General features: G+C 42.2%; 5 protein-coding genes and 1 long non-coding RNA gene across 13 annotated transcripts; 3 read left to right on the top strand and 3 right to left on the bottom strand.

Annotated features, from left to right (window-relative positions):
• Positions 1-528: 528 nt before the first annotated feature.
• GBX2 (gastrulation brain homeobox 2) lies at positions 529-3755 on the top strand. The gene is made up of 2 exons (XM_075283902.1): positions 529-1165; positions 2921-3755. Exons 1-2 carry the CDS (start codon positions 679-681, stop codon positions 3430-3432), a joined length of 999 nt encoding a protein of 332 aa, XP_075140003.1. The 5' UTR covers positions 529-678; the 3' UTR covers positions 3433-3755.
• A 50531-nt stretch (positions 3756-54286) lies between these two features.
• AGAP1 (ArfGAP with GTPase domain, ankyrin repeat and PH domain 1) lies at positions 54287-361371 on the bottom strand. Of its 8 annotated transcripts, XM_075283916.1 has the most exons (22): positions 361134-361371; positions 360611-360657; positions 360008-360205; positions 190155-190213; positions 185623-185710; positions 184931-184942; positions 180181-180266; positions 179888-180029; positions 178224-178358; positions 157627-157754; positions 157309-157464; positions 150335-150427; positions 122385-122489; positions 117024-117192; positions 105208-105375; positions 96846-97007; positions 90978-91052; positions 83998-84152; positions 83014-83104; positions 81202-81424; positions 60015-60270; positions 54287-58362 (listed from the first exon to the last, which is right to left on the bottom strand). In XM_075283916.1, exons 3-22 carry the CDS (start codon positions 360168-360170, stop codon positions 58147-58149), a joined length of 2682 nt encoding a protein of 893 aa, XP_075140017.1. In that variant the 5' UTR covers positions 360171-360205; positions 360611-360657; positions 361134-361371; the 3' UTR covers positions 54287-58146. The 8 variants fall into 8 exon arrangements, with proteins under 8 accessions (XP_075140017.1, XP_075140016.1, XP_075140012.1 ...); XM_075283915.1 differs by having other exon boundaries at positions 360008-361164; XM_075283911.1 differs by lacking the exons at positions 360008-360205; positions 360611-360657; positions 361134-361371 and adding an exon at positions 221346-222581.
• A 22662-nt stretch (positions 361372-384033) lies between these two features.
• Positions 384034-422307, top strand: LOC142216241 (transient receptor potential cation channel subfamily M member 8-like). The gene is made up of 27 exons (XM_075283920.1): positions 384034-384095; positions 385905-386019; positions 387457-387530; positions 388341-388497; positions 389096-389273; positions 390040-390206; positions 391858-392032; positions 392847-392914; positions 396912-397112; positions 398049-398151; positions 399760-399878; positions 402383-402625; positions 402804-402932; positions 404366-404495; positions 407820-407965; positions 408875-408987; positions 409089-409305; positions 409640-409731; positions 411104-411114; positions 411659-411789; positions 412205-412376; positions 412482-412659; positions 413593-413780; positions 415435-415531; positions 415794-415827; positions 419569-419635; positions 422252-422307. The coding sequence occupies exons 2-26, from the start codon at positions 385909-385911 to the stop codon at positions 419617-419619; spliced, it is 3285 nt and encodes a 1094-aa protein (XP_075140021.1). The 5' UTR covers positions 384034-384095; positions 385905-385908; the 3' UTR covers positions 419620-419635; positions 422252-422307.
• Positions 422308-428476: 6169 nt separating this feature from the next.
• Positions 428477-429595, bottom strand: LOC142216251 (uncharacterized). Its single transcript, XR_012717330.1, has 3 exons — positions 429396-429595; positions 429205-429248; positions 428477-428812 (listed from the first exon to the last, which is right to left on the bottom strand). It is a non-coding gene; the product is annotated as an uncharacterized LOC142216251 (long non-coding RNA).
• Positions 429596-438355: 8760 nt separating this feature from the next.
• Positions 438356-446691, bottom strand: LOC142216248 (pseudouridylate synthase TRUB2, mitochondrial-like). Its single transcript, XM_075283936.1, has 9 exons — positions 446571-446691; positions 444608-444751; positions 444371-444502; positions 444205-444279; positions 443189-443250; positions 442902-442983; positions 440970-441042; positions 440155-440291; positions 438356-439161 (listed from the first exon to the last, which is right to left on the bottom strand). Exons 2-9 carry the CDS (start codon positions 444723-444725, stop codon positions 438869-438871), a joined length of 972 nt encoding a protein of 323 aa, XP_075140037.1. The 5' UTR covers positions 444726-444751; positions 446571-446691; the 3' UTR covers positions 438356-438868.
• Positions 446692-446861: 170 nt separating this feature from the next.
• On the top strand, positions 446862-450304 carry LOC142216243 (SRSF protein kinase 1-like). The gene has a single exon (XM_075283924.1). The coding sequence runs from the start codon at positions 446953-446955 to the stop codon at positions 448852-448854; it is 1902 nt and encodes a 633-aa protein (XP_075140025.1). The 5' UTR covers positions 446862-446952; the 3' UTR covers positions 448855-450304.
• The last annotated feature ends 19724 nt before the right edge of the window (positions 450305-470028 follow it).

The raw sequence follows: 470028 nt of genomic DNA, 5'->3' as shown, positions 1-470028 counted from the left end.
GGAGGAGGATCCAAGTCACTCAGGGAACCATTGTCAACCCAACTCCATACACCTGACACTCAGGAAGAGGACAGAAGTATCAAAGACAAAGGGAAGACTCCAGCAAAAGCACAAGGGAAGCAAAGGACAAAGTTATCCAAGGAGAGGAACAAGCACAAGGAGAAGAGAATCTAGGCTGGACACATACCCTATAGACAAAGCCTAGCCTGGACCTTATAGACAGAAGCAGAGCCTAGTCTGGACACCTGCCCTATAGAAAGAGCCTAGCCTGGACACCTACTCTATAGACACAGACTGGACACCTATCTTGTAGACAGATGCAGACCCTAGACTGGACATCTACCCAATAGACAGAGACAGAACCTAATCTGGACACCTACCTATAGTGAGAGACAGAGCCTAGGCTGGACACCTACCTATAGACAGAGACTGGACACCCACCCTATAGACAGAGGCTTCACCCCCTGACATAGAGTACCAGTAAGTGTCAGCCTACTAGCTGTGTCCTCCACAGAGGTTTGCCCTGGACCCTAATCCTCTGCTCTACTAAACCTCTAGGACACTGGGAGCTATGACAGGCTGAGGACATCTCTCTGCCAGAAACTGAGCCCCCTGTGTGGCCTGCATTTAGGGTCTCCCCTGTTCTTCTCTAGCCTCCTATAGCCCTCAGTAGCTTATATGAGTGCAGCCTTTCAGCCGCCTCTCATGATGATGCAGCGTCCCCTGGGCAGCAGTACAGCCTTCAGTATAGACTCCCTGATAGGGAGCCCACCACAGCCTAGTCCTGGGCACTTTGTCTATACAGGATATCCCATGTTCATGCCATACAGGCCTGTGGTGCTGCCCCCACCACCCCCTCCACCTCCAGCTCTACAGCCCACTCTCCCCTCCTCACACCCCCATCACCAGATCCCCAGCTTACCCAGTGGATTCTGCTCCAGCCTGGCCCAGGGCATGGCCCTCACCTCCACCCTCATGGCCACCTTACCCGGCAGCTTCTCAGCCTCCACCCAGCACCAAGAGGCGGCCAGGAAGTTTGGAAGCCAAAACCTGCCCGGATTCGATAAAAGTGATGGAGGGCAGTCAGATGGAGAAGACACTAGTAAAACCTATGTCACCAAAGACGGGACATTACTGCCATTCACTGCTTCAGACAGCGCTCTAGGTAAGTGTTCACACCTGGCATTTAGCACTTCTAGAATTGTGGATCAGAAAGTTTTCCATGAGATGTATCTAAGGCAGGTAAATAAATCCACGTGAGGAAGTATGAGCAATGATATCAATTCCTTAGGCACAATCTACACAGCAAGATACACCTGATATACACAATATCCAGATAGAAAATACCGCTGTGAAAACGCAGGGATTAATAGGCAAGGATCTGGATCTGGAAATGTAAAAATTTGGACATTTTTAAATGTAAATGTGAACTTTCACTTTATAAAGTGATTTCATCAAAAATATTAATGGCAAGTCCGACAGATGGGAATATTTAGATGATGAAACGCATCGCAAAAAGGTTCGGATCGTGTTCACTCTAGAACTGGGTGTAAACGATTTCACCTCCAAAGAGAGTGATGAGGAATAATGTGATATATATAGATTTACTAGACAATCCTAAGCATTACTATATCACTGGATATCAGTTTCATCCCCTCATTGTACAGGCACAAGCCCTGTCCAGATAACGCGGGAGAACCGCAAGTAGTGAAGTTCTGAGAGATACAGATAACAATACAGGAATTTTAGCGTGAACGAAATCCACAATCTCTGGAGAAAAGAAATAGAGAGTGAAAGAAACAAAGTAACAAAAAAAACATCCTGATATTCAGTGTAACAAGAAAGTTCTGCGATTTATTTCTGGCGATTTTACTCCTAATATTTTATACATTACAATATAAATTATTGTTATGGAAGGAAAATATAATATAAAGATAATACTCATACATACAGATAGATAGATAGATAGATAGATAGATAGATAGATAGATAGATATATGTAGAGAGATGAATTATAGATATTTATATCGATAGATAGTTGATATTTAGACAGACAGATAGATAGGAGATAGATAGATAGATAGATAGATAGATAGATAGATAGATAATATTCAGCTACACATATGATATTTAGGTACATAGATTCGGACCGGTGAAATAGTGAAATATTATTCAGCAGTTTTGTAGAGTTTTTGTATATATTGAATACTTTATATATAAGCAATTGTTATATACGATTGATGAATACATATATACACCCCTATATCATATACTGGATGGATAGATAGATAGATAGATAGATAGATAGATAGATAGATAGATAGATAGATAGATAGATTCCACAGTATAATATATATATATATATATATATATATATATATATATATATATATATATATATATATCCCATAGATAGATAAATAGATAGATACATAAAATAGACAGATTATTCCAGATGATATAGAAATATGTTGACATGTTATACACTGGCTTCTGTAGATTAGAAACATTGTTAATACTCTGTAATAGTTTGTGTATGTTAATGCCGTGTATATATTACTGTATATAATGTATATTGGGCTTGTTTATATATGTAATGTCTATGTATATAGGTCTTTGGTATATATGTGATATATCTGAATATTCGGCTTGTGTACACGTATAATGTATCCGTATATTCGGCTTGTGTATATGTATAACGTATCTATATATTCGACTTGTGTACACGTATAACGTATCTGTATATTCGGCTTGCTTCTATATATATAATGTATATAGGACAGGTCTATACATATGATATATCTGTATATTCGGCTTGTGTATACGTATAACGTATCCGTATATTCGTCTCGTTTCTATATACATAGTGTCTATAGGACTGGTTTCTATATGTAACGTGCATGTTCTGGCCATTCGGCAGGTGCAGTCCGGGGACAAGGGAAGGAAGACTCTGGGAAGGATGAGGAGGCGAAAGGGAAGGAAGACTCCTACTTGATGGACAGTGACCTGGACTACAGCTCAGATGATAACATCTCTTGCCAGACGACCCATAAAGAAGAAGACACCCCCGAGGAGAGCCCCCAGAACCCCAACCCCTCCAGTAACAGCACCTCTACCGGCAAGAACAGGCGAAGAAGGACGGCCTTCACCAGTGAGCAGCTCCTGGAGTTGGAGAAGGAGTTCCATTGTAAGAAGTATCTGTCCCTCACCGAGCGCTCCCAGATCGCACATGCCCTCAAACTGAGCGAGGTCCAAGTGAAAATCTGGTTCCAGAACCGCAGAGCCAAGTGGAAGAGGGTCAAGGCTGGGAATGCAAACTCCAAAACTGGGGAGCCCTCCAGAAACCCCAAAATCGTGGTTCCCATCCCAGTCCATGTCAGCAGGTTCGCCATCAGGAGCCAACACCAGCAGCTGGAGCAGGCTAGACCCTGAACTGTGAGCTCCAGTCTACAAGAGACCATAGACTGCAGCAGGTTGGTGGAGGTTCCCATAACTCACTGTAGCCTGACATGCCAACCACTTACTATTTATTATGAGGAGAGCAGGAGAACTATGTGGACCTCAGCACAGGGTCGGGTCTCCTGATCTTGGACACTTAGACAAGTCCAGACCATTTGGGACAAAACTTCTCTGGCCCCTGTGTTTTTTTTTAAAGGGACTTGAGTCCCTCTTTGGATAGACTGATGTTCTGGTTTAGCTCCCTGGAGCTTCAGATTATGTTGTGATTAATTTATTCAGTGTCTCATACTTCTCTTTAAGTTATGATGAATTTCAACAAAAAAAAAAAAAAAAGTCTTGTGAATCCTAAAATGTCACTAATAAATAATCCCACTCCGGCCATGCAGTCTGGGAGATGTGGGGTCATTTCATATAGGTCTTGGCTAATCCCCTCTGAGACTCATTTTGTCAAATCTGATCTGTGTGATGATGTGGAGGGGGGGGTCTGTGTGGGATTTAATAGAGCAGGACATGTGGGGTCTGTTGGACAAGAAATAAATGAATGTACATTTTTTTCTCTCAGAGATTATTTAATTGCAGAAGGTTAGAAGAGTCATCATCTGTGCAGGAGATGTGTCTGGGTAGGGGGGCGGTGGGACCTCAATTAGGGCAAGTTTCCAGGGTTGTGGGGCTAAAAGGAGGAAGAGGGCGAAGCTTTTTATTCTGGGGAAAGGCAGATTCAGAATTGTTACAAAGTGCCCGGCGTATAAGACCAAGAGCAGATCTTTGGATGCTGAAGCCTGGGATCTATCAGGTTATTTGTGGCCATTGTACAAAGTGAGTTGGGATCCCAGCAAGAAGCGGGCAGGGTCAGCTCTATCTGTGTCACTTCATGCCAGTGCTTGGATGTGCTGCTAACCAGCTGAATGGCAGATAAAGGCTCGGTTTTATTAATATGTTGGTAGGGGGATTTTCTTCTCATCATATACCAATTCTACAGGGATTCCTTCCGCCATTGGGTTTCAACTCAGAAAATTAAATACCTGGACTGGAAGCAAAAATCAGATTAAAAAAGCTGCAAAAATCATATACCTGTGCATATATATATATATATATATATATATATATATATATATATATATATTTCACAAATATATAGCCAAAAAATGTGTTGCTGTATCAAATAATAACTATTCCCATTCACATTGACCTACATAAAATATAGATTTGTTTACCTCCCCACGAGCGCTCTGTATAGATATATATATAGAACAGGTATGTGTAGGTTCAGCGATTAGAAATATGGAGCGGACCAAGGCTGTTAACACCCACTTAATATAAATTATTCACATGGGAAATCATACACACAATGCCATATAATTAGATACTAGATAAGTACATGTGTAGGTATGTACACATTACAGCAAATGATTTACACAGCAATAATAATAGGTTACCATCAATGTCAAAATATTAATTACTATATGTACAGCCCTCAGCTCTGGTTTGCAGATACTCTGAGGTTACAGACAAATTATGTGATTGTATAAATGATATTACCGCTAATACCTGGAAATGAAGCAGTATGACATTTTCTATATTTTAGGTATTAAATTATTCTAGATCATGTCAATTAATACATTTGCCCCTTTTATGTATTTCTTTATTTACTGGCTTCCATATCAAACAGACACAACTTTCCAAATATCTAGGGATTCTGAGAATGTATGATAAATCCCTATAAAATATAATATTATTATTACTAGTATTAGATTATTTTATTGCACATTTGTTAGTGTCAGTCATTGGATACCACATTGCACAAATTTATTTTGGGTAAAATGTCAAAGTTTCTGCTGTATATATTGAAGTTTTCAGTAGCAGTACAATATATATTGAGTGTCTTGTAGCGTTTAGAAATGTAAAAAAAAACGACAAACTCTATAAAATCTATGCGCACTGCTACAATGTACACACTTGTATGTGAAAGCCCTAGAAATATTATCAATACAAGTCCCATACCGTTTACACCCTAACAAGTAGACACAAGTTGCAGATACTAGTTCACACCTAGTAGACAAACATTTGTGCCAGTTACACAGGAATGGCCGCAGGCTACACTTATTTTTTCATTTTATCCCTATTGATTTTACACAGAAAAATCTGATCCAAGCTCAGCAAGCAAAGCAGCATCTAAAGTGCAAGCACTGATATAGTGTATTAGTTATAGGACTACGTCAGCCATAGTAGATGGAAGGATCCTGGAAATGTGTTGCAATATATGCAAATACTAAATGTGTCCTTCGCTTATCAAAAAAAATATCAGTCGCTGGTAGAGAAAACGACAAGACCGATTCCTTATAACTGGGCAGCTGCAAAGTTGACTTATGTAACACAGTCAACCTGTTGTGCAGATGTGTTGGGTGCAAGAATGCTCTAATGTGACTGTTATTTAACAAGAACACTTATATTTTGTCTATACATATAGACATATGTATACTGGGTCCAGTTCATATAGGGTGTTGTAAGTATATGTAATATCCATTCACGACACACGTACAGACAACCACTTTACTAATCCCATGACCCGAACTAGACTCTAGAATGTAAAAAACTTTGTCTTTAATTTTTTTTTCCGTCTTTTCCCGCTCGATGAATCCCCATATACATACAAATCATTGGATTTTTCATTTATCCAGGTATAGCTTTTTAATATCCACAGCGGCGACATTATAAATATGCAAAAGGTGCAAGAAAAAATCGCGTCAAGGTAGAAAATGATTGGTATGGCTAAACATGCAAAAGGGGCGTTGTATTTAGGCCCGATAGGTTAATGAAATAGTATGGTGTTATACTTTATTATAGAATATTTCATATTACTATATCTAATAATAAAATAGTTAAAAACTATGGTAAGAAATGACCCATACAAGCCAAAAACTCAGACATCCAAGCCCAGGATACATATACTATAAGGAATGGTACGATTACTTGGCACTGAGCCACACGCCTTGACAGAAAACCACACAAGTACTGGGGAAAGTGGTGACATGATTATTATCCTAAAGATGTGTTTATGTCAACAAATTATACACGAAATTGATGAAAATGAGGGTAAGATCAGAAGAGACAGGTAATTACAAGAAATTGAGTAGATATGGGAAGGAGGCCAAAGTTTGTCATATACATGACCTACAGGTTGGACCTACTGTTAGGGTTAAATGTTAATGGTCCTAATGAACAGGACTGGACTCTAATGTTAGAAGATAAGATAATCCTTTAATAGTCCCAGGCATGGGGAAAAGTCAGTCATTGTACTTTGGGGTACAGGGGTAGGTAATCTTGAACATCTTTAACTATGGGAAGACCTTGCAGAGTGATGTTGAAGACTATATCTAATAATAATATAGTTATGTAGCGGAGGGTGCAAGCTCTGTGGCGGGATAGCATTGTTTTATTTGTGTACTAGGAGCATGGACTAGCTTAAGGGGTTACGATGAGAGAAGAGTTAGGGATCAGCCAGTGTATGGAGGTAGTTGGTAAGGGAGAGCCAGCCTGGAGAGGGGGCAGGGTGAGGAGAGTGGGTGCTGGAGAGGGCCTTGATCCTGCACTGGAGAGGCAGGGAGAAGATAAACAAGTGGAGGGGTTTGATTGCAGCCATCATCACAGCTTTCATTTGGCTGCCTAATGAGTCACATCACAGGCAAAGAGAAAAATTGTCACTGGCCCAGGCGCTAATGAATTTTTTTGCAAATTGTAATCAAGGCAGGGCCGTCTGAGGCTGCTGATTAATGGGACTCGGGGGGTTTGGGCTCTCCCCATCCCGTCCTCCCCGCACTAAATTAACAGCAACTTGTCTGAGCTTCAAATTAACTCTCAATGATTAATCCTGATGGGAGCTGTGAAGAATAGCGCCTGCTAATAGCTCCTGGCCCCTGGTGCTGCTTTCTATTAATTCCCATCCCTTTAGCTGCTCCAGCCCGGGGCCGGGGCTGCACTGCACCATATTTGTTGCTCCCATAAATTATTATTTACATCTGCAGATCAAATCATGAAGGGGGGGTCAGGTTCAGCTGCTGATCCCCGTCGTAAGAGCCTAAGGGTTTTTTTATGACCAGAACCTAATTTCAATCAAAAGGTCATGCATTTTGTCTAAAATGTATATTGGTCTTTTATGCAATCCACAAAAAATGCCCATGCGAAACAGAATGAACATGTCCTGCTCCAACGCATAAATGCATATCACATTACTGAAAAAGCATATATATATATATATATGTGAAATAAATTTAAGATAGAATTCACATTACGATAGAGACTTCTCGAACGGAACAAGAATGATACAATGTGTATATACAGGATGTAGGGTGAAGAAAAATAAAACATAATAGTAATAAATAAAGTGTAACAGTGGATTGACAAGCAGACGGTTTGAAGGGGTCAGATGCTAACAACTCAGCCAAATATTAATATAGTTTGTAGGAACGGATGTCAAAAATTGGCAAAAAGATTTTAAAAAATTGAAAATCTTTACACCCACCAACAACCCATACAATGGACCCACACACAGACCTGATCCTATCACTCCTTTACCAGGTAAAGTCAACTTCTTTGGCTAATGGGATTCACGAGTGCCCTATGGAAATCAGGACAATTGACCGGTATTATATAGCTGCTTACAATGTGCATACATTTCTCCAAAGCCTGAAAACCCATTTGTGAGCTGAATGTGCAGGGTTCTGTCTACATGTATTCAATTTTACTGCCTCATTAAACCAGTCATTGTAAAGTCATGTTCTGTGTGCTCTTGCAAAGGCGTCACAAAAACAGCGCCCTGCTCCTCTTAACCAGTCACAAACCAGAAGCCGTAGGTACATGGACACTCAAAACATGCATTTTGGGGAGGAGTCCGTTTTGTTCAACAATCTAATTTTGCAGTTTATGTGTACGTTACTGATATCATAAAAGTATCTGTTCTCACCATGAGCCAACCCTTGTTCCTCCCTTCTCACCCTTGGCTTGACATGTAGACCTTGGAGTTTACAAGCATGTCTGAAGACACAATTAATTGTAAATTGAACAACAAAATTCTATTAGACCTAGAAATAGCTCAATTAGAAGGTGCACAATTTCAATGTGCGATGGACAATAATAAAGAGTAAGGTCAAGAAACTCGAAGACCTCAAAGAACATTCTTATGGAGGTTTTACTTTTACCTGTTGTGTTACCAAACTAAAGAGTGTCATAAGATTAAAGAGATTCTATTCTTAAGTATAGTTAATAAAATATGTTAGAAATAATACAGGATGAGCTGGATAAAAGTTTGACGGCTTTATCACTTCTATGTTGTTAACTTAGTGAAAATTCAGGTTTTAGGTGAACTTGTGACCCACAACCAGTTATACAGCTGTTACTAAGGACACAAAAACTAAAGACACAAAATCCCAGTCTTTGATAAGAAGCTGTCAGGCACTACACCCATAGCAACCAGTCTGTCTCAAAGGCTATACGCTTAATGGTCACTAACCTTCCAACAAACCTAAGTATAAGAAGCTTTGTAATATATCGTATTGGAAAAAAATCTCTTTTCCACCTTCTCAACCAGATCCCACTAAACTAACATTCACTCACTCACTCTGAAATCTCTGTTGAATCTATCTTTGCCAACCAAGATGGACTGTCAGCTCACAGAAATATCTAATTACATGAGACCAAAGAAGTCTATGGAGGGCGAAGAGTGAAAGAAAAGCAGAGATACAGAAATTACAATATGCAGCTACTAGTAATATCTGTTATTCACCCCAAGAGCTTTATTAGAATGAATGTCCTTTAGTGTTTTTTTCTATACTGTTTTATATGATGTCGCAGGTTCTTCATCTGAGTGAGTGAAAGAGAGTTATGGAGCAGCATCTCCTGTTATGCTCCAAGAATTAAAGATAGTGTTTGAAAAGTTATTAAAATGCAGAATACAAGTAATATAAAGGTCAGAAATAGTGTTAGTCTTTAAGTACATACACTTCAGCTTATACTGATAAGTCAAATGAAAAGTAGGTAGGCTCGTATTTGGTGTAACCAAGATTTTTTCAATCAATTTTTTTGGGGGGCCTCACCAACTAGAACATGGTGACGTCAGCGTCTCAGCACTGGTCAACATCAAAGTCATAATGAAAAATTAGTCCCAATTTGTCATGTATTGACCTCATAAGTATAGAAGACAATAAAACAAGCACAAAATGAGTCAATTCTGTCACTAAACCAGAAATGGCTGCACCCGAAGACAGACCACTTTAGCATCTGCCAGCTGAGACTCCCACCCATTAGCATTAGTTTTCATAGTTGGAGAGTAACCAGGAGATGTGCCTTGGACACAGCTAAGAGAAGGGTATACCAATCCAAGCACAATCTTAAAAAAATGGTTTGAGTCTGAGAGTCCAATAGGGGGAGCATTTTCACCCCAAAATTTGTTGCACTTTATGGTTTTGTCATTGAAAAAAACAAACAAACAAACAAACAAACAAACATGGCAATACTGACACAAATGTTCCTTGGCAAAAATGTTTTTCTGTTAAAGTGAAAGGCCAAAAAGGTCTCAGAAGCAAATAAAAGAGAAGTTGTCATGGCAGTCTGGGCCAGATGGAGAAGAAAATGAAAGAGCATCTACAGAGAAGATGACACCTGCTAGACTCTGTATTTATAAAAGAGTAATAACCAGAGATGAGCGAGTAGTATTCGATCGAGTAGGTATTCAAAATACTCGTACTCGTTCGAATACTATCGCTATTCGCAGTAAAGATACGATTCAGAACCAGCGTTGATTTGCCGAATGCTATACACTGCTGTGGTCCAATCATAGACTCCACCTCCTCACAGACGAGCCTCCGGCAGAACCAGCCTTGATAGGCCGAATGCTTTATAATGTATAGCATTTGGCAATCAACGCTGGTCAATGTATTCCAATGAGAAAAAGTCAGTATCAGGGGTCACTGGAGAGGGACCAATGACATCACTCACATGTCACCAGTGCCTTACCAATGGTAGTGGTTGCTGAGGCCACTAATTGGTCTCAAGACTCATGGCAAGATGTGTCCAGCACAAGACTTTAACAGACAGAGGAGGCAAACAGGTGAGTGTGGTTTTTGTTTTGTTTTTTACTTTACACCTCCCCCCATTACCACATGGATTGCTCCAGTTCCTGGACATCCAATTTAAAGGGTTTATCTACCGTTCTAATGTTTATGGCCTATCCTTAGGATAGACCATCAATATTACCTCTGGTCGGATCCAACAGCTGGGACCCCCACAGATCAGCTTTTCCGAGACAGCATGGCTACCACTAATGTTAACAAGTACAAGTAACAAGTAACAAGTACTGCTTGCTTTTCGTACAGTCTGCTTAGGTAGGGCAGTGGTGGGAGAGCAAGAAAATGGCGTAAATGATAATAAATTTGATGGGACCAGAAAAGTGGCATCTTTTTGTATGGCTTGTATACTAATAGCAGAAGAGTGGACCCCTAGGTTTGTTCAAATGAAACTTTGCAAACTTAAGCCTTGCTGCTATGTTTTTCTTAAAAAGAAGAGGTTCTCTTGTGGCAACCCTTCCAAACAAACCATACTTGTTCACTTTTCTAATTGTACTGTAATGAACTTGAACATTTAACATGTTAACTGAGTTCTGTGATATGACTTGTAAGGCTTTTTGTTTCTCTGAGCAATGCACAGTCTGACCTTAGGGTGAAATGGTTGAGACATCCTGGGAATATTGTCAACTGTCTTGATTGTTTTCCACTTGTTAATAATTTCTTCCTTGGTATTCAGTTAACTCACACAACACACATAATTGCTCCAGACCAGCAAACTGTCAAAACAATTGCTTTTAAAGAGGTCACACTTACTGATGAACAATTAATCAAGGACATTTAATTAGCAGGTTTTGGCTGCCACTTACCCTCTTATTTCTACTGCATTCATCCATGCTGCCTTTCGCCATTGGGTTACTGCACCCCACTTCTCACTACTTTTTGATTCCTCTTGATACTAAGGAAATACTGCTCAGTCAATCACTGGCTGAAGCAGATCATCCCTGTGGCCAGTGATTGGCTAAGTATTCATTTTCTTCATGCCATTGAAAGATCAGGAAGTAGAGAGCAAAACGACACTCAGAAAGCATTGGGGAAGCATGAGCAGTGTATGGGTGATGGAAGAAATGGTTATTTTATGTTTTCAAACCATTCTGCACTTTTCTAAAACTATCTACCCCACCAGACAACTGCTTTGGGGCTCTATGATCCTGAGATCAAATATTTTAATAAATACATAGTCACACCTGGGCAGGATTGGTAGCAGGCATAAGCCCTCACCTGCCAATTAATTGGGTGATTAAGGTGAGTATTTAATAAAGGCTAGGGGGAACTCTCTATCTGCATAGGGAAACAAATAGTTAGTCTGTGTGAGCAAGAGGTTTCTAGTTATTGTTATGTTTGTATACTGAGAGAAGCTCTCCAGCTGCTAGCTAGGGATGTTTAATGTCTATACCAAATAGGCAAGGATTTTCTTTTTGTTGCTGTTTTGTTTTATTTTCTTTACAACTGCAACATTATCAATAAAACCTGACTCAGTTTAAGCTTACACCTATCTGCTGAAACAGATACATGTTCTTCAACCCCCAAAAAAGGCAATCCCTAGTACACACATTTTTTAAATTTGTTTTGGGTCTGAAACAATCCATCAGTTTCAACCTGGTCCAAATAAATCCAGTCCAAAGCAAAAGTTCTCTGATTGCGCTGAAAAGTAATTTATGATGCACTGCGGTTACCAAGGACTGTATTCAAGTTTACCAAGACAGCATTAATAATGTCAAAATGTCAGCAACATATACATCTAAGCGTCAACTGTTACTAATATCTACTAGTCCCTCATGATTGGTTGTAGTACAAAGAGAGCCTGCAATGCATTATGGGGAAGCTCACTGAGCCAGCCCATGAGGTCATGTGATCTTTCTTTTCTGTCTTCTTCTGATCTGACATCTTGAGCAAGTCATGCAGGATGAATCCCAAAAGTTTTAAGATTTGCTGAAATCCAAAATGATTGTGAAATTCCTAATGAATTCACTTCATGACGAATTGATTCGCTTATCTGTAGTAATTGTCAATCATGTTTGGAAGCTGATAGAGAGAAGCTCTCCAGCTGCTAGATAGGGTGTATTATTATTATTATTATTATTATTACTATCAATAATTATAATAATAATGTGCTATTATTAAGCTTTTTACTAGAATTTCTAGAGTCCCTCAAGTGACAGCTGCTCTATGGAAAGGCCAGATGTCTGCCTGTTTGTAACACTTTGCATTGCAAAGATTACTCTATAAACTGTCATTAGTTAGCCCATCAATGTATTCAATATTGGGATTCCTGGGTAAGCAAAATATTTGAATAGTGCTCAATATTGGGATGTGTAGGGTAAGCAAAATATAGGACTCTCAGATCCTAGAACAGACACTCATACTGCATCATGGCTGGTTGATGCTTCCTACCCTAGTTAATGATGAGCAGGGATCTATTGCTGCACCACTGCTATAGGTATAGATTCAGTCATTCACATCTGTGCAGAGATACAACTGGGAAGATAAATGGTTCCTGTACGGCAATGACAAATGAAGCTGGGAGGATTTTTGACCAGAAGATTGACAATAAAAATAATGCAGAAGGAATCTAAATCACTGTCTGGATTCATAACTTACCTGGCCACTGTTTCTGCTCTGTAGGTTGGAAAGGCTGATAAAATGCAGTTTCATCTATTAGATTCTATACATCCTGCTCTGTGGCACCGGTATGCTGCCACTCATAGCTCTGTGTTTCTGTTTCTCCTTAACTTTGCTGGATGTATTTGACCCTTGACCTCTGATTTTGATTTTCCCTGCCTTCAGTCTTATCCTTAGTACTTTATATAGTATGGATGTCCATTACTGAGCCAATTTATCTTTGTACTATATTGCCAGTAGATATAAAGAGTAAAAATTGTGAGTCCTCAGTACTTGATACTTTTTAATGACTAACTGATTAAATGATGACAAATAGCATAATTTTAGCTAGCTGTGTAAAAGGTATCCAGGTATACTGAAGATTCTTTTTTTTTTTTATTCCACCTTATATTTAGTTAGTTTTCAAGTACAGAATATTATACGGTTCACATTAGTACAGCATACACATATAAACATGTAAAGGAATACAAGAACATCTTATGCATCCAACACATACAGAGCAGGGCAACAAGAATCACCTGTAGCATAAAAAACAAAAAGGATAAAAGAAAGGGGATCAGAGATGCAATCGGCATCTAATAGAGCAGGCAATCCAGAACCCGGAGCAGAACTGGTTACTACAGGAGTCCCAAGTAGAGATGAGCGAGTACTGTTCAGATCAGCCAAAATGAATGGACGTAGCCGGCACGCGGGGGGTTAAGCGGCCGGCCGACGTCAAAGCGGAAGTACCAGGTGCATCCATTCATTTCTATGGAGCGTGATGTTCGGATCGGCTGATCCGAACAGTACTCGCTCATCTCTAGTCCCAAGCAGTCCATATTGAACAAAATGTATCAATGGAATTGTTCAGAAGGACCGTCAGATAGTCCATGGAACGTGAATGGGGGACTGGTCTGCACCAGTGTAGGAAGAATCTTAATTGTTATATTTCCTTACTGAACCATTGTCTGGATTCCACTACGCTAGTGCCTTAAATTTTTATCTCCCCATCTACATGTATGACAATACATTTTCATTATATGTTACCATTGACATCCTCTCCTTGGATAAGTGAACATTACTTCAGCTCATTTACTCATGTGTAGAATAAATCTTTAGAAAATGATGTTGCACCTAATGGTGCGGCCACATGGTCTAGTTACTGCACGTGCCCACCCATAATGGCCTATGACAGCATGTCCTTGAAGGCAATACCTGAGAAGAATGTGTCATTAAGAACATGTCTAAGTCCTCAAACAGAATCCTATAGGCAACATGTATGGACTTTGTTTTCCTAAGTCTCTTTTAACATCATTTGTTTTCACGAGAAAGGCTCCATATCTTTGCCAGGTTGCAGTTGGCCTTAATCTTCCTTTGGGGCTATTGTCAAACCCATCCGAACATCCATTGAAAGTAAGAAAGGTGTACGTGTAAGTGTGTCCCTCTCCATTATAGTCTATTGGGGTTAAGGAGATGGGAAAGTTTAGATGGTAAAGATTCATGGAATGGCAATCATGTCTTTGTGCCATTAGAGAACTATACACTCACCTCAACATCTCCAATGGCCAATCTTACCAGTTGCTAAAAACATCATGCCAATGAAAAACATAAAACAAGACACTTTTTGAGGCTAACTGGTGAGGGCTTGACAGCATCTAAGATGGGTTATGGAGGTCCCATAGGTTGGCAAGTTGGTGGAGCCTTCAGGACTTTGGCGACAAGATGGTGGATCAAGTCTTACATAGGCATGAGTCCATCTTTTCCTCACACTCTTCTTGTTTATTTTCTTTAGATTTCCAGATATTCCATATTCCTTAATATTGAATGTACAGATACTTTGTAATGGAAATAAGAATGGAAGGAATCATGTATGAGAAGTCATTTAAAGGTAAACTATTACATGAATTCCAATAACTTATTAGATGGTTTATCCGCTCTCAACTGTAACATCAAGTAATAACCTTTCCTATGGTGCCACTCTCTAAAATTTATGTGCCAAAAAATCTAATTATAAAACCTTAGATCAACATATATAAATACGCCTTGACTAATAGTAAGGGTGGGATGCAGCTTAATGGAAAAGGCACCTGACAAGTTACCTTAAAAAAATAGATAGATAGATAGATAGATAGATAGATAGATAGATAGGTGATAGATAGATAGGAGATAGATAGATAGATAGATAGATAGATAGGAGATAGATAGATAGATAGATAGATAGATAGATAGATAGATAGGAGATAGATAAATAAATAGATAGATAAATAGACAGGAGATAGATAGATAGATAGATAGCTAGATAGATAGATAGATAATGCATACATTTATTTGGCAGTGCTCATTGTGTCATCTAGTATGCCGTGGCCATGTATGACCAGCTCTCGAAGTGAAAAGCTTATTTAGATTACATTATACTGGCAGAATTGGAGGAGCATACTTAGCATTATTGGTGTTCAAGTCTCAAATACCATCTTCATGCCGTCATTACAGTCTATATTAGTAATGTAGCAACAAGCCTAACTCAATGCTGAAATGACACTGCCAATGTATTACAATATATTACTTGAAATTGTGTCTGCCTTTTACGAAATAAGAAGGAAACCTGTAGGAACATTCATTTTTGGGCATCATCTCATGATAAAATCTAAGCACAGTCTAAAAAGAACCAAGGACAACAGTGGATGAAACAAAAGGAGCAGTTTAAACAGCACACAAAAATAGCTTGGCACACCAAATCTCATTTAGTGCAATTTTACATGGATCAGCTCATTTGCAATTCCCTGGTCACGCCCCAATGAGCAATACATTAGCCCAGTTATGCTGATCACTCAGTGAGATTTGTAAAATGTGCCTTAAATATTGTGTGGTTAGAAACCACGTCTACGGAGCCTCTCGTACTTTGTGTAACCACTCATTAAACTGGACTCCTGCAGATTGAGCCACTCACATAACCTTCAAGGTATTAAGGCCCTCGTGACAACATAGGGGGCGTATAAGAGCTGCCCCACACTTCAAATATTTTATTTCTTGGTTTTTATGTTTTATATTTCCGTTACCAATGGTTTTGTTAAGTACCGTTCTGTATATACTCAAGTATAAGCCAAATTTTTCAGCACATTTTTCATGCTGAAAGAGCTCTCCTCGGCTTATACTCAAGTCAGGGTTCACTGAGCACAGAAAACTTCAAGGACCTGCATAAATTAAATGAAGGGGGCGGTCCTTTATTACCACTGCTCTGTGATTGGCTTGTCATTAGGTCATGTGACTGTGATGTCATCAAAGGTCCTGTAGCCACTGGAATGTAACATCTGCAGATAAGGTTGAGTCTAAATCCTAGTAGCTCCGCCCACACCAGAGTCCGATCACATGGTCATGATGTCATCAGAGGTCCTTTAGCACACTAGGATTTAGCATCTACCCTGCAGATAAGTCAGTGGCCAGGATTCATTGTGTCTTATGGAAGATGTCTGTTGTATGGAGGAGAGGAAGCTACAGTAACGTGACACACACAGGTACCTGCTGGGTTACTCTGCCTATTAATGTCAGGTATTTGGGGTTATTAATTTAGTTTCAGTAACTCCATGTGCCTCACATTAATAACAGTTAACCCCATCATGTCCCTCTTATTAACCCCTGTGTGCCCCATATAAGGGTTACTAATATGTGAGACACATGGGGGCACTAATGAAGGACATTAATTATGAAGATACCTAATTATTCCCTCTATATGTCCCACATATCAGTAACTCTTATGTGAGGCACACAGGGGGTTGAGGTGAGGGACATGATGGGGTTAACTGCTATTACTATGATCCCCATGGAGCTACTGAGCTGTAATGAACATGACCAGACTTTTTATCGGCAATGGTGGATTCCCCCCCCCCAGGCTTATACTCGAGTCAATACACTTTCCCAGTTTTTTGTGGTAAAATTAGGGGTCTTGGCTAGAAAAAAATTAAGAGGAAGCTGCAATGAAATCCAGTCATCATGATACAGAGCAGGGGACGCTGAGCAGATAGATATATAAGTTGTTGGAGGAAATGATTCAGTGTCATTTTGAATTTATTTGTTACAATTCCTGCTTAGGAGTCCAGTGGGCGGTCCTACTCAGTGATCCTCAGCCGTCCTTGTATATTTGTGAATACAGAGAAAACTATGAAGCTGAGAGTGATTTCTAAAATGAGAATGAGCAGGAATTAATATTAAAAAACGAGATCATAAAAAATTATTGTAATTCATAAAAAGCTGAAGCGACATGAAAATCAGTCTGTCTGGCCATTGTGTAAGGAGTGGTAGAGACAAATGTGATACGGCTTTGTGACCAAAGATTTATTTTTTTTGCTCATCAGTTTGTGATCAAGTTGGGCATCAATCTTGGGATGAGCAGTCCAAGACTGGCCGGCATTGCATCCTTTTTGGTCAATGAATTAACTGCTTTACTGCCACAGTGATCCAACCGTATGTGTTCATGTTTATAATGAAGAAAAGTGACTGATCTTTTCTTAAATACACATGATAATGGGTGAAGAGAAGGAGGGCCGAGAGGAGGGAAACGTCATTGTTAGGAGCTAGTGGTGAGGAAAAGGAGGGTGAAAGGAGGAATGAACTTTTTTGTTTTTGTGGATCCCTCTGCTAGGCCATAGGGGAGGCTCTGCTTTATATTTAACTCTGTCCTACTCATGGATTTGCAATATACGCTTGTAGGAGTTTAGGATTACACATCTACACCATATCATATCTGCACCGTTGGTTAGTTCTTACCTAACTGTGGATCCAAACATAGCCTGAATAATAGAAGAAGAAATTCTCTCGAGCACAACAAGATAATCCATTGTAGCTCAGATGGTGGATAACCTTTGTAATACATTTGTATTCCTCAAACCAATATCTTGGCAAGTGCACGTCTACATGTAAACAAGCATGCAGTTACCAGGCTTTGTGGAAATGTCGGTTACATAGAAGTGTTGGCATCACTTCCTCAGCATTCATCAACTTTTATATGTTCATTGTTCAAGTGCATGGCGTCATCGAACATTGGTCATTGTCTTTATGGTGTTTGGAAATGGTCACACCAGTGATCGACAAAGGTTCATTCCAGACGAACAATAGCAGTCTAAAATGTAATATGTATGGCCAGATTTCTATGTAATCTTTTTTTTTTTTTTTTTTTTTTTTTTTAAGCAATAATCTGCTTATGGTGTTTATTATAATCAAAAGATCACAAAAATAGAAAAAATAGAAAAAGTTGCATCTTTGTATAGAAAAGGCAAAAATCAGACAACCTATTTATCTAATGATCGAACTGTTTATGGTCAATATAAGTGAAGTGTAGTGTAACGCCCCCTATACAGAGAAGAAAAAGGTCAGACAAACCTACAGACTTCAATTGGATTGGCTTTCTATCAACAGGATTAGCATATGGCCCAAAAAGCATTCTTCAATAGAAGGCACAGAAAGGTCATAGTTAAATTTGCATTGTAGCGTTGAACCTTTGGTGCCCAATGGATCCCACTGACTTCAGATTGCTTTGGTTGACATCTCCACAACACACGCTCATCTAAACCAAGGGGTGAATGTGAATTGAATTGGGAGATGGAAGAAGCCAAAGCATCTTATCTCAATGGGCATTTGAAATTCAGATGTAAAGGAGAGATGGGAGGACCCCATAATCACTATATGGCCCACTGGCCCATTTGAAATCAGCTGGTTCGGATCATATACATCTATATGTTTAAAGTAAGGGTTGGTTCACACTAGCGCTTGTATTCCGTCCGCAAGGAGTCCGCATGGAGACCCCCCTAAACGGAATACCAACGCTAATGCAAGCGCTGTGCAGTTAAGCACACGGAGCCCATAGATTATAATGGGCTCCGTGTGCTTTCCTCGCACTGCCCGCACAATTCATTCGTGTGGGCAGTGCGCGGCAAGCACACAGAGCCCATTATAGTCTATGGGCTCCATGTGCTTTGCAAGCACATCACTTGGAATTGCGATTGCATTCCGTCCGGGGGGGTCTCCATGCGGACTCCTAGTGGATGGAATACAAGCGCTAGTGTGAACCAACCCTAAGACCTGTTGGGAATTCTGTGATTTTGATGGTAAGAATATCACTAACTTCAGCAGATTCCACCACAGTCTTTGGTACAAATGTGGAGATTCTACTAAATAATTTATGACTTCTTGCTTGGAAAACTTTCTTGTCTCCTTAGTTTGAGTTCCACTTTAATTTATGGCTAGTTTTATTGGCGACTTCTTTTTGTAACAATTTGCACCTGGTTATTTTCAACTTAATTTCTATTTCCACCATTTTGTTCTTTGCCTGTACAAGCAAGTTACTATAATGCAAGAAAATAGCCCATATGTACTTAATGAGTGGAGAATGGAGATCTCCTTTAAAATGGTTCTGACAAGAGTGTTTATTAGCCATATGTTCCTAAATGCAATTAATAATGGATGTATTTCCCTCTTGCCAGCTAGTGATGCAACAGATGTTCTGGGCTAAGCAATCTGGAGATTAAATTGTTAAACAATGAATTTGCTGAGGAGTTCACCATGATGGGAATAATTGCTGCTGCTGAAGGATTCTTTGAAAAAAATGTAAATTTTGTCAATTTAATACAATTTTACCAGATTTAACTCTGTAATGCTATATAATGAATATATCTGTCATGAGTGAGGGGCGGTTATTGCTGCATGATGGATATATTTATCATGGTCATCGGGTGGGCACTGCCAGTTTACTGTCACAATCAGGGGCAAGGACCTAGTTGACAGACAGCCAGGTTCCTGTGGCGAGCAATGGAAAAAGCTGGCCATACACATTAGATTTAGACTGCTGAAGTGGCAGAACTTAGACTGTCTGCTGCTGGTTGGTCTTAAATAAACCTATGACAGTCTGTCCCATATAGCCAACCATCAACTAAAGTTGGCAAGAACCGAAATCAGTCAAGTTGGATTTTTTTCTGCCATCTGTCTCCCGTGATCTGTTGGGTATGGGCTAACTAAAAGATGGTATAAATGTAGACTAGACTATGTAAAGATCTGCCAGATTTATCATCCACCATCAGTCACTGTGATAAATCTGGTGCATTTTTAGACTGCCTGAGTTTACAGTGTCTTACTATGATTATATGTGGGCCAATGTGTTTTTAGGTTGCAAGTAGTAAAGAATAGAGATGAGCGAGTAGTATCCGATCGAGTAGATATTCGATCGAATACTACGGTATTCGAAATACTCGTACTTGATCGAGTACCACTCGCTATTCGATAGGAAAAATTTGATGCAGAACCAGCATTGATTGGCCGAATGCTATACAGTCGGCCAATCAACGCTGGTTTTTCTCCTACCTTTAGAAGTCTTCTCCGTGCAGCGTCCCTGCGGCGTCTTCCGGCTCCGAATTCACTCTGTCAGGCATCGGGCCTGAGCAGAGCCGACTGCGCATGCCCGCGCTACAAGAAAATGGCCGCTTTGACTGTAAGCGGCCATTTTCTTGTAGTGCGGGCATGCGCAGTCGGCTTTGCTCAGGCCCGATGCCTGGCAGAGTGAATTCAGAGCAGAAGACGCCGCAGGGACGCTGCACGGAGAAGACTTCTCGGAGAATCCAGCCCGACCCTCACTCGTGGACTTGGTAAGTTCAATTTGATCGAATGTTGCCTACCCCTGAAACAAGCATTTTCCCCCATAGACTATAATAGGGTTCAATATTCGATTCGAGTAGTCGAATATTGAGTGGCTACTCGAAACGAATATCGAGTATTTAACTACTTGCTCATCTCTAGTAAAGAAGTCTCTTCTCTCAACATAAGAATAGTATATTGCAGTATTATAGTATGTAGATTGGACTGGATTGATTCTGCTCTATAAATGGCAGCTATTGCCTTAGGATATGCAGAATAATCAGGTTCCAGGTAAAGGCAGGGCAGCAATGAAGGGTGACCAGGAACAGGGCAGAACAGAGTAAAGATACTTGGAAGCCGACTCCAAAGTATAATGTGAGAATTGTTGAAAACTATCAATATTGCATACTTTATATTGCATTATTTCTTTACTTATGAAGTACTGTATATACACAGTATTGGAGTCCTTTGGATTATTGGGGTACAGCGTGGCTCATGGGATATATTCACATTCTTTTTGCTAAAAATTCTGTTCATTCCTATAAATTGTTATCTATCTAGTCTACATTTACATTACCTACTACAAGCCCACTACAGGGGTGCAGAAAGATATAATCTCTGGGACTTGGATCTTCATCCAAAATGGATCCTGTCTGGTGCTACAATTACAATGAATGGCCAGGTTGGCAGCGCATGTGCAGCTCTTTCCATTCTTTCCAAATTAAAGAAAAAAAAAAAAAGAACTTCCCAATAAAATAGATTTAAAAAATTCCTACCATTTTCTGTTTACAGTGTTTATGCAGAAAGTTAGGATCAAACGTGTCTGTACAGAGTATTGAGATAAGGATCACAATTTTTAGATGAATGTAATATATAATCGTTTTTAATTTTGGATACATTTGCATAAGAACGCAACAAATCTGATATCACTTCATTATTATTAATATGCCATGTCATATGGTGATCCATGAGGGAAATATTCACATTATCCAATTTAGAATAAGAATGTACATAGGCAGTTTTTTCTCCAAAATATGTACAAAAATGCTTCAGTTTTTATAGAGAAAATCACATGCTTTCTTTGTATGCATTTTTGTGGAGAAAAGAATTGTAATGCATTGTATATAGTATGTATGTATATTATATTGTACATTGTATACTGGTAGCTAATGTAAACTAAAGCCTTTTCCTAAATATATTGCTTTAGAAATTCTGCTTTGTTTGCCTGCTATGGGACCTTATTCCTCCCATTGTTTACACAGCATTTCTATAACCACGGACCTATAGGCAGGGCTGGATTTACCATTAGACTAACTAGGCTTCAGCCTAGGGCCTCAAGATCAAGAGGGGCCTACATTCGAATTGTTAGCAAAATTAAAATTACACTATTCTAAAAACAGTGAACACTAAAACACAGCTGAAAATAAGGAGAAAATAAGGAGTGGCCCCTGCACACAGTATTATGCCCCATGGTGGCCCCTGCACACAGTATTATGTCCCTTAGTGGCCCCTGCACACAGTATTATGTCCCTTAGTGGCCCCTGCACACAGTATTATGTCCCTTAGTGGCCCCTGCACACAGTATTTTGTCCCTTAGTGGCCCCTGCACACAGTATTATGTCCCTTAGTGGTCTCTGCACACAGTATTATGTCCCTTAGTGGCCCCTGCACACAGTATTTTGTCCCTTAGTGGCCCCTGCACACAGTATTATGTCCCTTAGTGGTCCCTGCACACAGTATTATGTCCCTTAGTGGCCCCTGCACACAGTATTATGTCCCTTAGTGGCCCCTGCACACAGTATTTTGTCCCTTAGTGGCCCCTGCACACAGTATTATGTCCCTTAGTGGTCTCTGCACACAGTATTATGTCCCTTAGTGGCCCCTGCACACAGTATTTTGTCCCTTAGTGGCCCCTGCACACAGTATTATGTCCCTTAGTGGTCCCTGCACACAGTATTATGTCCCTTAGTGGCCCCTGCACACAGTATTATGTCCCTTAGTGGCCCCTGCACACAGTATTATGTCCCTTAGTGGCCCCTGCACACAGTATTTTGTCCCTTAGTGGCCCCTGCACACAGTATTATGTCCCTTAGTGGTCTCTGCACACAGTATTATGTCCCTTAGTGGCCCCTGCACACAGTATTTTGTCCCTTAGTGGCCCCTGCACACAGTATTATGTCCCTTAGTGGCCCCTGCACACAGTATTTTGTCCCTTAGTGGCCCCTGCACACAGTATTATGTCCCTTAGTGGTCCCTGCACACAGTATTATGTCCCTTAGTGGCCCCTGCACACAGTATTATGTCCCTTAGTGGCCCCTGCACACAGTATTTTGTCCCTTAGTGGCCCCTGCACACAGTATTATGTCCCTTAGTGGTCTCTGCACACAGTATTATGTCCCTTAGTGGCCCCTGCACACAGTATTTTGTCCCTTAGTGGCCCCTGCACACAGTATTATGTCCCTTAGTGGTCCCTGCACACAGTATTATGTCCCTTAGTGGCCCCTGCACACAGTATTATGTCCCTTAGTGGCCCCTGCACACAGTATTATGTCCCTTAGTGGCCCCTGCACACAGTATTTTGTCCCTTAGTGGCCCCTGCACACAGTATTATGTCCCTTAGTGGTCTCTGCACACAGTATTATGTCCCTTAGTGGCCCCTGCACACAGTATTTTGTCCCTTAGTGGCCCCTGCACACAGTATTATGTCCCTTAGTGGCCCCTGCACACAGTATTATGTCCCTTAGTGGCCCCTGCACACAGTATTTTGTCCCTTAGTGGCCCCTGCACACAGTATTATGTCCCTTAGTGGCGCCTGCACTCAGTATTATGCTCCACTGTGAACACCCATAACAATTATTATACTCTGGGGTCTTTTCAGACCCCAGAGTATAATAATCGGAGACCCGGGGGAATAAAAACATAAAAAACTGCTGTTATTTACCTGTCCCCCGGCTCCTACGCTGTCGGGCTCTGCTGTCGGCATTCTTCAATGACGTTGGATGTCACATAACCCGGGACGCAGGCCGGGGTCATGGGACGTCAGACAACTAGGCCGAAGCCTGCCCAGAGCCTGGAGAGGTAAGTAACACAGTTTTTTATGTTTCTTACCTCTCCTGGGCCTCCGATCATTATACTTGGGGGTCTACAAAGACCCCCAGTATAATAATAGTCTTTGCGGGGCCCGCGGTGTCACTTATCGATCCCGGCCCAGCCAGGAGCGGTAAGTAAATAGGGCCCGTTACCGGCTGGACTCCAGCCGGTAACGGCCTATTAAGAAAAAAGCAAAAACGCAGTGGTAGCAGCTGTCACCGGGCCCCCTAATGTCCCGGGCCTTGTGGCAGCTGCCTCCGCGGTAGTTACGCCACTGACTGCGCACTCGGGCACATTTGCACTTTTTTGCACTATTTAATTTATTTATCTATATCATAGATTTATTGTATATATTTTTAAAAAATATTTTTTATATTAGGCTGGATTTGTATTGATCCTTCATACACATTATATGATGAATTATCTACATTTTTCACTTTATTATTACATCTTATTTGCGTACACTTTGTTATTCCCACTAGTACAATTGGTATATAGGTTTTATCCATCTTTACCCATTTAATTTCTGTCGGTGGATCAGTTATTACTATTTGCCTTGTCGATCGTTCTTTTAATAAAGTTTTAATGGTTTTGTATTAGAGCATGCACAATAGACTACAACAGTGGCCATGTTTTTGTAGTAGTAAAGCTCTCTAGTGATAGAATGGTCCGGGCATGCTCAGTAGCATTTTTGTTGGCCATTTTATTTGGTGGCTTTCTGGCATTGGCAATACAACTATAGAAATGAGAAAATGGTGATTGCACCTGCGGTAAGTCCTCTATTACTGACTGACGCTATATAAAGTCCTTGTGTCCATTCAGTCAGTGTCCCCTGATATATATCACAGGAATGATGGATTTTATTATCTCTCATGTCATTTACAAACTTAAAAATGGGAGGTGAAAGGTCCTCATAAGTGGCAGAGCCTCGGGCCTCTTCATCTAAATCCGGCCCTGCCTATAGGACAAGTTACATGTTGCCCTAAGGCAAAAGCTTCAGGCGGCTCCTCCTGGCACAATCTGTGAGTGGCATTTTTTTAATCGTCCGCTATCTATTGGTTTATCCCAACAGGTAGTGTAGGATATTTTACTCACCGATCTCAGATCCTGACCAGTTCGGCCTCCACTTCTTCCTCCAGAAGACACTGTAGTGTTTTTCAGCATCCGCGCCCTGGAATTAGAAGTGGAGGCCAGATGCGAAAGGAGCTGTGATCAGTGAGTAAAATATCGGTTGCTACCTGTTGGAATAATCTAATAGGTAGCAGCCAAAATTTTGTAGCACCAGGTGAGTAAAAACAACAGTCACCTCTCCTTGGCGTCCATCCAGGGTCTCAGCAGTCACATGGGGTGCACCAAGCGACATGAGCACTAAGGCCCAATCACAGGCCTCAACAGTGACCCCCACTGTGTGTGATGTCAGACGAAAGCCTGAAGAGGGCATAGGGTACTGTTAGCACAAAAAAGATACCCAGGATAGATGAGGTAAAGTGAATATAACTGCATATTATGTTTCCACACCTCCCTGGGCCTCCTCTTATTATTCTATAGAGGAGACCAAAGACTATAATAGCGATATGTGGGTAACAAACCCCTTCAAATGGGCGCCGCTCCACAGGTCACCTCAGGCAGCAAAAAGGTTAGATTCACCCCTGCCTCTACTGTGCACTGGGGTTACCCCCTCCATGCTCCTCAAAGGATGAATGCCTTTCAAGAGTACTCCTAACAAAATTGTAAGGGGTCCATACCGCCATATACCTCCAGACATGACTGGCATATAATGTGTCCACGTTACATATAAAATGAACAGAAGCCTGATGGATGTGGAAGCATTCTGCCAGTTCAAGGTGTACTCTAACAGACTTTGTAGCATATTTATAGTGTACAGAACTGTACTCTTACTGACCAAGGTGCAGCTCAATAGCTGGAAAGAGAACTATATACACACTGAGTCACTGCAACAAACACTGTTGACACACACTAGCACACAGCATCAAGTCACACTATATGTACTTTTACACCTTTAACAGAACAGCCTCACCCAAGAAACTCAAAGGGACCAAGACGCACTAGGACCAAGCTACTCAAGGGACTTGGGGCACACAAGGCCCAGGCTATAAACAAGACCTAAGAAACACAAGTCTCAGGTACACATAGATCAGCTACTGACTAAGGCATCGTTGTCTCCCTGACAGGCATGGATCACTATTTGACCGCTCAATCATACCCCATGATATTGGCATCTTTCCTCAGTCACCACTACATAGGATGGCTATTCAACATGAAAACTAAAAAACACTTGCACAATCTACTGTCTCATTGCAACATGGCAAAGAGGGACCCAACACACATTAGCAGTAGCAGCCATCAATGTACTACTCTTTCTCCAAGTCTCGGAAGCCATGGCTGCCAACTCCCACCCAGTGCTCATTCTTCATCTGCAGGCTTAGTCTGTGTTGCTGACATGTTCCTCTATCCTTCTCTTCCTCCTGTGATAGACAACTGATCACATGCTAGATCCTTACATATCCTCCTGAATGTTGTAAAAGCCCCTTTCTAGTCAGTTTCCTAGACACAACACACACTGCTGGCTCTATACATAACCCCTCCACAACTAAATAACGCCTCAGCACATTTCAGTCTATACTATAAATCCACAAGGTCTCAGCGAAGCACTAGGAATACATTAACAGGTAAACTGGTGACCTACATGTGGTTCAGTCATTGAAAACTGTATATGGAAATGGTTTGACATGGTAGATGGCAGAATGGAGTGAGTAAAATCAGGTGCTGCCTGGTACGCCGTGGATCCAGTAGGTGGCGCTTCCTCCTGTGACTGTTTGTATAATCTGACGTATCCACATCAAACCATGCACGTTAGGATTATGGTTCCATATAGGAGAGGCGTAGTTAGCCTCTGCTTCAACAATGCAAAATCTAAAAATACCAAGGCTACGGGTGTGTTAGTAGTGATGGGATGGAGGGTGGAGTTTGGCAAACCGCACCGCTAACACTGCCGGAACCAAGGCAGCGCCACCCGCTGAATCCACTCCATTCTAGACCCAAGCGGTTGAGTGTTAGCTATGTGGTCCCGAAGAGAAGTCTCTAATTGTTTAGGGGTCTGTATTTAGCATATTGGGGTTTGTATTTATTGAGGGGTAATCTGGTCTGAAGTCTATTTAGTACTCCCAGACAGCTAGACAGGAACTGGTTGCAGGGTCTGTAAATACCCTTTTGTTTTCACTGGATCCAGTATGGATACCACGAATCTGCTGCAATCTGTCATAATTAAAAATGGCGAATCTTGGGAGATTTGTTTGACAAGTATTTGCAAGGTTCATTTGATTGCTTCATTTAAGGCCTAAGTTCGGCCCTATCCGGAAGTGCTATTATTGACCTTAGGAGTGCAATCAGACCCCAGAGTATAACTGGAGGCCCATGGAAGATGTGGAAACATAATAAACACTTATAATCGCCTTACTTTTCTTGGGCTCCGTTCTGTCACTTTCTTGGGCTCCTCTTCCAGTCTCCTGGGTGATGTCCTAGGCCCCAGAGGACTGCTGAGTCCTGTGATTCCTGAGGGAGCACCGGATGCTGTTGAGGTGTCCAGGAGAGGTTTGGCAACATATAGAAGATAAGTATAAAAGATAAGATATTTCCACGCCTCCCCTGGGCCTATTCATATTATACTCTTGAGTCTAAAGACACCTTAGATTATAATAGTGGTTCATCGGTGGCAAAATCCAGAATTTTCAGAAATTTTCAAAATCTTCAGAAATTCAGGATGAATCCAGTTTGTCCACAATCAATTCACTCTTCATTAGACATCATCCATGTTCTCCCAATTTACTTTTCATTGGTCCATGAGGTTTTCACTTATATTACTACATATAATTATGGATTTTTTTTTGTATTGAAACCTGATGTATAAGAACTAACGCAACACGGAACTAAGATGTGGTTCCAGATTTAGCCAAACAGCTAGTACGGCGCACCCTTTGTGTCTTGTAATGATCCATGAATCACTAAGTTATACTACAAACACTAACCTTGCACGGCGTATAATAATAACATCCTCATTTGCACATCATAAAGTGTCTGCCTTTGGTCTGCTCTCCACTTCCAGAAGATTTCCCTCAGCACTATCTAGGGAAAACTGGTTGTACAGAAGGAGGTGCCAGCGCGCCTGATGTCCTGTCACAGAGAAGCATGTTGGAACACAAACGTGCATAATTGAGTAATCAGCAGCATATAATTGGGTGCCATAATTAATTTATTGTTGTGTAAGCAGGAGCGATTCCTGAGCGATTCTCTGCACAGCTCCTGACACGTTCTTCCTGCAGACCGCATCCTTAATGCCCTATGTATAGGGGAGACACCTCATCTGCATTGTGACCATAGCCTTTTAGAAGGATTGATAGCTGGGTAAAGAAACCGCTAAGAAAAGTGTAAAGCAAAATATAAATGCTAAAAAATATGTAAGAGATTAAACAAAAGGAGTTTCAGATTTCTACTTTTTCTATTACAACATGTGGAGTATATTCCTCTGCACTGGGTTTACCACTAATAGAAAAAATATATATATATATAAATATATGTATAGATATACATATAGCTAAATAAGTGTAAAATGAATTATTAACTTTCAGTTTCTAATGAAGCATCCACCACTTTGACTCCTGAGACTGGGACCTTGGACAATTGCCACTGTTATATCAGATAAAAGAAAGTTTGCCAACTATTAAAGTAAATTCAGCAGATACCGTATTGCTGTATAGATCATATTAAACAGCCATAACCAGCAGCTGTAAAGAGAGAGATCCACTCCTTCATAGTTATATGATGAACAAGATATGTTTAGCTGAGAATACCCTTTCTTGAAGGTCACTGATGCTGGGTTCACACTAGCGGCCGGAGTCCGTTCTGAGCTTTCCGTCTTCTGCATGCAGAAGACGGAAAGCTGTCAGACCAGGTCCGGCCGTGAGCGCTGGTGAGCGTTTTATGCTCTCCACCGCGAAACCGTTTTTTTTAAACCGGACACAGAGTACTGCATGTCTGACTCTGTGTCCGATTTTTTAAAAAAACGGTTTAGCAGCGGAGAGCATAAAACGCTCACCGGCGCTCACGGCCGGACATCTTTCAAACCCATTCAAATGAATGGGTATAAAAGAGTCCTGCAGGTTTCCGTCTCCTGCTCAGTTTTGTGCAGGAAACGGAAACCTGCAGAACGGAGACCGGGCGCAGATGTGAACGAGCCCTGATTTTCCTATGGATATTAACAAAAGCTGCCCATGCTTGGCCCTTGACTTCAATGGGACCTGAACTGCAGTATCGCCGCCCAGCCACGAAGCATGGACTGTAGCGGTATGCTTCCAGTCCTGTGTTGCGTATAGTACAGGTGTCAGAAGTAACCCCATATAGCTATCATCCCACCAACTGATAAGGATAGTCCATAACATCCTAAATCCTAGACAACACCTTTAATACCTTATCTATATGGTATTCAAAATTAATCTCAAAACTAAGGTTTTAGTGATGCAAATGGATTAAAATAATTTAGGATTAGGAATGTTTTGGTATTTTCTACACTCAAAGATCTCATACATTAACTACAATGGTTTGAGCAACTTACTCAACAACACAGTTCTTAAATAGTTAATAGGTGCTGCTTTGCCACTGGAATTTTTTCTCTAGTTCCCACCATTCCTGATCAATCAAGTCTGTTAGTTTTGGTGCCTGATATACTATTTAGAATCTGTACTGTCAGAAGGGCGGTGTCAGGCCGGAGTAGAGAAGGACTGTGATTCTAAGATCTGACACTGGCTGCTTCTGATTGGAGCTCGCCCACGCCCCCTGCCTGACACCACACCTCTGACATTACAGAGCTTACATAGCACATCAGGCATCAAAACTAACTGCACTTCTAGCTCAGAAATGGTGGGGGCTAGAGAGAATACACCAACTGTGCTGGAAACAGTAAAGCAGCGCCTGTTAACATATGCTAAGAACTAGAGGTGGTGGAGGTGGAAGAAGGTCTTCTTTATTCCATTTGCATAGTGACTCAGAATAGAAAATGATTGAAAGAACATATCCTTGTTTGTCTCCAGTATGGTAGCAAAACTTAACAAATACGCTGTCCTGCATCATATGTAAATGTGGACTGGACGTGTACTTTGCTCCGAGTTGTCCAGTGTTTTATATTTTAACCCTACCTCTCTTTCCTTGATAGATGGGTAAATAATAGGGCTTATGTACTAATATGGTCTAAAGGCTAGACTGTGCGCCATTAGACCAGCTAGTCCTAGGCAATCCTTCTACGTATGCGCTGGTTTCCAGCTCCATTCTGTATATTATTTATTATGCTTCTTGTATAGCGCCATCATATTCCGCAAACTTTACAGACATTGTCAGTTACTGTCCCATATAGGTCTATTGAGTGAAGATGGGGGTGGTGGATGCACAGAAGGGAATAGAAGCCTGTGCCCACCACAGAGATATCATACGATGCATGTGACAGTGGGTCGGTGCTTAATTCCCTCCATATTACATAAACATATTGGGGCAGATTCACTATGAATCTTTTCCAGCATTAAAATTTTGCAAACTGATGGTTTGCAACTTTCTAATGGAACTTATGACTAAAATAGTTGTGTCATGCAAGGTGGGGGCTGGGGTGTGGGTGGAGCCTATGACTGTACCTAATTCACTAACACCTATGCAACTATCTACAGAGATCTATGCCATCTATGACCTGACATAGGTTTCTGCAGTGGCGCAGATTTCTGCCCCATTATTCTACTATAGAAAGTTAATGACTGAATTAACTGGTGGGGTTACAATGTAGAGGAAATTCATGATGCTTACTAGAGATGAGTGAACAGTAAAATATTTGATATTCATTTCGAATAGCCCCTCAATATTCGACTATTCGAACGAATATCGAACCCCATTATAGTCTATGGGGAAAAAATGCTCGTTTCAGGGGATCCCACTCTTACAGCAGGGGAAGCATGTCTGGGGGCATCTAACATGCCCAAGTCACTGTATTATGTCGGGATCCCTGTCAGCTTGCGATATGCGCGAGCTGACTTTTTCCCATAGGAATGCATTGACCAGAGTTGATTGGCCAAGTGCCATACAGAGTACAGCATTCGGCCAATCAACGCCGGTTCTGCCAGAGGCTCGTCTGTGAGGAGGCAGAGTCTAATATTGGACCAGAGTGGAGACTGCTGTGGACTGATCTTAGACTCTGCTTCCTCCGGCAGAACCAGAGTTGATTGGCCGAATGCTGTACTCTGTATGGCATTTGGCCCATCAATGCTAGTCAATGCATTCCTATGCCGAGATGTAGCAGAGCTCTCCGTTCGCTCAGCTCTGCTACACCGGAGATGCAGCCGAGCTGAGCGCACGGCCAGCACTGCTGCACCGGACATGAAGCAGAGCTGGCCATGCACTCAGCTCGGCTACACCGGAGATCGAGCTCAGCGCACATCCAGCTCTGCTACACCGGAGAAGAAGCAGAGCTGGCTGTGCACTGAGCTCTGCTACACCGAAGATGTAGCAGAGCTGAGTGTGCGCTGAACCCTGCTACATCTCTGATGCAGCAGAGCTGAGTGTGCAGTAGGGTTCAGCGCACACTCAGCTGTGCTACATCTCTGATGCAGCAGAGCTGAGTGTGCTGCAGGGTTCAGCACACACTCAGCTGTGCTACATCTCTGATGCAGCAGAGCTGAGTGTGCAGCAGGGTTCAGCGCACACTCAGCTCTGCTACAACTCCGGTGTAGCAGAGATCAGCGCACGGCCAGCTCTGCTTCATCTCCGGTGTAGCAGTGCTGGCCGTGCGCTCAGCTCAGCTGCAGCTCTGCTACATCTCAGCATAGGAATGCATTTACCAGCGTTGATTGGCCGAATGCCATACAGAGTACAGAATTCGGTCAATCAACGCTGGTTCTGCCCGGAGGAGGCGGAGTCTAAGATTGGTCCACAGCAGTCTCCATTCTGGTCCGATCTTAGACTCCGCCTACTCACAGACGAGCCTCCGGCAGAACCAGCGTTGATTGGCCGAATGCTGTACTCTGTATGGCATTCAGCCAATCAACTCTGCTCAATGCATTCCTATGGGAAAAAGTCAGATCCCGCATATCGCAAGCTGACAGGGATCCCAACCAGATAGAGCCCCAAAGAGCTGGGTGAGTGACATTTCCACCTAAATAAAGGTAATCTCTAGCTAACCCTACCTGTAGATCTGTCCCTGTCTCACAGTCACATAGTTCACAGTCTCAAATTAACCGAATGTTAAATCCACCTTTTGTATAATTGGAGGTCACCTGATTTCGGCCGCCAATTACTTTTTCCGATTTTTTTTAGATGCCTCCGTTGTCGTAGTTCCTGTCCCACCTCCTCTGCGCAGTTATTAGTGCAAAAAAAAGCGCAGGGAAGGTGGGAGGGGAATCAAATTTTTAGTGCATTTGCCTCGTGGTATGCGATTGGAATCGAATACCTCAAACAGCCTGATATTCGATCGAATATCTATTCGATCGAACAGTGTTTGCTCATCTCTAATGCTTACGTAAAACGCCATTACTACTTACCAGGTGTAGAAAAACAGGAGGAAAATCTATGAGAAATGAAGTCAATCATGTCTAGCAGAGCTCATCCTAATACTGTAACAAATGACATACGACGAATTACATTGTCAGAGTAATGAAGCACCAGACAGAGACACACAAAAGCATCGCCATATGCAAGTAGTCAGTGACTAGAGTTACACATCGAAAAACATCAAAATGGATTGCCTGGCTTAAACCGCTCACACAGCTACTTGTCTTATAAAAGCTTTCCTGGGCTTCTCATATTGGTGAAAATTCTACTATAATCTAGTATACAAGTTACAATTTCTTAACAGAAGATTATTAGAGGAATTGTGACACTCCCAGTGGCGTAACTAGGAATGGCGGGGCCCCATGGTGAACTTTTGACATGGGGCCCCCCCGACCAATGCTGAAGACCCCTATGGACCGACCCCCCCTTCTGCATTTCTGCGCACACTATTATGCCCCATAGTGATCCCTGCACACACTATTATGCCCCATAGTGGTCCCTACACACAGTATCATGCCCCATAGTGGCCCCTGCACACACTATTATGCCTCATAGTGGCCCCTGCACACAGTATTATCCCCCATAGTGGCCCCTGCACACAGTATCATGCCCCATAGCGGTCCATGCACACACTATTATGCCTCATAGTGGCCCCTGAACACAGTATTATACTCCATAGTGGCCACTACACACAGTATTATACTCCATAGTGGCCCCTACACACAGTATTATGCCCCATAGTGGCCCCTGCACACAGTATTATGCCCCACTGTGGACACCCATGAACAATTATTATACTCTGGGGTCTTTTCAAACCCCAGAGTATAATAATCGGAGACGCAGGGGAGGATAAAAACATAAAAAACCACTGTTACTTACCTCTCTCTAGCTCCACTGCATTCCTCTGGTGATGTCGGCCATCTTCAATGACGTCCAGGACGTCACGTGACCCGGAACACAGGCCCTGGTCAAGTGACGTCAGGGACAACACACAAGTAGGCCTGAAGGCTGTCTGGAGCCCGGAGAGGTAAGTAACAGTGTATTTTACGTTCCCTTACCTCTCCTGGGCCTCCGATCATTATACTCGGGGGTCTGACCCCCGAGTATAATAATAGTGTTTGTGGGGCCCGCGGCATCACTTACCAATCCCAGCCCCTGCCAGGATTGGTAAGTAAAAAGTGCCTATTAAAAAAAACAACGCAGCGGTAGAGACTGTCACCGGGCCCCTAATGTCGGGCCCTGTGGAAGCTGGTACTGCTGCTATCCTGGTAGTTAACGCCTCTGCCTACTCCACATATACTATGGGTGCTGATAGTTATGGGTCCCAATATCACTATAATATGAAGGGTGCGGGCCTTACAGCTTAGCGTCATCATGATGGGTAACAGTAACACCCCCTGACAGTCTGCGTACACATAGACACACAGGGTAGGACAGAGTACACTGAAACAAATCAGGATTCATTCTCCGGGCAGCCAATCACATCGCCTCTTTCATTTTCTAACCTCAGCTGGAAAAGTGAGAGGTCAATTCTGATTTGTTGCTATGGGTAACACTGATATTATATTAGAGCAGCTTTATGATGGAGGAGGCCAGGGTTCATGTGGACATGGAGGATGAAAGGGAGAATATCCAGCACAGTGCAGGGAGGGGTGGTGAGCGCTATTCTTCTTCCTTTCAAGACAGAAAACTGACTTCAGTGCTCCGAAATTTTGGAGCATTTTAGTGCACCCTTTTATTTGAAGCCACATCTTTTCCACTAAGCCACCATTCTTGTCCTCTTTGGAAATATTAATATAGGGGGCAACATGGTGGCTCAGTGGTTAGCACTGCAGCCTTGCAGCACTGGAGTCCTGGGTTTGAACCCCTCCAGGAACAACATCTGCAAGGAGTTTGTATGTTCTCCCCGTGTTTGCGTGGATTTCCTGCCATTTTACAAAGACATACTGATAGGGGAAATAAAATGTACATTGTGATCCCTATAGGGGGCTCACAATCTACATTAAAAAAAAGGAAATATTAATATAGATCCTGGCACTCAAGATGTTATAGGTACCCTGTGGTATATATGTGACAGTGTGCCTGGTTTTGCCATATATCATATCACATACAGAATACACTGGAGGAACTACTATATAGTTTTATACATAAGTTTGTGTCTAAATTGGTATAAAAATCTCAGACTTCTATTATTATTATTACTATATTATTAAAAATAATTCTAAATACTTTTATTATAACTCCTCTATGTATATTTTCCATTAAGAGAAATTGAGCAGATTACTAAGCCAAAGCCCCTGCTATCCTTGGTCAGACTTGAGCCGGATCTGTCTATGATCCCTTCTCTCCCTATCCACTCCAGTGACAGCTCTTAAGCCGGGTTCACACAGGGGTTTTTTGGACCGGATTTTGACGCGGAGGCCACCTCAGAATTCGGTCCAAAAAACGGCTAGCCGTGACTGGATGTCGGTGCAGTGCATACAGTGCACCGGCATCCAGTCGCAGCATTCTGCTCCAGATTAGGCCCAAATGAATAGGCCTAGTCAGGATGGAGAGGTCACGCCACGGAATCCGCCTCAAGCAGGGGCATGTCGCTTATTTTTTCTGCCCGTGGGAACAAACCGCTCGCGAAAAAAGGAAACCCTTGAATTCAATGAGTGGCGTTTTTTTGCCAGATTTTGACGTGGATTCCATGTCAAAATTCTGACCAAAACCCAGTGTGTACCTGGCTTTAGGTTATATTCACACGACCGTGGATAAAAACGAACCAACAATCTGTATTTTTCATGCCCGTTTTGCATTCATAGGGCATAAGTTTTCACTGATCACTCATAGACTTGACTCTATGGATTGATCTGTGGAAATAGACAATAAAAAAGAAAATGTTCTATTTCTTGATGGTCCATAAAAATAGATCATCAAAAAATATAAATAGGCATACTGACATCAATGTATTCTAAGAACATTGTTTTTTGTGTGGATAAGGCCTAACAGATGCTGCATTGTATCCCTATAGAGCTGTTACGCAGTTCTGCAGAATATGTCCAGTACCTATCTGTATCATAGATGCTCAGTAGGATTGAGGTCAGGGCTCATAGAAGGCTACTTCAGAATAGTCCAATGTTTTCCTCTTGGCCGTTCTTTGGTGTTTTTAGCTGTGTGTTTTGGGTCATTACCCTGTTGTAAGACTCATGACCGTTCTGACACTGGGCAGCACATTTCTCTCTAGAATCTCTTGATAGTCCTGAGATTTCATTGTACCCTGCACAGATTCAAGACACCCTGTGCCAGATGTAGCAAAGCAGCCCGAGGACATAACAGAGCCTCCTCCATGTTTCACAGTAGGGACAGTGTTCTTTTCAAGATAAGCTTCATTTTTCCATCTATGAACATAGAGCTGATGTGCCTCGCCAAAAAGTTTGATTTTTGTCTCATCTGTCCATAGGACATTCTCCCAGAAGCTTTGTGGCTTGTCAACATGTAGTTTGGTTATTATTACATTTGTCAGATACAAGTTATTTCTTTGACCATTGTGGGTTTTTCTTTCATTAAACGAGGAGTACCAACAATTTTGTCCATGTGTGTAAGTCTGTGTGAGCGGGGCAATGAAGAGAAATCTTTATAATAGGGGTCAAGGGAATGGTCTGTGTAACAAGAGGGGGCACGAGGGAGCAGTCTGTGCAGAACAGAGCGGTGATAGGGAGCAGTCTGTGCAGAACAGAGCGGTGATAGGGAGCAGTCTGTGAGAGAGTAGGGCATAATGAGTAGTCTGTTTAAAGGAAGACTGTGGGTAGCAGTTTGTGTGAGAGGGGCACAGGATTTTGAGAGAAGGGGGTTCCGTAGGGAGCAGTTTATGAAAAAGTTGTGGTCATGGAGAGAAGTTTGTGTAGTAGAGGGGGCATGAGGAGCACCCGTTGTAACAGGGGAAGGGGACCATGGTAAGCCATCTGTGAGAGGAGGGATGTCTCCAGGACAATGCTGGTGCCAGGAGTGATACCAGGACTTTCTCTGATAATGATAGGTAAACACACTAAACTGGGCATCCACTTATTTCAACAAGGCTAGACAGATTTGTATAGATGTATTCCATAAAAAGACTAGTTTTGTGAGGGGCATCCTCTGCTCCCCCATACAGCAGGCTTACTGTGGCCTCAGTGAGTTTCATGTTCAGCCGAACGTTATATCTACCATTTTCCCAGAAAAAGTCTCATTGAAATGCAAATCTAATCAACTTATTAATTGCTTGCGGTTACAGTTTGCCTAATATGACTTTCAAGTAGCGGCCTACACCTTTACAATGAAAACACGGCACATTGACTACTTCATCTTCAAAAATCGCCATACATAAAAGGTTGCCGAACCTTGATCTACAGGGATCAGTTCCCCTGGCGCCAGGGCACGGGTACAACTGCAGCCTCTGCACCCTCTAGTGCTACAGCTTTTGCATATAAAAGATGCTGGCATAGGACAAAAGCATCATAAGTCAGTTTTTAATGGGACATTTGTATGATTACATACTAGATGTTCCCTATATACTAGATGTATGAGCGGCCGCTCGCTGTGCGAGGCAGTGTGAGCATGTGCCCTGAATTCCAGGCATTCCAGCCAAATGACAGCTGCAGAGGAGTCCTCATCAGACTGCAGGGACAGATGCAAATCAGTTTAATTGAGAGAAGCAATGCTATCATGGTTGTTTGTAATTAGTGAAATGAGGATGTGGATCCTGGGTGTGTGCTAGAAATGTGCACACTGGAGGAATCGCAGATTTTCCCCGTTTCCATAACAACTAGTACCTGTTTTCTGCTTATCCGCCAAACACACAGATTTGGGATTTTCTATATTTTTTTTTTTGGTGTCCACAAAGGGAGCCCTAAGCTAGTGTGAGGGGTACCTGGCATTGCAATGGCGTGTCACTGGGAAGGAAGTATGAAGGGTGAACACAGTGGTGTCCTCGCTGGGAAGACGGTGTCAATAAACAGCTGGGATTGGTTCCAACGTCTTCATATTAATTCCCAGAGCTTCAATGGGATCTGTCAGACAGACAGAAAGGATTAGGACTGTGGGAAGCAATTTATTTGAATTCTTTTAGTGCCAGAGGGGCAAAAGAACTACTGTGTAGCTAACTATGGCTGTGCAAGGTTAATACTGATCTAAAAGCGACATTTTAGGGGATTAACCCCTGATCTACCTCCTAATAAGATTCAGTCGCTATCTCGGAGAACTCATCATGTTAAAAGACACTATATCTGTTCTTCGAGGAATTTCATGGCTATAATTTTGTTGTTCGTATTTTCCTCCCCTGCAAAGAAAGAGAAAGCTATAGGGCCCGGGGCAGTAACTGACCCTTTGTATGCCCTCCGGGGGACATGCAGATTGACATCTCCTTTTGAAATCGCTGGGATTGTCACTTTGATTCCTAATGGCAAAGAAAACTACAGGTTCTGAGTTAGGGTCATCTTAATCTAATTTACTGTGCAAATCCTATCTACTTGCCCTGCAGAGGCGGCGGAAGAATGGATTATGACGAGGCAGTAGGGAGCAGAGTGCAGTGGGGTCAGGCTAAGGATACATGCCATACCTGATTCTATTCATAGAACTGGGACCAGTTTACTTAACACATGTAATGGCTCAAAAAACGGAAAGCGTTTAACGAAAAAAAAGCAGATACTGTGTATTACAGGAATTGTCCTGAAAATAAAGTTTACTCATTGTATAATAAAGACATATAGGTGGTGCTGCAGTAGCAATCTCTACTAGGTCCTGGAGCCTAAGGGATCATAACTTGGGTCAGCCACTTTAGAAGGGTTGTGTCACCCATTATTCCCTATGTACAAGATCAAGGATAAATGTCAGGTCTGTGGGGATCTGACTACTAGGACCCCTATAATCAGGGGCACGAAAGTCCCCAATGTCTCCTCCATGAGACTAAAATGCATATACGGTACCTCTTATGACTTCAGCTCCATTTACCTCAACAGTCATGGAAAGCACTTGTATTTCATTCACATGGAGGAGGCATTCATGGAGGATTCTTGGACCCTTGTTCTCCTAGTTGGTGGTCTCAGTGGTCAGACCCCAGCAGTCCCCTGTGGATAGGGGATAAGTATCTTTAATGACAACCATTAAATTTGGGGCATTTCTGTTGCAAAATGTTCCATCTACTCTTGGCTGTTATTTCTGACAAAACTAAAGAGGGGTTTGGCTTAGACAAAAGGGTACGGCTTTAAATGTCAAAGTGGGCCAATGTTTTTGCTTTTGGCCTCATGTCTGTGGTGATTTGGATGTTTCTGCAGGAAGAGCATTTCTGAAAAGTAATGTAGCCATAAAACACAATACAATGATTCCATATTGGATCTATCTGAAACTAGTGTTTGATATCTAAACCTTTTACCAATGACTCTGACATTAAGTTCTGAAACATATCTGTGCCCTAACACATAAGATATCACTTATCAAAAGGGACCCGTCACTAGGTTTGGGGCCAAATTACCAGAAAGATTCAACACACGGTGTGTTCTTATATTTCTACCTTGACCAGCAGTAACTATTTCGCTATGAATTTTACTACAGTTGGTCTTCCATGGAATTGTACCAGTTTCCCACATGCAATATACAGCCTTGGTTGCCCCAATCCTGTTGCCAAATGGCCTTCATTGAACCATTTTTGATAAATACTAACTACTAGTAACACCCCGCAAGATCTGCCATTTTGAAGACGTTCTTATTCATTTCACCATTTTACCATTGCGATTGATCGTTGTATATACAAATGATAGCCATTAGCTCCGTTGGTAAATTGGACCAAACAATTTGTTGTGTCAGATCTACCCCTTCCTTATGACACCTCATAAGTGGTGTACATTACATACGCCACTTTTTTGATGCACGAATAAATGGTGTCAATCTGTAAAAATAAATCCTGGCCTTAATTGCTTCTAAAGCCCAAAGCCCAAGTAAAAATATTACATATCATATATAGTGTCCATCCATTCCAGACGCTTTCTGGTGCTACTGGTTAAGGGGGTATTGTCACTCCTTAGGGAGAGACCACCATATAGGTGTGTGGAGACTTGTTAAGCCTTTAGCACTCCACTTTGCAAGGAACTATTTATATTTATCTATTTATATATTTGGTGCTACTGGTGGCATACAATTGTATCATCAGGCCCTACAGTGGTTTTGATCTATGGTTCTTCATCAAGAAGGTGATAAATATTATGCCTCTCGACTTCCTTGTGGCTATTGTTCCTTCAAGTTTCCCATGGCCCATACCATAAGAATGCTCTATAACAGAGATTGGCGAACTTTTTGCAGTCTGAGTTCCCAAACTGAAACCCCAAACCCACTAAATTATCTACGTGCCAACGTGGCAATTTAACTTTAATACTGTGCGGATCCACAATTGTGGGCAATTACGGACAGTCTGTAATAAAAATGGTGAAGGGCCCCCACACAGTACAATCTGCCCCACAGTGGTCCCCACACAGTACAATCTTCCCCACAGTGGTCCCCACACAGTACAATCTGCCCACAGTGGCCCCCACACAGTACAATCTGTTCCACTGACAGGTGCCCACAGAGAGAGAGCTCTGAGTGCCACCTCTGGCACCCCGTACTATAGGATCTCCATCACGGCTCTATAACATGACACCTTTTATAGGCCACTATAATATGTCAATCCTTTGTTAATTAATCAAATCACCCAGTGCTGGATGATTGGTTTAGGTAGGTTGCCCTGATGCAGAGGATCAGATAGAACTTACTATTCAATACAGCTCTGGTTTAGAAGGGCTTAATACTTCTATTAGAGAACAGCAGAACCGGCAAGTATCTAAGATGACATCCATAATATTATTAAGGCTGCCTTTATATCAAGCACGAGCAGTCTGATGAAAAATCCATTAACACCGGCCAATTATCAGTAGTGGAAATGCACAAAAAGATCAACGATAAAACTATTATTCACCATTGATCTACATTGATTGTGCACACACGAAACATTGCCATTGTCGAGGATATTGGGATATAGAAAAGCTTTTCTTAATAGACAACTACATTTACGATACATATACCTGCCTAGTGTCTTCACTTGCCACTAGGCAAGCAGAAAGTCCTTCTTAATCCACTGATGGACAGGACCATCCAATTAACCACCATTTTTTTTGTCAAACCCGCAGGATTGTGCGGATTTCCAACTATAAAGATGTTTCATTGGAAAAACATTTATTTTCCAAGGCCCTGATTCCATATAATATAGATTCTACTCTGTATTTTAAGGCTTGATCATTTTTGGCTAAAAACCAGTTGTTAATATTTTTCTTGGTTGCCTAAAAGTCAACGTCTTAAGACTTATAAAATAATTTTTTATAAGGAAATTCTTAGACCTATATTTTATGCTTGGAGTTTGTTATGTAGCTGCAACTCATAAAGGAGGATAACCACCAGTCCTAAGGATGGGGCACAAATTGCTAAATAAATATCTCTTTCTGCAGTTTTTTATTAAAGATTTTTTTATAACGTCTCAATTTCCTAAATAGGTTTGTGATCCTCCAGAGAGAAGAGAAATACTAGATTTTGTGTGCTCATAATACAATGTTGTATGTTCATTGGGTATGACTTGTATAGAAATGAATGAGCGGTAACCTTGTCTATTAAAAAACCCCAGAACAATTATGCCCGATATGGAAATGAAGTCTGATCCTTCTATAGTGTTTTACTTCACAGTAGTCAAGTTATTGTTTGTTACTTTGAAAGGATATTTGGGAGTCATTGGAGAGGAAGGAAGAACTTAGATGGGACATGGTTGGGAGGAGGCTGAAGCCCAATTTGTGTTATCTGGATGCTCTTTTCCTGCTGGATTTTGGCCCAGAAGAGGATTCTTTCTAATTGATTTTCTGCCACTCGATGCCTTTTGTTGTTCCTGCCCCCTGAGCGGATAAAAGTCTCTTTCCTCTGGTTTTCCGTCTCCTTGGCTGCCTGAATTACAATGGATAAAACAGGATTACACTGAGCTGATCCTATTAAACTCACCCAATCCTCACACACTGCCCTCCCTACTGAGCAATCTGCAAACTCACTTAGACTTCTCTCTTTCTGTTCAGTGAGACTTCCCAAAGCCCCCTCCTCCCTCAAATGACTAGGGCACCCTTTCACTGCCCTTCCACACCATATAATGCATTATCCAGTTTCACTGATACATCCGTTCCAGGAGTGAAGGAGTTGATACTTTATATAAGATACAGAATTACACAATGTTTCCCTTTACTATTAACAGAATATGTATCTAATTCTTAGTCACAATGGTAAGAAAAAAAATATACATCTAATGGTTCTGACCTAGACCGCTATAGTGCGCAATATTCAGTGCAATAAAATTCTGTAAAGTTTAGGAGTTTTGACACTGAAATTTTTCTATTCTGTTCAGGGTTGAGCCGATCTTGAGATTTCAGGATCAATTTTAAAATCCGATTTCCGACCATTTTCCAGCCGATCCCGATTGTGATCGTGAAATTTGCTCGTTTGCCAATTGGAATCAGATCTTTTTCCGATCCCGATCTCTCAACCCTAAGGGAGCCATCACACGGAGTATACGCTCCGCTCATTCTGAACGTAAAAGTCGCTCAGAATGAGCGCGGAAAAACCAGCTCCCATTGACTTGAATGGGTGGTGGCATACGAGCGCTCCCCATTGAAATCAATGGGAGGCTTTTTTTCCTTATTGCTTTCAATGTGATAGGTGTGTATGCCGGCACCCATTCAAGTCAACGGGAGCTGGTTTTTACGCGCTCATTCTGAACAACTTTTACGTTCAGAATGAGCGGAGCGTATACTCCGTGTGAAGGCTCCCTTATTCTGTTGCATTGTTCACAATTTCTATACAATTTCTAAACAAAATGGAAATAGATTTTGTTATGACTATGGAAAAATCGGCAGCAACTGCCTAACCCCCCCCCCCCAAAAAAAACCCCCCAAAACAAAACAAAAACAAAAATAACCAAAAATCAAATAAAATAAACCAAAGCAACAAGCTTTTCGGGGTGGAAATCAGAGCCCAGATTACGGTATGTAGTTGTGTTTCTCTTCTACTAATCTCAGGTTACTCGATTGGCAAATATAGTTACATGTGGGCTGAAGAAAGAGCCAAGTCCATCAAATTTTATGGTTTTCTACTTATAAACCCAAGAAGATCCAGATGAAGGGAAAAAAAATTGGTTAAAGGCAGAAATCCAATTTAGCATAAAGTAAAATTCCTCCCTGAATGAATGCGACTATCCTGTGTATCTGAATGGGGCTGACAAATCCACTTCTAGTGGATGGAAATGATTATTTCTGCCACATGTGCACTTACCCTTATGGCGTGCTAGTTTGTTTAGGTCCTTAGAACTGGCCACAGAGTAGATTAGTTCCCTAACGTGTGTAACTTAGTGATGGTTATAGACTAGCCCTGGGATAGGCAAACGTTTTTATGCCGCATGCCAAGTTAAATGAAATACCCAAATACCCGGCTCTTATGTTAGTGCCAGAGAGAACAGCGAGCCGCAGCGGAGTCCAGGGAAGGTGAGTAACATTGTTTTTTATGTTTCCGCACCTCTTCTGGGCCTTTGCTTACTATACTCTAGGGTACGAAGAGACCTGGCATGGATAGTAAAAGTTATGTTTTAAGACAGCCCAAGGTGACCACCTTGAAGTGGCATGGTGTTTTTGTAGCCGACGACAGTTTTCGGTTGCTACTACAGGAAGGAGTACAACAGGCGTCAGGTATTAAGTATGGTATTAATTTTTAAAAAAATTCTGTTGCTGTGTGGAGTTTACATTTTTACATAGTAACTGTAACCAGACAAGTAGATGATAGACTATAATGGGGTCCGTGTGGTTTCCGCACGAAATATACAGAGAGCAGCACTTTTCTCTCCACTTGTTTTGTGTGGAAATCGAGCGGAAACCACATGGACTCAGTGGTGAACCTAGCCCCTCTGCTGCCTGAGGCGGTCGATCAAAAGACCCCCCCCTCCGGACTGAAGACCGGGGGGTGGGGTTTGGAGGCGGCGCGATTAGGTTTTTCTTTTTGATCATCTGCATCAGGTAGCGGGGGGAAGGTGTGCGTCTATATACATTATGTCCCACAGCGGCCCCCTGAAACCTCTATTATGTCCCACAGTTGCCCACCCAACTCTATTATGCTCCATAGCCGCTGTGGGGCATAATAGTGGTTGCAGAGGGACGCTGCTACTCTATTTTTAAAGGACCCCCCCCGTTTTTATAACATACCAGTAAAACCGATATGTAAATGAGCCTGTCTGTGCACCCTGAGCATTCCTCCAAGCCACTGTCCCCCCCCCCCCCCCCCCGCGTCATACCTTGAAACCGGCCCCTCTTTAGCTTGCGCAACGAAAATTCCTCCTCTCCCCCTGTAACCGCCTCCAGCGTCTCTCATCTCACTCCTGTACATTGAAATCTTGGGCATGCGCAGTAACACTCCCTTCTGAGCCCTACTGCACATGCCCGAGCGCCATTTTCTTGTGGACAGACAAAGAAAGCATGCAAGAAATGGTGATGAGAGACACTGGAGGCGGTTACAGGGAGAGAGGAAGAGGAATTTTCGTAGCGCAAGCAAGACGGGGCGGTTTGAAGGTATGACGCAAGGGGGTGCGTATAGGTTTCTGTTTGGGGAGTGTCCAAGCAGACTCCCCGAACGGAAACCAGAACGCAGATGTGAACCGGCCCTAAGCATCACATTATAAAATACAATTTTAGTATGTACAATTGTAGACATGTATAGAAGCAAATATAGATAGATAGAGAGATAGATAGAGACAGATAGATAAGAGATAGACAGAGAGAGATAGATAGAGAGATAGATAGATAGATAGATAGATAAGAGATAGATAGATAGATAGACAGAGAGATAGATAGACATAGAAATAGATAGATAGGCAATAAATAAATAGATAGGAGATAGATAGATAGATAGATAGATAGATAGATGATAGATAAGAGATAGATAGGTAGAGAGACAGAGAGATAGATAGATAGATAGATAGGCAGGCAATAAATAGATAGGAGATAGATAGATAGATAGATAGATAGATAGATAGATAGATAGATAGATAGATAGATGATAGGCAATAAATAGATAGGAGATAGATAGAAAGATAGATAGATAGATAAGAGATAGATAGGTAGAGAGACAGAGAGATAGATAGATGATAGATAGGCAATAAATAGATAGAAGATAGATAGATTGATAGACAGAAAGATAGATAGATAGATAGATAGATAGATAGATAGATAGATAGATGATAGGCAATAAATAGATAGGAGATAGATAGATAGATAGATAGATAGATAGATAGATAGATAGATAGATGATAGGCAATAAATAGATAGGAGATAGATAGAAAGATAGATAGATAGATAAGAGATAGATAGGTAGAGAGACAGAGAGATAGATAGATGATAGATAGGCAATAAATAGATAGAAGATAGATAGATTGATAGACAGAAAGATAGATAGATAGATAGATAGATAGATAGATAGGAGATAGATGTTAAATAAATAAATAGATAGATGAAAAAATAGATAGATAGATAGATAGATAGATAGATAGATAGAAGATAAATACAGAGATAGATAGATAGATAGATAAGAGATAGATAGGTAGAGAGACAGAGATAGATAGGTAGATAGGTAGATAGATAGATAGATAGATAGATAGATAGATAGATAGGAGATAGATAGATAGATAGATAGATAGATAGAAGATAAATACAGAGATAGATAGATAGATAGATAGATAAGAGATAGATAGGTAGAGAGACAGAGATAGATAGGTAGATAGGTAGATAGATAGATAGATAGATAGATAGATAGGAGATAGATAGATAGAAGATAGATGTTAAATAAATAAATAGATAGATAGAAGAAAAGATAGATAGATAGATAGATAGATAGATAGATAGATAGATAGGAGATAAATAGATAGATAGAAGATAGACTTACACATATTCCCATCTACTCACACACATACAGTCATATACAACATACACACACAGAACACAGTATATTAGACACATAAAGTAAACAGAAAGCTATGACATCGCAAGAGACTTCTCCCCTCACACTCCGATGCTGAGGGGGAGGGGCGGCACAGCAAGCTGATGTGTGCAGGGAAACTTTTACAAACAGTGATCGGCAGCCCCCCCTCCTTCTAACGCAGACCCTGGATAGATGCCGAATTTCAAAAAAACCTTTGATGACATCATCAATGACATCATCAAAGGTCCTTTAACTTTAATACTGTTTAGGTAAAAAAAAAAAAAAAAAGTCCCTTGGTTGCTGCCCCCTCACAAACTGCCTCACGTCACCTCATTAGAAATGCGGCTCTGCCTGGACCCCATTATAGTCTATGGGGGTCCGTGTGGTTTCCTTAGGTAACCGCTTTTTAATACGTATAGGTTTCCGTTTGTATGGTCCCCAAGCGAACTCCCCAAACGGAAACTGGAAAGCAGATGTGCAGCGGGCCTAAGTGAAGTCAATATATGGGTAGTAGTCAACAGAGTGCTGAAATGACTTTCATGCACATTTGCTTTAGCTCGTAATGTGTAAATACTGTACTTTGTAAGGTCCTTCTAAGATTGCAAACCCTCTATACCTGTCCTCTGTCCTGCAGCCTCTAGGACAATGAAAGCTGCAGACCTGTGCCCAACATGTGACAGTAAGACACAGAAAAGAACTGAATTCACACAGGGCCCTGTGCTATGTAACAAGCTAAATGCTCCCGAACCAAAGACAAGCAGATAAATGTGGGAGCTGTGACTCCGTTCCCACCTTCCCCGAGCACTGTATTTTACCCATAGAATCGATGTCTGGAGAGAATCCGTCATTTCCACTATTAAGCTGCTGTTAGTTTTTAATGCACTCGTCAATAGTGCATTTAATGGACAGGACGAGCAGCTGCAATTCCTCCGATAACTCATAACGCTGCAGTTGAGCAGTCGCAGGGGAAGAAGAATCACCGCAGATTTTAAAGAGAAAATTGTTAATTTGGGATTGATAAAAGGCTTTTCTAAATGAGGAATAGTGGAGATAAATGGACTTGTCTTTTGCTCTCATTTTGCAAAGTAACATTTGTGAAGTCAGAGGATTTAAATGATCTCTCCAACATCATTCTTGATTCCTCTCCATCTTCTAGACTGCTGGTACTCTCTTCTCTTTTTTCTCACTGTATATTCATCCTAAAATAATCTCTCCCTTCACCTCCCTCATGGTCCTGCTGTCTCCTTCCAGCCCTTTCGCTCGCAACATCTTCATCTTGTTCCCTTGCTCTTCTCTTTTATATTTAGTCCTCTAGTGTTTCCATTTTCCACTTTTATCTGAGCATTGTTCTGCCAGCCCCCGGCTTTTCTACAAGATTAGAGAGCAAGCTGCTAGGATCAGTGATCCCCCAGCCTTGGTCGGGAATGACTGCATTTTCAGAGCATGCCATACAATTGCTTCCTCCCAAGTGATGTGAGTGTGGACGAGTTGTACTATTATAGATGCATGGACACTCCTACTCATTGGATTATATATATATAAATGCAATTTTGCAAGTTTTTAATAGCATGGCGATCACATTTAGGAAGCCACCCAACTCTTATTTGGACACATACAATAGAGGTATGGCTGTAAAATGGCAGTGAGCTATAGTAGATACCACCGAGCATACTACCAATAGTCGTGCCAAATTCTCCAACTAAGGTCCTATGGCACACACAATACAGAAATGACATTGTGACACTAGTATTAGTAAATGAGACCCATTCCTGCAATAAATAATAAAGAAAATACACAAAGAAGAATGTACTATATATCCATCATGGTGCACATATGCAGCACGTCCAAGGGGATTCACCAGAAATCTGGAAATATATATATATATATATATATATATATATATATATATATATATATATATATATATACATACAGAGTACAGACCAAAAGTTTGGACACACCTTCTCATTCATAGAGTTTTCTGTATTTTCATGACTATGAAAATTGTAGATTCACACTGAAGGCATCAAAACTATGAATTATCACACGTGGAATTATAGACTTAACAAAAAAGTGTGATACAACTGAAAATCTGTCTTATAGTCTCGGTTCTTCAAAGTAGCCACCTTTTACTTTGACTCCTGCTTTGCACACTCTTGGCATTCTCTTGATGACCTTCAAGAGGTAGTCACCGGAAATGGTTTTCACTTCACAGGTGTGCCCTGTCAGGTTTAATAATTGGAATTTCTTGCCTTATAAATGGGGTTGGGACCATCAGTTGTGTTGTGCAGAAGTCAGGTGGATACACAGCTGATAGTCCTAGTGAATAGACTGTTAGAATTTGTATTATGGCAAGAAAAAAGCAGCTAAGTAAAGAAAAACGAGTGGCCATCATTACTTTAAGAAATGAAGGTCAGTCAGTGCGAAAAATCGGGAAAACTTTGAAAGTGTCCCCAAGTGCAGTTGCAAAAACCATCAAGCACTACAAAGAAACTGGCTCACATGAGGAGAGCCCCAGGAAAGGAAGACCAAGAGTCACCTCTGCTGCGGAGGATAAGCTCATCCGAGTCACCAGCCTCAGAAATCGCAGGTTAACAACAGCTCAGATTAGAGAGCAGGTCAATGCCACCCAGAGTTCTAGCAGCAGACACATCTCTACAACAACTGGTAAGAGGAGACTTTGTGCAGCAGCCGGCCTTCATGGTAAAATAGCTGCTAGAAAACCACTGCTAAGGACAGGCAACAAGCGGAAGAGACTTGTGTGGGCTAAAGAACACAAGGAATGGGCATTAGACCAGTGGAAATCTGTGCTTTGGTCTGATGAGTCCAAATTTGAGATCTTTTGGTTCCAACCACCGTGTCTTTGTGCAACGCAGAAAAGGTGAATGGATGGACTCTACCTGCCTGGTTCCCAGCGTGAAGAATGGAGGAGGAAGTGTGATGGTGTGGGGGGGCTTTGCTGGTGACACTATTGGGGATTTATTCAAAATTGAAGGCATACTGAACCAGCATGGCTACCACAGCATCTTGCAGCGGCATGCTATTCCATCCGGTTTGCGTTTAGTTGGACTATCATTTATTTTTCAACAGGACAATGACCCCAAACACCTCCAAGCTGTGTAAGGGCTATCTGACCAAGACGGAGAGTGATGGGGTGCTACGCCAGATGACCTGGCCTCCACAGTCACCAGACCTGAACCCAATCGAGATAGTTTGGGGTGAGCTGGACCGCAGAGTTAAGGCAAAAGGGCCAACAAGTGCTAAGCATCTCTGGGAACTCCTTCAAGACTGTTGGAAGACCATTTCAGGTGACTACCTCTTGAAGCTCATCAAGAGAATACCAAAAATGTGCAAAGAAGGAATCAAAGCAAAAGGTGGCTACTGTGAAGAACCGAGAATATAAGACAGATTTTCAGTTGTTTCACACTTTTCTATTAAGTATATAATTCCACATGTGTTAATTCATAGTTTTGATGCCTTCAGTGGGAATCTACAATTGTCATAGTCATGAAAATACAGAAAACTCTTTGAATGAGAAGGTGTGTCCAAACTTTTGGTCTGTACTGTATATATATATATATATATATATATATATATATATATATATATATATATATCTCTTTTCCAGATTTCTGGTGAATCACCTTGGACATGTTGCATATGTGCACCATGATGGATATACAGTACATTCTTCTTTGTGTACATACACTCTACCAATCAGTACTTGGACCCCTGTGGTAGAATAGAAAAACAACATTTATTCATACACAATAGTTGGTATTCCCCAGCAGATGCTTCCTTACAGATGGGATTGATCGACACAATACTCCCGGATGCCTGGTGAAACTCCTGGTGTATGTGAGCCATCGGTTGGGTGCGGTTTCTCTGGCCGGCACTCGTCGGTCTCTATCTCCCAGTTTCGGGGGTCTGCCAACTTGGGGCACATTCCAACAATCACCATTCACCTTCCACTTCGTAATCACATAGGCCAGTGTCGATTTTGTGTAATTCAGTTCAATTGCTATGTCCCTTAAGGATCGACCATTTCTGTGGTACCCCACAATTCCTCTCTTGAAATTGGACAACTCTGCACTTTGTGGCATCTTGCATGTGACTAATGCCAATGCACTAATGCGAATGCTGTTTCCTAGTTAACGGCGGAAGGCGTGATGCACATCGTGACTGACAATATCTTCATTTGCATGGGTGTCCAAATACTTATTGGTAGACAGTGTATATATCTATATCAACCTAATAATTAATTCATTTTGTTCCATTCTTTAGCAGTTTTTTTTCTCATCTTCCAATACTAGATTCTGTGCACCAATATTTCATGGCTGTACTCTGCTACAATACTCGAGTCAGCAGTATAAGGGGAGGGGGGGGGGGGGGCTATGACCAGCCACAATATTAATGTATAGAATCTCCAATAAAATAGTGCAAAAAAATAAAATAAATTTAAAAAAGGTAAAAGTTCTAAATCCCTCCTTTCCCTAGAATACATACAAAAGTAGAAAATTATTGTGAAACACATACATATTAGGTATCCCTGTGTCTGAAAGTGCCCCGTCTACTGAATATAGGGGATCTGCAGTGCTCCTGTTCTGTCGGGAAGGGGTTAATAGGAGTACTGCAGATCCCCTATATTCAGCCAGACTGAATTCCAAGTGGGGGAAGAAAAAACAGTCCTCAAGCTCAGGGAAGGGGCAGACAGACAACCAAAACACCCCCTCCCCTTCCCCAGCACCTACTGCACCCAAAAACTTTGACCATTTTAAATTTTGAAATTTTCCATAAGCTGCTCCATTTCCCCCTTCGGCTTATACTCGAGTCAACAATTTTTTTGTGGTAAAATTAGGGACCTCGGCTTATATTCGGGTCGGCTTATACTCGAGTATATACGGTAATAGAGTCCAGTTGTCTGTAGTTTACTCTCACTATAAATACACCTGTTCTGTGAAGGCCTCAGTGGTGTGTTAGAGAACACTAATGAACAAACAGCATCATGAAGACCAAGGAACTCACTAGACAGGTCAGAGGTAAAGTTGTGGAGGAGATTAAAGCAATATTAGGTTATACAAACATATGCCAAGCTTTTAGCATCCCAAGGAGCACTGTTCAATCCATCATTTAAAAACAGAAAAAGTATTCTACAACTGCAAACCTGCAAAGACATGGCTGTCCACCTAAACTAACAGATGGAGCAGGGAGAGCACTGGTCAGAGAAGCAGCCAAGAGGCCCATGGTCACTCTGGAGGAGCTTCAGAAATCCACAGCTCAGATGGTAGAGTCTGTCCACAGGACAACTATAAGCCGTGCACTCCACAAATCTGTCCTTTATGGAGGAGTGTCAAGAGAAAAACCATTGTTGAAAGACAGACTTAAGAAGTGCTGTTTGCCACAAGCCATATAGGGAGACAGCAAGCAGGTGGAAGAAGGTGCTCTGGTCAGATGAGACCAAAGTTGAACTTTTTGGCCTAAACACAAAGCGCCGTGTGTGGCAGAAAAGTAACACTGCTCATCACCCTGAACACACCATCCCCACTGTGACACATGGCGGGGGCCGCATCATGCTGGGGGAGGCTTTTCTTCAGCATGGACATGGAAGATGGTCATAGTTGATGGGAAGATGGATGGAGCCAAATACAGGGAAATCCTGGAAAAAAAAACCTGTTGCAGGCTGCAAAAGACTTGAGACTTGGAAGGATATTCACCTTCCAACAAGACAATAACCCTAAACATAGAGCCAGAGCTATAGTGGAATGGTTTAGCTCAAAGAGTATTCATGTGTTAGAATGGCCCAGTCACAGTCCAGACCTAAATCCCATTGAGCATCTGTGGCAAGACATGAAAATTGCTGTTCCCAGACGCTGTCCATCCAATCTGGCTGAGCTTGAGCTATTCTGCAAAGAGAAATGAGCAAAAATCTCAGTCCCTAGCTGTACAAAGCTGGTAGATACAGACCCCAAAAGACTTGCAGCTGTAATTGTGACAAAAGCTTGCTGTACAAAAAATTGATACGGGGATGGGGGGTGGTGGTGGGACTGAATACTTTTGCACGTAAAATCTCAATGAAATACATTTAAATGCTTGTAAAGTGACGAAATGTGAAAAAGTAATTAGATCCAGTTGTCACGAAAACAACTACAGGCGATGGAGACGATATCCAGATATTTTTTTTAAAACTTTAATGAAATAATTTGTGACAAAAATGTATTCGCAGATCATTGTGCCCAACATCACCCCGTCAGACCATGAGCTTCTTGGTGTGCCGCTCATTTCTTCCCGCACATGCCGTAATACGGAAACAATACTTATTCGCTGTTATCATCAAAGATCAAACAATGTCCTACAACTACCGGTGCTCATACACATTAGACTAAGGCAGACAAACAACTTGAATATTCAGGGCCCCAGTGTAGCTTCTGTACTGGGCCCCTGCCTTGTGGCTTTTGGAATAGTCGTATATTTTATATGGAAGTGGGAAAGTTGGATCTCCGAACAATAGCACAATCGTGTACAAAAGGAATAAAAGGCGTTTTAGCCAACTGCTAATACAGTTATCATTTGCAAAGAAGTTGTTCAGGCTGCGTGTGAAATCTTCACACAATAGTTGGATGTTCTGTTGGTCTTTTGCAACATTTATGGCCAATCTGAACAGCTGTAATGGTCAGTATGGACTAAGGTGTTATTCACACTTTTTTTTTTCTAACTTTATTTCAATATAATTACTCACATGTCCATTTCTAATTTAAGGACCATAATCCTGTAAGAATAAAAATAGAGATGTCATTCTATAATTCGTAATTCTGTAATATTGGTCTGTTTTACCAATCACAGATACCCATTAAAGGGAGTCTATTGTTTGAACGACTCATTTTGAACTAAAGGCATGTTGGAATAGTCTTTAAAAAGATTACTTCTACCTTTAGTTCTTTGATTCTCCCCACGGTTTCTTCAAAATTTGATTTCTTCTTTTATGCTAATGAGGATCACTGAGCACCGTGGGCGTTTCCCCAGTACTCCGAGCACCCCCGCATCATACATGTGCACTGCCCCCTTTCATGGTTGTGCTCTGTTACCTCCTCCTCTCCAGAACTTGTGCCTTGCACAGGTCTCTGACTCCGCACTGTACCTATCTAAAATCTCAGGCATGCTGCAGGTCTGGGTACAGCCAACTGACCATGCTTGAGCAGCCATTTTGTGGTAGTCTGCTACATGAGCATATTGCATTCGTATGCTCAGTTCTCCATAGAACTACACAAGTAGCCACCACTAAATGGCCTCTTGGGCATATACAGTTGGCTCTGCCTGAACCCGCAGCATGCCCGAGATTTTAGATAGGTACATTGCGGTGTCAGAGGCCTGAGCAAGGCACAAAGTTCCAGAGAATAGGAGGAGGGGACGGAGCACAAACATGAAAGGGCTGGTGAACATGTATGACGCAGGGGGTGCTTGGAGTGCTGGGGGAATGCCCCTGGTGCTCTGTGATCCTCATTAGCCTACTAGAACAAACTGAATTTTTCCTGTAAAGGTTTGCTTTTCTTTTATTCTTCTGGCAACTTATATATGATTCATGGCTTGTTATCTGACTTTGAACCTGTGCTCCTTTTTCTGCAACAGGTCCCTGGATATCTATTTATGAACAAACTCTGCCAGCCCTTACCTCAGTTGATTTCCTCAATGCCGTGCACCAGTTTAACTCAACTTGCCAGGGTCAGCTGTCACCTTCACCCAGACTACTACTAGAGGTAGGAACCAAGTGGTCCCCTGTAGGGAAGACCTAAAGTCAACCAGGTTAGATAACACAGCAGGTCCACACACTCCTGTGCAATACCTAAGGGATTCACCAACCTGACAGGTTATCAGACCTCACTAGCTACTTATTGCCACTGAGAACAGAGGGATCAGCCATGAGTAATCCTGCCTGCCAAATAATGGATTTCTTCAATGGCACACCTAACCAATGATACTGGCAGGCCCAATAAATAGTGTATGGGTTAATCCAGCCACAACTGTAGGGATCCATCAGCAAAATGATTATTTAAAATTCTATAACTAATGAGATTGTATAGTTAATTAAGACATATCATTTATTACATATTTACTTTCATAAGAGTCCAGTTACAGTTTTTTTGTGAACTACAGAAGTTTTTTGGTTGTCAGCCATATATAAAGGACTCGGAGACGTAGCCGGGCTGTAAAACATTGAGTAGTTGAAGATGGCGGTTCGGCCTACCAACCCTACAGCCCTGGAGGTATACACTCTTTACTATATTGTAAGGCTCGGTTTACAGCTGTGCTGTTCCTGTTTTGCTCCATACTAGAAGCAGGACAACTTGCCAAATCTGTTGCCTGGTGGACATTAATGGCACCCAACGGACCCAACTATTACTGGGTCTGCTGAGTTTCTGTCATGGATCCCGGCACTTTACTTGACGAAATAGCCCATTATTTTAATGGATTTAATCTGTGATGAAGGCTCCAATGCAGATGTCACCAAAGCCCAATCTAGTGCTTCTGAGTGCTGATCCTCATGGTTTGGAGCTTGTATATGAATCTGAACTTCAGAATTTGTAAAGGATCCAAAGATTGGACTTGATTTATTAATCTGCTTATTTTACATTACTATGCGTTTTCCAGGCAAGTATCCATAACCTTGTGATATCATCTGTGTAAAGTTCAAAGCCCAACTTCAAATGTCACGATATTGGGATGTCATAATAGACAAAAAAGCCACAAACCACCAGAATTTGTTTCTATTCAAATAGTTTTTCCTTGGTTTTTATTTTACATACATTTTGCATCCTCTAATAAGACACGATACAAAAGAATTCTGTATAACTTAGGACAACATAATCAAGAAGACACCAAAAAATAAAAATAAGAACTCTGTAATATACACCTTGCATATAGGCGGTACAGAGTCATAGTCTGAAATAAGATACACACTACTCAGGGGCAGAACCTAGCTCCACATCTGGTCAGAAGAGATAAAAAACAAAATTAAATAAAAGTGCCCCTCCCAAGTTCATGGGGTGGATGTCTTGAGGATGGACTCTCTGCCAGAGGGAGATGACGCCACACTTTATCCAACGCCCACTTCTTCTCAATCTCAGGACACACATATTCCCTTTTACTGTAGTGCTCACACTCTCTATTCAGGAGAAAAAGAAACAACCACTTGTGCTCCATGGCCACGGATGGCTCTGTGTGATTCGGAGGTGCGGGGTAGATTAGACAGGGCTTGAGAGTCACCGTGTAGATAACTATATTATAGAGTCTGAGGGATCCCCTCCAGTATCTGTAGTGTTTTTTTTTATTTTTGCAGAACGTTTCATCCTGGGTGTCCCAAACAGAGTGAGATCTAAATAGAGAAATCGCTTCATGGCCGAGAGATTCTTAGTTTTTCGGATGCCACTGTATGTATAGCTACTTGGCCCCTCTTCTTGTGAAGACCGGTTCCTTTAGCTGATTTGGTCACTGATATGTCATAGCATGCAGTGTATAATATATCCCTCTCCCTGGTCAAGGGCGTGAATCTACAATATATCCAGGAGACATTTTTCCTGCAATGCCACCAAAATTGTAAGAAAAAGAAATAATCCAAAGCATCAATCACATCTCCCATACTTATAAAAAGTGCTACGTACATGTGGAAAACTGCCTGACAATGTAGGTAACGTGGAGATCTGGGGGGGAGGGGGCAAGTTGTGTAGTGCAAATCTACAAACTGGGACATAGACTGCTATTGACTAGATCACTATTTGACTACGATCCTATTCTCCACTGAAGTCCAATCTATCAGTTACCCATCTAAAGCTGGCCAAGGATGTAAAATCATTTGCCGGACAGTTACTATTCCCTCATGAGGTTTTTTTTAATAGGTAGGACTGACTGTAACACAAGTGATAGTGCTGGGGTGTGGGTCTGGACCAAAAAACCTTGTTTTTCCTCATTGCGTTGGATGCACTTGACAGTAGGTAACTTGTAGCAGATTCACAGGGGCCTCAGGTGAGTACACCGAGCTCCAGCAGACCTAGTGCGTGGCCTCCTCTCGCCGTTCACCTCCATATCGGCCCATCATTCATGCTACTGTACCCCATCTGCTGCTATTATTGCCAGGGTTTCAGATAAAGTTGGCTATATATGGCTCGTCTCTACAACCCGCTCCCATGATTGGCAGGATAAGATCTGTGTATAGAGGATATTACAAGTACATCTAATGCTGCACACAGAGATTTTCCAAGATGTTAGCAAGTCTCTGTGCAATGACTATAATTGTTCTCCTTTTATACAGAGACGGGGAATGACAAGGTTCACTTATGTACTGTCATCGGGAATTATAAGATCTTGTATGTTCAATGGAACTGGTTACGGTTATCCTTAGGACACCCATAAAAAAGCATGACGACTAATATAAAGAGGTACTGGGACCGCAGGTGAACACGGCTTCTAACAAGTAAATTTATTTAATTTGCCCCAATATAGACTGGCCACAAAGTTAACCCGGCATGCAGATTTAGGGGTTGAAGGTGTCCCATCTAGTTACAAGTTGGCCTGAGCATAATCTGTGAGTATAAGTTATTTCCTGCCTGGGAAATGATCTCAACCCATACAGAAAACAATGTATCCCATGTGATCATGGACCTTTATTAATATCAGAGCTATTCTGAAAACCTGGTTGGATGGCTGGGTGCATTTTCTTTTTTACATATGACAATATGCAGGACATGCCCTAGGTAGAAGGCTCATCATAACATAGAAGACTGATAGTGGTTTTATATGAAATTGGATAATTCAGTGGTCACTTAAGGGGATGAAGACCGCTCCTATCTCACCTTAGAACCTCAAGACATTGACATACATATGATACTATTTCCTCATTTAATTTACTGTATCCCTTTAAAATTGTGCAAAGTGGGGCCAACATACTGTATATAACCAATAAGGTAAATCTGCACAAACTGTTTATGTTTATAGTTAATTGCATGTATGTTAGTTTACATTGCTTTTTTAACTGTAGACTTTTTGGCTTCTGCAGCTTGCATGTATTCCAATACATAGCAAGGTGCGCAATGTCAGCCACTAGCCAATATCCATCAGACAGGTTGTCTTCATGGCTCATTCTTCAGTCCCTATGTATTTTTCCTAAAGAGATGAGTTTAACTGGGTCATAAATCAGCTTAGAAGATTGTTCAGAAGATTACAGAATCAGACTCAAGACCAAGTCTTTGTGATTGGCAGATTTTCAAGAGACTGGCACTCTGCAGCTTGCTATGTATTGATGTACAGGCAAGCTGAAGAAGCAAAACTGTGCAAAATATTTAATAAAAACCTATGACAATAATTGTTTTTGGCCCAAAATGTATGTAGTTAGGTAACAAAGTGATCTAAAAGGCGATCTCATATCCTACCAATTACTACATCATTTCAGGTGAGGTCATCTACAGTAAATGTGCCGTATAAGGAGTATTGGGTAGAATTGACAAATCTAATAAATCTAGTGGTCCAGTATCAGTATACATGGCGCTGCTACCTATGACTTCCACAGTGTGCGCTCCATAAGAACATCTTCCATAGTGGAGTAAGTACTTCTAATTAGAGCCATTTACGAAAGCCTTTAAGGAAAAAAAAAATGCACTCAACCATGTAACCACTTCACTTATGAGGTTTCGGTTTTTATGTTGTCTGCGAAATCAGCTAGGCGACGTGACCCAGATGTACGGAAACAATGGGTGCAACGTGTGTGTGTTTCAGGAACGGAGCCGCGCGATAGAGGCCCCTCAGACGGCCAGCACATTGTTCCATTAAATTAAATTATTTCTGTCAATAAAAAAAATAAATAAAACGGATTTACAAAAAAAAAAAAAATAATTCCGATCTCACAAGGCATAATGTATCTAAAGTCAAATATTAAAAAAAACAACCAAAAAAAACCAAAAACAAAACGCTGATCTAAACGCATCCTTCAAAAGCTTTTACAGAATTTTTTTTTTTTGTTCCTATATTTTTGGGGGTTACATTTCAAGGGAACAGACGCTTTAAAGCGCGGCAAGATTATGACAAGGAGTCTGAAGATGGGGCCCAGAATGTCTCTCCTAATATGATTCTTGTAAGAATATTGCAATCACATCCCTGTAATCAGCGGAGCGTGGAGAGAGCTTCCTCCTCAGCTAATATGCTCCCTTCTACATGATGAGTAATCATGTCCTATTAAACAGCGGTACAGGCTGAGGGAACTCAACTATACAAGTGTAATGAAGCCAGCATTCTCTGAGGACAGATTAGCTCCAAGTGATTTGACACATAGCATCATTGGAGCCTCAAACCTGACAAACTCAGTGCCTGCGTGTGATTTATGTGGAGCAGTGCTTGTCAGATGAGAGCAGAGCCTAAGTGTTCTGCTGGGGTAGAGGTGAAATGTGCACATAACTGACAGCTCTCTGCCTCCCTTCCTCCTCTTTTTTTTTTTTAATTCCTGCCTCCCAAATGCTAGTGAAGGCTCAGTCTGTTCTCCCCCTTGTTCAGCACTCAGTGCTTTTACGCCTCCCATGTCATTCCTGGCTCCTCCCCCTGCGGTGCGAGGGCTGAGCGGTGCTCGAGTCTGTCTCCTTTTCACATGATCCTTTTAGATTAAGGTGGGCATCAGTCCTCCACCTCCTGTGTTGCTGTTGTTGTTGCGATTGTTTTTCCGGGAGAGGTTTGGTGTAGCCATGAGCACAAACTGTTCATCGGGGCAGCCATACTGCAGAAGAAGATCCCGCACCTCCGGGGTCACAGCTTGCTTGGCGTATGCTAAAGCTGTGTTGCCATGGAAGTCCCGTGCCATTACGTCAACGCCGTACTGGAAAAAAAACAAAAAAATAAATCAAGAAAGTTGTTATCTTTATCTTAGAGACTGGTGGCGTAGAGGAGTTTTTCCAGGAAAGCTGGTCATGTGACCACTGCAGCCAATCAATGACGCCAGCAGACAAACCCCTGAAACCTATGATTGGCTGCAGCCGTTGTGTCATCTGGAGAGGAGGTGCTTAGAATCCAAGAGGCCAATCAGAGCGGTGACCGCATGTCCCAAAAAAGGACGGATTCCTACAGGGACTGAGAGGGGCTGGACTGGAAGCCTTATATAACATAGTATTTAACACTGCCACCAGAATTACAAAAAAAAACCAAACTACAACAGAATACAGTAATTTATTTTTGTTTTTCTATCTCTGCAATTCTAATATTCTTCAATATTGGAAATATGAGGAAAATATTGTATAACTTTATAAATTTGACAGTAAAAATCCAGCACTACGAAATATACATAACTTATATAAAATTAACTTAAGATAAAATTACAATAAAAAAATATATTTTAAAAGATAATTGGTTGGAGGTCCTGTACCCAGATACTCATGACTTGGCCAATAACCTGCAAGAAGGCTGCATTTTATGTGTCGTGAACTGTAGTTTTTTTTGAGAACATATGACTTTTTCATCACTTCTTATACTTTTTTTTTTTCTTTTTTTTGGAGGGGAAGTGAGCCATATACAACATTTTTGTCAGAGATTTAAGGACATGATGATACCCATCATTTGGGATTTTTCATTCCTAATTTATGTAAATATAGAATAGAAAATATATATATATATATATATATATATATATATATATATATATATAATACGTTTTTTAAAAAATTACGTTTTTTTAAAAAATTTCTGACTTAAAAAAACAACAAAGAGGGTTGGAATATAACAATGGGACCTCACATGGAATCTCTTGCACAATACACTGCAATACTTCCATACAGGCGCCACTAGTGACGGTTTATCTGCTGGAGAAACAAAAGCTCAGATGTACTAAAATTCAATGCTCCTTCCTTGGCCAAACATCACATGTCAGGGAAGAGTCACGAGCCCACCATACGCTACTTAGTGGTAAGTTTATTTAATTCAAGATGGCAGACCCTGTTATCTAATCCTTGACCACCTATACAATGCAGCTGTAAACATGACTGTACTTGGGCCATATATATGTATGCAATATATATAAGGCAAAATAGATTTCTATGAAGCCTGCAGTGATCTTGATGATCAATCAGAAAGGTTAATGGAAATAATAACCTGTAATCTGACTGGTCGCTATAGGTAAAAGATTTGTCATACTTCTCACTTCCACCATAGCTAACACTGTATTGAGACATCACATGCACAGTTGCTTATTGAAGGTGACCATGTTGAATATCAGGGTCAACTCTTGATATAATCTGTAACCCAACTGGCCTGGAACTGCAAAATGTTCAAAGCATACATTTCCAATATGCAGTGAAACTCAACAGGATTTGGGCTGTCACTTGGCAGCGACTGATCTCTCCTGTAATATGCCTGATCAGCCGAACTAGCAGATTAGCAAAATCTGTCCATGTCACAGTATGACCACCTGTCCATAGGACCGGACTGCCAAGCATGGTAGGACAGCTTCTCTCCATACACCATCTTTCCAGTACTCACCCATATAAGCAGCTGCACAAGTACCACATTTCCCTTGCGACAAGCTAGATGCAAGGCTGTGCGTCTGTCTCCCTCTCCGCAGGTTTCATTCACTTCTTCCCTGGAGCCATGTGCAAGCAGTAGGATTACTGTCCTCAAGTCTTCTTCTGCTGTAGCCCTTAATAACTGCTGTCCTAAAGGCAGATCTAGACAGGACAGGGGTGCTAAGAAAAGTTTCTGCTCATATTTTGCACGAATCCAGCGCTCCTTCTCCTCCCTGGTGGAAAGAAAATTGATAAGTTAATTCACAAAGCTCTATGGAACTGATCTCTTATTGTCATACATGAAGATATCCATGTACACGCTATACACGTCACATAGGAGTCAGCATACACAAGAGAGTCATATTACTGGGTCATACAGTACAAAGAGAAGGTATATAAAGGACTTCTGCTGAATGTGTGTAATGACATATAGTAAACCAAGGCATCCTTGTCACCCTTAAGCAGGGCTGTGGAGTCAAAGGCAATTTTGGGTGGAGTCAGAAGATGAAATGGTTCATTATAATATAGAATTATTACCATTGTATAATCTATTAGATAGTATTGTTGTATGGTATAGTTTGTTACATATTTCCTTTATAGGAATGCAATTATTAAGTCTTTTCTTTTTTTAGATTGTGAGCCCCACAGAGAGCTCACAATGTACATTTTTCCCTATCAGTATGTCTTTGGAATATGGGATAGAAATCCATGCAAACACGGGGAGAACATACAAACTCCTTGCAGATGTTGTTTTTGCCCATGGCGGGATTTGAACACCAGGACTCCAGTGCTGTGAGGCTGCAGTGCTAACCACTGAGCACCGTGTGGCCCCCTTCAATTATTAGGTTTTTTAATGACGTAAAAGAGCTTTACCGCTTCTGCCTGGCCCTGGCTATCAGCCATTTACGAAGGCGTTGGAGTCAGAGTTGGGCTATGGAAAGAGAGGAATCAATCTGGTCTACCAACTCCACAGCCCAATTATTCAGTCACATGTCTAATAATTTACACTACATCGGCAAAAAAACCGGAAGTGTCTCTAACTACTAATCTATTTTATGGTTATGTCTCTTGCTTGTATAGCGCCAACATATTCTGCAGCAATTTACAGACATTGTCGTCACTGTCCCATATAGGGCTCACAAGCTAAATTTCCCATCTAAATCAGTAAGTCTTTGGAGTGCGGGAGGGAACCCCACCAGACAAGGCGAAAACATAAAACTCCTTGCAGGTGTTGCCTTAGTCGGATTTGAACCTAGGACTCCAGAACTGCAAGGCAACGACCAATCCACCATGCTAGTGATGTTTTTTTTTTTTTTAAAGGGTACCTGTCCTCTCCTCTAAGGGCTAGTTCACACGGCTCCCATTGAAGTAAATGGGAGCCTTTTATGTAGGCGGATTCGCATCAAAAGCCGCCTGCAAAAAACTCTGCGTGAACATACCCATAACGTGTCTGTTTGACTTGTATTCCTCAGAATCACATTAAATATTAAAACAGACTTTTCAGGGGTGTGACAGGTCCTCTTTAAAGCAAACGTGATGTAAGAGGTGTGTAGATGTAAGTTGGACAAGTCTGCCAGTGTCAGTGGGACCAGCCAACCATCTAATGTGAATGAGAAGCTCCCAGTCCCCCCCTGATGGCTGATGTCCTGGAGGAGAAGTGTTGGGCAGGTTGGATTTCAAAACATCCCATGAATTTTAGTTTCAGGAAAATAAGCTGCTGAGGACAAGCATATGGCCAAGAGACCAGGATATAAGCTGCTTGTCCCCCTATGTATTTGGGGACACAGGCTGTTGGCAGTAGATTCCTCCCCTTTCCCATTCAGTAGACATTCACTGCTCAGATGAGCTGAGGGTGCATGTTCATGGGGTAACTGGGAGAGATAGCTGTTGTCTGAAGGATCAGTCAGATGGCAGCTATATTATGTGTATGGCCTGCAAAAGGATTGCTTTGTAGAAAATAAAAACAGAATTTGCAGATCAGATCAAAGGTCATTTAAGACCAATTCTACACTGAAAAGATACAAAAAAAAAATACTGAATGGTGTATATGTTTCTTCTTTATTTATATAGCAACAACATATTCTGCAGCGCTGTACAACACCAGAGGTCTCAGTCATCAGTGATGTAACAGATAGCAATTTACTGCAGTATCCAGATGTTCCCAACACAAGAGTTGGTGGACTACAATTCCCAGAATGCAGTGGACCAGGCGAGGCTGCGGTCATCTCTTCAACTTCCAATTAACTATCTGAACTATTAGCTTAATCCCCTTATAGGGGTGAACCTCTCCTAAGGAAGGGAGACCCCCGAGTCAGGGCCCCCGGCAGTGTTTACACTCTTGGAGGTAATCTAGTGTCAGGTTAGCTTTAATCCGCTCCTAATCCCTCTGTGTAAACAGCTTCTCTAGAGTAAATCTGGATTATCTTTACATGGTTTCCTGTACATGCAGAGCGACCCAGGAGCGACCCCACATCTCCCCTGGCAAGGAATCACAATGGGCTGTTAGCACATCACACAGGAGCTGGGGATCTATTACAGGGTGACAGCCCAATAAAGACCATCAAAGTACCTGGAGAATGTTATTGAGGACTTTTACCTGCCAGAGGTGAATGGGTTTCCATACGGAGCTAATCGCTGGTCATTAACCAATGAATGGCACAGGTATGCAGCAGATACATTCACTCTTTTGTTACACTTTATCTGCCCCCCCCCCAACAAAAAAAAAAGAAAGAAAGAAAGAAAGAAAGAAAACCCAGTGTAATGTGAAAGCCTCATCCATAGAAGACCCCGTGTACAGTGTTGCCCAAAAGTATTGGCACCCCTGCAATTCTGTCAGATAATACTCGTGTTCTTCCAGACAATGATTGCAAGCACAAACTCTTTGGTATTAATATCTTCATTTATTTTGCTTGCAATGAAAAAACACAAAAGAGAATGAAAAAAAGTCAAATCATTGATCATTTTACACAAAACTCCAAAAATGGGCCGGACAAAAGTATTGGCACCCTCAGCCTAATACTTGGTAGCACAACCTTTAGACAAAATAACTGCGCACAACCGCTTCCGGTAACCAGCAATGAGTTTCTTACAAGGCTCTGCTGGAATTTTAGACCATTCTTCTTTGGCAAACTGCTCCAGATTCCCCCTGAGATGTGAAGGAGGCCTTCTCCAAACTGCCATCAAGAGATCTCTCCTCCCCCACAGGTGTTCTATGGGATTCAGGTCTGGACTCATTGCTGCCACTTTACAAGTCTCCAGGGCTTTCTCTCAAACCATTTTCTAGTGTTTTTTGAAGTGTGTTTTGGGTCATTGTCCTGCTGGAAGACCCCTGACCTCTGAGGGAGACCCAGCTTTCTCACACTGGGCCCTACATTATGCTGCACAATTAGTTGTTAGTCTTCAGACTTCATAATGCCATGCACACGGTCAAGCAGTCCAGTGCCAGAGACAGCAAAGCAACCCCAAAACATCAGGGAACCTCCGCCATGTTTGACTGTAGGGACCGTGTTCTTTTCTTTGAAGGCCTCTTTTTTTTCCTGTAAACTCTATGTTGATGCCTTTTCCTACTTTTGTCTCATCTGACCAGAGAACATTCTTCCAAAACGTTTTTGGCTTTCTCAGGTAAGTTTTGGCAAACTCCAGCCTGGCTTTTTTATGTCTCTGGGTAAGAAGTGGGGTCTTCCTGGGTATCCTACCATACAGTCCCTTTTCTTTCAGACGCCGACAGATAGTACGGGGTGACACTGTTGTACCCTCGGTCTGCAGGGCAGCGTGAACTTGTTTGGATGTTAGTTGAGGTTCTTTATCCACCATCCGCACAATCTTGCGTTGAAATCTCTCGTCAATTTTTCTTTTCCATCTACATCTAGAGAGGTTAGCCACAGTGCCATGGGCTTTACACTTCTTGATGACACTGCGCACGGTAGACACAGGAACCATTCAGGTCTTTGGAGATGGACTTGTAGCCTTGAGATTGCTCATGCGTCCTCACAATTTTGCTTCTCAAGTCCTCAGACAGTTCTTTGGTCTTCTTTCTTTTCTCCATGCTCAATGTGGTACACACAAGGACACAGGACAGAGGTGGAGTCAACTTTAATCCATTTCAACTGGCTGCAAGTGTGATTTAGTTATTGCCACCACCTGTTAGGTGCCTCAGGTAAGTAACAGGTGCTGTTAATTACACAACTTAGAGAAGCATCACATGATTTTTCAAACAGTGCCAATACTTTTGTCCACCCCCTTTTTTATGTTTGGTGTGGAATTATATCCAATTTGGCTTTTTGACAATTCTTTTTGTGGTTTTCCATTGAAGACAAATTAAATGACGATAATAATACCAAAGAATTTGTGATTGCAGTCATTTTCTGGAAGAAAATGAGTATTATCTGGCAGAATTGCAGGGGTGCCAATACTTTTGGCCAACACTGTAAGTGTCCTACATGACTGGCCCTCTCCAGGAGACATACTTTAGGTCTCCCCAGTATAGATATGGAAGTGTTCCAGGATACAATGATCATTAATCTAGAGCAACAGGTTTTACATTGCGGGAAGATGTAAGGGTTCTCCCAAATTCACATTCAGTAATAAGATTCTAGTAGGGAGGTGGAGACATAAAAATGAAATCCCTAATATTCCCCCATATATCAGAACAGAACCATTACTATACAAATCTGATATCGAAGTCACTAGATCTGATCTATACATGTTATTCCAAGTAAAACCCAGAGATGAATATTCTCCTACACATAGGTGTCATATTTAAAGGGATTTTTCCAGGAACTGGCAAACTGAGGAAGAAATGGAATAAAATAAAAACAAAATAAAGTAATGTCATGGTGAATTCTGTTACTGATCCCGCAGCACCGCTCCGACACTCCTGACAGTCTCTTTATGTCTCTAATACAGTGACATAATCGCTGCTACCGCGTTATGTCATCGCTGCTACCGCCACCCCATAAACAGACACCAGAGGGGTGAAAGTGAATTGGTAGGGGGAGTTACAGGATGTGTTCTCTGGGTACACTTTACTAGTCCCCCTATGCAATTTTTCTATGACAGATGGTTTTAATATGGCACATCTTTGATGTACAGCCCCTTTTTTGCCAAATATGCGACATATTGTTCAGTCTACACCTCGCTGGCCATTCTTTGCAAAAATGGGAAGAGTTGGGTGGAGACCAGGAGCGGAGAGAGACACCTGACGCCAAGGAACGTGCTATACCCCACCCCAGAAGAGAGACGAGAATTATAACGGAGATATTCTAATTCTGACCGGAGCCTCTTAATATAGGAGCAGATATTGCAAGTGGCAGGAATGGATTACGACCGGTGTACGGAACGCCAGACTTAATAAATTCCCTCCTCTGTCTTTCATTATTTTCTGCCATTTACCCCCCCACCTTCTGGGCAAATTTTGTCCAGTCCCAGTCTGTAGTGTAATAGGCTAACAAGAAAGTGGTGAATTATTACATCTTACAATTAGAAATGAGAGAACACAAGATTGGAGTTGGAGTTTATCCTTCAGACATTAGATAAAACACAAGTGTAAAAAAGCAATACCAAAGGACAAACTCAAGTCTGCTATATCTTGCAAATTCAACATTGCGTATCTTGCTAGATGATTGACTGATAGATACTTGGCTTTCATTGCAGTTTAGTAAAGTCTGTGCAACACTAATAAACTAGCAGTCACTGTGTAAGAAGCGCAGGTACGGATTTCACCTGTGGTTATTTGCAGTGAGGGGGTGGGGGTCCTAGCTGCAAGGAATTTGGACCCAGTGCCATCCTGCTTCAGCAAAGGAGACCTGGGAGGAAGAGTTGTCGGAAGAGGGGCTGGAGACAATATAAGGGGGGAAACTCTCTCGGCAGGGGGAGAGCCCAGTCTATGGCACAGGAAGTGTTTTAGCAGATAGCTGGCTGGGGGCTGCATGCTTTCTTCACTGGGTTGGGTTGCTAAGGATGGAGGAAGCAGAGAAGGGACAGACATGGTGGGAGGATGTACATGCTACAGCGAGCAGGATAATATTAACACTCCCTATATGTGTGCTGTGCATTCATCCTATGTACACATCACTTCTTATATTTAGTATATGCGGCATTAACTGTACATCTAAGATTTAGTAAATGAGTATCATGACTGTATCTGGGAGCAGTTGTACTAAGCAGAATGATCTGTAGTGTCTGTGTTATATTGATGTGTCAGTGACTACCCTGCAGCGGTCCGCAGCTCGCTCGCACTGCACACAGAAGGTGGGAGGTATCTGTGGATTTATGTACTAACAGGGGCTCTGCACATAAATATCCCAGAGGTGCCTGATCAATAAAATCAGTGTTTTACCAACCTGCGGAATGTTTTATGGAGCTGAGAGAACAGCAGAAACATTGATGATTAAATAAAGCAAATCTATTAGCCTTATTACAGGATAGTCGTGGCTCCTCTGACACGTGAACACGCTCAGTGGCAAGGACATAAAACAAGCCGTGCACCGCGCTCAGGTCTCGTCTTCAGCACACGGACCCGGCTATATAAGCCGTATGGCTAACAAGACAGAGGTGAATTATTAGATCTTACAATTAGAAATGAGAGTTAGAAAGGTTCACGAACATAAGATTAGATGTGCTGGAGCGGTACGAAAAATAAGCAAGTCTTCAAATAGTCTTAAAGGAGCCTAAACCTCTTCTATAGCCCTTGGATGCAGTTGTGGGGGCAGTCAGTGACATAGTGACATTCCCTTTGTGTCAGTCCTGCTGCTGAGAAATTCAACTTTTAATCCGTATGTAAAGGATTGCTCAGTGCACTCCTCTACGCCTGTGGTGGCTGAACAGCAGGACCTGCCAATCTTTATGTTACAGGTGCACTGGCAGATGTGGTCGGGTGCACTGAGCAGCTCATTGGCTTATGGATTAAAGGTTAGACTGAAACCTACATGTCTGCGACTTTCTAAGACCTCCATATTTATACTGTAAGACTATGCTCAAAACTGACTAAATATCTTAGATGGTTGGATTAGATTGTTGTTGTGCTGGGTTCACACTACCACATTAATGTCCGTTGCTCTCATCCATCATGGGATGAAATCAACAGACTTCTAGTGACTGATGCAGATGGAATAGAGTCCGTCATTCATTCACAAATTTTCTTCTATCGTTTTTTTTTCTTATTTTTCTAATGGAGGAAAGGATCATACCTGGATGTTATAGATTGATTAGGAACAGACGTAGACAGAGTAGGTTCCGTCTACTGTCAGTCAGTCTACCGCCGTTTAAGTCCTTTTCTCTCGTCCTATGACAGGCCACAAGAAAATAGCCGCTTACTTACTATGTAAGCGCCATTTTTCTTGCAGCTGCAGGCATGCGCAGTGGGCTCTGCCCGAGGCTTAGAAGTTTGACCCCCCAGTGCCAGAAGAAAACACGTGAAGAGCCCGTTCCAGGTGAAGATAGAGGCGGCGCTGGCAAGTTCTCTCACAGCATTGGGGATGCCCCTAGTGCTGTTTGAGTGCTGGGGACCGCCCCCAGTGCTGCGAGAGAACTCATTTGCATAGTGACGAAAACCGGGATTTTTACCGAACGGTGGTGCAGAGAAGACATCTAAAGGTAGGAGAAGAATAGCCTTCTTAAGGATATTCCTATGTGTTGAAAATCTTTGAAACCTTTAAAATCTTTGAAACCCCTTAAGATTACTGGTTAAGAGAAGCCCTTGAGAAACCTACACATCACATGGCGCCAAGTGACCACTGACACTATAGCATTCGCTACAGTCTAACCGCTTACATCCATGCCAGCACTCCTCCTCCTGATATACATATATTGGTGATTTTGCTATCCGGTTATAATATATTACAGATGGTAATTGCAAAGCATTCATTTATTATAATGGCTACTAAATCTTTAAACACATAGCCACAAATCTGACTACGAATAATACCCTTGTGTCCCGATAGCTCTTACTTTTGGAAGACACATCAGCACTCCTCCAAAAACCATATTGAAAAAGGGGTGATTTTTATTTTTCTTCTTATTTTTCCCACCCCCAGTAGTGAGGGAGGCTGCGAGGAATCTCAGTGGCATTACCGAGGGAGAGGGAACGCGGGCAGGAAATTGGGCAGCTCGTTAGAGACGCACAGAACCAATCAGGACAAAATTATGCAGTCATGTAAGAAATAATATCTATTAGGCTAATTTAATCAGTGCATACTTTACAGATGGATTAGAATGCAGAATCCAATTATGTCAGACATTGCGGCTACACTGGACTTGCAGCCCTCATACGAGAGATGGGGACAAAAGGTTGGGGGGGGGGGAATGGCGGTCTATACAGCACAGGCAAAATAAGCAGCAGGCTGGGTTTATATAAAGCTCGGCTTATACAGAGAACTTAGAGAAGTAGAAAACCCTTTAAATATGAGATCCTACATTACGTAGAAGATTAGACACATGTAAATAGACCAGAAGGAGCCCATTGTGGGACCAGGGACCTAATTGTGTAGTCACAGAGTAGTCAGCCACACGACTACAAGGGCGCTGCTGAGCGGGATCATGGAGATCATCTTATAGGCCTTGTGTGACAGAAACCACAAAGTCATCTAGTGGCCACTTTCTATATCCGCAGGTCACAGAGATTCAATTCCATCTAAAAGGGGCTATTGAGTTCTTCAATACTGATGACCTTCTCTTAGAACAGGTCATCAATATGATAGGTGGGGGTCCGACTTCTGGCTTCCCCGCTTATCAGATTTCTGAAGGGGCCATAGCACTTGGTAGCAGCTCTGCCCCATGTAAGTGCATGAGGCTCCATCAGAAACCATAGTGGATTCCACGGTTTCTCCTATCAGGACAACAAACCCCTTTGCAAAATCAGGAGGACCCCATAATAAGTTAAAGGGTTTTCTAGCACCCAATCAATTTTTCGTACTGATGGACTCCACAGGATAGATATATATTCTGCTGGGCTCTGGACCCAGACCCCACAAAGATGATCTGTGTATGCCGAAAGCTGCTACTGGGCAGGCGGCATGTGACGTGCCGCACCTATACAAGTTATATTACTGCTGCATTACACTGGAACTACTGCTATACAGCGGATGGTTCTGCCGCGCTCTCCTATGACATGAATAGGAACAGTCCTGCACATGCTCCAAGTAGTAACTTCTGACACATGCAGTCTGCTAGAACAGATGATCTGGCCTTGGTTGTCAGATCCCTGAAAGATCACATACTGATGACCTATCCTGAGGGTAGATAATCTCCTATTGGGTGTTGTAGCTACAATCACAGCACTGATATGAACATAGCCAAAAGCTGCACTGCCTTTCTATAGTCACACTCTGCACGCTTATATATCTTATATTAGCTGAGACCACTCACTCACACATGACGCTGCTACATACACATTTCTAACAATAGAAAAATCCATTTTTCCTACACGATGTATTTTTATTAAGAAATACTAATGTAATAGAAAATATAAGTTTCTCAAAATACACTTAAGTGAGTGGCTGGAGGAAATGTCTGCAGTACAATAAAATCACCACCAGATGGCCCCTGCTTCATTCATGCAAACACTTAACACCAGTTTTAATGAGTCACTTTCCAGGAAGATAATTCATGTGAGGCTCGTCTGGTTGGATTTCAGTTTGGTCTTTGGATGTACTGAGGTTAGAAGTAATACCTATTATATACTAAGAGTATACAGCATGTTATGTGTAGTGTGAGCATGCGAGACAGACAGCGGACACCTGCGTGCACAGACTAGAGCAGTTTGCTATATACACAACCAATATGACTACCATACAGAAAGCGCCTGACCATTATTGTGTCTGTATAGAGTAAGACATGGTGGTGCTGGCATACACACTATATGGGCGCTATTACACATATGGTTTTTACTTGTCCCACAGACATATGTGAAGGAATGGCTTATTCTATAGAGTTTACAGCACGGTAATGTAAATGGACGCCATCGTTGCAGCAAGTCAGTACATGGAAATCCTCCTAGATATGACTGGTATCATTGAAAAATTGAAGACTAGGGAAAAAAAAGTAACAGGACACTGAGCACTAAGACACCTATGGGGTGATACAGTCCTATGAAAAAGTTTGGGCACCCCTATTAATCTTAATCATTTTTAGTTCTAAATATTTTGGTGTTTGCAACAGCCATTTCAGTTTGATATATCTAATAACTGATGGACACAGTAATATTTCAGGATTGAAATGAGGTTTATTGTACTAACAGAAAATGCGCAATATGCATTCAACCAAAATTTGACCGGTGCAAAAGTATGGGCACCTTTATCATTTTATTGATTTGAATACTCCTAACTACTTTTTACTGACTTACTGAAGCACAAAATTGGTTTTGTAACCTCAGTGAGCTTTGAACTTCATAGCCAGATGTATCCAATCATAAGAAAAGGTATTTAAGGTGGCCAATTGCAAGTTGTTCTCCTATTTGAATCTCCTCTGAAGAGTGGCATCATGGGCTACTCAAAACAACTCTCAAATGATCTGAAAACAAAGATTGTTCAACATAGTTGTTCAGCGGAAGGATACAAAAAGTTGTCTCAGAGATTTAACCTGTCAGTTTCCACTGTGAGGAACATAGTAAGGAAATGGAAGACCACAGGGACAGTTCTTGTTAAGCCCAGAAGTGGCAGGCCAAGAAAAATATCAGAAAGGCAGAGAAGAAGAATGGTGAGAACAGTCAAGGACAATCCACAGACCACCTCCAAAGAGCTGCAGCATCATCTTGCTGCAGATGGTGTCACTGTGCATCGGTCAACAATACAGCGCACTTTGCACAAATAGAAGCTGTATGGGAGAGTGATGAGAAAGAAGCCGTTTCTGCACGTACGCCACAAATAGAGTTGCCTGAGGTATGAAAAAGCACATTTGGACAAGGCAGCTTCATTTTGGAAACAAAAATTGAGTTGTTTGGTTATAAAAAAAAGGCGTTATGCATGGCGTCCAAAAAGAAACAGCATTCCAAGAAAAACACATGCTACCCACTGTAAAATTTGGTGGAGGTTCCATCATGCTTTGGGGCTGTGTGGCCAATGCCGGCATCGGGAATCTTGTTAAAGTTGAGAGTCGCATGGATTCCACTCAGTATCAGCAGATTCTTCAGAATAATGTTCAAGAATCAGTGACGAAGTTGAAGTTACGCCGGGGATGGATATTTCAGCAAGACAATGATCCAAAACACCGCTCCAAATCCTCAGGCATTCATGTAGAGGAACAATTACAATGTTCTGGAATGGCCATCCCAGTCCCCAGACCTGAATATCATTGAACATCTGTGGGATGATTTGAAGCGGGCTGTCCATGCTCGGCGACCATCTAACTTAACTGAACTTGAATTGTTTGTCCAAAATACCTTTATCCAGGATCCAGGAACTGATTAAAAGCTACAGGAAGCGACTAGAGGCTGTTATCTTTGCAAAAGGAGGATCTACTAAATATTAATGTCACTTTTCTGTTGAGGTGCCCATACTTTTGCACCGGTCAAATTTTGGTTTAATGCATATTGCGCATTTTCTGTTAGTACAATAAACCTCATTTCAATCCTGAAATATTACTGTGTCCATCAGTTATTAGATATATCAAACTGAAATGGCTGTTAATATTTAGAACTAAAAATGATTAAGAGTAATAGGGGTGCCCAAACTTTTTCATAGGACTGTATAATAACTTGTGCACCAGAAAAGTAGCGTAAAAGCCAAAAAACAAAAAATCCTGTTTGAAATCAGGATTGTTTGCTCTTAAGTTGTTACTTTTAAAGTTTTGCACCCTTTGCACTACTACTTTAAAACGGGGCAGGTTTATTCAGTTGTAATATCTACCAGATATCTATGCCTGCACGGGGCTGGCTCAGATGACCCTGGAGGATGTGACTTACGGATCACAAGGTGCGCACCCCATCACGGATTAGGCACAAGCTCTGGTGGGAATCAGATTATCATCATCGGCATAGACAAAAAAAAAAATGGACTTGATAACCAAAACCTAAGGTGCAAAAGGGCATGTCCACATGGAGGAATTTGGTGCTAAATTTGAGGCGGATTCTGCATTAAAATGAGCTCCAAATTCCACCTGAAAACATCCTTCATTGAGGTCACATGGTAATTTTTCCTGTAGCCAATTTTTTCAGCTAGCGGGCAAATAAGCATCAGGCAGATTTAGCTGATAACTCCCATTGAAGTGAATAGAAGCTACAAAATACCCCCTGGCAGGTGCGGAATATGATACAGATTTTGGACAAGTGGAGAATTCAGTTTCAGATTCCTGAAGTTGAATTTTTCAGCTAGGAAAATTTACACCACGTGAACGACCCCTTATACTTCTCTATGTGTAAGGGAGCCAGGAGCAGGTTACTTACCGGACTGCACTGTGCTATAGGAGGGACAATGCTGTGGGCTCGTTTTTTAAGGGGATGGCCTCGTTTTCTAGGTTTCACAGTTCCGTCGAAGGGAAAAATTTATATTTCAGAATACCAATTTGGACAACTGTATGCTTCCAACTGTGGTATCTGTTATGGTAAGACCATTCTCCGTTCCAGCCTGTCTGTACCTCAAGTACATAGCAAAGTCCATAAAGGCATAGTTGGGTGAGATTGTTATGGAAGAACTTGACTGGCCCAAAAAAGAACTCTAACCACAACTCCAATGAACATCTTTGGGGTGAAGTAGAACAGAGACTGCGAGCGAGTCCAACATCAGCGTCTGAACCCACAAATGTTCTTCAGGATGAATGGGCAAAATTTCCCAAAGACACAGCACAAAATCTTGCATAGAGCCTTCTCAGGAGAGTGAACGCCATTTCATCTGCAGGGGAGAACCAACTCCATATTAATAGCTATGGAATTAGAAAGCGGTGCCATAAAAGCTCCTGTAGGTGTAATGTGCAGGCGTTCCAAAACTTCTGTCCATATAGTTTATCATGACAATAGGATTCATCTATTCATTACTAATTTGTTACTGCCCACTTGATTGCTTTAAGCTTTCCATGTTATTTGTGCTCATGTTTTCAGTTTTACTATTTTTTCGCCCTCTCCAAATAAGCAACTAACAAAAAAGTCATTTTCTGGTGCCGTAATTGTATGCGGTCGGTGAATGGTAGAGCTCTCCATTAAATTACATGGATGAAGGAGCATACCAGCTGCTTTATACGCACAGCTGCCAGCTGTCCCAAATTTGCCAGGACTTTCCAGAATTTTCTTAATCCTGGTAAATTTGGGCATGTGAGAAAAGGCGGTTGTCTGTCCAACCATTGCATGAAACGGGACGTCCGGTCCAGTATGTCAGGTTATGTGGCTATTCCCTGGTCCACAAAGTTGGTATGTGCATTGCCCAAACTCAAAAATGGGATTAAGAGGTTTGGGATGATAGTGCGATACCTGTTTGTTGCCTCTTTTGGAAACTGAGAGGGACAGAATCCTTGAACTGAGAGACATTACTTCATGACTTCAGCAGGTCCCTATGTGTCTAGGCTGAGATGTCAGTACTGTTCTACTTTGTATGGTCCCAATGGTTGGGAGAACGACAACAAACAGGAATAAAAGCAGGACGTGAACAGAAGAAACCTCCGTACAATTGGAAGAATGGTGCATAGTGATCCATTCTGTACTGCCAGTGAAACTGGACGTCACATCCCAAGCTGTGGACGACAGTGTCAACAAAAACCATCAGAAAGGGTTTGCATGACAGTGGGCTACAAGCCAGGCACCCAGCTGCAGGGGTTTCTATGACCTCATGGCTCCCACTATCATAGGCCAACATGGTGCACAGAAACACGGAGAAGATGGAATGGAGGTCTATCCTCTTCAGTGATGAGGTCCACCTCTGAGGGATAGTAAGGACCAGCCTCTTCAGAAGATTCAGCATACATACAGCGCTCACCCGAAATGATCTGGAAATGCTTTTATTGGACAATGCACACAATGCGTTTCGGGTCGTTATAGACCCTTTTTCAAGTGTAGAAAATCCCACTCGTTCACAGCGGGTCAAAGCCACTTTTGTGGACTGAAGACCACGTCAGCAATGCCATGAAGAGGCTGTCACAAGGGAATGTCACATTGGTACTGCTCCCGGGATTATGGTGTGGGTTGGCATAATGTACATGGGCGAGACCCCTCCAGTCTTTATTACAGGTACACTAACAGCTTGGTATTACATTGATATGGTTGTGAAACCAGATGTAAAGTCATTTCTCCAAAGAGTACTAGGAGCCATTTTTCAACAGGATAACTCCAGGCCAAATAATGCTCATGCTTTACGCAGTCTGTGTGGCCTAAACTTTCCACCATGGCCTGTAGCGTTTCCGGAATCCCATTGAGAACCTCTGAGACATCAATGGTCACCAACTGCAAAGGAGCTTTCAGGCACCAATCTTGATGATTTGCGTACCCAAGTGAATTCATTGTGGTAGAATATTCCTCAGACAACCATCAATAACTTCAATGACAGCATACCAAAGTGTGTCTGTGTGTGTAGATCAGTGTGTGGCGCTCATACTAGATACTGCATAGATTGATATGTTATTGATCCTGTGATTTCCATAATTCCAAGGCTATTCCTTCTTAAATAACCCCACTCACAAGAGCTTACAATCTATCATTGCTTGTTTATGAGACTCACTATATGTTTAAAGTCCGGGGAAATTGACCAAACCAGGCAGTCCGAGGACAGAAGGAACCCCGTATGCAGATTGTAAACCAGTGCTGAGATCAGCCAAATACATTCTGTTACCTTATGAACTGTATATTCACTCTCATTAAACACGTCAGCCCTATATCTGAAAAATGACCTAATTATGCCATCCCGAAAGTAAAAAGGTTAGGAGATAATTAACGTCAATCTGATCTTTACTGGGCATGGTGGACAATGTGGTTGGCAGCTCCGATGTGATCCCTTTTGCTCAGCCACAGAGACAGATGCCCATTTATTGCACCCATATGGATCACCAGATTATTTATCTACACAGGGTCAGACGAAAAGTTTCTCACCCGTCACAGTGGCATACAATAAACTCCCTGTAACTCCAGATTTGCAGCAGAATTTGTAGCAAAATCCCCAGGTTTTTATGTTTTACTTGTGGATTTGCAGCAGATTTTACATTATGCACGGCAAGGCTGGAACCAGTGGTGAAAATCTACAGCTTAGTTTGACATGACACAGACATAAAACCTACATCACATGTCAATTTCCGCAGGGTGTGACTGAGATATTATAAAATGTCATTCACTTTGCCGCTACTGTAAACTCTGCGGTGGAAAATCTGCAGCACATCTATCCCACATGGGCATACCCTTACACAGAAATGCCCAAAACACTATTGTAAAGGAAATAACATTTTTATATCCTTGCTGACGTGTTGCTTGGCATGTTTCAATCCTATTTCTGACGGTTAAACTAACCTGATGCCTCTTAAGAATACGACATTTTGGTACATAAGTTAAATACTCCTGGGCACTGGCCCTTTTACATCAGGACACACATTTCACACATAGGGGCATTTCTCATTATGGACCCTGTGTTGGAATTAATCAAGGTGAAAATTGCAATCAATCTCCTGCTGAGAGGAAAGGCTGGCATACTGTGCCCACGTGACAGAGACACTTGACTGAGGAGGCTAGTACAACAAAAGAGAAGTAAAAAGCGCAAGTAGATGGCTGACGAAATGTGCGGGCAAATGCTGGAAAGTCAAGTGATCGGGGAGCCGTACTGGTGCTCTATGATCTTTGCTTGCCATATAACTGCAGGAGGGACGGGGACCGATTACGGAGCCTGTTAAGGGGACAAGCTGAGCTCAGTGTTGGACTTGGCATGGTTCCTACAAGTGACAGAGTTATGGTGAGGAGAGCAATGAATATTACGGGTATTACTTGACTAGTAAAGAGGCTCTGGGGCTTACTAAGGCCGGGCCTGTCTGACATTCACGAGCAGTACAGAACACATGCTGGGCCCCGACCAGACAATAGTCTGATTTTAGCTTCGACTCCAATAACTTTTGCAGAAAAATATGTGCAAACTAAAGTCCGAAAATTTTTATAAAGAGATTTGCACACTTACATAGCAATAGTGGTATTGAGAATTTATGCCGGTCAGAACTCCGCTGAACTTAAATTTTCACTTACGCATTGCATCAATAATTTGTATCAAATTCACCAAAACGTTCGCCACAGTCAGATGACTGTGTGTCACAAATCGAAGGGTTAACACAGGATCCGTATGAGCACCCCCTCCCCGCACACATACACAGCATCTGCTGCCCCTAGACAATCCAGCTGTCCAAACTTTATTGGCAGCAAAATGTCAGATCCGTGCGACAAGCACACGGGCAACAATCACATACAATCACGCCAACACGCATGACACACGGCACAGGCAATGCTTCCTAGTCTGAGCACAGCAACGGGGGCACGCTGATCCGGCACAGCCCGTCTGACTCTAATACACCTTGAGTTGCAATTAGTGGCCCTGTCATTTTCGGCCGCTGCTGCCAATTAATTAAGCCTGTCAAACGGAAAAACAGCGGCACTCACAAGATAATTAATATCGGGAGAGACGCGGCAGCTCGGAGCTGCGAGAACGTACCCTGGAGAAGAGGAGACAGAGAGAGGAAAGACAAATAGAAACTCGAGGAGAGACAGAGACTGTGAAACAGAGACAGTTTATGGAGTCATAAGAGACCGTTCACATGAATTATAGGAGACAGGATGAACAAAATAATAATACTAATAAAAAAACACAACAAACCCAAGAGATGGAAATAAGTGAGGTAGCGATGAATGAACTCATCAGGTAAGAGATGTATGAGAAGTTGTGGGGGCCGGGAAGGAGTGCAGACATTCGGAGGGTAGAGAACAAGATACCACAATATGAGAGGAGTGATTGGTACCAGCAAACTGGCAGAGAAGAAAGTTAAACTGCCCTTGTTCTAATTGTTAAATTTGATGGTCCGTGGAGGGGGAAGGGGGGAACGCTCTGATTAAAAGCTCCCCACGAGCCCAGCAGCCTCTCACAGTCTGGGCAGCTGCAGTGTCAGAGCTGGGGAGCTTATTCATATCATTAAGCCCCAGAGAACTTAATTGAAAGAAGAGCCAGGCCTGGACCTTGACACGCAGGAGGTCAGAGTAATTGCTGCCGGACATATTTAACATTAAGATAATCAGCCTATTAATTACCCTTCGGATCATTAAATCAGCCAGTTGCAAAATGAAATTCCTGCCTCTATTACTCAGCTGAGAGACCACAGGGCCTCCACTCACCATCTATCAGTTTGAGGCTGAGCCAGCGCGGGCGAGAGGGGGGAGAGGAGAATGACAGTGCCAGGAGGAGAGAAAAGACAGGTAAGTGAGGAGGTGGCAGGAGGGGACCGAGGAAAAGACAAGGTGACGGCGGCAAGGAAAGCGGGGATAGGGGGCACCGTGACCGATTATGGGACACCGCATAAGAAGCATAACTTTCCTAAAAGACTGGCCTCTAACAACTCTCTGTTTTCAGAACTGAAACTTCCCATCGCTGTGCAAAGGGTTAAGTCCGCACCAAGACGAGAGCTGGCCCTTGGACCGGAGTGTGGAGATCACAGCCAGCCATGAGGTCCTGATTACAGCAAGTTAACGAGGTGAGGTGACCCTGGCTGGCAGAGACAGGAGCCAGGGTAAGTAAATAGGGGAGGGCAGGCGTGCAGAGGACTGAGGGGGGGCTGCCAGCTCTCCACTTAGCAGGATAATAAAGGAAATCATCCTTGATTATCAGTGCTAATTTGGACACTGCCGGTAGCTTGTTATGCGAGCTCTGAGTAGCATTTAATTAATTCAATTGCTTGTTAATGGGGGAAGTGACATGTGGGGAGCAGATGGGTCTATGGGTCAGTTTAGCAAGAGCATTGTCCTGTCACATACACCGCCTACATTTCTCTCCCCAAACATGAGCTATATATGTCTTGTATCCACAGCAACAGCCTTTAAAATGTCGCTGTATATTTATTCCCCACATGTCAAAATAGAGCGCACGCACATAAGCGTCTTATAACACGCCAAGGACAACGGAGCAGCAAATCTGCTCAAAACAAAAACACACTAAAACATCTCACTGGAATTTTCCATATAGTATCTTTGTGACTATATCGATCTCTATGTAGTTATACCACGATACGACTTACTATACTTCCATAGACTAAGTCCTAAGCAGGCTGAAGTCAGGGGTCGGTGCCAGTAGGTCAGAATTTTTGGCCCAATTGGACTGGGCTGTTATAAGAGACAAGAGCGGATGTGAACAGAACACGACCATCTGATCCCTATATATGTTCCCTGGGCCTGGGGTCAAGACAAGGGTCACTGACCAGGAGGCCGCAGTACAAGGGAGGCCGCAGCCTCACACACTATAACATCTTCTTTACTGTAAACTTAATACATCGGGCAACACTTACAGACTTGGCGAGCAGGGATTGGGGAGCTGACTATTGTAGTTTTTCGATACCTTTGGTCAGTAGTCACCAGAGAGACATCTAGAAATCTGAGAGTGGATAGCCTAGATCTGTGAGATTTGTTACCATTAGTTTCATATCAAGCATTAAGGGGCAATCAGATGGGTGAAAATAAAACTGCAGTGGGAAAAAAATTATGTTTTTTTTAAAATTATGATTCTACAAGTAAAACATGTTAGACGCCTGTATAAAAAAAAAAAAACACCCCAAGAGTTGCTTGTCCACATCTGCGGGTGTACATACGGTAATATAATACATAATGTTAGATTTTAGAAGGAATTGATATTAAAAAGTACATTGTATAATCAAATTTCGCTACTGCCACCTACTGGAAGTAAAATTTACAACTAACTTTTTAGGCATGAAAGAAACCATGGTGTGTGCGCGGTGTGGATTGGTACATACAACTAATAGCAGCTGGATTGTTAATTTCCTCGCAGCCAATGTACCCCGAGACCATTAACAACCAATCTGTAGGTACAATTGGCATATCCATATAGGATTACTATATATAATTGAGCTTTTTAGCCTCCTTCAAAAAAAAAAAAAAAAAATTTTCTAGCATAATTTTAAAATATAAGTAAAATTAAAACGTTTTAGAAATTGAAGCAAAGTTAGTGCCTTGTTGTTTTCTTACATAGTTTACTTCTGTGCTGTTATTTTCCAGACACTTTTGGAGTTCTGGAGCAAAGCAGTAAAAAAAGGAAATACCATAACTATAGCAAGTTGTGTATGAACAAAAAATACAGACCCCCAAACAGCACTGATAAATAAAATGCTATATATGTAGATGACTTCATATGTCACTAAAATGTCCCAAATAAGCAACATTTTAGGTCCTCCTTCCCTCCAGAAAAGCCATTTAAAGGAGTTTTCAAGGTTCCTGAACCATGTTCTGTACTTTCCGCTTATATCCCCTAGTCAGCTTTCTGATCACAAAAAAACAAAATTATAATCTTTTAAAACCAGTTTGGTGCAGGCACATGTATCTCAACTAGTCAAGGCGAGCGGGCGGGGGGCACTATAACTTGCTAGTCACGCAGTTTGGGCAATTATTTGGGCGCAATATCACGCCCACAAGGTATGATGGAAAAGTTTCCCCCGTGTCAGTGCTCCCCTTGCTTTCTGCCTAATTGTACCTGGATCTTGCAGAGGCGCAGTTACAGCCAGTTCTATCTTACCTGCTGCTGCTGTACCTGCTAAGTACTACATCTACCCCGCAGTATGTACAAAGTTGTCTGTACAAGTGCTCTGACTTTGGGAAGGGGTGCATGTGTAGAGACACACAATAATCCAGCTGGAGTTTGGACAGAGGCAGCCGTAACTTTTGGTACTGCAGAGCTGTATACAGCAGCTCCTATTATATTGTATAATGTTATATTGTTAATGTATATATGTTATAATGCTCATTTTAAGCAACCAAAACACTTTTGTTCTGTTCTTAATTCCCCTTTTATTGACAGGTAAGTACAAGCGCCCTTCACACATGCAGTTTTTCGTGTGTACTGTATTTAAATCCACGCTCCTGTTTTTCTTGGGTAAAAAAAAAGACAAAAAACCCCTGCATGTGTAAATCCAGCCTTATAGCGACTATTCTTTATGTGGTGGTAGATATTGCAGCGGGACATCTCCGTCTACTGAAATGATACACAGAACAACAATAGATAATCTGAATTACCTGCACTTGATCTTCCCCAGAACTGTTCTCAGCCTCAAAGGAAGCAAATTGAGTACCATAACCATCTGCTTATATTTCATGTATATGTATGTATATGTATTCAAAAGTAGGTTTCAAGAACTTGCTTTACTTTTGTTGAAGTGATGAGGGAAAAAAGCACCGCATAAACATTACACAATTGTAACTATTATGACACAATCCTGTTTACTGCATTGTGTGGATGGGAAAATGAAAAGCTCATTTAATGCAGATTTATATACACACACTGTTCTGCCATAGCCATGACACTTGCATGTAGCCAAATGTTCTGACCTATCAAAGCATGAACTCCACAAGACTTCTGAAGGCGTCCTATGGTCTCTGGCCAGACCTAGTTGAATATTCTTAAGATTTGTAAGTTGCAAGGTGAAGTTTCCAAGGTCCATTTCTGGCCACATGACTGAAAACAACACACCCTAGAGCAAGCTATGATGCACACTGTGATTTAACACATTTCTACCAGAAAATTAACCTTTTTAACTATCTTCAACAATAGATCTTCTATGGGATTGCACCACACAGGTTAGCCTTCATTCCCCAAGTGCATCCATCAGTCTTGGGCACTTCGATCCTGTTGTGGCTTCTCCAGTTGTCTTCCTTAGACCACTTTTGCTAGATACTAACCACTGCATACTGGGGGTAAGAGCTGCTATTCTAGAGCCAGTTTGAGTCATCGAATTTTCACAAATTGGCCCAGGTGGAAGTTACTCAGATCTTTGCGCCACTCTAAGAACTGACTATTAACTAGTTGCAGATTATATCCCCATTGTCTAAGATAATACTATTAACCTCACATTTTACTGGTACTGGCTTTAAGGGAATAGCTGATAAATATAACATAATGAAAAATCCAGATAGACGGATGTTAATAGTTAAGCATTCGTGATAATACCAGGAAAGTTCTATGAAATGAACTGGCCGCACTTCTCTCTCAGTACAGCACATTAGTAATGACACTGACCTGGGGCTCTCTGAACATGGCTTCACATGGCCTTGACTGCTTCCTTCCCACACACTGTTCGCTAGCTCATTTCCAATGGCAGACATGACTTTTATTAACTCAGGCGGCCAGTCGTCAAGGTCCAAAGATCGGACGCGGGAAAGATGAGTCCCCAGGTTGCGATGAATCCCAGAACATTCTATGCACATCAGAGCTCCGAGGTTCAGGCTGGCCCAGTCTGGATCTGTGAAGATGAGGATGAAGGAATACACATGACACATTCACACTATAACATACATGCAGTAAATGTTACAATCATAGCTGAAGCAGAAATCCCTCTATGAATATATCCTTCCTCTATCAATACACCCTAAATGTTTTATGTATATCGCATATGTTGCAGGTGTACAATTGTACTTTTTTTTCCATCTGTATCTCATTTTAGGTGACATTATTATGACACATATCAAAAAGCTCATGTGCGTTGGCTTAGAGGTTTCAGACGTAAACATGGAGCATTGATTGACAATGCTCAGATTTCCCCTGAAGTAGATCAATGTTATCAGATAAAACAAGCTGTAATATAGAGGATGCCTTGTGGGGTCCATTCAACCACAGGCTCATGGGTGACGTCTAGCTGTGCCCTGTAGGTTTGTGTCCTTGTTGCCACCATACAGTGATATGTTTGGTATTTCTTACACTTTGATGAGACAGTGGCCCATTACATACAGGCTTGTAGAGGGAGTTACAATATGGGGTTCAGACCTGAAAGCTGGCTTACCCTTTATGGGGTTTGAGACTTTAATATTAGTTTTACAAATGCTTTGGAAATACCACAATAAGGCATTTCTAATATATATTTAGTGCCTAGATGTTTCCTGCTGTGCAGCGCCTCTCCTTTATTACATTGTTCCCTGTTGCAAATGCCCAAAATGGTCCTGATGCAGAAGCGTGTGACCAGACCTGAGCATTGGTGGCCTCCACTGAATAACATGTGCTAGTCTGCTATGTAAAGCACAGGGCTATCCAAAGGCCTATACATGTCTTTGATCACATGCCCATCCAGCAGTGGCCATGTTGAGACCAAACTGCACTGAAGACCGGGGGGCGCTGTAACAAAGGGGAGGCGATACACAGCACAGAATATTGGGACAAACTACAAGACAGATATATTAGTAAAGTGGCATAGAGTGATTTCTAAAATTCTCAGTATTTATGGCTTTAACCATAGAAAATGCCATAAATATCTGACATATAAAGGTCTTACCTACAGGACTGAAAAGGGGAACATCTTTTTTCCTGAAAGTAACTGGAGTCAAACATGCACACGTCTCTCCATTGACTTATACGAGGTTACACATAGAAGAGCAGACAGCTTGAACTATTTCTAGAACCCTTGCACAAGTAAATAGACACGTGCAAACTGCTTTAGAGCTGTGTTCACATCTGCAATGTTCACAGTTACATATTCTGTTAAAAAAACTGGACAAAATACTGCAGCATGCTGCATTATCCTGTCCGGTACAAGACTGGACACCATGATGGAAACCTGACTAACATGGTGCCGTTATGGTGGAGTTGGTGCCAATCATGAGAGTGAACCTGCTGCTATAGGAACAGAACAATGGAATAATAAACGTAGATGTAGGGACCAAAAATGAAACTTGACTTCCACAGTCTATGGATAAGCAGAAAAGTAAGGTTCGTGTTGCTGATGACTGCGTACTGGGAGAATGTGAGAGGTTAAAGAGCCCCATTTACCGTATATCTAGTGGATACTGTAGCAGAACAGAAAGGTAGTTCATCTTGGTGTCTCTGGAGATATATACTTACTTTGTGCATCACAATCCACACAATGCGAGTTTCCTGGTAGGTTGCGAATCGACTGTAGAGCTAAAGCCTCATTTTGGCTGGTGAGACGGGACTGAAAGAGCGAATAAGAAAAAGGGTCAGACTACAGAGCAAAGGTATTCAGCACAGGCAACCTCTACTGATCATAAGCAACTATAGTGATGGCACAAAAAACATTACGGCCACTTCAAAGTTAAGAAACCTACCAAAATTTACAATTCAAAAATGATCCCACCAATACTGCAGGTTCCCATTATTATTACATAATAAGTATCAGGTTGGTCGGGCATCAGTCGGTTGTTCTTGCTGATGGAAGCCGTATACAATGTATATAGTTAGAAGAAGCTCTGCTCCAAATCAAGTAAATGGGAGTAGAACTGCAAGTATCCAGCGTCACCACTACAGTATACAGCTCTCCACCTGCTGTATACAGCGTCCTGCTCTCTGTAGTCAGGTTTCGGGGAAATGTATCTCTGCTTCCATTCAATTGCTTTCCGCCATATATCTTGTGTATGGCTTCTGGCAGCTGAAGCAGGTGCGGGGTTCGGGTGTCGGACTTCAACTCATATGATATGGATGACCTACACTGTGGATAGGTCCCCAGTGTCCATTTTGTCTGGGTATCAGACAACCCCCTTTAACAGGGTGTTCCTGTGTCCAACAATTACCACTATTCACAGAGTGTCCGAGGTCCCATGTCATGCTGTTTAAATGGAGTGGCGGCCATGCATGTCACCTCAATGGGATTGTTTCAGCTAGTGAGTACAGCACGCAAAGGGAGGGACATGGGACCCCTGCAGTGACCGGTGGGGGTCTTAGTGGTGGGATTCCCACATATCAGACACTAATCTCCTAGGTAATAGCTGCTCTATGGGACAACCCTAATGAATGCACTAAGTATATCTCTATCCAATAATATTTGTGGCTGTTTTCCTTTAAGTCCATACCAGGGCAATGGCTACTCACCTTATTCTTGCTACTTTCACATGACTGTAGACTGGCAAGGATTTGGCTCTCTATGGCCTGTACCCAGGCATCCCTTTCTTCATAACTTGTAGCTTCAAAATGCCAACTTTGGCCAGTGAGAGACACAATGATGAACTCAAAGTTTTCCTCTTGTTCTGAAACAAAAGAATGGGAATATTATAGGCCGAAGCTTCGTACTAACCATAGTCCAGGCTGGGAACGCACTGAAGAGCTGACACTCATTCAGCAGTCTTACCGTTGTAGGTTTGTAAAAAAATAGATAACTTACATTTTTGTAAATAGATATATGTTTTGCTTGTTTTGCATAATTCAAGATTTAGAGACTATGATTGATAATACAGCATATAAAACATGGACATCTGATGAAATTTTTATAACCAGAAACAACATGAGAAGTCGGCAGAATGTAGCATCTGTATTATCTACTGTATTGTGCGGTACACACAGCACATACATGACCTCTAGGGCCCAGCCATGAACCTAGAATAGGATTCTACTTATCTAGCTGCAGGACAGTATCAGTATGACGGGCTGAATACCAATGGTAGGGGATGGAAGGATTGGGAAGTCAGATATTTTTTTTTTGTAGATTGTGAGCCCCATTTTTAGGACTGACAATGTACATTTTTTTCCTATCAGTATGTCTTTGTAATATGGAAGGAAATCCACACAAGCACGGGGAGAACATACAGATGTTGTTCCTGGCAGGATTCGAACCCTGGACTCCATCACTGCAAGGTTGCAGTGCTGACCACTAAGCCACCGAGTTTCCCCGGGCAGTCAGATTTCAACAAGCTTGTCTCGGCCCAGTGTGCAGGTGTATAGGGAGGAATAGATCATCGATATCAGATTGGGGGTCTGGTGCCAGGAACCCCAACTGATCAGCTGAATGGAACAGGGAGAAGACAGTGCTGTTCTCTGTGTGGTGGCCAAACCAAGTACTGCAGATGGACTGCTATTCATTTGGGTGGGAGCTAAGCTGTATGTATTCAGGTAAGACCCTACGACCCTAGGTTATAAATAATTTAACCCCTTTAATGCAATTTCCTTTTTTAGGCCCATCTTTAACACTTAAAGGGTTTATGCAGGAATAAAAAAACCATGGCTGCTTTCTTCTCAGCATTGGCCACATAGCCATGTTGAAGCTCAGCCCCACTCATTTCAACAGGACTGAGCTGTAGCATGGGGACCAAGGACATGATGTCACTTCCTGAGAAAAAGAAAGCAGCCATATTTTATAATCTTGAAAAACCCTTCAAAATAGAAGAGTGAAAAAACCCAAAGACTCATTTATTCTGATGGCCAGAAGGAGTATTAGGAATCTGAGCATTTCCTGCTAAGACGGGGAGTCATGGATTTATCAGATCTCTCCCCCCGAGATAAGACTGCAATGATATAACAAGTATCTAGAATACAACTTGTCATATTCTTATAATGTACAGTGCAGCAAGTGCAGTACATTACCGAATACATAGACATCATAACAATATCTCCGTCAATACAGAATAATGGAACAGGCAATAAGCACAAGCACATGTATAGGAACATCTATCAAGAAAACATCCCAGGAAATGAGGTTATGTGCTGTCCACCAACATGTCACATACGTAGAGCTTACTGAAGTGTATTCACGCACAGGAACAAGTAATTCACAGATCAGTATCAGACGCTCGCACACGGTACTTAAGAAAAAAAGAGACCTCACTATAAATACAAGGACCCATATATTTAGCAGTGCCCTAAAAACTAAAGCAGAAAAGCCATGTCAGCCTGGCGTGCCCACCTCTGCCAGCGCTGTGTGGTGTTACCCATTAATGTCACCGATAAAGAAGGGGGGGTGCGGGAAATCAAACAAATCGCTTGAATGACGTTTCAATGGCAACAAATAGATTGTAAACCTTGGCAGATCCGTTTCTGCATCTTCCTGAAGTAAGTGGATGGTATGGAAACTCTAGTGGGCTCACTTGGAAAGTTCTTTATTACCTCTTCATGTCAATAGGAAGGAAAATACATACATGGCCATATTTTACCCGAGCAAACGGGACCCATATTGGGCTCAGAGCAGGTCCCGGCTATCAGATCCCACAGGTCAACACTTTGTCATATTAATAAGTCTATAGAATACAAATTATAGGGAGAAGAGACAGAACTGATGGAACGCCCCAGCTCCGCATAATGTCATATAGACAGACACAATTGGGGTGATTTATTCAGACATTTCATAGACCAATCTTAATCTAAAATGCAATATATAATGCACCAAATGTAGTAAATGGTGCACGCCTCCTCTCCAAAAAAAATTGGTGCATCATTAAGGCTTTTCACTTGAGCTGTATCTGTGCCAATATATGACATGGTAAAGAATAGTAACTCAGGGTCTGTGGCCGGCCCAGTCCCTCTCCCCAAAACTGCACCAATTTTTCTAATCATGCCATAAAAACTGGAAAATCAATATGGTTTGTGCCACAATGTGCGACTTTTTCGATATCGTATGAATTATGATAGCAGGCACAGGATTGTTTTTTACAAGTTTCTCTATGGACTATGCATAGGTATAGATAAATTCGGGTCACCTGAATAGAGCAGCGTTTTCCCCTTGTGAATTTATGGCTCAGCTGCAGATATTGCTATTTTTGCCAATTTACAAATGACCTCTTTGGAGCAATGAGGGTGTAGTTATTGCTTCAAAAAGTTAAGCCTCCCCCTGTTCTGTGCCGCCATCCACCTCTCCCTCCTACCTCTGAGCGACATGGTCAGGTAACCTACCGTATACCTAACCTTACCAGGCCCCGTGATCTGCTGTGCTCAGTGCTGATCATATTCTCGGCGCATGCGCAGTACATGTGGCTTGGGCTAGAAGGCACCACAGCAGTACTAATGCACCTAACTGGGGCCCACAAGGCCTATGTAAGTTAGTGTGGTATAAATGATGGGTATACAGAGGAGAAATAGCTGTAAATATAATTCATTCTTGCACTGAATTACTATGTAGAAGTACCTGGATGTCGGCCGTGCTTCTATTCTTACTAGATACCAGGTCGGGCCAGGTTACTTCTGCTTAGCATTCGCTCTGTTTCCAGCCACCTCCCCGTATTCCCTATAGGATTTTGGATAATAAATGTTGCAGGTTAACCATGAAGCCCCCACCATTGCTCCAGCAGGAATCACGTGGGATTTGTAGTCTAATTAAAAGACGGATCTCGTGTGTTACATTATTACACAAGGCTATGGCTCCTGTATCTACTGCCTAGCATTCACTGTTAGGCAGGTCTGACCAATAAAGAAAGCAGCCTGCAGGGATACACATAGTATGTCACCAGTTCACATCCAGCCATTCCTGCATCCAGCATATGAAGAGTTAAGCCATAGGGAGGCTGAACTGGAAATCTTAAATAAATAAAAATCCAATCTTTTATTAACCAAAAGGCGGCATGACGCGTCCCCCAACCGGGATCCAGCAAGTCAATTTGTGACCCCTGACCTCTCTGACCTTTAACAAAACGGCAGCCTGCGCATGCAAATGGCGTCCGCCATAAGAGCAGCGGGGGAGAGACGGGGGGAGGGCATCAAGGCTCGGGAACGAGAGAAAGACGCGGGAGAGTGGAGAAGGGAGAGGGGGGAAAAAAACAAAAAACAAATTAAAAAGCTGTTACTTAAATGTCACAGAACACAATTGTTTTTGGCTACAGATCATTACACCTGATACGAACACATTACACAGACACACACAACCACAGACACTCTATGCGAGTGTGTATGTAATATATATTACTGCGTGTATAAATAATCCCGCTATATACCTAGAAACGCTAATACATATGATTATATATACTTATATATAGCACCGCTGTGTGAGCTGAGAAAGGCGACATCTATACAGGTCAGCCTATGTAACCCTCTATATAAATATACCTATATACACACCCTATATGTAGTGTCATACAAACATACATGCTATGTCACACACACCATACATACATAGGACTTTTCTATCATGACAGCTGTAAAGATGCTTGATGCTGTAGGTAACCTTGTCATCTTCTCTTTTATCACACCATCTCATTGTCCCTTTTGTTATCATTTTCTGTCATTTTAGGGGTCAATAGGTTCCCTGTGGTCTCTTCAATAAGGTTACTGACAAGAAGTCCACGAGACATAGGAAAAATGCCATCTCCAATGTCATAGCTTTTGCAAAAGATTTCAGCATCTGGATTATGGTGCTTTTTTTCGCGGACGTGGAAACGAAGTTCCTCGTTTCATTATTTGGTCTTTTTAATAATTAAATCTAAAGAGCGTCCATTAACTCCTATGAGAGCGGTGTAACAGCGTGTACTGTACAAGGGGCGGTGAGGAGTCGCTGCGACGCTCCCTATCAGGGTTAAAACAGGGCTTAATATGGAGCGATATCTCTGTAGTGTGCTAATGATCTGTGTATAATGGCGCATAGCTTCACAATGCATTAACTGTTGCTATTATTCTTGGCTTCAGACATGTATAAATCGCCACAGAAGACGACTAAAAGTTCCAACGCCATCTGAACAGAGACCACAGACCGACCCTATAAGGACTGCGTCGTCCATATTCTTTTAACTCGTCACCCAGAAGACTTAAAAATACCCCATTTCTTTTTGGATAACAAGGATTCATTAAAGGGGTTTTCCACCCCCAAATTGACTTTTCATACTCATGATCTATTCACGTAGACCGCATACTAAATCGATATGAAAATTCAATTTGGGGCCAGAAAACCCAATTGAACACTTTACTCGGATAAAGGAGGGTTGTCCCCTCTTCTCTCCTTGATAAGTACTTGAATTGCACATGAAATAATTTTGAACTTTGTGTTGTTTTGTTCCTCTGTTACTCCTACTAGAAATGTAGGAAAAATTTGACAACAGGTTGTCATGAGGGGTACGTTCCTGTACACCCTGACAGTGAAGGGGCACATCCTTTAGACAAGAAGAATTTCTAGGAGGAATAACAGAGGGACTGCATAATACACGATTTATTTCACAGGGAATACTAATAATTATTCAAAGCAGACATGTCAAGAATATCGGCAGGTTCTCCTTCAGAGTTTGTGCTAGTTGTCCCTGTGACAGCCTGGTACATGGACAAGCAAAAATTATGGTCACGTATTATGTCATTTTCTAGGGGTCAGTAACAAGAAAATGCAGACCACCTTGCCAAGTAGGGATTGTAGGGTGATAGGTTGGACTTGATGGACTGATGTCTTCATCCAACCTCATCTACTATGGAAGTAAGCCATGTAGGCTGAGGCTCCATGTTGCGGAAAAGCAGCTTTTTTGTTGCATATTTTTTTTTCTAAGCAAAAGCCAGATATGGCACGGCACACAATCCACCTCAGCTCCAGCTATATCATGTGGAGGAACAGGGGGCTCACAACCTCTATTCTAGTGGTTACCATCAATCAGACATTGTCCTTTGGAGAACTGATAAAGGTCCACTGTGGGTCAACTCTTATCTACATTGACACTAATGCAGAACTTAAATGGTCACAAGTTTTTCAGACAACCTATTCTCATTTAATAGACCATGTGATTCTGGACCAAAATGTCATGCACTCTGTGTTAAAAAGTTGCTGCTTTCTGCCTTAAAAACCTCTATGAAGTTTCTTCCAGCGGCGCAGCTGTAGAGGAAGGAGCGGTAGGGTGGCATCAGTGGCTCAAAGGCCTCTCTACAAAACCGGTATTATAAATAACACATGGTAAGCTGGGGCCCCTGCCTATTTTGCTGTTCACTACCTGTTATCAGAGAAGGTCCATCTTTAGAAACCAACACGCTCAAGAAAGAACACAGGCAGTGGAGGTGGAAAGGCAGATCTTCCTTCAAAGTTTCTGCATGTTTCCACACTGCGCAGAGAGGAGTCTGTAGCTTCTGACGGCTCACAGTTAGTGCAAAGAGAGTCCTAAGTACTTCTGACTAGCTGCTTGTATTATTATTGATGGCATATTACTCATAGATAGCAAACAGCTTTCCTTATTGCGCTCAGATTTCTCTTATTCTGTGCACAGATCTTTTTAGCTACATCATAACCTGGATTTGCAGTCCAGTGTCCCTGAAATTCCTATAAGGTGCTCACTTTGATTTTTATCTGCTGTGTGTGAGTTACTCCTGGCAGAATTACATGTAAATAAACCAGTATTAGTAGTGATAATGGATAGGGGAGGGGGTCAGTCAGCTCTGCATTGTACACGCCAGAGAGAAAGTCTAAATGTTCTGCAGCCATAGTGCGGCTATTAGCGACAGAAAACATAATAGTAATATATGAAGGCTTATACAGCCAGAGAACAGATTGCCCAGCAAGACCCAGCAGATATTTCAGATATTTTGAAACAGCTTAAAACAGAAATAGGTCCAGGCAGTGAGCAAAAAGCAGATTTCTGGGTATGCGCCATTCTCAACCTGGAAGAATAAAACCCTCTTTGCACAGATAAATATATATCATTTGGATAAACCTTGATAACTGAAGACCAAAGACAAAATACTCAGTGAAACATGCACAGCACATTACTCCATTCACTGACAGAATGGCCAAACGTACATTAAGGCATGAAGAAGCCCTATGCACGTTTTCTTATATATACTGCACAACCAACAATGAACGCGCTGCTCGAAACCATGATTTCTGTTTAATGCGCTTTCAAGCCAAATGCAAAATTTGACAACGATTACAGAAAGGTCACATGTACATGGGCATGAATAGGCTATGGCTAGCTACATATGGGCGGTCTATCTCTAAATGGCATACTGTTCTTCACTGGGTATGATGCGGCACATAATTTCCTGGAAATGAGATGAGAGCAGCAGAGGAACAAGGACAAAACCACTGACAGAAGAAGAAGCAGTGCCATCAATGGGGAAGACATGCAAATAAAGTAGGGGAGCACATGCAGAGAGCAGGGTCAGAGGGGGCCTCAGTGTGGGGCACGTGTTACCTTCTGTGTTGGCGTTGCCGCTGTAAACATTTCGCAGGCTGCCAACACGATTTAGTTTCCATGCTTTGCGTTTAGCTGCATCCAGAGAGCAAAAGGTAAGGAGAAAACGGAGAAAAAGAAAATAAATGGGGAAAAGAGAAAGGAGAGAAGGACAGAAAGACAGAGGGGGCCTTAAGGTTTGAAAGGCGTATCATAAGGATTTCTGTTATAAACACTGGTTAAATCTCAGCAACCTTATATATGAATAGAAAGTTAGTGATTATTGCCCTGTACACATCACACAACATACCCATGTGGTGGCATGGGCGCGCCTCTTGTGCCCTACTGCTCCAAGTGCAGATATACACACTACTCCTGGTGCCCAGAAGCCATACACATACTGGGTTGTCCTCTAGGTGATAGACAGAGGTGTTCTTTTCTAACTAAAATACCATGAATACATTGGAAAAGCAAGCACTACAGGAGATAATAACTTGAGATCTTGTGGTTTGCTTTTTTTGTGAAGGTCCATTAAAGGGAAATTTCCTTGTAAAGGGATAACTTGCAGCTCATGGAGGTCTGACAACTCAGGAGAACAGAGGAGATTCATTCTTTATACTGAATGGAGCGGTGGTCCGTCTGGTGCATGCAATGTTCCATTTACTTAGATGAAATCCATCACACAGCTATTGGCATTCCCATTGAAATAAAAGGAGAGCTGCATGCGCCAACCAAACTATCTCTCCATTCAGAATAGTAGACTAAATTCTCGGGGATTGGTAGGGGTCTTAGCAATCAGACCCCACCGATGTGCAGGTTATATTCTGTCTTATAGAGAGGGGAACACCTCTTAGGATAGAAATACTCCTTTAAGGCAGAGGTGTGATCCGTGACTACCTGTAGGACAAGTAGTCTGAGAAACACCTCCTCTCATAATACAGTAGATTCAGTTTTTTGTCCCAGTCGCCTGCAGCTCCACCTCTTCTGTCTGTAGAGTATAAGCACAAGTCTAACCCCAGGACATCAGTTCATGGAGAGCGCTTCCATCACATCGCTATATAATACAGACTACTAAACCAACAGTGAGTAAAAGGGGAACGCACCCTCGTATGGGGAAGTCTAGAGGGTTACTTTAAGGCAGGTCATAATACATGAAGCGCCCCCTACAGATTTGCACTCTATTTAGAATGGAATAGAGCTGCACATACTGCTTTATCAGACTGATATATAAACCATATATACTATGTGTATGGAAAACCCAACAATTTTCCTCTATTCATAGTACAGTTATACAAGACAGATGTAGTTCCTTGCACACCAAGTAATCCATCCAGCACAAAAGTAAAAAAAATATATAAATTTGATGCTCATTGTCTTACACAGACTGAGCAATATTGGCTATATACTTTGTGCATTATATAACAAGTGGTACATACAGTATATACACTGAACACTGGCTCATCTTACAAGTGGAGCATCTTATACTGTAGAAGTTTCATCTACACCTACATTATACAATACGCTGCAATCTGCAAGGGCTCCATATCATTGGACTCCATTGTAATAACAATATAATAAATACTACTGGCAGACGGCCTTGTCTTTGTTGGAAATTGTCACATGTATTGTCATATAACAGAAAGACGTGAAGAGCTGACATGTAACACAAACCCAGTACTTAGAATGATATACTTTCATTGTAATGAAAAAAAAAAATACATGGGGGAAAAAAGGGAAAGTGAAAACTGTCGGAGAAATAAAGTAAGAAACGGTGAGATAGCAACTGGAGCAATAGATAAGGAAGAGCGACTTAGGGGCAGGAAAACATGGAGCGGAAACATATCGAAATGAAAATGAGTGAGAACAGAATGTATTGGGAAAAATATAGGACTGAACGTACATATCCTTTAAGATGATGTCAAGAAGGGAGAGATGGGTACAAAGCACTCTAAGGCCGCCTGTACATATGGCAGACGGCTATATATCCAGGTACTCCATACAAGTGCATGCTCAATGGGAACAAGGGTGTAAACCACAGCCAGACACCTCTGGAGGCATCTTATTTCCCCAAGAGCAAAACGATTGGGCTTGTATCTTCCTCAACATCTCTCATCGGGGAAGTTGGCTGGATCCCATATACACAGTCCAGTCATATTAATGTGACCACAGCCTACTTTTGATGTCAACAATAACCGATCGCAGAAGGCACGTGTCATCAGCCATCTGGGTGCACTCATCATTGTGGATCGCACGATGGATCTACACAAGTATGCATCTATCCTTACGGACCATGTTCACCCCTACATGCGAATTGTTTTTCCTCAGGATGATGGCATCTACCAGCAGGACAATGCGATGTGTCATAAAGCTCGCAGTGTAGGTGTGTGGTTGGAGGAGCACCAGGATGAGTTTACCGCACTCCCTTGGCCAGCAAATTCCCCGGACTTGAACCGAATTGAGAATCCGTGGGACCACCTCGATCGGGTTGTTCACGCCATGGATATTCAACGGCGCAACCTAGCGCAGCTGGCCACGGCACTGGAGTCGACATGGCCGAACATCCTATTGAACATCATCACAACATCCCCTCTCTTCCTGCACGTCTCGCAGCGGTCCGCTCTGCCAAAGGGGGTTATTCTGGATTTTGACAGGTGGTCACATTAATGTGTCTGGACTGTGTATATTAGATGGGATCAGCAGCTTGGCTGAAATACAACTAATGTATAGGGCCAGCTTAAGTATAAGATTAAGAACCAAAAGGTCCCCCTCAAAAGAAAAATTACTGAAACTACAAAAAGGGGGACAAAAAAACCTGTGGACTCCAAATGAGCGCTAGTAAGAAATAGAAAAAAAAATACTGAAGGTGATAAGAGAAATGCACGATGGATGGGGAAGATGGGGAAAAAACAGGGGCTAAGGAGGAGGCAAAAAAATGAAGGAAGATAGAGGGAAGCTGTATTTAGGGTTTGTAAAGAAAGAGAACAGACACTTGAAGGTTGAGAAGAAAGGGAAGTGGCATACAAGGGCATTTAAGACAGAAGTGACAGAAGAGGTGAAGACTACGCATCTTACAACAGAGCTAATAGGAGATGGTCATTTTTGCATCCACTGTATGGGCCCTGTTGAAAACTGCAAACAATTGATGCTATAAAAGACGGCAAAACATATAGACCAGGAGAGTGTCCAGATGAAGACGAGTGGTAATTCTTGCCTTTGGCACAGCACACCTTACAAATACTCACACTGTTCTTTGTGTAACACTGAAACACATAGCGGCATTCCACGTATAATACAATAACACCCTGGTTGATCTTTATAGAAAACACACACACAAAGACACACAATGTACTGTGCATAATAGATAGACACTCCGCTCCGTGTATAATACAGGTAGACATGCTGGCCTGTATACAATAGATGTAAAACCCTTTTGTGTAAGATATGTATACACAAGAGGAGGACAACTGCGTTTAAAGGGTTTGAAAAAGTGCGCATTTTAAGAATATTGCTGCTTTCACACAGATGCCGCGGTTATTGGTTCATCCATTTCATTTATGCCAATAAAACCATTTTGGCCCTTTAAAAATGCAATTGACATCCGTGAATTACAGGCTCTGTATTCCTTGTAACGTAATTACATACTTTGCCATGGCGGAGTTCACGGTGGCACCTCAGCACAGATAGAGAAATCAATGAGTGTGACACTAGGATTTCACTTATCTTATTTCTCAGTAATTATGGAGAATCCCGCATGGTCTTCTACAGGTGCACAGAGTGACCACACAGGGTGACCAGGTGCAGACAGGACATGGGACCCTGCACAACCTGCCACCACAGACCGGACAGGCAGGGATCACATTTCAAAGGGTTAATTAGAGGGATTTAATTTTATAAGTAGCTGTGATCACTGAAGCACCGGACCCTCTACAGATGGCACTGCCCCAAATGAGAAGTGTGCCAGGCAACATCTACAGCACCATGAACCTGCCACACTAAAAAGGCGCGCCAATATGCCAGCAGCGTGTCATAGAGCCGGAGGAGCTGATATAACCTATAAGGGTATGTTCACATTTGCGTTAGGGTCCCTATTAATAGTCCCTATCATCAAATCAGTTTCAAATTGCAAAGGAAAAAGGCCGGTAAAATGATGGGTACCATAAAAGATACCCCGTGAACCCCATTATAGACAATAGGATGTGTCAGGCTCTGTGTGTCATATGATGGATCCGTCTTTGCCATTCTTCTGTTCCTATGATAGATGGACGTAGATGTGAATTTACTGTAATTTATTCATCTGAATCTATGTATTCTGGGTTTTGGAGCCCTGTGGGCAGACCTGATCCATGACTCACAGTTAAGGCTAGGTTCACATCTATGGCAGAGTCTCTGTTGGCTGCACAGAGGACTTTTCTCTCCACTGGTTAAAAACGGTGTAAACTTGGAGTACCCCATTAGTCTATGGGGTACACGGGTAATTGCTGTTTTAGCAGACCGGCTCTCCGTCATTACGGTCTCCTGGTAGACCTAAACGATGGAGAGCCCAGCAACCTAGCCTTAAGGAATTGTCCCACTACAAACACTGATCCCTTAATCACATCACTGGGGGGTTCCAACTACTCCCTTTCCCACATTGATCCAGAGATAAATAGTTTTAAGTTCCCCTGCATTCCCTGTGAATGAAATGTCAGAGTGCTTTGCGTGAATTGTGCTCCATTCACTTCTAAGGGGGTGCTGGAGATTGCAGTGTCGGCAGCGAATAGAGCCCTGGTCATACAACCATGCAGAGGGACTTTACGTCTCCTGATAGCTGGGGACATGGTGGACGGACCCCCATTGATGAGACACAAATGCTCTATCCTGAGGAGAGATGATAACCATCTGTACTAGCACAACCCCTTTAACTTTGTATGCACACTCATAAAGGGAAAGATGTAAACTACTGACAGGACCCCACCCACTGGACTCCTGGGGCCAGAATGAGCAGGGATTTAGATCAATAAATGACAAGTTATACTCCATCTTTTCAAAGCTGAGTTTCATTTGTTCAATTTGTTCAGTTCCTTCAGGTCTATAACATACTGCTGACAGATCAATTGCATCATATCCAGTCCCTTTAACGTTAGGTTTCACATTCTCATAATCATTTGACAAAACAATCAGATGGGGCCAGCATTGATCCAATGAGTAGCAAGAGCCACATCCAATGAAATGAACAGAATATGGAGTTTCTTTACATTCTGCATAGTTATTGAAGGTAAACACTGGGACTCTAGAATGGTAGGTTTTTAGCTGCTTGACCCCTATCATTGAATCTTTCAAGGCTAAATACCATGCTGAATTTTTTTGGTTTTATCTTTGGACAGTATATTAGTATTGTATTTCCAATTTTTTTTTAGCAACCCCATTTCAGGACGTCTTTGCTATACAAATCCAGCTATACATAACATATACTTACTGTTGGCTTGTTTGGCACAAAGTCATCTGTACTGACCCCCCACAGACATGCATCCTTGGACCGGCCAACCAAACAAGTTTCCTTCAACAGGGAGAGAGGAGAACGCCACTGGCATGTACCTCTCATCTCCTATGGTTCCTCATCTCCTAAGATTCAGTGCTGGGTTGCACCATACACATTAGAACAAGGGCAGATGCCGAATCCCTATGTGTATAGCAGTCTTGAGACAGCCATATAAAGTATATGAATGACTACACAAACAAAGTTTTATAACCAAGGTCTATGCAAAGTAGTGAGGTCAGAAACGTTACTGGGATTATATCAGGCCACTTGCTCTACCATAACTATGTCACCATGTTCAATATTGACAAAGTGGGGAAAAAAGGCAAAACACTTTGCAGACATGAAGCCGGGTGATGGAGCAGTCATCTCACCTTCAGCCGTGCTGGACAACCCATCAGCCTTGAAATTACTAGTACTCTTCTTCCGGCGGTGTTTCTTTCGATTTGCATGTGGGGATGGAGGTGGATCCAATTTGGGACTTGTAGTACTGGAAATGCTGGGACTAGAACACACAGAGTCGCCCAGGCCAGTATCTGTGAATCAAAAATATACAAAGAATCCTCAAAAACTTGAATCATGCGCTAAAATATATGAAAGTACACCAACTAAAGAAAAGCGGAGGCGCCAATGTACATGTGAACATTGATTAAGGTCGCTATACAGTAATAGATGAACACCAGATGAACCTAGAGACTTCAGAAGGGACCGGCTATCGGGTAGGGAAGGGGCAGGGAACCTTGGCTCTCCAGCTGTTAATAAACTACAACTCCCAGCATGCCTACTTGCTCTGCTGGTTTTGGAAATCCCATGTACGTGAATGGAGCATGTTGGGAGTTGTAGTGTTGGAGTGCCAATGGTTGCTGACCCCTGATGTAGGGAAGTGTCCTGATTGTTCACAGATTTTGGAAGAAAGAAGGTATGTTCATTTTAGATTTCTAAAATAAAAAAGGGTGGTGCCTGGTGCCCATGTATGAGACCTCAAAGGGACTCAGTGGTGACGTTTGCAGCTCTTACCCGGGCACCAAACCTGGTAGGGTGGTGAACTGTATGATGAAGGCACCAAAACGTCAAAACGCGTAGTCTTATTTTAACTCACTGTCATTGGAACCTAATAAATACGGCTTTTATAGTGCATTTTTGCATTCGGATTCTTTCTGCTACAGTAGTGCTCTACATTTGTCCCGATTTTTCTATATCATTTCTTCAAGTCTGCATGTTTCACGTTTCCAAACTCGGGCTGTCTCTCTAACTTTTAGTTTACTATTACGTGATCTTTTTATGTTTTGCATGGAAAGGTTTTGGGATATAAGGACTTCACAGAGTAGGGTCACAGCTGCCTCAGTGACCCAGTGCACAGAGCTGCTAAAAAAACGCATTGTGCAATGGTGGACTCATGCCATCTATGTATTACATGGACAGTAGTGCTCTACATTTGTCCCGATTTTTCTATATCATTTCTTCAAGTCTGCATGTTTCACGTTTCCAAACTCGGGCTGTCTCTCTAACTTTTAGTTTACTATTACGTGATCTTTTTATGTTTTGCATGGAAAGGTTTTGGGATATAAGGACTTCACAGAGTAGGGTCACAGCTGCCTCAGTGACCCAGTGCACAGAGCTGCTAAAAAAACGCATTGTGCAATGGTGGACTCATGCCATCTATGTATTACATGGACCACCATTGATCTGAATGGCCATTAATGTAACACTGCATGCTCCCTGCCTAAAACAGCTGCCCACAGGGAATTTCTGAAGGTACACCTGTGGCACTCGCTTATCATGAGTTTGGTTTCTATTTCATATAGGGTTATCTTCATGAGTCAACCCCTTTAAGTCAGCCATAAGAAGGGAAATTCTTTGACATGAAAAGACCATCATGCCAGCCATGAGGTTGTGTTTGGGTAGATAACAGGAGCTTCTGAAGACCATGAGATTCCCAATGTTGAAAAATCTTTTAATAATTTTCTGATTGTTTCAAGTTTTCATAGGGAAATGTGAGGGCTATCCGCAGGTATTGATGAGATATCTCAATGTCTATGGACACCTTCAGGTGCCAATATATTCTCCACCACACATGAAATACACTTAACTAAAAATTGAAAGAATTAAGATGTCTTTGTTATAATCACCTAATCCACTTGTATTGCTCTACTGGTACGTAACACAATACAACCAACTTGCATATTGCTGTTTTATTCTTCAAAGATCTTACAAAACAGATAAAACAGATCTAGGAAATGGCCTGATCCTTCAGGGAAAGAAAAAGGAGATAGTGAATGTGTCTACCACACAACAGACACGGAAGAATGGAACAGCTTGCTCATAAAACAATGAGAAGCGAATAGAAAGAAATAAGAAAAAGCTGACAGATATATAAAAGATGCAGAGAGGGAGGGGATGGGATGGGGAGACGTGGTCCGTCCAGGCTGTGCCGCATCAGTTTTTTATGGATATCATCTCACACCCTCCATCCTATTTTATTGCCATTGTAAGAACGTGTTACACCCTCTCCCAAAATATACCCCTCTCCTGTGGGCAGCTGTTCCGTGCAGTTCGGTGTTTGTGATGAGCAAGTATAAAATAACATTCCCATAAATTTAGTGCAGGGAAATGAACCCTCCAAGTGATCACTGCCGTCACTGGCCTGCGCTCAAGGACACACATAACTTATTATACGTTCCTTTAGCTTTAGATGTGGCAACTTATCTCCGCTGACAAGATACCACATATCGTACTGGCAACCCATTTACACCAGATGCTGTATTCTACCCAAGCCTGGCAAAACAGCTGCCTGGGAAGGCAAGAGTCCAGATTACAGGACGAGCTGCGGTGACACTAGAAGCGCACTTGTGAATTTGCGTACAGCGCCCTTCGCACCAACCGCATATATGCATACAAAGCGGGGGATAAATCGTACCTCTAATCTAAGTACCCCTACAGAATGAACCGGAACTATGAAAGTAGAAGGATACTATACTGCAAATTGCAGTCATTGAATCAAGAGGCTAAAGGTGTCGGTACTGGGTATGGCTGATATTCCAATATTCCTTTGACAGTCACCATCTGAATGTACATTGGACCAACTCCTCAATTTCACCCCTCATAGACAAGCATGTTCAGTCTGCCCGAGTGTATATGTGGTTTTAATGGGGAAAAGAGAGTAAGCCTCTGATAGACTAATGACAGAAAACGGGATCAAACATGATAAGACTCATCATGACCGATATACAAGAGACCCCCATACATATGAGATTCACATGGTCCCAACAAAATCAGCATATTCACACAACATTTCATTTATGTGTATTGGGGGTCTATGCCTGGTCACAACATATATGAGAACTACATGTAAAATTGCAGACAACCTATGGAGCAGGTAATACATCCAAACGTCACAGTGCAGAAAGAGAGCGGTAACAGTATTAAAGGGGTTAAGTAGCATCCTACTGGTTGGCGATTTGGGTTTAAATGAAGCGCTTTTGGTGGGTTTGTAACTTATGCCTAAACTCTGACAGAATCCTAACCGTGTTAAGATAAGATAAAATGGTCCCACCATGGGGAAATTTAGTGTGTTACAGCAGCATGGATAATACAGTAATATATTACCAGAAAGACACATACAAGCTCAGAATAGCAGATAGAAAAGATACTAGGAGTCATAGCAACTAGAAAGAAAAGAAAGACTCAGGATCATTTAGTTCTCTGTGCGGAGTGATCTTCGCTTAGCCTGATGTAGATTATACAGCCTGATAGAACTTGGGAGGAAGGATCTCTGGTAGCGCTCCTTATCACACTTGGGGTGAAGCAGTCAGTCACTAACAGTACTGCCCTGTGCTATCATAATCTCATACATGGGATGGGAGTTGTTCTCCAGCATGGATCTCACCATGGACAGTATCCTTCTGTCACCCACCACTTGTACTGAGTCCAGGGGGCTAATATATACAAAGGTTATAACAATGCGTGGCACAGGTATTCCCATACTGAGAATACACATAAAATAAAATTATTTAATATACTTTTAGACTTGAAAACTTTTTTTTTTATCTACACGTCTAGAGGCAACTCCACCAAACTAATTTATGGATGACAAGGAAGTTTCAAACCATCAGGAAGGACTAAAGTGTATAAAATGGTCAGAATATTAATATAATTGTGCAGGATATCTTATACCATGTTGTGGGTGCCCTGCACCCATGCTTCATTTGTAGGACGTGTACATCTTGGTCTGGAGAGTCCACCACCTGCACGGTCCTGTGAGAAGATAGGCCAGTGGGGACAGAGCGGCTATTGTGCGATCAGAGGAGAATAGGTCCTGGCTGACCTCTTGTCCACAATGCACAAGGGCTCCTAAACTAGCACAGGTTGCAGGTGCTCTGGCAGTGAAGGAGTTATCGCACCTAGGAATCATTTCAATGCCTGGAGTTGGTTGAGAGCTTCACCGCTCTACTGACAAATCATACAAGACAGCTAATTTTACAAGTCAGGTAGCAGATACCACACAGCCGGCAAAAAGCGGGAAGGAGCTGACATCAGACCCTCCAACTCCTGCCTCCTCCCCCTGATGCCCCCCCAGACCTCGCTCTGACATTCTTTCCTTTACCAGCACCTCCTGTTTTGTGGTCCTTCAGATAAAGTAATTTATCTAATTAGGAAACGTTCAGAGCGGCTTTCAAAGGCGGGAGCCACAGGGAAACACAGACTGCTTAAAAAATAAGATCCTTTTACTCTGCCCCCCATGCATGCCGTTAATTGAATGCGAGGAGGGGGGACGAGAGCATTGAAATCAGAAAATAAAATGAAGACCCGATGTGTGTTATTTTGTCTTGGACAAAAAGCGGGGACAATAAGCAGCATATTCACTCGCAAAGAAGAACATTTAAATCCCAAAGATAGAGAAGAACAAGAAGAAACAAGAGAAAAACTTGTCTCTCCGTCCCCGCTGATATCACACGCACATTAACACAGAGCTTTTACATTCGGAACCTTTTAATGAAAGGGAAGAGAGAAAGTTTAAATTAAAAGGATCTTACTTGTTTGATGTAAATGACAAAAAAAAAAAGGAAATAAAAAAAACTTAAAAGTACGGAACGACAATCGTCGATCCGTCAGAAAGTGGGGGGGCTGAGACGCTGAATTCGCTGCCTGGAGAAGGTGGGGGGCACTTTTAGAAAAAAAAAAAAAAGTTTTATTACAAGGGAATATCAGGTGCATTTATCATTTTTCTCGCATTGCCAAGTACCTGATTATTCCTCATTTCCCTTTTTGTCATGTTCCTGATGAGTTTTTTACGCTGCTGCAGTTAACTCCTAGCGAATACATAAAGCCTCTCAAGGCTGTATCTGAGGGGTTAAAGTTGGCAAAACAGAAAAAGCCAAGGAAATCTGTGCAACTCCGTGCGCCATCACGTTCTCCAGGACCATGACCAGTATGGCCACTGGCGTCTTATAGCTTTAGCACGATAGACAACAAGAATATTATACATCTGACAATAATGGCCAGTTTCATCAGAAAAAGGAAATAGTCAACAATTATGGCTAAATTTATTCTACTAGTGCTGAGGATAATGCTCGTAGGGCTAAGGCCACATGTTGCAGATATGCTGCATTTTTTTGGTTGCAGATTTTGCTGTGTTTTTTGAGCCGAAAACAGAATTGTATTCGGCAGGAGATATCAGGACTTCCGTCATATTTTCCATATCTTTTGAAGAAATTCTGGACTCCGGCTCCAATAACCGCGGCCAAATTTTCAACAAAAAAAACCCCGCAGCTTTTCTGCCATGTCTGGCTTCAGCTTTAATCATTCATCGTAAAATCTAATGAATGCGCATCAAGTCTGGCCAGCCTAGGAAAGCCACTTACACTGCTGAGACCACAGCGCCCCCTCGTCCATGTGACATCACCACAGCGGCCAAGTAAAGAACGAAAGGTGGTGGAACGCCAAGAAATTTACCAGGGTAGTAATGGGATTTTAGGGATTTTTTTTTTTTTTTTTATTATATGGCATGTTAGATTACAAATATTTTTAACAATGCTTAGGCAGTATTTAGCCCGTACTATTTTCACGGAGGTCAAGTAGGACAAAGTCTTCAGTGTCCACAGGAATGTATGATAATGTATGAGCACAACGGTGTATAAGATGCAACAAATGACGGTCTGATGGGCATTTTTGTTGAAGAAAAATGTCTTGAATTTTCTTGCAGATTTTGCTGCTTTTTTTTTTCCAATTTTTTCATTCCTTCTCATTCCACTTCTAACTTTGGATAAAAAAACCAAACAGCTAAATCTACAAAAATAAAAAAAAACTGCTGCATTTCCGCAACGTGATGCCAAAGCCAAAAAGTGTTGTTTTTTTTTTTGTTTTTTTTAAGCACATTCCAAAATGGCATGCACATAACCGCAGATGTTTTCTACATATGGGGCAGATCGCGTAGTTTCGGAACCCATTCATTTCTATGGGCCTATGTACATATACATAATCTGTACAAAATCAATGTCCGGGCCGTAGAAGCAATCCACAGAATATGGAGCAGGTCTTATTCCTGTCTGTATAGGATCAGTGATAGGGGATGATACACTGATGCAATGTGGATATGTTTTTGTGGAATACAAATCTGGTTTTACAGTCAGTCAATGTACTACGGTCATATGCATAAGACCTTAAAAAGATTAGTTTCTCTTCTGAAATGTCATATCAGGAAAATAATATCAAACACGACCTGACATACATCATAGGTATACATGCCAATGTGGAAGGGGTTGTCTTATCACGCGGTCTCCTGATGACTTCTTTAGTAGTGGCAGTCGTAGGTGGTTACAGGGGATTACAGGTAAGAATTACACCACAACCATTAACATGCATGTCCATCCATGTAACAAATGGACAGCTCCAGTCATCCAGAGTGAAAAACCATATTTGTTGCCCTCTGCTTCACTATAAACTTGAGGGCCCACCCTTATGACATCCATCTGCCCTAAAATGGCTACAAGCCACCAATGTACTTAGATAAACGGACAAAAAAAATTCTACCAGCAGAAAAGCGAGCCATGAATTTATAAAATAAGTTTATGAAAGGTGAAAAAAAAAAAAAATAGTCGGTTGCTCCATTGACTGAGATTTTCAAGAAAGTTAAAGTTCTACCCGAAATGTTGCAAAACTGGGATTTTGGCTATCTAGAGGAGTTAAAAGGAGCTATATAGAAATATACAAGGTAGTGTACAATGTTAGCAGCCACACTCTGTGCTAATGTATACTCCATGTACATGGAAGCCCGTCTCCTAAAAGAGAGCCCCCTGAATTCCCCCTCAGAGCACTGCAGTGGAATTAACAGGAGAGAAGAAGGTTACACTTTGCTTTTAAGGTTCCTGATCTAGATGAATAAAAACACACACAGCCGTTTTCTGGGCTCTCTGCAGACTGTATTGTTCCTCTGTGACAATGCTCACAAATAGCGTCTCTCACAGGAGACATCTTCAAACCCTCCCCCCTCCCTCAACGCACGGCTGTCTTTTTTTGGCTGCACGAATCCTTGTTATTATTTCTTGCGCCTCTGAAGACGTCTCTCTTCTCTTTCCCTCTGTTCCGTTCCCCGTCACAAGATTGTCACTTGGAGGAATCTTTCCCTTTCTAGTGTCTTTCTCTTGGAAGAAGCTTAAAGCCTCGTCCCCGACTGTCACTTCAATGGGGTTACGGCCACGTTCCTACCTCTGCTGTCTGCATCACCTGAATTCCTGAGAAAATCTTTGCTCCGGAACCAGAGAATTTGTGCAAATTACAGCTAAAAGTCGCTACCTTACATTAATAACCTCATTGCTTGGCGGTTTAAAGGGAACAGTGCAGGAACAGCGGTGAATTATATATACATACACTACATAATGATATGGTTATATATCTTACATTTCACAACCTGGCTTGTATAGCAATGATATAGGTTTTACACCGAAAGCTACTTACAGAGGATGTAGTTTATAATAAAGGACACTTGTATGATGGACACGTGTGGGCAGGGAATGGTGTTTCCAAGCAGCTGTAACTCATGGATGTTAGTCAGTCAGTCAGCCAATGGAGGAAGGATTACATGGAAGATTAAGGGTTGGGCTGCATGGAGACTTGTAGTCTTGCTACATAAGAGCACAATGAGCTCTGCTATACCATACCTAATGAAAGTGAATGTGGCATCCTGTGAATTGCTGCAACACAACAATTGCAAAAATCCAAACCTGATTTACTATCCTCAGGTGCAACTGGTGCCATCCTAATGCTCTATGACTACACGTTGCCTTGTAACTCTAGGCTAAATGTTGCATGGAGACAAAAGACTAAAGAGTGCCTCAATGCAGTTCTTAATGCCATCCTATTGGAAATATAATCTAAAAGTTTTCTAGTAAAGGATGGTTAGGACAACGCTCTTTTAGGTGTGGTCCATCTCCAAGGACATGTGATAAGAATCTTGCTGTCAGAGATCAGCCCAGAGATTCCATTTGTGTAGTGTATACTATACTATAATATACTACAGATTTAGATGGTTTGCTATATTTTTATTATATTCTTTATATATATATATATATATATATATATATATATATATATATATATGTATATATATATATATATATATTTGTTAGGCACAGCATGAAGGAAAAGAGCATGTATGAAAATACTATGATATAACGTAAGATGCGGTGGGGTGTGGCTCATGTGTCGGTAAGAGTTTCTATGGACTTTCAATGTACTTACCGCTGCTGATGGCAGAATTTGCGAGGACAGCTCCTTCACTCCATTGATCGGCACTGGACACAGAGTAAGAACGTTGATGCATACCGTCTAGGCGGCTGAAAGAGCCAAGGCTAATGCCACTTTGACCACTGGCCATTTGGGTAACTGATGTGCTGCTTGTAACATTTCCTGCAATGAAAACCAGAGAGGATTATTAGCCTTAATGAACTGACCATACATAAAAAGACACATGTAGCAAGAAGAAAAAATACTTTCCCTACACTTGTATTACAGATTTATTGTTACTTGAGACCAAACCAGGTTTATACCATTAGTAAGGTGACATCTTCATGCCTGGCAGCACCTCTTGCTGACTGCACTGGGGTTGTATTTTGGCAGATACATGTACTAATCCCTATGTTGCTCCATAACTGGGTGCAAACACACAATGGCTAGCAATTGGTTGCTCACCAGTAACTTCCTGACTGATGACCGTAGAGGCAAAAGAAAGGCGAAAGTTTGGAATAGGTGTTTTAGAATTAGGGCAGCACTGAGAGGACCCCCTGTGAGGCTAATATCATGAGAATTACTGTTAGGCTCGCACCATGTAAATTAAAGACTTTTCCTAAATATATTGCTCTAGAAATGCAGCTTTGTTTGCCTGCTAGGTGAACTTATTCCTCCTGCTGTTAACACAGTATTACCATAACCGCGGACCTGTGTAATAGGACAAGTGACATCACTCACTGCTCTGCTAGCAGGACAATCAGTTCAGCTAATTGCATTTTGCTGATAAAGCCGAGTCTGTTATCCCTCTATGTAAACACACAGATAACACTGAGTCCCTTCTCTACAAGCATGTTCATAAGTATTGTGATACTTCAGTGTTCAGCAAGAGTGAGGGGGAGGGGAGAAATACAGCAAGTGAGAAGAAGAAACGACAGGCAAACTGCTGAAACGGTGAGACGGGACAACCCCTTTAAGACTAGGACTACACTGACTCTTTTGCCAAAACAGTTGCTTCATATACAAAGATCACGGTGTTACACTGCACTATTGAAAATGAATAGGGGCGCAATGCTCTGACCATTACCAGTCACAAAAATAGAAAAAAAAGAAATATAAATTAGGCCAGCACTCTGAATTCCAGCTGGATTTTAACCCTTTCATGACCAAGCATCGTTGATGCTCCAATGCTCAGGCCAAATTTAGCACTTTGGTACACATCCCTTTATACCGCAATATCTTTTTAATGGCTTTGCATATCTCAACTATTTTACCATGTTTCTTTCAGGACAAATAAGGCTTAAAATAAGTAGTATTATTTGTTAGCCAAGTTTACATTTTTTTTCGCTAGAAGTGGAAGAAAGTTAAAAAATGTGAAAAAAAATGTAAATTTTGCTTCTTTTACCTAAAAATAGTTTTTATATACACTGTTGGATATAAACATATTAGAATTAGATTATCTAATTCTTCTGATCACAGGGGCTACACATTTATATAATTTTCAACAAAAAAAAATTGATTTTACATGGTTTTATATCCAGCATAGCTTATTTTCTGGAACCATAGTCCATGTGTAGTTTAGTGTAGTAGAGGGCTGTAAACTGCTGGTGTCATCTCTAGCTAGGCTCCCTGCTGATACAGAGCAAACATACAGGAAGCAGCTGATGGTGGGGACTGGCAGGGGGGCAACTACAAAGTAAATGGGAAATCTCTTTCATTTTGCTATAATCACTATAAAGAGTTAAATTTTGTAGATAAAAGTGATGACAAATGGTATGCAGATATCATTCCTTACATGATGGGTGCTGCACTGCTCACTCTCTAAACTTTTAGTAGCAGTGGTCATCAAACTACTGAAGTAGTGGCCCATTCAAGTCTATTGGACACTAGAGATCAGCGAACACTATTCGAAACAGCCGCTTCGAATAGCACACTCCCATAGAAATGAATGGAAGTGGCCGGCACGCACACTTTGCCGGCAGCCGGCCGCTTAACCCCCCGCGTGCCGGCTACGTCCCTTCATTTCTATGGGAGCGTGATATTCGAAACGGCTGTTTCGAATAGTGTTCACTCATCTCTATTGGACACCCATTCAGCAACGATAACTGCCGCTACTAAACTGAATGAGCAGGGCAGCGCCCAGCAGGTAATGCTATGTTCATACAGGTGCTCCATCACTGTGTTCCCTGTTCCACTTGAAAAATGTGGCGTGAAATAGGTCATTTCTTTTTAAGTGGATTGGGTTTCTATTTTTCAGGTCCCCAAGTAGACCCATAGAACGGAAACCCGAACGCTAGTATGAACATAGTGTAACCAATTCAGGGGCTGCATACTCCAGGAAATAGCTGAACTGTAGGGATCTCCACAACTGGACCCCAGCCAATCTAAAACTGATGGCTTATCTTAAGTACAGTCATGGAAAATCCCTTTAAGGCTTCTTGCACATTACCATGCACATTGTGAGTGTGTTTCATGGCTAGCACCCTGACTCATTTACGTATTTCTGTGGCCCTATACACAAACACATATGTATTATCATGGGACTGTGTAAATGGCTGTAGGTCCAAGTCAAAATCAGCGGCCTAAGGAGAAGATCTGGGGATGTCGCAGGTAGTGATGTCCCGTGTCCTTCACTGAGGTTGCTGATTGCCATCAAGAGGTCACTTCTGCCGGAAGACAACATCAGAGCAACAGGACTGGACTGCGCTGAGAGATACCGGAGAACCAAGGACAGGTGGCAAGTGTTTTGTTTTATTTAAAATTTAAAAAAAATAAATACAGTCCTATGAAAAAGTTTGGGCACCCCTATTAATCTTAATCATTTTTAGTTCTAAAAATTTTGGTGTTTGCAACAGCCATTTCAGTTTGATATATCTAATAACTGATGGACACAGTAATATTTCAGGATTGAAATGAGGTTTATTGTACTAACAGAAAATGTGCAATATGCATTACACCAAAATTTGACCGGTGCAAAAGTATGGGCACCTCAACAGAAAAGTGACATTAATATTTAGTAGATCCTCCTTTTGCAAAGATAACAGCCTCTAGTCGCTTCCTGTAGCTTTTAATCAGTTCCTGGATCCTGGATGAAGGTATTTTGGACCATTCCTCTTTACAAAACAATTCAAGTTCAGTTAAGTTTGATGGTCGCCGAGCATGGACAGCCCACTTCAAATCATCCCACAGATGTTCAATGATATTCAGGTTTGGGGACTGGGATGGCCTGCATGAATGCCTGAGTCGATTTGGAGCGGTGTTTTGGATCATTGTCTTGGAATATCCATCCCCGGCGTAACTTCAACTTCGTCACTGATTCTTAAACATTATTCTCAAGAATCTGCTGATACTGAGTGGAATCCATGCGACCCTCAACTTTTAACAAGATTCCCGATGCCGGCATTGGCCACACAGCCCCAAAGCATGATGGAACCTCACCCAAATTTTACAGAGGATAGCAAGTGTTTTTCTTGGAATGCAGTTTTTTTTTGGATGCCATGCATAACGCCTTTTTGTATGACCAAACAACTCAATCTTTGTTTCATCAGTCCACAGGACCTTCTTCCAAAATGAAGCTGGCTTGTCCAAATGTGCTTTTGCATACCTCAGGCGACTCTGTTTGTGGCGTGCTTGCAGAAACGGCTTCTTTCTCATCACTCTCCCATACAGCTTCTCCTTGTGCAAAGTGCGCTGTATTGTTGACCGATGCACAGTGACACCATCTGCAGCAAGATGATGCTGCAGCTCTTTGGAGGTGGTCTGTGGATTGTCCTTGACTGTTCTTACCATTCTTCTTCTCTGCCTTTCTGATATTTTTCTTGGCCTGCCACTTCTGGGCTTAACAAGAACTGTCCCTGTGGTCTTCCATTTCCTTACTATGTTCCTCACAGTGGAAACTGACAGGTTAAATCTCTGAGATAACTTTTTGTATCCTTCCTCTGAACAACTATGTTGAATAATCTTTGTTTTCAGATCATTTGAGAGCGGGCTGTCCATGCTCGGCGACCATCAAACTTAACGGAACTTGAATTGTTTTGTAAAGAGGAATGGTCCAAAATACCTTCATCCAGGATCCAGGAACTGATTAAAAGCTACAGAAAGCGACTAGAGGCTGTTATCTTTGCAAAAGGAGGATCTACTAAATATTAATGGCACTTTTCTGTTGAGGTGCCCATACTTTTACACCGGTCAAATTTTGGTTTAATGCATATTGCACATTTTCTGTTAGTACAATAAACCTCATTTCAATCCTGAAATATTACTGTGTCCATCAGTTGTTAGATATATCAAACTGAAATGGCTGTTGCAAATACGAAAATATTTAGAACTAAAAATGATTAAGATTAATAGGGGTGCCCAAACTTTTTCATAGGACTGTAAATATCCTGGACAACCCCTTCAAGGCAGTGAATGAGGCATTGGGGTCACAAGTGGCACATATTTGTACTGTTCATCCACGGACCCAACACATGCACATGTTATGTATATGTAGCCTTATATCTTTAAAACGGATGGTGCACTTATTATCTAATAGCATATTAAATGCAATAATGAGACAGTATGCAGTAAGCGCCCCCTAGTGACTACAGATTGATCCCCACAGAAGCTTGAACCTAAAAAAAAATGACACAACGGCAGTAGAGGTTCTATTGGATTCTCAGCAGAAACTGTCAAAGCTGTAAAGGGTGTGGACATATAGAGAGCAGAATATATCCCTGTGTCCAGTTTATTAAAAATTCATTTTTGAGGTCTTTTTAATTTAATAAACCCCAGTAAAAATAAGTGAAAGAAACAAAGTGTGTGCCCATCTTTAAAGACAATTTTACTGCTTACCGTATATACTCGAGTATAAGCCGACCTGAATATAAGCCGAGGCCCCTAATTTTACCACAAAAAACTGGGAAAACTTATTGACTTATTGATTGGTTGTCTGTCTGCCCCTTCCCTGAGCTTGAGGGCTGGGGTTTTTATGGGAGATTCTATACATTACTATTGCGGCTGGTCATAGCGCCCTTGCAATGCGCATAGCGTCATTGCTTGACTCCAGTATAAGCCGAGGGGGGCTTTTCAGTACAAAAACTGTGCGTAAAAACTTGGCTTATACTCGAGTATATACGGTACACTAAAAATATTTCTACAGAAAAAGTAGAGTCACTTTATACTTTCATTGCATTACAGATCCTGCCCTTATCCTGTATTACATCAAGTATGAGGACTTATTCACAAGACAGGGAAAAACATCTCCGTTTAAAACCAATGAAGATAAATGATTGATGCAAAAAACAAACAAACATGTGAATGTCCCTCATAAACTTCATTTTTCACAAGTGTCTGGTCAGTGAAACCGTATTAGGCGTGTGTATAAGGCCTTACAGCCAAAGCTGCATTAAACTTCTGGAACAGAGGTCAATGAAACCCACAGCAGGTCAAAGGGACCTTGCAGTGGTTGGGCCCTGCCATGTTCTTGCTCCATAATTTTGAGTCCACAGTTCATACCTACAAGTGCTCTTTACTTAGATTCCTAGTTATGGCAGCACAAACCTGTATTCCCCATTGCTGGTACCAGGCCAAACTTCCCAGGCTCCCTGGATTTTGAAGGTCGATGAGCATGGGAAATCTTACATACTCCATCAAGACTCGTAAAAAAATTTGAAGAAAATACTGTATAATTGAGTGGACTTCCAGAGATTACCTAATGCTCCTTGAGGTGGCTAATTAAAAACTAGAAGCACCTGCCAAGTATCCCCCAGACATATTCTCATCTTTTCATTTCTTTTCTAGGGATTTTTTGTTTCTTGGATTCCTCCTGCTGCTCTTCCCACCTTTCCGCTATTCTCTCTTCCTGTCCCTCCCCTCATGGACTCCACCAGTTCATGTGCTGTCATATCTATGGTTGTTGTGTATGGATTGTATTCTAGAAATTTAGTTGTTTTTCCCAAGGACCATATGTAAGCTCAGCCTCCCCTTTCCATGTATGTACAATGGTTTTGAAACGTAACTCTAAATAAAGAGTATCAAACACAGGGAAATCTACAGCTGACTTCCTGGAACACAGCAGGGGACACAGGGAAATCTACAGCTGACTTCCTGGAACACAGCAGGGGACACAGGGAAATATACAGCTGACTTCCTGGAACACAGCAGGGGACACAGGGAAATATACAGCTGACTTCCTAGAACAGAAAATCAGGAAAACTAAAATTTCCTAATTTTGGTCAGGGCAAACAAACGTCCAAAATTGTATTGTACCCATACTGTTGTCACTGCGGGTTGGCTACTGTTTCCGCTTATCATTGCAAAGGGTAGAATCTGTGGTGTGAATTCACAGCATAGACTGAAATATTTGCAATTGGCACTGCAGAGTTATTTTGCACAGTGTGTAGACGCTACTGTAAACTTTAGTAACCACCAAGTCTGGAGGCTAAACTGCATGCGCTTTCACTGTGGACCCTTATAATTTTTCAGGGGTAATGCCTTTTTTGGATTCTGGAGAATTCCACAAAGGAGATTTTGCTGAGCTTCTCCCGTGGGCTCTTGTCATATCCATAAGAAAATTCATGGCGGACAAAGTCCACTGCATCCGAGTTCTGAAATTGATTTATTTATGGGACATGGTGTATAGTGGTAGATCGTGCAGTGTGAGTCTACGGTGCAAGAATGCCTGCACACTCTTTAGCTCCCCCTACAGATGAAGCTAGGAGCCAACCGAGAACGTAGAAGATTCTCAGGAGTTTTAGGGTGTGAAATTGAAGCAAAACCAGAAAGGACAGATACAACAAGGCTGCAAATAAGCAAGAAAATGCTACTGCATCCGAAGTCCAGTCATCCCATATATACAGCCCAACTTACACCACGTTATGTCTCTCAGACACACACGCCTATTTCCTTCTCCATAGGTTTTTTCCCCCAGTTCTTTGCCTCAATTTTTATTATTATTATTCTCACATTTACTTGCTCCCGCCACAGCAAGAGCAGCGTCAGTCGGCGCCTGTCGGCTGCGAGAGGCATCCTGATAAACAGCCTCTGCAGGACACACAACAGGGATAATGTACACTTAAGTACTAGCAATGTGCTGCCATTCTGCACAGCCGATTACTCCCCGCGCCTGTCACTCAAAGAGGAAATGGCTGAACCCATTAGATAGAAACCTTTGCAATGTATCCTAAATGCGTCCTGCGAAGCTATTAATCTGCGAGCTGGAGGATGCCTAGAGAGGAGCTCCTCTCAATGATGGGGTTGGGGGGGTGCACATAACCGCATTGCTGTTACCCCTTCCCCCCCACGGTCTCGTTAATCAAGATCTGCTTATTGCCCCCACCACAGTCGCAGAGGACAGAACCCCCTCTTAAACACTCATTATGAAACATCTCCAGTGCACAGCTGAGTGGAAAGTGTGACAGAGGGGGTGAGAGACAGCAAGACAAGTGATGAGCGAAAGAGAGGGGGGGGGGTGCGAGAGGTAAAACAAAGAAATCAAAAGTGGGTGCTCAGACAATGCTGTAGCCTTGCATAGACAAGATATGGATTTAAGGTGGATTTCCAGGTTCCCCGTTATACAACTTTACCGGACCTCTACCCTAAAGTGTTGTGGCTATAGAAGGGGAGAAAAAAAGTGCACGGGAGAAAAGAAAGACAGACAACAGGGAGGAGGAGGAGGAGGAAGAGGGGGACCAAAGCAAGTCCGATGGCATTAATATTCATGACAATAATTAGTATTCTAGGTCACTGAATATTCATTGCTATTAGTTTGGATTTTATGGGTTTACGAGATGTTCTGATTGTTGGAGTGTGGAGGGCGCCGCACGATGAGGACTTTTAAGATGTCATCAGCAGTTCAACGCTGAAAACACATTAGTGGTTTTGGGTAAAAATCAGCCCCTTGTCTCTTGATGGATTTAACATTACGAGAGAGACCTGGGGCTAGTGGAGAGTGGAGGAACAGAGGGGGGGGGGGGGGAGTCGTCCTGCCTCTCAGAGTGGGAAGCTGCCAATGAGTTTTACATGTTTTAAGCAAGAATACGAGAATAAGAAATTGCTAGAAAATTCAATTGCACAACACTGGATGATACTGTATCTACTGCTAGGCAGGACTGTTCATTGGAAATTCACAAGCTATTGCCCAACATGTTTCCAAGTAATGAGCGGCTGACTGTGGCATTGCTGGAAGCTCCTGGGGCCTGATGTAAAATCTGTACCAGGGCCTCAATAACCATCAAGGGCTATTTATTATTTTTTATTATTATTTCATAGAAGAATTATTAATAGAGAAAGGTCAATAAACTTTATTTATGGTATATAAAAAATTACAATATTGGGCTATATATAGTACTGTGAGCCTCTTATACGGCAGAGGGGGCATTGGTACATGTCAGGTACCAGAGCCTAAGTGCAACTACACCCCTTATTGAATCTATACTTGTATCCCGTATACGCAGGAAATTCAACGCCTTCTCTCCATGCTTAACCTGAACAAATAATGTTATTCCACCAAAGCACTCTGAGTCTCATGGGATGGATTTAGCCCGTCAAGTATCCCTGTGGCTTGCCGACTCTTTACAGCTCATACATGTCCCTTCCCATTAAGAACTGGGCAGTGACTGTAACATACTGTATGTAATTTTTCACAGTGGACACATTTACTTTGGCTGGGAATACTAGGCAGCTAGTTTATATAGTACATTGCACGTCAATTCTGCTGTGAATTTTATTTCTTTTACTTGTACGCACTGGCCCAGATTTACTAATCTCCACTCCGTACATAGACAGTCTTAAAAATGCGTTAGATTTATCACTATGGCCAACGTAAGATGATAAACTTGGCCCATCTTTAGACCATTGAGTCTAGTTTATATCACCTACTTATTGTCTTGTACCAAAAATCTGTTCTCAAAACCCCAAAAAACTATCCCACATGTAGGTAAACCTTTAGACCAGCCCTAAATAGGTCTAATCTGGTCATTTTTTTTCTGCAAGAATTGTGGATTTTAGCCTCATAAATGTGCCTAAAAGATGGACAAAAAGCTGGCCACAGCCATGTTATAGTCTAACGCTGAGGCCGCACGTTGCAGAAACAGATTATTTTTTGTTGGAGATTTTGCTACGGTTTTTTGAGCTAAAGTCAGGAGTGGATTGAGCAAACGGTATAAGAACTTCCTATATGTTTCCCATTCCTTTTGTAGTCATTCTTGGAATTGGTGCAAAAAAAACGCAGCAAAATCTGCAACAAAAAAAAGCTGTGTTTCGGCCACATGAGACCTCCGCCTACAAAGGGGAATGGCAGATGTTGTAAAAACTATACGCTGTACGCCTGGAGGGGGAATGTACGTTAGCTCATAGCTTCATTTACACCAGATTTCTAGCATAAATGTTGATAAACCTGTCGGAGCTAATGGCACTCCTATTAGCCACGTCCAGTTTTTGGGGCAGTGCCAAAGGTGGCATAAAAGAGTAAAAAATTTTTTTTTAAAAAAGTCACAAGTTCTTTGCGTGTGCAGTGTACAAGACAAAATAAATATGCCCCGTTGTGTCTAAACTGCTAAACAACGCTTAGCATGATACACGTAGGCTTCTATGTATCACATTCAGCACTTAATGCAGAATATTATGAAGGTGTAGCTATAATTAAAGGGAGTCTTATCACCAGAACCTAACATATCAGCTCAGTCCCAAAGACAGATAGGTTAGGTTCACCTGAATCAGGGTAAGACATCGCCCATTTTTTTAATATGCAAATTAGATGTTTGGAGCTACAGGAGCATTGCCATTGTGCCACAGAGGAAATATGTCATATAGGGTATTGGTGGAAAACTACTTCTAAATATTTTACAAAGTTTAGAGACTGATGGAGCATTTTATGAAGACAGTCCCAACATCTTCCATGAAAGATTTAACATAGCGCTCCTGATCACAAAGGTTGGTGTTTAGTACAGGACTGAATAATCTCTAGTTTCACATCGGTTAGTCCATTATGATAGCTCGTTTGATGGATAAATCTTCAATATTTGCCATCTGAAAGGTAGTAAATAATCCACTTAATGTCCTGTTCCCAAATCACGTGTGTAGGGAAAACAGAGACTGTACTGAGCCAACAATTTGGTAGTAGGAGTGCATGCTTTTCAAGATCCTTCACTGGATGTTGTACAGGGGAAGAGTACACCCATGTGTCCTACTTATACTCCCTCTAGGATGAGCATTTATTTATATGCTCCACTAACTATTCTTGCCATCCAGAGAAATATGATGCTCCATCCACACACATATCTTAGCCTACATTGGAGACCCTGTCTCAGTGTCCACTGAAAATTTTTGGAGACCTGCACAAAGGGCGGACAATGAGGTCTGCCGGGCTCCATGTGTAATGCTATGTTAACGGTCTGCTTCTCCGTTATTCTGATCCTCTGACACACCAGAAGAGTTGAGAGGCAGCACTAGTGTGAACCTAGCATTCAAGTGTCAAACTTTGGTTGGGTATACTAGTGACGGTATACTCAGGGCTGAAACCGTGAGTTATACTTGTTTCGCTTTCCTTTGGTTGTTTGTGACTTACCCCCTCTAACCTATCTCCACCACCCCAATCCTTCTGGGTAAGCAAATTTTCCGCTATGGTCACCAGTACTCCTGAACTTAAACTTAAAACAGCGCTTCATGGATGAGTCTGGCTGAAGACAAATACTGTAAATTGATCAAACAAGGCTCAGATGCGGCTGACATCATCACTCAGTGCCCATTAAGCAACATGGGTTAGTGCTATGGTTTGTAACTAGAACTCATTTGTGATAAATGTCATCTGAGTGAGCAGACACCCAGATGAGACATAACAGTATATCACGTGCCCCATCTACCTTTCCTCTTTTGTAATTTGGCAGTATATGACTGACACTTGGTTCACATCTGCGTTTGCCACTCCGGACGAGCAGCGCTTTTCTCTCCACATTTTTTGCTCTTTTCGAGCAGAAACCAAACACAAACCATTACAGTCTATGGGCTCTGCAGGTTTCCTAAGGTAACCACATTTTATTGTGCATTAGGTTTCCGAACGGAGACCCACATGTAGATGTGAACCAAGCCTGACGCCATCTTTGAGGGATATGTTGAAAAATATAATAGGAAAACAAAAACAATTGACTAAAGACTTATTGACATTTCCTCACATAGTATGGCACCCCTGATGCTTTCAGTGCACAGCAATGTGCGTCCCGCCCTAAAGAGGTTTGGTGGACATATACAAGAATAGACTATACCTGTCACCTGCCAAATTTGTAAAGAATTTAGCAAATGTAAGTAATTAAACATTTTAACAATTTGCTCTAATCATGTTAGTGGTGACATCTGTTGTCTTGATCAGTTGCCAATGGATTAGACAATGAATGCAGGAACTTTCTATGGTCTGGGACGTATCAGAAACCCAGCCATGATTTCCTTATTGTGGGCTACATGCAGGAGAAGACAACTTGGCCACAGTAAGGAAACCATGGTTTACATCTTGTGATTCCTACAATAGTAATAATCTGAGTTCAAAAGAATCTTTGTGTTGACCTGGTTTCAGAAGTTCAAACATTAAAGATCCACAGATTTTGGATCCCGAAACATCTATTATTTTTCAAGGTTGAAGAAAGGAATTTAATGACTATCAGCACTTTATCACCTTTCATGGATATACAGTAGGTGTGTCCTGGAGGTGCAAAAGTCAAATACGGACTATAGTATTATAGTATTAGGCCATACATGTCTAGGGTGGTAATGTCCTTTAAAACTCACACCCATTCAATATGGTATGAGTATATGTGCCTGTGGCTGAATGTAATGACATGTTAAGACAGGAGGGTCCATACCTGTATTAGGGGAGATCTGTAGCCCGCTGACCTCTTTGGTCAGGCCATTAGTTTTAGGACTGGCGATCGGTGCACAGGATGATGTTGCTCGAGGAGGCCTCTTGCCTGGAACCTTAACTGTAGTCCTGAGGAGGTCAATCTCTTTGCCATGGACATTCTGCATATAATCCTGAAAGATACAGATTTGTTATTGCACAATCTAACACAAACTTACAGACATTTGTTTAGGTTTATATGTTTCTATCACCCTTTATGTGTATATAAAGGGTGATAAAAACTGAATGAGAAACTAAACAGTCCTTACTTCATTATTATTATATGTGCTAATTCTTAACCTGGAACTATTATTTAGGGGTGAGGTCATTGCAGAAATAGAAGTCAATGATCATATGTATGGTACACCCGAGGGTCTGTTTACAGCTCATCTTTTGCTTCAGTCTACATATATGGGGTATTTTTTGAGGTATACCTCCAATGGAAACCACAACAACATGTGGTATATGCTCTTTTTTCCATTGGGAGTCAATGGCTAATGTATACTATACGATATGGGAAAGACATTAAGTAGGGTTCATCCAGAGATTTCTTTTTAGATATTACATCTACTGTAAATGCAGTTGGAGTAGTAGGTGGCTTAATAGTATTATATAATTGTGGCGCTGCATGAGAATGACCCCCCCCACCCCCACCCATATACATATGCATGCTCAGCCAAAGTGTACAGATTTGGGACTGTGGGGTAACCCGAAGCCACGTAAACCTGGTGGCAGCTTATATTCTGAGGAACAAAAGGATTGGATGTCAAGCTGCGTGATCCTTACATCTTCAAAAATTTGGCATCAGGTGAAGCCGCGATACCCCCATATATGTTACATGGTCGAATGCAGAACCATCTTGTCAATACATTTTCACTTAGGGGAAATCTATGGGCTCAGTCAATATTTATCTAATATGTATGGCCAGCATAAAAGTCTGTATTAAAGCCTGGTCGAAATCCCTATGGCCAGGACATTTTCCTTATCGGTTGTCGGCATTAGGAATCCAGTACCTGTGAGCGCAAGCCAACTAAAAATATATACATATATGCGTATACATTGCTATTAAGGGACTCCACACAAGAGGAAAACAAACTTTTTTACTATGAAGTTCCTTTATAGGAGCAGAATACAGTAGATCAGATCAGACCACCATAAGACTAGGTGTGACAATGTAAGAAAGATGGTTTAATAGACAGACGCCCCAAATCCTACTAAATATGCTTATTTGAAAACCACGCCAGAAATCTCGAATCTCCTCCCTGTACAAACATATTGTGTATCGGTTGTTGAATGATGTGTATTTGTCAAGCTGGCCTCATTTCACCACGCAGACACCAGTAACAGGCTGTGTGTCCTGGTTCACAAATGCAGATGTCTCCCCCAGCCACCATCAATCCAAAATCACTGATCAGAGGCAAACAGCACAAGATCAAGGTACACGGCCACTTAACAAGGCTTGAGAAGGAGGCAGCTCAGACACTTGTGAGATTAAGAACATTTAACAAGTCTCTGGGGTCTACTCCAAGACCCCCCTCCCTTCACAAGCCCCTATCCTGCCCCTCTAAACCCTGAAAAAAGCCATAATTGCTAAGCTATTAGCATGTTCTGCTCTCTCTGTCGCTAATCTCTTAACATAGGAAACAAATAAAGCCGCACAAGCGGAGAGATTATCAGCGAGAGTAGCTGGCCCCTGTCCTGCATATCACACAGCTACTGAGACCTCCAGCACTGACTGGCGCCCAGCGTGTTACAGCAACAGAAACGGTATCATTATTAAAATCTATGCCATATAGCTAAATACGCTATACAAGACTACGAGGACGCAGCCAAACCCTTCCTGCCCTGTACAACACAATGTACTGACCTATAGGAGACCGCATTGTGTATACAGCTGAGACGAGTGCCTCTCTTTTTGTAAACTTTGGTCATTCTTGAGACCCTAAATTTGTTATGAGAAATGCATCCATAAAGCGCAGACCCGCCTCCTTGTGCTCCTTGCTGTCTGACATTGCTATTCATCTTAACTCTTCCACCACCAGGAGAGAAGCCATAACATGGCACAGAAACAGATGCACATATTGTTTGGCAATGCACTTCCAGCCCCCCCCCCCCCAAGTTATGCCTAGGAAAGGGTTAACATTGCTTCCCCTAATTATGTTGCATCTTATTGCCATACACTTAATTAGCTGCATTAATGTGATTTCTTTTTACATAGGCAAGCAATTAAGGGCTATGATTGAGTTTCATTCAATTAGCCTCAACAAACATGCTAATTGATGTCCCAGATGCAAATGAGATGTGGTGAGATAGAGTGGCGCACACTGCGCAGTGGGAGGGGGGATCTTTGCTGGGAGAGTGGGGTCTCCGCGGGGTCTGGCTGCCGTTTTGCACCCCATGATTGTCATCTCATGGGGGCCCTGCTCTGGGACTGGCAGGGAAGCAAGTGGTTTAGTCGCAGGGTAAGGAGGGGTTGTGGAGAGATATCATCAGACCCCCAGGGCAGCTTCTTAAAACTGCAACAATTAGCTAGTGCAGACGGTAGGGAAAAAAAAGACAATAGCATACCGCAGTCTGCTGTGCCTCTACAAACTTAGGGTTATGTCCTAGGGCTCTCCAGTGTATAGGGAAAGGGATGTGGAAACCTCAATATCGCACTTTATGTATGACTTATGCACTATATACAGTATATAAATATATATTACATAAATAGTGGATTTAGTAAAACCTTACATGAATCTCTATCAAGTGATGCTCTGCTAACAATATTTTATGATCTGGATTTCATACACGTGGGTCATTATTCCGATGTTTGCGTTAATACAAGTCCATTAACACTATGAGGACTAATATCCTCTTATATCCTAAGTTGTATTGCCATTGCCCTTCTCCAACCAAGATTTTCAGACATAAGACTCATCTAGTAGAGAAGGAAGAAAAAAAAAAGCATAACCTCTCGGCATAACGGAGAGAGAAGTGGGGGCTCGCTCGCCTTTTGCTTATTGAGTTTAAGGCATTACACGCAGCAGCACAGAGGGAAGCAACACTAATTTTAATGCCATAAAATGCTCTAAAAGTGCCCCAGGCCCCGGCTACGTGGGAGCTACTTGCACCTAAATAAGACACGGTTCATTTCCTCTGCAGCTTAGCCTAATGTAATCAGCAGCCTGGAGACGTGAGCGCCAGTGAGCAGATAGAGGGGGGGGGACACCGCCAGCGGTCCGGGGGGCCGCGGACAGATTGCTGTTGATTAGAGAATTTTTCAGTTTTGACAAGGATGTAATGAAGAGCTTGTGGAGTTGTTCACCTGAGGAGGGGACAGTTTGCTGGCACGTCACAACGGAGGCCTCCTATTACAGCCGACCAGCAGGACACACTGGCCAGAGCAGAAATTAACACTTCAACACATGGGATATCAATCCCAAACGTAGGCTTAATGCACATATCAGCATCAAGGCACACTATGGGATACTCTCATTCACCAACATACAACTTACTACTAAACTTACCATCATAGAAAAGTTCCCACAGAAGTGATAACTACATCAGAGAGAGTAAGGTAGTATTCACCTCTCCATAATACAGGTGTATAACTGAGCCATATATGGACACGCAACAGCGGGATGGTATCTTGTCACATGAGCTTCAGTATTTCAGGTGACACGATCTGGCCTGGCTTTTTGATCACTACGTTGAACATGATTTTAAATATGCTGTGAGAATAAGATCCTATACACATGTATCTGATGTGGAGCCAAGTTTGCAATGGGATTCACTCAGAGGACACTCCGTGACATCCATGTGCATTATCATCTATTAGGGTTGTTTCCTATGTCATCCATCCATTCTGTTCCAATGACATAGAGCAGAATAGGACCTGCACTAAAATGATCCGTGTTGACTGGAAGTGCCCAGAAACATAAACGCTCTCCAATGTCACTTCGGGTGTCATCCGAATGCATGCTGCTGCAACCTTGGCGCCACATCGGATGCACACTCGGTCACGTGGATTCTATCTGTTATGACTGTGCAGAATTCATGTAGAAAACATGTAGAATTCATGATGGCTACACACAATGAAACTGCAAATTTCGAGGTGAATTTATAAAGACCATCAAATTGTGAGCCAGTCTTAATATTTTTTTTTTTAATTTAATATAGATTGTGAGCCCCATATAGGGATCACAATGTACTTTTTTTTCCCTATCAGTATGTCTTTGTAGAGTGGGAGGAAATCCACGCAAACACGGGGAGAACATACAAACTCCTTGCAAATGTTGTTCCTGGGGGGATTCGAACCCAGGACTCCAGCACTGCAAGGCTACAGTGTTAACCAGTGAGCCACCGTGTTGCCCCTCCAGTCTTAATATTTTGTGCACTCGCAGAACCACTACAGGAGGCCTCTCGCGTCATATGAATGCTCAAGTAGTCATCATTCAAAAAGGTCCTGCAAAACTTGGTGAACCTCAACTTAAATCCATTGAGTGGCAGGTCCAAATGGCAACTGTCGCATGGTGGTATAGAAGTTAAAGGATGACAGCCCTGAAAGACATCTATAGGCTCCTGGCAATGATGAAAACTGTCTGTCGCCTAACACCTCCCGCCATGATACTGCCAGGGAGCCGGCTGGATTGAAATACACAAAATGACTGCAGCATCTAAGAGGTTAAACATTCAACATTTTTCACGTCAACATGGGATCAGGATGCGGGTCACCAGATTTTGCAACACTTAAAGTGCCTACTATAATGGTGATTATTGGGTTATTTATTGGGAACAAGTATTCATAGGAATAACTGGCCCATGTACTTGTACATAACACATCAGTAGTGATCGTGCTGCCCTCATGTAATTTGCATTGGCCAAAATTTGCCTCCTGTAAGACTACGATTCCACATAAGGGATTTACAATGGCTCAGATTTACTTAGGGCTATTTCACATGGGGCAAGTTGTCAGCGGATTTTGATGCGGAATTCCTCTAGCTAGTAGTGGAGAAAAGAAGCGAGCTGCCCTATCTTGTATCGGCTGAATCAGCCGTGGCGTCCATGGCGTGAGGGTCCGGCCCATTCATTTGGGCTTAATCCAACGTGGAATACTAATGCACTGCTCCGTATGTACACCGAATGTGTACATGCGCAACTCCGTGTGAACTAGCCCTAATAGTGCAAACTTTGTGCAAACCACATTGTGCCTGAGAGGACTATTGCAAGAAAAACCCCTTGGAAAGCCCCTTTAAGGATCCACTAGGACAATAGGGCTAATACTGGCAAGTGTACTACAACTGTAAATTCACATATAACCTACAGGGGGCAGCACTGTACTTACGTGTAAACTGGGGTGATAGGTAAGGACTCCATTGTCAGAGAGAGTTACATATTTCTTTTTCCATTCTTTATTTAGGGATTTTCCACTTCGTTTCAGCAGCATACCCTATAAAAGAACGATGAGAAGTTAGAGCGGTAACAAGAGACCAGGATATTGTACTTAAAGCAGCCAGCAAGACTACTAGCCAACTTTTCTGACATTTTCCATAATGCTTTGTCAGATATTACTTCATTGGCATGTATCCAGAAGTAGGATTGGTCATTCAATTCAATTCATGGCAAAAACCACATGGTCTCATTTGAGGAAAAAATAAAGCAAACAAAAAACCCCACTACAAATAAAAAGCATAAAAAATTCTGAAACTAGTTGCTGTGTATAAATGGGTAACATGATCTCTCCATTGTCTTCTATTACTATACATCCTGGACCAGTCACAGTCATTCTTATATTCAGGAGTGTAAGCAGCAATCCAATTGGACAGCCCGATTATAGAGGAATAGGTAATGCATGGCCACAACTGGAGACATATTTGCTATAGTACGCCTGGTGGAGCCAAGGGCCACTGGTGAACTCACTATAGGAATAGACCATGCCACAGCTATATGTGCCAGCACTCAGGTCCTCCGGTTGCCCAATGTATAGTCACACAATTTCTCTGTAGCCAGAATTTTCCACCTCCCATTGAGTTAAATGGTAGCTGTTTACAGGGAGTCTAAATCCAGAACCCAACATATCAACCTGCCAGTCAGATAGATAGGTTATGGTTACCTGAATCAAACAGTGTTTTCCCTTGTGAATCACGGCCTGCATTGCCAAGATGTCAATGTTTCTTGCAATATGCAAATTAGTTATCTGAAGCAAGAGGAAGAAGTCACTTGTTGCCCTTTGGAGCAATGGTAGCGCCCTCCTATGTATACTGTACATCTCCTCTGAAATGTAGAGAAACCCGGCCGATTCAGAAGACCAGCTTACCATAGCATGTTGTCTGTGCCAGGCTGATGGAGAGCTGATAAATGGCACCTGTATGTCCATCTCAGCACATTCAGTAAAGGTGGATCCCTCCAAAAGGAGGAGGTGATGTAATAGCTTCAATAGTATATCTTTAGATAGATTAGGTGGACCTCCTTGTGGCTCATAGCCAAGCATGCATGTTTAATTTAGAAAGGAAATGGAAACAAGCCACTGGCAGATATTACGTGTCTTGCCACAGACAGACAGCCATCACTGCCTTTGTTTACAGTGGTATTGTGAATAAGAAACCAGGATTGCTACACACTGGGACTGTAATGGTTTCAGTGACGAATCCAAGTTTGTGATTCAAAGATGGTCATCTTCAGGAATGGAGCCTTGTGGTGATCGTTTTAATCCAGCCTTCGCTGTGGATCTGGGCTTCCATTACATACAAGAAGTCGGTCACCCCTAACAGTAATATGAACACCCTGTAGTACAGGACACCCTGCACGGACTTGTGTTGCCTCTCACGACAGTGCTCTACACTTCTCTGCAGGATAATGCTCACCCACACACTACAAAGGTTCCCCAGTAAAGTCCCGGCCAGACCCACTTCTTTGACCTGCTTTGTCACCAGATTTATTGCAGCTGAGCATTTATGGGACCAGCTGGGACACAAGCCTCAAAAACCTACAAGAGTGTAGGATCTAACGGCGAAGCTGCAATATCTGTGGGCAAACAGGACACTATAAGGAACCTGAATAAATCCACACCCAACCGTATCTTGTCTTGTATCCTGGCTAGAGCCAGTTTTCCCCAATAATCCATTTATAGATAGAAAATTTCATTCGATTCTAACAAATCCTTCTTGGTGTGTTATTTTATTTTTTTTTTTGTCAATGAATGTATTACATTGATGTCAAAAGCCGCCATCTTTGATCTTACATGAATGGCCAGCTTCAGGTAATACAGTGCATTAGGTAAACCCTCTTTTTTTTAGCCAAAACACGGAATGCATTCACAAATGAGATGCATACATCATTTTCTCTCCCTGTAGCATCATACAATTGGTTCATTTCTAATTGTTCATAACAAGATGCATGAAAAGAACAAGACAACTAAAACCTAAAAATTATTTTGAGCTTAACTAGCTCCTACAACGCATATACTACTATGATCGAACGCACATTAGATAGCGGCATCATACATCTGATCACTGCGCTGATGGAAATGTCCAACACATTGCTGGAGCGATTGTTCATTGATGATTTGACAAATTACTACGAGTAAATGTAACATGGTAAATAATGGAAGCGGAGCAAGCTGTCAGTGGCAGCCTTTGGTTTTCAGTAAAGACTCATGTAATACACAACTATCATTATGATAAAAGTGCAATGACAAGTAGACTGTCAAAGACAGACTAAGCTCTGGTCAGCCATACGAGCAGGGAGTAAAATCTCTACCCCAGGTATGCTCCCCAGTCTGAAATGAAGCGATTGACATAGAAGGGAGATGTTCCCCCCCAGGCTGTCACAACAGAGCGCTCACACTCCTGCATGGGAACACAGTTCAATAGCAATTATTTACCAGCAAAGATTTATCGATCCGACTCTGCCTGCAGAGGGAGAGGTTGGTCGCGTTAAGACTGACCAGGGGCAGGGAGGCGCTGATGATATGCGACAGAGACAGACTAAGAAACGCATAGGGTTTAACATGTCAGTCCCCATTACATATGGTCGCTGTATCTATATTTCTTCCAACAGGTATGAGTCTATATCACACAGGCATTCCTACAGAAATCCCTTCTATCCTCTGCAGCACGCCTGTCTCTATGAGAAGGTAGCGGACAGATGGACTGCACGAAAGAAGTGCAAATGGAAAGGAAAGACTAGAAAAACGGACAGTGAGAAGGAAGAAAAGGGTTAACGCTTCCAACTAAAACCAGTTCATGGCATGTTCCTGTTGCAATGTTGCGGAGCCCTCGCTCTCATGTAGTTAATCAGAGTGCCCTAATCACACCTCAACACCTTCTGTTGGCAATATTCCTGTATGGTGGTGGGGGGGTTGCTGAACATTACACTTTAATAGAGCCGTCAGTGGCTCCCAGAAGCCCAGGCAGGGTGCTAAGAGGGGACTTGTTATTGTCAATGCCCTATTTGCTAAACCTGGGAAACAAAAAAAAAAGAAAAAAAAAAGAAAGAAATAAAACAATAAAAGGATATTGGTGGCGGGGTCGCATCACCCCAGTGACCCCTCTGTCATTACCAACATCTCACCGCTGGGAGGACATCACACAGGAGCCGGCATCAAAGAGCCCTGCACAGGAGCACAGCTAATGACAAGCAAATCCAACTCAAATGCCACTAATTGGCTAAACCGCTCACCTCTCCAGAGCGCGGCAGTAATTTACAATAATAAAGAGAGCGGGATAACGACAGGAGAAGCTTGCTGCCCTGCGCCTGGCGCCCCCTACACACACACAATGTACATTTTAATAATGATAGATACATTCCAATTTGGGCTAGCGGCAGATAGCGAAACACAGAGGAGGGAAGAGGTGATGAGGATAGAGGAAAAAGGAGACGGGGAAGATGGGGCCAAGGTGGAAGACAGATTCTTTTTAATTTTCTTAACTGGCTCATATGTCTTTGTGTGGTAAAGGCTACTGGAGAGCACGGCGTGAAAATGCTCCATCTAAATATGGATGGTGTACCAACCATGGTCCCACCTATCAACCAGAAGAGAACAGCCGGTGGACTTAGCTGGTCAAATCGTCATGTTTTAAGGGCAAACAGTTAGTTTTAGGGCTATGCCGCCTTTGTTGTTGTATTGCACATGGCTGCATTATTTGGCGTTGTTAAAGCAGATGCCATTGGACTGGATGGTTTATGCGCGTTGAGTATGCTCCTCCAAATCCACAACTGGTGCTTAAAGTTGCACAAGATGCAGATACATACCTTAGCTTTTTTTTTATATTAAATGTAGATTGTGAGCCCCATATAGGGATCACAATGTACATTTTTTCCCCTATCAGTATGTCTTTGTAGAATAGAAGGAAATCCACGCAAACACAGGGAGAACATACAAACTCCTTGTAGATGTTGTTCCTGGTGGGATTCAAACCCAGGACTCCAGCGCTGCAAGGCTGCAGTGCTAACCACTGAGCCACCGTGCCGCCCCTATACCTTAGCTTTCTGACTATACAATGTTCTACGTAGGCATGATATGGCTGCTCGTAAGAGATTTGGGCGCATCTAACAAAAGTCTGAAAAAGGGAAACCCAAATTCACATGACCGAATAATAGGTAAATTAGGATTGAGCTACGCCACAGCCCATGAACATGAGTGCCAATAATGTTTGATTAGAGGGCCCTTAATTTTTCAGGAAAGTCCCTTTAAATCTGTTAAAAGAGATTAAACAACACAATTAAAGGGCACCGGTTACATTCCACAAAGCAGATTGTGGGAAAAGATTCAATAACTCGTATTTTCTCCACTTATCGCCCTGCTCTTTCTGTGCTTAGGAGCCCAGTGGTCGGTCACACTTCGTGAGTGCCCACTATATAGCATTCTGTTCAGCTACTTCTGCAGATCAGACTCTGGCCCAGATCTACTAATAGTTAACGTAAAATACACCAGATTTGTCAATGTGGCTAATGTAGGTTGTTAAATTTTACTGTCTAGCAGGGCTGTGGATTCAATAGGCCAAACCAACAACGCCGATACCATAACCAGACTCCAAATCCTGCTCTGACTCAGACAACTTCCTAAATGGCTGAAAGTCATGGTTAGTTGCAAGCAGTAAAAATTCTCTCATTCATTAAAAAGACGGTGATTGAATTCTATGAAAGTAAATATGCAAAAACTAGAAGTCTAATTAATTATGCAATATTAAAAACAGTATAATACAATTAAAATTAATGAATAATTTTATTTTGAAACCAGTGTCGGTAACTTGGACTCTACCCAGAATTCGTTCCTATTCTACGGCCCTGCTGTCTAGTCTGGAATTACATCACCTTTCAGTTGGCTTAGGGTCCATTCACACTGAGTTTTTTTGGCGCTGATTTGGACGCTGAATCCGCATCAGAATCCACGTGGAAAAAACCCCCCCTCCCATTGACTTCAATGGGTTCCTTTTTCCACTACCGAAGTCAATGGGAGGTTTTTTTCCCACGTGGATTCTTATGCGGATTCAGCATCAAAATCAGCGCCAAAAAACTCTGTGTGAATGGACCCTTAGTTTGAGCCAGGATTTTACAATTAGCATTTTAAGCCACGCCCCTTTTTCTAAGAATTTACACCTATATGTCTAGCAAGTTGAAAATTTTTAGCCTAAACTAGATGTGCCACAAATGCGTCATATTTATACCAGTGTGAATAGTAGACAATAAATTGTAATATGCAATAGTCAACCTGTATTCAATGTGTCGGGTTCCCTTTAATCGACCTTAATTTCAATATTAAGAGGTTCATTTTAGTACATGTTCTAAAGAAGATCAAACAAATAGAAAATATTCTGCAAAGAAACGCAGGATTCTATTGTACGTGGATACCAATAACTGGGTGCGGTAAGAATTGGTTGTATGCAGCAAATCTTCCTGTATATATTCAGCATGATTTACAATGAGATTTCGGATTCAGATCAATGTCGGTACTAAGCATCAAACCTAATCTATGAAGGTAAGAAAAACCACGTCATACACTTCGCTGCTTGTTACCAGTGCACCTTTATCAGAAATAGGCTATAAACAGAAAAACCATTAAAGCCCCAGCAGAAGGTGAAACCAGAACCTTGGGAAGGTCATTACCACCCACCCATGTCCACAATCATTCCAACCTGGGGTCCATTACCATGATGCTCCATCACCTGCCCCTCCTGCTGTCCCCTCCTTATCTCTCCCAAGGCCAACAATTAATAGAACCATTTTCTCCCAGCTTGAGACCCACAGGCCGGCTGCAGCAAGCCCCTGCATAACAACTGTATTGGATGTTACTCCACAAATAAATCACCAGCTTGTAGCTAATGTTAAACCGAAACCATAATTAAAAAAAAGAACCAAAAATCTACTTAAATAGACCCTCCAAATCATGACAGAAATTTCACAATAAACGCGTAGTGCATAGTTAAACTACCTGGTGTCTCCATTAATATCTTTGTTTCTGAAAATGGCCATGAGCTTGTCAGACGGCTCTATGTCCGCAGTGTTTTGGTAGTCTGAGACCTTTCCCAATCTTACAGCTGGTACACCCAAGAGCAAAAAGGAGTGTCCCAGGCTACCACAAAACAATGCTAGATTCATCAAATCTGGTGTATTGTACACTGACAGAGGATAGGCTTAATTTGTGACAAGGTGCCATCTTATCATGAATTAGACAGTTATTGTCGGTTATAGCACAGAGGTGGTGTAAATCATGACAGTGGCGCACCCCATAGGTCTCCCGATGCCCTGTCCCCACCCATTTTCAGAAATCTGGTGAGGTCAGCACAAAAACACCACTTAAAGGGGGCAACACTGTGGCTCAGTGGTTAGCACTGCAGCCTTACAGCGCTGGAGTCCTGGGTTTGAATCCCGCCAGGAACAACATCTGCAAGGAGTTTGTATGTTCTCCCCGTGTTTGCGTGGATTTCCTCCCATTCTACAAAAGGCATACTGATAGGGGGGGGAAAAAATGTACATTGTGATCCCTATACAGTGAAAAAACAAAAAAACAAAAACCTCCCACCACTTTCAGAAATAGAAATAGTCTCACGTGACGTTAAAAAGATGCAAACTGCAGAAAAAAAAATGAATTTACCCAAGTGTTTATAGTGTAGTCTAAGAAGTCACCTTACAGAAATGAAAAGGAAATGAGAAATGGATTAAACCAGGGGGGCAACAGGTATTTTAGTTCTATATTATACTTTATACTCTTGAACCGTGTATTGTTAAGTGGAGGCTCACTTGAAGATACTTCATGTGTTAAGGTAAGTTCACACGTTGTTAGAGGAATTTGGTTAGGAAAAAAATCCGCTTCAGGAATTAGGAAAAGTTTGTTTTTTTAAGCGTTTTTTGACGTGAGGCATTTTTTAGTTTTTGTTTCCCTCCAGCACAGTGTATGGACCTTGAAAAAAAAGCTAGCATTTTTTGAAGAGGCGTTTGGCAAAAACAATGTCGCGGTTTTTCCACCTCTCATTGACTCCTGCTGGTCCATGTCGCTTCTTTTTTCCACTAGTTACATAGGACTCTATTGTGGGGTGGAATCCGCCTCAAATTTCTGACCAAAAAACTCTGCGTGAACCCAGCTTTAGTGTCCCAAAAAAGTTCCCTTGCACCCATGCTAAAACGTTCATAATGTGACAAAAACAGTCGAATAATACGGAAAATCTTGTAGGCGTTACAAGGACACCCTAAGGGGGAAGTCTGAATACATAATGGACACAATATGCTACCTCATTGCCATTTATTACTCGCCTAGTAGAAATTTCATATAGGTAAGAATAGAGGTGAAAAAGAATAAATTTTGGTATGAATAATCTTACTAATGTATCTCTATGCACTTATCTATACTATACAAATATAAAAAACCTAAAATGAATAAAAAATGAATACATATGGGATTATATAACTAGCTGGAAATGGATCACCAAGAAAAAAACACTATAAAAATTCAGCTCCTCTACATCTATCTATCTATCTATCTATCTATCTATCTATCTATCTATCTATCTATCTATCTATCTATCTATCTATCTATCTAGTCATCAATAAATAATGTATCAATTCCTGATAATATCTATGAATATAAAGGTGTGAAATTTGTAACCCCAGGTGATGGAGGAAGTTGAGTGTATTAAAGCATGGCCGAGTGCTTTGTCCAAGGTCCTGAATGCAGCGTCGTCTCCCCGCCGTGCCTCCGTGCAGGATAGCAGCCCTGCTCCTGCTTCCCTCATCATTAATTCTCTGTCTCCTCGTTCCCAGCTATCTGCCTCTTGTCATGAAGATGAAAGTGACATTATGCTTCTAACATTAAAATCATTTGATACACAATGTTTTACGAGAAGGACATTTAATGGCTCATTTAGCACAACAGTTATTAGATTTTAGTCAACAATTAAAGGGTGGCAGGATAAAAAAGCAGGGTCTGCTCTTTTTTCGCTCTTCAAAATATACATCTTCACAGCTCCTTACACATGACAGCTCCGGCGCCTAGAACATGAACATTATACTGGAGCTCAGATTGATACCACGCAGCTCGGGAGGCTGCGGCATGCAATCTATAACAGGAACCACGCTCGCGCTTGTTAACTACTTAACTGCCAGGGCATACGACTGTTACTGGCATAATAGGTAACCTTACTCGTACTTACACCCATCGACGTGCTACGGATTACCGGCAAAATTTTTTTCGAAGTAAATAATGTACTGTGCGTTATTGTTCTGTGCATCTCTGACCCACTAGGGTCTCTTTGCGAAAACATCCTCACCCCAGAGGTGGCTGCGTCCTCGGCATCCCTCAAACCCCCCACCCTCTCCCCCTGACACAATGAGTTTGATACTGTCATTCATCTCTCTTTGCATCTCCACGGAGCGCACATTATCTCACATTGTTATTAGCAAATACAAATGGAAAACAAGGACAGACGCATTTATAACTAACTGGAGGGGCTCCGCGCACCCTTCTTGAAGTGCCATACAGACGGTTTGGAGAGCGCCCTGTGATTTTTCACGTCTTTTCTAATCTAACCTGGATTTCATATTCAACATCTAATGCCATGCGGAGTGCCAAACCCAATTTGTTTCATATTCTCCGGCCTTGCACATGCGGTGTGCACTTATTTCTGCACCAATAACTGTTGGGCAGCAATTAACACGAGCAAATAAACACAAAACTCCCACGTTCCTCTAACAAGCATTTTTAACTCCAGTGATTCGCCTTGATAGCGTATGCTACGATTTATTTACAGACAGCGCAGTAATATCAGGGGATCGCTGAGAGTCCTAACTCTTCGTCTCCATTCGCCACACTCATTAAAATTTGTTGATAAAAGAAATAAAGGGTGGTTAACACTTTCAGCACCGCAACGTATTGTAGCCAAAGGTGGGAAAAATTTAAAAAATCATACACTTAGTAACCTGAAGAATGGAACAAATAATAAAGAAAATTATATATATATATATATATATATATATGTACACACACACAGACATACAGTTTTCTATCTATATGTTTGTTTAGATAAAAGAAGAACGAATAAAGTGCATCGCCATTTCTGGCGACCCTACCGTCCGCAGGGCAGAGACCCACATACGCTCCCCCCCGTATACTGACAGCGACAGGAGCTACCCAGAGAGCAGCTAATGGGATTAAACGCCGGCTTTAATTTTAATGAACAAAGTTGCCCGTAGCAACATAAGCGGCAGCGGAGGCTCCGTTATCATTAATAAAGCCCAGACAACATTAGAGGCCCGACAAGAGCACAAAATAAAAACGAGAAGAAGCCCCCGGCCCCCCACCTCCCGCTGGGCTAAATTGGCTGCCCAATTTTTCTTAAGTGTCCGCACTATTTAGAAGGCAATTTATTAATTTTTGTCATCCATTGTCACTTTGACAGGCCATCACTTCCCCATCCCGAACTTTACAGAAAACTAATTGAAGGACTGGCAGTATTTATGAGGGATATTATTTATCAATTACGTCTGATAATGATACTCTGCCCTGCTACCTTCCTCGGCCCTCCCCCGCCCTCTCCTCTCCCTGCAGGCCTGGAACGTCACATTGCACAATGACAGACATATTGTACCTCTGAGGGCAGCATGCACAGGGAGAACACCAATCTTTGTGACACTGGATAAGGGACACTTTCTACCTAGTTAAAAATCCTTCACGGACTTGCATAATACTGGACCACCAATGTGCAGGATGGCTGCGCAACGCATCCACGACTACCCAATGTCAGGGACATCAGGCTATCTAGAACCGTGCACATTTACTATATTACTATGATCAGAAACATCTCCATAAGCAAAGGCATCGCCCAATAGCAAGAAATATGCTGTGGAATTTACAACGTGAGCCCCAATGGGGACAGGGACTGATGTATGTCATGACGCTAAGTACAATGCAGTGGAATATGTTGGCGCTATGTAAAGGATTTCAATAAATAACATATGGAAAATCATTCTAAAGAGGTAAAACAATAATTCATCCTATCAAATAGTGGATTTATTTAAAAAACAAAAACAAAAAACGCAAAACAAGAAACCTCGCCCTCCCCCCCAAAAAAAACCCCATACAAGACTGGTTAAAGATCTACACGTCCAGTTTCGGCCTCTCCATCCATCCATTTTCCTTTAATCAGATGACTGACATTTATTCAATAGGGAATTCTGACATCACTGTAAATGTAACTTTATTTGGCTATGAATTAATGATTTTCATACGAAACAAGGTCTACAAGGCCACATGGAAAAGTATAAGGACCAATCAATTATTGTTATCTGACCAATATCAAGACAAATTGGTGTGTGTAAATGGCCGACGGATCTGACAGACATCTGTCTAATATGCCCAAAAATGGAACGGTCACACTTATATATATTTTTCTACCTATCTAAATGATGGCAGCATGTAAACAGCGTCTGAAAGTCAGCTCAATAAATGGCTGTAAACTTGAATTATTTCAATTATTTTATATCTTGTCACCCGCAGCCATTGGCTGAAGGATAAGTCTAATATATGCTATCCATTCAGGATCGCTCAGATGTGACCAACCAAAACCAATATTCTTAATGTGGCATATCAATAGGGGTGTGGCATGTAAAGTAATCGGTCATTAATTGTAATCGAGGTACAATGCTCAATTAATCGTGATTTTGATGAAGGTCAAACCTATCTGACCTTGCTTTATCAACACTAGTATTCTACATGGCAGTCTTTATAGACCCTAGTCATAAAAAAGGTACGACCTCCGGAGTCCGCGCACCTATACAGAAATGTACACTAGCTCCTTACTGACAGAGACTTCCGGCATCATGGAGGATGGCGGAAATAATGGTACATCTGAAGGGGCCGCTAGCCCAGTCCCCACCATGTACCCCTTGAGAAAAGGGATGAATGGGGTGCAATTCTTAAAAACGGGAAATTTTTTTCACAATTTTTTTTTTCATGGCTTTTACACCAGTTTTCTATCACACAAGGTGTAATAATTCAGCTAGTGCGAATGTAAATCTAGTTTTAGTCTATATTGGTTACTCACAACCAAGAGTAATTTTTACAGATCATCATGCAAATACAGCTTATTCTGCAGGAGACATGGAATAGAGCAGGGGGAGCTGATCAAATTGATATATAGTTTGGTTAGAAAAGTTCCAGTATAATTTGCATTTCATGAATTTACAGCTCTGTTTGCTCTGGACTTAGGAGTCCAGTGGGCGGTCCTATTCATACCAAGATATGTCAATCACAGATTAGGACAGCCCATATGACTCCTAAATCCGGAACAAATAGAGTAATAAATGAATCAGGGCGGATTCACACCAGCACCCGAACTCCGTTTTCAGGTTTCCGTCTTCTGCCGACAGAAGACGGAAACCTGGCAGCCCGTGTCCAGCCGTGAGCACCGGTGAGCTTTTTTTCTTTTTTAACTGGACACAAAGTCCTGCATGTCCGACTTTGTGTCCGATTAAAAAAAAAAAAAAAAAACTGTTTCACCGCGGAGAGCAGAAAATGCTCACAGGATACTTTTAAAACCCATTGAAATGAATAAGTTTGAAACATGACTGTAGGTTTCTGTCTCCTGTCCAGTTTTGGGCAGGAAACGGAAACCTGCATAACGGAGATCGGGCGCTGGTGTAAACCTGCCCTCAAATACAATTTATACCATAACTTTCCTAATAGAACTATATATCAATCTGCTCTGTACTATGCTGCCGCTAGACCAGACTGAATTTTTTTAAGTGACAGGTTGCCTTTAAGAACGTCATCACATCTGTGCTTTAGGTCCAATGGAAACATCATTGTTTAAGTAGTTTGGTGAATGGCTCATCTTCAATAACCATCAGGTCTACTGTCGCTTTAAGATTTAATACCAATTCAATTAGAAGACAAGGCTTTATTGAATCCAATCCTATCTCCCCATCAACAATCCTCTTGTGAACACCACTGTTCAGATCATTTTCTATCATATACAAGATAAGAAAGGAAGACAGTAGCTTCAAGACTGAACTAATGGACAGGTGGAACTGTGAATCCAATCCCCAGATGTACGAGACTGGCCATGACCAGACTGGACCTCTTGCCTGTACCAGGCGAATGAAGAGAAGAGAGATTGTGCACAGACTGAGATGGGTGACAAGGTACTGTCAGTAGTGGATGAGAGAAAGATACAAGAAAATAAAAGGAAGACAAAAAAAGGGGGCACGAGAGATAATGGAGAAAACAAATTGTAGCGAGAAGATTACGGAATAGAGCAAAGTGCAGAAGAATGTGTGGATGGAGGGAAGGGAGGGGGTCGGGTGTGCGGAGATAAACTTGCCCCTAATCACAGAGGGATCAATCAAAGCAAAGGATTCTCTCCTCAGTCTGTGAGTGATAAGACCCCGAGCAGACATGCTCTGAATGACGCTCATTTGCAGCTGTATTGTTGGTGGGAATGAAGCAGGAGATGGAACCATGGGTGGCCTTTGTGATAGGGGTATACTGATTCTAGGAGGTGTAGGGCTGATGGACTCTAAACTTCCCTGGCCATTGTTGGGATATGTCAGAAAAGCATCAGGCAGCCACATGACTGACACCGGGGGGACAGTGCTGGGGGAACTATCACTGCGATGGATCGGAGCATCACCCAGCAGTTCACTCCTTTAGCTCATCCATCATCACCCTGGGGACACAGGGAGGGCCACTGGCCAGACATGGCCGGAGATAAGTACACGCAGCAGCCAGGACAAGGACAGAGAAGGGCAGGCCCGGGGGACACAGAAAGACAGAGACTGCGATAAAAAAATTTCTTCTCTACAAGCGCGTTATCTGATGAGGGTTCTGGGTAATTAATTATAAACTCAATTACCTAACGCTTACTTCAGCACTCTCTATTCATTAAGAGATAAAGCTTGACTTGCTGATAAGTTTCTGCTTCCCTACAGCAGAGGGCTCGGAGTCCTTATATTACCAGGATCATGGCAGAGAAGACAGGCATAGGGGCTTGTTTAGTACCAACAAGGGAGGACGAGGAGTCACATCACGGATGATGTGGGATTCAAGTGTCAATAAAACCAAGTCTCCTGGTTCTAGGATACTGCCTGTCCTACACGTAACCCATATTCGGAAAAGACAAATCACCGAGCGATATTGAAAGCAATCCTGCTTTACAAGAGAAGCAACCTGTCCCCTAAAATGTGACTTCTCTGTCTTCCGTGAGACGCAGAAGGCGGAATTCCAGTGTCCTTCTCGCAGGGAGTCGTGACGGCGGGTCGTTAGTATTCACGGGAATAATTAGGGCTGCAGTTAATTTCATTAGAGGCTCCGCTGCTAAATGAAGCAGATTATGAGACACCTTTTTATTACAAGCCGTGAAATTACAGCCTGTCAGCTGCCAATTGCAGACTAAAACAAATGAATTACAGTGTAAATAACGCAGGGAGGAAGAAAGCGCCGACGCCGCGCGGAGGATGAGAGGGGGAGGAGTTATGACACCTGCAGCTCTGCAGAGATAGGTTACCCCTTTACAACTTCCCTCAAAATACAGGAATTAACCCTAACAAAATACAGATCTGCCCTGCAAATCTTACCAGGGAAATGGGCTTGTTGGCAGTTCAACCTTTCGAGTGCTGAAATACAAGCGACGACGCTGCAATCAGCAATATACAGAAGCTCTGTTCGCAAAAAAGATGTGAAGAGCTGGCCTTAGAAGTGGGAATCAAAGTGATTTATTCACTGTAGGTTTTGCAGAGACAGATTTGTGCAGCTCTTCCACTCACTCCTTCAGCCACTGTGGGTCTGTACTTGACATGATAATAGCCATTATTACTGGTAATCAGTCATTACTGGGAGGAATGGTCTCTACAGGTGAGGCACTCGGCTCTATTTGCATGATTACATTTACGCCCCTGAGCTCTGAACCTCCAACCTCACTATGTCATCCTGTGGCACGGCTTTTCATCTCGTCCTCAGGGTGACTAGAAAATGGTTACCTTTTTTTTTTTTTTTTTGCAAAAGAGAACTTTTGTGTGTGCCCCTTCCAGTTCGAGATTTTCTAAGGGTTAATTTTTTTTTTTATCACCACTTGCAAAAAAAAAAATAAAAAAAAATAAAATTTAAGGGTAAGTCCCAAGGTCTGAAAAGACTTTTTGTGGCCGAATGTCACGTCATTTGCGCAGAGGGCTTCCTGCGCAGTGTGCACTTGTATATTACAGGTGGTCCACCCATTCAAGGTCCTGTCCTAGGTATAAATAACCTTTACTAGCTGCGGGTCCAAAGCTAAAGTGGTGCACAGTTTTTCCATGGAAAGAGGAGTATAAGCTGCAGCCAGATACTTCTGCGGAGGCTAATAGGATAAGAGTCATCCTACTAGATCCTTCCCCTAAAGGTGGGGGAGAGTCGGGAAGGCCCCTGCTCACATAGAATGGAGAGTTTGGATGAGTCTTCTCTCATTCGTATACAGGCCTACATGATATGGCCTTAGAAAACAATGGTATAATTTTAAGGATTGTATTGATTTGCTCTAGAGGCACCTTAAAAAAACAAAAACAAATAAAAAATGCTTAATGTACCGTACATGGATGGCTAGTAATCCAGTCCAGATACAACACCTTCTTGCTGTCATATATTTATACACGTTTGTGTTTTTCTCAATTACCAACAAGTTCTGGGTGCAAGTAAACATGTAAAATGTCACAAGCAGAGCCTATGTATGTGGGGAAAAAAGAATATAGATAGATAGATAAATAGATAGATAGATAGATGATTGATAGATAGATAGAGAGATAGATAGAACACACACACCAAAACATTTTGTAGACTAAATTAATGAAATCATGATCTTCTATCCGTTATACACGAGACCCAACATGTTCTTCCTCTTTGTACAATGGGCCTGTACCTATCTTCTGAATCCTTGAATAATTCAGTTGCAGTCCGTGTGCCATTCTCACCATGACATTAGAATGATGTATTGGTTAAGCTGTGTGGCGGGCACAGTTACCTTCAGGGCACAGACAGACATGCCAGTAATTACTGGTAGCCAAGTACCTAGAGAGCAGGAACAGGACTTGAGGGGTTAATGCGCACACCAGTCCTGATCCTGTGTAATAAAGTAGACTAAATGCGAATACAACCTTGTTTATGAATAATATTAATAATAAAACTCTGTAATCACTCTCGGTAATAATACCACAGCACTTCCTGCGACATGCAAAGGGCCGGGACGCAGTTGTAGTAATCACTTGTCAAGAGCTCAAGGGGCAATTTTAGTGGAAAACTAATGCGATAAACCCAGATCACAAAGTATTTCATGCCCGCAGGCAGCAAAGGGATTAATTCTAAATCAATTTGACTGCCACTAATAATTCATTTCCCATCTGCATAGACAAATATATTTTCAAACTATTGGTGTTGACTAGTCAACATCCGACTGTATAATACAGCACCCTACAGGAGTCGGATGTGGAGCGCGTTCTGTATTGCCATGAATCGGAGCCATGCGTTTGTTAACAATATTATTACTACTAACCTCAATGAGATTTGTGCCATAGTTGGGTTGAGGCAGTTTTCCATTGATTTGGATCCCCCCCCCCAATATGTATAAAGAAACAAAATCCCAGTATGGAATTAACAATGATCACTCGCTTCTTATATTATCTGTATATAGGGGATAAAGGTTGTTCATGGGACATCCTCATTTTCTTTGTTCAATTCTAATAATTCTCCAAAATTTCCCAATTTTGCCTCAACATAATTGCGTGCACACATCCAGCCACAGTAACTGGAACATTTCTGGTGTGGGCTTTGGACAGTCATTTCTCTACAGTGGCCTATAGCCCTTAACATCTCCATATAAGTCTGAGTAGCTACAGAGTTTGGTTTTCTGCCAAAACCAGGAGTGGAGTGAATTAAACAGGACTAGAGGCGTCTTTTCTCTCCTTTTGTGATCCACATAAGCTTTGGGCTTCAAAAAGAGCGACCAAAAGACAAACAAAACCGAAATGTGGAAACCAAGCCTTCATAGATGTCCAATACTTAGCATTTTGATGGATCTGAAGAACCTAGAATGAATCCCATAGGACAAGTTAATTAGTACAAATGTAATTAGTGAGAACACAGGAACAAGGAGAACCTGACATGTTACAAAATGACATGCAGTGCCCCTTCATTGAGGCACCAACAGCTGTAATATCATCAAACTACAGCTAAGTATTGTGACAAAATGAATAACAGAGAGACGACAGGACCTAATACACAGGCCAATGATCGGGACAATAGGAGTGTGATTTTCAATTGCATTCCAATTATATTTTGGCCAAAATATTAGCAGTTTATTGGATAGGCTGTAAACAAATCCCATCCACACACTGCAGAAATATCTGGCAGGGCAAAATCTCTTGCACTGCAAATTCTGAACACAAAGCAGGTCACATAAGGCAAATAAGGTTGTGTGTTGGCCCACAGTTTTCAACCTTGGGCTATTTTTTTGCCATGTATAGTAGGTCCGTGTATAGCAGCTGCCTGTGGCCAAAATGTAGCCCACATGTAGCCAAATGATCATGAGTGGTGGCCACATATAGGTAAGGTTTGGCCTCTTGCAGCGGTTGTGAGCATGCAACCTTAGATTGTTTCCACATTTAGGCTCAAGCCCAACGTTTTGGAAACGCTGCTTTTTTTTTGTTGCGGTTTTTTGAATTAAAGCCAAGAATGGCTGCAAAAGGAATGGGAAATATGTAGGAAACTCTTATACTTCTGCTTTCTGCTCCATCCACTCCTGGCTTTGGCACAAAAAAGCAACGAAATCTGCAACAACATAAAAACAGCATTTCTACAATATGGGGCTTTAGCATGGAGTTTTTGAAGCCAAAGCAAGTGCATATCATAGAGAACGTAGGGAGGACAGGGGCTCCTGCATGTTCGTGTAGTGACAGCTGCATGCGGACAAAACCTCATCTACATGTGTCCACCAATGATCGCCACCAATGATGATTATACGGTATAATCAGGAAATCACTGGTGAAAGCGGGTGCACAGGGATTTTACCCGTAACTGGCTCTTTGGCTGTGTTTTCATGTTGTGTTTGCCACATGTGTACTAAATGCTGCTCCCTTATGTACTTTGCATCGGCCTGCATAAAAGGTAAATGTAAATGAACACTGATAAACATATTGTCTATCACACTAGTACTTGTCCACCTAAGCTTTAAGCAATGCAAATGCACCTTAAGGCTATGGCCCATGCAACAGATTGCTGACAGGAAATGCTGCAGAAAAGATTCTTCAGCGTTTTTCACAAAAACTGCAGAATTTTCCTCTGTGGACTTTTTGTCTCTGTTATGCCTCTATGGGAACCGCCAGCATTTCTGTAGGTATAATTGACATGCTGCAATTTATAAAAACACAACAATCTTTGAAATCGCAACATTTCCGCTGCAGATCTTTATCTGCAATGTGTAGATGGGATCGGCCAGAATCCCATCCACTTTGCAGGGACTGTAATACGCCCAGGCCTAAAGAGCAACTAGCGACCTGTACGGTTAGTTTCATCACCTAATATGCTAATTAGGCCCTCTACTGTCAGATGGGCGGTTCCAGTCAGTCTGTTCCAGCACAAGATCACCCACCTCTTTAAGGGTATGTTGAGATTTGCAAGATTTGTTCATTGAATGTTGATACGTTCAAATCTGGCATCAATTTGCAAGAGGATCCGCAACAGAAATCCAAAGATGCATTTGAGGGATTAGTTCATTAAATGACTTCTTCATAGATCATATTTTTGGGGCAGTGCAGACAAAAAACTTGTGAATGGGGTAAAAACAAATGCCGTTTTATCCTATGGGATGTTATCGGATGTGACGAGGATTTATGCACGGAATCTTTGTCTAAATCCTCATTGAATCCCGAATGTGTGAACAAGGACACATACAGTATACAAACAACTGGAGATCACGGCTAGAGGCTCTTCTAATTTACAGCAGCCGGTGACGCTGCGCACAAACTTTACATGGACCTCGTAAGGGCCTTTGCCCAAAATATCAATTTATTCACATTCCCCACAAAAAAAAAAAAATCCAGCCCGTAACAATGACAAACACACAAAGCTCGTTGGTAATTAGCACTTAATTAGTACCAGGGAACAGATGTTGTTAGAGCTTCAGCAGCCACACAGGTTCTGTAAACAATGCTTATAAATCTAAATGAACGTATTAAGCACGATGCGCCTGTCAGCAACGTCTAGAATAAATATGGAGACGACCGGCCTGCAATGTGCAGATTTACAGTAGTACCTGCTCTCTGTACTTACCACGACTGACGGAGTATTGTGTGGGACTATTCAAAAGTACCATAAATGCTGTGGAAACAGGACATGTATATGGAACACAGCAGTGGCAGATTGCGTTACTGGCCAGAGCATTACTGACATAACCTTTATTTCAATATATGTAATATAGTCATTCTGTATTCTTACTATAGTAATTCAGTCACTCTCTTCAAAACACCTAACATGGCACTCCTCAGGGTCCTAGAACCTGCGGAATGGACGTTCATTTAATGTAGCACTGTGCAAAAGTTTTAGACAGTGGGAGAAATGTGTAAAGTGAATATATATATATATATATATATATATATATATATATATATATATATGCCCCATGTCAGGGGAAAAAATTCCCAACTCCCAATAAAACCCTGGATCAATTTATTTCTACCAAAACTTAATTAGATTTATAGGTTGTAATTAGAAGTATGATTTCCTACTTATTTACTTTGATAGGGATTTAGTTACTAGATTATTTTTTATAAATTAGAGAATCTTTACTACTTCTGACCGACTGTGGCTATTAGCCTTTTGTAAAGGAGTCAGAGTCTGTTCAGGAGTAGGAGTTAGTGTGTGTGGGGAAAACAATGGAAGTGGAGCCGAATTTGGTGTTGTGGTATACCAACTGCCCTGGATACTGCTCGTCGCCTTCAAAACAGCATCAATTCTTCTAGGCATGATCGCACAAAGTCAGGGATTGTGTAGGGCAGTGATGGTGAACCTTTTGGAGACCGAGTGCCCAAACTGCAACCCAAAACTCCCTAATTTATCACAAAGTGCCAACACACCAATTTAACCTTAATGCTTTGCGGATCCACAATTATGGACCCACAAAATATGGTTGTGTGAATGGGGCTTTTTACCAAGCTTTCAATTATATAAACAACTTTGTACTGCATTTGGAATAATTTTGAACAATTAATGTGCACTATTTACATTGCACAAATCTGTTTTATAGTGACCGTTCAGTGTTATTATGATCTGTACTAATATCACTTATCTGCTATAAAACAGATACTGTGTGATATAAATAGTGAAGGGCCCCCACACAGTCCAATCTGCTCCACAGTGATCTCCACCCAGTCCAATCTGCTGCACAGTGGTCCCCACACAGTCCAATCTGCTCCACAGTGGCCCCACATAGTCCAATCTGCTCCACAGTGATCTCTACCCAGTCCAATCTGCTCCACAGTGGCCCCCACACAGTTCAATCTACTCCACAGTGATCTCCACCCAGTCTAATCTGTTCCACAGTGGCCCCTACACAGTATAATCTGCTCTACAGTGGTCCCCACACAGTATAAACTGTTCCACAAATGGCTGCCGACAGAAAGGGCTCTGAGTGCCCCCTCTGGCACCCCTGCCATAGGTTCGCCATCACTGGTGTAGGGTGTAGTCAGGTATATAATGATCATCCACTTATACCAAACAGTTAATAATGGTCATCATCTTTATATACAGTTGAATTAAAAAAGGCCTATGCATTAACTGAAACAGACAGCTGTGGAGTAAGCTTAAAGGGATGGTCCCATATCAAGGATGCTATCTATACTGGTAGTTTATGTAAACTGAAGCCTTTTCCTAAATATATTGCTTTAGAAATTCTGCTTTGTTTGCCTGGTATGTGAATTTATTCCTCCCATTGTTTACACGGCGTTGCTATAACCACCACTGTTCTTGCTGACAGGACAATCGTTCAGCTAATTGCAGTTTGCTGATAAAGCGGAGTCTGTTATCTCTCTATGTAAAGACACAGATATTACTGAGTCCATTCTGTACAAGCATCTGCATATTATCTGATCTGCATAAGTGTTCTTTGCCCACTTCAGCAAGACGGAGGAGGCGGGGGGGGGGGGGGGAATACAGGAAGTGAGCAGAAGATATTGCAGGCAGAATGCTGAGATGGGAAAACCCCTTTAAGGAAGGCCTGAAGAACGAAGAGTTCTGATATGGTCCCCAAACAGCCCTGATCTCAACATCATCCAGTTTGTTTGGGATGACATGAAAAGATAGAAGGATTGGAACAAGCCTACATCCACAGATGATCTCTGCTTAGTTCTCCAAGATGTTTGGAACAACCTTCCTGCTCTATCTTCAAAACCTGTCTGTAAGTGTACCGATAAGAATTGATGCTGTTTTTTGAAGGCTCCAAATATTGATACAATTTTGATTTCTCTATTGTTCAATTGTATTTTAAATCACAAAAAAAACTAGACATTGAATTCCTATTAAAGCGAATATGCAACAAAATGATGAACTCAACTAAATGAAACAATATTGATAATTCTAATATAATTTACTATAAGGAATCATTTTATTTTTAAGCAAGATTCGGAATCGACTGCATTGAAAATGGGTTCTGACCCTGGAATCAATGGGAGATGGTCATTTCCTTTTTCCAGGAGCAGTAACAAAGAAGCGACATGCCCCTTCTTGAGCCGGATTCAGCCATGGACATCTGCCTTACAACACCACCCTCCGGACTAGGCCCATTCATTTGGGCCTAATCTGGAGTGGAAAGCAGCACCTGGATGCCATTGCACTGCACCAGCAACCAGGCGCGGCTAGCCGTTTTTTGGTCCGGAATCTGAGGCGACCTCTGCGTCAAATTCCAGACCAAAAAACCCCGTCTGAACCCGGCATAGACACAGGAGCTTCTTGTCTCCCAGGATGGACTATGTTAACACTCCAACATGACGCATCCTTCTTATCTCCTACATCTCCCATGGAAAGAGTCAGCACACCTCTATACATGTGAGAGCTGGTAAATCTGCTGGTTCTATCATGTGTATAGGCTCCTCATCGCACGGCTTTCCTGCTTTGTTTAAAATAATATATAAACCAAAAATGTGCTGGTTGTAGTTGTACAATAAGAAAAAGAAAGGAAAAAAGTTATGACGCAGTTCTCACAGATTGGTGGAGATACAGGCAATTGTGCTATGCATTTCTCTGTACAGATTGCTCTTAGAATAATTTTTCAGTGTATTTTGTAACCTCCTGTTTGGATAGTAATTTTATTGCTAAATGTGACAGTTTTTGCATCTTTTTTTTTTTTTTTTTTCAAGAATTCTTGGTTGCTGCAAAGCTGAAGGAAGGCAGTTATGGATATTAGAATGGACTCAGGGTCCCAGAAGCTGCTATGGGGCCCATTTCCATGGAGACCAAGGGTGCTATTAAAGATAACTATGGATGATGCAAGGGGATGTGGAAAACTGACTGCGCACACATTACTTTACTGGGACATTACAATGCCTGCATGTGACATCATTATAATTATTTTCTTCATATGCTGTGATGTCACACAGTATACAGTGAATTTTAATGTTTGCATTGTCCCTGTACCTCACCGTGTGAATTACCTGGTACTGTGACATCACTGGGTGTCTTATCTCAGTATTGTGACCTCACAGTGTGTTTTATCTTAGTATTGCAACCTCACGGTGTATCTTATCTCAGTATTGTAACATCACTGGGTGTCTTATCTTAGTATTGCAACCTCACGGTGTATCTTATCTCAGTATTGTGACCTCACGGTGTGCCTTATCTTAGTATTGTGACATCACTGGGTGTCTTATCTTAGTATTGCGACCTCACGATGTATCTTATCTCAGTATTGTGACCTCACGGTGTGCCTTATCTTAGTATTGTGACCTCACGGTGTATCTTATCTCAGTATTGTGACATCACTGGGTGTCGTATCTCAGTATTGTGACATCACTGTGTACATTACCCGTACTGTAAAACGACTGGGTGTTACATTGTGTGTAAGGGAGGTAAAAATCACACACTTGGTGCTTAAGATGGTCACAAAATAGTGTACCCCAATACAAGTTATGGGGCACCATGGTTATTAGTTATTACTAAGGAAGGGCTTATAGATTTTTCAGTTTCTCGTCTTTCAGGAAATATTTTTTTACTGCAACTAATCCCTGTTTTTTTTTTCTAAAGTGTTACATCTTCACATCTGTATCAATCCAAATGTTTGGTCTTATGGAGAGATATGTGGCACGTGTGAACTTTGCACATCATTTATGAGGTGTTGTGTGTATGAAGTTTCGGTTGGAGCCAACTCTACCACAAACCTCAATTTCTAAGTAAAATTGCACTAAGATGTCCATTACTGTAAAAAGCATTTTTACACCTTACCAGGTGTTATTTTTAGAAAACATATCGCTATATAGATATGGTGACATAATACATTTTTTTTTTTATCTACAAGTCTAGTTTAATTTGTATGTGTCAAAAGTGAAATATTTTTCCAGAAACAGGTAATGGCTCTTCAGACCCCAGAGTAAAAATTTTTGGAGACCCCAGGGAGGTGATCAAACATAAAGAACAGTGTTACTCACCTCCCCTGGGCTCCCTGTTGTCTTCAGGTCTTCTGACTGCACTGTGAGACTTGCGTCTATGCGTCACAACACCATGTGACCCCGCTGAGGCCCAATCATAGGCTTCATTGGTCCCTGACATCAGTCAGAAGACTCGAAAACAGTGGGGAGTCGACCCGGAGTCCAGGAGAAAAGAGTAACACTGTTTTTTATGTTTTATCATCTACTCAGGCCTCCACTTATTATACTGAAGAGACCCCAGAGTACAGCAGAAGTTCCTGTTTTGCCAGGTTTGGGTGTGAACTGATCTCGTAAGGTTTGCCCAACACATACACACACTATAAAAGGGATGTGATCTAAAGAATCGCCATTAATCGTAATTAATTGCGCATTTCAATTTAGGTCAAAGTCACCCAGCTCTAGGCTGATGGTTGAACAACCATCTGGTGAATAATCTCTTTTCATATATGTTTTTATCTTATATCCGATGTCACGGTTGTTCAAACTGGCTATACATGGTCAGTGGGAGGATGAACCATCTTTATGGGATTATTCTGGGAACACTCTTTCAAGGAAAGATCTTTGTGAGCAAAAGATGATTCATCAGACAATTTTTCATGCAGCAAAAATTTGCTATTGTTGAAACGTATTCTATTTATTTTTAATGTAATTTATACTAATGTGTCATACAATAAAAAATAAAAAAAATCCTATAATTTGCAGCACACTGGTGATACCGTTCAGAAAACAGGGCTGTGGAGTCAGTAGGCCAAGGCATTGACTCAGACTCCTTCAGAAGGAGACAGCCCTGATCCAGCGATCAGCTAGGGCTACAATCCACTGTACATGTTACCCTGTTACCCGTGTAAATCGGCAGGTTATATATATATATATATATATATATATATATATATATATATAGATATATATATATATATACACAGTGAATCTGCCATACCTGAATTCACCAAAGAAGAGTTGGGTTTTAGGCACTGGATAAAGAACTTTCAAAGATGTTAACAGAATACCAACTTATAATCCTTCACATGCAATGGAGTAACATATCCCCTGAATATGCTGCTCCATTATTCCATAGCCGATGGCTGATGAAGGTCGGGGTTTAAGGACAAAACATCTCATGTCAAGTTTGACTGGATAAAATAAAAATTTGGAGTATTTAAGCATCTATAACAAGTGCTAGAGTTTCTTGCTCTTACTTATACAGATGTGAGGTCCTCTCTTGTATACCGTGACTTGTCATTAAAGGGATTCTATCATTAAAATGACATGTTTTGTCCCTAACACATAGGAATAGCCTTAAGAACTTGAATGTATGCCCAGTCGGCTCTGCCATCTGGCCTCAGACAGAGCGGACTGCACATGCCTGAGGCCATTTTTTGTGGCAGAGTCGACTGCGCATGCGTAGAAGTTTGACCCCCAGTGCCGGAAGAAAACACAGACAGAGGCCGTTCCTGAAGAAGATGGAGGCGTTGATGGAGATTTCTCTTGCAGCATTGGGGACGCCCCCAGTGCTGCGAGATAACTCATTTGCATACCGAAGAAAACCGGGATTTCTACTGAACAGCGGCGCGGAGAAGACATCTAAAGGTAGGAGAAGAATAGCCTTTCTTAAGGCTATTCCTATGTGTTAGGGATTAAAAATGTCATTTTAATGATAGAATCCCTTTAATATTAAATAAAAAAAAATACGCAGTGTGTTACCCATTAAAAAAATGGATAGCACATTGTCCAAAAATATAGTTGTGTGCATGGAGACTTACAAAAAAAAAAAAAAGGGTTACGTTTTTGTTTGTTTTTTTCCCCATTTGCCTATAGATCAGTGTAATCTAATACTGACTCCCAGACATTAAAACCCTGTATGAACCATAAATATATTTCTATAAACTTCCCAACAAACACATTGCCTTGATGGCACTCAAAGCAATCTATGCGGGGCATTACAGCTTAGTCGAGCACGCACACACGCTCTACATTATCTCCGGCACACGCACACACACATACACACATTGCATCCCGCTCACATACCCACATTGTTCCTATCATTACATCTAATTGGTAAACATGATTGTGGAGCTGGGAGAACAGACACTTAACGAAAAGCAACAAAAAGGGAAAAAATGAAGTGAGAGAGAGTGTGCAGACCCCAGGGAATTACCAAATCAATTAACAACTAATTCAGGATGTAATTTCCGGATTGCCTCTTAGCACAAAACTGTATCTTTAATTTCTCAAGCAATAAGCATCATCCAGAGAGAGGGCTCTAACACACACTGACGCTTCAAATGAGTTTACAAGTATCTCTTTTTGATTGGCTATATAACATTATTTTCTTCACAGTTCGTTGACACTGCTGCCGAGTGCTTGGAAAGATTTAATTATACTGGTACAATCGTTAGCAGCTTTCAGTCCCATCCACAAGGACTCGTAATGAGTCTCTGTGACTCAACCAACGCTGGGTGACCAAATTATATGCGGCAAAGTGATACAATTCCGCTCCTAATGGGAAACTGTTTATGGGCCCCATTTAATAAAGATTTGTCCCAGAGGCTCTGGCGCGAGGCACTGGAAAAAAGACATAGAAACTTCTGTCCAGAGATCTGATCTATCTCCGGTGACAGCGGGCGGGGAGTGGTGGGCTCTGGATAAAGTCCTGTATCATGGCTTTCAACTGGAGCTGTCACAAAGTGGAAACACTTGCTGAAATTAATTCAGACTCCGGCTATTTTTTTTTTTTTTTTTTAATAGGAAAACTATTGCAAAAATTATTGATTATCTACTTAGATTTCTAAATAGGGATCGGATACGGTTTTACAAAACAGAAACCCTTATTATAGTTTTTATATAGTGGTGACATCACCTATAACAGTCCCTGTCCCGACTGAGGTTCATGATCCAAATTCCAAATGAACCTAAAAGATATGGGAGAAATCACACTGATACATACTCCATGTAGATGTTACCTATGGTTGGATTCAAGCCCAGGACCCAAGTGCTAACTCACGGAGCCAAGTTTTTTGTTTTTTAATGTAGATTGTGCGCCACATATAGGGATCACAATGTACATTTTTTCCCCTATCAGTAGGTCTTTGTAGAATGGGAGGAAATCCCCGCAAACACGGGGAGAACATACAAACTCCTTGCAGATGTTGTGCCTGGTTGGATTTAACCCAGGACTCCAGCGCTGCAAGGCTGCAGTGCTAACCACTGAGCCACCGTGCTGCCCCTTCCCACTGGGCCAGTTTGACAGTAAAGAAAAGCACTACTTTTCTGGTTATTAGGAAAAAAAAAATAACATTTAGTATATATCCCACAAAATATAATGGCAAGCTCCAAAGACCTGCAATGCAGTGAAGACGTGAGAACACATCCAGCTTGATATGTAAGGATATGAATTGCAAGCTCTGCTCTCAAGTCCACGGTCAATGTTTCAGCATTACAGGGCCAATCCAGAGGTGAGGGGGGAGCAGACACCCCGGCAGCTGATACCTCTAGAGCCACCTCCCATCTGCCAGCATGGATCTGCATGTCACCTTCCTTGCCTCATTTGTACCTCATTAACTGCCTCTGACTTAACAAGATTTATGCAAATGGCACCAGAGGAGCCTCTGCCTCCCACTGCAATCATTCGCTATGTACAGCTCTCTGCAGCCAAGACAAGTGAGGGAAGTCAATACGAGCAGGCGAGCTGGGGACCTACACAACAGTGTCTGTGTGGATGTATTCTCTCTATCTATCTATCTATCTATCTATCTATCTATCTATCTATCTATCTATCTATCTATCTATATGTTATTTTGTATTTTTTTAAAAAAAGTGTTACAATAAACAAACAAAAATGTATCAGTTTCCAATTACGATTCAGACATGGTGCGGCTGGATGAAAGAACTTTTAGAAACAAACCCCAAGATTTTTTTGTTTACTTTTTAATTCCATCATATTGTTTTTATGACATCAATCGCCAGACAAAAGAGTCTTGTATTACTCGCAATCTCTAATGATCCGGACGCTAGTCTAGTTTGGTACAATGGTAAACTTGTAATCTACTAGAGGAAACTCGCCAGTGTCCATACCATCCTGCTGTTACTGCAATTTGCCTGTAACGTGGGAGAGTTGCTGGTTACCTTGGCTGCAGTATGTCTACTGCCCAAAATAATCAAAGCGATGTTGTGGGTCTTTACGTCTGCCGCAGAAAGCTCATTGATAAATTAGCTCACAACACTAGCCGCTGAGGACGGTGTCTAATGATCAATTTATCAGCTTGAAAAACCTCTGGAAAGTTCCATGCTGTCATAATCGGTGCTCATCTATACGGCAGCATCAACCTATACAACAGAAACCCAAACTCCTGTTGAGCTCTTAAAGACTCCCCGATGTCTTCTCGGGCAGGAATCACAAGTTGTATATGTGCTTTTGCCTCGTTACGAAGCTCTCGCACTCTCTCTGGATCCACACCAAAGCCTTTCGTCCTTGTTAGGCTACTAACGGCCTCTCGTGGGCTAACGTATCCAAGCCTCTGCTCCTGCTGACTCTACCTCGTCCCCCCCTTTTCCCTCCGCGTCACCAGAAAGGATTAATTAAGCCCGTTCATTAGGGCTGTAAACGCTCACTCGGGTAATGGAGGCCTAAATGAAACTGAACCTAATCAAAAGGTACAAGTACTTCATTAGCAAATTACAAACAGGGTCTTGCAGCTGACACGTTCAGTGTGGCTAATTGCCCATCGGCCGTCAGAGGGGGGCTCAGATTACCAGCCAAATCAAGCCCGTGCGTGGTTATCGGAGGGGGGCTCCCAATCCCCCGGCAGACAGGCGCAGAGAGGCCCAATCAAAGCGTTCTGCACAAAGGCGTCACTTTGAAGCTGCCTGGGCCTGGCTGCCTCCCCCTGAACAGCTCACTTCATTAGGGCCTGTTGTCACATGGCAGATCCCCTCCCCCTCTCACACCACCTCTTTATCCTAATGATCCCATTTTAATGTGCGCAGGATTCGTGCCTAATTGATGTCAAGTGAGCAACTCTTCCACATTCAGGGAGGGGGGCATCAAACGCGGTGCAGAGAGCGGGGGGCTCGGAGACGAGACCCCGAGCGTGGGCTCCTCTAATTACACACTGGAGCCTGGCGGAGGGAGGCGGAGGCAAGGAGGAAGCTTACCTGTTTAATTGGTATTGCTCGCCCGCTGCCGATGCTGTCTGCTCTGCTCTCTAGACCTTTCTTATCTTTGTCTGGGTCGCTCCCTTTTCGAGACTGAAAAGCAAAAGTTCACATCCCGTTAAAACCTCCACAAACACAGAGCGTCCGCTCTCCCGGCGCGCCTCCCGCCCCCCGTCAGAGCAGTCTGCTTCATTTAATCTGCCGTGGACACAGAAATAAGAACAGCAAGTTTAGATTGCGAGCTTCTGCAGAAAATAGTTGCCTTCCTGTGCCTCTGCTACTCAGTCAGCAAACTATTCATTAACCCTTCATGAACACGGCACAGAGGCGCCTTTCGAAAATTCATTTCCCATTATGCTAGAATACTTACCAGGTGGGTGATGAAGATGATAACCGCATAGGATTATTTAGACATTTCGCTTGCATAGCAGTTTTTTAAAGTACAACGTGCTGAGAGAGGTTTTGCGTAAATCTAGTCGGTATCATCTTTATAAGCACCAGGGCCAGACGCATGCACAGATCTACCGCTATTTTTTTGGGACTAGAGAATGAAATGGCCAACTGTCCCATACATAGGTTAAGGCTACGTTCACATCTGCATCACTGCGCGTCCAAAATCACTAGACAAAAATATTTTTTTAAAAAAGTCCTGCAAGTCCAACTTTCTTGTCCTGCGGTTTCAGATTAAAATAACACACCTGACGGATCCCATTACAGTTAATGGGGTCTGTGCGGTTCTGTGTGTGACCGTTGTTGTTGCGGTCTGCCTATCCGTTGTTCTGGTCCTCAATATCCAGGTCACCTATATTAAAAGCCATTTATATAAGACAACAAAGGTAGAGCCAGAGAAATGCTGGTGGCCAATGACAGCACAAGTTTGAAGGTGAAACCTGGAGAACTTGGTTGTAAGCAGTGGCCAGAATATGTGACCAAAACCATAACATTACTATCAAGTTTGTGCTGTCATTGGCCACCATAGGCCACTCAGGAGATGGCTACCTGCAGTGGTCAATGACAGCACAAGTTTGCAGGTAATTCCCCAGTGTTACCGGCCAACCTGTGAAGTCACAGGCCACAGCCAGCAACTGGAAATTTGCCGTCATGTGGTTGAGCAATATTGAGTATTTGGAACAATAATCGCCTTGTGTAAATGAGCAAAATGACCGAGATAAAAACGGATCATGGTTCACCAAATGGATTAAACAAATAAATAATGAGCTGATTCCCCTAGAAAGTATACAAGGTTATCCCTACTGGTCAATTGCTTAATGGCAATCGCTTTGTATGAAGACATTCTGCCATCAGTGGGTCTGTGTAATGTGGATGAGAGACAAATGAATGCACAGATTGATGGGGGCCATCTGCAGCTATCTTCAAGCACATTTACCAACATGCTGAAAATCATCCAATTAATACAATGGAGCGTATGTCATATGCTAAATGACTAATGCTGTCACTGATATACCTGATAACCTGCTTGGGTTCAGGAATCTGCTAATATTACTAATGGGATTATGTTGTATTCAGTGAGTATGAACACATCTATATTCTATTTTTTTTCTAACGTTAACATATTTGACTATTTTACCAAAACAAGGGCACATGTGTGTATATATATATCTTTTCAACAAATTGCCACAGAAACGCGGTCATGTGTCTGGCATATTCTTGTGTGTATATACCAGATGAACTGCAGAATTTACAACCCATCCACTTATTGGATTAGCAGTACACTTGACAGCCGCTCCATTCCTACTCCTCTCAGATGACAGAACAGTGGCTTCTATTCTAGCGATCAGTGGTTTTCCCTTTGGTTGAAACCCCACAAGTCCAGTATTTGTCTAGTCTAGTAGACTGGTGGGACACACAGAATGGGAGGTACTGTTCTGCCCAGCCACAGAACTAAGAGGCGGCTAGATGGAGTACTGTCAAGTGTACAGCCTTCTGCTCTGAGCAATGTCTATGACACAGATCTCAATAGATGAGCACATGCTCAATCGGTTAGCTGAAGTCTTGCGGCTGGAGAGAACGGAGGATAGACATCTTCGTTCTGGCTACCAGTGGTGAGACCAGAGCTCAGGCCCTCACCGTTCTAGCATCTATCCAGTTAATAGGTGATCAATGCTTATGGATAAAATATTCCTTTAATATTCACTGTGATGAAAATAGCGATGGTGTAGTAGAATATACACTTGGAGCATCACTAATTTTCCAGCATCGCCAGTGAGTTTGTGGATCCCACACCATACCTCAGCTCCTTTGTCTGGATCACTCAGACTCCTAAATTCACTACTCTTACCAAACTGATCGGATACTTTTATCTATGTTTCACCTTTAACCTTAAATGGGAAATGGTTCATTTGTTTTAATATATTTTGCCTTGGATGACAATATAAGGCTTTGCTCACGTTATGTCTACAGCCTTCATTTGGAAGATATACCAAGTCTACATATAGTCCCCAACAGTAGAGCGACCTGTTGTTCTTTGTCAGACCAATAAAAGTCATTACACCTTTTTGCAGTATGAAACAGCACAGACGACTACACTGTTTCATGCAAAGGTGTAGAATAAAACATCTACTATACCCTATGCATTTTACTTACAGCTCCTATTGGGCTGCTTTCACACCACATTTTTTTGTCAACTAAATGCATCAGATTATATATATATATATATATATATATATATATATATATATATATATATATATATATATATATATATATATATATATATATATATATATATATATATATATATATATATATATATATATATACACACACGTCGCAGCCTTCTACCTGAGTTATAACTCAAGAGATCCCTGAATACCGTAAGAGAGGAAGCAGAAGGAAGCTCTAAACGTGATTATATGTCCTGAGAGAGGGAACGTAAAGATAAACAAAACCTAAATATTTCTGTAGGTATTTTATCTCGAGTATTGGAAAAATGTCACTAAAGAGCCGAGTGAGTGCAGATTGTTATGAATGCACAATGAATCTTCCTAAAGATTAACTACCTACTTAGTGTCCTATACACAGGGCGATTATCGCTACAACCACTCATTATTGCTCGCATCTCAGCAATTATTTCTCTGTAGAAATGGGCCTTAGTAAATTGAAGGAAAGTAATATTCTATTCCACTGCGAAGGTCAAACAGCTGAAAGAAAAAACTTGTGCTTAACCAGATTCATCGTTCGATATATTCTGAAAAGTTGAGGCAGATTTATTGATACACGCCATGCTAAACATTTGTGATATGCTTTAGACACTTTTGTGCAACTCACACTCAAAGGGATTGTGGTTTACCAAGAAAAAGGACATGGGTTAAGAAGTATGAATGTCCACCAAAATCGCAGCAGAAATTACTGGCATAAAACAGGTCAGCCAAAGTTATATACAAATGTCTAAAGGTTTAGCTTCAGGTTTGGGAAAACTGGTCTGGTCTCAGCTTATTCTGATAGACAGGATTAGTAAATCTCCCCTAATGTGTGTGAGCGTGCTTTCATTCATTTCAGTCATCTTCCAGTATGGACCAATAGTTTGTTCAGATAACGGATGATGTCACTAGTAGTCAGTGATGTCACTAGCAGTCAGTGATGTCACTAGCAGTCAGTGATCTCATAGCAGCACTGAGTATTGTGCCTTGAGAGGACTGTACAAGGTTTGATTTTGATCCTTAGTATCTATATCTGGGGAGAAGATAAACACCAGTGATGACAAGAAGCATTACTGATGTATTGAATCATGTCCTTTGTCCTTGTCTGGTGTAAGGATGAGTCCGTGAATTCACAGACATGTCACTGTTGTGCTGCCAAAATATCTATCTTTCAGTGAGCGGCCAAATGAAGATTACTCCTGCTATTATTTGATGCCAACAAGCAGAAAAAAAACCTTTTCATTCCTTTCATTGCAACCGTGGAAAGAATTTCCTGTGGCTCACAACTCACTTTGGTGGAACGACAGTGGTTTAGTCTTATTAAAAGACATGGGACAAGATGCAGCTATGTATTACAATGGGCTGTAATAGAGACCACATCTAAATAAGGCTATGTGTACGCTATGCTTGGGCCTTATCGGCTATGCTTGGCTTATCGGGTATACATACTTAGGGCGTATACATATTATTGCTGTGGCCCTCTGTATAATAATCCTATATGCTACTGCAACAAGCCAGATGGAAGCCAAAAGGTATAAAGGACCTGGTATATGGAAGCCTATACAAATATTACCATGTACACCAGGAGTCCTAGTGTGCTTAGCCTTACAGTCTGAAATAAGGTGGACCAGGAAGTTACGGGGATCAGAGATTTCTGGGAAAGGTTTACTAAGATATCTCGAGGCTATGAGACTGTCCTATCAGACCGCTTGTTCCCAATGGTGATAACTGATACCAAGAGCGCCTTGAAACAATTTTGATCCCTTTCCCTATAAAAATATATAATGCTTCTCTGCCACTTCATGCATGCTATAAAGGCTAAACGCCATAGGCTAGATTCACATCTGGGCTGGACCACTAAGACATCGGTTACCTGCGCACCCCATAGACTATAATGGGGTCTGCCGGGTTTCAGTTGTTTTTAAACTGAAACTGGAAGAGAGAAAAGTCCTCCATGTCAGTCTATTCTCTCTAGCTTCTGTGGCATCAGCCTTAATCCAGAGAGCATTACCTCTTCTGTTATTTTATCACATTACCTACTCTCATCCTAATGTTTGCAAATACCAGAAAACCCTTTAAAGAGGACCTTTCACCATGTCCGGGCACATGCAGTGTTATATGCTGCCAGAAAGCTGACAGTGCGCTGAATTCAGCGCACTGTCGGCTTTCCCGATCTGTGCCCGGTGTGAAGAGCTTACGGCCCGGTACCGTAGCTCTTCTATGGTCAGAAGGTCGTTTCTGACCATTGGCCAGAGACGTCCTTCTGCCTCGCGGCGCCAATCGCGCTGTGCTGTAGAGCCGGGAGGAACGCCCCCTCCCTCTGCTCACACAGCTTGTCCGTAGACTAGCATTATCAGGAGCGGGAGGGGGAGTTCCTCCCGGCTCCACAGCACAGCGCGATTGGCGCCGCGAGGCAGAAGGACGTCTCTGGCTAATGGTCAGAGACGCCCTTCTGACTGTAAAGCGCTACGGTACCGGGACCGTTAGCGCTTTACACCGGGCACGGATCGGGAAAGCCGACAGTGCGCTGAATTCAGCGCACTGCCGGCTTTCTGGCAGTATATAACACTGCATGTGCCCAAAAGTAGTGAAAGGTCCTCTTTAAGAGGATCCTACACTTTTATCCTCCTTTTGTTTCTCCTCTTTTTGTTGAGTCTGAATTGTGTGCTGATAAATTTCTGTATCTATCTTAGGTCCGAATCCCTTGCAAATACTTGCGGGGTGTATAGGAGATTTATGGATTAGTATATAGATTTTTTTTTATTGGATTCTATGTATAAACCAGGGCTGTGGAGTCGCGAGTTGGGACCAATTTTGGTTGGAAAAAGTTTGAAAAACCCACTTTACTATATAACGATGAATTACTTTTAATTATATTGTACAATTATTGATATTGTATAATTCATTAGATGTATAGTTTGTTCCATATTTACCTTGATAAGAATTGAATTAACGGCTCTCTAATAAATGAGAGAATCTTTACGGCTTGTGACTGACCATGGCCGTCAGCCTTCTGTCAAGGAGTCGGGGTCTGTCAGTGACCCTACAAACTTTAGTTATATCCTTGATATAAACACCTTATAGTGAGCTCCTAAGTGCCCTCTAGTGGCGGCTGCAGGAGACTTTTTATCTTTTACAATCTATTCTTGTGACGGAGACCAGACGGATGCATGCTTAGGATTTATTATTTCCACAGACCTATCCAACTCAATGGGTGAATAGTGTGTGACAATGAGATAGTTAGTCTACTTTTACAGGGATCAGAGGCACATTGAGGGAGTATGTCCTCTCAATAGACTCTATATTAAAAAAAAAGTTAAGCTTTATTTAAGAAATAGAAAAAAGGATCACAAATAATCCCAATGTTGTTTGATGGTGGACATTCACTAAGACTCAAGCTTTACTACTAAGATTAAGGGTCAACAGTGGCTCCGTACTTTATGGGATCATATGCTTAGACATCGGAGATTTACAATAAGGATGGAGAAGTAAATTTTTCACTTCAGTAGCCAATCCTGACAGCGCCATCCCATTATTCTAACTATGACAGTCACTGTGGATGCTCTCAGTCCATACAAATCCTTACACCTCCTCAGTTATATGTCATCGCTATAGTATATTATTACCATCTTTTATTACCTTTATCTAAGAAACAAGCTATTATCTTTAATACGGCAGTTTTGAAGAGTCTGGTCCAGCTTGCACAGACAGAAAACGATAGCGCGCATCTCTATAGACTGCTATGTGAATTTCCTAAACCGGCTGAAAGTCTTTTGATTTCTGCTGCCACCTGGTGGAGATTAGTATTACCTGACAGAATCCATTTTTGACCATAGTTGCTAGATGCAGACGGGATGGCCAAACTACTCGGATGGGGCATATTGGGGAATGTATTACAATTTAGTAAGATTTCCTCGGGCCAGTCTTAATAAAGTCCCTGACAGGTGTAAGGTGCATCTGAGTTACTAAGAAGATCCAGTCTTTTTGATAAATTAGGTGCACTCCGGTACGAAAGAGTGAAACTATTTAACAGTCAGAGTTATAAGAATTTGTTGAGCCAAAGCGTCCGCGTACGTTGCTTTATTCCCCGCTTTGTCCACTTTTGTAACAAGTGAGGCGCAGTATGAGCTATGTGGCGAATCTTTGAAGCAAAAAAATAAATAAATAAAAAATCATGTGCAAAAGATATGCCACAATTAGAACAATCTCAGCCAGAAAACCAGTGGACATGGGGTCATACATTTCCCCCATTATGTCTAATGGGCAGTTAAGTTCTGCAGTCAGTCGTGTCTATATCTGGCTATGTTTACTTACCGTGAACAGGTTAGACCGCCGTTTTGACTGTTTGCGCACCGGAGTAGGCGTACTGGCTGTTGGGGGTACATCAATTCTCAGTTCTTTCTGACTAGTGCTGGGAGTGGAAGGGACTGACGAAGAATAGTCACTCAGGCTGCCTCCTCCATTACTCGTCTGTGCAAAAAAATTGCATGAGGGTATCACAAAATGTGTAGAGAGGAACCATGCCAGGACTTATACAAGGATACAAGACTGCCACGGCATGCTGATATAGTGCCATCATTTCTGGATATCAAAACACAATGGGAAGAAGTGCATAGTGATATTGGTTAGTACCTGGCTAATATGTACAGCTGAAACTTGTGCTGAGCACACCGATGTGTGGCTAGGGGAGTTCGGTAGAGACTTGCAGGGACCAATGGAGAGCTGCTGCTTCTTACGGGTCGCTACAATCTTCTGGGCAACTGCAAAAAATATGGAAATAAGAGAAAAGAGTGAGTAGAGGAGAAACACAAAGATAAAGGCCGCTAAATACTGTATTTGAATAATTGAAGAAAAAAAAAAAAAGAAAGAAAAACCGTAATGATAAGTTCTTATCACATCTGGGCGTATAAACGAAAATGATAGAAGTGCCAGATCTGTCACATGCTGGACACCAACATCAGTGGATGATCCCCACTGACTATAATGTAGGGTTTGGCCACTAATACGCATCAATCAGTTCCAGTTTTGTAGGTTGGTTGCACCATTTTTTTTACCCCTCTGGCTACCCGATACAATGTGCGGGGCATGTATGGCATCTTTGTCAGACTTTGAGTGTATAGATATATTCTCCCCTAAAAGCAATATCTATGATGGAACAAGTCACAAGTTTCACTTGCATTAATTGACGCCGTTCCTAATCAAGTCTCCGACTGGTACGAGATGCGCCTGAATTATAAAGAGGCTCGGACGTCTTAACAATTCAGATGCATCCAATGTGCCAGAATTCAAGGTCCTGAATGGCAGAGAATGCCAACTTTCTAGTAAATTCGACAGGCTGACCTGCCTTGGTCTTACCGATCTCACTTTTGTTAAAAGTGGTAAAAAAAAAAGTGGCACATCTTTAGTGCAAGAAACACCCATACACCAAAGGTGCGCCACAGAAAATGGGCATAGATGGGTTAGTAGTAGACACCCGTATGACGTAAGAGGCCTCATAGATCAGTATGGCAGTCCTATGACAAAACACAACCATGTGCATGAGCTCTAATAATATCTATCACTAGGATCCTCATATTAGAGGCTGCAACATAATTTAATTCCTTACCTGTGTATTCCCCAATGTTCAGTATTTATATAACTATAATAGTTATTTTATAAGAGCAGGTTATAGTGGCTGCCCCCCAACATTACTGAGGGGAGCAAATGGGATAAATAACACATCAGCAAGCTCAATGTCATTTTACGCCGCACAAAGCTGTAAAACCCTCAGACGTATCTCATGTACACGATCAGATTCTCCCGAAAGGTATCGCTTTACAAAGCAAAGGTCCAGCTTATAAGAGACTGCACCTTTAATGGGGACATTAAACCAATCCCTAGGTTTTGGAAGACAGTCCTCCGCCTCCATTGCCCCCTGAGCTCTGCTCGGCCAGAGCAATGAATCCTACACTAGCCATAAAACATCCCCCCTCCCAAAACCTGACACTCTCTCCTGGCCTCCCTCCCTTTCTCGCAACATTAAAACAAATTTATCTTCATTTATGTCGCAATTACCTCTCCGGGTTGTTAATTTGCTGGAAATGGAGCTATTCTTTAATTGCTCCTATTAATGGGGGGACTTAAATGTGCTTGTAATAAGCTGTTACCTTCAGTATGGGACAAAGTCACCCACAGCATATCGGAAGAGAGCACAATTCTCCAGGGGAACCAGTCTGTACCTCCACAAAACAGGGGAACGCTGAGGCTACATGGGGATTAGAAACCTAAGCCACGACCGTGCATCAGGTGGCAAGGTCCATCGCAAAGGGTTAAACCGCCAACCATCGCCCGTCTTCATAGCAGGAAGAATGAAGTTTTCATAAGATTTATTTAGCAAAAATGAAATGTAGACGCAGAGGTGCCCTAAATCTCCCTCTCCTGCATAGGGTGGGTTATGTGCAGCACTTGACAGCGCGGCACCTCGCGCCCTCTTTTCCAGCATAGTGTTAATTTACAATACGATTATATTAAAAATGTAAGCTGCCTTTTCTCAGAGCAATTTTCCTGCTAAACGTCTGTTTCCAGGGGACAGATCTTAGAGATGAAGCTCGGAGCGCAGGAGAGATTTATAGCTAAGGAGGAAAGTCCTCCTACCCCTGATCTAGAGAGCTGATCCTAATAGCCCACGTTTATGGATTTATATGGCACTTAATGGGAAATTGCAGCAAAATAGGAGCAGAGTCAGCTGGAGACAGAATGTCACACAAATACGCAATTAATATAGTAGCCGGCTTCATAGTAATGTGATCTAGATAGACAGGCGGAGAGATATTGATTGATATATGTATGCGCACACGCTGATAAATAGACACACGCTATACACAGAGCCCTATACCGCGAATTGCACCTTCTAAGAGGCAGGGAAAAGTTATATTCTCAAACCATATTAAAAACACAGTTTTCCTTTTAAATCGCCATTAATGTGCTATGGCTACAGCTGTAACAATAGTGTAATAATCAGATCAATATCCCACCCCTAAACACACACAGGAGAATCAGCCCATTTGGGATCATTTTGGGTTGGATCGTACAAATAAAAATCCCCCCTGTATGGAAATCTGGGTGACCAAGTCTGTGAGAGCTGCAATAGCAAGTCAATTGGTTGTCACTGCAATACCTTACAACGAAGAAATAGCAGAACAAAAAGTGAAAGAAAAAACAAATTGAGGATATTTTTGGCTGCATATTTTGATTATCCCATCCACCAGTTTTCAGTGTTCAGGATTGTGTTTAGAATGAGTTATAGATTCAGTCCTCACAATCTGCTGATCTTCCACCATTACTGCTGGTCAATATATAATTTCACACCCCCATTCAGAACCGGTAAAAAAAAAATCAGTATAGAATAGTTAAGTATCTATCTATCTATCTATCTATCTATCTATCTATCTATCTATCTATCTATCTATCTATTTCTACTGCAGGGTCTCTAAAAAACATGAGGCAAATCCAACCTGTGTGAACACCACCTGATCGCTGAATAGAAGAGGACAAGTAAAGAATTGTAAAAAGGTTTTAAATCTGACAAAAACTAGAAAAAAACAAAAACTTACCTCCCTGATCTCCTGCCGCTTCTGTCTTGATACTTACCTGTGTGTATATTTCCTGCATATCAATAGGGACCATGAAATAGAGACCAGGGAAGTGTCAGATTGGGGATGTCAATAGACAAAAGTACACACACACACACACACATACATATATATATATATACCGTATATATATATATATATATATATATATATATATATACCCCAATAATCAGCCTTCTCAATACATTTTTTTTTTAGCAACTAGACGACCCCTTTAACAATATGACTTTTTGTAATGAGTTTATTTTTAATCAGGGGAAGTCTAGCTAGGAATACAGGGGATTCTATTTTTCAAGATTTGTGTGTAATATCCGAAGAATAAGAACTATTTTCGTACACACATTGGTCTAAGAGACATCCCGCCTTTCTATAAACCTACTGGTTACAAGTCGTGTCCCATAATGATCAGATTTCCCCGCATATCAGATCTGAACCTGGAGATTTGGGGCTCAGATGCTGTATTGTTTCCTCCCAGTGAAGTGAGCAGAACACTAATCCCTTCCCGCATGTATCCAGAGTGGACAATGGTAAACCAGGTCGGAATCACCACTGTGACCGGCTTAATGCACAAAGGACACGTCTCTTCAATGGAGAAGTCCTGCGAGGAGTGGCTGATATTCCAGATTCAGGGGCCAGATGCCAGTTTAAAGCTTGTACTTGTGAATGGTGGAGAATAAGCCATCACTGAAGCCCGCCACCAAGGAGGAGGTGGGGGGGTCATTTAATAATAGGATTTGTGTGTACATTATACCATGACCCTTGGAGACGATATTAATATACGTGAATGTTACAAACCAATGTTATTTCTGTATACAATGCAGTCTTCTCAATGACCTATACACCGCCTGCTGCAGCTTGTGTAATGCATAAAATAAACAGTGACATTATATTTTGGGAAGGGTCTACCATTACCCTATGAAATGCATACATACATATTTCAAGGGATTTGTCCAGGATTAGAGGCTTTCTTACAAAAACAGTGCCACTCCTGCCCACAGGTCGTGTGTGGTATTGCAACTTAGCCCTTACCAAAATCAGACAACCTGTGGACACGTGGTGCTGTTTCTGGAAATAAAGCAGTCAGGTTTTTCTTATTCTGGACAACCCCTTTAATTTCTTTCTTCAAAATAAAGAATGGGAATAGATGGACTTTAAGAGGTTGTCTAGAACTAGGAGAACATATCTGCTTTTTCCCATAAAGAGCGCCACACCTGTCCATAAGTGGTGTGTAGTATTGCAACGCGGCCCCCATTCACTTCCATAGAGCTGTGCTGCAATACTAGACATAACCTATTAACAGGTGTGGCGCTGTTTCTGGAAGAAAGCAGCCCCGGACTACCTCTTTAATAAGACTTATGTAGTCTGTCTTCCTGGGTGCTTTTCTACTGTCACTGTAGCCATTCAGGCCTGTTTTAACTCTATAATCACCACAATGTGGTTTCCTTTTCATTTATACTGCCACAAGATAGTCTCAGTAGGAAGCCAGAGCTAGAAGTTAGCTCCCCTCTGAAAGCAGACAGAAAGATTCACATCAACACATGTTTGGAATATTTATGGGTTTCAGATTATGCCATATTCACCATTAACATCCAGTTTTGAAGCTTCATTTTGCAGCTCTCTCACCCTTGTACAACTCAAAGCTCATCCAGACAGACAAGGAATGCTCTGAGGGCACATTAATATACCTCAAAGGTTACAAGACATGGCCTGCTGGCTCCTGCCTACTTATTTCATGGGTTATTACCAACCTCAGCAAATCAGAATTTTTTTTCTTCAGAGGTGCAATAGCACCATCTGCTGTACACTGATGGTATTGCTGCTAGACATAATATCACCCAGGAGATGTGTACTGGGCACAGCACAACTGGTCATACCAAATCTTTAGAGCAAAATCCAGGTAAAGCTGAGCGCAGGACAGTTTGTCTTCATCAAAACAGCATATCATAGAGTACATGGCATAAAATGTCACTATCCCTACCTATATGGATGTTTTCCACTACTGTTATGGGGTTCCTAAGAATACTAGGTGGCCACATTATAAATATGGCAACACACTAGTAGTACAGCATGTGACAATATTCATTCATTTCTTCCACTGCCCCCCTTTTGGGGCCACCTCAGGGCCAGCAATGGCACCCCCTACAGCTATGCGCTTGGTATGTTAACACTGTCATATTCATGAGCCCTAAGAAATGAACTACTGAGTTCCTCTCCAGAATGTTGTGCCGAGATTACCCAGGGAAACGTAACCAGCACCAAAACAAGCAATGTATATAGAGTCAGTCATATATGATGTATCTCACAATCCATCAATATGGACAACGCACATATGAGCAAGCATTGCCCATAGCAGCTAGCTCAATTTTACTTTGAATACACTTAAACCAACTAGTACACAAGTATATACAGTACAGACCAAAAGTTTGGACACCCCTTCTCATTTAAAGAGTTCTCTGTATTTTCATGACTATGACAATTGTAGATTCCCACTGAAGGCATCAAAACTATGAATTATCACATGTGGAATTATATACTTAACAAAAAAGTGTGACACAGCTGAAAATCTGTTTTATATTCTCGGTTCTTCAAAGTAGCCAGCTTTTGCTTTGATTCCTGCTTTGCACACTCTTGGCATTCTCTAGATGAGCTTCAAGAGGTGGCTACTTTAAAGAACCGAGAATATAAGACAGATTTTCAGTTGTTTCACACTTTTTTGTTCAGTATATAATTCCACATGTGATAATTCATAGTTTTGATGCCTTCAGTGGGAATCTACAATTGTCATAGTCATGAAAACACAGAAAACTCTTTGAATGAGAAGGTGTGTCCAAACTTTTGCTCTGTACTGTATATAGTCACAGTATGTGTGTGTGTGTATATATATATATATATATATATATATATATATATATATATATATATATATACACATTGGAAAAATCATTCTAAAACTTATTAAGTTATTATAAAAAGGTATTTGTAAGCAACATAATACATCAATAGGAAAAGGGTATGTACAATGTCAAGGTAACAATGACAACAAATTCAGGCCTCAGCCATCGGGCTCCACAATTAACTCAGACCCCAGACCCTTAAATTAAAGGGATCGTCCTATTAAAGACACTTATCTCCTTCCCACAAGATAAGCGTTACATTGCCGGGGGTTGACCGCTGGGTTTCCTACTGCCCTGGGAATTACCGTATATACTCGAGTATAAGCCGACCCCCCTAATTTTACCACAAAAAACTGGGAAAACTTATTGACTCGAGTATAAGCCTAGGGGGGGGGGGGGGGGGGGGGGGAATGCAGCAGCTAGTGGAAAATTTCAAAAATTAAAATGGTCGGAGTTTTTGGGTGCAGTAGTTGCTGGGTGCTGGGGAAGGGGAGGGGGTGTTTTGGTTGTCTGTCTACCCCTTCCCTGAGCTTGAGAACTGGGGGGTTTTCTTCCCCCCACTTGGAATTCAGTCTGGCTGAATATAGGGAAACTGCAGTGCTCCTATTAACCCCTTCCCGACAGAACAGGAGCACTGCAGATCCCCTATATTCAGTAGCCCGGGAACTTTCAGACACAGGGATACCCAATGTGTATGTGTTTCACAGTAATTTTCTACTTTTATATGTATTCTAGGCAAAGGAATGATTTAGAACGTTTATTTTTTAAAAAAATCTTTATTTTTTCTTTTGCACCATTTTATGGGAGATTCTATACATTAATATTGTGGCTGGTCATAGACCCCCCCCCCCCCCCCTCCTAAAAAAGAAAAAAAAAATTTTTTTTTTTTTTTTTTTGGTGACTCGAGTATAAGCCGATGGGGGCTTTTTCAGCACAAAAACTGGGCTGAAAAATTCGGCTTATACTCGAGTATATACGGTAATCTATAGGGATCAATAGGTGGCGCTACAAGCAAATTTCTCTTTTTCACCAGTGATGTCTTAGTAGTTTTCCATATGCCATAGGAAAATAGGGGATTTTTTTCATTTTCAATAACGATGGCACAACTATTTTTGACTGTGTGTTTTGAGGTAGGATTGTTTTAAAGGAGATTTTCAATCTAAATAAATGATAACCCATCCTTATAATCAATTAAGAATTGACACCTGACACCTAGGCCTGGCTGACCCAAATAATAAGAATGCAATGGGCAGCTTGTAAGTAACAAGCCCAAGTAGTTTTTTTCACATCTGAGCAAAGTGACAGATATGAGGGTTAGATAAGAGATAGACCAAGGCCCCATGTTGCGGAAATGCAGTTTTTTTTGTTGCAGATTTTGCTGTGGTTTTTTGAGACAAAGCCAAGAATGGCTATAACAGCAATGGGAAAAATCTAAGGCGCTTTTATACTTCTACCTTCTGCTCAATCCACTCAATAGACAAAAAATGGGCGACATAGCAGTACCAATAGCTGCCACAACAAATCACACAGCAAGTGAGTCGTGTGGCTACCGGCATGTAAATATTACCACAAACAGCAGCTCTGCAGATGTGCAGGCGTCTCGGCTGTTGGACTCTTGCAGAATATTTATGGCCCATCTTAAAAACAGACCAAGAATATTAGAACCTGGATAGACCCTCTAAGTGGCCATTCCCTTCTTAACCACATGAGGACCGCCGTACGTAAATTTACGGCCTCATGTGCTGGTACCTAAAGACCGGACTATTGCCGAAATACGTCCGGCCTTTAGGTACCTTTCTGGCGGGGGGAGGGGTGCGGGGGGGACAGGGGTTAGGTGTTACTAACACCTAACCCCTTCCTCCATAACGTCCAGTCGGAACTGAGTCCGACTGGACGTGTTAACCCTTTCGATCGCGCCGTCAAACATCACGGCGCGATCGAAAGGGATCCGCCGATATTTGAAAGTGATCGGCACCCCCCGCGGCGAGATCGGGGGGTGCCGATGTCAGTAGAAGGTAGTCTGGGGTCTGGCCAGTGACCCCAGACTACCGGAGCCCCCACATACCTGGTGATCCTGCCAGGCGGTGGAGGAAGTGAGCGATGTGTCTCACTTCCTCTGCAGCTTACAGGACACGAGCAGGCTCATGTCCTGCTCGTGTCCTGTCTGCTACTGTGCTGAATCAGCTGATGCTTTCATCAAAGCATCAACTGATTCAAGTGTCCTAAAGGGACACATGAAAAAGTAAAAAAAAAAGTTTAAAAAAAAAAAAAAGTGTATGAAAAAAGTAATAAAGTTCTAAAGTCCAAAAATCCCTTTTTTCTATACAAAATGAATTATATAAAAAAAAAAGCACTAAAAATTAAAAAAAGCAATGCATATTTGGTATCGCCGCGTCCGTAACAACCTGTACAATAAAACTGAAATAATATTTAATGTACACGGTGAACGTCGGGAAAAAAAAAACGGAAAAAACTCGCCGGAAGTAATGATTTTTCGCCATCTCACCATACAAAATATGCTATAAAAAGTGATCAAAAAGTCATATGCATCCGACAACAGTACCAATAAAAAGCACAGGTTGTCCCGCAAAAAATAAGCCCTCAACCAACACTGTCAACCGAAAAATAAAAATGTTACGCCTCTTAGAAGATGCGATGCAAAAAACATTGATTTATGTCCCCAAATGTGTTTTTCCTCTGCAGAACTAGTAACACATAAAAAAATAATATAAATGAGGTATCGCCGTAACCGTACCAACCCGCAGAATAAAGGGAACATGTTACTTATACTGTACGCTGCATGGCGCAAAATTAAAAAAGTAAAACTCAATGCCAGGATTGATTATTTTTTTTTAAATCCAGCAAAAAAGGGTTAATAAAATGTATTCATAAAGATGTAGACACCCAAAAATGGTGTCATTACGAAATGCATCTCATCCCGCAAAGAATAAGCCCTTATATGGCCGCGTCACCAGAAAAATAAAGAAAATATAGCATCTCACAATGTGAAGACAAAAACCCTCAAAAATCGCCAAATTATTAGAATACAACTGGCGGCGTCAGGAAGGGAATATATAAGCTGTGCAAGCGAATATCAGGGGACACTCCAGATTTACAGCTTATGAGGGAACAGACACCAGAAGTGACCCCCAGAGTGACCCCCAGAGTGACTCCCCCAATCATAGGAGCTACTGGGACATAGTAGGGAATTTGGTGTTTGCAATGTCCTCCGCAGAGCTTATATATTCCCTCTTCGCCATCCGCTGTGCAGTCACGTCCGGGATACTAATACTCACTACACCCCCTGATAAATTCTTTGAGGGGTGCAGTTTTCAAAATGGGGTCACTCCTGGTACCCCATGGAATCCACTTTTCTGGTACCTTACAGGCTCTACAAACATGACATGGCGTCCAGATACCAAACATCTGAATCTGTACTCCAAAAGCCGCATAGCGCTCCTTCCCTTCTGCGCCCTGCTGTACGTCCAAACTGCAGTTTATGACACATGTATGACACATGTATGATACTGGTGTACCCCGGATAATGCACGTAATGTCATATGTGGGTATAAACTGATATTAGGGCACAGCCGGACACAGAAGGGAAGAAGGGTCATTTGGTTTTTGGAGCACAGACGGTTTGGTTTTTGGATGCCATGACACTTTTGTAGAGCTGAAACGCTAGTAAAGTGGAATCCCCTGATATGAGACGTTATTTTGGAAACTACACCCCTGAAGGATTTCTCCAGGGGTACAGAGAGCATTTTTAACCCCCAAGTGTTGCTATAACTTATTATCCATAAATGAATACGAAGCGGATTGTGAGAGGTGAAAATGACCATTTTTCCAGGAATACGTCCTTTCAGTGCGTAATATGTTGTGCCCACCTTGTATCAGAGATGAACGCTCTAAAAGCTGTTGTGCCCAGGATACCCGTTTAACAGTTTTTGGAGTGTCTCTGCTGACATAAGTCTGGCACAACATGTTGCACGCTGAAATGGCAAATCTGTAAAATTTTCATTTTTAACTTCTCTATCAGTTGCGATTTCATTTCTGGAAACTAAATAAATGCAACACTCAAGGGTTAAAAATTCTCGCTACACCACTTGATAAATCCCATCAGTGGGGTAGTGTCCAAAATAGGGTGACATGTCTGCGGATTCCACTTTATTGGCAATTCAGGGGCTTTGCAAAAGTGGCATGACGTCCAAAAACCAAACTGTGCTCCAAAAACCAAAATAGCGCTCCTTCCCTTCTGTCCCCGGCTGTGCCCAAACAGCCGATTCTACCCACATATTGGTATTAAGTCCGTTATCCGGGGTACACCAGTGTCATACATGTGGGCATACACTGCTATTTGGGTACCCAGCAGGGCGCAGATGTGAAGGAGCAATATGTGCTTTTGGAGTGCAGATTTAGATTCTTCGTTTTTGGACACCATGTCACATTTGCAGAGACCCTAAAATTGCCCCTACAAAATGGGGTCACTTCTTGGTGAATTCCAGTTTACTGGCACCTCCAGGGCTCTGCAAAAACAACATGGCACCCAGAAAGTCCCTCTAAATCTGTACCCCAAAAGCTAAAACGCACAGTGGTCCTTCCCTTCTGAGCCCTGCTGTGTGCCCAAGCAGCAGTTTACACCCACATATATAATTTTTTGACCCCCGGGATGGCCCCTTAATAGTTTTAGGAGTGCAGGTCTCTGACAACACAAAGTGGGTGCAACGTATTGGGCACCGAAATGGCATATTTTAAAAAATTTCAATTTTCATTTTGTACATTAAATTTTTGGGAAGCATTTTAGGCTCAAAATGATAATACCTCTTGATACATTCCTTGACAGGTGTAGTTTCTAAAATGGGGTCACTTTTGAGGGGTTTCCATTGTATTGATACTTTAGGGGCTCTGCAAATGCGACATGGCCCCTGAAAACTATTCCAGCAACATCTGCCCTCCAAAATCCAAATAGCGCTCTTTCCATTCTGAGCCCCACCATGTACCCATACAGCAGATTATGGCCACATATGGGGTATTGCCGTGTTCAGAAGAAATTGTGTAACAAACTGTGGGGGGCTTTTAATTCTTAAACTATTTGCAAAATTAAAACTATGGCGCTAAATGGACGATTTATTGGGAAAAAAAAGTAATTTTTCATTTTCACGTCCCAATGTTAATAAAATCTGTGAAACACCTGTGAGGCCAAAATACTCACTCTACCCCTAGACAAATTCTATGAGGGGTGTAGTTTCCAAAATGGGGTCACTTATAGGGGGTTTCCACTGTATTGGTACTTTAGGGGCTCTGCAAATGCAACATGGGACCTGAAAAATATTCCAGCAAAATCTGCCCTCCAAAAGCCAAATAGCCCTCTTTCCATTCTGAGCCCCGCCATGTTCCCATACAGCAGATTATGACCACATATGGGGCATTTCTGTGTTCAGGAGAATTTGTGTAACGAACTTTAGGGAGCTTTTTCTCCTTTATCCTCTTGTGAAAATTAAAAATTTGGGGCTAAATTGACAGTTTGTTGGAAAAAAAGTAATTTTTCATTTTCATGGCCCAATGTTAATAAAATCTGTGAAACAGCTGTAGGGTCAAAATGCTCACTCTACCCTTTAATATGTTCTGTGGGGGGTGTAGTTTCCCAAATGGGGTCACTTTTAGGGGGTTTCCACTGTATTGGTTCTCTAGGGGCTCTGCTAATGCGACATGGCACCTAAAAATAATTCCAGCAAAATCTGCCATCCAAAAGCAAAATAGCGCTCCTTCCATTCTGAGCCCCGCCATGTTCCCATACAGCAGATTATAGCCACATATGGGGTATTGCCGTGTTCAGGAGAAATTGTTTAACAAACTGTGGGGGGCTTTTACTCCTTTAACCCCTTGTGAAAATGAAAACTTTGGAGATAAAGTGACATTTTAGTAATTTTTCATTTACACATCCCAATGTTAGTAAAATCTGTGAAACAACTGTAGGGTCTAAATGCTGACTATACCCCTTGATGAATTCTGTGAGGGGTGTGGATTCTAAAATGGGGTCACTTTTGGGGGGGTTTCCATTGTTTTGGTACTCTAGGGTCTCTGCAAATAAGGCATGGCGCTGAAAATTATTCCAGCAAAATCTGCTGTTCAAACACCCAGTGTCGCTCCTTCCCTTCCATGCACTGCCGTGTGCCCAAAAATCAGTTTACACCCACATGTGGGGTATTTCTGTGCACGGGAGAAATTGCACAATAAACTGTCAGATGCATTTTCTCCTTTAACCCTTTGTGAATATGTTAATTTTGGGTCTAAATGAATGTATTAGTGAAAAAAAATGAAATGTCTAAATTTCACTGCCATATTATTTTTATTCTTATGAAATGCTTAAAGGGTTAACAAACATCCCAAATGCTGTTTTGAATAATTTGAGGGGTGCAGTTTTGAAAATGGGGTAATTTATGGGGGTTTCTATTATACAGGCCTTTATAATTACTTTCAGAACTGAAGTGGTCCCTAAAAAATTGGTTTGGAGAATTTTCTTGTAAATCTGGAAAATTGCTGTTACACTTGTAAGCCTTGTGACGTCCAAAATAAATTAAAAGACAATCAAAATATGATGCCAATATAAAGCAGAGATATGGGAGATAATATTTATTCATGTATTTGGATGGTATGACTATCTGCCTGAAAAGCAGAGAATTTCACATTTTGAAAATTGCAATTTTTTTCAAATTTCCATCAAATTTCCTAGTTTTTTTATAAATAAATGCAAAAATATTGATTAGTGTTTACCACTAACATGAAGTATAATGTGTTACAAGAAAACAATCTCAAATTCATTTGTGTAAGTTAAAGCGTCTCAAAGTTATTGCCATTTAAAGTGACACATGTCAGTTTTGAAAAAAGAGGCCTGGTCTTTAACATACTTTTGGGCCTGGTCCTTAACCGGTTAACCATGTACAGCTTATACTGTGAAAACGCTATAGTTGTCCCCCACTAAAACTCAAATCTCTCAGGAGTCCTGGGATCCCTGTTCATTGATTCGCACATATTGCTGAACAAAATAAGTCAGTGGAAGTGTATGCGAGCTAGGAAAGATCCTTGCAAGCTCTGCCTTCTCTGCTCTTCCTGCAAGAGTCAGACTCCAGTGCAGAGTGATGAACACAACATTGGCTACCCCTACATTTTGGAGTGACCATCTCTTGCCTTTAAAGTAGATGGTGTTCTCTACGCTACTGCTATAGCGGCACAATACTCGAGGGTGATGCGCTTCTCTTCAGTAATGCAAAGGAATGCCTTGGAATTGATTAAACCAGGCTTGTATTGCAAACAGATAACACGTTTCGGGGTTCACATGTGTCCAACAGAGACGAACCCTTCCAATCCAAATAATAAATAAATAAAAGCCTGGTTTAATCAACTCCAAGCTGTCCCATTGCACTACTGAAGAGGAGCACACCACTCCTGGGTATTGAGAGCCTGGGGCTCTACTTGGTTCCTAATTGTTACCTGCTCGTCAGTCCAGATGACCCGCTTTCCCAGACGGATGCAGCCCCTGCTTACAAGCCTATTTGAATAATTCAAGCTCCATACCCCATATTTGGGCCAAGCAAACCTTCCCAAGATTTGAGGAAAATCAAGGGCAGACTGGCTGAATCTCTTCCCTGTTGCTATCCTCCCCTAATCCAAATATGAAAAGGAGAATATATCTGGAAAGTGAATATGGCTGCAACCCTTTACAAGCCAATAATATTTATCACAGTGCGGACTGTTTGTGAACACCTTGCAATTCTTTTCTTCCAAAAATAGAAAACTTCCTGCAGTTGAAAGGTAGAAATTCTATAAATCAATACGTGACCCTTTAGGCCCCATGCACACAGGGCAATTTAGACTGGAAGTTCCAGTCCGTGCATCGGCCGCATTTCTTGGCCCTAATCTGTCATGAGACCAGGACTCCTTGCATCATAGTGATCTATGATGATGCCTTCATTGTCCTGTACTACATAGTATAGACATGAGAACCATTAGGAGACAGGGACTCCTAGCACCAGAGAGCATTATAATGCCATGGAGTCCTGCTCTCCTGAATGGGTTTGGGTCAACGCCCAGACCAAATTGTTCAGTCTGGATTGTCCTGTGTGCATGGGGCCTTAAACAGGACAAACCAGACTCTTATCTGTAGACTGTGAGAGGCCTTTGTGGGGGTTTGGAGGGCAAAGTTTCGGGAGGACACCATGTAGGCATAAGTGTTATAGGCAATGCAATATCATCTGAGAAAAAAAAAATGCAGATTAGCCACCTATTGGAATAACACAAGTCATGATGTTTATGTGAACAGAGCCATATATATATATATACAGGATTGCCTATAGCAGTATTTCTCAGTCTTCCTGAGTCAAGTCCCATATCTGTGATCAGGGCCATGGAGGTGATAGGCCAGAGCACTGACTACGACATAAATGCCTGCTGGCCAGACAGATGCAGTAAAGTTTCTCCAATTTGCGAAAAAGCTAGTGACTTCATTCCTATGAAATAAATATATAGCAGGTTATGTATCAAACTACTTACACAATTCTGATAATTATATAATATAATTTATCGTTTTATTTTGAAGCTGATGTCAGCAACTTTCCCATAACTTCCAGCAAAACTGGCCCGGCTCAGACTCCCCAGCCCTGCCTAAGACTTTTTTGCCTATTAAAAAGCACAGTATGCGCAAAGTGCAAGCGCCTCCTGAAGATAACACACGTATCCCCAAAAGTGCCTCGAACATTCATCTGCTAATTCCTACATGAAGGACTTGATGTGTAAGATTACAGGACTGGTCGGTCCAGTTCACGGCAACAGAGGTTAGCCTGTTTCTACAATTGATGGCCTTCAATATTAGATCTGCAGGAATCAGACACCAAGATGGCACAATTTCTGGTACGGTTTACATTCCAAGAACTGCTTGCTCCCTGTACTACATATAGTGGTGGGTGTAGGTACTACAGCTTTGTCTTATAGACTACAAAGGGGTTGCACTATAGTACTAAAACCCGCTGCTACACTTTGTATAGAGAGTAAGCAGCATGGCTCGCGGAATGCAAAAATTGCCAAGCGCAATGATGTCTCGTACAGCAGATCTTAAGGCCTACCTTAAGAAATGTAGAAACTGGAGAAACCCTTTAAAGCTTGCCATCACTGTCAAGAATCCAAAAAGACTTAAGGCTCCCCTTCAAGCTCACTTTTTTGCAGCAGCTTTTTCAGTCTGGTATAAAATCCCACAACTTTTATATGGTATTTCATAATTCGCTGGCCGTGATAATTTATGCCAAAATGAATGCGCAAAAGACTCCAAGAAAAAATGATGCAAAATCTCAGTTTTTTTTCTTTTTGCACTATATGTTAAGCCACTCTTAAACTGGGGCCCCACATTGCGAAAATTCAAGGTAACCCCATCCACATATTGCAGAAAAATATCATGGAAACTCTGCAATTTCAAAAAACAATTTTGTTTTTGTAAATCGCAGCATGTAAATTATACTATGGAAACGCTGACGGTTTCCGTATAGGTATAATAAGGACAGAAAGTCTGCAGAGAACAAGGGGCAACACGGTGGCTCAGTGGTTAGCACTGCAGCCTTGTAGTGCTGGAGTCCTGGGTTCGAATCCCGCCAGCAATAACAAGGAGTTTGTATGTTCTCCCCGTGTTTGCGTGGATACATACTGATAGGGGGAAAAAAAACTGCATTGTGATCCCAATATGGGGCTCACAATCTACATAGAAAAAGAAAAAAAAAAAAGGTCTGCAGAGAACAACATAATTTGAGAACACTTGGGCCCCAAGGGTCCTGCATTAGGATTTCCCTGCATGTTCATAAGTACAGCACAATGTCTGGCAGGGAGATAATGTGGTTAGTATGACCAGACAGAACTACAAGCCAATTACTTACTGCTAGGTTAGTGGCTCAGTGTCTAGACGAATATAATGGAAGAACAGATTCTCTTGATTCCCATGTGATCTACTGCTGGTTATACATATATGCTTGGTCCAAGTCATCTTTGACTAAGATGCCGGACAGGGGCCTATCACGCCATCGCACTGAAACTTCACTTTCTGCAGCTTTTAAACTATTTGGTCAATTTATAAAAAATCCACAAATGGAACTTTTTTTTGTCTCAAACTGGTTTACCCGGATTTCTGATCCACTGGGGGCAATGGCAATACAATTTTCCTGTACTAAAGTTATTATCATCTTTCATTATATTGTATGGCTACATTAGTGTTAGAAAATGTTTGTTCTCGTACCGTGTTAGCCAGTGGGCAAGAAATATAAAAACAAAAAAACTTGAGAGTCTTCAGTAGTTGATCCCTTTTTTAATGGCTAACTAATAATGATGGAGACCCAAGTTTTTTGTTTCTTTATATTTCCTACCCACCGGCTAGCACGATACAAAAACAAACATTTTCCTTATACTAAATGGAAGATACCAGAATCGACCGGATTTTTATGGACCCAAAGACGTTTCTGAAGAACTGGGCACAACTGGACAGCAACATCTTTTTTCTATCTAAATGCAAAAAAGAGAAATTAATTCCTAAAGGACTCAGGCTCACAAACCCCATCTCATCTACCTACAATACTCACTATGCACAGAACTTGTGTTATAGAACTTCAGAGAGACTGAGGAACCACCTTATACATCTCTGCTATAGCATCAAGAGCAAAATCCAAATGGAGATTAAAACAAAATGGAACAATATTGAAGAATATTCCAGGGTAACTTTACTACAATACTACAACAAGCTGCGGATATCTCTGATCCACTATAAGCGAAAGAAACTCCACAGACTGAGACTTGCTGCAGGATTCTATAGGAATACACACAAAGCAAAATATATACCTAACAACCGGGACCACTGACACGTGGATTTGGAAACACCGAACTGTGTTATCAATCTCTCTACTTATGAACCCACCAAAGCAGAATTTGGGGTACTCTCCAGGGGACTCTCATTTTGTCCTTCTAAAACCATGGATAAAATAGAACTGTGCAGCGACATGGAGGATTTTTTCAGGAGACTGCGCCTGAGGGAATATTTTCATGACACAGAGGAGACCCAACCTACCCCTTCAGAGGGTCCAATCTTAAGAAAGGAGACATCTGATTGAACACCTCCTACTGGACGAAATTTCGATCTGGATAATTACATAGACGGTTTCAGACACATGGTCAAATCAACTATACTGGATACAAACAAAGCACTGCCATCTAACATCAGTGCCCAGGAAAGAAGGGCCATAAAATCTCTGAGAAATAACAAAGACATCATCATTAAACCAGCGGACAAAGGTGGTGCCATAGTCATGATGAACACATCAGACTACATACAGGAGGCACACAGACAGCTGACTGACACACACTACTACTCCAAATTGGATTCAGACCCCACAGTGGAATACTCCAAAAAACGGAAAAAGGTGATCTCCGGCCTATCTGATGGAGCAATAAGCCTAAGCAGCCTCATACCAGCAAGTCCAAGGACGGGGACCTTTTATATGCTTCCAAAACTGCATAAACCTGGGAACCCAGGGAGACCGATCATTTCATGTGTGGGCACTCTCACTGAATTGTAATCCAAAAAGAGCAATCAAGATATAAGACTTAACGTTTAATGATATAAGTTAAAAGTATAAATATACACAAAAATATTTAAAAAGTCACACATCTGACATGTCACCTCATAGAAAACAAGGGAACAACTCCACAACCACGGAATAGTTTACAGTGGACACGGCGGTCCCAAGTAAGGTAACCAATCACACTTACCCGACTTCAATCCGTGATAAGAAAATTCCAAAAAAGACCGAAAGGGAAAATTCCAAAAGAGGCCATTTCATGTGAAAATAGAGTGAAATATAGATAATAACGACAGTCCCTATAGGATAGTCTTGGGAAGGGACTAAAATCACCCTAAAGCCTAATACAGGGTCACCACCCTACATAGCCAGTGCCCTGACCGGAACCTCAGCCTAATTCAGGGTCCTTCCCTGATTAACCCTTTCCAACAATTTGTATATGCCAAAGTAAGAAGGGCAAGTAAAACACACAATAGCATTCAAACAAAGGGTTTGGCCTGGAAGAGACGCACACTTGCTGGCACTCCGGAGTGTTTCTGGACTTGGATGAGTTTAGACGGCTGTTCAAGTCATTTGGTCTATATCTGACTATATCTCTTCCTTTCACTATCCATTTACACTCTGTATGGATGTATGTTAATGAGCGATACATATACATGTGGATGAGTGAAGGCACGATCTCTACTGTAAGCTTATATGCTTTGATAGGGCAAAAAAACATTTTATTGTTATTTATCCCTGATGAGTGGGTGCATTTATATACATTGCATATGCATGCTATTTTGTTTGAATGCTATTGTGTGTTTTACTAGCCCTTCTTACTTTGGCATATACAAATTGTTATATCTTGATTGCTCTTTTTGGATTACAATTGGATTAAGTGAGCAACATTTTCTGCACTATAGAGTTTTTTTTCTTGTCTGTACATTATTTGGCACCCTCACTGAACAGATTTCTGGATGGGTGGAGGGTACCCTTAAACCCTTAGTGAAGGATACAGCCAGCTACCTTCAGGACACCACAGACCTATTAAACTATCCACTATAGGTCCCCTTCCAGATGGAACCATCTTGGCCACCATGGATGTAGAATCCTTGTACTCCAACATCCCACACCAGGAAAGTGAAAACACCTCCCAGTTTTTCATGGAAAAGTGAGGTATAAACGCGGTGGTGAAACTCACAAAATTCATCCTCACCCACAATTACTTTTCTTTTGGTGACTGCATCTATCTACAGCAGACTGACACCGCAATGGGGAGTAAAATGGCGCCACAGTACGCTAATCTGTTCATGGCCAAGCTTGAGAGTGACTTCCTCTCCACCTGCACCACCAGGCCTCTGGCCTACTACCGCTTCATTGACGATATCCTAATCATTTGGACTGGGTCTGAACAACAGCTGAAAACCTTCCATGAACAATTCAACCAGTTCCATCCCACCATCAACCTGACGCTCAATCACTCCTTCTCTGAAATAAACTTCCTGGACGCAGTCATTAAAATACAGGACAACAAAATTGAGACATCGCTGTTTCGGAAACCAATTGACCGCCCTACCTACCTAAGATGGGATCCGAAACACATAAAGAACTCCATTGTATACAGCCAGGCTGTGAGATACCATCACATACGTTCAGACCCTGCAGATAGAGACGAACACCTTGGGGGCATCAAAAACACATTCTTGAGGCAGGGTTACCATCCAAGAACAATTAAAAACCAAATCACCAGAGCCACCAGGATACCAAGATCAGAGTTATTAAAATACAATACCAAACAGGAAAACAATCGGGTTCCCCTGGTTGTCACATATAACCCCCACCTGGAGACTCTGAGAGGAATCACACGCAAATTACATCCACTACTGCAAACAGACAACCGTCTAAAATCCATATTTCCAGACCCCCCTCTCCTATGCTACAGACAGCCACCAAACCTCAGGAATATGGTTGTTAGCAGCTCACTGTCACCTCCAAGTAACACAGGAACATTTCCATGTGGACAGAAAAGGTGCAAAACCTGCCCTCACATACTGACCACTGACAGGATAGAGATACCAAACTCTAACAGGGAATATAAAATCCCAGGTACGTTCACCTGTAACACACCTAATGTAGTGTATTTAATAATATGCACCAAATGTTCCACTGAAAATCTGTATGTTGGAGAGACTGGACAGCAGCTTAGAATGCAGATGAACTTACATCATCATACTATTAGAGGACAAAGAATGGACCTTCCTGTGTCAAAACATTTCTGCAATGAAGATCATAATATCATCAATGACATGAAAATTATGGTTTTAAGAGAGAATTTTAAATCCAGGAAAGAGTGATGGATTTTTGAATACAAGCTGATGACCCTGTTTCACACACTGGAGAAAGGGATGAATCTGTCACATGGGTTCATGGCATCCTACAGAAATCACTGAACTGAGGCAGCCAGCCATAAAAACACTCTGTGAACTGATAAGAACATTGCAAACTGATGAATTGTTTATTTGTATGTAACAATAACCAATAACCTTCTTCCACCCTCCCTCCTAGAATTCTATTCCTATGTGTCCCTCTGTACATAACTATGCATCCTTCAGAAATTGTTTTTAGATATACCAGAAGAAGAAGCCGAGAGCTTCGAAACGTTGTAATCTGTCATCATTATTAGTTAGCCATTAAAGAAAGGATCAACTACTGAAGTCTCTCAAGTTTTTTGTTTTGTTTTCACATTAGTGTTATTAATTCTGACGGCCACTAGAGGGAGCTATTAGACAAATAATATGATGTTCATGTCCATAGCCTGTAGAACAGAGTAAAACCAAAAATGTGGATTGTGCTTTTACCAAAGTTGGGTTTATTCTAATTGTGGTTGTATATTTAAGCCAATTCTAAGTGCTGGGAGTAAAATCTGAACTGGTTACTAGACTTTATTTTATTTATTTATTTATTTTTTTTAACCTCCAGACTGGTAGGAGTGAAAGGTCTGGAAAGTATGCTATTTGTAACAACTGAATATTCATGAAGAGTTTCCCGCACAATGAGAACTGCCAAATATCAACCACCCATCCGTTTTATGCAGACCATAATAGCGATTCACTCACCATCTTGGAAGACGCGTTCCACGTTTAGCCCATAGGTGGCGCAGGTTTCATAATAAGTGCATCGCTTGAGGTCATTGGAAAGCTTTCGTGCACGGGAATCATCTATTACACGGGGATTACTGCAACTGATGGCATCTGTAGGAATACAAGACATCACTATAAGACTAACAATGGCTTCTACTTAAAAATTATAGCGAGAGGAAAAGTTAACACTGGGGAAAGAACTACAGCGTAAAAAACACAAGCTATCCACTGAAGTAGGAATAAGAGTAAATACTTTCACCCCATAAAAACAAGAAATACTGCATTTACATTTCTTTCGCTACACAATTTTTCTATGAGGTCTCTTAAAGCGTTTACACGCTTATGGACAAACCAATGCAACATGGAGTGCGAGCACAGTTTTAGAAAATCCTTCCAGAGTATACTTATACATTACTTATTAGACACTACTCTTAGGTTACTGCCAGTGGAAACAATCAACAAGTTTGTGGTCAGATACATCGCTAGAAGCTAAGGCTTCTCTGCATTTTTCGGCCTCTTCAAGCAGAAACCTGGCTGACCCTATTATAGTCTATGAGGTCTATGGGTAACCCCTTTTTTAAGCGGATTAGGTTTCTGTTTTGGAAATTCCCAAGTGGCAACAAATGCAGATGTGAACGAGTTTCCATAAGGCACTGAACAATACCTGTTATAAAGAAAACGCTTCTCAGAACGCAGATCACCAGAGCCTACCTTGTGAAGGTTTTTACCACATTCTCCCAAACGTTGCCCAAAGATGTCCTACTAATTCCCTACAGCTTCCTACCTTACATGTCATTCCCATATTCCTCTTCCCCTCCCACAGGACCACTAAAACCAATCACTGATCCTAGCAATGTCGTACCATATACAACTAAGACTAGTGACTGGTTGTATTACTGACATGGAGTATACAGCACGGTACTACAAGTATATAAGCCCTCCTGTGAGTACAGGTGACAATACTTACCACTTTGCCATACAGCACCTGTCATAGAGTAATGCTAATTTCCAGTATATATAAGCCCCTATAAATTATGCATACTGTGTAAACACATCTGGCGCTCACAGAATCCACAGAAAGACTTAACAGCGCCCTTCTTTATTTAGCATCCTACAAAAACCCCAAAAACATTTGCCACTATTTCCCATTGAAAACAATAGGAGACAGATTCCAATTTGGAGTCGATTTAGAGTTGGAGTCTGCCTCAAAATAATCTGCAATCTCCTCCATGTGAACGCTTGTATGGAGATAGATAGATAGATAGATAGATAGATAGATAGATAGATAGATGGAGTTTATCTAACCATCATGTACTGTTGTGTCGTGTGATCCATTGTCCGGCCCATTGTAGGACCAGGAGAACAAAAGAAATAATTAAAACTGATTTTTAGAAGGACTCTGCACCATTGGCTGCAAACAGACACTTCTGCCATTTTAGAAAGGAGTGACATTTGGACATAACAAAACCAATAAGCTACTATAATGTGTTCGCATGCATGTATCCACCATTGTGGGCATAGAATCCATGTACTGCAGTTAGCTGTGCTGCCACTAGATGGCAGTGTTTTCTTGGTCTTGAAAGCCTTTCCAGCATAAATACGTTTGGCAACAAAGGATTGAGGGTATCAACTTCACTCACCCTGAGTCCCCACAAGCACCATGGGGATTTCATTGGTGTTGCGGTAGTTGGCTAGGCGGCTGTAGTAGTGATAGACAGTCTGGAAACTGATCTCATCCTCCAAGCTGAAGACAAAGATTACAGCATCCACCCACATAGCAAACTGAAGGGGAAGAAAAACAAAACAGACATGAAATGAAGGGACAGGAAAAAAATAAAAAAAATCAGTAGAACAAAGACTAATGTTCAATGAGTGAGCTGTACTGATGAATGAAGGATGGGAATAGCAGCGAGGTATAAGGCAGGTGTCTTACTTGTGCTTCTGGGGGTCCTCCCTCATCCCGGATCAGTAGGAGGTAGCTCTGTCCATCCACCACAATCTCCTTCTTGAACCTTCCACCTGTCACAGACACAAGGGTTAATGAGAAGAGGCGACCTAAGGGATAAGGAGGAAGGACAAGTATGACAGAAACAATAGGTGTATGTAAGGACCTTGCTTGTAAGAGAGCGGTGGGTACAAGGACCGGATGACCCCAGCTTTACAATGATTAGTAAAGCGCCATCTTTCTGTCAATTTAACCCATTGCTGTAGTCACTCAATAGACCCCTGAACCCTTGTCTTTACAAGCAATGCCCTAGTGTTAGTAGCCAATGAACGTGGTGACTAAACACTGCCACATACCCGTACACAGGGCAGAGCTGCATATAACCAGGGCTTCAATGGGCGCCAAACCTACATGAGCCTGTAGACCTGGAACTCCTTCTTGATAATATAGAAGCTGCTGTCTGCAGCATTGCCCTCTGTACAGGTGGCATACACAACACATGGCACAGCACAAGATGGAAGAGGTACAACCAGAACAGCACCACAGGACAATGCAAAAATAAACTGATGTGAGGGAAGATGGTAAACAGAAGTGCAACACAACTACCCAAGACCCCAAACTAGCAGCCCGCAGACAGTGCCTTTACCCATAAAACCAGATGCCATGACAAGTGACTGCTTTACATTACTAGATTGGGAATCCCTAACGTTTGACATAAGAATTATACATGGACACCAGTGCTGGAGACCTGGGTCCGAATGTAAAGAGACCCTGAAGTTACATAATGCATTAGGGCCCTTTACACAAACAAGCAACACAAACACTTTACTTAATGGAGCTATACAAAAACTAGCGGATGACCATTTCCCTGAAAAACTTGGTCTGCGTCCACAAGAACTCTTCACGGGATATCCCTGGACTATGACACTGATGATCTTTTTATCAGTCTCAGATAGTTGGGATCTGACTCCCCGATACACCTGACAGCATTCAGTGGATTGGACCAGGTAGAGTGCCATACACTGCACAGTGGCTGTACTTGGTATTGCAGCTGCAAGGCCATGTGACCAGTGAACGTGACATCACTGGCCTAAGAAAATGAAGCGGCCTCGGACTCCCAAAAATCTGATATTCATGACCAATTCTGGAGTACTTTTAGTCTGACTTTATTCCACTTATTAGTTGACTTAGTTTCCAACCAAATTTTGGCGCACAAATTAGTCGCCATGGCTAAAATGTTGGCACACCGTTTGGCATATTAAGCTACACCCCATTTTTCATTAAGCCATGCCCACACGGCATTCAAGGCACACAAGCTGCTACTAAGTATCTAAAGCACATAGAAAATGAGGTCTAAAGCGTGTACACCATTTTTTTAGGCAAATTAGGTCACAATATTGGAGCATAATTATTAGTTTATCTGCCCTATTGTGTTACTTTACTGACCCTTTTCTCAGGTCAGATGCTTCTGACTTAGTGGTATAGGGCAGGATCAATTTAATCAACATTAAAAAGATTGATAGGAGGATAGTCCCGAGGCCCATGATGGCGAACCTATGGCACGGGTACCAGAGCTGGCACTCAGAGCCCTCTCTTTGGGCACCCATCCGTGGAACAGATTATACTGTGTTGGGGCCACCGTGGAGCAAATTGTACTGTGTGGGGACCACTGTGCAGCAGATTATACTGTGTAGGGGTCACTGTGCAGCAGATTATACTGTGTGGGGGTCACTGTGCAGCAAATTGTACTGTGTGGGGGGCACTGTGAAACATATTGGACTGTGAGGGGACCATTGTGAAGCAGAAAGCTCTATAAATCCCCATTCATTAGACCATATTTTGCAGGTCTGCAATTGTGTTGGCACTTTGTGATAAATTAGTAGGTTTTGGGTTGCAGTTTGGGCACTCGGTCTCTAAAAGGTTCGCCATCACTGCCCTAGATAAACAATAGGCTGGTGAATGGCTATGAAGACACAGCCATGTACATGTCAGTCCATATTGGCTGGTAAAGTCATTAAATCTGCCCATACATGTTCAATGACCCCCGGAAAAGGATGAACAATCTCCAATTATTACAAAGTCCAACGAGAACGTTCATTATAGTTAAAACTGCACATTTTTATAATAAAAACTTTAGTCTAATGTGTATGGGTACTTTTAGAATGATATATCAACCAACGCTCTAATATCTTACCATTATCCCTATGACCACTTGCATCTTATGGGACAGTGAATGTCTCATCCGTAGATGTATGCACCCAAGCACCGTGGGTATATACTGTATATAAAGAAGTGCTGTCCTAAGCAGAATACTAACTAGCAATTAAAAGGTTTTTCGCTCCCTGCTTAAATCCCTTTGTGTTTCTTTGATAATCCCCAGAACAGATTATGAGAGCTCTAGCAAGAATGAGAATAGTATTTGATGTCTTTCCCAAAAACATAATGCAACATTAAAAGGATCAGCGACGTAAAATGTGCTTCAAAGTGATGAGAAATATGTATCCAGAATAAATCACCCATGGGGCTGGAAAAAACACAACTCGGTATCAGGCTGCTTGGGCACTGCCAAACCCATCACCCTGGATCGGAGGCCGGTTACTACTAGTGATATCTGTGTATGATCTATCCACTATATTAGACGCGTCCCCTCTCATGGCAAGCCTGCTTCAGTAAATCGTATTCACTGTAATAAAACAATGTTGTTCCTCCGTTATTCCTCTTACAAAAATGATTAATGGATAGGGAACTGAATGTTAGCATAGAGGAGGGGATGCCCCTGCATATATTGACTCTGATCAATCACAGCAGACATTGTTTCTTTGACAATTTCCAGGAGGAATAACAGAAGGACAGCACAATGCAATTATAAGAATAGATGATCCAGAATGGTTATTTTATGGGGAAGAATTTACATAAAACAGACATGTCAGGAGAGGGAAAAAGAAACATTAGACTTGCAATATTCTTTTCATCAGATTACATTGCACTAAACTGTATGGTGTTTCAATATACTGGGTAGGTGTTAGGGAGAAACTGGTGAAAGTGAAAAGGTGAGATGAATGTATATGAATTAGCATGTAGTGGTAAATCTGTCATGGGCAGAGGTAAAATGGGAGCGATTGCAGAGCCTTAAAGGGAAAGGAACCGGAAAATTCATTGTTTAAATCATGTCTCTATGTTAAGTAAACATGTTTTTTTATAAGAATTTTTGGAGATTTTCTCTTTTAATTTTCCATATTTTTTGGCTACCTGTGTCCTATAGACCTTTGGCCACAGACGCAATGTTCTGGAGCAGACCCAATGGCTTTTCATGGCAGAGTTTTGTAGGCATGCTCTGTGACCTGGGCTGCGGCCATTGTATAGAGAGTAGATAAGCTGTGAAATCCTCTATTTTTTTTTCTTTTAAATGTAGATTGTGAGCCCCATATAGAGCTCACAATGTACATTTTTTTTCCTATCAGTATGTCTTTTGCAGAATGGGAGGAAATCCATGCAAACACGGGGAGAACATACAAACTCCTTGAAGATGTTGTTCCTGGCGGGATTTGAACCCAGGACCCCTGCACTGCAAGGCTGCAGTGCTAACCACTGAGCCACCGTGTTGCCCCCTGTGACTGGTGGATTCTGTGTATTATATACATATTCATGATAGCTGGGGTCATCAGGTATCAAATATTTTTAACATGAAACTTCATTTTAAAAACATAGGTAATTTTCTGGAGAAACATTCCCTTTAACTATGGTCATGTGAATAACCTTAAAGTCCACTTCACTGCAAGACCAAACGCTGCCTATGGATAGGTATAGTGCTACTTTTGGAAGGTGAAGTACATGTATGGGTCCATGATAAGGTCCGTATGCCGTCCCTGGCCCTCATGGACCCTTAAATTACTGAACCTAGGCCACAAAATGAACAGAATCTGTCCCAAGTTTTCCCTTTGAGCTCAGAGCCATCCATGTGGACCTGTGAGGCCACATATTCGAGTGTATGGGGTCTTGAGAAAAGAGTCAGTGTGCTACCCGTTAAAACCGCGGCTAACACACGGTTTCGTATATGTAGCCTGGACAACCCCTTTAACCTAAAGGCATAAATGAAAGACAGAGGGAGAAAAATAAAAGACTGTAAGAGCAGGGGAAATAAAGACGGGTAAACATGAAAAAATTTTTTGGGAAAAAAGAAATAAAAATAGGTACCAGAGCAAAGGACATTAGCGGGAACGCCCCTGCCTATGATATGAGTGATATGGCACTATACAAGTGAATCCGCGAGTTCTTCACCAGTTACTAAAACTGCAGTACCATGACACATATCATCGCTGCACGGCAAAGGATCTTTCCAGCCGTCATGCACTGATCAAATGAATGGGTCATGCCTATAAAGCTCACAAGTCAACACCATAAACTACCTGTAACTCCAATGACAGTGGAGTCATAGGCTTCTCAGACACGCAAAAACACACAATGACGGCTAGGTCAGAATTACGGCCATTATTCAGTTTTCATTCGGAGTGTGGAACAATTCCCAAAGACGCAATGTAACAATAGACAAATGAAGCTACTACATGACACAGAATCTATCAGGCAACACCAGGAAGGGAGTGGGATGGAAGTAACCGAAACTAGGAGATGCAAAGGAAGAATAGAGAGAGATGAAGAAACACAGAAGGAGGAGTCAACTCTACGTCAGATATCTCAGCCGCCTCTCTGTCTCCTCAGCCCGTAGGGAGTGAATATTTACCTGCATCCATATCTGTAAAGAACCAATGGGACAAGCAGTGAGGGAAAGAAGGAACTTAGACAATCAAAGACCAGCCAAGGATGCACATAATATACAAGACACAGAGGCAGAAAGCGCCCGTGTCCCTCACACATGACAAGCAGAGCAAAAGGAACCAAGTATTACAGGGAGAACATGCCAAAAAGTAGCTAAAAAGCAGTCTGATCAGAATGGTGTTATGTGCATGGCGGGTGTCAATACATGACATGTTACTGTGCGGTGACTAAATGTTGCTCTGTGTCCTCAATGGACTTAAAATAAGAAGAATATGGCTAAACTGGAATGACGTCTCCTGCATGACAGCCAACCCAAATATCTCCCAAATGTAATGTCCCACTTAGATGGATAATAAAACCAGGTGCCAAGATTATAAATGGATGTATAGTATGCAAACGTGCCCAAAATATGGACACTGCGGGGTCGTTCTGAGGGGGCACAGCTTAAAAGTCAAGATTTGGGGGCTGTTATGTTAGTAGGTAGGCGCTAGATGTGTGATCAGGACTGCTACTGTGCCTATAACAAGGACATGTCAGGGGGATTTCTAGGCTATGGGGTACCGCAGGCCTCTAAGGACACATGGGGAAATCTCCCTATTCTGTGGGGCGTCATTGTAACACTCATTACACATGGTAGGAGGTATTATTTCCACTTACCTTCAGGTGACTCCTCTTGCACATAAGTACCCGTGAGATACCGATGTACCAAGGCTGACTTCCCACTTGCTAGATTTCCCACAATGCCCTGAAAGATTAGACAGTCAGAAGTAAATGAGATGTTTACCATAAGAAAAGGGCTTTCCTTCTAGATGTGATGGCATATTTCTAGAACAACCACCAATGTATTACTCAATTCAATAGAGCCGCAATAAATAAGGGAGTTTTCTTGTTAATAAGACGTGAATGTCAACCTGTGGACACAGATCTGTTTGGTTTCTCCTTCACAGCAAAATCCACAAGTCCGGAATATTGTGTAAAACCAAAAACATCAGTATACATGCCTTACTATCCTCTGTTTACCTGGTCTCCACAACCCGGCTCTCCAGGGATGACCTGTTGGGTTAATACCCGACTGGTGAAACCAATCAGAGGTTGCAGCCATAGCATGTCGATACGTCACCTCGGGAGCCAAGTATAAAGATCAGTGGGGGGGCCAGGTAAGCCTTTGCACAGGACTGGCGAGAATGCGGATTCCAGTTTTTTGCAGTATTTTTTAATCTAGATTGTGAACCCCATTATAGGTATCACAATGTACATTTTTTTCCCTATCAGTATGTGTTTGTAGAATGGGAGGAAATCCACACAAACACGGAGAGAAAAAAAACAAACTCCTTGCAGATGTTTTTCTTGGCAGGATTCGAACCCAGGACTCTAGGGCTGCAAGGCTGCAGTGCTAACACCGTGTTGAAGTGCAACACCGTGTTGCCCCGCGGATTCCAGTTTTGTGGTGCTCGTGTAATGCAAGGACAGTATTTTTTTGGTTATAGACCACTGTGCTTGTAGCCTTACTGAAATCCTTGACAAATGTGGGACTTTCCTACTAAAGTATGTGGCTGCCTTACAGGCAATAGTCCAGTAGCATCCCTATTCTCCCTGCATGAATGCCTGGACGCCATCATATAAATCCTCTACCAGGCCTGGGAACTCGCTATCTAGCCATTCTTTCCATACATCCACATGGATTCAGCTTTTTCCTGGCTCCTGGATTAAGTGATTGGCTCAGAAATCTTAAGTAATTCTCTCCAGCTTTCCAATGTAATGAAATAACCACTGTGCAAGAGTGAGAAGATGTAATGATTTACAGATGGAACAGAACTGGAGTCTACAGGAAGAAAATTAATACAATGAAGGGTTGACAAATACAGCACCACACAGCAGACCTCTCAGGCTTAGTCCATTATATTCTACTTTTAGATTTTATTATATTAGAAATGAATCAATTTACAGCGATTAATGCTCCAAGAAATGTCTGTAAAATGCTCGATTTACAAAGAAACCTTATTCTTGTGCCAACTTCAATGTTCCCTGGGTGACCTAGGAGCTTTCAATTGCAATGGTGTATGACGTTCACTGTTCCAAAGGCATTGCTCAGCTTTATCCCTGGACTGTACAAGATGGAAAACTGTCAGAAAAAGCTAAAAATCGAGTCTGTCAGCGGCTCTGACCCCTAAAAACTGCTGACAGCACTAACTAAAGGACAGGGTGAGCAGTGTAAACATACCTGGAGTGGAGTTCACTCCGTTTGCATGGTCATTGGTGCCCTGGAGGTTATTTATGTAGGTGCTCAGAACACCCCTGCGCCCTTCCTCTGCGCTCTAAGACAGATCTGATGTCTCCCAATTAGATGCACAATGACTGAGAGCAGAGAGAAGGGGACCAGCAATGGTCAGTGCAGAAAGCACAAAACACAAAGGGGGTCACATCAAGATTTTTGCAATTGTGGAATTGGGGCACTTAAATGTTATAATATAACAACCCAATCACTATTTATTTGTTGGATCCTCCCGGCCACTCCTACACTGATGCTCTGGGGGGTCCTCGTGGTGTTTTATTTACTTACTAGCAGTGATGACATGTCATACATAAGACACCCAGTCACTGGCCACAATGGTGATGTATGGATAGCATATGACTTCTAAGGCCAGTAAATAGTGCAGGAAAATGAAGCAAGCCCTGATGGGGACCACTGGGGCACCAGCACTGTAGCAGAGGTTGATTTGTCATTTTATAACATTTTCTGTAGATACTTTAATTTCTTACACCCTTTAAAAAGTTTAGAATTAATAAAAGGGTTATAAAAAGCATTTTCATGAAAGCAAATAGAGATACAGAGTGACCAATGGTCCAGCTACTGAAACCCTAAGTATTTATCATTTATCACATATTTATCAAGCAGCAAGTGGTATATTTACTGGCATATAGATCAGGGAAACATTTACTCTATTTAGTTCAGGTGTCATATATGAGACCTGTACATCTTAAAAGGCTTGTCCAGTTCTTTTGTATTAAAGGGGTTGTCCCATAACAAGGATCCTATCTATACTGATAGTTTATGTGGATTTAAGACTTTTCCTAAATGCATTGCTTTAGCAAAACTGCTTTGTTTGGCCGCTATCTTAATTTATTCACTTCAATGTTGACACTGTGTTTCTATGGCCATGTGAGGTAGCTGCCTGCTCTCAGGGAGAGAGGGAGGGGAGAGGGAGGGGCTGAGTGCTGCTTATGTATGACAAGTACCGGAGCTCCTCAGATAAGGGAGGGGGGAGGTGAAAGCTCCAGGACTTCTAAACTCTATCTTCAGCTCTTCCACTTCTCAGCCGATTTAATTGAATTTGGCTGATAAGGGCTGAGATAGGGAGTCCCGTACCTCTGTATGTAATGCAAACTGACTCAAATCCAGCTCTGCTACATCAGCCTCTATACATCAGCTTCATACTGTAGTAATGCATTTACAACCATTCCCTCATTACTAACTGTAAACATAGCAGATAGCAGAGCAAGTGAAACCCCGCCCACCAATGTGCCCAGAAAACCAGGAAGTGAACAGAGCACAGAGCCTGAAGGTTGGTGAACAAGGGTTATGGGAATACCCCTTTAATGACCTGTCCACAAAATAGGTCAGAAATAAATGATTTGTGAGTTCAACATCCAAGACCCCTACTGATCAGCTGTTTAAAGGTGTAGTGCTTGTACGAGTGCATTGATCTCTTCACTGTTTACATTGCACCAAATTTATTTCATAGCGACCATGTGATGGAATTACAGACACGTCCTATAGAAGTAAGGGGGACAAGGCTCTAGATACTTGCAATGATCAAAAATGGGGGCAATGTAAATGTTGACGAGGTCACTGTTCTGGTACAAACACTTCCTTTACACTTGTGATTCCTGCTTGGGTTACATTTTCTGCCACATCAATTAATTTCTATTCATTGGTTTACAAGTGGGGTATTCCCACTTATACCGCGCAAACACACACTTTTCCATTCATTCCCTGGCAGGACGTGGCTTTCTAGGCAGGTACTCTGTCCAGGAGATAGATGTATAGATATGCCATACATGTCTGAGGTGGGAATACCACTTTAATACTGTCATTAATGTACTTATTAGGATGTGGCTGTAGATTCAGCTTTATAATCTATATCGCTATGAAGAGAGTTGTCTGGTCAGGTTTACAGAAGATTCAAAGATTCATGTCAATTCTACTATTTTAATCCATTAGGGAAAAAAAAACCAAGGCACATATTTTAGATACCAGATCCTTAGAAGACTATTTCAATGGGAAAACTGATGTCAAAAGGCTCAGAGAAGGTTACAAAAAAATAATGGTTCCATCTAAACACACAGGAAACGGCTACGTAGCCAATCACTGGCCAAGATGGATGACCACTATATCAGTGATTGGCTGCGCGGACATTTCCTGTGTGTAGAGTTAGGATTTAGGGTGTAGAGACCAGGCCGGCGGGGGTCCAGGAAGTATTGGGAGGGGAGAGGGAGGGTCAGCAGTTATCGATTTGTGATTTTTTTTCTCCCACTGGAAAGACTAAAGTTGGGCATCAATACTCAACATAGTGTATTTCTGATAATTTGGTCGCACTCCGATTGGTTTTCTCAGCCTGCTTATTTAATCCATTGTATAAACATTCCATGATGTACATTGGGTTGAAGCCGCATAAATATACAAATTCTCATAATACAGTCACATTTCAGCTAACGTTTTGAGCTGAAGTCAACCCTTTCTCAGGCAACTAGAAGTAAGGGGCAGGAGAAAATTGCTAGTGGGTGAGAACTGGGTGGAAAATGGAGGCAGGAGGGTATCCCCGGTAGGAACCCAGGGACAAGCAGGAACAGGAGTCAGGCAGCAATAATGGACATAACTTGTTTGATTAGTAGTTCCCCTCTCAACTATACCAGAAACAATCCCACTTATCCATGTGTGTATGGGGAGAAATAGAAGCCACTATAAGACTTGCAGCAGTTCAATCCCTACAAGGAGAAAGGATTGGACAACTTGAAAACCAAAATGTCCAATACCTCATAAATCTATGGTCATGGGACAGTCAGGTGCTCCCCATACACATAACACTGCCATAGTGAGCGTGTCCTGCTGACTTCATTTTATGGTGTGCATATGTATGTGTACTTCACGCCAACAGAAAATACACAATATGTAATGATTTGCTACTTACCACTTTGAGCTCTGGCACCGCTCGGCTTAGCGTCCATTCCTGACTATTTACAAAGGCATCTGCAAAATAAAACATCGATACCCCATTAGAAGAGCTCTACGGACCTCACTATAGGATAGCAGTATAGACAGTCAAACATTCTTTGCAAAATCAAATTTAGAAAGCACCCTCCAGGCACAATAACAGGGGGGCACTGGGTGCATATTTTCCACTTCATGCCCTGCTTTTGCTCTACATTTTCACATAGGATTATGGTAAAACAACACCGACCTCTTAGTGGCACGTATAAAAATATGCAATAACTCAGGAGCCTTAGGGAGCACAATTTCTCTAATGATGAACATCAAGGTGAATGCTAAGTTATGCAGAACATTAAATAAGAGATGTAAGACCCCAGGCTTTATTGGTGCACGTTTAACCCCGTAATTTACAAAAACTCTTCTCGTTCTCCAGCGGCATTAACAGGGCAGATGATTAGAGAAGTAGATCAGTCAGCGACCTGACATTGTAGGGATGCTGGCAGAATAATTAGCAATTTACCCACAATGCTGCTCACCCTGGGCCAAAGTACGTGAATTAAAGACATATCCCTTCACGCCTCACACCCACTTGGAAGAGATGAGTAAAGCAATGTCTGTCAGGACCCAAATCCACAGCTGGAACAGCCATAGACTTTTGTAATACTTCCAGCCTGTCCAGGATTCAAGTCATCCTCCTTACTGGCTGCAAAGTAGATCTCCCATTATCCAACTCGGCAACAAACTCTAAACAAAACACTGCTGGCGCTTTCATTACACCGCAAGTTCTCCATCTGTACTTACAAGAACTAAAACATTACAGGAACAAGTTGCCTAAATTAGACATGATGAGCAAACACTCTGAGCCCAAATGCAAGGTCAGGACTTTGTGTGTTTGCTTTCAAGGTGCATATTGCTAAGATGTGGGCGCAGTCCTGAGCACAGGACTGATGGGGAGGAGAACAAAACAAAAAATAAAGAAAATCAATGACACGACGGAATGGAAATGGAATGGGCAGCGATGTTTAAAGAAGTGATAGTGTGACCTGAGCACCGGCATAAGATCGGGCTTACAGAAAGCGAATTTCTAATCACTGGCTGGATTTTTCAGATAGTGAATCTGATTACTATCTAAGTCGCCAAGCCCCCCCCCCCCCCATTACAATCATCAGCAGAGCCCCCCTATTACAATCAGCAGCCGAGCCCCATCCACTTTTACAATAAGCTGCAGAGCCCCCGCCCCTATTACAATCAGCCACCAATAACCTCCCCTATTGCAAATCAGAAGCAGAGACCCTTCCCCTATTACAATTATATGCACAGCCCCTTCCCCTATAACAATCAGCTACAGAGACCCCTCCTCTACAACAATCAGCTACAGAGCCCCCTCCCCTATAACAATCAGCTACAGAGCCCCCTCCCCTATAACAATCAGCTACAGAGCCCCCTCCTCTATTACAATCAGCAGCAGAGACCCTTCCCTTATTACAATCAGCAGCCGAGCCCCATCCCCTATAACAATCAGCAGTCGAGCTCCCTCCCCTATTACAGTCAGCCACCAAGCCCCCTTCTCTATTAGAATCAGCAGCAGAGACCACACCCCCATTACAATCTGCCGCTGAGCCCCCTCCCCTATTACAATCAGCAGCCGAGCCCTTGAGGCTGCCAGAACAGGAGGCATATGCATGATGCCCATATACCCCAATAAGGAACGTGGCTGCCTTCATGAGTCAACCCATCGCTGAAGTATTAAACACAGAAAATACCCCCGATACTTCCTTGGTCCTATTTTGGATTATACCATCATTAAAACTGAGAAAATTGTATGTAATGAAATTAAATCCAGAGGCTCAGTCATGTAACCCTCCTCTGTCTTGTGTCCGTCTGGATATAAGTCAACAGACTACAGAAGGAACTTTCCCTCTCAGTCATATAAATAGGACAAAATGTTTACCCATTTCAGAGTTTCACCTGTTCTTGTGTCACCTCTCCCCTCTACTTCTTGGATACATTGAGTAGACAGGCTTATGGACAGTCCGAGGACGCAGAATGCTCACAAGACTAGGCCACATGCTGCTACGTACAGAGACAACAGAGGCGCTGATCATGGCGCTGATGGCCAAGCAGATACATGCACATTACAGAGCCGACACAGGGCTCAATTATTTTTCAAGCATAGTGAAGACAACATAGATGGCTGGAAACAGCGACTGAGGGCACCAGCCCGGCCACTACTACTAGAATGCAGAGGTGGTCTGAAAACTATGCAATGTATTGCCTAATGCGCTCCAGCTAGCATAAACTTCTTACTGGGAGTCTGTCACCAGAACCCAGCCCTATAAAAAGATAATTTAGGGTCACCTGAGGCAAACTGTGCCTTACCCTTGTGAATCAGTGTCAATATATTACCATTTTTGTCACCAGGTAAATGAGCCCTTTGGAGAGTTTCTTTCCAGCTACTGCACCCTTCTATGAAGCAACAAATGATTCCGAATGATTAAAATTTGTGGATTATCAGACTTCTGATTATTGTAATTTTACAATAAAATGTAATCATAATAAGATCCCTATTATCTAGGGCAACACATTTTTAATTTAGAATAGATTTTCCTTTTCCATCCTAATAATATTCCAAATAAAGTCAAATGTAAAAGCTCACCATATCCCGAAGCAAGGTGCACGATCTATTTCTCCCGGACTTGAGGAGGAAGAGGAAAGACAGAAACTATTTTGAAGGTAAGATCCGCAGCTCTTGTTCGTTGATAAAAAATAACTTTTATTGCTTCATTTAAAAATTGGTAAAGACACCATAACGTACAAGTGAAAAAAGATTAGAAAAAACATGAAAGTGAATTAAAAACCGCAATAACTACATATTAGGCTGACTGACGCGTTTCGAGACACAAAAACGGTCTCTTATTCATAGTCTTGTAAATGCCTTTACAAGACTATGAATAAGAGACCGTTTTTGTGTCTCGAAACGCGTCAGTCAGCCTAATATGTAGTTATTGCGGTTTTTAATTCACTTTCATGTTTTTTCTAATCTTTTTTCACTTGTACGTTATGGTGTCTTTACCAATTTTTAAATGAAGCAATAAAAGTTATTTTTTATCAACGAACAAGAGCTGCGGATCTTACCTTCAAAATAGTTTCTGTGTATCCTAATAATATATTTCTGCATGCCAATAACTATCTTGTCCTCTCATCTCTTGGATGACTATGGCTTATGTCACAGTACGCGGAGTACAATAAACGCCAATAGGAAAGTGCAGGTGCAGACTCTTGAGGTGTCTAAGGAGCTTTAAGTTTCAGACTTGTATACTTGTGTCATTCAACCAGTTTCATGTGTCCTTTTTGATCACTGCCATTATTACATTTAGTGGTTACAGGGAGAGAAGGGAATATTCTCATCCTGTGTTCAAAGAGTAGGGTGGGGAGTGGGGTTTCACAAATTCGTTTTCTTCTCTAGATCACTCGCTTTCGCCTCCCTCCCCCAGGTTAGGCAGCTCTGAATCTTGTTGTGCAGACTCTGTCCCAGACGTGGCCGTGATATGATCTCCCTGGAGCGTTCGCTGAGCATCCGCACCAAGAAAGTGCTAAGACAGTGAAAGTAACACTCACTATATAGACCTAACCTACTAATAAGGAAAGGGCTAAGCAATGGATAAGGAGGGGCGAACGACAATCAATAAGCATACTGTGCAAGAGACATGGGGGAATCAAGGGGAGTAAGAATGGCTTTCATGCCCTGAAACAAAGAATGGAGATTGTGATTGAACCACTTTCTCATCACTAAACACGGATCACATCAAATGTTTCTCCCGAAAGACAAAAGAGAAGACTTCACACTAGACTGGAACTACTGACATAGCCACTCTTGTGCAAAACAGGCATGGAGGACAACTAGGCCACATCAGGAAGGGTTAAAGACAGACGATGCTTTGAGACCATGGAAATAGAAAAATAGGCTACACGGAGATGAAGAAAAAAAACCTTGCCTTTGATCCCGACTCCTCCTTACAGATCAGCATAAGTATAGACTAATTATAAGACATCAATCAGGTATTGTACGCCGTGGAGACGTAAAACTACAGCAGCGCCATTCTACATATTTCCTGATCTATACTCAGAGGTGGTCATACAGTTTAGGTAGAGAACAGACACCTATTCTTCCCCAATATACTAGCATGCTCAGCTCAACAGAGAATATACATAGGGAGTAAGTTGTTGCCAGAAATCTCAGGATCTCACTTGCCCTCGTGTCTCCTCTCCAATTCTGTTCTAGCTTTTCAGCTCATTCCAGCACTGAGCTTCTGCTAGTTGTAAATGTCACGATTCTTTCTGAAATTTATATACACAAATAAGAAGAGGAGCACTGCTCAAGAAACTTTACTAGAACTCAGGGCTCAAAAATTGAAAGTGGTATATAGAGAGAGGGAGAGAAGAGAATATATATGGCTGAGAGCAGGGACTAACTGAGAACTGGTCTGGAAAACCTGGGCAACCAAGACTGAGGAGAGCAATCTAGCTGTATCTGACAAATAGAGCAAGATAGATAAAGCAATTTATTGAGTAAAACACTTCCCAAGTCTGAAAATGATCCCTGAGGTGTGTTGACAGATACTACATGTATGGAACGATCGGCCAAATTTGACAATGATTTGCGATTTTGTGCAAATCTATTGTCTGAGTTTTTTTGGATTCAGTGTATGCTAGTAGGTTCACACTAGGGTTTAGGTTTCCCTCTTTCAGGTCCCTATACAACCCAAAATCTTGTCCACTTAAAAAGAGGTTACATGTGGACCGTATAGACTACAATGGGGTCCGGTGGGAGAAACTGTCGGAGAGAAAAGTCATCCTTGCAGGACTTTTCTCTCCACCGATTTTAAGCGGATTCTGTGGTGGATTCTCCTACAGAGAGTCTGGCGTTAGTGTGAATCCAGCCTTAGTCTGCCATTCCACCATTCATGTTGATCATAATCATTTTAGGGATTATTCACACAGCATTTTTCTTTAATCTTCCATGGTACCTCTGCAATCCACAGATGATGATTATTATTATTATTGATAATAATAATAACAATAATAAAAATCGGCTGCAGGTTCACAAGTATTCAGTGTGAAGTCTGAGCAAACCTTGAATTACACATTGACATGAGGTATTCCATCCGCATCCTCACAAACACATGATTTTATGCAGTCCATGACAATGAATCCATGTGCTGATCAAGTCTAGTACATGCAAATTTGGACAGCACATGAACAGATCAGTCATCTAAATCAGACTGTATGCTGCTTCCTAACCTACAAGTGCCGTAAATTTATATTTGTAGCAATGCATCTAGTCCATCGAGTTACTCTCTGTTCTTTATGCACGACCAAACGACTGGACCGATCTTCACCAAACTTGGCACACGGGTACATCAGGTTTCCGGGAAGGTTTTAGACCGGGTCTCCACTCTCTAGGACGTTCCCTTAGATACAGTATTCCCAAAATTAGCCAATAGAAGTCTGTAATTCTTTCACTCATATTCCAATTGCTATACACACGGTCACATGTCACTTATCAGCCAATAGAAGCTTGCAGGTATTAGTCTCCATGTGCACACAACTTATATCCAGTTTTCCATAACAACACAGCCATTTCTCTTCACTGCTGTAGGTCAACTTTAAAGGGGCAGGTCGCTGGGAAAGAGACTTTTACACAAGGTCACATACACACAGCTTTACTCCAGGTTTCCATAACAACTGAATGCAGGTTTTTCACTGATATCCAAATTGAGATACACATGATTGCATCACGCTTATGGATCAATGTAAACTTGCAGGTTCTTGAGTCTTGACATATACACAGCTTTATACCAGGTTTTAATATATCCGCGGGAAGCCAGGTCCTTCTTCTAGAATGAAATAAAATGAGGGGGGGGGGGGGGGGGAGACTGACAAATTAACCCTTCCACTGAACCAATAGCCAAAAAAGCAAGTTTCTAATTTTACACTTTCTTTAATTCTGAAAAATAATTGCCAAAACACCTACTTGTAAAGATCTCACTGTATCAAAGTAGTTCTGAAAACTTTTTTTTTTCTCTTTAAAGTGTCCAAAAAGTTTCAGAAGTGTGTATAATACTATTAATGGTATGAAATATAATATAAAATAAAAACTGGAACAGCCTTCCCATCGTTAGTTGTAGCACAGTTCTCTACTATTTGTATGGCAAACAAAAGATAAGAGCAAGGCTGAAGTTGTGACCTGTGGGTGGATCCTGATAGAGGGCACTATGAGTTCGTACATACCAATAGAGTCTGCCCAGACATTCGGCCTCATGTCACATTTGCACAATGACAGATCAGCGTGACTTGTACTGGCAGAGGAACATCTGGATCGGCCGCTCACACGTGGCCAATAAATGGTGTGAATCAGGCTGGGAAAGGAGAAAACAATTTGGCCAGTAGAAATCTTACCAGAGGGGACACAGGAAACAGGGATCACATATGTGCTGTTTCCAATAAATCAGGGTCTAAAGTTTCCATTGCCCTTGTGAAATAGTTTGTTTTGTTGACACAGAGGTATCCAATGTGGATACTGTGGCAGTAAACTGCTTGTTTTATGGAAGCCATTGCTGTCAAACAGATGCAAAAATGAAACCTTCTGTTACCACTTTGCAGAGAGATAACTCTGTCTACACACGACAAGCCGGGTATCGGGCCTCATCCACACTATCTTACCATGCATTTCACTACATCACTTATGACTTTTGACCTATGCAAAGAATAATGTAAACATTACAAAACTGAAGCTAAGACTCCTCAACTTCCTTAGATAAGAATACCGAGGTCTTTTTTAAGCACTGCAATATTAATAATAAATCTTCAATGGTGGCTTATGTTTGTCCAAATCCAACTCCTCATTAAGCAGCTGACACAAGGGGTAAGTATACAGACTATACGCTATAGCTAGTGGAGGACAAATGCTCATTCGGCCAACACCTATCCCCAATCCCCCACACCAGAGCCGAGCATGCATATGTTCTGAATAAAAAGAAGGAGAAGAAAGTTTCTGCCAGGCATTACTGGCAGTGTATTATCCCTCCCTGAGAACAAAAGGATCAGACATGTTGATATCCAACAGGCTGATCCTTTTCTCCAGTGTACCGGCCACTAGGGGAAAGTCATGAGGAGGGTCCAGCTGACATTAAATGTGTATGGTCGTCTTCAGTACAAGCCATCAATATGGAACGTTGCAGAAAACCCCTTGAAGCTTTCGCAAAGAACTTAGTCTTACTTAAAGGGGTGTTCTGGTTTCAGGAATAAAAGCTTATACATTGTATATTACAAATATATACACCTTTGTACTACATTTAGGAAGTGGCAGAGAACTTGCATATCCTAGCCTCCTCTGCTTTTGGACTTGTCTGCGCACACAGCCCAATTTTTTTCCCAACCTACTCTTACAAAGGTACGTAATATAATAATAGTCATAAAGCCTCCAGGGAATACAGTACACAGAAATAAGAATGCTGCTTAGCTTGATTTATATCTCCGACCTCGGCTGCTACAAGGAGGGCCCTCAATCCAGTTCTCAATACTTGTTACCCTGTATTCTACCTTCAACAAACCATACTTTTACCTGGTAGCCACCCCCATATACTGTTCTATAAGAAGATAGAAGAACTTAAAGGGTGCGCAAACTTTTTAACTTCTATCACCTATCCACAGAATCGGTATCCCCATATCCCCCTGTATAAATGGTGAAGAAGTCAAGCATGCCCACTCTGTTCATATCTAAGGAACTATTAAAGATAGCAGAGAGCTGAACTTGGCTTTGGCAGTCTCATAGACATGAATGTAGCATCAGAGTTGTAACCTGCGGCTGCAGTCATAACAAGGCGCTAGACCCTGCTGGTCTCCATCAGTGGGAGGCCCTAAAAATGAAATCTCTACCAGACACGCATCGCTTATCCTGTAGGAAAAACCTCTTTAATACAACATACAATGAAAAATGAGGAAAAGAAATGACTTAATAGATCCTTAGACAAGTGAAACTCTGGACCTATAACAGTCTATGGATGGGCTAATCTAGTCCAGAGGAAGAAAATGCAAAAACCCCAAAAACTTATTACCTTAATACAAGCCATCTGCAGTCAATCACTAGCCCTAGCATTAATAGCATTAATGTCAACATGTACAGCACAAGACTGCGGTCAGTGACCGGCTGCAGACGTGATATCACTGCGGCCCGAAAGAGATGGGTCCAAAGACGGGACAACTATGAAGGTTTGCGGAGTTCATGGACGTCTACTGGCAGCAGTAAATTCTTGATTCTTCTTGCTGTAATACCTGCGGGAAGTGACCCCCAAGCTAAAACACAGTATGAGAATCATACACCACAGCATGCATCTTACTGGTTACAATAGGCAATAGCATCAGTTTTCCATTATACTTGTATAAATGACCCCTAAAGTGCTTGAACCGCACATGAAGCAAAAAGTCAACAATGTCACCTGTGCAGCGTGTTAACTCCTTGTGTAACTAACACCATGCCGCTGTCTGACTGTAAATCTGACGCTTGGAAATGAAAGTGTCATTGTTCTTGTGCAGACAGCCAGTCAGTCCTTGCTGGGAGGGTCTGTACAGCTGCCCCCCAGTGACCTGTCTGACAGGAGGGGGCAATAATCTAGAGCTGTCATTTACAGACTCCCATGTGTTGCTCAGACAAAAGCCAGAAGCAGAAAACATTACAATGGAAACACATTGAGTGCGTTACTGTGAACCTCCCCCACCGCCTCCTCCTCTGGGGTATATACCGTTATAAGCAAGATCTGACAGTACTTGCAGCTGCAGCGTCCAACCTGGGGCCACTCATTAGTTACGCCTGGCGAACCATCCCCCGGGGCAGGCTCTGTCAGTGCACCACATGTGCAGATCTCCATGACATCAGCTGATCTCCATGACATCAAATCTAGGAATTACAGAGACCCCCCCTCAATAGAAAGGGTCTGGTAACAACAAAGGTGCTGCAATGGATGGGACAAGACACATAAGAAATACTACAGGCGGTCTTACACCAAGCGGGGCAGCCTGGATCTATGTACTTCTGGGAAATGTAAGTAAGATGAAGAATGGAGTTATTTTACTATTATGATAGAAATCTTGCCAAATGAAAAATATATGTAATATCTCTACAGAAACAAAGGACACTTACATGGAGTATAAAGCCATGCATATACCCAGTACATAGAACAGGGGTAGGGACCCTTGGCTCTTCAGCTGTTGCAAAACTACAACTCCCAGCATGCATACTTGCTCTGCTGTTCTCGGAACTCCCATGGAAGTGAATGGAGCATGTTGGGAGTTGTAGTTTCACAGCAGCTGGAGTGCTGAACGTTCCCTAGCCCTGATCTAGACCATGGCCTATATAAAAAGTACACCATGCATGTAAAATATATTCAAGAAATACACAGCACCGCAATTGTAAGTTCTAGTGATACCTCACATGGCACTAAGACGCCATTCACATACAGCTGTACTGCAACACAAAGAAGAACCTTATCTATAGAGCCAATCAGTATACTAGAAATACACCAACTACAAAAAAACCTACTATAAAGTCAATTTGTAAGGTTATATTGAGGATACTCCAGCCAAACTTCTGCTGACCATGAACATAAGATGTAGGCAGAAAGTTCCTTCAGCCAATACAGTACACATGCATGCTTGGCCATGCCTGAATGGATGAGGGGTCAAAGCTGCTGCCAGACAGCTCTTGTGGCAGATTATGCCCCAGAGAACAAGAAGATCGAGTTGATGAAATCCGAGCATCCAATCCCAATATCATCTCTAAAATCTGCCACTGAGGGAGAGTCAGAAGGAGCTCTATATATCTAATGTGTATGGGGGTCTCCTGACTTTCCTTAGATATCAGGAAAGAGAAGGACTGAGCGTGTAAGATTCTGGCTTGTCCGGTAAATGGCATAACCAGAATAACTAGTATAGGCGACTTCTTTGTGTGACAAGTTGTACACAATGTAGTAGATACGCTGCACAAACGTGCTCCAATTCTGACCCATCTGTAGTAATCTATGGTGAAGCACAGCACACTATGGTCCCATAGCCACAACATGTAATCCAGCCTAATTCTACACTGTATACATTGAGCATAGGAGTAATAAATCCACCCCGCCGTGCCCGCCTTGAAAACTACAAAGTCTAAGAACATAAGTATCTGGTAAAACACCAAGCAGGCCCAGCTGTAGCAGAGAGCCACAGAAAGGTTTCAGACCCCCGGCATACGCCCTGAAGCTGGGCACACGAGTTTGTTTGTCAATTGACTTTCTCTTTGAAGAAGCAACTTTTGCGTCAAGCATCTACCAGCAGTTTCACGGAAGGTGTGTGTGACGGTAGTACGCAGCAATGTGTCCGTACAGCTAGGAGTGTTGTGCACATACAATGCATTCCTGAAATATCTCAGGACTGGCAGCGCCAAGAATCCACCTTGTTCAGATAGAGCTAATTTGCACCTTCACCCCTTGGAAACAGAAAGCATGCTCCGCCTGCAACGAAACAGCAAAGGTAACAATGGATCTCACCTGAGGACACCTGCTAACAAGTCCTGCATAGCTCCATGTGTGCACCTGCTAAACACCCATTTCTAAATGTTAGCAAGGTATGGTATGCTACAATTTTTTCGTACAAGTCCTGCCCAAAAAGTTAGCAATATCTCCAAACAGGACACAAAGGCAGAATCTGCCTCAAAAATCAGATGTCATAGTGAACATACTAAAAATTTGCCTTCCTAAGGCCCCGATTCACATCTGCGGATGGGTTTCCGTTCAGGGACCCTCAAACAAAAACCTGCTCAGTATAAAAAAGCAGTTACCTAAGGAAACCCACAGATCTCATAGAGTTTATGGGATCCGTAGGTTTCCTTAGGTAACTAAGCACCTGTGCCATAGGAGAACCTATAGCACGGGTGCCAGAGGTGGAACTCAGAGCCCTCTCTGTGGGCACCCATCTGTGGAGTAGATTGTACTGTGTGGTGACCACTGTGGAGCAGATTGGATTGTGTGGGGGCCTCTGTGGAGCAGATTGGACTGAGTGGGGTCCCTTTACTATTTATATCACACAGTATTTGTTTTATAACAGACATGTGATATTATTACAGCTCATAACATTGCACGGTCCTATAAAATAGATCTGTGCAATGTAAATAGTGAACATTAATTGTTCAAAATGATGCCAAATGCAGTACAAAGTTGTTTGTATAATTGAAAGCTGTGTAAAGCCCCATTCACACAACCGTATTTTGCGGGTCTGTAATTGTGGATCTGCACAGTTTTAAGGTTAAATTGCTGTGTTGGTGCTTTATGATAATTTAGTGGGTTTTGGGTTGCAGTTTGGGCACTCGGTCTCTAAAAGGTTCACCATCACTGCCATAGACTATAATGGGGTCTGTGTGGCTTTACTGGACTTTTCTCTCTGCATTTTTCATGTGGAGAGAGGAACGGAATGGCCCAAATGCAGACGTGACCCGGGCCTAACATAAAAAGGTACTCCTCTTCACCAACCCGGACACGGTTCCCGTTCTGATGTTGCCCAGTGGCTACATTCTGGGATCTCTCAACACACAGAAAGTCACTGGCTGAGGCACATCATAGCCCAGCAGGTATCTTCTGGTGCTAAGGAACCCCAGACGTAGAGACCAGTGTGGGTCTGTGATAAATATGCCACAAACTATCCATTATATGAATACTACAATATCAACTATTTTATGATATTACAATTATTGTATTTTGAAACCACAGTCAGTAAAGAATGAGCAAGAAGAAGAGATGTAGCAGAGGACAATCCTGGCGTACAGCTAATATCATGACACCAGAGATCAGAGCGCAGATCACTGACAGTTTATTTTACGTCTGTTTCCACAGCCTAATACTCCCTGTATTAAATGAGTCGATTCAATCCCACAAAGTGCCGGCATTGTGGTGAAAGGATTAGTACTGGGAAAGAAAGGGGCGAAGAGAATGTGCACAGGGCGAACCACCATTCACTTGTATGGCAGCTAATGCAGATTGAGCTAATACCTGTTCACATACTTCTTAAGAATTCTCCCTGAGGACAGTAAACAGCGCAGTATAGCCATTGTTACATGTAAGAAGACAACTGCTAGGTCACAGTATACATAACAAGAGGTCAGAAATCCCTAGGTCATAGGTCTGGTGTGGCACGTGCTCACAGTCTGGCAATAGGCGAATCCAGCACCCTGTGTGTATATATACATTTTTTTTAATGTAGATTGTGAGCCCCATATATAGGGATCACAATGTACATATTTTTTTGTTCTATCAGTATGTCTTTGTAGAATGGGAGGAAATCCACGCAAACACGGGGAGAACATACAAACTCCTTGCAGATGTTGTTCCTGGCAGAATTCGAACCCAGGATTCCAGCGCTTGCAAGGCTGCAGTGCTAACCACTGAGCCGCCATGTTGCCCCTCACCCTGTGTATATTATCCATACATTATCCATATAGGATCCATACACTGCTGATATTCTGTCCAAGTATACAGACAGTGTATTACAGTATAAACAAAGTGAATGATTTTACTGTACATGCCATGAAAAAGTGGAAATTGACCCCCAATGTGGATGATAAATTTGCACTGCTGCATATGAATTTATCCTGCAGACTAGTATCTGTCCTCTACATTTTCACATTTGGATCATATAATTAGAGAAAGTGTAAATACCAAGAACCTGGGAGAGGTTCATGGGAGACCAAGGTCCAGGGATGTAAATTGAGGGGTGCAGTCGCTCCAGGGCCCATAAGCACTGGCATCAGTACTGAGATTGCAGCTTCCATCTGGCCCATAAACCAAGGAGACCCACAGATCACCCCTAACCACACTAAGGCTGCTTTCACACGGAGTAACACTCCGCTCATTCTGGCACGTAAACACTTGTCAGAGTGAGCGATGTAAAACAGAATCCCATTGACTTCAATGGGTTTGGTCTTACGCGCGCTACCCATTGAACTCAATGGGAGGCTTTTTTACCTATTGCTTTCAATGTGATACGCGCGTCATTATCGCTTTTTTGTTACTATGATGGAGCAGAAAAACTAAAATACAAAAGCAGGTGTGAATCTACTCTGAGTAAGTAATGACAATGTGAAGCTTGGCACCAGTGGTTCTGCATGTGGGCACAGTCTGGTATACAGTAATACAGTTGCTTTGATATGTAAATGCAGTAATACTCACAGACACATACAGTTTGTATTGACTTTCAACTAAAGGATGGAGGGATATTAGACAAAACCAAACATAACCAACTGGTTTGCACATAAATATGAGCTGGGCTGGTATCCTGAAAGCTTCCTGCAGTCGTGATACAGGTCAGTGCAATCTGTAAACATGCAGTCAGTCATCACAGTGACAATGAGAGTTATATATATGTATACAGAGCTATATCTAGGCTTGTCACTGACTAAGTGTGAATCTCGGGTGCCTGCGGAGGTGTCAGAAATAGATATTATCAAAAAAATGTGGCACCTAATGTGTCAATCTCAGACACTTCTTCACAGCGTAGGCAAGTGGCATAATCTGAAAGCTACCGGCCAAGACAAGCACACGAACGCAGCAAAGGGCAATGGTTTCCTCTGGGTACTCTCCAAAGATATTCTGATAGGCAATGTAGATTGTGATCCCTTAATGGGAAACGGATTGTCAATGTCTGTAAAGCGCTGCATAATATGATGGCGCTATATAAGTAAGCATAATAAATAATAATATGAGGGGCAACACGGTGGCTCAGTGGTTAGCACTGCAGCGCTGGAGTCCTGGGTTCGAAACCTGCCAGGAACCACATCTACAAGGAGTTTGTATGTTCTCCCCATGTTTACATGGATTTCCTCCCATACTACAAAGACATACTAATAGGAAAAAAATGTACATTGTGATCCCTATAGGGGGCTTACAATCTACAATAAAAAAAATAATAATATAGACATATATATATATATATATATATATATATATATATATATATATAACACCTATAGATTGTGCTGAGCTTATACATCATGGCTGAGTGTAGTATTGATATTTTATTTTTAAAAAAATAATTTAAAAAATTACGATAAACCATCAAAATCTGGAGATAATTCACTAGAATTATATCAATCATTGTACTACGATCCCTCTAAACTGCTGACCGTGCAATACAGTTTACAAGGTGTTTAAGGCCTATCCTAGAGATAGGTCGTCAGTAACAGATTGGTGGCAGGCTGACCCCGGTACCCCTACCAAATAGTAGCTCTCAGAAGCACTGAGCTGTCTGCTTCCAGTTCCATTCTCTGTTTTCAGTGTAGTGGCTGAATAAAGTCACCGCAGCTTAGTTCCCATTCAAGTGAACCTGATCTGTAGTAAGTAGGTCTGGCCACTACACAAAACAGACCTGTCTGCTTCCTGCTCCATTTTCTATATAATAGCTGCTGAGAACAGAAATTCAACGATCTGATAATGAGAACCTATCCTTAAGGATAGGTTACTAAAAGTTTTAGTTTGGGAAAACCCCTTTAAAGGGGGAATCGGGTCAGATCTGCAGGGAACTGACACCCTGGACCCCAGCCACTAAAATACAAGGCCAAGTATAAATTTATTACAGTGTTAAAAAGTGTTATTTTCTTTCAGCAGTTCTCCCCTGTCTTAAAATGAAAGTAGTAGCCCACCTAGCAAGGCATAAGATGGGGGATACACGCTGCCAGTTTATAGTGGGTTAGCCACTGTTGGAATCACAAACGGCTAAACTGCTGCAAATTACAGTGGCAGTAAAGTGGATGGGCAATAAACTATGCACACTGGGGGAAAATTCTTGCAGGTTTGGAACCCACACCAAGACTATTATTGCTGTGGATTCTGCAGTAGCTTTCAACATTTGCAATGTAAGGGTGGAAAAACACTTTAGCCGCAGGGGTTAAATCTGCAGCAAAAAAAAAAAAAAAAAAAAATCAGCCAGTTGATCTATTGCAGGATATGCCATGTGCGGCCATAGCCTACAGTAGTTTTGTCACGTTTGGTAGTTCTAGAATAGTGGTTCTTAACCAGGGTTCGATGGAACCCTAGGCCCTATGCACGGTTCATTTTGCGTAACAGTAAAAAAAACATATACCTATATCTTGAATTTGGAAATAAATCATATTTGATTTATCACTAAAGAAGGGTTCGGTGAATGTGCATATGAAACTGGTGGGTTCGGTACCTCAAACAAGGCTAAGAACCACTGGTCTAGAATCTAGATAGTAAAAGTCTAATCAGTGGGGTCTCGCCGATCACTAGAACAAGGCTCCTGGACCTCTTCCACCTTGTCCCTACTGCACTATTGAGTCCCACTGCTCCATTCAAGTCTAAGGGGCTGATGGAGATTGTCAAATTCTTCATCCATCGCTTTTACTAATGTTTCCCATAATAACGGGAATATATACTGTACAAGTGATATATATCAAAGCACCAGACTATTAAGGTGTAAAAACAAGAGGCAAACCACACTAGTAAATTGATTGTTTCTCTACACACCATTAAGACCACACATACACACAGCCCCATTCACACAACCATGTGTCCACTAACTTTGGAAAGACTCCCAGAGGAATTTCTTCAAGCCATTCAAAGATTCCTGTTACAAAGTGATGGGGTGAAAGCTGCTAAATTAGCTGAAAAAGAGTAAGAAAAGACAGAGCCGCTTTACCCACACCAGAATCTGGACTGGAATGGCAACAAGGTGTCGCTAGATTAAATCCAGATTATCCGAAAGGATAAAACTACGGAGAGGAGGGAGCCACAAATGTGAAGAATGTATAAAGTATGTACAGCAAGGAATGCTTTGCCTGCAGTGAGTCCTGGTGTACTATTAATGCGACCTTTAGTCCTAAAACTACTGTTAGTATTTCTACAACATTAATAATTCCTCAATTATTTCACAATATAGGAACAGTCGATACACATCAAAAACAATGCCATCAGTAGGATTAAAAAGTAGTATAGCAATGACCAGTACTAAAAATATCTGTCTGTATCCATCACTCTGCCAAATCAGTATCCCTGCGCTATGCTGAGGAGGTCCAAAAGACCGAAACAGCACTGTCCATAGCTGGGAATCTGTTCCTTTTGGAATAGAAATACTAATTTGGCAATAAACCCCGCATCATGGCTTTTTAACTGAGTCATAAATGATGTTAAGGGGGCTGTCCCTAGAGGGCAGCATACAGAGGCACTGTTCTCCTAATTACATCCTGAAGAATAGATTTGCATATTTTTTTACCCAGAATCCCTAGCGGAGCAGGAATGACTTGTAAGTCTCCGTAGGCCCATGTAGGCACACACTCTCCCTAATGTGTATGATTATCCCCTGACTCTGGTCTATAGTCTCTCACTCTGCCAAATCAGTATCCCTGCGCTATGCGGAGGAGGTCCAAAAGACCGAAACAGCGCTGTCCATAGCTGGGAATCTGTTCCTTTTGGAATAGAAATACTAATTTGGCAATAAACTCCGCATCATGCATGATGTAAAGGGGGCTGTCCCTAGAGGGCAGCATACAGAGTGCACTGTTCTCCTAATTACATCCTGGAAAATAGATATTAATATTTTTTACCCTGTATCCATCCCGTCATACATGGTACAATTGGGTATTATCCCAGTAAGTTTACCTACCTATATTGCTAGCGTTAACAAGACCAGGGATCCGAAAGGGTGTCGGGATAAATAAAAAATGACCCCCTCTTCAACAAGGTATAACTGTCTGACCAGATAGGATCCCCACCAATCAAAAAACACCAGGGGTCTTGTGTGCCCCATAAGCCGAATTCATATAATACTGTGAATACAGGACAGCTTACAATTAATAAAATAACAATACTAAAAAATTCTAGATAAAAACCCCTTTCACGGGTCACTAATGTTCCACAGTGGCTATAACGGGGATACTGGGCCAGGCATCTTTATTGAGGCATCCAGAAGACATCTTGCCAAGGAGTCTTATATACAGGCACCCACCAAACATCACCCCAGCAGACAAAAGTTAGGACCAGTGATATCTGCGCTTTTGCCCCATTTGGGGGCTATTTGGTGGGCTCTCTGGCCATCCATTAGATAATGTGCTCTCTCACATGATAAATGCTCTAAGTATTACACGTCTATGCTAGACTGAATGGCACCTTATATATATGAGCTCTTAAGTACTTTAAAAGAAGTGTAAAATAAAATTGTGCAAAGTCTAACACCAAATCTGTTAAGAGTAGATCAGGCAGGATGAAAAGCCACTTGTTATATAAATAGCAATTATTTTCTACTTCTCAAGAGAATTTTGGGTTGGGTTTCCAAGTAGCATGTAGTAGTATATGGAGACTCGGGCTCAAAGTTTAGTGTAGATATGTGTAACATGAAAAGTCTTAAGGGAATGTTCACATGGCTGAAAGGGAAGAGAAACCGCCATCTCAAATTTCTCTCCACGTTCCACCATGGCTTTGACTTGCTGACTAAGCTCAGATGAATCGGATAATCGCACCGTGGTTTTTGCGTGTGAATAAGCTGTGGCATCCGCAGTACAATCCGGCCGCATGCTTATTTTTCAGGGTCCTATAAGGAAAAGCAGATTCAAGATCAAATTTACAGCTGATCTTAAGGTGGAATCCACCTCATAATCAGCCCCAAATTCCACCGTGAGAACATGGCAATATATTCTAAAGCTAAGGCCATGCATAGCAAAATTAAACAAAAAAAAAAAACCTCTGCGGAAAAACACACTGCAGAAACGCATCCCTTTATGTCCCGTTTCTACAGAGTTTTCCTCTGCATACTTTTTGCATTATTTCTATATGCAAACACAGCTTTTCTGCTGCAGATTTTTTCCTGCAGTGTGTGGATGGAATTAGACAGAATCTCATCCACTTTGCAGGGAACTGTAGAACATGGCTGTAAATACTTGCATTGCGGCCTGTGGAGTGAACCCTCTTCCACTAGTAAAACTTAATATATTCATACATTTCCAGGAGGAACACAAGAGAGACATCATAGCACAGTGTTGTAAGAACTGTCGTATTATAGAGAATGCAATTATTCACTAACACAACCATGTCAGATTCGGCGACAGGTCCCTTTCACTAGAGAACCCATGTCATTGCATTGACCTCCTTAATGTACAGCACTGCCCTGTGCCCTGGCTGAACGTTACACGTACAGTATACAGACGTCAGTAACGCATTTCTCAGTACAGACAGATGTTTTGTGTACACACAGCCCACTAGATTATAAAATGTTTATAACGCCATATGTGGCTTTTAACTGAAAAATCTGCACCTGTCCCGTCTCGTCCATTGGAGCGGCCTGTGCACAGCGTGCCCCGTCAAACACATGCTTGTATGATTATGTATGCAGTATATGTATGTCAAAATAAACATGCTCAAGGTCAATGTACAAAGCAAGAATTTCCACAGACAACATGAACGTATGTAAAGAGAGAAGAAAAACAACGTCACCTGGCAGTGCGAGGGTTACTCGGTAGAAATACAAGTACGGCAGAACATAAAGGGGGCCTTTTTTTAGGCACAATTGATATGCATACACTTGTGTCATTTTTTGTGTGGTTTGCCTACACATTTTCATGCATTGCTATATAAAACATTTGCATGGCCTGAAAAGGGATATTCTCTACTGTTTAATGCTACAAGTGTAGCGAGAACAATGGAGAATTCAGAAGGGTCACATATAGGTCCCTACCTGTATAGCAACATCCCTGACAGCTGCCCTCCCATTATATAGTAGGTGGACTGAATGTCTGATCACAGACACTGCTCGCTTTGGGGTGTACATTATATACACTTATATAATGCTCGATACTGCTTATCCATTAAATAACAAGCCAGTGTTATAACATTCCTCTGTTACTACTCCTGGGAATATATGAAGAAAACGGTGACATCCCCTATCCCTATAAAGTTTAGCACTGTCCAAACAGCGTTGTATAGTCTCCTATTGCACCCCAATTAATAGGAATCATAATATACAAGACTCTCCACCCTTCTAGCATCACTAAGTATCCTACTTTCCGCCGATCTACATGCTGATGCGAATGGTCACGCTGGACTATCAACAAATACATACATTTCCATAAGTAACACCAAAGGAACAGCACAATGCAGACACCTTAGGATAGACGCTCTAGAATGGTTATTTATAGGTGCTGACCATCCATTAACTATATTATTGTAACTTACATGCAACATTATGGCATTTACTTGGAGCCCCCTGGTGTTCAAAGTGTGTAACAATGTGCATGCCCACCTATTAAGTGCTAGTGGACGCACATGCTCTGTCGCTCTTTGCACAGCAATCAACAGAAATAACATTTTGCCCTGCTTGCAATGAGAAGACTACTTCTATAGGGACTAGACCAGTGATGGCGAACCTTTTAGAGTCTGAGTGCCCCTTTATGCAACCCAAAATCCACTAACTTATCACAAAGTGACAACACAGCAATTTAACCTTAATAATGTGCGGATCCACAATTGCACACAATTACAGACTTGCAAAATATGGTCATACAAATGGGGCTTTATAGAGCTTTCTGCTCTACTGTGACCCTCATACAGTATAATCTGCTTCACAGCGACCCCCACACAGTACAATCAGTTCCACAGTGGCTCCCACACAGTATAATCAGTTCCACAGTGGCCCCACACAGTACAATATGCTGCACAGTGGCCCCACACAGTACAATCTGCTGCACAGTGGTCCTCACACAGTATAATCTGCTGCACAGTGCCCCCCACACAGTACAATCTGATTCACAGTGGCCCCCACACAGTACAATCTGCTGTACAGTGGTCCCCACACAGTACAATCTGCTGCACAGTGGCCCCCACACAGTATAATCTGCTGCACAGTGGTCCCCACACAGTATAATCTGCTGCACAGTGACCCCAACACAGTACAATCTGCTGAACAGTGGTCCCCACACAGTACAATCTGCTCCACAGTGGTCCTCACACAGTATAATCTGCTGCACAGTGCCCCCCACACAGTACAATCTGATTCACAGTGGCCCCCACACAGTACAATCTGCTCCATGGATGGGTGCCCAAAGAGAGGGCTCTGAGTGCCACCTCTGGCACTTGTGCCATAGGTTCGCCATCACGGGACTAGACTGTTACCCACCAGAGATAGGAGACTGATTTTTAGGCTAGCAGCATGAAGGGTTAACCAGTCCTCTGTTCCAATGGCCTCATCCCTATGCAGTATGAACATTTCTTTCACTCCTGCCTCTATCACCTTCATCCCAACCCCCATTGCATTCTCAGGCTCAATGTTCCTCATAATTCCTCCAAATATTACTGAACAGGAGTTGCTTCCAACAAATTATTTCAGAAATTTCAGCAGTGAGGCTATTTTTTTTTGTGCCACATATTGAATCATAAATTCCTGCATCCCCAGAGGCGCCATAACTCTGCCTGGTTCTTTAACAGCTACAGAGCGGAGGCTCCTGCGAGGCAGCTGGATCTCTACGCACATGTTATGGCTCTACCCTACAACGTCAAGGAATGCTTTATGTGCATTTGCTTTCAATGTCAGCAGAAAACATTGCAGTCACCAGTATGAGAGGCCAGAGACTGCATTAGTATGATAGAAACCCAGCTCACAGGGTACAGAATGGCACCAAGCAGCATGTGTTTAGATGAGAGCCTGGCACTGCCCGGACCAAACAAGTGCAGTGAGTATATGCCAGGCTCGTAATGTATGACGGAAGGGGGGATAGGCTGCCAATACTAAATAATCGACAATGTCAACGCTACATATTTTGACATCAGGATGCCCAAATGATGTTTATAGAAAATGTTGGATGGCATATGCCGGTTTGTGTAGAAAATAAAAATAACACTGATGTTCAACAGTCTGGATAGAAACGTATTCAGATTCATAAATCCGAGCTGAAGGAAGGTTTACAATGTACTAACAAAAGCCTATTATTCTGTCCGGCTATTTTAGGTCTCAGAGTGGAAATGCCTGTATGTCGCTGAAGATGACATAAAGAAGGATTGAGGCAATGGATGGCACATAACAATGAGTGGCTTATAAGTGTGCGGCCGCTATGATCCTTGTATAGGTTCTCTGCACAAGTAAACCTATGGCTGGACTGGCTACTGACCTATAGGTTACAGAAGAGCCTATTGTTTGGGTGGCGTTCTGCTCAGATGCTTTTGGTTGCCATTGAGGATTATCCCCCAAATGATGCAAATGGCTGGGATCTTTCAGTAGAGGAATGCACCACATATAGATCGGCTGAATGAAAAGGTGTTTCTGACAACTACACTTGGCAATGGCAGGAAACGGTTTACAGATAAGGGTATTAAGCCAGCCATATACTGCAGATAGCCGGGAGAAGAATGCTTGCTTGGCTGGCAGCTATTCTTTCGGCTCCCCCACACACAAGAAAGTTTGGCTCAGCTGAGATTGCATGTGTTCTCAATATGGAAAAGGGAATAAGATTCAGTCCGGCTCCTCTGGCCACGGGCCATCTCCATGAAGAACAGAAAAAACACTGGGTAAGTTAAACCCAACAAGGCCAATCCTTCATTCCCCCAACATTTGCCATCACAGATCGCCATATATATAGCCAGGGCTGCCAAAACTTTTCTTCAAACACTGTGCCAAATGTTAAATGTGGACTAAGAGCAATGGGTTGTGGAGATTTCAGGACCAATTGTATAGCGCGGTAGAAAATGTTGACCCTCATTATACATTTGTTACATAAAAAGATTATGGGAATATTTACATATAAAGAAAAATCTGTAAGAAGACAATCCAACAAAATTCAATTCAAAGGCCGGGTTCACACGGGGTATTTTAGGCCAGAATTTGACACGGAGGCCGCCTCAGATTACGGTCTAAAAAGCGGGTAGCCGTGGCTGGATGCCGATGCAGTGCATCCAGTCCTAAATGAATGGGCCTAGTCAGGAGTATCTTCAGGCGGATGTCACGAGGCGAATCTGCCTGGAGAATGAGCATGTCGCTTCTTTTTTTCCGGGAGTTGGAACAAACGGCTCCCAGGAAAAAGAACTGAGCGCTTCCCGTTGATTTTAATGGGAGCTGTTTTTTTGGTCAGGATTTTGAGGCGGATTCCGCCTCAAAATCCTGACCAAAATACCCTGTGTGAACTCATCCTAAGTGTTCAACCCTGTCTCTTCTGCCTACAAATCACTTATTTCATGCCGCTATGGCACATCTAGGCTTGCACTTTGTCTCAAAAGAGGTCTTGCCTGGCACAAGTGGCTCCCGATATATCAAGGGGCTCTGGCTTCTTAATAAATGAGGTGAACGCCCATGCACCAGAGTGGAAATCCACACCAGGCAGGAGCTTGCGGTAAAACTTCTCTCATATACCAGAAAACAGTCATGATTTATAATAAATATGTCGCCTTGTCCTACTCACTGCCCCGCTCACATGTGCACAAGATGGAGGATGTGGTGCAAGAAAAGGACTTACACCAATGAACCGCCACATTATCACACAACCACCCCAGAGAACTGGCACAGATGTGTTTGATAAATCCCCCAATGTGTAACTGAAGCAAATACTAAAAAACGCCTTCATTCCTATTCCCAATAAGCAGGAGCTGAACTCCCACATGAGCTGGACTTTATCCTCAGCAATGTCTGCTCTCTTAGCCAAGTCAACAGGTCAAGAGGATTGTTTTTTTTTTCACAAGAGTAATTGTCAGCGGCCATTTAGAGTAAATTCCTGTAATTCCTGTACCTGTGATGAGTTTTTCTTTAAGGCAGGCCTATACATTAGTTATCAGCCGCTTAGCAGCTAGCCATTGTCTATGGCCACAAGCATTAAAACAAAGAACAAGACCCCGATGTAATAAAGCATTGTGAGAAACATATACAGTAGTCACACTGGAAGCTCTTTGGGGCAGGGTCCCATTTGTCGCATTGCTTAGACATTTATTTGGGTTATATGTGATTTTACTAATTCCCTAGTTGTAAAGCGCTACAGAATATGTTGGCGCTATAAAAAAAATTACTAATAAATATGAATTATTATGGACACCTAAGAAAAGAGAAGATAAGAACTTCCTGAGGGTCACTTCGGCTTTCATGACCGTTTGTCTGTACAGACAGAATACGGTTTCCGGTTACGTGAGGAACGGCCGTCAGCCAAACCAGCGCCAAACCAGCATTCGGCTATCTCTATACCCACTGGACTCAGACAAGTTGTACAGACTCTTCCCACAAAACTATATTTCAATTGTACAGAAAGAACAGAGAAATATATTAATAAATGCAGGATATATTGAATCCTTTCTCACAAAGTATATATCAGTCTGCTCTCTAACAAGCTGCTTGCAGATTACACAGCATTTATATGGTGACAGGTTCCCTTTAAAGGGGTTGTTCGGGCTCTTTTTTTTTTTTTTTTTTGGCATATCCTCAGGAAACCTGGTCCCGGACCAATCAGCTGTATGAAACCACTTCCAGCACCTGTCCAGTACACAATATGGGGCCCGGGAGCAAAAAGGTCCATCCGTTGTCTAGCGGCCCAACTCCCATTGAAGTCAGGAGCTAAGCTGCAGTGAAGGCATTGGTCCACTATACAGGGAATATACCCAAAGCGGCTCTATTCAGGTGATGCGTCTTAATGATAGGCAATAAGAAAATAGGACTAGACAAGATTTCTATCCTAACATTTTCAAGTACAGTATGTAAGACTCCATATACACAACATTGCCACATGTACATGGAGTCCCAATGGGTCTCTCTCATCTAAAAGCTGTGCTAAGAAATACATTTGGGGGATAATATCTATATACTACAGCTTGTGATGGAACAGGCCATGTAAGAATACAATGGAAAGGATTTCCATCCTCGGGCATTTAATGGTACAGTATGGATCCAAAGCAAGGAGCGGGCATCATAATACAGATCTGTACAAGACAGTTCCTGTGCATTGGTCTGAAGTATACAGCAGAATTCTGGCTAACACCCCCCCCCTCTCCAACTTTAGGGTCTATTTATATAAAGCCCAAATCCTCTTTAATCATTGCATAATGTAAAGTTGAGCAACTTTCTAAAGTGCTTTGTACTTTAGTTCTTCCCCATTTGTAGATCATGGGGAACATCCTTGTTTATGCACAGTAGCAAAAACCATTTATAGACCTAAGTCTGGTCACAGCGGAGGGTTTGGACTTCAGGCTGATATAGTAGATCTATACTGATCCGTACCGTCACATAATGCACAATGCATCTGCAGCAATAGTGAAAATACGCAGCATGAATTGACATTGTTCAGATTTAATATCTGCACCACAGGTCAGTCTGTACTACAGACTTTTTGCTGCACGGTGGGTGAGATTGGCGCACTGATAATGTAGTAAAATACAGATATTCTGATCTTTACAGAACATATATCTTGTGTGGATATACTTGTAAAGAGAACCTGTCACCTCCCTGCATTTCCTAGGAAACAATAACTCAGGAACATCATTTCTTATCTTGCTGTTTTGAGTTGTTCCTCTGTTATTCCTCCTAGAATTTTTTTGTTTTTTTTAAATAATTGGACAAGTGGGTGTTACCAGTGCCCTTTGTCAAAGGGGCAAATCAGCACAGACATGTGCCGCAGAGCAGGCCTTTTACAGGCCCAGTAGTCAATTTATTTAGAATGTTGAAGGAGGCCTAAGGGTAAATTCACATGGGGTTTTTTGGTCAGGATTTTGGAGGCCATATCTGCCTCAAAATCCTGACCAAAAAGCCAGATCCCACTGAAATCAATGGGAGCAAGTCACTTCTTTTTTCTGGGAACCAAAAGCTCCCGGAAAAAGAAGTGACATTCTTATTCTGGCGGATTCGCCTCACAACATCCACCTAAAGACACTCCCTCCCGACTAGGCTCATTCATTTGGGCCTAATCTGGAGCGGAGTGCGCGATTGGATGCCAGTGCACTGCACCGACATCCAGTCACAGCTACCCGTATTTTGGACTGGAACCTGACACGGCCTCCGCCTCACGTTCCAGTCCATAAAACCCCGTGTAAACTTACCCTAACAAAGGAACAGCACAAAGCAGAGTCCCAATGCTAGATTCACACTAGTGTTCCGGTTTCTGTCCTTCAGAACCCAAAAGACGGAAATCCTGTGCACTTAAAAAGCCTGCACTTCATTATAATGGGGTTCCCCCAGTTTCTGCCGATTTTATATTGAATCTGACAGAGAGAAACCTCCTTCTTGCAGGACTTTTCCCTCCACCGATCTTTACTGGATTCTGCGTCGAAGTCTTCTATGGAGACTCCAATGCTAGAGTGAATCCAGTCTTAGAAAAGAAACCCCAACATTGTATTTTATGAGAAATGTAAAATCTACTATTAACAGACAAGGTGAGAGAGGTGGCAGGTTCTCTAAGTATTTGCAATCATATGTATCACATATAGTTTGTCTTATGGATAGTAAACCCAGGTAATGTCTGTGGTCATTTCCATAAGAGACTAGAGACAACTCTGAGAATGTGGTCCCAAACCCCTTGACAATTTTGCAAGATGCACTGCAGACTGTATTGCCTCCACCTAAGCAAGATTTCTTATACTCAAGCTAGTTTGAAGATAACAAAGCTTAGGTCACGTGGAATTGTTAACAAGGGTCAAATGGCCAAACAGTCAGAAAAGCCATGAGACAGAAGGAAGTAATTGTTAAAGTTTGCCACATGACAGGCAAAGTAATCTCCTTGCCTGGTATTCTAGTGTGGGGCACGACTTCAGAATTTGAGTGATGCTCATTTTTCGCATATCTGCTAGTGAGCGTCAAGAAGACAATAAACATTTCCTTACACACCATCAGTGAGGTTTCAAGGAATTCCATAAGCAACCAGAGCTGACATAATTAATCCCAGGCCGGCTGAAATCCACAAGATTCCCAGGGCTGTCACATCTCAGCACAGCTTTACATGTACTGTCACGCCAAATCAGCACCTAATCTTCCAAGGTTGTTCCCTGCCTTTATATTAAAAACATCTCGACTTACTTTTCATAAAAAAGCCTCAGCGAGTGTTGAAGGTTTAGTCTGTGCTACAAGGAACTGAAATGCAAAGACTGCACAATATGACAATGCCTGGAGAACTACAGGGAGATTCTACGCTATCCTGGCGAACAGCGGGAACTCTGACTGTAGTTGAGCTAGAAGAATCAGCTGGGCAAGACGCGTCAGGGGTTGGAGTCCTTCACAAAGATTGAAAGTTTTACAAAACCGCATTGACATGCAGCAGATCACACCTGTGTTTGGGAGGTCACTGCCTTTATGTAAATCTTTGCATTATTTTACTTTCTGGCTTTGCTTCAGATTTTACTACTTGACTGTAAAGTGAGAAATTTGCAACTAAATCCAGATATTTAAAAAAAAAAAAAAAGAATGAAAATTCAGTCCTTTTACTTTGATATGAGCATTTCCATGTGAATAGGATCAAGAGGCTCCCAGCACTCCTAAGAACACTTCTTATTCCTTCTAAGAGGGTAGCAGAACTTCCTTTGGCGTTTGTCAGAAACTATTTTTCTTTCTGGGAAAGGAAGAATTGATAAAAGTAATGATTTGTATCGCTAAGGGTGGTCTCATAGTCCCCTCCATATATCTCTGACCTAATCTCCCGCTACCTGCCCACACGTCACCTCAGATCCTCCAAAGACCTCCTACTCCGCTCTGCTCTCATCCACTCCTCACACAACCGTCTCCAAGATTTCTCCCGTGCATCCCCCATACTCTGGAACTCCCTACCAAGACACATAAGACTGACCCCCACAATCACAGGCTTCGAGAAGGCCCTGAAGACTCACCTATTCAGGAAGGTCTACAACCTCCAATAACACTATCACCACACCACCATCTGAACTTTCTCCCCCCTCTCCTTCTGTCTCTACCCCCCTTCCCTTATAGATTGTAAGCCCTCGCGGGCAGGGCGCTCTACCCCACTGTGCCAGTCGGTCATTGTTAGTATTATATCTACCTGTATATTCTGTGTACTGTATGTAACCCCCAAATGTAAAGCACCATGGAATTACTGGTGCTATATAAATAAGTAATAATAATAATAATAATAATAATAATAATGCTGTATACCTTTGTATTGCTCCAAACCATCTAAAATAATAAATGAGACAACTTTCCAAATTAAAAATGAACTTGCCATAATTGGGGGATTTATTATAATACATGTGCACTGAGGGTGCTGGAGCCAGATGTGCCAGGATTATCAGGGGGCTCCGACCTCTTAATAATTCTGGTGCATCGCAGGAGGTCCCCCATGCCAGAAGTGAAATCTATGCCAGTCACAAGCTGCCATACATTTCAGGTATAAGTTACGGCAGTAAATCAGTCGGGCTGAAGTGTCAGAGAGTGTCAAGCACTTGGCAGTGGTTCACCTTTGCAGCATTTTTTGGTGCAAACAGCTACAAAACTGGTGTGTATAAAACTCCTATACAAACCTGTGAAAACCATAGTTATGGAGTATGACCAAATCCTATTTGTCCTATTCGTCTGATCATGCTGTTATGTGTTGTCGCCTTCTATCATCCCCTCTGGCTACCTGGAGCTATGCAAGGAGACCAGCAAAGAAGACTAAACATCTCACAAGGCCGGAATAACCAGAACCTCAGATACTTCTATCACGCTATTCATTGTATTTTAGATACAGTGAAGCAATGAAATAATGGTTGTACAGGTTGACATATCATTAAAGAGATTTGGGCTTTTGGCTACTTTGATTCAGTAATTTCCTTGGGTGAATATGAAATATATTTTTACAAATATTTCGCTTTAGACAAATTAAAGTACTGCAGGGAGATCATATATAGTAGTAATGTCCATTTGGCCTAGACCAAGCCCATATGTATGTCTGTGGTTATTTTAAGGTCCATACTAACTGTGTCCCTTACTATTGTGCCAGAGAGGTCAATAGAATTCACATATATACTACGGTAACAGCATGCACTGTGCGCTTATATAAAACATCTGCAACATTAAACGTCCCTGGATATGGACAACTTCAAAGGCTTCTGTTTTACTTGCCATATGAACAGGTGCTGCACATATTGGATTATTTTTGCTTCTGTCTATGTTACTCGGTATGCACTAACAAAGTCTGACTAGGCTAAAGGGGTCCTAATATTGTCCTTTCACCTATACAGGGTCCTGTGGGATGTAGGACAGATGTAAGTACCTATATAGAGGTTATAGTGATGCAGAAGATAACACCTCTGCATACGACCTACATAGGCAAGATCAAGCGTAAGAACCCTTCGACTGTGATTATAGCAGGTACCCAATAGATATTATTGACCAAACTGTTAACTCCTTATTACACCATAAAAAAGTATGTGTCAAAAACCTATAATACATTTTTTAATACAGCTACAATTTAAAAAAAAAAACTGATCGGTACTGGCAAGTTTTTAACTTCCAGCTAAAGCCGGGTATAACTATTAGATGTGTAGTGGTTAAACCCCTCGCAGGGTGCTGGAAGTCTGTGTCTGCTGTGTAACATCACCCACTCTGCTCTGCTCCGATGGCAGGTCTATAGAGAAGAGCGGAGTCAGTCATGTGACTAAGAGTTGGAGCGACAATAGGGGAGAGAGGAAATGTCCTGATAACCCCTTTATGATGACAGGATCAACACCAAGCCCTCAAAATAAGTTCTATAAAAGGTTTCCCACTGCAATTGTTACGAAACATTGTGAACTCGCCAGGCTTTATGGACAGGCTCAGGCTCCAGACTCTAGAAAGGGATTACTATAGATAAACATTAATTGCGCCAAAAGTGAATCTGAAAATTTTAAAAAAGTCACTACTAGAAAAGATACCATGACACTCCGAAAGTAAAGTACAAATGAAAAGCACATTTTGATGCAAAATCTAATAATAAAATAATAATTAGTCCCATATTAGTCTCTAAATATAACTAGTTTACAGCATGAACATTGTACGCCCAGATGACGGATCCTTTCATCCTGATACAATACAGACATGTAACACTGAAGAGCTGACATGAACTGACCAGGTGGTGACATCACAGGACCAGTTTTATTACTGCAGATCAAAAAATGAACACTAGTGAAGATGACCCAGTAATCCTCATTACAACGAAACTGCAGCTCTCTATGCTGAGGGCATATGATCATTGTTACAAATGTAGCAAATCCCCAAAAAGATCTTCATCCACAGTCTAAACGTAAAAATCTGCACCATACACAAATCACCAAAACACATAGATGACAACTAACCACAACCTGCAGAAACAAAAACTGCTGTCACATGTCCAATGGCATGAAAGAGAAGCCATAACATACAAGGAAATGTCAAATCCCTATTCTCCAAATGTCATTGTGCGCTGTCATTCAATGACATTAGTGACACAAAGGTTACACAATACAATTGATTGGGTAACCTGGAGTTGACAATGTGCCTGCTGTGAAACACCCATCAGAAGGCATAAACAACAGTCTACTGCTTTGATACAGTGATTACCTGTAATGTAACTTTCTAGCAGAGCTTACGTCCATGTAGCAGTCTCTCCTTAATAAGAGACATCACCCCTTCTGACCTATACCTCTAGGTCAGAGACTGCCAATACAACCAGAAATAGCTCCCAGTGCTAACTTTTTAAGGTTCTTTGAAAATTCTTGTTGCCAAGTAGAAAGTCAGTTGACCCCTGGAGCGACCAAACTGGCCCCTAAAAATCGTAGTGTTTACATATTTCAGGTTTTATACAGATTAAAGTGGGCACTCCTATACAATGCTGACAGCCTTACCTGTAAGAATGTATACAGAGACAGCTATAAATCATGAAGGAGGAACCATCCAGTGGACTCAGATTTAAAGGGATTTTCCAGGACCATGATATTGATACCTAGGATAGGTCCTCAAAATCAGATGAGCGGGATTAAACTTTTGACACTCCCACCGAACAGCTGATTGAAGAGGCCACAAAGTTCTGTGGCCTCCTCACTGAATGCCAAGTACAGTGCAGTACATTGTATTACAGGTGTTATTGGTATTACCCATTCATTTCAATGAGCAAGGTCATTTGACCACCAGACTTGATGTCAAGTGGAAGCAGAGCTGGCTGGTACGCCATGGCCTCTCCAAACTGATGACTAGCAGATGTGCCAGGTGTTGGCCCCCACCGACCCTAAGGATAGGTCATCAACATCACTGTCCTGCAACAATCCCTTTAAATACATAGATAAAGAACTATACAGTACTGGATTTTTTCTAAAACAATTCTGTCTCAATTTACTCCTGCTCTATAACATACCACCTTAAGATTGGACTGTATTGTTAATGTGACGGGTAAAGCAAGTCTTCTTCCCAAAACTTGACCAGGTCATGAAACCCAATCCATCGCCTTGTATTGTCACTACACATGCTGGAAGTTCAGACATGTGCTCTCTTGTATGCCTCTTATTCAAATAGCCACAGCAATAGCAAACAAAACCTGCACATACAGACCCCCATCGCCCTGAATCCATCACCTGTCAGACAGCACTTCCTGCGCTGCTGAGTAATACAAGGCACCTGGGCACATGGAGGTTGTGTGCAATGCCATCTATACAGCTCTTCTGCTTATGGACACTTTGCACCAGATAAACATTAGGCCACATGGAGCAATGTGTTGCTCTATTGTGTCCCACAGTTTGCACCATTTTTTTTTGCAATTCCTACTAACAAACTGAAACCTTGTGTCCTACTCTTTGATGTATTAATCAAAAAGACAAATGTCTTACATCAGAAACAAACATAAGCCAACTCATTTCCCAATGGCTTGTGCCAAGTGCTATGTGACACTTCAAGGACTGTGGTTCACAGACTAAGGGTCTGGGTGCTATCAGTGTCTACAATGGACAGCACCTGGCCCCATAGAAGGAAATGATACAAGTCGTAGACTCAGCAGACCACTGGTGACAATTGTCTCCTCCATTGACATACAGACCTCCACATGGATGAAGAGTTGTCTGTTTCGGACAATCTTTCATACATTCTGTGAACCTAAACAAAAAGACATGGTACTAATACAGGTGCCCCCATGGAGCACTGCTTTATACACCCAAAGCAACCACACAGTATGGTTCATGGAGATAAAAGAAGTCACCTTTATAAGGGGATCCATTGACGCTCTCAGAGCTGGACTGGACATTATCCACTGCTGCAGGCCTTTTTAAGCTGCTGAAGTAGCCCCTTGACCTAGAGTGACCAGCCCTGGGTGAACGACCCCCAGGACTAGTGAACGACACAGGAGTACCATCCTTCCTGGAGAAGATGCCACTGAAGAACCTGAGTAGCCTCTTCTCCTGGCCTCTCCTGTCCATTTCCATCTGCTCGGAGAGCTTGTGCAGGTCACTATTATCCAGAGTCCTGTTCTTGCTCTTGCTCCTCTCCCATCTCTCCAGGTCAGACAGTGGGTCAGTTTTGTTTAAGACTTCGCCCACATCTAAGGTGTTCCTCTTGTCGGTGGGGCATGGGTCAGTGCTGGGCACCGGGCACACCACCACCTCCCTGGCCTCCTCTAGCCTCTGCTGAGTGAGGCAGCTGGAGCTGCTGTGGTGCTTCTCCCTGGTCAGGCTCCTGATCCTCAGCATTTCTCCATTCCAGTGTCTGAAGCTGAAGCTTCTCCTCAGCAGGCTGGGGTGTCTCCTATCCCAGGCCCCCTCTGCTCCTGCCTTAGCCCAGTCCCCAGTTTTAGAGTTGGCTGGTGCAGCTGGAGAGGCCTCCTCCGCAGGAGCCGTCTGTGGCACATTGTAATCCTGAGGGGCCCTGGGGGGCCCCCGGGCAGCATCAGTTGGTGTGCTCCCTGCACTCTGGTCCCCTGGAGCCTCCGGTACAGGAGATACCCGGCTGTCCAGTGCAGCATCCCCGGGGCTCAGGCTTTTGTCCTTCTTCACAATTGATGCCCGGGTGACCCGCAGTCGTCCTAGCTCCAGCTGCCCGGTGCTGCGGGTCCTGAAATTCCTGAGTCCCTGATGCGGCGGGGGGAAGGTGTCCTGCTCCTCTCCCCCTTCCTCCTCCTCCGGGCACCTCTCCAGCCGAGTCTCCTCCAGCTGCTCCTTCTTCACCAGAGTCAGAGAGATCCGATACACCGTCTTCCTTTGCGGGGTGCCCCGCTCCATCTGGGGGGGCGCAGGGTCTAATAAATACATGACCGCTTAGAGGAGAGCGCCCCCCACCGCGGGGGCACTGTAGCGCAGACCTGTGATCCGCAGAACACTGGGGGGTGCCGGGGTGCCTCACCCCCTCCTCACCCCGCTTCTCGCCGCCCCACGCTGCCGGCTGGACCCCGGTAGGGGCAGCTCTGAGGGGAACGACATGAGGGGAGCGGGAGAGCAACGAGCAGAGCCCGCAGGAAACTGACAGAGAGCGAGGTGCAGACACCCGGAGCCTGCGAATAGGAGGGCACAGGGGAGGGGAGACGGGAGGGGGAGCGGCGAGAGCTGGAGGAGGGAGGAGGAGGAGAGGCCGGAGCTACAGCACAGACAGCAGCAGCAGCCTCTGCACATCCATAGCACACAACACTCTACACTACAGGGATACAGGCAGCACAATGGGGGCCACACTGCAACCAATCACAGCACGCCTTTCATTATCTAACCTGCAGTCAAACACATAAAAGCCGGGCTAGGATTGGCTGCTATGGGCAATGGCTGCCTCCTCCATACAGAATTCCCAGGGGCTCCTTCTATCCCCTTTATGCCCTGTCATGTTCTCCATATAGTCCTAGCACTTACAATGTTTGAAGTGTCTAATGACCATGTTCACACTGCTGTCATTTCTTCTCAGTCAGAAGAGCGCTATGCATCTAGGAAAAGACAATGGACTCTAAATAATGGCTTCATTGGAAATGTATTTGTTACAGTTCCTGTAAAATTGGAATCTTTGATGTCAGTGTGAACAGAGCCTAATAATTCTAATAACGTCCCATAAACTAATAAAAAAATATACACCTGTAAATATAGGTCTATGCTCGCCCCTGTCAATATTGTAAAAAATTCCAGTGCTGAAGCTGAGTGACAATCCGCATGGTGTCATTATAGTTCTCCTAGGGGGAGGTAGGATTCGTAGGCTTCTAAAGTAGAGCTGTACTGCAACTGTAATCTTCATTTATGGAATATCTAACTACAACTGCGAGCAGACAGGGATCCCTAAAATCATAGATGACTAGGATACAAGGAGTCAAGGTCTCCAGACCAGATTCTGTCAGGGAAGTGCAAGCAACATACAGTCTGGATTTTTCAGCCCATATTTGCCCCTGTCCATGAGGCCTAAATTCTCTTTCTAGTCCTTGTTTCGGTTTACCACTACTGTTTAAGTACAATACAGTGTGAAAGTGGTCAAATTTGGTCCCGAGTTGTGGCTTTTTTTGTTGCAGATTTTGCGGCAGTCTTTTTGAGCCAAAGCCAGGGTAGATTGAACAGAAGATAGAAATATAAGTAGTTTCTATATGTTACCCATTCCTTTTGTGGTCATTCTTGGCTTTGGCTCAAAAAACTGCAGTAAAATCTGCAACAAAAAAGCTGCGATTCCGCAACGTGGGGCCTCAGCCTACAGGTGAATGGACAAAGGAGGTTATGTGCACAACAAATCTGAAGATACATATTGAGGGAATCTATCAAACCCGATATGATATTGTGGCCCACATTTAGCAGAAGGTCCTTTCTTGAACCACAACACCTGTTGTATACTCTGCTCAGACATGGGCAGCGCAGGCTGTGGCAGGGAACTGACTATTTCATTATAAGCTCATGCCAGTTTTCTGCTGTGAGTTACTGAAATCAGTTCCTAACTGGCATAGACTCCTACATCATCATTACATCCCATGAAGTAGATCTGGGTTGTGAGTTGTGAATGATAAAATCTGCATTCGATTTGGGCTGTGGTTGTGTGACGTAAAGATACAAGTCAGGTAAGAAAAAATGTGTGCAAGTTGCCTGCAAAATGAAGATGCAACATTAATTTGGGGTGCAATTTAGTTGCAAGATGTATCATTTAGGATTTGGAACACCAAACAGAAATTCTCTAAAAAGCGCTAACATGTTACAAATGAGTTGCAGTGAAAAGCGACCACATTCCCACATCTTAAATGTGATGCCGTGGCCCTGAGATCTTTGTGTTGGACAACCAAAGTTGCTGCGTAGCTCTAGTCTAAATGAGAAGTCTGCATAGTTACATAGCATTAACCATAGACACATGTTCTAATGAAGAATCCATGATAATTGGTATAAAAGAGAACATGAACCTGTGTTATAACCTATCTATCCTAGAGACAAGTGTCCTGAGCTCATTTCATCTGTAATGGCAGAATCTTCAAGTCTATGCCCAGCCTCAGAACCAATACACAACTTGCAAATCCTCCCTTCAGCCTAGGCCAAGTCAACAACTCTCTATCTAGGGATTTCTTATTTACATCCTTCGACTTCAGCTGAAGCAATACACAGGAGGACTGAGACAAATATAACCATTACACAAGTCATAGTAATCACGACATGCCATCCTGGAGCAGTATACAGATGTAAACATTTCCCTATGCATCGTATGTGATGCACTTGATTCTAGAACTGCAGGAGTTAACCAACCAATCATTGCAAGTGTGACATCCCCCTGACATTAGGGAGGTAGCCTGGCCTCTTCACAATGATCTGCCACAATAAATTAGCTGCCACACTGCCCATTACGCTGTCTGCAAGAAGGGAATACACTAAGTGCACCTGAGCCCCCTACCTTCCAACACCCTTCTATGTAAACATTAACTTAGCGAACCCTCCCCCTAATAGGCAGCATGATACGACCCCCTTCTATAACATACTGGAGATCATATCCCATAAAGCATTTCTGGAAAGATCTGACCTTACCAGTCCTTTTTAAGGAACAATACTTCACAAGACATTTAATGTGCCTCAGTATAAAATTGGAGGAGCAGTATGAGGTCAGAGATTTCCATAATCTCCATATAACAGATTCACAATACGGTTGCGTTTATCAGAAAACCTAGGCATCTAAAAGGGTACCAACGTTTTCTGGGTCTTCTGTGTTTGGCTGAATATTCACACTGTCGTTTGAGGCTTCCATGTTGCAGAATGCAGTGGTTTCCCCTGCAACGTTTTACAGTCCCATCAAAGTGAATGAGATTCTCATTAATCTTATCCACACATTATGGGAAAATAAGAGCGGCGTTTTCTAAAACGTAATAAATACGTAGCGTGTCCATTTTAGCTGTGGAAATTTAAGAGTTTTTCCTACAAATTTAATAAAAACGCAGAGATAAATTAAGCAAAACACAATAAAAAAAATGCTTAAAAAATGGAATGGGTTTTCACTGCGATTTTTCCCGCAACATGTGGGGCCTTAGCAATAATGCTTCTTCTTTTCTTTTTAATCTCAACTAGCACAAAATTAAGGCAAAATGCCTTTGTTTAGGCAAAATCGTTATACATTATAAAAAAGTTATACTGCAATTCCATGGTTATTACTGCAAAAAAAGCTCCCAAACTACAGTGTGAAAACTCAGCCTAAATAAACTAAACCTTCTGAAGACAATATAATCCAGAACAGACGCCATTTCTTTACTCATCTGGATCACTCCTCATAAACATGGCAACATATATATAAGATACTGATTGACTGCAATGCCGATCCCACGCCATACACATGCAGTTTTACCTGACCATAGTTAAATATTTTCCAACCCAGCCAGTCACAATTTTGATGTTGGGCCATCACAAGTCATTGTTCTTTGGCCAAAACTGTCTACTTCTACCAACTATTATGACATGTACATATATAGGCCACTTAATACAGACAAACAGAAAGGATCAACAAGTAAGGCCTCGTTCACATCTGCGTTGGTATTCCATCTGGGGGAGTCCACATGGGGACCCACTGAACGGAATACCGAACACAACTGCAAGCGGTGTGCCAGAGAAAGCACACGGACCCCATAGACTATAATGGGGTCCATGTGCTTGCCGTGAGACCTCCGCAGGGATCATGCGGACAGGAAAGTAGTTCACAATCTACTTTTCTGTCCGCATGATTAGAGCGGGCAGCACATGGCCAGTACACGGACCCCATTATAGTCTATGCAGTCTGTGTGCTTTCACTGCACAGCGCTTGCAGTTGCATTCGGTATTCCATTATGGGGGTCCCCATGCAGACTCTCCGAAGGGAATACTGAACGCAGATGTGAACAAAGGGTAAGGCCCGGTTCAGATCTGCGCATGGGTTTCCGTTCAGTGAGTCTGCTTGGGGACAGAACAGAAACGGTAACCTAATCTGCATTAAAAAAAATGGTTACTTTAGGAAACCCTGGGAGCCCATATAATGGGGTCCATGTGGTTTCTGCACAAAAAATGCGGAGAGAAAAGTGCTGCTTGTAGCCTAAGGGTGCATTCACATGGATTTCCGTGCTTCTTGTCCATTTTACACGTGTAAAAATACACATGTAAAATGTAGTTAGCCATTGAGTTCAATGGCTTTTTTTTTAACACGCGTCTTTATATGAAAAAAACCCATTGAACTCAATGGTTTACTACATTTTACACGTGTATTTTTACACGTGTAAAATGTAGCAAAATGCGCAGAGCATAACTCCATGTGAAGGCATTCTAAGTCTTATGTTCTAGGCTTGTACACAGGGCCATAAGGATTTTCCAGAAATTGGTAGAATAAACAGACAGAGCTGCAAAAACAGACAGTTTTAGGACCTATATTTCTATCCTATGGCCACCACACGGATCAATAAAATTGGACCAAAGAAATTCATGGGTCTGTATGCCATCCATTATTACGGAGCTATAGTAATGGCTAGCACTTGGGGCCTGATATAGATGGGATATGTGGAACAAACAGCTGTCTCCTCATCTTTACTATATAAAGGCCTGTCATTCACATACCCGTATAATGACTTGACTGGCTGCATATTAATATAAGATATACGATTGAGTCTAATAACTTTCTTTACACCCCAGTATTCACATAGCTCTCTTAAACCATCATTACATAAAAGGACCAGAATTAGCCTTTACCCCACTCGAAAAACAAACCAATACCCAGAAATCCCCAATCTACTTACTAAACATCTGTTCACTTCTGCACTGTACACAGCATTGCCGTACAAATGCTGCAGTTATTTATTATGGTGTCAGCCTGTAAGCACAGGAAGGTAGCAGGCGCTGCACAGCTCAGGGCCCGCTACAGCTACACCAAAGCCCAGCTCATTGCATTACACTATGCAGTAATCCTGGTTCAGTTCGTGGTTGGATCTAAATCCCATATTTCATACGGCGTTGTGCTGGCTTACAAAATAAACACATGCAGGAAAGAAAACAAAGCTGCTTTTAATGAATGCAGCCAAGACATGCCGCCTGGCTAGAGTCATGCCCGAGCAGGAGAGCGTTTTATGTTAAATATGGAAAATCTGCTTAGGAGTAGAATGGTCCAAGTGGCAGCACAGTAGGGTCAGGCAGTACGTAAACAAAGGGTTAATGACGGGATGGCAACTAAATCTGATTATAAGGAAGCGTCGTCTGTGATCTAGAAGGGACGAGCGCTCGTGATGGTCCTGTATCCAGTCATTTGGCATGGTTGTTCTGTCACACTTGTCTCAAGACACAAGAATACATACACATATATAGAATATGTATGTCAGGACCAAGAACCGCTCATGTCATTCCCCTTGTGTCTGAGCCTCTCTTGGCAGCACATGCAAACCCACAGACCCCATGGAAGGTAATTGGGTCCATAGAGGGCTCTTGGGATGGATCTGGCAGAATGTCATGGCTTCTCTTATTAACAGAGATGATTGTATATTCATGTATATTATTATACTAATATATTTATTGTGATGAATGATAAGTGAGCAGGAGATCATTCTGCCCACTTTACTTGCCAGTCTGTAGTGGGAGAGCAGCTGATACTAAACCATGGGCTCTGTGGGGGCCCTAATGGTCCCTATGACAGGTAAAATATACCATTATTCTAAATGGCACAAGATGGGTGGGGGCCCTGTTACCGATTTTGCATTAGGGCCCAGGAGCTTCAAGTTACAGCTCATTTCAGCTAGGGATCGGTTCAGCTGACATGGCTTATCAACTCCTTTGTCCTATTGCACACAGAGTTGAGTGGATGAGGCTTCTGCTGCAGCCAGTTGTCTTAGGCCTAGTTCACATCTGCATTTGGTATAATGGGGTCCATGTGTTTTCCACATGAATAATGCGGAGAGATAAATACTTCTTGCAGCACTTTTCTCTCCGCATGCTCCGTGCGGACACCGCACATAAAATACACGCACCCCATTATAGCCTATGGGGTCTGTGTGGTTTCATTGCTCAACGCTCTTTAATGTGTTTGGTATACCGTTTGGGGGGTCACCAAGTGGACTCCCCGAATGGAATACCGAACGCAGATTTGAACCACGGCAGAGTTCGGGTTGGGAAACAGAGGCCATGTATGAGACAGCTTTACAGGCCCAATCCTAGTTCAACTCAACTGAGCTGACAATATGAGATTGTTTAGCTGAGTTGCATTTGGTCCAGGCAATTCAATCAATTCAAGGAACTTGGACAGGAGACACCAGCCTTAAGCTGAGGCCACACATTGCAAAAAAACTGCAGCAGAACTGCAGCAGACAAAAAAAAACAAAAAACGCTGCATTTTATAGTCCCAGGAAAGCAAATGACATTTCCTTTAATCTCATTCAAAAACTGCAGAAAAAATAAAGCAGTGAAAGATCTGAATTAGGCTGAGGCCCCACGTTGCAGAAATGCAGCTTTTTTTGTTGCAGATTTTGCTGTGTTTTTTTGAGCCAAAGCCAGGAGTAGATTGAGCAGAAAGGAGAAGTATAAGAGCCTCCTTTATATTTCCCATTCCTTTGGTAGCTATTCTTGGCTTTGGTTAAAAAAAAACCGCAACAAATAAAGCCGCGTTTCCGCAACGTGGGGCCTTAAAGTAACATTAATTTTACAGAAACATTGCGTTTTCCTTATAGATTTATATGGGAGGGGGAGTGAAAAAGAAAAATGCAGTAGAAAAACAGAGAAAAACACAAGAGTTTTTTTTTCCCACGGGTTTCTTTAGCCTTAAAGTCAATCACAGGTCAGTGAGGAGGAAAAGGGGGTAACGGCTAACCTCCTGGATCACACCGAGAAGATTTTTTTTTTATATAATTTATCACTTTTAACTGTAATATTAGAAACAAAGGGTTAAGGCAGAGGAGCAGATGAAGGGATGAATTGCTAGAATAGTTTTGTGCTTTTTTTTTTGCTCTTTATTGTTGTTTTATATGGCAATTCTGTATGACTGGCTAAGGATAAATTCACACTACTGTCCAGGGTTTCCTTCCAACTTGTCGGCATTGTTTACGGCAGGAATAGCGCAATCTAAAGTCCTTTATAAACAAATACCCAAACCCCTTATGGAATCCACTTGTAGTGTGAATATAACATATTCCACAAATTAGTCACAAGTTCTGCTATGCGCGGAGGCCACAAGGTTACTAAGAAGAGAGTATATGAAAAAAAATTCCATAAAGCATCTTAAAAGAAACAATGTAACTAAAAGGTGACAGCTCCATGTGTCTCTGTAAAACGGGACGCCAGCCGTGATTGAATGGCATGGACAGCACACATAGCTCACGGCCTCATTCGTTCAATGAATAGGAGCCACGGATGCACAGCCACAAAACAGGAATAGAACCTGTCCTGAGTTTTGCGGCCTGGAATGTCGGCTCACGATCATGTGAATGAACTGAAATGAATGAGTGAGTGGAAAGACCTGGATAGCAAACTGACCTAGCACACATCTTAAAGATGTCTTCAGATGGAGCAGTTTTGAAAAAAAAAAAAAGCTTCCTAGACACCCAGTAACTCCGTATCTGTTGACCTTGCTCCATCTTCCACATTGCCATCTTGGCATGACTCCCATATCAAGAAGATACGTTTTTACTCTGAAGCAACATAAATCAGAGGGCAAAAGTGACTGATGCCAGAAACCAGCGCGCCCCTATCATATATCCGATTAAAGAGAGACAACAAAGACCAGAATGCAGGTCTAGAAGGAGGGAAAACATAGGGAGAAATCAAGGAACATGATTTACCAAAAAAAAACTTGCACTTGAATGTAGTGATGTGTCTGACTACAACCATCAAATACTCCTTTTGTTATGTGAATATATCAGGTTAATGCGATGACTACAGCCCGGTCTGTAAATGGGACACAATGTAGTTACCCCATTTTAGGAAATGAAAATGGTCAACAGTTCTGTGTGTTAACCATGTTGTAAATTTATGTAGACCTGAGAAAAGGATTCAATCCCATCCAGTGACAAGTCGTAGCACAGTAGTAGTGCACCAGGGTGTCCATTAAATGACCATGAGCTGATAAAATGCACTGAAAGTAAAGAAAGAATGACAGCAGGCGGAAATCTAAAAAGCTGTGGGGGATTGATACAGAAAATATATTGGAAAATTATACAATTTTTCACTATGAAAAGAATAATATTTATTTTCTGAAACTGAACAACTCCTTTAAAATAGCACATCAGGTACCAAAACTAACTGCACTTGTTTCTCGGGAATGGTGGGGGCTCGAGAGAAACTTCTAACTGTGCTGGAATCAGTAGAGCAGCGCCTATTGACAGATTCTTACAAACTGGAGGTGGTGAAAGGTCCACTTTAAGAAGGCGGAGGAAGGACACAAACTCTTCTGACAGTTACCACTGATGACTAGATCACTCCCGTCACACAGTTATAATGTAGAAGACAATTCCTTATTATTTACTAATATGCTACTTCCTTTACAGTGAAAAGCGCAGTCTTTGGGTGCCATATTGCAGATCTTTAATAAATCCAGGTGCATAATAGCCTAATATCGCAGTTTTCCCTTCTTAGCACAGTGCCAATCCAGTTTTGTCATGTATGACAGGCTGCTAAGAATACACTGCAGTCTATTCAATGAGGCTGTCTAGCAGACTGACCCTGACAACCAGTCGGTCTCAGATTACGGAGAGCTTCAGTAACTGGTACAGGAGAGGGATACTAAAGTTTGGAGGGACTTAAAAGAGGGTTTTTCATCTCCTCGGACATCAGCAGTATTATATACAGTTAAAAAGCTGACAGTGTACTGAATTCTGCAGACTGTCAGCTTTACTTATATGTGCCCGGGTGCTGGAGATTAGTTCCATTTGTTTTGGCACTGATTTCCCTCCACTGTCAGAAGCTTGGGCCTTATAGCTCAGCATCATTGCTGGGCTGTGATAAACACCCCCTTGATAGTACTCTTCCATAGCCAAGACTACTATTCAGGAAGGGGGTAAATGTAAGGCTCACCCTTGTGACAGTGGAGAAATATCAGCGCTGAAATTAACTGCACCTAGATACATACCGGCAAAGCTAGCAGCACACTGAATTCAGTACACTGCCAGGTTTCTAGCGGTATACAATACCATGGATCAAACTCCTCTTTAAAGAGGTAATCCCATCAAGACAACCTCTGTCCATATAACCTGTTAGGGCATATGGATATGGACATTACAGAGGGGGTTCTCCCCCTGGGGTCACATTTTTTTGTATTAGACAGAATGGATAGCCACTCTGCAGGAGTATCTAGCGCTCTGACTATGAGATGAACAAGTATTACAAGGTCAGACTTTCATCTGAATTGCTGGCATGTTATACTGCATTTTCCCTGCAGCAGATGCTGCAATGTTAGGCTGGCATTGGTTTCCCTCAGCAAAATCAGCTGCGTAATAGGAGTGCCAGAAGCATGGGCCGGAGAGATCAGCTGATCACCCTGGGGGCCACATTCTAAAAGGAGAGGTATCTGATTGGACAACCCCTTTAAATTATGAAGGTCTGTTTTACTTTAAAATAAATCTAAATAAACCAAATAGAAAAACTACTTAGGAGTTTCACGTCTCGGCATATACGGAGATCATGGTCAGCTTTTTCACGTTTACCTCTGGACATTTTCAAGCACTTTTTATGTTGGTTCTTTACATAAAACTGCTGAATAATCTTTCTTGAATGTCATGGACAAGATTTACAATCCTATACACCTGGGCCTGTCACTTCTTTGGGACTTCCTCAATAGAAGAGGTAGAAAGAAAGTTTTCAAGAAACAACTTCCCTCTATGGGTCATACGCTGCTATAATATGTTTACGAGAAGTTACTGTAATAGTGGAAGAGTCGGGACAAGTCTTGAAGACTGACGAAATTCCATATTATTCACATTACGTCATTACTTCTATAGGCCAAGTGATGAGACACAGCTATTCCTATATATAGATGAATGATTGTACCGCATACATCACTACACTATTACAAAGCATTCTTCCTTGAGACCTCTCATGAGGCGCTCGAATAGGATCGTAAGGAAATCTTTTCCAGTTTAGAGTTATTCACGTGTATAGATGTGAAAGAATTGTGACAAGATGTGTGTTTGTGCAGCGGTAGTTCATCACTATCACAATTCTGCACGTCATACTTCACAGTCCCAGGAGCGACATTTACACCAACAGCAAGATGGTTGCTTCTGGTGCAGAAAACATCAGAATATACAGACCGCTCGGACTGTTTACGGCAGATTTTGGACTCTGTTTCTGGATACTAGGCCAGCAGTTTACATTGACACTACAGAGCAATGAGATTGTTGTTGCACACTTGTCTTACATGGTGTCAGATGTCATATGCATATGTAAAGCCTCCCACATTAGATTCCTATTCTACATGTTCAACCCATGATCTAATATATGGGGGGCTGCCAGATACCCTAAGGCCACTTTTCAATGTGATGCACCATGTTTGATTTTCATAGCATGCAAAGCAGAAAATTCATCTTAACAGGGTGATCTGTGGTTACAACTACCAGTTACAATAGCTTGGAAGTATTTTAGAAAGAAGCTTCTGTCTTGATCACACATGTGCACCATTTTGTTGTGTACATACAGAACTACCCTGTATAAGAAACTGAGTACTTCTGTACTTACATTGCTTTACTAATCCTGTTCTGGTCCATAGTTGCTGGAGCTGCATTTACAAGTCTCTAGGCTTCACACCTAAAATCTCAGTGTTTGTACACATTCCCATAGGGGGTTGTCCATTTTTGAATGATTCTGAAGTCTTCCTTCTTTCTTCCTGTGTTCCTTAGCTGCTATAGACTCCTAGTATATCTTCTCTTCTCAGTATATGGGTGTCTACTTCCGTAATATATTACTGTGTATTATCCTGTATCTGTACTACTATGGGCTCGTTCACATCTGCGCCCGGTCTCCGTTCTGCAGGTTTCCATTTCCTGCACCAAACAGAGGCAGGAGACGGAAACCTGCAGGACTCTTTCAAACAAATTCATTTGATTGGGTTTGAAAGATGTCAGCGGTGAGCGTTTTATGCTCTCCGCCAAGAAACCGTTTTTTTTTTTAAATCGGACACAGAGTCGGAGATGCAGTACTCTGTGTCCGATTTTAAAAAACTGGTTTCGCGGCGGAGAGCATAAAACGCTCACCACCGCTCACGGCCGGACCCGCTCTGACAGCTTTCCGTCTTCTGCATGCAACCTGAAAACGGAGTACCGAACGCTGGTGTGAACCTAGCGTATGCTGCTGTAACATACTGAAATTTCCCCACTGTGGGACTATTAAAGGATTATCTTATCTTATTTACATGCTATGCATGTAATATATTTATGCAGATCAGAACTTTGAGGGTATCTTCACAAAGAGCAGACAAACTACAGATTTTCAATCCAGATTTGCTGGTGGAATATCGGCAGCACATTACAGTAGCAACACAGTGGATGAGACTTTAGGGAATCTGATGTATACACTGCATGAGAATTCACAGAATCTGCAGCATAAAATATACCTAAATACTGCCTGTAACATATAATGAAAATGGGGTACAACATGGTGTCTTTACAAATTCTCAAATTGTGTTCAAGGCCGGGGCCCCACGTGGCTAAAGTCAATGGGATTCTGGCTAATCCCATCCATACGTTGCAGAAAAATATCCGTGGCGGCAATGCTGTGATTCCAAAAACGCAAGTGCTTTTATCAAATGGTAGTATGTCATTTATATCTGCAGTTTCCATATAGGTATAATAGAGACAGAAAGTCAGCAGAAAAAAACTCAGCGAAACCTCTGTGAGAATCGCTGTGAGAAAATCCGCCATGTGTTTCTGCTGCTGTCTCTTTCGCTTTATGGCTATGGCTGCGTTTGGGCCTTAGCCTAAAGGTGAAATACACTTTGGCCAGATCAATACCTTTCTTTCCGTCACATCATGTTCTTCTGAAGTTTACTTATTTGCAATGGAATATACTTAAAAAAAAAAAAAAAAAAAAAACAAAAAAAAAAACAGTGAACAACAATTTTAGTGAGATTTAATGTTGAAAATGGACAAAGCAATTCTTTAAGTTTTCCTTTACATATACATGCAGATGGTGGCAAACTAGGCACTATATGGCAGTATTATCTGGACACTGCTCAGGTATCCTATTTGAACTGTATGGCAGCATTATGTCAGCGTTTTATGCTTCAATGCCAAGGGACTCATTTTCCATGAAACCGGCAGTGTAAAAAATGTAGTAAATATGAAAGCCAGTATTATTTAGCTTTATGTCAGAATAGATTTTCACATTAGGTTCAGATTACTTCCTTGAAGGTATCCACAGACATAGTGACCGTAAATTGAACTAAAAATGCAGCAGCCCTGTAAGCAGCAACGTCCTATCATTCTCCTGCATATAAGACATCCTCTTGGCTATAGACAAGGCTTCAGAAATATAAGCACTTCAAGGAGAAATCCAGGTGCAAAAAAAAAATAAAAAATCATGATGCAGCAGAAAAACCAGTGCACATGCTATGTGTGACATGATGAAGGGCTGGATACAGTACAATATGCACAGACCACACCAGCACATGATCATTACTTATGTTCAACAGTAAGAATCTCGGGTCAAATTTAGTTTTTCCGATCCATATTTTTTGCATCCCTAAATAAACATACATGGTTCGCTGAGCTGCCTATGATAGGTTTATGTGGAGATTGGGGAGATTACCGTCAGCCAAACAAGTGACACTTCTCTTAAAAGGTTATTCCTGTCTCGTGAAATTGCTGCCGAGAACGGAATAATTGTTCCCAAATCCCGATAAATAGGATGGGACTGATGTTAGATTTACACTAGTGTTAGCCTTGACCATTGTTATAGTCCGTCGGAGGAACAAAGGATAGGTGGACCACTAAAATAGCAGTCACACACCGAATCCAACGAACCCCACTGATCATGATGGGTTCCATTGGATAGTCATTTGAACACTGAAATTGGCAGAAGAAAAAGTTCACCATGCTGGACATTTTCTTCCGCCGATTTCAGGCAGACACTATGACTTACCTGTCCAACCATACTTACCTGTCTTCTGTGTCCTGGAGATCAGTTTCTTCAGTCCTGCCGGCATCTTCTTCTGTGGTCTTCTTGCACATGCGTGGTATGTGCTCTTCACTTCTGCCGATGACTGTACAATAAAGCTCTGTTGCGAAGGCGCCAGCAAAAGCGGAGAAAGTGACACTTCATGCCGGAAGACTGAAGATAGGCAAGTATGATGAAGGAGGGGAGGGAAGAGTATTGGTAGTGCTTCGTTTCCAGAAGTGCGGAAACTGATCATCACCAGATCATCAGAACATGTGCCTGGGGTAGTCAGTCACATGACTGCCCTAGGTATATAGGTAAATATAGATTTATTTTTTTTTTAATTAAATGAAGTCAATTAGAAGTTCGGGGGGAGGGGAGAGGGTTTAGTTTAGAGATTTATTTTAAATTTATCCCGAGCCCCTTAAAAAAAAAAATGGCTGAAACCATAGATCGTAAATTCCAATTTAGGAAAAATCCACTGATTGAATTCTAATGAAAGTAAATATTTAACAAAATATGCATTTCATTAATTATAGAAGATTAAAAATTGTGTAATAGAATTAAACATAATTAATCGTTTGATCTCGAAGCTAGTTAGAGTACGTAACTTTTTTTCTAATCCAAATCTGCCATTGTAAAAGGGACCCTCTGATGTGTAATTCAATGGCCATCTTCAATTATACAATAAAAAAAAAAAAAAGCACATGCTTTTTTTTAAAAAAATGTGATTTGTTTATTTAAGCATTTTTTAATTTCAAAAATTTTAAAACTGTGTTTTTTTCCTCAACTGTGTTTGCAAAACGCCCCAAAAAAAATGCAAACACTCTGTGAGAACTCAGCCTATTGGTTGGGACATGAGCAGCCATATCACAATGGATTCTCAATTTCCCATGGTGACCTAAGCATGGCTTCAGATCCTGAAGAGGATAAAAGACCCAAAACATTACAGAAGAAACTTGTTTTCTGAGCTGCAAAAAAAGGAATGAAATGGCACAACCGGAGAATTTTCTTTAATTCTCAATGTCGTTTTGGCTCTGGGGTTAAACAGACCCAGCTGTCCAGGAAATGCCATTGTAATGAACACATTATTGAACATGGAGGAATCAATCAAGGCTTCTCTCTCAATCCTTCCCATGCCGTGCACGTGCCTATCTCCCCTAACAAGACACACAGCACCCCCTGAAAAGTCAGTGTCAGTCATTTATACTTACTCACATGGAGCTGGAGACCAAAATAGAGATATCACAGTTAGGATGGGAGACATAAAATACGCCAGTGTCACACTTCCAGGATGGGAAAGTTCACATAGCCTGCAGATGTTTTCTGTAACAGAACCCTGAAAAATCTGCATGCTACTCTGAAATTTCCACAATGGAAAAGATCATGCTGCGGATTTTAAAAATCCACATCAATTTTTATTTTGTACGTTAGAATTGGATTGAGGAAAAAAAAACATTATTCTTTTTTTTTTTTTTTTCCTGCAGATTTTTAATCCATAAAGGCCCCGCATTGCAGAAACGCAGCTTTTTTTATTGCAGATTTTGCTGTGGTTTTTTAAGCCAAAGTCAAGAATGGCTACAGAAGGAATGGGAAATATCTAAGAAGTTCTTATACTTCTTCCTTCTGCTCAATCCACTTCTGGCTTTGGCTCAACCGCAGCAAAATCTGCAACAAAAAAAAGCTGCGTTTCCACAACGTGGGTCCCCAGCCACAAGACAACATTTGCAAAGGTCTCTCTAAAATGCCATTTACATGGCTATTCTGAAAGTCAATGGCTCATTTGTAATGGGCTTGTGGAACATGAGGTGTAACTAGAATATCCCATCTCTAGACTAGTCTGTTTCAGTCACCTGGTCCTGAGCAGTGTAGAGCGGGGTCTGGTTACTAATATAGGATAACATAGATAAACCCATAGTAGAAAATGTTGACTAAGGCCTCGTGTACACAAGCATTAGGCAGCAAAGCCCTTGAAACACCACACATTAAACTATTGTTTGCCAAGTATTTAACAACATTTTTTTCTTGGTAGGCTAACAATGGTTTAACCAGTGCTGAAAGCATAGGAATGCTTTATGGGAGGGGGCACATACCTAAATAGCGCTCAGCCAAACATACATTAGGATTAGAGTAAAAAGATGCTACCAAACACCTCCGAGAACCAAAGGATGGGGGGCAAGTTCAATTTTACATGTCCTACCCGAGGAGAGAAAAAACGCACACATCACACAGTCAACAAGACACACCAAAACTTGGTGTAATGAAAGAGTTGGTGACTTTTTGATTATTTTTAGTAAATTGCTGTACACAGAAGTTTACTAATATATTGTTGTTAACGGCCCATGGTTGGTCCTCATTTTGCGTTATTGCTATACATTGTGGTTTTACATGTTTGTTCCTTTTATTTTGTTGTAAAATTTTCAATAAAATACAGTTTACACATATTGTTGTTAACGGTTCAGTGCAGACATTTCTACTTGCAAAGTGCCACTTACCTTACTACGGCCTTATTCACAGGCCGCATGGCAGTAAGGATGGGACAACCCCTTTAGATCACGGGTGATGGGGGAAATTCTCGCAGCAGTGCCAAAAATTTTTTTAAATTTTTTGTTAAGACTTCTTAAGCTGGGTTCACACGGGGGGGGGGGTTTGGACCGGATTTTGACGTGAAGGCCGCCTCCGAATCCGGTCCAGAAAATGGCTAGCCGCGACTGGATGCCGATGCAGTGCATACAGTGCACCGGCATCCAGTCGCTGCATTCTGATTTGGCTTAGGCCCAAATGAATGGGCCTAGTTGGGAGGGAGATGTGACGCCGCGGAATCCTCCTCAAGAATGGGCATGTTGCTTCATTTTACAGCGAGTGGGAACAAACCGCTCACAGAAAAAAAGAACCCATTGAATTCAATGAGAGGCGGTTTTTTGAGCTGGATTTTGACGCGGATTACAAAATCCTAACCAAAAAATCCTGTGTGAACCTGTCTCATATTTAGGAGCCTTTGTTGCACAAACGGTTTAAAAGTGTGGACGTAAAAGCATGCCGGACACTGTCATCTGGTAAAATATTGCGTACCACAGCGGCTTCCCCAACAGACACCGTTATAGTCAATCAATGGCATTCATCCGACCTAGACAGATCAGGCTTTACCATTCTTTCCATTCTTTTGCTCCGATGACAGGAACAGAAGAACAGAGAGAAGGGAGGGACTGTCTTCTTTTTCTCACTATGGGTTCATTTGTTTTGAATATCTGTCATTTTACGTAAAGCATGGCCGAATATGTTGGCGCCATTTAAATATTTTATTATATTACAAGAATGTAGAAAACCTAAGGACAGTCCGAATGTCCGACATACTTATCTACCAATTACTCTGATAAGCCCACAGTGCTCCCTAATGGGTTTCCCATTTCATTAGGTTCCTGTCTTTCCTACAGAAATTCTCCAATATCTATTGAATCATTTAAACTAATACGATTGTCTGATCTATGAAACCAGATACTTGTCTGGTGGATATGGAAGGGATGTGCAAATAAGACGTTTCAGCTCTCTGTACATTACAGAGCTCCTTGTGTGTTTCGCTGCAGACACTGAAATATGATTTGTGTCTAGGGTCGTCCATGTTTATCTGCACTCCAGATGTGCGCTGTGTGTGTCAATGTAGGCCTCCATGTTTGACATCACCGGGGCTTAGATACATGCTTGTAAACTAGATTGGAGCGCGTGTTGCTTTAGATATTATCAGAATGAGAACATTATCAAAAATAATTGATTCAAAAAATATTTTATTTATTAAAAAAACAACAACCCAGCAACCTTCCCTCTCCTATACAGGCTGCCACCTATTTGTACAGTTATCTGTAAGGGTACCTGTCATGTTTTCCAATGAGTCTTACTTTGTCCATTTTTACAGCAATATCAGAATTATTAGGAGGCATTCACATGGAGTAACGTGGCACTGATTCTGGCACAAGAACTTGCGGCACAATCGGCGCTGATAAAAAGACTCCCATTGACTTCAATGGGTTCCATTTTCCGTGCGGAGCACATTGAAATCAATGGGTTAAAAAGCCTCCTATTGATTTCAATGTGTTCCGCACGGAAAACGGAACCCATTGAAGTCAACGGAGTCTTTTTATCAGTGTTGATTCTGCCGCAAGTTATCATGCCAGAATCAGCGCCACTTTACTCCGTGTGAATGCCCCCTTGGCCTGGAGAACGGGGAGACCCTCATGCTATCTGTTCCCCTCTGGGCAACAACTGCAATCTTCCCAAATTGTTCTGACTGCAATTCACGTAAAGCCCTTCTAGTCAAAGGGATTATATCACTTATATTTTTTCTACACCCAGATAATATCATATAATATATTATATTATTATTATATTGTAGACATGATCTGTGACTAGTGCAGAGATCATTACGGAAGGGAAGATACAGTGAGCGGCAACCATCACTTTTGTCAATGGTGGATCCTGTGTTATCCACTCTATATTTAGGTATTATCTTTCATTGTAATTTTAATGCTTCGGCGTGATTTCTACAAAACACTAAGTGTCTGGCTATTATTAGGTTTAAAAAAAAAAATGCAAGTATCCAGGATTTTTATTTTTCTTGGTATTGTCATGAACAATAAGTCGTAGTACAAGGACACATTTCCTTGATGCTCTGCCGCACCATCTATAACATGGAAAACCAAGCTCTTCAGGCCCCAATTCTCAGTCAGGTTATCCAATTCTTTATGGAGCCTGCAGAAATAATAGACAAGCGATTCCTTTCCGTTAATATTTTTTCACATTCATCTCTAGGTTTAGTAACCTTCCAATTGCCCGGGGCGCTTCCTGCACTAGTTTTCATTTAGAAGTCCCTCTATGCTTCTGGTAGGATAGAAGTAAACTATAAACAGCATACAAAAGGTTTCATCATCCCTTAGACTCACAGATGTTGCTGGACGGTGTCTTTCTTAGCAATATGGGAGATCTTTTCAGCAAACCTCTCACGCACAAACAGATGCCTTTCCACTATAATCCTCCATTTCTAGGCAACAAATATATTTCCTCATACATCCCTCCATTTCTATAGAACACATACATTTCTTTGCACTTGATGTTTCCTAGTACTGTTAACATGAAAAAAAAAAAAAATTGAGATTACCCCATCCACAAAATGTGCACGCGGGGATGAAGTGTGGAGGAGAAGAATGCAGCGTCTCCCTCGGCCAGATTGGTCCTTGCTCAACTATGATGTCCAGAGGACATGAAGTGATATTTGGAATGTGAAGGCAGGGTGGGGTGCAGAACATCTGTCTTTATTATACAGGACCGTCCAATCACTTAAACAATTTAAGAGGCAAAACAAACAAATCTAAAATAGACATTCGGAAGACATTAAGGCTAAGAACACTCAGCCCGGCTGCCACATGCAGCAAAATCACTTTGGAGGGTAATACCTCAATTTTAACTGCAAATCCTTGCAGCTCTTTGCCACCAAGGGTGGACAAGTTTTGGCCATGTACAGCAAGTGGCTAGTTTGTTCTTGCCCTAAAATTGTCATACCCATACATATGATGGGACTGTAGCTCTCTCTGTACTGTCCTATGGTGAGTCTACGTGGCATGATACCATTCTAATATGCCATGTGATAGAACACTGCGTTACCCTTTTTCCCATCATTTCCATATTACGCTAGGTTCACACTAACGTTCGATCTCCGTTCTGTGGTTTCCGTCTTCTGCATGCAGAAGACGGAAAGCTGTCAGACTGGGTCCGGCCATGAGCGCTGGTGAGCGTTTTATGCTCTCCGCCGCGACACCGTTTTTTTTAAACCGGACACAGAGTACTGCATGTCCGACTCTGTGTCTGATTTTAAAAAAACGGTTTCGCGGCGGAGAGCATAAAACGCTCACCACCACTCACGGCCAGACATCTTTCAAACCCATTCAAATAAATAGGTATGAAAGAGTCCTGCAGGTTTCCGTCTCCTGCCTCTGTTTTGTGCAGGAAACGGAAGCCTGCAAAACGGAGACCGGGCGCAGATGTGAATGAGCCCTATCGCTAGGTTCACACCTGCGTTCTGGTCTCCGTTCTTTGCTTTCCGTCTTCTGCATGCCAGAAGACGAAAAGCACAGACCGGGTCCGGCCGTGAGCGGCGGTGAGCGTTTTATGCTCTCCGCTGCGAAACCGGATTTTTTAATCCAGACAGAGTACTGCATGTCCGACTCTGTGTCCGGATTAAAAAACCCGGTTTCGTGGCGGAGAGCGCAAAACGCTCACTGCCGCTCACGGCCGGACAGATTTCTCACCCATTCAAATGAATGGGTGAGAAGGAGTCCTGCAGGTTTCCGTCTCCTGCTCTGTTTTATGCAGGAAACGGAAACCTGCAGAACGGACACCTGGGCGCAGATGTGAATGAGCCCTATAATGTATATGGTTACTGTAGATTTCCAGAGGGATTTATTATAGAGTCAAGAGCATCTAATACTAAAATAGTTGCCCTGATAAATTTGCAGATAACCTAAAGCCTCTAGCACAGATCCTGTATATACTGTATTATAGTTGGATACCATATGAACACTGAATACAACCACCTTTATTAACATTAAATACATGTGCAATAAGTATCACAGTAGTCTCACCTTTAAAGTTCCTAATATTACCATGGGCTATGTTCACATGCAGAAGATTTTGTTGCAAAGACTAAAAATCTGTTCCATTTATGTTACAGAAATCTATGTCTTCGCTTCCACAACCAGACTTTTCAGAGGAATTAAGCTAATTTTTAGAGATGAGCGAACACTAAAATGTTCGAGGTTCGAAATTCGATTCGAACAGCCGCTCAATGTTCGTGTGTTCGAACGGGTTTCGAACCCCATTATAGTCTATGGGGAACAGATACTCGTTAAGGGGGAAACCCAAATCCGTGTCTGGAGGGTCACCAAGTCCACTATGACACCCCAGGAAATGATGCCAACACCTCTGGAATGACACTGGGACAGCAGGGGAAGCATGTCTGGGGGCATCTAACACACCAAAGACCCTCTATTACCCCAACATCACAGCCTAACAACTACACACTTTACACACTCAATACCACCTCTCTGACAGTAGGAAAACACCTTGAAACATGTGTATTTGGCACTTGCAGTGAGGAGAGCTTGTCACCAGCAGTGAATTTGGCCCTTGTAGTAAGTTGAGGTTGGCACCAACATTTGTTTTGAAAATCAGGGTGGATTGAGCCTCTAACCAGCAGAGTTTGGGCAAATTCATGGTGGAGGGAGCCTCTAAAAACCCCAGTTTGGACCAATTCATGGTGGAGGGAGACTCTAACCAGCCCAGTTTGGACCAATTCATGGTGGAGGGAGCCTCTAAAAAACCCAGTTTGGACCAATTCATGGTGGAGGGAGCCTCTAAAAAACCCAGTTTGGACCAATTCATGGTGGAGGGAGCCTCTAACCAGCCCAGTTTGGACCAATTAATGGTGGAGGGAGCCTCTAACCAGCCCAGTTTGGACCAATTCATGGTGGAGGGAGCCTCTAACCAGCCCAGTTTGGGCAAATTCATGGTGGAGGGAGCCTCTAAAAAACCCAGTTTGGACCAATTCATGGTGGAGGGAGCCTCTAATTAGCCCAGTTTGGACCAATTAATTGTGGAGGGAGCCTCTAACCAGCCCAGTTTGGACCAATTAATGGTGGAGGGAGCCTCTAACCACCCCAGTTTGGGCAAATTCATGGTGGAGGGAGCCTCTAACCAGCCCAGTTTGGACCAATTAATGGTGGAGGGAGCCTCTAAACAGCCAAGTTTTGGGAAATTCATGGTGGAGGGAGCCTCTAACCAGCCCAGTTTGGACCAATTCATGGTGGAGGGAGCCTCTAAACAGCCCAGTTTGGGCAAATTCATGGTGGAGGGAGCCTCTAAACAGCCCAGTTTGGGCAAATTCATGGTGGAGGGAGCCTCTAACCAGCCCAGTTTGGACCAATTAATGGTGGAGGGAGCCTCTAAACAGCCAAGTTTTGGGAAATTCATGGTGGAGGGAGCCTCTAACCAGCCCAGTTTGGACCAATTAATGGTGGAGGGAGCCTCTAACCAGCCCAGTTTGGACCAATTAATGGTGGAGGGAGCCTCTAACCAGCCCAGTTTGGACCAATTAATGGTGGAGGGAGCCTCTAAACAGCCAAGTTTTGGGAAATTCATGGTGGAGGGAGCCTCTAACCAGCCCAGTTTGGACCAATTCATGGTGGAGGGAGCCTCTAAACAGCCCAGTTTGGGCAAATTCATGGTGGAGGGAGCCTCTAAAAAACCCAGTTTGGACCAATTCATGGTGGAGGGAGCCTCTAAACAGCCCAGTTTGGGCAAATTCATGGTGGAGGGAGCCTCTAAAAAACCCAGTTTGGACCAATTCATGGTGGAGGGAGCCTCTAAACAGCCCAGTTTGGGCAAATTCATGGTGGAGGGAGCCTCTAACCAGCCCAGTTTGGACCAATTAATGGTGGAGGGAGCCTCTAAACAGCCAAGTTTTGGGAAATTCATGGTGGAGGGAGCCTCTAACCAGCCCAGTTTGGACCAATTCATGGTGGAGGGAGCCTCTAAACAGCCCAGTTTGGGCAAATTCATGGTGGAGGGAGCCTCTAAACAGCCCAGTTTGGGCAAATTCATGGTGGAGGGAGCCTCTAACCAGCCCAGTTTGGACCAATTAATGGTGGAGGGAGCCTCTAAACAGCCAAGTTTTGGGAAATTCATGGTGGAGGGAGCCTCTAACCAGCCCAGTTTGGACCAATTAATGGTGGAGGGAGCCTCTAACCAGCCCAGTTTGGACCAATTAATGGTGGAGGGAGCCTCTAACCAGCCCAGTTTGGACCAATTAATGGTGGAGGGAGCCTCTAAACAGCCAAGTTTTGGGAAATTCATGGTGGAGGGAGCCTCTAACCAGCCCAGTTTGGACCAATTCATGGTGGAGGGAGCCTCTAAACAGCCCAGTTTGGGCAAATTCATGGTGGAGGGAGCCTCTAAAAAACCCAGTTTGGACCAATTCATGGTGGAGGGAGCCTCTAATTAGCCCAGTTTGGACCAATTAATTGTGGAGGGAGCCTCTAACCAGCCCAGTTTGGACCAATTAATGGTGGAGGGAGCCTCTAACCACCCCAGTTTGGGCAAATTCATGGTGGAGGGAGCCTCTAACCAGCCCAGTTTGGACCAATTAATGGTGGAGGGAGCCTCTAAACAGCCAAGTTTTGGGAAATTCATGGTGGAGGGAGCCTCTAACCAGCCCAGTTTGGACCAATTCATGGTGGAGGGAGCCTCTAAACAGCCCAGTTTGGGCAAATTCATGGTGGAGGGAGCCTCTAACCAGCAGAGTTGGTGGAAATCAGGGTGGAGGGAGCCTCTAACCAGCAGAGTTGGGGGAAATCATGTTGGAGGGAGCCTAGTATTAGCAGAATTGTGCAACGCTTATGGTGGATGAGTATGAGGATGCGGAGGAATTGGAGAGGTTGAGTACAGACATGGAGTTTCATGTTGGGGTGCTTTACACAGGTGGGCACAAAAATGAAGGCTCTATCCAGTGGTGGTTCATTTTTATCAAAGTGAGCCGGTCGGCACTCTCAGCTGACAGACGGGTGCGCTTGTCAGTGATGATGCCACCGGCTGCACTGAACACCCTCTCAGATAGGACGCTGGCGGCAGGACAGGACAGCACCTCCAAGGCATATAGGGCAAGTTCAAGCCACAGGTCCAACTTCGACACCCAATACGTGTAGGGCGCAGAGGGGTCGGAGAGGACAGGGCTGTGGTCGGAAAGGTATTCCCGCAACATGCGCCTATACTTCTCACGCCTGGTGACACTAGGACCCTCCGTGGCGGCACTTTGGCGAGGGGGTGCCATCAAGGTGTCCCAGACCTTAGACAGTGTGCCCCTCGTTTGTGTGGACCGGTGAGAACTTGGTTGCCTACTGGAGGAACTGCCCTCCCTGCCGCCAACGTCACATGCTGGAAACATCTCCATCATATTCTGCACCAATTGCCTGTGGCAAGCATTGATGCGATTGGCCCTCCCCTCTACCGGAATAAAAGACGAGATGTTGTTTTTATACCGGGGGTCAAGGATAGCAAAGATCCAGTACTGGTTGTCCTCCATGATTTTGACAATACGCTTGTCGGTTGTAAAGCACCCCAACATGAACTCAGCCATGTCTGCCACAGTGTTAGTTGGCATGACTCCTCTGGCCCCACCGGAAAGTTCAATCTCCATTTCCTCCTCATCCTCCATGTCTACCCATCCGCGCTGCAACAATGGGACGATTCGAAGTTGCCCGGAAGCCTCCTGTATCACCATCACATCATCGGACAACTCTTCTTCCTCCTCCTCCTCCTCCTCCTCCTCCATTAAACGCAGTGAAGCGGACAGATGTGTGGACCTACTCTCCAGCTGTGACGGATCGGATGCTATCCCTAACTCCTCTGTGTGATCTGAGTTATCCCTGATGTCAATCAGGGATTCTCTCAGAACACACAAGAGCGGGATTGTAAGGCTCACCATCGCATCCTCAGAGCTCACCCTCCTTGTGGACTCCTCAAAGACCCGTAGGATGTCACAAAGGTCTCTCATCCATGGCCACTCATGGATGTGAAACTGAGGCAGCTGACTTTGTGGCACCCTAGGGTTTTGTAGCTGGTATTCCATCAAAGGTCTCTGCTGCTCAACCACTCTATTCAACATCTGAAACGTTGAGTTCCAGCGTGTGGGGACGTCGCACAAAAGCCGGTGTTGTGGCACATGCAGGCGTTGCTGGAGAGATTTTAAGCTAGCAGCGGCTACTGTCGACTTGCGAAAGTGGGCGCACATGCGCCGCACTTTCACCAGTAGCTCTGGAACATTGGGGTAGCTCTTTAGGAAACGTTGCACCACTAGGTTGAAGACGTGGGCCAGGCATGGAACATGTTGGAGTCCGGCAAGCTCCAGAGCTGCTACCAGGTTCCGGCCGTTATCACAAACGACCATGCCTGGGCCCAGGTGCAGCGGCTCAAACCATATTGCCGTCTCATCGAGGAGGGCATCCCTCACCTCGGAGGCAGTGTGCTGTCTGTCCCCCAAGCTGATCAGCTTCAGCACAGCCTGCTGACGTCTACCAACGCCAGTGCTGCAACGTTTCCAACTCGTAGCTGGGGTCAATCTAACAGCGGAGGAGGAGGCGGTGGCGGAGGAGGAGGCGGTGGCGGAGGAGGAGGCGGTAGAGGAGGAGGAGGAGGGGGGTGTTCTTCTCGTGTCCCTGCCAGGAATGTTAGGCGGGGAGACGAGGTACACCGGGCCAGTTTGGGAAGCAGTCCCAGCCTCAACTACATTCACCCAGTGTGCCGTCAGTGAAATGTAGCGTCCCTGTCCGCATGCACTTGTCCACGCGTCGGTGGTCAAGTGGACCTTTGTGCAAAGCGCGGAACTAAGGGCCCGCCTGATGTTGAGTGACACGTGCTGGTGCAAGGCGGGGACGGCACACCGGGAGAAGTAGTGACGGCTAGGGACGGCATAGCGAGGTGCCGCAGTTGCCATCAGGTCCAGGAAGGCGGGAGTTTCAACAAGCCGGAACGCCAACATCTCCTGGGCCAGCAGTTTAGCGATGTTGGCGTTCAAGGCTTGCGCGTGTGGGTGGTTAGCAGTGTATTTCTGCCGCCGCTCCAATGTCTGAGAGATGGTGGGTTGTTGTAAAGAAACGCCTGATGGTGCCTTTGATGGTGCAGGAGAAGGAGATAAGACAGGACCAGGGGAGGATGAGGTAGAAGTCAACAAAGTGGCGGAGGCAGATGAAGTGGTGTCCTGGCTCGTCCTCTGGAGTGCATCGCCAGCACAGTCAGCAGTGGCAGTGGCAGAGGCAGAGGCAGTGGCAGAGGCAGTGGCAGTGGCGTGAACGGCAGGCGGCCTTTGTCCTGCCGTTGCTGCCTGCCACTGATTCCAGTGCTTGGATTCCAAATGACGGCGCATTGAAGTGGTGGACAGGTTGCTCTTCTCAGAGCCCCTAATCAATTTCGAGAGGCAAATTGTGCAGACAACACTATATCTGTCCTCGGCGCATTCCTTGAAAAAACTCCACACCTTCGAGAAACGTGCCCTCGAGGTGGGAGTTTTTCGGGGCTGGGTACGAACTGGAACATCTTGGGAGATTCCGGGTGTGGCCTGGCTTCGCCTAAGCTGCTGACCTCTGCCTCTGCCTCTAGCTACCCTTTTTGGTGCTGCACCTGCCTCAACATCCACACTACTTTCCCCGCTTGACATCCCCCCTGTCCAGGTCGGGTCAGTGTCCTCATCATCCACCACTTCCTCTTCCAACTCCTGTCTCATCTCCTCCTCCCGCACAATGCGCCGGTCAACTGGATGCCCTGACGGCAACTGCATCACATCATCGTCGATGAGGGTGGGTTGCTGGTCATCCACCACCAAATCGAACGGAGATGGAGGAGACTCTAGTGTTTGAGCATCTGGATACAGATGCTCCTCTGTTAGGTTCGTGGAATCGTGACGTGGAGAGGCAGGTTGAGGGACAATGAAAGGAGCGGAGAACAGCTCTGGGGAGCAGGGACAGTTTGGGTTATTGTTCTGTAAAGCTTCGGAATTTTGGGAGGAAGGAAGACAAGACTGTTGGGTAATAGGAGGAGAGGAGGCAGAGTCTGACTGGCTGCTGGACAATGTGCTGTAAGCGTTCTCTGACAGCCATTGCAAGACCTGTTCCTGGTTCTCGGGCCTACTAAGGTTTGTACCCTGCAGTTTAGTTAATGTGGCAAGCAACCCTGGCACTGTGGAGTGGCGCAATGCTTGCTGCCCCACAGGAGTAGGCACGGGACGCCCTGTGGCTTCACTGCTACCTTGCTCCCCAGAACCATTCCCCCGACCTCGCCCACGGCCTCGTCCACGTCCCTTTCCGGGAGCCTTGCGCATTTTGAATTCCTAGTTAGAAATTGGCACTGTATACCAGTAGTAAAAATTGTGGGTGCACGTAACCCCAATATATTCTTTGAATTACCAGTCAGAAACTGGCACTATATGGCAGTAGCAAGAAATGAGGGTATTTGTATTCCCAATATACTCTTTGAATTCCCAGTCAGACAATGGCACTGTATACCAGTAGTAAAAATTGTGGGTGCACGTAACCCCAATATATTCTTTGAATTCCCAGTCAGAAACTGGCACTATATGGCAGTAGCAAGAAATGAGGGTATTTATAACCCCAATATATTCTTTGAATTCCCAGTCAGACAATGGCACTGTATACCAGTAGTAAAAATTGTGGGTGCACGTAACCCCAATATATTCTTTGAATTCCCAGTCAGAAACTGGCACTATATGGCAGTAGCAAGAAATGAGGGTATTTGTATTCCCAATATACTCTTTGAATTCCCAGTCAGACAATGGCACTGTATACCAGTAGTAAAAATTGTGGGTGCACGTAACCCCAATATATTCTTTGAATTCCCAGTCAGAAACTGGCACTATATGGCAGTAGCAAGAAATGAGGGTATTTGTATTCCCAATATACTCTTTGAATTCCCAGTCAGACAATGGCACTGTATACCAGTAGTAAAAATTGTGGGTGCACGTAACCCCAATATATTCTTTGAATTACCAGTCAGAAACTGGCACTATATGGCAGTAGCAAGAAATGAGGGTATTTATAACCCCAATATATTCTTTGAATTCCCAGTCAGACAATGGCACTGTATACCAGTAGTAAAAATTGTGGGTGCACGTAACCCCAATATATTCTTTGAATTACCAGTCAGAAACTGGCACTATATGGCAGTAGCAAGAAATGAGGGTATTTATAACCCCAATATATTCTTTGAATTCCCAGTCAGACAATGGCACTGTATACCAGTAGTAAAAATTGTGGGTGCACGTAACCCCAATATATTCTTTGAATTCCCAGTCAGAAACTGGCACTATATGGCAGTAGCAAGAAATGAGGGTATTTGTATTCCCAATATACTCTTTGAATTCCCAGTCAGACAATGGCACTGTATACCAGTAGTAAAAATTGTGGGTGCACGTAACCCCAATATATTCTTTGAATTCCCAGTCAGAAACTGGCACTATATGGCAGTAGCAAGAAATGAGGGTATTTATAACCCCAATATATTCTTTGAATTCCCAGTCAGACAATGGCACTGTATACCAGTAGTAAAAATTGTGGGTGCACGTAACCCCAATATATTCTTTGAATTCCCAGTCAGAAACTGGCACTATATGGCAGTAGCAAGAAATGAGGGTATTTGTATTCCCAATATACTCTTTGAATTCCCAGTCAGACAATGGCACTGTATACCAGTAGTAAAAATTGTGGGTGCACGTAACCCCAATATATTCTTTGAATTCCCAGTCAGAAACTGGCACTATATGGCAGTAGCAAGAAATGAGGGTATTTGTATTCCCAATATACTCTTTGAATTCCCAGTCAGACAATGGCACTGTATACCAGTAGTAAAAATTGTGGGTGCACGTAACCCCAATATATTCTTTGAATTACCAGTCAGAAACTGGCACTATATGGCAGTAGCAAGAAATGAGGGTATTTATAACCCCAATATATTCTTTGAATTCCCAGTCAGACAATGGCACTGTATACCAGTAGTAAAAATTGTGGGTGCACGTAACCCCAATATATTCTTTGAATTCCCAGTCAGAAACTGGCACTATATGGCAGTAGCAAGAAATGAGGGTATTTATAACCCCAATATATTCTTTGAATTCCCAGTCAGACAATGGCACTGTATACCAGTAGTAAAAATTGTGGGTGCACGTAACCCCAATATATTCTTTGAATTCCCAGTCAGACACTGGCACTATATGGCAGTAGCAAGAAATGAGGGTATTTGTATTCCCAATATACTCTTTGAATTCCCAGTCAGACAATGGCACTGTATACCAGTAGTAAAAATTGTGGGTGCACGTAACCCCAATATATTCTTTGAATTCCCAGTCAGAAACTGGCACTATATGGCAGTAGCAAGAAATGAGGGTATTTATAACCCCAATATATTCTTTGAATTCCCAGTCAGACAATGGCACTGTATACCAGTAGTAAAAATTGTGGGTGCACGTAACCCCAATATATTCTTTGAATTCCCAGTCAGAAACTGGCACTATATGGCAGTAGCAAGAAATGAGGGTATTTGTATTCCCAATATACTCTTTGAATTCCCAGTCAGACAATGGCACTGTATACCAGTAGTAAAAATTGTGGGTGCACGTAACCCCAATATATTCTTTGAATTCCCAGTCAGACACTGGCACTATATGGCAGTAGCAAGAAATGAGGGTATTTGTATTCCCAATATATTCTTTGAATTCCCAGTCAGACAATGGCACTGTATACCAGTAGTAAAAATTGTGGGTGTATATAGCCCCAATTCTATTGCTAGGGGACTTGCAGGGTATTTCTGGGGTGAAGGTGGGGGGGCACACCGTTGGAACGGGTATCGGGGTATATATCGGGTATACGGGAATACACTGACAGTGTATTCCATTCAGGATCCTGGGAAAGCTGGGTTGCGGCGATTGAGCCCGTCAGTGCCACGTTACACTGACAAGCTTCTCCCTGGAATTTAGCTCTTACAAGAGCTGTTGGTTGTCTTCTCCTTCCTATCCTAGCCTGTCCCTGCCTACCCAGAATCTAAGCCCTAGCTAGCTGGACGGAAACCTCCGTCCTCGGTGAATTGCAAGCTCAGAATGACGCGAAGCTGGGCGTCGCTGTTCTTTTAAATTAGAGGTCACATGTTTTCGGCAGCCAATGGGTTTTGCCTACTTTTTTCAACGTCACCGGTGTCGTAGTTCCTGTCCCACCTACCCAGCGCTGTTATTGGAGCAAAAAAGGCGCCAGGGAAGGTGGGAGGGGAATCGAGTAATGGCGCACTTTACCACGCGGTGTTCGATTCGATTCGAACATGCCGAACAGCCTAATATCCGATCGAACATGAGTTCGATAGAACACTGTTCGCTCATCTCTACTAATTTTCACAGAAATTTCTGCAACAAAACCTTCCATGTGTCAATGCTCTCTTAGCGAATGTTCCCATGAGACTGAAACATAGGCAATTTTTTGCAGAAGAAAACTGCATCATTTCTGCTGAAAGAAATGGAACAGAACAAAAAAAACACCAATGGTCTGTTATGTTTTTGCTGTACAATTTTTTTTTCTGCAAGGTGCAATTTCTGTGTAGAAAGTCCACAGCATGTCATAGCCCCAGCAATGTTTCAGTTCAGGAGCAATCTTCTATTTAGGCTCTCTACTGTAAGTTTGTCTGTTCCGGCCCATGACCGCCCACTTGACAGTAGAGAACCTAATTAGCATAATGGGTGCTAAAATTAACAGCGCTGGTTGCTTACGAAGGGTAGAAATTAGAGAAAAAATATGACAACTTCGCCAGAACTATTGAAGAAGCATCTTGAGTGATGCTAAGAATAAGAATTGGTGGAGGTGGCGACAGGTCACATCTAGCAGATTCATTGCCCACTTTCTGCCATTGAAAATCAATTCCCTGCATTTGAATGGGGTAGTTTGTGTCACATGCTCATGGATTCTTATTAGCCCCATTCAGACGAATAGGACAGTCAAAGACATTTGTGAAAAAATTGCTTTGTGTGAATATACTCTTAAGGTATACTGATTTTTTTATTTTTTTTAATCAAGATGTGAAAACTTAAAATTGCAAATTCTATACAGAGACCATTACTGATTTACAGCGACGGTCAAACTTGTCTTGTCTAGAGAGACAAATACTTGACGTGAATGTGAGAATGCCAAATGGGCAGTAAAGCTATCGCCATAGACCTGACATTATTAGATCTCATGTAGGTGACAACAGCCCAATGGCTCCAACGGTAGCCACTTATCTCCGACCTTCGAGAATAACATGCTAACTAAGGGAAAACTGCAGCCAGCCAAATGACAATTCATTTATCCAGCTGACATCCACTTTCCTTCTACGATCAGAGTAAGACACGTTTTCCTATACGCCTCAGATATTATGTTGCCAGACAGTACTTATTCCATGAAATAAAACACCAACATGCTAGAGTTGTAGACAAAGAAGGGGTTAATCACTAGCGCTACTCAACCCCTAAGATGCACCCGCAAAAGGACAATTCGGAGCAGGAATTTCTGTGGAGAGAGGAAGTTCTTCATGCACATAGTAATTATTGGTTTCCTGTGTTTGCCTTCTATGAATATCTTGTTTTCCAAAATATGTCTGTCTGTAAATTAAGACTCCAAACCGTGCCAAGAGTTACCAAGCACAACCAAAATACTTAGAAGATCAGGGATAAATTGACAACTGGGTGTTACTGTTCCTCCTGTCAAAGGGGCGTGTACTCACACAGTCAGCTCTGATTGGACAGTATCAGACTATACTTTAATATTTACTAAATTAGGCTACAAGGATGTCACAGAGGGGCCCTTCACAATAGGTTTGATATTGTTAGGGTTATGTGACGTCCTCCAATAAGATCAGAAATATCTAATAATATAATTACTAAGAGCCAAGTGGGGGATTTAAAAGCAAATTTTAAAGTCAGTTTTGCTAGAGCTTTCCTCCAAGTAATTTCATCAAATCTATAAAATGGTACATAATACTTGGCACACCTTAAGGCTCCGTTCTCAAGGAATAACGCGCCGCTCATTTAGACACGTAAACACATGTCAGCGTGAGGCGCTTCAAAACAGATCCCATTGACTTCAATGGGTGCCGGCTTACGAGTGCTACACAGTGAAATCAATGGGAGGCTTTGTAACCCATTGATTTCAATATGTAGTGCGCGTAAGCCGGCACCCATTGAAGTCAATGGGATCGGTTTTGAAGCGCCTCACGCTGACACGTGTATACGTATCTAAATGAGCGGCGCGTTACTCCGTGAGAACGGAGCCCTTAGTTCTATCCCTTCTGTCCTAAGATGTTACGCCACCCCTTACTGGAGTGAGAATAAATCTGAAACGTGACAGGTTAAGGCTGTGGTCACAACTGCGTTGGGTGACCATTCAGGTACTCCACCCCCTTTCTGCTTATAATATGCAGAGGGAAAAATCCTGTGCTGAATTCAGGCAGACCCTATAGTCTATTGGGGTCTGCAGGTTTCCACGAGTAACCGCTTTTTAAACAAATAGGGTTTCCGTTTATCTGGTCTTGAAGAACGGAAACCAGAACGCTAGTATGCGCCTAGCGTAGCCATGTCCACTTTTCAAAATTGGTGGGAGCTTCATAAAAATGTAAAAATTTTGCACAACTAAGGCCAATAAATCTGAAAAACCTATTGTGCAACTTTTTGTTCCTAGAGGTTTGGTGTGCAGGACCTAAAAAAATTCTACCCAAAGTGTAACCCGGACAGTCGGACATGATATGGATTAAATTGTAATATTCCAGTTATTTCTACAAATGCCTTTTCTCTAACAGGAAATGAGTGAGAGAATCCATTGCTACCAATTGTTGGAGGTGGTGTACTGAGGGAAAGTGTAAGACGAGCAGATGTTCAGTGAAAGTTTCCCAAGAAGAGATACCAAGAGAGTTTTTCCGTTCCAAAATATCCAAGATCAGGAAGTTTCCCAGAGATACATACTCCCCAAATGGGACTATGACGTGTGCAAGATCACCCTGTCTTCCTGCAAGTTCTAGAAAACAGCTACTGCGACTGGACATATTCCTGCTGGACATCTTGTCGGATGAGTCTCTGTAAGCCATAATGAACTAATAAACTCAGAATAATACAGTTCTATCCAATAAATAAAAACAGTAATTCGCACAGTGGAACTTTCCATATGCTGGGTGCTCACGTATACTATGCAGTGGTGGTCTCCACTGGGGCTCAGGCCACACTATAAACTATGGATATTTATTTTTTGCTTGATGTGTCCTTTACAATGATCAGTGATATACAGATGCCCACTTGGTCTCCATACCATTCATTTTTTCTAAACATTCCCCAAAATCACAATGTATATATAGGAGTCTGAGATCCGAATTCCTTCGCACTCACAATCATTCATTTGTCTTCGCTACAATTATTTGGAAACAAATAGATATAAATGCTTTATATTATTATCCTTGCATTTACCAGCTCCAAAGGTCAGCCACAGCTTAACCGTACATGGCTGACATTCTTCTGCCGGACTACTTGCCTTACAATTATTCCTATGATACAGCCAGTGAAGAGCCCCTTGTAATGATAATTGAGGCTTCTCTGCTACAAAATCAATCAGATAATAGTTTCTTCATTTGGCAATGTGATGAGCAGAAACAGAAGTCACTATTAAGGATAATGACCATAGATTTTCCATATCTCAGGCATGTACAATATCTTGTGTAATGTAAGTCCCCATGCACATAACAATGTACTCAGTCACGTGGGCTAGCTGTGTTTTTAATGGCTAGCATATTAACCTATTCTTATGTTATGGTCCATGTATTATCGTGGGCCTGGTCTGAGCGGTCCGAGCTCATTAATGAAATCTATGGGTCAGTGGAGGTCACGGATGGCACATAGTTATTATCCATGTGCCCGCTGTGCAGTTTTCTCACGGACCTGCACATGTTTGTGTGCACGTATAGTTAGGATGAATTCACACATGGTAGATTGGTTGTAGAAATTTTTGCAACTATCCCCATTCATGTGATTTTGGCTTGCAACCCTATATGAGAAGAAACCTGCATGGAAGATATCAGACTGTGTGGCTGGGCTAACAAGAGATTTCACAATTCTGGTGAAAATCAGAATCACAATTTTTTGACACAGTGAATTAAATGAATACAATAAATTGCACATATATATTGACTATTGTACACTCACCGGCCACTTTATTAGGTACACCTGTCCAACTGCTCGTTAACACTTAATTTCTAATCAGCCAATCACATGGCGGCAACTCAGTGCATTTAGGCATGTAGACATGGTCAAGACAATCTCCTGCAGTTCAAACCGAGCATCAGTATGGGGAAGAAAGGTGATTTGAGTGCCTTTGAACGTGGCATGGTTGTTGGTGCCAGAAGGGCTGGTCTGAGTATTTCAGAAACTGCTGATCTACTGGGATTTTCACGCACAACCATCTCTAGGGTTTACAGAGAATGGTCCGAAAAAGAGAAAACATCCATTGAGCGGCAGTTCTGTGGGCGGAAATGCGTTGTTGATGCCAGAGGTCAGAGGAGAATGGCCAGACTGGTTCGAGCTGATAGAAAGGCAACAGTGACTCAAATAGCCACCCGTTACAACCAAGGTAGCCAGAAGAGCATCTCTGAACGCACAGTACGTCGAACTTTGAGGCAGATGGGCTACAGCAGCAGAAGACCACACCGGGTGCCACTCCTTTCAGCTAAGAACAGGAAACTGAGGCTACAATTTGCACAAGCTCATCGAAATTGGACAATTGAAGATTGGAAAAACGTTGCCTGGTCTGATGAGTCTCGATTTCTGCTGCGACATTCGGATGGTAGGGTCAGAATTTGGCGTCAACAACATGAAAGCATGGATCCATCCTGCCTTGTATCAACGGTTCAGGCTGGTGGTGGTGGTGTCATGGTGTGGGGAATATTTTCTTGGCACTCTTTGCGCCCCTTGGTACCAATTGAGCATCGTTGCAACGCCAAAGCCTACCTGAGTATTGTTGCTGACCATGTCCATCCCTTTATGACCACAATGTACCCAACATCTGATGGCTACTTTCAGCAGGATAATGCAATGCCATGTCATAAAGCTGGAATCATCTCAGACTGGTTTCTTGAACATGACAATGAGTTCACTGTACTCCAATGGCCTCCACAGTCACCAGATCTTAATCCAATAGAGCATCTTTGGGATGTGGTGGAACGGGAGATTCGCATCATGGATGTGCAGCCAACAAATCTGCGGCAACTGTGTGATGCCATCATGTCAATATGGACCAAAATCTCTGAGGAATGCTTCCAGCACCTTGTTGAATCTATGCCACGAAGAATTGAGGCAGTTCTGAAGGCAAAAGGGGGTCCAACCCGTTACTAGCATGGTGTACCTAATAAAGTGGCCGGTGAGTGTATATATGGAATAGATTTAATAGTCACAGAAATTTCTGCATGTGAACTCGCCCTTACAACCATGAGCTCATCACAATGCACCGGACTGTATGGTGCTCGGACGTGTCCAGCTTTAGTTTATTTGTAGCACAGAGTGATCTGAGAAGAAGCCGGCATGTTCAGATTGTGTTTTCTTCACACATTCTTTGCCATCTTTGCTAGGAATGTTCACGTCCTATCTGACCAACTAGTGGACCTCCCGACACCCACAGTGATTCTCATCCAAAAAATATGAAAGAAATTTTCTCTCCCATTGGCATCCCGCCTTCTCCTGTCACCGTCCAAAACCACAGACTAAATGTAAATACTTAAAGGGACCTGTCATGTTAAAAATGAAGTTCGAGTAAGAAGAATAGAATAGATTTGTGGCAAAGATTCAGAAGAATTTATAGTTTATTCTTTCAAATTCCAGCTCATCTGGGGGTCACACGGTGGCTCAGTGGTTAGCACTGCAGCCTTGCAGCGCTGGAGTCCTGGTGTTCAAATCCCGCCAAGAACATAAAACCATCTGCAAGGAGTTTGTATGCTCTCCCTGTGTTTGCATGGATTTCCATCCCATATTCCAAAGACATACTGATAGGGAAAAATGTGAATTGTGAGCTCTATGTGGGGCTCACAATCTACATATAAAAAAAACCTAGCTCATCTTGGCTTAGGAGTCCAGTGGGCGGATCCTACTCGGTAATCGACAACCTTCCCTGTATGACTCCTAAGGCAGAACTTGGAGATTACAAATCCTATTGAATCTTTCTTTACCCACAAAGTTATATATCAATCTGCTCAACGCCTCCAGCTCTAGACCACCATACTGGCAGTGCACATATCATTCATAATATGGAAGATTTCCTTTAATAAATGGCTACTGTATGTGACTGTATGGAGTACACACTGGGATGTGTCGGTGATATGTATCGCTCATACTCTTTCACACTGAATAGTAACACTATGGGATGTATACAAGAACGGAGATCCTACAAATGTGTTCCCCATTCATAAGTGTTTTGTCGCCTTGCTATTTCTTGTTCTTCATGTGAACGGTTCTATCTAAGGATAAGTGTGAGGGCCTTTTTCTGTTTGATAAACACTAACCTATATTTTCTGTTTGATTATACATTTGTTATTAACGAGTAGCTTTACTGTAACTGTGAAGGGAGGTGACACAATAAGCTGTGGATATTAAAGTATCCCTCCAGGCACACACTGAGGCTGATCTGCACGTCCAGCAAGTACAGTGCACCGGGCCTATTATTTAGCGTAGGGCCCCTACACCATACTCGCTGGTGCCGTATGGTTGCCTTGGTAACAGTACAGCCTCACATGCAGTTGTGTCTCTCCTTGCCAGATGTCAGATCAGATGGGAGATTGTGCTGTGAAGGACATTTTAACTATATCAGTAATAGCAGGCTTCATTTACATCAGGGATTTTGTCCGATGTCAGATACTAATGTCTGTTAAATAAAAAAAAAATAAAAAAAAAATATATATTATATATATATATATATATATATATATATATATATATGATATTTGGTAGCGCAAAAATGTATATGTTTATAGTGCAATTTAACAAAAAAATAAAATAAATATATATATATATATATATATATATATATATATATATATATTATAATTATTATTATTATATATTATAATTATTGGTGTAACTTTATCTAATTTTTCATGACTGCGTAGCCAAACCCACTTTTTACTCAAAAAACTTCTGAGCTGTCAGGACTCTAAGTATTTGCTGTGCCATATTTTCTGACCTTATTTTGCCTTTTTCCTGCAGAGGTAACACATCGGATGAACAGTGTCTCGGTAGAACTCCAGGTCTAAAATGTTTCTGCCAGGGGGCCACACGGTGGCTCAGTGGTTAGCACTGCAGCCTTGCAGCACTGGAGTCCTGGTGTTCAAATCCTGCCAAGGGCAAAAAACCATCTGCAAGGAATTTGTATGCTCTCCCCGTGTTTGCATGGATTTCCATCCCATATTCCAAAAAAAGACATACTGATAGGGAAAAATGTACATTGTGAGCTCTATGTAGGGCTCACAATCTACATTTAGAAAAGAAAAAAAAAGAAGAAAAAAAAAATAAAAAAATAAAAATAAAATGTTTTTGCCTTTAAAGGTCAACTTTGTCGCTTTGCAATTCGTTCTTTCCTCAATTGTGGGCTAGCATGTCCCTAAATACTGCTGGGTACCGACTAGACAGCAGGGGCCTGTTGCAAGTGACATGCTCAGTATGCCATCTTCAATGATTTTGCATGGAGTCCAGGGTTTACAATGAACCATACATTGTGCAGCACAATCCTGACAGTAGTAAATCAATTAGTAAGCAGAAACACTCTGCTACTTCTTGGAAAGTCTGTGGAACATACACTATAGTTTACATTTTTTGTTACATTCCAACCCAAAATATTCAGTGACAGCTATCAATGTGTAAAGGCCTATTTCCATGTGTCGACCGTCCATCCTCCTTCTAAAGAGCCATGGATATTTATGGACATTTCTAGAATTATAGTCACTGACCTCTTAGGGTATATTCACAGACAAGGGAGATAGTGGTGGACCCTTATTTTTTTATGACTCTGAAAAAAGAAGCACCCTGCCCAGCCTAAAAGTTGTTTTCCAGCCCCAAATGTCTTTTTTTCCCCTATGGGGTTTGACACCCAGACTCCACATAAATCCACTATTCCAGCTGTCTCTGGGCACAGTAAAGCAAAGCAGTGGATTTGCAGCAGAAGAAATCTGCTACATTGTATTGCAGTCTTACTGTAGGGTTTGGGTGTCAGACCCCCACTGTTCAGAAACTGATAACCTGTCTACAAGATAGATCATCAGTATCAAAAATACATTTGGGGCCAGAAACCCCTCTTAACAGACCGTGTAGCATGAATTGGGATTTAAGCCAAATGAGAGTCTTCTCCATGGGCAGGAAAGAATCCCATTTGCACATAGCTGTTTTGGGGTTCCTTCCCCTCATCAGTTATAAGGATGGACATGGACTTATAGGGTAACTATCGAATAGGTGGGACTACAGAGGCAGCTTCTCAATTCCAAAAATCACATTAGACTAAAACCTCCAATACAACTTCTCTGCATTTTTGTTTCTTGATTGTTTTCACAATTAGTCATTGGCAGATATACGCAGGTCTATAGACAGTTGTCAAAATATTCTGCTGGAACCTGGCATGTCAGGGAACAGAAAGAAGTAATAATTATACATCGATCATGTTCATGTTTTGATGCTTCGTGTGTTCTTTTAATGTATTGCACAAGAGAAGGCGGAATACACAGCAGTACAAAGTGCTGATAGACTTGCAATTGTTTCACGGCATCCATAGTTATCTTTTACTTATTTATTCATGCCTTATGAGTTAGTCATGAAGGTGTGTATAGGATTTATATTTACATTAACATAAGACCTACTTTAATCATAAAGACTTGTATGGGAATCTATTGTAACAGTTATTCTACTATTACAATGGTAGATAGACTAGATTTTATTTTATATGGCATTCCTGAATTATTTCCAAAAACACCAAGAGAATCTGCTTTATCACTGCAGGATCATATAGGGCATAATATAGAAGTACTAACTTGTACCGATGTGAATAAAGTACTTGGGATTAAATAAAAACTTCCAATGTATTTGTATGTGGTTTCTTCTTTCTCACTCCGTTACTGCTCACTCCTTCCCACACCCTCTCCATAGACGTTTGTTGTCAATTGTAACATGACACGTTTGTGATCTTCTGTTCATCTTTAGCAGGGAGGAGGGAGAAGGAAAGGAGCCAGATTAGTGGAGAAAGAGGCATTTTTCTCATAAAATATTAGATCTTACTGTTAATCTAAGCACAAAGTTAGTGATCATTTAAACTTGTTACCTACAGGAGATAAGTGTCTGAAGAAGGGCTGGGGGGTAGACAGACCACTGAGACTCCCAAAAATCATGAGAATGTGGTCCTATGTCCTCCCATATTAAATACAAAGACGGTCAAGCTTACATGCTCCTTATTCATTCAGCTATGCTTGACAATATCGGTCAGTTCTGATGACGGGAGTAAGTGTAAGTCTTGTCACAATCCCTTTACGGCCCTCACTATGATTCCAATTTAATCCTCAGGAAGTAACCTGACCTGTCCCAAACTTCCCAAAGGTTTATTTAAAGGGAAAACCTTACCCAAAAGTGACATTTCTGCTTTGGGTGTAATTACTTAAAGTTCCAGCTTCTTCCAGTTTTTCAACACATACATAACTTCCAAGAAAAATGCGGCAAGACATGCTTCAGAACATGGATGTACGATTTTCAGTATGCCAACTATTTCTGCAATACATTCCTCATTAAACCATACAGCCTATAACTTTCTAAAGCGACCAATTCATAGGCCCGTGCGATAGGGGTGATTTATACGCATTGTTAATGGGTCCGATCGATAAAGGGAACCTCTTGCGATTGATTTTATAACAACCTCAACAAGATACTTGAAGTCAATTTGCAAGAAAATGGAATTGTAAGGATGATACAAATAGGGCATAGGTTAAAGGGGTTAGATACTAAATTACTGCTGTCTGAGCAACGTCCACCTTATACAACATGGCAGTAGAGAATTGATCAAAGGACTGGCTAATTCTACAAAGCGTCTGACCTTTTAGAAAGGCCTATTTATATAGGATCAGGAACTACCTGGATGGAGACTGAACTCGCAAACACATCTGTATATGGGGTACGTAAAAATACCGCACACTACTTGGACTAACAGACAAAGACAAGAATATACATGAAGTGTTTCGCAAACTGTGGACATGCCACAATGTTAGAAACTATAGAAAAAATAGATTTTCACATACCTCCCACCATGCAACAATTTCTCATTTCACCCAGGAACCCAAAACAGCTTGAAACTTTGTTTGCATGTAGTTTTGCACAAGCCACATCCTATTTGAAATGCGGTTTTTGGTTTTCTTAGTCGTACTGTGGACTGACCCAAATGTAAATTCTTTCCCAATAGTGGTCACAAAAGTAAGCAAGAAAAATGTTCAGATCAACTTAATAGATTTGCATTAGCTAGAAGCGATTATTGGGTATGGCCGGAAACCAAACACTTGTGATTGTTACCAATGTCTGAACTGCTTAGGTTTTCTAAGAGGTATACTTCGGGAAGACTTCTTGACATCTACATCCTTCAGCACAACACAGAGTCTTACAATAAGCATTATGTCTATGACTAAGGTTTAACCATGGTTGCCCATTAAGGCCACGTCCACGTGGACACAGCTGTCGGTGGAGGCCCTGGCAGCTAACCTACTACCGGTATGTTGTACACTATTAGCATAAGTTTGTTCTAAATCTCATCCACTTGCTACAACTAAAACTTGCAGTGCAAAATGGCCACTATTGAAGGTTTCCAACACACGACATGTCATTTTATGCTGCAGGTTTACCATCCGGGTTTCAATTTTGCAATACTAAGGCAGCAGCAGACGTGCGGTTTTCTGCAGGATTCCTTTGGCCACTTTTCCAACACCTTTGGTTGCTGAACTGCCATGATAGAAATTCAACAGTCATCCAGTGAGACCTTACCCTATGTAATTAAAAGTCCCATATAAAAAAAGAAGAAGGTCTAAGCAGATCTACTATAGGATACAGATGCAGTTTTATAGTAAGCATTGCATTGTATGAGCTTGTCAGGGGCCCCAACAACGGAGAGTTGGGCCACTAAAACAAGCAGTTACACAAAGAGCCTGGCAGATCTCATTGACTATAATGAGGGTCTGCCATTTTAAGGCTGATGCCCCTTGTTGCATTTTTTTGAGCCAAAAAAAGTAGTGTAAAGCGTGTATTTATCGGCTTTCATTTTGTACATCACAAGGGGTTGTGTAGTAACTGTGTCTTACAATTGTATCTCTGTTTGCAATACTGAATGCTGAAAAATCAGCTGAAAACACCAACATATATAGAGTAATGCCACAAGGCAATAATAATATATATTATTACATATAATGTCTACCTATTCTGCAGCTCTGCACACAGATTGTCACCTTTCACATGATGTTGGGTCCCTGGACCTGATGAATATATTCTTATTAAAATGGCTGCAATGATGATAGATTGTTTATAATGCATAGCTAATAAAACAGAGTTTCAGCTTCACTATATACTGTAGTAAACCAGACAGATATTTGGGTCAATTTCATGGGAAGTCACTTAATTGGGTTTTCCAGGCAAATTATATTATAGACCTATCCTTAGATCTTAGAAAAGAGCCATTCACTAGCATAGGATCTGAGCTATCTGCTTCTGACTCTGTTCTCTCTATAGTGGCGGCTAAGAGCAATTGATATTTGGGGGGTCCAAGTGTCGGACCCCTACCTAATTGATCTAATGGATAGGTCATCAATATAATTTGGATGGAAAAACGTATTGGAATGTGGGAGAAAAACAACCTGTTCATAGCAAATCCATACCAACATGGAGAGAATATAGAAGCTGTCTGGGTCTATGCTACAGGCAGCAATGCTAATATCTGATCCATTATGCCCTATTAAATTACTCTTATTATTGCAAAAAAAATATTGCAACTAAATTGTTTTCCGTACAATAGCACCAGCAACATCTGTATACAATGGATTGCATGTGAGAACATTTGACTATGGACTACGTTCCTGCTTTCCTGGGTATGTATTATTTACAAGAGCCTTGCCATACATTGGTAGACTCCTTCCTCCAGCCCCGGCTTCCATGCATGGCTCCTCGGTGCGCACGTTCCTGCTCTAGAGAGAATTCAGAGATTCATTTCAAATAATTAAGAGATCGGCTAACGGGAGAGGAGGGGGATGGTTCGTGTGAGGCTGTTTCCATGGCAACATCTGCAAAGAGCTAGGGGCTTCAAAAGCTGGTCAAGAACAACAAATACTCCTGGAAGAGACGCCGCTGTTGGCTGCACGATAAGAGGAGGGATTAGGGAAATAATGATTGCATGGCCCAGGTTAGGAGCAGAGCTTCCAGCGCTCTTTGTGCAGAGAATCTAGCTCCTCTACCCCTGGGAAAGCCCGGGCATTATCCAGAAAATGATGAACCTCTATCCTCATGTACTAAGAAGACCCCACGGTTAAGCTTCCCGGGCCCATTTCTGTAAAAACAGCTGTAATGAAAGCCTAAATCACCTACGCCATAAGCAAGGAGGTCATGTATTGACAGTGCTGAATGTGCTAAATCACGTACGTCATTCACTGCCATACAGGATACCTGAGCCCCACGATATCCGCAGCTTTACAATCTAATCCGACATTGGTATATACAACGTACAAGGCTTACACAGCTCTGTATCGGAGTCCGGCACCCTGTAACTGATGGTAAATAATGGACTGTTCTTTTTCCTTTGTCTGAAAATTGACTATGTAACCTGGAGCCGTCCTTTGACATTGGCAGATTACATTCCTATCTTCCCCCCTGTCCGGATAGTGGGACAGGATTTTCTGTTAATATGAGATCGGCGGCTGTGTGAATCCAAGGAGCAGACAGGAACCAGAGCACAGGCTTTAACAGGCCGTCTCCTGAGTCTCCTAATACATTTAGTGTTCGGCATCGGAGACTGTCTGCTATCTAACCAGCTCTCCCTGTATTCCTCCCATCAACACAAATCTGGAAAGGAAGTAGGACAAGGCAGAATTAGCACAAATACTGAGAAATCGGGCGGCCTGGCATCCTGGACACTGACATAAGGTACCGCAGCAAATTAATATATCCCTGTGGGGTTAAAAGCAAGATGGCGGCTTTGACACTTCAATCAATAGAAGAGAATCTTAATCAGTGAGTGAGAAGACACAGCGATGGTTTATCAAATAAAGGTTTTCTATAATTATTTAAAGGGCCAGTACCAAAAATGAACTATATCCTCCATGCAAAGGATTGTGTCTGACTTTTGAGGGTCCGACTACTGATCACAGGAGTCCCAAGCCCCTCCGTTTATATGGAGAGGAGGTCATGTGCTACCACTCTATTCCAATTCTAAGGAAGTGCTGTATTTGGTTTTTCTTCAGCAGTCCCATACCGGTAAATGGAGTGGGGGTCCCCAGTCACAACACTTCCAACATCTTTAACTCTTTATAGTTATTCACTTTGGTTATTATAGAGCAGGGGTCCTCAAACTGCGGCCCGAGGGCCACATGCGGCCCACCAAGCACTTCTGTCTGGCCCCGCCGACAACGCCGGCAGGCGTGCATTTATAATGAAGCTCCTGGGGAGCTCAGGCCAGGCCATGGAGCACACTTCACTTTAAATTTGGAGGGCACCGCTCCCGATGTCTGTGCGACCTGCTCTGCCTCCGGCCCACTGTTTAATAAGTTTGAGGACCCCTGTTATAGAGGATCCATCCAGACTTAATACTTGTACTATCCCCCCCAAAAAAAATGTAAGCACCTTTTGCTGTGGCGTTCCTCTATTATTCCTCCGGGAAATTAACAAATAAATTATTAATTAGGCATTATTATCCCACTTTCCATTGGTGAAAGGAAAGAATACTACTGCATACATCTCTCATCGGATTATCGACTACACGCCGCTGATCACACCGGGCACTGTACTGACAATAACTTGAATCTTTAATACTGCACAGAAGACAATCATCTGACCATTGACAGTATGCTCATTGGTTGGATGATCACAACACAATTAGGAAATTATTGGGAACAGGCTTTACTAGGAATTCTTGATTCCAAAAATTTACCCGATTATTGGATGTCTAATAAGTCCTTAAATTTACATCCATTTCCAGGAGGAATAACCGAGAAACCTCACAATGTACGGTGCTACAGATCTGTTATTCCATAGAGAGTATTTACTAAATCAGACAAGTCGGGAGACGCGATAGATTATTATGAAAAGAGGAGTTCAAGGTTTTTTAAAAAGTGGTTTTTCCCTAAAAGGCACCATTGATGTTCCTGTCCAATGTCGGTTTTCAGTCCTGCAGCTCAGCCACATTTGCTTAAATAGGATCTGAATACTGAAGTCAATCTGCATTTTGGTGAATGCAGAAAAAGCATAAAGGATATAGAATAATGTGTATATATATATATATATATATATATATATATATATATATATATATATATATATATGTGTGTGTGCGTGTGTGTGCCGGACACCTTCATGTAAAATTCCCAGCTAAAACAGGCCTGTAACTGATACCAAGAAATGAGAGAAGACAAGTCACGATTCTGATCATTTCCCCTTATCACCCAAAAGTGAAGAAGATGGAGCCGAAAACTGAAGCGCTAATAGCAGTTTATTCCAAGTACATTAAAAAAAAAGATCTAGTGAGAGTGAGACACATCCATAATAGATGAAAAGATTTGTTTATGCAAATGCAGAATACATCTCAGATCAAGCCCCTAATGCAGCTACAAGGGAGGCATCTGTCAGGGAAAAAAAAGTAGGTCAGCTCCCACCGTCCGCAAATCACGCAGATTCAGATGAACACGAGCAGAGGATGCTCAAAGTCCCTTGTGTAACAGATTCCGGCTGCAGGTCATATAAGGTAACACGGCACATCAATGGTTAGGTTATTAAACTATTAGCCCGGGCCTACTGTACGGCCAAAGGTAAGGATTCAGAAAATCTGCCCCGCCGCCATAATCCTCAATAGACATTAAATGAACAAAACCGTACAAAATGGTTATATATATATATATATATATATATATATATATATATATATATATATACACACTTTTAGTACGTGTGACCCTACCAGGGTTCTACAGGATGCTGGTAACGTCATTGAGGGTTGCCCCCATGAAGAAACCAAGTTATGATGTTAAAGGGTTTTTTTTGGGACTTATGTATTGGTCATCAATATTGGATCAATGAGGATCCTACAGCCAGGATCCCACAGATCAGTTATTTTAGGAGTCTGTGGTGTCATATTCGTTGGTGAAATAGTACAGCAGAAACTCCGTCTCATTCAAGTTAATAAGACTGAGCTGCAACACCAAGCGCAGCCTCTAGGGTATATATGGCGCTGTGATCGGTATTCAGTGAAGAGGCTGCAGTGCTCACACAAATGCTATGGCCACTTGAACCAGCTGATCGGTGTCGGTCCTGGGGGTCAGACCTCCACCCATAAAATATTGATGTCCTATCTTGATGACGGGTCATCAACATGTAAGGCCCGGTTCACATCTGTGTTTGGGCCATTCCGTTCCCCTATCTGCATGAAATATGTGGAGAGAAGTCCTACAAGCAGCAATTTCTCTCTGCATTTTTCGTACTGAAAGAGAGAGAAAAAAACCACACGGACCCCATTATAGTCTATGGGGTCCGCCGGTTTTCTAAGGTAACCGCTTTTTTATGTGGACTCCTCAAATGCAAACCCGAACGCAGATGTCAGTTGGGCCTAAGTCCCCCCAAAAAATGTTTTTACGGGTATACCCACAGTGCTTGAAAATTGCTGTGGAAAAATTCAATGCTGGATCTCCATTGATTTTTATTTATTTTTGCACGATATTTGCAAATTCATAACAAAATCCACAGGAAAAATCTATTTCTTCAAACGCTTTCACCAAATCCACTATAAAGGGTGAAATGCACAACATAACTTCAGAGCTGAAATCCGTCCTACAGGTCATCACACAGATTTTTCTTGGATGAGATTTGGCATACAATCAACACAGGGGTAACCCTGCAAAAACAATATGCCGTGCGGTGTATGGTTTTTAACAATAGGCAATGTTACAACAGAGTCTGAGCTGCACATCACAGCATAGCTGCAAGTACAGAGACCGAAGCTAGTACAGATTTTGGCAGGCAAGTGACAGCCCCCTCACTCCTGGGCAGGAGGCTGCGTGCACGTGCCACGTTTGTTGCTTCTGCTCCCTGGACACAGACTTTCCAAACAATTACAATAGGGAGGGTGAAGCGAGGGTCTAGTAATCTGGGATGGCTCATACAGGGACAGGACTGCTTAATTATAGTCAGCGCTTCATTAATCACAACTGATAGGTCTGGGAGCTGAAGAATTCTTATATCGCCATAAGCAAGGCTGTGCCATGAAATAGCAGCGCACACTATAACGGGATGAGGCCAGAAGGGTACGTTTATATAAGTCTCGGGGTCAAACCCCATCAAAAAGCGCTCTTAAAAATGCAAAAAAATGTGTTTAATATTTAGATGTGGTTTTGTATGCATCCTAAACTGCACCAAAAAGTTGAAGCTAGCGTGTATTTTTAAGTGTAATTTTTTGTGGTTTTAACCATGTAGTCATTCTGAGACATGTACTATATATGTTCCAACTGAGCACTACCAAATAGGTGTGTCCCTTCACAGTCTAGCATGGTGAGCACTGATTGGACGGTGCCAGACTGAGCAAAGACACACCCAGTTGTCAATTTATTTAAACATTTCTAGGTGGCATAACAGAGGAGCAGTGCAATGTGGTTCTAAGATGTTCCACAATTATTATTTAAAGGGGGTGTTCCCATCTCACTGTTTCAGCAGTTTGCCTGTTGTCTCTTTCTCTCCTGCACCCTCCCTCCCTTGCTAAATGGGACACTGAAGTATCACAATACTTATGCAGATCAGTTAATATGCATATGCTTGTAGAGAAAGGACTCAGTGTTATCTGTGTGTTTACATAGAGATATAACAGATTCAATTTATCAGCAAAATGCAATTAGCTGAACCAATTGTCCTGCTGAACAGGGAGTGATGTCACTTGTCCTACAGGTCCGTGGTTATGGTAACACTATGCAAGCAATGGAAGGAATAAGTTCACATAGCAAGGAAACAAAGCAGCATTTCTAAAGCAATATATTTAGGAAAAGTCTTGAATTTACATAAGCTACCAGTATAGATAGGAGCCTTCAGATGGGACAACCCCTTTAATGAAGAATACAATTACTTACAAAATCTGATATGTCAGACTTACTAAATCTGATGTGTCAGAAGAGGGGACTTTAGCATTGAGTAAGATGAAACAATTTTATTTGATATACTGTATATCTTTTTAATCATACATGGCCTATGTTCCACTGCACTGCAAATGTACATGTATGGGTAGAAAAAGAAAAAAGCCAACTGCATTATAAAATGTTCACCGTCATGCAAGGTTGTGTGAACATCGCCATTAAAGTCTATGTGTTGTATTATTAATGCCCTTTTTCTGCTTTACAGACCACACAAATGGCAAATTTCCATTGGAGAACAATGAACAAGACTGACTGTAATGTACTTTATAGCGCCATACGAAAGAGCATTATAGTCATTGTGAATTAAACTTTAAATACGGTTGAAAAGATGTAGTCTGGGTGGAGAACTATGTCGCTATAAGGATGGCAATATGTATGTCATTATTATTTCTGTAGAAGGCCCACTAGAAAAATAAGTGGAGAGCTACGTCGCTATAAGCATGCAGTAAGTATGTCACTATTATTTCTGCAGAAAAATAAAATTGAAGAAAACAAAAATTTAGCAAAATAAATTGGGAAGAGAAACGGCAAGGTCCTGTGCCTTCGGGGGTACAGCTTTATTACGGTCTTGGCTTATTAGCAGGATTTGCCATTAACAAAACATTTTTCACTTAAAACATGACGCGTCGCATGTAGGATGAAGGGGACAGGCGAAGATAAGAGACTGGGGATCCCTGCTCCACCTGCCCCATGAGACCTCATTACTGAAGCTGTGGATCCCAGATGCCATGAATTATTCACTGTCTCCCCAGGCCTGTCATTATCAATACAGAGCAGAGTCACAGCTGAGGGTCTCCTGCCGCATAAAAACACTTAGTCCCATTGAATAACACTTACAACATTAATCTAAATGACTTCCAATAACCAAAGCATTGCGCTATTGATCGATCAACAAAGATAAATGGCTCCCCCTGGAAGATATTGCTTTTATAGGGAATATTGCTTTATATGATAAATGATGAGCTTGCCCTTGGCCAATAACCACTTGTGAAGGCCATGTGGGCTGATCCGACCTTGTACCTGCCATTTGGCTAGACAACACATGGATGAGGTGACTGACACCTCTTTGATGTCTCCGATTCAGCCACAACATAGTATAATTTCAATCCTTTATAGTACAGGAAGAAAGGGGTCTTGAAGTTTGGCTCTGTTTTAGTGTTCGCTTTATAAAATGTAACAAAAACTACCGTGAAAAATAATATGTTGGAAGGATTTAAAAAAAACAAACAAACAAACAAAAGCTAAAAATCTATCATCCTCACTGCTCCTGTATCTATCCATATAGACTCCTAAGGGCTAGTTCACATGGGGATTCCGCGTGTGCACATTTTGTCATGGAAGGCCCAAATGAACGGGCCTAGTCCGGAGGGTGCTGTTGCGAGGCGGACGCCGTGCCCGAATCAGCCGTGGAATCCGCCTGAAGAAAGGGCAGCTCGCTTTTTTTTTTCCGCTAACGGGAACAAACCACTAGGGGAAAAAAGAATGCTAGCGGTCTACACAGACCTCTATTGTGAGGGGGCGGATTTTGAAGAGGATTCCGCGCCAAAATCCGCCCCCTCTTGCCCCGTGTGAACTAGCCCTTAGATGGGGGGGGGGGGGGATTAAAAATTATCTTAATTGATCCAGCAGATGCTTCATGATGAACCCAGGGATTCAGGCCCAGTTCTGACCCCCAGGTCACATGATAGGAGCCAGCCCCCATCACTTCGCCACCTGCCTCCTTACCTGATCTTGCAGGTATAGTCGACCAGTCCCCATAACACAGGTAAATTACCTATGACATCATGAGAGGAGGAAGGGGGCAGAGAAGCCCAAGGTTTAGAGGCTGGTTCCCATCACGTGACCCGGAGAACAAGGCAAAGCCAGAACCCCCGGATCAATCATTAACAATCTGCCAGATCAACTAAGATTATTTTAACTCCTTGGAAACCCCTTTAATCTAGGCAATATTTTAAAAAGTTTGTGTAGCCCCTTAAACTATTGCCCAAAAGCGCAGAATGGTATAAAATATCAAACTTCGCAGTATTCATTTTACAATCACTCCTATGCCACCCCTTCCTAATCCGCCACCAGTGTCTGAATACTAGTCTCCAGCATCATGTTTCGACATGGACATGTGACCGACTGCAGCCAATCCTGGCTGTAACAGATGCCATGAGGTCACCACCGTAACCAGTAATGGTATGCCACAGTCATGTTAGTGTCCGAACATGGTCGATGGATACCAGGGCACAGAGACTGGTGGCAGCCTGGGTGCAGCAGAGCTTCAGTAAGGAGTGTATAGAACTTTATTTTACACCATTCTTTGGCTGCAAGTTTCAAAGAACTGGAAATCCCCTTAAAATAGAATGCTAAAAAAATTCTAACAACGCTAAAGGGTAAAAATCTATGTCTTACGACACATCATTACAAGTTACAGGACAAGTTAGGTGATAGTGATCTCACTGTGTGCTTGGAGCTGCCCAAACAGGTTAAATGCAGATACACCCACAGCTGACACCTTTGTATAAATATTAATGCACAAAGTTGGACTTAGAACCATAGTAAGACTATATACAGTATACTATATACAATATCAAACCAGACAGAGCTGCAACACAAGGGGAGGCCTGGATTTAATTTATGGAGTGTTCCTTGTTGAATTGAATTAAGATTTATTCCATGAGAGGTCAAAGCAATGACCTTCATTTCCACAGTTTTTACAACATGACCTTAAAAGACTGAGCTGTAATAAAAATCATACTTAAAGGGGATGTCAAGGGTCAAAAAAGCTATTTTGTTGGTTAAGGAATATGGTTTAATAAAGTTTGGTGTAATTATTGATACTGGACTGTTCTTGACACACTCCTGGGTCCTAGAACCGCCAGCATTGCATTTGTTCTGACAGGAGGCAGGAGCCACTCCCCCTTGACCGAGCATGAGTTTGTAGAGGGCTGTCTCTGGACTCCGTTTAAGCCGACCCCATTCTCTGCCTCTGATTCAGCCATGATGGAGAAAAGGGCTCGACTTAGCAACTAAACTGTGTCAGATGACCAGACCCTACAGAGTCATTATTGGTGTGGTGGCTACTCAGGGGCAGGGAAGCTGTGTCAGTATACATGTGGAAAAAATAGGAGGCAACATGGTGGCTCAGTGATGTCGTGTCGTGATGACATGATGACATGACATGTCGTGTCGTGATGACATTGGAGCAATGACTACTCAGGAGCAGGGAAGCTGTGTCAGTAAACATGTGGAAAAAATAGGAGGCAACATGGTGGCTCAGTGGTTAGCACTGCAGCCTTGCAGCGCTGGAGTCCTGGGTTCAACATGGAGTCCAGGAGCAACATCTGCAAGGAGTTTGTATGTTCACCCCGTGTTTGTGTGAATTTCCTCCCATCCTACAAAGACATACTGACAGGAGAAAAAAAATGTATAGTGTGATCCCTATATGGTGTTCACAATCTACGTAACAAAAAAAAGTTGTATTAAATCATATTTGCAAACCAAGGAACCCAGAACTATCCCTTCAACCAACAAATAACTATAGTTGTAGAAAATCCTGGGGTCTCACACTATAGACAGATTTGGGGAGGGAGATTAGTAAAGCAGAATCAGTTTAACATTGGAATCTACTCAGTCACCCCTGAAAATGTGCCCCCTGCTGGACACCATAAATAGGTCATTCACCTCCTAAAAATGTGTGGTTCTAAAAAGAGCATTGCAGTGGCTCCTTGGTTAGCGCTGTTGCCTTGCACTGTGTCCTGAGGCTCAATCATGTGCCTGGAATTTGTCTGTTCTTCCAATGGTTTTACATCAGTTTCCTGCAGGTACTCTGGTCTCCTCCCACACCTCAAAAACATACTGAGGCCCGGTTCACATCTGCATTCAGGGATTTTGTTCTCTTCTCCGTATGAAAAAGGTGGAGAGAAAAGCGCTGCAAGCAGCACTTTTCGCATTTTTCACACGGAAACCGAAAGGAAACCACACAGACCCCATTATAGCCTATGGGGTGCACAGGTTTCCTTAGGTATTCACTTTATTATATGGATTAGGTTTCCTTTCGGGGGGTCCACGGAAACCCCAACACAGATGTGAACCTAGCCTTAGATTAATTTAGGACATAGAGAGTTGGCTCAATGATGACGTGAGGATCACAATCTCTGCACAGCGCTGCAGTATATGATGGCGTTATATAAATAAGTATAAATAACTATAAACAATGTTAATATCAGTGGCTCCAAGTTGAAGCTATATGTTAGATCTAAAATGTGGGTGAAGCTGGTCTAGCTTTTATGTAAAGCAGGTCCATAAGATGGGATGTATTCAGATAAGAAAGATGTCAGACACGCAAGCAGTTCTTCATAAAATAATAATGATAATAATTAATGAAAATAATATATAAAAATGTATAATAATAATAATAATAATAATAATAATAATAATAATAATAATAAAAAAAGAGATGACTTACTGGGATCAATGACTGTTTCATATGACTTTCATCACACAGCCACAATTCATACTAGTCACATGAAATAACACAGGTGCTGAGGAGATTGCGGGAGCAGAGAGCTGCCGCCCGTCACTGAGATCTCTGGCATCATGGTGAGAGTCCTGTATTTTTGCTACATTTAGTGAACACTCCAAGAGACAATCAATATTACTCTTCCAGTTTAGGGCGAGCAATGAAAACCGCAGGAAGGTAAGTGGACTGCAGCACTGCGAAAATATCACAACCAAATATCCAAACACAGCGCTATAATCAAGGTCTCCAAAATGAGAATTAATATATATATATATATATATATATATATATATATATATATATATGTATGTATTTCAATTTAGTTCGTTTTTTAGAATATATACATAATGCTTGTGTTTGAATCCTTTCATATTTGTTATATAAATTTCTAGATTTTTTTTTTTTTTTTGCATGTATTGTTTATTACACTATGTTGTATAGGAACATGTTTATTGGTAAGACTATTATGATTTCCACTGTAATTCTAGTGTTAGAGAAACAAGCAGAGTCTGACACTGGTATGGATAAACCCTATAATCATCTATGACAATACAGTAGCAGGCAGCTGTCACCGACTTCCTAAAGGCTCCAGATTGTATGACAAATAGAGAATTAGAAGGTAAAACAGCCATGAAGGAGAGGAGATCTGTCTGTCTGGGGATTTTTTGCTCTAGATACAGGACATTCTTTTATCAGGCCATCATTATCATCTCTTTGCACAGCACAATAGACGGACACTATCAACAAAAATGTCTTGTGCCCTTGAAGGGGTCATCATGATGACATTGGAGCAATGACATGAATGGGGGAGGGACGATAATACAGAAATATATAGCACACTTGCATATAAACCCATGATGGCAAGATGGATGTACATGGTAACAAAACTAGAGAGAGTAGTGAAATCTACAAGAAACACAACTAAACAGATTGAATGACTATGTGACTAGCAGGGCTGTGGAGTCAGTAGGCCATCCAGAGACCGACAGCGACGCCTGCTCTGACTCCTTCAGCGTATAGTTCCTCTAATTCATTAAAGAAAACTACGACTGAATGTCTTTTGGCCAACACTGTATAGATGGCTGTAAACAGATTCAAGGCTAATTTTTCTGGATGTACCAACAATCTAATGCTGGCCATGTACACATACATAATATTAGTTGGACCAGTCAGATATCTAAAGTGTATGGGGGACCCCCACGGCAGATCTCAGGAGAGAGATGGATCAGAACTTCAACATGCTTGATGCTTTTGTTCTTAGTGGGAAAAATGCCACTCTTAGGAGGTGCCTGTCAGAGACTTTCCCTCCTCTACCCATGAAGAACACATGCCCGATTGGCTAGGCGTAGTTTACATGAGTATGGGCAGGCGGAGTAGAAAGTAGAGGGTGGCTGGGGTTGGGAGTGACACCTACTGGCCCAACTCCGGTTCAGCTGAAGGCAGTCTAAAGCTGTCCATACACATAGGATTTGTGAACAGTTGAAGAAAAGGGGTTGCCCCACAGTCAACATTTATCCCCACTCCATTAAAATTTTTGCTCAGATGTCTTTGCCCATCTCATGGACTAATATATAGAGTGACAATCGGCAATGGTGGCAGACTGACTGGTCCCACCCTTAGTGTACTTGCAGGCCCACATATGGCACTAGTATTGGTTTGAAGGGCATCCTGGATGTTCACACTAAGTCATGGGGTTATACAGTATTTCCAAAAATGTGTAAGCAATATCTACAGTAAGTGAGCCAAGATGCCTTGTACTGCCTTGGAGCCATGACAGTGAGTTTGCTGGTGTTACATAAGAGTCACACAGGAGGGTACTCGGGTAACAACTATTTCTACAGACTTCTTATGGTTGGCTCAGATGACGACATTTCACCACTATTAAAGTGCAAATAATAAGATTTAATAAGAAGTCAGGGATCTTATTAATTTTACATTGTAGCTTAATATTTTTATGTGTTACAGTATAAGTAGCTCTGAAGTTAGAAATTGAACAAAATGTCAGTAGTATGGGAACAAAATTAGTGGGATGGGCACATTTACTGAGAAAAACCTACACAATACCGGCCATCTAGGAGACTGGGATTCCACTTAGTGTTTAAAAAAAAAAAAAAAAAAAAATTTTGTAACCACAATGTAAATCTACCCCTGTATACAGCCCCTCACCATGTTTCCTCACTAGCTAGCTCCTCACCTAGCTAGTGGGAGCTGTGAGCACTCGCTACTTTAACTCTTTAAAAGGAGTCTGTCAAAAGCAAATGGATTATAGAGGGGATTCTAGTTTCGGTACCTCGATTATATAAAACTTCAATATACTTAAAAAATGGAGCTCTAAGGCTAAATAACGGGGGCATGTTTGGAATCTGTAGAATCCACTCTATAAAGGTAGGAGGATTAGGTTTAGAGCCAATTTACTGCTGACAGACTCCCTTTAAGGAGGGGACATCTTATGTATATTTTAGGGAGGGGGGGGGTCACACTCACACTTTCGCCTGATGTCCGGTTTGTGCATTCTGTCAGGTTTCCTTCTTCAGCCCTGGCGAAACTGGACAGGGGACGGAACCTGGCGGTCAGCTTTAAAACCCATTCATTTGAATGGGTTTGTAAAGGTGACCGCTGGTGTCCGCTTGCTGCCTGTATGCAGGGAAACCGTTTTGTTTTGTTTTTTGTTTCTTAAATGTAGATTGTGAGCCCCATATAGGGATCACAATGTACTTTTTTTTTCTTTATCAGTATGCTTTTGTAGAATGGGAGGAAATCCACGCAAACACGGGGAGAACATACAAACTGCTTGCAGGTGTTGTTCCTAGAGGGATTCGAACCCAGGACTCCAGTGCTGCAAGGCTGCAGTGCTAACCACTGAGCCACCATGTAGCCCCCGCCGTTTTTTTGTTTTTTTTAGCTGGACACAAAGTCGGACATGCAGGTCACTTGCGATGGGATACCATTTTTTTTTAGCATCTTGCAGCACTGAAAACAATGGGAATTAGAATCTGGGTGAAATCTGCTGTTGAGTCAGGGGCAGAATTTGCAGCAAATTCCTCCGTGAGAACTTACCCTTAAATTTCCTGATTTGATAACCTTCTGAAAGACTTGACAACTTCATTCCTTATAATGTTACAATGTACAATGCCCATCAGCTGCTCCAGAACTCTTCCATGTAGTTCTATCCTTTACTCCACACAAGCCTTGTGACAGTATCATTGATCAGTATAGCATGCTGCAATTAAATGCGTAAAAAAGTCATCCGAATATTGGCAAAGTATAGGAAAGCCAGCGACTCCTATCTATAAGAAGAGAATCTCATACACTACCTTCCCCATTATCAGTGCTGAGTCATAACAGGGACTTGCTGCAGCATTTTGTTGCTGCGGAAAAGTGTCTCATCTGCACTAGAGCTTGCTGTCAAGAAGCTGTGAGTTATTTTAGATACTTTGATGAAACAGCTCCAGAGAATAACATAGCCTGGCGTAGTATTATATCATCTCGCACAAGCTAAAATAACACCATTTGCTGAATATACGCCAATGTGTCTTCTGAGTCTGCAGCAATACTGAGAACATGGGAAAAATGCTAAACCTAAGACTCCAGCTATAAGAACATATGGGTTATATTAAGTCACCCACACACAACAGAAATTTATTTTTCAGTGGCAAGGAAAAAAAAAATAGCACCCCCTCAACCTCCCCACACACTAACCCCCCCTCCCCCCCCAAAAAAAAAATCCTCCATCATACTCTGTTAAACACTATATTGCAGACTGACACATAAACCAGCAAGTGGTATACTCATAGTACATGGGTGGACGACACCATAGACAGATTTATCTGTATCATAAGGCCTGACAACAACGTACAGAGGACACAAAAGCCGCCTGAACCCTACTCAGATACCAGAAGCGTTTCAATCTACTTAAAGGGGTTATGCCACAAAATTATTTATTCCCCTTATCCATAGAAAAGTGGATAAATTGCTGATCAGTGGGTGAATGGGGGGTGCGCAATCTGTGTCCATTCACTTCAGTGTACCCCACTCGATGTCTCCTATGAATAGGGGTTAAATCATTTTTGTGGCTAAACCCCTTTAAGAATCTCTCTGCAACCGTAGGTGCCAATAAAATATTAGAATAAGGCCACATGCACACACTGAACAGCGAATGTACTTGGATGAGATCCAAGTGTCCGCTGTCACTCACTGACTTCAATGGAGACAAGGGCGTCCCAACCCTCCCCTGAGATGTCAGGGTGGAAAAAAAAAAATCATGCATGTTGAATTTTACATACCCAATCCTTTTATTCTCAAGGGAGACAAGAGATCAACAAAAGTGACTGGCAACAACTTATTCCCATCTCACTTACTGAGAACACATGCACACTCGGCTCAGTTATATGGAGTTGTCGGGAGGAATAGCTGCTCAATTGACGGTCACCTTTACAGTGCCGTGCAACAAAGCATAGCAGCAATTGAATGGATATATAATATAATTTAAAAAAAATTAAAAATTAAAAATTTCAGTTATAATGTGGTTTTGCAGGGATCATAATGACTTGTGCGTGTCCGAATAAAAATAACAAATGTACAGTGTAGAGGTAGTTAATGTGGCGGCTTTGCTTTATGGCTGAGTATAGGGCTTGCAGCCACATAAACTGTCCATCTGAAACATCCCAAGCACCAGGTGCGCGGTGTAACTTGCCACCGGAAATGCAGATGCATACATTTCGCCATGTAAGGCAAAGTGTCCTGTGCGTTTTCCAGTTTAGTATAAGTGAGGTCTCTGTCACCAGCTCCACACAGGACACAATGAAAAGCTGGCTCATGTCCATACTGCCGGAACTGTACTTCCTATCTACAGAAAGGAGAATTCCAGCTGTGTCCTCTGCCTGAGATCCCAGGCATGGCGCGCTCATTTACATTCCGCGTGTGTCACTGACTATGACAATGCCATGAAAAGCCTGCAAAAGAAGCCCTTGTATGTCTTATCCGAAATATTCTCCTCTTTGAAAGCAGGCTATCCCTGAAAGTAGATTCATTGCACATTTAGCTTCAGTTCAGTGCGAGTGCTAGAGACCTGAGCTGGAACTGAGAGTGGTAGCAGAGCTGGAGTTGTCATCTGGAACAATACATGGGGATGCTGTGCTAGAACATTATGCTGCAAATAAAACCGTTATATTATTTTTACTTATAATGTGCAAACAATTTATCTCCAAAGAGAGTCTGCTACATTTGTACATTCCATAAAGGAGTTGTCCAGGGCCTAAAGATAAATTAGACTGAAACCATAGCCATAAGATTGGTCATCTGTATCATATCAGTTGGGGTCTGACACCCAGATGCCATCCTGATCAGAGGTTTTGGTCGCCAGATGCCGTATATCAGTTAAGAAGAAAAGGTGAGAAGGGCGCAGTTCCATGTGCAACCACTAGACCGTACGAGATAGAAGCTGTATACAGCGCGTGGAGCTCTGTACAGTGTAGTGGTGGTGCCTGGAACTGCAGCTCTTGTTTCCAGCCATGTACCTCGTATATGGCTTCCACTGATTGGTGCGGAATCCAGGACAGACCCCAGCTTATCAATACCAATATTCTATAGGTCCTGGGCAATCGGATTAACATATCTGTTAGGTAACCAATTCCTAACCCTCAGCCACAACAGAAATGGGTGATTAGTGTAAATCTGTTATAAACTTAAGAGAATCCGTCACCTCTACTAAAATGTATTTAGATTTTCGATTTTAGTAAATACTTGCAACTTCCATGAGATTGGGCTGTTCCTCTGTTATTCTTCCAAGAAATTCATAAAGACATTGACAATCGAGTTTTACCATTCTTCTTGTCAATGGGGTGTGTCCCTTCTCAATCTGACACTGACAGCTGGCTCTGACTGACTGTATAGTGTTAGGGTAAGTTCACACAGGGTTTTTTTTTTATCAGGATTTTGAGGCGCCAAGATCAAGCAGGATGTTTTATCTTTTCAGTGCCATGTGTCGCTCCTTGGCTCCCATTGTATATAGATTCAAGACGGAATTTAGAGCAGATTTTGAGGCAGAAAATGCGTCAAAATCAGCTCCAAATTACTCCAAGTGCTTACCTCCAGAGTGCGCAAGGACATGTCCTCAACTAGTAACAATTTGGTGTTTTATTAGTACATTTCTAGGAGGAATAACAGAGGAACAGCGTTACGCACGGTGTAGATTTATGAGAAAAGATGAAGACACTGAATAATATCAGATCACTTGTCTACCAGCGATAAGTCTTGTTTAAGTCGCCCTTTATTAATGGCCATTTTGCATAAGAATGAAGCAGAATATCATTGCTTGGAGTGACTATTCCACAATTACACCGATCTCTTGGGGACAGATTAATTTTAACCCTTCAAGGTCTACTTCCAAAGATAATAAAGCATCATCCACTGATGATACACAACCCACAGACCTGTCACCAAACCGGAGAACCTCAGAAGGGGAGGAGGAGAGAATTCCCAACAATCCTTTGTATATTTCCCAGCTCGGAGCAGAAGTGTGTATCCTGCAATGTGTAGCAGCTGTCATCACTCCCCTCCCTCAGCACAAACACATTGGAGCTAATTACTACTAACAAAGAGGGGGGAAAAAATGATAAGACGCCTCCTGCATAATGCCCATTGTTCAGCTGCTAGAATGAAGGGCCAAAAGTAGAGCGCAGTCAACAAACCGCTAAGATGGATGTCCCCGGAAACTGATAGCCAACAGCGACTTGTCCCAACTTCAAAGAAAAAAAACATACAAGCTAAAATCGACCCTAAATAACCCTCCAGACCCCACAAACATGTATGTTCATAGAGATTTACTTCAGCAAATCTTTTATCATCTGTGGCATCTGCCCCTATTCACATTAGACTGTAGACAGATCCTGTGCAATTCATCATAACCTAATGTATAGCATCAGTTTACTGCTCGTGTCAGGCTTGTATTCTAAGGCCGGGTTCAGACGGGGTTTTTTGGTTCGGAATTTGACGCGGAGGCCGCCTCAGATTCCGGCATCGAGTCGCAGCACTCCGCTCCACATGAGGCCCAATTGAATGGGCCTTGTCGGAAGAGAGTGTCTTCAGTTGATTTCAATGGGAGATTTTTTTTTTTGGTCAGGATTTTGACGCAGATTCCACCTCAAAATCCTGATAAAAAACCCAGTGTGAACTTAGCCTAAGGGTCCATTCACACAGAGGAAAATGGTGAGGAATTTGGTGTGGAATTTCAGCACAGAAAAAAAGCCTCCCATTGACTTATGCTAGCAGAAAAAGGAACCCATTGAAGTCAATGAGAGGGTTTTTTTTCAGTGCTGAAATTCCACACCAAATTCCACTGTGTGAATGTACCCTTAAAGACAGAGACAGAAAGTGTCCAAATAACCAAACACTACCAGAACTAGACAGAACAGAGACACTAAAACCCCCAACGGTAACACACAATTTGTCTATTAACCTAATAGAGGCCAAAATAGTGTTCTTTTGACCTATGTGGGGCCAGTAGTGGCCAAAAATGCAATGGAAAGGTGCAGCATACTATAGTAAAAAAATATCATATAAAACATGTATTACATTATATAACCCCCAATCAATATATATATACACACAGACACGCATTAGATATATTTAGTTATTTTATATACATATACCTATATATACACATCAAAATATATATATATATATATATATATATATATATATATATATATATATATATATATATATATATATGGATCTTTTACAGGCATATATGTCAAATTACTGGAAAGTGAACATGACCCATGTATATGATCTACGTAAAGTATTAAGCAATAAAAAATGGATTATCATAAAGCTAATAATGCAGCAATATAGGAAAGGTCATTGAAAATCTAAAAAATAAAACTAAATTTACAAGAACAATTATATTTAATAAATCATATACCAGAATAAAATCGATATATTACTGTTTCTTGCACTTTGGCAATTAAAATAGCAAATTCTAAAGAAAATTTAAAAAAAAAAAAAAAAAATCCTATAAGAAAGACAAGAGCATCAAGGCCACAAGAACACAGACCCTGCTCCGGATCAAACTGGGTTTAATGAGGCTGATGAGAGAGAATCCGTAGCCAATCAGATTGCAGAGAGACAAGACACCGCCGTCCCGGATGCTGACTGGCTGCCTCATCTCACTGTTTCTATACTACTTGGGCAGCTTCAATTAATAGTATGGGCAGCTCACTGTTGCCACCTGCTGGTGTATAGGGAAATCAAATGTGTTTGTCAGGCTTATTATTGTTAATGTATAAAATCTATAGGTTTCGACACCTGGAGGCTGCTAGAACAGCTGATCTGTGCAGGGTCCGGGTGTCAGACGGTGACAGATCACATACTGCTAATATGAAAAATCCATTTGAGGCTGGAAAACCCCTTTAAGACATGCAATTGCACACAATTGACAGGATGACAGGACCAGTCTATTACACCTGACAACAACCACTCATAGACCCTCTTTAATGGTAAACAAAGTTTTTGCAAGACAAACATGGAATTGATTGGTTGGACAGCACTGACACTCCAACTTCAGACTGCTTTGATGTATAAAGCTCTAGGTGTATACATCCTGAGTCAGCAGAATATAAGTCCCTCCAATACATTACAGTCAATCACAGGATTCTGGAGACAAACATGGTTGCATTGTCCGTGTGCTCCATTATGAATTTTGACAGCACAAGGATGGAAAGCACAGCCATCTGAAGGGCCCTCAATGTGCTAAAAATTGCATTTTTGAGAATAGAGAGTTTTTAGAAAAACATGACTGCAGTTTTTGATTATGTTTTTTGATCCAAAGCCCAAAAGGGAGGAGGAGAAATGTAGGCTCTTCCGCTAATATTTTAATATTTCCCATTCCTTTAAAACTTTACTCTGAATTCAGCTTAATAAACTAAATGCAAAATGGATACAAAAACTGTAGTGAGTTTCCAAAAATGCTGCATGTGTGACAACTCTAATAACAGATGCTCCGTCACTGACAGCACATTGACCCGTGTAAGCCAGTCTATGCTGCACACAATGAGACTATATGGAGGAGAAATGACTGTAGTGATGAATGTTCTTCCACCATGTAGTGTGTGGTGTAAGGTCTCCTGCACTCGCAGGATAGGGTCCCCAAAATCCAGTCCATAGGTCATCTGGATTACCTGGCCCGAGCCCACACAGGAGAACTGGACTCAGAGCACCATTGTGATCTATCACGCCAGAGTTTCCTCTGACTCCGGTGTGCCATACCATGTACATTACAAGAACATGGGGCCATGGGAAGTCATAGAATTCTGTCATCATTGATAACTAGAATGTCGGACATCCTGGTCACCTGACTGAATTCGGATTGGGAAATCTAGCTGATGCAAACATTGGATTTTCCGCCCCATTCTCCACCCATTTGCCGGAGTCCTAAAAGGCCAATAAAGAGGAGTACTGATCAGCGGGTTTTATTGGACTGTGTAGATCCACAGTAAGCAAATCCTTTAAATGAATACCCCATAAATCCACAGTACTCACAGCTGAAAATAAGATGTAGGCAATGTTTAAGGATAAATTTTGGGCCATTCATCCCTGCAAATGTGCATCAGTTCATCAATACTTCCTGTATAGGTTTTATCAAGGCATCTCGATAAGCACAGGACGTGGCCATATTTTAGGATCTACAGCCACAAATCCTAATCTGACTGTGGGTTAGTGACCCCAACTTACAGCACCATTGATTTGTAGGATACTGTTAGTTTAGATTGTACATCTGGGGCCAGGACAGGATTGTGGACCCTAAAATACATCCATGTGAATGAACCAATGAAAGAACAAAAGGACGGCGCTCTCAGGTCCAAAGGAATTTATTCAAAAAGAAGATTTTGAATAAATTCCTTTGGACCTGAGAGCTCCGTCCTTTTGTTCTTTCATTGGCGCATCCTCCTGGTTTTTGACCAGTGTTATACAGACGTGCTGCCACTCTCACTCTGACGAAGCCTAATATTGCTGAAAACGGAGTTGTGAACGGAGTCACAACCCGATCAGGTGAGAGGCCACCAGGTCCTGAGTTCTTTTCATAAACACCAGATAATTCATCTATATATTTATAATAGACCATCTACACTATAAGTGTGCTCGGTGTCTCTCTATTCTCTATCCATGTGAAGGAGGCCTTAGGACCAAGACTCTGACAAGGCCATTCCACAACATAAACCTTCTTCAGCCATTTATTAGTTGATTTCCTTGAGTACTCTGGGACACCGTCCTGTGGCACCACCAAACGTCTCTTCAGCTTGAGGTTATGGACATTATCCTGTAACATGTTCTCATACATCATAGTATTCCTTGCTGCCCTACTGACCACAAGGAGTCTAGGCCCCGAGACAACAAAGAAGCCCCAAACTATGTGATGTCATCCACCGTACCTTACAAATGGGATGAGATTTTGGAGTTGGTGTACGGTGTTCTTTTTTTCCACCACAAACATTAAAAAGTTCCACTTTTGTCTCACCTATCCACATAACATCTTCCATGCACAACTTCCTGAAAGTGAATAAATGGAGCAATGGAGGAACATGTGCCCTGCTGCGTTCTGCCTAGGGGCTGACAAAGAACAGAGCGCGATAGTGGAATTGTAATAGTGGAGTGCTGGAATGAGTGCACCATGCATGTCTGACTACTGCAAACTCAGAGGTCACTTTACTGTGCACGCACGTGATTTCAATAGAAACCGCCAACGATGGAGGCGGTGAATTAGCTGGAGGAGGGGGGCTCGGAGGCACAAGGAAGAGTGATGGGCATCCAGAAGCTATGACGCCAAGGGGTGCACGGAACGCCCACCCTGCACGATCCAGCTCATTTGCATATCAACTTCCACGGTAAGAAACAATATACTGGGGGGGGGGGTGCACCTTTTTAAAGGCTATTCAGGCATATCTTTAGATCATAACATGTAAATCTAGTTGTAGAGCCCCTTTTAAAAAAACAAACATTGATCTCCATATAATAGGATGGCCATGTGTTTGGCGGAAGGATGTACTGAACAGATGTAAAAAAAAAAAAAACAAAACAAAAAAAAAAACTAGTCTTGCCTGTGAATTTCCGCATGTTTGGTCTGTTTTCCAGCCTCCAATCAAATCCCTATTTATTTTGTTGATATTTAAGGAGAAATAATGCTAGCGAGTATCTATTAAATACAGAAACAATTTTTCAACATTTTGATACATTCTGTCAAAACGATCTCTCTGTATATAGAATGTGGTCATTAAGCCGATTCCCCTATACTCTAACATAAAAATTGCAAATCTATTGACAACCACTAGAGGGCAGTATAGGAGCAATAAACAGGACCTGGATTCCGCACATTCAGCACAATTTACACAGTGCATTTGGCTGTTTCTTCTAATTAGTTTCTTTTTATGACACGCTTGTGTTGCAGCGTTTTACGTGCTGCATGGATATAAAATGTCTGCACGTCTGCTTAATAAATATAACCTTGTGCAAAGTTCTTGACTACTTAAGGATCTAAAATTCTGCTGTATTATGAAATGCATCTGCCCATACACTTTCATCTATACAGGAACACCTAGGAAAGTACAAGGGTTACAGCATAAAACAAAAATCTCTAAATGATGGCATTTGTAGGAAAATCTCTTTGTAGGACCTGGTGTGTCTGTTCATTACATCCAGGGCCCATTAAAGGGGTTATCCAGATTCCAAAACTTATCTGCAAATACATCCACAGCAGTGCTAAACCCTCACTGTTCCCTTTTGCTTGCCTTTATTGTACTTGCTGCTCCTTGAATCATTGTACCATTTACATGCAGAGAATCTGTGGACAAACTACATTTCCCATAATTCATCTGCCTGCTCTCACTCTCTGTGTTTAGGGTGGGGGGGATGAATCATGGGAAATGTAGTTTGTCCATAGATTCACTGTATGTAAATAACAGTGATACAAGGAGCAGCAAGTAAAACAAAGCCAATAAAAGGCTGCACAGAGGAACAGTGAGGATTTAGCACGATGGATGTAGTTGCAGATAATTTTTGGAAGCTGGATAAACCCCTTTAATATTAATAGGCCCATGGAATGCTTCATTCCTCTTAAGGTGGTGTTCTATATGAACTTAAAGTTTGCTCTTTTCTTACCCCTCAGTGAGGGTCCCAAAAGAGTAATATACATACAAGTTTATTTTTAAAGGAAACATGAAACAAAATGGAATTCACAAAGAGCAACAATGCATTGTTGGGTAGAGTTACACAATTCTATTAGGAATTGCACAAAGTTACCATCAGAGGTTTATTCATTGGCTAGGAAAGTAGACCAGTTACATATGTTCCGCACCATGATCCATTGCCTTGTATTTTGTACATCCTGTATTTTTCGTCATGATATACACATGAAATACATTCATAGACAAACAAAAATAATGCCCCAAATTGCTGCAAATCTCAAAAGGCAGTCATGTCTCAGGCAGATAAAAGTGTGGTATGATGAGATACTGGGTCTTGCCACAAGAGGGCATAAAAGTGCTTTCCCGCTGCTCTATAAAGAGACTTTCGGAGGATTCTTCTGGGTAATGTTTTGCTAGGTGATAGATCGCCGACTACTAGACATGTCTCTAAAAACAACACAAAAACATTCTGCTAAAGATGAGACTTATAGGGGGCGAATCACTGGACTGAGGCCTGGTTCACATCTGCGCTCAGGAAGTCTGCCTGGGGGCCCCCTGAACAGAAACCTATCCGCATAAAAAAGCGGTTACCTAAGGAAACCCGCGGATCCCATAGCCTATAATGGGGTCTGTGTGGTTTCCACACAAAGTGTTTCTTGCAGGACTTTTCTCTCCACATATTTCATGTAGATAGGGGAACGGAATGGTCCAAACGCAGATTTGAACCAGGCATGATAAAAGCAGGATGTTCAATCTGACAAACTGACCGCCATCTAAACCGCTCTGACCTAGGACCTAGCTGTGGTGAACAGGCTCTGGACAGCCAAGACAGATCACTAGTAGAGATTGTTTGATCTGCCGACAAGCATGGCAGCTCCCCTAGTTTCCTTGTCCACATACTACACATAGGTAGCACCTTCATTACACACCTCTGACTCTGTCCAGACCATTTACAGAAGCAAATGTGGTGTCACGCTGCCCATCACATGACCTGCCACTGACAGCCATCATTGCCTTCATTTGCAATCCTTACTAATATTATATTATTTATTATTACTAATATTATATTATATTTTATATTTATATTATTATATATTATTATATCGGCTGAATGGATTTTTGGGAAATTTCACACAGACCTACATATTGCCCAGGAAGGAAACATAGACTACTTGAAATGTGGCTCACTCACCCAAAATCATCACCGCGACCGGAAAAATTTGTCTCCAGCTCCGCTGTAGGACCTGCCATGACGTCAGCGCAGGTCTTTCCATGGACCTCCTATTGGTGCATGGCGGTGTATGGGCGGGCTATGGGACCAGCACAGCGGGCCCATATGTTGGCGGCAATGTGTGGGCGTGGCGCATGAGCAAGTACACGCTGAAGAAAAAGGCAGCTGCCCGCATGTTCAGAGCGCCGCTGCATTGCCTGATGCCGGCTTAGCGTGCAGCCGCATGTCCCTGCGTACTGTTCGTCTGGTAAAGCAGACGTCTCGGAAAGGAGCGCACATGCCGGCTGATGTTGAGGCTGCAACACACATACCTCCACAGCATCTACATGGTGAGTGCGGCGGGTACAGGGAGCAGGGGGTTTGAAGGTGAGGGGATTGCGTGCGAACTTAAAGTGTGAGGGGAGGTGTGTGGGGGGGGGTTCTAGGGTGGGGATTGGGTAGTGGGGCCTCCCGGGTCCGGCTTCTGTGCATGGACGGGAGTGGCGGCCTTGGCAGGGGGAACGGGCTAGGCGCTGCCGCGCATTGGGGGGGGGGGGGTGGACGGGTGCGCGTGGGAGGGTGGCACCGCGTGGGAGGTGAGTCGCACAGATAGTGAGGGCGCGGACGAAGTCGCGGATACTGCTAGTGGTGCTATAAATGAGAAAAGACTGGAACTGTATGGCAGATGGTGGATCCCAAACAGGACCTGAATTTGGCACTGTCAGGTTCGGGTATGTAAGTCTCATGGTGAGCGCTTCAATCCTGCCTTTACTGTGACATGACTCACACAGAAAGTTTCACACAACTCCTTCTTGGTGCATCATTCTCTTTGTCCATGAGTGTTCGTAGATATTTGTGCTGTCTAATGGCTTTTTCACATTTTACAATGTTATTTTTTATAGCATGAATTGTATACTCTCAGATGCTTATTACCATAAGGTCTAAATCATTACAAGAGTGGTAGCTGCATGAACAAATTTTGGATTAGTATATGTCAAAATAATACAGATATATTATAGATTGTCCACAGCCCATCCTCCTAAAATACACTTATCTATTGTGGATGATTTCACATAATGGTCACATATTTGCCACAGATTTTGCTCAATGCTTTGCTATAGGTGAGATCCATGATACAGGGGTCTGCAGCATCAATTGACCCTGTGCTACACATCACATGTACAACCAGGCCCACCAACCAGAATATTTGGTGGGCCTGGTATAGATTTTGCACTGCGGCCCGGGGTCTTCTTGTTTGCCGTCAAAGTAAATGTTACAGGTTTTCCACCCACAGCAGAAGATGTATCCTGCGCAGACATGCATTTTGTAATAAAATAGTACAGAAAGCATAAGTTGGAATAATTTCTCATGGACAAGTCATGTCAGAATTTCCATAAGTGATCCATTCTCTCCAGCGACATACCACGTGTACACCGGGCAGTTCTCCATACCATCATACTTGGTAAACAGCTTAAAAAATACATAACTGCATCCAAATGTTACACTATAAATAATAAAGCACGTGCCAGCCACCATTTCTGCTGATCTCTGTGCTCCTGCTTTTTCCCTATGAGCAGCTCCAGTGATCACAGATTATACACAGAGATATCTGCAGAAGTCACCTTGGCGGGATGTGAGTGCCTGCTGGATGTGGTAAGTGCCGGCGTCCTCACCTGTAATTACTGACAGCTATTCCCCTCCGCCAGCTAGTCCTGAGAATGCCAGTGACCCATATAATGGGAAATCAGCGGCCCCCTACCAGCCCAGCAGGAGGCATCATTGCTCTCAAATGATGTAACTGGAAATGAGTTCCTTACTAATAAATTAATGTATCATAACCCATAGCAACAAAACTGCAGCGATATCTAATTAGATCAAGTGAACTAAGTATACGGATTTACATGATCAATAACCACATAAAACCGCTCCCACCGGCAAGTGAGAAGTGCTAATATGTATTGATGAGACAGGGAATCAAACCAAGCACAGAATGCGATACCGTCCACCATGCTGTTGTATTCACAAGACTATTGCCTATCTATGCAATGTACATTACCGAGATTACTATGACGCAAAACTGCCTAAGACCTCATTTACACGATGTGCAACCCAAAGGGGTCCTGATTTTTTAAGGGAAGGCACTCGCATGACACTTTATTGCCTTCTGTCTTACATTGATTTCAATGGGCGGTTCTGATCAGACCTAGATAGGATATGCTCAAAAATCCTTGAAATGGAACAACATACAGATATGGGACGCATGCGCAGCAAAGCCATCAGACTCATCTCTAAGCAAGGCTGGCCTGGTAAACATCTGCGTTTGGGACCCCCCCAAACGGAAACCTATCCGCATAAAAAAGCGGTTACCTAAGGAAACCTGCGGACACCATAGACTGGGGTCTGTGTGGTGTCTGCTCAGTTTCTGCACGAAAAATGTGCTGCTTGCAGGACTTTTCTCTCCGTATATTTTGTGTGGCTAGGGGAACGGAAAGGCCCGAACGCAGAGGTGAACCGGGATATAAAGGGTTTATAAATTCAGTCTTGGACAGCTGTACAACAGGGCCATCTTGGACAATAAGCTCCAGGCCCTGTGGGTGCTTTAGTGTCCCAAAATCAGCCTAACACAGTCCCTTTAAATAGTTTCTAAAAACAATGCAACACAATACAATGATACTTTACTTACAAGCGTCTCTGTATATCCACTAGATACCACCGTCATTGGTAATAATCTGCAGCAGCCATTGGTATGGGCACATCTACTCACCACTACGGGCACATGATGTTATCCACCCCCTCTACATATCTGATAGGTGCGGTTAAATATAGTCCACAAACATGTAAAACAATACAGCAACATATGGGGACGGAAAGTGAGAAAGAACACGGGAATACAATGAAAGGTAAACGTCTCAAGTTTTATTTGCTAAGACCTAAAGACGATGGGAAAACAGAAGCAGAGATATACCGCTGTAAACGCATGCTTGTAATTCTAAAATTGCCTAAAATACAAGTGTAAGTTAATAATGTTTACATAGGCACGACCTGGCTTCCATATCAGTCATGCTTTCAGAATATAAACCACCCGCTGAAGACATAGGCAGACACAAAAGAGTTATGCCTGTTCTCTCCACATAATCCTCCTCCTTGGTATTGCAATTCCAAGGCCTGGCATCCAGCCAGAGCCCAAACAAGGACTCAAGTTCCCACAGCAGATCTTACACTAGCGCTCGGACCACAGCTGCTGCAATGAGAGATTTCCTGCCCCAGTCACCGCTGCTTCCTGTTTGTTGGGATATATATTTATGTACTTCTTACAAGAAACGGACTTATGAGAACCTGACGCATGTCCAAGCTGGGCAGAAGCAATGTCCACAGTCAATGGCCGATGTTCATTCACCGTATATACGGATGGGCCAGATTACAGCATTTACATCTATGTTATAATACATGTCCGCTATGAAACCTGCAGGGCGTTTCGCTGCTCCGCTTTACTGCCGCTTATAAAAGAAACGGGTCAAAAATGTAGAAGAAAAAACAATTCCAGCTTTGTCTCCTTTCCATTGCTTCTATTTTGTTTTATATTATAATTTAAGTGTATCGCCAATAATATCGCAACTTCTCATAAATGAATAGTACAGGTGAATATAAGAAGCTTTGTAATAGATCTTATTAAAGAAATCTGTCTCCTCCTCCACTTACCAGACTGAGTAACGTTGTACAGTGAAGTCTATAGAGAGGGAAGGGGAGGAGGAGGCTGCTGGGAAAGACACACGAGTGTCTCATACACACATTACACCGCGAGCTCTTGTAACATTTATGTATCTTCAAGATAAGTCTCAAGGATCACATATAATAAATCAAATAAAAGGGGTTCTCTAGGGAGTCTTACTCCATCAGGGGTTTTTTAGAAGCTGTATCTAGGGGTTCTGATCTGGTTCCAACCCCAGGTCCCGTGATATGAACCCTCCCTCCTCTCCTGTGTTCACCACTTACTTGTGTAGTGAGGGCTGGCTCTACTACAGTCTGCCGAAACCCCTCAGTACAGCATCAAAAACCTCCAGAGAAAATAAGTCTATAACTTTAACTAGTGCCCTCCTCCCCTCTCCATAGACTTCTGTGTATAAGCAGAGGACAGAAATAGATAGTCTATTAGGAAGAGAAGCCTAATAAAAGGAGGAGGAGACACTATTCATGGACGTGAAGTCATTTTAAAGGTGGAGGTACGGTTGGACAGTATATATCAGTGATGGCGAACCTTTTAGAGAACGAGTGCCCAAACTGCAATCCAAAATCCACTAATTTATTACAAAGTGCCAACATGGGAATTTAACCTTAATAATGTGCGGATCCACAATTGTAGACATATATGGACCTGAAAAATACGGTCATGTGAATGGGGTTTTATAGATCTTTTTGCTCCACTTTGACCCCCACACAGACCAAACTGCTGCACAGCGACCCCCACACAGTACAATTACCTCCATGGTGGCCCCCACACAGTATAATGTGTTCCACAGATGGGTGCTCAAAGAGAGGGCTCTGAGTGCCACCTCCGGCACCCATGCCATAGGTTCGCCACCACGGGTATATATTTTCAGGCAGTTCACACTTTACATTTTGGGAAAGAACTCTCTTCACACTAACAGTGAATAAAAAATCCATACAAAGCAACCAGTAGTGAATATACCCGGCCAGTAAAGGTGAATATACCCAGTCAGTAAAAATAAGTGATCACGCATAGCATTTAGTTACACAATGTTCACACAACATATTGTCAAGAGCCCAGAAATTAATTTATTTATTAATTTTGTATAGAAATCAATGATCACTATAGCTTTCTGCTATGATCACATCTGTGCTGTCCTATTCTTCTAATCTACTGCAAGATGAGAAAAACCGACAACAGCGGATCCTGGAAATGACACCTCCGAATGGATCCAGAGGGCCCACATTCATTATAATGGGTTCCGTGTGGTTAATTGAAATCATAAGTAGAAGGAAAAAAAATGAAGGTAAGAGCCCTTACATATAGGTAACATATAGTGTATGACAACAGTGTGACAGTATTTGAGCAGTGCTCAGACTATGGTGTAATGTTTAACTCTGACGTGACTATCATGGCTCACTTCACATAACGTGTGGTAATAATATAGCTAAAAGGAAGAACATTTAATGTACTTTCCACCATCAATTTCCCTTTATTTTTTTCGTCACCCTGGGTGACAATATAAACAGTACAAGCGTCCAGAACTTGTAAAAAGAAAAAAAAGCGACTCTCACCAGGTTTCCATCACTGAACAGAAAAGTCTGTCTTCGTGTATGCAAGCCATGTTATCCCCATTCCTGTACCCACTTGGCCTAGCTGAGGTAACAGACAACAACCCTGACCACTTAAAAGTAGACCAATCTGGGTCCAAAGGTGCTTAGTATCATGGAGATGTAGGTCTCTTATATACCACCCATACGGTGCCCCCTCAGGTTAGGGCTAGGGTTGCATTTAGGATAGCCATATTTATTTTGACTTGGACCAGACTGCAACAAGAAATACCGAGCAGTAAGGTGTGTTAGCCGTGATAGCATAGCCAATGCACCCATAGCTCCTACAGAATCCATGTGAAGTGGTGAGATCCTTATGAAGAAGGGTATTTAGTCACAACCCTAATACTACTCCATAGTCCACCTGGACATAGTACAGCACCATATTACATGAGCTGGTCAAATACATTGTAATGGATGCCATTGTCAAACCTTAGCATTCTCAAGAAATAAGCCAAGAGGTGACGGCAATGCCTCATCTAACACTCGATGTGATCAAGGAGAGAAGACATGTCTAAGCAATGGGTCACTGCTCCATGGAGGGTTTAGCGGCTCAGTCTCTAGTGAAGCAGGCGCCGTAATGAAGGGAATGCACATGGGGTCACAGCTGAAAAGCATCAACAATACTGGAAGAATATACAGCACAGAAATGTTCCCACAGTAGCAAGTTCAGGCCTGTATCCCCCACATCACTTCTGTGCATTTCTAAGATATTTGTCACCAGCCCAGCAATTCCACACTACTGGAGACAACATTCATGGGCACAAAATGTCCACAGCTGGTCAGATATGGGGCCGTCTATTCTACATCATAGCATACTCACAGGACTAGTGACAAGACATGGAGCGTCTAGGATGACCCTGCCGGGCAGTCAGGTTATAATATGATCTGGATTCCTGTAGATATATATTTATATACAATAGAATATTGCTAAGATATGTCATCAAGTTTATGATTGTGGGGGTTCAACCTCTAGAATCCGAAGTGGTGTACAATGGGGCACCAAACACCAAACAAATATGATATTGATAATCATGTCATGGATAGGTAATCTATAACTAGTGCCCACCCACCCTGACCCCTTCCTATTCTCTGTGCTCTCTTCTACCAGTATTTGGGTATCCGCTATACATTTTCATTTTACTAGAGGCTTTACTTCCCATAGTGACATGGTTAACCTACCAATAGTATGGTAACTACAGGCGGCAGTGCACAAGTAACGCTCAGAGGGTGAGGGGTGCATTGTGACCAGCTGCCCAAATTGTCTAAAATCTTTAAACTGACCACCAATAAAAAAGAACAGATGGACATAAATGAAGGGCTGAAGCTCCATCCATTATACACAATGGTCCCTAGAGAGCAGGAGCCATGCACTGGAGCCATATATGTAAACTGGAAAGAATCCTATTTTACAAGACTCAAGTGTCACCCACTAAGATGCATTACTTCTACTTCAGAGGAATACAAGAGCAACATAAGAATCTATTCACACTTTCCTTAGGCTTTCCTGATGTCACAATATGATGGGCAGCGATGGCATCCAATAGATACCATTAACTCATACTGAGGTCAATTGTGGTGTCTGACATTTTGACACTAAGAACGCTGCATGCTGTGCCTATGCTTTTCATCAAGTATAAGACAGAAGTGTCAGCAGAGTCTTAGTGCAGTGATCTTAATATATATTAAAGGATGGGCAATAATAAACCTGAACCTAAGACACAAGGCCATGCTAGGAGAAGCCGTATCATATACAATGGTCGTATGACAACAGGCTAGCCACGTTCCCATTGCAATGCTAGCTACATGTAAGTATCAACGTAGCAGAAACATATAAGACTCCCTGCACTACTTGTGAGAATGTTATCACATACTGGAATATCCTGTCAGTATTAGTCAATGTGCACAGACATCTAAAAAGGCCTGTCTATTTGTTAGGTGAAATGAGCACAAGCTACAATAACAATCCAACAAGACTAAAAAAACATGAATGTCTTCACGAAACGCAGGACAATCTCTACCGCACCTTCACTCGGAGTAACAATCGCTCCATCACTTCAGCTTTATTACCGACATCAGCAGCAATGACATCTTATTAGTTCCTTAGTATACAGCGGCCAAAGGAAGGTTTTCTATAGTATTTTCCTTCCTCCCGGCATGACGTCCAGGATCATACATAGAAGTGGATTAGGCGGAGGGTCTATTAGTTCACATACACACACAGCAGATATGTTATGTATGAATTCCCGCAGAACGAGAGGAGGTCTAACAAAGGTCCATTCACAAGCTGCAGATATGACTGTAGCCTACTATAGGCACTTGCTTTTGGCATACGCTGGCACACAGTATATATGTCAGGAGATTTCGCCATTGTATATAGGCAACACTGGAGCAGATTTACTAATTCAGTCTAATTTTTAGACAAGGTAAACATAGGCAGTCTGAAAATCCACCACACTTATAACTGTGGCTGATGGTGGATGACAAATCTCGTATGAGTTTATACCGCCTTTTATACTAGGCTCACACTAGCGTTCGCTCTCCATCGTTTGGATTTATCAAGAGAGGCGGACTGCCGAAACACGCAGAGAACAGCGGACCCCATTGACTATAATTGGGTCAATCGGTCGTCCATTATTTTTACATTGAAACCAGTGGAGGAAAAAGTCCTCCATGCGGGATTTTTTCCTCTGCTGATTTTCAGTGGATAATCCTTGAGGGTCAGTGCACACAAAGTTTTTGGCGCTGATTTTCACGCTGAATCCGCCTCAAAATCAATAGAGTTCTATATTGCCTATTTCCAAAATTGCCTAGTTTGAGCCAGAATTGTACGCCAAATTTTGTTGCATTTTGTCACATCACAAGCCATGCCCCCCTTTCTTGCTCAGCCATGCCAACTTGTCTAATAATCTGGAACAATTTCTTCATGCCAGTTTGCAGAAAATCATGCAGTTGATTACAGTGCCAACAAAGAGGATGAGATTTTACAAAATCGTATCCACAAACTGAGTGGCCTAACTAGGAATGGCTGGGCCCCCAAGGCGAACATTTGACATAGGGCCCCCCTTCCCCCCTGACTCCGATCGACCAGAGTATAATGCCCCCAGAGTACAATGATAGCAGCGTTTGTGGGATCGGTGGGCCATGGCCTCACTTACCGATCCTTGCTCCAGATCCCAGCTGGATCTGCAGAAGGAGAAGTGCAAGCGGCCATGAGCAGGAGCTGGGATCCGTATGTAAATAGGGCCTGTTACCTGCAGGGGTTACTCCAGCAGATAATCGGGGAGGGAGGGAAGGTAGAAAGGAAGGAAGCCGTGGAGCCCCCTATTATCCCGGGCCCTGTGGCAGCCGCTGCCCTGGTGGTTATGCCACTGTCCACACTGCAGAAATACCTGCGAGTTGTACTTTAAATCCGCCGCATGTCAAGTATTTACTGTGGACTTCACCCTTTGCAATGCATGGAGTGAAACTGGCAGCAAATCTGTAACAATTAAGCTATAAATTCCAAATAGAAGAACATTCCATTCGGTGTGAAGGTTTTTTTGTTTGTTTGGTTGGTTTTTATTTGTCTCACTGTAAAAGAAAATCCATAGAATATGAGTCCTGAGTAGAACTGCTGGAAACCGGCGGGCCGGCAGAATACGTCCAGTGTTTACCATGTGCTTTCATGTGTAGACTTTGCTGGTGTCATGCTATTGCAGTAATTGTCACAGTAACTGTGTACTTAGTGTTAATCATTATCTACATGTAGACTGTAAATTGTAGGGACTCTCAGATTGTGTTTTGCCCTGCCGGCCAGCCAGTGTATTTATTGGGTTACTAGAATCCAGGACTATTTCAGGAAATCTACATTATATTGGTGTACAATATTTGTAGCGAATCCATGTGCAGGGTCCAGTAAGGCTACAGAAACCGCACAATGGTCAGCTAGTTAAGTCCAATAAAATATCCCGTCCATCTCTGTCACCCACAATATGTAATTTAATAGTATGAATCAGCTATTTAGGGCATATACTTGCTGCTTTTATGGCAGTGTCTTGGCCTTCTGGTCAATGTTCCGTTTTTTTTGTAGACGCGATACAATCCAGAGCAGACAATTACTCTCCGGGTATTGATTTTAAGGCAGAACCTGTCACTCCAACTCTGTATAATCAAACCATGTGATAAGGAAAGCATAGAGCACTATTCACATGCTATTCACAGGCAGACTGGAGAAGGGGTTTCATTTGTTTTTTTTAACATCACATTTTCATTGAAAGATTTTTTTCGTTTTATAAAATCCCTCCACAATGGACGTAAATATAACAAAGGTGCATGACTGTGTACAGAACAGGCAAGTGCTTACTCTTCTACCACATGGTGACTCTTATACCCCGAGGCATAAAAAAAAAAAAAAGACATTTCTGTCCTTCTACCTCTACACAGATAGGTATTATTGATCTTTCCACAAGAACACAGAGGATACCACAAAACTAATGCCACACACTAAGAATTTTGGCTGGGTGTTGTACATGGCAGTAATAAAGAGAGGTAAGTTGTTCATCTATTGTCAGTGGTAGATTTAGTGATAGTGTAATGATGCTACCTATAGGGGTGTTAGCTTCTATTATAGTCCTGTCTTTGATGTAAATGGGGTAACTGCTGACAAGAAAAACAGAATTGGCAAGTGTCTGTCTATTATTAGGTTTCGCGACCAGAGTGAAAATTGGAGGATATGGATATATATATATATATATATATATATATATATATATACTGTGTAAGCGACCATTTTCTCGTGGCCTGTGGGCATGCGCAGTCTGCTCTGCTCGAGGCCCGACGCCTAGAAGTCTGAAACCTGCGCTGGAAGAAGAGGACGAAGAGGACCTTGCTGACGAAGATGGAGGCGGCGCTGGAGAGAGTTCTTTGGCAGCATTGGGGACACCCCCAGTACTGTTTGAGTGCCGGGGCCCGCCCCCAGTGCTGTGAGAGAACTCATTTGCATACCGGCAAGAATCGGGATTCCTACGGAACGTCGGCGCGGAGAAGACAACGAAAGGTAGGAGAAGAATAGCCTTTCTTAAGGCTATTCTGACGTGTTACTAAGGAAAAAATGTGTTTGTATGATAGGATCCCTTTAAAGGCAGGTGCCACAAGCAAATTTGGTGGTTTACACTATATCACACTTGCAGGTTCACTGCCGGTCCCTGCTGCTTTAAGTCTTTGCATTGCAAAAGGTAAAAGGCAGCCAGTAAAACCCCGCGCAATGACTGACACACTGAGGATGCAAGTCAGTCACTTATCACTACAGGATTTAGCTGCAACACCTCAGTGGCTCAGACCGAATCCATAATCATTTCTTTATAACCCGTCATTTCAATGGGAGTTTCTCAGGTAAATCCTGACACCTAGCACTCTCCATTCATTAATGTATATGAACAAAAACTCTAAAAATAATACATGCAAACACAGGTACTATAAACTATATCGTAATAATGGGTATGTGTACAACTATAGTATTCTGAGGAAGAATATAGTGCTGTAGTGATGGCATTTAAAGTAAGACTACCACTGCCCACCAAGCATCATCTACTGCCACCGCCATTACAGCGATAGAAAACATACTGTACCTATGTTACATATATCACTATTATAGCTCTGGAGAAGACAACTATGAAGTCTTATGCAAATTAGCAATTGGTGCACTAGGGGAGTCCTGGGAGCACTGCTCTTGCCATTTAAACCCCTACTGTGCAGTCAGAGATAATCCTTCCCAGAAGCCCCGCCCCCAGTGCACAGACTGCCTCATTTGCATAAAACCTCAAAGTTGTTTTTCTGCAAATCCATAAGTGTGACCTACATAACAGCGGTACATTGTTTATCAGTGTAATGTGCTCTGTATTGCAGTGCTAGCAGTTGAATATGCTTGGGGGGATGTGGTGCAGCGAAACTGATGGATAAGCCGCTGCATGGTGCAGTAGGGTGTTAAAATCTGCACATAGACAGGGCATGTTTTAATAAGATTCTGTTCACATTAGCATCAAGGCTCCTATTTATATGGGAAGCTATGATGCTGCGAGGGATGCAAGTCACCTTCATTGACCTTAATGGACTCTGTCATGGTCGTAGTATTTTTGACGAGAAGAGCAGTAGAGACAGTGCCTTTTTTCCATTAAAACAGAGGAATGGCCGTCTGATTGACACCCCTGATGTATAAGTCAAGGAAAAAGATTAGAGAAACGGTTTGGTTTTAGAAGCAAAGTCATTATGTCTCAAAATAAATGATGAAGACCAGGTACTTACAAGTGAACGCTCCGCAGGATGCATTGTCCAAAATGCATCAATGGTCCTGAAAGAAAGAGTTAAATTGACACAGTCTAAGTATAGGATAGGTATTGAAAGTGACTTTTTTCCCAGGCTGTGGGTGACATATATGTTTCTGTCAAATAATTTCCGCCCCGATCATAAAAACTCCTTGTGGCTATAGAGATCGGTTCACAGATAGGGCAAGTAACACGCTGCAGGGACCAAAAAGGAGGCCATGGTCTAGTGAGAGGGAAGAAGTGCAACACTTTGCATTCAGAGGGGATATGTAAGAGACTGCAGAGATAAGAAGGGATGTGCTGCTGCTGGAAGAACAATGGCTACAGGGCTGTAATGAGATGAATGCTGTGCACTATTTGCACTGAGGATATGCAGGGTGCTGCAGTGTGATGGGAGGAGGGTACAATGATGCAGCACATACAAGCCAATGTGTACTGTACCCAGCAGAGCAGATGGAAGGCTTTATGACACATTTCCCAGGGATAAAAATATCTACATTGCACAAAATCTCCAGACGGCCTTTGATTGGCGTTTGCTTAAGTGACTAATGTTAAGGGGTTAAATGCTAACACAAATACTGAAGTCTCCAATTTTAGCCAGCGAACAATGCCTCTCCTCTTAGGAAAACAGAGGACTACAGAAGCCACCAGGACGGCTTGATAAACCCAAACTGACAGTACAAGCAGATGTCACATCTTAACACACACCAGCTGCTCAGTCCCAACACAGTATACAACAATAGAAAACACCACCACGTGCTGGGATATATACACTGTGCAAAGATCTGAGCATCCCTGAACATGAAGTTCAAGGCAAAATTGACCTAAAACCACATTTAATTGAATTAACCTCAATTCCGCCCAGAGATGGATGAGGGTTAGGCCTACAAGGCCACTACTAAAGAACTTTCTCACAACGTTGTCTATTTTTTCCCTAAAAATTATTTGAATTATCACCGGTGTTTTAAAGGGATAATCAAAATTTCTAAAACTGATGGTCTACCCTTAGATATAGGCCATCTTAGCGGGCAATGATGAGGAGCGGAAGTTCCTTGGATCCTAGGCACGTTCTTCCTGACTATTCCCTACGTGTTGCATGTATGAAGTGTCCATCCCCGGTTTGTATTGGTCGGCTACATGTGTCCTTTTTACACTGGGTGATGTGCCCCCCCACGTGATAGGCAGCTTTAATGCTGCATAAAGGAAGTGACTACCCAACAAGTGAGCGCTAGGTCTTTGTACAGACCGATGAGATAAACTGGTGTAAAATGGCTACAAGTTGGTCATTGAGAAAAGTTGGCTGAATTGGCTGTTGATCTCACATGTATTGAGACCTGAAAATTGTCCCCCCACAGCAGGGGTAATGAGGGATCAGGTATAATGGAATTCAATATGTCCAATCTTATGTTCCTGTGGGAGACAAGTTGCTGCCAGATGGGTCAGACAGATGTATATCACCCCCCCCCCCCATGGGAAAACATGCACACCTGACCATTTAGACTGTACTAGATTATGGTGAAGGAGTTCACAAGTGGTCTGATGTTTATGGCAGATATTACATTAAATTTGAAGCGTCTAAGGTCTCGTCCACATCTGCATTGGATTCTCTATTGACAGCCTCTGCTGCAGACTATATTGAAAAAGCAGTCCACCATGGGCAGATCTATACTGTGGGATGATGGACTTACGTGCAATGGAATATCTCACAGCTTTACTTTAGAATACCAAAATGACATTTATGGGCTCATGGTCCCTATGGGGCACATACTGTGCTCAGGCTGGCCTTTGATTCATTAGTCCAGTAAAATGTTGGATCCCTTGACAGAAAACCAATGGACTCCATTACAGTCAAGAGAATCCATTGGATGCCATTGGTGTCTATCCTGCAAAAGATCCAGCGATTCCGTTACTCACACGACTGCTCCTATAATGGAGCAAAACAATGAAAATAATGACAATGATGAAGCCAAAGCCTAAACACTATACTCTACTGAACTAGCACAAGCCTTTATATCTCTGTGGTCATCCATTGAGAATGCTAGGCTTTATAGAGACGGAAACAGCTAGCACCTGTCCGGCCATACATGTCCTGCACCACACTGGCACTCTTCCATTATTAGTTCCGCAGTCTGTCACCCACATAAACCAATTCATTAGAGGAAAGTGACACATTTTATCCTCACAAAGGGGGCGGCCGGACAGATCACACTGAGCCGTCACATTCTTCCGGCTGCACAACATCAAATGGCTCTGGTACAAATTCTCAAACAACCCACTGGGATCAAAAGCAGCACAAAGAGCAAAAATACTTCTAATTATTGTAAGCAAATTTAGAAACAATCCCGCCAGCTGTAATCATTCAGCATGGCGGCCGCTGCGGTCCATGGAGGTCTCAGTGGTAGATTTCCTAGCACTACATTGTGTGCACTCGGGTACAACATCCACACCACAGAAATACAAAGCTCAAGTGTACTTTAATATTGGAAGTAACAGAAAGTCACTTAAAAGAAAATTACAGCCTTCAGTCCCACCTTGGTTAAAGGCTATAAATGGCCAATTCTCCGCAATATAATAGATACTATAAAGAGATATGGCAGGACTGGCGCGGCGAACACATGCAGCCATAACTTTATAAAAATATCCAATATATCAAGATCTAGAAACCTAAAAAGAACAAAAAGGCAAAACACAAACGGTTATGGGGCTTTTTCCATGCTGTAATAATAATATAAACGGCCTGTATTCTTTATCTGCACATCCGGCTTTAGATCGCTGGTTTATTTCAGGGCCTCAATACTTATGGCGAATGCATATGGAGACAAGTTGTATTCACTGGTACCCACCAATAGACAAACACATAAAATGCACTAGAAGTTACCTGAAGGTCTTGGTTTTTGTACAGTTATACAATATAGACCTTGTGTGTTACTTTTTCTTGGTAGAAGTGTTTCTTTCAATACATACAGGGGAGTTGCGTTACTTTGGGGTCAAAACCCGCCTGCCACGACTGTCGCGGTTCCCCACCAACACAGAGGTTGCTGCTGCCAGACGGACGCTACGGCTCTCCGAGCCACAGAAACCGCCTGAAGAAAGGGAAACGTGCTGCTCGCGGAAAAAAATAGCCTGGCGGTCTCCATAGACCTCCATTATGACGTATATTACGCACCATAATCCGCCCCCTCTGTGCCCGTGTGAACAGGCTCTTATACTTCTCCCTTCTGCTCAATTCACTCCTGACATTGGCTCAAAAATCCACTACAAAAAAAAGCTGTATTTCCTCAAAGTGCCTAAAGGCTGTGGTACGTTGCAGAAACTCAGCCTTTTTTGTTGCAGATTTTGCTGTGGTTTTGTGAGCCAAAGCCAGGATTGAATTGAGCAACAGTGAGAAGTATAAGAGTTTCCTATATATTTGCCATTCTTTTTGTAGCCATTCTTGGCTTTGGCTGAAAAAAAAAAAAAAAAACGCAGCAAAAGCGGCAACACAAAAAGCTGCGTTTCCGCAAGGTGGGTCCGTAGCATGAAGCACAGGTTTACCTATTAACATCAATTTACCGGTTACATATAGAGTTAAAATGACATTTTCCTTGTAAATATCTTGCAACTGGAAAAATAAAATGAGGAACAGAAGCTCACAAATGATGTATGGTAGAGTAAGTAGCAAATGCTACATTCATAACACGGTAGGCTTCAGAGCTTAAATCTCCGTGCAGTTCGGGCTCCATTATAGTGCAGAGCTTGTTCTGGTAATTGGCATTTTGGGAACTTCACACAGTTGCTTACAGTAATTGATGTAGAAATCACTCCCGGCGTTATAGGAGCTCAGCTACATTGTTGGGCAGGTGACTGTGGAAAAGCTTCCATTTGCAATGACATACAACGCAGCACTGTACTATAATCAGGTGCCGGGTGCAAGATGATGTCATTTCTTTACAAGATATTCTACTTTTTATGCATATTATGTCTATATATAAACTGTAAAATAAGCGTTTACATGTGGACACACCCTTGAACCATTTCCCACTACAATATATGTGAGGTTTATTCAATACATGTCTATTCAGAGGAAGCTTTTAGAGCAGAAATTTTCCAAAGAGACAATGGAAAAAACTGGTAGGCACATACTGGATCTCTATTTTTACACAACAAAGCACATAGCCCAATTTCAGCAGCCAAGCGCTGGTGCACAGCGTGACAGCCTTACTACAACATTTATATGAATATTGCCATGAATATGTTAACATTTTCTTGCCTAAATCAGACTGCCGAGATGGACCAGGAAGATTTAGCTAACAACAGGTCAATATTCTGCAAGGACGTCTAAAAACACACAGCTGTAATGTACCTATTGTCCTGCACTCTCAGGGTAGGTGCTGAAAACATCACGTGTGCGCCCCCTAGCTGCAACCTAATCAGAGTTTAGTGACCGCCACAAACAAACCCAGAGAAGATCCCTTTGATCATGGGAAACGGAAGGTAATCCAAGGATTGTGGCTATGAGGAGATAGGGGGCCATGCAGCGGGTTTTTTGCAGAAGTTGCCCGTGTTTGGTTGTGTGGCTTATGTAGGTGAAGCACATCCAAACCATAGCAAACTATCACACCACAACTGCTATATGTAATAGCACATAAAGGAAAAGCTAAGTAAATGTAACACAAGTGCTAAAAGGGAGTCTGTCACCAGAATCCTGCAGATAGCTTAAGCTAGGGCAAAAAAGGCTGCAGTCATATAAGGCCGAGTTCACACAGAGTATTCTGGCTCGTCATTTGGTACGTAGACGCAGCGGGAGGATTTGCGGGCCATATACGCTCCCATTGTTTTCAATGGGAGCCAGTACTGTACACGTGGCGCTACGTACGAAATGACGAGCCAGAATACTCTGTGTGAACCCGGCCTAACGGTGTAAAGAGGACCTATCACCTCCTGGGGCACATGCATTGTAATACACAGCTAGAAAATCAACAGTACACTGAATTCAGCGCACTGTTAGCTTTCCTGTTCTGTGCCCCCGGGGAAGAGCTATCGGTGCCGGTACCGTAGCTCTTCACTGTCAGAAGGGAGTTTCTGACAGTCAGGCAGGAACGCCCTTCTTCACAGTAGTGTCTATAGCAATGTACTGTGAGAGTGGTGAGGAACGCCCCCCTCCCCTCCTGATAGTGCTCGTCCATAGACCCCAATAATACTCAAGAGACCCCACAGAGAATTATAGAGTCTTACTAAAAAAAACACAACACATCAGACAGAATAAAGGTTCCTATCATTACCACTAATGCATGTGTATAAATACAGCCTTATATTTAAAGGGGTTGTCTAGTAATTGGAGCAAATGGTGGGACAGCTGGGGGAGGTGTAAAATTAAGTGACATCACTGTACCATCTCCAATGACCATCAAGGCCACTAATTGGTCTCAATAGTCACATGGGGGCAATTGGCATGAGGCTCATGGGGTTTTTTGCCCTCCCCTGGATCAACACTGTAGGGATTGTAGGGTTATAGGTTGGACTTGATGGACTGATGTCTTCATCCAACCTCATCTACTATGTAACTATGAGGGGCAGGACTCCCAGCAACAATGTGCTACCACCATCGTGAGTCTGAACAGACACCAGCCGGAGACAACACAGCGCCGGGGACAGGGTAGCATGCTTTTATTTCATGTCACATCTTCCTCGGTCACCCCACAGGTTGCTGGGAATTCCTGGACAACATCTTTAACATATAACATAATTCATATATACTGATACATGTTGTCTATGAAATAACATGCAGCAAGAAGAAAAAAATCTAACCCACTCCTTTATTCATGAGACTTGTAGCAGGAGCTTTAAGATATGCAAATGCTCGAGTCTCTAGATGCCTCTGAGCAATTCCCTTGTAGAAAGCATTAAGACTCATAAGAGCCCAGACTTCTTCAGGCTTCTTCTTTTGTATGCAGACAACACTGCGAGTCGCTGCAAGGTAATTCCCCAATGATAGGACACCGTGAGCTGGCAGTATACAGAAGAGCATTCTGCAAGCTAAAGGAAGCCCACAAGCAAGCGGAGCTGTGACAAGGTCATATTACCCTGCAATCCACCACTTCAAAGACTCTGCCTCAAGGTTTCCATCACATTGTAGTTTAACTGCAATTTAGACCTGAACTTTCCCCCCTACTGGATTCCAGTTTCATTCAAGCAGCAGCTAGACCAAACTTCTTGAGAAGATGTTTGTTGTTCGCTTTCTGTATACCAGGCTTCTGGGCCATGGGCTGGTTACATCATCAAGACCAACCCGAAATATCCCATAGCACTTGCCTGAGTGGGCGAGAGAATTCCCAGTCAGTTCCCCTCCCTCTCGGCGGTGCCCATCATGAAGGAGCAGACATGAAACCATTGTGCTGCAAGGACCACAGATGGGGCATTAGCCTGATGGAGCAGTGATTAAGTTATGGGCTTGCCTCCACACAGCTGCGCCTGCCATGCAAGCAGTCCAGATTAATAGCTTAGGAGAGGAACAAATGTAATTATGTCGTCTAAGCAGGTTTGAGGGGACGGCTAATCAAGATCAAGTTTGGGAAATCAGCGCGGCCCAAAGTGACAAAGGCGTCAGATTAGAAGTGGATGGTGACAGTGGAAGGGCCTCCTCTATCAGCGCTGACAGATGACTTCTTCCTGGGCTCAGCAGGTAGCGATCTCTAAAGTCAAAAACAATTAGATCCAAAGACGATAACTTAGATAACAGAACATCCCTGAAATAGAATGAGCCAATTACATTGTGGGATTTCTAGATGTTACAGTGTCTGCCAAGAACACAAGAAAATGGTAATGTCACATATTTTCAGGAATGGATTACTTCTAGGTTGATACTTTTAAGCTAAGGGCTTGTTCCAAGTTGACAACTTAAAGGGGTATTCCCACGTCGCATACTCACCTGTTTTTGCCACTGGAAAATCTTCTGTATTCTTCTCCTGCCGCTGCTGGCTTCATGCAGGGCAGGAGCGTAGCAATGTGCCGGCATCTAACCCCCCGGTATCCGCCTTTCTATTACAGCGGATGCCGGGTCTGTATTGGTGGCCCCTTCCCTCCAAGGTGTATAATACAGCAGCGTTTCCCAGAATTTATGATACATTCATGGCTCAGGCACCGTGTGCACGGGGTCTTAAATGGAAATGTTTACAGATAAGGCTCAGTATACGCTGCACCTGTGGAATTGTCCTAGAGTATACATTGGGAAAGACTCCTGATGTACATGGTATGTTACGTTTTCATGACAGACAGAAGAATAAGAGTGACCTTTAGCTTCCATATAATAGTTATACATCAACAATCTGTTCTTTTGTATGTATAGGGGCACAGCAGACTGAGCTCTTCTATGTAGTTAGCCACTATTAAGCATACCTGAGACCCTATGGATCACATATACAAATTTTTCACACCATTGATGGATCATCAGTTGTCCAAAAAATTGTTAACAAGTTATTCTGATAGACTCTTTCATCGCCACAACCATTGTTCACACGCCAAGATTTTTAACAGCAAATCCAATGTTAGGCTAGGTTCACACTAGCATTGGTTTTCCGTCTACATGGGGACCTGTAAGTCGGAAACCCTGTCTGATTTAAAAAGCGTGACAAACGGACCCCATAGACTATAATGGGGTCTGCCGATTTTGGAAAAGTCCTGCTTGCAAGACTTTTCTCTCCACCGATTTAAGCAGAATCTTGGACAGAGACAAGCAAACGCTAGTGTGAACCTATCTTAAAGAAGACCTGTCATGTAGGACCTTTCCTTAGCGTCATCACTGGGAGGTAAGGAACGCCCCCTGTGACAGTATAGGGCTATGGACGAGTACAGTCAGGAGGGGGTGTTCCTCACAGCCCGGATAGACTGTCAAGAACACCCTTCTGACAGTGGGCAGAGATCGGTACTGGCACCGATATCTCCAGCCCCGGGCACATCGCCATAAGGCCAACAGTGTATGGAATTCAGCGCACTGTCAGCTGTCTAGCTGTATATAAAACCACATATGAAGACATGATAGGTCCTCTTTAAGTAACATATGCACAGTAAATGTAAAATTGGGAAAATACTGCTAATATTTTAATGCAAATAAGATCAGCTGTCATTGCCACATGTTGTATCAGACTAAGCAACAATATGAAGAGAGTATTCATACAAGGCAGTTCTGTAGCATTTTATATGATTTTGGACAATAAAGCTCCTATTCTCACCGTGTTAATTAGAACGCTGCACAATAGATGAGAATCCTAAGTGAATGTAATGTCTATAAACAGGGTCACGGCCAACCTATGCAGATCCCAATGGTTGCATACTATAGAAGGCTGGGGTAGGCTTCCTGTTTTCTTTCTACCACCAATGTTTTCAGCCTTAAATCATGGCTGTGACAGTGACCCAGACATTCACACAGCGGCAGGAAGGGGCTGGTGACCATTTTCTTGCACATTTCTATAATTAGCATCCTCACAAATGCCCTAATGTACTCCACGACAAGTGCGATGAGAACTTTCCATGCTTCTGTCTGAAAAACTGTCTTTATTGAGATGAATAAAGAGGACATTCAGGCCATTTCTAATCTGTAAATAGCTAGTCTTTCTTCCTGATTGATCCGGACAGACTGGAGGCTAAAAAATGAGAAGGCGCATTACAGACACCTGTCCGGACAGTACACTGACCCCTGATCCAGGCAACGGCATGCACACGGCCTGCTAGGAATATCAAGCCGACTTATTCTTAATATCCTGAAGCATTCTAAGCATCTGGAGCGCAGGAGAATATAATGCTTTAGTGGACAAAAGGTTCCTCAATTACAGTCATTTCCCTGGACCTGAAGGAAATCAATGTTTACCTTTTATAGTACAATAAATTCTACATTATGGGTAATGTCATACATGCCTTCATGATAATTGACATTGGTCGTATAATATGCACCACTATTGCTTACTGGAATGGATAATAATACAAAGAGGCTCATGCAATGTCTGCAAAGAACAGTAAATTGAAATTGTCAGATTTAGCCCTAGGCCTGAGCAGATTTTTGTGTGCAAACATGAAGAAATCCACAACAACCTCCTATATTTGGGCTATACATGGCTTTCACCAGACAGAATAGACACATGCATCCTCTTAAGGTCTCCAGATCATGGTATATCAAAGCCCTTTAGAAGGAGCTTTCTGTACTCTAAACCAGGGGTCAGCAACCTTCGGCTCTCCAGCTGCTGTGAAACTACAACTCCCAACATGCTCCATTCACTTCCATGGGAGTTCTAAGAACAGTAAAGCGAGTATGCATGCTGGGAGTTGTAGTTTTACCACAGCCGGAGGTTGCCTAACCCTGCTCTAAACCATCGCCATGCCTCTCCAAGTATGACTGACATCCCCGGACAATGGCTGGTTCTAACATACTAAAGATAAGTGTGAAACCTGAAGGGTGGGATTGGAGTGTGAACTGCTTAAGTCTTCCTGACATTGTCCACATCCACATGACTCTTCAGAGGTAACAAGGAGTCTGCAGCTTTAACAATTCATTTTACCAACTGTAGTGCATCACATACAGGAGAAAGTACTGTAATAACTCATGGTGGTGTCTAGGGGGGCAAAATGACCTAATAGGTTCCCTTCTCTTTATAAACATGCTACGTGAGTTGCATTTACTTATTGCACCCCATATATTATATGTAGTTCTTAGTGCCATTCTCCACTAGCTTATCGGTACCAAAGACAGCATAAGGCTACATACACACGAACATGTGCAGGATCCATGGTAAGACAGCATGGGCGGCACAAGGATGATATCAGTGTGCTGCCACAGCACTATTCAGTTTCTTCAATGAGCATGGCAGGTATAGGACCTATCCTGAGTTTTGTCCCGGGCTCACAGTTCCATGTACGGGTGTGTATATGGGGCCATAGAACATAATGGATCAGCGTGAGTCCCAATAAAAGCACAGCTAGCACTCTGACAATGCTCCAGTTTTTTGTGCATGGAGTCTAAAGTGGACCATACACCTTAGAGTAATGTTAGCTGAACCTGACAATTGAAATGAGTATGGCGGCTGTCTTTCAAGGGTAAAAGGTACTTGTTTCTCTCTTGTCCCCATTCAGAACTGGGACACTTTCGGCCAAGCATGCCAGTGTATGGGGGTTTGAAAAAATAGCTGTGGGACAAAACAAACGTAACCTATCCATTCCAATCATGAAAAATTGATATTAGGAACGGGTAAGAAGCAACATTTATTTAATATCTCATTGTGGATTTCTGTTCCATCTGCTGTCACCGATGCCATAAAACAACAGGAATTGTCAAACACATAGACTCATGCAACACATCACTCTCCACTATAGTTTATGTTTAACTAGAAGACGACTGTTCAGACTGGTCTTCTTTTTCCTTTCTGCAAAACACAAACCGTACAAATGGCGAGGGCAGGAGAACGGCATGCGAGGATGGCACTGAATTATTTGTGCCATTTTCCATCCACTGTCATCTACTGCATTCTTCAAAACCACAAACTTGGAAAAAGAGGATCTCGGAGAATGATCAAAAACAGTCTGAGCAGAGCTTTTTGGAAGATTTTTTTTTGTTCTTATCTGGATTTTTCCCAACTCTAAATGTCATATATGCCCAGCAAGAAAACAAAAATATCAGCATAGAACAAAACAGCGTAATCTACATTGCTTTCTATACTGCTATACTACTATCTTGTACATTAGATCTCCAGTTATACAGCGATTCTTCCTGAATGTTAGGCCCTTCATTAACTGTATACACTACATCATCTATGTATGGAGAGAGGCCTCGGGGTCCCCTGTGAGAACGGTACCAGAATATCTCTAAGCTAACAACTAGGCAGCATTATTCACAGAGGCAACACAGATGGCATTGTTCAAGTCAAACACATCTGAGCGCACAGAGACCACCATGTTATTCACTGCCTGTTGGCAGGAGAATAGGGAAGGAAGGAAGGGAAGACCAAAAAATGAAAAATGAGGAAACCTGGTTTATGTTTCAGTGGCACACAGCTGGTCTTCTCCGCAGCAACCGACTGTTCAACAAGGTTCAACAAATGACAATTGTCACCGACACAACTTACAAGAGAGCCATAGAAGTGGCAGAGAGAAAGATGACAAGGAGCAAAGAGAGAAGCTTTCACTAAGACATGAAAAGGAACTTATTAGAAATCACACATTCGTTGTCCGTCAACCAAGAACAGCATGAATGTGGCACGGCGGAGACGACGGAGGAAAAGAAGGGAAAATAAGTCACTCTGCCTATCTCAGAACTATATTATGTGAAAAACGATATGTGACAATGATCAATAATCATAGAAAAGAGTCAGGGTTTAGAAAAGTGTAGGGTTGTGCAAAAAGTTCTATATTATGGCACAAATATGGATTGCACCATCATTTGCAACTTGCTTGCACAATGGCTTTGGTAACATTGCATAACCTGAATGTTTCTATGTGTAAAAAAAAAAAGAAAAAAGAAAAAAAAGTAGTAGTGAAGATGATGACAACTAGAATGCTGCTGTGGAACCCTAACAATGGGAGGAATAATCTCAAGTATTAGGAAAGCAAAGTAGCATTTCTAAAGCAATGTATTTATGAAAATTTACATTATGAACTTACAGAAGCTAACTGTTGACTGACTGCTATGAACATCAATGACTTCTTAGGTCTGTATTCATTTCCCAACAAGCTGTATACATTCTATATAAATCATGCTTAACACAGCATATCTGAAATGTAAACTTAAGTAATAGGAGGGATAGCTATAATAAGGAGATATCGCTATAGAGAATGCTCTTCTAAGCTCCTTTTCGAAGTTATATCAATACAAGCAACTCAGCTTATCTGAGATATGGCTTCACATTTAATACACTGCATGTTCATGTAATCCCTGACATCTTTATCCCAAACAGATATCTCCAACCATAAGGAAGGGAGGGGAGGAGGATTAGATGAGGGAGGAAATAAACCCACTGTGCAAATACATAATAAGAAAAAATAGGAATGGAAACCGGACTTTAGTCATTGTAAGCACCAGGCGTAAAAATGACAATCATGTAATATAAAATCCAAAGTATGTGGTCTACCGTACCAATGAGTCCTGAACTCCAAAAAGTCTGGAGTCAAAAAAGATTTATTCAAAAGTATTTACATAGGATTTATTCCAACATATGATCTAAACCTAACAGGACTCCTAGGACAGACAGTGAGAGTCCTGCTAACCCCGCCCACACAGAATGAGTGACAGACTTCTCTATACACACACAGACAGGGATTGCGGTCTCTTATTGTCTCTCAGCAACTGTTCTCTGGTCAGATCCTTCCTGCTCTCAACAAGAGAAATTCAGGCAATAATGTATTAGGAAACAAGACTGACCTGATATATTAGCCACTACTGAAATAATACTAGATAAGGTGAGATATCTCAAGAACTGTCAAATTATACTACCGCATCGCAGCGTATCTATCCATCTGGCCTTACCAAATAGAAAAGACAATATAAAACAGCAAACTGTAATAAAGAAGCGGCCACCTCCGAAACCATCCTGCCGTTCAGAGGATGGAAATCTAAGGATTTACTAACAGTAGACCTCAGTAAACTAATATGGTCGAAATCTTATGATATCCAGGAAATAAGTGCTTAAAATGTTATCTATTGTCATTTGGGGGGAAGAAGAAAAAACTCTGTTAAACTGTGAAATAAAACCAATTATTCTGGAACAGTCTGGGAAACGAAACACCTAAATGTCTGTAACGCTGCCGTGTGAAAGGCTAGACCTCTGGCCGCTTATCTGTTTAGCTTTTAGGAGGCATAATAAATGGAGATGTGTACTGTATCCACAGAGAAGAGGCTGCCGGAGGAATGTGTTATGAGATGGAGGGAACCCAACACCCATTGACCTGCCCTACACTGGGCCAAGAATCCATACAAACCAGTGCAGAGCGGCACAATGCTGCATTATACTGCTTACTGAAGGCCACAATCCCTCACCCACTGGGTGTGAAGACATGTCCAAGACCCAAGCCTACCCGCCCACCCAAACATTCACAGCATGCAAAGACAACTCAGCCATCGTCACAGTTTCCCACTCTTCACTGCATAGGGCAGTGATATATATAGGTTTGTTAAGGTCTCAGTATATCTTTTATAGCTCTGCTCATTCTGGGCTTAGGAGTCCAGTGGGCGGTCGTTCCCAGCGACTGATAGGTCTGAGCGTAAAGGTGTAAATCACAGTAGCCCCGGCCACTGGACTCCTAAGCCATGAAAGAGCAAAGATAGAAATAAATTAAGTTATCCTTCTTATGGCTGCGTCTTTCCAACAGGCTAAGTCACAACAGGTAGTTCTTTAAAGTTATTTATTAACTATGTTGGCATCTTATGAAGTAATAGGTTATTCTTTTATTATGTGTTGTGTATATGAACAATAACCCAGTCAGCAGATATATTACACTGACGTATTAGCAATCCGGTACAGGGTCAGAATTTTTAAAGCAGCAGGTACCAAATTCCTCTATAGGTGCTATTGAGCAGCTAACCCTCCTTGAGTTGTTCCTCGCCACTTTGGATTTTCCTCTCTGTTCTTATTTATATCAAAAAGTGCAAAGCTTTTACAATGCAAAACTTTGGACAGACCATCAATATTAGGGTCTGACCGTCGAGACCCCTGCAGATCAGCTGTTCAGGGACGACGCAACTCCGGGTAATATTTACATGACGAGAGCCATGCTGCTCACTTGTCGTATGAATTTTGGTAGTGCAGGGCTGCCCATTTAACGTCTATGGATAAGACCAGACCAGTGGCGTAACTAGGAACAGCGGGGCCCTGTGGCAAACTTTTGACATGGCCTTCCCCCCCCCCCCCCCCCCCCCCCCCCCCCACCATCCTGACGAAAACCCTAACTGGGACGCAGGCCACGGTCATGTGGCATCAGGGAGGTCACAGAAGTAGGCCCAAAGCCTGGAGAGGTAAGTAACAGTGTTTTTTATGTTCCCTTACCTCTCCGATCATTATACTCAGGGGTCTGATAATAGTGTTTGTGGGGCCCGCGGCATCACTTACCGATCCCTGCCCCTGCCAGGATCGGTAAGTAAACAGGGCCTGAGTAACTCCAGCTGGTAACGGCCTATAAAAATAAACTGCAAAAAAAAAAAAAGCAGCGGTAGCGGCTGTCGCTGGGCCCCTAATGTCCGCGGCCCTGTGGTAGCTACGCCACTGGACCTGACCATCACTATTAGAAACAGTACAACTCCTTTAAGTAAATGCAATTCAACAGCTGGTTTGTAAAAGGGGTGGTGACCCGGCATACATATACACAGCCCATATGAACAAATCTTCGATATGACTCCATCAGTAAATCTCTCCCAATGAATCAACAGAGGTCACATGGGCTTTCAGAAAGAAAGTCAGTGCCAACCTCTAGCATTCAGTAGAAGGAAGTCTTTCTCTTCCTCAATTCCCTAGAGCTGTCCTAAAGAATATGCGCATATATTATACAAAGGGTCAAGAGATCCAGATGTACTGCCGTGCTCTCTTTATTGGCCGAATATCCTCCAGGCGGTTCCACATCAGTAAGTGCAGCAGGTGACATATTTATGGCTTCTAGGCCCCGGCTGTTTAGTGCCCCAGTGTCAACTTTTTTTAAAAAATCAGGAATTTGGTGAAACATGTACAGAATTCCATCATTTTGGCATAATGGTGCACAATGGCATTGTTTAGGTGGCTACTAATGTTAGACTCGAGGAGGGTCCGTCACAACCCCCGACATGGTTATTTTAATAAACTTCTATTTCCTATTAAAAAATTTAAAAAAATGTGAATCACTATTTTTTTTTTCTTTTTTAAATAACGCTAGTGCTATTCTTCTATTATTTCTCCTAGAAATATATGAGTAAATTGACAACTGGGTGTGACCAGTTGGGGGAGTATTTCTGCAGAACAAGAGGAATGGTGACATGCAGATGTTTATTTAGCCATAACTTTTTGGAATTATTGGCAGAGGAACAACACAAAGTTATAAGAAAAGATGCCCCAGATTTGTAATTCCATAAGGAATACAAGTTTTTACTACAACAGAGATATCAGGAGAGGTTACAAGTCTTCTAAGGCCTTGATTCACATACGCACTCAGGTTTCAGTTTGGGGAGTCCGCTTAGGGAGCCCCCGAATGGAAACCTATCCAAATAAAAAAGCGGTTACCTAAGGAAACCACATGGACCCCATAGACTATAATGGGGTCCTTGTGATTTCCACACAAAAAATGCAGAGAGAAAAGTGCTGCTTACAGGACTTTTCTCTCTGCATATTTCATGCGGATAGGAGTATGGAATGCAGATGTGAACCGGGCCTAAGGCCCTAGGCCCATGGGGGAATTTAGCCTAGAAAATCTGGTCCATCTGACCGATTTCCCGGCATGAATCCGTCTCTCCTTACATAATAGTGATCTGAGTCTAAGAGTCCCTACCTGCCCATGGCTTCACTGTCCTGTATGGCATATAGTACACGCCATCAGGAGGAGGCAGGGGCTCCCAGCACAATAGCTCACAGAGATACAAGAAGAGACGGTCTCCTGACTGGGTTTGAGCCAGGAAACCAGGCCAATGTACAGACCGTATTTTCCAGCCTGGACTCCCCTCCATGTGCCAAACTCATAATCTAATTTACCGTAAATGAAATCTAATGGGGGAATTTTTTTAGGACAGATACATAGTGTACAGCAGAGGCGGCTGTAACTTCTTAATTCTGATGCCCTACCAGAGGTCAATACCAGTTGTGGCGTGAGTTATAGTAAATCAGACTTGACCCTCCTTGATCCCTGCCCCAACCACAGTACACAAAAGTGGTGCTGGAGTTGGAAAAATAACAAAGCGGGGCATGTGCCACCTCTACACTGGTTTCGTAGTGTCGAGGAAATAGTAAATTCACCCTATTGTGCTCAACGGCCGACATGGATGGTCTGACTTTAGCATAGGTCATTATTATTTGATCATTGGGGGTTCAACAACCAATTCCAATCCCAATCAACTAAAATCTGCCCAGTGTATGAAGCCAGATGCAGGTGGCACCATACAATATATAGTGGCCATGATGCGCTATTACAGCTCTGCCCGATCGCTCCACAATGTACAGTCCTATGAAAAAGTTTGGGCACCCCTATTAATCTTAATCATTTTTTGTTCTAAATATTTTGGTGTTTGCAACAGCCATTTCAGTTTGATATATCATAACTGATGGAGACAGTAATATTTCAGGATTGAAATGAGGTTTATTGTACTAACAGAAAATGTGCAATATGCATTAAACCAAAATTTGACCGGTGCAAAAGTATGTGCACCCTTATCATTTTATTGATTTGAATTCCCCTAACTACTTTTTACTGACGCACAAAATTGGTTTTGTAACCTCAGTGAGCTTTGAACTTCATAGCCAGATGTATCCAATCATAAGAAAAGGTATTTAAGGTGGCCAATTGCAAGTTGATCTCCTATTTGAATCTCCTCTGAAGAGTGGCATCATGGGCTACTCAAAACAACTCTCAAATGATCTGAAAACAAAGATTGTTCAACATAGTTGTTCAGGGGAAGGATACAAAAAGTTGTCTCAGAGATTTAACCTGTCAGTTTCCACTGTGAGGAACATAGTAAGGAAATGGAAGACCACAGGGACAGTTCTTGTTAAGCCCAGAAGTGGCAGGCCAAGAAAAATATCAGAAAGGCAGAGAAGAAGAATGGTGAGAACAGTCAAGGACAATCCACAGACCACCTCCAAAGAGCTGCAGCATCATCTTGCTGCAGATGGTGTCACTGTGCATCGGTCAACTATACAGCGCACTTTGCACAAATAGAAGCTGTATGGGAGAGTGATGAGAAAGAAGCCGTTTCTGCACGTACGCCACAAATAGAGATGCCTGAGGTATGAAAAAGCACATTTGGACAAGGCAGCTTCATTTTGGAAACAAAAATAAAGTTGTTTGGTTATAAAAAAAGGCGTTATGCATGGCGTCCAAAAAGAAACAGCATTCCAAGAAAAACACATGCTACCCACTGTAAGATTTGGTGGAGGTTCCATCATGCTTTGGGGCTGTGTGGCCAATGCCGGCATCGGGAATCTTGTTAAAGTTGAGAGTCGCATGGATTCCACTCAGTATCAGCAGATTCTTGAGAATAATGTTCAAGAATCAGTGACGAAGTTGAAGTTACGCCGGGGATGGATATTTCAGCAAGACAATGATCCAAAACACCGCTCCAAATCCTCAGGCATTCATGCAGAGGAACAATTACAATGTTCTGGAATGGCCATCCCAGTCCCCAGACCTGAATATCATTGAACATCTGTGGGATGATTTGAAGCGGGCTGTCCATGCTCGGCGACCATCTAACTTAACTGAACTTGAATTGTTTGTCCAAAATACCTTTATCCAGGATCCAGGAACTGATTAAAAGCTACAGGAAGCGACTAGAGGCTGTTATCTTTGCAAAAGGAGGATCTACTAAATATTAATGTCACTTTTCTGTTGAGGTGCCCATACTTTTGCACCGGTCAAATTTTGGTTTAATGCATATTGCACATTTTCTGTTAGTACAATAAACCTCATTTCAATCCTGAAATATTACTGTGTCCATCAGTTATTAGATATATCAAACTGAAATGGCTGTTATAAACACCAAAATATTTAGAACTAAAAATGATTAAGATTAATAGGGGTGCCCAAACTTTTTCATAGGACTGTATAGCGCTACCTGTTTCTGGCTCCATGCCCTTTGCAGACGTTAGCTCCTCAGTAGGTATACCAGGCGGCCCCTATAACATACGGTAGGTACCCATTGATCCATGCTCATTTTTACGTACAGTAAATGTATTTAAAAAAAAAAATCCCATTAAAATGGATTATCTACTCTAAAGCTACAAGATTTACAGATTTTGCTGAGAAAAACAATGACTCCAGGGAATAAAAGGAGTAGATTGTAGGTTAGAATCATCATTGGATTAACAACTAATGGGTCTGCAAAGGAGCTGCAGTATGAATCTACTGCCAGATTGGCTTCCTATAACTCCTGCACGTCCCCAAACATGAGAAGTACACGTCATCACAATGTGATTATCCGGCAGCAGATGTCATATAAGCTCCATGTGCTCACAATAGCACCTGAAAACCAAGTTACAAACCCATTATAGTCAGCTCTGGTCTACTCACCAGATAGGCAGAAAATATGATCAATCTCCTCCTAACTCGCATGAAAGAGCACAAAAAAAAAATAAAATAATAATTTATCCAGTTTGGTTTTTTTTTTAAATATGGGCCAAATAACAGGATGCATCAATACAAAACACTTCCTGATATACATCCTGTTTAAATTCAGCACCATTTATTCGATCTATTTTCAGGTCATTGACCTCAGCTGTGACGTTTCATTGGTAAGATCACTACCCCTCACTGTTAGCAGTGCAGCCAGCAAATGACCTCCTTGTAGCTTGAAGCCAGTCATACTGACCTCTGTAAGAGTAGTTTATGACCAGATCACATACTTGCAGGAGAGCGGCTTCAGGAACTGACCAAGACAGACCCTTTGAGGGAATTGCACACAGAGGACAGTGGAGAAGGGAGGGGTATATAGGCAAATTAATCATGGGAAATGTAGTTTACCCTCAGATTTCTTGTATGTAAATAACAATGACACAAAGAGCAGCCATGTACAAAAACACAGCCGCAAGCATTCACTGGTAGCAACAAAGATGTATGTGAAACCATTGCTACAGACCGACACCAAACAGACAGACCGGGACCACCAAAGCAGTGCTGCAGTATGGGGGACATAGGGACAGTTCACATAGTTTTATGGACCAGATTTCGACACGGAATCAGTCTCAGAATCCACCTCCAAAAAACGCCTCCCATTGACTTCAATGGGAGCGTTCACTTTTTCCCGCTAGCAGTTTTTTCCTGCTCGCGGAAAAAAGTAGTGAGTTGCCCTATCTTGACGCAGATTCCGAGGCTGAATCTGCTGCCGTGCCAGACTCCCTCCCGACTAGGCCCATTCATTTGGACCTAATCCGGAGTGGAATGCACTGCATCGGCATCTAGTCTAGCCGCGGGAGGCGTTTTTTGGAGGTGGATTCTGAGGCGGATTCCGCGTCAAAATCAGGTCCAAAAAACTGTGTGAACTCTGCAATACGTTGTCAGTATTTGGATTTATTCGTTATTTTGTTTCTTCTCATGCCGTTACTCAATTTTCTAAAAAAAAGGGAAGCACCGTAGAGCAAATCTACTTGTATACAAAAAAGACACAGAATAATATGACATGATTCATAAAACATAACAGGATCTCATGGGGTGGGGCAGTAAAATGAGGTGTACATGTCAACTCTAACAAGCTGCTAAAACTGGACAGACCATAACCACAAAGACATCATGCAGCATGCGCATCTTTTGGTCACGTTGACGATGACACAGATATTGTTGGGAAAAACAGCAATGAAACATCTGTCTGACAGATTATTTTATGCAGAAAATTGTTGCAGAAACTTTCAGAAAAATTAAGGATGTCTCAAATGTTCTCCAAGCCGATTTGCAAGGCAACACCGAACAGGAAGCGACACAGCAAAAGCATGAACTCTGTGTCCTAGGACCAGAGAGTGGAACGTGAATTAACTCCTCCTGTGCAAGATTTGGGATCAAATACGGCCCCTCTCCATCCTCTTACTACACAGCTGCTCCAAAGACGTCTGCCAAGAAGGTGCAGTGGTAAAATGTACGAGCGAGCCAGATCTTGGGCTAACATGGGCCCGGAGAATGATGTGATGTCTGCACAGGACACAGACATAGACATCGACCTCAACACTCCCGAGAGCTCATAACCCTGCTGCAAACCTTCTTTACTTGCTGGCTGGATCACAGGATCGGTGCGTGACGGAGAATATGCAGAATGTTTATATTTATTATAGTTTTGGATAAAACGTGGCTTTTTTTTACAACACATAAAAAGGCTCTGCTCACACTTTTTCCGCCAGGTTTTCATTACCCTTCATAAAAATAGCTCAGCATCCAGTAAATAAAAAACAGATCCGTTACAAGCCAATAAGGGTTAATAAGACGATATTCGCAAGTCAGGTTTTAACAATTTTATGCGGCAGAAATCCGAGACTCACCTGATTTCCGCCAAGGATCGGTATATAGGTTGGACTTGATGGACTGATGTCTTTATCCAACCTCATCAACTATGTAAAGATTAGCCCCATTGCCATTCACAGGTTACTTGGCAGAATTCATGAGCCCCAAACTAGTTATTAAGTGGCACTTTTTTTTTTCCTGAAGCAGCACCAAAAATACACAAAATTTTTTCCAATGCATGTGAAAACAACTAAAACTCAAAGAAATCTCCACTAGGCGCCCCAGGAAATCAATTATGTTCCCTCGGCTCCTCATTGTCTTCTGTCCAATGTCTGCTTGTAAGATAACTGGCTATAGTAGTAACCCCTTGTACTGTATGCAGTAAGCTAAGCCCCCACATTCAGCCGGTCACAGGCTAAAATAAACTGATCAACAGAACCTTATAGGGAAGACGATCAGGTCCCAAATGCCTCCCAAACCATAACAGTGCTGTGTAGGGGCGTCTAATACAAGCAGGAACGTATCTACGTGGCCACAAAACAATAAAGCAATGCAGATATAAAATTATTTTCATGGATACTTGCAAGTGTAACAAGGGCTGGGTCACAGTTGCCTACAACCAGCCACAAGTGCTCCAGCTCTTCTCAGGAACTGCTTCATGACAGCGCTCCTTTGGAAACAATTATCATCTTCAGACTCTGTCCGACTTCCAGGCTCAATTTCACATCCATAAAGGCATTGGGAGGCATTTTGGGCCTGACAGACCCCAATTAAGAGCTTACTAACAAGTCATTTTAAAGCATATGGAGCACTGCTGCAGTACCTAAAGCCGCCACTACACTTGTGAGTGAGCAGTGCTGCATGTAAACATTACCGGGAACCGTGCTGTCCTAAAACAACTGATCTGTGGGGGTGTCTGCTGTCGGACACAGAACAAATATTGATGACCTAGCCTAAGAATAGGATATCAATATTACAAAGATAGACAACCCCTTTAAATCACAGATCGCCCACAATCCTGCTAGTTTTTGGAATGTGTGCTACACAGGTTTTTTTCTTTTCTATACTTTTCAGTGTCGTCGCGTCAGTCAAAAACAAAAGCACACAGATGACACAGATCTGTGTGCTCTCTGTGGTCATATAGACTTTAATGGGCATCCATGGTCCACAAAACGGACCAAAATAGAACGTCTCATAAGTGTCAAAAAGTTTGCATGTAGTTTGTGATCCACCTGGACATCAGTCATACCAAGCGGCCATATACATAAGCTCCTATCTCTGTCTTCCCTGTAGGATTCCCAAAAGATTGTCTCCTTTAAGAACACACACAAAAAAATCCCGTAAACCAGCAAAGAGTGGGGGCAAATCTCCAATTTACCTGTATCATAATATTTTGTAGCTTTAGTGTTCCTTAAAGTAGCTATTTAACAAAAAGCAGATACACAAGCCGCACACAAACACACCCACACAAGGAAATCTATACATCTCCATGCACTTGTTCTAATTCATCTGTGCGTCATGGTTTCGTAACGTTGACAGAAATAAAAGAAAGAGGAAGAAAAGAGACATTTGATGCGGTTATCACATCTTACTTCCATTATTTCAAGGCACTAGATGTGCTGTCTGAACTTGAACTCTCCGAGTAACATATGCCGACACCATCGTAGACAAATACCCGCATACCTTACTATTACACAGCCAAATCAGCAAGAAGGCCGAGCACAAACAGTATAGCCGCAGGCTGCGAACTATAGATCTAATTGTCTGTGTGCATGATGACAAAGGGAAAAAAAACACATCTGCAGCTCCATATTCATATCCATACAGAATTCATATCGCTTTCAATACCGCAGTGTCACCCTACAATAAGCCGAACTTTCACTCCAATTTTAAGACTCCAAAACTTTGTAATATTTAGTAATAGAATAAACATGGAAACATCTAACATTCAATAATAGAGGCTTGTTATCTACTTTACGCACCGGATGATCCCATACAATTCTTTCCAATAACACGCATTGCAAATTTTTAGTCTTTCATATTCTTTCAATTTCCAACAACATTCGTTAAGAATTTCAGGGGTCGACTGTACTTTTCAGCTAAATAGATTTGTCCCTGAAAAACCCCAGTATTGAGAATTGCAATTATTTTCTTGATTTACCCATAAAAAGCTTTTTTTTTTTTAATCCTTTTTTTTTTTACACATGAATACAAATAGATTTCTTTTGTAGATTCAAAGCACTCGCTAATTAAAATCAGTTTAGGGGCTTCTCCGTTTACAAGTACACACCACACATTGTGCAGGACCTAAAGGACATATAACAAGGCGCTGGTCTCTGTAGGCATGGTCCCAGAGATCCGCCTAATGAGGAGTTATATAATCCCCATTGTCAGCACTTCATGTACTGGATACCAATAATGTCTTATTAGGAACTGGAAAACCCCTTTATGTTTACAGGACAGACCATGAAGTCTGCATTGTACTAGTACTTCTCCTACTGCCCTGGAAAAAGCGTTATAAATACCGCTAACTACAGAAGGTTAACGGCATGAATATTTATTGGCTTAAAGGGATCCTATCATTGGATACCCTTTATTTCTGACTGACATGTAGGAAAAGCCTTAAGAAAGGCTATTCATCTCCTACCTTTAGATGTCTTCTCAGGGCTGCCGTTCGCTAGAAATCCGGGTTTTCTTCTGTATGCAAATGAGTTCTCTCGCAGCACTGGGGGCGTCCCCATTGCTGCGGGAGAACTCTCCAGCGACGCCTCCATCTTCTTCTGGAACGCCCTCTCCCTGTGTCTTCTTCCGTCCTGGGTTTCAATCTTCTAGGCCTCGGGCCTCAGTCAGAGCCGACTACGCATCACGGACCACAAGAAAATCGACGCCTACACTGCTTACTGAGCAGGTGGCCATTTTCTTGTGGCCCAGGCATGCTTAGTCAGCTCTGACCGAGGCCTAGAAGATTGAAACCCAGGATGGAAGAAGACACAGGGACAGGGTGTTCCAAAAGAAGATGGAGGAGTCACTGGAGAGTTCTCTTGCAGCATTGGGGACGCCCCCAGTGCTGTTTGAGCACTGGGGCCCGCCCCCAGTGCTGTGAGTGAACTCATTTGCATAAAGATGAAAACTGGGATTTCTACCGAACGGCGGTGCGGAGAAGACATATAAAGGTAGGAGAAGAATAGCCTTTCTTAATGCTATTCCTACGTGTCCGTCAGAAATAAAGGGTATCCAATGATAGGATCCTTTTAAGTCAATAAATATTCATGCCATTCACCTTCCGTAGTTAGCGGTATTTATAACGCTTTTTCCAGGGCAGTAGGAGAAGTACTAGTACAATGCAGACTTCATGGTCTGTCCTGTAAACATAAAGGGGTTTTCCAGTTCCTAATAAGACATTATTGGTATCCAGTACATGAAGTGCTGACAATAAGGATTATATAACTCCTCATTAGGCGGATCAGGACTCTCGCCACCTCTTCTACAAGTCGTCTAAATTTATTCTATTTTTTATTGAAAAATCCTGCTCCGAATCACATGAAATTTGTATCACAGATCTCAGCTTCTCTCCCTCCATCACAGCTGCTCTCATACAGATAGGGGAATGGAATGGCCCGAATGCAGATGTGAACTGGGCCTGACCTGTAGAGCTGTCAGGGGCCACAGGTTTCATACACCTATTCAATAAACAACACTGCTCTAATATAAAAGAGCATGGCAAACAAAAGCTACGCAAACAGCTAAATGTATTTACAATAATGCGGGTTACAAAAATGTGGGTTATATGTACATACTGGCACTTTACAAACAGAGAATCCTATTTAGCACAACCAGCCAAAACTGCACTGAAAAGTAATCTTCTCCAGGCTCATAGCCAGGATGCACAGAACAATGAAACCTCTCCAAAAGATCACCCCTCATTCAGACTAGATTTCCTTTAACAGATTTTCAGTCCCACTGTATATTCTAGAGATGAGCGAGTACTATTTGAAACTCCCGTTTCGAATAGCACGCACCCATAGGAATGAATGGAAGCGGCCGGCACGCAGGGGGTTAAGCGTCTGGCCGCCGGCATAGCCTGCATGCATTCATTCCTATGGGTGCGTGCTATTCGAAACGGCCGTTTCAAATAGTACTCACTCATCTCTATATATTATATATAGGTAGGGTTCACACTACCGTTGGTGTCCGCAAAAAAAAAAAAAAACACCTATCATAACGGACACAAACTGATGGCTATCATTTACTGTCTGTAATATGTCCGTCGCCCATAGACCTCAATGTTAAAAAAAAAAAAAATAATAGACACTTACTGTCCTGCATGTAGGATTTTTTTGTCTGCTTGAAAAAACTGACATGGTTGTAAATGGACACTATAGGACACAATCAGACACAGGATAAAATCCCACTGAAATGAATGGCAATTGCAAATAGACCAGCTAATGTCCATTGCCAAAGTCTTGTACGGACAATAGCCACGGACACCAATGGTAGTGTGAACACCCCCATACAGGCCATCTCCTTTAAGAAGACCTCAGTATCTTCAGACTAGGTTTCTTGTTACAAGATAACAAATAATCAGTTCCACCATATATTAGACAAACTGGTCAGGTTCCTTTAGAAAACCATCCCCCCACTTTTTACACAATTTAGTGCGGGAATTTCATGGACGTTTCATTGTATATGGAAGAACTGAAAATATGGTCTGAATAAGGAGTTAGTCTTCTCAAATAGGTGGTCTTCGGGGAGGTTTCACTTTATATATGAGAATTACAAGGGCCCATATCACTGAAATAAAATTATAAACACAATAACAACCTAATATTTTGTTGCTGGGGATCATTTGAATGCAAAGCCCATTCCCAAAAATATCCCCACTTTATTAAAGATGAAAGAACGTGTCATTTATAGAAGTCCTGGGCAAAAGAAATCTGCTTTCTCTTAAGTAATATCTGACACAGTGGAGCCTTTATGAAGGGTCTCTTGGATTCATTTCAAGCATAGATCTATAGCCAAACAGCCACAGGCTGATACAGTCTTCTCCTAAATGAAAAGCCTGCCTGCCATTTCACACAGCCACAAATAGCCGAAATTCCTAATGGCAGACATACTATGGGTTTTAGTTTTTTCCCCTTCCCATCAATCTCGTAAACATCCCAGCACATTAATAAATAATTAGTCAGGAAACGCATGCAGGAGTATGGGCACAACAGATCGATGCCGCCATCGCTTCATTACTCTCATTATGAACCATGGATCCCATCAGTGCCTGTGTCATACAGAAAACAGAGGAACACATGTTATAATACATATAGGCCTGAGAATACAACATATCAGATGACTAGTGATAGCAGTGAGGGATAATGTAGCTAGTATATGACATGTTCACAGGCTTAAAAGAACATTAATATGGATGAACATGGAAACAGGGACTCGAGAGCTGGGAGTGATAGGGATCACTAAGACACAGGGGCCCACAAAGACCCTCAAGCCCATGACAGGTTGGGTCACCAATGTCACACTGACACGAATAAAACGGAATATATTAATACATAACATACAATAGATAACATTGTGTCTGCTCATGATAGATAGATAGATAGATAGATAGATAGATAGATAGGAGATAGATAGATAGATAGATAGACAGACAGATAGACAGATAGATAGTCAGATAGATAGATAGATAGATAGATAGATAGATAGATAGATAGATAGATTTATATCATATATGCCATGCTATTATGTGTATGTCATTGACACAAAGTGGTGACCAACATGACCAATGCTTCCTGAGGCATTGGGGTATGCAGACTAGTAAACACCCCTTTCCTCCATATATTTTGGATGTCTGACATCAGTCATGTGTTCCTTAGGACTGTCTCTCTCAAGCAACAGTTGGTATTGCAGCTGTTGTGTATAGACCAAGTATAGGCTCAACCCTACTTAGGCAGCCATCATAAATATAACAATTGCTGAATTAGCAATTCCATCACACATTGTTATCTAGAACAGCTTCTAGAAGACTTGGAGGGTCATTAGAAATTCCTGACTCAGTTCTGAACCACTAAAAACTGTGTGGCCTCTCCGGTCAAGTCTGATGTAGTAAATTATTCTATTGCCTATGAACTTTCCCTTATGAATACATTGACAGCTGGGTGTGACTATTCTTCTTGTCAAAGGGGTCTGCACCGACTGGTGCTAGGTCAGTATGCTATCTGGGTTTTCCATTCACTATAAGGGAGCCTTCACACTATGTAACACTGCGCTCATTCTGATCGTAAAAACACGTTCAGAATGAGCGCGTAAAAAGCAGCTCCCATTGACTTGAATGGGAGCCGGCATACGTGTGCTCCCCATTGAAATGAATGGGCTGCTTTTTTCCCTATTGGTTTCAATGTTATACGCGCGTAATACATTGAAAGCATAGGGAAAAAAGCCTCCCATTGATTTCAATGGGGAGCGCACGTATGCCGGCTCCCATTCAAGTCAATGGGAGCTTCTTTTTACGCGCTCATTCTGAACGTCTTTTTACAATCAGAATAAGCGCAGCGTTACATCGTGTGAAGGCTCCCTTAGTGTCGGGTCAACAATCTGGGCTTCAAAACTCGGGGCAGGTCATATTCCTGTCCGGTTTTGCGGCCATGCTTCATTGAATGAATGTGGCCGCAGAAACACGGCCAGGACTATAATAATATCCGTGTGCCGCCCATGTAGTTCGCTCCCAGACAGCGGCCCAGATATAGTCGTATACAAGGGGCATTAGAGTGAACAGAGACACGGCCTCACATGTAACACCCAGGTGGACATTTATCCATAAATTTCTAGGAGGAATAACAGAGGAACAGCACAACAGAGTGTCAGCAGAACTCCACATATCAACCCAGCCATGCAGATAAGATTAGGGTTACCTGAATCAAATTGTGTGATCCTCTTGTGAAGCTGGGCCTCTGTGGCTGAGATATTGCAGTATTTGTCTATATGCACCAAGGAGCTCAAAAACAGAGTCGCCGATTCACAAGGAGATAACACTGTTTGATCCAGATGACCCAACCTGTTTTCCCCTTGTGAATCGGTCCCTTCATTTTAAGATATCACAGTTTTTGTATATTAACAAAAACTGCAACATTAGCAATGGAGGAATCTATTCACAAGGGGAAAACACCGATAGAGTCAGGTGACGCTGCCTTATCTGAGCGGATATGCCGGGTTCTGGTAATAGTGAACCTTTAAGAATAGCTGCTCCAGAATTGTGATTTCAAGGGGAATGTGAAAACAGATCTGTACATGCCATCTAGCCAGGTTAAATGCACTGAGAATAATGAAAGTATTGCGCATATGTTCCTACACACACATTGTACATACATCGTTTATAATGTTCTCAAAAGATTTACTGAATTAGAGGAATATCAGAACTGCACAATGTCTAGTCATTTCCAGTGGCCGGGCAGTGGGCCTTGTTGATTTAATCATTTGCTGGGTGACAAAGCAGCAAAGCAGAGACGCAGCAGCGTACGGCACAGGCGGCTGCTGTAATACATACACACCAGGCTCTGCAAACTGCTCTAGAAACACATGATTGGTTTACACACGGCTTGTTCTGCACAATGAATACCAGGCGTACGGCAGCTTTTGTAGTATTATGACAGGGTCTACTGGATAACAGATCAGATGCTGCCACCAGGCTCAGGAGAAACATAGCAAATCGCTTAACTCCCACCCATACACTCCAAAGGTAATAAACACGTGCAGTTTCTGTTCTTATTCATATCTGGATCTCCTAAAACTGCAAATAAAGTAAAGGGCTCAAACTCAGATGGAGCACCTTATGTAACACACAAAATTAATATCTGATTAATAAGCTTTACCAAGTACAAGGGTAAGGCTAGAAATACTGTAGTAACAAAGGTGCAGCTTTAAAAGGTCCTTTCACGTCCTCGGGCACATGCGGTTTTATATATCACTAGACAGCAGACAGTGCGCTGAATTCAGTGCACTGATCTGTAGTAAAACTGGGTGTCATAGCGCTATCAACAGATCCTTTGTTACATGTGGCCTCTCGGTGAAATAAATAAGTTGCCAGTGTTTCTGTGTGTACACGTATGATCTAAGATCTACATTATACTAATAGAAAATGCTCAAAAACCTAAAAAAAATATCCTCCATTGGTTTTATCCCAATTTCTCTCAAATTGCAATTAAAAATAAGAACTATATAACAAATGGTGCTATACGTGTCCCAGGGATTCAGCCATGCCCCCTCCCTTCCTGCAGCAGGAGCCTCCCCCCCAAAGTTGGTGCTGCCCTTCAGCTCTTCCACACAGGGCTGTGGAGTTGGTAGGCCAAACCACAGACTCAGACTCTTCTATTTTTCCATAGCCTGACTCCAAATTCATCATAAATGGCTGATAACCATGGTCAGTGAGAAGTAGTAAAATTCTTTAAATTCATTAAAAAACACGATTGAACTAATTATAAAGATTTTTTTTTTTGAGTCAGTAACTTTATTCCAACTCCACCCAAAATTAGTACCGAACCTCTGACTCCACAGCCCTGGTTCCCCAGCTGAAAATGGATGTCTGAGACCAAGGACCCCCACAGATAAGCAGCATAGAGCACCACTTCCTCTTCTAAGGGTAGGTCATCAATATTGGATCAGTGGACGTCAGAGACCCAGGACCCCCACAGATCAGTAGCTTAGAGCACCACTTCATCTTCTAAGGGTAGGCCATCAATATTGGATCGGTGGACGTCAGAGACCCAGGACCCAGACAGATCAGCAGCTTAGAGCACCACTTCATCTTCTAAGGGTAGATCATCAATATTGGATCGGTGGACGTCTGAGACCAAGGACCCCCACAGATAAGCAGCATAGAGCACCACTTCCTCTTCTAAGGGTAGGTCATCAATATTGGATCGGTGGACGTCTGAGACCCAGGACCCCCACAGATCAGTAGCTTAGAGCACCACTTCCTCTTCTAAGGGTAGGTCATCAATATTGGATCGGTGGATGTCAGAGACCCAGGACCCCCACAGATCAGCAGCTTAGAGCACCATTTCCTCTTCTAAGGGTAGGTCATCAATAAAGTCCTGTAAAGCCCCTCTTATTTTAATGCAAGAAGGGTCAGCGGCAGACCGCGCAGTTGTCAAAGCTCAGCCGCACAGGTGCGTATTGATTTTGTCTGCATTGCATTTGTTGGCACCGGTATAAATACATATGATATTTATCGCTGAGTGATTTAGGCCTTGTTAGATCCTTCTAGCGCAAAGCTGTATTTAGGCCCTAATTATGCCGACGTACATTCCTGGGGTGAATGCTTTCATTTGAGAACATCTCTAATTCACATCACTAAGCGAGGCTTTGGAATTTTATTGTGAGCACAAGGAAACAATTAAACTGTTGTGACTTCCAGGGTTTATTTGCATGAAGAATTCTGAGACTGCCGTCGGGAGTTCTCTGACATTTGGTCACCATCAAGTCAACAATACATGGAAGCCTGGAATGGAGCTAAATCTCTGAAATCTTTACATTATATACTGTGCACTTTGCCATCCCCTACATAGCTCTATTGTGTGGAGTTGACAAGGTTTAGGTCCACGACTCTTCGCCCCTTGTCGAATGTTGCTTATATCAGGGCAAGTACTATAAGGTATAGGTTTATAAGACTAGGATAATTATCCACAGCACTTGATTGTAATACATAAATACAGGGACACAAGCGACCGACACGTGTTAATAACTTAGGAATTTGGCGTTCCAACTTCTCCAAGACACGATTCACAGTACAAAGGAGAGAAAACACTTGGAACTATCCCTTTGACAGAGAGAATGTCCTATAAATGTTGGCAGTGTGACAGGTATGCTGCAAATGGGTGTGTTTGGCACCGTATCTCTGACAGCTGGTAGCAGATTATAAAATAAAAGGAGGGTATAAGCAGAAAGTGGAGGAGGAATAAAGGATGCAGAGGGAGAAGAGGAAAGACAGAGAGAGGCAGCAAAATGATGCAGAGAGGGGGAGAAAACAAGAGCCTGCGCGGGAAGTGATGGGAGCGAGAACAAGCACTGAGATGGTGCGGAGGTTTTATATCTGTGTACAGATCACAAGGAATTTATGAAGGTTTTTGCAATAATATGTCAGTAACTGCGGTTTGCATATACCCCACCTCTATTTGAAGTGCACATTCATTCACCATAACAATGTCCACGGATCAATAATTCCATTTACACCTAATTTTCCTACCTCAGTTTGCATGCACTGTTCTTACAGATCTGCAGAGTCTTCTTACTGGAATTCTGACACCTCCAATTACACCAATCTTAACATTTTTCAAGTAATTATGTCAGCTATATGGACATCAGTGATGAAAAAAAAAAAAAAAAAAAACATCACCTTTAGACCGGGGCCCCAAATGGTGTAAATGCCGTCTTTTGGCCTTGGTGGAAACGAAGAAAATTAAAAAATAAATAAATAAAAAAATCAGATTTGGATTCACTAGAAAAATAAGCACATTGGACACGCTGCGATTTCCAAAACCGTTGCAGTTTTGGAAATCGCGGCATGTCAATTATACCTACGGAAACAATGGCCTTTTCCCTATTGGTATAATGAAAGCAGAAAGTCTGCGGGCTTTCTGTGAAAAGTGACGCGGGAAAAACAGAAATGCGTTGCCTTGATTTTTCCTGCAGCCCGCTACATGGGGCTTTAGGCTTTGAGGCAAGATAGATAGGACATCAGTATCAGATCAGTCAGTATCTATTTGGATTTGGCAAAGTAATACTAGCTCTGCTCCTATTGAAATGAATGGGAGAAAATCTGCAGCTCCCTGGCACCACCAATACAGTGTACGGAGTATAAAACAGAATAAAATTTCCATCTCTGTACATGGTAGTGATAGCATTGGGGAACTGGAGCTCTGCTCACATTGACTTGAATATAACAGGGCTGTTCCCAGCTGTATAAGGCTTCCAACAGCTGATCGTATTGGCCCCGACCATTCTGATACTGAGGACCTAACTTGTGGATAGGTCATCGGTGAGTCTCAGACAATTTGTTTAATCTCCTCCTTTCCTTTGTTCCTGTTTTGTGACCCATTACAATTAAAACTGAAAAATACAAAGAAATTTTGGCATGTTCAACCAACTCATTCTCTTCTCCTCCTCAATTTGTCAGGCTGTAAGACAACTGGCTGAAGTAGGAGGCTCCCCGATCTGTCCTATCTGTGGTAGGAGAAAAGTCCTGCTCTATTTGTGAAGCCCCCTCTCCTATCCCGCTATCAGCAGAACATGAAACGGATCATTGGGACCACTATTCTTCTTCTTTAGTTTTATCATTCACTTCTACATTTAGTGTTCCTTTAAGAACTAGCACATACAAGACTCCAGGTCACACATTCATTGATGTGTGGATACAGTGACCAGTCACGCCCTCATGATGCCCATTTCCAAGATTTCAGATTATCAAAAAATCCTACAGGCAATTCTGTACGATTCTTCCAAGACTCCTGTGTTACATCACTGAGCAAAGAGAGATGGCCCACAGCCCAGCTGGAGTTTCTCCCGCTTCTCTGGAACATTCACCAATTTTCACTCCTAATAAAAATCTCTGGATTTCTCATTTATCCCATAAATCTGGGCAGAAAAATAGAGAGGCCATCGTTCTAAATGTGCAAACGCTCTAAATATCATACGGAGCAATCAATATGCTAAATATACTTAATAATAGTACGGTATGTAGCAGAATGAATAAACTCCACAATCCCTATATACCCTGTTCATGTGATCTGCCGGCTGGATTCCAATCGAAAACAAGATACAAATAATACGGTAATTACAATACTCCATATCCATACACATATCCTTGCGGTCCCAATTGCTGTGACAGGGGCCTATTCCGAACCTATAGCAATACCCTCCTATACTAATGCACCATGTCTCTCCGTAACCATCCAGAGTCCCCTCAATGCCTTAATGCCCTTATCCGCTTCCCCATCACTGCAATATTGCAGAAATTCGCCTCTATTTCTGCCCAAATATTCCTGCAACCACTGGCTGACATTGATGTGCGATTACCCTAAAGAGATTCTAATAGTGTCAGAGATCTGCCAGTCTCTTAAAATGGGGTGCAAAGAACGTCAGCAAGAAGTGATGGCCAAAAAGTGGAACTATACAAGCAACTTTGCTGAAAGCTTCATTGCCTGAGTAAATGGATCTAGATACTGGCCAGCTTCCCAAGTAGCCATTGAGGTAGATAATAAAATATATTTTCTGCAACCACAACACTACTGATACATATCCCCATATACTGCTCCCATAGTGCACTGAATTCATAAGGATTAATCCAGTACAATCGAGACAACCAGATGCCAAACAACTACTATTTAAGGCCACGTTCACACTGCTGATTTACAGACTGTTCTGATCTGAAAGAGAGTCAGAACAAAAGACAAAGTGACAGAATGAAAGATACAAACTGAAGACTTTCCATCTAAATTATTACAATATTAAAATAAAATGAAAGAGCTTGGGTACATTAGTGGAACCTGGAGACTCCCTCAGATATCCACCCTGCCCTTACACACCCCAATCCCATCCCTGCCCCCCACCCTTCACCCACCTCTGCCCTCCTGCTTTTCATATTCTTATTTTCCTCCTTGCTTTTCTTTTTCCGTTCTCTTTAAGATTCCTGACCAGGGTTACGTTCATACGGCTCTGCAGAGCACACAAGGCTTTCCTGTTTGTTTATCCATCTTAGCTGTTGTACGGCCACTTGTTTCTTTTGTTGCATGCTTAAGATATAATACTGCAGCGCAACTAAGTGTGAATACAGACAAATGTCCAACATGACAACCTATTTCACTTGCTTTGTACTCTAAGCACTACTCAATAAAATGTGATTGAACCATAAAAAAAAAATGAAAGGCCACTTCTGTCAGCCTGTCAAGAAGGAGAAAGCATATGACTTATGTAAATGTTCCCTTGTTAGAAGCGGATATGGTGCTCTAGTTTAAGAAGGAATTGTACATGTGTGTCTGCATGAGTATGGGACGGTTTCCCCAAAAAACACATTGGTTTCCAAGCTTCCCCTGGTGCTATCCATTTGCCTACAAGTATACAGCCATCACATGGATGTCAATGAGGCCAAAACTGTTGGATACATAGCAAAGCAAAATGTTAAAAATTCAGCAGAATTTCCTCTGTCATGTCACGGGGCAAAAAACCATGCACAAATAGATGTTTTTCCATGTGACTTGCAGATCTACCTCCTTTTACAATACAAAGGATGAAGTCAAGGATAAGACCCAGGTAATCTTTGACATTTTGTGGGCATGCTCTGCAGGATTTTAATGCAGCATGTGAGTGGGATGTGCAACTCTACATTGTAACCTCTTTCCGGCTTGTACTATGTAGGTGAACCCCCCTCACAAATCTACAGCACCATAGAATTAATGGTGCTATATTAACAATATCTTTAAACATGGCGGCTAACCCATGACGATTTTGTTCAGCGTGTCTCTGGACTCAGATATCCATATTATACACATAATCCATTCTGCCTGTGGGTCTACTGACCAGAACCTACAGCGTCATAGATCCCTATGCTGCCAGACCTGCAGCTAGGACAGGATTTGAGACTGTAAAATGGACGTCTTACAGTCGTGTGAATTGAACCTAAAGGTTTCCAGGCGATAGGGTTGAATCAGACACGGAATCACATATAAGTAAAACAATGCAAAAGGATTTTCTCTCTTTGAAACAGCCAGAGATGAGTAAAAACCTTATTCTGCTGATTATACAAGTTTCTATCCAAGAAGACTCCCTCGCACTGGTCTACTGCAGCTGTCTTGGTGATCTCTGACCCACCCCACAAACAAATCATCTGCTTTTATTTGAGGACAGAGGGGTCAGGAAGTCAAAGTGACCTAATTACAATAAAGTATGGGAAAACAGAGTTCAACAAATGAGATTATCCTAGGAAGTCCCTGGAAACACTGGGGAATATCACACGCTGTCATCTGCAAGGAGCAGCGATGGCCAAACTACTGTCTAGAAATATGAAATTCCTGCTCACATACACAGGCACAAGCAGGTCTCTACTGCTCCATATGAACCATCAGCCATCGCACAAGAGCAGAACAACCAGCAAGAAGGTCCCAATACTATTATACCCTGGTCCTTACATGTTGGGCTGCAAACAGACTTGTATTACTATAGCCCCAATTACTAATGTTACATAATAGCACGGGGCCTCCACAGATCCTCTAATTTAATTCAGTGAGCCTGGGTCACACAACAGACAGGAAAAGGACCCGTCCTGAATCTTACCACTCCGGCTCACATCCCTGTGATAATGTGCGGTCATATGTATGAGGCCATAGGAATGAAAACACGGCTAGTACAATGACCTTGTGCACATATCCTTGTGTATAGTCAATGTCCAATGCTGTCTTTTCATGGACTGGAATGACTAAAGTCTGTGTGGCCCCAGTCAGTCATGAATGATATGAAGGGGTGATGTCTGACACCCATAGTTTAATAAAACAGCTTTAAAACTGGAAATTTACAAATAAATCTGTTGAAATATGTTTTATTGACAAGTATTGAAAAGGCTCATCTGGCAAGGAAATTATTTGGCAATATGTTCAGAATGGGTTAAATAGTCAGTCCCCGATCACCACAACTCCCAGTGAGTTCTCCCCGCTGATCTTCACTTCCTGGTTCATTTTAGGATAAGTTCACACAAGGTTTTTGGTCAAGAGTTTGAGGCCGTATAGGCCTCAAAATCCTGACCAAAAAGACGGCTCCCATTGAAATCGTACCAGCTCCCAGAAAAAGAAGCGACATGCTCATTCTTTCAGGCAGATTCGCCTCGCGACATTGGCCTGAAGACACTCAATCCCAACTAGGCTCATTCATTTGGGCCTAATCAGGAGCGGAGTGCGCGACTGGATGCCGGTGACTGCACTGACATCCAGTCGCAGCTACCCGTTTTTTGGACCGGAACCTGAGGCGGCCTCCACTTCAAGTTCCAGTCCAAAAAACCCTGTGTGAACTTACCCTAACACGTAGGAAAATCTACTCACTCAGTCACTGACTAAGGCAGATCACCACTGCAGCCAGGGATTAGGCTGAATGGTCATCCTGTGTGTGCCAAGAGCGACCAAAATACATAGACCAGTGTGGGACACACGTGAACAGGAGGAGTGAGGAGAATACTGCTGCTCAAAAGCAAGGAATTAATAAATAAAAAATTTATTACATTGCCCAGTGGACATCCCTTTAAGAAAAAAAAAATGGCAAAATTGTTGGAGGCAATACAGAATCCATAAGGATTCTAGTGGTCATACACTAAGCGTATCTCTTACGCCCTGTTCCAACTCTCCATAGGAAACTGACCTTTCTAGGGCTACATTCACATGACACAGCTCTGCACTCAGCTGATTAAAAAAAATAATTTTTTTTTCACGCCTGAGTACATACCCAAGGGTTAATCCGATTTCACAGATCCCTCATGGTCATGAGTCTATTGAGAGATCCATGAACTCTGCCCCAGAAATAGCAAACTCTATTGTTTCTCAGATCGTTCACACGGACTGTTACAGCAACATGTGAATAGATCCATTAAAGTCTATGGGGCCAGTGCTGGTTGTTCATACAACGGCTAGCACATGGCCAATGAACCTTGTCATGTGAATGAGCCCTAAACCAAACGTAGGTTTGAAAACTATTCTAGGCACCAAAACCTCGGCCTAGTTCTTGTTGTATGTATATGACGGTACATGCTGAAATATGACAATGACAGTCTTTTAGGCCTCAGAATGTGCAATCCGAGGGCTTTCCCATCTTTCCGTTCCATCCTGATATTTTTAGAAAAAGAGAAGAGAGGGGACACCGAGCGCACTAAGTGTAGTATTAAAGAGGCACAAAATGAGTCCACAGTAATGTAATATTGATTATGACCAGGTAGCCTCTCACCTTATAGGGTTATGATCTCACAACCTTTAAAATAGCGTGTTAATGACGAGAGTGGCAGCAGTTCGGTCCCAACACCGGATATCCGGAGGAAAACTGGACAAAAACAAGGAGGACCAATGGTCCTGATCGGACGAACCGCGCTCACTGGCACAACAAGAAGATAACAGAACGAATATCCAAGATAGAAAACCGTTTATTGAAGTAAATCAGCACAGCACAACGCGTTTTGAGCCTCAACTGGCTCTTTTTCAAGTGCGAAAAAATGGCAGGTCCCGTCGGGCCAGATGCAGATTTTTTTATCCTGATATTTTTAGAGCAGGTCCTATTCACATCCAGTTTCACGCAGTCAAGTTGCCTGTTAAAAACAATGTTAAAAAAACGGAAGATGCTTGTCGTGTGCATGAAGCAATAGTTTAATTGTGTTACCGTGTTAATCATTTTGTCAGCTTTCTGGAGACGGAAGTCATACAAAAATAACAACTTATCAGTATCGCCTGTGGCTTACACTAGTCTTTGATCACTAGAGTTAAGATTTACACTTCCTTGTCTTGGAGTACGGTTTCTTTTTCACCCACAAAGCCACAAAAGACAGTAAATGCCACTTCAAATGAAAAGAATAGAATCAAACAATAAATGAAACTGAAGGAAAAATGGCTACTAATAAAATATTACTTTAGAATGTCAATACAAAGAAGACAAGATTTTGCATTAGCAATGGCTCTCCATTGTTCGGTTCTTCAGGGGGATCGAAACAAAAGAGAGATGGACTGCTAAAACAGCATTTATACACAGAACCTGGCGCAGATGTGAACGTAGCCTAACCCTGAAACTAAAAGTAAAATATCTTAACAAGAAATGTATACAGCCAGTGCGGTGTATGCTCAAGAGAAAGAACAATTATACATGATGTGATCATGGTGAGGTCTCTATACACTTTAGGCCGGGATAACACGATCGTATTGATTGTATGGTCCGCAAGTTGCTGATCAGCAACAGACACCGCAGACGCCCGTGACCTGCCGCACCATAAATTCACGGCCTTTGTGAACCTGCTCTATTCAGTGCGAAGGCCTGGGACGCCACGGATAAAATATACGGTGGTGCAAGAGGCCGCACTGAATATAATGAGTCCGCAATTGAAAACCCTCAATTGTGGACTTACATTACGGTCGCATAAGACCAGCCTTGGATGAAACTTGACTGAACCAATGTATTTTGGCAGCAGTGGCAGATAATTTAAAGGGGTTGTCCAGTTTATATTTTATTATTAAATACTGTGGATACTGGGAATATAAACCTAACAAATGAGCACTTGCCTCTCCCTGGGCTTCCATTCCTAGTGGCGGCAGCTCCATTACAAGTCCCCTTATTGATGACAACCTGTTTATTCGAGGGGCTATTATAGGCAATCACAGAATTCAGCAGTGACCTCTTCACAAATGGCAGGTGACTGCTGTGATGTGCCATTGGTTCAGAGGTCACCGCTGAGGCCTGTGATTGGCTGCAGTGGTCCAAATGGACCTGCCAGAGGCAGCAGGGGAAACAGAAGTCCAGGGAGAGGCAAATACTCATTTGTTAGGTTCATATCCCCAGGAGCAGCAGTAACAAGATTAAAAATCGGAATTAGACTACCACTTTATAGTCCTAGGTGTTGCCAGGATTCTAAGAAACTCAAAATGCATAGTGCGGATTAGGAACATATCCCAATGCTCCTACACAGCAAGAATGTCAAGACCAAACTGGTGTATCAATACAACACACAAGCTCCCCAAATCAAGCAGTTTTTACATCCCAAAATGTTCCATTTCCCACATTTGTGCACCTATATCTCATAAGCAATTCTTCATACTGTCAGGCTTGGCTGATCTGCACGCCTTCTTTACACCTCACCCAAGAAGCCTCGGGTGTGAATAAACATAATACAAGTTTAATAAGCAACAGATATGAGGTTACCAGCGAAACAAGCCCACAGTTATCCATGAGGATATCTAGACACGGATCTCAGATCTAGCATTGTACTATACTCACTGCATCCGCTTTATATTTATGGCTAGGACCCAAAAACAATCAACCTCACAAAAAGACCCTTAGCTGGTGGCTTTGGGAAACTTATGTTCTATGTTTTATTTATGAGCAATGCTCCATGACGCTTCCACGCAAGAGACTCTGCAATTTTGCTTTTTTTTTTTTCATTGCTATCCATGAAAATTATTTTGCCAGAACAATAAAAAGTCAACCCAGCTCCAGGTAGGACTAGAAGGTGTGATGAAAATTAAACTAATACTAATAATTTGCAACCAATACAAGTGTAAACAATGACTGTTACATGATAGTAAGGCCCGGTTCACATCTACATTCAGGTTTCCGTTCAAGGGGTCCACTTGATGACCCCCCGAGCAGAAACCTAATCCGCATCAAAAAGCAGTTATCTTAGGAAACCCACGGACCGCATAAACTATAATGGGGTCCATGTGGTTTCCATCCGAAAAGGGAATCCCCGATAGTGGAAGCGCTGGTGTGAACCCAGCGTGACCCAGGTGGCAAGTGACATTTACACAAATGCTGTGAAAAACTCCTATTAATATTGTGCCCCCATATTTCAGTGTATGGAGGGATATAATAATAATAATAATAATAATAAATTGTATTTATATAGCGCCAACATATTCCGCAGCGCTGTACAATTTGTATGGTTCAAATACAGACAGATACATTGCAAAGAAAGTCATTTCACACAATGGGACTGAGGGCCCTGCTCGCAAAAGCTTACAATCTATGATTGATTTTAGTGTAAGCCTGTATTCTCACAACAGTAAAAATCAACCTTGTAACGACCATCACACAGCTGTTATTTTTACTCGTTTTCATGATTTATGAAAACAAGTAAAAATAACAGCCGTGTGATGGCCGTTACATGGTTGATTTTTACTGTTGTGTGAATACAGGCTTACACTAAAATCAACTGCTAATATTAGGTTTACGTTTTGTGATGCCAGTAATGCTATGACATTCCTGGCATCACTAGTGCACAATTGTATCTACCGCTGCCAACAGCTGAGCAGCCACATACGAGGAGGCCCCAAGGATACAAGTGTCCCCTGAGCGTTACAAGCAGCAGCACACCCTGTCCCTGACAATTGCTTCCACATCTACATTTGTTAGATGCATTTTATCCCAATTGAAGCCTGTCCAGTTGGGGACAAAATGCATCTGGCAAATGGCTCTCCATTTGCCCCCAATAAGCAAGGTGATTTGCTCCCACTCTGGAGGCCCCAACACTATCACCTACAAAAGCAACAATGCCAGGCTAGCTTCATACCAATACAAATAAGGGCGGGTTCACACCTGCGCCCGATCTCCGTTTTGCAGGTTTCCATCTCCTGCCTGAGAAACTGGACAGGAGATAAAAACCCGCAGGCAGTTTTCAAACCCATTCATATGAGTGGGTTTGCAAAGTGTCCATCCATGAGCGCCTTCTGCTCTCCGCAGCGAAACAGTTTTTTTTTTTAACTGGACACAACGTCGGACATGCAGGACTTTGTGTCCGGTTAAAAAAAAAAGAACGGTTTCGCCGCAGAGAGCAGCTAACGCTAACACTTAAAGAGGACCTTTCACCTCCTGGGGCACGTGGTTTAATACACCGCTAGAAAGCAGACAGTGTGCTGAATTCAGCGTACTATCGGCTTTCCCGTTCTGTGCCCCCGATGCCGGTACCGTAGCTCTTCACTGTCAGAAGGGCATTTCTCACAGTCAGTCAGGAACGCCCTTCCTCACAGCAGCGTCTATAGCACTGTACTGTGAGAGGGGGTGTTGCTTACCGCCCAGTGATGACGCAGAGCGGTGAGGAACGCCCCTCCAGTACTCATGGACGCGTACTATCAGGAGGGGAGGGGGGTGTTCCTCACCGCTCTCACAGTACAGCGCTATAGGAGCTACTGTGAGGAAGGGCGTTCCTGACTGACTATCAGAAACACCCTTCTGATAGTGAAGAGCTACGGTATCAGCACTGATAGCTCTTCATCGGGGGCAAAGAAAGTGAAACTGAATTCAGTGTACAGTCGGCTTTCTAGCGGTGTATTAAACCGCATGTGCCCCAGGTGGTGAAAGGTCCTCTTTAAGTGTTAGCGTTATCCACTACCAGATACCTCTGGCAATAGCCTGCCCACCTTGAAAACCAACAGATCCTATGTTTTTCTTCACCCGTAAAGAGTTGGGACAGCAGCATACAAATTCTGGATCAATTTCTCAAGGACCGGCTGACCTTCTTATGTGACTACTATGACTGGACCAAAATGTAATGCACTTTACTTTAAAAAGTAGCTGCTTTCTGTCCAATAAAAACACCTCTCCTGCTATTAGGTGTCTCCCTTCTAGCCAATTTGCAGTTCTCGTCTTTTTACTAGGCAAGTACTATTGTACAGTTACTCCTGGCAGAATTCAGTGTAAACAAACCAAACTAGTTATATTCCATAGGGGAGGGTAGCACACTGCTCCTTATATTTCGTGCCCCTACATCAGAGGCCAATGAAAATGTGCTGTAGCCATGATGTGACTATTAGCAGCAGAAAAAAAAAAAAACAGTAAGACACCAGGTTATAGCTTATACAGGTCAGAGCAGAATGCCCAGCAAAACCCTACAGATATTTCAACTTTTCAAGACAACTCAGGTATCCTTTAATAAAAGCACTGGCACTGAAGCAAGTCCAGGGGCAATCTTATTAACATCCTCCGTTTATTCATCCTTGAAACAGACAGTCAATTATCAGATTATAGAAATGCATGCTAAGATGATAAATGTAAAGTCTCATACTTCTGCTTAACCAGGTCATGAGATGCAGGGAATCTATCCTCCAATGCACAGTGAGGGTTTACAGAGCTTGAAGGACACTGCCAGGAGCGCAGTCTGACCCGATGCTTAGATGGTATCAGTGGTACTTTAGCTGAATACCCTTTCGGAGAACATAACACAACCCTCTGTGTTTTACTGCACTCGAGCATTAATCTCTTGGATTTTCTGATAATGGTTCTCATATCCTGCCCTGGGGGTACATATGCTATAGGTAAATAAACCATAAGCAGCTCCCTTGTACTCTCAGAGCAATCCGTGCCCGTAACGTACATACTGCAGATCATACTGATCACTGATCGAAATTTTTATGTCCACATTTATCCATTTACATTCAGAAAACCTCTGCTTGGATGAGATTCACGTAAATGGTCTAAGTGGTCGCTTAGTCTCAGGTGTCTTCTTTGCCTTTTAAGTATGACCATTACTGGTTACTGTAACATTACAAGATCCCTTCTACAGAGCAGCCAAGAGAGACTGGGAATAAGCATAGGGAAGCTGGCATTGGCCCCTTTCTTCTTTGCTTACAGAGAAGTATTATCCTGAGCCTTTTTCCAAGCAAATAGAACTCAGGAAAACTCGGATCATACACTAGACCTCAGCTTGTCACTGTTTTTCCACTGGGACTTTGCCAGCCAGAACATGGTGATGCCGGGACCTCACCAATGGCTGTAGCCTATGCCAAGCATGAACATATTCTTCTGAACCAAGAAAGTTAAAATAAAGCATAAACAGAGTCAGTAAACGCTCTGTGCAGACTGCAATTAAAATTTCCATTGCAAGTATACACTGGAAGAATTTGCTGATGTGCACATGGGAAGGTTCTGACACTGAATGCACTGTATATTGGCCACAACGTGTTTCCAAAGAGAGGTCATCCATATGAAATCAACAAGGGTCCAACACCCAACATCCCCATGGATCGGTTCTTTGATGGCAATCTGGCGAGCAGTTTCCTTTTCACAAGTCAGTGCTGTGACATTCATTGGTCATGTGGTCTATTCGCAGCTCAGTTCCATCCTAAAGAAATGGAGTGAACTGCAATATCACACACAGCCACTATACAACGTTTGGCACTGTGCTTGGTAAACAGTCAAGAGGTCACAGTTCTCATTTGGCTTATGCATCCTTTTTGAAATGGCTGATGGTGGGGTGCCAGTGTAGGATTTTCACCGATCCTAATGATAGGTCATTAATATCAGTTCCAGAGAACTTCTTGAAGCATTTTTATTGATTTTAAAGGTGACCCACTATGATAGGAGGACAGACCAACATAGTGGAACTGCATGGAGTACAAGCAACCAAAGTACAGACGACAGATTGACACATTCTGGCATTTCCCTGTGTCCTGCATTAACCCCTTAAGCCCTATGTAAAAGGGACCTTACATTGTAAAAGCATAGTAGGCCCGTACAGCATATATTCACGTCTGTCAAAAATTCTCCTCAGCTGCAGCACCCTGTCTGAGAAACTCTACAACAAACTACTGTTTTGTATCAAATCTGACACTCAACGTGAGATCTGTGAATTTCAAGGGCTCTTCTAATCTGCTTTGTCTATAAAATGACACCCACACAAAATCAAGAAACTGCATCTTCCCGGAGAGTAAAGGAGAGTTCACATCTTCGGGTCAAATAACAATTTGCCAAATTATTTTTTCAAAAATCGCAGCAAAAAGATTCGTTTTTTTTTTTTCACAAATCACTGCAAAGACTGCTATTTAACCACATTATATGAATTCACCCTAAAAGATGGTAAGTTATTTAAACCAATCAGATCCCATCCTAGGCTTGGGCTTTTTGACCCGAACCATATACATTATCGATGATATTTTTTTCTTAACTTATATGTTATTGTAGGGGCTGTTAGTTGCATATTGTACATGTCTTTTTTTCTATCCAAGTGCATTGCTGCAGAATGAAAACATCAATGTATACAGTAGTCTTTATGGAAAAGAGCTTTACTGTGCAGCCGATACTTGGCTGCACCAGCCAAAATGCCAGTCTTTGCCTGTGGTCGTGAAAACAGGTGCTCAAGCAGACACGGGCATGACCTTGGCGCGCCAAACAGCTCCATTGCATAAGTACGTCCACAATGACACTAACCTCTCCTACAACAGCACATGAGAGTTTTAGAAGAGACTTTGGTGATGGTAGGCTCCCTTTTTGAGGCTGCTTCACGTGATTAAAATCCATTGTGAGTCCTAGGGAAGACACACATCTTAATGCGTTTCCATTTTTGATCTTTGCATGAACCATCATACTTAAACCCGTGAAAAACTGATGAGACACAGACAGCATATAGATGTTCGTGGGTAGTCCATTTTTTTCCACGGTATTGGTTGTGTTGTGGCCAACACAAGTAAAGAGAAGAGAAAAAAAAAACAATAGTACATATAACTGACCCTTGGTCCATGAAGAGAAAAAAAAAAAAAAAAAAGTGTGAATGGCTCCATTTAATATAATGAGGCCCAGTTCACATCTGTGTTGGGGCCATCCCGTTCCCTCTCCCCATGAAAAATGCAGCACTTTTCTCTCCGCATTTTTCGTGTGTAAACCGAATGGAAACCACACGGACCCCATTATAGTCTAAGGGTTCCGCGGGTTTCCTAAGGTAACAGCGTTTTTATGCAGATTCAAAGGGACCTAAAGCGGATTCCCCAAACGGAAACCCATGCGCAGATGTGAATCGGGACTGAGTCTGATTTTTCTGCATTTTCACAAAAAGCACTTGGACAAAAACAAAAAACAAAATATGCACATAAAAAAGCGCTAAACAATATTATCAGCATAGGTTAGCCTGTAATCTACAGAATGGAAATTCATTGTGTGACTATTTGACCGCCTGAATGGCTTTTGATTAATCTAACCTAAAAATACTCGCTCTCTGGGCTCCACTCACAGCGTGTTCTTACATTCCATCACTTTCTGCTATATTAAGCTCCACACAGTTGTCTTATTTTCTTCCCCTGCAGACGGATCTGACAGAATTTTTGTCTATGGCGTTTGCTGTATGAGAAAGGCCAGCAGCTGGTTTTCAAAGATCAACATGTGTGAATCCCCTTCCCCTGCTCCCACTTCTGAAAATGTTGTCAGATGTTTTGTGGGCAGAAGCATTACAGGCCAACAATCCAATTATTAAGGAGATGACACACGATGTGGCGCCGGCCGCAGCAATAATGGACATGCTGTGGGTTTAAAAGCCACAGAACAAGTCACTTTGAGCTGCAGGTTTTCCATTATTGTTTCTATGTAGGTTCCACTTCTGGTTTGGGCTTAGAAATACTAATGAAAAACACTGACAGTGTCAAAATGACCTTGGTCGCAGCATGGGGAACGCATTCGTTTAGATCTCATCCACCATGATACTAATGTAAGACCACAGCACGGTAGAGGCCAGCAAGTTTGTGGCATCTAAGACACTTTGCTCCAATGTGTGATGGCAGCCCGAGGCTGTGGCATACTATCATGTCCCAATGCAAGTTTTAGGCTAAGGCCCCACGTGGCATCCTGCAGCATAAAAAACCACAGCAGCAACTTTTTTTTTTTTCCCAGCCACCAGCAGCCATTAATACACTGTATTCTAGCAATAAAACAAAGCATTACGCACAATAGGATTAATAAAATTTAGCCAAGAGCAGGGAATGGGTTAAATAAAAAAAAATGATACTTGTCTGTACAATCTGTAATCCCTGTCACACTTTCCTTACTTCCTGCAACAATTGTGGGTTGTATATTGTGCACGTGACCATACTAGCCAATCCCTGACCTCAGTGGTCATGTGTCATACATGTTGACATTAGCAATAAATATGATCGCAGCAGGAAGTAAACTGAGAACAATGGGGATCATCAGAGCGGCCTAGATTCAAGAGGTAAAATGTTTTAATACAACCTATGGCCTGTTTTTGGCTGTTTGTTAAGGGGGAAAAAAAAACTACAAAAATTGGTATTTGGAGAGGCTGACCCCGAAAAGCAAAGAACAGACGGAACAAAGTTTTTAGTATTTATTTTGATAATTTAGGTGCTTATTAACAAGTCGAGTCCTTGGCAAAAAGCAGCCCCCCGTTCTGGCTTCCATCTAATGTGAGCAGATGCCACGAGGAGACGGCAGGTGTTTCGTACTGGAGATCAGTGCAGCAGAATGAGACAAGAGCTGGAGATCAGAGACACAAGTGTTATGTAATGTCAAGGTCATACCCAGAAGAGTAGACGGTTAATCCTCTTAGGTGACATGTCTCCATCTTTCTAGCAACATAACAAATGGGGGGAAATTTCCTACTCATCAGACAGAGAACTGCAAGTAACTGCTACAGCCACAGAGGGTTAGAGCTGGGCGGCCTGTGAAGAGATACTTGGTGACAAATGTCAAGATCAAATTCCCTTTCTACATTTTAAGTGAGGATTCTGGCTGAAATGTTCCATACATTATTCAGCACTGAAAACTAAGCTGACTTTGATTTTGAAAGCAAATAAGTTTGCTTTTTTTGTAGGACAGAAATTATTTTACTGATTAATATATATATATATATATATATATATATATATATATATATATATATATATATAATTTATTGATGTTTTCCCAATATTTATTTGTGATATATATATATATATATACTAGCTGGTACCCGCGACTTCGTCTGTGGTGATTGTAGCAGTGGGTATATACAGGCGCGGGTAAGGTTTTCGTAGTGTGTATAAGGGATGGGATATGAAATGTAAGTTTGTATCTTGTTTTTGCTGTAATTCAGAGAATACGTGAGACTTTTGTGTTGAAGTTACTTTGTATTTGAGCCGCTATACGGTGTTGTGAGAAACTTTACATAGTGACTTTGGGACAGAGGTATTTGAAGTTAACCCTTTCCCGCCGATGGCATTTTTTGATTTTCGTTTTTGACTCCCCTCATTCTAAACCCCATAACTTTTTTATTTCTCCGCTCCCAGAGCCATATGAGGTCTTAATTTTTGCGGGACAAATTTTTCTTCATGATGCCACCATTAATTATTCTATATAATGTACTGGGAAGCAGGGAAAAAATTCAAAATGGGGTGGATTTCAAGAAAAAATGCATTTCTGCGACTTTCTTACGGGCTTTGGTTTTACAGCGTTCACTGTACAACCAAAATGACATGTCCCCTGTATTCTTTGTTTCGTTACGATTCCGGGGATACCAAATTTATATGGTTTTAATTACATTTTGACCCCTTAAAAACAAATCCAAAACTGTTAAAAAATTTTTTTAAAAAAAGTCGCCATATTCCGACAGCCGTAACTTTTTTATACGTGCGTGTACAGGGATGTATAGGGCGTCTTTTTTTGCGGGACTGGGTGTACTTTGTAGTTCTACCATTTTCAGGAAATGTTATTGCTTTGATCACTTTTTATTCAAATTTTTATCAGAATCAAAAGAGTGAAAAAACGGTGGTTTGGCACTTTTGACCTTTTTTCCCGCTACGGCGTTTACCAAACAGGAAAAATATTTGTATAGCTTTGTAGAGCGGGCGATTTTGGACGCGGGGATACCTAACATGTATGTGTTTCACAGTTTTTAACTACTTTTATATGTGTTCTAGGGAAAGGGGGGTGATTTGAATTTTTAATCCTTTTTTTTTGTTTTTAATATTTTTTTACTTAAACTTTTTTTTTTGCATTTATTAGACCGCCTAGGGGTATTGACATGGGTGGGCGGTGTCGCGGATTTTCAGAGCGGTGGGGGTTGGCAAACATGGCTGCTCCGGAGTGTTAAAGAGAGCCTCCTGGAGTATCGTTAAGGTGAGGGACAAAGTGGTAAAGTATATGTATATGTGATTGTGTGGGGTTAGGGGCGAGGCTGTAGAGGGCAATAGGAATTTTGTGGCTTGCTATGGTCCAAAGTGTGTGAGATTGCAGAGATGGTGGTGTGAGTTTGGGGTTTGTGGGAGTCCTGGGAAAAACGTATGTGCGCTATTGTGACGAAAAGTAGCCTATTGCGCAATGGGGTGTATTAACTATGTTTGTGGAAAATTTCAGCCAAATCGGTGGAGCGGTTTTTGCGTGATTGACTAACAAACATCCGAACACACAAACCCACAAACATCCAAACTTTCACATTTATAATATTAATAGGATATATATATATATAATTCATTTCCCCCGTTTAAAAAAAAAAATATGGTCCAGTCTCTTTTTCAAGGCTTTGTTCACACAAGGGAATCCGTTCCATTTGAAGTCAGGAAAATCACAATATACAGCGCTACTCTCAATGTCAAAATGATGGAGTTAGTGGCATCCATCAGACACCTTTGGTGTCCAGTAAATTACAGATCTGACAGTCCATTATTTTCCTTTATCTGCTCCCAGGATGAAATAGAGAAAAGTGAAGTTGACAGAGGTGTGAACAGAGTCTAAAACAAACGGCATCAGTCATCAGTTAAGGTAAAAGAGTTTTTCCACCTTATAACCTATCCTGTGGATAAGTGATCGCTGGCTGATGGCCAGACCATTGGGAATCCCAGTGATCAGGACAATCGGGTCTGTAGGTTCTCCATTGCCAATATAGAGAGTTCTGGCAGTCACATAGAAGTGTATAGACAGGGCTCAACCGCTGCTGCATTCTCATGCGTAGGCTAGCCTGGAGGAAATCACGGCAACGAAAGGTGTAACATAGAAAGTAAATGTGTTGTGTGTTCTGCTAAGCTGTCATTTCACTATAGACAAGGTACTGATGCTGTAACTTTATCTTCGCCCACAGCTGCTCTTTGCAACTATCCCAACACATCACAGCAGGGAATCAATCGGACCCTCCCAGATTCACACACCCTGGAAAACAGAAAACTAAAAACAAGGCTTAATCGGAAAACTGTATGTGACCTTACAAGCTCACCTATTACTGGAACCAGACGTCAGACATTGCATTTTATGGTGTACAACACCAGACATCACTGTACAACCATGTGGTTCTGGAACATGTGCTATTCGCCCGCAGCAGCATTATTAGAGCTATACCATAGTTATGTTTTACTGGATTTTTTTTCCAGTATTTGAACTTTTAAGAATTTTTCCTGGCAAGAGCAAAGAAAACACCAATGTTTCAACCAGGAAATTTTCCCATCACATGGAAACGCTGATGCTATCTACAGTAACCAACATGACTGACCTAATGCAGGCTAATAAATCAGAGGAGCAGCGGAGACAAGATCCATACATTCAGATAACCGGCCACATAGACTTCTATTGATTCACCTGCTGACCTTGTTTTCCATTATGTGAGGGAAATGGATTACAGCCCTGGAATAACACCGCTGTCTGCCAGGACTGCTACCAATCCCAGCGTACTACAGGTTCCAGAAACATATACATGCTACTAAAGGGGATGATCATTACAAGTACAAGCGGGCCATATGGGTTTTCAGAGAACACATCAGACTAAACATCTTACAAAAAAAAAAAAAAAATTTCCATCCATCCATTGAATGAAAATCAGGAATAATTGCAATAGGGAAAATGCTTACAAGATCTTAGTAAAGATCTTATTCATACAGTAATCCAATGGAGATCCCAACAGCGGTGCCTTGGATACCTGCCAGGGGACCGTACTACTCAGCAGGATGACCACATGACTTCATGTAACATTACCTCCATCCTTATAATGTTTTTTTGTTTTGTTAAAAATTATTTGGTAAGGGTACCCCGAGGAGAATTTTTTATTCACCAGGGGTTCCCCAAGTCTGAAAAGGTTGTGTTCTGTTTTATTCTATGTTCTTATGTTCTTTGTCCAAGTCTGAAGACGGTGAACACCTTAATCTTTCTCAGTTATTTTGTGAAAGCATTGTGATAAAAATTCTCCTCGCTCAAAAATGTGTCACTTTTTTTTATTTGACACCGAATGATAAAACCACAGAGGACGATCTCCCTGCCATAGAGCGACTGTACACTGAGAAAGACCAGCTCTACAATTTACAACATGGAAGGGACAGCTCAGTGACAGTATAGTCAAAACACATCTCAGACGGAGGAGAGGTTAGTACAACAGAGGTCACCTAGTCCGTCTCACTGGCATCTCAGGGACTTGCTGGATTAACCTAAAAAATGTGAATCTCTAGGGAAGGAGAGCACGTAGGAAGATTCAAAGGAAGCCTGGTACATAGCATGTGCAGTACAACGTGTAGACAGCATGTTATATAGCAGAAAGGACGGATGTATAGTCTTGTAGCAAATAATTATTTAAAACTTGTATTTTATTCATGTAAATTTTAATTCATTCTGGTCTTAGGAGTCCGGTGGGTGGTCTTAATCAGTGAGTGACAGACACCACTGTACATGCGTGTACATATGTCAAGTCTGTGATTGAAGAGAATGGAAGTCATATAGATGATATCCGTGTGCCAATACTGACCCATTAATATCTTTAAGTGACCCAGGCCGCAAAACGAACAAGTATAGGACCTGTCGTGCATTTTGTCTTGGGCTCACTGCTGCATGATAATACATGGATGTGTGCATGGGGCTGTTACAATATAATGGGTCTGTGTGTGAGTCGTGTTTTTGTCAAGGCCACCACACCGAACCATTATATTGTAATGGCCCCAAACACCTGCACGCTAGCACGCGTTCATGTACATGGCGCCTAAGCATGCATACAAATAAGGGCTAGTTCACACAAGGATTCCACATGTGCACATTACGTCGATGCAGTGCACGGCATCCCGTTGCAGCTCTCCGCTCTGGATTAGGCCCAAATGAATGGGCCTAGTCCAGAGAGTGCTGTCTAGAGGTGGACGCTGCGGCTGATTCAGCCGAAGAAAGGGCAGCTCGCTTCTTTTTTTTCCGCTAGCGGGAACAATCCTCTAGCGGAAAAAAGAACTCTAGTGGGCTACATAGACCTCTATTGTAAGGGGGTGGATTTTGAGGATGATTCCGTACCAAAATCCACCTCCTCTTGGCCCGTGTCAACTAGCCCTAAAACTATCCTTGAGTAGTACCTAGGGCTGTGGAGTCTGAGTCAGGAGCAATTTTGGGTGGATTTGGAGTTGGAAAAAAGTTATGGATTGGTAAATTAATTATATTACACCATCATTAGTGTTGAATGACTAAAGGGGTTTTCATGGACTACGATATAGAACTCCACTTCCTATTCTTAGGCTAGTGATATCACGTCCATGCTGCAGCTCCATGCCATTTAAATGAATGGGGCTGCAATACCAAGCACAGCCACAATACAGTACACGGCGCTGGGCTTGGAAAGAAGTGAATAGGCCACAAGGAATCAATACTATAGTCTCAAAAACGCCTTTCATTTGATGTATCGTCTGTTCTATATTTACTTTCACAGGAATCAATCACTAGCTTATTAATGATTCAGAGGATCTATGATGCTTCTGCACGACCATTCATGAAGAAGTCAGAGCAGGTGTCGGAAAAATGAAGGTGTCGATGATTTAGCCTACCGACTCCACAGCCCTGGAAGGCCCATCGGTCTCCTAATCCTACAAATACCAGGAATTGAAATGGAAAAAAAAGACAAAGTTATATTTTACTCTTTTACCTCTTTTTCTAGTAAACTACACCTGTAAGCAAGGAGTCCAGGTGGCGATGGGCCGTGACCTGCTTGAAAAACCTAAAAGCGGTGATGTGTCTACAAAGTAACCGCATGTTAATTTCCGCATGGAAAATTTCAGCAGTGTAGATGAAATGTGTTACTCTCACCTACTTTGCTGGGTTTGTATTGCACTACAGATTTTCTCTCTATAAATCTGATACGCTACATGTACAGGTGGTTTCTATAGACTGTATATTCCAGTTGTACGTCAGTATCCAGATCTGCCATTATACATACTCGTGCATGGCTGCACACATGTATGTAATCCCATTCCTTGTAGCCACAAATCCCAAAAATGTAGTGCTCTGAATTTCACGCTACACAAAACGATGCAATTTCAGGCCTTTAATAAAAACTTCTGAAGACACTTGAACTCCATAAACCTTATGTGTGATGTTATTCGCATGACGGAGCATGTGTATTATAGTCACTACATTATTTATTCCACAATAGAGACTGAGGCGGAGCGTGGTGTGGATGTGTAGCACGGCGGCGAGTACTCCGCACACAGCTTCACACCTTCTTCCCACCCCCCAGCCTGACAATGCTGTTGCTAGGCTTTCTCCAATACCAGTGTCCTGGTTTTACCTTCACTTAAAGCTGAAGCATCCTTCTAAAATGTATGTCAGCTACAGAAAACTTATTTTCCTCTAATATTTTGCAGTAAATTCTACTTTATGTGGCTGTGGATGTGTAATGTGGATGGTAATAAACTGGGGGTTTAGTACGGACTCTCCCACCATTTATAAGGGCTAAGAGCAGGGGTAGGTTAGGAGACAGGCGCCGTCACTCAATTGTCACTCTCATACACTTTGGGTTTAGTTGCAGATGACCATGTGCTGGCTGTGATTCAATGACACGGCCAACACACGTGTGCTGCCCATGAACCAGCCATGCTTCTATGTCTCAATTCATTCAATGAATAGGAGCTGCGGAAGTAGGACCGGAAAACCAGTTAGGAATAGGACCAGTCCTAAATTTTGCTGCCCGGACAGTCAGCCCGCACACTGATCCGTGTAATACATGGTCATGTGCATTGACCGACAGGAATGAATGAATGAATGAATGAATGAATGAATGAATGGGAAAAACCATGACAGCACACCGAACTTGTCCACAGCTGTGTGCAAGGGGCCAAAAGTGACTTGTTCTGAGGTTTTTCAACCTTCAGTACGTCAATCATTTCAGCCAGTTTTACCTTTGCACAGCAAAAATCCCCCAGATCATAATACTGAAGGCGTATAGTTAAATAGTCACCAACTTTTCATCAAACTTTACATCAACAGGACGAGAAAATATAAGAAACTTTCTAATAGGTCAGAGAAAAATGCTTCTTTATCCACTGACTCTGACTTTCCCCCCTTCCCACTATATATGCATCCATGCTAAAAACCTGCTGAATCCATCTTGCTAGATCAAGACGGACTGCAGCTCTCAGAATTTATAGAGGTCTATACAGTGAGAATTAGGAACGAGTAGGAGCTGAGTAAGAGAGAAGAGACATGTTCAGAGATGTTAATGTAGCTAAAAGTTTTTAGATCTCCCCATTTAATTCATATCAACAAGTGGGGCCCAGTTCACGTCTGAGTTTGGTCTTCTGTTTGGGGAGTCCGCTTGAGGACCCCCTGAATGGAAAGCTATATACATTAGCTTAAAAAAAAAATCACATGGACCCCTTAGACTATAACAGGGTCCGTGTGGTTTCCGCACAAATCATGCAGAGAGAAAAGTGCCGCTTGCAGTACTTTTCTATCTGCATATTTCATGTAGAAACCACACGGACCCCATTATAATCTATTGGGTCCATATGGTTTCTTAGCTAACCGCTTTTTAATATGTATAGCTTTCCATTCGAGGGTTCCCAAGCGGGCTCCCCGAACGCAGGGGTGAACCATGGCTTTCTGCCGCCTGAGGCGGACGTCAGAAAGCGCCCCCCCGGAGGAGGGGGCGGGGCCGAGCAGAGGGGGTGAGGCAGAGCGGAGCGGAGCGAGCGTCTTTAGCAGGCAGAGAGCAGGCAGGGAGAGGGCCTGCTCTCTGCCTGAGCGTGAGGGGCGGCCGCTGGAGCAGTGCTGCTCCAGTGGCCTCCCCAATCCACCGCTCAGTGACGGTGACCCTAAGCCAGTCCAGGACAGCTTGTCCTGGACTGGCTTAGGTCAGCAAAAATGCCGCCCTCCCCGTGGCCCTGGCATAGCGCCGCCTGAAGCGGTCGCTTCAGGTCGCCTCATGGGAGGTGCGGCGCTGCCCGAACGGAATACCAAACTCAGATGTGAAGCGGGCCTGAATATCCTGTATGATCCTAGCAATGCTTCTGAATGAGTGTTGGGTACGCTTTAACATAGGCCTTCAATACCAGATCATTCAGAGTCCGACTGAGCACTTGATAGGGATGAAGTTACAATATTCTCCCCTTCTTCTACCAAATAGTCAGCCTGATGCAAACAATAGAGAGGCCACGGTCTCTTTCATCAGTCTGTTGTAGCAGCAGTGCAGGATATTGCAACTTTGTCACATTCAAGTTATTGTGCATAGAATTGTAGTTCTATAGCAACAGATGTAAAAAGCATTATGGCATGTAGGTCACATGCCATAATGACACAGATTAAAGCCAAGCAATGATACACTTGTTTATAACATACAGCCTATATACCAGTAATATGACTAACTTCATGGTATGTTTAGTGCAAACATGGCACACAGGTGGCAGAATCTAGTTCACTGCACAAGCGACTGCCATGTTTACAAGGGCCTTGAAGCATGGTTGTCTTCAGTGTCGTACTCACTTGCCAGATATTATACATCATACTCCTCCAACACTACGTTTTATACAGCTGAGAGCAGAGAAGGGGACTGGAGAGTAGGAAACTATGACCCTGTTCCAAATTCCACAAAAGGAAGGAGCCTGGAGCCTGAACAGATCACTGGCAAGCCTGCTGAAAATATATGACAATCCAATCTTATGTGCTTTCGTGAAGATCTACTACCGGGCTCATTATAATAATAATAATATCAATTTCCATGTGCTAGAAAGACGCTAAATATTCATCTATTGAAAAGACAGGTAGTAAAGTGAGAATTACATTTACACACTATTAGACATTATTTTACATCTTTACTGACCTCCATGTGACCAATTTTAAAATACGCTTTATTATTTCTAATACAGGTTGTAATCCCATTGTCATTGTGTAATCCATATAATATTATGTAAAGCGAGGGAGTTAATACTTCCGTCTTGTTACTGAACCGTATGATGTTTAGTAAGTAAGCATCTCCTCCCTTATGTATACAACCTCTGGTTATACGTAATCTGTAAGTGCTATATACATATCACCGGGCTCCTGCAAATACTATGAATAAGCAAAATTAATACGGCAAACTTTCTTTATAGAAAAAAAAATGTAAATACAAATTTTTTTATTTTTTTTACAAATAACCTGTTAACCAAAGGCCATAAACACTGATTATTCAGATCTGGAACACCTTGCTCACCTCACTACAAATCCCCAAATATCTTATAATCACCACCTTACAGTATAAGTGAGACGCCTAGATCTTCTGTAATTACCCATTGGCCGTGTAGGTTTTCTCCTCCGTACTATACAGAATCTACAATAACCTTGTAACTGGATAGTGGCCGTATATACAAAAACCTCCAAACCAATATTGGTGCACAGACTGCCACATTGCTGCAGATTTTAGATCATCATCCCTTTAATCTCACACTGGATCCAATAATATGTTTATAAATGCGTTGATTTTCTTAAAGGGAAATGCTGAGTCAGACATCTATTCATCGCACCATCTGCTCCCAGATCTGCAGTTATTGGTCTAACTACATTATCTGCTTTCTGCACGGACAACGCCATTAATGGTGCATGAAATTTCACTTTTGTGGACAAAGGCCTGTGAACTTAGCAGAACCTGTTCTACCTCTAGCGGGACTAGTTATATCACCTACCTGAGAGACACATTTATCATGGAGGGGCCAAACAGAAGCAATAGGATATGATGGCGTTGGTTAAAGGAGAAGGCCACAGCAGATTTGACCTTTGGCAATGCACACGGTGAAAATCGCGACCACTGTATCTGAACCAGACTTAAAGGGGTTGGGCAGGACTAGAAAACATGGCTGATTTCTTATTCTTCTCAGGAAGTGGCAAGTCCATTGGTCACATGGCCATGCTGCAGCTTGGGCTCATTATTTCACTGGGACTAAGGAGTAACTTTGCCACGTGACCATCAGACATTATGTCACTTCTTGAGAAGAAAGTAGCCATGTTTTCTATTCCTGTACAAATCTTTGACGTGAAAAACAGAACGGTCCTATAAATCAGGACTGAGAAGTTGGTAGGCCAAAGCACAGGCTCCTTTATTTTTCAGCAGCCCAACGGCTAAGAGCCATGATCACACAGGAGCAGTAAAAAAATCTCTAATTCATGATAACCAAATCATTACATTCCTATGAAATTAAATATGTAACGAACTATAACTCTAAATTATACAATAAATTACCAAAATCTGCCCCGACTCTGACGCTAGAGCCCGAGCTCTTTGGCCCCAGTCACTGACAGCTGCACATGAGACATCAGGGGTGTCAAAGTATTACTGAAACTTGGCAGCAGGGTCAAAACCATTTCACTGGCAGTAACCACCAGGGTAAGGAGCCATATCATTTAGTCACATATTTGACTTCCATTTAACCTCCCATACGGCTTCGTCCCATTTAGTATTCAGTGTGACTAGAAATGGCTGGGGTCCTTGTCTTGAAGTGCTCTTACACCTTTACCTGTCCATCTAATGTGCGTGAGGGTCACCAGCGGATATCATGACATGGTGGGCTTCATCCTTTACTCCTGCAAAAGCCAAGCCACTGCTAGGGAAGCCAAGGGGTCTAATATTAACTTTTCTCCATTGAAAACACATGCAGACATGCATAGGGGAGGGGAGGCAGGAGATATAACTGGGCTGTATAGATATCAGCTATCTAATGTTTATGTACACGTGCCTAGTCATTCCTAGGGTTTGTAACCATGAAACTAAGGTAGCTGTAACATACAGGCAGCCTGTTATTTCTCCAATGGCATACAGTAACAAACAGGCATTGTGAAAGTGATCGTATTCCAACTAGATCAATGTTATACATAGATACAATATCATCCAATCCATACTGTTACAATTCAGCCAGGTTAGATAACTACGGTACATATAGTTCAGTCCCATTTGGATGCATAAATGTATATAGTTAAAATATTCCTTAAAAAAAAAAAAAAAAACTTGTCTAAGAACTTAATAGAAACAAATGGAAGCAGGAGGATTATACTTCGCGACATCAAGGAAATTTCAACAAGGTCATTACCCTACATTATTTATGGACAAAAAGCACAAGCAGGAGGGGCAAGTGTCAACGTTTTTATGATTCTCTGAAACCATATAGCCTAAAGCACAATGTTTTATAACACAATACTAGTGCAGAGAATGAAACAGGAAGTACATGTGCCTTCTATATATATAACACATACACCTCGGCACTTGTACACCGCCATGCTATAGGCCTAACAATGGAGATGCAAGTCTTAACCCATTATAGTACCATCCTTACAAAGGAAAAAAAAAAACCATACAGATTGAAAATATAGGAATCAATGTCTAAGGATGTATGATAAAAGTTGTCAGAATATCAGAATTATTTTTAGGCTGGGGGGGGGGGGGGTGAGACTGTCTTGACAGAGACGTAAAGGGTTTAATTTATTCACAAATTTTGAAAGGTCCCCTAGGTAGGGAATAACTACTAGACTGATGGGAGTCAGACAGCTGACAACACAAGGGTCCCTTGTACCCATGCATGGCCCCTGAGTACAGGGCTTGATAATCTCCAGGTCCATAGAATGGAGCAGCACAAAGTCTGGCGTTCCATCCAGAGAGGGCATCCTCCATTCTTGTGATTGGTCAGACCCCAATCAATCAGTCATTCCCTACCTAGATGAAAATTACCAAAATAATCCTTTTAAGACACATCTAAGAAAAATCAGGGGAGTCTGCAAATTTCATCAATACTTATATATCTATAGAGGACACATGCCGTTGAGCCAAGGAATGATCGGACATGATGGATATTTTTCAGTCCAGTCCAATCCCAGAAGATAAGATGCAGCCAAAGGTGTCTGTGAGCAGCTTACCCTTTCTTTCCCCACTGAAAACACACGGACACAGATACAAGCAAGGAGTATGGGCACCTCCTTCTCATGCCCACTTGATCTATACATGTAAACTCAGGCAAGGCGAGTGTGCATGTTTGTTGAGAGAAATAGCTGACCTCTTCCGTATATAGTAACCACAAAAGGATCTATAATGGGATCTCAATTAAGAAAAAAGAATGGGATTGACTAGTAAAGTATGGCTTACATTGTACCCCTTGCTGTATGCATTATTAGGGCATACTCCACAGACAGAGGAATGACCACATCTTGCCTATTTAAAACCGTGGATGACACAAGTACCCATCAATATCCATGTGTGCCCCATCATTCTCTTTGGCCGCTGTAGGCCACAGTTTGCAGAAAACAGATTAAAGGACTCGCCCACAGTTACCTCTTCAGAACAAGACCCTCAATATGAGAAGGGATTGTCCGCTCAGCAAACTCTTCAAACTTTTCCAGCTCAACACAAAGCTGCACTTTATCAACAGCTGTCAAAACGCTACTGCAGACGTCTTGTGTGTCATGGATCCTAACAGAGCTGACAGTGAGCGGCTGTACTCTCATGTGACTTATACATCTTTAGTAGGAAATAGCCATTTTGTCAAACAGGTGCTGCCATAGAGGGTGACAGGACGTATATGACACTAAAGGGGGCAGGCCATGGTTTCTGCAACAGCTGATCAAATCATTCTATGCAGCAACATCCATTAGAAGTAAACAACAGATCGCATGAAAGAGCCCGTGTGCCCTCAGAGACGGCCACTTGATAAACTTGTATGACTTCTAGTACATTCGGAGATATACGCTGTCATAAAACTGCTGACTCAAAAAGAGAAAACTGCCTCCTAATCTCATTTTCTACATTCTGCTGACAGCCCAAAAGCCAAGAACAATAATATCCAACTAGTGTTTTTGAGCAGACACAGCTGGAGTAGTACTAACACCTATAGGTCCTGTTCAAACTACATTAGATTCCAGATGTATGATAGAAGTGGGTCCTTTTGATTTACAGCTTTAGGGCTAGTTCACACGGGGCACAGAATGGTGTATTTTGGTCCTGATTTTGATGCGGGAAGCCACATCAGAATAGGACCAAAATGCGCCTGCCGTGGCTCCGACAGTCGCAGCTTCCCCCTCCGAAGTAGGCACACATGAATGGGCCTAGTTCACAGGGTGCTACCGCGAGACGGACGCCACGGCTGAATCAGCCGCGAAATCCGCCTGAAGAAAGGAAGCTATCGGTCTGAATAGACCTCTATTGTGAGTGTTCGGATTCTGATGTGGATTCAGCGCCAAAATCTGTTCCCTCTTGCCCCATGTGAACGAGCCCTTACGTTTATTTATTATTTTTTTTTAAATGTAGATTGTGAGCCCCACACAGAGCTCCCAATGTACATTTTTCCCTATCAGTATGTCTTTGGAATATGGGATGGAAATCCATGCAAACACGGGAAGAACATACAAACTCCTTGCAGATGGTTTTTCTGCCCTTGGCGGGATTTGAACACCAGGACTCCAGCGCTGCAAGGCTGCAGTGCTAACCACTGAGCCACCATGTGGCCCCCTATTTTTGGGTATTTTACCTACAGGGTACAGAATAAAATTGCTGAGAAGTTTCCATTTTACAAAAGAAGACCACGCTTAAGTGAGTGACATGGTAGATTCGCTTCTCCGATCCCTGGAGATCGACTATTATGGCAGACAGAAGACTAAGCTAGAGGGGGAATTAGAATTACATGAAGTCACTGAAATAATGGCCAACCATCTAAATACATGGGCACTTTGGGACCACTAGAGAAGGAAACGCTCTTGCACAATTGCTCTTTCCGCTACTCACATGGACCATCCAGGACCATTATCTACTATATAAAATACCATAAACCAGGAATCTTAGACAGCAAACAAATATTTTATGAATCACACATAAGCTTTTTTTCTGGTCACATTTTTGTTATACAGATGTACTATCTTGTATAGGCCTTGGGCTAGGCCTTGTATCTTGTATAGGCCTTGGGCTAGCGGATGACATGTCTCACCTGTGAAAAGATGACTCCTTTCACACCACAAGCAAGGCTCAGATTTACTGTGCAGATACCAGGTGTTCTTCCTCTGATGTCTGTATAGAAACCATGACAGCGCCGACGTATGCGGTCGTGATAACGAATTAAGTGTCACATGAGGCAATGGGTGCACAGAATGGCTGTCAGGTGTTTGGATGGCATATGTAACTAAACCTGCAACATGGTTTACTATCAGGATGAGGAATCTCAGGCCTAAGCTACCTGATCTAATCATCAATTCATTTACTAATAGACATAAGTGTTGTAGCTAATAACCTTTCTTCACCTCACAGCGTCGGACAGATCGGCTCACAGACAAGCTGGGGCTGTGACAACAGGTGGTGATCTCCATCACCGTACAGAAAAACAACAACTCACAATGACAATGTTGAAAAGGGATTGCTACGTTGCACTCATTGCAGGTGGCTGCACAAATGTGGCCGGTGGTTGACCATCAAAAAAGAAGTCATGTTCTATTTCTTTCCAGTTTCACAAATCCCTCAAAACACTTAAATATAAAAGGGATCCAAAAAACTGGGCACCTCTCGGGTGCAAAATGGCTATGAAAACGTTTTCTAACATGGTCAAGTGAGTCTAGGCTTAATCATGAAGCAAGGAGGGGGCAAATTCTGTGGCTAGTGGTTTTTACAGAAAATCAGGATACGACGTTTAACTTTTCCCATAAGAAAATTAGACTATAAAACTATTTTCAGATGACTCAACACTAGCCCTGCTTTTAACAGTTTCCATACCTTGATGTGCTGCTATATAAAAGAGCGGGGGGAAAAAGTGCCATATGCCATGTGAACAGGATCCATATGAAACCGCTGTATGGATACCATATGGGTAATGTATCTGTTTCTAAACTACAGGTGAAATTTTCTGTAAACTGCAGAAACGCTCTCCATTTCTTTTTTTTAATATATATACAGAAGAAATCATGATCATATGGAAGCAGAGGAGAAAACAAACCACGTCATCACTGGTGCAGCTTGTCTATATGATACGGTTTTTTGATAACACTGCTAAACTGTCTAGGCCTTAGTTCACAAGAGAAAGAAAAGAAGATTATTTTGAACTGTTCTACTCACCCAAATACACCTGCAAAATGCCTCCCACTGACTTCACTGAAAATACACTTCATTGTTTAGAGGATGTGTCACTTTACGCAGTGTACTTAAAATACAGGCAGTTTGTTTAGCCAATTTTCCCATTGAAGTCAATGGAAGGGCTGAAAAAATACACAGAAAACATGCGTGATCTTATTTTTGTGTGTATTTTAAGCTTGATTTAGGCTAAGGCCCCCTGTAGAGTCCCGCAGCAAAAAGGTGCTGTGGGAAAAAACGTCGCCAGCAGCGCATCACGTTTATTCCCTCAGCGCTTTGCACTGAAAGTTCACATATGTTCCCTCTGCAGACTTTCTACTTCAATTATATCTATAAGGAAACCGCCAGCATTTCCGTAGGTATAATTGACATGCTGCAATTTGAAACACCGCAACGGTTTTGGAAACTGCAGCATGTCCGCTGCGCTGATTTTACCGCAAAGTAGGGATGATATTTGCCAGAATCCCACCCAATTTGCTTTGACTGTAAAACGCTGCATTTTTTGCAAGGTGTCCATGAAAACCCTTCCGCGGATTCCTACAGTAACTGCTTTTTTTTTGCAGATTAGGTTTCCGTTCAGGGGTCCGCAAGCAGGCTCCACGAATGGCAACCCATGTGCAAATGTGATCCGGGCCTTAGATAGGTTAGGGTCACCTGAATCAATCTGCACAGATAGGTTGTGTTACCTTATTACAGGCCACTTGATAACCTGCAAAACCGCTCATCCAGGGACAGCTAGTAACACGTTAGTGTTTTCACATAAGTGTTCGGGGATACCCTGGCATGTCATAAACATGTGAGCACTCCCTGAGGGTACTCATATACCTTTAACATCTGTCACTTGTACACTTGCTTGGCCGACAACTACTTCTCTCAACCTCCCCATACACATGCATGCTCTTTTCGGCTGAGGATGCTTGTGATCTAATGGGGAGTCAAAAGGTAAGCCACTGTGACCATGTTTTCTTTCCCTGAGACAGACAGATTGAGCACCGAAATGCAATCTGATCATTCCTTCCTCTAAATCATGAGGCCTTTTCCCACTGAAGTATACCTCGATGCATACTCTCCTGCATCAATGGACATGGAGAGACATAACCAGACACTGGGTGGTACAGTTGCTGAGGAAACCATATAATGCCCACAGTGTATTGTGCGCGACTTCTAATACTCAGAACCCGTGCACAGTTGTACAATATCAGATTGGGTAGGGAAATTATGCCTGTAAGGACACTTTAACCATAAAAAACATAATACTGTCAGACATTAGACAAAATGCAAAATGTATGTAGAATGCTAAATGGAAAATCACATATACTCCTAATATATTCAAGAGCATGCACAGAATAATGGGAGTTTACGGCAAATATTTACAGCAGTCCGCATTCCTCTGCTCCCACTGATGCATACAAAGCATTGTTCACAGTTAATACTTTTTATGGAATTGTTCTTTTAACAATGAGCTAACAGGGATGTCTTGAGAAAACCCAGGGGACACAAGCATATCCCTACCCGTCTGCCAAGACACCAGCACTATCCATATAATATAGAAAAGATGAATATTATTCCTGCAGACTAAAAGCATAAAGTAAACCGCCTGTAGCAATATACACTCAATGATACTTCATACAAATATTGATTTCTCCAGAGAGAACGGGTCACCTGACCAGGTAAGTATAACCACATGCCGGAAAACATATTGCACAGTATTGCATAGTGATGCTGCTAGTAGTGAACGTGTAAATTCTGACATATATATATATAAATATATATATAACATTACATAGGTGTAGAAACTATATATATATATATATATATATATATATATATATATATATATATTAAACAATACCAGTAGGATCTCAGATTTTTTTCTCCAAAAGGTAAAAAGCCAACACATTGCAGTAAGGTAGTAACAACATGCCAGGTGACCACATAAAGCACACTTACCTTCTATGGCTATAACATGCTCTCGGATTTGGTTCTGCAGTGCAGGTTCATCAAGTCGCTCCAAGAGTTCATATATTGAGTAGATATTGGGGTGCACAGATTCAAAACGCTGAATTTCAGCCCGAATGGCCGCCGAGTTGGCCAGCTGCTGCTGGTAGTTCATCTTTCCAAGGCTGGGGAGGGCCTCACATATCCAGCCTGGGGGTGCAATGTAATATATGTAGGGTAGATATAAAACAGGATGCAGAATGTCAGGGTGCAGCGATGGGGGACAGAGGTGAGAAAGGACCAGTAAATAGAATTAGAAAAGCATCCAGTAACAATGCTTAATATCATATACTGGCAGAGAAATCAGAAAAGAATTGGAAATGGAGATGTGGAAATCTTGAATGTGTTTGCATTAGTCAAGCCCTGTCAATGGACGTGACAGCTAATGTATAACATTGGCACATTTACAGCACACATGCTACATATACATTACGGTAAGGTCATATGAGGGGCATGGCTGCAATATGACAGGCATCTAATTATTATAATACAACATGTAAAGCTACTGACACATCTCTTAGAAGATCTATCAGTGGGCACATGGATAACAATTACCTGGCAGAGGCAGTGGAGAAGATGGGCTCAGGATATCTGAACTGGCACTGCAAAATGACAGTATAGAGGGAAGGGGGGCAAAAAGGAGAGAATGGAGAGAATATGAATGAGAGGAGGCTGTTCAGTAGGGGACCTATCTTGTGGATGGTATGGTGAATGCAGGGAAAAGAAATGAATATGTATTGGGGAGGTAACCAGATGAAAGGCAATAGGGAGGGCAAGCTGAGTGGAGAGGGGTCATCTGCTGAAGAGCACTGTGCACCAAAGAAGGGGGACTGGAGGGGGCACAGGCTGCACCGGGGTAACCACAGCAGGGCAGGAAGGGGGACTGTGAGGTTTGATGTACAGGGGTGATCTGGAGGTTGGGTATAGAGGAGGTGATCTAATGGAACATAGGGTGTATAGGGGTGATCTGATGGAGGGCAGGGTATACAGGGGTGATCTGGTAAGAGGCAGAGTATATAGGGGTGATCAGATGGCAGGCAGAGTATATAGGGGTGATCAGATGGCAGGCAGAGTGTACTGGGATAGGCAGGGGCAGCAGTCTCGATCCTTGAGCTTGCTCCAATGCTGTTAGTAAGCAGAGTCCTGCCGCCGCCCGGTGTACTGACGGTCTCCGGTGAGTGCTGGAGCCCCCAGTACCGTTTTCCCGGCTGTCTCTTTCTATTCCCTGCAAGACGGTGTCCCGATCCTGCTGTGTTTTCCTCTCTTCCTCCGTGAGTCTCTTCCCTTCTCTTCTCCTCCTCCTCCTCTCAGCCTCTCCTTCCTGTCTCCTCCCCCACTCTCCTGCATCACACTCGGAGGGTCTCCTGCAGCACTCTGACACTGGAGCAGTCTCTTCAGCTTGTGCTCTCTGGCATGGGAGTACTGAGGGGCTACAAGGTATATACCAGCCCTGTATACCAGCCTGTACACAAGCCCTACTCGGTGTATGAATGCACCCTAAGTATACAAGAGCTGCCTCTAATGGGCTCCTGGTCACTACTTGTATAGCATATCAATAGGTGGTGGTGGGACCCTCAGGACCCCTAATATATGGGACCTAGTCACACAACCATAAGGATACGTTCACATGTGACAGAAATTTCATATAACTGAATGGTGTTTATACAGTAAGTGCATTGTTCTTTACACATCCAATGTATCCAAATCACAGAACAGTGTGAATATACCTCAATTACCAACTGCTATAAAGGTCATGGGGGGTGAGAGTGTGCAGGGTTTTCTTTTTGTTTAACACAGGAATGCCCCCATTTCATAGACCACAAGACTTTTATAGGGCCCTGTTAAGACATTCAGGACTGCAAGATGGAGTTTGAAGATCTCTGCGCTACATACAGATCCTTCATAGAGCACAGCCCTGTGGAGGCACTTGGGAGATTTGCCAACTATGGGTAAGTTCACACGGGGTTTCTTGGACCAGATTTTGATGCCGCGTCCGCCTCAGGATCCTGTCCAAAAACGCCTCCAGCGGCTAGTCGCGGCATTCTGCTCCGGATTAGACCCAAATGAATGGGCCTAGTCAGGAGGAAGTGTCGTGCCGCGCAATCCACGGTAAGATAGAGCAGCTCGCTTCTTTTTTCTGCAAGTGGGAAAAAACCGCTTGCAGAAAAAGGAAGTGAACAGCTCCCACTGAAGTCAATGGGAGGCAGTTTTTTTAGGCGGATTCTGCGTCATAATCCAGTCCAAAATACCCTGTGTGAACTTACCCTATTTTAGGGTAAGTTCACACAGGGTTTTTTGGATTGGAACCTGAGGCGGAGGCCGCCTCAGGTTCCGGTCCGAAAACTGTGTAGCCGCAACTGAAAGTCGACGCACTGCACCAGCATCCAGCCGCGCACTCTGCTCCGGATTAGGCTCAATGAATGGGCCTAGTCTGGAGGAGAGAGTTTCTTCAGGAAGAATCGCGAGGCGACTTGGCCTGAAGAATGAACATCTCGCTTCTTTTTTTCCGTAGTGGCAGCAACGCATCACATTTTTTCCCACAGCACTTGTCACAGAGAGTCTGCAGAGGTATGGGAGGGGGTCACAAATGAATGGGCCTAGTCGGGAGGGAGTGCGCGAGGCGACATCAGCTGCGGAATCCGCCTGAAGAAAGGGCATATCGCTTCTAAAAGGAACCCATTGAATGGCGTTTTTTAAGCTGAATTTTGTTGTGGATTCCGCGTCAAAATCTGGTCCAAAAAACCCGTCTGAACTTACCCAAAGGTAGCTGAGCACCTGAGGGGTAGCAGGCATGTGTGACCATCACTTCAAAATGGCAACATGGGACCCTTGTTGCAGTGAACAGCAGGGGTCCTAGTGGTGGAACACTCAGCATTCAGACACTTAATAAGATGTAGGTAATGTGCCTAGAAGAGCTAGTTAAGGCAGGAAGTTTTCTAAAAGTGAGGACAATTACCATAAACAATGAGTGACTGATCCTTACCTCATCTCACTGATAAACCTGTGTGAATAGGAGCCCTAAGGGTACGGTATCCAGTAGGCTGACACTGTAAGCAGAGCAGGTAGAATGGATTAGAATCAGCACCTAGGATTTGCAGCTTCTCCCCCAAATACTGTCCATATACGCTTAGAAAGTTACTGTATATGAGATCTGTCATCATTTAGGTCATGTGAATAATTGTATATTTAGCAATAATATAACAATTCTGGATCATCTGTGTTGTGCTGTTTTTCTGTTATTCCCACTACAAGTTTGTGAATAAATTGCTAACTGGGTGTCATGAATTGGGGGTGGGTGTTGCTCACACTGTGTCAGACTGTGTAGTGCCACACCCCCTTGACAAGAAGACTGGTGACACCCAGTTAGCAATTCAGCCATACGTTCCAAGGCATATTGTAGGAGGTGGCCGTCATGGCAATGGATGTCACCATGTCAAACTACAGCTGCTCCTACTGACAGACACAGCAAACATTCAGTGCAAGTGCTGTGGAATAAAATGCAATGCATTTTTTTTTCTGCAGCATATTTTACCAAATGTTTGCTGCATTTTCCCATTTTTTTTCTTCTATTAAATCTATAGGGATAACACATGCAATTCTGCAGCTAGAAATAACATGCTGCGATTTAAAAAAAAAAAAAAAAACATGCGTTTTTAAAAACGTAGATTCTCCTGTAATATGTGGATGAGATTTTGCTGTTACTGTAAAACACAATGGATTTTTTTCTGTGGCTTTTCCACAATGTGGGGCCTTATTGGCCTTAAAGGGGTTTTAGCCTTTTAAGATTCATGTCCTAAAACCCCCAACCCCCACTGATCAATTTTATGAAGCCACACTGCTTCTGCTTCACAGTCCATGTGACATCAAACTCATTAGTCACACGGCCTGTGAGCAACTCAGTCTCATTCAATGAAATGGGGCTGAGTTGCAAAACCAATCATAGCCGCTATACAATGTACAGGGTAGGCCGTCAATATTTGATCTGTGGGGGTCCTGGGTGTACTGAGACAGCATGACACTCCGGATGTGGCTTACTTTTAGAGAGCCGCACTGCTCCTCGCCATACAAACTGTAGCGGTGGGTGTAGGTATTGCAGTCCACTCAAGTCTATGGGGCAGCGATGCAATACCTACATCCGCCTTCATCCCTGAGACACCCATTTTCAGGAATCCCTCAAAACTTTAGTTTATTCAGGTAAACCGGCAAATATATATGGTATTCTGATCAAGGAGCCCACTTGGGGACCCCCCGAACGGAATACTGAACGCATTAAAAAGCGATCAGCAAAGATACCACACGGACCCCATAGACTATAATGGGGTTCGTGTGTTTTCTGCGCGGTGTCCAAACGAATCATGTGGAGAGAAAAGTGCTGCCCCAATCCAACTCCCCGAACAGAATACTGAAGGCAGATGCTACATTGGCATCCCATCACGGCTAGCCGAGGAGAATGTTCACAAGGCAGAAAAGGTTTCCATAACCTTTTGCTACTGGGGGAAAATCAATCGATGAGTTGATAACGTACAAGCAGAGAAATGTATTGGTTCCAATGGACATAAAATGAGGCAACGCATTTCAACACCGGACTGGCGTCTTCATCAGGCCACCACAGTGAGGTCAGTAATGGGCAGGGAACCAATGTAGCACTGCTATCATATCAAATATTAAAAGTAAATTGGGATTACTTATCATCTGCCCAATTTATGGACATATATTTCTCAGGTGCGCCTTTTTTTAAACTAATTTTACTGTGGAGTCCATTTATGATGCACCTCCTTAAAGGGGTTGTATAGGAAAAAACAACATAATCTTCAGTCCCCAGTGCTATGGTGTGCCCCACCGCTGTCCAGCCCAGCAGCTCTTGGGGGCTTGTTCCAGTGGAAGTCCTCGCCGTATGTGAAAGCTAAGGCCAATAAGTGACATCACTGGTGAGGTATGTGATAGCCTGGGTCCTTTCCTCTGACCACCGAGGTCACATATTGACCTCAGCAGTCATGTGTAATGACGACTTCCACCAGAACAAGCCCCCTGGGAGCCCTGAACAGACAGCAGTGGGGGACACTGGAGCGCTGGGGATCGAAGAGTAAGTTACGTTTCACCTTCCCTGTCCTCCTGCCCCAGTACTGTATTTCCTTTAAGGCTATGGCCCCCACACAGCAGGCCGCAGCGAAAACCGCTGTGGGAAAAACCAAGACATGATTTTTCCCACAGTGCTTTTCACAGAAGATCCACAGAGGTTTCCTGCAGGAAAACCGGTTTTGGAAATCACAGCATTTCTGTTGTGCATATTTTTCTGCATTGTGTGGATAGGATTCCATCTACTTTGCAGGGACTGTAAAATGCTACAGTTTTCGCCATGCGGGGACCTAGCCTCAATGTTGTGTACATGTGAGGCGCCTTTCTAAGATATCTTTATTTTGCTCCCTTTTTTCTTAAAGTTGTGCAATTGCCCCTTTTCCTGACAAACACTGCAAATGCTTCATGAATAAAGTGCAGGGCAACAAAAAGACACAATTTACGCCAAAAAAGGCGCAGGTTTCTTAATAAATTAGCTCCAATGTGTTCCCAAGTTGCCACAGAAACAACACGATATTCACTTTATTGCTTTAGTTGTACAAAGTGTGTCATTACCAGAGTAGCCACACTGCCTAGTTCTAGCTGAATAGATGGCGGTATAGCTGTACATATAGCAGAATGGCTACATATATGGTGGCACGTGTGTGTATATGGCGGTATAGCTGTATATATAGCAGAATGGCTATATATATGGTGGCACGTGTGTGTATATGGCGGTATAGCTGTATATATAGCAGAATGGCTATATATATATATATATATATATGGTGGCACGTGTGTGTACATGGCGGTATAGCTGTATATATAGCAGCATGGCTGTGTGTATGTTGGTATAGCTGTATATATATGGTGGAATGGCTGTATATATAACAGAATGGCTATATATATGGTAGTACGTGTGTATATGACGGTATAGCTGTACATATAGCAGCATGGCTGTGTATATGTTGGTATAGCTGTATATATGGTGGAATGGCTGTATAGATGGCAGCACATTTGTATATATATAGCAGTATATATATTGGTATAGCCATGACACTTTATTTACCTCACACCGTGTCAGATGGGTGAGCCCTATAACCTGAGAAGTGTTCCCACCATTGAATAATCCCCGCCTCGCCCCAGGTAACTTTCCTCCAGCGCCTGCAGCCTCCTGTTCTATCTTTGCCTCAAGTACTGGAGTCATGAATCACATAATGTATGAAATAAACTCGCGTTCTCCTTGCAGACAGCGGGAAGGAAGTGTGAGCGTGTCTATACTGTGGGGCCGGCCCACGCACGCCATTCATTCATTCAGCAGTGATTTGTGTCCCCCGCAGCTCAGCGCTCATTCACACCTAGCCCAGACAGCGCATTACCCTGCAGCAATGGATTATTAACTCCTCGCCCCGCCCTCTTTTTTCTATTTTCTTCTACAGGATCTTATTGGTTGTCTCAAAATCCACGTGATCGCAACACGTGACGCAGCGCTCGCTACGCTTAGAATTCTGGGGATTGTAGTTCTGCACGTTCAGCCGCCAATATGTCTGACTAATAAATGACTACAAATCCCAGAATCGCTTGGCGGTACCGCTAAAAAGCCGCTGGGCTGGAGTCTGTGAGGTATATTATTGTAAATGCCAAATAACACGGACACCGAGACTCGGTATACAGCCGTGGGGTTAGGTATTACACAAACAATAAAAGGTTTCCCCCTAGCGGCCACTCACGGTGGAGATACCAACGAAACCTTTTGACCCCGCTGTATAGAGCGGGAACCGAGGCAAGTTTGCGGCGATGACGTCAGCCAATACAAATTATTAGTGGCGATAATGGCGCCACCTGGTGGCAGAATGTGGAGCAACTGTGTGGATTCCTAATGTGCACCTATTTTTTCTGCTTTTATTATTTCCCTACTTTTTATTAGTTTCCTTTTAACTTTTATCAATTCAAAAGTTTTATTAATTTTCACAAATAAAAAGTAACACAAACCAAAACATATCATGAATACAACAATACAAACAACGTGGAGCAGAAGCGAGCAATGGGAAAAATATCTGAAGACGGCAACAGTCAGCAAGGGCAAGATGAATGTGATCAAGGAGAGAGATAGAGAGGGAGTAGAGGAGAGAAGGAAGAAGAGCAGAGAGAGATAAAAGGGGGGGGGGGGTACAGAAAGAAATAGAATAAAGTTCCATTTGTGTGGGCTTTGGTAGAGGCCCGGATGTCCTTACGTGCCAGGTCCCCAATAATAGGGATACAATTTCACTATATGTGGCCAGATAAAGATACAGAAGGAGGACACATGCATTCATTAGAGCGCTAGACTCAGAACACAGAGTTTTGTGGTTGAAGCCCGGGGAGCGGACTCATAGCCCAGAAGTGTCTGATACTCTCCATAACATTGGAATTCCAACCTGTAAAAAAACAGGTTTTCTTAAAGAGTACCTTTCATGGTCTGGGGCACAGACAGTTCGACAGTGCGCTGAATTCAGTGCACTGTCGGCTTTCCAGCAGTATATAGAACTTCCTGTGCCCAAACCATGAAAGGTCCTCTTTAAAGACTTCCTGTGTCATGCAAGAAGGTGAAATTTTCCATGTGCATAATCTCCATGACCATTAGGATTCAGAGGGAGAGAGGAGGAGGTTCTTCTCGCTTCCAGAATTGCAGGGGCCAAATCAAGAGATGTCTCAATAATTTGCAAAATGATCCACTTACCACCATACTAGAACGGGGAGAGGACAGGACCAGAAGACGTGGAGCATGTTGTCTTCCTCCAGTCCGTATCTCCAGCACGTTGGATAGACCTGCGGGACAAGCATATAGTTTTGTGGGGACCTGATACCACCTTGGTAGGATTTTAAAACTGTCTTCCTGGTATCAGGATCTGATAGAGGCCTCATGCATGAGATGAAATATACGTTCTCTTTGCATTCGAGTGAGAAAGAGGAAGAGATTCACTTTCCATTTCAACATAAAGGGGGGACAGTCTTTTTAGGAGGATCGAACAGAAGCTTGTAGAGGATGGCGAGAGAATGGCGCAGAAAACCATCGCTAACGTAGAGGCATTCTAAGAACAAAGGTTCAGTCTTAAAGTTTACTGGAGCCGGGAGCAAATTTATAAAATGGTGAAGCTGCATGTCTTGGCTGCCATCAAAAGGGGGAAGATCCATTGAGTGAGAAATAACCGGTGTTGTTTGCCAATTGGAATCACTTTGGAGGTGGCATACATGGTATATTATGTGGCAACGAAGTACCCTGTCACAAATTCCAGGAGGAAACCTGTGATTCCCCAGGATGAGGTAACTTGAAGAGTCCAGTAGAAGGAAGTGGGAACGAATCAAGTGTTGGGAGCAGATTCTAAGCATGAGGCCAATGGTAAAGTAGGGAACGGAGAGATGACAGTAAAGGGGATTCAAGCCAGGGGTCCGTCTCTAATGGAAATGTAGAGAATGCTTATTCAATGTAGACCCAGGGTTTAATAGAACTATGTCTACAACAGTCTACTATTCGGGCCAGGTGAGCGACAAAGTTATACAACTTCATGTAAGGAAGGGATAAGCCACCACAACTTTTAGGACGAAGAGGAGGGTCCTACTAACTCTTGACGGTTTACCCGACCAGATAAATGCTATTTGAATAGAGGAGAGGGCCCGAAAAAAGGAGGAAGGAATATGAATGGGTAAGGTCTGTATGAGATAAAGGAGACGTGGTAGGATATTCAGTTTAAAGATTGTGCACCTTCCAAGCCAAGTGAATGTCTCAGCCGTCCATCAAGTGCAGTCACAACGAATCAAAGCCAAAATGGGCGGGAAATTGAGCTGGAAGAGGTCCTTAGGGTCAGGTGTGAGTTAGACTCCCAGGTATTTTAGAGCGCAGGTCAACCAGTGGAAGGGTAAGGATTGGTTCAGGAAGGAAACATGCAAGGTAGAGAGAGTCACATTAAGTGTCTCTGATTTAGAGAAATTAATCTTGAAATTGGAAAGCCTGGAATAATCTTTGAAGGAGGACATCAGAGGACGAGAGGAAAAAAACAGCATGTTGTCGGTGTACGCTGACACTTTATAAAGATGGGCAGCATGGGATACTCCCGAAATGTCAGGATGTGCCCAAACATGGTGGAGAAAGGGCTCTAAGGTCAGGACGAAAATAAGGGGAGACAGGGGGCATATCTCCCTGGTACCGTTAGCAATGGGAAAGGATTGAGAGAGCAAATCATTGACCCTAACTTGAGCTGAGGGGTGGGAATATATAGCTAGAATCCAATTCATCATATTTTCGTGGTGGCCCATGTGTAGCAAGGTTTCATGCACTGCCATTTAACCCTGTCAAAGGCCTCAGCATCCGTAGAGAGGTGCATGAGAGGTCTACTAGACAGTTTGGCACCATGAATGAAACTAATAGCTTTGGTGGTGTTGTCCCTGGATTTTCGCCCTGATGTAAAGCCAGACTGACCCGGGTGAATTACATCACGCAACAGGGGTGTCAATTGGGATGCGAGTATCTTGGTGAGAATTGTAAGATCAGGAGAGAGATTGGGCGGTAACTGGAACAGAGGAGTGGATCTTTGCCCGGCTTTGGAATTACTGCAATGTGTGCATGGAGCAAGGCGCTTTACCTGTAGCCATACATTCAATCGCCGTGTAAAGCTCCTCATGTGTTATAGGGGATTCCAGTACTTCTAGGTCTTCTGGTGACAGTGTGGCAAAACCAGAGAAAGATAAATAAGTCCAAATTCAGTTGCGGAAAAGCGCGCTTGACGAGCTGGGGTTGAAGCGTAATAGATTTTTCCTTTATCTTAATATTATTTATTAAATTTCTCATTTGTATTTTGCATCTGAATGTGAAAGCTAATCACATGGTTTTGTACCGCAGTGTCTAGATGTGTCCAGCTGTGAGACAGTGTACACACGTTGTACCCTCCAAGTTTCAGAGCACAAAATCTTTTCTCTCAGCATTTTTAAAGTGGAATGGGAAGTGGAATCCCCGAGTGCAGATGTCAACATACCCTGAGTAGCCTGCCTTCAGCCCTCCCCACTTCAGTTTTGGCTCTGCTCCTTCCCATTCATGTTCCTTTAGTGGCCAGGCCCTGACATGGTGTTATGCCCTTTTGTTGCACCCCACATAGTATGTCTCCATGTAGTCTATACAGTATAATGCTCCCCACATTATAATGTCCCCCTCAATGTGGTCTCCATAATGTAATCTTCCCCTTAATATAGTCCCACTGTATAATGTCCCCTCGTTGGTGCCATAAAATCATGCATATGTGCTCTACATGCCAACTGGACTAGCTGCTCATGGAAGCAATGAAGAGGAGTAGCAGGAGGGATCTTCAAGCAAGAAGGGGGCGGTAAACAAACATTCAGATTGATGACTTGGTGGTGCTCGGAGTACAGGGATAACGCCCCGTGTGCTCCCTGAAGACTAATTAGCATACGGGTAAAAGTGTTTTTTCTGGAAAACATCTGCAAGGATAAGAAAAGAAGAGGTATGCCTAGAACAGCCTTTTTAAAGGCTACATTAAGATAGGCTTATTTAAAAATACTCAACGGCAATGATAGGCTCCCATTAAGCTTGCATTTATGCCAGTTTGGTAAATTTGGCTGCTATGGAAAAACACTTTTCAGATAAGTGCTAGATGGTTGCAAATGCAGCAAAAGTCACAAGTTTTGGCATGAAAACAGCCATATGCCAACATTACCAACTTTTCTCATACATTTTAGACCAGAAACTGTAGTTGACCTTGTTCATGTTGCCGGCCGCCAGCTTGCTAACAAAGGTATATCAGAGCCTGCAGTTGGCATGCAGATAGCGAGGAAGACAACTGAGGAGCTTCCAGAGAATTAAGGAAGGCTAGCCTTGCGAGAGAGGGAAATTGCAGAAGACTGCATGAAGTACTGAGTTGCTTGTTATCTCATTACTTTCTTTTTAACCCTGTATCTTTTGTTCTTTGCCAGTAAAGTACACCATTGTCTGTGTCTGTGTACATCAATTCCTGTATATTAAAATTGTACACTGCTCTGCCAACATCTTCAGGGAGTGCCAAGCAAAATTGATCGTAGCCGAAAGAGCACAGTTCTCCATTGTGTACTTCTGCTATTTTGGTTCTGCAATTGGGGGAAGGACTGGTTACAAAGTCCCTGTCACTATGCCATATAAGAGACCATATAAGATGCCAAGACCACTATAAGACCACTATGTCATATGAGATGCCATGAAAAGTATTTACCCTCCATTCATAGGATAGAGGATACATTCCTGAGACCTCCACTGATCCTGAGAATGGGGGTGTTTTTCCCCAATGCGCATTCCGCCTGACCATTGGGATCAAGGTCAAACCACCTGTTTCTGGGATGTGCAAGGTAAGAATTGGTATATGTGTATATTTGGGTTTAGTGAATGTTGCTAAAAGTTTTCCTCTTTTCATCTATAGAACCTAATGCAGGTAGGTCTACCTGTATCTGAGATTGTGATTGGATGAGCATAGAAGGGATTTTGCCATAGAGTATGCATGTTTTGTTTCAGGAGTAGGAGTCTGACATTAGGTTCACACTGGTGTTCCTGTCTCCATCATTTGGATCTTCATAAAGACCTGAAAGACGAAGAGCTCTTCCACTAAAAAAAAAAAGCGGTTACCCACAGACCTATAAGACTATAATGGGGTCAGCCAGGTGTCTGTCAAGTCTCCACTGGTTTTAAACTAAAATCAGCGGAGGGAAAAATCCTCTCTCTGCAGGACTTCTTTCTCCACCGATTTTAGACAGAATCTATGGTGGTCCTACAAAGAATCCAACACAGAATTGAACCTAGCCTTAGGAGCTATATAGTGTGTTAAAGCACGCTCAATGTACTTTCTGCCTACAAGAAAGATGGCTGATGATGTGGCCCCTATAACCACTTTAGAAGCCCCCCAAAATCATCATGTGTCGTGTTATCACCCAAGTACATTGTCCATTCAAAGAAGATTTTAAATTCACCCACATCTCCCATGTTGGTTGAAAGTCTCCACACCCTGGATCAGTTGTCATAAAGCCTGGAAAGCCAAAAAGAAGCATGATCTGCTAAAATTATTCGGTGTACTGTAGATGGGAGTTGAAGTATTTTGGAACAAATGTGAAGATACAAAAAAGTCGTTGATACATGATAAAGTCTGGTGGATAGCTCTCATGGGGTCATATTAGGTACACATAAGAACGGGTGTTTCATGGATTGTAAAGGTGAACTGGAAGCTGATTTGGATTGTGGCCTGATGTTGGAATGGTCTAGAGTAGGACATTGGATTATGTTGTGATCTCCTCCCACTATTAGAGGGATATTTCAGTCACAACAAGTTACTCTCTATCTAAAGAGTGTAACGCAGCACTGAACTATCTCCACATAGTCCTATTGAACTGAATCTAGTGACTCGTGCTTTCCATCTTCTTGCTTCAGTTCTGATGACTGGTGAGGGTCTCAGTGGTTGACCCTCCACTGATCAGTAATTTACCTCCTATCTTTTGGATAGGGAGTAACTTACTGTGATTGTTACACTCTTTTAAATTGCAGGGCATGTAGGCCATCAGTGAGAACAGTGTTGAAACTTGTGGCTTGGTATGATGTTTGGATGGCTTCATGCACAGCTTCAGTCTAAAATGTTAGTGGTTGTGTTAATACTTGTGAGCGATATGTCTCCAAGCTTGTTATCTTTGTACAGTATTTGCCCATGTCAAGTACCCAATTGGGGAAACAATCTGTTAGTGTGCTGGGAAGGGGAGGATACTAGATGGAGTTTCTGTTGTGAGTAGGGGTGTAACTAATGGATTCTGGTCCAAAAGCTCCCATTGGGTCACCCCCCTGCAAAACTCATCTTAATAAGTGTCAGCTGCATCCCATCCATCCATTTTAAAAGCATTTACATTTTCCTTTCCTTTTCTGTCTGGGCCTATGACACCATAACGTTTTGTTCACAACATATCTGTACACACAAGTGTTCCATTGTTCCCATCTACTGCCTGTCCCCCCACCCCCCACCCCGAGGTACCGTTTTTGTTATGCAGCCATCCCCACAGAATCCCTCCTTGACTATATGCTGCTGACCACCTGCTACTATTTTTTTTCCATGAAAGGGTTATTTTTCTTCTTTCTGACAGTGGAAGGCTGTGTATTATAAATCATCTCACTCCAGCATATCAGGTACCACATTTTGATATATTTGTAATTCACAGAATTCCAGCCATGAAAGAAAATTAGAAAAGAGATCAAAGACGTTTATCCAGCCATGCTGTGTTGCAGTTGACCTTTAAGCCACCTTGGGTTCTGAGCCTGGTTGCATCTCTGTAACCACTGATCACAAGGTGACAGTCCAAAGCCATGACAGTCCAATTGCATATCTTAAAGAGGACTATGTTCACCAATTCAAGTTCTAAGCAGCTGTTAATAGCTGTTGCTCCATTTATTCCAGCGCAGTTTGAACTTTCTCTCTAACCCCCATCATTCCTAAGAAACAAGTGCAATAAGTTTTGGTGCCCAATTCGCTCTTTAGACTCTGTAATGAGAGAAGGGTGGCGTCAGTGTTAGGGCTCAGAATCACACCCCTTGTCATGCTCTTGAATGACACCGCCCTCCTGACTGTACAGAGACTACATATTATATCAGGCACTAAAACTAACACCATTGATTGCTCGGGAATGTTGGGGCTAGAGAAAAAAATTCCAGCCGTGCCAGAATCAATGGAACAGCAGCTTTTAATTGATATAAAGAGTTGTTGGAGGTGGTGAAAGGTCCTTTTTAAGAACATATCTGGGGAGACAGGGTTAACAGTTTAGCTATGGTGCAGTTACAAGGATGCAGGGTATGTAAATGCTGGCAAGCACAGATTGGGGTCACCCGTGCAAGGCTGGAGAGGCACCAATGTAATCTCACAGTGGTACTTTATTTTGTGGAGGATCAATCCTGAGATACAGTGTTAGCATCAAGATCAGCCACTAGGTGGTGATAGTACACTGTGTTTCATAAGTCAATAACACTCAAGAAGTATAAAAAAACAAAAACAAACTTGATAGTCTTCAGTAGTTGATACCTTTTTAATGGCTAACTAGTAATGGGATTACTACGTTTCGGAGCTCTCGGCTCCTTTCTTAAGTAAATTCTATCCCTATGTGTCCTTATGTACATAAATATGCAGCCTTCAGAAATGGTTTTTAAATTTACTTGAGAAAGGAGCCGAGAGTTCCGAAACGTAGTAATCCCATTATTAGTTAGCCATTAAAAAGGTATCAACTACTGAAGACTATCAAGTTTTTTGCTTTTTTTATATTTCCTACCCACTGGCTAACACGGTACGAGAACAAACATTTTCCTTATACTCAAGAAGTAGTGTATCTAAGGAAGCTTGTAAAACGTTAACTGAACTTGAGATATATATGGCAGAGTTCTGAGGTTGCAGCACTTATTATATCTCTGGCTGCTCCAAAACAGCCATGCAATGTACTTGAAAGTTAGGGTTAGCTATATTTGTCCTGTGGTGGTGGTGCTTTGCTAGAAGGCAGACAGGCAGGGATCAAAGAGTGTGGGGAGAAGTCATTTGTCATCAGATAGTGAAGGTGCAGTACATAGCAAGTCAGGCAGCACTCCCAGTAGTGATGGTACATCAGCCTTGTGTTTGAGGCAGGTATCAACCTCTTGGGATGATAGCTATATTAGTGGGTTTTCTGGCTATGTAGTACACCAATCCAAAATATATTTTTCCACTGAAGATATGATATAGGTGCAAGGCGGTAGGAGGTTCTCGAGACCTTATTGTATGCTGAGGGTTGAGTAGGAGTCTCATTGAGTGCCAACAGCAGGCCATGATATGGCAGTCAAGCCTTTCATGTTGCAGTGGTGCAAACTGTGCACTTGGGCAGTCAGCTCAAGCCCTGATGGCAGAATTCTGTGGATTGCATGATGTGATGCAGCGAATCTCGTTAAAGTGCGGCCATGCCGAATCCACCACTTCCAGAAGTCCTGGCATAACTACTTTAATGATTCTCCATCCATGGAGTTCTTCTATTACTTTTATCATTTTCCACACTGCACCAATACCAAGGACATGCGCATGTGAAAGGTTGAGAAAATATGAGACTCCTAACCAGAACACTTTGTAAGAACAAATGAATTTGTTGCATTCAAGTCAACTCCTCCATAAGGCTCAGTAAACAGACCCTCAGAGTAGCCAGCACTAGGACCATGACAATGTTGGACAATTAAGTAATGACCTCTGCCCAAAACAAGCTATTACTAGGGCAATCCCCCACCATGTGCCACAAGTCAGCACGTGGACTGGCACACCTATGGACATCTGTTGTCTGGGATATGCCTCATTTTGTATAGCGACAGTGAGTGAGATAACATTGATGTACAAAATATAGCTGAATATATGGTTATTAATTGTAGATGTATGTATGATGGTGAGCTTTATCCTGATATAATAAAGCCTTATCCTGATCCTCTGATGATAGATCATGGAGTTCTCCATTTTTCCTTCACTACTAACTGTGTGGATTTCAACTTGGTTTCCAGAAAGCGGTTGTATAGAGTGTAAGCTTCTTGGGCTCTTAGAGGTAATCCTTTTCAATTATATTTAGCCAAAGATGAATACATTACAAAGCTAACCGTTTCAAGTTTTTTTGCTGTGAAAGAAAGAAAATAAAAAAGAAAAAAACTAAGTGTTTTGATTATAGATGATCCTATATAAAACCTTACCCATGTCACAGTAAAAATTCCATCGACTTCCTATCCATAGCAAATAAAATGGAGTTATCTGCACTCATTTCAGTCATTAATCGTAGATGATTTTCGTAGATTTGAAAAAGTTATTATACCCAATAAGGACAACTTATCCCAAGAAACGCTGTATATCATTTGAAGAATAATAAAGACATTCTTATCCGCCTGGTGAACAATCACGTGAGACTGCGAAGCATATATCTTGGAAGCTTTGAGAATTTTATCTGATACAGACTAGAGATGAGCCGATCCGAACAGCACGCACCCATAGAAATGAATGGAAGCACCTGTGACGCTGACTTTGCCAGCGGCCGGCCGGCGTCACAGCTGCTTCCATTCATTTCTATGGCTGCGTGCTGTTCGGATCGGCTGATCCGAACAGTGTTCGCTCATCTCTAATACAGACTATTTGGAAAAGATCTCCTTTGATCCTCTCTGATATAAATTATTCTGAATATACCAATTTAATTGATTCAGCAATTCAAGACATTTCTGAAATAAACAAGAGCAAAAATGTCTTCATATATCGAACCCTGAACTATCTATATTTTATTACCCTCCAAATTCCCAAAGTGATCCATTGGGATGTCCTATATATGCCCTATAGCAGGGGTAAGGAACCTTGGCTCTCCAGCTGTTGCAAAACTACAACTCCGAGCATGCATACTTGCTCTGCTGTTCTTGGAACTCTAATGGAAGTGAATGGAGCATGTTGGGAGTTGTAGTTTCACAGCAGCTGGAAAGCCCCTACCCCTGGTCTAAAGTGTTGAGTCACTATGCGGATCGTTTTTGAAAGAGTATGTTTTAACTCTACCACATATTTGAGAGACTCCCCTCATCTGTTTTTTTCCTATTAAACTCAATTCAGTTACCTAGCCAGTATATGTTCCTATTAGATGTATATCTATACTCCAATATCTGACATGAATATAAAAGACACTCATTCACAGGAGGACAATTGATGCCATTACAAGTTAATTTCATTATAGATTATATTCATTATACTGATCACATCTGTTAGCGGCAGGCACTGTCTGTATTATACAGCCCGCATCCGCCGTCTATGGACAGGGCTGAGCTGCTAATCCTTGGCCATACACCCCTTCATGTCTAATCATGTTCCTGTACGTGATTTTTCATGAAGGGATTAATAAGAAAGCATATATTACTGAATCCTTGAGAATTTTGTTTGACCCTCAGTATTATGAAGCTTTATCTACAGATCCTTCTGATACTCCACATTAATACAATCAGCTATTCATAAACATCTCAATAAGCAGGAACGTGAAATCCTTCATCTATCCAATCCACAATTACCTATGTTTTATATCTTCCAAATATGCATAAATCCCTTACAAATCCTCCTGGTTGTCCTATTATTTCTGGTATTGTTTCATTATGTTTTTGCAGGAATATGTTCTCAGTTTGCCATCTTATTTACATGACTCTTACCATTTCTTTCTCTTTACTTCTATTACTGTCCCTGATCATTACCTGTCTTGGACACTAGGTGTTAATACATTGGGGAAGATTTATGGAGACTGGTGTTACTTACGTCAGTCTTCATAGCCCCTGAGCTGGCGGGGGATACGCCTCATATGACATACATACATTTCCCTCAATGCTTACGCCAAAACAAATAATAAATGGTAATAAATCTGCTTGCCCTAACCACTCCAGCTTTACAGGGAAAGCACAGAAATATCAAAAATGCAATAATGCACAGGGATAGATGATAGAGGGACCACCGCCACTATTATCAGTAGTGGTCCCGCTATCACAGAGGAGCCACTGCCACTATTGATTGGCCCAAAGGAGCGCCAGGTTTTTCTAGTAGCCCTGAGAGTTTTCTACACTATGTAGAAAGAAACGCAGTTGTGAAGTGAGGGTACCTTATACCTTTCAATAAAGTGACAAGTTTGGTCTACAAACAGCGCTCCAGCCCAAGCTTGGTTCTATTACATGATAAATCATTGTGACATCACAATCTGGCTTTGTGACATCACAATAAGGCACTGTGACATCACAATTGGGCCTTTTGACATCACAGTGGGGAATTGTGACATTCCAATAATATATTGTTACATCATAATACGACACTATGACGTCAGAAAGGAGCATTGTGACATCACAATAAGGTTTTGTGACATCACAATAGAGCATTGCAGAACACTGTTACATCACAATGGGTCATTATGACATCACCCTGTCCCTCTGAGACATCACAATAAGGTATTGTGAACTGGAAATCTTCCGGTCTGGATCATTCATCTAGGACTATAAGGAATCAAGGCGATTCTTGACTTTGATGTTGGATCATATTGATTGTGTCTGTAACTATGCTGCCTTTTGGGGCTTTTTTATTTATTACTATTACAGTTATGTTTTAATAGATTTCACCTATCTGGGTTGGAGAAGTTGATGCGTCAGCAAATTTGAATCAGGTCACAGGGACAATATGTAATCTGATCTTGGAGCAATCGGGCTTTATGCTGAGTTTTCTTCACTTAGACCTAGCACTAAGTCAAACCGGTTTGATGACATAGTAGATCTACACCTTCTACACAAGCAAACAAGAAGAAACCACAGGGGACCTAACTATTTTTCACAAGGAGAGAAATCATAGCCTTTCTAATTGATAAAGGGATATTTAATGGGAACAAGCGCTAAAAGGGTTTTCTCTTTAAAGACACTTATTCCCTTTCCACTTTAAATAAGAGATAAGTATTGATCAGTTGGGGTCTGATTGCTGAGCCCCCAAGCAATCTCGAGGAAGGCGGTCCTGTGTCTTTCTATATGAGTGGAGCAATGAGTGGAGCAATTGCAGAAGCTGCATTTCCGCAACGTTGCAGAAACGCATCTTCTTTTTTTGCAGATTTTGCTGCAACCTAGGAGTGGCTACAAAAGGAATGGGAAATATATAGTAAGTTCTTATACTACTACCTTCTGCTTAATCCACTTCTGAATTTGGCTCAAAAAACAGCAACAAAATCTGCAACAAAAAAGCTGCGTTTCCGCAACGTGGGGCTTCAGCCTTAATCTATCACATACCTAGAGTCACTTAAAGTCTATACAGGGTGAGATGACAGGAAGGATTTCTGTCTACTGCCATACTTCTGATGTCCAGTGGCAGTCGGATCAACTAGTATGTGCAGAATTTGGGTGTCAGACCCTCACGCCTCAGATACTGATACCCTATCCTGTACTGATACACTGTCCCCTTCTATAATTGCTACGGGGAAGTATGTCGCTGAGATGCAGGGACTCCTAGCATAAAAGATAGCTATAATGTTAGAAGTCCCTCTCCCGGCATGATATTCAGGTTGTTAAATCTGACACACACATGGACAGAGTTCCATGAGTAAAACTTGGTCATGTGAATTTAACCCAAGGCTAAGGAGGGGAAAAAAAGTAGCAATACGCTTGCATTTCTTTACTGCCTTTCCACTGTGTTTTGCATTTTTGCCTCCCTCCAATAAAGTCTATGCTGAAAAAGCAGCCACTTCACATGTGAAATTACAATGCTACAGTGTTTTTATCCACAATGTGTGAATGAGATTAAATGAAATATTCATTTTGCTGTAAAAGTCAGACAAATACACTATTTTTAACTGCGTTTCTTCCATGCTGAAGCCCCACGTTGCTTTTTTGCAGCGTTTTTGCTGCTTCAAAAACAATGCAGCAAAAAAAAAAAAAAAGACGCAGCATTTTACAATACCAGAACAGTGATTGGGATTCCCATCCACACATTGCAGTAAAAAATCTGCAATGGAAATGTTGCATTTTCAAAAACGCTTGTGTTTTTGAAAATCGATTTATATCGATAATACATGCAACGTATTTCCACCACATTTTTTTCTGCAGCATTTTTACTTGTCACGTTTCGCTACATGGGGATTTAACTTAAAAGGAGAATAATTAAAAATGACATTTAATTAATAGTTAAATAATTGTGCATAAATAATTGAATAAAAAGTTTGCAAACTTATTTAGTTCACACGGAGTAACGTGCCGCGTGTGAGACTTTGAGCGTATACGCCGCATTATTTTGCGGCCGTAATCACGGCCGCAAAATAATGCGGCGTATACGATCCTCTCTCCCATTGAAATCAATGGGAGCGTATACGGCGCTCAAAGTCTCACACTTGGGGGGAAAATCACACTAGGTATACGTATCACATTGAAACCAATAGGGAAAAAAGCAGCCCATTTATTTCAATGGGGAGTGCTCATATGCCGGCTCCCATTGAAATGAATGGGATCTGCTTTGTACGCGCTGATTCTGAATGTGTTTTACATTCAGAATCAGCTCAGCATATACTTAGTGTGAATGCACCCTAACACTTTAAAAAGCCCCCGTGACTTGTATTCCAAGGTGTACGGGGTCCAGAATACTGTTTGATCATCTGGTTTCAATAAATAAAAGAAAAAAATTGAAGATACATTCTTTGTAAATCCTTGTCTAAGCACCAAGCCAACCCTAGGCGCTATGTACAGTTTGTCACGAGGAAATTGTGCAACAAAGAAAACAACTTTTTGGCAATTTTTCTTTTATAAATGCAGTTGCTTCTTTATGATCATATAAGATTTAACATTCGATTTAGCACTTGAAATTGCACTTTTACATAGTCTCTTTTTTTAAAGGGGTTGTCCAGGCTTAAATGGATAATCCTTTTAAAGTTTAAATAAGCTGGGGTGTGAAAACAGTAAAAAAAAAACAAAAAACATACTCACCTGTCCCTGTTGCTCCGGTGTCCTCCCGGTTCATCTGCTCCAGCGTCGTCTTCTGGTGTTGTGCTGAAGCTGATGATTGTCCTCAGTGGTCACGTTGTTTTTAGATCAATCTTGCCATGAATTTAGAATTTTTGCTATGGACCTGATTAGATGCTCTACTGTTTGCATCTTCCTTAAAAATTTTCTATCATTCCCTACTTGTGTACCCCTTCAAAAAAAAAAAAAAAAAAATCTTATAAGTACAAAGGTGCTTGTGAACCAATGAGGATTTTGTAACATCTCTGCCTGTTTGGGTCTCTGTGCCACCCTCTGTTCGCATGCTGCGGTGCAGGAGGCGTGTGCAGTTTGATAATTTACTTAGAGTTTTTAGTTGCACTGTGTGAACACAGCTCTAGTTCTGTAATTGAATTTGCACCACACCCGTCTTCTGCCCTTGTTGCCTCTGTCCATTAAGTGGTTAATTTTTGCCTTACCCTGTGATTGACAGCCTGTCTTCCTATCAGGTTCTGGGCGGGTTCTTCCTCCCTATTTAGTCTTGCTTCTCATTCACACCAGTGCTTTCTATTGCCTTGTACATACTTGCTTTTTTCTGTCGCTGTTATTACTAGTATTCTAATCCTTGACATCTGGCTTTCCCTACTGACTATTCTTTTGGACTCTGATTTGGCACTGCATTGCTCGACTGTTACCGAACCCTTGGCTAGCTGACCTCCCTTTGTTGTTGTTCGTCTTGTCTGCGTTTTGTGTATCACATATATAGGAAGGTCTTTTCGGAAGGTCTGTGGGCGGGAATCCCCTGATGAGAACTTATGCAAAACGCGTCGGAAAGATATAAATAGGGTTGTTAAGTACCTGTATCGGAATATCCATCAGTATAAGGACTAATATGGATTGGAACACCAATCAGTATTTTGAATAGCACACATTACATACACTTGAGAAAGGGCGCTGATGCCCGAAATGCGTTGTGTTTCTTCTACCAAAATAAAGGTCTTTTTATTATCCATCAACTGAGCGCGGTGATCCTCTCTGTAATCTGGTCCTCCTCCAATATTCGACTGACATCAAAGGTGGTACAGGATCCTGCAGTCTCACCATCCAGGGCGTAACCTCCCTCCCTAAGTGGTTCAAAAACCCAAACAAATGGTTGTGTACACAACCATCTGAGGTGAGAGGCTTTCTTACCTCATTATTATTTTTTCAAATTTTTCACACAGTGCTTCACCATATGCAGCTCGGTGCTGTTTTTTGTTTTTTTGTCTTATTTATACATATATAGGAAGGAATCGTCTCCAAGTTGCCACCTATTACGTAGGATAGGGCCTGGCAGTAGGAAGGGACAGTGGGAGGCTTCAGCTTAGGGCTCACTGTCTCTTGTGCCCCGCCCCAGGGTTTCCAGCAGCTACTGGGGAATTACTGTCCTAGCAATTCCATAACAGATTTTCTATATTTCTGCATAAATTTGACCTAAAATGGATTAGATTTTCACACAAGTCCTAAAAGTAGATCATAAGAGCCAAATCAAATGAATAAGTAAAAAATATTACTCATATACTTATAGAACAAAATTATATCATGTGTCTGTGAGTGCAAATATATGTAACCTTTAAGATTAGTAGATGATTTGAAGGTGAAATTAGGGATTTTCAATCAACAGGATGACTGAATGGGCGACTACTTTTATTTAAAAGAACAGGAACCTATAAAAGTCTGATCTTCACAGCACATTTGTCTAAGTGTATCAAGGCATGAACAAAGGAGATTTCTGAGGACCTCGGAAGAAGCGTTATTGACACTCATCAAACTGGAAAAGGTTAGAAAACCATCTCTAAATAATTTGATTTCCGTCAATCCACATTCAGACTGTGTACAAATGGAGGAAATTCAAGACCATTATTATGTGTATAGTATGCAAGGTCACTAGGGAATCCAAGGTAACCACGCAGGGGCGTTCACACTTGCGCCTGTGTCCACCCGCCGGGTCTCCATCCTATTCCCCGGGGAAACTGGATAGGGGTCAGTTTTAAAGCCCATTCATTTGAATGTGTTTTTAAAGCAAACTGCCGGTGTCTGTATGCAGCCTCTCCATGGGGAAACAGTTTTTTTTTTTTTTGTATGGACACAAAATTGGACATGCAAAGAATGATTAAAAAAGAATATAATTGAAGTTTTAGAATAGTCAAGTCAAAGCCCTGACCTTATTCCAATAGAAATGTTGTAGAAAACCCTGATGGAAGAAGTTCAGTTCAAGAAACTCATCAACATTACAAGACATGAAGCTGTTTTGTATAGAGGAATAGGCTAAAATTTCTGCAAGCCAATGTACAGGACTAGAGATGAGCGAGTAGTACTCGATCGAGTAGGTATTCGATCGAATACTACGGTATTCGAAATACTCGTACTCGATCGAGTACCACTCGCTATTCGAATGGAAAAGTTTGATGCAGAACCAGCATTGATTGGCCAAATGCTATACAGTCGGCCAATCAACGCTGGTTCTTCTAATACCTTTAGAAGTCTTACCGTGCAGATTCCCCGCGGCGTCTTCTGGCTCTGAATTCACTCTGCCAGGTATCGGGCCCGCACTACAAGCGGACATGCGCAGTCGGCTCTGCCCAGGCCCGATGCCTGGCAGAGTGAATTCAGAGCCGGAAGACGCTGCGGGGAAGCTGCACGGAGAGGACTTCTCGGAGGATCCAGCCGACCCTCACTCATGGACTTGGTAAGTATAATTTGATCGAATGTTGCCTATCCCTGAAACGAGCATTTTCCCCCCATAGACTATAATAGGGTTCGATATTCGATTCGAGTAGTTGAATATTGAGGGGCTACTCGAAACGAATATCGAATCTCGAACATTTTACTGTTCACTCATCTCTATACAGGACTGATCAACAATTACCGAAAATTTTTATATACAATTATTGCTGCAAAAGGGGTCACATCAGATACTATAAGCATAGGGTCATGTACGTTTGTTACTCACAGATATGAGATATTGGATCATTCTCTTTTACATATACATGACCAAATCTAATATTTTTAACTCATTTGTTTGATATTGGTTCTCTTTATCTACTTTAAGGACTTGGGTAATCTGCTGCAGTTTTAGGTCAAATTTATGCAGAAATATAGAAACTTCTGTGGGTACACAAGCACCACTATACTCTTATTTCTGTAAATGTAGTTGTATATTCTGGAGAGAGGAGGGGGGAAAGGGCTCGGCAAATTAAACAGACGCTATTTACCATGTCTTTATCTCTTTGTATAGTATGTCGCTCTGACATGAATGAAGGTCCCTCAGGCATCATTTCTTGTCCAATCTTTGAACATTTTTTACTGTAGGGTATAAGTAAGAAAATCCATACACCCTCCCCCTTGATATGTTCCTCCTCTGTGAAGGCTGCTCGGCTGGTTTCTGATGTGGCACTTTCTCCTTCACTCCGCTGATATCTAACCAGTGTTTCTACAGCCTTGCAGTGTCAGAGGTCAGTCCCTCAGGTCAGTATCCAAGTCACAGGCTACTTGTCTCTTCTCTGATCCCAATGCAGCCGCTCTCCAAGATTCCCTCAGATTTTTCTTGTAGGAGTACGGCTTATGTAAGATAACTTTACATGTGGTGCAGGTATCACTTGGTGTTTGGGGGCTAGGTGCTACATTCCACCGTACATCTTATGTAAAGAATCTCCCCCTGACAGGACTCGGCCATAGCGCTGTACTGTCAGATGGGGCGTTCCTTACTGTCCAGCAATGATGCTAAGCGATGAGGAATGCTCTCCCCCCAGTACTAGTCTATGGACGAGTACAGTCAGGAGGGTGTTCCTCACAGATTAGCATCATTGCTTTACAGAGGACCTTTCATGTTCTCATGCACATGTGGTTTTATATACTGCTTGAAAGCCAAAAGTGCACTGAATTCCATGCACTGTTGGCTTTTCCATTATGTGCTGGAGATATTGTTGCCGTTAGTTTTGGAACTGATCTCTGCCCACGGTCAGAAGAGTGCTGTGGGGCTGTGAGGAATGGCGTCCCTGAAAGGGCTTTCCTCACAGCTAAGCACATTACAGTATTGTTGGGGGGTCATTCTTCACAGTCCAAATAGACTGTCAGGAACGCCCTTCTGACAGTAGACAGAGATCAGTGCCGAAACTAATGGCACCGTGCCTGGGGCACATAATGGAAAAGCTGCAGTACACTGGTTTCAGTGCTCTATTGACTTTCTAGCAGTGCATAAAATCTCAGGACATAAAAGATCCTCTTTAAAGGTTTTTTTTTCCCATGAATATTACCATATTTAAATTTGTAGGCAGTTAAAAATTTAAGTTTTTGTTTTGTGACGTCTACGCTGATGATCTAGGATAGGTCATCCATTGAAGATCCATGGAGGTCCAACACCTATAGATCGTCTATTTGACGTGGCCGTGGAGCTCTGTCACATTCATCAGTCACTTGGCATGATTGTATCTCAGTCCCATTCGTGTGATTGGGCTGAGCTGTTATACCAAGCTCAGCTGCTGTACAAATATATTGTGCTGAATGCTACAGTCTCTTCAAACAGCTGATCAGACAGGGGACTGTGTGTCAGGCCCATGCCGATCTTTAATTGATGAGCTATTGTAAGAATAGGCCATCAGTTAGCCTGAAATACACCTTGAAACATTTTTGCACATAAATATATACAATTTTTGCAGAGTTTTAAAAGTTTCTAAAGAGTGTTTAAAGATTTTCTCTATTCATCCTTTGTCATGATAGCTTACCAATGGATAAGATCATGAATGCAGGAACTTACCATGGTCTGACACTTGTCAGAAACCCAGTCCTTATTTCCTTATAGTGACCAGGTTATCTTCTTGTGCACGAACACATAAAAAGACAGACATGAGAAGAACACTGGCACAATAAAGGAATCAGTACTAAGTTTTTGACAAGTGTCAGGCCATAGAGAACATTACGGGAACCATATTACATATCTGTACAAAATCAATCTGTAAAAACGCTACATGTCTAATGGGGATCATAAAATGTCAAAAAATATGACCAGGGACTGTCTCTCTTAAACCCCATCAATGTAACATAGAAAGGGGTTAGCCACTTTAAAGGGTATGTCGAGCTTTTTTTTTTTTTTTTTTTTTTTTTTAATTTTTGTATATGCTGAAAATAGGGGCAATAACATAAAAGTAAAATCTACTCACCTCTCCTTAGTCACTTAATGTTAAAATATTAACTAAGTATCAACATTTGTGGACCAATACTAAAAGTGTCAATGTATACAATGATTCACTCACTGCTTTTAATTATTTGTCCCCTCAGATTGATGGACGACTCCATAGATTCATCCAGAATGAAGAGTCAGAACATCAGGATGCTGGAAGGGTCGCTCTACTCCAGCTTGTCTCCTACAATGGAGCTGTCTCTGGATGAATTAGTACGTTTACTTCCTTTTTTTATTGCAAATTGCATTTTTCATCTTTGTTGAATGAGAGGGGTGTAAAACTTGCTAAAACATAACTTTTAACAGACATCTGTTAACCACCTCTTGCCACAGCCAGTTTTCATTTTTGTGCTTCCATTTTCCCTCTTCCCATTCCAAAAGCCATCATTTTTTCATTTTTCAGTTCACAGAGTCCTATGTGGCTCATTGTTTGCGAAACAAACTGTACTTTGTAATGGAGCCATTCAATATCTTGTACAATGTACAGGGAAGCTGGAAAAAAAATTCTGAATGCGGTGGAAATGGAAAAAAACATGCATTTGTAACAATTTCCTATGGGTTTAATTTTTACGGCATTCACTATATGGTAAAAATGACATGTTACCTGCATTCTGTTGGTGAATACAATCACAGCTATACCAAATTTATATAATATTTGTAATGCTTTGATACCTTTTAAAAAAAAATTAATTTTGCAAAATAGAAAAAAAAAAGAACGGCGATTTGGAAAAGATGGCATCACTCATAGCGCCTGCGCAGTTTAGATTCCACGGTCACATTTAACCACAGCATCTAAAATGCTAACAGCTGTGATCAGTATTGGCACTGATCTCAGCTGTTAGTGGTGAGTGCTGGCTATATTATATACTGTAGCTAGCATCCGCCGTGTATGGACAGGACTCCGCTCCTGAGCCCTATCCATACACACCTTCATGTCTAATCACATACATGTACATAATTTTGTGTGAAGGGGTTAAAAGGGTAACATAAATACAATAAATCTAAAGTATACCTGGCAAACACGCCAAGTTATAAAACCTAGGAACTGCGGACATTCAGTGTATGGGGTGTTGATATCAACTCAGAGACTCCATGTACACCGACAGCAAATTCCCTCCAGTAATTCCACCTTAGTCATGGAAAAGCAAAATATACTTGTTGAATACACCAAGTCAGGAGATCTAGGAGTAACATTATAAAATAAGATTGTAGGAGTACACCGAATATATGCAATTCCTAAATTTTATGACTTGGTGTGTTCGACGTCTATAGTTGTTTTCCCATGACTTGGGTGGAAATACAGGAAGGCATTTGGTGTAGGTGCATGTGAATCAATTAACAGCACCTGATATAATCCTATGTGTACATGGCATCTCTTGGTTCATATCCAGACCCCATACATCCATAGAATGAATGTTTGCAATTGCCAAGTTTTATGATTTGCCGAGTATAGTACAGTATTGTATCCTGAAAAACTACCTCCCATTCATTTCAATGGGAGTGTCTAGCAGTTTTTTCCCGCTAGTGATTTTTTTCAGGTAGCCGGAATAAAAAGCAACATGCCCTATCTTCACGTGTTATGTTTTAACAAATTCTCCACTCCTCTCAGTTTCCTTGTTTAACTTTACATACTATACTTCTTTTATTCAGGGTACTGCCAATTTTATTCGACAGAACTTTAAGAAGAGGGAATGTGTGACGTATACCAGAGATCCCAAATCACAGTAAGCAACACAATGGCAGACTAAGTAATATTAAAGTCATTGATGATCCTACAGCTTTACATTATTTCTGCTAAGAAAAAAACGCACCTGAAGCGCTTTTTTCCGCAGTGTTTTTCATTGCATTTTGCTGAGTTTTTCAGTTTAGATAAACAATCTACTTTACATGGCCATATTCTGCCCCTCATAACTGCTTCATATTTCCATCTACAAAGCTATGTAGGAATGTAGGAAGTTTTTATTGATATAATTTGGGAGGGGGGAGTCACTGAAAAAAAGAGATTAGCGCAGTTTGATTTTTTTTGTGTTTCAGCATTTACTACATGGCATACGGACCGTTTTAAAGTCTGTGGGGTCTGCGAGTTTCTGCGGGTAATTGATTTTTAAGTGGATTGGGTTTCTGTTTTTCAGGTCCCCAAGCGGACCTGAAGAATGGAAACCTGAACACAGGTGTGAACCGAGCATTATAGATGCATTTAAGTATTTAAGGTTCTATTCACACACATTGTTTATTTAGGGTGTTGAACTCCTGAGCCTTCTTCATACCCCCAGCCTAAAATTATGATGTACATGTGCATCAAATGTGAGGAAGGGGTTAAAGGCTGTCTTGCTCAGCAGCGCGCTTGCACTTGGACACAAATAAAGGTACGTTCACGATACGACTGACTGCCCCTGAATGGAAAATGAAAGAACAGGGATGAGATCAGATAGGTTGAAAATATTACATTGTGTGTAACATAATATAGCATTTACGTACTAGCTTATGTCACCAAATATACATATCAAATGACTAATCCAGTCTACACATTGCAGGGATCATGTATGTAAATGTGGATACTCCAGGATGCAACATATTGAAGGAACTCAGGACAACACAAGAGATAAATGGAATTGCAAGACGCATACAAAAGAGCTGCCCACTGATGCATATGGAGATATTCAGTTTGATACACTTAGGAGAAGAGGGAAGGTAGGTTAATGTAAAATTTGTCAAAAAAAAAAAATAGGTGTTCAACAAATATTCCAGAGGTTATTCTTTAGATATTTTATTTATGGGAATACTGCTCTCATTTTGACCTTAGTTCTAATATGTTGCTACTAATATAGCAAATGTATGACTATAAACAATTAAAGAAAATCCACTGGACCCTTACCTATCCTAAAGGGGTATTCATATCTTATTTGTATCTCCATAGGATATACCATAAAAGTCTGAAAGGTGCAGGCTTCTCAATAATGGCCTCCTGCCCACCAAGCTCCATCCTGTCTAGACGCGGTGGCCAAGAATTACAGAAACTGTAATTCTGTAAGAGCTCTTGAGTTTTGGAACAGCATAGCTTATTATACTACACTATACTTTCAATTCACTTCAATAGATGTTAAAGGAACAGTATAGTACAATCCACTTGACTGGTTGAGATGGGAATACCACTTTAGGAATGCCTGTGGTCTGTAAGGGGCCAGTCATATCACATTTGGCCCATTGTTAGGCTTTATGCAGACAAATCTGACATGTGAAGTGTCCAAGTGTCAAAGTCTAGTGTCGTACCCATATTTCTTTCTTTCAGTACATTCGCTTGTCCCAAGACACAGCCCCAGAGACACTGTATGAGCTCATGACCAAATACTGGCAGCTTAAAACTCCAAACCTCATCATCTCTGTGACTGGAGGAACTAAAAACTTTTCCCTCAAGCCACGGATGCGCAAGATCTTCAGTCGCCTTATACACATTGCGCAAACCAAAGGTAACATGGAAGATTGTGATTGCATGAGTAGAAATGTAGAAGGTTGAAGCTTGAGAAACATCAGCAAAGGAAAACATAGGGTTTTGTGGGTAACTTACTATTCATAGATTGGGATACATATATGGTGAAGTTTGCGGAGTTATTTTCCATTGGCAGCGCAGAATCTGATTGACCTTAATTTTCTCCTGAAACTTAAAATTCATACTGTGCGATGGGTACAGTCTATGAATATGACCTGTACAGTAGTTTTATACGTACAGCTTAGCTACTTTGCCCCTATATAATGATATGTATACAGTGTTTTTTGTCTATTCTCTTCTGTCCATCCACTTGACCTTGGTAGGAGATTTGTCAGGGCTTGAAAAATAAACTTGAGATTTTGAAATAAAATAAGATAAGATAATCCTTTAATAGTCCCACCAGTGTGTTAAAGCAGCATGAATGATATAATAATATATTACAAGAAAGAACACATACAAACTCATCGCAGATAGAAAAGATACTGGGAGTCATAGCATCTAAAAAAAGAAAGACTCAGGATCATTTAGTTCTCTGTGCGGAGTGATCTTCGCTTAGCCTGATGTTGATTATACCGTAAAATCATACTGTATTAAAGGCATTTATGTTTACTGTCACTGTTCATACCATATTGATACACATACAAGCTATACATAAATACACTCTTTGTTGAATTGCAGTACTACCTTGGAATCTATCTTTTTCTCATTTCAACTATAGTAAGTATTTTCTTTGTTCCTGTTTCCAGGTGCCTGGATCTTTACAGGGGGCACTCACTATGGTCTTATGAAGTACATTGGTGAGGTGGTCAGAGATAATAGCATCAGTCAGACCTCAGAAGAGAAAGTGGTAGCCATTGGCATCGCAGCCTGGGGTATGATCTCCAATCGTGACACACTTATACGGACATCTGAGGTTTGGATATCAATATGTAATATATTATACAATGAAGAATTATATAGTAGTACTGTTTGCATTGTTTTTATTTTAACACATACAAGCTCAGAATAGCAAATAGAAAAGGATACTAGGAATCATAGCAACTAAAAGAAAAAGAAAGACTTCAGGATCATTTAGTTCTCTGTGAGGAGTGATCTTCGCTTAGCCTGATGTTGATTATACAGCCTGACCGTGGTTGGAAGGAAGGATCTCCAATAACGCTCCTTCTCACACTTGGGGTGAAGCAGTCAGTCACTGACAGTACTGCCCTGTGCTGTCATGGTCTTATACATGGGGTGGGAGTTGTTCTCCAGCATGGAGCTCACCACAGACAGTATCATTCTGTCACCCACCACCTGTACTGGGTCCAGGGGACTCCCCAGGACAGATCTGGCCTTTCTAAACTTTAAATATGATTTTTATTGAAAAGAGAAAACAAAGAGAAATTTTAAAATGTAAAAAGAAAAACAGTTACGAACATAAGAAAAACCAACAGAGGTCCAATCAGTAGACGAAAATTACAAGGTTGGAACTTCGGATTGCAACCTAAGTGCAGGGGTGTCACAAACATAACCAAATAAACAAAGACCAAAGGGCCAAATACACAAACACTACTAAAACACCAATTCTACGAGAGGACAAAAAAGAGGAAAAGAACCACAAAGCAAAACGAAGAGAGGCAGAAGCTCGGAAAGAGAGTTAAGAAGGGAACATAGCCAGAGAGGCACAGGAAAGGAATAGGGAAAAGAAAGAATAAGATAGACAAGATAGAAACACAAGAGAACAAGAAAACCAAACAATAACAGAAACATCATACCTGGGCACAATACTGAAGAAACACAGGATACAGCAAAAAAAAAAGAAAAGAAAATGAAGCCACCTGGGATAACGGCACAGTAAATAGATAATGATCTAAGGTGTCCCCACGGGGTCAGCCTGAGGCCGAAGAGAAAGAGCTACCTTACTAGACTCCCTATATAAGATCCAAAGGGACCATTGGGCTCGAAATTTGGCGTAAGTATGATTTTTATTGGCCAACATACGTTCCAAGGTGCATGCTAAATCCACATGGTGGAGTAATTCAGTTACGGTTAAGCAGAGAGCAGACTTCCACTGACGAGCGATCATGGCCCGAGCTGCTAGCATAGAGCTTTCCTTTCTAACCAGCCTGTCAAGTCTATTTTTGTCCCTGGTTGGTATGCTACTCCCCCAGCAGGCCACTCCAAATAAGATGGCTGAAGCAACCACAGAGTTGAAAAAGGCCCTAAGAAGTGGCCCCTGGACTCCGAAGGCCTGTGGTTACAATATATGCTACTATTTATTCTTCCATACAAACCTCTATACTATTACTAATCTCCACTTCCACCAAGTCAAGACGATCACCCTTTCATGAATGTATCTTTGGATTGCAGACACTATGCTTTATTTTAAATATACTGGTAAACGTCTAAAGCCATTACTGCCTCCTTACACTAAGGCCCCATGTGATTTAATGCTTTATCACATAGCATTGGCAAACATGTCAATTTCACTTACAAAGAGACGCTAGAAGGATACAAGACAAGATTCATGTTCAGTAAAGGGAAAAACATTAACGTGATCTCTTACTTCATATTTTATGACACAGGGAAATTACATGGCTCATTACATCATGGACGAGAAGAAGCGTGACCCCCTTTACTGTTTAGATAACAACCACACCCATATGATCCTGGTGGATAATGGGTCTAATGGTCATCCAACTATAGAAGCCAATCTCCGTGTATCATTGGAGAAATACATCTCAGAACTCAATGTCCCAGGTACTAACTATGTAGACACATGTAAGTCTCTTAAATTCCTCTAGTCTTGGAAACATTGCTACATTTTTTCATCATATTTGTGTTTAAATTGTCTGGTAACTCTAAAAGATGGATTTGTCAAAAACAATGAGATAAAGTTATGTCCATACTCATGATATTAGCACATTTGTAGACTGTCACTAAACAAATATAACTGTTTGTTTTGCATGGACACAAAGTGGTACATGCAGGACTTTGTGTCCATGCAAAGAAACCAGTTTCAAGGCAGAGAGGCCGCATACGGACGCCGGCGGTCACCTTTAAAAACCCATTTATATGAATGGGTTTTAAAGCTGACCGCCGGCAAGCTGTCCCCTGTCCGGTTTCCTGGGGTTTATGATGGACAGTGGTGGTAGTGTGAACCCAGCCTTAGTGGGAGCCAATAGGAACTACTGAGACCAGACTGTGCATATATAGGATTTCTTTACCTGGGGCAATAATTTAGTTAGCTTCCCTAGCCCTTTATATAAATATGCCAAGGCAGAATGGCTTGTTGGCACCCATCTCCTGGCACCTAGTACTCACTGTACATGAAACACCATCCCCACTATCTTTACCCCTGAAAAAAATTGTGATCACTGTCAAATTGTCAAAATAAGTAATAAGTAATTAAATATAATAAATAATTGCTTAAGCCATAATGGATACAGCCTTACCACATTATTTAATTAATTTTCATAATTGACATAATTATAATTAATATTACATTCTTATATTATTCTTATATTATTTTTCTTCTTACCTGACTGACAGTATTGTCTATGGATTTTTGCAGATTCCAATTATGGTGGAAAAATTCCTATAGTATGTTTTGCTCAGTCAGGTGGTAAGGAGACATTAAAGGTGAGTTCTAAAATAATAAAATCTTTAAAAAATAAATCTTATTTTTTAAATTCAATTAGAAGAATATTTTGGATATATTAATCCAAATTAATGGTTAAATAAAGATGGTTAAGTCTAAGGCCCAACATAGCAAAATGCAGAAAAAAAAATACTGCGGGGGAAAAAACACAGCGGAAACACATCGTTTTTTTCATTACGTTGTTGCACAGCTTTCCTTTGCAGACTTTCTGCCTCTATTATAGCTATACCGAGAATGCCTGCGTCTCCGCAGGTGTAACTGACATGCAATTTTGGAGAACTCAGTTTTTCCAAAGCTCACTGTTGTTACCAACATTTACCAGATACCCAACTTATATTATCACTGATTGAAAAGACCATATATTAATCTTCCCAAAAGAGTATCCAATTGGATATAAAATATAACCTTTATTAATTCATTTAAAAGTTAAATATAAAAAATTGCCCAAGGCATACGCTAAATAGCGGTCAGTGTGCTCTGGGACAGTTACCTATATGGCAAATGTGCCTGTAGGAATGCACATAGGACTCTGTCCCTTACAAGTGCTATCTCCCTCAACCAAAATGATCGGGGTATTGCTGTTGCTCGGCTGATAGAATTGCTTATAGAGGCTAGGAAAGACAAGACAGCTCCTACTCCTGGGTCCCTTGAGGATACTGACCTATCGTCACACCAACAAAGGAACACCAGAAATGGAGTCTGCCACCAGCCCTATGATATCAGCCTATGTACAAGCCAGAGCAACCACCTCCCTTACTAAAAAAAAAGCCCTACGCGTTTCATCCTTTTGAGAATCTTCAGGGGCTGAGAAAATAACGTTGCGGCACTTAGCCGCTTTGTGATGGGAGAAGAACAGTAATGTGTTCTGACCGCCGGCAGGTCCGCATATGATATCAGCGGCCATCAGCCATCAGCGGCAATTCTATCAGCCGAGCAACAGCAATACCCCGATCATTTTGGTTGAGGGAGATAGCACTTGTAAGGGCCAGAGTCCTATGTGCATTCCTACAGGCACATTTGCCATATAGGTAACTGTCTCAGAGCACACTGACCGCTATTTAGCGGCGTTTGGTCACTACATATGCCTTGGACAATTTTTTATATTTAACTTTTAAATGAATTAATAAAGGTTATATTTTATATCCAATTGGATACTCTTTTGGGAAGATTAATATATGATCTTTTCAATCAGTGATGAACTCAGTTTTTCCATTGCAGATTTTTTTTCTGCAGTGTGTGGATGGGATTAGCCAGAAACCGAATCACTTTTCAGGTACTCTAAAACACTGCATTTTTGCAACGTGGAGCTTCAGCCTTACTTAAAATTGAGATTTTTGTTTGTTTTTGATGTGGGATCCCCTATTGTGAATTCACAGTATCAATTTATTATGCAAAAACATATCTTTGAAGAATTTTTTTTATTTTTTTATTCCATATCTATATCTATCTATCTATCTATCTATCTATCTATCTATCTATAGATATATATTAAAGTGCTAAATCCTGCAATTTTCACTCTGGCTAGTCTAAGGCATCCAGGACCTTATTCAAATGAATGTGAAATATGGCCGTTTGAGGCGATTTTCAAAACAATACAGTCTATGAGTTTATTTACATGCCTGTTTATTCGACAGACCGTGTCGTATTTCTGGACATTTATCACGGATGTAAGGATGTATCAGTTTTTAATTCACAGATGGAAGTATTCCCTGAACTACCCAGATTCGGTCAGGATTCTTCTAGTACATTGCTACCAGTTGCCCAACACTATTTTGAAGTGTAGAAATCTAAGGCTACCCTGGTATTTTCAGAGTCTGATGCAAGGCAGAATGGACTTGGCTTCTTGAGATTTAGGATATGAAACCAAGGACTACCAGGCAATAGGTGCACTAGCAAAATAAACATCAAAACCAGTTACCTAAAAGGAGAGCAAAGGGCTTAACAATCTAGCCAAGGTTGTACCAGGAGAGTAGTTAGTAGCCAAAAATGACTATCAGAACAGAGTTGTATTCCAAACCAATAGCCAATATCAAGAAGTCAATGCCAAATCCAAGTCAGAAACCAAGAGGGGAGGAGGGAGGGGGGTAAATCAGGAGCAGTAGCCTTCAGTCAGAACCGAAAGATCAATATGATCAGTGCGTCCTTCTCTCAGCAGGGTAAAAGCCCTACTTGCACTAGACAGTCACAAGGAAGACTGAAGTTCAAAATGATTTAAAGTGTACCTCCAGTTATAAGGAACTTTTCATACATGAACGGCCTTACACATACAACTCTATGGAGGGGTAACTGAGAAAATTCCACTGCTGGCTGGTTTTATTGTTTCATTCTGTGTATTATCAGCTTCTTATCTACAACTTAGCAGTGTTAAAAAGCAAGGAACAGCAAAGTGCACCAGCAGCAATTATATGAGTGTCTTTTCTCTCTCCCCTCTTCTCTTCATAGACTAATATGGAGAAAGTAAAAACCTGAGAAAATGTCTCGTTAATAAGATATATTAAAAAGTTTCTTATATTCATCTGTACCATTTATTAATAAAAAGTTGTTTATAACTGGAATTTCACTTTAAATACCCCCTATACTTAATTGTATGTTGAGGCAAATCTCTGACTGGATCCGTGCCTTATAGGGCTGACAGATTTTACAGACCTAGGAAGAGTTGTTTGTTTGGTAGTCAACAAATCTCTCATAGACTCAAGTGTTAGGGAGATCTGTAAAACTGGGTTCACTATCGATGAGAGCGGCCCTGAAAAATGGACCATTTCATACATTTCATGTCTTTTTTAACCACAGCTGTGTAAAGATAGCCTAATAATAGACTAACTCTTGATAAACTTTTGGTTTTTTGTAGCAGTCACCTCATTTACATCACAGAGAATTGCAATAGACCAAAACACCTCTATAGATAACACCTCTGACCCATCATTAGATTCTCAGTTGACAAAAAGTCCTAACTTATTTACACCTGATCCCTGCACAGACCATACCTATAAAACAGGGGTGCCCAATACGTCGATCGCGATCTACTGGTAGATCGCAAAGGATGTATGGGTCTATCGCGGGATGCAGGGATCCCTGGTGTCTGATAGTAGAAGGATCCAGCGTCACCAGGTAAGTAAAATATATATTATTATATAAATATTCTCCATTCGTATATGCTTGCCATCTAATTGGAATGCTGTAAACTTTTAAAATGGAAAAATAAAAGTTATATTTTACTTACCTGGTGACGCTGGATCCTTCTACTATCAGACATCGTATCAGTGTGGATTGGAGTCTATCCGCATCCGTGCAGCCCAGGAATTTTGTTTCATATGGAATTGGGGTGAGCTGGATATTTGCATGTGTGCTGAATTGTATCCCTGGTGTCTGCTTGATCACAGTGCAGGCTGAGAGTCATCTCCGGACACTGGCAGGCGGACCTGCCGCAGCCCCAGCCTGCCAGTGTCCAGAGATAACTCTCAGCCTGCGCTGTGAAGAAGCAGATAGCGGGGATCCCTGGGCAGCCACAGAACGCCGCTGTCTCCTGCTCTCACGATCCGCATGGCCCCGCCCAATGACCGGCCCTGCCCACAGACACGCCTGGTCCCGCCCACAAGTCCACCTGGTCCTGCCCACAGGCCCGCTCCGGCCCCGCCCTAGTAGATCTTTTGCCTTGGTCAGCTAATAGAGTAGCTCACACGCTGAAAAAGTGTAAGCACCCCTGCTATAAAACTATTCCTCAGTTAGTTTCTCCAGTTTACTACTACCTATGGCAATGAAACTGCTGTAAAGCATATCAGTAAATGCAGTTAACACAGTAGAAGAGAAGCTCAGGCAAGATGGCAGCCCCCATAATAACGTATAGAAAATATAGAAAATAAAAATTGGCCTATAGTAATATGTGTTTAGTTTATATCCAATGGTCCTGCTGATTTATTATCTTTATATATTCTATTTAGGGTATTAATATAACTCTATCAATCTGTCTTTATTCTGCAGGCTATAAACAACGCCATTAAGAGTAAGATTCCCTGTGTTGTAGTGGAGGGATCTGGCCAGATATCCGATGTGATTGCCAGTCTTGTGGACGCTGAGGGCGGTTCTCTTGATTCTGCAGCCATCAAGGAAAAGCTAGTTCAGTTCTTGCCCCGCACTGTATCTTGCTTGGCAGAAGATGAGATGGAAACCTGGATACAATGGGTAGAATATCCTTATATTCTCTGATTTGGTTTTGCTTCAGATTTCACCTACTCTATTTTTAGAGATAATTTTAAACTTGTTTTGAAGAAATTATAGCAGACACCTAAGGCTGGGTTCATGTATGTGCTGGTTGCCCGTTCGGAATTCCGTACGGACGGAAACTGGGCGGAAACCTGGTGGACCCCATTATAGTCTGTCTATAGTCTTATTAAAGTGGATTAGGTTTCCCCCCAAGCGGACCCCATGAACAGAAACCCTAACGCAGGAGTGAGCCTATCGTAACTTTTAATCCACTTTCAAATGGCAGCACATTTTCCGGAAACAAATGGAAACCACATTATAGCATATGGGGTCTGCGTGCTTTCCCAGGTAACCGCTTTGCTATGTGTATAGGTTTACGTTTGGGGGACCCCCAAACAGACTTCCCGAACGGAATACCATATGTAGATGTGAACCGGGCCTAAGTCATTGTCAGGGCCCCTTCACACTACGGATACGCTGACTGATTCTGAACGTTAAAACACGTTCAGAATCAGCACGTATAAAGCAGATCCCATTCATTTCAATGGGAGCCGGCATACAAGCGCTTCCCGTTGAAATGAATAGGCTGCTTTTTTCTTTCCAAGTGCTCCCATTGAAGTGAAGTGAAGCCAAATGACCCCAGTGAGCCGTACACGTGAGCGCTTCCCATTCACTTCAATGGGAGCGCTCGTTGAGAAAAAAGCAGCCCATTCATTTCAATGGGGAGCACTCGTATGCCGGCTCCCATTGAAATGAATGGGATCTGCTTTATACGCACTGATTCTGAACGTGTTTTAACGTTCAGAATCAGTCAGCGTATCCGTAGTGTGAAGGGGCCTTCATATAGAAAACAATGACGTTGAGCTTGTGGAATAGACAGCACCAGCTATAAAATGATTTCATTTTTTTTTTCAGATTAAAGAAATAATGGAACAATTGCATCTTCTGACTGTGATAAAGATGGATCAAGCTGGAGATGAAATTGTCAGTAACGCCATCTCTTATGCTCTTTACAAAGGTATGTCAATAAATCCAGGCACCGGTACTGGCTTTTAATTTATAGGACTGAGCAATTGTGTTATCAATGTACATGACCTACAGTATGTTGTCACTAGCCAGATCATACCGTAGTTAACACATGCACTAGAGCTCAAATAAGACCTACTTCCATGTCTCTGACAACCTGCCCACCGATGATCACCTTAGTAATGATGTCCCTATGACAGTGACATGATTTACTGTTAACCATTATGGAGTGTTCAAATGCTGTTATTATTATCATGCTTACTTATATAGCGCCATCATTGACAGTTACTGTCCCATATAGGACTCACAATCTACATTCCCTATCAGTATGTCTTTGGAGTGTGGGAGGAAACCAGAGTACCCGGAGGAACCCCACGCAAACACAAGGAGAACATACAAACTCCTTGCAGATGTTGTCCTTGGTAGGATTGAAACTCAGGACTCCAGTGCTAACCACTGAGCCACCGTGCTGCCCATTGAGACACCAATAATGGCATCACCACCACTATAATTTCACCTAAAATATCTTCACTGATGGCCTATAGGAAACCCTTCAGCACATGTCTAATAAAGCTGTTCCTATGAAGTGTTGGGGGAGGGCCTAAGATTCATTCTGGGAACCCACTGTACAGATATATGCAAATATTTCTTTTCAGTAGTATTACAGTAGTATGTTACCTAGCCCTTGTCTCAGACTGTGCTGTCCTGGGGGCCAAGTAAGTAGTTTTAGACTAGGCCTCTCTTAGCTTTGTGATCTGGGGAAAAACATTCCTACTTGTGCTCAGGGACCCTCCAGGGGATTCACACATTCTTCTGTGGACTGGTTTAGGCCTGTCTCTATGTCACTGTGATGCTACACCTGCAACAGCCTCATAGAGGATAACTCAAGGGGAACATTGTCTGTATCATCTATTGCACTGGCCACCTAGGTATTGCTGCCGAAATTGCGTTGTCTGACAACTTTAGACCCCAGTGCTTAATATAAAGAGCTGCCATCCCGTGTGAGATTACTGCCCAGTATGGCTCAAGCTGTAATGTTTCCCATGAGGTGTTAGGGCTCGTTCCCATGACGTAACGCGGCGCTCATTCTGACGTGTATACACGTGTCAGAGTCAGCGCTTCAAAACAGAATCTCATTGACTTCAATGTGTAGCACGCGTAAGACGGAACCCATTGAAGTCAATGGGATTCTGTTTTGAAGCGCTGACTCTGTCACGTGTATACGTGTTAGAATAGAATGAGTGCTGCGTTACATCGTGGGAAAAAGCCCTTACCACTTAGGGACGTAAAGGTGACCCCTCAGACAATGTCACTCATTTTGCTTATGATTACATGATGAACATTGTGACATCATGACCTATTTTGGCAGCACATAAGAGCTTCTGTTGGTGCTTTACTTTCTGACGCTATCAGCTGCTGTTCTGTGTAAAGTTTGTTCATATATTTAGACATACTATAGTAACTAAAGGGTCTTTGGTAAATTACGGTATAAGAGCCTTGAGTACTGCATGAGATCCTATAGCAATAGAAATTCAACTGTATAAAAGTATAGAAAACTGAACTCGTTCTATATTTTCCTAATATTAATTCATTATCATAGCTTTTAGCACCAATGAGCAGGATAAAGATAACTGGAACGCACAGCTGAAACTTCTTCTGGAATGGAATCAGCTGGACTTGGCCAGTGAGGAAATCTTTACTAGTGACCGGAGATGGGAGGTGCGTAACATCACTATGTCAATGCGCTCAACTTAGTTTAAAGATAAGGAACAGAGAACAGCACCGAGCTGCATATGGTGAAGTACCGTATGGATAAATGAGCTGGAAAGTGAAGAATGCTGCTCACCTTTAGGAGGTTGTGTGTACAACCATTATAAATAGCTTTGAACCACTTCAAGATGGGGGGGGTTCCGCCCCAGGTCATGAGACTGCAGGATCCGTGCCACCTTTGGTGTCAAGTTATTTTGCGAAGGACCAGGAAAACAGGGGATCACCGCGCTCAACTGGTTGTCAAATGGATAAACTTTATTTTCGTAAAAAGCACACACTACGCGTTTCGGGCTGAGTGCCCTTTCTCAAGTGTATAGGCTTACCTGTGTCTGACGCATCCAGCTAGACACAGGCAAGCCTATACACTTGAGAAAGGGCACTCAGCCCGAAACGCGTAGTGTGTGCTTTTTATGAAAATAAAGTTTATCCATTTGACAACCAGTTGAGCGCGGTGATCCCCTGTTTTACCGGTCCTTCGCAATAATGTGCTCGACTTGTCAGTCTTGTAAAATATGAAATAAGGTCCAGGATGAGGATTATGTAAAGCGGACTCCCCAAACGGAATACCGAACGCAGATGTGAACCAGGACTAATAACCTGAGTATATCTGCCACAGTATCCAGGTTCGTTTTCTGTTTATGACTAGATTGTGTGATAGCATGACCATGTAGAATTGGAGATTGGACAGCTTTTTACAATCTTGTGTATGGAGGTGACTGATAATCCATCCATGTAGTTTAAAAGTAGAGATGAGCGAGTAGTATTCGATCGAATACCTCACTCCCATAGGAATATGTGTAACCGGCCAAACACCAAGGGGTTAAGCGCAGTGAATATTTGATGCGCTTAACCCCTTGGTGTTCAGCTGCTTACACGCATTCCTATGGGAGCGAGGTAGTCAATCGAATACTACTCGCTCATCTATTTTTAAAAGATATTATCATATTGTATTGACTAGTCTTTAGTGTTTGGTGTTGTAGCAGACATCGCCCTTTACGTTGCTGCACCTGAGGATTACTCAGTTTTGTTTCTAGCATCGAGTGCCATCTTTATTACATAAATAAACCTATTTTTGAAAGCATTCTTACTTTGCAGCATTTTTTCTGCACCTACCTATATTTTTTGCAGAGTACTGTATGGATGATGCAGAATTGTTTTATTGCAATTTTTTTTCTTAGCTTAAGTTTTGCAGCCTGAAATATACCAGGTGCTGGCCTTAGCCATTGGCCACTGCATCTTGGGTGGTTGAGGGGCCGCTATGTGACCTTATACTGTGTATAGGAGCCACTATGGGACATTATATTGTGTGGAGGGTCCACTATAGGACATTATACTGTGTGGAAGCACCACTGTGCGACATTATACTGTGTACAGTGGCCACTATGGGACATTATGCTGTGTGGAAGGGCCGCTAAGGGACATTATACTGTGTACAGTGGCCACTATGGGACATTATAATGTGTGGAGAGGCCACTATGGGACATTATACAGTATAATTGGGGCTTTATACAATGTGGGGCCAGGAGAGGGAGCATTATTATTATTATTATTATTATTTATAGATCAACATTAATTCCATGGTGTTACATATATTTGAGGGTTTACATACAGTACATGAAACAAATACAATACTACCAGTAACCAACTGGTACAGTGGGATAGAGGATCCTGCCCGCAAGGACTTACTATCCATGATATGCGGTGTGGAAGTAGGGGACCAAGTCAAATGTTTGCTATGGGGCCCAGTCCTTGCTAGTTATGCCCCTGGTTCAAGATATCTGTTTGAAGTGACTCTCCCCTGCCCTCATTTTCTCTTTGTGTTAGGCTCCGTTCCCACGGAGTAACGCACCGCTCATTTAGACACGCATACATGTGTCAGAGCGCAGCGCTTCAAAACAGATCCCATTGATTTCAATGGGTGCCGGCATATGCGCGCTACATATTGAAATCAATGGGAGTAACCCATTGATTTCAATATGTAGCGCGTATGCCAGCACCCATTGAAATCAATGGGATCTGTTTTGAAGCGCTGCGCTCTGACACATGTATGCGTGTCTAAATGAGCGGTGCATTACTCCGTGGGAATGGAGCCTTACATAGTACATACTCCAAGCCCGTACTCCATACACAATAACATTCAGTGAGAGGCAGGAGAAGCTCTCAATACAGAAGCCAGGGAAAGAATAAAGAGACGCAGGATTTCACAGAAAGGAGACAAAATGTGTTAATAAAGTATATTCCAAAATTTACTAATCACACAAATACTGACCGAAAATCAAAAGTTATTTGAAAGTTTAGTTACACTTTAAAGAAACTGTTGAATATCCACTTTTTTCTTGTTCCTGGTTTTGTAATATTATTTTTACAATGATATCTTTATGTTTTGCTGACATTTTTGTTCATTAGTTTTCACCCCTTCATTACCACGTTCTTCTCTTTTCCATTTTTCATAGACTGCTGACTTAGAAGATGCCATGTTTGCAGCACTGGTAAAAGATAGGCCACAATTTGTGCGTCTTCTCCTAGAGAATGGTTTGAATCTACGCAAGTTTCTTACCAGTGAAATCCTCAGTGAACTTTTTTCTCAACACTTTAGTACTCTAGTATTTCGTAACTTGCAGATTGCCAAAAATTCTTACAATGATTCTTTACTCACCTTTACCTGGAAGATGGTTTTGAACTACCAGAGGAATCAGGTGATGACGGCAAAAAAATTTCTGATGCTCACATGTAACTCTTTATAAATCTGACTTTATCTATGTAGACTATAATGGGGTCCGTGTGTTTTCTGCGTGGTGTCCGCACGGAAAGTGGTAGACTTTGTTATGCTATAGTTATGAGGCATTATTGCTAGATTACTGGGATACTTTATAGGTTTTATCAATGTTGTTTTTCTCCATTGATCAGGATCGGACTGCAATAATAAAACATCCTGTCCAGGTTTTATTTATATGGGCCATACTGCAGAACAAAAGAGAACTGTCTAAAGTAATATGGGAGCAGGTAAGAGCATTGTATATGTTTTGGGGCCACACGGTGGCTCAGTGGTTAGCACTGCAGCTTTGCAGCGCTGGAGACCTTGGTTTGAATCCTGCCAAGGGCAAAAAACCATCTGCAAGGAGTTTGTATGTTCTCCCTGTGTTTGCATGGATTTCCATCCCATATTCCAAAAAGACATACTGATAGGGAAAAATGTGCATTGTGAGCTCTATGTGTGACTCACAATCTACACTTAAAAAAAAAAAAAAAAAAAAAAAAAAGAGCATTGTATATGTTTTAACCTGTAGTTGCATATACACACGTGGACAAAATTGTTGGTACTCCTCGTTTAATGAAAGAAAAACCCACAATGGTCACAGAAATAACTTGAATCTGACAAAACTAATAATAACCAAACTACATGTTGACAAGCCACAAAGCTTCTGGGAGAATGTCCTATGGGCAGATGAGACAAAAATCTAACTTTTTGGCAAGGCACGTCAGCTCTATGCTCATAGACGGAAAAATGAAGCATATCTTGAAAAGAACACTGTCCCTACTGTGAAACATGGAGGAAGTTCTGTTATGTTCTGGGGCTGTTGCTGCATCTGGCACAGGGTGTCTTGAATCTGTGCAGGGTATAATGAAATCTCAAGAATATCAAGGGATACTAGAGAGAGATGTGCTGCCCAGTGTCAGAAAGCTTGGTCTCAGTCACAGGTCATGGGTCTTGTAACAGGATAATGACCCAAAACACACAGCTAAAGACACCCAAGAATGACTAAGAGGAAAACATTGGACTATTCTGTAGTGGCCTCCTATAAGCCCTGACCTAAATCCTATTGAGTATCTTTGGAAGGAGCTGAAATATGCCGTCTCGAAAAGGCGCCCATCAAACCGGACACAACTGGAACAGTTTGCTTATGAACAGTGGGCCAAAATACCTGTTGAGAGGTGCAGAAATCTCATTGATGATTTTGTCCATGTGTGTATGTATTATTGCTTTTTCCCTAATAAATTTGAGACTTCTGTTATGTCTATAATGCATATGGCAGTAGTAGTGAAATTACCAAATAAAACATTTCAACGTATTCTGATCAATTTAATCTATCTATCTATCTATCTATCTATCTATCCCTGACCACTGTTCTGAATTCTCTTGAACTGGTCTATGTTACCATACTAAACACAGCCCATGGATCTCCCTTTTATGAGCATGGAATAGATGGATAAACACTGCTCTTACTATGACAGATGCCTTGTATTCATCTGAATAAGTCTGCCTGCAGAATTTATCCTTGTTTATTCTCACATTACTTGTTCATGGGTTTTAGACAATTATTATCTATACAACAGGTAGACTGACCTATAGGATATCCTTATAATAACATTATTGGTTATTATAACTACATAAAAGGCATGTTATTTTACTATTCCTATGTTCTACTGTATTCCAGACAAGGGGGTGCACTCTGGCTGCGGTGGGTGCGAGCAAACTACTGAAAAGCTTGGCCACAGTAAATAATGATATCAATGCTGCCGGGGAATCAGAGGAGATTGCAAATGAGTATGAGACCAGAGCCGTGGGTAAAGTTTGGATGACATGCTATAAAATGAGAATGAATGGACTACTACTATATGGCATTAAGTACAGGCAACTTTATATTTACTGCTGCCCTATTGTGGGCTCAAAGTAATAAGAAAGCAAGTAAAATAATAAGTAATAATATAAGTAGTTACTTAACTTCAGGTCTTCTGCTTGGGGACATTCACTTGATAGACATGTCTACGGATTTGCACTTTCTTTGCATATCTTTGAGTGTTGGCACTTGTGACATATGAACTCCCCCAAGATATACAAGGTAAGTCAAAGATTCTGGAGTTGGAGTCTGGAGTTTTATCCTTATGCTAATTAGGTTTCTCTGTGCACTCCAGATGTGTATGTACAGCACAGATGAGTCATCAGCACAGCAGCTTCTGCTGTACATACACAGAGAATAGCAGAGAGTGCACGATGAGACTTCCGATGCACAGAGAAGGCTATATAGCATATGAATAAAAATGGACTTATTCAAAATCTACTGAGGCAATTTACATACAAGAGGTACGTGTGAAATAGCCTTTCTAAAGGTTATGCAAGGATGTGCTTAGCTAAAAATGACGTTTCCCAATGATAGAGCCCCTTTAAATCTATAGTATGTGGCATTCTTATCCTCACTATCCTTTGAACCCACCATAAAACAACTACCGTGTGTTATCTTGTATTAACAATTGCATTTTAATAAGCGGTAACATACTTGGACACAAGGAACCACTTTTAAGCTTAGTCTGTATGGACTTTATACAATTGTTCCTTGGCTAGACTCGGTATTGATGTACAGTAGAATCTGATGGAATGAGCAGAGAGAGCAGCAAAGTATTAATATTTTATGACAGCCTTTCTTTATGTGATGAAGCAAAGTCTTAGACATCTCCCCTAGGTATACACAGCACTTATACTGTATTACTATATTACTATTCTGTTATGTCGCTACATGATTTTAAGTTGTAAATGTACTTATCTGTATTAAGCTTATAATGCAGTTAGATAAGTATCTAATTTGGAACATCTACAAATAGCACTGATATGTAATAATATATTAGGGAAACATTACAATAGTATGCAAAACAAATTTGGGATCTTGTGTTTTGGACTGACGACTGACAGCATATTGTTAAGCAGCAGAAGTTATGGATTCCAAACCTTAAAATAGTTGTCTGTGATTTGGGGCAACCTGTGGGATGTCCAAATAATGGCTTCATCGGTCTCTGCAGAAGGACTGGAGATGTCACTGACCGATACCTTGCCAGTATCCGCTGAGGCCGCAGATAGGTCTCAGTTATATGAGGCTCAGTATCTTGGCGCTGCTGCCCAAGAACAAGACGGAAAGGACGCTGGTGACAGAACTGTTTTACCTGTAGACTTTATATTACAGCTATGTTCTGTTTTGTTGAGACCTTAAAACAAATGGGATTGAATAAGGTGCCGCTTATTATACAGTTAGGGCCAGAAATATTTGGACAGTGACACAAGTTTTGTTATTTTAGCTGTTTACTAAAACATGTTCAGAAATACAATTATATATATAATATGGGCTGAAAGTGTACACTCCCAGCTGCAATATGAGAGTTTCCACATCCAAATCGGAGAAAGGGTTTAGGAATCATAGCTCTGTAATGCATAGCCTCCTCTTTTTCAAGGGACCAAAAGTAATTGGACAATGGACTCTAAGGGCTGCAATTAACTCTGAAGGCGTCTCCCTCGTAAACCTGTAATCAATGAAGTAGTTAAAAGGTCTGGGGTTGATTCCAGGTGTATGGTTTTGCATTTGGAAGCTGTTGCTGTGACCAGACAACATGCGGTCAAAGGAACTCTCAATTGAGGTGAAGCAGAACATCCTGAGGCTGAAAAAAAAGAAAAAATCCATCAGAGAGATAGCAGACATGCTTGGAGTAGCAAAATCAACAGTCGGGTACATTCTAAGAAAAAAGGAATTGACTGGTGAGCTTGGGAACTCAAAAAGGTCTGGGCGTCCACGGATAACAACAGTGGTGAATGATCGCTGCATACTTTCTTTGGTCAAGTAGAACCCGTTCACAACATCAACTGAAGTTCAGAACACCCTCAGTGAAGTAGGTGTATCTGTCTCTAAGTCAACAGTAAAGAGAAGACTCCATGAAAGTAAATACAAAGGGTTCACATCTAGATGCAAACCATTCATCAATTCCAAAAATAGACAGGCCAGAGTTAAATTTGCTGAAAAACACCTCAAGAAGCCAGCTCAGTTCTGGAAAAGTATTCTATGGACAGATGAGACAAAGATCAACCTGTACCAGAATGATGGGAAGAAAAAAGTTTGGAGAAGAAAGGGAACGGCACATGATCCAAGGCACACCACATCCTCTGTAAAACATGGTGGAGGCAACGTGATGGCATGGGCATGCATGACTTTCAATGGCACTGGGTCACTTGTGTTTATTGATGACATAACAGCAGACAAGAGTAGACGGATGAATTCTGAAGTGTACCGGGATATACTTTCAGCCCAGATTCAGCCAAATGCTGCCAAGTTGATCGGACGGCGCTTCATAGTACAGATGGACAATGACCCCAAGCATACAGCCAAAGCTACCCAGGAGTTCATGAGTGCAAAAAAGTGGAACATTCTGCAATGGCCAAGTCAATCACCAGATCTTAACCCAATTGAGCATGCATTTCACTTGCTCAAATCCAGACTTAAGGCGGAAAGACCCACAAACAAGCAAGACCTGAAGGCTGCGGCTGTAAAGGCCTGGCAAAGCATTAAGAAGGAGGAAACCCAGCGTTTGGTGATGTCCATGGGTTCCAGACTTAAGGCAGTGATTGCCTCCAAAGGATTCGCAAGAAAATATTGAAAATAAAAATATTTTGTTTGGGTTATGTTTATTTGTCCAATTACTTTTGAGCTCCTAAAATGTGGAGTGTTTGTAAAGAAATGTGTACAATTCCTACATTTTCTATCAGATATTTTTGGTCAACCCTTCAAATTAAACGTTACAATCTGCACTTGAATTCTGTTGTAGAGGTTTCATTTCAAAACCAATGTGGTGGCATGCAGAGCCCAACTCGCGAAAATTGTGTCACTGTCCAAATATTTCTGGCCCTAACTGTATCTGCTTTTGATTCTTCATAGTCCTTGTTTGCACGACCTATGAAGCATATTATTCAGCAAGGATTACTTAGAAGCACACACCAAAGATGCAGAAAAGTACTGTGACTTTTCCTTCCTGAAGCCTGATGGGAGTAAATTTCAGTATTTTATAAAGTCTATTTTTAAAGGCATTGGCTCTATATTATATCTGACTATTATTATTAATATGTTATTGTCTTAGAACTGTTCACAGAGTGTTACAGCAATGACGAGGAGCTGGCAGAGAGTCTGCTGGTCTATACCTGTGAGGCCTGGGGTGAGAGCAGCTGTCTTGAGATGGCAGTCGAAGCAAAAGACCAGCAATTTGTAGCACAACCGGGGGTACAGGTAAGAGACATGGTAAACACAAAGTCACAATGTTATAGTGTGTCGGTATAAGAGCTTAGTATATACAGTGACCATACATGTTGGCTGTTGTGGTTTGAGTGCATAAACTGTTCACATCACGAGAACTAGGGTCCCATATCCAATGCTAGAATGGACCTACGGTCACATATGTCTTCACTGGTCACTGCTTCTTCATATGAAGTTTACGACATTGATGGAAATAATTGTGTACAATCCTCAGATGACTTCACCAACCCCATAGATTTTAAATGGAGCATGACCACTGCTCCCTTCAAATGAGGGATATGGAAACCCCATCCTTTGATCATTAGGGGTCCCAGTGGTAGAGCAAATGATGAACAAGACTTCTAAGAGATCAGGTTTGCATCAAGTTTATCAGAGTGGCTGATACTAGATGAAAACTTTGGTGTATTTTTAGACTGTTTATTGGTTGGCTTGGTTTACTCCAAAAAAATTTGCAATATTTTGCCCCATTTGTTAGTACACAGTGTTTCATTTTAAGCCATGCCCCATTAAGTTAAGCCATGCTCTTTGTCAGAAATGGCGCAAAAGTATATAAAACTACGAAGTTTTGAAAATTGGCCAGATTTATACAGTAGATGACGCGCAATTAACACGGTGGGCCAGTGTTTTGGTGCAAGTTATACCAGAATTCTGGTACATTATCATAAAAAGGAAAAAGTTACTGTCAAAATTAAATGATTAATATAAACCTATTTTTTGCTGCGAAAAAAGCTGCTATAAAATGGCAAAAAAATTGCAAATAAATAAGTGTGCATGATTCAACCATCTGCATGGAGATTAACCAATGACTTTGCTGAGAAAAATGATATCCTATTATCTGATTTACAACCTGTCTCATCTAGTCTTTCTTTTATCCTGACGCAGAACTTTCTCTCCAAGCAATGGTATGGGAAGATTTCCAGGGATACTAAGAACTGGAAGATCCTCATATCTCTTTTCTTCTTTCCTCTCATCTGCTGTGGGTTCATATCATTCAGGTGTATACGGTACAAATATTTTTATGTATACAATAGACTCTTGTGTATTGTAAAAGGTGTGGTAGATCGGTTATTTATATATGTTCTTGTTTTCTATGCAGGAAAAAGACAACAGATGATAAAAGAACCATTCTGTCAGATTACTTTGATTTTTTCACCTCCCCTTTTGTGGTCTTTTCCTCGACAGCCATCTTCTATATTGGATTCCTACTGCTGTTTGCATATGTCCTATTGATGGATTTCCAACAATCCCCAAGTGGTCTTGAGATTATAGTCTATGTATTGGTTTTTAGCTTGTTTTGTGATGAGATCAGACAGGTATGATTTCTTGTTGTGGACATATATTGAGCACACCTGTTGGGTTATGAAATGTTTAGTTGTGTAGCATATGTCGGGGAAATAAGGATCTGAAATGTTTAATTTTGACATGCCTGATCCCTTGTTTTCATGGAAGATAAGCCATGTCAGCCCAACAAAAGCCATTGAATGTCTATGGCCAGCTTTAGTTTCCTTTAGTTTTCCATATAGTGTAATGTTGATGCCATTGCTTTTGGTGTGTGACACATAGACATAAGCTACATAGTAATGTGTCATATTTAGCATATACTGTATGGACTAAACACATCTTTACATCACTACTTCTCATCTACAGATGTACATGAACAGGGTAAAGTATTGTAATGATTCGTCGAACATTATGGATATCCTGGCCATTGTGCTTTTTATTGCTGGGGTTATATTCAGGTAATTATTTTGTATTTATTTCATTTTATTTGATTTATTATTCAGTAAGAAGCCATATATCCTCATTTAGGCTTAGCCCCCACATAGCGAGCCACAGCCAAAAAATGGAAACAGATCACATTTTTTTCACAGAAAGTCCACAGAAGTTTTTGTGCCTCTATTATATTTAAAAGGGAAAACGCCAGCATATCCGCAGGTATAATTGACTTTCTGCGATTTTCAAAATCGATTTTCGATTCTCCAGCATTTTTGAAATCGCAAATTTTCTGATGCAGATTTTTTTTGTGATATATGGATAGGATTAGCCAGAATCCCAACCATTTTGATGGTACTGTAAAATGCAGTATTTTTTACCGCAGCCAAAACACTGCGTTTTCACAGCATGGGGCCCCAGTCTTAAAGGGATCATATCACTCAGACACAATTTTTTCTAGGTACCACGTTGGAATAGCCTTAAGAAAGGCTATTCGTTTCCTACCTTTCGTCATCTTCTCTGCGCTGCCATTCGCCTACAATCCCGATTTTTCTCTGTATGCAAATTAGCTCTCTCGCAGCACTGGGGGCGGGCCTCAGCGCTCAAACAGCACTGGGGCCTCCATCTTCATCAGCAGCGTCCTCTTCAGCCTCTTCTTCCAGCGATGGCTTGTAACTTCTAGGCCTCGGGCCTTAGGCAGAGCAGACTGCACATGCCCATAGGCCACAAGAAAATAGCCACTTGCACAGTATTGTAAGCAGCCATTTTCTTGTGGCCTGTGGGCATGCACAGTCTGCTCTGCCCAAGGCCTGAGGCCTAGAAGTTATAAGCCACTGCCGGAAGAAGAAGCTGAAGATGACGCTGCTGAAGAAGATGGAGGCAGCGCTGGAGAGAGTTCTCTCGCAGCATTGGCGATGCCTCCAGTGCTGTTTGAGCACTGGGGCCCGCCCCCAGTTCTGAGAGAGAGCTAATTTGCATACTGAGAAAACCAGGATTGTAGGAGAACGGCGGCGCAGAAAAGATGACGAAAGGTAGGAGACGAATAGCCTTTCTTAAGGCTATTCCGACATGATACCTAGAAAAAATTGTGTCTGAGTGATAGGATCCCTTTAAGGGGAAATAATATTGATTCTAAATATTGTGGCTAGAATTGAAGAGATTTTCTGGGCTAAAAATATGGATGACCTATCCTAAGAATCTTCAGATCAGTGAGGGTCAAACACCCAGTCCTGTGGGCCTAATGCAAACTTTAAACTGGGCCTCCTGTCCTGTCCCTATACTGAATTCCTGATAGCAGTAATTATAAATACTATATACAATATATACCGTAATACAGCGGTGTGTCATAGACATATATACAAATGCCATTATTAAGAATATGGTGAGTAAACAATGCAGAACCAGGAGCTGTGCACTCTGGGAAACAGATAACGGGAAGGGGATGGATTCCAGCATTCAGACCCCTGCCTATCTATAAATGATGGCCTATCTTAAGGAAAGGCCATAAATTTTTAACACTTGGATAACCCTTCAATATTAGTGCCAACTTGCTCCATATTAGTCAGAATACACATGCCAACAACTTTCCCTTTCTTCTTACCTAGTGCAAATGGGTAACTGGTTAGGTAGACTGGATCTCTTACACTGATGGCTCAGACAGCCCGGGGGTAAGGGACCCGCAGTCAGCAGGAGAACTTGTTTTCCTCACTTCAGCATCAAATTAGGGAAAGACTAATAACTCAAATTCTGACTCCCTTGAGATGACAATATTGTAGTGCCAGTAAAGATGGCCACTCATCTCTGTGGCCTATACAGTTGAGTGGGCATATTTGTGAACCTTTGTACTACTAAAGAAAAAGTTAAGTCAATTCTGTAAAATAATATTTTAAAAAATCTTTTGTAAAACTGTTCTTCTGTATTACGTTATATTCTCTCCCGTCGGGCTGTGCAGAGCTAATCCCAGCTCACTGTATACTGGAAGGGTTATATTCTCCCTGGATTATATTATTTTCACTATCCGCCTCATCCACATCTTCACCGTCAGTCGAAACCTTGGACCAAAGATTATTATGCTTCAAAGAATGGTGAGGAGATACCGGTATACAGTAAAATGTGTATATAGTCGATGTATATCTATAACATGACACCTGCTGGGAACACATTCTGGGTCGAAAAAGGGGTTGGCAACAGGGCTAGAGTATAGGTAGGGCAAAAGATGGGACTCCGCAACAAGTAATAAACCACCATATAACATAATCGTTTTCAACAACCATTCACACACTATTGTCATCTACAACCAAGATGGCTGCATTTGCCATTTTTGTCCTATAGTTGCTGGTAGTTATGGGTATATGGATGACACCAAAGCAAGCACGATTGTTAGAGTAAGAATGACCAGGCGGCACTTTCAATTAGATAATATCTTTGTTTAACCAAATTTTATACATGGATTTTCTGTTAAAATATTAACTTAGATTTTTTTCCTCTGTTCTCCTTTAGTTCATCGACATATACTTTTTCCTCTTCCTTTTTGCCGTTTGGGTGATTGCTTTTGGAGTTGCTCGGCAGGGAATCCTGAGATGGAATGAACATCGCTGGGAATGGATTTTCCGCTCTGTAGTTTACGAGCCATACCTGGCGATGTTCGGACAGGACCTTTCAGATATAGACAGTAATTATTATAGATACCTCTGTTTCCTACTGTATATTTGTAAGTATCGATGTAGAAAGAAATAATCACTGTCATGGCTGAAAATATTTCTCTTTCTGCATCTAGGCACCACTATTGATTTTGATCATTGCACTATTAACGGGACTGAAGCTAAACCACTATGTGTGGAGCTGGACAGTGACAACCAACCAAGATTCCCACAATGGATCACAATCCCTCTAGTCTGTATCTACATGCTATCTACAAACATCCTACTTGTTAATCTGCTTATTGCCATGTTTGGGTGAGTAAAGGTAAAAAAAGGAAACTTTATTGAAAGGATTTTTATCAAATTTCTATTTCGATGGACCTTGTATGACTTCACTACTTCTACTAGGGAATAATTCAACAGTGATATAAATAGATTAATAATGACTCAATTATATAATGTATACCAAGCATATCACTCCTTTTCAGGAAGAGGCCATAGACCTCCTGTCCTCATTACCAGGAAGCCAACACTTATTTTGATCTGGATATGCTGTCCGATTCTGGTCTCCAAATCTGAGAATGTCTGGGGATTATTCATCATCTTTTGTGCATTAGCACTATCAAGACTGTTCACCTCAATCTTGCCCATGATAATACAACTTTGAAGTCTGGGGGCAGGCCTTCAGCTCTGGGAGCACTGCTCTTCTTGCTCATATAGGATGGGTGATGGGAGGATCAACTCCCATTGCCCATGGTGGTACAGGCGCAAGAGATGGTAGGAGTCTGAGTGGTAAAAGCAGCCTCCCACCTTGCTAGGCCCTATTCGCTTCACCAGAGCTATCTGGTCCACCTGTTTTGTTAGGTTTCCTCTGGTTCCTCCATGGTGTCTCTCTTGTTTAATCCGCTTCTCCCAGATAGTTTGTCCTCTGCTATGGTCAGGATGAAGTCCAGGGCTGGTTTCTTTCAGATTGTTGATATGGTTGACCCTGTGACAATGGAGCTCAAGTCCTTTGATTGTCTCACGTCTACTATGGGCCTCCTTTCCATGGAATGGCTTCACTACTGTCAGGTGTTTTTCTTCTACAATATGTAGATAAGAATAAATAAAATCTCAATCACTTTTCTAGAATTGTAGCATACAGTATATTTTTTCTGCTGCCTTTCCAAAATGATTGTGCCTTAGCCTTAACAGTATTTATTTTGTGTCTTCTCTTATTACTAATAATTACCCTTTTTTCCATGCCAGGTACACAGTGGGATCAGTTCAAGAAAACAATGACCAAGTGTGGAAGTTCCATCGATATTTCCTGATTCAGGAATATTGTAACAGATTGAAAATTTCTTTTCCCTTTGTTATCTTTGCCTATCCCTTCATGCTAATAAGGAAGATGATCAATGGTTGGAAACAGCAAAAACCAAAACCTACACCCTGCTGTAAGTCGTAGCATCGTGGACAATTGCAGAAATGCATTTGGCATTAGGCATCTAGTTAATACTGCCATAGTAGTGTGCTGCCTCCCCCATGTATTACTGCCTGCGATGCTCATTCCTAGTACATTTACCTGCAGCTCCATTATAGACAGATGAAAATGTTTTCTTCACCATGTCTATATGCTATACACAGTTATGGCCACAACCCTGAATATATAGCCAAAACCTATACATTGAGTTATAAATGTTCCAACGAACACTTGTTTCTGATAATCAGGATGAATTATGGAGGCTTCTGTTACATTTGAAATGTTAGGGGACGTTCACACTTGCGCCTGTATCTGCCTGTCAGGTCTCTGTCCTATTTCCCGGGGAAACTGGACAGGGGACGGCTTCCCAGTGGTCAGTTTTAAAATTCATTCATTCGAATGGGATTTTAAAGCAAACCGCTGGTGTCTGTAAGCAGCCTCTCCGCGGGGAAGCAGTTTTTTTTCCCATGGACCCAAAGTCCTGCATGTCTGACTTTGTCGCAGTGCAAAAAAACTGTTTCCCCGCAGAGAGGCTGCTTACGGACACCAGGGGTTAAAATCCCATGAGTGGGTTTTAAAACTGACCACTGGGAAGCCGTCCCCTATCCAGTTTCTCCAGGGAATAGGGTGGAGATTCGGCGGATGGACATGGGTACAAGTGTGAACACCCCCTTTGCCTCCATGGGGGCTTCTGTCATGATTTCTGTCATTTTTGAAGGTAAGAATAGCAAAGCATAAAGAACCATTCTCGTGCCAAAATAGAGTTGATTGGGCAACTATTGCACCTGCAAAATGATGGACCTGATATAGTGTTGCAGTTTTCATTGTAAATGGAAGCCATGTTACAGGTGTGAACAGAGCTTAATTTCTCCCTGTTGCAGGAAGGTTGTGCTCTTTGTCAAACCTTCATATATGTTTATACTGCCATACCCACAATACATTTTGTGTTTGCACGTATAATGAAGTGCATGTGCATTCCTATGATATGTCTGCAAGATAGTGACTATTGAGACTTAAAGAGGACTTTTCACCACCTTCAATAAGTCCAGCTCTTTACATCAGTTCATAGCTGCTGCTCCCCTGATTCTGGCTCAGATTTTTTCTGTAGCCCCCACCATTCCTGAGCAATCAATGCTGTTATCTTTGGTGTCTGATATACTATTTAGTCTATGTAGTATCAGGAAGGCGGAGTCAGGCAGGAGCAGACAAGGGGTGTGATTCTGAGCTCTGACAATGGTGGCCTCTGATTGGATATATGAATCGCACCCCCTGCCTGACACCACACCTTCTGACATTACAGAGCTTAAATAGCACATCAGGAACCAAAACTATGTGTGCTTGTTGCTCAGGAATATTGTGGGACAGAGAGAAAATTTCAACTGTGCTGGAATCAGTCGAGCAGCGACTACTAACAGTGGATAAGAACCGGAATTAGTGGAGGTGGTGGAAAATCCTCTTTAAAAAAATCTTTATATAAAATACCAGCCTCACAAGAATATTATATTGTGTCAGTGCCCAAGCAATATTCTAGCCAGATAAAGTAATTCCTTCTCAGCTGTGTGGACATATATGTGGCCTTCAGCAAAAATCTCATAAGGTGTCCTTGTTGATATTGGTTGTGTCTCCAGGTGATAAAATGGATGATCTTGAGACTCTGGCTTGGGAGGCTGTGATGAAGGAGAATTATTTAGTGAAACTGAACAGTCAGACGCAGAACAACATGGAGTAAGTACGAATGGAAACCACATGGATAGCCTACAGGGTCCATGTTGGTTTCTATGCTAACCGCTTTTTAATGCAGTCGGTATTCTGTTCAGGGGGTCCCCAAGCGGACTCCCCAAACGGAATACCGAACGCAGATGTGAACCAGGCCTTATACAAACAAAGGGCATATTTTGTTTACTGGCAGTAAGTAATATGCCACGTTCACAAAGATAATAATCATTCTGAGGGTAGATATAAATATATTTGTATTTTTGCATTGCAGGATGGATAACAAATTCAAACAGTTGGAAATAAAGGTAAGTGAAATGTATTTTTAATGTTTCTAGAATCCTAGCCACACTAGCCATTTCCAGGATCATATTTATACTTGTGGTTTAAGAAATGTTCTACCCGATAAATTGCTTTATCCATCTTGCTCCATCTGTCAGATACAGCTGAATATATGCTCAGTGTTTATAGCCCATTACCTAGGTACTGGTAGGGCTTAGGATGTCAATCCTTGTTTCTCTTAGGCTAAGGCCCCAGTTGCAGAAATGCAGTTTTTTTGTTGCAGATTTTGCTGTGGTTTTTGAGCCAAAGCTCAGTAGGTAGAAATATAAGAACTTCCTAGATATTTCCCATTCCTTTTGTAGCCATTTTTGGCTCTGGCTCAAAACACTGCAGCAAAATCTGCAACAAAAAAAGCTGTTTCCACTGCGTGGGGTTTTATCCTTAAAGAAGACCTTTCATGTCCTCAGAGATCTGTGGTGTTATATTTCACTGAATTCAACGCAATGTCAGTTTTTCTGGTATGTGCCTTGGTGCCAGAGATATTGGTATTGTTAGTTTCAATATCCCTCCATTGTCAGAAGCGTCAGCCTACGGCTCAGTGTCATCCCTGGGTTGTGAGGAATGCCTCCCCTGATAGTACTCTTCTATAGTATAGTATCAGGGGCAACACTTCTCAAAACCCAACGATGATGCTGAGTTGTAAAGCTGGTCCTTCTAACAACACCAATGTCTCTGGCACCGCAGCACATACCAGCAAAGCTCACAGTGCTCTGAATTCAGTGCACTGTCAGCTTTCTGGTGGTATATAATACTGCCAATGTCAGAGGAGATGACAGGTTAGAGTAGCATTTAGGAGAGGCATTTTTAGCTGGGGTGTAGTAAGCATAAGGTTTCCTAGACATGAATGCACAGTGCATGGTGTAAAGTGAATATGTAAGCTGTGCGGAGTACATTGGGTACAGCACATTCCCCACCATTTCACCACTATCTCCTATTGTTGGGAGGACCATTCTGGGATAGTCACTTCCGGTGTCTTTTCTGTCATAATCTCTAATCCAGCAGTGTAATATAAGTATTCTTGTTATGGCTTATGTATTCCCTTACTGCCATAGAGAGTTTTGTACAAAAGATGTGACAATTTTGCTTTATAATGTTACCATGCCTGAGGTTATAAGGGGGGTGGGAGGCCCAAACTGAACTTCCCTCCAAGGCCTGAGGAAGACTCTTATGTTGGAATTTGCTTACTATTGAAGCAAACTATTTGAGCTAACTATCAATAGGTAGGTCTCTTACAAATTTTAGATACCCATCGGAGGCCTAGACGCCAATCTGCCAGTGGTAGCTCGATTTGCCTTGGCTTAGATCACAAGGGGTCAGCAAGGAGAGCAACATAAAAGGTTGATGGTCCTTTAGATTTATCTAGGTCAGCCAGAAAATGAGAGTAAGGTTGCGGTCACACTAGCCCTCGTGGACCCTATATTCCATTATGCTTAAAATATGTGGAGAGAAAAGTCCTGCAGGCACTGACAAGTGTTACTGACAGCATTCATGAGTGAAGATGCAAGATTTAGGGAGTAATACTGAAATTAGGGAGCCATCCAGACATATCAGATGTACTAAATGTGCTCACACGCCGACTTCTCCTCACTGTATAGACACATGTGGTACATATGTCCTCTCAGCATATTTGATAATGGCACACTACTTTTCATATCATGTATTTATATATTTAATAAGCCTTGATGGCATTAATGTCAGTCATTAAGGGGTTAATGCTGAAGAACCATCTGCAGTAACTATGACAACTGTGCTGATGTCATAAACACATGCCTATGACATAAAGAACTCACTAGGGAAAATTCCAGAACAGAAGGGCCTACAGCCATATGCAGCCAGACCTGATGTGTGTGAAGACCCGGAGCTTCATCACTCCACAATCTGTGAGGGGAAAAGGGGACATCGGCCTAGCCAGATCAGCCATACCCGCCTAGCCAGCCAGATCAGCCATACCCGCCTAGCCAGCCAGATCAGCCATACCCGCCTAGCCAGCCAGATCAGCCATACCCGCCTAGCCAGCCAGATTAACCCTAGCCATCAATGGGGTGACAGATGTTGCGGCCAGATCTTCCTCACATCCGGGACAAGCTGCTTCACTTCTATGTGTGAGGCCTAGAGAGGTCTCATTGTTACATGTTGGCAATAACCCTCTAAGCCCAAGGGAAGGGCAACCCTCCAGCCATGGTTCCCTAGAGGTTTCCTCCACAGGGGGTTTTCCTCTCCTGAGTGCTGGGGGGGTGACTCTTTGTGAGTCGGGGGTTCGCCATTTTCAGTGTCTTTTTCATAACAATTGGCCTGATTATAAATTTGAGACACTGATTGAAATCAATTAAATGTGATTTTCAATAAAATTTATTATAGATTAACTCCCAATTAAAGTGTTTCTGCATTATTTTGTACAATATTTAGTTTGTGTGATTTTAGTTGGGGGTCAGGATGTGCTGGAAAACAAGGAACAATGTGGCACATCTTTTGCGCAAAACGGTAAAGGTTTATATATTAGAAACTACCCATAAATCACACAAATTTACACACTAACAAGGAGTTAAAGGAGAAAATGTATTTCAAAATTTGTTACGTGAGCACGGTATTACGACATATGTGATGAGAAACTTCTGTATGGGTACGCAGCAGGGCTGGTAACGAAAACCTTTACCGCCTTGTGCACATTCCGCGTGCCTAGCCGCGACTGGATGCCAATGCAGCATTGGCATTTCGTCGCAAATGCCAATGAATGGGCCTAAACAGGAGCGTCTCGAAAGGGTGGACGCCGCGGCTGAATCAGCCATGGAATCCGTGGCAAGATAGATCATATTGCTTCTTTTTTCCGCTACAAGCTAGTGGAAAAAAAAGCGAGAGGCTCCCATTTAAGTCAGTGAGAGCCATTTTTGCAGACGGATTTTGAGGCGGATTCCAAGTCAAAATCCACCTGCAAGAAACTCCGTGTGAACATACCCTAAGGTGCCAGTAGAGTGAAATCTGCAATGAAGTGACCACATTTTGAAAACTGCGCCCCTCAAAGAATTTATTATGGTGCGTAATGAGCACCATATAGTATAGTATAGTATCAGGGGTAACGTATCTCAAAACCCAATGATGATGCTGAGTTGTAAAGCTGGTCCTTCTAACAACACCAATGTCTCTGGCACCGCAGCACATACCAGCAAAGCTCACAGTGCTCTGAATTCAGTGCACTGTCAGCTTTCTGGTGGTATATAATACTGTCAATGTCAGAGGAGATGACAGGTTAGAGTAGCATTTAGGAGAGGCATTTTTAGCTACCACATGGTCCACACTGCAACAAAAAATACCAAGGTGCAGCTAACATATCCAGAGCTAAGGCAGTACCACACGGGATCCACAACACGGAGAACCTAGTCTCAAATAAGAGTAGACAGAAGAGTAGGTGAAACCCTGAGACCCCACGTTGCAGAGATGCAGGGTGTTTTTTGTTGTTGCAGATTTTGCTACGTTTTTTTGAGCCAAAGACAAGAATGGCTAAAAAAGGGATGGAAAATATATATTAAGTAATTACACTGCTACCTTCTGCTCAATCCACTCCTGGCTTTGGCAACAAAAAAAAAAAAAAAAAAAAAAAAATCTGCATTTCTGCAACATGGGGCTTCAACCTGAGATGGGAAAACGCCTTCAAGTACAAAAGTCTTCTATGCATTCTCCACTAACTCCAATGTGACATTGTATTTCTGCAGATAAATGACTTGAAATCATTAATGAAAAAAATCGCAAACAAGCTAAAGTGATATTGTTCTGAATATGGTAAGTCGCTCAACACTATGAATATAATATAATATAGTATTTTTCGGACTATAAGACGCACCTTTTTTGAGGAGGAAAATAGGGAAAAAAAATTTTGAAGCAAAAAAATTGTAAAATATTTAATATATGGGAGTTTTAGTTTTGCAACTATTGCTTAGATGACCTTGTATTGAAAAAAAACCCGGCAGTTTAGCACTTGTGATTTTGACGTTCACCGTACAGGAAAACTATTAGTAGACCGGGCATTTTCGGACACAGGGATACCTAATGTGTATGTGTTTGACATATGATTTTCTACTTTTATATATATTCTAGGGAAAGGAGGTGATTTAGAACTTTTATTTATTTCATTTTTTTATTAAATATTTTCAAAGCTTTTTTTTTTTTACTATTTTATTCCCCCCCCGGGGGCTTGAACCTGCAGTCACTTGATTGCAAGTCCCATAGACGGCAATACAACTGTATTGCCATCTATGGGACATTCTGTATATTAGTATTACGGCTGGTCATAGACCCAGCAGCAATACTAATACAGCAGTGACAGGCCTGGGAGCCTTCATTAGGCTCCCGGCTGTCACCCGAACAGGTCAGCTCCTGCGATATCGCCATGCAGGAGCCGACCTGCAACTTTACAGGTACGGGACCGGGGGATGGGGGCAGCAGTTTACACTTTGGGAGGGGGGGGGGGGGGTCGGGGAGGAGAAGGGGCCGCCAATACAGACCCGGCATCCGCTGTACTAGAGAGGCGGATGCCGGCAAGGGATAGACGCCGACACAGGTGCTGGGGCCTGAGACATCGCTGCGCTCCTCTGCCCTGCATGAAGCCAGCGGCGGGCGGATGGAGGAGCGGAATAGCATCGCCCCTGCCGCTGCTGGCTTCATGCAGGGCAGAGGAGCGTAGTAATGTCTCAGGCCCCAGCACCTGTGCCGGCGTCTATCCCTCGCCGGCATCCGCCTCTCTATTACACAGTGGATGCCGGGCGGCCACATTCAGACTATAAGACGCACCCTTCTTTTCCCCCCAAATTTGGGGGGAAAAAAGTGCGTCTTATAGTCCGAAAAATACGGTAAGTGCATTATATACATAATACATAAGGAGGAATTTATTAAGACTAATTTATTAATCTGAAGATGTGGAATAGATTTGTTTTTGTGGCACACAGGTGACATACAATCATGTCCTGTGTCATGTCCTTTGTTCATATTTTCATTGCCCTAAAAATCTGAACCTAAGGCCATGTTCACATATGCGTCTAATATCTGTCTGCTTGCAAACTGTTTTATGCGAAAAATGGTTTGGTACAAAAAAGATTCCAAACAGTTAGGGCGGATTCACATCTGCACCCGTGTGCGCTTTAAGCAATCCTGCTGGGTTTCCGTCTTCTGCCCCAAGAAGCCGGACAGGGGACGGAAACCCAGCAGTCAGTTTTCAAACCCATTCAAATGAATGAGTTTGAAAAATGAGCACCCGTGAGCGTTTTGTACCTGTCCACGGCGATACCGTTTTTTTTAACCGGACACAAAGTCGGACATGCAGGACTTTGTGTCCAGTTAAGAAACAAACAGTTTTGCCGCGGAGACCAGAAGACACTCACAGGCGCTCACTGACTGCCGGGTTTCCGTCTCCTGTCAGGGTTTCTCGGGAAGAAGACGGAAACCCACAAAGCAGAGACCAGGGGCAGCTGTGAACCCGCCCTTACTTTTAATACCCATTGAAATAAATCGGTTTTAATCCGAACTATTTGAAAGTTTTTGAAGATTTTACATACTGATTTCAAATGGATTTGCTAAATACAAATGTGAACCGGGCCTGACAGGGCTATGACTTATGGAGCTTCTATAACTACCGTATATACTCGAGTATAAGCCGAATTTTTCAGCCCAGTTTTTGTGCTGAAAAAGCCTCCCTCGGCTTATACTCGAGTCAGCAAGAAAATTTTTTTTAATTTTTTTATTTTAGGTGGGTGTGTGGGGAGAGGTCTATGACCAGCCGCAATATCAATGTATAGAATCTCCCATAAAATAGTGCGAAAAAAAAAATTAAAATAAAAGTTCTAAATCCCTCCTTTCCCTAGAATACATACAAAAGTAGAAAATGACTTTGAAACACAAACACATTAGGTATCCCTGTATCTGAAAGTGCCCGCCTAGTGAATATAGGGTATCTGCAGTGCTCCGCTCCTGTTCCATCGGGAAGGGGTTAATAGGAGCACTGCAGATCCCCTATATTCAGCCAGACTGAATTCCAAGTGGGGAAAGAAAAAAACAGTCCTCAAGCTGAGGGAAGGGGCAGACAGACAACCAAAACACCCCCTCCCCTTTCCCAGCACCAGTAACTACTGCACCCAAAAACTCCGACCATTTTAATTTTTTAAATTTTCCAGTAGCTGCAGCATGTCCCCCCCTCGGCTTATACTCGAGTCAATAAGTTTTCCCAGTTTTTTGTGGTAAAATTAGGGGCCTCAGCTTATATTCGGGTCGGCTTATACTCGAGTATATATACGGTAACTGCCTGATTGTTTTATATTTTTCGGGGGGGGGGGGGGTTATTGTGAACTGTTATTCCTGTTTTCATCTTAGATCATGTTTGTGAACAGATTTTTTCTTTATTCACAGATCATCTAGAACTTCTGGAGAATGACAGATGTCCAGTCCGTTATCTGAGACAGATTGCCCTTTTTTCTATTCTGTTTGACGTATGGCTGTGAGCTCTACTTTCTTAGATAGACAAGCACTCTATACTACTTCTCTTCTGGGTATACTTTTGTCCCATCTATGTTCTGGTTTATCACATTTCATGGTGCACACATTCACTTACATACTTTTAATTTTAGAGGTTTTGCCCTGTTATAAGTTCATCTTTTATTTTATTTTTTTATTCCTTTTTTTCTTACTTTTATAGAGCACTATGCAAATACTCACACCTCCCAACCTTTGAAGGACAGAAAGAAGGACAAAATGTGTGGCATGTTATGTGCACAATGACAAATGTAGCTCCGCCAACTTCTACTTTGCTTCCGCCCATTCTCACCCATTTTTTCTCCTTTGTACCCCCACACAGTATAATGCTCGTACAGTCACCCTAACATTATGACTCCACATTATAATGTTCCCCTCCAATTGCCCGACAGCATGACATTCCTCTCCTCTAGACCCACAGAGCATATCTCCCGCCGACCGAGACCATGGGACACGACCCAGAATCCGGGGCTGTCCGGCAGAATCCAGAATGGTTAGGAGGTATGCAAATACTGACTTCTCCGTTACATCCAGTCCACAGGGGGTCACATTGCAGTGCAATTACACTATATACCAGAGGAAAGTTACATATACTCTTACATCAATATCCAGTCCTCAAGATTGTACGAAGGCACAGCACAGTAGCTGCTCTGACTTCTGATCCCGCACTGGAGTGCACACATACCCCTACACATGATTCTAGGGTTTCCGCTATATATACTCAGTGGTGCCTTCTTTACAGAGTCTTTTGTTACCAAATCAGTAACCCTTTAAACACATTATGTGCAATGCAAGCTAAGACCATATTTTTTATGACTTTTTTTATAAGATCTTTATTGGTCCTTTTTATATTACTAGACTTAGTTTATCTTACTCTTTTCACAAATGCTTTTGAAAAGGGGGCAACACAGTGGCTCAGTGGTTAGCACTGCAGCACTGGAGTCCTGGGCTCGATTCCCGCCAGGAACAACATCTGCAAGGAGTTTGTATGTTCTCCCCGTGTTTGCGTGGATTTCCTCCCATTCTAGAAAAAACATACTGATAGGAAAAAAAAAGTACATTGTGATCCCTATATGGGGCTTACAATCTACATTTAAAAAAATGGTTTGAAAAAGGTCCAATTGTAGGACCGAGACATCACTACTTTATACTGTGAATAAAACTCCTATAACTTATAAACCCATACCTTCCTGTCCTGGATTATTGTTTACATCTGAGTTTATAGAGTAGAATCCTATCCTGGAGTCTTTATGTAGATGGAGTGCCCTGCAACCGTATTATCTTTTGGTAATGGAGTGTTGATCGCTGCTACATGAGTTCTTTATCTTTGTATATACAGAAGAACAGGAAGGAGTTGATAGAGGTGGTACAAGTGCCCTGGCACCAGGAAAATGCAATGCCCCTCTGTGGACCACATATATGTCAGAAACCTGGGGGAGATATACTGGGACTCCAGCACTCTGCCTGTCATATATATATATTTATATCCTACTAATATTATAATTGTGTGTTTGGATGTGTGTTCCTCAATTACACAAAAACGGATCAACAGATTTGAATGAAATTTGGCAGATAGATAGATTGTAACCTCGATTAAAATATAGGCTATATGCTTTTTATCCCAATAAATGACATAGCTTCATGACTGATATGAATTGTTGTTCACATATTATATTACACTGCTCTTATCTCACCTTCTGAGAAAGCCAGGGCTGTTATCTCTCTGTATAAACACACACTAACCCTCAGTGTGTATACACATTTGCATATTATCTGATCTGCTCCAGTGCAACAAAGTGACATGGGCAAACACCTTTAATCCAAATTGGCAGTTTGCCAATTTTCAACATGCCTGGAAAAAGAGAATCTAATTTGTCACAAACAACGACATCTATGAAGGTATCCAGAAGTCACACAGTTCTCCTCAAGCACAGCTGAGGAGGATCATTGACGCCAACAACCCCCAGATGAAGTCGCGGGCAGAAGTGTATATATATATATATACAGTCCTATGAAAAAGTTTGGGCACCCCTATTAATCTTAATCATTTTTAGTTCTAAATATTTTGGTGTTTGCAACAGCCATTTCAGTTTGATATATCTAATAACTGATGGACACAGTAATATTTCAGGATTGAAATGAGGTTTATTGTACTAACAGAAAATGCGCAATATGCATTAAACCAAAATTTGACCGGTGCAAAAATATGGGCACCTCAACAGAAAAGTGACATTAATATTTAGTGCATCCTCCTTTTGCAAAGATAACAGCCTCTAGTCGCTTCCTGTAGCTTTTAATCAGTTCCTGGATCCTGGATGAAGGTATTTTGGACCATTTCTTTCTACAAAACAATTCAAGTTCAGTTAAGTTTGATGGTCGCCGAACATGGACAGCCCGCTCTCAAATGATCTGAAAACAAAGATTGTTCAACATAGTTGTTCAGGGGAAGGATACAAAACGTTGTCTCAGAGATTTAACCTGTCAGTTTCCACTGTGAGGAACATAGTAAGGAAATGGAAGACCACAGGGACAGTTCTTGTTAAGCCCAGAAGTGGCAGGCCAAGAAAAATATCAGAAAGGCAGAGAAGAAGAATGGTGAGAACAGTCAAGGACAATCCACAGACCACCTCCAAAGAGCTGCAGCATCATCTTGCTGCAGATGGTGTCACTGTGCATCGGTCAACTATACAGCGCACTTTGCACAAATAGAAGCTGTATGGGAGAGTGATGAGAAAGAAGCCGTTTCTGCACGTACGCCACAAATAGAGTTGCCTGAGGTATGAAAAAGCACTTTTGGACAAGGCAGCTTCATTTTGGAAACAAAAATTGAGTTGTTTGGTTATAAAAAAAGGCGTTATGCATGGCGTCCAAAAAGAAACAGCATTCCAAGAAAAACACATGTTACCCACTGTAAAATTTGGTGGAGGTTCCATCATGCTTTGGGGCTGTGTGGCCAATGCCGGCATCGGGAATCTTGTTAAAGTTGAGGGTCGCATGGATTCCACTCAGTATCAGCAGATTCTTGAGAATAATGTTCAAGAATCAGTGACGAAGTTGAAGTTACGCCGGGGATGGATATTTCAGCAAGGCAATGATCCAAAACACCGCTCCAAATCCTCAGGCATTCATGCAGAGGAACAATTACAATGTTCTGGAATGGCCATCCCAGTCCCCAGACCTGAATATCATTGAACATCTGTGGGATGATTTGAAGCGGGCTGTCCATGCTCGGCGACCATCTAACTTAACTGAACTTGAATTGTTTGTCCAAAATACCTTTATCCAGGATCCAGGAACTGATTAAAAGCTACAGGAAGCGACTAGAGGCTGTTATCTTTGCAAAAGGAGGATCTACTAAATATTAATGTCACTTTTCTGTTGAGGTGCCCATACTTTTGCACCGGTCAAATTTTGGTTTAATGCATATTGCACATTTTCTGTTAGTACAATAAACCTCATTTCAATCCTGAAATATTACTGTGTCCATCAGTTATTAGATATATCAAACTGAAATGGCTGTTGCAAATACCAAAATATTTAGAACTAAAAATGATTAAGATTAATAGGGGTGCCCAAACTTTTTCATAGGACTGTATATATATATATATATATATATATATATATATATATATATATATATATATATATATATATATATATATATGGGCATAACCTGGTGTTTGGACACACGGTAGGATACAGAAGTGTAGGAATGCTATTGGACTTTTTAAGTGCAGATTTAGATTATTTGGTGTTTGGCCACAATGTCACATTTGCAGGGTTCCTAAGGTGCCAGTAGAGTGGAATTTTCAGTGAAGTGACCACATTTTGAAAACTGCGCCCCTCAAAGAATTTATTATAGGGCGGGTGTAGTAAACATAAGCTTTCCTAGACATGAATGCACAGTGCATGGTGTAAAGTGAAATATGTAAGCTGTGCGGAGTACATTGGGTACACCAAATTCCCCGCCATTCCCACTTTCTCCTAGAGTTGGGAGGACCATTCTGGGATAGTCACTTCTGGTGTCTTTTCCGTTGTAATCTCTAAACTAGCGGTGTATTCTAAGTACTCTTGTACACTTTATCCATTCCCTTCCTTCTTGGTACAGAGAGTTTTGTACGAAAGATGTGGCAGTTTTGTTTATTATTGTTACCATATATGAGGTTAGAAGGGGGGTGGGTGTCCCAAACTGAACTTCACTCCAGGTCCCAAGAAGGATTCTTATGTTGTCAGTGATAACACAGACAGGTGGTAATGTCTATAGTCATGGTGGACAAGTACTAAGGCCAAGCTCAGGGCAAATTGTCTAGGATACATTTTGGTAACCCATGCTTGCTGCTCCAAAAGCAGAATATATCCTGCAGTAATCTCAGCCTGTATTCACATTAGGGGATATATTTTCTCCATCACCGCTTGCTCCATTATCTGATTTCTTCCTGCTCATACAAGGAGTGATCCAGATAATAGATGTATATTAGGGAATTGTTCTGTCTGCAGCACCTACATGTACAAGTGGTGCACATCTCCATGATATATATGGAAGACTACATTGTGAAATATTTATTCATTTATTAGGACATTACATAGAAATCCAATAGAAATAAAGACATAGAGACAAAGATATAAGGGGGAAAAAGGAACATTTTATTTCTAATTATGGGAAGGAGAGCAAAAATTTTATTTTTATGTATAGTTTTAATCATCTAAATTTTTTTCTGTCAACTATTACTAATGTTATAACTCTACACCTATTTATTAATGTATTTATATTATTTATGCGGGTACTTAGTTAGAGTCAGTATCTAACCTATCAGATTTTTTTTTTAATATATATTCAATATTATAGTTAATATATAATTTAAATATTTAACCTTTTATTTTTATTTTCTTTTATAAATATATACTATATTACTATAGGTAAGTGTATAATATAAATGTATTAAACTAAACCTATTTATAGACTGTGTTGATCCAGAGGAAGGCGAAAACCCCCTTGAGGAAAGAGCCAATTATCCTCATGTAAGGGGGAAAAATTCCTTCCTGATCCCAAATATGGCGATCAGAAAAAAATCCCAGGATCAAACGCCAGCACCTAACCTACTCTATACGTTTTAAAGAATTTTTTTGCAGGAATATTTTTACTATATCTAAACAATTTTTTTTTTTTTTTTTTTAAATCAGCTAAGCATTTTATAAAGAAAAACTATTTTTTTCTATATATATGTTATATTTAATAAATATCTATCATCCTAAAGCTATGTAAGGCTGAGTTGATCCAGAGGAAGGCGAAAACCCCCTTGAGGAAAGAGCCAATTGTCCTCAGGTAAGGGGGAAAAATTCCTTCCTATATCCCAAATATGGCGATCAGAAAAATCCCAGGATCAAACGCCAGCACCTACCCTACTCTATACATTTTAAAGAATTTTTTCTCCATTTATTTATTTATTTATTTATTTTTTAAATCAGCTAAGTGTTTTATGAAGTAAAAACAATTTTTTTCTCTAAATATTTTATATTCTTTAATAAATATCTATTATCCTAAACCTATGTAAGGCTGAGTTGATCCAGAGGAAGGCGAAAACCCCCTTGAGGAAAGAGCCAATTATCCTCATGTAAGGGGGAAAAATTCCTTCCTGATCCCAAATATGGCGATCAGAAAAAAATCCCAGGATCAAACGCCAGCACCTAACCTACTCTATACGTTTTAAAGATTTTTTTTTGCGGGACTATTTTTACTATATCTAATTAACTTTTTAAAATTATTTTTCTTTTTCTTTTTTTTTTTTTAATCAGCTAAGCACTTTATGAAGAAAAAACTATTTTTTTCTATATATTTTCTATTATTTAATAAATATCTATCATCCTAAACCTATATGAGGCTGAGTTGATTCAGAGGAAGGCAAAAACCTCTTGAGGAATGGGCCAATTGTCCTCAAGAGGAAAAATTCCTTCCTGACCCCAAATATGGCGATCAGAACAAGTTCCTGAATCAAAGCCGATATCTATATCTAACGGCTTTATCTATGTGTCTATACTTCAACTTAAATCTATCTGTATTTCTATAGTTATATCTATATGTCTATACTGATATCTATATGTCTATACTGATATCTATATGTCTATACTGATATCTATGTGTCTATACTTATATCTATGTGTGTGTAATATTAATGTATGTGTGTTATGTGTAACTTACCTGGCCTGTGCTGAGATGGGAGACATGCACAGGCCACTCCTGGAGTTGTGGACGGTCTTCTGGAGGTAGAGATGTCTGATGCCGGCCAGATATCAGAGGATGCTGTCAATGTTCTGGGCATCAACTTGATGGAAAGTCTGCAGCCTTCAGATGGTGGAGAGAGGATGTTGTAGGCAGTCGGGGTCTCATCCAGCAGCTGATGTATGGGTCGGGAGGCTCAAGGTTCTGGGCACGGGCTGATCCTGCAAGACACAAGAGAGAACACTTTTAACTATATGAACAAGTGAACGACTGTAACAAGACGACTTGTATCCTGAGCACATGTAAAGTGTGAATATCTGCAATTGTCCAAATCCATCTTTACTATAAGTCAATGATGGGAGATTTGCAGGTTTGGGAGCCATATTGGAGGATGTATTAATTGTTACTCAGATTTACTAACTGCAGAGATAACTGAGAAGATGACTTCAAGACTTTAGTTATGTGAGAGGGAATGTTCCTTATAATAAATGTTTCCATATATGTGAGATTCAGTGACAATGTATGGATATAATGGTATGAGTCCTGTGTATATAGGTATGTATAGGTGTATAGATACTGTATGTATGTATAGGTGTGTGTAGAAGATACTTACCAGATGGTCGTGGACTCCTTCACAATTGGGGTGTTTCCATCATCCTAAGAAGAAGCAGAGACATAGTAATTAACAGGAGCAATAAGAATGAAGCCCAAGATGGAGAAGACTATGGAGTGGACTACACCAGGAAATTCTTACTGTTACCATCTAAGTACTAAGTGTACATCATCTCTAGAGGAGGATCTTACCGGGTCCAACTTGGTGACATATACGAGAACTCGGCCACGGGGTGAAGGGACTGATGCTCCGGCCATGATAGGTGATGGTTCTCCAGAACTGCCTTGGATGGTATAAATGGCGGCTTTACTCTCCTCATCTCCAGATCCTCCCAGCAGATGGTTTTAAAGAAGGGATGTTCTCTGATGTTACTGTTCACACCCAGTCGCTTCTCAGGATTTTTCCGCAGCAGTTGTTTGACCAGATCTTGTAGCAACATGTTCAGCCATAATGCTATCCGTGGCTTATCGTGGATGATGGAAAGTTTTGACAACTCCCATTTGTTGCTTACATAGTAAAATGGGGAGAATGCTGCTGACATTCGGGAGATAACAATTCCCAGGCTCCACCAATCCACTGCTGTATAATACTCCTGTCCTAGAAGCATCTCTGGGGCCATATAACGGCGTGTGCCCTTCACTCCACGGATCTTATTGGAGGAGTTGACTCCTTCTTGGGCAAGCCCCAGGTCAATTATCTGGATGTGTCCATTCCCATGCAGCATGATGTTAGCTGGCTTTATATCTCTGTGAACGATGTTGCGTCTGTGGAGGAACTGGAGGCCACATATCATCTCTGCCGTGTAGAATCTGATGGAGAGGACAGAGTGTAATATCAATGACATGAAATCCTTCTCTAGCAGTCCCCTACTGACAAGGTATTATAAAGTGTCACCAGTAGGAGAGAGGTGGCGCTGTGTATGTCCGCCTCTATTCCCCCAAGTCTGTGCAGTCCCCTGTATCTGACCTGTCATGTCTCCTTATCTCTTGTGCCCTTCAGTCTACTTTCACTCTTTTTCCCCATCTTCTTGTCTGTCATTTACACACCTTACTGAGTTGTTGTTCAGACTGCCGCACTTTCTGAGTAGAGCCTCCAGGCTGCCTCCGGACAGATACTCCATGATGAAATAGGCTCTGTCCCGAGACTGGTGTGCGGCATACAGATGGCAGAGGAATGGACAGTCTCGGGACTCCAGGAGTATCTGCCGCTCTCTCATTAAAGTTTCTGCATTGGTCCTCTCTTTGGTGATGATCTTGACGGCCATGAAGGTGTTTTGGCCGGGGACCGATGCGAGGACCACCTGAAGAAAATGATGGAAGAGGCATTATAAGTGGTCACAGAGGAAATTCATGTACATTTATTACATGTTGCTTTCATCTGCAGGGCCTTCTGAGTGGTCGGTCAGTCAGATGAATCCAGACTCTCCAGCAATCATAATACGGTGTCTCTGAAGAGAGGTGCCCTTATCACCAATGAGACATCCCCCAGTGCAAGCAAAAAGAAGACTGGCATTGAATATGCCGGACACCATAAATCGTCCCCAGCGAGTCTCACATTAGTCTTAAGTGGCTGATAACAGGAAACAACAGCTTGCATTCATCTGCACTCCATGCTATGTTTGGAGGAAATAATCCCTTTATTATTTACTAGCTGGTACCCGCGACTTCGTCTGCTGTATTTGTAGAAGTGGGTAAATACAGGCGCGGGTAAGGTTTTAGTAGTGTGTATAAGGTATGGGCAGTGCCGCACTTCCCATGAGGCGACCTGAAGCGACCGCTTCAGGCGGCGCTATGCCAGGGCCACGGGGAGGGCGGCATTTTTGCTGACCTAAGCCAGTCCAGGACAAGCTGTCCTGGACTGGCTTAGGGTCAGCGTCACTAAGCGGTGCATTGGGGAGGTCGCTGGAGCAGCGCTGCTCCCGCCGCCCCTCACGCTCAGGCAGAGAGCAGGTTCTCTCCGTGCCTGCTCTCTGCCTGCTAAATACGATCGCTCCGCTCGGCCCCTCCCCCTCCTCGGGGGGGGGGGGAGGGGGGCGGCTTTCTGTCGTCCGCTTTGGGCGGCAGAAAGCCATGGTTCACCCCTGGGTATGGGATATGAAATGTAACTTTGTTTCTTGTTTTTGCTGTAATTCTGAGAACACATGAGACTTTTGTGTTGAATGTAATTTGTACTTCAGCTGCTATACGGTGTTCTGAGAAACTGTACATAGTGTCTTTGGGACAGAGGTATTTCAAGTGAATATACGACATTGTATGATTTGTTATTTTCCGCCAGGACAAGTAAGTTTTGGGCACAGGATACTCTTGAGCAAGCAACATAAAGTTGTCCATGTGAGGAGCCTGGTGTGGCCACATGTATTCCTGCTACTTTCAGCGTTTGTCCTTGGGATTTATTATTGGTCATTGTAAAAGCCAATTTAAGGGGAAATTGTAGTTGTTTTAGTTGAAATGGGAAATTATTTGGTATAATTGGAATGTGTGGGATTAACACACTGTCACCTTTAGCTGCTCCTGTAAGAATAGTGGCTAGTTGTGTGACACGTAGCCTCGTGCCATTACATAATCGGGGTGCATCCAGATTACACATGAGTAGAACAGGGACGCCAATCTTGAGTTCTAGTTTATGTGAAGGGACGCCGGGTAATTCTAAGGTGGGCAGTAAGGCAGATTGGTGACATTATTATCGACCGTTACGTGTTCGTGGTGTGTTGAAACGGTACATCAGAGTATACAGGGGGGGGGGGCTATGAGGCTGGGGGCAGAGATGGGGGGGACATGAGACTGGAGGGAAGAGATAGGGGGAAGACACTGGGGGCAGAGATGGGGGGACATGAGATGGGGGGGACATGAGACTGGGGGCAGATGAAGTGGACTGGGGGCAGAGATGGGGGGACATGAGACTGGAGGGAAAAGATGGGGGGAAGCTGGGGGCAGAGATGGGGGGACATGAGACTGGGGGGCAGAGATGGGGGGACATGAGACTGGGGGCAGAGATGGGGGGGAGACACTGGGGGTAGAGATGGGGGGAAGACACTGGGGGCAGAGATGGGGGGACATGAGACTGGGGGGACATGAGACTGGGGGCAGAGATGGGGGGAGACACTGGGGGTAGAGATGGGGGGAAGACACTGGGGGCAGAGATGGGGGGACATGAGACTGGGGGGACATGAGACTGGGGGCAGAGATGGGGGGAGACACTGGGGGCAGAGATGGGGGGACATGAGACTGGGGTTCAGAGATGGGGGGAAGAAACTGGGGGCACAGATGGGGGACAAGAAACTGGGGGCAGATGAAGTGGACTGGGGGCAGAGAAGGGGGGACATGAAGCTGGCGGCACAGATGGGGTGAGAAGAAACTGGGGGCAGAGATGGGGGGACAAGATACTGGGGCCAGATGAACTAGACTGGGGGCACAGATAGGGGGACAAGAAAAATAAGCGGTTCAGCCCCACCGCCAACCCATAGACGAAGTCGCGGGTACCAGCTAGTATATATATATATATATATATATATATATATATATATATATATATATATATATATAATATTTATATATATATATCTCAAAGGAAAATAATTGCAGCAGCACCAGAAAATCTGGGGATTATCCCACAAATTGCACAGCAGAAACCCCTCTCCAGGCACAAGTTTGTCAGCAACTTGTATGGATGGAAACTGCTTTTTCCAATAAAAGGACAATTTCCATCCATATAAGTTGCTGACAGACCGGATTGTGTGTATATATATATATATATATATATATATATATATATATATATATATATATATATACACACAGTATATATATACACAGAGGTAGTAAAGTTAACTTGAGCCTTTGGTTAAACTGCTGCAGTGTGATATAAATTTAACAAAAAACATTGAAAATTCAATGAAAAATGTTTTTCCAATATATTTTCAATGGCTTTTGTTGTCTTGTGCCATAAGATATCACACTGTGACAGTTTAACCAGTTGTTGAAGTTCTGTTCACCTCTGCTACATATACATACACATGTGAAAGGGCGCATGAAATGAAATAGGCTCTGATAGCAACGTCACATTGATGTAGCTAAGCAAGATCAAATCCATTAGACATTAATTATTACAATTATTGTATCCAGCATTTATTGATAAATTATTACATGAATTTAAAAGATGAATAATTATTTTTAAAATAAGGACAAATGACACTAAATGGATATAATAAATATATCCACTGTCTCTTAATAGTAACACATTTTATTTATATAGCGCCAACATATTCCGCAGAAATCAAAAGTTATAAAACTTACTTGGCCAAAGCCGCCCCTACCCAACTCCTGATGAATGTTGAAGCGGTTGATGTAAAATTCTGGGTAGGGGCTTGATGTTCCGGGGTCCTGGCTGCTGCCCGCTCTTGACTTGACATCCTCTAATATACTGGCCTCTCCTCTTTGCTTCTTCATCAATCTGCTCTCTCCGTCCTCTTCTCTCTTCCTCTTTCCATCTTCCATCCTCTCACTTCCTCTCTTCTTTTTCTTCATAAGTCCGCTCTCTCCATCTGCTCCTCTCTTCCTCTTTCCATCTTCCTTCTTCTCATCTTCTCTCTTTGTATCGCCGCCTCCTCCATATCCAATAAATGGTACTTTCCGTAGAATCGCTGAGATCCAGTCGCGTAGTCTAGTCGCTGCCATGATCAGTGAAGACTAAATGACAGTTGGTCGTGTGCAGGTCACATGATGGCGGAGGTCACAGCATCCTCAGGTGGCACCTGCCTGCCAGTACTCATGTACCAGCTCTGCCATATGTGATGTGGGCATCATGACTGATAGTCTAGTGTTCAGAGGATCGGAGGACTTCATGGCTGGATCTTCTAGTGCTGTATTATCAGTAGATGGGGCAGGGGATGTGACTTCATGTCTAGGCTGGCAGTGGTGCCCATAATTCACCACAATCCCTGCTGACATTGTAGAATAAGTGCAGTTGTGTAGAAACTGAATGATGTGGGTGAAAAAATAAACCATAAACTGTACCTGCTGCTAGTGACAGGAGGAATAATGTGAGGACCATTGTGGTTGTACAGGGGGGGGGGAGAGGACCTTTTAGAAAAGATAAACTGGTTGAAGGAAAGTCTTGTGTGGAGACTAAAGAGGGAACCATCCACACCAATAGCTTATTCTAAGGTGGGAAATGTTAGGAAGGGGCATCTAGAAAAGTGGGTTTAGCTTTAACAACCTGTCAGGATAGAATGTATCAGTCTCTTTTTTACATTGTAGGTAGATTGTAAATTCTTCTTCTAAGGGGGTCAGTTCTTAGCATAATTTTTGCTCCTTGGAATGGTATGTCTGGGGCCCCTCTCATGGTTGGTATAATAACTCAGGTGGACACAGCAGATGATATACATATTGTCCCTTTGCAGAACACAATCCAATGGTTGTTGTCCATAGTAACAGTTATAATACAACAGGTGGATGCCCCGAGCAGCAGGCTAGCTGGTCCAGTGAAGTGACCACATTTTGAAAACTGCACCCCTCAAAGAATTTATTATGGGGTGTAGTAAGCATAAGTTTTCCTAGACATGAATGCACAGTGCATGGTGTAAAGTGAATATGTAAGCTGTGCGGCGTACATTGGGTACAGCACATTCCCCACCATTTCACCACTATCTCCTATTGTTGGGAGGACCATTCTGGGATAGTCACTTCCAGTGTCTTTTCTGTCATAATCTCTAATCCAGCAGTGTAATATAAGTATTCTTGTTATGGCTTATGTATTCCCTTACTGCCATAGAGAGTTTTGTACAAAAGATGTGGCGATTTTGCTTTATATTGTTACCGTGCCTGAGGTTATAAGGGGGGTGGGAGGCCCAAACTGAACTTCACTTCAGGTCCCGAGGAAGACTCTTATGTTGGAATTTGCTTACTATTTGAGCTAACTATCAATAGGTACAGTAGATCTCTTACAAATTTTAGATACCCATCGAAGGCCTAGATGCCAATCTGCCAGTGGTAGCTCGATTTGCAGTTCTATCTCCCATTTTAGGATTTGCCTTGGCTTAGATCACAACGGGTCAGCAAGGAGAGCAGCGTAAAAGATTGATGGTCCTTTAGATTTATCTAGGTCAGCCAGAAAATGAGAGTAAGGTTGTGGTCACACTAGCCCTCGTGGACCCTATATTCCATTATGCTTAAAATATGTGGAGAGAAAAGACCTGCAGGCACGGGGCTGAAACCTGGCAGACCCCATTATAGTCTTGGCAGGTGTGGCAAAATTTTGCAAAGTAAGAATGCTTTCATAAAAACAAGTGTTACTGACAGCATTCATGAGTGAAGATGCAAGATCTGAGGAGTAATACTGAAATTAGGGAGCCATCCAGACATATCAGATGTACTAAATGCGCTCACACGCCGACTTCTCCTGACTGTATAGACACGTGGTACATATGTCCTCTCAGCATATTTGATAATGGCACACTACTTTTCATATCATGTATTTATATATTTAATAAGCCTTGATGGCATTAATGTCAGTCATTAAGGGGTTAATATGCTCAGGAACCATCTGCAGTAACTATGACAACTGTGCTGATGTCATAAACACATGCCTATGACATAAAGAACTCACTAGGGAAAATTCCAGAACAGAAGGGCCTACAGCCATATGCAGCCAGACCTGATGTGTGTGAAGACCCGGAGCTTCATCACTCCACAATCTGTGAGGGGAAAAGGGGACATCGGCCTAGCCAGCCAGATCAGCCATACCCGCCTAGCCAGCTAGATCAGCCATACCCGCCTAGCCAGCCCGATCAGCCATACCCGCCTAGCCAGCCAGATCAGCCATACCCGCCTAGCCAGCCAGATCAGCCATACCCGCCTAGCCAGCCCGATCAGCCATACCCGCCTACCCAGCCCGATCAGCCATACCCGCCTAACCAGCCAGATCAGCCATACCCGCCTAGCCAGCCAGATCAGCCATACCCGCCTAGCCAGCCAGATCAGCCATACCCGCCTAGCCAGCCAGATTAACCCTAGCCATCAATGGGGTGACAGATGTTGCGGCCAGATCTTCCTCACATCCGGAACAAGCTGCTTCACTTCTATGTGTGAGGCCTAGAGAGGTCTCATTGTTACATGTTGGCAATAACCCTCTAAGCCCAAGGGAAGGGCAACCCTCCAGCCATGGTTCCCTAGAGGTTTCCTCCACAGGGGGTTTTCCTCTCCTGAGTGCTGGGGGGGTGACTCTTTGTGAGTCGGGGGTTCGCCATTTTCAGTGTCTTTTTCATAGCAATTGGCCTGATTATAAATTTGAGACACTGATTGAAATCAATTAAATGCGATTTTCAATAAAAATTTATTATAGATTAACTCCCAATTAAAGTGTTTCTGCATTTTTTTTGTACAATATTTAGTTTGTGTGATTTTAGTTGGGGTCAGGATGGATGAAAAATGTCATAGTAAAGAAGGCCTTTAACCCTGTGCTGGAAAACAAGGAACAATGCGGCACATCTTTTGCGCAAAACGGTAAAGGTTTATATATTAGAAACTACCCATAAATCACAGAAATTTACACACTAACTAAAATTTGTTACGTGAGCATGGTATTACGACATATGCGATGAGAAACTTCTGTATGGGTACGCAGCAGGGCTGGTAACGGAAACCTTTACCGCCTTGTGAACATTCAGCGTGGCTAGCCGTGACTGGGTGCCAATGCAGCAGTGGCATTTCGTCGCAAATGCCAATGAATGGGCCTAAACAGGGGCGTCTCGAAAGGGTGGACGCCGTGGCTGATTCAGCCGTGGAATCCGTGGCAAGATAGATCATCTTGCTTCTTTTTTCCACTACTAGCTAAAGGAAAAAATAAAAGTGAGTGGCTCCCATTGAAGTTAGTGGGAGTAATTTTTGCAGGCGGATTCCGCGTCAAAATCCACCTGCAAAAAACTCTGTGTGAACATACCCTAAGGTGCCAGTAGAGTGAAATCTGCAGTGAAGTGACCACACCTTATTCTAAGGTGGGAAATATTAGGAAGGGGCGTCTAGAAAAGTGGGTTAAGCTTTAACAACCTGTCAGTGTAGAATGTATCAGTCTCTTTTTTACATTGTAAGTAGATTGTAAATTCTTCTTCTAAGGGGGTCAGTTCTTAGCAGAATTTTTGCCCCTTGGAATGGTATGTCTGGGTCCCCTCTCATGGTTGGTATAATAACTCAGATGGACACAGCAGATGATATACATATTGTCCCTTTGCAGAACACAATCCAATGGTTGTTGTCCATAGTAACAGTTATAATACAACAGGTGGATGCCCCGAGCAGCAGGCTAGCTGGTCCAGTGAAGTGACCACATTTTGAAAACTGCGCCCCTCAAAGAATTTATTATAGTGCGTAATGAGCATAAGTTTTCCCAGACATTAATGCACAGTGCATGGTGTAAAGTAGATATGTAAGCTGTGCGGAGTACATTGGGTACATCAAATTCCCCACTAGCTTCTAGGTTGGGGGGGGGGGGGGGCAATTCTGGGATGGTCGCTTCCGGGGGACTTTCCCTCGAAGTCAGGTAACCACCGACTGCAGTACAAGAATAGTCCACAGATTCAAGCAATCTTGGGGTGAATAGCTCAGATGATACTGAATATTTTCCTTAAAGTTATATATCTGCTCAGCTCCTCCTGCTCTATGAAACGCTGCCTGTAGGTTTAACAGCATTTTCTTGGTGACAGGTTCCATTTAATGACCACTACGTGGTAACAGTATTGGTTTGGGAGATGTTTTGGACCTGTATTAACATGTATGTAAGGTCCCGGTATCCAGAGTATATACTGTACAAGTAATAATGCCATCCATTACCACTGGGAATACTGCCAATAAATTTACATTAAACATGTTGACCCCATGACTGAAACATTAATACCTTAAGGTGCGCTATTCTCTCTGGACGAGCAGAACAACATCCGCAGGTACCAGTACATACCAGTCCTGCCAGGCTGGTGCAGTCACTTATAGTCATCAGGAAACTTCATATATATAGGTGAGATTATATACAAGATCCAAGAACTGGTGGACGAGTCTGAAACATACTGTAATACTGTAATGTAATATTTGAAATACATTTATTACAAATTAAAAAAAATAAAATCATGAAAGAAATTTAAATACACACAATTTAGGGTTTTGTAAAGGGTTTCCTTTACAAATATATCACACCTGGGGAAAATTTATCAACACTGGCATTTCCTACAATAGTCTTGGCCCCTTTTGTTCTGGTGTGGTGATGCACCCAATTTATTAACATATGTGCCTTAAAAAAATGAAGTGCCCCTCTCCACCCGTGTGTCAGGTACTCAATCTACGACACCTATGAACTGGGGTAGAGTCGCTGTACAATTTACATCAGCCTCTGGTGTAATCTGAATGAATCCGCTGAGCAGATTTTTGCCTTGAAAAGGAAATCCCCCAAAAAACTAGTAAGTTACAATTTGTGGTGAAATAAAAAAGCCATATTCAAAATTTTTTTTACTTTTTACTCCCAGAAAACAGGACTAGCTACTGTAATAAATTCATCCCCATAGAGTTCTTTTATTCTGCATCATTTTCAACAATGAAAAGCTAGTACGGACCTTTGGCTATGAACGGTTAACAAAATATGAGAATCCTAACCAGAACACTTCATAAGCGCATAGTAAGTTGTATTAATGTCCCTGTATGTAGATCTCTTCATTATCTGGTGAATCTTCATCAAAGGTCTCCCAGCTCTGGCTTGCACCATCGTTGCATATTTCGTTAGCTATGGGTCTGCACTCTTTAATTGCATTGATGATGCTATTTAGATCCCAGTGTCCATGCGTCAAGGCACAGTCCAAAGTGAATGGGCCATCCCGTGTGCGGCGCACCTTCGTGCAGACGGCAGAGGATCTTAGTTCTAAGCCAATCTCATGGATTAATTTGCGAAGATACTGCTGAGTCTCGTGCATGCACTGGACCTCTGAATAAAGAAAGGAGAAAGGAAAAGAGGTAATACGGTTCATTTGGAGAAAAATACAAAAAACTAAATATAATTTTAATTTTGTTAAAGGACTTTTCCAACAAATAACTATATATTATATATAGAGAGAATAATTGTCAGACCGATGGGAGTCCTACTGGGACCCTCTTAGATCACGAGAACAAAGGTCTCAGTTTCCTTTGTGAATGGAATGGTAGGGTATATGCTTTAACAAAAAAAAAAAAAAAAAGTGAATAGAGAGGTGGTCATGCATGCTTACTAAAAGAGCATTCAATTAGTCTCATAAAAGTGAATGGAGCTGTGCTCACACATGCTTCATTCATACAGGGTACTCGATGCCCCCATTCTTGTGATCAAAGGAGACCCAAGCGGTTAAACTGCAAGTGAGCAGACACTTACTTCCTATCAGATCCTCCAATGACCTCCTACTCCGCTTTGCTCTCATCCGCTCCCCACATAACCGTCTCCAAGATTTCTCCCGTGCATCCCCCATACTCTGGAACTCCTTACCAAGACACATAAGACTGACCCCCACAATCACAGGCTTCAAGAAGGCCCTGAAGACTCATCTGAATAGTGAGTAGGAAGGCCTACAACCTCCAATAGCACTATCACCGCACTGCCATCTTAACTGTCTCCCCTTCTCCTTCTGTCTCTATCCCCCCTTCCCTCATGGATTGTAAGCCCTCTACCCCACTGTGCCAGTCAGTCATTTTTAGTATTATATCTACCTGTATATTTTGTGTACTGTATGTAACCCCCAAATGTAAAACACCATGGAATTAATGGTGCTATATAAATGATATTATTATTATTATTAATATCCACTGGATCAGGGATGAGTGTGGTTAGTGGGAATACCCATTTAAATAGGTCACACAGGAAAAACCCAAGGTGTCCCTGTATTCCTTTATTCTACACTTGTCTTTTTAGTTTATCTTCAGTGTAGAAAAAAAAACATTCGAACCTTACCTAAAGTGAAGTTAGGTGGGGTAAACTCAACACATCGTAGTCCAAGTACGATAGGTGGGGACTTCGCCTTGGGCCGGAGTTGGCCTCGTACTGCCATCTCATATGCCTCCTGACTCTTTAAATCCACATGGCTGTGCCTAGAATAGAGGTTACCAAGGAGGGTGAAGGTCACTTCAAATTTGTGGTGTAATATAAAAGGTGGTGAGATTCACAGCTTTTCTGCACTACCAAGAGCACAGTATAAGCTATTCAAGGAAAAAACTAAGGGAGATATTAATAGTTAAAGACACAGATAGGATTGTGAGCTTTACATGCAACAGTTTGAGGTGGTAGGTTGTATAAAATGGAGGTACAACTATCTCTATTTCCCCGTCAAGTGTTAAGTGTATACCATCTCTATAAGCAGAGATTGATCACAACGCTTAATTTTTTTTTGCTAGCTAAGGAAAAATTCAGCATCGGGCTCCCATTGAAATCAATGGAGACTGGTTTCAGGCGGAATTTGGAGCGGATTTTGAGACAGAATCCACCTCTAATTCAGCACCAAATTCCACTATGTGAACATACTGTTACATTTTAAACCCAAAGTAATGTTATATACATCTACACAAACACAAATAACCTAGAATTAGAACAGTCAGGAGATCCATTGAAAATGTAAGAGATCAAATGAAGAAAAAAAAAAAAGTAAATGAAAAAGCATTTTCCAACCAACTACATTACATACCATTATGTGTGTGTATAGGTGATATTTTTACATTCTTAGAAAAAAAAAACCCCCATGCATTTAATAAATGATTTGTAAAGTCACATACATAAGCAATGCCTTTTGGTTAGCACCCTGAATCATGGCCAAAACCCGATCTAATCTGTCTCTTGTAATGTGATCTGTGGAGGGAAATAAAAAGTCAATGCTATTTACAATATACTCACATGCCAAAAAGTGAAATATGTAAAATTGCAGCCTTAGGGCCCATTCACACGGAGTAACGTGCCGCGTGACCTGGCACGTATACGCTGTGTGAGATTTTGCGGGCCGTATACGCTCCCATTGATTTCAATGGGAGCGTGGATTGTAAACGCAAAATAACGCGGCGTTTACGATCCATGTGAGTAGGTAGTACCGACTGTTTGGGCATAGTTGGGCACAGAAGGGAAGGAGCGCTATTTTGTTTTTTGGATCGCAGATTCATATGTTTGGTATCTGGTTGCCTATGTCATATTTGCAGAGCCTCTAAAGTACCAGTAAAGTGGAATCCCTTAGAGAATGACCCCATTTTAAAAACTGCACCCCTCAAAGAACTTATTAGGGGGTGTATCAGGCAATAGTATCCTAAACATGACTGCACAGCGGATGGTGAATAGTAGATATGTAAGCTGGGAACACCAAATTCCTCACTATATCCCTAGTAGCTTCTATGTTTGAGGTTGGGGGGGGGTCACTCTGGGGGGGAAGTTCTGGTTTATTTTCCCTTGTAAACTCTAAATCTGGTTTGATCTATCAGGTCCTGATCATGTCTCCGTGGACCCCAGCAGCTATTAGCGCAGGGGCCACGGAGCTCCCGACCCTTGCAGAAACCTGATCCCCATTTTAGAACGGGCCGTTAATTAACGTCGGCATGGCACAGAGCCCAAGCCGCACCGACTTTAATCTACAATTTTTCCTCTAGTCCCCACCATTGCCAAGCAATCAATGCTGTTAATTTTGGTGCTTAGCGACCATGCTTCCTTTAACTCCCTACTGTTCTAAGCGAGCCCTGCTTGAGTATTCAGCAAAGTGTATTAGAGTTCACCCCAAGCAGGGCACATCCGGAGACACTGTTGCTTTATACAGCTCCATGCCCAGACCTGCGATCACGGTCTTATTTTAAAGCCAGGAATCTTGGCTTTAAATAAGACCAAGTTCATGTTTTTAACAAACACAGATTTAGAGAGATACTCGCACCTTCACTTTAACCAGTTTATAGGAGAACACATGCAGCTGTCAGCGCAGGGAGAGGAGAAAATGATCGTTATACCACATGTAAAGCTCTAATTTATAAGTTTTGCACATCAGCAAAACAAAGACAACTTTTCATTAATTTGCACGGCTCTAAAATTGGTTGGACTGGACTTTTAAGGCTGCATTCTAATATAGAGCCAGCCACATTGCTGCCCTGTTTTACTAATATATTTAAGGCTCGTTCCAACAGTGGTGGCCACATGTGAGAAAACACTGCCTACATATGGCTGCCAATAACGGACATTGGCCGACAGTGTGTTTTTCCAGTCCATGCCCCGATGCCAGAGATATCTGTACCATTAATTTCAGCACAGATATCCCTCCACTGACAGAAGGGCCGGCCTTACAGCTCAGCATAATTGGCTATGGACACTACAAGGTTATAGAAGATTACTGTCGGGTGGGGTGGGGGGAGGACTGCGTTTCCTCACCTCTCAGTGATGATGTTAGGTGGTAAGGGCTGCCTTTCTGACAGTGGAGGGATACAGCTGTCGAAACTAAAGGTACTGATATCTCTGGCAAAGGGGGAGCATACCAGCAAAGCTGACAGTGCACTAAATTCAGTGCAAGACCAGCTTTCTAGCTGTATATATATTAACACCAATGTCAGAGAACATAAAAGGTCCTCTTTAATAACATTAGTAAATTAGGAACCAGAACAGAATGGTATTTTAGACTGAAAGAAGCACAAACAAATAGAAGCTTTATAACGTCACATATACATCTCTCAATCAAAGACACTCACTATATGTAGTCTTCTCAATAACTTTTCCAACATCCGAAAAGTCATCTGTGGCTTTACCAAACATACCGGCCACTGTATAGTCCTTTGAAATAAAACAAAAGTGTAAAAGATCTGTCCAGAATGCTAAAAGGAAATCTTTAGGGGCAGTTTTCTTAATAAAAATCAGCAACATTTCCTATTAAAGCACACAGCAAAAATGTTTATAACCCCTTTCCTTCCACTTTAAAAAAAATTGATGAGACACTCACACTTTAAACTGAACAACCAAAAACCATACGTGTTCATACCTTGGTATAATGCTTGTCATACATGTCAGTAAGAAGTTTGTTGCCATTTCCAATTCCAAGTACTAAAAAAAAACCATAATAAAAAAAAATATTCTGAATATAGTTTGGACTTAATGGGACCTTTGTCCTCATTCAACCTCATCTACTATGTTACTTGGTATGTAAGAATATGCACTAAAGAGGAAATGATTTGTTAACACCATCTAAGTTTTTGTTGGAAAGTAAGTCTAAGGGAGTTTATGAGTAGTATTATAGGAGGAATAAAAAGTTATACTATACAGTCTAAAGTTGTATCAGACTGATACCACTCAGCATAAGCCACTATGATAAATTAAGCCCATTTTAAAACTGTCTGAACAGAGTCTGCATAGATCTGCCCTTCTGTGTGCATCAGAAAAGCAGAATGGAGGTCAGTGAGGGGAGCGTAACCTCACAATAAAGCATTCAGTAATATTACACTACACAAAGCCTCATTTTCCTATGGATGAGATAAAGCAATAATTGGAGTGATTCTTTAAAAAGGGGTACAGATTAGGGTTCAATTAGAAGCAGCACCCATCCCAGTGACTGAATTACAACCCTCAGATCAGCAACACAAAAGTCAAGAAGATGACAAGTGCCTCGGATATATGCCACTATATATGCATAGTATTGTATACATTGCCCAAAAAGAAAAGCTGTATTTTGTGTAGTTTTTTGTGGATGCCTAAGTTATTGTACACAGCAAAAAATAAAAAGGATACAGTAGCCCAACGTAGTACAGGTGAATGGGGTTCTATAAGAGTGCTGGTTGGACTATTACTGATCACAAGAACGTTGGTCTTAAGTCCCCCTATTTGAATGGAGTGGTTCTCCTTGGCTTATATTTGGCAGTCCCATACATTTGAATGGAATGTCAGTATGTGTGCTACATTCAAAACAGGAGGAGTCGAGGGGCTCTTGTGATACATGAAAGTCCTAATAATGGGACCCCCAGCAATTAGACACTTATCCTTTATCCCCTAGCAAGCTCTCACCAAACACTCCTGAAGACTTTGTATCCAGTTTGTGCCCCATACCAATCTTCAGGTAAGTGAAGGACGGTCCTTTAACTGTTCAGCAATAAAACACATAGATCATTTCTATATTAGTCATAAGTATAAAGAGCAATATGCTATAGAAAATGTATATTTTGGTACAAACCCAGTGTATGATCAGCCAAGACAGGGACAGAGGTGACAACTTTGGTCAGTTCTACCCCGCTGCTGTCCTCATTACTTTGTGGTAAGAAAAGGATCTTCTGCCGAGGTGGCGACTGCTTGAGGGAGTTCAGCTCTACATGAACAAATGACGTATGGACGTTACTATATCTATTCAGACAATACATCTTACAATGCAGGTATATGAGTGGTACAATAACCACCTGTAATCCCGAAGTACCTTGTAATAGTTTAATCTCTATCGTATCTCGTAAAGATTTCCATTTTGTCCCAGGAGGTTTATAGACCGAAAATATTCCATGTAACATTCGAAATGCTGAAGAAACAGAAAGTGCCATGGCTGTGCATCAACTAATATCCGTCACTAGAAAGAGAGAAAAGCAAAACTGCTTATTTCTAGATATTTATATGTCTCCATTCAAAGTCTACAACACTGAGTGAAAGTATCACGTACAGGTCCTATTTTAATTAAAGTTGGTCTTTGATGCCCCCCCACAGATGAGCTTCCCTGCCACCTCTAGCAGCTGAGGTGAGCAACGTTTCCACTTCACAGGCCTTAGTCACGAAACCTGTTTGCAGCTCAGTCTCATTCAAGTCAATGGGACTGAGCTGTAGTGCCAAACACAGACTCTTAACATTCTATGGCACTTGCTTGCCATTCAGTGTGCCACATTGCTCACCTAGACGCTGTACTCTCTATAAGTAGCTGATCCAGGGTGTTGGAGCCCCACCAATCACTAATACTTAAAGAACACCTATCACCACTTCCACCCATTCCTGTTCTTAGCATCTATTAATAGGCGCTGTTTCAGTGATTTCAGTGCAGTTGGAATTTCTTCTCTAGCCCTCACTGTTTTCTGAGACACAAGCACTTTTAGATTTGGTGCCTGATGTGGTATTTAACCTCAGTAATCAGAGGCAGCCAGTGTCAGAGCTCAGAATCAAACCCCTTGTCTGCTCCTGCCTGACACCGCCCTGCTGACAGTACAGAGACTAAATACTGTATGATCAAAGGCTAAAGAAAAAATTCCAACCGTGCCAGAATCAGTGATTTTAAGAGCTGGACTTGTTGGAGATGGTTAAATGTCCTCTTTAGGTCTCAGAAAATCCCTTAGCAGTGGTATAGACTGAAGAGTCTCTCTGTACCTGATGTCAGATTGTAAGGAAGAGAAAAATCTGCACAATCCCTTTAAAAAGAGGTTTTGATACTGATGACCTATTCACAGGTATGTCCACTAGTAGCTTCTGGGACCCGGGAGCTGCTAGAGCAGGGGTCCTCAAACTTTTTAAATAGGGGGCCGGAGGCAGAGCAAACGCACAGACATCGGGAGCGGTGCCCTCCAATAGGTAAAGTGACGTGCGCTCCATGGCCTGGCCCGAGCTCCCCAGGAGCTTCATTATAAATGCACGCCTGCCAGCGTTGTTGGCAGGGCCAGACAGAAGTGCTTGGCGGGCCGCATGTGGCCCTCGGGCCGCAGTTTGAGGACCCCTGTGCTAGAGGGTCTGGGTGTCACAGGCCAACAGATACTGATGACCTGCCCTGTGGATAAGTCATTGGTATGTAAATTAGATTTGTGGACAGACAATCCCTTTAATGGGGCTACAGCGCCTCTCCTATTACATGAACAGGGCAGAGCTGTTTCCACTCCCTGTCCACTACATCAGCTTCCAAGAAGATGTGAGGTATCTGCGGTATTTGTGTCTGTATTTGGGGTTGCAAAATCACTTTAGGCTGAGGACCCACGTTGCGGAAACGCTGATTTTTTTTGTTGCGGATCATACTGTAACTCTTTGAGCCAAAGAATTGTCACTAAAGGAATGGGAAATATATAGGAAGTTTTATACCTCTCCCTTCTGCTCAATCCACTCCTGGGTATGGCTAAAAAAAAAAAAAAAAAAATGCAGCAAAATGTAAACAATAAAGCTGCGCAATGTGGGGCTTCAGCCTTATAGAGGAACGGTCTGCTCTACTTACACATGCACTGGTAAATAATCTGTATTCTGCAACATGTAATACTAGAACATCCTGCCTTACTATGTTGTGCTGTTTCTCTGCTGGCATGTTTACCAGTCATTTCTAGGAGGAATAACCGAGGACCTGCACAGCATGGACACCCCATCATGGTTGTTTGAGTACTATAAGTATTTACACAGTCTGACAAGTCCACATCATGACCACTCACACCATACAGTCACAGCTCTCCCCAGATCTCCATTACAGATGTCACTTCTCTCTCCATGCCTCCCATGGCAGCAGCCATTAGCTTCCGCTTTCCATAAGTTCACATAGAGGCCAAAGGCTTACAACAAGGAAATTAAGCTTCCGGGTCACGTTAAAAACCACGCCTATCAAGCTTCTCCTTGCACATGTGACACGGTCCACCAATGGCTTGAGAGGAGGAATCTAGCGTTGCCGGGCGGAGGCGGGGCTTCTGTGAGCGCTGTAATGTGACGTCATGACAGGGGGCGTGTTTTCGGAGCAGCGCGGTGGTTAGGCGGGACGGGAAAAAGTTAGAGAGGGGCAAAGGTCGCCGCGCATGTCTTTTCCGCTGGCCGGCTGAGAACATGGAGAGGAAAGTGCTCGCGCTGCAGGCTCGTAAGAAACGCGCTAAAGCCAAAAAGCTTCCTAAGAAACCGGCAGACACAGCTCAGCCGCGCAACTCTGCCCCCGACCCGCCCGCAGACGATCCACCGGAGGAAGAAGAGGAGGAGATCCTGGGCAGTGATGACGAGGAGCAGGAAGACCCCTACGATTACTGCAAAGGCGGCTATCACCGGGTGAATATCGGGGACCTGTTCAATAACCGCTACCACGTGATACGGAAGCTCGGATGGGGCCATTTCTCTACGGTGTGGCTGTGCTGGGACATCCAGGCCAAGCAGTTCGTGGCGCTGAAGGTGGTGAAGAGCGCCGAGCACTACACGGAGACGGCCCTGGATGAGATCCGACTGCTCCGAGCCGTCAGAGACACCGACCCTAATGATGGCGGCCAGGACAAGGTGGTCCAGCTTCTCGATGACTTCAAAATCGCAGGGGCCAATGGCTCCCACGTGTGCATGGTGTTTGAGGTGCTGGGACATCACTTGCTGAAGTGGATTATTAAGTCCAACTACCAGGGTCTGCCCCAGCAGTGTGTGAAGAGCATCATCCGCCAGGTGCTGCAGGGCCTGGATTACCTGCACACCAAGTGTAAGATCATCCATACTGACCTGAAGCCGGAGAACATCCTGCTGTGTGTGGATGAGCAGTACATCCGCAGGCTGGCGTGTGACGCCACACAATGGCTGCGCTCAGGGGCACCACCTCCCTCTGGTTCTGTGGTGAGTACCGCACCGCCACCCAAAGCTTCCACCAAGCTGACCAAGAACAAAAAGAAAAAGCTGAAGAAAAAACAGAAGCGGCAAGCGGAGATGATGGAAAAACGGGTGCAGGAAATAGTGGGGATGGAGGTAGAAGATGAAGACGGTGCCCAGGTACAAGACCAAGATCAGGCAGAATCACCAACATCTGCAAAGGAATCAGAACTGACTGTGAATGGACTTCCATCAGAGACGTCTTCTGATAGCCTCAATATTGCCCCATCTTTGTCCTCTGATGGCCTCAATATTGCCCCATCTTTGTCCTCTGATGGCCTCAATATTGCCCCATCTTTCTCCTCTGATGGCCTCACTAATGCCACATCTTTGTCCTCTGAAGGACTCGCTAATGCCACATCTCTGTCCTCTGATAGCCTCGCTAATACCACATCGTTGTCTTCTGATAACCTTGCTAATACCACATCTTTGTCTTCAAACCACCCCGATCCTGGTACAATAGATAATAGTTATAATCCTGCCGACATCGATGGTGATTCATGTCCTCCAAAAAAACCTTCTGTAAATGATGAAGACGAAACATCAATGGCTGACGGAAAGCTGACCGCTGCTGACTTCCTAATAAACCCTCTAGATCCCCAGAATGCTGAAAAAATAAGAGTAAAAGTTGCAGATCTGGGCAACTCCTGTTGGGTTCACAAGCACTTCACTGAGGACATTCAGACCAGGCAGTATCGCTCCTTAGAGGTGATCATTGGCGCAGGATACAGCACCCCAGCAGATATCTGGAGTGCGGCTTGCATGGCCTTTGAGTTGGCCACTGGAGAATACTTGTTCGAGCCTGACTCTGGTGAGAACTATTCCCGCGATGAAGACCACATTGCCCTCATCATCGAGCTCTTGGGCCACATTCCACGCAAACTCATTGCAGCCGGTAAATACTCCAAGGAATTCTTTACCAAAAAAGGCGACTTGAAGCATATTTCAAAGCTGAAGCCGTGGGGTCTGGCCGATGTCCTGAGGGAAAAATATGAGTGGTCTGAGGAGGATGCTACTAGCTTTACGGACTTTTTATTGCCCATGTTGGAGTTGTCCCCTGAGAAGCGGGCGACTGCAGCCCAATGTCTCCTTCACCCCTGGCTGCAGGCATAGAAGCGTTAAGGCATCTGATAGTGACACCGTTCAGTGTGATCCATGTTCAGTTTTAAAGGGCTATCCGTAAACGTGCAGTCGACTGAAAAAAATTGACACCATTAAGACAAAAGGCCGACTGTGAATTCTTTTGTACTGACATATGTTCCTAGGACGAATTGTTTTCAGGGATGTTATTGTGTAACGGTGGATTTCCAGCAGGCTTATTTTATGGTGATAGTGAAGAGATTGTGTATACCCAATTTGTGTCAACCAAGGGCTCCTACCACCAATGTAGCCAGTGGTCTGCATAATGTTGCAGGTCAAGTGCTTGCAGTATTGTGCCGCCATTGGTCATTGTGGGTGAGCGTGGCTTTAGGTATGGTCGTTGTCCATACGCATAGGCTTATCTCCTCATTAGTTAAAGGGGTTATCTAGTTTCTAACAATGATAGCAAATCCTTATAATAGGTCATTACTATTTGGTATGTGAGGTTCTGATACCCGGGCCCCCTGCAAATCTGCTGTTAATGTTTATATGCTGGGGGCCACACTGCTCATTTGCGGTACAAACTGTAGTAGCGACTTTAGGTACTATAGTGCTGCACCACTGAAGTCTATAGAGCTGCACTACTGTACCAAAACCTGTTGTGTGGCTCCCTACATGTATCCCCTACCTCCCACCACACCTGATCTGCAGGGGGTCAGACCCTCACAAATCTAATAGGGATGACCTATCCTAAGGACATTAGGAACTGAATAATTTATTTAACGATCATTGTTTATGGATGAAGCCCTAAAATGACCTCACAGTCCTAACTCTTGTAGAGTTCCCCACTATAAGGAACTTGTTTCATATTTCTACCAACTAAGATATCCATCAGCACAGGAGTAAACAGTTACCATCCCGAAGTTCCTGTTTCCAGTAGCTATATCCGTTTTGTTACCTACTTTATTTTTGCTAGTATTGTGTATGATGATGCTGTGCAGATGAACCCTGCAAGCTTCTGGGACATCTTCAGGACTTTGCTGCATACGTCCACCACTGTGATGTTCCTTTTATATATACATTCATTTGTTTCATGTTCTCCGGTTTCAGAAGTTTCTGCTCCATTTGAAGGTTCTTATATTATTTGTCTCTCCTCTAACCAGAGTACTAATGTTTTTTTTTTTTTGGTATTGTCTAACATAAGTAGAGGGTGCGGTGAGACAATTTAACAGTTTTACATCACATTTGTTCCATATCCAGTTCATGAAACGTTTTCCTCTTCTTTTTGACCACATTTTAATGTGGTGTCATTGTAAGAATTTAAGGAATAAATACAGTTTCCATTGGACTGCCCTAATAGGCTGTAAGCTTTTTTTTGCTCATATACATACCAGCCAAATATTTATACTGCTTGAATTTTGCATTGTAGGTTACAATGGGTCACAGTGGTGCGTGTGTATAAACTTATGCTATTATATGGTGCTCAGACTGTCCCTGGCTACTGCGGGCATATTCGGGGCGGGAGGGGGGGATTTATAAACTCTTCTATGCCGGGTATAGATGTGTAATCAGGTGGCGCACGTTTAGTGCAAGGCCCTTTCTTGTGCCAAATGTGATGCATTCTCATTCTGCGCTTCTTTCACCAATTTTGGCGAATGTGGGCAAGAATGATTCGGCCAGACATATTTATTGTAATTCCTAACTTCTGTAAATCTCCGTTCTAGAACAGGCGGATGCACCTGATTTGTGAAGAGGCGGGAGCCTTTTGATAAATCAGCTGTGTCTTGAGCATGTTGTATCCTCTACTAAGGCCTGGTTCACATTTGCGTCGGTAATCCGTTTGGGGGAGTCCGCATGGGGACCTCCCCGAACAGATTACTAAATGCATTTGCAAGCGGTGTTCAACGAAAGCACACAGACCCAATAGACTATAATGGGGTCCGTGTGCTTGCCACGAGATCCCCACACGAAACACACGGACAGAAAAGTACTTCACAATCTACTTTTCTGTCCGCATGACTCGTGCGGAGATCTTGCGGCAAGCACACGGATCCATTATAGTCCATGGGGTCCATGTGCTTTCACTGCACACCGCTTGCAAATTCGTTTGGTAGTCCTTTCAGTGGGTTCCCATGCAGACTTCCTGAACGGATTACCAAACGATGATGTGAACCAAGGGTAAGATTGACATACTAGCTAAATTTAAAGGGATCCTATCATTCAGATGACATTTTTTCTATGTACCATGTCGGAATAGCCTTAAGCCTATTCTTCTCCTACCTTTCATTGTCTTCTCCGTGCCGCCATTCGCCTACAATCCCGGTTCTTGTCGGTATGTAAATTAGCTCTCTCGCAGCATTGAGGGCAGGCCCCAGCGCTCAGACAGCACTGGGGGCTGCCCCAGTGCTGCGAGAGAACTCTCTCCAGCGCCTCCTCCATTTTCGTCAGGAACGGCCTCTTCGTTCTCTTCTTCCGGCGGTGTCTTACTTTTAGGCCTCGGGCAGAGCAGACTGCGCATGCCCACAGGCCCCGAGAAAATGGCCGCTTACAATACTATGCAAGCGGCCATTTTCTCGTGGCCTATGGGCATGCGCAGTCCGCTCTGCCCACGGCCGGAGGCCTGAAAAGTTACAAGCCACCGCCGGAGGAAGAGGCTGAAGATGACTCTGCTGAAGAAGAGGAGGCGGCGCTGGAGAGAGTTCTCTGTCTGAGCGCTGGGGCCTGCCTCCAGTGCTGCAAGAGAGCTCATTAACATACCGACAAGAACCAGGATTGTAGGCGAACGGCGGCACGGAGAAGAAAACGAAAGGTAAGAGAAGAATAGCCTTTTTTAAGACTATTCCGCCGTGATACTTAGAAAAAAATGTCGTCTGAATGATGGGATCCCTTTAAATTTAGCTAGTATGTTAGTCTCACCCTTGGTTCACATCTGTGTTTGGTTGCAGGAGACATGAAGAATGTTGGCATATGTATAGCATAGAGTTGGGTAGGGTATTACTTTCGTTACTTTCTTAAGTGGCTTAACAAACCATTTAAGGCTGTGGCCACTGTGTTTCCTGTTGCAGATTTTGCTGTTGTTTTTGAGCCAAAGTCATGTATTTAGCGGAAGGGAGGAGTACTCCTTTATATTTCATATTCTCTTTGAAGCCACTCAGGATTTTGGCTTGAAAAAAGCAGTTTTCTGTAACCTAAGGCTGAGGCCACTTGTAGTGAGAAGCAATGACCCTCCCCCCCCCCCCCCTTCCTCAAGTATGAGGCTGTGGGGGAACTGCAGCAACATCTTTGCAGGTAAAATGAATGCAGCACATGTTCTGCAGTATTTTTTATCTGGAGCAGGTTGACGAGATAAAATCACTTTGCTTGGACTGTGAAACGCATAGATGTTTCTGTAATGCATGGCCTTTGCCTATATCAATGCCATACATTGAAATACTGATGGCTATCAATATCAGGTTGTCGGAGTATAACACCAGATCAGGTGACTGAGAGGTGTGTTGGTTTGTGACAACCGCTGTGACCTATTCACTGCTTACCAAACACAGTGCTGTACATTGTACCCTGCCTGTGCTTGGGACTGAAGCTAAATGGGGACTGAGCTGCAGCATGGCCCTATGACAAGTGATGTCACTGGTCTGAGAAGTGGAAGTGGAGCTCACCCAAACTTTCCAAGATTTTCAAACAGCTGATCGGTGGGGGTCCTGGTTGTTGGACTTTACCAGTTTTAATGATCTATGCTAAAGATGGGTCATCAATATCCTAGTCCCAGAAAATCCCTTTAATGTTGGCAGAGTACATACATCATCCTCATACAGATTCTGCTAACGAACAATCAGAATTTTTACTTGTTTGAGTGATGAAGACAATTTACATATAGCTTAAACTCCATACAGGGTAATGAACATTTGCAGGTTTACTTGAAGGTTTATCTGTCTTCAGAAACTATGTATATATATATATATATATATATATATATATTTTTTATCCCAATAATTTTAGATTGGTGCAACTTTGCTAGTACTGTAGTCCCTACTATCTCCAATTCTTTAATATGCACTTGGTAGTTTAGGCAGAAGTAGGGGATAATAGGAAAAGTGTATTACTGCAGGATCAGACTATAAAAGCTTCTGGGTTTTGTGATAACTAGGAGTTTTTTCATAAGTAGAGCACCCCCTTTTTTTTTTTTTTTAAGTGTACAAATTTATTTCAGCTTACCCCCTATCCACAAGATAGGTTGCTAGTTTTCTGGTTGGAGGGACCACACTTCGATCACTACAATAAATGGAGTAGCAGTTTTTATGGTAGTGCTAGAGGAGTACAGTACCGTACTATATCTGGCCGTCGTATAGAGAATGGAGGAAGGGGACCTCTGTTTTCTTAATCAGTTGGGTTCCCAGTGGTCAGATCCCACCCCTTTAAAGTCCACACCATGGTTCAGCTTATACTGAAGGTTTATGGCCATGGGAGAAAGAACGGGGGCGGGAAACGGCATCCGCGTGGGGGACGAGGGTGGCTGCGGGGAGCCAGGAACAGGCGGTAGGTAAAGAGCCTGCGGGGACAGGCGAGGAGCAAATGGGAAAGGGGCACGCAGGCGTGGATGTGGGTGGCAGATGCTAGTTAAAAATATAACACAAAATAAATAGCCCCATGAATATCAATTTAATAATTACAGGGGTTTTCTAAGATTGTTGCCGATGAAATAGCCATGGCATAGATCATCAGTTTCTGAACAGTATGGGTCCCTGGCTCCCACACTGATCAGCTATTGGATGCTGGAAGTAATTTACGAGATCTTCAGTTCCCTGGTGCCATTACTACAGTGTATAGAGCCTTTCGTTGTAGTGGTGGCAATGGGGATCTGCAGCACTGCTTACTGTTCACTTGAATAGTGAAGTCAAGGCCGTATAAGTCTTGCCAGCTGACTGGTGCAGGTGTGGGTGTCAGACCCTGTGTAGACACTGTGTAGATATCGGTGATCTATCTTGGGGATAAGTTATCAGTATTCATTACCCTTGGGTCTTGATTAACCCCTTTAATATCTACTAGACCATTTTAAGGCTACAAGCCCATGAACATATGTATCTACGGGTCTGAGCCCTCCACAGACCCATTAATTTTAGCTAGTGAGCCTGGGCTCCAAAATGGATGAGAATATGACCTGTCCTGTGTTTTACCCTGGGCTTAGGCCTGTGATCTTACATGGGTGTGTATAGGGTCATGGATAATAGTCAGTGTGCAAGCAGCTAAAACACAGCTCTGACATAGCACACGTGTGTGTGCGGAGCCTAATAATGTAATACAACCTACAAATATTAGGAACTATACATGAGCCAAAAACTATTTTATCTTTGTTAATTCATTAAAAGGCTAATATAAAGCAATACATCTCTTATTTGTTGAAAAACTCCTTAAAACTGTATATATACAAGCAATTTATTTATGTGTATACATATACTTTTGCTAATCGGTAATATTGTTTTGATGTGCGTGCGGCTTGTTTGCTTTGGGACAGTGTATTTGCTCCGGGTAAGAACACTTGCGCCATCATTATGGAAGCATAAGGTCATATGATTTCACCATCCTCACAGTTGGGGTTTTACTACGGCCAATATTTTATACCGATTCTTCCTTCCTTGAGGAAGTAACAGTGTGTGTGTGTGTATATGAATCCTGTTTGTGCCCTATATTATATTTATGTTGTATATGTCTTTGCAGGTCAGACTGTTATTTGTATGCGAGCTATATTACAACTTGCTTGTGAATGCACCATTTTGTGGAATTTTTCAAATTTGAGAGATTTGGTTTTATCTCACTGTTAACCCTTTAATGAATTAATAAATATTACTAAAAATTGTGTACCTCTTAATAATCTTGTATGCCACTTAATGAATTTGGTACATTTCAGGAGGTTCAAGAACCAAAAACTAAAATCTATGCCAGCTGGCATGTGTTTTAGGTGTCACTTTTCAGAGGTAAATCAGTTAATTGAATCAAGCCAAGAAGGCCTCATCCACTCTCTGATTCAGAGCTCCAATCAGAGTAAGCCAGTGTCAGAGCTCGGAATCCCACCCCCTTGTCTGCTCCTGCCTGACACCGCCCTCCTGACAGTATAGAGACTAAATAGCACATCAGGCACCAAAACTATCAGCATTGATTGCTTGGGAATGGTGGGGGCTAGAGAGATCAAATCCAACGTGCCAGAATCAGTGGAACAGCAGCTAATGATAATAAAGAATCGGAAGTGTTGAAGATGGTGAAAAGTCTTCTTTAAAAAGGACCTTTCACCACTAACTCCAATTCTTCACATCTGTTACTAGGTGCTACTCCACTGAGTATTTGGAATTTTTCCTGTAGCCCCTTCGTTCCTAAGCAATCAATGCAGTTCGTTTTGATTCCTGAAATGCTACCTAGACTCTGTGTCAGGCAGGAGCAAGAAAGGGGGTGAGATTCAGAGCTCCAAGCAGAGGTGGATAATGTCAGAACTTAGAATCGCACCCTTTGCCTGCACTGGCCCAAGACTGTCCACCTGATAGTACAGAGCCTACATAGTAGATCTGCCAGAGTGGAAGTGGTGAGACTCCCATGGCCGCTACAGCCACTTGCCTTTAGTGGCCACATCAGCAAGCCCAGTGATGGCAACAGGTCTGCACATGTGTCCACTGAGGCCAGACAGACTGGCAGGGCACAGGCAATGTGCTGCTATAACAGAGACTGGGATATGTAATTATGTTTTACACTTGTCCCAGCCACTAAACTAGTGGTCATATTCCTGTAGTTCTGCTGAGTGGGAGCCACATGTTGCAGGCTATTGACTGAGTGCGGGGTGATGGGCACACCAACAGAATGTAGCATGGTGGAAGGTATTTCAACAAGTTCCATGATGTTTAGAACAATACTTCAGCTTTTACCCATGGATTTAACCTTTGTAATGCAGTGTTTGCAGTGTTTTTGGTAGTACTTTATTCCTTGGGTGAGGGGTTACTGCTTTCCTTCATGGAGACCTGAATCGCCAGTGTTGACAATGCCTGGGTTTTAGACAAGGTACCAACAAGTTACATTTTTTTTCTTTCCTAGAAGATTTTTTTTCTGTTGACCTTCTCTGTTATCTCCTGCTCTTTCCAGTTCCTGAACATTTCCAGATATTCTGCTCCAATCATTTTACTATACCCAAGGACGGCTGTTCACTCTTTCTCATTTTAGATCTGAAGGAGCTCAAGCTCTATGGCTACATACACGTATTTTGCATGGAGAAACTATGGTCAGTGGTCATCTGGAGTTCTTCACCACTTCCTGTCCCCTACTGACACATGCAACACCTATCTTATAGAGGACCTTTCATCAGATTGGGCACAGGCAGTTCTATATACTGCTGGAAAGCTGACAGTGCGCTGAATTCAGCGCACTGTCGGCTTTCCCGATCTATGCCCCAGGTAAAGTGCTATCGATCCCAGTACCGTAGCGCTTTACAGTCAGAAGGGCGTTTCTGACACTTAGCCAGGGATGCCCTTCTGCCCAGCAGCGCCTATCGCGCTGTGCTGTGGAGCGGGGAGGAACACCCCCTCCCACTGCTCACAGTGCTCATCCATAGACGAGTATTATCAGGAGGGGAGGGGGGCGTTCCTCCCCGCTCACACAGTACAGCGCGATAGGCGCCGCGAGGCAGAAGGACGTCCCTGGCTAAGTGTCAGAAACGCCCTTCTGACTGTAAGGCGCTACGGTACCAGGACCGATAGCGCTTTACACCGGGCACAGATCGGGAAAGCCGATAGTGTGCTGAATTCAGTATATAGAACTGCCTGTGCCCCGGACCATGAAAGGTCCTCTTTAACATCCTCATTTCTATGTCTCACCAGTAGAGATGAGCGAGTACTGTTCGGATCAGCCGAACAGCACGCACGCATTGAAATGAATGGACGTAGCCGGCATGCGGGGGGTTAAGCGGCCAGTCGGCATCAAAGCGGAAGTACCAGGTGCTTCCATTCATTTCAATGCGTGCGTGCTGTTCGGATCGGCTGATCCGAACAGTACTCGCTCATCTCTACTCACCAGCAGTTCCCCTACTTTGCGATGGCTTTGCATAATTTCCAATTTTTCACACTTCCCTTCAGGCTCGGCACCACGTCCAGTCTCTTTACCAAGATCGTGGCTGCTCTTATGGCACCTCTTTGGGCCAGCTGACTCATGGTGATCTCTATCGGTAAAGGCCCATTCCAGGGAACACTACCGGACTAGCTTGCAGATGTCTGTAGGCAAATCTGGTCCACCCGTAGTGTACTTGCAAGTTTATTTCCATATTAAAGACCCCCAAATGGCACCATTATTGGGGTGAGAGCTATTTTGGATCTGATAGACTTCCTTTAGCAGTTAACAAACCAATGAGACAAAGATGACACATACTTCTCTATGATGGGTGTAACTCGTTTAAACACCTTCAGGCAAATGAAATAATCTTCTTCAATGAAGACTAATTAGAAGTATTTAATCAAACACATTAAACTAATGGAGATTGAAGCAAAGTCATTTGAAATTCCAAATACCCGTGGTATGAATACAGAAATGAAAGCTGAATTAGCATAGAACATAAATATTGGTATGCGTTGGGTATACAGACACATTTATGTAGGTTAACAATTTAGTATTACAATTAGTTCAGCCAATGATGTACGTCATAGACTGGTTATATAGGTTTCCCACAAGGCACAACTATAGTCGCAACATGTCACAGTCGCCAAGGCAGTAACTTGGTCTACTCAGAATCTTAGCTATGGTCAGGGTAAAATGTGACTATATTACAGTCAGTGTATCTGGCCATAATAAGGTTCGGGCCACTCCAGCACAGACCTTATGGTCCAACTCCTCTTCTCCTCCCAGGGCTTGCCATTTTCTTCAGTGCAGAGCTGCTGGGAGAGATTTATTACAACATCTGTATTTGTCACATGGCTGCTGGTTATTGACAATGGCTGGTATTCGTCTGCTGTCATTTTGGCTATTTCCATACTCTCCTGATTTTTGACTCTGGCTTGTGTATTACCGTCTCTCATGCCATGAAGGTTCGGGCGATAAATCCGGCAAACACATCAACTGAATTTCACTTGGCTGCTCCATCGTGTGAATATAGGCATGTGAACCAGAGTGGTGTAGGAATATAGGTAGCTTGTTTACTTGCTGTCTGTTGGTCCCGTCACCTGTGGCTTTTTAGGGAATTGCTTATATAGTAATTCCTAAACACTGAAGCGACAGTGCTTTTTTTTTTTTTTTTTTCAGTTTGCAATGATCAGGTCTTTTTGTGTCTCCACTTTTAGTTAACTCCTTGTTTTGATGACGGGACTTACATACTGAAGGTGTGGTCGAGGGATGTGCCAGCCAATCTATAGCTGAGCAGCCTGTCAATTTGACGCCAGAGTTCATGGACATCCTTCCCGAGTTACTTAAAGGGACTGTGAAAGTTGTTGAAGGTTTATCAGATGACCCAGCTTTATGGCCCGTTACAGTTTCTCATGCTCAAAGATGTGAGTTAGTGAAAAGAAGACCCAAGCAAATTATGGCTATGGTATTGTCAAAGGATAAGTCAAAAACTGTAAGACCCTTTACAGCCCAAAATTTAATTCATAGGCCAAATTCTATGCACTTGGTGGATAAAAGATTTTGTTTCTGCCCTAGTTTGTTTGAAAAACAGGACATTGCAATCTCCAATGATGGCTTTAATAAGTATATCCATAGTCATTAATAAGCATATCCATAGTCATTTAATAAGTATATCCATAGTCATTAATAAGTATATCCATAGTCATTAATAAGCATATCCAAAGTCAATAGAAAGAACATGAACACTCAGCTTCTCATAAGCAGGGATGCAGGTCTGGAGGCATTTGCAGTCCTAAAACAGTTAACTGTGCCAACATGCAGCAGATTGACATATAAAAAGCATAGTGGAGAGCAATCCTCCGCACAGTGATACACATTATCTGCTATTTAGCTGAACGCCACTTAGCTTTCTATGGAAGTACATATAAATTGTACCATCCTAGTAATGGTAATTTTTTCAGTCAAGTGGAATTTCTAGCAAGATATGAATGTTAGTTTTTTTTTTCTTTTGTATTTTCCTGAGTATGGCTATTCTAAATGAGCCCATTAAAGCATACTTCAAGTCATTGCTGAAAGTATTTGCAGCGCTGAATACTGCGGAGTCATTATGGATCTCGCCAGACACATTTCACATTGAACAGCTGTCAATTCGCATCGCCAAATGTGATCAGTATCGGAAGATTTTACAGGTTTCCTTGCAGTTGTAGAGACTACTGGAGAAGCTTTGTGCGATGTTCTCTTACAACCCCTGCAGGACGTACAGCCTAGAGGACTGCGGAGGTTGTAGAAGTCAGTTATGACAATGTCAGTATGAAAGGGAAGAAACAGCCGACAGTCAAGAATTCTATCCATTAACAAAAGAACATTGTACATGCCGGCAGTAGCCACTCTCTGAATCTCGTCCTCCCTATCTCCTTTTGTGGAGTGTTACAGCAACAATATGTGCTCTTCAGTTCATCAACCCAGAAATGAGCGATTTTAAAGAAACACATTACCAATTTAACCCTTAAAATATCCTCTGATACTTGAAAGTATTGACAGTATAAAGGTCCTTTGATACAACCTAAGTGAACATTAGAAATACAAATACCCATGGTTTGCCATGTCTTCTGGGATTGCCCTATTACCCGTCCCTTTTGGGCTGAGGTACAACACCTTACTGAAGATCTCTTTGTTCAGGGATTCCCGTTGGATCCCATGCCTTACTTACTTAAAGGGATCCTATCATTCAATCACTTTTTTTCTACCTAACACGTCAGAATAGCCTTAAAGGGGCTCTATCAGCAAAATTATGCTATTCAGGCACCGTAAATGTTATATTAAACCCCGGTCCCATTTTTAAATAAAAGCATTAAAACATATATGCTAATCGTACCTGAACGTGCACCATGTGCGGGGATGCACGGTGCGACGTCAGCTTCGGGCACGCCTGCCTCTTCTGTCTTCTTGTAGTGACGCCCGCTGGTTCCGAGTCTTCTTCCGTCTTCTTGTCTTCAAATCCCGCGCCTGCGTAGTAGCGCTTCCCTCCGGAGTACTACTGCGCAGGCTCACTTGCCAGTCCCCGTAGAACTACACAAGCGTACTGCGCGCTCGCAAACTGCCATTAAGTAAAATGGCGAGTTAGCCTGCGCAGTAGTGCTCCGGAGGGAAGCGCTACTACGCAGGCACGAGATTTGAAGACCTCAAGCCGGAAGAAGACCAATAGGAAGCCGGCAGAAGAGACGGGACCAGAGGGCGTCGCTCCAAGAAGAAAGAAGAGGTAGGCGTGCCCGAAGATGACGCGGCATCGTGCATCACTGCCCCCGGTGCACGTTCAGTAAGATTTGCATATATGTTTTTATGCTTTTATTTTAAAACGGGACAGGGGGGTTAAAATTACATTTACGGTGCCTAAATAGCCTTTTTAAAGGCTATTCACGCATATGTGGGGCTGTATTAGCATAATTTTGCTGATAGAGCCCCTTTAAGAGGCTATTCGTCTCCTACCTTTCGTTGTCTTCTTCGCGTCGCCGTTCGCCTAAAATCCCGTTTTTTTCTCGGTGTGTAAATGAGTTCTTTCGCAGCACTGAGGGCGGCCCCAATGCTGCGAGAGAACTCTCTCCAGTGCCGTCTCCTCTTCTTCTGCAGCGAGGTCTTCACCGCGTCTTCTTCCGGTGGCGGCTTGTAACTTCTAGGCCTCGGGCCCAGCTTGTTCTATTTTCTGGAGAGTCTGTAAAATGTCTGATCCCAGCAAGTTGACTGTGCTAGTCTCACTGACAAACCTAATGGTGATAGTACACGCAGGGGTTGGGAATGTGACTTTCATGGACGTAGTTACAAGATTATCCACAGACTTGCCATCTACACTATGAAGGAAACAAAATCATCAGTTATCTTATAGAGGAAAACATTGTGAGCTTGCAGAACAGATTTGGCAACTTCAGTATCTACTAAAAATGTACATATTTTCCCCTTGGGCAATTGTTGGGATATCATAGGGGCTGGCCCCAAATTATCAGATGCTGATACTAAATGCACACATACTGGAGTATCTATTTCCTGTCTCTGTCTCTCCCATCTTGAAGTTTTGAGGTCCCTCACAATGTGTCCCTCCATTACAGTACTATTTCACAGTCCTTCATTCTCATCTCCGTCTCCTGTATCTGTTTCTTCTCTGTACAATGTAACCCCTCTTTTATGCTACTATTATCTTGTTCTATGCCCTTGGCTACGAGGAGGAGGTCCTAAGCGTTGATACGTGAAATACAGGAGTGCAAGATCTCAGCGCTCAGCTACATGAAGAACTTGGAGTTCCTAGTAAACCAAGATGTAATCTATATGGTAAAGATATATGTAGAGTGGCAATCTTATGACTATTTGTAGTCTATATGAAGCTGTCTGCAAGCATGAACAAGGTCTTGTTTAATTTAGCCTAAAACCTATATGGACCAGTATTTTCCAACGGTGTTCTATTCTTAGCTGTATGGCAAGAGCCGTTTCATTTATTTACAGGAACATCCTACTCCTGTGTAAGACAAATGCCCGGGTCATCTGATGCCTGAGATCAGCTCTACTACTAGATGTGTGCCCGGCTCCCAATCTCAGCTCTGGCACCAGCAGCTGCTCTGATTTCACATGATTCTCTGTCTCTACTCATCTGCGCCTACAGTGCCACCTGGTGGCCAAAAGCAGGAACAGCTGGATAGTAAAAAACATGTTTTGCATTTTTTTACCATTGTGATTTTGTGTAGTGGAATACCCAAAAGTAATTCATAAGAGGTTCTATAAACACAGTATACCCAAGTTTTTGTTCTTTTGCTGCATTATTCTTTATGGGGAGTGAAAGAGCTGCCCTCTCCCACTGAATTTCACTAAAGCTACTACACTACTTGTAAAGCGCAGTGGGGTCAGCACAGCTACTAAGGCAGAAGAAAAGTGATAGTCTGTTCAGACAGGTCAATGCTCATCCATTTTCAGTAAATCCAGAAAAATACATCACTTTAACCTTGTTTATTCTATGGAAAAGTCATAAGTATTTAACACATGGGGTCTGAGAACACCCTTCTTAACACAGTACACAGATGATGCTCCCTCTAGTGGCCACCAGTAGCAAACAGTAACATTTTAAAAATTTTAATGATATGAAAAAACGAAGAAAGATATAGGTGGGCACTCACCAATCAGTAGACGGCATTTTCTTCTTTATATAAAAATAAACACTTTATTGAAATGTGATAAAACAAATCCTCAGGGAGGGAGAGATGACATAGTTGGCAGAAAAACAGGCAACAGCCATTTCGCGTTAAGTCAAACGCTTTTTCAAGCCTAGTATGCATACTAGGCTTGAAAAAGCGTTTGACTTAACTTATGCATACTAGGCTTGAAAAAGCGTTTGACTTAACTTATGCATACTAGGCTTGAAAAAGTGTTTGACTTAACGCGAAACGGCTGTTGCCTGTTTTTCTGCCAACTATGTCATCTCTCCCTCCCTGAGGATTTGTTTTATCACATTTCAATAAAGTGTTTATTTTTATATAAAGAAGAAAATGCCGTCTACTGATTGGTGAGTGCCCACCTATATCTTTCTTCGTTTTTTCATATCCTTAACTGTTGTTCCAAGGGTTGTGAGCACCACCTTCTATCAGCAGTGTTTCCGATCTACAAGGATTTATCATTAATCAGTGGACTATTATTATGCTCATACTATTGGAGCGAGCAGTGCCGTCTACTTTTGTCTCTTGCTATCCGTTAAAAATTTTAATATTTTCATAAATCTAAAAGAAAGTCAGAAAACCTTAATTAATGTACATTAGTAATACGGGATTCTTTTGACATCTTCTCTTTTAACCACTTCAGTACCGGGCCAATTTGTGGTGCAGGACCAGAAACATTTTAGGTTTATTATGTATGTGCGGTTTTGAGGTCTGTAAAATTTTTCTCGTATGTCTTAGTCAACTAATTTTTGCGTCTTTTTTCGGGGACACATAGGGCTTTATTTTTATGTTGTTTTTATTTTCAAATGTGTTTTAATTTTTTTTATATCCAGGAAAATATAAACAAAATAGGAGGGAAATTGTGTCTGGTTTTCAATTTATAATTTTTTTTTTTATTTAATAACACAGTGTCACTGAAAAACTTTATAATATAGTTTTTCCTCTCCGTTACGGTAATTTTTATTTTGTATGGTGTCACCGGGGGTGGGGCTATAACCTTTAATAACGGCGTTTTATTAGCGTATTATTTATTTATTTTGTTATTTTATTTACATTTTTTAAAAACTTTTTTATTATATTTTTATTTTATTTTTTTTCCAGATTGTGTCCCCATAAGGACATATATACTTATATGTACATAAATACTTTTTTTTTTTGTACTGGAGGTTGATTTCTCCTATAACTGGGGCTGGTACATTTAACCTCAGTTACAGGAGAAATACAGACTCCTGCACACTGTATACACAGTATGCAGAGCTGATCTGGGGTCCTGTAGGACCCAGCAGCTCTGGCAGGACACTGCTCCCAGCGGATCAAGTGTCTGCCGGGTCAGAGGGCAGCTGATTTATGGCAGCGTCCATAGCTGTGTATACAGTGCTCATTGAGTGCTGTATACACAGCGATCGAGATAGCAGAGGAGGTAATAAATCTGCCCTGTCTTCTCTCTGGGAGCTCCGGCTGAAGTTACAGCCGGCTCCTAGTCAAAGCAGCTACATGATCTCCGTGCAGCTGCTGTGTTCTGACTTGGACGTACAGGTACGTCCTGTCAGAACAAGGCAACCACTTCCCGGACGTATATAGTCTATGGGCGGTCCGGAAGTGGTTAAGATATTGTACTGGGTGGTCGGGATCACAAGATATGACAACTATTTCAAGCAATAAATAACTTACTTAAGGCGAAAGCGTTCACACTACCGTTGTTGTCCGCTCAGGGGTTTCCATTCTAAACCCCGGAGAAACTGGATACGGGACGGCTTGCTGGTGGTCAGCTTTAAAACTCATTCGTTTGTATGCGGCCTCTCCGCCGGGAAACCGGGTTTTTTTTTTGCACAGACACAAAGTCATACATGCATTGGTTCAACTGGTTTGTGGTCTTCCTGACAGTTGCATTTTTAGGCAATAAAAATAGCGGGTGCCAGGTGTGCCACACAGTTTTTGCAATAAGGGTGTAGCAATAATGGATTAGACACTTAGAAAGCTGGCACTGATCTCTGGCTTGTGTTCCTTTCGGCTTTTATCTCTACCCAGTGGAGAGCATCACTGAGGCATTCTCCCTTGGTACAGCAGCCCTTGGACTGAGCTCAGATTGTGGAGATTCCTGTTTCCTGTGTCTCACTCTATTTTGTGGGTTTATGTCTAGGACAGAGAGAATAATCTATCTAATTGTCATTCCCACAAAAGACAAGGGGAATGTCATGCAAATATAGCAATGAAATGGCCATCACATAGCAAACAAAGGACATAACCTGTTATTTGCAGAGGAATCCATCTACGGGATATCCCATGTCATCAGTACGGATCGATATATGCCATTTTCTATGTGTGTCTATGAGCAAGTCTTGTATTTATTTTCGTTTGCTGTTTCTAATATAGGGCAATATAATAAGTAGCATCATAGTGACAGTTGAGTAGCTAAAGTCTTGTGGGCCCTGGTGCAATCAGCCTTAGTGTGGTTAGGGGTAATCTGTGCATCTCCTTGGTTTATGGGCCAGATGGAAGCTGCAATCTCAGTACTGATGCCAGTTCTTATGGGCCCCTAAGGCTCCTTGACCCCGGTGCAATCTTTTGTCCAGGGCCCCCTACCTCATCCCTACAGTGAATTCTTGATAGTGATGGTTACAGGTGCTAAGGAGCTTAATCCACTTTACTGTGGTTAGGGTAATTTGTGGGTCTCCTTGGCTTATGGGCCAGATGGAAGCTGCAATCTCAATACTGATGCCAGTGCTTATGGGCCCGCTAAGGCTCCTGGGCCCTGGGCCCCTGCATAGTGCTATCCCATAATGTATTAGTCAAAGGGATTTCAAATTGGAGGATTTGTATCTTCTTACAAAAAGAATAAACATTTTTAATTCCCAAAGAATAATCCTTTTGATAGATGATGTTAATAATATAGACACAGCATGTTATACATTGCTATAAGAAAGAGTTCTTTACAGTAAGAGTGGTTAAACTATGAAGCGCTCTACCCCAAGAGATGGTGACAAATACTATGAAAGCTTTCAGGGCTATTTACTCATCTAATGACTAATGGCATTGAGTGTTATAATTGATTTAGCAATGAAAGATGTACAATGGATTGGAGAAAGGTTGAACTTGATGGAAATGACTGCTTTTAACTCCATCCCGACACTGAATTTTTTTTTTTTAAAAAAATCTTGTTCTGTTCTTATCCCCTTAACTCTGGGGGCGTCAACATTATTGGATCTCCGATTCGATAGACTGTATTACCAAACCATAGGAAGATTTGCCATTATCAAAACAAAAGTAATTTCCCAATAAAAGAAACTGTTCTAACATGAGAATAAATTATTTCAAATCTGTTGAATATATACTCAATATCTATACATGGTATCTAATACCTTTGATTTCCAAATTATAAGGAATATACTGTATATATGGTCCAATGGAAATCTCAAATAACCCCGGATCAATAGACCAAAGGTTGGAGAAGGTTATCAACCCAGGCACTGAGTGTCTTGTTAAGAAACTCAATGTCTAGGATGGTTGGTCTCAAAGCAGTATGAATTTTTGGAAATCTGTGAAAAGTCAGGGTTATCAGACATTGAAATATTCAACTTCTTTTTCAGAGTTCTAAGACTCAAACCTTCCCTCAAAAGTGAATGTAAGAACTAGAGATGGGCAAACCTCCCAGGATTCATTTTATTTCGGGTTCAGGTAGGCCGGGTCCAAGTTCAGTATGAACCACACCTTAAATTGGCTTAAACATAGTGTATAACACTGTTAGGGCTCCTATGAACCTATCTATAAAACATAGTGTAGAACACTGTCAGGGCTCCTAGGAACCTACCTATAAAATATAGTGTATGACATTGTCAGGGCTCCTAGGAACCTATCTATAAAACATAGTGTATACACTGTCAGGGCTCCTAGGAACCTATCTATAAAACATAGTGTAGAACACTGTCAGGGCTCCTAGGAACCTATCTATAAAACATAGTGTAGAACACTGTCTGGGCTCCTAGGAACCTATCTATAAAACATAGTGTAGAACATTATCAGGGCTCCTAGGAACCTATCTATAAAACATAGGGTAGAGCACTGTTATGGCTTCTAGGAACCTAATTATCCAATTTCTAGGTCTGTAAGGCAAAAAAAAGCTGAAGTTATGGAAAAAGTGATATAATTGTAGTCTGGGGTCTCTTGAGATGCAGAAGTATAATAGGTTAAAAGCTTTAACCATGAGAAAAGGGTCTCCCTTTGCTTCACGTATATTTTCGTATCCTGTAAAGCCTTGAGTAGATTCTGCTTATTATTGGCTTTGTGAATAATAAACCCTGACTGATCTGATCACTATTGATCACCCATCCTAAAATTAGGTCATCAATATTTTAGCCCTGGAAAACCCCTTTAAGGCTAAGGCCCCACAAGATTCTGCAGGAATCAGGAACGCATCGCGATTGTTCCAGCAGCGCTTTAAACAGAAAGTTCGCTAAATTTTCCTCTGCGGACTTTGTTACTATTATATCTACAGGGAAGCTGCCAGCGTTTCCGTAGATGAAATTGACATGCTGCGATTTCCAAAAACGCGCTGGTTTTGGAAATTGCAGCATGTCCACGCTGTGGTTTTTCCCGCAAAGTGGGCATGGGACTCACAGGAATTCCATCCACTTTGCAATTACTGTATAACGTTGCGATTTTTACCACGTCATTTCCGCCACCGGCAAATCGCGTTGTTTCCAACCTGTGGGGCCCCAGGCTAAGGCTCTTTGCAGCTAAAATATGTGGCCTATGAACCGAGGACAGGCTGTCTGCCTCTTCTTAGAAATATATATATAAAAAAATCAGTAGTCCATCAGATATTTTTACATTCCAATACGGAGAAAGGTGGGATAGGCAGAAAACAGTGAGAGCATCAGTAAATAATTGATCTAAATTAATGAGCAATAAACGAGACATCTCCTCAGCCAGGAGTATTTACGGGAAGTATCATCTATTTTTCATGTGCCTGTGTTTCTCCTCCCGCTGTGCCATTTTTATAGCTTAGATACTGCCAGCGGTTTCAGGCTCAGTGCCATCCTAAAAGCAGACAGGCGCTGGTTGTTTCTTTCTCCTCTCTCTTATTGACTGATCTATACTGTATTCTAGTGCATACTTAGTCATATCATAAACCTCATTGCTATTGATAATAACATGTATTACTGGTAAATGTGTGAAATATTGCTTTGTCCCGACTACATATGGCACGAGGACTATTCTGACACTTCTAAAGATATACACATACGCTAATTTCTGCAAATGTCTACTAATATTATGTTTGTTTTTTTCTTCCCACCTTGGTAGCGTTGTTCTGCACTGGTGGATTGAATCTTCTGGCTTTAGCCAATATTCTGGAGCACAAAGGGTTAAACTAGAATGGATGGGCCCAATAATCGCTCCACCAGTCTCGTATCAGCTTGAGCTACGCTTCCTAACAGCAGGACATATAGAATTGTAGCCTTTAAATCACTATCATGTTTCTGATCTTACAACCAAAGAAGTGGCGTAACTAGGAATGGCGGGGCCCCGTGGCGAACTTTTGACATGGCCCCACCCGACCGACACCGAAGGCCTCGACCGACCCCCTCCTACGTATTCCTGCGCGCTCTATTATGCCCCATAGTGGCCCCTGCACACAGTATTATACCCCATAGTGGCCCCTGCACACAGTATTATGTCCCTTAGTGGCCCCAGTACACAGTATTATGTCCCTCAGTGGCCCCTGCACACAGTATTATCCCCCATAGTGGCCCCTGCACACAGTATTATGCCCCACTGTGGACACCCATAAACAATTATTATACTCTGGGGTCTTTTCAGACCCCGGGATATAATAATCGGAGACCCAGGGGGAGAAAAACATAAAAAAAACTCTGTTGCTCACCTATCTCCCGGCTCCTACGCTGTCGGCCTCCGCTGTAGTCCATCTTCAATTATGTCAGACGTCACATGACCTGGGACGCAGGCCGGGGTCATGAGACGTCAGACGACTAGGCCTGAAGCCTGCCCGGATCGTAGAGAGGTAAGTAACAGTGTTTTTTATGTTTCTTACCTCTCCCGGACCTCTGATCATTATACTTGGGGTCTGAAAAGACCCCCGAATATAATGATAGTTTGTGGGGCCCGCGGTGTCGCTTACTGATCCCAGCCCTGCCAGGATCTGTAAGTAAATAGGGCCCATTACCGGCTGGAGTAACTCCAGCCGGTAACGGCCTATTAAGAAAAAATAAAAATCGCAGCGGTAGCGGCGGTCACTGGGCCCCTAATGTCCCGGGCCCTGTGGCAGCTGTCTCTGCTGCTACGGCGGTAGTTACGCCACCGAACCAAAGGCATCTTATTGTTTCTTTATAAGTTGCCAAAAAGCAATTAAGAAGCAATTATAAGAAGCTGTGATTCAAAGCAATGAACTTCACAAAAAACCTGAAAAAAGTGTGAGTAACATTTGTTTCTTTTTGTGAGGGTCCCCATAATGGAGAACTTGTATTGGTCACCTGTGATTTTCATTCCGTAGTAATAAAACAGGGCAAGTAAAAATAGTCAACGTTACATCATATTATAGTTATATCTGAGAATGATATAGGTGTATGTGTGCCATGAGCTCCGTTACACCGCCTGTCCTGTGTATGGCTGTAAGAGAGCTTCTACCTCCTTGGCTAGATCTTGTGCGTGCCGGCTAAAAATGGAGGAGGTCAACAAAAATAAAAAATAAAAGCCTTATCTGGATTTCTACAAAACCCAATTTGTTTCAGGAACATATATAGATATGTTGCACAATATGTTCTGAAATGAAACATGCACCAAAGGTTTAGAGGTGAAGCGGAGGAGGCAATGAGCAAGAGCAGGTGGGAAGTAAATATCATCTGTAACATGCTGGTATATAACAGTAGGTAAAAGCCTAAAGTCGTGTGGGGGCTGTAGAGTGAACCCTTACTGTATCGATTTTAATTCCTAGCTGTAGTGTTCCTTTAAGGAGCTATAGCTATTTTTTTTTTTCTTATCAATTAACCCCTTGCCTTCTGTTCCTTAATGAACAAGCATTTTTTTTTCATTGTTGAATTCATAGAGCCATAAATTATTTAGTTTTACATCAGTGTAGTTGTATGAGGGCTTTTTTTTTTTTTTTTTAACATGATTTGTATTTCTACAATGACGATTTCTACAATGGCACTATTTGAGGGTATATATATATATATATATATATATATATATATATATATCAATGATTAACTTTTTTAACTCTTTCTTGGTGCTGGAATACAATAAAAAAAAACAGCAAGTTCACCTTTTTCTTTTTTTCAGGACTGATTCTAGCTTATCTTCTGTCTAAGGCAAAAATGTAAAGGGAAAGGCCACAGGAAAATGGCCGACAGACATGTGCAGGCGCTTTTGGATGAAGACGTGATGGTGATGCAGGTGAAGAGGCGGTCTCGAGAAGAAAATGGAGGGTGGCGCTGGAGAGTTTTCAAGCAGCACAGGGGATGCCCGCTGTGCTGTCTGGAAACTCATTAACATAATGACAAAAAACAGGATATTTACTGAACGGCAGTGCAGAGAACAATTCTAAAGGTAGGGGAAGAATAGCCTTTCTTAAGGCCATTCCCACCTGAGCTTAGTTAAAAATGGGATTCTAATAATAGAATCCCTTTAAGTGACCCATTACCCCCCATTCCCCATTGGAGTATTTCTTCTACTACAAAAAAATAAGCGTTTTGCTCGATCTTCCCATGCATTTTGCTGTTGATCAGCCACAGAACTCAGCACAAACCACTCTGCCGATTACCCCCATTCACCTGAGACTAATTGGTAAGTGAAAGGAGGGGAGTCGAAGGGCCAGAAAATGGAGAGGAATCTGAGGTGGAAGTCTTCCGTAATTCCTTTCATATTCCACCATGAAAATGGGACCTAATAGTTCCCCCATAAATAAGCAGAGCACTAT

The sequence above is a fragment of the Leptodactylus fuscus genome, chromosome 8 (genome assembly GCF_031893055.1).
Source record: "Leptodactylus fuscus isolate aLepFus1 chromosome 8, aLepFus1.hap2, whole genome shotgun sequence".
Classification (NCBI taxonomy): domain Eukaryota; kingdom Metazoa; phylum Chordata; class Amphibia; order Anura; family Leptodactylidae; genus Leptodactylus; species Leptodactylus fuscus.
Note: the sequence above shows the minus strand (reverse complement) of the source record. Positions and strands in the feature narration are given on the sequence as shown.

Bases quoted from the DNA above. Each gene is read 5' to 3' on its own strand.
- GBX2 (XM_075283902.1), top strand. From the start codon at position 679: ATGAGTGCAGCCTTTCAGCCGCCTCTCATGATGATGCAGCGTCCCCTG. The intron at 1,166-2,920 runs GTAAGTGTTCAC...GCCATTCGGCAG, and splicing joins TGCTTCAGACAGCGCTCTAG to GTGCAGTCCGGGGACAAGGG.
- AGAP1 (XM_075283911.1), bottom strand. From the start codon at position 222,390: ATGTATTTATTAGACCCTGCGCCCCCCCAGATGGAGCGGGGCACCCCG. The intron at 157,755-178,223 runs GTGAGTGAATCG...TATTTTTTGCAG, and splicing joins GGAACGCGTCTTCCAAGATG to TTGCCCAGAAGATTGTAGCG. The intron at 81,425-83,013 runs GTAAGTATATAT...TCATCTTCACAG, and splicing joins TGTGGATTGTGATGCACAAA to ATCCAGACTGGGCCAGCCTG.
- LOC142216241 (XM_075283920.1), top strand. From the start codon at position 385,909: ATGGACGACTCCATAGATTCATCCAGAATGAAGAGTCAGAACATCAGG. The intron at 399,879-402,382 runs GTGCGTAACATC...CATTTTTCATAG, and splicing joins CTAGTGACCGGAGATGGGAG to ACTGCTGACTTAGAAGATGC. The intron at 412,660-413,592 runs GTGAGTAAAGGT...TTTCCATGCCAG, and splicing joins CTGCTTATTGCCATGTTTGG to GTACACAGTGGGATCAGTTC.
- LOC142216248 (XM_075283936.1), bottom strand. From the start codon at position 444,725: ATGGCACTTTCTGTTTCTTCAGCATTTCGAATGTTACATGGAATATTT. The intron at 444,503-444,607 runs GTACTTCGGGAT...TTGTTCATGTAG, and splicing joins AGAGATTAAACTATTACAAG to AGCTGAACTCCCTCAAGCAG. The intron at 443,251-444,204 runs GTGAGAGCTTGC...GTTTTTTTTTAG, and splicing joins AAAGTCTTCAGGAGTGTTTG to TACTTGGAATTGGAAATGGC.
- LOC142216243 (XM_075283924.1), top strand. From the start codon at position 446,953: ATGGAGAGGAAAGTGCTCGCGCTGCAGGCTCGTAAGAAACGCGCTAAA.